This window comes from Homo sapiens, chromosome 4 (assembly GCF_000001405.40).
Source record: "Homo sapiens chromosome 4, GRCh38.p14 Primary Assembly".
In the NCBI taxonomy this organism is placed as follows: domain Eukaryota; kingdom Metazoa; phylum Chordata; class Mammalia; order Primates; family Hominidae; genus Homo; species Homo sapiens.
Window position 1 is genome coordinate 48,467,528 of NC_000004.12, and position 512,954 is coordinate 48,980,481.

General features: G+C 38.8%; 5 protein-coding genes, 1 long non-coding RNA gene, 1 other non-coding gene and 2 pseudogenes across 46 annotated transcripts, besides 19 other annotated features; 4 read left to right on the forward strand and 5 right to left on the reverse strand.

Annotated features, from left to right (window-relative positions):
* Window positions 14,086-14,481: a transcriptional cis regulatory region, noted in NCBI's record as "candidate enhancer chr4.1483 targeted for multiplex CRISPR interference". NCBI's record gives its function as "positively regulates SLC10A4 gene expression with high confidence in K562 cells {active_cell/tissue: K562}" and the evidence as "EXISTENCE:mutant phenotype evidence [ECO:0000015][PMID:30612741]".
* Window positions 15,736-15,785: a silencer, noted in NCBI's record as "silent region_15408". NCBI's record gives its function as "represses an Ori minimal core promoter by ATAC-STARR-seq in GM12878 lymphoblastoid cells {active_cell/tissue: GM12878}" and the evidence as "EXISTENCE:reporter gene assay evidence [ECO:0000049][PMID:35858748]".
* On the forward strand, window positions 15,816-21,999 carry SLC10A4 (solute carrier family 10 member 4). Its single transcript, NM_152679.4, has 3 exons — window positions 15,816-16,624; window positions 17,405-17,615; window positions 20,900-21,999. Exons 1-3 carry the CDS (start codon window positions 16,035-16,037, stop codon window positions 21,410-21,412), a joined length of 1,314 nt encoding a protein of 437 aa, NP_689892.1. The 5' UTR covers window positions 15,816-16,034; the 3' UTR covers window positions 21,413-21,999.
* Window positions 15,866-15,995: a silencer, noted in NCBI's record as "silent region_15409". NCBI's record gives its function as "represses an Ori minimal core promoter by ATAC-STARR-seq in GM12878 lymphoblastoid cells {active_cell/tissue: GM12878}" and the evidence as "EXISTENCE:reporter gene assay evidence [ECO:0000049][PMID:35858748]".
* Window positions 21,859-22,396: an enhancer, noted in NCBI's record as "H3K4me1 hESC enhancer chr4:48491403-48491940 (GRCh37/hg19 assembly coordinates)". NCBI's record gives its function as "activates a minimal SCP1, AML or CMV promoter by ChIP-STARR-seq in naive H9 embryonic stem cells {active_cell/tissue: H9 hESC(naive)}" and the evidence as "EXISTENCE:reporter gene assay evidence [ECO:0000049][PMID:30033119]".
* Window positions 22,622-22,871: a silencer, noted in NCBI's record as "silent region_15410". NCBI's record gives its function as "represses an Ori minimal core promoter by ATAC-STARR-seq in GM12878 lymphoblastoid cells {active_cell/tissue: GM12878}" and the evidence as "EXISTENCE:reporter gene assay evidence [ECO:0000049][PMID:35858748]".
* Window positions 22,725-30,108, forward strand: ZAR1 (zygote arrest 1). 3 transcript variants are annotated; one of them, XR_007096396.1, is made up of 6 exons: window positions 22,725-23,727; window positions 25,239-25,331; window positions 25,411-25,485; window positions 26,574-26,848; window positions 29,360-29,448; window positions 29,562-30,108. XR_007096396.1 is itself a non-coding variant. In NM_175619.3 (4 exons), the coding sequence occupies exons 1-4, from the start codon at window positions 22,765-22,767 to the stop codon at window positions 26,715-26,717; spliced, it is 1,275 nt and encodes a 424-aa protein (NP_783318.1). In that variant the 5' UTR covers window positions 22,725-22,764; the 3' UTR covers window positions 26,718-26,862. The 3 variants fall into 3 exon arrangements, 1 of the variants encoding a protein (NP_783318.1); XR_925129.4 differs by having other exon boundaries at window positions 29,360-30,108; NM_175619.3 differs by lacking the exons at window positions 29,360-29,448; window positions 29,562-30,108 and having other exon boundaries at window positions 26,574-26,862.
* Window positions 22,922-23,001: a silencer, noted in NCBI's record as "silent region_15411". NCBI's record gives its function as "represses an Ori minimal core promoter by ATAC-STARR-seq in GM12878 lymphoblastoid cells {active_cell/tissue: GM12878}" and the evidence as "EXISTENCE:reporter gene assay evidence [ECO:0000049][PMID:35858748]".
* On the reverse strand, window positions 29,830-312,752 carry FRYL (FRY like transcription coactivator). Of its 21 annotated transcripts, XM_005248090.6 has the most exons (65): window positions 312,551-312,752; window positions 242,992-243,171; window positions 217,146-217,268; window positions 166,764-166,963; window positions 155,599-155,652; window positions 153,112-153,251; window positions 151,747-151,843; window positions 142,217-142,296; window positions 141,460-141,540; window positions 138,911-139,079; window positions 138,214-138,306; window positions 135,763-135,861; window positions 134,493-134,594; window positions 131,302-131,346; window positions 128,370-128,473; window positions 128,063-128,171; window positions 126,403-126,489; window positions 123,132-123,303; window positions 122,218-122,350; window positions 119,094-119,201; window positions 114,970-115,207; window positions 113,893-114,078; window positions 113,338-113,424; window positions 111,446-111,714; window positions 108,503-108,695; window positions 107,590-107,714; window positions 105,659-105,716; window positions 103,300-103,391; window positions 99,721-99,893; window positions 98,004-98,164; window positions 97,406-97,516; window positions 96,421-96,575; window positions 95,362-95,461; window positions 93,941-94,109; window positions 89,926-90,185; window positions 89,451-89,591; window positions 85,688-85,856; window positions 83,967-84,051; window positions 83,065-83,177; window positions 81,946-82,096; window positions 81,163-81,266; window positions 80,057-80,242; window positions 78,540-78,744; window positions 77,256-77,377; window positions 76,280-76,470; window positions 74,500-74,594; window positions 72,826-73,433; window positions 72,444-72,541; window positions 68,130-68,300; window positions 67,018-67,158; window positions 63,629-63,826; window positions 60,648-60,809; window positions 60,444-60,518; window positions 59,950-60,126; window positions 55,374-55,577; window positions 53,521-53,688; window positions 47,501-47,748; window positions 44,954-45,161; window positions 43,308-43,457; window positions 42,532-42,630; window positions 38,020-38,088; window positions 35,301-35,318; window positions 34,096-34,206; window positions 32,503-32,693; window positions 29,830-32,153 (listed from the first exon to the last, which is right to left on the reverse strand). In XM_005248090.6, the coding sequence occupies exons 4-65, from the start codon at window positions 166,881-166,883 to the stop codon at window positions 31,895-31,897; spliced, it is 9,087 nt and encodes a 3,028-aa protein (XP_005248147.1). In that variant the 5' UTR covers window positions 166,884-166,963; window positions 217,146-217,268; window positions 242,992-243,171; window positions 312,551-312,752; the 3' UTR covers window positions 29,830-31,894. The 21 variants fall into 21 exon arrangements, 20 of the variants coding, with proteins under 20 accessions (XP_005248147.1, XP_024309759.1, XP_011511985.1 ...); XM_024453991.2 differs by lacking the exon at window positions 242,992-243,171; XM_011513683.4 differs by lacking the exon at window positions 217,146-217,268.
* Window positions 106,926-106,993, reverse strand: RNU5E-3P (RNA, U5E small nuclear 3, pseudogene; annotated as a pseudogene).
* Window positions 167,805-168,099: an enhancer, noted in NCBI's record as "tiled region #3875; HepG2 Activating DNase matched - State 23:Low". NCBI's record gives its function as "activates a minimal TATA promoter and a strong SV40 promoter by Sharpr-MPRA in HepG2 cells {active_cell/tissue: HepG2}" and the evidence as "EXISTENCE:reporter gene assay evidence [ECO:0000049][PMID:27701403]".
* Window positions 216,405-216,699: a silencer, noted in NCBI's record as "tiled region #7734; HepG2 Repressive non-DNase unmatched - State 23:Low". NCBI's record gives its function as "represses a minimal TATA promoter and a strong SV40 promoter by Sharpr-MPRA in HepG2 cells {active_cell/tissue: HepG2}" and the evidence as "EXISTENCE:reporter gene assay evidence [ECO:0000049][PMID:27701403]".
* Window positions 306,303-306,362: a silencer, noted in NCBI's record as "silent region_15412". NCBI's record gives its function as "represses an Ori minimal core promoter by ATAC-STARR-seq in GM12878 lymphoblastoid cells {active_cell/tissue: GM12878}" and the evidence as "EXISTENCE:reporter gene assay evidence [ECO:0000049][PMID:35858748]".
* Window positions 311,718-312,597: a silencer, noted in NCBI's record as "silent region_15413". NCBI's record gives its function as "represses an Ori minimal core promoter by ATAC-STARR-seq in GM12878 lymphoblastoid cells {active_cell/tissue: GM12878}" and the evidence as "EXISTENCE:reporter gene assay evidence [ECO:0000049][PMID:35858748]".
* Window positions 312,688-312,797: a silencer, noted in NCBI's record as "silent region_15414". NCBI's record gives its function as "represses an Ori minimal core promoter by ATAC-STARR-seq in GM12878 lymphoblastoid cells {active_cell/tissue: GM12878}" and the evidence as "EXISTENCE:reporter gene assay evidence [ECO:0000049][PMID:35858748]".
* OCIAD1 (OCIA domain containing 1) lies at window positions 337,629-394,288 on the forward strand. Of its 14 annotated transcripts, XM_047415862.1 has the most exons (10): window positions 337,629-337,803; window positions 363,050-363,146; window positions 365,093-365,155; window positions 365,874-365,954; window positions 375,109-375,162; window positions 380,872-380,919; window positions 382,420-382,555; window positions 384,279-384,448; window positions 389,686-389,838; window positions 393,198-394,288. In XM_047415862.1, the coding sequence occupies exons 3-10, from the start codon at window positions 365,098-365,100 to the stop codon at window positions 393,233-393,235; spliced, it is 738 nt and encodes a 245-aa protein (XP_047271818.1). In that variant the 5' UTR covers window positions 337,629-337,803; window positions 363,050-363,146; window positions 365,093-365,097; the 3' UTR covers window positions 393,236-394,288. The 14 variants fall into 14 exon arrangements, with proteins under 14 accessions (XP_047271818.1, XP_024309880.1, XP_024309876.1 ...); XM_024454108.2 differs by lacking the exons at window positions 337,629-337,803; window positions 363,050-363,146 and adding an exon at window positions 363,396-363,525; NM_001168254.2 differs by lacking the exons at window positions 337,629-337,803; window positions 363,050-363,146 and adding an exon at window positions 363,561-364,004.
* Window positions 363,129-363,508: an enhancer, noted in NCBI's record as "active region_21549". NCBI's record gives its function as "activates an Ori minimal core promoter by ATAC-STARR-seq in GM12878 lymphoblastoid cells {active_cell/tissue: GM12878}" and the evidence as "EXISTENCE:reporter gene assay evidence [ECO:0000049][PMID:35858748]".
* Window positions 363,129-363,914: a biological region, named in NCBI's record as "NANOG-H3K27ac-H3K4me1 hESC enhancer GRCh37_chr4:48832895-48833458".
* Window positions 363,351-363,914: an enhancer, noted in NCBI's record as "NANOG-H3K27ac-H3K4me1 hESC enhancer chr4:48832895-48833458 (GRCh37/hg19 assembly coordinates)". NCBI's record gives its function as "activates a minimal SCP1, AML or CMV promoter by ChIP-STARR-seq in naive H9 embryonic stem cells {active_cell/tissue: H9 hESC(naive)}" and the evidence as "EXISTENCE:reporter gene assay evidence [ECO:0000049][PMID:30033119]".
* Window positions 363,915-364,477: an enhancer, noted in NCBI's record as "NANOG-H3K27ac-H3K4me1 hESC enhancer chr4:48833459-48834021 (GRCh37/hg19 assembly coordinates)". NCBI's record gives its function as "activates a minimal SCP1, AML or CMV promoter by ChIP-STARR-seq in naive H9 embryonic stem cells {active_cell/tissue: H9 hESC(naive)}" and the evidence as "EXISTENCE:reporter gene assay evidence [ECO:0000049][PMID:30033119]".
* On the reverse strand, window positions 384,480-392,676 carry OCIAD1-AS1 (OCIAD1 antisense RNA 1). The gene is made up of 2 exons (NR_146806.1): window positions 392,630-392,676; window positions 384,480-384,698 (listed from the first exon to the last, which is right to left on the reverse strand). It is a non-coding gene; the product is annotated as an OCIAD1 antisense RNA 1 (long non-coding RNA).
* Window positions 394,289-417,491: 23,203 nt separating the features above from the next.
* On the reverse strand, window positions 417,492-439,301 carry OCIAD2 (OCIA domain containing 2). 5 transcript variants are annotated; one of them, NM_001014446.3, is made up of 7 exons: window positions 439,131-439,247; window positions 436,957-437,084; window positions 432,302-432,398; window positions 430,277-430,330; window positions 426,479-426,526; window positions 425,245-425,362; window positions 417,492-418,038 (listed from the first exon to the last, which is right to left on the reverse strand). In NM_001014446.3, the coding sequence occupies exons 2-7, from the start codon at window positions 437,020-437,022 to the stop codon at window positions 417,957-417,959; spliced, it is 465 nt and encodes a 154-aa protein (NP_001014446.1). In that variant the 5' UTR covers window positions 437,023-437,084; window positions 439,131-439,247; the 3' UTR covers window positions 417,492-417,956. The 5 variants fall into 5 exon arrangements, 4 of the variants coding, with proteins under 4 accessions (NP_001014446.1, NP_001273703.1, NP_689611.1 ...); NM_001286774.2 differs by lacking the exon at window positions 432,302-432,398; NM_152398.4 differs by lacking the exon at window positions 425,245-425,362.
* Window positions 438,925-439,184: a silencer, noted in NCBI's record as "silent region_15415". NCBI's record gives its function as "represses an Ori minimal core promoter by ATAC-STARR-seq in GM12878 lymphoblastoid cells {active_cell/tissue: GM12878}" and the evidence as "EXISTENCE:reporter gene assay evidence [ECO:0000049][PMID:35858748]".
* Window positions 439,475-439,554: an enhancer, noted in NCBI's record as "active region_21550". NCBI's record gives its function as "activates an Ori minimal core promoter by ATAC-STARR-seq in GM12878 lymphoblastoid cells {active_cell/tissue: GM12878}" and the evidence as "EXISTENCE:reporter gene assay evidence [ECO:0000049][PMID:35858748]".
* Window positions 455,911-456,410: an enhancer, noted in NCBI's record as "H3K4me1 hESC enhancer chr4:48925455-48925954 (GRCh37/hg19 assembly coordinates)". NCBI's record gives its function as "activates a minimal SCP1, AML or CMV promoter by ChIP-STARR-seq in primed H9 embryonic stem cells {active_cell/tissue: H9 hESC(primed)}" and the evidence as "EXISTENCE:reporter gene assay evidence [ECO:0000049][PMID:30033119]".
* Window positions 465,228-465,327, reverse strand: RNU6-158P (RNA, U6 small nuclear 158, pseudogene; annotated as a pseudogene).
* On the forward strand, window positions 468,854-468,994 carry LOC124900176 (small nucleolar RNA SNORA70). Its single transcript, XR_007058525.1, has one exon. It is a non-coding gene; the product is annotated as a small nucleolar RNA SNORA70 (small nucleolar RNA).
* Window positions 495,682-495,821: an enhancer, noted in NCBI's record as "active region_21551". NCBI's record gives its function as "activates an Ori minimal core promoter by ATAC-STARR-seq in GM12878 lymphoblastoid cells {active_cell/tissue: GM12878}" and the evidence as "EXISTENCE:reporter gene assay evidence [ECO:0000049][PMID:35858748]".

A 512,954-nucleotide genomic window follows, 5' to 3' on the forward strand; every position in this document is an offset into this window, starting at 1 on the left:
AAAACCTACAATAATTAAAGTGCAGCTGCTCCGGTTGAAGTGTGTGTGCAGTGGAGGGTGGGGTCAGAGCTCTGTCTTTTTAGCTCCCCCCAGAATCCCCAAGACACTTCCCGTGAACTCCCAGGGGGTCTGTGGAGCACAGATGACCATGCTTACTCTCCCAGTTCCCCACCACAGCACTGTGACTCTTTCAAAATCAATTAAGTGATGCATTGCATATAATTTGGTAATAATGAAAGTACAAATGTTTGTGATGAATTTAGTTTAAAATAACTTGGAGGGAGTGGATTGAAGTCATGCTCTCTCTTGCATTCCAATATGCTTTCTTTAGGATGAAAGCCCTAATATTAGATACACACAGGAAAATGGGAGGATGTCACCATGGATGTCGTGGTGGGAAAAAGTCAAGAGTCATGGATCTAGGCTGGCTTCCAGGTTGCTGCCAGAGAGAGCTTCTTTAAAGCTGTAACTCTTTTTGCCTATAAACTCATCCTCCACAGCCTACAGAATTAATACGACCAATCTGCTTACCCCTGCTTATCTCTCTCATCTCCCACTCCTCCCAACCTCTCCAGGACTCCAGGACTCCAGCCCCCTCATGCCAAAACACAGCAGACCTTCCATGAGTCTGTGTCTTCCCAGGTGCTGTTCCTCTGCCTGGAAACATCTTTTTTTTTTTTTTTTTTTTTTACAGAGTTTTGCTCTGTTGCCCAGGCTGGAATGCAGTGGCGCGATCTCAGCTCACTGCAACGTGCACCTCCCAGGTTCAAGTGATTCTCCTGCCTCAGCCTCCCGAGTAGCTGGGATTACAGGAGCACGTCACCATGTCCAGCTAATTTTTGTATTTTTAGTGGAGACAGGGTTTCACCATATTGGCTAGGCTGATGTCAAGTTCCTATACTCAAGTGATCCACCTGCCTCAGCCTCCCAAAGTGCTGTGATTATAGGCATGAGCCACTGTGCCAGCTTGCCTGGAAATGTCTCTTTTTAAAAAAAAAAAAATTTTACTTTAAGTTCTGGGATACATGTGCAGAATGTGCAGGTTTGTTACATAGGTATACATGGTGGTTTGCCACATCTATCAACCCATCATCTAGGTTTTAAGCCCTGCATGCATTAGGAATTTGTCCTAATGCTCTCCATCTCCTTGGCCCCCACCCCCGACAGGCCCCAGTGTGTGATGTTCCCCTCCCTGTGTCCATGTGTTCTCATTGTTCAACTCCCATTTATGAGTGAGAACATGCGGTGTTTGATTTTCTGTTCCTGTGTTAGTTTGCTGAGAATGATGATTTCCAGCTTCATCCATGTCCCTGCAAAGGACATGAACTCATCCTTTTTTACAGTTGCTTAGTATTCCATGGTATATGTGTGCCACATTTTCTTTATCCAGTCTATCATTGATGGGCATTTGGACTGGTTCCAAGTCTTTGCTATTGTAAATAGTGCTGCAATAAACATACGTGTGTATGTGTCTTCATAATAGAACGATTTATAATTCTTTGGGCATATACCCAGTAATGTGATGCTGGGTCAAACAGTAACTCTGGTTCTAGATCCTTGAGGAATTGCCACACTGTCTTCCACAATGGTTGAACTAATTTACACTCCCACCAACAGTGTAAAAGCGTTCCTATTTTTCCACAGCCTCTCCAGCATCTGTTGTTTCTTGACTTTTTAATAATTGCCATTCTAACTGGCATGAGATGGTATCTCATTGTGTTTTTTATTTTCATTTTTGTAATGACCAGTGAAGATGAGCTTTTTACATATATTTGTTGGCTGCATAAATGTCTTCGTTTGAGAAGTGTCTGTTCATATCCTTTGCCCGCTTTCTGATGGGGTTGTTTTTTTTTCTTGTAAATTTGTTTAACTCTCTTGTAGATTCTGGATATTAGCCCTTTGTCAGATGGATAGATTGCAAAAATTTTTTCCCATTCTGTAGGTTGCCTGTTCACTCTGATGATGGTTTCTTTTCCTGTGCAGAAGCTCTTTAGTTTAATTAGATCCCATTTGTCAATTTTGGCTTTTGTAGCAGTTGCTTTTGGTGTTTTAGTTATGAAGTCTTTACCCATGCTTATGTCCTGAATGATATTCCCCTCACCTCCCCTATTGCTTTGCATGGTGCCTATCCCAAAGTAGATGCACTGTGAAGAGGGTTAAGTGAATGAATGGATGAATAAGTGAATGGAGTAGAGGAGAGGGGGGAGAGAGAAGGAGATGGGCAAAGAGAGAGAGAAGCTCAGGTATGCAAAGAATTAGAAAAAGAGAACCAGAGAGACATGAGGAATCCTGACCTTCAGTGCCTGGCCCTAATCCGTCCTGGAGCCTGGCTGTTCTACTTGCCTTTGGGATCTTTGATACTGGTTGTTGCCCTCACATTGGGCTCTGTTGCATCCTTTTATGTTTGTCTGTGAGTTGCTCAAGGGCAGAGATCTAACCTCACTCATCTTTGTATCCTCAGGGCCTGGAACACAGTAGGACAACAAGCTATTTCTCCCTTTCCACATGGAGAAAACTAAAGAAACTACATCATGTTTTAGGGTGTTTAGAGCCCTCTTTCTACCCTTTGCTGAAGGTGACATATGAAAACACTCCTTTGAATGAAAATAAAATACAGTGTGTTCTTCAGGGTTCTAATTTATCAGAAAGATTTTTCAAGTTCTAGTTTTTCTATAGTATCAAGAATTATTTATGTTGATTCCCTAAAGAAGCACCAGTACTTTATCATCCCAGTCATTTTCCATTTGCGTGAGATACACATCAGGAATTTCCTTCTTCATGTCAAACTCAGCACTGCACAGAGCCAGGCTTTTAAAACATAATTCATTAGCTTGGAAATAGGAAGTGACAAGAAGTAATTGATCTATTTCAATTTGCTCTCACAAGAGCTAGCTCTTATTTCTTTGCCCCATGGCCTCTTTTTATTTAGTGTATGTATTTTCCCCCAAATTTTTATCTTTTTTTTATTCAAAGGGGAGCAAATTTTAGACTGTTAAGGCTATTTTAAATCACAATTACAGACCTCTCAGTCTAAAATATCTACTTGCCTATTGCAATTAAATCTAGAAATCAGGCAATACCAATGTCTCCTGTTTTGCTGCTGCTCTCATCTCAGCATTCTAGCCAACCTTCTTTATTCTCTGCTTTCCCCTGCCCCCACGGAGATTTTAATTTTGTTAAAACGTTTTTACTGCAGCTGTGACTCAGGCAGCTCAGTTAGCTGCAGAAACACAATGTCATTTAATATTCCAACCCACAGCCCAGACAGTTTCACATTGGGTCATTTGGAGCAGAGCTGTTGAGAATGCTTTATATGACAATGATTGGCAACACCCTGCTGTTGAAAAAAAGGCAGCATGAAAAACAGCTAGTGTGCTCCTAGCAATATCTCTGTTCTCAATACCAGACCATGAACAGGAGCCAACTGAACAGAACCAAATGTGATCATCAGGTGACGATGTAATACTAAAGCCACACTCTTGATTTCCTCTGTGTTGGTTGGATAAGATGCTTTCATTCATTAATCCATTCGTTCATTTAATTATATTCAAAGTGGACCTATTTCAGGATAGGCACAATGCAAAGGCAATGCTAAGACATAAAACAATAGGGGCACAGCTCCTGCTACTAACATACCTGTAGTCTGTTGGAAAAGGTAGATTTCAAAAAAATATTTACAGGTTGTCTGGAAAACCAAGGAAGATAGCACTGAACACTAACAGAGAAACCAAAGGGGAGTTGAAGGGGCTCACAGAGGAAGTGAGATGTGAAGTATATTTCGAGGGATAAACTGGATATTTCCAGATGAAGAAAAGGAGTGGATATATCCCCCAGCAAAGAGATACATATGCAACAGCAAGAGACTGGTGTTGGCAGCTAAGGTAGAAAGGAGACAGGGTGGGATGGAGATCATGAATTCTACCTTATGATGTGTTCGCAGTATCTGGTTGATTTAGCAGTCAGATGAGATTTGGGGCTAGCAATAGAGATTTGGAAGTTAATGAGATCATTTTTGAGGTTGGACACGGTGGCTCACACCTGTAATCCTAGCACTTTGGGAGGCCAAGGTGGGCAGATTGCTTGAGCCCGGGACCAGCCTGGGCAACATGGCAAAACCCCATCTCTACAAAAAATATGAAAATTAGATGCATGCCTATGGTTACAGCTACTTAGGAGGCTGAAATGGGAGGATCACTTGAGCCCAGGAGGTTGAGGCTGCAGTGAGCTGAGATTGCACCATTGCACTTCAGCTGGGGTGACAAAGCGAGGCCCTGTCTCAAAAAAAGGAAAAAATCACCTAAGAATGTGCAGGGTGAGAAGAAAAATGAGCCCATGACTGAGTCTTTGGAACATTTAAGGATCTGACTAAAGAAAAGGGACACACAAGGAGTTGTGAAAAAGTGTAGAACGAGTACAAAGAAAAGTGTGTGGCAGATACACAAGGCCCTGCTTTTACCGAAACTGTCTTTCTCATTGTAGCATACTTTGTACCTGATAATCATTTGGATATCTATTAAATGAGTAACTTTAGATATGATCCCACTTAATTTTATCTTAGGAATGAGAAAAGTAAAGCCCAAAATTATGTAATTTGTGTAACTAAGGTATTTTCTTTATCTTTTTAAAAATTTTCACTACGATATAGCTAGGTATAAATTCCTTCCTTCCTTCCTTCCTTCTTCTCTTTCTCTCTCTCTCTCTTTTTTTTTTTCTTCAGTCTTGCTCTGTCATCCAGGCTGGAGTGCAGTGGCCTGATCTTGGCTCACTGCAACCTCCACCTCCGGGGTTTAAGCAATTCTTCTGCCTCAGCCTCCTGAGTAGCTGGAATTACAGGCACTCGCCATCACGCCCAGTTAATTTTTGTGTTTTTAGTAGAGACAGGGTTTGACCATGTTGGCCCAGGCTAGTCTCAAACTCCTGACCTCAAGTAATCCACCCATCTTGGCCTCCCAAAGTGCTGGGATTACAGATGTGAGCCACCACACCTGGCCTGAATTTATTTCTACTTACCCTTCTCAGGACTCATTATGCTTCCTGAATCTGGATACATGTCTTTCTTTGAGTCAAGAAAATTCTCAACAATTATATTTTAAATGATTACATTTTGTACATTCTTTCCTCCTGGAATGCCTATTAGATGTGTGTAGAGGTTTTTCATTCTATCCTCCATCCCTCATAATTTATCATATTTTTATTACCTCATCTCCATACTGCCTTCTGGGTAATGCCTCAAATCTATTTTTCAGTTTGCAAATTCTCTCCTTAGCCATGTTTAGCCTGCTATTTAACCTGTGACTGAGATTTTCGTTTCAATATTAAACTTTTCATTTCTGGAAGTGTTCTATCTTTTAAAAAATTATTTTTCAAATCAGCCTGGTCTTCTGGGAGCAATATTTTTTACCTTTTAATGTTTTATTTTCTGTCTTTAATTATGTATTTCCTTTCTATATTTTGGCCTCTAGCCAAAACATCTATTTACTGAGGCTCTTGAAATCTAATCAAGCTGTTTGGATGTTTCCTCATGGGTAGTTATCTTCTCATGTTTGTGACTGTTGATGAGAACTCTGAGGCCTGGGTTTAGGGTATGTCCCTCCAGACAGGCTCTGCTTTACTTCTGTTGGGTACCCTAGGATTTCACCATCCTGAGATCACATGTTGTGTCAATTTCTTAGGCTGGGTACACCTAGGCCACGCTACTATTATAAATTCTAACTTCAAACCTGCGTGAAGACAGGCCTATAGAGTGGGAGACAGAGAAATACTTAACAACCAGCTAGCTCTCTTGAGAAAAGCCCTGATTTGAAGCATTTGTCAATTGTTTTGCAAATATTTACATAATTGCTGATTTTAAGCAGCCAACTTAAGGCACTGAAGGAGGAGTTAGGAAGAAATGTGCACTTTCAGCTCTTGCAAACTACCACAAGCCATGGCTGCTAATTTCCCTCTGTTCCTAGTTCTTTCCACCAGGCCTCAGAATTGCAGTTCACTTGCATATTAGACTCCAAGAGGGCATCACAAACACCTTACACTCAACCATCTAAAACCCGAGTCTCAAACATGGCACTTTGCCTATGTGTTCTCTATCTCAGTTAATGTCATGCCCATTCATCCAGTTTTCCAAATTAAAGCCTAATTTTTTCTTGAATTATCTCTCTCCTTCTCCACAAATGTACCTTCTCTCAACTTCTATTTCTTCTCTCATATAAGCTGCCACTATTTTCCACTGGCATTATCATCATAGCCTCCTAGTTTGACTCCCTGGCTGGCCTTTATTCATCTGTATCCATTTGTCCAGGGCTTCTGGACCTGCCTTTCTGAGTCTTAAATCTGGAGATGTCACTTCCCTGCACAGAAAGCTTAGCTAACTTTCTGCTGTCAGCAAAATTAAGGTCCAAGTGCTTTTCATGCAATAGAAGCCCTAAATAATTTGCCCTACTACCCACTTTTCCATAGCTTGTTTCCTGTCCCTGCAACTTTGTTTTTTGTTTGTTTTTTGTTTTTTTTTGACACGGAGTCTCGCTCTGTCACCCAGGTTGGAGTGCAGTGGTGGGATCTCGATCTTGGCTCACTTCAACCTCCACCTCCCGGGTTCAGGTGATTCTCCTGCCTCAGCGTCCTGAGTAGCTGGGATTACAGGTGCCTGCCACCACGCCTGGCTAATATTTGTATTTATAGTAGAGACAAGGTTTCACCATGTTTCAACATGTTTCACCATGTTGCTCAGGCTGGTCTGGAACTCCTGACCTCAACCTCCCAAAGTGCTGGGACTGCAGGTGTGAGCCACTGTGCCTGGCCTGTCCCTGCCACTTTGTATCCACTCTCTGTTTCCAACATGGAAGTGATGTACTTCCATGAGTTTGCTCAAGGTGTTCTCCTGCCCTGGAATGGCCTTTGCCTTTCTTCACATGTTGAAGTCTAGTGCTTCCCAGTTAATGATGCTTAGACTCCACATCTAGGATTCATCATTCCCGTTTCTATTTGAACCTAAATATATAAAGTTCATCATAGAGTGCCTTGCATTGCAGTTGACTTACACTTAGAGCTTCAAGGTCTTTGAGAACACAAAACATACCTTAGACATGGTTAATGTTCTCTATCATTCCTACTGCCTAGCAAAACTTTGGGAGATTAATATACAGTTGTTAAATTGAGTGGTTATAATACAGTGTTACCAAAAGAACTCTGAAAGTTTAGGAGTCAATGTCTACTAATTACAGACAACTATAAAATAATAGAAGAAAAAATATATATAATATATATTCCAAAATATCAGTTTTTTTTAAGTTGTTTATATTTGGTCAGCTGTTAGGAGAGAGCCTAAGCAAGTATGATAAAAATGCTCAGGACCAATTCTTAATCCCCCATATCCAGCCCCCATTAAGTCAGGCACTGTTTTGCAGATGTAGTGGGGGAAAGCAGTGACCTTCTCCTCTGTCCCCTAGTCAATATTCTAGACAAGGCAGGGCAATGGATAGCAATGACAGGTGCTGGTGAGCAGCAGCTTTGGGTAATAATTCCCAGATCTCTTGAATGGCAAGACCAGTTCAATATTGGGAGTAAGAAAAGATGTACAAAACATAAAATTATTAACAGACCACGGTTCATCAGCATTCTTTACAATTCTACCAGTACCAGTTAGTGAGCAAGAGGTTGTTTCTATGATTTGATTCCTGCATAATGGACAAGAAGTTTATAATTATTTCAAGAAAAATCTATCTTTGAAAGTTTCAAAATAACACTTTCTAAAATAAGAAATGTTAATGCTTATCAACTTTGTATGGTGTGACAGAAAATGAAATAGTCCAAACCCAAACCAATTAGTAGAGTCCAATTTTAATAAAATTTCTTTTTCTTTCATCTGTTTTTGCTATTGACTGTGTAGTCTGGTTACTCAACAAGAGGTAATTTTTCAGTAGTGAGCCTTGAAACATATCACTGGAGTTTTTTTTTATGTTTAGATCAAATAAATTCTCAGTTTAATATCCTGCTAGAGCTTTGTAGATATTGTTTTCTCCTCTTCAGTTTATCAGATGACAAATGCCTCCTGATACAAGACTTTCTGCCATACAAAGATAGTTGTGTGAAATCCCCAGGAAAGGCTTCAAAAACATGCACCGAAAACAAGTTGAAATGTTAGGTTAAAGAATAGATGAAAACAAGGATGGGACTGATCAAAGAATAGAAGATTAGTAGGGAAAAGAGAGAGTGAAAACAATCTTCCCGTTAAAGCAAACTTTTGTTAAGCCTTGAAGAAATCTGTAGAAAGCGGAGCCCCTCTGGTACAGACTTGGAGATAACAGGAAAGGAGGGCCTGGAATAAATGAAACCTCAGTTGACACCTTGTTGGTAAGGACTAGGCAATTGAATCATATGATTTGAGAGCCGATGAGCTGGTACCTTTACAAAGCTGATTGCTGTATGAGATCTGACGTGTTATCAGAGCAAACAGGATAGGCCAGGGAGAGTCATGCGAGGACACGAGGAATCACAGCTTCAAAAATGCGGCAGGAGGTTTGGATGCAACAGCTACACACAGATCAACTTTGAGATGCCAAGATGATCTCAGCACAGGAGCTAGATTAGTTACAAGGCACAGAAAGTTATATTTTACATAGCTACCTGTTAGCTCTATGTGTATTTGGTAATGGTTAAGATCATCTCTAGGTATGGAAAGCTGGTCGTCCTTGATGATAGATGATGCTGTTAGCAATTGCTTGTTTTGTGGAAAAACTGAATGTAGCCCATACTTCCCCTTGGCCACATGAGTTTGAGGCTGCAATCCAGGAATATGGGCTACCTGCTTAGGGCTACCTTGAACTCTTATTACCTGAAGCTAACACAGTAAAGCCTTGGACTTGGAAATACCACCTAGAAAGTTATTGGATAACTAATGCTCCTTTTTTTTTAACCATTTCATAGAAATGGCCTTATTACTTAGGGACCCCTTCAGTTGCAACTTGAACTAGCTTGGCTAAAAGAAGAAGATTTAATAGCTCATATAACCAGCTAGGTGAGGAGTGTTGTTGGAAAGGACCAGAACAGGGTCTTGGTGTTGCCTGCACTTTCTCTTTTCCCCTCTCATCTCCTTTAATTCAGCTTTTATTTTTGGCTTTTTTCTCCCAGGCTGGGTGATATCATGAAATGAACCATAATTAGTAGCAGTTTCTGAGCTCACAATTTCCCAGCTTCTTAACTAGAGAGGAAAGGGCTCTTCCCCATGGCTCTTATTACAAAAAAAAAAAAAAAAAATCACAGGGAAGGATCCCAAGTGGCCAGGGTGGATCACGCTCCACCTCCAAATCAGTCACTGAGGGTAGAATATTGGTTCGTGGCATCACATCGAATGCAAAATTTAACTTTCACAAATTCAATTATGAGAATTAAATGAGGGAAAAACAAAAGAGAGATTGAATGAATGATATGTGAGCCAGGAAATATGAATCTGCAGCTACCAAGGTCAGCCTCAACTCCCTGTGCTTGTCATGGCCTGAGCATCTGGAAGAAAGATCAGAGGGTTCTTTCTTATACTCTGACCCCAAAGCCAGCCACTCCGCCTGGAAATCAGCTATTCCCATACTGGGGAAAGAATGTCATTGTGGCCTTGATGAAAAGAGATTATTTTATTGTTATAGGTATTTAAAGGATTTTCAAGGGCAAATATACTTACTTATAAATGAATTTCTCCCCACAAACTGATAATAAAATCTAAGCCCTGCTTAGGGCTACCTTGAACTCTTGTTAAGATGGGCTCAGAGTGGATATGGGAGGCTCATCCCTAAGCTATCACTGACAACTTGGAAGTGGGGTCCTGTAGGAAGGGAGCAGCTTCCATTTGGACTTTATGGTAGGAGCCATTGGAGGTGTGATTCCTCCGACAACGGAGGACCTATTTCCCAGAAGAATAGGGGAACAGTGCTGGGAGCAAAATAATTGAGATAAACAACATTGGACTCACTACAGAGGCGTCCACCGAGGGTGTAAGTGTCTCTAAGTGCCCTCCTCCATTTTGACATTCATGGGTCCACTTCCCCTCAGCTCCTCCCTGTGGCTTCCTGGTCCCATTGAGAGACCAGGATCACTTTTGTCATTGTCCAATTTACTTTCACTTCATTCTCAAAGTACTGCCTGCTCTAAGGTTCTTGTGTCTCAATGTTCCTCCCACTCAAACTGTTATTCAGCTACAAAACATATTTATCTCTGATACTGTGTTGCCCTCTCCACACAGAACCAGGCCAAAATTCCCTAGGGGACAAGGGAGGGCCTCAACCCATGCTGCCTCCTCTTCACCAATCCCCAGACAGCATCCCTAGCCCAGGCTTGTGCACCTCCTCTTTGCCCACCTAGTATATTTATTGGAATTTAGGGTTTATTTCCTAAATGCATGGAGATCTTAGCCCCTGGAGGCCACCATGCCATCTCAGTTTTCTAACAATCATCCGTCTCCAGGTAAGATTGCCAGGTGAAATATTTGAAACATCTTTTTACTAAAAACGTATTTGTTGTTCATCTGAAATTCAAATGTAACTGGATGTCTTGTATTTTTATTTGCTATGTCTAACAACTCTACCAGTGAGGCTTCCATAAATATGACCTCTGCCTGGCTGGTCCACCAGGCCACCCAGACATTCCTGAGCAGGTTTTAATATGCTTGAGTTCACCATGAGCAGACAAGCCAGGCCCTCACTGATTTGGAGTATCCAGACTTTTGTGCCAAGTGTATAAATGTAATATTGGGAATTAGTAAGTGTTTTAAGAGTGGCATACTTTTTGGACACAGAAAATAATCTTTCGTTTTATCCATCATTAGTTAGTTATTAAAGAGTAATTAATGTTGTTAGAAATGGACTTTTTTATTCTGTAAAATAGACTTAATTATATAAAGCAAGTATAATCAACAGGCCATGTTGCTTTTAGATACAAATCAGCTAAGAACAATGTTCCAGTCAGCTCTCCTGTTTGACGGATCTCTATTAAAAGCAAACCTTCCAGCTTCCTTTCAACAAAAGTGGCCAAAACAAACATGTCTGTACAATAGTCCCCCCTTATCCTCAGGGAATATGTCCTAAGACCCCAGTGGATGTCTGAATCTGTGGGTAGTACTGAACCCTATATATATCTACTATGTTTTTTCTATAAATACATACCTCTTACAAAGTTTAATTTATAAATTAGTTGCAGTAAAATATTAACAACAGTAACTGGTAATAAAATAGGACAATTATGACAATATGCCAGCATCACTACTGTTGCACTTTGGGGCCATTATTAAATGAAATATTAATTGAACACAAGCACTGGAATACTGAGACAGTTGATCTGATTACTGAGCCTGCCTACTCAGTGACTAATGGCTGCCTGTCTACACTACCTACCCATTGGTCACTAATGCCAGGCACCTGTAACCCCAGATACTCGGAAGGCTGAGGCAGGAGAATCGCTTGAACCCGGGAGGCGGAGGTTGCAGTGAGCCAAGATCATGACACTGTACTCCAGCCTGGGCAACAGAAGGAGACCTGTCTCAAGAAAAAAGAAAAGACAACAAAAAGGAATGCAAAAATCCTCCATAATCCAATATATTTTGGCCCAGTCTTTTTGAATGCAACTATATAAATACTTTTAAAGAAACTGGGGCCAAGAGCCACCCTGCAGTCTGCTATGACCATGCCTACATGCCTATGAATAGCCACTGCACTCCAGCCTGGACAATGTAACATCTCTAAAAAAATTTTTTCTAACAAAATACAAAAGAAAGAAATCAACATAAAACGGTACATAACTTGCTTTTTTCACATAAAAATATAACATGAAAATTTAAAATAGTTGCATAGTATTTATTCTATTATGTAAATAAAAAACAATTTACTCAACCAGTTGCATATTGTTGGATACTTAGGTTGTTTCTAATTTTTCTTCTACCAGTCTTATACGTTGTACTTAAATTGTCTGCAAGTCAGATGATTTCTGTAAATAGGCAAAATACATAATTTATAATAAAGTATTTTTATTATTAAACTGAAAAAGTTCTATTTCACTAGTAGTTAAATAAGCACAAAATATGAAACTTTTAAAACAGCATATTGACAAAGATTCTTAAGGTAGCAGTACTTACTTCTGGAAATGCAATGGAAGAAGCCCTCAAACACCTTTGAGGGTGCTGAGGTACTGAATACAACTTCTGTGTATGCTTATTGCTTTTCTGCCTACTCAACATCCATTTTTCCTCTTTCTGTTAACAGCACCCACTATTCCTCTGAGGAATCCCTTCCCCAAATTTGAGTTGATGTGTCTTGAGTGGGGATGAGACCACTCCCTTGCTTGAGTGAAAGCATTCCATCCTATGGCCACAATGATTGGTTGAAGGATGGGTACACTTCTCTTGCCTATTTTCTATTTAATTTTTAAATTTAAATGCTTCTACTCTTAAAAAGCCTCCTAGCTTCCTTTCAAGAAAAGTGGCCAAAACAAACATTAGTGTACAATAGTTCTCCCTTATTAATCCCAAGTTAACCCCAGGACTTTTATGAGAACTCCTGGAAGTAGGTGCTCTCTTTCCATGATTGTTTCTATGGTAGGATATATCCAAATTGATTGTATCCTTGCCACTGTAACATAATAGCATATATCTGAATCTTTTCCAGTACTGAAAAATGGCATCTAATTGCTTCAATTTAATTGCTCTGGATACTAGTGAATGTGACTATTTTCATAAACATGTTGGCTGCTTGCATCTCTTTTGTGATCTTGTGTCTATTCATGTCATTTGCCTCTTTTCCTATAAAATAACACAATAAAACTTATAAATTAATCATAAATTTTCTCTTAATTTCTTAAATGATGTTTTTACTATAACAAAGTTGAAAGTTTTTATGTATCCATATCTACTGAGCTCCCCATTATGATTTCTTCTGTTACTTTTTTGCTTAGAAAAATTTTCCATATCCAAAGATGAGATAAACACTTGCCAATCTTTTTCTCTAGTATTTTGTTGCATTATTATTATTATAATAGTTAACCCTTTAATCTACTTGGAATTAGCTTTGGTATACACTGTGCCACAAAGCTCTAAATTTATTTTTCCCCAAATAGCTAGCTTAATTTCATCTTCCTTCCTTCCTTAATTTTTTTTTTTGACACGGTTTGCTGTCACCCATGCCTGAGTACAGTGGCATGGTCATGGCTCACTGCAGCCTTGCCCTCCTGCGCTCAAGCGATCCTCCCACCTCAGCCTCCCAAATAGCTGGTACCACAGGCATATGCCACCACAGGCATGCGCCACCATGTCTGGCCAATTTTTGTAGTTTTTGTAGAGACAGGGTTTCACCATGTTGTCCAGGGTGGTGTCAAGTTCCTGGGCTCAAGAGATTTGCCCACCTTGGCCTCCCATAGGCGTGAGCCCCATGCCTGGCCATATTTTCTAAGTACTATGTTATCTCTCCCTTTTACATATTGTTTCCCCCTTGGGAAAAGAATACTTCACTTCACCAGTGTCACCACACCAGTGTCATCACACCTGGAGAATGGGCTTAAACCTAATCCTGGGGTTTTCTCATACATAGTGAGGAAGATGAGAAAGAAGGGGAGGCCAGAGCACCTGTTTTCTTTACAATGACAATCACCCCATCAGCAGGAGTGACATCAGGTGTGTAGGTCCCAAGAATCCCCCAAGATTGCAGGTGCAACATGCCCCATGATTTACAATCGCAGCCCATCATCCCCTTCTTTTTTATTTTTTCAGATGGAGTCTCAGTCTGTCATCCAGGCTAGAGTGCAGTGTCACGATCTTGGCTCTCTGCAAACTCCACCTCCCAGGTTCAAGCAATTCTCCTGCCTCAGTCTCCTGTGTAGCTGGTACTACAGGCACACACCACCATACCCAACTAATTTTTGTCTTTTTAGTCCAGATGGGGTTTCACCATGTTGGCCAGGCTGGTCTCGAATTCCTGTCTTCAAGTGATCCACCTGTCTCAGCCTCCCAAATTGCTGGGATTGCAGACAAAAGCCATGATGCCAGGCCCCTTTCTGTTTTCAGTCTTCGCCCATTGCACAAGTTGCCGCCCAAGTCCCTCCCTAAACCCTGAGAGGAGGTAGTTGGATGAGTTGAGTTGGTCTGCCTCTAATTACTGCTTATTTAATGTGATTGTGAATTTTAATATCATTAACATGATGAGGGTTTCTGAGGCAAATAGGAGTGGTGCCTGCACAGTTGGCTTCAGCTGGATCCCTTGCCATTTGTGTTCTTGGCTTATCTCATTCTGTGGTTTCAAGACTGTGAAGGCTCAGCAGTGCCTTCCCTCCTTATCTTGTCTGTTTCTCCACACATCTTCCCTGGGTCTACTAATGTAACGGTTGGGTAGCATGGATCATTGTATATCTGAATATCTTTCTTTTTACCTACATAAGGTGACATGTCAACTTAAAATATTTTTGGTCACAACCCACTTCCTTTAAAGTTTAGCTCACTGAAGTTTTTTTTTCTGGGTTTAGTGTTTTGGAAAAGTGTAAGGGTACATTATCCTCCTAGATTCTTGCAAAAGCTCTGCCCTCGTGGAATTTACAGTCCAAAAGAGAAAAAATAAATTATTTGTGATGAAGAGTGCAATATGCTTTGCATTTGCAAAGTCTTACTTTTCATAGTCTCCATCATCTTCATGAGATTTGGGGAGGAGGAAAGGCTCAGCCCACCCTTGGGTAATAGAAGTCACTCTGTGCCAGGACAGGAGTTAGGGAAAAGTTCCCAGATAGAAGAATTCACTATATCTTGGCTCCTTGTGAAAGCAACCCTGGGCTAAGACTGAGCCTTGATTTCATTCTAGAAATTCCTGTTGGTTTTTACAACTCAACTGACTATCACTTTATGGTCACCCCCAGGGAGCTAGATGCCTCCTTAACAGGCCCCACCTGGTTGGTAAGCAGCGAAATTATTTTCCTTTCTACATGCCATCTAGTGACTGACTTAAAAGTTGTTGCATCTCCATTCCTAAGAGCTCTGCTTTTGAATTGTTTTGGGATAAACCTGTCTCAAGCAGGGAATCTCAGCACTTTATTTCTTTTCAGTCCTTTAATCCTAATGCCAGGGCCTTACTCATAAAGCTTCGTAAATCTGTGGCCACTGAAATATCCTCTCTCCACCTGCCAATAACTTCTTAAACACACATTTTTCATGGAAATTGTTATTAGCCAAGCTCTTCTCTGCCCTCTTTAGGGACACATCGCCGTGCAGATTCAGCCAGGTACTTGTGGGTTCGGTTGATAAGACTGAGAATTCCTCGTTCCTCAGTTTCCTCGTTTGTAAAAATCGAGCTTGTAAAAATGGTATCTATCTCACGGCTTTGCTGTAAGAATCGAATGAAATAATGCACACGCACTTGCACAAAACCCGCTATATTATTATTACATTCTACTTTAAGACTGAAAATCATGCAAAAAATTGTTTGCAAATTCAAGCCAGATATCGTGTCCTGCTTACTAGAGAATCGCTCATATTAAGTCAAGCACCCCTCTTAGGGCTGCAGGCTATAGGAACAGTTTCTGCCATGAGCGTGCATCGATGAGGTTATCCACCCGCCCCCTCCACTTTGTGTGTCTGGGTCTCCAGATTTCATTATAAAGAGGCAGAGCCCATCAGAGAACTTGATCGGCAGCCAGGAACGGTTTTTTCCTGCTCTGGTCCTTTGTCAGGTCTTTGTTCCGCCCCTGGCTACACTCGATAACAGAACCACTTACTGGCGATTCACAGGAGGGGACCGGGCGGCAGGGCGGGGCGGGGCCTGCGGGGCGCGGGGCCGCGGCGCGGAGCCGGCGCAGCGATTGGGTTCACCCGGGGGGCCGCGCTGCGCGGAGTGCCAGGCTGCGGGCGGCTGCAGACCTGGGAGCGGAGACCGGCCCGCCGCCCCCGACGCCGCCGAGCACGTCAGCGGCGCGCAGCCGGGGCTCGGAGACCGACGGGCAGAACGACGGGCGGCGACTGCGGCGACCGCGGGACGGCGAGAGGCACGCGGCGGGAGGGGACCGGAATCCGCAGCTCCGGCCGCGCCATGGACGGCAACGACAACGTGACCCTGCTCTTCGCCCCTCTGCTGCGGGACAACTACACCCTGGCGCCCAATGCCAGCAGCCTGGGCCCCGGCACGGACCTCGCCCTCGCCCCTGCCTCCAGCGCCGGCCCCGGCCCTGGGCTCAGCCTCGGGCCGGGTCCGAGCTTCGGCTTCAGCCCCGGCCCCACTCCGACCCCGGAGCCCACGACCAGCGGCCTCGCGGGCGGCGCGGCGAGCCACGGCCCTTCCCCGTTCCCTCGGCCCTGGGCGCCCCACGCGCTCCCGTTCTGGGACACGCCGCTGAACCACGGGCTGAACGTGTTCGTGGGCGCCGCCCTGTGCATCACCATGCTGGGCCTGGGCTGCACGGTGGACGTGAACCACTTCGGGGCGCACGTCCGTCGGCCCGTGGGCGCGCTGCTGGCAGCGCTCTGCCAGTTCGGCCTCCTGCCGCTGCTGGCCTTCCTGCTGGCCCTCGCCTTCAAGCTGGACGAGGTGGCCGCCGTGGCGGTGCTCCTGTGTGGCTGCTGTCCCGGCGGCAATCTCTCCAATCTTATGTCCCTGCTGGTTGACGGCGACATGAACCTCAGGTACGGATCTGTCTATTCCTTGGGCATCTGTCTCATCCCAGACGCGCGTTTACGGCCGTGGGCTCACGACGAAGGACAGAGGCAGTGGAGGGGTTGGAATTAGGCGTGGAGGAAGGAGGAGAAAAGGAGAGGAAGTTGATGACGCCCCGGCTTTAGAAGTCAAGGCCGACCTGCAGGTTGTGCTGCTAGGGGAGCAAGCTAGACGGCGAGGGAGCTGCTCCAAGGCTGGGATTCCATGCGCAGCGCGGCCCTTCAGCAGGGTCCCTCGCCGTCCTCCCCGAGCGTCGGGGTGGCAGCGCAGGTCGTTGTCCAGTGGAAGACAAAGAGAAGGGGGAGTCTGAACTAGAACTCGCCGGCAACGTAAAAGTAAAATAGGGCTACTGGCCCGTCAGAGAAAGTAATCTCACATAGAGTGCAGGATTGTTGAGTCCGACCAACAAGTAGCAGTCAGCAGCTTTACCATGGCTTACCTTGCAGGGGGCTTGCAAGGAAGAACGTTCCTTCCCCTCAGAATCATCCAGGCTCAATAGACTTTATAATGTCGAGGGCAGCAGTACCGAGACAGGGGGCTTGTTTTTCCTCCCTGCCTTGGGTTCATAATTCCATCGGTGTTAGACGTGCTGCTCTCTTGGCACTCTCCTCGGATGTAGGTTCTGCCCAGACTTCAACCCCGGGACTTGCAGTCTCCCCGTTCCACCTCTACTCAACATACAAGAAAAAGGTTAGCTGGCTGTTTGACTCAAAGCTCGTTCTGATTTCTGCACATTCCCTTTTCTGCAGCATCATCATGACCATCTCCTCCACGCTTCTGGCCCTCGTCTTGATGCCCCTGTGCCTGTGGATCTACAGCTGGGCTTGGATCAACACCCCTATCGTGCAGTTACTACCCCTAGGGACCGTGACCCTGACTCTCTGCAGCACTCTCATACCTATCGGGTTGGGCGTCTTCATTCGCTACAAATACAGCCGGGTGGCTGACTACATTGTGAAGGTAAGGCCCCCTCTTCCCTTTCCATACTAGCTTGGAGAGCCCTTGATCTCTGACCCACAGCAGAAATGTTAGGAAGTTTGGAGAAGGCGGAAAGGAAGAAAAGGACTTGGAAGTAGTTGCATGGATAAAATTTTTTTTAAAAAGTTTATGCTACAAAGATAACTTCCACTTTTGGGATTCCTAGAATGACAGCTTTAATTAAGACACAGCTTAATCAAAACCAGCATAAGAGAACTATCAGTACTCATTGGAAGGAAACAGATCATAGCAGGGTGGGGAAGATGACAGTGTAATTAAATGGCAACATATTTTCCACTAATTGTATATAATTAAACATAAAAGCAGATTAAATAAAATTACTTTAATAGAATTGGTGCAGTATTTTAGAAATGCATGGCTATCTTTTCAAAAATGGAACTCTAATTCTGAGAAACTCTGTAGTAGGTTCCTTTAACATTTTATTAAATTTTTAAAAGTAAGTTGATACTAATAGGACAAAAAGTAATGGAAAAGTTACATTGTAGTAATAGAACACACAAAATATTGGCTTTAAAGCACAAAATAAAATTGGGTCCTGGATAAATAATGGAGGTTATGTTGACCTTACTAAATGTGTTTCTTTTTCTTTCTCCATTGCAATATTTTATATGGCTTATAAAGCTAGTGAAAAGATAGGGGATTTCTATAATTTGTGCAATATTTCTCCTAAGGCTTTGATTTTTTAAAAAATGAATGCTTTCTGTAGCAGTAGAGATTTTAATAGTTTAGTAGATTCTAGTAGTTGACTGGAGGAAAAAAAATCTTTGCAAAATTAAGCTGTCTTTGAAAATTCAAAAACAGTAGCAAAAAAGAATAAACCATGACCAGGATGCTGACTTCAGGTAATTAATCAAATAAAATACGTAACTATTACTGCAAAATGCACAGGCAAATTCCTTTAGACAAATGAAGAGAAAAAGAGCCACCCTAATGTTTCAATTATGTAGATTCAAGAAGACATAATCTTTTGTTTTACTTATTTTCTAAAGTAATTTGATTATATAGAGTCAGCTTTTATTAATATGAAAAGTAGAGAGTTCTTTTCTGTGCATATATCCAGGCTTGAGTAAAAGAAATCCTGCTCCATAATACACATGTATATGTGAATGTAAAAATGTATGTGTACATGTAAATATGCATATATTAATACCTGTAATATATACTCATAGATACTCTTGAGATGCATTAAGAACTTGTTAATCTTAATCATTAAGCTAATGCTATTAATGTGATGGCATTTACTATAAAACCTTAGGAAGTCTAAGAGAAAGTCAATCAAATGACCTATTTACACACCCAAAACAAGAAATATATTTAAAATAAATATATTAATAAATTAATATATTTAATATTTAAATATAATAGACATAAGATTAGCTACCTTTGAATTTAAGGTTAACCTAGCCCTATTCTTTAATTAACACACTATTAAGAAACGGTTTATATAATTGTTACACCTTTGCAAACACTTCAAAATGAGCATTCAATGTCAATGCTTGCCCAAATGATTTAAAATAGTTCTAAGGGACTTTGGAGCCAATATTTCAAAATGAAGAAATCAGACTGTTTGTCAGCGCTTTCAATGTGACATACTTTGAAATGGTATGCTTTTACATGTAATAGCCTGGTTTCTGCCAATTATGCATCTGTAGTATCTGTACCTTATATAATAATTATTGCAGCATCCTCTAGGGTAGAATTTGTGACCAGCTCAGATAAATTTTAAATAATTTTTTAAGAGTGTAGAGTTACGCCATTCCCGAAGACTGCAAAAGGGATATCCCAGCTATCCAGGGAACCAGAAGCAACATTTAAGCTGTTCTCTCTGGCTCTAGTTTCCTTTCCCTGCCCACTCCTCATTAAAAAAAAATAAGTTAACTACCAATATGAAGGAGAACGAGGAGAGGAATTTTTAGATTTCCGCCTTACAATTCATACAGACTGTTTTATTTGAATGAGTGAAATGTACCAGTCAGAACATCAAGATGACACGTTTTATACAGAAGTCAGTTGTACTGTATCCGAAATCCATCTATTGTAATAATACGTAAGCATCATTACAGACTTATAGATGGGAGGTTTCTCATGAACAAATAAAAAAGGGGAAAGTTGCCAAATTGCAAAGAATTCTTCACATATTTATTTACATTTTTCTCTCTTACATAATCTAAGAGTAGGTAATTGTTTCAATATTGCAAGCAATCCTCTGCAGTATATTTTGAGGGTTAAAAAGATCACACACTGAGCTTCAGACATTTTAATCAAGTTTCACAAGTTTTAACTCATGTAAAATGAGAACTAATTTCTTATGGAAAACACGGGGTTCAGTTCAGGGAAAGTAAACATCCACTTGTCTGCTCTGATGATCAGACCATACCTGGGGTATTAGGTTCAGTTCTAAATGCCCTGTTTTTAAGAGGCACATTCACATATGAAACACATTCTCAGAACAGTCAGGATACCAAAACAAAGTTATGTGATGGAGGTTTAAGTTTGGGGATGATCTGCCTGAAGAAGAGTAGCCTTCCCCTGATAACCAGTTTTTAAGCTTTTGAAGAGCTGTTTTTCAGGAAAAAAGCTTTTGAAGGCTATTTTTTTTTGAAGAGCTTTTTTTTTTTTTTTTTTTTTTTTTTTTTTTGGTGAAATGGAGTGTTGCTCTGTCACCCAGGCTGGAGTGCAGTGGCGCGATCTCTGCTCACTGCAACCTCCACCTCCCAGGTTCAAGCAATTCTCTGCCTCAGCATCCCGAGTAGCTGGGATTACAGGCATTCACCATCACACCTGGCTAATTTTTGTATTTTTAGTAGAGACAGTGTTTCACCATCTTGGCCAGCCTGGTCTTCAACTCCTGACCTCATGATCCACCCACCTTAGCCTCCCAAAGTGCTGGGATTACAGGTGTGAGCCACCGCGCCTGGCCAGAAAAGCTGGGTTTTTTTGTTTGTTTTTTGTTTTTGAAGAGCTGGTCTCTGTCGCTCCTGAGAGCCTATATCCAACTCAATGGCTAGAGGTTATAGAAGGCAAATTGTCCCTGGACATAAGGACAGGCCTCCAAACAATCAGAGCTGCCCAATGTGGCTCTGGATGCTTCCTGAAGAGGTGGCCTGCCCATCTTCAGAAATATTCTGTCAAAGGTCTCCATTTTGTGTTGGAGAGCATACTAGATGGGTGTTTTCTTCCGTGAGCTTAGGATTCTCTCGCCTGAGTTCATCTTCAACCATCTCATTGTAATTTTCTATTACTAGGTTTCCCTGTGGTCTCTGCTAGTGACTCTGGTGGTCCTTTTCATAATGACCGGCACTATGTTAGGACCTGAACTGCTGGCAAGTATCCCTGCAGCTGTTTATGTGATAGCAATTTTTATGCCTTTGGCAGGCTACGCTTCAGGTTATGGTTTAGCTACTCTCTTCCATCTTCCACCCAACTGCAAGAGGACTGTATGTCTGGAAACAGGTAGTCAGAATGTGCAGCTCTGTACAGCCATTCTAAAACTGGCCTTTCCACCGCAATTCATAGGAAGCATGTACATGTTTCCTTTGCTGTATGCACTTTTCCAGTCTGCAGAAGCGGGGATTTTTGTTTTAATCTATAAAATGTATGGAAGTGAAATGTTGCACAAGCGAGATCCTCTAGATGAAGATGAAGATACAGATATTTCTTATAAAAAACTAAAAGAAGAGGAAATGGCAGACACTTCCTATGGCACAGTGAAAGCAGAAAATATAATAATGATGGAAACCGCTCAGACTTCTCTCTAAATGTGGAGATACACAGGAGCTTCTATCTTGCTGAAATATTGCTTCATATTTATAGCCTGTGGTAGTGCACATGGTTAACATAAAAGATAACACTGGTTCACATCATACATGTAACAATTCTGATCTTTTTAAGGTTCACTGGTGTATTAACCAAACGTTGTCACAAATTACAAATCAATGCTGTAATATAATTTGCACCTGGAATGGCTAACGTGAAGCCTGAATTAAATGTGGTTTTTAGTTTTTACCATCACCAATTTCTATGACTGTTGCAAATACAGAATCTATTAGAAAACAGGGTCTTGGAAATGTAGAATTTTGGCGCACTATGAGGAAAAACAAGCTATCTTTGTAAAGCATAATTGAGTTTAATGTAATTGTTGTAAAAAAAAAAGTGTGCTTGCTCTACTTAAAATTCCTCACAATGTTGAATTTTGACCTGTATTCAGAAGAATTCCAAAACAGGTCAGTTAAATAAGGAAATATAGTATTTGTCAAACCAGTATCAGAGAAAAGTTACATTAATGTATTTGATTACTTGATCTGGTATCTACTTATTAATGAATAATCAACATTTTTCTAGTGGACAAGCCATGTTCTTTTCGACTGGTCTTCTGCATTTATGTAAACACACCCCAAATCAATTTATCTTTTGTAGGAATGATTTGGTTGGGAAATTTTTCAGAACCGCTCTGGAGCAGAACAAAACGGTACCTCCCGGTCACCACTGGGACTGGGGGAAGGGACACGCTCCAGGGGAGAAAACAATTCGCCTAGATGAAGATCCCTGGGTGGTTCTCCATGCACTCGCCGAGGGGGCTCAGTGGGTAGCCTCTTAGAGCAGCTCTGAGAATAAACTTATCATCTGAGTTAACGGGTAATAGACCCAGAACAGTTCCCAAACCTTGGCACTTTCGCTCACTTAGCCAGAGGCACCCGGCCTGGCCTCGGCTTCCCGGTGAGGGAGCGGGGGTGGGGGGGATGCGCAGGCACCTGGAACAATCAGGGCACCGGGAGAAGCCGGCTCAGCTGATGCCGGTGATGAGTTTCTCTCATTGAAATCCTCCTCACCTCGGGCGCCTTGGTTCCCTTACGGATCAGCCCTTTCATCACAAAGAAAGCCCTCTTTCCAGATCATCTAAGGGTCATTGTGCCAACATCCGGGCGTGGAGAGTTTCTGTAGGGAGAAGGACGAAGAGGGGCCCCCTCGGCGGGGACGCGGGCCGGTGGCAGGAAGGGCGTGGAGGGCGGTGCAGCGTGCGAGCCCCCGCCGAGGGCCATCCCCGCCTCCGCTCGGCCGCCCGGGCAAGTCGCCTATTTAGGGTGCGGCGGCGGGCGGGAGCAGTGCGCCCATGGCGGCCCTGGGGGACGAGGTGCTGGACGGTTACGTGTTCCCGGCGTGCCCCCCCTGCTCGTACCGGTACCCATACCCCGCGGCCACCAAGGGCAAGGGCGCGGCGGGCGGCAGCTGGCAGCAGCGCGGCAGGGGCTGCCTTCCCGCCTCCTCCCCCTGCTCGGCGGGCGCGGCCTCGTTGTCCTTCCCGGGCTGCGGGCGGCTGACGGCCGCCGAGTACTTCGACAGCTACCAGCGGGAGCGGCTCATGGCTCTCCTGGCGCAGGTGGGGCCGGGTCTCGGGCCGCGCGCCCGCAGGGCCGGCAGCTGCGACGTGGCGGTGCAGGTGAGCCCGCGCATCGACGCCGCGGTACAGTGCTCGCTGGGGAGGCGCACGCTGCAGCGCCGGGCCCGCGACCCCGAGTCCCCGGCCGGCCCCGGGGCCGAGGGCACCACGGGTGGCGGCTCTTTCTCCCAGCAGCCATCCCGTCGAGGCCTGGAGCAGGGCAGCCCCCAGAACGGCGCCCCGCGGCCCATGCGCTTCCCGCGCACCGTCGCCGTGTACTCGCCCCTGGCCTTGCGCCGTCTCACCGCCTTCCTGGAGGGGCCCGGGCCCGCGGCGGGCGAGCAGAGGTCCGGGGCGTCGGACGGAGAGAGGGGGCCGCCGCCCGCGCGGCTTCAAGGCCCAGAGGAGGGGGAGGTGTGGACGAAGAAGGCGCCCCGGCGGCCGCAGTCCGACGACGACGGCGAGGCCCAGGCCGCAGTCCGAGCGAGCTGGGAGCAGCCGGCCGACGGTCCCGAGCTGCCGCCGCGAGAGGCCCAGGAGGGCGAGGCGGCTCCGCGGTCGGCGCTAAGGAGCCCGGGGCAACCTCCGTCGGCGGGGAGGGCCCGAGACGGCGGCGACGGACGGGAGGCGGCCGTCGCGGGAGAGGGGCCGTCGCCACGGAGCCCGGAGCTGGGCAAGGAGCGGCTGCGCTTCCAGGTAAAGCCTAGGGCGGTCAGGGCACAGGGGAGCCCGGGGGTGCGGGTGTCTTCCTTGGGCCTGGCCCTGTGACTGCTTCGGGCACTCGGAGGTGCGGCGCTTCCCTAAGCGTGGGCTACTTCCGTATTTCCGAGACAGCCAATGACCGCGATAGGTGTCTTCCTTGACAGCACAGTCTCATGTCCCCGACATCCAGACTTACTCGTGGCGGCTGCTCCACGGGCTGGCCAGGGCGACGCCCTTGGGACGTTCTTATAACCCACATATTTGCACTGTAAACCTCGCGCAGTGGGCGCATAGGCCAGCCCTGACCGCACGGTTGGATTACCTATCAGTAGGCACAACTGAACTTCGGAGCACTTGCCGGCTGGAGAGTCGATTCCCAAGGATCCCTCTCTCCCATTTCCGCACTGGATGTGGCAAAAACCCTTCAACTGCTGGGATTCTGGTCAGCAATTCTGATTTCTCCTTTACGAGCTTCCAGGCTATTGGAAAGCTGGAGCTCCTAAAATGCCCCTTCCTAGGAATTTGCTTTGCTTTTAAGAAGCACCCCCAACTCAGAAATCCAATACTGCGAAAGCATTTGGACTGCTCAGTGTTGCTGCCCGAGGGCAGCAGGCTGAAACTTTAAAGGGCTGGGGCACGCAGAGGGCAGTTGTGACCTAGCAGAAGTGGAAAGGCACAAGAGGTGGTAAGAAGCCCGAGGGAGTCCCTCGCGGTCTCTTCCACGGCCACCACAGGCTGGTATTCCTTTTGAGGGGCGGGGTTGGTGGCGGTAGGCTGATTGTGCGAGGAGTGAATCGAGAGGCCAGGGCTTCCCAGCGTGGCTGTGCAGGAGCTGTGTGTGATCTTAGGCCAGTCATAACCTTCCTGGACTTAGCGCAGTCTCACAGGTGAGCAGACTGAATTAAGTGCTCCCCAGAGTTCCTTCCAATTCTGAAAGGCTAACTCTAAAAACGTGTGCATAACTGCTTGCTTACTGGGAGGGAAGAAGGGAAGTTTAAGTAACACTACTTTTGTTCATATTGAATATGAATTATGGCTTACGTACGATTTAGGTTCCTGGCACCACTGTTTGGGAGTTAACTAGCAGCATGAAGAATGTGATCTTGGGTGAACCTTTAAAGTTCCTTAGATGTGGAGTCTTATTTTTCTTCAGCTTAATACATGTGTGCATAGTCTAAGATCAGGCTTTATCTTAAAAGGCCTTCCTACAGAATCCCAAACTTTAGAGAACTGTTTATTATGTCCCTACTTATTCGTTTATTAGCCAGCCTTATGAACTGAGTTAATCTGGTATATGAACTCTAAGGCCCATGCTTGCTTAATTGTTTGACTAGGCTATTAAGCTCACTTAATTACTGTATTGAAGAGGCGTACCCAAACCTGACCTGCTTTCTTTCATGATCTGAAGTTGCCAATTTCAAATATCAAGTAGATCCTTCCCAACGTCTGAAATGAAGGATAATTCAGGTGTTTTGTTGGTTAAATTGACATATCCTGTTGTTCAGTTCTTAGAGCAGAAATATGGCTATTACCACTGCAAGGACTGCAACATCCGCTGGGAGAGTGCTTATGTGTGGTGTGTACAGGGAACTAACAAGGTAAGAAATACCAGGTAACTGGCATCTTCTTGCTGAAAGTGTCAAGGCGATTTTAAGTTTATCCTCTTTGTCATCACAGGTTTACTTCAAACAGTTTTGCAGAACTTGTCAGAAGTCTTATAACCCTTACCGAGTGGAGGATATCACCTGTCAAGTAAATCAGATGTTTTGCATTTTGTCTGACCTGGGCAGTCGTCGAGGGTTTTTAGTATAGTTTGAGTATACTTCCAAAAAGAGGCCAGGCCCCCAGACCTTAGGTTTCAACTGGCTTTTGTTAGGAGTGGTAGAAACAATACTCAGCTGGGAAACGGGGCCTTGGTGTTAGCTTCTTTCTGGCCTTGCAAATCTTGCTGTTGTTAACCTCTTCTAAAACTGTTAACCTCACTTGCAATATGGAAGAATACTTGTCTTACTTGCTACTTAGTCTAATGTATAAGAAAATCAACAAAAACATGCTTGTCAGCTAACATGAGGTAGTCAAGGTTGACTGTTTTACCGAAACGCTTCTTATGAAGCACAACCTTAAAGTACTTAAGCACAGGGGGTTAGTTTGTCTTGCCTGAAAGCTCACAAAGGGACAGTTTAAGATAAATCTAAGTTGTCTAGCTTTATGGGGAGTTGACTATAATGGTAAGCAAGCAATATGTTAACTAAGCATTGCTTAAGCGCTTGCTTGCTATTAACTGTGCTAAGGGGCTTAGCTAATCTTTAAGAGGAAAGAAGTGACTACATTCGCCTCTTGTCACACAGCTAATGGAGTCTGAATTGCCAGTTGAGACAGCCTAATCAATACACTTGACCCACGTTGGATATTTAAAAGCATTAACACCCTGGGGTGGTGGAGAGAAACTAAGTATGGAAAGCCACTTAGAATCACTTAGATCAGAGCTGGGCATGTTTCTAAAAGAGGATGCCTTAACCACTCTGCTCTTGGTGTTCATTGTCAAATTCATCCCTGACTTGTTCTCTACCCTTTCTCTTAAACAGTTGTTGTAAAAGAAATTTCACAATTCATAATTGGATCTGATGCAATATAGCAGCAGTACAGCATGGTTAAACACCCACTATTCCTAGCCCTGTCATTGCTACGTAGGTAGGGATGTAGAGGGAAAACAAGATTACTATGGGACCTTGCTTAGAGCACATTCATTAAGTACTTGAATGGACTAGAAAAATGTTGAAGTCCTAGGAAATCACTAAGGGTTTATCTTCTGCATGCCCTTCTGTATTTTTTTCCCCCAGAGTTGTAAACAAACGAGATGTTCCTGCCCAGTAAAACTTCGCCACGTGGACCCTAAACGGCCCCACCGTCAAGATTTGTGCGGTAGATGCAAAGGCAAACGCCTGTCCTGTGACAGCACTTTCAGCTTCAAATACATCATTTAGGTGAAAGTCAGTGTTGCTGTGCATGCGCTGATGGAGTAGACGAGTGAGCTTTTCCGTGCCTCTCCTCCACCTCTCCCTTCTCAAAATACTTCATGAAAGGCAGTGTATTCTGAAAAAGCCTTCAAATAAAGGTATTGCAACACGATTTATACATTGCATAAAATCTGTCTTTGAAAATAAAGTTTCAAGAGCGCTTGTCTTGTGCTAACAGTCTGGGCCTGTCACTTCACCTTTATGAATGCTTGCTGATGGCATAGAGTGGGCCAGGCTCTGAGTTAGGCTGCAGCCACTTGGAAAACAATTTAGGGGGGTGCTTGTAGACGAGGTCTACTTATTTAGGCAGGTCTGGAGGACTGAAGCTTAGAAGGAAGTTAACTGAATAAAAAGCCGCCTAGCGATCGCGCCACTGCACTCCAGCCTGGGTGACAGAGTGAGACTCCATCTCAAAAAAAAAAAGCTGCCTAGCTGTAACATTAAGGCATTCTTTTGGGAGAGGTGGAGGCAGAGCCATTTATTGGTTGCATGAGACCGTTGGAGGTTAACGTTGAGTAAGAATGCTGAGTGGCGGTGATGGGGTAGGTAAAGGCTTTAGTGTCCAGGTGACCTTAGGAGGTAAGCTACTAGGTGGAGGGAGGCTGGGAAAACTAACCTGGCTCACTAGTCAGTTTCACAAATGTGGCAAAAGTGGGGCTTGGAACAGGGTGGCTGTGGGCAGCTAGCTGCTTTTAAGACACTGAATAACCTATCAAGTAGACTTTGTGTTTCTTCAAAGCCTTTTTTTTTTCTTCTTTTTTTAAAGTAGGCCTCCTAAAATGCACTTAAAGATGTCAAGTTAGAGGTGTAGGCCTTAGCTTTTGTCTTCACTGACTTAGTGCTAGTCGGGATGCCAGACTCTAACTGCGTCTAGTAGCTTCTCATGACAACACTGAGGCCCCACTGCCAGAATGTTCCTAGTTGAGGATGGGACTGAGTTTAGAGCCTCAGGTGCATCTGATGAAATTAAAGTTGTAGTATTGGTTTAATTACAGAAACCATATAATTGGAACCATGTGCTAATTATGCCTCCAATTCTCTAACAAACATCCCACTTAAGTGAACCCCTTACTACCTTAGGCCATAGGACTAAGTCTTAACATCTTGGACACTTGTTAAAAGGGACCAAAGTGAGTTTGAGGCCTCCATAGAATCCGTATCTCAAGGGGAAAGGCCCACCTGCATCAATGTGGACAGAGATGGTGCGTGTAAAATGCAGATTACTGGGCACCTGTCCTACCTACATTTAATAGGCGCCCCAGCTGTTGCTAATAGAATTGAAGCATGAGCACCTGTGCTCGGTAGAGAAGAGGTGGCATCTCATGGAGCTTCCAGTAGAGTGGGCAGATGGCCACTAGTTTTTATATAAATGTAAAACTGAGGTTCTGACCTGTGATCTGCTTATGTGCCTCTGCAGTAAGGGACCTGACTTAGGGAGATCAGGGAAGCCCTGCTTAAAAGAACGATACCTCAGCTAAGCTCCAGTTCAAATGAGTCGAATGAGGCAAAAATGGAGAGGGGAAAATTTCCAGATTAGGTTAACAACAATCTGCAAAAGCCCTGTGGTAGAAAACAACCAGGGGGAGGCCACAGTGTGAGAATACTTTGGAGGACATGACATGCCAGGTGAATCTAGCAGCGCCAGACTGGAAGGGTGTTTTAGGCCTTCATTAGGAGGATGGTCTCTACTGGAGTGCAGGGGCTACTCACAGGCATTATCAGGGAACACCATGGCCTCAAGCTCCTGGGCTCAAGTGATCCATCCTCCTGGCTCAGCCTCTCAAGTGGCTGGGACTACAGGCACTTTGCCAGGCTGCACTAAAAGGTTTTAAAGGTATGGTGGGGATAGTGGGGCATGGTGGCATATAGATTAAAAAATCACTCCAGCTGTACAGTGGATACCTGTAGATAAGGAGACTCACAGGGACCTGATAAAGTGGTGGCAAGGCTAGAGAGAAATGACAAGAACTGGTGTGGGTAAAGGCGATGTGTTTTTTACTGGTTCGAACATGTTCCTGTTGATTTGGTTGGGGGTAGGTACAGGGGTAGGAAACCTATTATTTGTACTGTGGCATGCAAGTGATACATAATGATGTGATCAATAGTATTTGCTCAATGAATGAGTGAATTACATAAATGTACCTACATTGAGTCCTAAGAAAGAAATTTTCACTGGCTATTAATATGGTTACATTGTTCTTTAATATTGCTTGCCATTAATTTTCCTAACTTAGCAGCTAACCCTATTTTTCAGTTGAGGAAAGTGAGGATCAGACTGTTTTACCTAGGGTGGGTGGGCATGCAGATATTCAACAAAGTGGCACAAAAACATGCCATTCAAGTTATGATTACATTCAAGCAATGAAAAGGCACTGCCAAACTCTATGTGTACAATCCAAAAACTAAAAGATGTGAATAGATTTTAAGTTGAGAGGTTAGAAGGAAATACTCCAAGATGTCTCTGGGTATCAAGAGAAGTAACTGTAGTTTTCTTCATATTTCCTTTATTTTCTAAAGGAACCATGGATTACTTTGAAAAATTAGGGAAAAAATGCTATAAAATACCAATAAATGGATTTTCATACTGTCGTCTTTCTCCTTTTGTTTAGGTTATCCTGGTGTTTTATGTGAGCAGTATTCACTCACAGGCCTGGATGAGGAACCTTACTCTGCCCTTGAGTCTTTTCCAAGAAAGCATGTAATGATTTCCTAAATTTAAGGGAGGTTATGTGTTTTGCCACACCCTCTATTTTACATCACTAAAAGTAGAAAATATATTTTAAAATAAGAAATCCTGTGGTTTTGTTTTAGAAGCAGCATGAAGAAACTGCCGGATTGCTGCTTTTGCTGTTGTCTTATAAGCGTACTATTTAAAAATGATAAATTTAGTGGGCAAAAGAAAAAGGCTGTATGTAGCAAAAACTGGGCTCCAAATGGAACTAAATCAGGTAATAAATTAAGCATTGGTATATATTTGTTAATAAATGCTAACTTGGGATTCAGAGGCTGAGGAGCAGAGAAGTGTAGGTTGGAGGAAAATGCTGTTGCAGAAGGCCATCCTAATGAATTTGTTTGCATCTTGCTTGCTGCAGGTATATTCATTTTTATTATATTAATAGACTTAGTTACATATAAATAAACACAAAAAGCAAATATCAACTGAAAGGTTTGGTTGGGTAGTCAACTAATTTTGTTCTTTTCTAGGGCAATTCAAGAAGGTAACATTTGAAAGGTTTCTAAATGATGCACACTGTAATCATTCATTCTTTGTTAAAATACAACACAAACCAACAGCTACAATGCTTTTTATTTTTAACAAAAAGGATGTAAGGAGGGTAAGAAAAACAGAGGACAGTAAGATAGGATGTAAAGTGTGATGTATCTCTGGACACCATCCCTCTCTGCCTGCCCCACACCCAAAAGTTTTAAATAATTTAAAGGATACCAATTACAGTACCAGAACACCATCAAAATAATTGTCTTTATCAGGGTCAAAAAATACAGTGATTATGAATGAGCTGTGACCAGTTACGAAATTTTACTGGAAATGTTTAACTGTGGTCAGCAGTCCAATGGTGTGCACAGTGCCTTCAATTAATGCACTTGAGCATACGTAATTACATTTCTGGCAGGGTCCACACCCCCCAAGAAAAGGTAAAGCTAAGCATTTCATTTCTACATTCTAAACTCTGGAATCACAGAGCCCAGTTTAAAAGAAAAGTCACAGTGGATAAGAGATGTATATAAAAAATACAAGGTGTTTCTTTCAAATCAGGAGTTGTGGGACTACATTCTTTTTTTTTTTTTTTCTTTCTTTTCTTACAAAATGCGATTTTAGAAAAGGATAGAGACTCCAGTTCATGTTATACTACAGACTTAGACAGTGAATAAGTATATTGCATGTTTTGGTAGTCAGTCTTCAGGCTTCCTTTCATTTCCCCTAGCCCCAGGTTTCTTTAGGGTAAAGCATGTGAGTCCTGAATAAAGATACAAAAATGCATTTGCAGCTCTTTTCTTGAATTCTGCAGACTTCAAAGCCTGCAAGTCATATATTCCATCATCAATGACCACAATTTTTCTTTAGCTTTGTACACCTATTCTTGTATAACAACAGTGCATGGCACAAATGTACAAGAAAATAACTGGTTTTAGTCTCTACAGTTTCTATATGGAGTAAAATAAGTTAAAACTTTTCTAATGAGAATAGCTGACAGGCAGCATACATCTTTATTTTACATTTTAAAGTCTCTGCAGGCATCTACTTTGGTTAGTTATCAACAATCATAACATAAGCACTGATCAGAGAACTGAGCAGCATTCCAATAACGTTAACAGATATATTATTTCTTTTTGAAATACTGGGAAAGCCCAGTTTTAAAATATTATTAAAATGTTCTAACATTTACATACTATGAAGAGTTAGATCTAATAAAATAACATTTCTTCAAAAATAATCTTGCAGTGCTCTTTTAGGCATGCTCTGAGACGTTATCACCAAACATCCATACCTTGAAAATATGACTATCACATATCCATACATCCCAACTCACACACACATAATTCCTTATACAGACCAAAAAACAAAAAAACCCAAACCCTTATCCCACATACTGAAAAATCAATGGTTTTTGCAAACGAGTCTTGATGCGTATAGCTGACTGCATGTTCATGTGGATGGATGATTAAGCATCAATTGCAGGTTAGGTTTTCAACTGCTAGAAATCCAAGCAGCTTTGCAGGTCTTCAGCTAAAATGAAACAGCCTTGATTTCAGCCTCATTTCACCTGCTTTTGGTTGTTTCAGTATTGGAGGCCATTATTGCAAACATTCTTGGAATTCTTTTCTTTCCCCAGAAAGTAATGTATTTGTAGGCATCACTTTTAGCCCTTTTCTTTTCACGTAGGTTAAGTAATTAAAAAATTCCTTCTTCACGCAGTTATTGTGGGAGATATTGGCAGCTGTTAAAATATCAGATGTTTTTTTCTTTCAGATCTTTGTTTTTGATGATACAGTTTGACATTAGTTACACTAAAAAGTAGATGCTGCCAGAAAGTTATCAGTGAATGCAAGGGTCCATAAAAGGTGCTTGGTTAATATTCTTCATCATCTTCAGTTTAGTTTCTTTCCTAAAGGCCTGAAGTGTCTCAGAATCCAGTGCTCACCATATTTCCCATTGGTTTGGCCTGTGCTAGAAGTTGGTATGATTGCACCATGCGTAGAGACTCTCTTATTTCCAGATTAAGTTCCATCAGTTTGTAGTTGGCTTCTGACATGTCCAGGTTAGAGCCTATAACTGCAAAGCTTCCTGTCTGGCCCAGCGTCTGATGATGGAAATATATATGTAACAGTGTCTGTACAGGGTCATCTTCACAACTGCCAAAGATATCACTGGGCCAGAGAGATCTGAAAATACACAATAGTTTTTCAGTTCTGAGACTTAGGCAATAGTTAAGACTAACTCAATTTAAGTTAAATACCTGTAACAACAACATTTCCTTGTGAATAACATGATCTGTTTTAATATTTGAGCAAATATTACTCAAAGTACCACCTGAATTCACTTTCAAAGTACCATCTGAAAGTGAAAAGAAATCTAAAATTGGTATCATTTCAGTGGCAACTGTTAAAAATACTCATGTTTTTCTTTCACAAAGACATGATATGGAAACAGCAAATTGAAAATGAAAACCTAGTATTACTAAACTTCCTGTCTAATTTAAAGGCATCACCTTTAAATCCCGTCACGTTTTACCTGAAAGCTTTGACTTGTGCTACAGCTGATATAAATTCTTTATTTTTCAAAGTTTCAATTAAAGAATGAATGGCAGTTTCTATAGTAGTTTGTGCAGCTTTGGAAATGTCAATTTCTTCGTTTTCGGAAGCGGACTCAGCTTCTTTGAGGATACTTTCCAGTTGGGCAAGTTCCTCTGACATGTTGATGACCTAAAACAAATACATCTTTAAGGATCTATTCGTATGTTTGGTAACAAAAACATTTAGTTGGCTACAAGAATATACCTGATGGCAGTAGCATTGTTGCTCTTAAAGATTATTTTAAAATGTTTGTCTTGGAAGAAAGGGCAGTTAATATTTCAAGTACTCCATTCTGTAGGAGCAAATAAATTCCACCAAATAGTAGTCTTGAAATTAAATGTTCTTGATAAAGCAACAAGTTGTAATAAATGTCTATATTGGTTTTAATATTACTACATTTTGGATAGTAAAAGTACATTTACTGTTATGGGGGATCATGAAAACTATATAACAGTAAAGTCTTTAGATTTTAAAAGATTATTTACCCCAGGGTATTTTTATATAAAAAATAAATACATGTATATTTCTTTTTACAGATTTAATGACTAAGAAATTAAATCATTTCCCCAGTGATAGTTTTATTACCAGCAGATGACAAGGGGGGGAAAAGACTAAAGTTAGCATCTTTGAGGCTATGTATTGATTTTCAACATTCAAAGTGTTTTTTAACATGTTTTTTCTTGTGTGCACTAATAAAACTGTAACAATGTGGGCTGGGCACGGTGGCTTATGCCTGTAATCCCAGCACTTTGGCAGGCCAAGGCAGTGGGTCACCTGAGGTCAGGAGTTTGAGACCAGCCTGGCCAACATGGTGAAACCCCGTCTCTACTAAAAATACAAAAAGGTTAGCTGGGTGTGGTGGTGCACACTGGTAGTCCCAGCTGCTTGGGAGGCTGAGGCAGGAGAACTGCTTGAACCCAGGAGGTGGAAGTTGCAGTGAGTTGAGATCATGCCATTGCACCGCAGCCTGGGCAAAAGAAGGAGACTCTGCCTCAAAAAAAAAAAAAAAAAAAAAAAGCTATAGAAATACGAACAACATGTTGAGGGAGGGGGGTTGATGATACAGTTTTATGTCTTTATTGAACTGATGTGCTTTGTTTGACTATTTTGATTTTCTGAGACAGGGTCTTGCTCTGTCACCTATGCTGGAGTGCAGTGCTGCAATCACAGCTCACTACAGCTTCTAACTCCTGGGCTCAAGTCATCATCCCAGCTCAGACTCTCGAGTAACTAGGACTATAGGTATGTGCCACCATCCCTGGCTTTTACTTGACTTTTGATTATAGATGATCTGTGTCTACTATGGAAACCTTTAAGGTCTTGAACCTTTTACAACTGCTGGATATCTGCTGTCTTATTTACTCATAGGTCCTGACATAGCACATCATTAAAAAACAAATTATTCCTTAACTAAAAGAAAAAAGACTCACTCTAAGTGACTTTTGACTTAAGCTATTTTAACAAGTAATAGATTTTATTTTAAAATTTTTTTAGAATCAGTTACTGATGCCTAATACAACTGAATATTTACCTCTGCTTCATTTTTTATCGTATTTACTTGGTTGATAAGTTTACAGTAGGCCTGGAACAGAAGCAGCAATTGAAAATGCAATTTGTATAATCTTCGGCAGAGCTCCAATTCCTAGAAATAAATAACATTACATTAAATTTAGGTGTTATTTTCTAGACAGCATATTTCCAATGGAAATTTATAGTTAAAATTGTCTTGTCGTTTATTTTTCTGCAGTAAGGAAGTTAATATGGTATGAAGCTGATGAAAGGCACGTGAAATATGCTTTAAAGACTAAGATTAAAATAAAAACAAATATCACTGCTGGTTACATAATTCAGTTTTAATGTTAAGCACATTTTCACATTCTACAAATAGACTGTTTCAGCAGGCAATTAATAGGATACTTTAAAAAGGATTCATTAGAATTTAAAACTTTAAATTCATAATTAAAATAATCTACAAATGCAAAGACTTTTGCCCTCATTGAGATGTAGATCTCACTGCATTTATCAACAAATGCTTGATAAAGCAAAGTGAAACCGGATAACCTCTTACCTAAAAAGTAAGAAAAGCTGTCTTTTAAAGTGAGGTCATTTTTCTAAAGAAAACCACTTGGTAATCTCATTGAAATGAAACTATGAAATTAACAACGTGGGCCGAGCACGGTGGCTCACACCTGTAATCCTAGCACTTTGGGAGGCCGAGGTGGGCAGATCACTTGAGCTCAGGAGTTTGAAACCAGCCTGGCCAATGTGGTGAAACCCCGTCTCTACTAAAAATACAAAAAATAATTAGCTGGGCATGGTGGTGGGTGTATGTAATCCCAGCTACTGGGGAAGCTGAGGCAGGAGAATCGCTTGAACCTGGGAGGCAGAGGTTGCAGTGAGCCGAGATCATGCCACTGCCCTCCAAGCCTGGGCAACAGAGCAAGACTCCATCTCAAAAAAAAAAAAAAAAGTTGTGCACTTTGATTTTTTAAATTAAGAAATTTAAGAGGAGATATGTTTAAGAAAAAGGTGACTGCTAATTTTATGTATTTTAACATCTCACTATTTTAAAAGAACCAACATTTCATGGATTAGGGCTTTGCAAAACTGAAGCACATACTACTTGTAAAGTAGTCCACGAGAAAACATTGCTGGGTCACAAATGGACAAATGGCAGATGAAAACCAGTTTGTCTGGCAAGGGTGAGTAGTCTATAAATCAAGACAGGTCACTTACTGCTAGTATTTCCATTTGCTAAGCAAGAAGGTGATCAGGTCACAAAAAATACAAAGGAAGAAAAAGACCAAGAATTAGTGTAAGAAATCATTTTAACTAGGGTCACAGATGTTCCAGGTAAACTGAAGAACATATATTTATACCCCAAAGAAAATTATACAAAGTTATTTCCAGAATAAAACTTTTTAGACATTTACTGCAACGATTCAGGGTGTTTTTAAACACTTTGCCAAATAATAAATTACATTTAGGCTATGACTTATTTCTGTGTAAAAGCTACAATGAATAAAACTGAACTATTGTGATCTTGGTAAATCTGGCTATCCAGGTTTAAAAAAAAAAAAACCAAAACCCAACTGTAATAAAACTTCCATTTGTAAACTGGAAAACTTATGATTAGAAAATAAGAAACAAATTAATTACTGTTACTTCTCAGAAAAGAATTGGCTTATAATCGTACATAATAAATACTTATCCATCACCATCAAAAGATTATCTCTAGGGTGGCTCATTCCAGGCTTCCTATCCTTTACTGTCTAATTAGGTCCTACTTTGCCATAACTGGTGCTGAGCCACAGGGTGGAATATCAAAAGCAGATGCATGTTCTAAATTGCATTCCAAATATACTTCAGTAAGTTTCAGAAACTTAACCCGACTAGGTTTGAATCAACATAATGTATGTAAAACACAGAGTAAAAATTTATGAACCATCTTAAAAACTATATGAAAACATGTACAGCAACTTGGATCTGGTCTCTTACGAGGAGAATGACTTCTAACTAAAACAACAATTGTTACACCGTAAATGTATCTTCTAAAAGTCATTCTTAAGCCTGCTTTTCTAAATAGTTTCCTGTGAAGGACTGTTTTTCATAAAGTTTATTCCTATCAATTTAGAAGGGATTTGCTAAATAAGCAAAGGTGAACTTTAGCTCCATGCTGCTTACCATAAATTATGTGGATGCTCATCCAATAAACATCAGTTGAGCACAATCCAAGGTCAAGCATATTCCATATCTAAATTTCTGAGGGTTTAGTTCATACAGTTTATTTCATATGGAAATTAACAATTTGAATTTTAAATACCTTTCCTCACTTCTATTAGCACAAATAAAGTAGAACTGATTCTACAAGCATATATGTATAGCCTCTACTTTGGGATGTAATGGAACATAAACTGCTGATAAAGTTTATGATCGTAGGAAATAACACAAATGTAATGAATTTTACAGCTCTGAATTACCAGCAATTACTCTAAATATGCTAAAACAGTGCAGTTTTTGTGGATGAGTGTGTGTGTGTGTATATATATGCACATTTTAAAGTATATTAAAATTTGCACATTCTTTTATTCATCTAACAAATATTTGACTGCTTATTATGCAAAAGACAAGACTGGTACACAAGGACAGATCAAATTGCATAAAAAGCGTCTTCCACCCTCAAAACAGTTGAATATGAAAGGTGAGCTGAAATATAAATGAAAGTGTTAAATGTTCAGTTTCCACTTCGTAGAAAACCTCAAGCTATGTTAACTGACTTGATCTTAAGATGGATATAATTTTCTTCAAGGTAGAGGGGATATAAAAAAATCACTTAATATAAACACCTAGTTTTTGTAGGAAAAAAGGTTACATTACTTGCCGAAGTGATGCAGTTAAACAGTGGCAAAGACAGACAGAATTAGAACCAAAGGATTCTGGTCTAGGGTTAATTCCTTATCTTCATTTCTTTACATAGATGACTTAGCAGTTTCTTTTTAACATTAGTGCAGGATTTGGAGTCAGCCTGCCTAGGTTTCAATCTTGGTTTCACTATTTGCTGATTTTAGATAAATTAGCATCTCTGAACCTCAGTTTCCTCATCTTCAAAACCAGGATAATTAGAGCAACTACTTGCCTGAGTTGTAAGGATAAAGAAACTATAGAGGCTGGCAAATAGTTAACACTTAGCGAGTATACTATTATTTTCTCAACACTGCAGTTTTTGCAGAACTTCAATTTTTTACTATAATAAATAGTATAACCTAATAATAGTATAACCTTTACAGACACTAGAAATCTGTAATAATATAACCAAAGGTAGAATATAAAAGACTGGAATTCTGATGTCAAATGGAAATAAATTTCAGTTGATGAATGTATTTTCCCCTGTGAAGCTACACTTCCATTGGAATAATTTGTAGGCCCTAACTTATCCTCACTTACTACAATGTATGTGTTTATGTATGTGCACCTTTCTAAGAAAATATAATGCTGTTGTTTTCACTGAGCCTTATATTAAAGAAAAACATTATAATTTATCCAATTCTAATTTTACCTTTAACATGGATATATTATATCACATTATTCTTAGGTTTGCTTTCTTGACCAATTTATCTAACAGAATAGCAGAATACTAACATGGGACAAATTTTTCTTTAAGAGGCACATGCAACTTAAAAGCCGACCTGGACTGTCCAGATATCCATCAAGCTTATCTATTGGATGTTATTAAGCTTCAGTCACAAGCTGGTCGTTCATTTTTATTAAAGTGAATTTTTCATTATGAAACCAGTATTTCATTGAGCTTTTACAAAGATTGTTTTGATAACCAAAATGAAAAGTTTTACAAATATTCTTTATTTTTAGAAATAATCAAATAAGGATATTTGAACACATGCATTGTTTTACCTGATACAGAAAATGTATGTTGCAAAAACAGGAACAAGAAACTTACTTGTGCATCTGTGTTTATCCTATACATGTCTTCTTTGGCACCAAATGTCCTCTTACAATCATCTAGCCACTAAAAATAAGTAACAGTAACGTTTAATATGCACAGTAAAATGGGTAGTGTAACAGCCTGTCCATATACAACACCAAACTTAAAGTTAACTTGAAGTTCTAGGATTGGTTGTAGACCTAGACTTTTATCTCCATTCAAGCCAAATCAATCATTTATATGGAACTAACAAAAGCAGGGATAGCATTAATGTAACAAGAGGCACACACTTGTGACAGCTATACTAACAAAACCCATTCCATTCTAGGGACCTGTGATGTTCCATTTCAGTAAAGGATATTCTTCATTTTGCAGGTTTTATGAAAATCTTTACAACCTATGCCTGACCTTTGTGTAACGTAAGACGGGGAAAGGAAAGATGTGCTTCCCCTCTGATCAATTTAATAAAGACAACTTAGAATTAAGTAGGTCTGTTTGCTTATGAGAAGTGTAATTCTCAGAAGACTAGTGTCAGTTTTAAATTTGTGAACCGGCAATCAAGATCCATTTTAAGTCTTGTTTTGTTTTTCTTTTCTTTCTTTTTGGACAGTAATGAATGACAAACAAACATGTTATTTATTTCCAAACAATACTGGATGTAGAAGCCAAATGTGGTTTTTCCTTCTCTGGGGGTATTCCTAATGTTGATATAAAAGTACAGGCTGGGTGTGGTGGCTCCTGCCTGTAATCCCAGAGCTTTGGGAGGCTGAGCGGGGAGGACTGCTAGAGGGCAGGAGTTCAAGACCATCCTGGGCAACATAGGGAGACCCTGTCTCTAAAAACATAAAATAAAAAAAAAGGAATACTTCAAAAATAAAGTACATTTTCTTCAGCAAAATATAAATAAAACAATAGCACCGTGGTATAGTAGAAAAGAAAGAACGCTGGACTCACAGAATTTCCAAGCTGAAGTAAAAGCTAAGTGCATTCCAGGTAAGCTCCTAGCTTTGGACAGTTTGATATTATCAGTTGTTTTGACTTCTAAGTTCTTTTTTTTAAATTATACTATTAAACAATACAACTAATATATATATATATATATATATATATATATATATATATATATATATATATATATGAAATCATTAGGACTTTGAGAAACAGACTAGCTGCATTAAGCAGCTACTCTGAAAGTATTTTAGTATTCGACATTTAACATTCTCTATTGTAGCTTATGTTGTACCCACAAAGAAAGAATTGAAATTTGACATTTCAGTTATTTCAAAAATGATCTCTTTGACCTTATTTTCCTTTTATTCCAGTCTCTCAGATTTCACCGGCCCTTAGGCTATTTGCTTGACAGCATCTCTGAAGAAAAACATGTTAAGCTTTTCTAGTGAGATACAGCTGATGGCAGCCATTGTCAAAAGCTATCAGTGGATTTCTTTGTATCAGCAAAATGCAGTTGACATCTAACATGGAACCTGTGCATTAATCTTTATTCATACAAAATGTTAAAATATTTATACACTTAATTATGCCTTATCTTGTCCAGTTTGTCCAAGTATACTAATAAATTTGAAAATAATTTCAGTTGATTATTTATTTAATGGCTTATTTTTATACTGTGTACCTAATGATACAGCCTTTTGGGGGGCACTATTCAAAATATTGCTGATTTTTATTCTGTTAAAAGACAAACCCCAACCATATAGTCCTGTGGCTGCACACTGGCCTGAGAGATACAGGTCCACACCTTTCCAGCCAGAGCATACAAGACATGGTAGTTTGTGCTCAGAACACCCTCCAGTTCACATCTAATCAATCAGTCTTCCTGTCACGGCATTTTCTTTATTCAAGGTTCAAATGAAGGTTAAAATTTTTAACTGTCGAGGTTCTACTTCTGGGTGTGATGGAGTAGCCTGTATAAAAGAAAGAAAGACCAATCCTGCAAGGACAATGATGGAAGCTGAATCCTATCGGCCAAAACTCACTCAAACAAACAGTTAGTTAGTTAGAGAAAAGTACCGGAGTGAGCCCAATACCCGCCCCAGTGCTTACTCTACTCTAGGTGTATTCATATTCACGTCCCTGCGCATAGAGGCTGAACAGAAAGCAGTGGCCTAGAGTTTATGCCCTACAGTTTCACTGGGCTGGGAAAACAGTTTTCAAAGATAGATAGATGATAGATAGATAGATAGATAGATCGTGAGATATTGAGGGCCAATATCCTGGAGAAAAGAGAACTGCAGAGAAGTGACCCCAATAGTCTCTGTGCAGTCTCGCCTTAGAACACTTGCTGTTCCTGTTTATTATCTGCAGGGGGAGAGGCTACAAAACCACACAGCAGCCCCTGGGAGACTGAGAAGGTCGGCAGAGACCGCTGGTCTCACATTGCTGGGGAGAGAAAAATAATTCAATTCACCTGTGAGCCTTAGCAGTCTTGAATAATAATAAAAAGAATGTATAACTCAAAAATGAATGGGAAAATTAAATAGGGCAGACAGTAAATATTTTAGGCTTTGCAAAACATATAGTCTTTGTAACTATTTAATTGTTACAGTGCAAACATAGCCATGGACAATATGTAAGTAAACCAGATAGCTGTTTTCTACTAATTTTATTTACAAAAATAGGCAGTGGGCCAGATATAACTTGACAGCTGTAGTTTGCTAACCTGTGTTCAAGAAGTTTGTAAGCATTATTAGTTGTTTGAATTTCCATATAAATTTTAGAATCAGCTTGTCAATTTCCATTAATATACCATCTGAGATTTTGAATGAGACTGCATTAAACCTATAGACCATTTTGGGGGAAAATGACATCTTTACCATATTGAGTCTTCTAATTGATAAACATGGTATATAGTCCTCCATTTAGGTGGTCTTTAATTTTTCTCAATATTTGCAGTTTTCTGTATAGAGGTACAGCATATCTTTAGACAGATTTATTTGTAGGTATTTGATATTTTCCTATTATAAATGGTATCTATTGCTTTAAAACCAACCACCCTAAAACTTAATGGCTTCAAACAACCAAAATGAATCTATGTGCTGGCTGGGAGTTTCTTCTGGTCTTGCCTAGGGTCACTCATGAGTCTACAGTCATTGATGGCTTGACTGGGGAAGCGGCAGGGTTGAAGTTCCAAGTTGGCTTCACTCATATGTCTTGCACACTGACTGTCAATGGAACGCCTCTGTTCTCCCCTACATGGCCTCATCTTCCAGCAGGCTAGAGGTCAAATAGTTTCCCAGAGTTTACCCCAGTTTGCACTCCGACCAGTATGATGGCAAAAGCAGACACCACAAAAGACCACTTCAGGACTAGTCTTGGAAGTTACACAGCGTTGCTTCTGAACTTGATTGGTTAGAGCAAATCACAAGGCCATCCCAAATTTAAGAGATGGTGAAATGGACTCTGTCTCTTCATGGGAAGAACAGCAAAGTCACATTGCAAAGGGGTGTGGCGACAAGAGAAGCATGATTCATTGGGACCAGTATTTTAACAATCTACCTTTGCTTCTAGTAGGCAATGATTTCTGAAGATACAAAAACCATAACCATGATGGAAAAGGCTGATAACCTGGACTTATTAAAATTAAAAACTTCTGTTCATCAAAAAATGCTACTAAGATAGCAAAACTGCTAGCTACAGAGAAGGAATAATCTTCGCAATACATACATCCAAAAAAGGGCTTGCATTTAGGATAAAGAGCCCCTACAAATCAGTAAGAAAAACCCAATCGATTTACAAAAATGAGCAATGTACTTGAAGCTACAATTCACAAAATATCTTAAATGAAGAGATCCATTTGAAAAGGGGCTCAAATATTAGTCATCAGGGAAATGCAAAATAGTACCATGAGATACCACCACACACTTCATTTTTCATAGGTCTATACATGTCACAGATATTTACTACTTATTAATGAAAGACCCATCTAGAAAAATAATTACCTACTGTATGCAGTTTGTGTGAAAGAGAGAAATTATTTTTTGTTCTTCTGTCCCTCCCAATTGAAAATGTGCTGGATTTACTCTTAGGGAAGGAACAGAGCTACTCTGTTTTCAATGCCAGATTGGACTTGAAGAAGCCTTTCTTAGGAGGTAATTGTCTAATTCACTACATGCTTTTTTCTCCCACTGCTTGCCCATGTACATGTACACATCATGGGAAAAAGATTACAGCTTTGTCAGAGGTTGTGGATTTCCTAGACCACAATTCTCTAATGCACTGAGAAATACTGCTTCAATTTCCCCACTTGGAATGTTGACAGCAGTGACACAGTCTCCACAAAGAAGCTTTTTACAAAGCTATGGTTTTCCATTGTGCTGTTAGAGGACTGATTTTTAAAAGCCAAAGGTAGGAATTTGCTGGATAGAGAGCTCAAAGAACCTGCTGCTCTCAGGAAAACCCTGAGGCAGGTGCTGAGAGGTCTTCTTTTCTGTCTGGGCTATTCTGCTGCCAGGATTACCCTTCCAGTGTCAAGAGCAAACCACTTTTCGCACATGGTAAAAAGAGACTGACCTGCTCAGCGGCTTCTCTTTTCACATTGTATGTATCCAGGTGTTCTTGCAACTCCAAAACACCAAACTTGAGTGTTTCCAGCAAACCACATGACATCAGCTGTCAAATCAGAAGTATTGATCCAGGTTACCATTTCTGATTGAAATCATGAGACTCACAAAATCATGAGACTTTTCAGTCATGGAATAGCTGTTAGTTGGTTTTTGGATATTCTCTTAACTCTACTCTGTCCCATACTTAGAGCTGAGCTCTCACTGGAACAGAGTAGGAGTGCAGTGGGACTTGAGGAGGGTCAGGAAGGACATCCTCAAGTGTTTTCAAAGACGTCATGCCAGACCAGTACATACCTCAAAGGTATCAACCTTGAAGCTTTTTAAACCTTAGTTCTTTAAATATCTTAATATATAATCTAGAAGTGTGCTTAGAAATAAATCAGGAAATGAACCAGGAGGCCTGGGTATTTCACGGGTGGAGGTTTAGGCATCTCCTACCCATTTTTATTTAAGAATATAAAAATTACCCATCTCTAGAGCATGACTTTTTAGTTTTCCCATCTAGGACTCTGTAGAGGGTAAGGGCATGAAGGAGTCAGAATCAGAAATAGTCACAAGTTGCTGCACCTAATATACTAGAATTGTAGTTTGCCACATATTTATAATCATGTTGAAAATACGAACCTTTATACCATAAAATTCAGAATTACTTAGAAAAAAAGACTTACTGAATGATGCCATTCCAATGTAGTCTTTATAATAAACCTGCATGTAAAAACTTACTGTTTCAGCATCCACAAAGACTGTTGGGCATTCTGAACACAGCATCATCACTTCCAAGGAACTTTTAAATTTGGTACCAATGCGTTGCAGACTATCACCAAGAAAGCTGACTGCCTCATTAGTTATTTCTCCAAACTTTCTTTGAATTGTCTATGGAGAAAAGCAGAAGAAAGAGTTTAGTGTTTCATAAGAAGGCCTTTTTTCATCTTTAAGTAAAGAAGCATAATAGGGTAGACTTTTATTTTAAAATTATAATGATATATAGAACTTTAATCATTGATCTATAAATCCATATTTTTAGGTATTTCCTTAGAAAACATTAATTTCTAAAAAGAAACAAAAATTTACAAAATAGTATTACTGAAAAAATGATATATGCCATTCATCTCCCTATTCCTGAGATTTTTTCATCAGGGGGCAGACAGATGGATGCATGCTGTACATTCTTAGCAATGAAAGTCCTCACCTGTCTTGAGGAAGTTGTTCATCAAAAGTTATTACCTGAAAGAAACTTTCAGTAAATGTAGTTTACTATTCTTGGCTATGGGCTGCCATCTGGCTTAACTTTAGGTAAAGTCATAAAAATGTATTAAGAGTAATATCTTCTCAGAGTCCAGGAATATTCATTTCCATAAAACAGACAGTGCCTGACTCATAGTAAGTCAATCAATTAGATTATATTATCAGTAGTATAATTATTACATCAATGGTTAAAGTATACCTACTTATATATGTGTTGCACTGTTAGGTGGCATTATGATTAAAATAAAAAGCATAAATCCGCACTTTCAGCCATCATGAAACTTACAACATCAATAAGAATATGAGTAGAAAAACCAAGTAGTGATGCAATAAGTACAGAATTAAATAAGCGCTCCCATTAATGAGCACTAAAGAACTTCCAGGATGAGAGAGACTGGAGGTTGGAGTGGTTGGGAAGGCTTCGGTAAGAAAATGCATTTAGCTGAGTCTTCCAAGATGGGCAAAATTTGGGAGGAGAAAAGGGAGGAAAGGTGGTAGATAGTTCAGAGGACAATAACTTAAATGGTGGCATTTTTCTGTGCCTTAGTTTCCCTCTCCACTGAATGCTGAAAATCAAATCTACATTCCATAGTTGTGGTGTCAGAACACTTACCGTAAAGCCCTTTAGCACAGTGCCTAGCAAGTAGTGGGTACTCAATAAATTTTAGCTTGTATTATCTTTATTATTGGGGAGGAAGCAACCTTAACAGCTAAAAACTTTAAGGTCCTCACAAAGTCAATGGACACTTTTAGTCCATTACTTTAAGCCTTGATTATAAGCTGATTTATGATATATTAACTGTAAGCTCCCTGAAGGCAGAGCTTAGGCCTTTATTTCTTTGGTATCCTGATGGTGCCTAAGCATACTGCAGAAAACATATCAGACGTTGTTTTGAAGTTTTATTCTAATTGCCTTAGGGGAGAAATCTCTACCAGTCATTGTGTAATGTACCAGCAGTACCACAATGTCACAGTGTCAATGTAAGTAATACCATTAGCTTAGAAAAAAAAAATTTGTTAAAACTGGTAGGAATATTAAAATCGGAGATGCTGATTTTAGAAGAAAAACTGTAACTTGATTAGGTAACTATAATATGAATTCAGAAACCCTGAACCTCACTGACCTGAAACAGCCTAGAAAACACATGAAAAGTAAACACTGCAGAGGACCCGTCGGTGTCAGACAGCATCTGATTGACGTGGCAGCGCCAGGCTTCCTCTTCATCATCATATGCCACGGGCTGAAAGGCGGCTATGATGGCAGAAAGAAATGGTGACGGCAGAGGCGACGTCTGTACTTCTGGAAAACCATCTTGCTCTTCTTCATCTTGACTATTAACACAGATATCATAAATATCATAACACTATCTCAGAAAAAAAGAATAGGCTCAATCACGTAAGACAGCTTAAGTCATTTGACAGGTTATTTTTATTCATCATACACACTGATTTAGAAAATGTACAACAACCTAAATCTTGTAAGAAAGTGTGAATAAGTGAATTCCTGTTCTTTCTAGTTAGCATTTTTAGAATTAGAACTCTAATTTCAAGCAACTACCTTAAAATAACCCAAGTCCTATAATATGCCACCACTATGGATTCATTTTAGTAACTTCTATGAATAATACCGATTAGAATGCTTTCATTTTCAATGGTCAATTTTGGAGGCTTTTATTTGAACAGCCTCACATTGGTGATAATAATATTCTTAAAGTTTTGATCATGGTCATTTGTGTTAAGGGCTATGTTAGGGGCCTCATATGGATAATTTCATTCAGTCTTCACAACTATATGAGGATTAGGTTCTATTATTATCTTGATTTTAAAGCTGAAATAAAAAGTTCAGTAAGGTTAAATAATATGTCTAGTTACTGGGTAAGAAATGACAGAGCCAGAATTTGAACCCAGGACTACGGGTCCAAATGCTATTAGCCAGGAAACACATGGCTAGCTCAGCTATTTCATAAGCATATACTATGTTCCTAGCAATATGGCCGATAATAGATTTGACTCCAAAGAAACATAAGACCTCGCCATTTCCTTCAAATAATTTATAATCCCTAAAGTCAGATTATACAAACAAAAATGAACAATGGAAAAAGATGAAGATGTATTTGGGTTGGACATTCTACAACTCTCAGCCAAAAAAAGGAAGAAATATTGAGTCTGACACTTCATAAAAAAGAAATGTGTTATTCAAGGTCTTAAAATTGCATGTTTCGCATTACAAGCTAGTTCTATAAGGCTTTACAGAAATTTTGGAGCAATGCATATGGTCTTCCATATGCACTGGAATGCATGGAGGGACCCGAGTAAAGACTGGAGAAAACAATCAAAACAATCAAAATAAAGCAGACATCTGAAGTGAAAACAAATGAGACCTCAAAAAGGTTAATTTTAAAACTGTCACTGTGGTGATGATTTTAACACATATACTATAAGCTAGGGTAGATAACCTGTACACTTAGTAGGAATGCTCCATTCTATTTCAGCTGCAGTACTTGGCCAAAGTCAACTGTTTGGCTTCAGCCTTTTAGAAAGCCAAATAGCTGAATAACATCGTTTCTGGCATCCCTGAACTTGTGCATGATTAATGATTGAGTGGTTGCATGGGCTACTGCCATATTCAAATCAGTAATATGAAAAAGGTGTATCACTAAGATTTATTGTTAATATCTGATTGTATCTTTTCAAATATAGGTAAGTATTCTTGATATGTTGATGGTAAAAAAAAATCTCCAATGTGTTGTATGTGTTAAAACTCTATTATCACATGAAGTATAAAGGTGTAATTTTTATTGTAAAAGTAAAATTCTGAAATACTCGATAATTATTAAATATTAATTTTATATAAAAACAGTTATCCAGGAGCTCCAAATTGTTGAATGGGGAAATAGATACACTCACAGAGTGCATGAAGTTAGATACCTTTATAAAAAACATAATATTGAACCACAAATATTTGTGAAATTTAAACAGTGGATATTCTATTATAATTCTAAGTGTTAAAGAATTATTTGGTTTAAGAGTTTCGTAACAGCCACCAAAATTTCCCCTAAAAGCTATATATAACATATGATTATTATGATTATTATTCAAGTTAGTCCTTGAGTAAAGAAAAAGTTCCACTTGAGAATTCTTCATACTTTCTGGTAATAAATTTTTAATGTATGGAGCATAAACATTTAAAAGGAGCAATCTAGCATCTAAGAAATAATTGCTTCGCCTATTATAGAAATAAAACTTTAAAAATATGACCACTGATCATGAAACTGTAAAAACAATTTTTTGGAATATATTTTAGATTCAAATTGTGGTATCACGGAAGTTCATTCCAATATTGATTTTAACATTTGGCCATTTGGCATCTGCCAAAATAGATATTTGGTGTGCTTCTAAATGTGGAATACCACTTACTATGCTTTGAAAATAGCCTAATTGTTTTTCTTTATGGGAATGTCCATAATCGAAGAAATATCCCATTAGAGTCAGGCATTTTATTTTTAAAAACGAAGATAGTATGATTCTAGACTAAAACACACAAAGTATGATTACAGACTGAAACACACAAAGAAATGAAAGTAAGTAAACTGAAACAGAGGGGCACTCTTTGGAAGGAATAGGGGAGAGATTATCCCCTCACTACAGTGTTTATGATACTGTATTCTCACCTAGACAGTCCGGAGAAATCCGCTTCTTCTTCTTCACATCTTTCATCTAGCTCTTTCAGAGCTAAGGTAACATCCTCTTCACAGACTGACTCGGGGTAACTTTCAGGAGCTAGAGGCTCTGGCATTTCAGTTTCTTCTAAATCAAGAATTCCTTGACACACAAGAGATTCCTGCTGTTCTTGAATTATATAGGATCCTTCATCTTCAAAGGTTGTAACATGTTCCTCCTTTAATACTGAAGTTGTATCCTACAAAACAATCATAGTTTTAGTGAACTATAAACACATAAAAAAAGAATTTTACAACACAATAAATAAGTATTGCCATCCATCTAAGTCTGTTTTATTAAGTGGTGTTCATTTATACAGTCTGTCACCCAGGCTGGAGTGGAGTGCAATGGCGTGATCTTGGCTCACTGCAATCTCCGCCTCTCAGGTTCAAGCGATTCTCCTGCCTCAGCCTCCCAAATACTTAGGACTACAGGCACATGCCACCATGCCCAGCTAATTTTTTTTTTGTATTTTTTAGTAGAGATGGGGTTTCACCATGTTAGCCAGGATGGTCTCGATCTCTTGACCTTGTGATCTGCCCGCCTTGGCCTCCCAAAGTGCTGGGATTACAGGTGTGAGACACTGCACCCGGCCACTTTTATAGTTTTTGAATCAGTTATAAATTATTTTTAACGGTCATAGGTTTAAAATATTTTGAAATTAAAATATATCACCTATTATCATATAGAAACATTGAGGACTTTTTTTCTCTTCAGTAACAGGATTTAGGTGTTTACTTGGAAATATGTGCTTTGGTAAAATATCTTCTCTCATATATGTTCTAACTCTACACAAGTAAAACTTTGTATTATTAGTATAAATCGTCTCCTGTTTGAAATGTCATTGCTTTCATTACAGTGGAACACAGTATATTCCGGATATAAGTAGGAGAGATGACTCAAAATAATTAACCCACTCGTCCTGTGGGGCTGCCACACAGCAGGAGTAGGTACTGACCAATCAGAAGGATGCTGAACCTAGACAACTAGGGTGGCCTTACTACAAAATCTCATTTTGGCTTTGAGTATTGATAAAGCTTCATCACTTAGCTACAGTTCAGAAGACATTAGGACACTTTAGATAATTATACTTTTGAAAATTAAACTATCACAAGCTCATTATCAAAAAAGACTATATTCTCCTCATTTGAAGTAAACAATAATGAAAATACATGTTATAAAGCATACTAGTGGTGTGCCCTTTCTATCCACCGTAATGTTACTGAAACAATGTTGCTATGTGATAGACAAGTGGTAGAGGCTCAAGAGATATTGGTTGAATGAGCTGCTACTATCAAAAAAGGAAAACACTTTCAAAGCATATATGATGATGGTATCAACACTAGTTTTTAGTTTATTGGTTTAATCAATTTGAAAATAAGTACTAATGGTCATAGTTCTAGGAATAAAGATCAGCTTCTTTTGAGTATTTGGACCTAAGTTACTTCTCAGCTGTAGAGTAGCTCCTTATCTGTTTTTCATGGATAAAAATAGAATTTTCCTTCCAAAATAAGAAAAGTAAGAGAAAGTCAGAGCCTATAACCCTAGACTAGCCCAGGCCTTATTCATATGTAAAACTCATCTATAAAATGAAGGATTTTGACTAGATTCTGGGCTGAGTGCTCTGGTATAAATAATTCCTAACTGCAAATAGTTTATAATCTAGTCTAACAGGGTTAGGCTAGTAAGTGAATGACAATAACATATACCAGAGTATGGTAAATGTACGGTAAATACTATCAGCAACATACAAATGGGTGCTGGTAACTCAATGATGGGAAAGCTCTCAATCTAGTTGAGGCAACTGAGGTGAGTCTCCTTGGAGGAAACAGCATGTTTTGACAAACATGAGGTAGGGATGATATTGCAGGGAAAGTGATTAGAAGATATCAAAGGCACAGAAATAACGCCATGAAAACACAAAGTGTGTAAGAGAACACTGCTCTGGATTTAGTTAAGCAGGGAAAGCAGCAAACTCTGAGTCTTTACTTCAGCATTAAATATAATATAGTAGGATTATTTCTTAATTCTTCCACCAGTTTATATTCAATATACTCTAAGGTTTCCAGATGAATTTTCTAAAAAAATATTTGGTCATTATTTGGAAAGATAATCTATGTGACAGTACTAGAGACATTTCTACACCTAGAATATTTATTGGCATGAATTTTTCCTTCTACATCAACATGAACATACTATGTTATCTCAACCCAAACTTAGTTCAATGCCCTCACTTTTCATTAGTTCACACCTGCAGTGGATTGTCATTTTTTCTTGAATAATAATTTCAAGATGATATTTTATCTGTAGTTAGTATTATATAACATACAATGAAATTTTCTAGTAATGCCTACATATCACGAAGAAAGTGCTTTTGGGGCTGTTAGAATGGATTCCATTGTTTATATGTAGATTATGAGAATCAAATTTTCTTGTACTTCACCTTATTAGACAATGACACATGCACATATGCTTTGTTACAAAGATTTCTTTCCTATAAGGAATAATTTGTCATCCATGAGGTGGATTCCAAGCTATCATAAATAATAAAAGAAACCCTCTGTGAGTAAATACAAGTGAAGAACTTAATCCCCTCTTGAGATCAGAGTGTAACGTGTGTATATTACAGAGAAGAAAGGGACACTCAGCTCTAAAGTTTGTCATGACAGAAGATGCTTTAGCCTACTCCATTTTATCTTTCCAATATTAACATGATTTAAGGGAAGAAATTCAAATAAACATTTTTAGGAGTGGATTTATTCCTTTAATTCACAAAACATTTCACCCATCAAAATTAATTATATTCTTTGTCTTAAGAAGTTGCCTTAAAAATAATTATGGTTTTATTTCAATATCTTGGTGCTTTTCTACTTTTTCTTTTGGTACAAGAGGCAATTTTGGGTCATTTGACACTATTTGGCAAAACAGAGAAAAACAAATTAGGCCAATATATCCAACAGATATAAGGCTGTCATGTTCCCTGTGGATAGCCATTCTTTTGGTGACAGTTTTAATATCAGTAGAACTGTTTCTAAATGAAATACCATGCTTTCAAAATATCCCTTTCATTCTCATCCACTGGTGTTACGGTGTATGGTGTGATCTATGGTGTGATCCAAACTAGGCACTGTAGTTTGGCTTAATAACTAATAAACCTCCCAACAACTGAAAGGAATATAGTCTACTTAAAATCCATCTCTAAATTCCATCAGTTCTCTCCTGTAAACATTTCTCATGTTTGTGCCCTTAGTCAGGCCCTGCTAAATTCTTGCTAATATTCTTCCAGCTTAGCTCGTTCATCTCCTCCAATCTACCCTCAAAGCCTCTGCCTTAGAGACTTCACTACCAACAATGAGGCTGCAAACCTTCTGTGATTATCCCTAACTGCAAGCTCTATGTGTCAGGGACTAGAACCTACTTTCCATTTTCGACAAAAAAGGCCAAAGTTTTAAAAAATAATCAGATCATGTTCTTCTTCAATGGTTACCTGCTGTGTGGCCTGTGACACATGTCATGACAGTGCCTTGGCCCACCCCTCTCCTTCTTGTTCACTGTGTTCCAGCCTTACTGGCCAGTTTTCTGTACTTCAGATATATCAGGGCCTTTTAAACTGCTGCTTCTTCTGCCTGGAACCTTCTCCCTCCAAATCTTCAAGGGGTGGGCTGGTTCTTGTCATTTAGGTTTCACCTTAAATGCTACCCCTAACTTTCTCCTTCACTCGAGTCCACATTACTGTTAGATTTTCTTAGTATGATGAATAAGATGAGACATATTATTTACATTTTGTTTTACCTGCTTATTATCTGTCTCTCCTACTAGAATGAAGCTCCATAAAACCAAAAGCCTTTGTCTGTGTCACAGTTGCCACGGGCCCCGTGCCTAGCCTAGTGCCTAGCACGAGGTAGCGCCTCAGTAGATACTGGTCACATAAATGAATGCTCACATGCCATGTGGTTCCATCTTGGCATCTGGTACAGTGCTTGTTACTTAATAGGTATCTCTTGAAAGGATAAAAATTTGAATGTCTTTCTGTTATCTCAAGACAAAGTCTTAAATCTTCAGTGTGGCATATAGGACTTCTCCTGTCTATTATCTCAAGATAAAGTCTAAGTCTGTAGTGTGGCATATAGGACTTCTCCTGTCTTGGATCCCATTCATTGCTCCTATTGCTCTTCCTCTCCCTCCTCCCATTTTACTCTCTGGAAATACTCAATTTCCTGCTTTTAGCTAGACACATCATGCTATTTCACACTGCCATCCCTTTCTACATTGTGTCCCTCTGCCTGGAATGTCCCAGTTACCATGAAACCTGTCCTTTCTTACCATCACTCCCAGTGCACAGCTGATCACTTTCCTCTCAGTTTTCATAAAGCCTTGAACCTATTATTGAATTTTCCACACTGAAATGTAATTTCTTTTTTTTTTTTTTTTAATTTTTTATTTTTGAGATGGAGTCTCACTCTGTTGCCAGGTTGGACTGCAGTGGCGCGATCTCGGCTCCCTGTAACCTCCGCCTCCCACATTCAGGTGATTCTCCTGCCTCAGCCTCCCGAGTAGATGGGACTACAGGTGCATGCCACCAGGCCCAGCTAATTTTTGTATTTTTAGTAGAGACGGGGTTTCACCATGTTCGCCAGGATGGTCTCAATCTCTCTCTCGCTCTTTTTTTTTTCTTTGGGACAGAGTCTCGCACTGTTGCCAGGCTAGAGTGCAATGGTGACATCTCAGCTCACTGCAACCTCCGCCTCCCGGGTTCAAGTGATTCTCCTGCCTCAGCCTTCCGAGTAGCTGGGACTACACGTGTGCACCACCACACCCAGCTAATTTTTGTATTTTTAGTAGAGACGGAGTTTCACCATGTTGGCCAGATGGTCTCGATCTCCTGACCTCATGATCTGCCCACCTCGGCCTCCCAAAGTGCTGGGATTACAGGCGTAAGCCACAGTGCCCGGCCTGAAATGAAATTTTTTTAAAAGCCTTCTCTGTCTTAATAGACAGCAAGAGAACGTTCTCTGAAAACAGGGCCATCCATGTCCTATTCTTCTTTCTGGCACCTAGCTGAATGCCTGGCATCTACCGAAAGCACAATAAATATTTGTTGAATTGAATGATCTAAACCTTAGCCATATGAGTATGAGCATTTTAAAGATGGCTTGCTAATAAGGAAGCCAAAGTGCCTTCATTTCAAAATATGTCTGGTTACTGTTAAAGTTCAAATATGTACAAGAGTCAGCCTAACAAGAACACAATAGTGTTTTATCACCTTACAAAAATAATAAGATCTGATACCTAGATTAGATCTAATAACTACATTAATTTGATGAACAGTGACAAAATGTAGCATTTCCTAATATTTACCAAGGAATAAAAAAAGCACATATGGCAGAGCTATAGCAATTACATTTTTAAAAAGTATAATAATCTTTAAAAAAAACACTAATACTTACTTATTTTTGGTCAGTCATTAGCTTCAAATCTGGCTTACTTCTCACAGGCCTTTCCAAAAAACATAATACTAGTGGTTCCAAAGTCTTTTTAAAAGATTTCATTTAACAACTGCTAAAAACCACAGCTGGCCTGAGGTTTTAATCCCAATCACAGCACCAATCACATAAACCCAACACAAAGCAAAAAGAGAAGAAAAAACCAAAGCGGTCCTTCTAAGAAAATACAGTGCAATAGATGATGCTCGCCAACCCCAGAGAAGCGTCTGTACATTAACCTCATCATGTTCTGCAATGCAAACTGCTCATTAAAAACACTCAAGATTATTTTTAACCTGTAGGTCATTTCCTTAATCTACCAACTTAAGAAAAAATCAGATTTGACTATTTCATTTAAAATAACTCAACAGGTTAGAAATACTGGAAACAAATCAACTTCAAAACTTTTTTGAAAGAAAAGCGGGAGCTATAAAAGAGTGCTAAAAAGAGCCCAGATTGGCCATGCACCAGCCTCCATTTCTCCCCACCTCAGGCAGCCGGCTGTTAGCATTATCTAGAGAAGCCTCCAAAGTTGGGGTCTCATCCCTGATTTGAAGCACTTCCTCTGTTGTGATGCTGCCAGTGGAATCTTCAGACTGGAGAAGTAAGTCAGGATGGTCTGGTATTGTTTCATCAGTGGCAGAATCACTGTTTAACTAAAAAGAGAAAGAGTAAAATAAGGAATTCATTTATGAGTCAAAAGCCACAGGAAACATTCTCTATCATAAAATATTTTAGGGGCTTCGTTATAAAGAGCTTCTGAGATTTCCTAAAATCATCTTTCTTTCCTTCCAGTCTACACCAGAATGGGTGTTGTTAGGGTAAGCAGCTAATCCCTCGGTAGAACTAAGTACACATTAATACAGGCTAAATTTTGCTAAACAAAAACTATCAAAGTGGAAGAGCTCTATGTAACTATGTTAACCTTGAGCTGAAATTCATATTGGAGCTGAATTCATATTCATTCATGGAGGACGAAGATTTATGTGGCACGGTTAAGTGAATGGGCACTAGAGACAGACTGCTTGATTCACATCTACTTACTAGCTATGTGTCCTGGGATAAGACATGTAATATGCAGATCTGCAATAACCATACTTGCCTTGTGTTAGGAGGAGAGTTATGGTAACTAATACACGTAAAACACCTTGAACAGGGCCGGGTGCATCGTAGACAGTCAGTAAGTGGTAACGTATTATGGCTGCCATTAGCAGCAGCGGTTGGTCATTGAACACTTAAATGGGAGAGGGGCAGTTAGTGGAAAGACAAACTGGGGCACCAATGAGATGTAAATACAGGAGAGATGACTGGACACCAACCACAAACCGACAACTTGACATTGTGCCTAAAGCAGCTCAGGCCCTTCCATTCAACATCACTGCCAGCACTTTACCAGCAGGCCGAGTGGAGCAAATGGATCTAAATTAAAGGTAGGTGGCTGGGTGCGGTGGCTCATGCCTGTGATCCTGCCACTTTGGGAGGCCGAGGTGGGAGGATCACTTGAGGCCAGGAGTTCAAGACTAACCTGGGCCACATAGCAAGACCCCATCTCTACAAAAAATTTAAAAAAATTAGCTGTGCATATGTGGCATGCACCTGTAGTCCTAGCTGCTTGAGAAGCTGAGGCAAGAGGATCACTTGAGACCTGGAGTTTAAGAATACAGTGAGCTATGGTTGTGCCACTGCACTCCAGCCTGGGTGATGGTGTGAGACCCTGTGCCTAAAGAATAAAAAAAGGAGGCATTCCTGTAAGAGCTGTGTAACCATAGCTGGTGCCTGGTCTCCACTGGTTTCTTCCTTATCACATGTACCAGGGTAGCTATTCCATGTGCCTTCTCCTTCTTTACAGTGCCATCTTCAAGTTCCAGCCCTACCACTGGCTTTTCTTGCACCCGTACTCTTCTGAAATAACAGGCTACTCTTGCAGCTTTCATTTTCCACTGACTCTACTTGATCTCGAAAGGGACCAAACTTGTGCTCTGTTTTTCCACACTATGCTAACTAGGAAAGAAAAGTGAGTGGTGAATTAAATGGTGTTGGTGCTCACATTGATACCAAAAATATGTTATCACTGAAGGCCTCTAATAGGGCCCAAAACAACTCACTGTGACTAGGAAAGAAGCAAGAGAAATTATATTTTAGCAGCTAATAGGTGTGCAGTATCAACCTAATAAGTTTAGTGCTGTCATGAATAACAACACGGTACTCCATTAGTGTTGCAATCTTGTAGATTCATTTCAGTGTGTGCATTTCACCCATGCACAAGAAATAATCATTAAGAAGTTGGAAGTTAAGAGGAAAATGAGACCAAATGTCACTGTAAGAAAAGTGAATTGTATACCATCTGTGTGCGTGAGAGTATCTGGCTTGCTGTAAGTGCCGCTTCTTCTTCCGAGGACTCATCTGTATCCTCCTGATTGGTGAGGTTCAGGCTGGGGGTGCTACTAGAGCACTGGTACTCCTGGAGGGATGGAGTGTCCCCTTTGTCAATACTGTCCAGTGAGCGCCTGCGAACTCCCCAGTTGAAATTGTCCATACTTTCACCCTGGAAAAGCAAGACACGATTTCTAAAACCTCAAATACATGCTTCTAAATGTACTAAATGTAATATACCAGAAAAACATATACCAAGATGAAAAATACTTAATGCATCATTAAAAGCAGAGTTTCAATCAGCCCTTCAATTTCTTTAAACTGTTAACACACCATCAAATATTTATATTTAAAAAGATCAAAATTATTTGGTTGACAACCTGTTTTAACGAAATAATTTTCTTGACTTTCTATCTTGTATTACTGGGGACCAAGTAAATCTACTATCTAAGCCATTTCTATTCTAATACACAAACATGAATGAGACCACAAAGAAGACAAATACATCACAGATGACAACAAATAAACAATCCATAACACCAGGCTGCAACTTACCTGCAGCTCCTGGTTAGCAAAAAGGAAAACACACAGAATTAGAAAAAAACGAAGACAAACATTTAAATATACACTACACTTTTGGGGCAAACTCTTTGTGATTTCTCAAACCCAAAGACTGATTCAAGCTCTGGATTAAGCTTTGTGCAGAAAGTCAACATGTGATTCAAATCTTTTTTTATGCAAAATATGTTGTGAAAAAGTCAGAGACAGACACTTAAAACAACATTTCTATGATACACTTTGGCAACACAAACTTTAAGAAAATCTTCAAGATTTACAAAGGTTTAATACTTAGTACAATGCAAAAACTGACTTTAAATACCCACATGCACTTGACAACATACAAGGTCACAATTATTTCAGTTGGTAGGATAGCTCTGGCTAAATTCAATGGTCATTTTTTGCTACAAAATATAATTTAAAATCAAGATCACAGCCATCAAAACATAACTGTTGCCAATTTTAAAAGGTCAAGAGGAAATATGACAAATTTCAATTTCTCCCACTTAAGGATTTATATAAGTTATGTTTCTGTTATTCTAAGCTGCTCCTCCTTTTGTAAGGATATAATCCCTACAATTTTTCTTAGGCCCTGATATGACAAACTATATTGAGCTGGCTACCAAAATATGATTTTTTTTTTCTGTATCCCTTTACACAGGAATTGTCCAGATTAGAAGTTTTCAAATCTTTTTTTTTTTTTTGAAAGCAGAAGAATACTTATTTCAAATGAAATTTTAGATGGCAGTCAATTGTGCAAAACAGAAAACCAGAGCTGCTCTGGTTGAAGGTGTCCAGGAACTTGGCCCATTGGATCTTTGAATCTGTCCCGGCTGTTTCTGAAGATATCTTGGAAGCCCTAGGGCCCTGCATGTCAGAGTTTGAAAACCACCTTCCTGGAACATATCATTTCAAATATTATTATGTACCAAAACACATAATGGCAACAGCACTCAATATATATTTGGTGAGTGAATGAATATGCACTGTGGGCTTTCAAAGTGAGGAGATATTTTATTATAATTTTCATTAGTGGTTAAGTTTGTTTTGTAGCAATCAAAGTATTTCCTATTACCATGTTTTAAACAAGACTATATCCAGGTTTTAGAAAATGTGTATCGCTGATTTGGCGTAATTATGAGGGATAAATTAGCGTGCTCCACCCCACCCCTGATTACTGTGACTTGAATTAAAGACAGAACTACAAATGAACATCCTTAGTCCATTCTAAGGTTCTATTAAAAGCCATGTTTATTACCACTGACATTTTAGAGCACTGAATGAACTTGAAAGCATTTACAGTTCTCTTTAAACAAGAGGCAAACAAAAAGAAAAATAACCTTACCATTACAAAAATGTCAAGAGCTGCCTTTAGAAATTTAAATTCTGGACTGAAAAAAGCAACTAACTACAGAAGAGTTTAGAAGCTGCTCCTGGCCTTGGGTAGGGCAGCAGGTCTCTTTAACCTATTCCACTCCGTTACTTGGTTGTGCAAGTCTGTTCTATTTCCTACAATATATTTTTTCAAATGATGAGTGTGAAACTAATTTTAGGGTGGTAACCTACACTTTTTGAAAAAAAAAAAAAAAGAATGAAAAGGAAGAGAATAGAAAATATCAGTATGCACAGCATAGAGTTTGGATGCATATTCTTGCAACTTTTATTTTTAAAGGTATATATATATATATATATATATATATATATATACACACACTTGGATGTGATGTAAAATGTATTAACTGTGGATTAGTGTCAAAAAAAAGTTTAAAAGCTACTGCTCTGAAAGGTGCTAAATAATACCTGTTCTTGAGTTCCTATGAACCTGTACAATTGTGTCTTTGGGAAAATGTAAATGGTGGAGTATTCCATAGGAGCCTACACAGCTCCTAAACTGACATGAAGGCATTTGCATTACTTGGAGGCACCATGGTCACATCCTCACATCTGCAGGGGGCACTGAGGCATGTTGAGGAGAGGGAACTTTACTTCCTCAAACTGGTCTTCCATGGACAATGAACAGTGTGATACGGGAGAGTGCATTACATTTCATTCCTCCGCCTCACCTATTAGAGCCAAAGGAAACACCCCTACAAGAAGAGCTGATGAATGTGTATAAGCTGTATATGAGTTGTATATGTATATGTACATGAGAGTTGATCAGTGTGTATGATCTGTATGAGTTGTATATGTATATGTATACGAGAGCTGATGAATGTGTATGAGCTGTATATGAGTTGTATATGTATATGTACATGAGAGTTGATGGATGTGTATGATCTGTATGAGTTGTATATGTATACGAGAGCTGATGAATGTGTATGAGCTGTATATGAGTAGTATATGTACATGAGAGTTGATGAATGTGTATGAGCTGTATATGAGTAGTATATGTATATATGTACATGAGTTGATGAATGTGTATGAGCTGTATATGAGTAGTATATGTATATGTACATGAGAGTTGATGAATGTGTATGAGCTGTATATGAGTTGTATATGTGTATGTATATGAGAGCTGATGAATGTGTATGAGCTGTATATTAGTAGTACATGTATATGTACATGAGAGTTGATGAATGTGTATGAGCTGTATATGAGTTGTATATGTGTATGTATATGAGCTGATGAATGTGTATGAGCTGTATATGAATAGTATATGTATATGTATATGAGAGCTAAATGTATTTGAGCTATGAGTTTTGATTCTTTAGAAAAAGATACATCAAGATATGGTATACAGATACTTGGTATTAAGGCATTTTGGTCTTCTTGCATACAGATATTTGTAGCAATTTCAAAATGTACATGTTTAAAACAAATCTATTTGATATAAACTTTCAGGGTTAAGAGACTGTGGTTTAGGGAACTGAGCTCAGCTACAGAAATGGATCTCTAATAGCCTAAGACAACCAGGGTAATCCTATTCTATTCACTAGAGTGGTTGTTTCAGAAAGTAGCATGTGTCCTAATTTGGGCCAATGAGATGTTACAAGAAGTTTGCTAAGACCATTTAGGAAAGCAGCTTCCTTACTTTTCTGAGAGCATTTCTGGATGTGACCCTCACCTCCTTCAAACACTGCTGTGTGTGGGGCTAAGATTACCCAGCAATGAAGACGGTTTTGCTGCTATCTGAGGTCAAGCTGACTGGCAGAGAAGGGGAGAGCCTAGAGAACTGCAGATAAACAGCCAGAAACTTCATTGAGCCATATCTAAATATAAGCTCTAATTCTGGACTAGTTTTGTGGGCTAATAAATCTACTTTCTGAGTTTTAAATTCCATTTAGAAAGCATCTCAACTGACATAACTACCAATATAATGTAATCCAGACTAAATCAATTTAGAAGAGAAACGCTTTGAGTATTAAATGAAACCAGGCATTTGAGAGAGTTACCTACATCATAAAGAAGAAAGTGATTTCGAATGTCAAAGAAAGAAGCTCAGTCATTTGCCAAAGGGAAGAGTTCTAGAAAGACAAACCCTTTGTGATATGTCAATTTAGTGGTAAGTGTGTATATGAGTAGTATATGTATATGTACATGAGAATTGATGAATGTGTATGAGCTGTATATGAGTAGTATATGTATATGTACATGAGAGTTGATGAATGTGCAATTTAGTGGTAAGTGCAACTCTCTTTAAAGTTGTCCTTAATCAATTCTCATATAAATTTTTACCATTTGGCTGCATATTAGTTTGTAAGACAAATCATGCAAAACATTTAAGTCTAAGCATACCCTGAAAATAATTTTGAAGGAAGCCATTTTTTAATTTTATATTTTTAAAGATAAAGATGAAAAATGGAATGTTTCTCTTTTATCTCAGACTTATTCTATTGACTAATTGTGGTAATCAAATTTAATTCCTAATTTAGATTTTTACCTTTTTGACCTTACACTGACCTCAATAAGGAATGATCCTGTGATCAAATCCTTAATTCTCATACAACTGTTCTATAAATATTAACAGAGAAAGCCCACATCCTTACCTCTGCATCTTCCAATTCAACATCTAAAAAGTCAAAATCCTTAAAAACACCAAACTGTTGTTCACTGCTATTATCTTCCACAGCTACTTCTTCCTCTTGATTTATGTCTTCTGTTGTAGAAATTAGGCTAGTCTGTTGGTCACCGACTTCCAAATCCTCATTAGAAGAAAATACAACCTGATGCCCGATTAAAAAAAAAAAAAAAGTCCATCCATCAGATTTGTCACTCTGCGTATGAGGTATCAGTACCCCAAAGCCACCGCAGGCCTCATTCTTCAATGAATTCACAGCTTAAATTTGGTCTTCATGTTTAACTAGTTGAACACATAGTTAGCATGGCTGCCAGGTGTCACAAGAGATAAGAAATCTTTTTTTCATTCTGAGTTAATACCGTAAGTAAGGTAAATTAGAAAAGGCAAGCAAGGAGACAGATCATTTCTTCAAGGAATAACATGATCTTTAAGACCTTGACACAGGTCTTCATGATTACTCACTGATGGGTTCTTTGGGAGGCCAGATTCTGGACCACAGAGAGAAAGCACATTCATTAGCTTTTCTCTTGTTCTTCGCTAAAGGAAAAAAAAAAATTAAAATGTTAGGACTGCTGATAAAATAAGACAAATTCTCAAGTTTTCATACCTATAACAAAACTGATTCTTCTGTTCTATGAATGTTCCATTTTGATATTCTTTATGTACCTGTGATAACTGTGGCCTTTTCCAACTAACAGGAACCAAGGCATTAGAATTAGAACCAGAAGAAGTTGAGGAAGTACTTCTAGTGACAGCAATAACTTTTGGTTTCCCATTTCTTCCAGCCGCACTGTGCTGATCACCATATTTGTTTCCAATAATTGGTGTCTACACAGAAACAAAATGTCAGTGTTTGGCTCAAATATTTCAACATAAAAGAAACTTAAAAGGGTTAACAGTGCACCTATAATATTTTTTACAAATAAAAAAAAAGATGAGGAGAGAAATTACTTTGCATGAGGCAGATGTTAACAAAGATCAAAGGTAATGATATATATATATTTTTAATCAAGAGACTTTATTGGAAATAATAATTTTACATCTGAGATTATCAGAAAGCCTATTCCTACTTTAAATGTAATCTGCATTCTTTAAAAACCACCATCTCCACCTTTCCCCACCATGATTATAAAATATACCCAAAACTCAGAAAATGTAAAAAAGATTTATATTTTAAATATCAAATCATCTGTTTTCTTACCACTCAGACTTAATATTTGTTAAATTTTGGCGCTTTTTCAAAGCATATTGTCAAGTATGCTTCAGCAATGTGGTTTAGCAAATACTGAAGTAACAAAAGAGGAACACTTCTATGTAGATTCTTATTACAAATCTGATGTGTAATACTTCCAAAATTTATTTCAGTAAAAATTCTATGATAATCAAAAACTCATTTATATTTGACTTTGTAAAGTGTTTTAAATTTGCATTTGAAAATAAAATTCAAGCTCATCTGCATGTCATACGAGTCCCTTTATGCTCAACTGATCATCCTTCTCTCCCTAGCCTCAACTACGACCACTTCCCCCTCTCTGAACTTCACACACCAGCAAAACTGAGCTTGCTCTTGTTTTCCAAACACACCATGCTCTTTTATAGACCCGTGTTTTAGCCTATGTTGCCCCTTTGCATGGAATATCCACTAAGTAAACTTCTAATCATCTTTTAATGATGACTCCAGACTTTTAAGGAGGCCTTCTGTTCTACCACCACCACCTCTGTGTAATCAAACTTGGACACTTACCATGCTGACTGTAAACTGTTTATGTGCCTGACTTCCCTACTACACATGTATCCACTGGACCATGTGTGATTGCCTCTATACCTTTGGTGTATCTCCAGTGCCTATGCATGGCAGGTACTGAGGAATTTTTGATGCAACAAATTGAAATTAAGTATATAAAATGTTTTGAGAATTTGCATCACTGCTTCAAATAACGATCGATTTCTGAATCAGAAGGAAAAGGAAAGCCAAGCTTCTCCATCATACTCCCATGCTATTATACATACATCTTGCTAGAAATTCTCAGATATTATTAACTAAAAAATTAGTAACAAATATGCTTTCTACATAAAAAAATAAAGTTTAGGATAAATTCTAATGCCAAGACTAAACTGCAATAAAACATTTTTTATCTATATAATTCTAATCAACAAAAAAGTAAGTAGAGCTTCAATTTTTAATCTTTCTCAACCTTACAATACTTGATCAATAACTTCCTTCTTGAAAAGTTCCTCCCTTGGCTTCCGAAAGACCACTTCAATGGCACCAAGGCACCAAGAGTGGGCTCAGGTGCCAGAGGGAAAAAAAATCGGGACTCTCAGCAAGGATGAGAAATCTTTAAGTGAGATTTTTATTAATATACAGCATAGCCAGGCTCCAGGGTTCCTTCTGGACTGATGGCCCCTGCTTCTGTCTAGTCCTAAAATATCCAGTTTCTCAGGTTTCCTTTAGTTGTTGCCTTCTGTTCTTTTCAGTTTTCCTTCCATGGTTTCAGCCATTCACTTATACAACACTGAAACCCTTAATTTGTTACTTCCACCCAAGTTTTCCTCTAAAACTTCAGATCCCAAAATTTAACTGACCACCAGGCACCTCCTTTAGTATGTTTCTGGGTCACTTCTGAGTCAACATGTCCAAGACGGAACTCATTGCCCCCTCTCCTTCCCTGCTGTAAGATCTGTTCCTGCATTCCCACTCTCTTGAGTGGTGCAACATTGATCTACCTGTCAAGGCCATTCATCAAATCCTTGATGCCTCTTCCCCACTTTCCCATTAAATCCCATCAGTTACTTCCTTGGTCTTTTTGTAAACCATCTCTCTTCCTTCTTCATTACCTCTGCAATTGTCTTGGGACAGTCCCACATTATCTTTTGCCCAAATTCTTCTAACAGATTCCTTACCAACTGTCCTCTCCTCCTCCCTGCTCTATTTTCTATCCTGTGGCTAGAGTGATCCTCCTAAAATGCAAACCCTAATACGCCAACTAAAAATCCTTTAAGAGCTCCTACTGGTTTAGATAAAACCAGTTTGTTACTATGAAATGCAAGATCCCCATGATCTTGCCCCTTCCTATGCCTTCAGCCTCATGTCTCATCACACTCTACTTGCATTTTTTTGAACTCTGTGCCCAAGGTAGGCGGTACTAGTTGGAAGTGTCTGGAACACCATGCTTTCTCACGCTTACAAGCCTTCATTCACACATTCTCCATTTCTTTGCATTTAACCTCCCCTCCCCAAACTGCCATAGATGCCTGTCTAGAATTACTTGTCTTTCAACACTCAGCTCAGATGTTGGTTCCTTTCTGAAACCACTCCTTTAGATAGATGCTACATACTCCCCTAGCACTTTTAATGTATTCCAGCCGAGTGTTGATTACTATGTTTAGTTGTTAAGCTAAACACTGTTGGGAAGCTAAGTTGTGGCGTTTCTTTTAGATGGGGAATGTATAGTCTGTTTCTCTAACAGACAGTAAGCTTTCTAACAGCAGGCCTTCTCCCCATCCCCACTTGGTTGTTCATAACAGCTATCATATTGTCTAACACTGGGTATGAGCTCAATCAATGTTTGTTAAATCAAAGAATGAATAAATAAACAAATGAAAATTCCTAGTAGAGTAACTTCATCAATTTCTGAGCATCTTACCTCAGATATATCAAAATGAAAATCTAAGGTCTTCCCAGGCAACTCCTTAGAAACATTATTAAAAATTTTAGTGAAGGATATTTCAGGAGAACCTGTATCTCCTCCATAGGTCTTGGGGATATCACTGGGTACGACAAGACTCGCAGAGCGTGACACCACCAGCTTTAATATGTTAAGGGCTTCCTTCCAGTAAGGACTCTGGTTTAAAAAATAATTGACACGTAAAAGTTACAAATGCACATTCAACTAAGAACAACAATTTACTGTACACCATAAAAATATTATTTCTACAAAAATACTTGTAAAAATTATTCATTTTGAAGATCCTTAATGAAAGGTTTGAGTTACAAAAGGAAAGAAAACACAAGTTATTATTTGTACTGTTAGATTTATCAGATACCATATGTGTAATAATGCTACCCAACTGAAATATCTTGCTTTTCTCCCAATAAGTGCTTTGTAATTATCATTAATTTGGACAGACTAATACAGTAACTTGGCAGTAGTGGTAAACAAAACATTTGTATATACGTCAGCTTTTAGCTGAATGAAGTTTATAGCTTTGAGACTCTAAAATTTAAGTATTTTAAGTCTTTGCAGATAAAAATTTTTTAACGAATACCTTCCTTTTTAGACATAAAAATATTAAAATACTAAAATACAGTTAAGTCTTTTTTTCTTGATGGCCCAGGCCCCAAATACTGAGAGTAGATACCATGCTAATGTGATGTTCTCAGGGATTACTGAGTTGTGTAGGGTGAGGTTTTTTTTTCTTCCCTACATATTTTGGCTATTTTAAAAAAATTTTTCTGCTTGTCTTAGTTTTGTATATTCCTACCAATGAAATCTAGGAATTATTTATGAGCTAGATGTATATGTAGAGAACAGTGAATGTTTGATAAAGACTTTATAATATCTTTCTTTTACCACCCACTGAAAAGGATACATAGAAAAAACTACTTCTTACTTATGGTACCAAAAATCACATCTCAACCTTGTATTATATTATACATATTCTTTCACAGCTGATATCTGAGGAAGGAAAAATAACCATTAAGACACCAAAAAAGGAAGTAAAAAATCTTTGGCAGAATTGGGTTATCCAATTGAGTTCATAACATCTTGCTATGAAGACACCTAAAACACAAAATACTTGATAATAAAAAGGTCTACATGATACTGTGACATTTTAAGAACAGCACTGTAAAAAGTAGTTTAAAGGCCGGGAGCAATGGCTCACGCCTGTAATCCCAGTACTTTGGGGGGCCAATGCAGGCAGACCACTTGAGGTCAGGAGTTTGACACCGGCCTGGCCAATGTGGTGAAACCCCATCTCTACTAAAAATACAAAAATCAGCTAGGCATGGTGGTATGTGCCTCTAATTCTAGCTACTTGGGAGGCTGAGGCAGGACAATCCTTGAACCCAGGAGGCGGAGGTTGCAGTGAGCCAAGATCGCACCTCTGCACTTCAGCCTGGGCAACAGAGACTCCATCTCAAAAAAAACAAAACAAAACAAAAAAAAGTTTATATTTAACAAAATCATGACTAAGTAGAAATAATCATCATATTTTTTCTGACAGAAATAATTACAATCTCTGGGCATCATGAAATGCTAAACTTTAGGGATGTTTTCATAAATTATATTGCTGGTTGTGTTTAAATGTAAAAGACTATCGATAATTCAATTCTGTGAAATATTTAGTTGTTTAATAAAGCACAAGCCAGCAGCTGTGATGAGCCATCAGCTAAATATGATCTTGATTCACACATTTATAAAGAAATCTGGAAAAAAAATTGAGTCAACATTTTAAAATCAGGAGATTTTACAGAAAAATGTAGATTTCCAGCTTCTCTTAAAGTGAGAAGTCTGCCACACTGGACCCATATTCTAACATGAAAACCACCAGAGGAAGCTAAGTTGTGTTTCTCCTTTGAGATGGGGAGTGTGCAGTTCACTTAGCCACAAATCTATGCTCCTTCTGGTTATCTGCTTGTCCACTGGCAAGTTGAGCTTGTGGTTCTGAACATAAGAAATGTACCTATGGTTCAGAAGGTAGTGAATTCAATGTGGTATATGTTTCTATGTGAAATATAGCAAATATTTTATAAGTTTTTTTTTTTTAAGGCTTAAGAAGAAAAGAGAAATGTGCTTTAGAAAGAGATATAACTGCTATCTGGTAAAGCCTCACTCACTGAAGGATAAGACACAAGATAAATAGGGCCACCAGAAAATCTCCCGTTTTTTTGATATCTGCAATCACTGATTTTCAAGGGAATGTAAGAGGTAATGTGGATTACATAACTGAATCACTGAAAACATTTTACTACAGTTTTATTACTTTCAGATATGAACTAGAATAAATTCCTTGCCAGCTAAGTATTTCCCATTCTAAGTTCTGCTCTAGTGAATGCAAACGTAACTGGAGTATAAACACAACATATTAATCTATTAAGGTTGTTAATGAGCTTGTTCTCTTTGGTGAGTTGTATCCATCCTACTGATCTGCTCAGCAATGCAAAGCTTTCTTAACTGGTAGCTCAAACCGACAGCTTAACTGAATTTCAAAGGTGAAATTCAGCAAAGACCAGGCCGACTTGTCATCATTTACATTTAAATCAAGTTTAATTTTCCACTTTCTAAATATCTGGCACTTTTTATCAGACACACAAAAAAATCTCTAAAATGCAAACTCTTCAAAGAGGTTTTCTGTTTCTAAAAGTAGTGTATGCCCACTAAGTAGAATCTCGTTAAAAAACAGAAAGGTACGAAGAAAGAAAGAACAATGAGGCCAGGCACGGTGGCTCACGCCTGTAATCCCAGCACTTTGGGAGGCTGAGGTGGGCAGATTACCTGAGGTCAGGAGTTCGAGACCAGCCTGGCCAACATGGTGAAACCTATCTCTACTAAAAATACAAAAATTAGCTGGGTGTGGTGGTACATGCCTGTAATCCCAGCTACTTAGGAGGCTGAGGCAGGAGACTCACTTGAATCCAGGAGGCAGAGGCTGCAGTGAGCCGAGACTGCGCCACTGCACTCCAGCCTGGGCAACAGAGCAAGACTCCTTCTCAAAACAAAAACAAAAACAACCAATGAGTCACAGTCCTAATTTCCAGAGTTTTGACTGCTGCAATGTGTATATGCATTCCTTCCTGTCATTACAGAACATTACAGAAATTGTTAATACGAAAAGTAGAAATCATACTAATTCTGATTCTGGTTTTTGTCACTTACATTGAGAACATTTTCCATACTGCAAATATCCTGAAAACACGATTTATGGTTGAACCACTTCCCCATTCTTCGACATTTAAGGCATTTCCAATATTGTGTGATTATAAATCATTTTTAGATGAAAAATGTTATATGTAAGTTTTGTGGTCACTCACCTGTACATATTTGCCAATAATCTTTATGATCTCCAGATTAAACTGCTTGGCTGGGGCTGCAGACAGGTCAATATGACTCAATAGACTATAAATAATCTGTAGTAATGATTGCTGCATACTGGACAATCCTTTCTCTAACAGCTAAAAATAATGTTAAAAGTAATATTAAAGTATACTTTAATCAGGTTGAATAAAAACTCAATATTTACATTTGACAGGTTGGAAAACATAGATTTAGCCTATGAGTTTATAGTTATGTGGATTAGAAATCTAGAGACTAATAAAGTGAAAGGCAGAGTCTATTACTGTTATTTTTCCTTGGTTCAGAAAGGAGAATTAGACGATAACTTTTCATCTAAATCATGGTGTTTTATTTCCTTAACTAATTTAGTAGGTATTACTTTATTATAAACTGACAAACATTTTTAGTGACTAGGAATCTCTTGCTTTTGACTTTCTCTTTGTGCCTATCTACTTAGTAATTTACTTTTCTGGGTATAAAGTTACTTCTTAGGCATCAAATAGATATTAACTTTTTGTGCTGTTCTAGGGCTACTTTATCATCCATTTTTTGCTGTCTCAAAATCATATTTTAGATAGGAAGCAAATGTATCATCAAACTAAAAACTTTTCCAGAAGAAATACTTTTGTATGCTGTAATTATTATTCTAGAAAAGATTTCTAAGCTAAAACCTAATTTTGTAGAAATAAAAATTATAACCATTCTCTAGGATCAGGACCACTAAAAACCCATTTTCCATTTTTAATTAGGTAAAGTGTATATTATTTTGAGTTTCATGTCACTTAAGGACAGTAAATAAGGATATAAACACTGGACATGGAAAAAAAACCCACCTTTATAAAAACTTCTTTTACACTTGATAGGAAGTAACTTATATTTTTATCTTAAAAAATTGTTAACTATGTTGACTGTCAGACAATTTGAATATCAGTTAATACCAGTGCTGCTTCTGCATATAAATCAACTTGATAAGGTGCCACAGAGTAGTTAAAATATATATATGTGTATATATATACACATACACACACACACACACACACACACACACATATATATATAGTAAATAAGAAAATATTTTTGGTAAATTTACCTCTGCAAGATAAGTCACAAGATTAAATGTTGTATCTGAGAAGGAGTCATGCAGGTATCTGCACACGACATTGATCCAGTTAGAACAGTCTCTGGAATACGTGTGTGTACTGTACAAACTCATCATGTGTGCCAGATTGACAAGTGTTGGGCATTTTTCTTCTGCACAAACCTAGAAAACAAATAAAATTATTTCATTCACCTAAAATAAAGACACAAGTTTAACTTGATTTTATGCTAAATGTATTCGCTTAATGAAATAATTTAGATGTATATTGGTTTTAATGCATTTTACTTCAATACGTTAGAAAAGTGAAACGAGAAAAAAAGCACAAGGCATTCTTCACAGAATAGTAAGAGCTAATACAGAAAGAGGATTAATGTCTTTGTGGGTACTAAATAGTACGGCCTTCTTCAGTCTGAAGATCTGTAAACTGTCTCTGGCAGAAACCATGTATGGTGTGAACTCGGGACATCATTTTGGAATTGCTTTGTCAAACCCAGGATGGATCAGTGCACAAGTGACTACACAGGCAGATATAACTAGGGAATTCTCAGGGAGGCTCCGAGCTGCTGTGACTGGGAGGAAATGCTTCAGCCTCCAGCTGTGCCCGGGGTATCTCAGTAGAGCAGTCAGTTGCAAACAGCCTCAACATGTGTGACAGTCAAAGGACATCACTGGGGCTCTGATGAAATCTGGAGTCCAGAATCTCCAATGGATGACAGTCTGCATGGTGGACCTCAAACTGCTCTTCCGGAAATCACCTAAAGCTCTAAGATCCTCGGCCAATCTTTTAAAGGCTACTCCAAAATGTACTGACTCTCATGTTTGTTTGATACAATATTAAAGAATCTGAACCAACTAATGTTTGGGGGGAATTTTACTGACTGAATGCACTTCTTAGTCTGTTTGTTCCCTGGGTTATTGGTGAGGATGTTCCCTGGCCTCTCCCAGGGGACACCTGAGCTATGCAGAACTGGAAAAAGGCCATGCTACTCTTACATACCAATCTGTCATAAAAGGCTAACCTCATTGTCATTTCTGCTTTTAGTTTTCCTTTTCCTTATTCTTCTATCTTATGGATGTTTTGTATGTATTTTTACAACTACCTACAGCATTTGGTAAAGAAACTGTCCTTTTAAATATATACATCTTCAACTTTCAAATGAATATCACTAATTTTGGTAATTCGGAAGATGTTTAATAGGCTTGGAGGGCCTCAAATTCATCATTTGGACATTATCATGGAACAAGCACAAAATATAAAGGTTATGCAAGGTCGTGCATAGACTATTAACACAGTAGTACCTGGGAAGTTATTTTATACAATCATTAAAACCAGCTGATTTCATGCAGTAGTGTTTTGCCCATAAAACAGACACCAGAAAGAAAAAGAAAAAATGGGTTGGTATCTCTTATTTGCATTTCAAAATATAATAATTTAACATATTATTAAAAATCGCATAATTTTATAACTTCTCAAGTTGTTAAATTCTTTAAAACATAAAAAACTTTCCTGAAGAATAAAACATTCTTAGAGAATTCTTACATTCTTAAATAATTTTTTTAAGGAATGATTTTAAAAAACTTATTTTTTGAAAAGGGAGAAAATTCCTTGGAATATCTGCTGTGCAATTTTATAATAGAACAAGTGACAGATTTAATTTTGGAATTTTTGAAATGCCAGGTTAAAATACGATCCAAAAAGAGTGTGTTTTATAACAAACTTTTTTAGCATACTATTTTTGCCATAACGAATCACTAAAGAGAAAAATATTTGTCCTAAGTGTTGCCTCATTTTGAAATTCTGTGCTCTCCAAAGGCACAAACAGTAGAACTAGGGATATTTGCATAATGAAGGAGCACATAATGGCAGAAAATTACTCTCTACAGTTATAAGTGGGAGAATAATTAAGGAACCAATTTAATTCACATCCTGCAGGTTGCTAAAAGCATACGGAGAGGGAACCTTTGTGTGCTGTCCAACAGGAAGAAAACAGACTTAAAAACAATTTATGAATCACAGAAGGCCATATCTGATTTCTTAAAAACATAAAAGATATTTGGGAATTTCCATGGCCCTACTGTGGTCACGATATCAGCAGCTCGATATTCAAGGAGCTGTAACATCCTTCAGGCTAGGAGGCCACACTCCTTAGTTATCCCAGCATTTAGCAGGCAGTAATCATTCAACACATTTCAGCTGCCACTCTTAAATACTTCTACTTCCCTTTTTAGGGGATTTATGCCTTTTATTTTCTTGAAACCCCCAAGTAAACCAATATACACTTTCCCCCTTATATTTGCTTTCCAACCCCTCAGGTAGGGAAAAAAACTTTGTTTACACAAATTTTCTAATCATGTGTCACTAAAATATTAAAATGAAAGTTATTTTAATAAATTTTGTATTACGATTAGACTTTATTAATGCAAATACAGGCAGTTGGTTTTAGGCGAGTAATCATTTTCAAAAGGCAATATTTCTAATAGTCATAATTTTCACCCTCTCTTGATATTTAATGTTCTATTGGATTAGTTTAATAAAAACCAAGAATAAAAGACTTATTTTTGGCTTACTTCCTACCACCACCATTTTTATTAAAGAAACGAAGATGTTTCCATTAGCTAAAATAATGGCTCTTTTAAAATACATGCTTTTAGAATAATTATATTAAGAATCTTTCCCTATCTAATTTATTTAGAAATTTAATTGGGGATGGTGTTAAGAGCATATTTTATTAAATATTTTCACATCATTTATTAAATGTTATTTATCAAGACAGTGAAAAGGTTCTTACTCTTATTAATGCTAATGGGATTCATTGGGTTGCCAGTATTTTCTTTCTTTACTATGCTGGCACCTGGAGATAAATGTGTACTTAGCAGTGCTGCAATCTGGGCCATGGAAAGGTGGGGGTTTTATTTGGCTTCCTGCATGCTTGCTCTTTCCCCTTGCTGTGCTACTTGTTAATCAAATCCCAGCTTTTAAAAAAAATTGCTTACATAAAAAGCTTTTTCTGGGGATTTTATTTGCTTGTTCTCTTCTGTAGAAAAAAACTTCCTTTTTTTTTTTCTCCTGGTGCTTTAGCCAAGTTCTTTTACTTATCTTGCTATTCACTCACCTCCCCCAGTTCACCAAATTTCCTATTACATGTATGCTACTTGTAAATTTATATAACTCCCTCTTAGAACTGTTTATATTTTCAGTCTGAAAAGCCTTTTTTCCTCCAGACTCAATGACTGACTGAAAAAAGTTATGAATTATATTTAAGCAAAAGGCAGGCTGTTTGACAGTTCCTTATTGTTCTTGAGAGGGGACTATTAAAAATATAAAATGTCAAAATCACATTCTTTTAACATGAAGGTTAAGAGCTATAACACTTTTAAACAAATGTTAACAGATGATTTATAAAAATATATAAAATGTCAAAATCACATTCTTCTAACATTGAGCCATAATACTTTTAAACAAATGTTAACAGATGATTTACAAACAGCTACACCACTGTTTCTAAAACAGTATGATTTTTGAAGGTAAAAGAGCCAAATAAGGAATAAAAAAAGAATGGAGTAGAGAGAGAAGATGAAGAGAAAGACTGTTAAGAGGAAAAAAGGCAAACAAAAAGGGACAGAGAATTTTCCAAATCCTAAAATATATTATGCCCTCTTCTTCCTCAGAACCTCTGCATCTGTAATTTCTTCTGCCTAGAAAACTTCAAACCCTGAACTCCACTCTTTGCCTCTCATCCAGGGACCTTACTTTGGTTTATTCCTATCCATTCTTCGATAGTGATCTAAGTCAGCTTAGATATCACTTCCTCTAGGAAGACTTCTGTTTTGTGTGCTCCTTGAGTATTCTGCCCCCCACCCTCCCCCTGCCCCGATAAAATACCAAATCAGACTCTCTGATTACTGTCTATTTACTTCACTGCATTCCCCATGATAAAGTACACTATCTACTTTGCTTATCATGTATTTGTAGCATCTAACCCAGTGCTCAGTAAATATTTGGTAGTAAATAAACGAATGAATGAGAAACAGACAGAGAGGCAGAAGTATGGAAAAAGAGCAGAAAAAGACTCAGACTCAGAGGAGTGTTACTCTAACTAAATAATTTTATTTACTGTCATTTGAGCAGTTGTAACTTACGCCATTACTATGCAAGTCCTTTATGTGCATAAAAATAAAAATTTAAATGCAAAATTCATATGGGAAGTGACAATAAAAGGAGTTTTAAGAGATTTCCCCCTCCTTTAACATAGACTACAAAATAATTTCCCTATAGTGTTACCTTTCAGCATAACATTTGCTTACCTTTGCTATTCGACTAGCTGTTTCTTTGCAAAACTGAGTTGGGCTGTCAAAATGCTGGATTAAGTGAGGCAATAAGCAAAGGATGTTAAGAGGAAAGCCTATCAAAACAAAAAAAAGCAAACAATAACCAATTTTATTGCACATTATTTTAAAAGTTAAAGTTATTTTTTTAGATGGTTCACAGAAACCATTTTCTTTTCATTTCCTGGGATATTCGATCTTCTAATTCTTTTTTGGCTTTTACCAAATAATTTAAGCTACCTAGCGTATAAAAACTATGACTATTTGCAAAAAGCAGAAATTAGTAGATTTCAAAACAAATGATTAGTTTACATTTTACTGCATAAAATGCAAAGTGCTGGTGCAATTATATTAACATCACCTGACAATTGGGAAGGATCCACCAATGTATGTTTGGAGACAGAAATGAGTTTACTGAGGAGGTGCACGGTCATTTCTTGTGTAGATGCTGAGGTAAAACCCTTAAGGAAGAGCTGCTGAAGTCCTGGAAAATTAGTCCATTTCAATTTGCTTTGTACATTTTCAATCTTCTCTCGACTCTCTGATTTATCCAAAGGCAAATGGATAAGCAGTTTGTTGAGAAGCCTGAGAGCCAGGAGGTATTCATATTCATAATCTGATTCTAATAAAGATGCTGCTATCCAAAAAATGGTGGCCATCAAGTTGGTAGGCTCAGTAGTGGACTGCACGTCATACATTCCTTTCTCTCTTAGAGAGGAAAGGCTTCTAGTCCTTGCTAAACTACTGCTATGGTTTATCCGTCCATCCATTATATCCAGTGTGTTACTCCGCCGCCGGTCACCTCGTCGGTCACCAATCAAACTTAATCTCAAAGAGTTACTTCTTGCATTACTGTTATATCCCAAATAACTGCTACTATTAATGGGACTTGTGCTTAGATTGAGTTGTCCAGTGCTTTTCCTGTTAGCTGCATACTTGTTTCCCATTATAGGATCATGATATGAGGTTCTTAAAAAAAAGAAAGAATAGATGAATGCATACCCAGTCACTTCTTTTGCTAAATTAATTTTACTTCTGAAAACACTGAAAAATAGTAACTGGTACCAGAAAAATCATTTTTCAGTATATCTGACTTTGTTGAATCAAATTTCAGTTTTCCCTTCAAATTCAAAGAAAATGTACAACAGTATCTTTTCTCTTGTGGCTAACAGTTTCCTTTGAGTTGAAAGGAGGCTCTACTTGCTGAGAAAATTCTGCTATAGTAATCGCTAACAACGTTCAGCTCTGAGATTTAGGCATACATTATGTCCAAAGCTGACTTCATTTGTCTTGTCCTCAAACTTGATGGTCCTGATGTCCCTATTTCTGTCAATGACACACTCTTTTCAAAAGAACTAAGCTCAAAAATTTTCGATTTCTCCTCCTTCCTCACATCCAATTTTTATTAAGAAAATATTGACTGAATGCTTTTTATGTTTGCCAGCTGTATAGAAAAGGAAGGAATATTAGACAAGTCTTTTGAAAGAGGGGATAGATATGTAAATGGATAAATTTATAGCCTGCTAATTGCTATTATTACAATATGAAAAAATCACTATGAGAACCCAAAGGATGGAATAATTAGCACTACCCTGAAGGAGTTAGAAATGCTTAGCTAGGAAGTGACATTTGGGATGGGACTTGAAGGACTAGTCAATTCTGGGCTTGCAAGGTAGAAAAAGTGGGGAGAGAGGCTGCTGCAGGGAGAAGGAACAATATGTGAAAGGTGGGAGAGCCTTAAGGCTCCCAGACAGCTGGGGGAGAAACAGGATGCTGAATCCTGAATGTGGCAGGAATGAAGTGGTGCATTAGAAAGATCTCTAACCAGCACATTAGAAGAAGAACAGCACTGCTAAAATCAGCACTTGGATTTTTCACAAGTCCTCACTGTCTGCGGCCCATCTCCCCACTGGTAATCCATCTAATTTGGGCAGTATTGTGCTTACTAACAATATTAGAATTTTAAAAGTTATAGCTATATGTAGTTAGCTATTCAAGTTCTCTCTATATTAGGTTGCCTGGTTTAAATTCTTACTGAGAAAGGGCAGAAAGAAGATCATAATGCTTCATGGTTTCAGCCAAAGTATCAATTGCAGATTCCAATGTGAGAAGAAGCTCAATCACAAATCCCTGGGGGGAAAAAGGCAGATTTTAATTAATTATGCTCTGGAATAAAGAAACTGCAATGGACTTCCTAATGGGATTTTAAAATAGAACAAACTCCATGTTATGTTACAAAATGATTAAACTCTTGAGCAACATGATCTTGCTGATTGATGCAAACTCATCCAATCAATGGTGTATAAATTGATTGTAATGGTGCCACAATTTACTCAAAATTGCTCAGGTCAGAAATCTAGGAACCATCCTTGTTTCTTTCACATCTAAACTGAATCCACCAGCAAGTCTTGAAAATATTACTTTTGTTTGTTTGTTTGTATTTGAGACGTAGTCTTGCTCTATTGCCCAGGCTGGAGTGCAGTGGTGCAATCTTGGCTCAATGCAACCTCTGCCTCCCGGATTCAAGTGATTCTCCTGCCTCAGCCTCCCGAGTAGCTGGGACTACAGGCATGCGCCTGCACACCTAGCTAATTTTTGTATTTTTAGTAGAGACAGATTTCGCCATGTTGGCCAGGGTGGTCTCGAACTCTTGATCTCAGGTGATCCACCCGTTTCAGCCTCCCAAAGTGCTGGGATTATAGGTGTGAGCCACAGTGCCTGGCTGAAAATATCACTTTTAAAATACACATTAAAAATCTGACCACTTTCCTCTACCTCCATAACTTCCCTTAATCTAAGCTACCACCATTTCAGCTGGACTCTTAACCTCCTGCCCTCTCTTGCCTCCACTCTTGCCCTCCCTACAGATTTCACCCCAATGTCAGAATGAGTTTTTTAAAAAAGAAATCACATCCATCACCTTCCTTCCCTCAAAATGTCTGAGTAGTTTCCCATCAATTCAGAGTGAAGTCCTGCCTCTTACCAGGGCTTACTAGGCCTTACGTGATTTGAACCTACCTACCTCATCAATTTCCTGCAACACATCCTGCAATGTATTCTAGCGACACCAATTTTCTTGATGTTCCTCAGAAAAGCCCTACTGCTTCTGCCTCAGGACCTTTGCACCTGTTAGTCCTATTTTCCTATGCCTGAAATATTCTTCCCCAGATCATAAACAGAACCTACTTCATTTCAGTATCTCTTCAAAAATCACCTTCTCAGATGGATTATCATATGTAAAACAATTCCTTCTCCTTTAATCTTATTATCTTATTATATTCACAGCATTATCAGTAGGATAAATTATGTTATGTATAATTGGAAGACTAAAGGTTTGTTTCCCTCAATAGAATATGAGCTCTAGAATGTTAGGAACTTTGTCTCATTGATCACTGTATCCCTGATATTTATAACAGCGTTAATAAAGTCATTCATCTGTACAAACTGAAGTTCTCTAGTGCAACAGTTCATTTATCTTAAAGCATAAAATTCAATGCTCCACTTTACATTTAAATTTAACTTCCTATCTTTTTTACCTTGTGATCATCCCAGGTTAAGATCTTGGGGGTGGGGTGTTGTGTGAGTGGGCGAGTGTAAAGCTTTTTCTGATAGGCACTAGAATAGTTGATTTAATTAGTAGGTTATTTGATATTAATTACAAAACTAACTTTGTCTCTTAATTCTTTGCCTGCTCAACATCTGACTATAATTCTAGATGCCCATTATCTTGCTCTAGCTATAGCAATCTATATGGACAATAAATCCTTGACAACTAGTAGCTGCTCAATAACTGCTGAAAGAATATAAGGAAATACCTGTGCATCTTCTCCTGGATCCCCTACAGTTTCTACAAGTCTGGAGAGAACATCAGAAAGTGTAGTTGCAGTGAGAGGCTGCTTTAGGGCCCTGAAAATCTGAAAGGATCTCCCAGCATAGTGTCGAGAAGAACAGGAAAGTGCTGTTTGCAGAGCAACTTCACTAAGATGATGTTCCAGATGAATTCCTTCTGTGAATGCAAAGGAAACGAGTAGGTTGTTCTTGTTCTTTAGAATACTAATGGGGTTATAATCAGAAGTGAATCATCTTAAAGCTAGCAGCTAGCACACTTCCTGGCTCTCACATTTTATAAGTCAATGCTTTTTCTTTGCTTAAACTCCATTTGCATTTTAGATGACCCTTTAATCTTTACGGAAGCAATCCTTCAGACCAGGGTTTCTCAACCTTGGCACTACTGACCTTATAAGCCAGAAAATTCTTTGCTGGAAGGGCTGCCCTGAGCAGGGTATGATGTTTAGCAGTGTCTCTGGCCTCAACCCACCAGATACCAGTAGTAACCCCTTGCCCCCAACCCATAACGGTGACACTGTCTCTAGACATTGCCAAATGTCCCCTAGTTGAGAACCACTGCTCTAGACATATACAATTTGACTATGATTTTCAGAATGTGTTGAATTTTAGATTACTGAAGACTATACCAGCACAATTTTTTTTAAGTTTCCAATTTCTATATACGTCCGTTTAATGTATTTTTTCATAATACGCAATTGTATTGTAATTTTATGATGCCATCAAACACAAAACTAAGGAGCCTAGCATTTCATAGATAGCACTCATTTTTAAGTAGTAACTTAATTTTTCTTCAGTGAAAACAGATCTGTTATCATTAATAAATTAAAAGTCTAAAACTTTTAGAGGTATCACAATATCAACTATTAACTTTTTGCTAAGCATTATCAGAAATTGACATCACATTAAAATGTCACTAAAACTAAAATATTTCTTAAAAGATACCTGAGCTTGACTGCTTAAAAACAGAAACCACATGTTTCAAAAATGTAGTTAACTGTTCAGCACTCTTTATGCTAGGATTCTTGGCAGAAACATCCTCATGGTTCCAAAGGGGCCCTCTTTTTCTGAAAACAGAGAACAGATGTAATTTCCTTGGATTTTCACTTGTGATTAACAGTTGTACTCACACTTGCCTAAATTACACCTTTACAATTAGAAAGGATGGTAGTTGAATAAATAGGTCACAGTCTACTACTACTTAGGCACATGAATATGTAATGATCTACAGCAAGGAGAGAAAGATCTCATTTCAGTGTCTAGCAACAGACCAGTCAAATTCTCTCAGACGTAGTAGAAAAAGATGCCAAATTTTGCCAAGTGTGAAGCATATTGGTTACTGCTTATGTGTTCCAGGTCAAAATATAATCTGTATTTAGATTGTAATGCAAAGAAAATAATTTGCTGGTGAAATGCAATGAGAATAATTTACTAGCTAAAACTACAGGGAAAGTTTAGGACAGAGTAATGTCCTCTTGATTCTTTCTTCAAAACGTCTTTGTGTTCTTGGCCACCACCTCAGTTAAGCTCTTTATTAACACAGGCCCAAAGTGCCCTGAGAACCTGCTACGCACTGCTTCTGGTTCCTTCCACCTCTAATGCATCCTACACGCTGTTATGGGGCTGATTTTCTCCACATACTTATTAAATGATGCCTCCCACCCTCCTCCCAGCTTAATGATTTTCAATATAATCTACAACCTTATGGCCTGGGCTTCATGGCCCGCCAGTTTGAACTCTCCCAAGCTTTCCATAATTGTCTAGAACAACTCTCTTTTCTCTGCATTACAGTCAGAGTGGATTCCTCACCATTTCCAAACACATGGTTTTCTTGTGCTCCTGTGATTTTGTTCTTGCAATGGAATACCATGCCCTTTCTCCCCACCTATATTCCCTCTCTACTTATTGTGTCTTGCAAAGAGTAGACCATAAATAAATATTTGATGACTGAATGATAATGTAGCTAATAAAAGTGAAATATATATTCAGATAATACTCATTCTCTTTGGCCATTAAATAGCCAGATATGATTAAAGTCCTGAGGTATAACTGCACTGGCACAAAAGAGTCTTTGATTGCATCCTAATTTTCAAAATACTGTGCAATACAAACCTGTGTATTTCACATCAATGGTATTTCAGACAACAAAAATATGGCTCATAATACCTGATCAATGAAAGAATGACTTAACACATACACTGCTGGGATGATAAGAGCTGCCAGTGTTACCTTGAGGTAATGAATTCCATGAGGGTTTTGACTTTTCCATCCTGCTCCACTGAGATGTCAACCTCATTGAGGATAGTGGTGTGCAGATGTGAAATGGCAGCACTGTTATTTCCTAAGCTGATACTAGAAGAGGTAGAACTTGAGCTAAGCCCTGAGTCAGTCATAGGGGAGGGCTGGTAATCAGGTATAAAATCGTTAATGCCTGCTGAAAGAGAAAGATCGTCATGAATACCTAAAACATGAAAGAATCTCACAAAATACCTATAGAATTAAACTGTTGTTCCTTAGACTCTATGGGACACATGAGGCAATCTGTCAGTGCAAGGTGATGTGAATCAGTGCTCCTGCTGATCCTCATGAACACCAAATTACAGCAAGTAAGTTTTGGGGCAAACATTGTTTCACAGCTTGAAAACTTAGCAATTTGGATGTACTATGCAGTCCTCTGCCGCCATCTGCTGAAGAAACTTGCAAGTGGCAGTTTCCTAATATTCTGGCATATTTTGTCAACATCGCTTGTCAGTCACATTTCTATAATATGAACTGATTTTTAACTTTTTATAGAAAATTTTCTATAATTTTTGATCCATTTCCATTGCAGAAAGGCTCATCTATCTGAAATACACATAGTGCATCAATCATTTTTTAAAAAACTGTTAAAGGTTATTACTAATGCCCATATTTACAAATTGGTAAGAGAAGCCTTAAAAACAAACAAGCTATGGAATTTTGAATAATGGTGCCTTAATATAAAAAGGCAGTAAACTTCATTCCATTTTTCTTTTAATCATAGTTTTAAAAGGCTAATAAGTTTCCTAATAATTGTTTCCTAACTATAGGATTTTAAATAAATAACAGGGTTTTAACTAACTTTAAAATTGATGAACCCTGTATCTGACACTGTATGATTAGAAAAAAAAAAGGTAATTTTATTGCAATTTTGAAAAAAAAGTTTCTAGATCACTTGTTATTAGCCTGATGGTACTGATGAATGAAAGAAATGTTAGTTATAGGATATAAGAAAATATACCTTAAAAGTAAAAAACAAAAATTAACATTGACAGTGAAATAAACCATATTAAGTCTCATTAACTTGGACTTCACTACTTCAAAATGTATGTTTTTAATGCAGTAAATATAATCACGAGAATAACAAAATTTAAAATGCCTTACTTTATCAGTTTTCAGATCCTGCAAATAAGAGGAATCTAATACAAGCTCAACATCTTTTTCGTAATTCGTCCTCAATAAATTAAGCAGTTTCATTATGTCTTCAACTTACATATTCCTAAGTTAAATCTCGATAAAGATCGTTCGAGGTAATGCAGACTCAAATATTTTAAATTTAATCCCTTCTTTTATTAGCAAATAATTTAAATGGTACTTAAAATAATACAACTACATTTTTAAAATGTTCTCTAGTATTTCAACTTTTATTCAGTTGACTTTCTCTAATGCAGGATTCCAAATTAATAAAGTATAATTCTACTTTCAAATTGTACATTTAAAGCAAATACCTGTGAAATTATAATCTAAGTGTGCAACTTGTTTGACTGTAAGCACCCTGGGCTCATTAAACTCCTTGTTCCTGAGAAGGACAGAAGCAACAGTTCGGATGTTACTATTGGGTCCCATTACTATTAATAAGTGCAGAAGCAGGCGTTTACAATGTTCATACACCTCAGGGTGGCAGTGGTCAAACCCTAAAAAGGATAGTAGAGAAACATTATCAATAAAGAGAAATAATGAGTATTCTTACTACCAAACTCACATTTTGAAGAAAAGGAGAAATTATATGAAAGATTTCATGGAAGGTGACATATTATATGGTTTTTTATTGCCCTAGAGTTCTTATATACTTTTACAATAGCCTACTGTCTTATAGTACTAGGGAGACTCAAGGTAAGCTAAATGTGTTTCATGTCTAAAATTTAGTGATCTCTTAAAAATTATTTCTGTTACATAACATAAAAAAATTCATGGAAATGAATTTTTTTTTTTAAAGGCAGGGTTTTTTGTGTGCTTAGCACATAACAGAAAGTACATGATTAACTGAAGGAATGATGTAATACACCAACATTAAGTGTGCCCATCAGGAAAACTTATAAGGAGATGGCTATCTGGACTTGCTTCAGGAAGCCAATCCTATAAGCATCAAATGTATTATAGATATGGTAGATCCCACATGTTTGCTACAGAAGGCACGATGGAGTTTCAGGTATAATAATGAGGCTATCCAACAACCCAGTTCTTTTGGGAAATACTTAGAACCTATCTCAACTTTTCATTCACTCTGAAAGTTTCCAATCCCAGAGTTAAGTTAATTTGACTCTTGCCACAGCCACAGAATTTTTCCTTGGTATAGTATATGTGTGTTTGTGTGTGGGCAGGCGAGGCCATAAGATAGGAATAGGAATGGGGGTAATAGACATGTTTGTTTGTGGTTAGAAGAGGGGCCAGACATAACTCCCCAAGAGACCAGAGGAATCATAGTGAAAAGTGTCATGGAAATAACATAAAAATAACAGGAAACAGAAACACATAAAAACTGTCATAAAACCATACTGCTTTTAAATTATCATAAAAATATAACATGAAAGAATTAGAACCAAATATTTATTACCTATAAAAATTGCATGAAGAAGAAGATGGAGGTAGCTTCCCCATTCCACCTTCACACTATGATCAATGATGAGATCAGTCAAAAGGATCACTGCTATGTTACACCTATGACAAATAAGAGTTTCATTAACGTTTTACTAGATCTCAGTAAACCTAGAGAGAATTTGGTACAAAATTACTTGAAGACTTTAATATCACATTTCATGGAAAAATACAACTTATCAAGGAAAAAGGAGGAAAAACAAATACAGCTGAAGAAAACGTTAACCATTAAGTTAAAGAGATGGAACAGAACATAAGGGCTAAGGGTTCCTTGAACTCAGGAGCCACATTTTCTTCATCTTTCAACCTTGAGACTTAGCACACTGCTTGCCACAGTAGGTGTTCAATACATGTTTGGTGCATTAATACATTTTGAAAGAATGCAGTAATTGCTCTATTGTGATTTTGCTAAGTAGAATTCAATTTAACTCGATGCAAAATAATAGTGCCTACCATAGGAAAGTCATATTTTTCAGATGTAGTAACTGGGTCCCAGAAAGGTCAAGTAACTATGCCAGACACCCAGAAAAGCAGCAGCAGAATTAGATTTAATAATATTAATTTTATAAAGTTAGAATTCTGAGTTTTTTAGATTTCTTAGAATCTAAACACATTGATCTGTGTTGCAGTATCTCCATAAAGAAGATTGCTTTCATTCTGTGTTGTCAGATAGCACAAAGAAAGCCGACAGTGTTCAGCAGCAACTTGGTGCATATGTAAAAGGAATGACGCTGTAGTCCACCTGTGAAGAGGTAATCCAGGTGATGACGTTTCAGGCACGTAATCCACCAGTGGTGACCAGCAGCCTCCAGCTGGTGGGAAGGGCAGTGGCTCTCCTTGGTTATGCTCCATCACTTTCAGTCGCCAATTAGAATAAAGTGGCATTGAATCACCTATCAAGATAAAATGATCTCATTTTCTACACCATCTAATTTCTGCCAATATAAGCAAACTCTAGTAAGATCCCAACTATTTATATAGTATTGGAAAGTGATAAAAAAAATTTCCCACTATTTCAACATGTTTGCTAGGAAAATCTAGGCACAAATATTATCAAATTAAGCAAACCAGGGAGAGGGAGAGAGAGAAAGAGATTAATTTAGGTTCCACCCTGTACGTCAAAGCAAAACTATATTAGCACTTCATCATGATTCCATCAATGATGTCCAAGCCAGGAGATCACATTATTGGTGAAGCTGCCTTGTAACAAAGGGCCTTCTGGTAAGTTATTCAGTTCTAAATATCCTGAGATAGGGCCAACACAGCTCCATCTTGAAAGGAACTCTGCTCTACCACAGTGGGGCTGCGGGGTGCAATAAAAAATGTCAGGAAATGTGAATTCTGTGTGACGTGGGTAAGTCACTTAACCTCTCTGGACCTCAGTTCCATCATGTGCAAAATGAGGAGATTGGACCAGATCATCTTCAGTGTCCCTTCCCAGTCTGAAAGCCTGTGCTTCTATGATACCCTGCCTTAACGTTATAGTGAAACTTGGGTAGATTATTCACTTTGCAATTGCCAAGGGAGAATCTTTTAAGGAAAAAGTGAATCCATGCAGAAGGAGCAATCCTGCTAAAAAAAATCAGCCTGTTTCCAGTATTTGTTCTATGATGCTTCCTGAGAACCAGTTCTTATGTTCCTTGTGATTTATCTATAGGAAACCAGTGCTTTAAAAAAAATTTCACCCAATTACGTTGCTTCTTAAAATCAAGATGTTTCAGATTATGTTGGAACACCACTAGTGGCAGTTAAATACGCTTTTTAAAAACAATTTACTGAAAATATATATTTATTAACATTAATGTAATTAACAATACACCTCACCCTTATAGTTATATTAAAAACATTTGGAATTTATTACTTTTTTCTTCTTCATAAGATCCTCCAGAGCTGCTACTGTATCGGGATTCTAGTCTGTGATGTTGCCGATTCAAATGACTGTTTAGTCCACTGTAAATGTCCAGGTGCACATAGCTATGGGAATGATCACTGAAGTTAGTCACAGTTCACGGTGCAATGGTATTTATACTTTATGTTTCACTTTCTCTGTTTAAAAAAGGAGGACGGACGCCATGGTTCAAGCCTGTAATCCCAGCACTTTGGGAGGCCAAGGCAGGAGGATCATGAGGTCAGGAGATCGAGACCATCCTGGCCAACATGGTGAAACCCCGTGTCTACTAAAATACCAAAAATTAGCCGAGCGTGGTGACGTGTGCCTGTAGTCCCAGCTACTCCGGAGGCTGAGGCAGGAGAATTGCTTGAACCTGGGAGGCAGAGGTTGAGCTGAGATTGCACCACTGCACTCCAGTCTGGCAACAGAGCGAGACTCCATCTCAATAAAAAAAAAAAAAGGACACAGTACACAAAATACTAACAAAAGTTTACTATGACGTACATTAATTTCCACCTTATAATCCAAAAGCTTAAACTTTTAATCAATTATTTCTACCTAAAATAATATTCTGGCATACAAAACAGGTGGAGTAAATACCATTTATATAGGTCTAAAACTTTAAGCAATACAAAAAGTGACTTACCATATACCACCTATTTATACATTAGAGCATATAAAAAAATCTAGCAGGCTAGCATCTTTAATGTTGAAACTCTCAATGTGGAAAGTTTCCAGCATGGAAATATATTTTTTTCACTCGAATTTTAACACAGCAACATCCACATTTCAATGCAGAAAATATCATTTATTCTGATGACAACCAGTATCTGTCAAACTGAAAGGCTAATACAGAACAGAGAAGTACTTACCTCTCTTCAATATTCTCTTTAATGGGCTTATTATCAGGATTGCCATCTGTGGGAGCTACCATTGTATTGCTACTGGAAGTAGTTCCTGTAATCAAAGACAAAGCAGTACTCGTGAATCTACAAACCTGGAATAACCCAATAAGAACAAAAGATCTCAAATTATAGATATCAAAACTTAACTAAAATGAGAGCAAAGTCATTTAAAAAAAGGAATGTACTCATAATGACCAAAAGGGAAAGGACATAAGACAAACAAATTTTTGGATGCTAGAATACAAATGGACAGTAAGTAATTAAGTGTTAAGAAGGCTGAATCCAAAGGTGGTGGTGGGTGAAAACCAAGAAGCTTCCATGTTTATATTGCTGAACTTCCAAAAGGTAGCATCGAGAACCTCTGGAAACAGGGGTTGAAGGTGGTGCGAAAAAATAGGAAACCTGGCTGAAAGTCAATCTATTTTAGAAGTAACTGGTTCCCCAAATCTACTTTCTTGCCTCTTGCAGCTGGGTGGCTGTCTTTCCCCACTTCTAGAAGTCTTTTCTGATGAGAGTAAATCAGAAGATTCCTGAACTAGGGCACGCCATGTACTCCTGAAAGAGGAGGCACCTTACAAAGAACAGGGGCATTAAATGAAAATGCACATGCTAAAATTTGAGACTGCACCCCCCCCAACATCCTTCTTACCCCACTGGGCTTCCAGAAAGTTTGAAGCCTGTGTATATGTGTGTGTATAAATATAAACAGTCCAAAGGGGTGTGTGTGTGTGTGTGTGTGTGTGTGTGTGTGTGTGTGTTCAGACACACCCTCTGCAGGCAAATGACTAGAAAGAGTTTTCTCTAGGGAATCTGATAAATCTAGGAGAAAAGACCTACAGACGTTGGCATCACTGAAATCATGGTACGACAAAGCACACAGACAACAAGTTCCATATATACTTATAGAACTTATATTTTTTTTAATATTCTACTCTTTATGAAAAGACAGATCTAGAATTGGTAGGCTTTTGAGAAAAGTTTTATCAACACAAAACAGCAATGTAGAGAAAATGAGGACTTCTGCTGGGAGAAAACTTTATAACTGTATTGGATACGAAACAACAGTCCAACTATGAAACATGAATAGGATGCTACTTTAAAAAATTATAATTAAATGAAACTTTAGAATTAAAAACATTCTAGCCGATATGAAAAATTCAATAGAAGCATTATTAGACATCTCCTGGAAAATAAAACAAAAGGACTAGGTGATGAAAATGGATGGTAAAAAATAAATTATAAAGAGATAATTTAAAATATTTCTAGTTTTACAGATAATGTTATTAGCATGCTGAAAACATTTAAAGTAAACTGAGTAACAAAGAGTTTAACAGAAATTTCATCTACAATAGCCTTTTTACTATTTTGAATTTCATTGGATGTTCTTCTATTAGGAACATAGTTTCTTCATACTCAAAATATTACAATAATTTTAATATATGCACATACATATAGGTGTGTATATATATATACATTTAAAGACACAATAAACTCTTGTTTAACAATTATGTTAAGCTTCTCTTTCAATACTGAGGAAGATTTGTTTTTTTCTTTTAATAAATTTTATTGTATATATCTGAGATTCATAACATGTTATGGGACATAGAGACCCTAAAATGGTTACCATAGTGAAGCAGATGAAGATGTCTATCATCTCACACAGCAATCGGTTTTAACAAATTTCTCACCTGAGGTGACAGAAGGGATTTTATAGCTGGAAGTGATGCGATAATACGGGGGATTATCCATGTGAGTGACCCCTGAACTGACAGGATCGGTCAGCTGAAGCTCACTCACCAGCTCTTCTAGCAACTGCATTGTTTTATCTCTACCTAAATATACAATGACCTTCTTCACCTGTCACAAAAGAAATCGTTCAGAAAAGAAAAAGCAAAGTTTTTATCTCATTAATTTCTCCTGAGACAAACTTTATCAGAGTAAGTTCAACTTTAAGTGGTAGATGAATAAACACAATCTAAATCAAAATTAGCACTGATCAACAATAAGACATTAATCAGCTTTATCAATACTGTCCTCCCTCTAACTCTCAGCATTAGATCTAATTAGGGTGAACTGAGTATGTTTAGCGGTTTAGTGGTTTCCACTTTATGCACTTTCTTTACTTTAAAAAAAAAAAAAAAAAAAAACAAAAAAATACTTTTCTGTAAAAATTTCTCTTTTAATGGAAACACAGGTAATAACATCCTAAGATTTTCCTCTGATTTTTAGTTAGCCAGCCTCCAAACCCAGGGTTTATCTTTTATTCCGCCTTCCCCATTCCCTATAGTCAACCAGAGTAGTCATTAAGAGCAAAGAACTAGAACTAAATTAGAACTCCAACTACATTGCCTGGTTTGGAATGTGGATATACCACTTACTAACTCTATCATTGGAAAGTTGCTCTCAGTTTTCTCATCTGCAAAATGGGGGTAGTAATAGCACCTACTTCATATAGCTATTAGGAAGATTAAATGAGTTAAGGTTTATAATGCACTTTAAAAATGGCTAGTAACACAGTATAAGTAGAAAAACTTTTCAGTAGTATATACATATGTTTTAGTAATGTATATTACTGAAATAACTTCATAACTGATCAGCCTATCTCTTTTTCTCCCTATTTTAATCCTTACTACTCAAAATGTGATCCTAGCAAGACAGGCATCATCATCTGGAGTTTGCTAGAAATAGAGAATCTCAGGCCCACCCCACCTCCAGAATCAGAATGATTCGTATTTTTACAGACATATGAAAAGCACTGCTTTATATGACCCCTGGATGAATCTTAAAACATGATTTATTATATCCCAACCAAATTCTTTTTTTTTTTTTTGAGACGGAGTCTCGCTCTGTCGCCCAGGCTAGAGTGCAGTGGCACCATCGTGGCTCACTGCCACCTCTGCCTCCCCGGTTCAAGCAATTCCCCCTGCGTCAGCCTCCGAGTAGGTGGGATTACAGGTGCCTGCCGCCACACCCAGATAATTTTCGTAGTTTTAGTACAGATGGGGTTTCATCATGTTGGCCAGGCTGGTCTCGAACTCCTGACCTCAGGTGATCCTCCTGCCTTGGCCTCCCAAAGTGCTGGGATTACAGGCGTGAGCCACAGCACCAGGCCAAAACTCTTATCATGGTTACCCAGTGATAACCTTCTAGGTATGGCTCTTTACTCCATCCAATGGGCACTACTTGCTAATTCTCTCTATTTTCAGGTTCGATCTCCTCTGAGCATGCTGTGTGCATTCCTGCCTTTGTGGGTTCCTTCCGCCTGACTGTGGATCTCCGAGTTGACACTCCCAACCCTAATCCTATCAAGTCTTCAAGCCCCATCCCCCACCTTAACTCTACTCCTTTCTCCAGGAAGCTTATACTGACTTCACCATCAGATCTGGGTTGGAATTCTAGATCTATTAAGTGACAAGAGTGAGAACTTGAGGAAATTACCGTTCTCTCTGCCCTGTTTTTTCCTCTGTAAAACTGCAGTGATCTCACCAAACTCATAGATTCTGAGATTTAAATAATGTGGATGAAGTGCTTTTACCATGCCTATAATAAGCACCCATAATAAGTGCTTAAAAAATAATAACCAATAAATTATTATTGACATTTAAAAAATGGCTCCTTTTAAATTCCTGGAAAATGGCTATTCCCCAAATTTTCATTTGGCCTCTTAAAAGTATAATCCCATGCTTTTTCTAGTACTGACTCTAACTCCCCCATTCGTTCATCCAATTAATGGGCACCTTCTATGTGCCAGGCACTACACTAAATGGAAATTTAGCAGTGAATCAAATAGACAAAAACTACCATTCTTAAGGAGCCTACAATCTACTGGTTGATGCAAAATTAATGAGGTAAATAGGTAAAATATATCATGTGTTTGGTGATGATTAAGTGCCAGAAAGATCAATGAAGAAGGGAAAGGAAATGGAGTGTGTGTGTGGAGGTGGTGCATTTGCAGTTTTAGACAGGATGGGCAGCAGAAGTCCCAGTGGGCACTGCCACCTGAAGGAGGACCTGAAAGAGGTGAGGAGTGAGTAACGTGGCTAACTGGGGAAGAGAAGGCAAGTGAGTGTGAGGGCCCCGAGGAGGGAATGCCTGGTGAGAGAGGTGGAAGCAAAGGGGGCCAGCGCAGCTGAAGGGTGGGAGCACCAGACAGAATATAGGAGACACAGTCAGAGAGGTAACGTGCGGTAACGTTGTCTTGTACCATACACCTACAGTTCTCTAAGCACTTCTCAAAGGCACTATGCCTGTGGTACACCTTGGCAATGATGCTTTCAGTGACCAAGTGAACTTGGGGAATGCTGAGTAAAGCAAAGCTATCAAGTGGTTTGTTTAAAATAGAATCTGTAGAACTTTTATTTATTTATTTATTTTTATTTTATTTTTGAGATGGAGTCTCACTCTGCTGCCCAGGCTGGAGTGCAGTGGTGCAATCTTGGCTCACTGCAACCTCTGCCTCCTGGGCTCAAGCAATTCTCCTGCCTCAGCCTCCTGAGTAGCTGGGATTACAGGCATGCGCCACCACACCCGGCTAATTTTTGGATTTTTAGTAGAGATGGTGTTTTACCATGTTGGCCAGGCTGGCCTCGGACTCCTGACCTCAGGTGATCCGCCTGCCTCGGCCTCCCAAAGTGCTGGAATTATAGGCATGAGCCACTGCGCCTGGCCTGTAAGAACTTTTAGATAACATTCTGTAGGACTAGTCTTCCGTGGACCACACTTTTGGGGGATGCTGCCACGGGATAGATATCTATATCTGCATCTACAAAGACATGTGAGCATGTGTGTCCATTTAACCCTCAGGTTTCATAGTTTCATATCAAATGTGTCCTCTTGACTTGGGCAGATCTGGATGTTCCTTTCTCCCCTGGAAGGCAAAGATGTTATCTTCTTCGTTTCATATCTCTTACCATGCTTTCCCTTGCTTCCAGCAGCCTGAAGGACAATCCTACGTGCACTGAGCTCACACTCACCATCCTGTTCTCATATCTAAATGCCAGCTCTGCCTAGCAGAAACTAGAAACATCCCCAGTGTGTGGTTTCAGCTTCAATATCACTTTCTCTCAAGTGTCATCTTGAATCCTTCCAGACAGCTGTGGTTCCTAGGTTTTTTACTCTCAGAACTCTGCAATTTTTTTATAGCCTTTATCACACTATACTTTATTAGCTTACTGATTTATTCATTAAATAAATCAGATGTAGCTTCAACAAATAAATTCTGTATTACCCATCAGATTGTAATACCCAGAAGAGCACCTGGCCTGTCATAATGATAGATAACATTTGCTAACTGAATCAGTGAATAAATCCATGTGCTATTTCCTGACTGTCTTCATCCCGGCCCTTGCCTTGCCTTGCCTCTCCTGGGCAACTGCTGCCCATACTCTGACATCACAAGATACTAGTAAATATATACATATATTTTAAAATTAAATGAACTTGAATACATACGTAAGGCAAGAGGCTTGGTTCGCTATTCACCCCACAAATGCTGATCAAAAAGTGCAAAATTATTTTCAGGTTTTTGGGCCAGCCATCTGCAAGTGTGGTCCACACATTCTCCACCTCCGACCAGGCCAGTTCATCGCCATACTAGATGCAATATGCACAAAAGATACTTCAGTCATGACTGCCTATTATAAAAACCAAACTTGTCATACCATGAAATATTAAAAAATGTTTTGTACAGATAGCTTTAATCGTTTCCACACTTTACAGAAACAATAATTTCTTCCAACAAATCTAAACATAAATATAATTAATCATATATGGTTTTAGTAAAAAAAATTCATATCTAATGAGTCTTTTTTAAAGAAAGATATTTGTTTGGTTATCACAGGATTATGGAACCTCTTCATCTGTTTCTAACCACATCTACTCACTCAATAATTCTGTGCAGCAATTATAAATACAAAACTCATTTTACCTTTGCTGTCATATACATCAGATTGTTCAAAACCATTGCAGTGGCTTGTGGAGATCCCCATCCTTCTCCCCGTAACCAGCGCCTACTAGTCACCATAAGTTCTCGGTCTTTTAAGGAATCATCTTCATCTTCATCATGTCGCCTTGCTGTGGGGAGAGGTTTTAAGTCCACCAGCTCGATGTTGTTCATCCATGGTAGCAGGTAGTGCAGCATCACCTGCCGCCCAGCAGGGTGAGCTGTCTGGATTCTCTGGCTTATCTCTGAAATTGAAAACAAGTCAAAGATAACTGATGTAATTTCAGCTTCCTCTGACCCGTAATTAATTCCAACAGATTTCAGAAGCCAGATTTTATTCATTTTACTCATTACACTTAACAATTATGAGTATTGTTTTTCCTTTTAGCAAATTTCACCTCAACGACATCATAAAATTAACAGCTAACATAAATCACATACATTTTATACAAAATACTTTTGGCAGTTAAAATAAATGTTTGTGCACTGTTGGTGGCATTGTAAAATGGTGCATACTTTCTGGGAAACAGTATGATGGTTCCTCAAAAAAATAAAAATAGAACTATCATATGATCCAGCAACCCCACTTCTGAGTATACATTGAAAAAAATTGAAAGCAGAAACTCAAACAAATATTTGTACATCCATGTTCATTAACAGCACAATTCACAATAGCCAAGAGGTAGGTGGAAGCAACCTAAATGTCCATTGACAGATGAATGAATAAACCAAATGTATATACATATAGTGGAATATTATGCACCCTTAAAAAAGGGAAAACAGGAAAGAAATCCTGTCATATGCCACAACGGGGCTGAAGCTTGATGACATTATGTTACCTGAAATAAGCCAATCACAAACAAAAATACAAATCAACATATATGTATGATTCCACATATATGGAGTACCTAAAGTAGTCAAATCCATAGAAACACAAAGTAGAATTCTGATTACCAGAGCTTGGGGGCAGAGGGAAAAGCAGGATTGTTGTTTAGTGGGTATAGACTTTTCAGTTCTGCAGGATGAAAAAGTTCTAGAGGTCTATTTCACAACAATGTGAATACACTAAACAATTCTGGAACTTAACTGCATACTTGAAAATGATTAAGATGGCAAATTTTATGCTTTTTTATCACAATGAACAAAAACGTAATCAAAAGATAAAAGAACATCTTTATACACAGATTAATTTTAAATTGACCCATTAGGAACCTCACAAATTTTGGTTCTATATAGGGGAGATGCCTATGATGTGCCTGTTACTTTTACATTCAGATCCTTTAATGCTCATGACAAACCTGTGAGGTGGGCGGAGTCAGAGTAATTTGCTGAACAATTACCAAATGGCCAAGATTCAAACCACAAGGACAATTCCAAAGCCCGTGAGCCTTTTATACGTTGTTTAATTTCCATAAATCACCATAAACAAAAATCTTCTTTCTCCTTTGCTCCTCTCTTTCCATGCTAGACCCTGTACTTACTTACTCATTAAGAGAAGTGTTTTAGAACTTGGCTCTGGAATTGCACAACCCTGGGTTTGAATCCCACAGATCTACCACATATAGATAGCCTGACCTAGGGCTAACCTATCAACCTCTGATCCTTGATTTCTTATTCGGTAAAAAGAAAGTAACAAAACTAGTTGCCTCATGAAGTTATTGTGCAAATCCAATATAATGCCAATGAAGTGCTCAGTCCTGGCATGCAATTATGCTCAACCTTAACCTTCTACAAAGATTCTATCAAGACATCAATTTTATTACCTCTGGTATAAAAGACATGGAGCTCAGAAAGTAGTTGAATGAAGAGATCCTGACTATGGAAGGAAGAGTCTGTCTGTGGGTATAGGGGTCACGGTGTGGTTTGACTTCCTGGAGGGAGATGAGATGATAGGAGGTGGGGGCCCGAGACGGTACCCTAGTAACACTAACACTTAAGATATGGGGCTGGGTGCGGTGGCTCATGTCTGTAATCCTAAGTATTTTGAGAGGCTGGGGTGGGAGGATCCCCTGGGCCAGGAGTTGGAGACCAGACTGGGTAACAGCCAGATCCTCTCTCTCCAAAAAAAAAAAAAAAAAAAAAAAGCCAGGTGTGGTGCCGCACACCTGTAGTCCCAGCTACTGGGGAGGTTGAGGGAAGATGATGGCTTTGTGGGGGGAAGGGAGGGAGAGAGGAAGAGGGAGGGAGGGAGGGAGGGAGAGAGGAAGAGGGGGAGGGGGATAGGGGGTGGGGGAGAGGGAGAGAGAGAGACTCTGTCTCAAAAATAAAAAACAGAAAAAAAGGGACGGAAGGCAAGAATCTACCAAAAGAGACAGAAAAGGAATACTCAACGGTAGAAGAAAAAGCAGGAAATATTAAGTTTTTGGAAATTAAGTGAGATCAGAGCTTAAAGAAATATAAGATGGCTAACACCAATTGCTGTGGAAAGTAGCAAACAGACTGAAGACTATTAGCCAGTGACTAGACTGAGCACTTGGAAGGTACCTGGTGAGGCTACAGAAAGGAAATTGATACTAGTGGAGTGTGAAGGCCATCTGTGAAGATCTAAGGCATGCAGGAGGACTGAGAATATGGAATAGTGAGTGTATATACTCGAGGCAAGGCACAGGGGTGAGGAAGGGGTTAGGAGCAGGTGTGAAGGAGGGAAAGGATGTGAGGAGCAAGAATGGGAAGGGCCTCAGAGCTGACAACATTTAGAGACCATTGCATTGAATCTGGAGAAAGAAAGGATCAGGGCCCTCAAATTTTAAAGTGGCAAAGTTTATGCTGATACCTGTATCTGTGCAGTAAAATTCTGAATGAATATTGTGTTTGTCTTGCCTTAGAAACAGTGAAAGTGAAAATGTAGGTTAGCTATGGAATTTGTCAGGTTGAGAGGCTGTTTTGGTTTAGAATGAACTATCTTAAGCAAAGGAGTTAAAATTAGCTGATGCTAAGGACAAGAGTGTCTGAAGAGAGAACTGAAGGAAGAATGACAAGGTGGTGGGGGTGTGGGCATGGTGGACACCTGTACCAGCACACATCCTAGGCGATGACATGACATTCTAAACAGTTACATGATCTCTTGAGACCCAGCTGGACTCCTCTACTTTCTGTGCAAAAGCCTCTAGCAGCAGCTCAGCAGCCACAAAATCTGTGTTCACGGCGGCCGCTATTTTGTGTTGATGATCACTCATATTCATCTTGGAAGGGCTGTCACGGATGCGGGGGTTGGGAAAAAGGAAGAGGCATTGCTACCAACTACCAGGGCAAACCAAACAGGTCAACTGCTTTCAAGAACTAAATGTTATGAGAATTTAAGTTGTTGTTATTGCTTTTTTCTCCCACTCAGGTCAATTAGGGATGGGAAATAAACTATTTCTATTGCTAAAATAGGTGCTGTGCAAAGATCCCAAGCCAGCTAAGTCCACTATCTCTTGAGCCCAAATGAAATAAAGGACCCACAGCAGAACTCTGCAATCTCCCAGATCCCAGTGTTGGAGCATGGCCAGTACTTACACTGGAACAAGATCTTGATGTAGGCGACAAGCAACATGTGGGAGACTAGAAAGAGTTTTGCTCGAGGCACTGTACCACCTGCTCCTATGGTTAGGGGTTTCGCTCACGGAAAACTGCCTATAACTTTATCCCTGCCTATTTTTATTATTAAACATATGCCAATACACAAAATACAATGTATTCAAGAAGTCCTATGTCTACTAAGAAATACTTTTAAGTCACATGTGAAAAGTCGTCCCTCTTGTATTTTTTTCTTTTTGATGGAGTAGGGAGCGAAGGGAAGGTCAGGTATAAAACCCTATAAGGACGCCGTTGATAGAAAAACCTAAATATTGTGACTGATCAGAATTAAGAGTTCTTATTGAAGAAAAAAATATTTCCTATGTAAAGACATGTCTGGTTTTGATTTAACCTGTAATTTAATAAATTTATAATTTTCTAAAAATTGTTTCTGAAGAAATGATTGACAAATAGAAACTACTAACCAGTTCATTGATCATACCTGAGAATATGGCGAGAGTTAGCTCAGGATACGCCCTTGCTAGTTCCTCGGACAACTGATAATATGAAACAGAATAGAGATGTGGTAGAGGAGACAGCTGGCTGAGTACTCCATCTGTTCTCTGAACCTCCAATTTGTGAGCATAGCGAAACATCTTCGGTTCCAGAATCTATAGGAATGTGATTCCATCAACTTAGGTTAAGATTTTATGGGTTCTCTAAAGTTTAACTATAATTTTATAATTTTTAAAAAAACTCTTCTCCCCAGCTGAGTGGAGTGGCTTATGCCTGTAATCTCAATACTTTGGAAGGCAGAGGTGGGAGGATCACTTGAGGCCAGGAGTTCCAGACTAGCCTGGCCAACATAGCAGGACCTCATCTCTACAAAAAAATTAAAAAATTAGCCAGATGTGGTGGTGTGTGCCTGTGGTCCCAGCTACTCAGGAGGCTGAGGGTGGAGGGTCACTTGAGCTCAGGAGGTAGAGGCAGCAGTGAGCCATGACTGTGCCACTGTACTCTAGCCTGGGTGACAGAGTGAGACCCTATCTCAAAAACAAAATGAAACAAAACAAACAAAAACTCTTTCTCACTAAAAGAATTTACATTCCTCGTATTTAATGCCAATGATCCAGGTTAGTAACACAGTCTGAAAATAACTCCAGCAACTTAATATACGATTACTTGAAAAAGATTTACCACTTTTCTCGCACAAAAATATGGTAGTACAATATATGCATAAGTGAAAAAAAAAAACCCTTCAAGGAGGACCTTTCGACATTACACTATTTAAAGAGCTGTACTGCTGAACTTTCCTCTTAATTAACAAAGGCATTAGGGTATAATTCCTAAGATGGATCTACTGGCATCAGAACCACTTCAGAGCCTTTGGAAAAAGCACCTACTTGAATCCTATTCTTAGCCCTTGGTTAAGATGGAAGAATCTTGCCCTATTATGAATTAGTTAAGTATTGCATACTAACAATATATCCGTGTTTGGTAAGTTAACTTTCTAAGTTATTTCTCCTCAACCTAATAAAGAAAATTTACATGAGAATATGATAAAAAGAGCTAATTATTTTTCACATGGCTCTCCAAAAAAATTTGGACACACATTGTTCTCATCTGCTGAACAGAAATACTTACATGGACACATATTTATAAGTACCTTCATACACATACACACACATTATCATAAATAATCCTTCTACAATACACTTAGGAATAGTCTGCATTACTTATAAATTTAAATATCTATATTATCTTTGTCTTATACTTCTAATAATAATTAGGCCTTGATACCATAACTTCTTTACTATAAATAAAGCTAAATACTATTATCAGTATGCTTTAATAGCAAGACTAAATTATTGGGCTTCATTAAATCCTGAGTAAAAAAATATTTAAATTCACATGTTTACAAACCTGTAAAAGTTGCATAGCAACTTCATAGATACTTCTAGAAGAATCAGCTGCTTTAAACAGTATCAGATTTAGAAGCATCACTGTGTCACATTGATAATCCCTAGGAATAAATTTTACATATTAAGTAAATAACAATGTTTAGAGGCTTTTGCACCATTTAATAAATATGATATGCAAAGGGCAAGGCTTATAGGCATCTATCTTCTAAGCCTATGAGGAGACTTGGTTTTTTCAAGGCAATAGGTACAACAACAGATGCATGGTGATAATTGTCCTTATTTTGGTTAAATTCCATTAGAGCACACGTGTTCAACCTTTTGGCTTCCCTGGGCCATATCAGAAGAATTGTCTTGTGTCACACATAAAATACACTAAAAACAGCTGATGAACTAAAAAAAAAAAAAAAATCCATGCATAATTTTTGTAATATCCACCACCACAGATAAGCAAAAAGGTCCTCACATTCAAAGGGTTAGACACGGCTGCATTTGAGCTTAAGAAAAGAAAATACAGTCAACCCTCTGTGGATCAAAAATATGAGGGAAAGGCCAAGCGCGGCAGGTCATGCCTGAAATCCCAGCACTTTGGGAAGCCAAAGTGAGAGGCCAGGAGTTCAAGACCATCCTGGGCAACATACGTAGTGAGACCTCGTCGCTACAAAGAATTTAAAAATTAGCCAGGCATGGTAGTGGGAGCCTACAGTCCTGGCTACTCGGGAGGTTGAGGTGGGAGGATCACTTGAGCCTAGGAGTTTGAGGTTACAGTGAACTATGATCATGCCACTGCACTCTAGCCTGGGTGACAGCGAGACCATGTCTAAAAAAAAAAAAAAAGGAGTATACGGGAGGATTTGCATAGAGTAAATACAAATACTACAGCATTTTATATAGAAGGCTAGAGCATCCATGGATTTTGGGATCTGAGAGGGGTCCTGGAACCAATCCCCCACAGATACTGAAGGACAACTAAACTGGTGTCTTCCTATTTTTGAATTCAAAAGAAAAACTTTTCTTTAAGAAAACAGAACAAAATGAAACAAAAAACCTGTATCTAAAGTACCTGTTCTGGAAAACATTAGCAATGGCTTTAAAGCAGCCGGCCGCCACCCTCCCGGAGCCCGTGTAGCAGCGGTCCACAGCCCAGTACATCAGGTTGCTCTGATCAGGGTTCAGCTCCAGTAACAACGTAACTGCTTCACAGCCCAGCTGGTGAACCTAGGTAAAGGTTGTGAAATTGCCCGAGAGAGAACGTTATATATTTTTTGTCTATTTCCCTATAGTTCTTACTAAAGTAATATAGTGCATATATTCATTGTAATTAATAGAAAAATTCCATCTCCTTTTGTTCACCTCCCTCTCATTTTATTCAGCCAGCAGAAAAAACCACACAGATGAACTGAATTTGGCCTCTCGCTTTTTACGCGAGCCTCTCTAGTATGATTTTGTCTTCCAACAGAGCCCTGAAGGCAGTTAATGAATATGAATAGTGATTAGGTGCTTTCAGAAAAATGAGTCATTAACCTCTCCAATTATTTTTATCAAGCTTTATTCTTGTTTTTGATAACCCAATAGAAAAACTGTTCTGAGGGGAAAAAATGTAAGTCCTATTTTAAATTGTGAAGTCTGTATATGTACAATATGAGAGTAAGGAAGGCAGAGTGTGGAGGGCAAGGAGGAATGATTAAATGGAAAGTGGTTAAAAAAACGAAATGAAACATAGCAAATAACATATTTTTCCCATGCAGCTCAATATGTTCTATGCTGGTATTTTATTTATTGACTTAGAACCCTGTTGAGAGACACATACCACTGTATTAATCCTATAATATAAAAAGGGAAATGAAAATTATTCAAATTAATGATACATAAGAATTGGAACGTTTTTACATTATGGGATCCTATTTAACTTTATATAATATGCTTTTTGCATATGATCCTAACCTATCTTATTTTTTTAAAAGACTTGTTTTTAGTGCAACATACATTAACTGCAAATAATACAATGACAACTTATTATGAACCTTTAAGGAAATTGTCATAATTACCTTTTTGTCCAGAGAATCCAAAATGTTATCCAACCATTTGTACAAATAGCCATCTGATGAAAGTCCTACATTATCTGCAACAGGGCCACAACACAGTACAGCAGACATAGCCTTCAAATAATAATATTAGAATTACATTTAACAAATTTAAGAGGTTAAATGTTGGTTGCTTAATGAGAAGAGGCAAAATACTTATCTAGTCACAATACTTTAATCTTTTTTCTTTACAAATTATTTTTTAAAACTGAGAAATTTATTATGAGTAAGTAAATATGATACCAAATTAGACATGGAGTTTGAACAGTACTGGAAGGGAAGATAAAAAGACCAAGAAAAAGTAATTAAGTAAGGGAAAAAAGGCATTTCTTTCAAGTAATCCTAAGTTCTTTAAGATAATGGTGATCAAATTTGAGTAGATTCTGGAACTGTTTTTCATTGTATTTTATGTATTTAAATATAACTTATGGTATAAGTTTTGAATATGGCAGAAAAACATTTTAATACTCTCAGATCCTCTTTTTAATACTAGTGACTGAGAGACTTAAAAATACTTAACTCTGCTCTTAAGAAAAAAGAAATCAGGTTTCTAAGTAAATACCTTTAACGCACAGTATTGATGTCTATTAATTTGCATATTTCTATCACTGTATCTGTCCAAGGGCGTAAACATGATGCTAAAAGGACCTGCCCAGTGACTGAACAGCATAAATAGACTGTGACGAAGGCTCTGTTGAGGAAAAATACTTCTTCTCTGGTGCACTGTGAATAAAAAAAGATAGAAAACATTTATTTCCATTTCTTTTTGCTTTAACTTTTATACCAACATGTTATTGAATGTGTAATAGTGTAAAAAAGAAAGCAGAAGTTTTCATTTTAAACTATCAAAAACCTCCGCGGTAGCAGGGATCATTTATATATATGCAAATCACAGAAACAAAGTTGCAGTCTGTGTCACCCTGTCCCAGCATTACATGACATAGAGCATCTCTGCAAGCAGAAATTCCATGGCAGGCTCAATGGCACATGAAGGCTGGCACAGAGGTGGGGCCAGGAGTCCATTTCTCCCTGGGCTATCACTGGCTATATGGTAAGATTGGCCAAGATTTTAACACAGACACACCTCTGTATCTTGGTTCACTGGTAAGTAAGGGCTTTGGACGAGATACGTGTTTTCAAACTTTCTATTTTTTTTTTTCAGCAGGAAAGCTGCCTTTTCCTGCTAAAGGAAGCTTACATGTAATCTCAGTATATAAAACAGATAAAAGGGCAGTTCAGGCCTAGTGTCCAAACACATTCTGCTGCTTTCTGCGGATGGCATCAGAGAACCTCAGGGCTTTGAGAAACACCAAAGTTTGAAAACCACTGGTTTAAATGATCTCCAAGGATTTTTTTCCCCCATTTTGAAATTCTACTATATAATTTCTCTACATCTATCCTTCTTGAAGAAACTCAGCAGTATCACAATAAACCAATGTGGAAGTTGTAAAAAAGTGTTTAGTAATAGACTAAACCACATCTTTATATTAGTGAGCTTCAGATCAGAAAATTTCGAAAAAAATATGCTCTTTTCCTTTGACAGTGTCATTTTCCTTTCAAAGATGAAAACAAGGCTCCTACAGTTGAAATTGACATATGTAATTAAGTGCTTAATGACCCTGTTATAAAATACAACCCATGTTCTTTAGGTATCCACTGTCTGTATATACTATTCAAAATAACAATGTGACTTTAATTTTTCAAAGAGAAAAAGAAACACTTATAGTGTATGCCAAAGGCTAGTCACATTACTTCTTACAGTTGTAAATAATTTAACTTTTAAAAATGTAATTGTGTATATTAATCTTCCTAGTATCTAAACCAGTATCTGTCGATATAGACCCTACTCAATAATTGGAACATATCTGGTAAATCAGTAACACGGTATCCTTGTTACATTTTGTATTTATGGCCTATACTCTTTTCCCATTATTCAAAAGTATCTTCTTAATTTTATTCTCAATTATCATGAGACACTGCACTCTGCTTATTGCATCTAAAACAAGGCTATCCTAAAGAGCTTATTCTATTGATTTCTCCAGGTTTTTGTGTCAGTATCCTGATTATTACTGAAATTCTATGCTGGGTTGCTTTTTTATTTCTAATCAGTGACAATAATTCAAAGGGAAAACAAACTCCAGCCATCCAGGTTATGCTGACATATTTTTCCAGTATGTTCATACGTTACTTTATCAACTTAGATTATTAAACCTCAAGGAAAGAAAAAATATGACGGTTCCTTAATACTCAATAATGCTTTAAGAAACTGAAAATAATACCTGGAACATTCTGAATAATATTCGCCACTAAGGCACTAAAATGGCATCGTATATCCTTCAGTGTGTCAGAGTCTTTTTCATTTTCTGCTTCCAGGAGTTGTCTAGTTAAATCTACATATTCCAATAAAGTGTTGTTGAGAAAATGTGTTTCATTATCAAGGCCACCACTTGCACTGAAAATATTGAAGAAAACAAAAGATGAAGTAAATGGGACTTTATGATTTAAATAAAAAATTCTTAATACTCAAAATCAGAATAATACATGTTAATTTTGCATGCTCATGGCAGCACGCAACTTAATATATGAAAATTAAATGAATATGATTTTGCTTACTTTAATATGAAAATAGATGGTGCTTCTTAATCTAGGAACTGCTATTGCAATTTATATTATTCAACTCCATATCTAACTTAAATCAACTCAGTGCTAAATGTTGTTTCCTCTCTGTGAAACACACAGATTTCTAAATACAGAGACAGGAGGCATATGAAATGGGGAGGATCAGTTTAGAAAAGTAGAAAGAGGAAAGACTAGTTCTATTTATTCATAGCTGCCATGTCTATTCATATTGTGCCTTCAGCATAATTAAATATCTATTAGTCACTTAGTAACATTCTGGGATAGGTATTATCAGGGATGCAAAAATCTAAGAGAATTCTTGTAAGAATAGGGTAGAGTACTGGGTTTCAAAACCTTTCTATACCTATGAAATTGCCTTTAAGAATATCTGCAATGTGCTGGGCGCGGTGGCTCACACCTGTAATGCCAGCACTTTGGGAAGCCAAGGTGGGTGGATCACTGAGTCCAAGAGATTGACACCAGCCTGTGCAACATGGTGAAACCCCATCTCTACAAAAAATACAAAAATTTGCCGGGCATGGTGGTGCACGCCTGTAGTCCCAGCTACTCGGGAGGCTAAAGTGGGAGGATTGTTTGAGCCTGGGAGACCTGTGATCTAGTCACTGCATTCCCGCCTTGGTGACAGAGCAAGAGCCTGTCTCAAGGAAGAAAGATGTATCTGCAATGAGGTTTTCTTTGAGGCAAGGGATCTATGTCTGCGCCTGGCAACCACTGACTGACTGATGGAGTATTTGGTTAGAGTCAGAAGTCCTGGATTCCTGTCTTGTTTCACCAATCATTAAGCATATATCCAGTATCTACTCCAGAGTGTTTTAGTAAGGATGTAAATGAACTGCTATATACGAAAAGGCCTAGTAAACAATAAGTGCTATATAAATGATTAGCTATTACATATGCATTTGTTTAGGTCAGCTTTTTCTTATTATGTTTGAAAATTACTTCTAATATATATTATTTTAAAGGTAATTTTTTTTTTACTAGTTATGAGTAACTTCGGAATAAATACCCTAAACCCATGAAAACAAGAGTTAGGAGTGGCAATGGTACTACAGTATATTAACTAGATCAGTCTACAACAATAAATATGTATTGAATGAATCAATGTATGACCTTTATTCCTTAAATAAGTGTTTTTCAAATTTTTTCCTTTATTCCTTAAATGAGTGTTTTTCAAGCTCTGGATCATGACCTACTAGTGGATAGGAAACTGATTTAGTGGACTACAACCTGTACCAGAATAAAATCTTCATTAATCTAACAAATATTCATTACCTTCTATGTGTCAGGCACATGAAATCCACTAGGTGAACAAAACAAAGCTCCCTGTCTTCTTGGCATTCAGAATTCATTTTTTTCCGTAGCCATGAAAATTTAAAAATCCAGAATAGCAATAACTTTCTATTAATAACTCTTTAAAAAATACTTCAAAACAAAATACACAACTGGGTTCAAAAATCATTATTGCTTAATAGTCATATAGTTTTTGGTAATTTTAAATACAGCAAAATTTTGCAGTCCCCAAAATAGAACCATTCAAAGATTCTTCTACGAATGCTACAATTAAAGCAACCAAAGAAGATTCAGATGTGTATCAGGTTGTTAATTTTTTGCATCAAGCCCACAAGTTTCAATTTCACTTTTCCTAACTTTAACTCTTATTTTTTGTGGAGGAAAGAAAAGAGAATAGTATTTCTTTCTTTCTTTTTTTTTCTTTTGAGGCGGAGTTTCACTCTTCTCACCCAGGCTGAAGTGCAATGGCACTATCTTGGCTCACAGCAACCTCCACCTCCTGGGTTTGAGTGATTCTCCTGCCTCAGCCTCCCGAGTAGCTGAGACTACAGGCACGCATCACCGTGCCCAGCTAATTTTTGTATTTTTGGTAGAGACGGGGTTTCGCCATGTTGGCCAGGATAGTCTGACCTCAGGTGATCCGCCCTCCTTGGCCTCCCAAAGTGCTGGGATTACAGGTGTGAGCCACTGCATCGGCCAATATTTCTTTTTTTTATTTGCTTTTTATTAAGAAAGAAAAGTAAATCAATGGTTTAAATACTCTGATTAAAAATCTATTTTGAAAGTATTTGTCAAAAGCATTCAATGCTACATATGAAAGGTGTTCGGTAAAATAAATAATTGGGAGAAATGCTAAAGGAATAATGCTGTGCAGTTATCATAGTTACTACACTTGTTGGATTAATAATACTTCTTTTTTTTCCTTTTTGTTTCAAGACAAAGTCTCGCTCTTTTCCCAGGCTGCAGTGCAGTGGCATGGTCAAGGCTCACTGTAACCTCAATGTCCTGGGCTCAGGTGATCCTTCCACCTCAGCCTTCCAGGTATCTGGGACTACTGGTGTCTGCCACTATTCCTGGCTGATTGTTTGCGTTTTTTATAGAGATGGGATTTTGCTATGTTGCCTAGGCTGGTCTCCAACCCCTGGGCTCAAGTGATCCACCCATCTCAGCCTCCCAAAATGCTGGGATTACAGGCGTGAGCCACTGCACCTAGTCCATTTTTTTTTCCTTAAGATATCTTTTCAGTGACCTTTTTGGATATGGTCACATCTATTATATTTCTCCTTCAACGGTCAGGTAACACCATTATCCTCCTAAGGAAATAGTTATTTTTCAACATTCAGCTGATGGAATTTTCCTCAAGGGGCTGGGCTTAGTGTGAAGATGCCTTTACTGCGGCAATATCTCCAGGTTTCATGGTTTTATCTGTGAATGGTGGAAAACAGTTATGAATTATATTTGTAAGATTTCATAATTTTCCCTGGCAGGATAGATAGCAAGTTCATTTGAATAAATTTGTAAGCTTTACAATGTTTAGCCTGTGAATATATTATTTTTTCAAGCTCAGAAGAAAAACATCTTTAAAATGAGGTAAGAAAAAGGAAAATCTTTTTTCCTTTGTGACAGAAAAAGCTACCACTGTCCACTTGCCAAGATAACTAGGTTCCAACAAATATCAAAATCATAGGAACATTATATCCATTTTTTGCCAGAAGCAATCCAATTCTGGTAGTAGATTTTTCAATACATTTTTAGCTACTGGTCAGTGTATCGAATGCATATTTATTTGTTAAATAATTTTCACAGTGATACATACAGGTTTTCTTGTTGCAATGGTGCTTTTCTGTTTTTATACATTTCATGAGCGAAAAGAGATTACGTTCTCTAGGATCATTCCAGAGTTTTAACAATGTGAATCCAATACTGACCTGTGACTAATGACACCAGCATCTGCCAGCAGTTCAAATATTCGTACCAGTTGTACTCGTAAAATGTCTCGACGCCTGCGCCGTTTCATATTCTATTCCAAAGATACAAACACATTAATTAAAATCCTGCTGGTGTAACTTGGAAAGAATAATGTGACTGCCTCAGAGAGAGGTTCTGGGCTCATTGAAGTTATTTTGCTTGTACAGTGTAGACTGTGGGTACTCTGGTAGCTACTGCCTCAAAGAGGTATGAGTGAACAGTTTGAAATGAATGAGTCAAATAAGGTCACATGACATCTTACATGGTGACAACCCCTGTGTGTCAGGGGAAGTAAAATACTACATTTTTAGGTTATTTGCTAATCAGACAGTTTTGGAATTGAAGCAATTAGTAAACTGTTATCATGGAATTATAAGGAATCCCTAATACCCTCCCAAAAATATGACAGAAGTATAGGGAAAACAATCCTAAAAAGGACTTAAGATTTTGCTCATGCCACAGTTTTCTACACAACAATTTTGGCACAAAAAATATAAACAAATACAAGAAAAACTTCTTTACTCATTATGATATGAATAAATATGTTTGTATTACTAGGTCCAAAGAACTAGAATAATGCCCAGAATAATAGCTGTAACATTTCAACGTGATTCTGCTTCTAGCAGAAAGTCATGTAAGAGATATCAATCACCTATATCACCTTCTACTATAGGTCATTATTTCATTTGTGATGTAATTTTCATATTACAGAGCAAATTAAAACCATATTTACTAGTTGAAATTTCACTTTCTTGTCCATGACCCAATTTTTCTGCCTTCCAGGTGCATGATAATTTACTAATGACTAATCAATTACATTTACTTTTCTCTTGGCTCTTTCTAAAGTTGACAGCAATTCATTTGAAACAGGATGATTTCTTATCAGTCTTTGAAGATTTCTGCAACTGGCTTTTGCAGTTTGGTTGGCCTGTTTTCATTTTGTCTTCACAGAAACAGTGTGAGTCTAAAGCTCTTCAACTATAACTCACATTCAAGGCACATCACTGCATGTGTTTAATAGCATTCCTTCTGAAATTCAGAAGAATAAATACTGCTATTTTGTTTTGTTTCAATCTCACATTTCTCTAACAAGTCATCCAGCACTGTAACCAAACTGATCATTCTGAAACAAAAATCAAATCAATGACAAAATAGGAATACTATCATGACCCTACAGTGCTGAATTAAAGGAGAATGAGGAATTGCAGATGATGTTTCAAAGTCCCTAAACTGCAGGGATTATCACCATCTCCCTCTCCTGCTTAAATTCCTCAGGGCATCCCCAACATTAACAGCACTGATTCCCAAACAATGTTCTACAGCAGACTCATCTAAGATGCTTTACAAAAACAGACTTCTGGACCCTATTCCAGGGATTCTCATTCAATAGACCCAGGAGTCTAAAATTTTTAGCAAGCTCCCCAGGTAACTCTCAGATGCCACAGGCACAGGAACTACTGTTCTACTGGTTAAAGCTAAAGCTAGTAGTTTTTCATGAGATATTTCTCATCTTGCTATCCAGCCTAATATTCAATCACTTCCCCCATAATATAACTACACAGAAAAATTTGCAATTTCAAAATTCTTTGTAAAGTTTGCAAATGCTGTTCTTTGCCTAGAATACCTTTTTCCCTTGTTTGTCCACTGAGGAACGTGCTTCAAAATTCATCTGAAATATCAGCACTTCATCTATAATGCCTTCCTTACCCTGCAACCAGAGTCCCAGGCTTTCTTCTCTGTAGTTCTTAGAATCTCTTCTCTATGATTTTACTTGAGTGCGTAATAAATTGTTAGAATTAAGGTTTTCATAACCATCTGTCCCACTGGACCTATAGTTTCTGAAAGCTGCTCAGAACCTGTAGATTTGGGAATCTAGGCTCAGTCTTGTGAAACTACATCCCATGGGCCAAATCTGGCCCACTGCTACCTGTCGCTGCAAATTTTTTACTGTTTTACTGGCAAACAGCCACACTCCTTTTTTTATGTAGTTTACGAACGCTTTCATGCTACAAAGGCAGGGCTGAGTAGAGACAGTATGGCCTGTAAAGCCGAAAATATTTACCATCCGGTCCTTTGCAGAAAAAGTTTGCCAACTCCATTCTAGACCCTATTTTCTGCCCTCACTTAAGTTAAAGCAATTTTTCATCCGTTTTACATAATGGGTTTCTGCATAAGATCTTCTGCGGGGAGGGGAAGTGTCTGCATCTTAAAAAGAAGAATACACTAGATAGTCTTCGTAATTTCTAACTTTTGATATAACATGTAAATATGGCAGAAAAATGAATGTTCACTAATACAAGGCTGCAGAACACAGCTCACCTCTGGCCTTCTTTCGAGTGCTTCTTTAATTATGGGATGTAATTCCTCTATTAGTTCCCTGGAAGAAAAATGGTACATATTCTATTAATAGCTACACAGATATAATCTGACACAGGTAAATATGTAAAAACATGATGTAAACTGACAAGTGTTAATTCCAATCCTACTGTTTTAAACACAATGTCTATTTTTTTATTTGGTTTATAAAATAACACATTATATTATAGACTATTTGGAAACCAGAAAAAAAATGGTATAGGCCTCTTATTTTAATTTATAGAGGGAATACTACCAATATTTTTATTCAATCAGTTTGCAATCCACATACGTTTTACTTAGTTGAAACTGTTTTATATAAAATGGTATCCTTTTTTATTTTTTGAGATGGAGTTTCGCTCTTGTTGCCCAGGCTGGAGTGCAATGGCGTGATCTCGGCTCACTGCAACTTACGCCTCCCGGATTCAAGTGATTCTCCTGCCTCAGCCTCCTGAGTAGCTGGGATTACAGGCATGCACCACTATGCCTGGCTAATTTTTTGTATTTTTAGTAGAAACAGGGTTTCTCCATGTTGGTCAGGCTGGTCTCAAACTCCCGACCTCAGGCGATTTGCCCGCCTCAGCCTCCCAAAGTGTTGGGATTACAGGTGTGAGCCACCGCGCCTGGCCTATTTTTCTTTTCTTACACTAACATAGTTAATTTTATATGCCAATAATTAATTCATGATATTCGAACATAGGGTGGGGTACCATAATTTTCCTAGACATTTTCATTTATTAATGAATCATTTTATTTTATCTAATTTTCTCTTACTAAAAATATTGCCTCTGTGAACAACTTTGTACATTTTTCACTGTTTTCGTTTCTATCCCCTTAGGATTAATTTTACAAATTAAATTAATGGGTCAAAGGGTATGAACTTTGTAAAAATGATAAATTTCTCTTTATTTATATTTTGATTTTAAATTGAAAATGTGCTTATTTTAAGATTGGGAAAATCTGAAAAAACATAAGAAGAAAAAAATCATCCACAATTTAATCATGTATCGAAAACTGCTGACCTTTAAAAGTGTCTCTGAATTGTTTCTAATTATGAGAATTTAATTATTTTAAGTTGAGATCACTTTTAAATCCTATTTTTTTCAATTAGCAGAAAAGTGTCTTTATCTGTCTTAAAATCTTTTTCCAAAACTTCATTTATAAGAAATGCTATCCCATACCTATAGATATATTACAATTTATTAACCTATTCTTTTTTACTTATTTTTATTTAAATGTTCCTCTCTATGGAAATCTTTAGCAAAAGGCAAAAGATTTATACAATCTGAAGCGAAACCAGAGTATTAACCTATTCCCTGGTTGTATAGGCTATCTTGGAGACAAAACATCAGATACCATTCTCATATTAATTGAGGAAATTCTCAAAAGAATAAATTCTGTGCCCAGGAGACAAGGCAGAACTTCAGGCAAAACTGAAGAATTTGCTTCATTAATATAAAAAACATCACGAATGATATCAAACATCTATGTAAATACTTTTTGAAAGATACTCTAATTCTCTTGGATAAGAAGGGGGAAAACTGGAGTTTTAACTACTAGAGCAAGATTACACATTAAAAGAATGACTACATAAATAAATATAGTAGTAAAATATTAAATATTTATATGGCATTTCATTATTTCTAGAACATATAGGTAAGTTTTAATCTGCTCAATCAAAATGAGGAAATAAAGCTTCCAATAAATGTTAATGTTTGGATTTTAATGTTAATCCATGTTAAATGTTACATGGCTAGTTAATTGGTGAAAGTCAGGCCTGGTATGCGGTCAAGCACTCTGCTTGACCCTACCACACCTTCTAAGGACCCTACCACACCTTCTAAGTAGCACATTTATTCTTTTAGGACATAGAAAAAATGTACGAACATAGTTACCTAAAAGCTCCTGGGTTGGTCCTGCCAAGACCTAGAACAAGGGATTCTGTGATTTCCATGCTCTCAGAACGCATCATTGGAACTATGTGCTTAAACAAGGATGAAGGGGATGGGATGCCAATAATCTGGAAAAAAAATATCGTATTTGTAACAGCCACTAATGATACTATGTCCAATTAGATAATCTGAGATTTCAGTAGTCTTATGTCAAGGATAAATGGACAGGTGAAACTTTACTATGAATGATACCTCAAATTTCACCTGGGGTGTACATAACTTAAAAGGTTAAATAGCTTGTCCAATGGCTTAATGCAAGTTCATTAACAGAACTTGGGGCTCCTAATTTCTTACAGACACTCATGATCATATAATAGGCTGACTCCCTTCATCAGATACTCTGTACCTTTTGGTCCATGAACATGAAGAAAACAAAATGACTTCTAAAATAGTCATCAGTGCTAAAGTCAGACACGCTGGTCTTAAGTTTTGTCATTTTCATGAAAACTAAACCACTGTTCTTATCAAGTACCCTTTAGATCACTACGTAATTTAGGGAAATTCTAGAAAGGCGTTTAATTATTTAAATGATTCCTTTTGGGTTCTGAGAAGTGTGAGAACTATAAAAACTAGAATATGGGAAAATAGGTATGACAATTTCTTTAAAAATGTTGAGTATGATAAACTGAATGAGCACGGGTCTTTCTTTCCAATGGAAAACTATGTACGTATTATTGATTCCAACTAGGAATCCATAAAAGCAATGATGGGCTTTCTTGAGGTATTTTCCTTTTTGCAAGTAAGTAACACATTTTCAACTGAGTTACTTTATTGTCCATAAAAAGAAATTTTAAAATCTTATTTTTATGGGGCCATTCAGATTTCATATATCCAACAGTGGATCTGAGAAACTTACTTTAGAATCAATGCTATAGCCGCTATCTGGGGTAGACGCCAGCGTCTCAGGAGGAGAACATCTCACAGAACCTGCAGATGTGGAAGATGACGATGTTGCTGCACTGCAGCAAAGGATCAGATAGTTTCTCCACAGGCCAATGTATGAGTCACTGCTTGTGGTGGTATTTACTTTCTTAGCATTGATGGGGCTACTAAGGAAAAAAAAAGAAAAATAGGCAGATATGAATAACACAACACGTTTTTAAAAGTTTATTTTAACTAATGCTAAATTTCTTTTTTTTTTTTTTTGAGACAGAGTGTCACTCTGTCACCCAGGCCGGAGTGCAACTGGCATAATCTTGGCTCACTGCAACCTCCCCACCTCTCAGGCTCAAGTGATCCTCCCACCTCAGCCTCCAGAGTAGCTGGGACTACAGGTGTGTGCCATCACGCCCAGCAAATGTTTTGTATTTTTGGTAGAGATGAGGTTTCGTCATGTTGCCCAGGATGGTCTCTAACTCCTGAGCTCAGATGATCTACCTGCCTTGGCTTTCCAAAGTGCTGGGATTACAGGGGTGAGCCACCATGCCTGGCCTAATGCTAATTAGAGAGATGGTTAGCATAAGGTTTTTATTACTAGTACTGTTTTTGTGGACTGATATCAATGAATAAAGTAATGGATTAAAAATTAAAATATGTTACCAGATCATTTTAACATTATTACTCCTGTGATAAAAGTTAATATTTTATTGGGCCATATTTTATAACTTACTATGCATACTCAATGTAGAAAGAAAACAAAATCAAAATCACCTTTAATCCCACATGAAAATAAACACTGCATATTCTATATATCTTTAATTCATATACATGAACTATAAGTGCATGAATACATCTCTTTTAATTTATACGAATTAAATGTTTATTTTATTTTGTATCTACCTTTTAGACTTACGTATTTTTCACCTCTCTATGTAAATTAATATACTTCTGTGACATTATTTTGATTAACTATATGCTATATCAATATAAAGTATCATATTTTATATAACCAAAGTTTTGTTGTTTGACATTTTAGCTAATAGCAATTTTTCCCTATTATACACAATACTATACATTTGAATATATGGTTAATTATTTTCTTAGGTAATTCTTGAAAATGAAATCACAGAGTCAAAGAAGATACATATTTTCAAGGCTTCTGCCAAATTTCTGTCTTGAAAGATTACATCAATAAAATATTTTGAAACAATTCCATAAATCTTTCCAAATACCGAAATTATGTTAGAATTAAGAACTGAGAGCAAAACGAAAGAGGAAAAATACAAATATATAATCCTTGCCTTCAACTAGTTTTGTAATATGTTAAGGTAAGTAATGCAAACACATCACTTTGTTAATTCAGCAAGAGCATCATAGAACAATGTCCTAGTATGTTAGAAAACGATCTAAGCACTGGTAACGTATCAGTCAAAAAAACTGTCAAAAAAATCACTGCCCTCATGCAGGCCATGGGAGACATACAATAAAGAAATAAATAAAACAATGTCAGATGGTGCTAAGTTTGATGAAGAAAAATAGAGCAGAAAAGGGAGATAAAGAATGCTGGTAGGATATGGGGTTATAATTTAAAATATGGTAATTAGGGAAGGCTACTTAAGGTCATAAATGGTATGCAAGGTGGCAAATGTCAATCTTTATTTAAAAAGTAACATCCAGACCAGGTGTGGTGGCTCATAGCTATAATCCCAGCACTTTGGGAGGCTGAAGTGGGAGGACTGCTTGAGCCCAGAAGTTCGACATTGCAATGAGCTATGATTACACCTCTGCATTCCAGCCTAAGTGACAGAGTGAGACCCTGCCTCTTTAAAAAAAAAACAAAAAACAAAACACAAAACAAAAAAGAAATCCAATACACAATACCTGAGAACATATATATACAATTAGCATGTATATGTAGAAATATATATACATATATATATATTCAAATCCAAAAGTAAGAAGGACTACTCTGGGTAGGAAGTTTAAGAGATTTTAAAAAATAAGATTGAATTTGAACTATATTAGATACGGATATGCAAAAATTAAAAAAAAAAAGGTATCCTACGCTCATGTGAACAAAAGCTCACAAAATGGAAACTATCAACCACACTTAATGAACTCTGAGGGGATAATTTGGTTCCAACTTTGAAAGTATTGATAGAAAGTAAGAAAAAAGGTACAGAGTGAAGTCAGGTTTGAAGAGCCTTTAATGTAGGCCTCCAGTGATAGGTCAATCCAGATGCTGGGTTTACATGGGCAAGTTATATGCTGAGAGGACTCATTCCATTCAATGTGATCAGTGGTGTACTCTGTAAGGAGAAATCAGGAACCCAAACCCAGATTCAAAAATTCTCCTCTGTATTTAAGAGCAAAAAAACAAAACAAAACAAAAACTAACTGAAATTTATAATGACCTTGGTCAACTCTCCATTTCATCATCAGTTATTCCAAATCTTTACCAACATCCTCAAATCTCCTACTCAGTGTGTTATTACCACTCCCCACCAGAAGGTGGCCTTCCTTACACTGTCATCGGGAAAAGTAAGGCCACTGAGCTGAGTTTCGCTCTGCTTCTCACCCTTTATCTACAAACTTCTGTGTCTACATCCATACTCATCCTTAGATTCTTTCCCAATTTTTTCCCTTAACACAGATTCGATGGACACAACTATGTACCAAGTACAGTGTTATTAAGTAAATTAATAATTAAAATTTGGTGAGACTGTATTACATGAAAAGGATGAAGAAGTTATGAGACTATGTCCTTGACAACATTCTTCTCCCTCCTTAAGACATCAATGCAGTATCACATATTATTTATGGGCCTTCCAATCTGTAATACTTTTGAATTTTTCAAATAAATACATATGAAAGCTGACAGTCTATACATTTTTAAATTTACACTAGGAAAATAACTTACTTTATATCGACCTGAGGGGACAACAACTGAAGTCTTGTGTATGCAAACATCCAAGCATAGCTCACAGCTGTAGAGCAGTGTTTAGGAAGATTTTCTTGCTTTAAAAAACTGGAGAGACTTATAATCCATGGGTCTTGGCCTTGGGTCACATGTGCAAATATCCATATATGTGATGGACTAATCACATCAAACTGGTGGCTAATAGGAGAAGAGTTCCATTCTGCTAAAGTTTGTAAATCTATCGAGCTAGGGCAATAGAGCAAAGTAGTCTATATGGAGAGGAAAAAATTGATTATTACACATTTCAATAACTTTGAAATTTTACCATATAAATTGCTTTAAACTGAAAGTGGTGTATTAGTAGTTTCTAAAACAAGATAATATAAAGTCCATGGTAGGTTGAAGGGAGTAGAGAATTCCTGAAACTGCATGTAAAGTTTCTGTATGTGCATACATGTCTTTTTTTTGGAGAGGGATTCCACTGTTTTCATTATTCTCAAGAGGACTATAAACCAAAGAAGTTCAGGACCACTATTTAAGTAATTCTTAAATAAATATCCAAATTTCATCGTATACCAAAAGCTGCCAGAGAACTAAAGAGTGAACCATTAACTTTCATGTTGACCTGTATCTATGTATGTGTGGAACAGACTCAAAAATGAGCTCTTCTCCAGAGGTATATATTCTTAAATACTTGTTCAATATTTGAACTCTTATACTGAAGAGATAAACATTTATGTTCAAAGAAAAGTATATTAAGCACTGCTTTAGGCACAAGAAACAAGTCATCCATTACTCTCTTTTTGGAATAATTCATAATTTATGGTTAATATCTAAAACAAAATGTTTTGAATTGTATAGATCCTTTCATAAAATAACTAGAAGAGAGGCTTTTAAAGGTTCTTACCACAAATAAATGATAAACACATGAGATGATGGATACACTAACTACCCTGATTGGGTCATTATACAATATAGACATGTATGGAAACATCAAATTGCACCGCATAAATATGTACAATTGTATCTATTTAAAAATAAATAAAAATTAAAAATTAGTTTTTTAAAAAGTTTAGCATCATGGTAGCATCATGGCGGGGGGGAATTGTACAGATTTCTAATAATCTCTTAGGCTTATAAAACCTTATTACCTCCCTTGGCTACATATAACTCATGAATTATAAGAATCAGGTGTTATGCCGCAAGCTCTTAATGTTATGCATTAACCTCTTGACCATGTATTCTAAAATAGGAGGAAATATTTTTAAATAGTAAGGTTTTATAGCTATTCTTACATCAACTTTGGAATCTTAATATATGACCTTTTACCCAACCAAGACCAAGCAAGAAAGTTTGCATAAACTTTGTTAGTAATATGTTTGTGGACAAAGTGTTTCTCTCCATTTTAATGAGTCAAATTACATATGACATTGGTATAAAACACTATGTACTTAATCCACTATACTTAAACTTATGTGATACACAAAAAACAGTTGCCAAAAAAGCAGGGTGTAAGTTTTTGCTTTGAGTATCACCATTTTTTTCCCGTAGCATTTTCACAAGTATTTCTATCTCACGAATATTATATGCCATAATAAAGAGCAAACGGTAGCATAAAGATTCCATTTAACAGAAACTTCTTAGATTGGAAGGATGAGAATTTTACAAACATAAAATAATTTTTATTTCTATGTAGAAGAGTACTTAACCAAGTATAAATGAATGTCACTTTTTAAGTACTACTCTTAAGCATTTTCTACTTTTCAAAAATACTTTCTAACTCATTACATTTGTTAAGGAAGTTATTTTATGTATGCACATGTACATGTATACATATGTGTCTGTCATAAGTCTCAAAACAAGATTGGGTAGAATGAAGTCACTATAGTTACCTGATCAGCCCCAGTGAGATGTATGAAGCTCTCAAGAATGGATGGGCTTAGCCTGTCCATCACATCTATGGCTAATTCATCATCACCCTGTAAAAAAGACATCATATGTCTAAAAAAATTAGGAATGTTTAAGCAAAGTAGCCAAACCCAAGTAAACACTAAAAATTCACTTCAGCACTATTTTTTTTTTTTTTTTTTTGAGACGGAGTCTCGCTCTGTCACCCAGGCTGGAGTGCAGCAGCGCCATCTCGGCTCACTGCAAACTCCGCCTCCTGGGTTCACGCCATTCTCCTCAGCCTCCCGAGTAGCTGGACTACAGGCGCCCGCCACCACGCCCGGCTAATTTTTTTTTTATATTTTTAGTAGAGACCACCGTGTTAGCCAGGATGGTCTCGATCTCCTGATCTCGTGATCCGCCCGACTCGGCCTCCCAATTGAGAACGGTAGGTTAGTTTAGACCCATGGTAGTAACCTACCTACATGGGATAAGGATGGACAAAGAGATGGTTTTTAAGTACTTTCAATAGATAACTGAATGAAATACCTAAATCTTACCTTAGGTATTTCCAGAAGTGCAAATAAAGCCCGTATTTCTCTAAGGACACTGACGGCTAGTCTCCTAGTGGCAGGTCGACTGCTACAGAGAATGACAAGCGCAAAGCCTTCAACCACATGGAATACATTGGAATATGGGCTCCTTTCCAGAGGAGGGGGATGAGAAGCTCCATTAGCTACACCATGCTTGAAAAACAGAAGTTAAAAACAAAATATAAAAATATATGCACAGACATTTCCGAAAAACAGTTAATAAAAAATAAAGCAAATCATAGTGATTATGACTACCGGTCTGCCTCAGCTCAAGCAATGTAAATCGCATGTATTTTATAAAAATGGAATAGTGTGCACAGTGAAAACATTTCACTGGCAGTCTAAATATGAATTCTGTACCTAACTTCTACCATTCTCTGACTATTTTGTAACCTTGGAACTGACAGTTGCTCTTCATCTGATTTCTATGTGGAAAATGAGGGGATTGTAGTGTATCTTTCACACTCAGAGTGTGGACCAGCAGCCTGGCAATACCTGAGAGCTTCTAAGAAACTCCTGAAACTCTTTCTTAGGGCCCTGTTGATTTGCATGCTCATTAAAGGTTGAGAAGCTAGGGTGGCTTCAATGGCTCGGGTCTAAAATTTCAAGGTTCTATGATTTACACATTATCATAAATCAATGATTTGAGCATCTTTTATGGTTAAGGAGCACAGTTACTGTCTATGTGAAACAGGGACTGGTGACATGGATAAAACAATCAAATAACCCAAATGGAAGACTACCAAAAATTTATTGTACTGGCTTTAAATATATTGGAAACAACCTAAAAGTGAGCTGGAATTATCTCTAATTTCTATGCTCATTAAAAACCCAAAGAAGAAGATTAGAAAAGTTAGACACATAAACACTATATATTCACTACAGGAACTATGGGAAAGTTCAGTTTAAGGGATTAGGAACACATTGAGAGTGAATAGAACTAATAATACTTTTAGTGTTTGATAAAGTAAATCTGTATTAAAACCATTATTGGTCATTTAGCACTGACCACATACAAAAGGACAATAGAAAAGAATCTGGTACCTGAGTGTCCTGGTTTTTATTATGCATTTGGGCTGCTTGTTTCCACTGATTTATTAATTGTACCAACATCTTTACGGCATTATCAAGAAGTGTGGGATGGACATCAGTCACTTCACGAACAATAAAATAAACAAATCCTGAAAGAACATCCTCCCGCCAATCTGGAAAATCAAGCATTAGTGCCTGCAGAGTATTGAAAGCCAGAGCACGCAGTTCTTCATCCATATGAATTGTGAGCCTACCAAGAACAAAATTCCATTAGCAAACTTCAATACCTTTCAATTAGTTTTATCATCTGAAACTTAAAACTATGACCTTAAAATAAATGTCCTCTTAGTTGTTTTGTAAGAAATATGAAGATAGCAACCAATGATCACTTTTTCATGCTATATTCAACTTTATGCTAGTTTATACTCTCATTTGCTTAAATTCACATATGAATCTATTCCCATTAGTTGGTGTTTTTACTATAATCTGAATAATAAGTTTGATACAAATGACATTAGAATTCCATTTAAAATCCTTTAATCCTTAAAATACTGTATTGTTATCTTATAATCAATCAAAAATGATATCTAATCATATGCTATCTTAGCACTATCGTCACATTTATTTAATCTTTACTATCACTGGCAAGGACACGATTTATCTCAATCATTCTTTTTTTTTTTTTGAGACAGAATCTCGCTCTGTCACCCAGGCTGGAGTGCAGCGGCATGATCTCGGCTCATTGCAAGCACTGTCTTCTGGGTTCACGCCATTCTCCTGCCTCAGCCTCCCAAGTAGCTGGGAATGCAGGTGCCCGCCACCACACCCAGCTAATTTTTTGTATTTTTAGTAGAGACGGGGTTTCACCGTCTTAGCCAGGATGGTCTGGATCTCCTGACCTCATGATCTGCCCGCCTCGGCCTCCCAAAGTGCTGGGATTACGGGCGTGAGCCACCACTCAATTATTCTTTATACACACTGAAGTTACAGTTGAATACAGGATGGCTGATTGTGAAGAAGGATATACAACAAATGAAGATGGAATCAATGCAACACAATAATTATTGAAGGTCAGAATGAGAGTAAATTTAGGAGTAATATTATAAATGGTACATGCCTAGAAAAAAAAAAAATAAGGCTGAGCTCAGTGGCTCACACTTATAATCCCAGTACTTTGGGAGGCCAGGGCAGGTGAATCACTTGAGGTCGGGAGTTCGAGACCAGCCTGGCCAACATGATGAAATCCCGTCTCTATTAAAAATACAAAAACATTAACCAGGCGTGGTGGTGCACGCCTGTAATCCCAGCTACTCAGGAGGCCGAGGCAGGAGAATTGCTTGAACCCGGGAGGCAGAGGTTGCAATGAGCCGAGATTGTGCCACTGCACTCCAGCCTGGGCAACAGAGCAAGACATCATCTCAAAAAAAAAAGAAAAAAAAAAATGTGTTGACTCTGCACATAAGTTCCTAAAGAGAGTTTAAGTCTAAACAAATTAGGAGATGCTATATACAATCTGCTTTTAAATACATCAAAACAATATGGGGCTTTGAATATAATTTTAGTTACAGAAGTTTACCATAACATAAAAGAGAATGATAAACAAGAAATTCTTTTAAAAAAATGGCTACAGTAGTGGAAGCCACCATTATATAATAATATTATATGAATAAAGAGTTTCTGATTTGGGTCTGAAGAGAATTATGCTAGTAATTGACTACAAAGACAAATGTATCAGAGTTAGAAATAGTCTGAATGAATAAGGTAAGTACGTAATATTAAACACAATTATATGCTTGGGAAGCTGGAAAAATGGAGTTATCCACAACAGAGGCAGAAAGTTGTGTGGTTTAGGAGAAAGGAGATATAAGTATTCACCCTGCTGAACTCAGTTCTAGTCATCACGAAGCCAACTTTCAACTGACAATGAGACTAAAGAGAAGTATTATAGCTAGACAGACTGAGGAGTAAGCAACAAAGCAGCAGCAGTTCCATCAGCACATGAGAAATAAACAGGGTCAAATGAAGCATCTCTAGCCCAGTATTCTGTCTCTAATAGCGGCACCAGGAGATACAATATGGGAGAAGAGAGTGACAGTCCTCAATGATGTTGACTTTAAAGGTTATTTCAACATTCCTTAAATCCATGAATATGTAAATATCTATCTTACTCCTATCTGTGTGATACAGGGTATACATGTGTGAGTTAACTGCTCATTGTACAGAGCAGAAAACAATAAAGCTTGGTTAATTAAAGGCAGGGGAATTAATTAACTTTCCTTAGGGACAGGATACAGGTCTGCACATTTACAATGCACCTTTGTTTTGTTTGTTTGCTTCCTTTATGGTAAAGTAAATAAGATTTAGACAGCACAATTCCAAATGATAAGAAGAGAGGAGAGAATAGAATAGACCCTGGGATCTTCCTTTCCATTGAGGTAAATTATTAGTAAACAAATATCATAGGAGAAAGAAGCAAAGTGAACAGCAAAGCAAATTGTCATTCACTATTCAGCTGTCTGCTCTTTTACTAGGCTTTCCCATCCCTGGCCCTCATAGTTACAGTTTCATTTTGGTGGAAAAGATGGGAGATCTACTCTTGTGGATCAACATCCACAAAGATGTAGATGAGTTATGTTGAAATAGGAGGAGTAAGAGCAGAATTGAACAGTAGTTGTTTACTGCTCTCCCAAGGAATAGTATCATAAATAATTAATGTTTCTTATTTCCAATGCTGGCATGAACTTTGTAACTCTACAATCTAATTCACAAAAAAATTAGGAGACTGTGCGAAGGGAACAAATTTATATAATGCAAAGTAACCCCTTTCTTTCACAATCATCACAGGAGACATAAAATCTCTGATCACAACAGGCAACAGTTGAGGATAATGTAGTGCCAGGGTGTGTGAAAAGCTAGGGAAGTGGGGAGAAAGGATTGCTGGAACAGTCTTTAATTGTTTATTTATTATGAATTTAACTTACACCTAAGTGATAAATGCCCAGCCACAAGTAAACACCTTTCAACATAGTCAAATATTGCTGCTCTGCTATAGTCATTGTATTTGTTTTTTTCATCTAGGACAGGGGCTGGCAAACTGTGGCTCAAGGGCTAAATCCAGCCAGATGCTTATTGGAACGCAGTCATGCGCACTCTATTGTCTATGGCTGCTTTTGTACTATAATGGCAGAGATGAGTATGTGTTTGCTTGTTTTATTGATACACAACAGTTGTACATACTTTTGTGGTAGATGTGATAATCTAGTGCATTCAAATAATTTGTAAAGATCAAATCAGTGCAATGAGGATATCTATCACCATAAATACTTGTCTTTTCTTTATGTTAGAAACCTTTAAATTATTCCTTTCTAGCTATTTTGAAATGTACAACAGATTATTGTAAACTATAGTCACTCTACTGATCTATGAACACTAGGTCTTACTTCTATCTAACTGTATAATTGGACCCATTACAAAGATCATAATGATCTGCAAAACCCTAAAATACTATCTGGTACTTTCCAGAAAAATGTGCTGATCCCTTATCTAGGGAATCCCTAACTACATCAACAAAGCAGTTTTTCAACAGGCTATCGTCTCAACTTAGAATTAGGAGCTAGTATTTAAGTTTGGTTGTCAGGTTATTTACTCATTTTACAGAGCTATGACATGCCTAATAGAAGAGAGAGAAAAACTTAAATGCCACAGTTCTGCCATAGGGGGAAAAAAAAGCACAAATGAGACCTGATTACCACTAGAGATACTAAAGAAATGACTGTAAGAGTAAACACAATAATTAATTGCCTAACTGGGAATTATCATACACTGATAATGCCCATATGTTAAGGGATAATGTGTTACAGAAATCCCAGGAAAGAATACTAGATGGAAAAATAGGGAACTGAAAGATAGGATTTGTGGGGGGAATCTAGAAGAATTTGAGAAGTTAAAAATCAGTGAGGAAAATGTGTTTAACAACAACAAAAAAAGACAAAATGGAAGTTTAGAAAGTAAATCAGATAAAGGATTAGAAATGTCTTTAACATCGCCTTTTTAGTGATAACAGTAACAAAGGTATATTAGAAATATAAAGGAGCAGAAGACATAAAACAATATAGCAAACAGTAATTCTCATTTACCTTGCTAACAATTCAATCAGGTCAGTTCTGCTCATACCGTCAGGAATCAACCTTGGAATCGCAGCAATACAAGTTCTAAACAAATCAATCTTGGGTTTTCTTTCCCCCCTGAAAAATACAACAGGATTTAATAAGAAACATATTACATATGCTAGACAATGAAATCAAACTTGGAAAAATAACTACAGAAAGTGCGAGTCCTCCCCTAAAGTTCAATGTATTTAATATTTTAAAAATGCACATAAATCCTGTAGATAATTATTAGCCTATATATGGATAAAAGAATACAGAAATAATTCAAAATAAAACCAGCAAACAAAAAGGTTTTCAGTAACTAGACAACAAGCATTACAACCATTATTACATAACAAATATTTAAACAGATTATTTATAATTAATCTTATTAATATTTAAGATTAAATATTTAATATTTAGCCTCCCACAAATAATATTAAAATAAATAGCACTGATATCATTAAATAACTAAATACTGGTTATTTTGAGGGGCCTATAAAATTAGCCACATTGTTTTCACTTAGTATCTTCCACTAACAAAGGTCTTAGAAACATTCATCTCATACATAGGTGTTTATATTGTTTGTTCTTGTCCTGTATGTGACACACACACATAAATACACATACTTAAAATTTCTATGTAATAAAATGAGCCAAGTTTTTGAAAATCCTGGTACCTCTAGAGGCTTAATACAATTTAATTTTACTATATTTTCTTCTAGTTATTCAATAATTTTATTTATTTTAAATGTCTAACCTCTTAATATACTGGTTTTTATTCTGGTCTGTATTTGAAGGTGAGGCCTTTTAAATTTCTTTCATCTAAATTGTTCTTCAGTTGGCCTAATAAAATAATCCTTATGTAGAAAAGAATTTGGATATTCTCAGTGTTTTGGGTTTTATTTTTATTTTTTATTTTTTTTTTGAGATGGAGTTTCGCTCTTGTTGCCCAGACTGGAGTGCAATGGCGTGATCTCAGCTCACTGTAACCTCCGCCTCCCGGGTTCAGGCGATTCTCCTGCCTCAGCCTCCCGAGTAGCTGGGATTACAGGCGCCTGCCACCACGCCCAGCTAATTTTTTGTATTTTTAGTACAGATGGGGTTTCACCATGTTGGTCAGGCTGGTCTTGAACTCCTGACCTCAGGTGATACATACGCCTCGGCCTCCCAAAGTGCTGGGATTACAGGCATGAGTCACCGCGCCTGGCCTTGGGTATTTGTTATAGTGGCAATGGACTCACTACCTAGAGATTTCATATAGTCAGTCCTCTTTTTACATGGTTTCAAAATGCATGAATTTCAGTTACCACACTTTAGTTAAATAATACCAGTCCCCAAAAAGGCAGTTCAAATTTAAGCTACCATACATTAAGTAATGGCATAAACAAACTTTGCTTTCGCTCTTTGGTCCATAAAGCACCATGCACATCATAATCACTGTCATTTTCCATCAAGGCTGTCAGTGATTGGTCAAGGTGCATCTGTTATTCAGTTCATACACAGACAGCAAAGTGTGCAATGGTGTTGCCTCCTGGTCTCCCAGGATAACCCACATGACATTTTACAGAAATAGATAATCAAAAGAGGGTATTGGCTAACAAAGAGGAAGTACCACAAAGAAAGAAAAAGTAACATCACTGTGTAGTGTGTTCTTATAATTTTATGTTGCTTTGACACCCATATTAAATATAAGTTTGACTTTCTCATACCAGAAATAGGGCTCAGTCACCCTTGAGACAGTTTCCAGTTCTACACCCCACTCCATCCCCCAGTTCTTTAATGTGGTTGATTCAGGTATCTGTCTTACACAACTTCTTCCTGGTAATCACCTCCATATGGATACCTAGATGCAGGCTACTTGACTGGCCCCACTGACCTGCGTACCCCACATGGACTATGCAGATGTGCTGCAGTGACCACCTCTCAGGCACAGCATGATCTCCTGAACTCATGCGTGCTTGCTTTCAATCCACCAATTAGAATTCCCCATAGGTAACTGTTTGGAAAACACCCTCAACCCAAAAAAGGCATTGGCCCATGGGCCTCTTTCTCTCTCTCTCTACACATGCTTCCTGACCTCCATGAGTGTGGCCTCCACATGTGCAGTGTCCCCCACCCACCTGTAAGTAATAAAATCTTTATTGCTATCTTGCTTTTCTCCTAGTCACCGAGAGGGTGCTCTCTATCTCAAAGATCCTAAATTAAAGCACACTGAAATAGAATAGAAAGTTAATGCAGTTACAGAAGAAATACACTATATAGGTGTCAGAGGAACTGGGTGAAAGCAAAAACTTACTAAATGAGGGAAGTGGTTGTGGTGAAAAACAAGATTTCCCAGAGGAAGTAACATTGGCAAAAAACTTCACATTAAAGAAACTCTCAGAGATATTAGCATATAGTAGTACATAATAATTGTATATTAAATAAATTGAGATTAAATACCAAATTTGGTATTCTAAGACCTATAATGCAAATATTAATATCCAGAAGAATCTCCTCCCTTACAGAGAATATGTAGATGTTTTCTAGCAAATAAAGTAAGCTATTGCCATAACATACAGTTTCCTGAGGAGGAAGTCCCTAACAATAAGAAAAAAAGATGCAGAGATGACAAATAATGACAAGGCCCTTGGGGTGGGGTGGGATGAGGTAGTGTTTCGAAAAAAACTGCTCATATGTTATTCCTCTCTATGCCCCTTAGTTCCTAGGAGTCAAAAATAATCAGAGTTCAGATTTTCAGGATTTTTTTTTTTTTTTTTTAAACTAGGGCTTTGGCAGTGAAAGCATTTATTTGACATAATAAACCAATCATGCCCACATACATCCGGGGTACCTAGGATTCATATTTTGCTCACAGAGTAAGTGTAGGGCCTTGTCATTGACAACACACCAGACTGGGATCTAGAGTGAGTTTTGCTATCTATACCAGTTTGACAGCACTTTAAGGAATAAAACTGAGTGTGTGGAAGGAATCACTGTATTGAAAACTGCAGCAGATAGAAACATGGAAGAACTCCAAAGACCAAGTAAGGAGACAGGTAAGCAAGAACCATCCACACTGTCTTAGGAAAACTGAAATAGCAATGAAGGCACATAATTTACTACATACGTAATCATGTCTTCAGGCTCCTTATTAGACATCTGCACACTGGTCATACACATTGGTCTCCCAACTTCTTTGTCCAAATGTCTGAGGATGCTATCTAATGCTTTTCTTACTTGAGGATAGTAAACTGACATTCCTAGGGGAAAAAACTTCACAGTTATAAAATATCTGAAATTAGATAAAGAATACTTACTTTCTGTAATAAAAGCCTATTAATCTTTAAATGATTAGCTTATTGTTGCCACAAAAGGGGTTTCAACTGTGACATATTCTTCTCCCTGATGATCAGCTTCAGTATATTGGACTAATTGGAGAAATTATGTGAAAATTATGCAGAGGACTAAAACTAAGTTGAAGAAAGGACAGAATGCAGTGAATAGGATCCTGTGATAAAGATTTAACTGGAAAACTCTTAACATGAAGACTCATGACTATTATCAAAAAAACGTATTCACTGTGGGCTGAGCATGGTGGCTCACGTCTGTAATCCCAGCACTTTGGGAGGCTGAGGCGAGTGAAATCACTTGGGGTCAGGAGTTCAAGACCAGCCTGGTCAAGGTGGCAAAACCCCATCTCTACTAAAAATACAAAAATTAGCCAGGTGTGGTGATGCACGCCTGTGGTCCCAGCGACTTGGGAGGCTGAGGCATGAAAATCACTTGAACTCAGGAGGTAGAGCTTACAGTCAGCCAAGACTGCACCATGCCCTCCAGCCTGGGCAACAAAGTGAGACTCTGTCTCAAAAACAAAAACAAAAACAAAAAACAAAAAAAACCCAGAAGTATTCATTTTGTATGGCTGTATATACTAGAAAAACCATATTAGGCAAATTTATATACATTTTATATTTGATCAGACTTTTATAAAAGAATATGAAACTGTATTACAAAGCAACATTTAATTTCAATTAAACTAACCTATGACTTTTGCTTCTTCATCTGTCAAGGTTTTATTGAGAAATATTTTCTTTACACGAAGAGTATTTCCTGAGGGAAGAATAACTCCTGTTGTTGGCATGGGTGGTTCACCATCTTTCTGCTGCAAACTGTCTGCTATTACAAGGAAGACTCTGAGACCTATGTTCATTCTCTTCAAAGGAAAAAAATGCAAAAGGAAGAGATGAGTATCATAAATTACCTTTTTTGCATGTTAGAAATATTTCATCAGTAACATCAGAGTTGGGGGGTGGAAGGAAGGAAGATAGAAGGAACACTAACCTTTCTGTCCAACATTTTTAACTAGCACAGGCATTAGAATTTGCTTTAATATCAAATTCCCAAATGCCACTCACTCACTTCTGAGGTCGACCAGCTTCCTTATTGTCTCTAAGGCTTATAGCAATCCTCTTCCTCAACTCTCCTATCCTTCTATGGTCCCGTCCCCTCCCCTTTCTAGGCAAATGACTTGTCTTCTACTTCACAGAAGAAAAAAAATCACCAACTTTCCTCAATCTCTCAATTACAAATCACACTAATTTACTTATACCTGCACCTCTTCTCCCTCCCTTTTGCTCTTGGTATAGTGAGGGAGTGACAGTCTTCTTAGTTGTTGGAATCCCATCTGTTCTTGCATGTTTGGAAACATTACAGCACCAATTACATACACGTTTTCTTTCTTGCATCTTCAACATTTTCCTTTCAACTGAATATATCCCCTTTCTCTTAAATATACTGCTATCTTAATGGAAGAAACTTTCCCCAAATACTTCCCTGAAGCCATTCTCACTCATCAGTTACCATATTGCTCAAAACAGTGGGCCTATTTATAGTATGCTACTTGATTTCCCAGCAACATGGACAAGGTCAAGCACCCTTTCCCTCCTGAAACACTCCCTTCCTTTGGTATCTATGTTCCACTTCTGGCTGTGTCATCTTTATCTGCATTTCAGGTTTGGCCTCCCTGACCTGGGTATTAAATGTTAGACTGCTTCAAGGCAACGTTCTCCTGGGCTGCCTTCTCCTATCATCATGTATTACCTCCCAAAACAACTGCATATACTTACATGGCTTCATTTACCACCCATACCAGATCACCCACAAATTTTAAGCCTGGCCTCTCTCTGAACTCAGACCCTCAGACCCATCTGACATCTCTTACTTGGATGCCTCTACCTGGATGCCTCATGTTAGACATGTTCAAACCAAATGCATGACCTTGCCCCCAGATTTGATTCCTTCTTAATGTTTTTTTCTCAGTGAATGCTCCTCTATCTGCACCACTACAATCCAAGCCCAAGCTGTCATTATCTCTGATCTACACCAGTGGTCTCTCAAGTGGGGTACACGCATCCCAGTGGGTATGCAAGGTAGTTCAATGGAATACGGGAAGAAAATAAAGCTCTTATATATATATATATATATATATATATATATATTTTATCTAAGTAAGATTAAAAGTTTAAGCTTCACTCTTCTTTATATACGACATAGTACTGGTGCCCTCCCTTAGTCTAAGTATCAGATAGTCACATGTCACATAGTCAAAGACGACACCTTGAAAGACGCAGAAAAGCTCCACAATGTAGCTTCACTTATACATTCTTTCAGTGTATTGCAATTTGCATGTATTTGATTAAATGGGCTAATGGATAATTTTATCTAGCTTTAACTACATGAGCTCTTACAAAAGTCCTTGAAAAGAAAATACAGATCCAAGAAAAGAAAATACAGATCCAAGATAATCCTAACAAAGTAAACCTAATAAATAACAACCACCTCCCCCACAGAAAAAAACCCAGCAGAACTGATTTTTTTTACTCATACCTAGTATGAGAACTTCAGGAAGAAAAAAACTTACTTTCAGAAATAAATTTATTCAATAGAGTGAATATTTTCTTAAAATGGATGTTCAAGAAAATATCTTTTGTTTCATAATTTTTGTTGCTGGAAACCATTTTTGTCGGTAGAAACCAAAAAATATATAAATAAGAGCTTTATTTTTTTCCTGTATTCCAGTGAACTACCTTCTACACCCACTGGGATACATGTACCCCCAACAAGTTAAGTATGTCAGCTATACAAACAATCATGTTTGCCCACTTCCAAAATCTGGAAATAATTATTAAACTATCTTAAAAATATTACAAATGAAAAGCTGCATTATCTTTCCAACTCATTTGTTAACCACATAAACACATACCTTAGGATTTGACTATGTATAGGATCAAGATAGTAATTTAAAATAAATAAGAAAATAAACAGATAACACCTATTTTGCCTTTTTATATCCTCAAATGTAATTAGATTCCAACAAAGAATTAATTTATGAAATATTTTGAAAAATCCTGAAAATCTAATGTCTAAAGAATGAATTAGAGTTTACTAGTGAATAATGAGACCATGGAAGCAGGATATAACATTCACTTTTTTAATGTTGATTTTTTTTGGCATGGGGGAAACAAATTTTTGTTTTTTCTATAACACCTAGAACAGTGCCTGGCACATTTCAGGTGCTCAATAAATGTTGAATGAATGAGATTTATTGAAGAACACCTTAAATATAAACAATGTGAAGTAAAAAAAAAAACAACCAAAAAAAAAAAAACCTGGGCTCATTATAACTTCCAGGAGCCAGCTGAGCTGACTAACCTGATAAAATTTTCCTTTCTTTATTCATTTTTTGAGACAGAGTTTCGCTCTTATTGCCCAGGCTGGAGTGCAATGGCTTGATCTCGACTCACCGCAACCTCTGCCTCCCAGGTTCAAGCGATTCTCCTGCCTCAGCCTCCCTAGTAGCTGGGATTACAGGCATGTGCCACCACTCCCGGCTAATTTTGTATTTTTAGGAGAGATGGGGTTTCTCCATGTTGGGGTCAGGCTGGTCTCAAACTGCCAGCCTCAGGTGATCTGCCAGCCTCAGGTGATCTGCCCGCCTCAGCCTCCCAAAGTGCTGGGATTACAGGCATGAGCCACCGTGCCCGGCCTATTTATTATTTTCTACCACGCTTAAACACCATTATTTCACTCCAGCCTGGGCAACAAGAGCAAAACTCTGTCTCAAACAAACAAACAAACAAACACTATTATTAAACCATTCGGCCAGCTATTAGAAAGGTTAAGTAACTTGTCCTGGATCACAGCTACTATTAGAAGTAGAGCTGGGATTTGAACCTAAGAGTTCTGATTCCAGAAATCATGCTCTTAAAAAAAAAATCTAGGATTTTATATTATTACATTATAATTTTTTTACCTCTGGATTAATGGTGAAAGTTTTAGTAGATTTTCCAACACTGAGAAGATCAAATATTATTTCTTTCATTGCAAAATCCAAGCGTTCCTTAAAAAAAAAAAAATCCTTATAACTTGCTACTATGTGTTAGGTATCATGCTAAGAATTATAAATATAATATACAATGACAACAAGACAGGTTTGTGCCCTTAAAAAGTTCACAGCTGAACAGAAGAAAAATACATATGAATTAAGGTCAAAATACATGATTATAAGTATATTATTTAATTATCAAATGATTTGTTTAATACCCAAACCAACAGAATAAAGTTTTAAACATTCATTCACCAAAATCATATTAAAATCAAAGTGAAAGAATTCCCAGGGTGACAATGAAAGGAAGTCCCAAGACAATAGCCAGGCAGCAGGCCTAGACAGCAGTGAGTTCATACTGGGTCAGGAAGAATGGGGCTCTAGGAAGGAAATCTCCCGGGGGGTGGGGGGAAGTTAACTAATTAGATTAACTGCTGTTTGAAAGGAGTTTTATAATTCTGGTGGAGTGCTGGAGGAAGGTAACTAATTCAAGGGAGTGGGTACAATTCTGGAAAAAAAGAAGAGATTCAACCTAATGTCACAAGTTTTTTGAACACTTGATCTAAAGCACAATTTGCTTTTATTAATCTTACTGATACCCTTATACTTATCGAATTACCATTACTTTTGTACTCTAGTAAATAACAATGTACTAATTCTATTTAAATATTCTTTATTTCTTCACTGTCAAAAATAATTGAATTATGGATCATCTAGATTGTTACAGTTTCAGTTGAAAGAGAATGCAATCAATATTCTGGAATCACAGCATTTTCCCATGTTGACGAGATAACCTTACCTATGTTTCTCCAAGATGGATGTCCCAAAAGGAAATGTGACCAAAACCTTGTATTGGCTCATTAACACCCATTTAATCCCCCTCTAATAATCCTTCCTTTACTGCAGAGGCTAGAAAGCTAAACTTGTACTTCCCAGGATCCCATTTAACAAAAAGCTTGAGGATATAATTTAAACCCTGCCAAGTGATACACTCATGTGAGTCTCTTTGGGAACTGGGATATGTAAAGAGGAGGAGGAAGACAGGGAGAAATGAATCTATTTTACTGGTGAGGACCGTAGCAGATGCAGCATGATTCTGAAGCATACCCACATGTGGTGACTTCCTTGTCTGGTGGCTGTTTTATTTTGGCCAAGGTAGCAGTTTCCTCTTTGTCGTTCAGACTAGAATTCATTTCTTCAGCCCTACTATAAATTCTCTGAGCTATCTATATTCCTTTCGAGGTCCCTTTGGGTTTAACTAGCTACAGTGGAATCTATTATCAGTACCTAAGAATCTAGATTAATGTAGACTATGAAAATAATTTTCTAAGAAATCCTTGAAGATACTCAGAAGGTAATTAGTAAATGCACTAACATTAGGATTATGAGATATGTTGTTTATCCCTCTTCAATTCAAAGTGCTGCCACCTGTGGGTTTTCTTTCCAAGTGTGTAGATTAATGAAATAAACTTATTCAATGTTGTATTACTATGTTTTTAGATGCATAAAAAATTTCAAAGCTCCAAGTGATTACAATAGATTACTCTAACAATTTATATACATACATACTATGAGATGAAGCACTCACCTGAGCAATGAACTGAATAATCTTCACAAATATATTGAGAGGTGTGTCACGAGGAACCACACTTCGTGAGCCTTTTGGAAAAAGTGCTGACACTATGCTCATAAGACGACTACAGGGAAAAAGATCTAGTCATAGTGAGATCATAACATCAACAGCATATTAGCAAAAAATTCTTCCTATTCTTCATAATATATTGACAGAATTCATATTCCACCCACAAAGTATAATGTTTACTAAAATTCCCAATAGTGTGTTTTTTTAAAAACAAGAATTTATTTTTAATGCACTTTAAAGCAAAGATACTCACCTTTGAGTTACAGTGTTGCTTTCACATTTTATTCTAATTACATAAACCCACAATAATCTATACAAAGATTCCAGTGCAACTCGAGACATTTTCGGATCTTTATTCTGTTTTAAAACAAAAGAGAATAAACTTATTATAATACTTGCAATCACTTAACAGCAAACATATTCTCTGTCAACAACTAAAAGCCAATCTTTTTTGTATTCAGTCTAAAATAGGTTTAAATACCAGGTACATATTTGGTATAGGGTAAATATATGGCTCAAAAGTAACCATAAATTTGGAAATTGAGCCCTTTCTTACACTTTCAAAATGCTAAAATTTTATTTACTAAATTTTACTTATTAAATAAAATTATACTAGTATTTCTAAGAATTCTAAAATTATACAAACAAACTTACTTGATGATGAACAGTTCACACTCCAATACTGACATAATGACTGAAAAAGGATCACTCATTTTTGGCAGAATTCATTTGTAGCCCATATATAGTTAAAATTCAGAACACCAAATGGTATTACAGTCATTTGCATTTACGAAATAATGCAAAATATTATGAAGTGTATATCCTTACGAGTGAATAGGGAGTTAAGAGCGTGGACTCTAAAACTGGGAAAAACAGGGACTAAATCCAAGCTCCATCCTTGGGCATTGTTATATGATTCTGAGTCACAATTTCCTCATCTCTAAAATGGAGAACATATGGTACCTACCTCAGAGGTAAAGTTAATATCTGTAAAGCACTTGGAACAGTACCTGGCATGTATTAAACGTTCATTGACTATTAAGTGTTATAATTTTTATTTAGAATAAGGACATTATTTAAATTATTATTATTTAGAATCAGTTATTCCATTTCAATTACAATTTGATCAGCAAACTTTTTCTTCATTCTAGCTGTTATAAAAAATAAAGTTCTCAAATGACCAATAATTTTGAAATGTAGCTAATAATCTCCTTTTTTTTTTTTTACGGAGAAACTCTTTATACATCCGTTGATTAGTTTTAGGATGTACTGATTGTTGTGAATTTACATTTTAGATTTTTGCACATCTATTTGGATAAAGATTTGATATAATTAAAAATGGAGGATCAGTTACTGTGCTCATTAGACTCGCAGTATCAATCCCTGTCTCCACTGCCAGATCCATAATGATCCCAAATTTCAAATATACTCCCCCAGCAATTTCCAATTATGTTTGTTAGTAATGTAACTAAAGTAACATATAATGTATACTACAAATATAACAACCAAGCATTTTGTAGTAATGTCTTTGAGAAAACATAATTTTCTTTTCTATCATTTAAATATAAGATATCAGATGTCAAAATAGTTCAGCCAGGAGTTAGGGAGGTAGAGAGAAATGAATAGGCAAAGCATGAAGGATTTTTAGGGCAGTGAAAATACTCTGCATGATACTATAATGGTAGATACATGTCATTATACATTTGTCCAAACCCATAGAATGTACAACACACCAAGAGTAAACTCTAATGTAAGCTGTGGGCTTTGTGTGATAAAGATGTGTCAATGTATGTTTACCAGTTTTAACAAATGTATCACTCTGAAGGGGGATGCTGATTACGGGGGAAGCTAGGTATGAGTGTGGGTAGGGAAATTTACCCACAGGAAATCTCGGTACCCTCCTCTCAATTTTACTGTGAACCTAAAACTGCTCTAAAAAAAATAAAGTCTTAAATAAGTCCCATTAGTTTTTAGGTACACATGAAATAACACTTTCATATTGTTAAATTGTATTTTCAAAATATTATTAAAAATTATACATTAAAGATATTTAAGTCCTATTCTACATAAAAACTGTTCTCATATGAATGATTAAATATAAAAGTATTTGGATTATCTTAAGTGATGAGGTATCTGGCATGAAAAAACTTGATTTTCAAACAAAGCTGGCATTCACGCAATGACCAAAAAGGCAAGGTGAGAAGTGACAAAAATCAATTATTATTTTTTCAGCTGCTACAATGCTGCTATATGTCTGAATAATAAAATCATCCTAAATTTATCTGAGCTTTAAACAAAGATATTCAATCTAATTTGAACAATTACACAAATAAAAATCTAATGAACTTAATATAAAACAAAATTTTGGTATGTCAGTCAAATATAGTCTTTGGCAACAATCATTTTAATGTTTCTTCTCTTTTTTTCTACTGTGAACTAAAAAAATGATTTGTTTAAAACCAAAATCAGTAAAGCCAGGCATGGTGGTGCATGCCTGTAGTCTCAGCTTGAACTCAGGAGTTGGAGTCTAGCCTGGGCTAGTCAGACCCTCTCTCTGAAAAAATTAAAACAAAAAACAAAAAACAAACCCAAATCAATAGGATAAACTTTTAAAAATTAATTTGTCAGTACTGTATTCCATTAACTTAAAGAGTAGACTTGGATTCTTTGTAACTCAAAGGATAAATGCTTGAGGGGATGAATACCCATTCTCCATGGTGTGCTTACTTCACAGTGCATGCCTGTATCAAAACATCTCATGTATCCCATAAATATATACATCTACTATGTACCCACAAAAATTAAAAATAACAGCAACAACAACAACAAACTATATTCAAAATCTAAGCTACTGTCTCCTTAATTTCACTGGAAATTTTTAAAACATTTTCATTTATAACAGCTAGATAATGTATGTTAAACAGAATATTTTAAAATTGTGACTTTTGGTGAAGAATCAGCATTCAGTGTCAGTTCTATTTCTTAAATTCATCTTCTTGGGGCCACACTGATATTAAACCTTCTGAAGAATGTTTCTGCTGTGTGCTACTCTTCTCTTAAAATACTAGAAGCAGGTTGGAATAAATACATTAGACATGCAATGCAACAATGGGAAAAGGAAAAACAAATGCCACGCTTAAAGGAAATAAAGCAGTATTTTACTTTGTAATGTCGACACAACTCACCTGGAGTGTTTCTATTTGTTTTCTGATACTGTTGTTAGATGGCATCTAAATAAAGCAATGTGAGACAGCAAACATAAACATGAGATGCAGCACATGCATGTTAGATGAAAATAAGCACAAAACAAGACAGCTCTTCACCAAGGTCTCTATTTAGAAGAAATTTGAAATGTCCAAGACAGTGGCCAGAAACACTAAGAAAAAAAAAAAATCTCACGATTTGGGCATCATGTAAGATACACCTATAATATTCCAACTGAGAGAAAACAAAGTTTTAACTACCTAATTTTTCTTAGAATTCTTCTTAAAGCACTGTATTTCAGTTCAACTTTAAATTTTTAAATGAATGTAAGTATAGATTGTTGAAAAAAATCTCCAAATTATTTTCTATGATAACTACTCTTATTATTCACCTATCTCTCTTAATAATTCTCCAGAAACTTTAAAATCACTTTTCACACAAGCACCTAAATTGATATAGATATAGGAATGGGAGAATACCAAATTCTGTTTGGGACAAAAATTAAAGATTTAACTTTTCAGTGAAAATAACGTGACACTGTCACAAGCTATTTATGGGCATATAGAGATAAAGCTCATTTTTCATGGTCATCAACTTTAAAAACTAGTATGGTAATTTTTTAAAACTGTGCAATATCATAAAGTGCCTTGAAATTCATCATATTTATTCTTATGACTAGAGAGTAATGCCTTTTTAATATCCTCAAATTATTGCTAACATGTTTTCTTAAAATATTCAGTGCTTATATCCAACAACATTCCTTATACTACCTTCAGAAGTAAAATGGTGGACTAGAAGAGCAAGAGCTATGGAACTATGTGAATATGGACACAAATCCATGCTGGCTCCCGAAACACGGGTTACTTGTTTATCTTCTTTCAGCCTCATGTACAGTAAAAATCAAATGAGATTCTGTACTTAGAGGATGTAGCATCCAATAAAAAGTAATAAAAACCAGTCATAAGAAGTATGGGTCTAGGCTGGGAGCAGTGGTTCACACCTGTAATTCCAGCACTTTGGGAGGCTGAGGCGGGTGAATAACTTGAGGTCAGGAGTTTGAGACCAGCCTGGCCAATATGGTGAAACCCCGTCTGTACTAAAAATAAAAAATCAGCCGGCGGTGGTGGCAGATGCCTGTAATCCCAGCTACTCAGTAGGGTGAGGCAGGAGAATCGCTTGAGTCCGGGAGGTGAAGCCTGCAGTGAGCCGAGATCATTCCACTGCACTCCAGCCTGGGTGACAGAGCGAGACTTCATCTCAAAAAAAAAAAGGTATAGGTCTAATAAAAGGAAATTGTTTAGGTTTTTAGTATCAAGAGATTAAATGGATCTCAAAATAGTTTAGGTAAGGCCTTTATCTTGGATCAATTTTCCCTATACATAAAATAAATAACTGTTACAACAGATAACTAGCATAGTTTTTCCTTCAAGGCTCAACTCCTTACCTCAACTATGCAGAGCAGCCACATTATCTAAGACTTAATAAATAGGAGCCAATTCATAAAATTTCTGCTGAATAGAGCCTTAATGTAAGTTAAGGGTTAATGGCCAAGACAATTATATTCCAAATACTCATGCTAAGTGGCTCTTATCTCCTTTAGCCTGGCAGATTGACATAGCCATTAATGAAAATGAACAATATGCCAGAAATATTTAACAGGAGGTAAGGGTTCAAAGAAAACAGAGCATTTAAATGAAAGCCTTAAGACAAAAAAAAGTTAAGGTACTGCGAAGTATTGCAAATATGTTAGGTGAAACGTATATATATAAAAATTCCAACAAGCAACAGAAAAGTATGAACTGTCATGAAACAAAGCAGCCTTCCAGAAACATTTAAATGCATATCTTAAAAATATTTTAATGAACGTATGAAAAATCATACTATCCAGAAAAATGATCAATTCTCTTTTGGTCCCTATATCTGTACAAATTACCAAAAATAAGAACAGAAATAAGTATAATGTAATTAATTAAATAAAATTTATTTCCTGGTTGCATGACATAAAGAGTTCAATCAGTTTGATTTGGTCCTGGGAATTTTCATAAATAGTCAAATAAGGCATATAAATTCTCATCCAAACATGAGTAATATCAACGTTTATCTAGAAGGAAAATAGACAAAAACATTTCTCAAAGTAGTATATATTCCGTATACCTAAGAAACTGAGGCAGTTTTGAAAATTATACATAAAATCATGAAAAAGACGTACAGGATAACATCCAGTGGATCATTCCTGAAATATGAAAGAAGATCCAGTCCTATTCCTACAATAGCACAACGAGCTGCATACCCAGAGACAAGTCACTTTCTCTATCTGCCTCGGTTCCATTATCTTCAAAGTATAAGGTTTTCAGTCTCAAGTCTAACTTAGAGGAATACCAGGAAATGGAATGTCATGTCTGCAATATTTCTATAACTTGCAAGCAAATATTCAAATAGGCTCATCTAAGTATATATCAAAAGAATATTCAAATCAAGCATTCGCATGACATGCAGCTGAAGAATATTCCCACACTGTCAGAATTGTGTTCCTACCCAAAGAAGAAAAGAGGATCCTGCTAGCAGAGCATCCTGGGAAGAAAATGATCCTTCTATCTCTCACAGTTTTGTTTTCAGGACTAAGAGAGGCTGAATATGGATGTGCCAAATAGTGTTAATGACAAGTACCCTTTCATTCAAGTCAGAATCATTTCAGGAGCTTTTACATCTGTGCAGATCCAGTACCAACTTTTAGATATGGCCGGGCATACTTAAATGTGATTTTAGTGATATTATCAAAGCTTTTTCTCATATTGTTCAGACTTAAACCAACATTACTGATTTTCTCAAAAGACAAAATAAGTATCTAGAAGGTTTTGTGAGATTAATACTCTATAATTCTAAAAGAATTAACAAATATTCCTAGATTTAAGATAATATAAATATCACTAAAAATGTACAATAATCTTGCATTCATTAGGACAAACTAAATTTTCAATCAAAAGTTTACTCATATCTATACATGATTCCCTATAGAAGAAATACAGTAGGTATAAGAAAAGGAATGTGGCAAAGTGTTGCTATTCAAGTATACCAATAGTAACAAAAGTTTCATTATGCACTGTTCAATTTATATGCATAAACAAAATATACCAGTCAGTATTTACATATCAGAAGTGTGATTACATCTTACCTTTAAATGTGACAAACAGTTCTGTAGGAAAATATGCCAGTTATTTAAAAAAAATTGTTTCTGACTGACACATAAAAGGCAGGTAATTAGTGGATATAAAGCCTATAGGAGACGGGGAAAAGACAGAATTAACATTTTTCATCGAAAAGCACTGGACTTTTAAATTTTATATTTCATTTATTCTCATAAGCAAGGAAACAAATCTTTTAAGCAGTTTTCCAATTCGTAATAAGAAATATAATCTCATAGAATAATCTAACACAGAAAGATAAAGAGTAAATTTTCTACGAGGAAAATTCCTTGACTGATCATACCTCTCTGAGTTAGAATATGCTATTAGTTCTCCCTCAACCCATTAGCCTCTCATCCATTTTGTGGTTATGACTAGTCCCTGGGATCAGATGACAGATGGCATTAAAATGTTAGCTTTCTGTTTGTCAAATGTGTAACTTCACGATGGCTACATTAGGTACTCTAAGCCTCACTTTCCAAACACATAAAGTAGAGGACAATAATCACAAATATCTTATAGGGTTGTGAAGCTTAAAGTAAGAAAAAAAAAAGTACAAAGTACTTAGTTCAATGCCTGGCACAATCCATGTTTAGAATTACTGTATCTCTAGTTTAGAAGGTCAAATATTTCACCAATTCTCCAAACTTTCTCCAAGCTACGTAAAAGTTATGTGAAATAGACAGGTAGAAAAAAATGCCTTCAATCTCTGACTAGAAAAGACGTAATTAGACAGAAAACAGCTGCTAAAATCACTTTATGACAGTGATCCCCTGAGGTTACAACATATTTTTACTGTACCTTCTCGTGTTTAGATACACAAATATTATTCTGTTACAACTGCCCACAGTACAGTAACATGCTGTACAGGTTTGTAGTCTGGGAGCAATAAGCTATACCATATAGCCTAGGTGTGTAGTAGGCTATACTATTTAGGTTTGTGTAAGTACATTCAATGATGTTTGCACAATGAAATAGCCTAACGACACATTTCTTAGAACATATTTCCATCATTAAGCAATGCATGACTACCTAGAAGGAAGTCTGAACAACTCAACAAATGCAGAGCTAGTAAAATTAAGAACAGAACATTTAAATAGAGCCACGCAAAACATACGTATGTAAAACTTGCCCTTGTATTGCACTTCAGGGATTTTACAATTTCAGATTTTACCATTCTCTTAAATTTCCACTGAATTCATAAATCAATTACTAAAAATCCCAATTAAATATGAAAAGGTTTGAAATGTTTCTTAATACCAATGAATGCTTCTTTCTCGAGCTCAGTTCAAAAGTAGTCTGATAAAGCATCTCCACAAAATTTTTCAAACAGGGAACATTCACTTCATTTTTAACAGCCTAGTAAAAAGATAATGCAAACAAAGAAAATGATACAGATGTTAGATTAAACTATACAAAGAATACAAGAACTTTCTGTAAGGTTTGAAATTGGTTAATAATTCACTGAGACTCTCACTGAAGTACTACAATGTGCCAAGTGACCAAATGTTAAGTACATAAGATAAACCTAGTCCCAGCCCTGAGTGAACAAAGTGGGAATACAGGCTAAGAGGACACAGTATAACAGGTCCACTGAGAGCAAATTCTCTGTGCTCTTGGAGCACTCAAAAGGGGCCCCTATGGAAAAACTCAACAAGGAAGTAACATCTAAGCTGCATCCAACATCTCTTAACAGAAATAGTGCTAAAGCCTCCCATTTAACCTTGCTGGCCTTATCTCCCACCCTCTGACCATGTGCATGGGGACCCAGCCTTTGGAGCTTCCTTGCTGTTCCTAGAACGCATCAAAGAATTTCTTGCCTTAGGATGTCTACGCTGGGGCCTGCTGCCCAAGAAGCTCTTCCCACAGACACAGGAAGTCTTACTGTCTCATTCCTTTAGATTTTGCTCAATTGCTACCAACTCTTTCGATGTGGTGGTCTTCCCTAATCATACTCTTTTTAAAATTTCAACTCCCTCACCCCTTTGGCAATCCTATGCCCCCTACCCTGTTTACATTTCTTCACATTACTCTCCACAATCTGACATACTACCTATTTTATACACTAGTTTATTTTCTATTTTCTGCACTAGCAATTAAAATCTACGGTACTAGGGAGTCTTTCCTATCATACTCATTGTTGTGTTCCCTTGTGCATAGAGGAAGACCTGACAAACAGAAAGCACTCAATAAGTAAATGAGTAAAGAAAGAGAAGCCAGCCAGAGAAAGAGGGGAGGGAGGTTACTAGAGAGGCATGAATGTTCCAGGCAGAAGGAGCTGCATGTGCAAAGGCCTAGTATTATGGGTTGAATCATATCCCCCCAAAATTCATGTTGAAGTCCTAACCCCACAGACATCAGAAGGTGACTTCATTAGGAAATAGGTCATTGCAGATCACATTAATTAAGTTAGGATCGGGAAGACCCTAATCCACATGACTGGTGTCCTTTTAAAAAGGGGAAATTTGGACACAGACATACACTCAAGGAGAATGCCATGTGACAATGAAGGCAGGATTCAGAACCATGCTTCTACAAGCCAAGAAACACAAAAGATTTTCAGTGCACACAAGAGGCTAAGCAAGGGGCATGGAGCAGGTTCCTCCTCACAGCTCTTAGAAGGAACCAACCTGCTGGCACTTTGATCTCACACTCTAGCCTCCGTAAATATGAGACAATATACATTTCTGTTGTTAAGCTATCCAGTTTGCAGTACTTTATTACGGCTGTCCTAGCAGGCTAATAAACCTGGACACAAAAGCAAATATGGTATAAAAGAATCAGGCAACACGATGATAATGGACCATTGTCAAGTGCCTCTCTTCCTACAACCTGCTCCTTTTGACGAACTGCCTTAAAAACTAAAACCTAATCTCAGCCATCTGGGAGAAAAAAAAAGGATGATCAAACAAAGGGTGAAGTACAAATGATCATTTGGAAGGGATAAACAGTAATTCAAACAACTTACAGGAAAAGAAATCAAAGTGCATATCTAATAAAAGACTAAAACTGACATGACTTATACATGATAGCCTGTTTTCTTTTTTATAAAATGAGCCCAATTCATATGGCTAAAAACTGGGTGGGAGGAAACGGGGGCTGTGTAACTCAAATAAACCACTTGCAAACCTTTAATTTATGAGTTTTGTGTGTCCCCATTTTTAAAAATCTTCAATGCAAAACAGGTTTTAAAAAACACGTCAATCACTCTCATTAATATTTCAAATTCTTAACTTTTAAAACAATTCTCTGTTCACCTTTTCAAAACATGCTCTAAAGGTAGGACCTGAATACTACAAACCAATTCATATAAGCCCATAGGTCACAAGTAAGTGAATTCAATGTTTAAAAATGAAAGCCAAAACAGTTCAATTTTTCAACATGTAATACATTTCTTCATTTTTGAGATTTTAATTAGAATAAAATCTGAACAAAAAGAATGTAATTAATCTCCATTTCTAGCCAAGATGGAGCTGGATTTCCCCTACCATCTGCAACAACCAAAAAACAAAATACATGAAACGATCTCTAAAACATTGTATGATCAACAAAAGGAAGAGACCTCTGAGCAACAGGGAGCAAATGAGACGAGCCTTCCCATGGCCACAGCTTATTGTCATGTAAGTATTTTTAGGACAAAAAATAAAAGTATAAGGTTGATAAGGTTCTTGTATAACACACAAATGGTATGAAAATAAGAAAAATACTTACAGCAGCTACAGGGATAAGAATCTCCACAAATAAACCAGCAAGTGCATGTTTTATATCTTTATCTTTCACTTCTAAGAAATACTGAGCACATTCCTTAAAGGGAAAGAGGTATATACTTAGATTAACAAAAGAGGAAAGGTTAAAGAATTTGTAATATCACATCATTTTGTGAACACTCTGTCATTTTACCAAAAAACTAAGGTCAATGCATCTTCAAGTCAAAAAACAAAGCTGGCTGGGTGCGGTGGCTCACACCTGTAATCCCACCACTTTGGGAGGCTGAGGCGGGCAGATCACCTGAGGTGAGGAGTTGGAGACCAGCCTGGCCAACATGGTGAAATCCCGTCTCTACTAAAGAAAAAAAAAAAAAAAAAAAAAAAAAATTAGCCGGGCCTGGTGGCAGGCGCCTGTAATCCCAACTACTCGGGTGCCTGAGGCAGGAGAATCGCTTCAATCAGGAAGGTGGAGGTTGCAGTGAGCCGAGATCATGCCACTGCACTCCAGCCTGGGTGACAGAGTGAGACTCTGTCTCAAGGAAAAAAAAAAAATTAATTTACACTTAGAACAACTTAACACATGGAATAAGAGACTAAAAATGATGCCATTAATTTACGTGTATTTTGTTTCTTTTAAAAAGTCATGAAGAGCAAGGACTGTTAGGCTTGCTCTATTTACTGTCATTTAGAAGGTATATCACCTGCATAAATTGAAATGATGCTTCAAAATCTTCTACAGGATACATTTTTACTCGAAAAAATTTCATTCCCATTATTAAGCTGATGACACTTTGTACCACATGTGGGCTTTGTTCCTTTTGTCGCAGTTCTTTTAATTCTGTCACAAACTTCTTCCTTACAGCCTGAAACCTTTAATATACGTGGAGACATCATTTGATTTGAATTAAAAACACTAATTTCCACATGATATTTAAGGGTAAAAATCAAAAGGTATGCTACCTAAATATCATCTCCTTTCTCTACCTTCATTACAATTGCCAGAAAGGCACACAGAGGAAAATAAAAATTGCTACTCTAAATTTGCTGTTCATTTCTTTTAAAATTAAATTAAAAGTTTCTGAAGGAGAAATAATAGGATTTCTTTATTCCTATAATATTATCAAGACACCACCATTACCATTTAATTAATAACCATAATAGAATAATATCAAATAACCAACCCACAAAACGCCACCATGTAAATCAGTGTCTCCAACTTTTAAGGCTCTTTTTATATAAAGTCTGCAATTAGTTATATGGAGAGCATATTGGAGACTATAAATTTGTTCACAGAGATAAGCCAATCAATCATACAGTACTAATTATCACTTAAAATCAATACATCATTACACTGCCAAAAGGCTTTTGAAATGTGAGCATCATCCTGGATTCAAATCACAATTGTTAAAGCTAGTAAGCTTTTCTTCACTTACATTTGAAAAGGACATCTAATAGTTTATTAATCAATTATACTTAATTATCCCCTTCCCCCCTATATATTATGAAACAACTAAAGACTTTACTGATAATGTTACTTGGGGAAGCCAGTTCCTTAAAGTTAAAATAACCTCAAAACATGCTTTCCAGTGGTCACTGACTACAGTGAGAAGAACAAAAAAAAATTAACAAAATATGGATACATGACTGAAATATAACATCTTTTTTTATTTTAATCTTGGAGAATATGATACCATTTTTCATGACTATATTCTTTAGCACTTCATTAAGAAAATTTTTGTAAAATGGATAAAGTCTTTCCATTGAAATATTAGAATCCAAGGATTTTTTCCTTTTGTTAAGCTACTTACAAAAATTATTAGTCACTACAAACCAAGAAAATACATACACCAAGATTCAAATATACCTCCAGCCTTTATCTCCTTCTCTTCCCCACTCCCACTCAACCCCACCACCTGCCCCCTTAGGTGCTATCAGCCTAACTCAAAGTGGATCCTTTCACGTTTTCTCCCATGTTTATTACATGCATGAGCAGAAAACATCTTAGTATTGCTCTAAAGTGGCATTTCTCCTACAACTAGCAGGTGAGGCTGAGTACCATTTCATACATTTACTGGCTGTTTGGACTTACTATCCTTGCCATCTAGAGTTAACGTAGCCATGATGGAGTGTTCTCCTGGATCCAACTTGCTAATATATTATTTAGAATTTCTGGTCTATATTCCTGAGACAGAAACTCAGTTTTGACAAAAATAAAAATAACATAAACAAACTGTCATAAAGAGAAATACATCACTGCTCATATCTATGTTTTTGTGTCAATTTAATTCCATGCGAGATATTAAGATATTATTGTTGATGTCTAAATCATTTAAAATACTCAAACCATAAGGTATTAAAAAATTATCATCTATATCTAAATCATTTAAAATACTCAAACCATGTTCTAAGTTCCATAGCATTTGCTATACAAGGGTTCCTAGTATATTAAAAATTTTAAAAATATGCTAAATAAAATATTTCACTTAATATTAAAATGCAAACTACTTAAACATTAACAATAATTGTACTTGCCTTCTTAGAATTTAGAAAGGTTGTTTGTTATATGATGATTTCAGGGCCAAAGACTCTTTCAAACACATCTAAGAAAATATAATTTGATACTTTTTTCCTTATAAATTTCCCAGTAGTAACAAAGGAAATCCAAAATCTTCCATAATTGTTACAGTAACCACAAGTTGCTAATAACAAATATATTTTGCTGTTTACTAAAGTGATGGTTCAGTGCAACTCAATGTGTATAACTCTTAATGAATTAACAGTTTTAATTGAGTAATCTAGTATCTTTCATCTTTCCTTTTTGGTGTCTCTTACCAATTCAAACTCTGTTTAGCATTAAAACAAATATGATTAGAAAACACTGCATTGCTGAGGAATAAAAGTTCTCACTTGGAAAATAATTATTAGCTCTGTAAAGAGTTCTTTAAAAAGATTCTAACAGAATTGTTAAAAATAGGGAAAAAGATAGTGTCCTAAATATGGTTGGCAATTTCTGATTTGTTCGATTCAGACATTTATAGAAAACCCCAAATAAAATTAAAACAAGTGGTGAAATTGAGGTATGAGTGTTAAAGAGCTTCTGAGAAACAGAGCAGTAAAGTAATAAAAGGTGGAGCTGACTTAGTGCTATGGAAAATGGTGGATTTCGAACTATCAGTATCTATTGTATTCATTGGTAATGAAGCATTCTAAAATGCAAAGAAAATCTAAATGGGTGATTTACAAAACTTACTTTGATTGGGCAAGAACCCCTATCACCTCTGCATATAAATCAGCAATAATATGCACATTCCCAGTGTTGGTTCCTGAATATCTAAAATAACAAAAGAACAAACATAACATTTCATTAAATTTTTCTACAAACTCTCTTTCCTAATACATATGAAAATTCCTTATCAGAGTATTGTATAATTTTCTCTGAATATTCATTTATATGATAAAAGCAATACTAATTTTATTCTATCTTCAATTTTACTTTACTATATTTAACCTTCTGGTTCTTACATATCCAATCTGTAGTACTAAGAATTATTTTCACAAAATCTTTCTTATCAGCATTTTCTGTGGATTTAAAAGAAATGGGGGCTGGGTGCAGTGGCTCACACCTATAATCCCAGCACTTTGGGAGGCCAAGGCAGGTGGATTGCTTGGAGCCCAGGAGTTCAAGTCCAGCCTGGGAAACATGGCAAAACTCTGTTTCTACAAAAAAATACAAAAATTAGCTGAGTGTGGTGGCGTGCACCTGTAGTCCTAGCTACTCAGGAGGCTGAGTTGGGAGGATCACTTGAGCCCAGGAGGTCAAGGCTGCAGTGAGCCATGATTGCATCTCTGCACTCCAGGCTGGGTGAAAGTGAGACCTTGCCTCAAGAAAAAAAAAAAGGAAGATAAGAATTGCCTTGAACTCTCAAACAAATGATCAGTAAGACTTAAAATAGTCTAGACCTGGATTGCAAAAAAAGGCAACAATCCCAAGTTAGTATTTTACTTACCCTTCCTTATGTTTAAAGTGCTTAAAAGCTAAGTTTAGAACTTCATGAACTAAGGGATCGGGTACAGGATGAACAGGAATCTAGAATTTAAAAAAATTATCAAGTAAGAGTTAAATTATTGGTTTTTTATGAGTATTCTCATCAATTCAACTAATTAAATCAATAATCAATCTTAATGTTCATGGGATTATTACTAATCTGTCAATCTTCCTTTTTTCTGAGAATCTCGTTTTCTCTAAGAATTTGGTTACTCATCAAATTTCACAAGCTCTAAATTTAAGAATATTAGCTTCATAATCACAAATCACTGAACTATGGACTATGCAGTGGGAAAAGCAATAGTTGTTATTACTGCTTAATATTTACTGTCAGCAAACTAAAAAGACATGTACACCTCCCTGTAACACTTACAGAAAAGCACCTTTGTAATGAGTCAGCCCTACATTTAATATAACTCAATTTTGAACTATCATGAAAATGGTCACAAGGGACACTATCTTTTCTAACAATCTTAAACTATTTATAGACTTATTATTAAAAACCCGACATTTAAATAGTCTCATTTCAACTCTAAAAGAGTATATGCTAGTTCCTATTATGTAAAACAAATTTTAAACATTTAAACCAGTAATAAAAGCCCTACTCCTCCACCACATATAATCACTATTAACAACTTCATGTACATCCTTCCAGACTTTTTCCTACACATCCTCACATGCATGCGTGCATTCCTTAGTTTTACTTAACCAAATAATGTATCTTTCCATGTCAGTATTTAGAGCGCCTCCTTATACTTTCTAACAGCCACTCAATATGTATATATCACAATTTGATATGTATATATAAACCATATACTCAATATGTATACCTATATACATATTGAAATATGTATATATAGTATATATGTATATATTGTATATATACATATATTATATTATATATTATATACATATATTATATACATATATATTATATACATATATTATATACATGTATTATATATTGTATATATACATATATTATATATATGTTCAATATATTGTATATATTGAAATATGTATATATGTATATATGTATACACTCAATATGTATACATATATACACTCAATATGTATATATCACAATTTGATATGTATATATCACAATTTGAGGAGCCCCCTATTAATGAACATTTCAATTCAGATTTTCAATATTCAAGTAGTACTACAATAAACATCTTGTGCATTTAACATTATATACTTGTAGAGTTCCACAGGAAAGACTCTGAAAGAAGGAACTGCTGGGTTAAAGAGTTTACAAGTCATTGCTAACACATATTCTAGTTCTACACAGTCATCCTTCAGTATATATGGTGCATTGGTTCCAGGACCCCCGTGATACCAAAATCTGCAGATGCTCAAGTTCCTGATATAAAATGGTGTAGTATTTGCATATAACACTACATACATCCTCCCGTACACTTTAAATCATCTCTATCTAGATTACTTATAGTATGTAACACAATGTAAATGTTACATAAATAGTTGTTATACTGTATTTCCTATTATTTTTTATTATTGTATTGTTACTTTTATTTATATATATTGTTTTAATTTTTAATTTTTGTGTGTACCTACCAGATGTATATATTTATGGGGTATTTTTATATTTTTGATCCAAGGTTGGCTGAATTCATGGATATAGAACTCACAGATATGAAGGCCCTGACTGTGTGGGTCTATTTTTGAGCTCTCCATTTTGTTCTATCAATCAATTTGTATGTGTCTATACCAAAATCATACCATCTTTTTAATTACTAAAGCTTAATAATAAGTTCTCATATCTAGTAGTGCAGGTCCTCTCCTTACTTTTCTTCAGAGATAGCTTGGCTATTCTTGGCCCATTGTTCTTCCATATTCCATCTAGAGTCACCTTTTCAAGTTCTATAAAAACTGTTAGGATTTTTATTAGAGCTGCAATGAATCTATAAAACAATTTGAAGTAACTGTATTTTTATATATTTACATGAAATAACTTTTAGTAATATTTTCTAATTTTCTGGTTTTGTGCTTTGACAAAGAGATGCTTGATTTCACTAATCATAAGGAGAATGAAAATCTTCAAGATATCATTTTATACCTACTTGATGGGAAAAAGATTAAGTCTGAAAATACCAAATAGTAGAGAGAATGTAAAAAAGTGAGGTTCTGTATATATTGTTGCAAAGCAGCATACAATCTAGTGAAGGAGATCAGGTATGTCACCCCACAATATATTATTGGCATGCAGATTATTTTGAGCTAAAGGCAATTGAGAAACAGCAGATGCAGGAACAGTTTCCTCTACAATCCTTACTAAATAACCATTACATTCCATTAGTTTTCTGCATATATTTACCTTCCCACAATTTTATTGTTTCTAGAAGCCCAAACCTTTTTCCTTTGTCTTGTCACTACTCTACAACTTATCACTCTTTGTTAAAATGGTATATATTCCAGTCTGTACCTGAATCTTTGAAAAAAAAAAAGTGTATTAATTCTTGGATCTTTGCATATTTTCTTCGAGGCATCCATGTGCATTCGTAATAAACCTTTTGACCCTGGTAATCTTTCTCTTGTCAGTTCAGTTTGTAGAGCCCCAGGCGCTAAATCCAAGAAGGCAGAGCAAAAAGTTTTTTCCTCCCCTATACAGTAATTCTTGTGTATCTACGGTTTTGCTTTCTGTGGTTTACCCAAGGTCAACCATGGTTTGAAAATACTAAGACTGTGTGTGCACGTGTGTGTGTGTGTGTGTGTGTGTGTGTGACACCACATGCATACAGTTTTATTACAGTATATTGTTACAACTGTTCTATTTTTATTTATTTATTTTTGAGACAGTCTCGCTCTGTCACCCAGGCTGGATAGAGTGCAGTGGCACGATCTCTGCTCACTGCAAGCTCCACCTCTTGGGTTCACGCCATTCTCCTGCCTCAGCCTCCCAAGTAGCTGGGACTACAGGCGCCTGCCACCATGCCTGGCTAATTTTTTTTTTTTTTTTTGTATTTTTAGTAGAGACAGGGTTTCACCCTGTTAACCAAGATGGTCTCAATCTCCTGACCTCGTGATCCACTTGCCTTGGCCTCCCAAAGTGCTGGGATTACAGGCGTGAGCCACCGCACCCGGCCAACTGTTCTATTTTATTATTAGTTATTGTTGTAAATCTTTTACTGTGCCTGGTTTATGAATTAAACTTTATTATGAGTATGTATGTATATGAAGAAACATAATACAGGCTTAGTATCCCCTATTTGAAATGCTTGGGACCAGAAGTGTTTTGGATTTCTGATTTTCTTAAATTTTGGAATATTCACATATACATAATGAACTATCTTGGGGATAAGACCCAAATCTAATCACAAAATGTTGTTTGTTTCATATACACCTTATACACATAGCTTGAAGGTAATTTTATAAAATATGTTAAATAATTTTGTGCATGAAACAAAGTTTTGACTGTGTTTGACTGCAACCCATCACATGAGGTCAGGTGTATAATTTTCCACTTGTAGTGTCATGTTGGTGCTCAAAAAGTTTTGGATTTGGGGACATTTCAGATTAGGGATGCTCAACCTGTATATACAGGGTTTGATATTATCCATAATATCAGGTACCAACTAGGAGTGCTGGAACATATCCCCTGAGAATAAAGGGAGACTACTATATTTGCTTCAGTTATGACTGAAGTTTAACAATGACAGCTAACGACAACACTCAGCCATGCTATGTGCTCTTTGTTGCCACCCTACTACCACCATCAACATTTTCTATGTTTATAACACTTGTTAACAGTCTTACAAGACACAGGTATACCTCCTACTTTACAGATGAGGGAAATGAAGTTCAGAGGTTGCTGTGTACTTCTCTAGAATATACTATGTCCCTAGATTCTGATATATGTAAATGCATTTGAGGCTGGGCACAGTGGCTCACGCCTGTAATCCCAGCACTCTGGGAGGCTGAGGCGGGTGGATCATCTGAGGTCAGGAGTTCCAGACCAGCCTGGCCAACATGGTGAAACCTCGTCTCTACTAAAAATATAAAAATTAGCCAGGCGTGGTAGCACATGCCTATAATCCCAGCTACTCGGGAGGCTGAGGCAGGAGAATTGCTTAAACCCAAGAGGTGGAGGTTGCAATGAGCTGAAATTGCCCCACTGTACTCCTGCATGGGTGACAGAGAGTGACTCCAACCAAAAAAAAAAAAAAAAGGCATTTGAATAAATAAAACAAATCAGCAAGAAAACTTTGGTCTTATCATATTACTGCCAGGAAAGAAAGAGAAACACAGAGAAGTAAAAGAAGAAATACATCTTATCTTTAATTTTAATTAAAAATACATAAGTTCTGGTAAGACAGAGTTCGAGGTGTGATAAAAAATACATAAGTTCTAAAAATTTTACTTTAAGAATGAACATTATCAGAACACAGACATCCTGAAAGTCCCTATTTCTCCCCTTATTTTCAGTAGTTTAAAAAAAAAATTCTCAAACTGAATTTCCAAAGAAGAAAGAGAAAAGAATCTCATTTCGGGTCACAAAGAAAACGTTCTACTTTCATGGAGTAATATCTCCATCTTTAGCAACAAGAATTTCTAAGATCTTGCCATCGGTGTGATTTTAGAAGCGGCTCTAATTCTACTTCAATATGCAAGAAAATCTAGTAGAAACTATAGTAACTGGCTGGGTGCAATGGCACACGCCTGTAATCCCTGCACTTTGGGAGGCCAAGGCAAGCGGATCACCTGAGGTCAGGAGTTCGTGACTAGCCTGACCAACATGGTGAAACCCCATCTCTTCTAAAAATACAAAAATTAGCCAGGCTTAGTGACGTGCACCTGTAATCTCAGCTTCTCGGGAGGCTGAGGCAGGAGAACTGCTTGAATCAGGGAGGCAGAGGTTGCAGTGAGCCAAGATCAAACCATTGCACACTAGCCTGGGCAACAGAGTGAGACTCCATCTCAAAAAAAAAAAAAAAAAAAAAAGAGAAACTATAATAACAAATACTCAGGTTTATTCCAAGGCTATTTCCACTACCACTGCCAAAAGTTTAATGCTTTTTTTTTTTTTTTTTTTTTTTTTTTTTGAGACGGAGTCTCACTGTGTCTCCCAGGTTGGAGTGCAGTGGCGCGATCTCGGCTCACTGCAAGCTCCGCCTCCCAGGTTCATACCATTCTCCTGCCTCAGCCTCCCAAGTAGCTGGGACTACAGGCGCCCGCCAACACGCCCGGCTAATTTTTTGTATTTTTAGTAGAAACGGGGTTTCACCGTGTTAGCCAAGATGGTCTCGATCTCCTGACCTCGTGATCCACCCGTCTCGGCCTCACAAAGTGCTAGGATTACAGGCGTGAGCCACCGCGCCCGGCCAGTTTAATGCTTTTATCACATTATGAAAGTAAAGAACAAAAGACTAGCTTAAGATAGTGTGAAGTTGGACTAGCCCAATCATTAGCTAAATGACCAATTCTCAGCACCAAGGAGTGTAAACATCACACATTAGCAGAATGACAAGTCACCTCCCATGTGGACCTTTGGGACTGCTCATCAATATCTAAAATGCTATTAAGTCTGAAAATGCAAATAATCTACTCCGTATACATAAAAGATATCACCACCTTCTGATACTTCACAATAATATGAATAAAACCAAGCCAAGAGCTTGAAATGGCTCACAAACTAGGTTTCTCAACTTCTTGTTTGTTTTAAAGAATGAACATATGACTAAAATTCAATATTAAAAAGAGTATTGCTTCAAACTTTATAAATGTGATATTGCTGTTTAAACATGCTTTTATCATGGATCTAAGCCCTTTGGTACAAACATACTATTTTAGTTGGGCATTACCCCAAATTTATTCTAATGACTTTTTTAGAAAAGCAAAATTAGTCCTCTATTATCTGGAATTAATTTTGTTTCCAAGGTGAATCCCACTACTTAATTTCATCATATTTACATTAGCTCTTCGGCTAACTTGTTACAATGAAAAGTTTCATTCAATTTTATAAAATACTGGCCATTTCCACTATTCACAATAGCAAAGACTTGGAACCAACCCAAAAGCCCATCAATGATAAACTGGAGAAAGAAAATGTGGCACATATACACCATGGAATACTCTGCAGCCATAAAAAAGGATGAGTTCATGTCCTTTGCAGGGACATGGATGAAGCTGGAAATCATCATTCTCAGCAAACTAACACAAGAACAGAAAACCAAACACTGCAAATTCTCACTCATAAACGGGAGTTGAACAATGAGAACACATGGACACAGGGAGGGGAAGGAACATCACACACTGGGGCCTCTCGGCGGGTGGGGAGCTAGGGGAGGGACGGCATTAGGAGAAATACCTAATGTAGCTGATGGGTTGATGGGTGCAGCAAACCATCATGGCACCTGTATACCTATGTAAAAAACCTGCATGTGCTGCACATGTACCCCAGCACTTAAAGTATAATAATAAAAAAAAAAATACTGGCCATTTCACCTAATGTATCACATATTTTACCAATGAGAATTAAGTTTATTTTTATCATTAAAGAGAAAATTTGGAGTAAAATCAATGAATTTGCTTTATAATCTTCAGCAAATCACTACAATTAAGAACATTTCTTCACCTGTAAAGTGAAAATAATAGATAATATGTATTGAGGACTTTCCATGCATTAGGCGTTATTATATTTAATTCTTATGATTCTACAAAAATGATATCACACATTTTTATAGAGGAAGGAAGAGTCAGGGATAATAACTTGCCCAAAGTTACAAAGCAAGCAAGAGAGCTGGCATATTAATAGTACTTGCCATGGCCATCTCCCAGGGTTTATTACAATGATCAGTTGGCACAAAAGAGATAGAGTCCTTCATACATTTTGAAGAGTTCCAAACGTGTGATTATTACAGACAAAACAAATTATTCAAGATACAAATAATTTCTAATACATGAGGTCAAAGTCTAACCTATAAGGAATATTTTACTCGTCAAGACTGAAACAACCATTTATCAACACTTCAATCCTCTGTAGACTGTGTGCCTCATCACAATAAACCTGAATCACATTTTAATATAGGTGTATTATATGGGGCAAAAGTAAAAGTCCTATTAAATTGTAGATATATTACATTGTTTACTCTCTGGATCTATTAAACCTCATGTTATTCTGACAGAAGAAAATTGGGTTAGTTAGTGGTGATATTTCAGCAAGCTCTATTGATTTTTACATCGTTTTCTCTAGTTTTATTAGAGAAGCTACAAAGACTTGCCTTTTACCAGCGGGAATAATCCCTACATAGGATTTTAGATGAATAAAGTGTATCTATGTTCTTGGTGAGATACATATAAATGTATATATTTTTTGATGAGTGCATTTAAATTAGCGTATGGGGATAATAGTAACAGAGGGGAAGAAGTAAGTAGAAAGGATACTATAGGTTGGAATAATATGGTGACAGATCCAAAGACAAAGATTAGCTATCAAGGCCACTGTATTTCTTTTTCACTTTCAGTCCATGTGAACCATGGGTCAGAAATGATTTTGTGCAGTGCAGTGAATGTGAACAATGAGTCCACCAAAGAAAAAAAAAAAGATTTTTTTTTTTTTTTTAAAGAGACAGGGTCTTGCACTGTCACCCAGGCTGGAGTACAGTGGTGCAGTCATAGCTAACTGTAACCTCAAATCCCTAGGCTCAGGTGATCCTCCTGCCTCAGCCTCCAGAGTAGCTATGCCTACAGGCACATACCACCACACCCAGATAATTTTTTAATTTTTTTATATTTTGTAGAGATGGGGTCCCCACTACTAAAAAAAGTGTTATGTTTATAGGTCTTTTTTTTTCTTTTTTTTCCCCTACATGAAGACCTATCTGGACTGTGTTAAAAGAGGAGGAGGAGGGCTACAAAGGCAACAAGGAGGGGAAGAGGACAGGGAGGATGAGGGGGAAGAGATGGGAAAAATGCCTCCACAGGGTTGCCTGTGAATTGTAGTTCTGAAGCCAGTGCAATTGGGCAACTTTAGGATGAGGAGCGAGACTGACATCTAAGAAAAGGATGCCATGGGAAATGAACGAAGGAGGAAGGCACAATGGGGCCAGGTCACTGGGGTTCCTGAATGCTAATGTAGGGAGTCTGCCATTTCTCTGGCTGGAGGAAGAAACCCTATACTGTTTAAGCAAAAAAGTACAAATACTGGTTACCAATCCACTTAAATGAAATACATTTAGCACACAAGATACACCAGGGATAAATCACAATGAGCAGTAGTCAGAGTCCATTGCTGGGCTGTGGCCATATCCAGTCCTTAGCTCTTCCTATCCTAGTGACTGCTGCCTTAAGGTCTTAGTATCTCAGTTAAACCAAGAGATCACAGAAGTCAAATTTGGCTTGTTAGCACAACTCCCAGAGGAGATTTCTTTCCTACCTCTACCAAAAAACGTTTATGAAATGCATATATTAAAGTGATTTAACCTTTAATTAACTCTTCTGTTTTACATATTTAAAATTATGTTTATTTGCAGATTTCAGAGTACCAAAGAACTGTCTTTTCATATTCCTTGTAAAAATAAAAGCTAAATAAAACTGATTATATAATTCAAGTACTTTTATACTATGAGAAAAACAGACTGTCAATTAATTTTATATCTTGTATTTGCTGTTTGTCACATATTCCTTTCTATGTAACAAAAACAAAACTCCCTGTCCAAATGTGTCATATCCAAAATATGACTCTGACCTTTAGGCTTCCTAACTTGTTTCAAAAGAATACAATGTTCGTGCCTGGAAATACATGGATCATCCTTGAATGATATAACTTTAAAGACCATGATCTTTAAAAAAAAAAAAAAAAAAAGCTTTCAAATTCAGCACAGGCATTTATACTGATCTGGAGTAATAAAAATATTAAGACTATACCTGACACTATATTATATATTCATATCTTTACTGTGTATCTATCCCATTCAAGTGCAAGCTCATGAGTTTATTGCCTAAAACAGTGCCAGCACACAGTAGGCATTCTAATACTCATTGAATGAATAAACATTCCTAACTTATTATCTGAAGTATTCTCACTTGACTGAAAAACATTTGCACATGACAATTCAGTACCCTTATCAAATCACCCCATGCCTCTACTAAAAGTGCACAATTATTACATGTTGGAATGCAGGCTTGGGGGCTTAGAGGAGAAATAAAGTGGAATAAGGGACTGAAGTAGCTGAATGGCAGGCAAACTACATTTACAGCTAAAGGTCAATATTAACACAATTTCCATTCAGCTCCATTTTGCTAACAAGATTTTATATCTTGGATAAGCATACAAAGGTAAAAAATAGAGGAGATAACAGATAGGTACAGGGCAGGAAAGCCCCAGGCAACTGAAAGAAGTATAATGAAATTACAGGAATTTAATTTATGTGGGCTAAAATTCTAGACACAGCATCTTAAAGTAACTGAAACACGAAGGCACAGTAAGCAAAGAATAAGGAATACAGACTTTGCAGAAATAAAAGAGCTTACCTGCTTTAGAACTTCAACTAAAACTAAACAAAAAATGAAGTCTACTGCTAAGTCCCTCCTTTCAAGAAGATAATCTCTTTCACGTTGCTGTTCATCCCTGAAACAAGAATCCAAAATTAGTACTGCATTAAGATTATGACTTTAAAAATACCTGTTAGTTAGTAGCTCATGTCGCTTACTGTTTTCCTACTATGTAAAATGTGCTACAGCAATTGTTAATATGAAGCTTTTTGTTTTTTATTTTTGTCTTTTTGGTTTGAGACAGGGTCTCGTTCTGTCACCCAGGCTGGAGTGCAATGCTGCAAACATGGCCCACCGCAGCTTCAACCTCCTGGGTTCATGTGATCCTCCCACCCCAAGTAGCTAGACTACAGGCAAGCGCCACCATGCCCAGCTAATTTTATTTTTTCTAGAGAAGGGATCTCCCTATATTGCCCAGACTGGTCTCAAATTCCTGGGTTCAAGTGATCCTCCTGCCTGAGCCTCCTAAAGCAGATTACAAGCATAAGTCACAGTGCCTGGTCTGAAGCTTTTTAATAATCCAACATATGCAAAAACATGTTTTTATGTTCTTTCCCTTTTTATATACGGGGTGTTTATTCAGAGTTCACTATTATATCTGTTAGCATTTAAACTTAACCTAAAAGAATTAGTAAGAAGAAGAAAAGTATTTTAAATTTCATTTAGAAAATGTAGCATTGTTCCATATTTGATTACTAGTATTTTGTTAAGAACTGAAACAAAAGTATTAACTTTTCAACATGAAAATACAGTACAAGGTATCCTTCTCACAAATTTAAGTTGAAAAATCACAAGTGGCATCTACTGAAGTCCAACACTAAACCATGGACAATCACCTGAACACACGTGGCTCTTACATGCATGACAAGATCATCCTGGGAAATTTGAAGGAGAAGAAAACAAGTTCTAGGAATTGAGCTCCAAGAACAGTATCATAGTACTATTATAACACAGGGTTTTGGCAGTCTTCCTGTATTACAATAATTGCCTCCCTTCATAAACCATATGAACAGGAACTTCTTTGAATATTTTCTTAACTTTATGACTATTAAAAGCTCCTCACTGAACTGCTGAAATGGCACTCCTAAATAGGTTTTTGTATTACTAATTTTTGCATGATACCCAGTATGAGTACTGTAGGGCTACATCTAGTTTAACTGGTACCTTCTCTTGATTTACAGTTTATGTGTGAACTATCCTTCTCCCTTACTACCATCTTTGTAACAAAAGTAATCAACGCAGTTTGCTTAGGAATCAAACAATAACAACCTTCAGTTGATAATATCACCCCTTCATTGGAAGTGTGTTAATTCCAGGTGAAACAGTGTAAAATAAAGCACTTACCCCTTAGACTTTGTGCTAGACCGAGGCCTATATTCATAAGATTCATCTTCCGTTCCATTTTGGCGTCTGTACCAGTCAAACAAGGTGCGAAGTAAGGAAGGGAGACAGTGCTCTGCTACTGAGCTCATAGAGCTTATCAACTGAAAACACAAGATATTACCAGAAAATAAATTGTAACACTGAATGTACCACACTCTTAAGTTCTATTAGCTATCATTTAGAAATGAATAAACACAGTAACTCAATGCAATAAATGTGCTTTAAAATTAAAGCAAGGGTCAAGGGTTTAGCCAAGTAATAAAGTTGGCTAAGTTTCACCCACTATTAAACTTTATCCAAATCCACGTGGTTTAGCTCAATGGCTTTCAACCTTTTCCCTGCCTCCATATGCCACTCGCACATGTAAAAACATGCCCATTAGTAACATCCCTGATTAAATACACAGATATCTTTGGGGGAAGCATTACAAATAACATGTACTTTCTGCCCTGGCAACTCCTATGTGTTCATGTGAACAAATGATTCTAAAATATTGCCACTACATGGATGAAAAGACAGAAACAAAGACTACATTATGTAAGAACTGTGGGGAAAGCTCCAATTTACTATGCTATGACAAAGAGGAGAATTATAATTACTCTGCTATCTGCAAATTAGCATGTTAGAAACATGTAAACAGTGTGTAAGGCTTAGACTACATAAAAGGACAACATAAATGATAAGTGTACTGTGATGAACAAATGTTACTAAATTTGGGGCATTCTTGAAATGATCTGAATTCTAGGTAAACATCACAGATTCTTTTCATGAATGAATCCAACTTGTCTGCACAGGCTACCATCAGCAGTCCCTAAGGTCACTCTTTACCTTGAGGATCCCAAGAACAATTTTCTCTCTTCACAAAAATTTCTGTATGTGATTCAACCCATTTCTCATAAAATTAATATTCTGAAATCAGTATATAATTAAATATGCTTCACTTTGTTAACTTATTTTAAAAAGTATGGGTTGCAGGATATTCAAGGTCTCTTTTAGTTCCATGACTAGAGCAGGAGTTAGTTATTGAAGAAGATAAATTGATACCTCTGTAAATTGAACATTTAATTTTCCTGTTATTTCATATTCTGCATAAAACTTCATCCAGAAAAAAGAATGAAACAGTTTATTTGATTCTGTTGGCTGTTCTCATTTTCATTACTTGTACTCTCCTTTAATAATCCTTTTATTGTACATTATCATAATTTGACAGGTAAATAGTTTCTAATACAGAAAACTAAGGTATAAACAAGGTTCTAATTTTATTTAACCATACTTTTAAAAAACCTATATTTCATTAACAATGAACACTATCACTCAGAAGAAATCCCTTGCAATATCTAAAGAAGGAACAATAAAAACCCATCAACTATTGTAAATAAATACAAAACAGTTTATACCACACAGAGCTTTTTATTGTGAGCACCCTTACAAAAAAAAATCAAGCTATGAGGCACAATCATTTATAGTTTATTAATCATTTACAATAAAAATGGAAATTGTCCTTAAAATGTTGTTTAATCAGATTTCAAATCCTGATTATGGATTGATTAGTGACATGGATTCAAGATGTGAATAATCTAAATAACTTTTGTAGTGGCATGAGACTTGAAAAGCACTGTATAAGGTGATCTTATTATAGTCTTATTGTAACAGAGGTCTTACTGCCCTATTTATGGTTTCTTCTTAGACCAGTGGCTATTTACTAAATGTATGTATCAGAATCACCTAGGAAGCTGTTGTACATACAGGGGCCAGAGCACCACCCTCAGTGATTCTGCTTTGGCAGAACTGGAGTGGATCCAGGAACACAGTATTTTGGTAAGTCTCCACTAAGTAATTCTAACCACTCTTCTTTATTTAGTCAATTAGCCTGATATGAACATTAAACTCTATTTCTGAGATATATAATTTTGGGTAAAGTGTCCCAGGAGTACTAGATAGTAAAGAAAGCTAATTTAAATTACTGGTTTTTAAAAATAACCACCATATATTTAAATACTTATAACAAAATTGATCCAACATTTAATCCAAGCAAGAGGAAGAATTAGCATTAGAAGATCAGCACAAGAGTTGTTAGACACCGGCATTCTACATGCAGATTGAGAGCCCCACAGAAAAATAAATAAATGTTAAAAGGTAAAATATTATTATGTAAAAAGTGTGGCAATTGATACAGAAGGAAAGACTGAGGGATGTAACTGAAAATGAAAAATGTGAAAGGTACATTAAAGAGATTAACAATGAAAAGCTGTAAAATGCTAAATGAAGTGAAACTAATCACAGCTCATTATACTACTTATTTAAAAAAACTATCAAATCTAGAATGAATTAAGCATACAAGGATATATAGAAATTAAGGAATTCCTTAATATTGAATACATTTGGGCCAGACTATTAGGATGAACACTATTTCCAGGGGAAAAAAAAATTCTCCCAAAATTGTCATACCTGATCAAACTGAAGATCTTCACCCCTCTGAAGAGATCTGGACAATAGCTTCTCCTATGATTAAAAAAAACAAACATTAAAAATAAAAATAAAGCACAAATATAAAACATTAGAAATCTTCTACATAATAAACAGTTTAGATTTGTGCGTTTGGTTTTGCTCGTTTTCACTTGTTACTAGATTGTTTTAAAGAAAGATAAGCCTCCTCTTTGCCCAAGGTCACATGGTTAATTTAAGTGTGGCTCCAGAGGCAAGGCTCTCACTGTGATACTCTCCATACCAAAGAAAGTGGTTGTGCTCATCATCTCCTTTTGTAACAAGTTTAAGTTTGATAGTTCTTAGATTACAGACTTAAAGTTCAACATAGGTTTTGTTTAGATTCAAGTTCAAAAGTCAACAGTATGTGTTCTTTCTTTCATTCATTCAAGAGTTTACTGAAAAGCAGCCTAGTACAGAGATTATCAGTAGCCAGAGGGCCTTGGTGTGACCTCCGACCTGACTACCACGAAGTGAATGACCATAGGCTGATGCCTTATGGTCTCTGTGCTTCAGTTTTCTTATCTGAAAAAACAAGGCGGTTGTCAAATACTGGTATCAGCAATATGCCTATTCTGTTTAAAAGCTTATAGCTTTTAAATATCTGTTCAATACTTAACCTCACTCGTAAGAGAAATATAAGTTAAAAAAAAACAAAGAAATACTTTGGGTATAATATATTGTATATACACATTCACTTACATTGGCTAGTAATATAAAATACCTTTTATATGTATGTAAAACTATATTCTGTATGTATATGTAAAAGAACCATGTGTTTACCAGTGGGGAGAGAAATTTGATAGTTAGAAAAAGAGGTAAAAGTTGGGGCCTGAGGATGGAAAGTTGTTACTGCATAAACTTCTGTGCCAGTTGAACTTGCTTGGTATCACAGAAGCCAAGAAGAAAGAGTATTTCATTAAAAATAAACAGTATATTGCCAGTACAATACTTTCAGGAGGTAACCTTCCAGTATGACTGCTTCTTATTAATTTAACTGATATCAGGAGAGGGTTCTGATTTAGTGGTATATCTTGCTTCAGCACAGAACAATCTCTCCTATCACATACCAGAATATTTTTTTTAACTTTCCATCTGCTGATTTTTTTACTGAACAAACAAATATTGAGTTCCTTCTATGGGCAAGTAATATCTACAAAACACAGAAGACGTGGTGGGACTCACTGTGGAAAGCTAAGACCCTCTATCCTTCAACCACTGAGTCCAGGGGGCATAATAGATACTAAAGTCTCTCTACCATCTCTCATCTGCATATGTACTCATTCTTGCTTGTATGAAGAAATGCCCAAAAGGGGTCAGTCTAGATCACTGTCTAAAATTAGTATAGAAAGATCACCATTGGTACATAAAGAGGCTTCCCCCAGTAGAAAACAGGAGACTGAAGAAATGGACTATGATGCTATCTTGCAATGGGTTGACAGAAAGTGGGAGTAAAGAAAATCTTGGACAAACAAAAGTTAAGATGGACACTGGATATTGTAATGTTAACTTTACATGTCAACTGGACTGGGCCATGGGGTTCCCAGATATTTGATTAAACATTATTCTGGATGTGTCTGTGAGAGTATCTGTGGATGAGATTAACATGTGAATCAGGAGCCTGAGTAAAGCAGATTGCCTTCCCCTATGTGGGTAGGTTTCATCCAGTCAGCTGAAGGCCTGAACAGAACAAAAGAGGTGACCTTCCCATAAGTAAGAGGGAACTCCTCCTGCCTGACCGACTTGAGCTAGGACATCGGTCTTTCTCTGCCTACAGATTCAAAGTGAAACATCGGTTCTTCTTGGGTTTCGAATGTGCTGGCTTTCAGACTAGAACTTATACCATGGGCTCTCCTGGTTCTCAAGCCTTCAAATTCAGACTGGAACTCCACCATTGTTTCTCTTGGGTCCCCTGCTTTCTGACTGCAGATTTTGGGACTTCTGAGCCTCTGAAATCATATGAGCCAATTCCTTGTTATCTATAATAAATCAATCTCTCTTTCTACATACATACAAACACACACCCTATTGGTTCCATTTCTCTGGAGAACCCTGAACAATACAAACATAATTTCTAATTTAATCTCCTCTTTGACCCAAGAAAATAATATGTCCCAGGGAAAAAATGTATACACATTTGCAAAGAGGTGTATAGAAGGACATTCACTATCAATGGAAAAAATGTGAAGCAACGTCAATGTACAACAATAAAACTTTGGGTCAGTAAGTCATGGTATATTCTTATGCAGTTGGCCTTCCATATCCTTGAGTTATGCATTCATGGATTCAACCAACCTTGGATCAAAAGCAGTAAAAAATAAAATAAAACTGCATCTGTACTGAACATGTACAGACTTGTGTCATTATTCCCTAAACAATATAGTATAGCAACTATTTCTATAGCATTTACATTGCATTATATCTTACAAGCAATCCAGAGATGATTTAAAGTATACAGGAGGATGTGCATAGGTTATATGCAAATACCACGCCATGTTATATAAGGGACTTGACCATTCATGAATTTTGATATCCAAGGGAGGTCTTGGCACAATCCCCCATGGATACCAAAGGACAACTGTATTAGAATATTGTGTAGTCAGTTAAGTAACAGGTAGACATAAATTTATAGATTGAGCAAAATGTTCTCAATATATGAGTTAAATTAGAGAATAACAGATAAAAGGAAAGAAAGTATGTATATATGGTAGTTAATACATATAAATTTAAAACTCTAGGAATATATATATCATACATTAATATGTAAAGCACAATTATAAGTCATTTTTTCATTATACCATTATTAACTTCATTTTCATTTTCTGAGTTTTCTACAAAGAACACAGATGACATGTTCTCATCCTTAAACTCAAGGGTTGCTGCTGGGGTTTCTAGTACTTGGTGGTATCCAGCAAATCCATTTAATTATAGAATACAATATAGCCACGAAAGTTATGGTTACAGAATAAAAGTGTTTTAAAACATTAAAATAACAATATACCTCAACAAAAACCAGGAGGTATGGAGAAGTGAGGTGGTTTAATTTCCTCATTGTCAAATCTGTTTGTCAATAAACCTCTCTCTCTCTATGTGTGTGTGTGTGTATATGTGTATACATGTGTATACGTATGCATATGTTTATATTTAAGTTTAAAGATATCTTAAGAACTATTCGCTCTGTAACAAAAACATTATCTGAATGTAAAAATTAAATCATTTTCATTTTAGTTTTTTGTTCTGTTAAACAAAATTAACCAATATAATTAATCAAATTATATCGGCTATTTGATAAGCTAATATAATTAATCAAATTAATCAAACCATTACAATTAGTTTAACTTAAAATAGCATGTATGATGTGATTCTTTTTGTCAGTCTTTCTACCTACTTGCCTTGCTGGCTGCCCCTAACTTACTATATATATTCATAAGAGATGTTTGTGATTATGTTTATAAGTACATGATAATTGGTTTTTCTGTTGAGAATTTCAGGATGATTTTCTAAACTGTCTATATCATGTATTTTAATTGAAATTTACATTAAATACATATCACAGAAAAAGTCATTCTCTGAAATAAACAAGAAATATATAGAGATTTATGAAGCTTCTCTATCCAGTAGTCCCAATTTTTTTCTCTCATGTGTGATTAATCTTTATGAAAACACGATCACAAATGTATTTACCACTGAAATATAAAAATTCCCAATCTAACTTAAGAGAATAATGTTTGATTACATCTGAAGCCACATTACCTTTACTTTCTTAATAAGGTGAGATTTGGGGAACGTCTTTAGTACTCGGGTCTCTGGGGTTAAGCATATTTGGTCAATTATCTTGTAGGACAAGACATTTATCTCTAAAATCAAACTGCACACCATTCACATGCAACATGAGGATTCTGTACAATAATATACTAATATATGTTCAATTAACTAGCTCTAACACTTCAGTGAAACAGTCAGTATGTCTCATAATAAGTCCTGTAGAACACTGTTTCTAAAAGTGACTATATTGAAAAATCTTAGCTTTTTTAAAAATGGATTTTACTGTCCTAATGTGAACTATGTGTCTAAGACTGGGGGTGGGGAATACAGTAAGAGGTTTCTTTCTAACTTATTTGACTTATTTGATCCCCCCTTTTCACTGTAAATATTAAGTCTAAAGAGCTTTAACATTTTGAGGACTGCTGATTCAAGTAGTTTTTTACTCATGTAGCATATTTATTCAACACAGTTATAGCCAACTAGAAGAATAAGAGAGAGTGATAAACTTTTCAGAAACACACAGTTGCCTTATGTTTAACATTTATTTGTTTCATAACAAATCCATACTTCCTGAAAGATTTCTGAAGATTTGACATCCTCACAGAGCTTTTCCTGAAGCGGAAAATGGGGGTGGGTTGTTTTTTCCATAAGAACTCAGAAGTGATTTTTGAATGCAAAAGGATACGTTATCCAAAAAAATAAATAAATAAAAACAGAAAAACAGAAAACATGAAAAGATATACTACACTAAATATAAATTACTAATCAAGGACTTTGTATTAACTTCTTAGGTTCATTATAGTGTAGTTGAGGATGCCCTAATGCTTGCTCAAGTAGATGTACTGTGTTTCAATATGTAAGTTTTTTTATATAAAAAAACTGTCACCCAGACTGGAGTGCAATGGCATGATCTCAGCTTACTGCAACCTCTGCTTCCTGGGTTTAAGTGATTCTTCTGCCTCACCTCCCCAGCAGCTGGGATTACAGGCGCCTACTACCACGTCCAGCTAGTTTTTGTATTTTTAGTAGAGATGGGGTTTCACCATGTTGGCCAGGCTGGTCTCGAATGCCTGACCTCAGGTGATCCATGCGCCTCAGCCTCCCAAAGTGCTGGGGTTACAGGCGTGAGCCACCATGCCCGGCCTCAATATATTAGTATTTTTTAAAAGACAAACTATTAAAAAACATTTATTGTCTATGTAACTCATCACAAACAACTAAAAAGTAAAATTATTCTTTACACTAACACATAAATGAATGCAAAGATGTGTGTACAGCAATATGTCCTGTAGCATTTCTTTAAAGCAGCCTCAAACTAGGGTAAGGCCAAAACTGCCTATCAATAGAGACTGATTTAAAACTATATATGTAATATTCGACTGTTAGAAAGAATGAGATTAATTTATATTGGCTGATACATAATAATCTCCAATTTAGATTGTTAAAATAAAAATATCTGGGTACAGAAAAAATGTGTATTTTATATATATCTCCCCTTCATTTGCGTGTGTGTGTGTGTGTGTGTGTGTGTGTGTGTTTAAAGGTGATTTCATATAAGTAAAAAAAATAGAACAAAGAATACGAGAGGCTGGGAGGGGTAGGGGAAAGAGAGGCACAGAGAGATTTGTTAAAGAATACAAAATTACGACTAGAGTGGGGGGAATAATTTCTAGTGTTCTATACCACTGCAGGATGACTATAGTAACAATAATACATTATATAGTTTCAAATAGCCATAATAGAAGGAGGATATTGAATGCCCCAACATAAACAAAATGACAAACACTTGAGATGATGGATATGCTAATTAGCCTGGTCTGATCACCATATGTATTACCACATCCCTATGTACTCCCATGAGATCTGCAATTATTATACGTCAATTATTTTTAAGATTAAAATTTTTTAAATTGAAAGAATAAAAAGTTTTTAAAGGTGGCAGGTGCTACATAGATGGATAAGTAATAGACATGAAAAACTGGTAGACTAAAAACTGTTGATAGTGATTAGATGTTTTTATTATATAATCTTTAAAACTATTTCTACTTTTTATAGTCTTATTTTCATAGTAATAAAAGTTATAGTAATATTATAATTATAAAATATTATAATACTTTATAATATTATACAGTATTATAGTGTTATTTTCATAATACTATAAAAAGTTAATAATAATTCCAAGGCTCACAATCCTATATTTTATAATTTAATTCTACATATAGTGCATATGTAGGATACCAACAGCAATATGTAGCTTCAGAGAAAGCAAGAGAATTTTTGGAAAAATTTTGAAACCGTAACAATGACACTGAAACATTTCAGTAATCTGTAATTGGAGATGGCAGGTTGAACACTTGTATAGCCAACCTTCTATCCTAAAACAGAACAGTGAAATAATTTTTATAAGGGCTAAAACAAAAGAACAAAAAGGATGGGAGAGGAGGTGAAAAGCAGATGAAGACCATAACTAATTATCTCACCAAACAACGGTGACTCCTGAGTAAGCAAAGGGGAAAGTCGGCAGTCTGTTCATTCAGTCAGTCATTCACTCATTTGTCCAAATTATTTACTGGGTTCACAGTATGCCAGACATTGTTCTAGGTTCTGGAGATACAGCCATAACAAAACGGAAAACAACTCGCTCTCTTACAGAGTTAACAGTCTAATTAGAGAGTAAAGAAGTGTATATTATGTCAGACAGATTTAGGACAGGAAGTTGGAATGGGGACTGAAATTTCAGATAACATGATCATAGAGAAGATGACACTTGAGGCACAACCAGAGGGAAGTGAGTGAGCTTGACCCACAGAGAGTAAAGGAAAGATAACCCAACTGATGCTTTAGAACTTCCCAGAAGGCTCAGGAATTGGAGAACTTGGGTACTCTGAAAGTATGGCTAAAGGTGAGGATAAAAATAAGAGGGCTGATTGAAAGATTGTTTTAAAAAGCTTGTTTAAGAAAGATTTAGACCCTCCCTTTCACTTTACCTTCAGAGGCATTGCCTTTCTTAGGAAAGGGCAAAATACAATGATGCTGACTGGGGCATACAATGGTTGAAGAGGTACCATACTGAAGATAGGGAGGTTAAGCAAGAATATATAAACCAAATATCAAAAACCCCAGTTATCTTCTGAGTCTAGTTCCCCAGAATGCTTGCAGCTAAAGCCTAAACTCTCCCATTCAGAGTACTGTAGGAACCTTCTTTGGGGACTCTGACAAGTCCCCCAAAAAAGATCTGACACTGATGGTCCATTGACAGTAATACACAGAAGATCACAGTCAAAAAGGCTCCTCTGTGTACACTGGACTTCCAATCAACTGTGTTTCATTCTTAAAATATAACAAGTTAAAATAAACATGTGAGGAGAAGGTAAAACCAGCAGAAAAATGCAGTTTGGAAGAAACTGACCATACAGGGAGAAGAAACCCTTTAAGACACATACATATATTTATACTCTCAAAAAAAATAGTGAAAATTTTAGAGTTTTTAAAATGCTGGGCCTAAATCAAAACATAAGGTCTAAATCAGAAGAAGATAGGTAAATGGATTTTCTTCTATCTTCTTTTCTAGTCCCCAGCAATCTAAAAGATTAACAGATAAACTTGGATATACCTAGGTTATTACCGAGGATTGATCCATCTCCTTTTAGGAAAAAAGGACCTAAGGTATTGGATTGCATAGCCTGCAAGTTGCCATTTCAATCACCAATTGCCCTTCTTGAATCTTCCTTCTAAAATGAAAATGAAATTGTGGCTAAAAATCCAACTCAGCTAATCTTCGAGTCTTTTGGCTTCCTTAATCTTCTTTTATTATGGTTTCTAATGTAAGAATGAAAAAGCCAATTCTCTCATTTTAGTGGTAGATTAAATTCTTTCAGCAAAAGCCATTCACATTTGTGTTTTTGAAACCTACTACCTGACTGACCATGAGCAAGGCCAGCCTCCTTGTATCTGACAAGCCCTGGATGCTATTTTCTTTAAAGTGACTCTGAACCCAGAGAGTCATCTTAGATGATTATTACCTAAAAGGGTACAGAATAAATTTCAAAATAAATGAAATTCCAATAAAAGCATTTGAAGCTATATTGTAAAAACTGTGACAATATTAGATTAAATGTATTTTCATTATCTAATCTTGAAGCTATGGATTCCCAACTTACCCAGACTTGGACATAAATAAAAACAAAGCTGGCACTCTGCTCTAGATAAGAAGAAATTATCTTGGTATATAGGAGTGTAAGGGGTAAAATCTGTAAAATATGATGGTGATTTGGGGGTTTTCCTGGTGTGTCAGGAAGAGTAAGCAGTGATGCCTCTTCTATTTGTGATGGCAGAGTAGAAACATCTACGTTCTGATGAAATCCTTACCACTATTAATCATAATTTTATAATCTCAGATTACATAGCAGATGCCTCTAAAATTAACTATTAAATAAATGAATTAACTAATAAGATAAATGAATAGCATCAGGCTATTCTGAAAGAACTATCGGAAGCTCTGGCTAGAATGAAAACATTATTATTATTATTATTATTAGAAAAACAAAAGGCACACACCACAGCAATACTTCTTAAGGCTACATTCATTAAAATACTAATATTTAACAAAAACCCTCTACTGAGTACCCACCACCACAAGCAGTGCCACAGATACAGAGATGAGAGAGACCTGGTTCCTGGTATCGAGTAACTCACATCGGAGAAGATAAACATGTAAGCAATTAACTATAACGTGATATCATCATAATCTAGAAGTATGTACAAATTATTACAGTAAAATACATATTCATTTAGCTTAGGGGGGGATGACTAAGTTAGAGGGAATATATGGGAAGTTTGGAATGAGAATATATAATATGGCCAGAGGCGGTGGGTCTATAATCCCAGGACTTTGGGAGACCAAGGCAGGTGAATCACTTGAGCCCAGGAGTTTGAGACCAGCTTGGGTGAGATCTCATCTCTACAAAAACACAAAAATTAGCCAGGTGTGGTGGCGCATGCCTGTAGTCTCAGCTACTCAGGAGATTGGGGTGGGAGGATTGCCTGAACCTGGGAGGTGAAGGTTGCAGTGAGCCAAAATTGCGCCACTGAACTCCAGCCTGGGAGACACAGCAAGACCCTGTCTCTCCAAAAAAAAAAAAAAAAAAAAAAAAAAAAAAAAAAAAATATATATATATATATATATATATATATATATATATATGCGCACACAAAATCTCAAATATATAAATATATATATAAAAATTGAGAACTGGTAGGACTGTATCACATGATACTACTATAAAACATTTTATAAAATAAAGTGTTTTTAAAATGTGCTGTGTGACTTGAAAATGGCTGAGGCCAGGTGATGGGTCCTAAGTGTTCATTATACCATAATCTTTAGTTTTATATATGTTTGACATTTTCCATAATAAATTCTTCAATTTGTTTAGAGTTGTTCCCTTACTGTATGCTGTTTAAGTAGACTAGTGTAGTAATTTATCATGTAATTCAGAGACCATTGAAAAAGAAAACTAACATTTTGTAGTTTAAGCATATCTATAATCAAATCTTATAATCATGAACTTATGCTATAGGCTTTTGTAATCCTTACTTCTAAAACAGAACTTTATATTAATAATATATATGCTGTCTATATATATACTATATATACATTATACAATATACACAAAAAATATATATACATTAGTATAAAAATCAATTTGCTATGTGGAAAGCAATCATGGGATGATTTAAACTGAATATAAACATCTGCACAGTTTTGAAATATACATTTGGCTATTATTATGTATCAGATCCCGGAACATATTATTTCATAGATGCTTTCCTCAGAGTAGTTTTCTCTACTTAATCATTGAGAAGAAACTCACCTTCACAGCAATTTCAAGGCTACTTCACTAAGAAAATAAGAGCATTGACAATACTTCCTTCAACTTTCTTCCTGCCCTGTCCTCCCTTCTGTTGTTTTCCTCTCTCATCCTTCTAAGGAACTATAACAGGCTGAGTAAGCACACAGGTTCTAAAGCCAATATATTATTGTGCCTAACTCCTCAGTGCGCCGTCACAAACCCTCTGAATCTGAAATTGGTGGTGAATAGCTATCCCTAATTCAGTTGTGTAAGGAGTGAGTTTCAGCTGTTACAACATCCTTCGCCTTCCTCTCCATTCCCAACATCCCACATCGAACCTACACTGTGTTCTTAGTACATCACATACCCACTTCCTTCCAGCCCAAAGAGTAACCTAAACTGTCACCTATTTAAGTTGGCAGAGAGTCAAAGTTACTTCCTGTAATTATATCAAGAAGGTAAAACTGTTCTGTTTTATTTCTGCTTATTTCCAAATCCAATAACCACTTCTCTCAATGTTCATTGTACTTTGCTGCTCTACGTCATTGGCAATAATAATTCTATATTTTCTTTCCCTTGAAATCATCATTTGCTCTTTTGGCTTCAATTTACACCCTCATATAGATGATACCAAAATCTGTATTTCTAGTTACCATCTCTTGAGTTCTCAAAAAGAATTTCCAACTACCAATCAAGCAACTAATTCCATGTGGTGAGATCATCAGTATCTCAAGCTTAAGGTACGCAAACGAAAAATTATTTTATCCACCTTTTCTACCCAAAGATATTCCTGTGTACTTTACCAAAGTAAATATATTATCATCTTTACTAACACTCCAGAGCATCTTTAACCCTTAACTTTCATTCAAAATGCCCCCTACTTAGTTACTTGTCAAGTTCTATTGATTTTACTTCTGTTATTTCTCTTACTTTCTTCTGCAACCATTTCTACTTCTAACACCATAGTTCAAGACCCCTTTCATTCCAGCCTGAACTATGTACAATAACTAAATAGTCTCCGCTCTCAATGTCTTCTCTCTCTATTGTTCAACCACCATATTATCCATCACAATAGCATTTACAACTCTTTAGAAACTGACCCATGTGTTTGTTTTCAGTCTTTCTCTTCCCTCCTCCTCATCATGGGCTCTAATCAAATAGAGCTTCTCACATTCTCCAAGTATGTCTCACACAATATACATGTAAAATATGTTCTCTTGTTTATTATAAGTTTGGCTGTGACCTTAGTGTTAACTCACATTATATCCTAATTTTCCTTTATTTCCTATGTTTTATTTGTTTCCACAATTCCCACTGTTGAAGTTCCTTTTTGTTCTTTTGCGACCTGCAGCAACTTATCAAAGTGGATTCTAAAGTCAGTGCAGCTTTCTACATCACCACTATCCCTTAATATTTTTTTCAAGTATATTATTTCCTTTGAAAAATCTGCATTATAGTGGTTAATACAAAAGTCAAGAAAATATTTCAGATTTATAGGTCAGCTGTACTCACCAAGGGTTCGGCCATTACAACTTCAATTTTCTTTTCAGCTTGAACAGCAAATTCTGCAAAGAGGCTCTTGATGACATATTCACCAGGTTTGACATCTGGGTCAATCGTAATGTTTGACATGATGATATTTTTTTTTCCCCAAGTGGAATGAAAGTTGGAAGAAGCACAGTATTTATTTACTTTGCTGACTGGCGCTGAAGCTAAAAGTAAAAGAAACAAAAGAACTCTACTTTAATAAATCAACTCAAGAGGTCTACCATAACTACCCTATTTAATTTGTAAGCTGCCTCTAACCCTCAACCAGTTCTCCCAATCTCCTCTACCATAATCCATTTTGTCTATTTCTAACATACTAACATATTTATAATTTAATTACATATCATGTATATTATGTACTGTTTCTCTCTCTATCCTACTAATGTGAATATAAGAACAGGGATTCTCTTTTGGTTTTTGTTGTTGTTGTTGTTCATGGTAAATCCCAAGTACCTAGAACAATGCCTAGCATAGATTAGGTGCACAGTATTTGCTGAATGAATGAATGGATTCTAATCAGATAGTCAAATGCAATAAAGGAAATAAAACAGGTGTGAATAAATGAAACAGGAACGGGATTGGGGAACTGAAAAACAACACTACTTTGGAAAATATGCTCAGTGAAGACCTCACTGAAGAAGCTACACTTAAACTCAGGCCTAAATGATTTTTAAAATGAGGGAGCAAGACAAAGCACCAGGAACAGAAAACACAAGACTGAACGTGCATGCTTAAAACACAGAAAGACCAGTGTGGCTGGAGCTCAAGGGAAGAAGCAGAGGTGGAAGGGGATATGAGATAAGGTCAGAATCAGTAGTCAGGGAGCAAGTCACAGAAGATCTTTAAGAACTTTGTAAGAAAATTAGATTTCATTCCAAATGCAATTAAAATTCAGTGGAAAGCATTAATATGGAGAGGGATAGAATCTGGCTTTCTCTTTATAAAAATCTCTCTGGTACCTCTGGAGAATGGATTGAAAGAGGGAAAATGTAGACCCAGGGAAGCCATTACAGAAATCCAGGTGAGATCATTGCAACTTGGGCTAAGAGGATGGCAACAGCACAGGAAAAAAAGCAAAGTATTTGAGACTTGTCATATATTAGTGGATTAATCAGTGAGGTGACAGGAAGGAATTAACAATGACTCACAGCATTTTTACTTGAATCACTCATAGGATAGTGGTGCCATTTACTCAGATGGAGATGACACGGTGCTGGCAAATAGTAAGCTGCATCAGGCTTGGCCCCAAAAGAAGACACACCACTGCATGCTGTGCAGCTTCACCTGCTCTGTTCTTCTGACTGCCTGGGCAGCCTACTTGGCTTCCTACATACAAGTTTTCCAGTCATGTCCATATCGATCCCATATGTTGCTATGTCGATCCCATATCCTCTAACTTAGCTTATGTTGCCTTTTTTGGCTTAGAATATTCAGGGAGAATCTGCAAGTTTGTGCTTCTTTACCTCAACCTGAACTCCAGAGACTGCCCTTGAACCCCTTCCTTGAAAGAGGAAGCAGAACACAATTACTTAAACACTGATTTCCTGTGTTTGTGTCTATGTGCACATAACTATAGGATAATAAATTTGTTCTAAATACATAAATTCAAAACTTATTAAAAAATTTTTGTCAAATTAAAAAAACTTGCTCTACCACACATAGGTCAAAATACACAAATCTGTAAAAGTAATCTAAAGAGTATCACAAACGTAATATATCTAAAATAAACATCTTTGTGTCATATCAAGTTAAAATACATTATGTACTGTATTCTAGAACGAAAATTATATAACTCAAAACAAAAACTCACAGTCCTTTGAACACAGTGTACATTATTTTAAACAATGACCTGTTTGTTTACTCTGTTTCATGATCCAACATTGTGTATTATCAAAGAGGGAATCTGTTAACAAATGTCATTGTGGAAGAAAGAAGAGCTCTCTAATTTTTAAAAAATTATTTTGGAACATTAAGAGTACCATAATTTAACTTAAGGTAGTGGTTACAAACTATATCTTTTCCTTTAATTAAGATTCATAAGGTCATAACAGTTATAAAGTTTCTCCGGCTTTAACTTTACAGTAAATGTAACTAAACAAGAACCTTATAACTAACCTAGGTACTTCAATTCTAAATTTTAACAAAGTAAAAACTTCTAAAATGACATTCTAGCCTTTAAACATTTTTTCTACAAAGAAAAAAACTTTACTTAAAATGACTTCACAAATAATTTGCCTTTACTGTCTTCTACTTTCTTAAAAATAAAGCATAACCAAATATTCCTAGGTATCATAATTGCATACATTAAAAAATTTGCCTATAAAGCCAAAAGTTTTAGGCAAACCTTTATTTACAAGTTATCTGTCAAGATAAAAATATTTTGTTTGATAACTCAAATTTTTATGAAAAAACCTTTTTGATTAAATAATTTATTTAAATTTTATTTCTTAGTAGGTGTTTAATAACTGTTAGTTGAAATTATTAATATAAAAAAGTAACAATGAACAGATCTACTGATTGAAATTCCAAAATAAATTTCAAATTTTATTTTGTTCAAGACAAATGATTTTTATAATCTAATAAACAGAATGCTAAACAGATCTTTGAAATTACATTATCAAAAAATACCAAATGGCACAGGAAAGTGTTCAAAATACAGCATTAGGTGAGTAAAGATCCTAAGAGTATGTATATAAAACCAAAGTAAAATTAGACAGCAGGAAAAAATATGTGGGCATATAATAAACACACAGTTAATCACTTTTGTTTCTACACACAAAGCTGTGATGAAATCGACTAGAAAAACACCCACACCCCCAAACTGAAACAAGGACAAGGACATGAACAAGCAAGTTACAAACAATAAAATGGAGGAGGCCAATAATATTTAATTTCATTAATATTCTAAACACAAATAAAAATCAGGTAACATTTTTCATCCATCAAAGTTGTCCCCCTCAACTTTATATTTCATCATAATGTTCAGCCTTGGTAAAGATACGTGAATTCTTTTCATTTTCTGCTAATAGGAGAGAAACAGGGATGATCACTCCAAGTAGAAGAAGAAAAGCTAGCTTCCATATAACTAGACTAACTTGGTATTACCTGACTGCTTGCATTAAATACCTTATAATGCTAAGTTGTAATATTTCTCTACATGCTAACCCAAAATTTTGAAAGATTTATGTAAGCCTATGAGAGAAGGAAGACATAACTGTTAATATAATTCTAAAGATTGCAATTCAAGCATTGAATTACAAACTGGAAAAACCCATGTCGTATTAAACATACTTGGAATATAAATCTACTAAACTCTAACTGCTAATAATAAGAATAAACAGGACCTGAATAATTAAAATTTGGGAATCTAAAAGCTAGCATTCCTGCTCTGTCTCTTAGATAAAGCTCAAATAAAAACTAAATATCAGTATTTTTGGATGGCTTACACTCTCCATAGCACTGTATTTAATATATTTAATAAAATAATTGTCTTTTTCATGCTGATGAGACTCCTAAACCATTATAAAATAAATTTAAATTCAGTCAAAAAGAAGAGACAAGTGAGAAGAGAAATAACGTATAACTCTTACAATTAGGTGTGTTTGAGCTCATTACAGCAGCAGATCTCAGCTTTTTTCTGACTCTATTATGTTTTTACACACAACATTCTGAATAGTAACAGCCCTCAAAATACACACTAGTTCTCAACAATTGGGGTATTTCAAAATCCCTACAGGTAGATGTGGTCTAAAATAACCACACTGAAGTCTGTGGAAGCTGCCTCTAGCTTCCTCACCCCCAGAGGTCTTTAAGGATTTAAAAAAAAAATCTTTGGGCTACTACCTCACAGCCACAAACTTACATATGTACACAAATATTATATGCATATATTTATGCATAGATTTATATAACAGAAATTTTTACATAACATACAATTGCTTAGTATTACAATAATTATTATTTATACACCATATTGGCTAATAATAAAAATTTTGATGATTACCTACAAAAGAAAAAGTAGAAGGTAAAGGCTTTGGAACATGAACAAAAGTAAAAAAATATCTGTGACTTTACAATGAGATACCATCTCACGCCAGTTAGAATGGCAATCATTAAAAAGTCAGGAAACAACAGATGCTGGAGAGGATGTGGAGAAACAGGAATGCTTTTACGCTGTTGGTGGGAGTGTAAATTAGTTCAACCATTGTGGAAGACAGTATGGCAATTCCTCAAGGATCTGGAACCAGAAATAACATTTGACTCAGCAATCTCATTACTGGGTATATACCCAAAGGATTATAAATCATTCTACTATAAAGACGCATGCACACATATGTTTATTGTGGCACTGTCCACGATAGCAAAGACTTGGAACCAACCCAAATGCCCATCAATGATAGACTGAGTAAAGAAAATGTGGCACACATACACCATGGAATACTATGCAGCCATAAAAAGGATGTGTTCATGTCCTTTGCGGGGATACGGATGAGGCTGGAAAACATCATTCTCAGCAAACTAACACAAGAACAGAAAACCAAACACCGCATATTCTCACTCATAAGTGGGAGCTGAATAATGAGAACAAAGGGACACAGGGAGGGGAACATCACACACTGGGGCCTGTTGTGGGGTGGGAGGCTAAGGGAGGGATAGCATTAGGAGAAATACCTAATGTAGATGACGGGTTGATGGGTGCAGCAAACCAACATGGCATGTGTATACCTATGTAACAAACCTGCATGTTCTGCACATGTATCCCAGAACTTAAAGTATAATAAAAAAAAAATCTGACTTCAAAAAGCAAACACAAAATTTTTAGTTTAGAAAGCAGGTCTACCCCCCAAGTTAATTCGTGTGTATCAACAAGCATATTCTGAAGTTTATATGGAAAGGCAAATAATCCAGAACAGCCAGCACAATATTGAAGGAGAAGAAAAATGTCAGAGGACTGACAGGACGTGACTTCAAAAAAGTAATCAAGACAGTATGGTACTGATTAAAGAATAGACTAACTGATCAATGGTATAGAATAGAGAGCCCAGAAATAGACCCACACAAATACTATCAACTGATCTTTGACAAGGTAGCAAAGGCAATTCAATGAAGAAAGGAGACCTTGCCACAAATAGTACTAGAATAACTAGAAATCCACATGTTAAAAAAAAAAATCTAGATACAGAACTTATACCTTCTGCAAAAATTAACTGAAAATGGATCATAGATCTAGATGTGAAATGAAAACTATTAAACCCCTAGAAGATAGGAGAAAATCTAAGTGATCTTGGGTTTGGAGGGTGACTTTTTAGATAAACATCAAAACCATGATCCAGGGAAAAAAATTATTAAAATGAAGCCTCGAGCTCTGCAAGACACTATTAAGGACATGAAAAGACAAGCCACAGATTGGGAGAAAAAAATTGCAAAATACATACTTGATATAAGACTGGTATACAAAATACATAAAGAACTCTTAAAACTCAACCACCAGAAAACAAATAACACAAGTAAAAAATGAGCACCAGATTTAATACACCTTACCAGAAGAAGATGTACAGATGGCAAATAAGCATATGAAAAGATGTGCAACCTCATATGTCTTCAGGGAATTGAAAATTAAAACAACAATGATACACTACTACATGCTGATTAGAATGACTAATGTCCAAAACTGACAACAGCAAATGCGGGTGAGGACGTGGAGCAACAAGGACTGTCATTAATTACTGATGGGAATGCAAAATACTACAGACACTTTAAAAGATATTTTGGTTATTTTTTTCAAAACTAAACATATTCTTACCACATGATCAGGAAACATGCTCCCTGGTATTTACCCACAGGAGCTGAAGACGTATGTCCACAAAAAACCTGCACATGGTTGCTTATAGCAGCTTTATTCATAATTGTTAAAACTTGGAAGCAACCAAAATGTCATTCAGTAGGTGAATGGATAAATAAACTGTGATATATTCAGACAATGAAATATTATTCAGTGCTAAAAAGAAATGAGCTATCAAGCTATGTAAAGACATGAAGGAATCTTAAGTGTGTATTTCTAAGTGAAAGAAGCCAATCTAAAAAGGCTATATACTGTATGACTGCAACTATATGACATTCTGGAAAAGACTGTAGAGTCAATAAAATGATCAGTGATTACAAGGGCTTGGGAGAAGGGAGCAATGAATAGGTAGAACACAGAATTTTTAGGGCAGTGAAACTCCTCTGTAGTATAGTATATGGTGGATACATGTCATTATACATCTGTCAAAACCTACAGAATGTGCAACCCAAAGAGTTAACTGGAATGTAAACTTTAGTTAATAATAATGTTTCAATATTGTTTCATCAATGGTAACAAACATACCACACTAAAAGGAAGAAACTGGGAGTGGAGAGAGGGTATGCGAGAACTCTCTACTTTCTACTCAAGTTTTCTGTAAACCCGAAATTATGCTAAAAAATAAAGCTGATTAATTTACAAAAGAAAAGCCAAAGAAAAGAATAACAAGCCTATCCTATCCCTGTCAGCCAGAACCAAAGTGCCTGGGAAGAGTGAAAATAAAAAACAGCTCAAGCTGGAGCTTAAAACAATAACATACTTGGATCACACTCAAAGACAGGAAACAGTTTATAAGTCAATTAAAAGGAAAATGTCAAAAACACTAATCAGCTTATATGGTAGACAGATTAAAAGTAGTGAACAGAAAAAGCAAAATCAGTATTGGGGAATAATAGCAAATAGCAAATTTCAACTTCTGGTGAGGCCAGTTGAATTGGTGACAGTACCAGACCTTTCAACTACCTATCCAGAGGAAAACTCTACATTTGAAAGCAACTAATGTGAAGAGGAAAAAAGGAAATATAAGTAATGTGTATGCTGTGTGTGTTGAGAGGTATAATCAGAAAATATCATTTGATGCACAGATATAGCTTATCAAGAGCAGAGAGTGGGCTTTAGAAGGCAAGGATACCTCAAAATTCCTCCATGTTAGTGAAAAGCATACCAGATGCTGTTTGTTTCCAATGGGAACAAAATATAATTTAATATATAAAATATTATCTTTTTAGTCTAACAAATCTATTCTTATTTCAAGTAATATGCTGGTAAATGGCTCTCTTAAAAACAAAAGAAAACAAAAGGCAGGGGAGAGGGTCCCAATTTGCAGCCTTTGCCAATATCCTTGGTATAAATATTCACACCCCAGAGGCTCTTAAGCCACTAATGGCTTAACGACTGGCTCGTAGGAATTAGATCCAGAACATCACTCCTAATTATAGCGCATTTATGATGAAGAAACTGACTCCAAATGAAAGCTACTGTCATGTGGGAGTGGCAGCACTGGAACACAAACTTGCATCCTGGTTGCTAAGAACTTTCCCATCAATAACTTTATTTCTTCCATAATTACCAAATGCGGATGGATCCTTCTCTCATTTAAAGGTCCAAATTCTTATCATACTGTTTGCTTAAAATAAATATTTCCCAAATCTAATATTTTGGTTATATCTTCTAATTCATTTGCATAAAAAGAGCAAAAAAGTTTCCCCATTTTGATTAACTACTTACCTATATTTTAACTCTTTTTAAGTTCGCTTTATTTGTTCCATTTAAATTTGTCATCCAATTGTAACTTATTTGAGCTACTGATACGAAATAAAGATTTTATCTTTTTTCCTCAATATTTAATCAATTCTCTTGGGTTCATTTACTGAAATTCTGTCACTGATTTTACTCACTATCATAAACTAAATCCATACTCAAATATGCTTTTCTGGGCTTTCTATTATGCTCATTAAAAATCTGTGTTTGTGTTAGTACCAGACTTTTTATTGTTACAGCTGTATAACAGGTTTTATTATTTGTAGAGACAAATATTCCTATGTATTCACCATCTTCAGCTATTGTCACTCATACTTTCAAGCTTATGCATGCCTTCACAAACTTACTTGAAAAAAACTTGACATCTTTATATTATAAAACCTCTTGTCTAGTATCTGACACACCTCCATTAACTCGTCTTCTTTTGTGTACCTAGAGAAAAAAATGTATACTTTCCTTCAGAGGAGAGATCTAATTCTTATTAATTCTATTCCCAAATACTTTATGTTTCTATTTTGTGCAAATGAAATCATTTTCCCTCACTATCCAGTTCAATGTTTTTGCTTCTGGTTCCATTTCGATGGACAGAAAAATTATTACTTCTGCTTGTTCTTTGGACAGCTGTCCCTAAAATGTTTATTTATCCTAAACTATTCTTATTGAAAAGAGTTTCTAAACATAGAAGTCCTATGACATCTTTGGCATATGTCCAATGTTTTTTACTTGAAGTCTACTACAGAAATATCACTTATTATAAAGCTCAAGAAAAATGACCTATCATCCAAATAATCCATTATTCACTCAGCTATAGTTTCCTTGAGGTTATTGTTTTCTTGTGCTTTTTTGGTAATCTTTGGGAGCTCAACTAAGAAACTATTCTAAAAACCTAGAGATAATGAGGTATTTTAAAAATGTGCATGGACCTGGGAGCCAGAAGACAAGGGCTCCAGACTTGACTTGGCTACTCATGATGGTTATAATCTTGGTCAAATTTAACCTCTTTTGCTTCCCTTCTAGCAAATGAACAAGCTGAATTATATTGCTACCATGAGTATGTGTAAGAAGCAACAAGAATGTTGTTTTCATTTTTGTTCTCCACTCTTCCCCTGATATAAATATTCACTGCCAGTGAAAAAGCTATTGTGGCTGACTTTTCTCCTCTAGCTGGAAATGGACCTGCGAATCAACACAAAATAGTCCTGTAAACACCAGAATCCTGCAGGACCTCATCCAGCAAACATACCTGGACCCAGGGACTGGGGGAGGTTGACAACTACATAGAGATGTGTAGCCCTTTTCTCTGACTGCTATGAAGCTGAGCAGAATTGAAATAGATGGGCTGAGTCCTCTGTAGCTTAGAGGGTGAGATGATGAGAAAAGACAAGAAGGAAAGGGGCTCCCTCCTACTATCTTAACAGGCTGTTAACTGCTGCTAACTTAGGCTGCTTTCCCTTCCATCACTCTTGGGATTACTTCTTAAAAGACGGTAGCAGTCTGACCTACACTCAAGTAGCAAACAAAGTAATATAACTGTATACCTAAAGGTATCCAGCAGCCAGAGACAAAGAAAACAAATAAAATATTTAACAAACATCAGCAGCAAATAATATAGGCTGCAAAACAAACCTATTTCGATTAAAAACAGAAACTGAAGTGCTGATTTTTGCCTTGCTATTCAACACCATCCTGGAGATGATAAGTAAATGCAATAATATTAAAAAATTAAATCGTTACAAATATTAAAAAAGATACGAAACTTTATTAACTAGCAACAATCACCTAGAAATAGAAAATGATTTTAAAAGACCTTCTATTCGCAAAAATAAAATTGGTAGAAATAAATTTAATAAGAAAAGCATAGGACTTCATACAGAGGAAAGGACAAGCGCTTCCTAATATAAAAGAAGATATAAAAGAAGATCTGAACATGTGGAAAGACATAGTCATAGATGGAAGGATTTATCATAAGTGTCAATTTTCATAAAATTAATATATTAATTAGCACAGCTCCAACTAAAATTTTTTTTTTTTGACATGGAGTTGCGCTCTTATTGTCCAGGCTGGAGTGCAATAGCACGATCTCGGCTCACTGCAACCTCTGCCTCCCAGGATCAAGCGATTCTTCTGCCTCAGCCTCCCAAGTAGCTGGGATTACAGGCATGCGCCACCATGCTGGCTAATTTTGTATTTTTAGTAGAGATAGGGTTTCCCCGTGTTGGTCAGGCTGATCTCGAACTCCCGACCTCAGGTGATCTGCCTGCCTCAGCCTCCCAAAGTGCTGGGATTACAGGCATGAGCCACCGCGCCTGGCCAGCCCACTAAAATTTTGAGACTGTTTTGTCTAGGTTTATTGGATAGATCTATATTACAGTATACATGGAAGAATAAACACTCAAGAAAAGCCAAAAAAATTACTTTAAAAAATACAAAGAATATTATTTGAAATTAACTATAATCAGAACATAACTATAATCAAGACATATATCAGAACATAATATGATTATATCAGAACATAATATAACAATAATCAACTCAGTAGACATAAGTGTAGATAAATCAGATAATTGTAAAAAAAAAAAAAAAAAAAGTACCCCCTGCATTCCAGGGTAAGAATTCACATGGGCAAAATTAGAAGGAAAAAGATTATCTAGTAAAAATGTTGAAACAGCTGGCCATTCATCTAAAGAAAAAATAAATATACTATACTCAAAAACCAAAGTCCATCAGATTCCAAACCTGACTGGATAAAACAAACAAACAAACAAACAAAAACCAATGTCCAGATGGACATGAAGTTAAAAATTCATTTTTCAAAACCTTAGAAGAAATTGGGAATCTTCTTATATAATCAAGGGGTGAAAAGACCTGTAGCCTAGAGAGCAAACCCAAAATTATATATTTTTTAAAGATAAATGCATTTAACCAAATACAAATTTAAAATATTTAGGAGAAATGATACCATAAACAAGACAAAGTTGGAGAAATATTTATAATGTAGATGATAGAAAATATAAAACATTCAAAGAGCTCTTACAAAATAATAAGAAAAAGACAACACAATAAAGAAAAGGTGCCAAAAGATATACATAAGCAATTCAACATAACAGCAAGTCTAAAAAGCCAACAGGCATATGAAAAAATGTTCAAACAGTGTACCCAGAAAATGTAAATTAAACCAGCAGTGAGCTTTCATTTTATATATATATATATATATATATATATATATCAGACTGGCAAATACTAAAAAGAATGCATATATCACCTACTGCAGGTAAGGTACAGGGAAATGAAACACTTAACACAGCGCTGATAAAAAGGTAATGCCCAGTTAAGTACAGCGCTGTGGAGAAGGTGTTCTTACAAAAGATAAATATTCTGGCCCCTAGAACAGGGCATAAATTTCTTCGATCTTCAGGCTCTCTGTGCAACCTTCTGATAATAATTCAGCTTTGTATGAGCTTATCCCACAAAAATGGCAAAGGATGGGCTGCCAACTCCAGCATTAATATCCACTTGGCATATTTCTCACTGTAAATTAGTAAATTGGCAAACATATAAGAATTTGTCTGTCATATTCTTTATGATGATTCCACTCCCAGAAAAGATTTCATATATACTCTCAGCATTCTGACAATGCTAAGCTTTCTGACTTGACCCTGAACTTTGCTGGCCATCTCTGGCCATACCTTAAGTCAGAATCAAAATCTTTGGAATGGGGCCCAGGTATGTGTATGTTTTTGAAAGCTCCCCAGGCTGATTCTAATATGCAGCCAGGGTTGTGAACTATTGCCTTACCCTATTCTTCTAAAATGGAACAGTTGGCTCTATACAATAATTTTACTTAAAGTTGATTGTGATCATTAAAAAGTTTCAAAAGCACCATAAATAAGGAAACCTGTAATTATAATACCACAAATAATAGCCATCAAGTAGTTCTATTCCAACCATACAAAAGCCCTACACTTCAAATCATGGCAATACAATGCCCTTGCACTCTACGTAAAAACACACTACTAACCTTATCTTCAACGATATTACTAAGGCTATGTTACTGGAATCATCTTCTTATTTTCTTCCATATAGTCTCCCTATAATAAAATTTACTCATTCAGATATTGTTCCAAAATCATGTAAAGCTTATTTTAAAGAAAAAAGGATCGACTTAATGTATCAAATGTAAGTCTGTATTTGTTATATCGTTACTATATTGCATGATAATGGATATTAATAATTCATTCCTCATTTTTTATGAATGCCTTGACTAACTACTTTCTGTATCATATATCAATAATGTAACTGAAAATACAGCTTATAAAACAATTCACAAGATTTTCTATGACATTTACAAGTCATTACCTTCTGGGAAGAACAGGTCTGACAATTTGGAAATTCTCTTCGACAGCCTTCCCTATTCAAATGAATTTCTCTTTAATTATCTTTCTGTAAAAACCCTTAAAACTTTAATCATTTAGCAAAATTTTAAAAATTGGAAAATAGCATGCTTAATGAAAACCAACTAATAGATCTAAAATCGTCAAAAATGCCATCAAACAGGCAATGTCCTGTGGTATCACACATCAACAGACTAGGAAGAATAACCAAAAAGACATGACCCATTCTCATCCTGCAAAAGGCTAGCAAACTTGTCTTATCAATGTGACAATGCAACTGCAAACAGTTACTTCCAGAAAAGAAGACTAAGAGTTTGACCAGTAGTGGAATAGGCCAGAACCCAGTGATTTGAGACTCTGGCACAGGCTATGCCTACAATAGGCAAGACAGCTGTCAGGTATCATATTTAAAATATTAAGCAGTCAGTACAGAGGGGCTATCAGAAGAGCTACAGCCAGGATGCCTAATGACTGAATACCAGCATTGTTGGAGGTCATACGGCATCTAATTATGGAGGCAGAAGATGGTACCTAGAGAATATGATAACAGGTAAAAAGCACCAGGGAGGTCCAGGAGAACAGCAGATGTTATCCTGGCAAACAGTTGAATAATGCAAAGTCTATGAACAGGAAATATATAGACACACGGCTAGGGAGGTGGGTTTAATCAACAAAAAGGTATGCCAGCAGAACTTCATTCTCTTCAAGATCAGAGCAGGGTTCCACATTTGAAGGAAATGGAATACCAAAGTTTGATAAGGAAAGGCTCAGGAAAGAAGAGATACCAATAATTACAGATGGAGGCTTTGACACAAGAATGGGTAGCCGAGATACTACAACTGAAGAACAAAGGCAGATCCAAATTTGTAGTGAGGTTGGGCTGATGGTAAGTCACTTGAACTAATGAACTAGGGATGTCCCAAACTCCCCATCTTAGCACAGGATAGGACCCAGGGCCTGCTATAAGACTGAGTCTATACATGAGTACTACAGCAGGTACAGAGAAAGGTCATGACAGATATGTTAATAAAATAGAGGGTCAAATTTAACACAGATATTATTCTGGCCTGTTTGCGTATTCTCAGTCACCTGGCCCATTTGGATACTCTCAGTCACCTATGAATATTTTGACCATCTATGTTGGATTTTCTTGATTTTGAATCTTATTAGTAAACTATGTATTTAATATTTATCAATAAAATTTTAAAGCAAATTGTGAAACCCAAATACTTAATGAGTCCGATAATCAGCTGTACTTCTCACAACACTAACTGTTTAGTCTCAAAAATGAAATGTCTCCTTTCTCAAATGAGGTGAACCTAGCTTAAGAAGTTAGAATTAAACAAACAAACAAAAAAAAGATACAGCAGGCCCATGACTCTAAATCCAATGACACCTGGAGCTAGAAATCCCACTTTTCAGGGACCATCATGAAAAATTCACGTTGTTTACTTAATAGTACAATGAGTTGGCTTTCTTAGGATCCACTTCTCAAAGCAGACAAATTTATCTGAGGGATGATAAGAGTATTCTGACAATAAGCAATAGGTGATTCTTTTCCACTATGACCAACATTAACTCTCAACAGATACATTTCTGAAACTGATGTCAATGAGAATGTAACTGACCCTACAAAATTAGTTGTGCAAACAGCTAGTTAAAAATTTCCGTTATCTCCTGTACCTAACCCAAGACCTATTTTTCCTACCTCTTAAATATTTCCCATCACTATGAATGTTTTGTAAAGTGCTTAGAAGAGTACCTACACATGTTGTAGGTATTATATACTTGTTTGCTAAATAAATAACATTTCTTCCATTTGTTCAACCTTTATCTCACATATAGTCTCTTTCAATAGCATCCTAACTTGTCTCCTGGCACCACCCCAAAGACAGAAACTTGATGAAATCACCCCAATCACTGTCGCAAAGCCCATCAATGGTTACCTATTTATTTTAGGATTAAGACCAAAATCCATAACAAGGTTTTTGCTATTCTACATGGTCTAGTCCTTGCTTAACTTTCCAGCTTCATTCCCACCATGCTCTCCATAGCTCTCTGCTCCAGCCAAACCGGCCATTCCCTCCAGCTTCTAGCACTTGATATCCCTTCTGCCCACCCACCTATCTCCCAAACTGTTAACTATTTCTTCCTTCAGATCTTCCTAAAGTATCACTTGATCAGGGAAGCCTTCAATTAAAATATGAAGGAGTAGAGAAAGTTAGCTAAAGAGTTTGGGTGTGAGATTTTCTGGGGGGTGAGGGAGTGTTCTTAGTGTTCTTTTGCTTATCTGAGCCCCAATTTACTACTCTATAAAACAGCAATTTATCAATTGAAGAATGGATAAACAAATTGTGATGTATCCATCCAATGGAACATTATTCAATACATGTTATGACATAAATGAACCTTGGAAATACAGTTAAATGTAAGAACCCTGTCACAAAAGAACACCCATTGTATGATTCCATGTATATGAAATGTCCAGAATAGACAAATCCGTAGTGACAGAAAGTAGAATAATGAGTATGAGGTTTCTTTTTTAGATAATGAAAACATTCTGCAATTAGATACTGGTGATAATTGTACAATTTTGGAATACACTAAAACCCACCAAATTGAATACTTAATGAATTTTATAGTATGTGAATCTCACAATAAAGTTGCTACTTTGAAAAACAGCAATAATATTCCTCTTGAGATTTTCATGCTGATGGTTACAAGAGATTTAATGTATGTGCATATAATGTGAGTATACACAGATACGTGTGCAAAGACATACGATAGGTACTTACCACAATACTAGACCTATAAATACTTCAACAAATGGTATTATTTCAATCAAATAACACAGATTTTAACTGAAATTTAGATGAATGTATAATGTGCTTTTTGGGGTTGGCTTTTACTATTTTTACAATCCAAAAAAAAAATCTGAGTATTAAAAACAATTTATGAACTTTTCTCATTGTGCAAAAATGCAAGTAATCTATGCAAATACAGTTTCTTAACATACCATATCTTATTCACATTTTAACTTATAAAATTACGGTTTAAGAAGGTCAATCTATTTTATGTCTGTGATAAAAACTAAATTCTTTGAAACACCAGCTCTCATAAAAGTATGTATGCAAAATAAATTCTATAAATTAATATGCTTACAAGAGGTATTATATGGACAGCAAATGCATCTGTGATCTTAGCATTACATGAACAGATCTCAGTACTGAGTCTTGCTTTGTCTTATCAATTTTAGGGAACTAAGCCAATCTTTTAAATGATAACATCCTCACGACACAGCTGGTTTAACAGAATGTTCCTGATTCAGTTTTTAAAAGAAGTAATGCCTAAAACTGTTGGCACAAAGACAAAATCCTGAATTTAGGCCATATGAATGTCACTTCATTGTTGTTACTGAAAGAAATAAGCTCAACTATAATCAAACTTCAGCAGCACTGCATCAACATTCTGCCAGCTAAGCAGGCCCTGAAACCAGAGGGCCTCTAGCGACTAATATAAAAAGTAGCATTTAACATTAATACAAAGCACGCAAATGCATCTTATAAATAAGAAACACTATTATAATTAATGATGAACTATAATAATATACACTGCTTTTAAGTTATGTTCGAAGACACAACCCATAGATTTTTTTCTTTTTCTTTTTTCTTCAGGAGGGTAGGGGCAACATTTGAAATATATAATTTATTTAATGGAAAAAATTTTTCATTTCTTTTTTTATAAAGGCTATTAATAAATCAAGTTTTCCTCTGTTCTTTCCAAGAAATTCACTAAATAAAATGTTATGAAAATGTATTTAATCACTAAAAAATCATTTTATGCATTCCTACTTCAGGAATTGTTCCCCTGAGAGACATCAGTAGCATAATATTAATAACCAAATTATAAAAGGGGTCATATATTTATGCTTCTACCTTCTTCTCTATTATAAACTCATCCCAACAAAAATTATTGCAGCTCTACCCAATATCTTACTTGTCTGCACATTTACCAGAGCTTAAATAAGCATTAAATACACAAAGAACAAAAAGACAATCAACCAATACCCTCCAGAAGCTTACACTCAAGTAGCAGAGAAAGACATGAACAAGATGATGAGTATAATGATGCAATGATGTTTAAAGTGAAGAAGAGAACAGATGAAGCATTAACTATGTGGCTGACTGAAGGAAGAATGGGTCTTGAAAGAGGAGTAAAAATCATTGCGATGCAGGCAGAGAGATGAGAGGGTACATTTCAGGCAAAGGTAGCAGCAAATATGAAGGCACAGAATGCTTCCAGAACTGGCAAAGCATGGCGAGAACGGCAACAGGCAAAATGAGCAGAGGCTAGATGATGAAAGGCCTCCTCCTACAGGAGACAGAAAATCTGTGAGGTAAGGAAGGGAGGGACATGAAGAGCCAGCTTTTAAAAGGAACCCTTACCAGCAATGTGGAAGATGCAAACAGGACCAATATGGAAGCTGTGGCAATATTCCAGGTGATGATGAAGAGAGGCCTGAACTAGGATAGTGGCTGTGGAGAGGAGAGACTACGGAAATTTGAGTAGGCAGAATGGCAAGCTGTGGTCAAGGACCGAAAGGGGTTGGGGTGAAAGAGGCGTGGTAACCAACCTCTGGTTTCTGGCTTGGGGAGACTGTGGATATCAGTACTACCTACCATCATGGAGAGCATCCTATCATTCAAAACCAAACTCAGAAAAATCCCTTTCCCTCTTAAGTCTCCACTGACCCTGTAGTTCAATGTGATTCCTTCTTATTTTTTGTGTTTCCTTCTGTCACCCAGGCTGGAGTACAGTGGCATGAACAGGGCTCCTGGGCTCAAGCAATCCTCTCACACCTCAGCCTCCTGAGTAGCTGGGACCACATGCACCGTGTGTGTGTGTGTGTGTGTGTGTGTGTGTGTGTGTGTGTGTGTGTAGTGGTAGAAACAGGATCTCAGGATCTCACTGTGTGTGTGTGTGTGTGTGTGTGTGTGTGTGTGTGTGTGTGTGTGTGTGTAGTGGTAGAAACAGGATCTCAGGATCTCACTATGTTGCCCAGGCTGGACTCAAACTCCTGGGCTCAAGTGATCCTCTCACCTCAGCCTCCCAAAGTACTAGGACTACCAACGTGACCTCCCATGCCCAGCAGACCAATGTGATTCCTTCTATCTCTGGACTCTCAGTCTGTTTTATGTATAACAGTCATTTGGTAAGTCACAGTGCACACACAACATTTCTCATTTGACTTCCTTACTACAACTTTTCACATATACTTTCTCTAAGCTCCTCGAGAGAAAGGAACACGTTTTATACTTCTATCTGCCACAGCACAGTAGCATACGCTCTATAAACACTGGTTGACTCAAAAGTGTTGATGTTACAAAAACATTCCTAGGAAGAAAGAGCTAACTACTATCCTTTTCTATGGTCTTAATATTTTAACCCCTCCCCCTATGAGTTGTATTTAACTCTCTCATACAACAAAGATAAGTGAAGACAAAGAAGACACCCACAGATACTGGTGAAATAAAAACGTTCTTCCACTTTCCAGGGCTACAGCAGACAAGGACAGAGCCCTGCTGAACACTGAGACTAGCAATTTCTTTCCAGTAATAACCTATTACTTCAGAATGGTAAAGACACCTTCATGAGATGTGTACTATGAATGCCCAAGGGCAATGGGATACCCCCAGACTGACTGAATCACTATATTACTAACTGCTAAAAAACAAAGGCTTTACAAACATCTGTTTTTGGTTCACTACTGGATTCAAGGAGTATGATTAAACAAGATTTGGCTGTGGCTGGTTACAGGGTTCAGGCAACGACATGCAGAAATATTTAAATGGCCATAAAACAGGATAACCACATAGTTCACAAGTACCTAAACAAAGTTCTTACAAGACAAGCTGCTGTGATATAATACACTGTTCTTCTATAAGAAGTTGTTAATTATAGCTTTATTCTCACTATAAAACTGTCTTACTATTTTTAAAAAAGTACATGGTGAGGATGGGAGAAGCAGGGGAAACAGTACTGAGAGAAAGATTAGAAGCTACAGTCCAGTTTACTTGAGCAAAAATGTATTCTACATTACTGTCTCCCTTTTAACTAGTGAAAGTATTTAACTTGATTTAGTCAGTAATTACAATTCTCCCAATATTTTAACTATGTATATTCACTTAAAAACTTTCCTAGAACTAAGATAATTTTCTGCCATCTGGCACAACAGTATCTCCATATGGAAGAATTACTTATAGATAAAAAATAAAAGAAATATAGGGATTGTAAATGCAGTATATTTGGCTGCATTTACAAACCTCCTCAAACCATATTCAATAAGACTTTATCTTAAGAGGGTTTTTGTTCTCATGTCAATATTTTCACTTTCATATTATTTGCTTAAAAAACAAAACTACACTAAATAAATATTTTGGTAAAGAGTTAACCTGGAAAAATGTAAATTTAATTTCTGATATTTTATACATTAGTTTGCTTAGGCACCAGCAGCACAGTTGGGAGCAAAAACAACCAGGTTCTATTCCAATTCTTTGCCACTGTATGACCTTGGAAAAGTCACAATTTTTCTATACTTCAATTTTCTTTGACCAAAACAAACATGATAATAGAACCTGTGTTTACTTAATTCATGAGTTTGATATTGTATTATGATACTTTTGGCAAAAAAGTAAACAGACTATGGTAAGTGTTTTGAGATCTTTAAAGGAAAAAGTGTGATTGAAATATTGAACAAAAGCAATATTTCTGCCAAATTCATATGTTAGGAAGAGAGTTACGGACAGAATAATAGCTCAACGGCATCAGTTGTATTGACTTAACTGAACTTTGAAATCTAAGTATATCATCCTGAATGTTATTTATAAGAAAATTTACTACATATGAAAATTACACATTATAACTTCAATTAGAAGAATGAGGGAAAGCTATTATCATTATATTATGTTTCTAGTGCCTTAAGATAGCTGATGTTGATTCAAACAACATTCTGTGCTAACAGAAGTGTGGAAGAGTACTGGTATCTGATAACCCTGCAGAGATTAGAATCTATTTGTGGTCTTCTTCCCCCGTCCCACACCCCGCCCCCCATTTATGACTAATTGCGAGAAACTTTGCCAGAATAACACAAATTACCAAGAAATTCAAGGCTGGTAAATTTTCATCAAAGAAAATTAACTACTGATTTTACAACTGTCTGATGTGTGCATGTCTAGATTTTCTATCTTACTGATTACCATTCAAGAAAATATTCTTCATGCTATTTTCAACAGCTTTTTATCTATTTGGATTGGTCTGAAGAATCAGCATGCAAGGAATGGCAATGATAATAATACCTCAGCATTTTTTTTTTCATGTAGGAATATATACTTACAGCTGCTGCTCCAGGACTTTAACAAGGACTTTATGCTAATTTCAAAAAACACAGAATCCTGTAGACTCAACATAGTGTCTCAATCAGCTGCAAAAGCAGCAGCAGCAGCAGCAGCAGCAGAAGCAGAAGCAGCAGCAGCAGCGGTTTTGCCGTTCTGTCTCTCCAAGCCGCTGTCCCTTCTCTTCTCACAGGCAGCAGAGTTTTGGCCCACAGTGCCTTGGCTTCATTACCATGCAGTCTTGCAGTGACGCACAACTATAGTGGAAATGCCGCTGAATGCAGATGAACTATCCAGTTGAATAAAAGCTTACAAGTTTATTATAAGTGCCCAGAAGGACACCCTCACCTTTCTTTATGCAGATATACACATGGCCAAGATTATCTTCTTTGTTTATGTTACTGTTACCAGTTTTGAGGAGCAGTGTCTCTAGCTATGTAATCACGACTGCTAGTAAACAGACAAGGGTAAGAAGCTCTGCCCTTGGGTACCAACTTTTCTCACTAAGAGCCTTAGAAATTTTTTAAAAAATAAATAAATTAGGATTTAGTATAAAATCTTTAAATCTTTTCCCTTAATAGCTGATCAAAAAAAAAAAAAAAACAAAAACAAAAACAAAAAAAACTGGAGGTATTTGGCTGACTTCAACATCAGTTTCCTCTAGGTTATTTTAGTAGTAAATTCTCTCCACCTCTCTACACACCCAGGCAGTAAGCAGTGATTTTCTCAGCATGTTTGTGATGATGCAGAGTCCACTGTCTCACTTACCCCACTGGAGATCACGCTGGCTAATGGAATGAAAAGATGATGTAATGAATCTATGGCTGAGCCCCCATCAGCCTCTAAAACTGCTCAGCTCAGGACAAACTTTCCTCTGCTGCGTGCAACTTACTCAAAAGCGATAACTCTATTATAATAATGGGATTAGTTGAAAATACAGTCTTCTATTCTTAATATAGCACATAATTCCCACGAAAATCTTATAGTCAAAATGTCAATGAATAGCGAGAAATCCTCTGGTCAAACAAAATACTACACATTTGTAAAACTTTCTTCTATAGAAGCTGTTCTACACTGAAAGCAGACGCTGTTAAAGCCTAACTGCTCTTCAAAACAGTAGAAAAAATTCACAACCAAAATGAACAAATAATATGTCATTATCAGAAGAAAAATGTCTTGGCCTCATATTAGTTTACTGTGACTTTGAAGGTCATGTGTTTAGAGTTATTTTTTTCCATATGTAGCAATACATTTGTACCAATCCATCTACATGGCATTGTACCCTTTAAGTAACACAAAGAATAAGGAAATGCAGTGATCAAAGTCATAACTGAATAAATTTATTCACAGCCAAATGGCTAGGCACTGTATCATAAGCTAAAATAACATCCTTTCACAAACAACTATCATACATTATGGGAAATTCATTAAGAGATATTCAGTGGTAGTGGTATTTTTTGGAAGGGGTGGGGGTCATTTGAAGGTATATTTTTTCTCAGAGCAGTCCAAGAAATCTGGCCATCCCTACTCCTAAACTGACCCAAAAAGTAAATTCAAATCAGGAAGGCAAAGGCTAACCAACACAGAACCATAATACCACAATACTGTTGTTTGGATACATCGCGATTAGAGACATCTCGTAATTAGTTTAGACACCAGGATTTCTCCTCATATAATGGAAAACATGCCTTAAGATGCTGAATGAAAAAAGTGCATCCCACAGCCCAGAAACACTACATACTATAATACATCCCATTCTTATACATTAACAATATATGTCAACATGCAAAATACTCCCAGTTTTACAGAAACTAGTTAAATTTTTCTGATTAATTTATCCTCCAAAGTGATTTCATAATACAATCCTCTTTTCATCAAACAGTTGTTAACAAATTCAGGAAATAAGCCAATTTAGACCCAAACAAATATATAATTATATATACATTATATATAATGTATAATGTATTATATAATGTATATATTATATAATGTATATATACATATAATGTATAAGTATATAAAATTATATCTAATGTATAATTATATAATACATTATGTAATACATTCTGTATTATATAATCATATATAATGTAAAATTATATATACAGAATTATATAATTATATATACTATATATAATGTATTATATACATACATATATACACATACATGTATATAATGTATAATTCTATGTACATTATATATAATGTGTAATTCTATGTACATTATATGCGTAATTATATGTACATTATATATAATGTGCATTATATATAATGTGCAATATATGTATATAATGTAAAATATATAATGTAAAATATAATGTATGTATAATATGTAATGTACATATAATTATACATTATATAATTATATATAATTTTATATAATGTATATATTGTATACATATATACATAAATAATATATACAATATATACATTATAAAACGTATATAATTATACATTATATAATGTATAGTTATATATACATTATATATACATGATTATTCATTATATATTCATGAAAATTTGAATATATATTATGAATATATATTTGAATATACATTATTCAAATATGAATTCAAAATAAATTTGTATATTATATTATATATTACATAATATATACTAAATATATTATATAATATATACTAAATATATTATATAATATATACTAAATATATAATATATAATTAATATATAATTATATATAATGTATATATAATGTATAATCATGTGTGTATAATGTACATATAATCATGTACATATAATGTATATAGTAATGTATACATATATGCATTATATATAATGTATATAGTAATGTATACATATATGCATTATATATAATGTATATAGTAATGTATACATATATGCATTATATATAATGTATATAGTAATGTATACATATATGCATTATATATAATGTATATAGTAATGTATACATATATGCATTATATATAATGTGCATGTATGTATATATGACTGATACATATATATGCATATATATAAAATGTATATATATGACTGACTATATATATATATATTTATTTATCGCCAAGGCAAATTAATAGTTTCTTTGGAACACACGCAAGAAATTAATTTCAGAGCTTATTTTGGAAGTTCCATTTTACATCAGGGCTTTATCATACACAGAAAGCAGGTGACTATGGCACTTCCCATTTATATGTAGACTAACTCAATAGGCCCATGTGGGCAGAGCCTCATTCTCTCAACTCAATTCTAAAATGTAAAGACTAAAATAGTGTTACTATTTCAACTATTAATCACAAACATCTTAGCAAAGCTTAGTGTAATAAGTATTTTCTTTCTAATCCTTCCTGAACTTTTATCATCCAGTTTAGCAAAGTATTAACTAGGACAACTACATATGCATGCAACCAAACCTTTTAGATGATGATGGAAGAGTCCCACTATATTCTGAATGCTTTCTCAATCCTTTGATTACTAATCCTGTTTTTGTTTTGTTTTGAAATGGGGTCGCATTCTGTTGCCCAGGCAGGAGTGCAGTAGCACGAACAAGGTTCACTGCAGCCTCAAACTCCTGGGATCAAGCCATCCTCCCACCTCAGCCTTTCAAGCAGCTGGGTAGACAGGTGCACACCACCACGCCCAGCTGATTTTTCTTTTCTTTTCTTTTTTTTTTTTTTTTTTTGGAGAAGTAGGTTCTTGCCATGTTGCTCCAGCTACTAATCCTGTTTTTAAATTACGCAAAGAACGATACTGCTATCAATCTTCAAATGAGTTTTCTACCCTTAACCTGCCAATTATTCACAGAAACTAAGTCACGGCCACCGCCTAGAGCTTACTGCAAGATTGTCAAAAGACAAGCAATGCCAATTTTCGATTGTATTCTTTTTATAAATTCAGAATTCTCCAAATTGTATCACATACCTCATCACCATAAAAAGATAGCCCCAAAAATTGTTTCTTGATGGCATATCCTTGGCAAAGCAGAAAAATCTAATTTGGATAATTTCCTTCAATTATACTCCTCCCCAACTTTTAGATTATATATTAAAGAAGGCTTTTTAAATGGTAAGTTTTAAAACATTTTTTAAGAAAGTCCAATTTCAATATTATCAGCCTTTATTGAATAAGGTCCTCCTGGCATGAGCCAAATACTATATACTAAAGATTTGACACAAAAGATGACCATAGAAGTTCTCTTGCCCTCAACGAGTTAGAAAGTAGGTTTCCCTATTTCTTTTAATCACCTTCCACTTAACTCTATGCCCATTTAACTGGCATTTTGAGGATTCATGGAAGTAGCTACTTGCTTTACATTTTTAAGCACAGAGTCAACAGAGGTACATTCCAATACACCAAAACCATACATACCAGGAAAAATTCTTAGTAAATCTCACAAAATATTGCTATTTAGATATGGATCTGAATAAAATGTTACTTAATATAGAATGAAGTTCGGATTTAACTAGAAATATGCAATTGATGAGAATTAAATGGTCTGGCTAAACAAAATTCTTCAATTACTCATTTGTAGGAAAAAAGTACACATGTATGAATTATTCCTCATATTGACAGTTTTAAATATCTCCAAAATTATTAAACTGGTATCCAGAATTACCATAAGGAAAAAAAAGAAATTGGCAATTTTTTCTATACAAATGTCAAATACCACATCAATCCTAGAACCTTCTACAGCCCCCACAGATTTCAGCTTTTCAGAGTCTTCTCTTTTCTGGAGTTTAGAAAAGAGACTGAAAGGTTTTAGGTAGGCTGGGTAAGGTGGCTCACATCTGTAATCCCAACACTCTGGGGGGCCCAGGTGGAGGACTGCTTGAGCCCAGGAGTTTGAGACCAGCCTGGACAACATGGCAAAACCCTCATCTCTACAAAAAAATACAAAAAAAAAAAAAAAAAAAAATTGCCAGGTGTGGTGGCAGCCGCTTGCAGTTCCAGCTACTCAGGAGGATGAGGTGGGAGGATCAACGGGGCCCAGGAAGTCGAGGCCGCAGTGAGCCATGAATGCGCCACTGCACTCCTGCCTGAGTGACAGTGAGACCTTCATAAATAAATAAATAAATAAATAAATAAGAAAATCAAGGTTTTAGGTAGAAGGAAAGTTGCTTTTACATCTGTTATGTAATTACCACCACACATGAAATATAAACAAGAAAAAAAAAACATTTGTAACAATCACTTCATATTTTTCTTTGAAACCTCATTAAATACCACAACAAAATGCTAACAGTAACTACCTATAGCATTGACTAACTTCTTGATATACTTACTTCTTTCTTCTATTTACTTACGCCTTCCTATATTTCTCAAATTTTCTTCAAAAAATGTTTTAACATTTTTAAACTTTACTACAAAAAGGAAGCAGGGGCCAGGTGCAGTGGCTCACGCCTGTAATCCCAACACTTTGGGAAGCCAAGGTGGGTGGATTGCTTGAGGCCAGGAGATCAAGATCAGCCTAGACAACATGGTGAAACCCTGTCTCTACTGAAAATACAAAAATTAGCCAGGCATAGTGGTGTGCGCTTGTAGTCCCAGCTACTCGGGAGGCTGAGACACAAGAATTACTGGAACCCCGGAGGCGGAGGTTGCAGGGAGCCAAGATCGCATCACGGCACTCCAGTCACTGGGCAACTAAGTGAGACTCTTGTCTCAAAACAAAAAAAAAGAGAGAGAAGAAGAAGGAGAAGGAGAAGAAGGAGAAGGAGAAGGAGAAGGAGAAGGAGAAGAGGAAGAGGAAGAGGAAGAGGAAGAGGGAGAAGAGGAAGAGGGAGAAGAGGAAGAGGGAGAAGAAGAAGAGGGAGAAGAAGAAGAGGGAGAAGAGGGAGAAGGAGAAGAGGGAGAAGGAGAAGAGGGAGAAGGAGAAGAGGGAGAAGGAGAAGAGGGAGAAGGAGAAGAGGGAGAAGGAGAAGAGGGAGAAGGAGAAGAGGGAGAAGGAGAAGAGGGAGAAGGAGAAGAGGGAGAAGGAGAAGAGGGAGAAGGAGAAGAGGGAGAAGGAGAAGAGGGAGAAGGAGAAGAGGGAGAAGGAGAAGAGGGAGAAGGAGAAGAGGGAGAAGGAGAAGAGGGAGAAGGAGAAGAGGGAGAAGGAGAAGAGGGAGAAGGAGAAGAGGGAGAAGGAGAAGAGGGAGAAGGAGAAGAGGGAGAAGAAGAAGGAGAAGGAGAAGGAGAAGGAGAAGGAGAAGGAGAAGGAGAAGGAGAAGGAGAAGGAGAAGGAGAAGGAGAAGAAGAAGAAGAAGAAGAAGAAGAAGAAGAAGAAGAAGAAGAAGAAGAAAGGAGGAGGAGGAAGCAGCAGCAGCAGCAGCAGCAGGGCTCCTTGGAGAAATTCTAGGACACAGGCAGAAAATATACAAGATAAGCCTGGAGCATCTTGGAGTATCAGAAACAAAGAAAGTAGAGAAGGTAGAGAAAGACAAGGGCTCAAAAAATAAAACAATGTGGTATGTCAGATACAGGGGCCAACTGAAAGAGCTCTTAATGGTCAAAGCTGAAACAAATTTGAGCAACACAATAAACAACATAGGTTCATATTGATATAAATGAATGACTGAAGAAGTAAATAAACAGGGGAGAACAGAAAAAGTTTTCATTGTATGGGAAAGGAGTTAACCTAGCAGGCCTGACTGCTATCCTTTGAAAGGCCTTACAAGGTTGGCCCTTGGCTGGCATCTGAGAAATTAGATTTTGGGAGGGACCCACCACTCCCAGAACTGGTTAAGAGTGGCTCCACTATGCCTAAACTGTTTGTATAAATAATACAATTTACATCAAACACCTGCTTTCCTCCTGGGCATCTAAAATTTGAGTTTATGCCAGGTAAGGGGGTGCCCACATGAATAGCTCCAATAAAAACCCTGAGCACTGTCTCTAATGAGCTTCCAGGGTTGGCACCATTTCACCTGTGGTGTGATAGTTCATTCCTAGGGAAATAAAAACAGGAAGAAATGGGTAATTTCATTATGGAGAAACCTGACAAACACTACCTCAGCCAGGAGATCAAGGTTAACATTATCAGTGATAAGTCATTTTAATACTACAGACTCTTGATAATGATGTGATGAGAATGGCACTTAATCTGTATTCTTCTTCCCAAAAACCTTTAAGCCCAGTCTAACCATTATAAAGAAAAAACATGAGACAAATCCAAATTGAGGGACAGTATACAAAATACCCAACCAATAATCCAACATTATCAAGATCATTAAAAACAAGGAAAATCTGAGAAATTGTCACAGTCTAGAGGAGCCTAAGGAAATGTGGCAACTGAATGTAAAGTGGTTTCTTGAAGCAGAAAAAGGACAATAGATAAAAATAAGACAAATTCAAATAAAATATGAGCTTTTGTAAATAATAATGCATCAACATTGGTTTATTAGCTGTAAACAGTGTACAACAATGTAAAATAGTAACAGCAGTGGAAACTGATTGTAGAGTACACATAAACTCTTTGTACTATCCCTGCAACTTTTCTATAAATCTAAAAGTATTCCGAAATAAAAAGTTTGTTAAAAAAAATTTCATTTTCAAGACTTCTACTTCTAGCCCTGAGGGAGTAACTGGAATTGGGCTTATTCTCCTACCATAAATAATTACAACATTGTACAAAGTATATGATCAAGGTTTTCAGACATGACAAAGGAGAATGATGACCCCTGAGAGATGAGAGACAAATAAGAGGAACACTACAAGCACCTCAACTTCTGCCTAAGGGCACTTTCAGGACTACAGTACAGGAAGGGATCCCATGAAGTCCCACAAACCACAGTAGAGGTCCCCATTAAATACTGAGGGCATTCTGTAGATTCTCCAGAAGGTCATGCCTCATAATGGGGCTAGCAACTATCTAAGCACTCCTTAAAGTAGTTTCAAAGACTCCAAAACAATCCTCTAAACCAAGCTGCAAAGGATCAAGCTGATCTGCAAGTAACTGCCTTCCAAAACAAACAACACTCTTTAAAATAATGTGACAAAATCCAGCACTCAGCGATGTCACAAATGGCAACATCCAATTGAAATGTATTAAATGTGTCAAGGAGTAGGAAAATGTGTCCTATAAAACCAGTCAATAGAGTAGACCTAGAAATGACAGAGATGACAGAATTGATAGGTTCTTTAAACGGCAATTATAAATAAGTTCCAGGATGTAAAGGAAAAAATAAATACAATGAAGAAGAAATAGAAAATAAAAGACTCAAATAAAATGGAGAAAGAAAAACACAGTATCTAAAACAATAAATTCACTATGTAGAACTAACAGAGGATAAGATGCTGCCAAAGAAAAAATCAGTAAACTTGGAGAAATGGATATAGAAACTCTCCAAAGTGAAGCACTGACAACTAAACATAATGAAACAAACAAACAAAAATGAACCTAGACTCAGTGATTTATGGAACAGCAGCAAATGGTCTAATATATATGGAATTGGAATCTCAGAAGGAGTGAATGGAAAATATTAATTGAGGACAGGCACAGTGGCTGACACGTGTAATCCCCAACACTTCAGGAAGCCAAGGCGGGAACACTGCTTGAAGCCAAGAGTTCACGGCCAGCCTGGGCAACATAGTGAGACTTTGTCTCTATAAACAAATTTAAAAATTAGGACCTGTAGCCCTAGCTAGTCAGGAGGCTAAGGCAGGAGGACCATTTGAGCCTAGGAGTTTGACGTTACTGTGAGCTACTACCTGCAGCCTGGGCAACAGAGCGAGACCCTGTCTCTAAAAAAAATAACAATAACAATAATATTTTTTAAATAAAGTAAATTTAGAAAATAAAATATTATTCGAAAAAATAATGATCAAAAAATTTCTAAAATTGACTGGCTAAACCCACAAATCCAAAAATCTCAAGCAAAAGTAAACAACTACCCAAAGAAAAAGCATGCTAAGGTGCACCATAATCAAACTGCTGAAAACCAGTGATAGAGAAAGAATCTTAAAAGCAAGAAATTAGCCAGCACAGTGGCGCGTGCATGTAATCCCAGCACTTTGGGAGGCCAAGGTGGGCAGATCAATTGAGCCCAGGAGTTTGAGACCAGCCTTGGCAACATAGCAAGATCTCATCTCCTGAAGAAAAAAAAAAAAAAAAAAAGCAGGAAATTATACAAGGCAGAAGTTAGAATGACATCAATGAAAAGCTTAAAGCATAAAACTACTGACCCAGAATTCTATATCCAGTAAAAATATCTTTCAAATATAATAGGAAAGTAAAAATGTTTCCAAGACAGACAAAAGCTAAAAGACTTTGTCACCAACAAATCTGCACTACAAAAAATAAAAAAGAAGTTCTTCAGGTGGAAAGAAAATCATGCAAGATGAAAACTTGAATCTATACAAATGAATGAAGAATGTCAGAAACAGTAAATGTGTAGTTAAAATACTTTTTGTTTCTCATTTTAAATGTCCTTTCAAAGTTAATTAACTATTTAAAGTAAAAGTAATTAACAATGAACATTTGGGTTTATAATATATGTAGAAATAAAACAAGTGACTACAATAGCACATAGGAGGACAAACAGAAGTATAAGGTTTCAGGTTCTTATATTATATGTAAAATGTTATCCTACTATTTGAAAGTAGGCTGTGAGAAGTTGAAATTCATTTTATAAACCCCAGAACAGCTACTTTTTAATTAAATATATAATTTAATTTAATTTAATTTATATATACATAAAATAAGCCAAGAATAGAATAAATTAGAATACTAAAAACTACACAATTAATCCAAAAGAAAGAAAAGCGGGTGGGGAAAGAAAACACAACAGATAGGACAAAAAGGAAACAAACAGCAAGACAGATTTAAACCCAAACATGTCGGTGGTTACCTTCAATACAAGTGATCTAAAAACTGCAAAGAATAATTGAGTAAATAAAAGAGATCCCCCTTCCTGGCTAACACGGTGAAACCCCGTCTCTACTAAAAATACAAAAAATTAGCCGGGCGTGGTAGCGGGCGCCTGTAGTCCCAGCTACTCGGGAGGCTGAGGCAGGAGAATGGCGTGAACCCGGGAGGCGGAGCTTGCAGTGAGCCGAGATCGCGCCACTGCACTGCAGCCTGGGCGACAGAGCGAGACTCCGTCTCAAAAAAAAAAAAAAAAAAAAAAAGAGATCCCCTTGTGTCCTTGGAGAGGTTAGAATGCAATAGTGGATATTAGAAGTGTGTGTGTCCAAATGTTCCCACATACAAACACGTATATAAAATTACGAACTGTGATGAAGTGCTGTGAAGGCAGTGAAGGGGATATACTCACAGAGGAAACCAGAGGGAGCCTGAGATAGGGTGGTCAGGGAAGGCCACTCTGTGGGAACAACATCAAACATGAAACTGTTCAGCAGGTGGGTATTCTTCTGAAGAATGAATCTTTATGCTCAAGCCCAAAAAGAAAAAAGGATAAAAGCAAAGGAACTCTGGCTGACCACGGTTAAAGTGCCAGAGTCCTATCCACTGGGCTCTTCCATTTACCTGAAATGATTCTCAGAGAACATCTGAAATACTCAGAGGGCTCCAGGAAATATTAAAGTAGATACTGAAATGCCCAAGAAGGGTTTTGAGATCAGAACAAGATCAGACAGGCCACTTGACTGGTTAGGTGGCGAGGGGACTTGCAGAGGACACAGTGGAAGTCAATGGGCTATTTAAATTGCTGAGGTGAAAGACAATTACTTTAAAAGAAAATAGTACACTGATAGTAATTAGGAAGAAGGCAGTAAGAATGAAAATAAGGAAACAGATTTCCAATTTTTCCTGCTAGATATTTCCTGATGTATTTGGTGACTAACAAAATGGAAAAACATAAGTAAAGTTAAAATATTCAAAGGTGACCCCCAGGCTTAGCGGACTCAGTAGAAGGTCATGCTGAATGTGGAATAGCCCGGTATGGGTCACATAAAGAAGAGTCTAGGCTATATATTAATAAATCTAAAATACAAAGGGATGAAAGTACTAGACAGCAGAGAAGTAGACAGATTACCAGTCCCACATAGCTCTCACGGCATCTTGTTTATTTATGAAGGGGAAAAGTGAATTATTTTCAAGTGCTTGCTAGCCAACAATAACCACACTTAATGAATTCAGCTGAACTGAGGAAAAAGAAAGCAGTAAAGAGACAATAATTCAAATATAGCAGTATCAAAGGTAAACAAAATAAACCACTCAATAATGAAGAGAATCTGTTGCTGAAACAGTTGGACCAGAATTCTGCCTAGAATTCTAAATAGAAAGGTTTCAGGTCATGTCCAAATTAACTGCTTATATTTAGAAGTATAAATCAAGTTTCTAATCATAGCTATAAGTGGGTTTCTAAAAAAGGTAAGTTTTATACAAATGTTACAGATTGGACCAGTGCAATAATATACTCATAAGTTAGCAACATAAAACCAGTAAGAAAGTATTTTAACTAAGCTCTGTAATTTGGGGTGTGGTTACCTATGCAGCAATTATATTGCTTGTGTAAGCCATAAGGTACAATTACTGTTACATTCCTGACACAGGTATTCATTAATAGCCCAATTTGTTCCTGGCTTTTGGTTTTAGTTCTTTTTATATATTTCACACATTTAAAAAACATTCCTCTGCTAGAATGAAACAGTCTAGAAGATCACACACCATACCAATTTCCTATCAAATTTGGCACAGTGCTAGATGATATTATTTATTCAAAGATAAAACATCTGCTCTTTCCAAATATATTTAAAAATCATTCTCAAGCTCCTTTGAAATAGAGATAGAAATATTTAATTACTTGAAACAACAGTTTTTGAAGATATTGTTAATTAAAATCCAGATTTTAAAATTTCTATTCAAAAAGCTCCCAGTTACTGGATTTGTATTTTTATAACATAATGCATATTTATTTTATTGTCTTGAAGCTGGAATTATTAATACCAACATAGTTTCACTGACAATACAGGTTATACAGATGCTTAGGGAAGAAAGGGGTATCTGCCATCAAAATTGGCTAGTCCTAATGGAACAGAACGAGTAAAATTCTATGAATCACCCATAGTGTGAATATAGCAGAGCTGTTTTGAGCATGAAGTAGGTACTATTAATAATGATGCCAGAAAAGAGACTTAAACTGCAACTACCCAGGGTGTACGGAGACCTCTTACAGTCACCTTCTCCATGAAGCACTCATCACAAAGTAAAGGCTCACTATTTACTGCCAAAACTTGCCTTGTTTCCTAAATTGTCAGTAGTAAACTACATTTTCAATCAACTATAGGTTCTTTACCATTAAAGCCACCTTTGATATCACTCTAGTTTTAAACCACAGAGGTGAGTCAGCAAGGCTGTAACAAAATAAAGGTCTAAACCAGGAAAGGAAGAGCCAATAAACTGCAGAGGCAACCAAATATAAGAGCAAAAATAACTCTTAAGAGGACAAGGCCAAGCACAGTGGCTTACGCCTGTAATTCCAGCACTTTGAGAGGCCAAGGCGGGCAGATCACTTGAGGTGAGGAGTTTGAGACCAGCCTGGCCAACATGGTGAAACTCTGTCTCTACTAAAATAAAAAACCAAAAATTAGCCAGGTATGGTGGCACACACCTGTAATCCCAGCTACTCGGGAGGCCGAGGCAGGAGAATAGCTTGAACCCGGGAGGTGGAGGTTGCAGTGAGCCGAGACCACGCCACTGCACTCCAGCCTGGGTGACACAGTGAGACTCAGTCTCAAAAAATAAATAAAAAGTAAATAAATAAATAAATAAATAAATAAATAAGAATTAGAGAACCAATAGGGTTAAAAGGAAAAGATGAAAAGATCATCCAGTAAAATTCAATGGGCAAGTCCAAAACATAGATAAATGTTTATGCATGGTTAACCTTAATCAAAATGCACTGTATTCAAAGCAATTTAGAAAAAGCTAACTTCATAATCTTAATATTCCTTAAACCCCCACTCTAAACCTAGAAAACCAGAATCTATTGTTTAATAAGATCCCCTACGTGATTCTTAAGCACGTCCAACTTTAAGGGCTACTTAACAGGAAATTTTGGAAGCCTAAGAAATAATAAAGAGAAATTTTCTGTATTGATTACAATGAACGTTTCATAGTTTTTTTTTAAAGTTTCTTCATCAAGTTGACTAGAAATGTGCATCAGCTTATACTTCCTCTTGAGGACAGTGTAAGAGATCATCAAACGGCCCATTTAATCTTAACTCACTCTTTAGAAACACAAAAACCCATCAAAAGTCTAAGTAAAAGAACTAAGTATAAGAAGAATTTAGGTAAGATTACTATGATTTACTTTGTAATAACTAAAATTATTTTGGATTGTTTAACAGTTTAAATAAGTCAGTGATGGCATGTTTGCTTTGCTAGATAGACTAATCCTCATCCTGATTGCCATCTTTCTGCAAAGAATCATCTGAGATGGTCTAGGTTACCTTTACAGCTAATTTTTTTTAAAACAAAACAAAATGACTCAGATTAATAAATTTTATTATTAAAATAAAACAAAGTATGTATTCTACCCCCATATGTAGCAGGATGGGGTGGGAGAGATGAGTGGAAGGCATGTAGGTATACCCTAGTGGACAATCCATTCCACTGAGGACAGGTCATTGAAGACAGGTCCATACAACAAAATAACTAATAAAAGCAACCACTTCAGAACTGCAAATCAGGATACTGGGCACATACAGGAAATGTGTTAAGCCAACAATTGTTATCTCTAAAAAATAAAACATCCGGCCTTCCAAAAACAGTCACACAGAATCACAGAACCCCACCCCCTCGCTTTTTTTTTTTTGAACTGGAGAGATTTTAGCAATCATTTATCATAATCTCTTAAATTCCATGAGACAACTGAAGACCAAGGAAGATAAGCAATATAGTAGGATCTCAAATCAAATTAATAAATATTTACTGAACACCTGCTACAGATAAAACACTATTCCAAGGGTTACAGAAAATAGAACTAAGTATAATATTGGACCCTTTCTTCAAAGCTTCCATTCTTTTTTTTTGGAGACAGGATCTTGCTCTGTCTCCCAGACTGGAGTGCAGTGGTGCGATCTCAGTTCACTGTAACCTCCGCCTCCCAGGTTCAAGCAATTCTCTTGCCTCAGCCTCCCCAGTACCTGGGATTACAGGTGCACACCACTACAGCTGGCTAATTTTTATATTTTTAGTAGAGACAGGATTTCACCATGTTGGCCATGCTGGTCTCAAACTCCTGGCCTCAGGTGATCCACCCACCCTGGCTTCCCAAAGTGCTGTGATTACAGGCGAGAGCCACAGCGTCCGGCCAAAGCCTCCATTCTCTATTTCCCAGGTAAGTTACTTGTATGTAGCTCTCTGATGTTACCAATATTCTTTTCTGTGGTCTAGCTTAGGGGTTGGAAAACTGACCCCCAAGGCCAAATCTGGCCCAACAGCTGTTTTTTTAAATAAAGTTGTAGTAAAATGCAGCCACACACATTCACTCGCATATCATCTAGAACCACTTTGGCTCTACAAAGCCAGAGCTAAGTACCTGCGACAAAGACCTGTGGCCTGCAAAGCCTAAAATATTTACTATCTGGCCCTTTACAGAAAAGGTTTACTAACTGCTGTTCTAGATTGATCATCGTTTGCTTAATTTGAGGTGGTTTTTTTGTTTTTCTCTTTCCATTTTGAAACTAAGGCTGGAGATCGCATCACTGCACTCCAGCCTAGGTGACAGAGCAACACTCCATCTCAAAAAATTAAAAAAAAAAAAAAAAAGAAAGAAAGAAACTAAGACTGGTTTTGCCTAGGGAACCATTGCCTACTGAGCAATGTGCTAGATGGTTTTGAAGGACAAGTCAGTGAGCTAAATATGGCAACTGACAGCACTTCTTGTTAACAAGTAAAAACTTGCTCTGGTACATGAAAGCTAGAGGACTCTTAACATTTATTTAACAAAGGTTTACTAACTGCTTAAGAAGTGCTTGCCACTGGGCTAAGCTCTGGGGTACCCACAAAAGTCAGACCAACTCAGTCCTCAACCCACTATCTGGTAAAAAGAAACAATACTTTCATGTTAAATAGAATAATAACTGAGGCTAGGCGGTGAGGAAAACTTATTAACCCCAACGATAGTCATACAAGAGATTTCCACTCCCCTTGTAGATTCCAGTTTCAGGAAGTCACCAGAATTGGAGGCTTATTAACTATAGCTGCCTCAACCCAAAGGCCACAACTTGTATCTGGGTGGGGTTAACCCTTGGACTGAATATTGCTTCCTGAATTCCCTTTATAGCATTTGATTTTTGTTTAACCTTTACAGAATATTCCTTTAGTTACATTTTAAACTTCAACTTAGCTTTATTCTTCTTAACCTATTCTACTCTTCTTTTTAAAACCGTATCTTTATTTTTTCAATATTTTGAGATAGACATTTTATTGTCTTATTCATCTTTTTACACCTTTATTATTTTAGTATGTTTTACTTGCTATTTATTTAGCGATACATTTACTTATCAATACATTTTTCTTATCTCCTTTGTTTCAATTATTTTACCTTAGATTCAATACTGCTTTCCTTTTGCTTCTTAAGTGAGGAATAAGCAGCTGTGATCATCAAAACAGTCATCCACCAGGAAGGTGCAGCAACTGAACAATTAGAGCAGGTGCAGCCTCAGAGTGGAGCTGAGTTCTGGGAGCCCTACGGTGTGCCTCACCCTTTAGTTTATGAAACATATGGTGGTCCTGGGATGAGGGCAGGGGTATTTGAGCATCACGAGCAATTGGGGGAGGAGATTTAGTAGTGGCTAAATATCAACTGATATGACAAATGGTAATATTTTAACAACCAGTGTCACCATACCAGTACATACTGGATATACACCAGTCTTGTGACTAGTATAATTTGCATTATAATTTATAATAATATTATAAGGGTATATATATATAAAGGATATATATGTAAAATTATATTAAAGGGATATATATAATTTTTATTACATAAAAATTTTATTAAATAAAAATTATATATCTCATTAATTATGTATATCCTCTTTATATATCCCTTATATTATTATTAAACATATATTTAATACATAAACATTTTTAAAAGATGGAGGAGACAGATGTATGTTTACTTCAATTAAGTTTCCTGCAAATTCTAAAAGCCAAGGAAATAAAGATCCTGACCCTAAATTTAACCATACTTAACTGTCCCAATTTTTAATAATATACATCCGTGTAACTTTGGGAGGCAGTCTAAAAAGACAGCTTTTAAAATAATTTTTTTACTGTCAATTTTTTTTTTACATTTTTTAAAATCATTTTTTACTTTTAATTTTTATGAATAGATAGTAGGTGTATATACACATGGGGTGCATGAGACATGTTCATACAAGCATGCAATGTGTAACAATCACAGGGTAAATGGAGTACCCATCACCTCAAGCATTTATCCTTTGCATTCCAGACAATCCAATTATACCTTTTTAGTTTTTTTAATGTACAATTAAATTATTTTTTACTATAGGCTGGTGCAGTGGCTCATGCCTGTAATCCCAGCACTTTGGAAGGCTGAGGTGGGTGGATCACTTGAGGTCAGGAGTTTGAGATCAGTCTGGCCAACATGGTGAAACCCATCTCTACTAAAAATACAAAAATTAGCTGGGCATGGTGGCACACACCTGTAATCCCAGCTACTTGGAAGGCTGAGGCAGGAAGACTGCTTGAACCCGAGAGGAGGAGGCTGCAGTGAGCCGAGATTGTGCTACTGCACTCCAGCCTGGGTGACAGAGTGAGACTCCATCTCGAAATATATATATACATATACATATATATATGTATATATATATAATTTTTTTTACTATAGTCACCCTGCTGTGCTAGCAAATACTAGATGTTATTCATTCTTTCTAACTATTACTATTTTTGTAACTATTGACCATCTCCACTTCCCCACTCCTAGCCTCTGATCTCATCACTGCTTTTCCCAGCCTCTGGTAACCATCCTTCTACTCTATCTCCATGAGTTCAACTGTTTTAACTTTTAGCTCCCACAAGTGAAAACATGTGAAGTCTGTCTTTTGTGCCTGGCTCATTTCACTTAACATAATGACCTCCAGTTCCATCCATGTTGCTGCAAGTGACAGAATCTCATCCTTTTTCACAGCTGAATAGTACTCCACTGTGTGTATGTACCACATTTTCTTTATCCATTAATCTGTTGGTGGACATTTAGGTTGCTTCCAAATCTCGGCTGTTGTGAATAGTGCTGCAATAAACATGGGAGTGATGATATCTCTTTGATATACTGATTTCCTTTCTTTTGGGTATACACCTAGTACTGGGATTGCTGGATCCTATATAGTCACTCTATTTTTAGATTTCTGAGGAACCTCCGTACAGTTCTCCATAGTGGTTGTACTAATGTACATTCCCATCAATAGTGTACAAGGGTTCGCTTTTCTCCACATCCTCACCAGCGTTTGTTACTGCCTGTCTTTTGGATAAAAGTCATTTTTAACTGGAGTGAGATGATATCTCACTGTAGTTTTGATTTACACTTCTCTGATCATCAATGATGTTAAGCACCTTAAAAAGATACTTAAGAAGTGATTAGACTAACTATAAAAATACCCAACAAAAACTACTGATATAGTACTGTTGCACGAACTTCTTAAAAAACCTTTGTATCTGAATCACACAATCATTTGGCAGTAGCTATATGGAAGACACACATTATGAACAAAAAAGGAAAGCTAGGGCCGGGTGTGGTGGCTCACACCTGTAATCCCAGTACTTAAGGAGACTGGGGCAGGTGGATCACCTGAGGTCAGGAGTTCAAAACCAACCTGGCCAACACGGTGAAACCCCATCTCTCCTAAAAATACAAAATTAGCTGGGTGTGATAGCGCATGCCTGTAACCCCAGCTACTCGGGAGGCTGAGGCAGGAGAATCGCTTGAACCCGGGAGGCAGAGGTTGTGGTGAGCCGAGATTGCACCATTGCACTCCAGCCTGGGCAACAAGAGCAAAACTCCATCTCAAAACAAAACAAAACAAAAATACAAAAATACAAAAATTAGCCGGGCCTGGTGGTGCACGTCTGTAATCCCAGCTACCCAGGAGGGTGAAGCACAAGAATCGCTTGAACCTGGGAGGCAGAGGTTGCAGTGAGCCAAGATCACGCCACTGCACTCCAGCCTGGGCGAGAGAGAGAGACTCCGTCTCAAAAACAAAAAAAAAAAAAACAAAAAAAAAAAAAAAAAAGAAGGAAAGACAGAAAAAGGTGCTCTGTTTCAAGCCCCATTAACTGTCCTATAAGTCAAGTGCTAAAATTTTCAGGAATTATGCACAATAAAAGACCTAGATCCAAATTCCTAGAATACTTTCTGTGACAGAATGCTCCAAGGTTAAATTTGTAATTAAATTGATTCATCTACATCCAAATAAAAATCAAGAAGTCTTTGTAATAACAATAGACACCATTTACTGAACAATTATCAATTTTGTTGACAATTTTTTATAATCTTGAAAACAATGCTAGAAAGAAGATATGATTCAAATTGATAGGTGAGGTTAACTAGTCTAGAGCGATTAAGTAGCCGGTTCAAGGCAAGTCACTGGTACAGCTCAGCTTAGTCTGGATGGAAGTGCCATCTCCTTCCTTTCTCAACATTTCACTGCCTGGCCCCCCATCATGACTGTAGGTATTCCCAATATTCCTCCTTTGTCATGAGAATTCCCAGAAGATAACAGAGAAGACATGAATACAACAACCCAATAGGGCTTCTCCTAAATCTTCCAATAATTACAGCCTGAAAAGTACTCCGAAGACCCTCTTAAGAAAAGGAACATATTTCACACTATGACACTATGAAAGCCCAGTGCTTCCAAATCCTATTTGTAGTAGGAAAAAGAAGTCCTGACCTCCTTCACACACTTACATAGTAAGTATGAGGTTCTATCTTGGTCAGGCTGAAAGTTCCATAGCAAACTGATTATTATTTGGAGCTCAGGTTCTTCCAGGCATTGTGCTGCCCAGCAACCTTTTTTATCACTTCTGAATTCCAAACAATTCTCCACCTCCTTCAGTGTATCAAATCATAAGCATCTGAAGTGTCAGAAACCTCAACTCAATTTTCTCCCAGGACCTTCTCTAAACTCCTCAAGAATACTCTGGTCTTCAATGAAGACTTAAGTCACCCATTATCCACTTTGTTCCCTTCTAAAAAGAAAGTGGCCTGTCATGTTATTCCTCTACCCAACATTAAGAGTATCAAACAAAAATCTGCTAATCTGGACTTAACACAAGTTAACAACTGAGAGCAATGGTTCTATGAAAACAAAACTGAAAAGATCACTTACTAAGGAAATCCAGTTAGTAAAATAAGTGCTACATCGTGGGTTGTCCCTGCTAGTGAGCTGTGCTGAATACCTAGGGAGAGGTATACCAGTATACGATTTAAACATTTATATCTCATGAAGCCATTAACACTTTGTAATGAAATGGAACCAATACAATATGTGTCTCTTGTTTTGTAAAAGTCATGTAAAATAGCCATTTACTTAATCAGTTTATCTCACCAGAGTGTTACAAAAACTAATTATCAACTGATCATTAAAGACAGTTTCAAAGACTAATGCTTAATACACACTAGAATTAAAGTTTTTTCCTATTAAAATATATCTTCAAATGAAAGCACCAAAAAAGTACATGTTCTTTAATAAAATAATAAAACTTGATAGATACACTAGTCTTTATTTTTTTAAGAGACAGAGCCTCGCTATGCTGCCCAGGCTGGAATGCAGAGGCTATTCACAGATGTCATCATTGGATACTGCAGCCTGGAACTCCTGGGTTCAAGTAGTCCTCCAGCCTCAATCTCATAAGTAGCTGGGACTACCGGTGCATGACACTGCACCCATCAGACACACTAGTCTTTTAAAAAAAAAATACTGTATACCTAAAGATTCAAAAACATCAAACAATAATGCAATGCAATAGAGTAGAAGGAGCAAACGCCTTATTTTAAAACAATGGCATGGCTATATCACTTAGTAATCAAAAGGCCTCAAATAATTTTAAGTTCCCAGGAATGTTTAAAATTCTAGATAACGACCTGTCTCACAGGGTTGTCAAGAGGACTTAGATAACATTCACTAACTTCAATCAGTGAGCAACTATTATGTCCCAAGCCTTGGAACACATGAAACAAAACAAAGTTCACGCTCAGCTTATGTTCTATTTGATGTGGGGAATGGAACACATATGTACTAAATAGGTAGACAAATGAGATCACTTCAGTTATTGGTAAAACAGAACAAGTTAATAGTGTCCAGAATATAGAAGGTGCTCATATGTTTCTTCCATTCTTAATGGTGGTATATATCTTCTTCTGTTAAATGTATCATTGTCTCTGTTCTTGATGAATTTTATAAAAATCAATGTTAAAATATATTTTTTGTTACATTAACCCTTATCCTTGATTCCAAATGGAATGAACAGCGACAATATTAATGTTGATTCCATCAGAATAAAATAACCCAATCCGAGACATAGAAGGACTTCTCTGTTCAACAGTCAGAAAACATTGTTAGTACATTCTGAATCAGTAAATAATATCTTCCTCCCACCAACATTTATACCTGAATATAGATAATATAAGTTCCAATTCTACTAGTATTTATCAGTGAAACCAGTCTTGGATCACATAATTAGGACTCTACACACACACATACAAAAAAACAGTCTAAGGATATTTAAGCATTTCATGAATAGGATAAGATTATATCACATCACATGTGATCATTTTGATTTCTTTATTAAGTAGGAATAGCAAATAAATGATTTCTCTTAAAAATTGCAACATAGGGAGGCCAAGGCGGGTAGATCACGAGGTCAGGAGATAGAGACCATCCTGGCGAACACGGTGAAAACCCATCTTTACTAAAAATACAAAAAATTAGCCGGGCGTGGTGGCGGGCTCCTGTAGTCCCAGCTACTCGGGAGGCTGAGGCAGGAGAATGACGTGAACCTGGGAGGCGGAGCTTGCAGTGAGCCAAGATCGCTCCACTGCACTCCAGCCAGGGCGACAGAGCAAGACTCTGTCTCAAAAAAAAAAAAAAAAAAAAATAGCAACATTATACAGCTATATATAGTAGAAGCCCTTTGCTGTAACACAACTGTTGTCTAATTATTTAATCCAAAACTCCATTGAAGTAGAAATTGGGGGAAAAACAGATCAAGAGGTTCACTAAAAGTTTTATTTTAACTTAAAATATAAAATTCATGTTTATTCCCCAGCCTTTTGATATAGTGCCAAGGCCTTATCTTGCAAGGCAGATATGCTGATTACGCCATTGTCTTTTTGCCTAAAACGAAACCCATGTACATCAGCTATGACTTCAAGTTTCAATTTCTTTTTTCTTTTTTGTTTTTTTGACACGGAGTCTCGCTGTGCAGCCCAGGCTGGAGTGCAGTGGCGCAATCTCGGCTCACTGCAAGCTGCGCCTCCCGGGTTCACGCCATTCTCCTGAGAGGTGACAGCGCGCTGGCAGTCCTCAGAGCCCTCGCTTGCTCTCGGCACCTCCTCTGCCTGGGCTCCCATTTTGGTGGCACTTGAGGAGCCTTTCAGCCCACCACTGCACTGTGGGAGCCCCTTTCTGGGCTGGCCAAGGCTGGAGCCCACTCCCTCACCTTGCAGGGAGGTGTGGAGGGAGAGGCGCGAGCGGAAACCGGGGCTGCCTGCGGCGCTTGCGGGCCAGCTGGAGTTCCGGGTGGGCGTGGGCTTGCCAGGCCCGGCACTCGGAGCAGACGGCCAGCCCTGCTGGCCCCAGGCAATGAGGGACTTAGCACCCGGGCCAGCGGCTGCGGAGGGTGTACTGGGTCCCCCAGCAGTGCCAGCCCACCAGCGCTGCGCTCGATTTCTCACCGAGCCTTAGCTGCCTTCCCGCGGGGCAGGGCTGGGGACCTGCAGCCTGCCATGCCTGAGCCTCCCACCCACTCCATGGGCTCCTGTGTGGCCCTAGCCTCCCCGACGAGCACCACTCCCTGCTCCACGGTGCCCAGTCCCATCGACCACCCAAGGGCTGAGGAGTGCGAGTGCACAGCACGGGACTGGCAGGCAGCTCCACCTGCAGCCCCTGTGCAGGATCCACTAGGTGAAGCCAGCTGGGCTCCTGAGTCTGGTGGGGCCTTGGAGAATCTTTAGGTCTAGCTCAGGGGTTGTAAATACACCAATCAGCACTCTGTATATAGCTCAAGGTTTGTAAATACACCAATCAGCACCCTGTGTTTAGCTCAAGGTTTGTGAGTGCACCAATCAACACTCTGTATATCTAGCTGCTCTGGTGGGGCCTTGGAGAACCTGTGTGTCCAAACTCTGTATCTAACTAATCTGATGGGGACATGGAGAACCTTTGTATCTAGCTCAGGGATTGTAAACGCACCAATCAACACGGTGTCAAAACAGGCCACTCAGCTCTACCAATCAGCAGGATGTGGGTGGGGCCAGATAAGAGAATAAAAGCAGGCTGCCCCAGCCAGCATTGGAAACCCACTCGGGTCCCCTTCCACACTGTGGAAGCTGTGTTCTTTCCCTCTTTGCAATAAATCTTGCTACTGCTCACTCTTTGGGTCCATGCTGCTTTTATGAGCTGTAACACTCACCGCGAAGGTCTGCAGCTTCACTCCTGAGCCAGTGAGACCACGAACCCACCAGAAAGAAGAAACTCCCAACACATCTGAACATCAGAAGGGACAGACTCCAGACGCACCATCTTAAGAGCTGTAACACTCACCGCGAGGGTCCGCGGCTTCATTCTTGAAGTCAGTGAGACCAAGAAACCACCAATTCCGGGGACACTCCTGCCTCAGCCTCCTGAGTAGCTGGGACTACAGGCTCCCGCCACCAGGCCCGGCTATTTTTTTTTTTTTTTTTGTATTTTTATTAGAGACGGGGTTTCACTGTGTTAGCCAGGATGGTCTCAATCTCCTGACCTCGTGATCCGCCCGCCTCGGCCTCCCGAAGTTTTGGGATTACAGGCGTGAGCCACTGCGCCTGGCCAAGTTTCAATTTCTTTAAAGTGACAGAAGAAACTGAAGGTATCCAAGGGCAAAATCCTTCCAATCTTGTATACTTTCCTGGCCTATGTGAAATTCAAATGCACATTTTTCTCGGGAATTAATCTTTATGAAGTCTAACCAAAGCATTCAACTTTGTTTACACTGAAACAACTCTTGCTTTTGAATCGCACTTTATTGAATTATGTAATATTTAATTGAATTACATAATCACAATAAGTATAACTGGCATAAACAGATTTGTTTAAAAATATAACCAATTCTTGTTAAGCCCACAACTTAGCCTGTTAGGAGCAGAAATGGTAGCAGGGAATTTCATCAGTATTTAGTAGTGTGCTCTACAGGCATTTAAAAATATATTTTACAGAGGAATAGAGGATATTGGTGAAACCAAAGAGTTGTTTGAGAACTTCTAGGAAAATTTTTAAAATATTAGGCTACTTAACATTTAAAGAAAGTTAAAAATAAAAAAATTATCAATAGCAAAGAATCTTTAAAATATCATTCCCTTCAAATTACACATATTTTTGTTAAATCATAAGCATCTATAAATAATTCTACAGTTAAAAGCTGCAGGTAGATTTCTATATATTCTAAGCTAGACTTATTCTCGGTTGATTCTCTCACAAACGTACAACTGTCAGTACAGATTACAATCTTACCTAAAATATCTTAGGAAAAAATAACGATTTTTTGTGTGTGTGTTTTTGTTTTTTTTTTTGAGACAGAGTCTCTCTCTGTTGCCCAGGCTGGAATGCAGTAGTGCGATCTCGGCTCACTGCAACCTCATCCTCCCGGGTTCAAGCGATTCTCCTGCCTCAGCTTCCCAAGTAGCTGGGATTACAGGCGCCTGCCACCATGCCCGGCTAATTTTTGTATTTTTAATAGAGACGGGGTTTTGCCATGTTGGCCAGACTGATCTCAAACTCCTGACCTCAGGTGATCCGCCTGCCTTGGCCTCCCAAATTGCTGGGATTACAAGCGTGAGCCACCGCGTCAGCCCGAAAAAATAACTTTTTAAATATTGAATTAGTAATTAAAGAAGTTGGAAACAACTGATTCAAGTATAAAGCTTTGAGATTACATGCCATTTTTTTCTCTAAAAGAATAGCTCTTTCTTTGCATCTTTTTACATGAAGTCTCTCCATATCATCGAGTTCTCCTTTCAGTAAATGAACAAAACTGTAACACCCCTTAGGTGAACTGTACTGGTCATATTTTAATGACTTCTGGCTAAACCACTGCATTATCTCTATCCCAGAACCACCAGTAAATAGGAAGTAAGATTCACTTATGTTGAGACGCAAGTAACCTATGTGTACATTGGTATGAACCGTCATATTTACAATTTGTATATGCAATATAAATTTAGTATCAAATCTTGAGATTCAAGAGAAGGTATTGGCCGGGTGCGGTGGCTCATGCCTGTAATCCCAGCACTTTGGGAGGCCAAGGCAGGTGGATAACAAGGGTCAAGAGATCGAGACCATCTTGGCCAACATGGTGAAAATGATTGGCATAGCATTTCAAACGATGAAGCACAAATGGTCTACACAGAAATCAGGAAAAAATGGTTGAAAAAATTAACTCTAGATGGATTAAAGACTTAAATCTAAGACCTAAAACCATAAAAACCCTAGAAATATAAAAATTAGCTGGGTGTGGTGGTGTGTGCCTGTAATCTCAGCTACTCAGGGGGACTGAGGCAGGAGAATCGCTTGAACAAGGGAGGCGGAGGTTGCAGTGAGCCAAGATCGCGCCCCTGCACTCCAGCCTGGCGACAGAGCAAAACTCCATCTCAAAAAAAAAAAAAAAAAAAAAAAATAGAGAGAGAAGGAATTGATCAGTACAAGTACATTGGAAGAGCCAGACACTTTAAAACCAAATCTCTCTACATAAATTGCCAAATAATTTCTTTAAATTAATTTTAATAGTCATTTCCTGAGGTTGAATTTTTTTTTGCTTCCCCATCCTCAGCCCTGAATTTTATTTTTGAAGAGAAAAATCATGCAAGAGTTATTCCACAAAGAACCTGTAGCCTCAGAAATTTCAACATACATCAGATTATTTGCTGTTTCATGATTATGCTTTATTTTGATCTTGACTAGTAAAAACATATATACCATAGGAAATTCTTAATCATTAGATTGACTGCTTATTTGCAAATTAATACAAATTATAAAATCTAATTATTATAAATTGTAACATGTGTGCTGTATTTAAGAGTATAAGATAGTCTTTAAAAAAAAGAACCAGTTAAGAGATAAAAGTAAGGAGCCATATAAATAGGCATACCATATTACATTTAAATACCAAGTCCAATTATGTAGGCTGTAGTAAAGTGAAGAAAACAACTAAATGATTCAAGTAACTGCACATATTAATATATACATATTTTCACTTATGCATATACACTGTTGAACACAAAACCAAGTGCTGGCTGATTTATATTTTTTTAATTAAAATTATGAGATGCCAACCCATCAGTGGCCTCATTTCCATTTCTACTCAAATAAGCGAACAGTATACAAAATTGGTAACTCCTAATACCAGTACACACTAGACATCAATATATATTTCTTTTTAAAATGTAAAAGCTCCTTCTTTATTCTTTTACGTAACTGGTATTTTTTAAAAAGAAAGTATGGTTTCTCATAAATATACTATTTTTTAAACTGACATGAAACGATGGTAGGGAGAATATAAGGTAATGGGAACTCTCATATCCTACCCTAAGGAGCTTAAAATGATAAAGTTTTCAAAGGTAATCGCATTGTCTATCAAAACTTAAAAGGCAGTAGAACAGAAAATAGGAGAATCTAGGAAGGGCAGGGGGAAGGTGGGGGAATAGGGAGAGATTTGTTAAAAGATACAAAATTGCAGCTAGATAGGAGAAATAAGTTCTAGTGTTCTATACCACTGTAGGATGACCATAGTAATAATATACAGTTTCAAACAGCTAGAAGGAAAATATTGAATGTTCTAACACAAAGAAATGATAAATGTCTGAGATGATAGATATGCTAATAACTCTGGTAAGATCACTATACACTGTAAGTATCAAAACATCGCTATGTAACCCATGAATATGTACAATTATGATGTCAATTTTAACAAATAAAATGTAATATAATTTTAATATGAAATCTTATACTAATAAGCACTCATCCCAAAGTATGAAGTGATATATCAATGAATATTACATAATTATTTTTAATAACTAAAAAGTAGTCATTCTAAATGTTCCTCTATAAGGAATTGAATAAATCATTATATTCACACAACAAAGCACATTTCAAATGAGACAGGAAGATGTCTATGATGTACTAAATGAAAAAGCAAGTATCAGAATGACTTGGACAATAAGTCTCATTTTTTCAAATTCTGCTAATAAAAATGTGTATGTGCATGCTTAAATATGTATACATATTAAAATATGCATGGAAAACAGCTATAATACATATCAAACTTGCAGAGGGTTTACAGAAACTCCCTTCTAATAAATAGCATATTAATTTATAGGTACAGCTATTTACTCCCTAAAATTAAAAAAAAATCATAGAGAATATTTTAAACTGTTTTAATCAAATATTTGAAAACTTGAAGCATTTTTTCATCTTTTTCCTAATTTTCCTTTCCTCTAATGTTTGTTAGTTACTATATGCAAGCTGATGTTTATCCTAAAACATATTAACCATTATCCTCTCAAACTTTAAAGAACATTATATTTACCTTTGCAGGATTACACATAACAAAAATACTATGATACAAAATAATCCTTGTTCTATTCAAAGATTTAACTTTTTAATATTTCAGCCCAAATATTCATTATCTTTTAAAATAAAACAATGGAACATATTTTTAAACAAAATTTAAATGGTTTCTATAGTAACAGACACAATTCAGTATCTTATTTTTTGTTTACATATCCTATAGGTGTAACTAACATACTGTCAATAACGCTTCAAAATATTTTCCAAAGATCAAAACTATTAAGTGCATTATAGTTTTATCTTGACTTACAGCATAAATATTTCTCCAGCTATACTTGAAGAAAAATTTTATTAAAAAAGTAGGCCAACTATATACTTCATTAAACATTTTAATATTTAAACTTGATTTTCAAAATATTCCTGCTCACTAGAATTCATACTTGTAAAAATAGTTTTACTTTCCTAAAATACTTTTTTAAAGGATGCAAAGAAATACGTTTTTACTTTACCTAGTTGTTGGTGTTCGTATTTGTCATAATTACTATGACAGAAATTGGTTCCACCTTGCTCATCCACCGTCTTCTCAGATGAAAGTGAGCTAAGACGTTTCATCTTAACTAATCTTGGGGAACTTTCCTCAGTACTAGTATCCAAAACCACATCTCCCGAAAGAATGGGAGGAACAACTCTCTTTAAAAAATCCATTTTAAGGTTCTTCTACATTACTAGGCCCACAAGCACACAGAAAGGTGCCTATACCAACTTCCTTGATGAGAAGTTCAGGTACACTATTTGTGTCAAAGAGCAAATAAACGTCATATGAATTTAGGCGGTGCTAAACCCCAGTCAGTCAATTGCCAGCTGTTTTGAAGCTGATTTTCAGGACATTACTGTTTGTGCTGATAACAAACCAAACAGCTATAGACCATGAAACTGCCCTTCATGTACGCGTACATGTACAATGGGTGTTAACGACAATACTGAGACCATAAAATATTGAGCGTCCATCTAGTTTAACATTTAGATTTTGAAAACTTTCACTGTGATCATGTAAAGAGAAATTTACTTTGGCCTGAGGTGTGTCTTCCTTTTAAATAAACTTAGAGCTGACGTGTAAAACAGCAACTTGTATTCAAAAGATAATTCTTATCATTTTGAAAATTCACTAACAGACCTCAGGAATGTCAACTTTTATAAAACATGAAAAGGAGTCATTTAAAACTTTATTCTATATTACAAACATTCTAAAGTTACTTTTAAACACCAAAAAAACTCCCTATTACAATCAATGATACTTATCAATAGTAATGGTGAAAACTTCAGCATGAATAACCAAAAAAATTGATAATTTTAAATATATGGATCTAAAAACATAAAGCTGAAGTACTGAAAGTATAAATTCTTAAATTCAATAAACACAGTCATCAACATTATATGTTTTTCAAAATAACTGAGCACCCTACAAAATATTTGGAAATAGCAAAAGTAGCCAATCCTACTGCTTTGATGTAATTCAGAAGTATAACAAGAGAGTACAATAAAGGAATACCTACAAAAGACTTTGAAAACTGAAAGTTCTCTCCCTTCCTTTGCCTGCCCTCTTGTGGGGTTGTTAAGTGAGCAAGAAGGAAATGAAAACACAAAGGTAACAGGGTAAAACCCCTAAGCAATCATATCTATAACTCTGAATGACACATAATAATTTAAAAAATCTGATTCACTTAGTGAAACACAATACAATCTCATTCTTCCAATGCTCAACATGAAGAAAATGATTTGCATAGTATTTCAAAAGATGAACCACAAATGGTCTACATAGAAATCAGGAAAAAATGGTTGAAAAAATTAACTCTAGATGGATTAAAGACTTAAATCTAAGACCTAAAAGCATAAAAACCCTAGAAGAAAACCCAGGCAATACCATTCAGGACACAGGCATGGGCAAAGACTTCATGACTAAAACTCCAAAAGCAATAGCAACAAAAGCCAAAATTGACAAATGGGATCTAATTAAAGAGCTTCTGCACAGCCAAAGAAACTATCATCAGAGTGAACAGGCAACCTACAGAATGGGAGAAAATTTTCACAATCTATTCATCTGACAAAGGGCTAATATCCAGAATCTATAAAGAACTTAAACAAATGTACAAGAAAAAAACAAACAACTGCATCAAAAAGTGGTCAAAGGATATGAACAGACACTTCTCAAAAGAAGACATTTATGCAGCCAACAAACATACGAAAAAAAACCTCATCATCACTGGTCATTAGATAATGCAAATCAAAACCACATTGAGACACCATCTCATGCCAGTTAGAATGGCGATCATTAAAAAGTCAGGAAACAACAGATGTTGGAGAGGATATAGAGAAATAGAAATGCTTTTACACTGTTCGTGGGAGTGTAAATTAGTTCAACCATTGTGGAAGACAATGTGGTGATTCCTCAAGGATCTAGACCTAGAAATACCATTTGACCCAGCAATCCCATTACTGGGTACATACCCAAAGAATTATAAATCATTCTATTATAAAGACTCATGCACACGTATGTATATTGCGGCACTGTTCACAATAGCAAAGACTTGGAACCAACCCAAATGCCTATCAATGATAAACTGGAGAAAAGAAAATGTGGCACATATATACCATAGAATACTATGCAGCCATAAAAAAGAATGAGTTCATGTCCTTTGCACGGACATGGATGAAGCTGGAAACCATCATTCTCAGCAAACTAACACAAGAACAGAAAACCAAACACCACATGTTCTCACTCATAATTGGGAGTTGAACAATGAGAACACATGGACACAAGGAGGGGAATATCACACACTGGGGCCTGTCAGGGGGTGGGGGGCTAGGGGAGGGATAGCATTAGGAGAAACACCTAATGTAGATGATGGGTTGATGGGTGCAGCAAACCATTATGGCACGTGTATACCTATGTAACAAACCTGCACATTCTGCACATGTATCCCAGAACTTAAAGTATAATTAAAAAAAAAAAAAAGAAAAATGGGTAAATTTCTGGTTCTGAATTACTTCGTTTTTAATTCTTATTCTCCTATCACATTACTTATTAAGTCAACTAGTCTTCATTTATTTAAAAAGCATTCAAGATCCTTTCCATGTAAAGCATTAATATAGTATTAAGGTTCAGAGAAAGTTTAAGGATTTATTAATACAAATCCTGTCTCAAGAACTCCCATAGGAAAAAAACAACAAAGTCAAGTAAAAGACATAAATTTGTTGCCCTGAAGCAGGTATAGATTCAACAGGAAAAAAGCACTGACTTTTAGAAGCAGATTGTCTCTTAATCTTCAAGCATAAAAGTGTCAAAATTAAGATCCAATCAGTCTATTCCCCACAAACAGAAAAAACAACTTGTTAGAATGGTAAACTGCATGCCTTAATATGCCTAAAACTCATTCCTTTCTCCCCCTCTCTCCCTCCTTCTCTCTCTGGATATGATCCCATGTTATTTCCATTTTGTCTGTGGTTTTCCCCAGGTCCCTCTGCAGGTTGTCCTTATCTATGAAGCCCAGAAACACAGTGGTACATAGAAGAATGCTAATTCATGTTTGTTCATGACATGCAAGACAACCATTTGTGTCACTGTTAACCTCACCATTCTCAACTGCACTTTCAACTGGAGAGAGCAAGGGGTTAAGGTAATAGGGATAGGATTAGGTGTTATAGAAGATCCCACAGATTTTTCTCTGATTTCCTTCATTCAACAAATATTTGTTGAATAGCTTCTCTAATGATCTGTGCAAGATATGAAGGCATTGAAGATATGTCTCTCTACCCAAAAAGCTGACTACTTAAGAAGGGAAATATACTCTCACAGTTATAATATTCTGTGTAGGGTAGGCCAAACCTTTGTTAAGCCTGCACTGCAGTTCAATTTCCTATGCTTCATCTGCTTCCTAAGCCCCCTCGTTATAGGTGTTGATTGCTAACAAACATTGAGAGGATCCACTCTGAGACATACAGCAAAGGGGAAGTACTCCAGTAATGAAACTGTATTTATTACTGACAGGATCTATAAGGAGGAAATGCCACAAAGCCTTGTTTACATGGTGATACTTCTAAGCACTTTAGCTGATTACCACAACTTTTAACTCCTGGTATAATAGTTATAGGATCAAGAAATTATAGTAGAACCTCACAGCTAAAATACAGCATTTAAAAATCTTTTCAGACCTCAATCACTATTTAGCCTTGAGAATATTTACTATAATCTTACCGTATCACTTGAGACAGTAATTTCTTGGTGACTTGGATCATCTAATCCTATGACTCTTGAGTGGTTTCAGGAATTAAGCATTTAGATGTTAACCATCCAAGATACCAATAAATGGCTTCAGCTCTGAGGAAAAACAAAATACATTTACACGTTAGGTGCGTTTAACACCTGTGTGTTACTCACATCCATCCTTCTGAACACATTTTATACATTTTATACACCAGTGTCACCTAGTGCTGCAGAGATCCTCTTTCAATAATGTTACATGACATTTTTTCTAAGTTTTTTATTATGGAAAATTTCAAACTAATCCAAAATTATTAAGAATAGTATCATGAACCCCCCACCATTCCCAGCTTCAACAATTAACTCATGGCAAATCATGTTTCATTTATATCTTCATCCACTTTCCCCAACCTCTATCCCACCACTCTGGATTATTCTAAAGCAAATTCCAGACATTATAACATTTCATCTGTAGATAATTCATTATGTATCTCTCTAAGACAAGGATTTACTTTGTAAAAATAAGTTAATACCATTATAATGCTTACATTAATAATCATCTACTACTATAATAATAATAATCAACTACTAATCATCACTCAAATTTCCCCAATTGTCTCATAAGTATCTTTTTAACAATTTTCTCTAAATTTAAACAAAATCCATACAGGCAATTGTGACCATATCTCTTAAATAAATTTTAATCTATAGTTTTTCTCCTCCCTTTCTTCTGTATAGAGTGACAATGCTTTTACTAGCCAATGGTTAAACTAATACACCACAACTTAATTATTCAATAATACATTATTTTATTCACTAAAATAAATATAGATTTGTAAAATAGTTCATGTATCTGCTAGGCCTGATATTTATCACATCTACAGATAACATTTGGGATGCATATTTTTCAGAGTCTACCTAAAATAACTCTGAGGGCGTCATGGACCATGAACTACTGTACCATATCTGTAATACTTGGATGGTTACTAAGAATAAAGAAAATGACCACAGGGAATTGGGAATTGTCTTTTTACCATTTATAAAGATTCCACGTTATCAGGCACATTTCATGTTTTCTTGGCTTTTTTTTTTTTGACGGAGTTTCACTCTTGTTGCCCAGGCTAGAGTGCAGTGGCACGATCTCAGCTCACTGCAACCTCCACCTCCCGGGTTCAAGCGATTCTCCTGCCTCAGCCTCCTGAGTAGCTAGGATTACAGGTATCCGCCACCACGCCCGGCTAATTTTTTGTATTTTTAGGAGAGATGGGGTTTCACCATGTTGGCTAGGCTGGTATCCAACTCTTGACCTCAGGTGATCCTCCTAAAGGCTGGGATTACAGGCGTGAGCCACCATGCCTGGCTGGTCTTGGTATTTTTCTATAGCTAAAATAAGACAAATTTTAAATCTGGCATTGAAACTCAAATTAGCCTTATTTTAAATAACCAGTTGCATATTAGTTTTTCTCTTTAATTAATTTAATCTCCAACCCAACAGAAAGGGTGAAATATCCTGAAATAGTAATTTGTACTAAAAACTCTTAATTTGAAATTCCTTTAGCCAAGTTAGAAAAATATAATATTTCATTTACTCACAGGCATAATCAATTAAATCATGACTAAAGCCAAATCTTCAAAGCCAAAAATCTGGGAAATATGAATAAAATACTAACTTGTTTGTGCCTGTTCATAATATCATTCAAACTTACTGGAATTTTTTACTGTTCCAGCAAATATTTCTAAAATTTATTATCAATACGATAGTTAACAATCCTGCCATAATCTTGATACTTTGCTTATCTTAGGTTCATGGAATCATTTCTCCCTCAAACCTAAAAAAAAAACTAATGTGACAAATAGCATGCCATGTCTTGTGGGCACGGTCCTGCACTGGACAATATTTAATGAGATTTAAGCTATCTTTCATTTCATCTTCTGGGACAAATCACAAAACCAGTCACTACTGGAAAACAATGCAGTTTTAGGAATACAGCAAAAATCCTACCTAGGACCAATTTGTACCACCATGTCTAGGTATTTCATTTTGCTTTGCTTTTGCAGTCTTGCGCTCAGACATAGCAAGTGCTAATGTCATGCTTTTGTTGTATGTGTTTATTCTTCTTGTAATCACACTGTCATGGCACTATGTCACTTTAAGACTTCTCAATATTTGAATATTTGTCCAGAGTTTGCAACACTTCTTCAGCAGACACACAACCTTGCTATTTTCGACTTTTCGCTTTTGATAAGATAAAATAAATGCATCTTTTGGTAACCCTGGAAAATACATAGTTTATACTTCACTGGCTTTCTTTATAGGTTATAATCACTTTTAGCAGGGCTGGATTGGTGGGGGTGGGTCTTTCTGGGACCTTTTTCGTCTGTTTACTTGCAGGACAATCACTTTTTCATCTTGTCTCCATATGGATTACTTAACATGGGATTAATTTTTATTTTCATTCCACTTGATCAGAGAACATTTTATCTGTAAAGGAGAGCAATTTTTACTACTACTTTTAAAATATTATTTTGAGACAGTGAAGGTCAGAGAGGTTTGGTAATTGTACATGGTCATGCTATACAAATAACCATTGCTGTTCTTTCTTATTTAAAACAAAAAAGTTCAAATAAAAACGGACATCAGTTGGTATTTGACAACACTGAAGAGAAGACTGTGAACAGCCCAACAGCACAAGCTTTGAAGGGCAAGACTTTTCACCTACAGCCAGAGTAATAATGTGGAAGCTTCCATGTGTAATAAATAGTGAACAGTGGTCCAGCTCTGGTGCTTGGGAGGGCCTCAGGGCAAATGAGGTCGGGGGGGGGGGGGGTGAGGGGGGAGGGGGGCGGAAAGCCTCGCTTCACTTCAGTACACAAAGCAAAAGAAAGCTGAATGGGTGTTCAAATAACACGTGAACCTCTTTCCTTTCTGAACAGAATTTCTAGAATAATAACAGAAATGCCACAAATTTATCTTAATTTTAGGAAGACATTTGATGTATGTGTCTCTGATATACATTAACACAGGAAACAACAATCCCAAGCAAATAGAGCAAAAATTAAGGGTAAATGACTTTCAGAGATGTTCAATATAGTATTCGCAATACTTGTCTGTATGCCGGGAATACTCCACAATTCGAATTGAACAGAGAAGTTATGGTGCCTGGCATATGGTAAATTTGAGCTCAACATAAGGAAAAACGACTTAATTAGTATGTAAGTAATACGAAGACTGCTTCATAAAAGATTGGGGTCCCTGCTCCGTGAGTCTTTAGGCAACAGTTGTTAGGAATGTTAACATTCTTACAGAATGTTATAAAAGGGATTATGCCACCAGGTAAAAAGATTATGGTAAATTACCTCAAAGATCCAAGCTCAAAACTCTAAATCTAACTTCAAAATGTATTTTACATTATACTTGAATACTAGAGGGTGTGGTGACTTAGAAATTCATATTTCAACTAAAGCTAGAAACCGCACTTTAAGATATGGAATCTATGAAGGTCAATTCCTGCCATTCTACTAAAATTAATTCTGGGAATCTTGCAAGGCCTCTTAAAATGATGCAAAAACCAAAATGACACAAGTGTTCTGACAGCCTTTTAGAGTGAGGATGCAATCGTTTTCAAATAAATTTAAAATGATTGTAGTTCCTGTAATACCAAAATAATTATAGAAAACAAAATGCAGTAACTTCTTTAATCTGCCAAAGATGGTGTAAAACAAGAAAAATTTGCTCACAAATAATCAAGCGCAGGCAGCAAGCAATTAGTCAAATATTGTTTATATCTGACTGGTAAAAATCATTTTAAAAAAATATTTATGGTCATCCCTTTAATTACCAAAGAAAATTCATGATTTGTAAAATTATCAGTGGTTTTATCACTCTTCAATTGCTAAGTAATTCACTTTTTCTCTTGACAAATGCTATAATTTTTAAATTTTTTTAAAAATGAACTTGCATTTAACCTTCTCTTAGTCAATTTTTTTTTTTTTTTTTTTTTTTGAGATGGAGTCTCACTCTGTTGCCAGGCTGGAGTACAGTGGCACGATGTTGGCTCACTGCAACCTCTGCCTCCCATATTCAAGTGATTCTCCTACCTCAGCTTCCCAAGTAGTTAGGATTACAGGCGTGTGCCACCATGCCTGGCTAATTTTTTGTATTTTTAGTAGAGATGGGGTTTCACCATGTTGGCCAGGCTAGTCTTGAACTTTTGACCTCAAGTGATCCACCCACCTCAGCCTCCCAAAGTGCTGGGATTACAGTGTGAGCTACCGCGGCCAGCCTCTTTTTAACCTTCTCCCAAATTTCAATTTTAAAAAGTATGGAAACATACTACACTGACTAATATAATTACAGATTATATTACATGACCTGCTAAAAATGCTGTGTAATGATACTCAGCCATAATATTTGGGCTTCACTGCAAAAATCTAAATTTCTTGCTGATAAAGCAATGTTCTCTGCAGGTGAATTTGTCAACATTTTATTGACTTTACATTTTCAGCCAGAACAGCAGTTATTGTCATATTACTTGATCTAATGAAAACAAGCAGCAAATTTTCCATTCACAATTTTAAGAGGAAGTTTTCTGTAACAGTTTCATTCATTAAATCAAATGAAAACAGCATCACAGTGGTACATTTTCTTATACACTGATGAATGAATATGTATTTTTAGAATAATTTTCATACTACATTTTCATGTTGGCACAGAAAAATGGAATTCAACTACAAATTTATCATATAAATCTTTCCATTCTACATCTAGAGTTAAGTACCAAGAGAAAATTTTTGGACAAATTCAGAAGTAGCCCAGTTAAGACATCAATCTGGGATTTACTACATACACTCCTAACTTCTAAAAATCTATTACTATAAGTACACCACACATAAGTTTACAGAAATCATACACTCGACAAATATTTATTAAGCAGAACTATCTGCCAGTATGAGGGAAAAAAAAGTGAATAAAACAAAAATCCCTATCCTTGCGGAGTTTACATTCCAGTGGGAGCTTAAGCCTTTTGGAGTTACTGCTTTAGAAATTTGAAAGAGGTGGAGATGTCATCTTCCAAAAAGCACATTTCTATAACTTTGAAGAGTTGAGCCCTCCTAATCCAACCATTAATTATGGATTAAGAGCCTCTGATAAAAATCCTCCTTATACTTATTTTCTATGCCTACCATTTATAGTAGGTTTTTTAATTTCTTTTTTTCTTTTTTTTTTTTTTTTTGAGACGGAGTCTCACTCTTTGTCATCCAGGCTGGAGTGCAGTGGCGTAATCTCGGCTCACTGCAAGCTCCGCCTCCCGGGTTCAAGCCATTCTCCTGCCTCAGCCTCCCGACTAGCTGGGACTACAGGTGCCCGCCACCGTGCCCAGCTAATTTTTTTTTTTTTTTGTATTTTTAGTAGAGATGGGGTTTCACTGTGTTAGCCAGGATGATCTCGATCTCCTGACCTCGTGATCTGCCTGCCTCGGCCTCCCAAAGTGCTGGGATTTCAGGCGTGAGCCACCGCGCCCGGCCAGTAGATTGTTTTACAATTTTACTATTCGTAGTAAAAAGTAGTACTTCTTTTTTTTCCATTAAACCAATTACAGCCTTCAACCCTCAATAGAATGTTTTCTGTTTATTCCATTTGTACTGCTCATGAATTTCTGGACTATCAGATTACCCATTATCAACATGGTTTTCCTAGAATAACCAACCCTAATGTATTCAGTGGCTTCATATGGAGACTTTCTTTACTGATTTCATTAATGATTCTCTGGACTCCCTTAAGTTAAAATGCTCTTCTCCCTACCACCCAAACCTATAATTAAAGTCTCCAGAAGTTGCCTACAAAGTCTCTGGAAGATGATACGCCCACGAGAAACACACAATAAATCTTTAACTATTTAACAAAAATTTCAATTAATTCATCCAAAATTTTCTGTTCTTGCTTGTCAGAGGAAGGGAACATGTGACCCCTTAGAAAAATTCTTTTTAATTTAAAGATGCAACATCTAAAATGCTTTCTAGGGTCATCTGTAATCAATGTGTTAACCTTTTATATGTATAGTTTTTTTAATTATACAATGGAACTTATGCTATCTAATTATGACCCTAAGGTCCTATAAGATCAAACATCAGAGAAAATGTGTATAGATGATAGCTATATTTTACATGTTTATATAAAACAATTGCAATGAAAAGGTTTCTAAGTTAATAAAAATGTTAACTAGAAGAGAAAAATGAATAAATAGCTGCTCAAGGTCATAAAGCAAGTAAGTAGCTACAATTTAATCTCCAAAGTTTGTCTTTCCTCTTTTTCTCTGTGTTCACTGCCTCCAGCAAGCTTAGAGAAGCCTGACTTCTGTAACAGAAACTATGAAAGCACAAATTCCCACAGATGATTTAGATGACCCATTTCTCCCAAATTTATAGCCCCAAAACAACTTTTCTAAATTTAAGGAAAGAAGGTCATTTGTCACCTGCAATCTCACAACTTGTACCAAAAGCCTCTAAAATGTTTATGATCTTTGACCCAGTAACTCCATTTCTAAGAGCTTATTCTAGAAAGATAATCAGACATGCACACACAAATTTATTTGCAAAGACGTTCATTGTACTATTATTCCTATGAGCAGAATATTGCAGTAGAGGCAAAGAACAAAAAGGACCAGTTGAAAAAAAATCATGGCACATTCCTAAGATGAAATGTCATCCATCAATTTTTTTAAAAATATATTGACTACTTTGCGATAATATTCCACATACATTTTTACAAAGTGAAAAAAAATACATTTGGAAGCCAAGAACACACCTAGAAGGATACACTCAAATTGTCTCAGTATTCAATCTCCGTTTCCTCATCTATACAATAAGGATAATAAAATCTCTTAGGGCTATTTTCAGAACTAAGTGTAAAAGATGAAAAGTGCTTAAACAGTGCTTGACACACAGTAAGTACTCAATAATGGTAATATTTATTAACTTATACCACAAATGCTGATAACATTTGCAACAATTTCCCAAAAAAGTAATGAAGAAATAAAAATTCCTCATAATTCTAACACCTAGAGGTAGCCACTATGAATTCATTTTACCATCTGGGTTAATTTCTGTCAGGTCTTCCTACATAAATTAAACACTGTATACACTGTATACAACCGGAATCATATTGTACAATATCTAGTGGTTACAAAACATTATTTTATAAATATATTATCTTCATTTAATCATTCCACTAATATTGAGCATTAAGTTCAATTCCTTTAGGCTCAGGAAATGAGTACTGCAGTGCTATTTCATGAATGTTGCTGAGCAACTATAATTTAGAAAATTATTCCTCAGAGAAGAAAATAAAGACTAGAAACTTATAATTTCATAAATAGTAGATGGGGAAATGTTGAATATAGGATACTAAAGAGAAGAAATAAGAAACAATTATTTTTATTAGCCATATTCATGCAGGGAGGCAACAGATTGTATTTAGCCCTGAGTTAGGATTTTTCAACCTCACTGTTGCATTATTTCTTGTGACCTGGAGCAAAGTCCCTTCTTCACATTTCTTACTATGGGCCTAAATCGCCTTTTTGACTAGGTCAGGAAGTAGTACAGTATAATGTTTAGATACAAAGGCTCTGGAATTAGGTTAAGTCTAGAACTCTCCTTTATGATTATTTCCTGAGTTATCTAGGACAAGTTAGTTAAACTCAAGCCTTAGTTTCTTTCTATCTTTTTTTTTTTTGAGACAGAGTTTCACTCTGCCGCCCAGGCTGGAGTGCAGTGGCATGATCTCAGTTCACGGCAACCTCCACCTCCCAAGTTCAAGTGATTCTCCTGCCTCAGCCTCCTGAGTAGCTGGGGCTACAGGCACATGCCACCACACCTGACTAATTTTTGTATTTTTAGTAGAGCCAAAGTTTTGCCATGTTGGCCAGGCTGCTCTTGAATTCCTGACCTCAGGTGATCTGCCTGCCTTGGCCTCCCTAAGTGCTGGGAGTACACTACTGCACCCGGCCTAAGCCTTAGTTTCTCATGTGAAAGTTGGAGGTTGTAATAAATATTGCTTATTTATTATTGTTGTTAGAGGTTTATGTCATATAATTCATGTTAAGGTGTTAGCAAAATGCTTGAAATATGGCAAGTACTTAATAAATGGAAACTACCTGTACTATTATCTATAAAAATAAAAGAACGGACTAAAAGATCTCTTTAAAAAAAGGTTCAATTCCTCATTTCTATAAGTAATATTGTAGTGAATACCTTGATTGGCAATCTTTGTACACATCTTTGATTTCTCCCTTAAGAAAAAGTCTTGAAACAGAATTGCTATTTCAAATGGTATGAAATACACTTGGCTTTACTCCCCTACTGACCTATGTGGAATGCAGACACATACTGCCTGTTAAAAAATGCAAATGTCTTCCTTTTCTCCATGAGTACTTTAAAAGCTGTTAATTGGCCTTTTCACACCTTTTCTACTATTTCTTGGTACAATTGCTTGTCGGTATTTCTTTTTTCCACTTACTCCATTTAAGCTATCTCATTTTCCTTTATATCGCTCTAACATCCCATACACAAATTTAATTATCATAATTCAGTATATTCTTCAAAAAGGTTTTTAAGATTCTTCTTTATCTATCTAAAAACGGAAGTCCTTGTCTCTTACAAATGCATACTGAAGTATTTACAGGTGAAATGTTGTGACAAAGAAAATGACTCAAAAATAATTGGGACCTGCAGAAAGAGGGTGGGTAACAATGGTTTCATAAATGTTTGAGCTGAGGAATGGGCACCTGAGCATTTATTCTACTATTCTCCCCGTTTATTTTTTAATCCCTCTCAGTGGGAGAAAATTGTTTTTAAATTATATCTTTAAAAGAAGACATAAATATTAAAATAACAATCATGGTTTAGCTTCAACCGTTGATACAACAAAACAATAATTCAGCGATTTAAAAAAAAAAAAAAGACCAAAAATACTTAAGCCAAGTTCAAAAGTGAAGGAAACAACTACAGTATTTAGAATCTCTCAATTATATTTGCCAGTAATTCCCACAGATAAAAACATACTACAATGCATTTTTCCAAACCATGGCTTCAGCATACCATGCTGATTCTCCAAAACAATATTAGTATTTATATTGTGCATTACAAGAATACAATTAGGCCTCTGTATGTGCCCACATGAATATTTGATGAGGAGTTTTATTATGTACGAGTATTAAATAATCCAAATTCTCTTGGTGACTAAATCGCATCTTGGTACCAAGTTAGGCACATCATAAGCAATACCTACAGATTAACAGAGCCACCAAAGTGTTTTATTTTTGCCCAAAGGCTGCAAGGAAGACCAGCATAATGAAAAAATGATCTCACTGCATATTTTTTACTATCACAGGGAAATATCACCTGGTTTCTGGGTAGAAAATGCTTGACTTTGGTGTCAGGCATGACAGCAAGAGAGCACAGCAAAGAGATTAAGCTGCATATCTCGGGATGAAGAACAATGGCTGCTCTCCAGGTTTCAAGTGGGGGGTGGGAGGTGGAGGAGAAGACACATTAAAGATATGTTTTCTAAAATCTTTTCACTTCAATAAAAAAATACATTTAAAAAAGTATTTAAAAATTTAGAATACTTTTTTTTTTTTTGAGGCAGTCTTGCTCTGTTGCCCAGGCTGCAATGGAATGGCGCAATCTCAATTCACTACAACCTCTGCTTCCCGGGCTCAAGCAATTCTCCTGCTCAGCCACCTGAGTAGCTGGGATTACAGGCATGTGCCACTGCGCCCAGCTACGTTTTGTATTTTTAGGAGAGACAGGGTTTCACCATGTTGCCCAGGCTGGTCTTGAACTCCTGACCTCAGGTGATCCACTTGCCTCGGCCTCCCAAAGTGCTGGGATTATAGGTGTGAGCCACTGTGCCCAACCTATAATACATTTTTTAAAACCCAGTATACATATACACAATATAATATGATATATTGGAAATAATCTGCAATATGCTTTGGTAGTCTCTAACGTAATTACAGGAAAAACAAGTGTTATATTCTAGTCATTTCCCACTAAAATTATTTCTTGACTTCATAATTTGTAAATCCCTGGCCCAAAAAAACTGCCCCATGGCTGGACATGATAGCTCACTCCTGTAATCTCAGCACTTTGGGGGGCCAACGCAGGGGGATCACTTGAGCTCAGGAATCTGAGACCAGCCTGGGCAACATAGTGAAACCTCATCTCTAGTAAAAGTAAAAGAAGTCAGCTGGGCATGGTGGCACTAGCCTGTAGTCCCAGGCTAAGGTGAGAGGATCACCTAAGCTTGGTAGGTAGAGGCTGCAGTGAGCAGTGACTGTGCCCCTGCACTCTAGCCTGGGCAACAGAGTGAGACCCTGTTTCAAACAAACAAACAAACAAACAAACAAAAAATTGGCCCACATCTCCTGCTTACTGAGCAAAGGAGAAAATGCGTAAGAATCAGTGAACTACTGTTTAAACATACCCCTAAGAGAAGATAACCTCCAGAGTTTCTTCCTGTTCTAGAGCTCTGTGGTGCTGTAAGAGTTGCTCTGAGACTGTGATCCTCTAAAGGGTACATACATCATTACATCTCCCACAGAAACTAGAAAAGTGGTGTTCGGAAAAATAGAGTACTAAATAAAGATGTACTAGCTTCAACTGATAATGTGCAAACTACGCATATATGTAAAGGTCTCCGTCATTTAAAGGTAAGTTTTCCACGTATGATTACAGGTAAAAATCAATGCTACTATGTATCATTTGAAAATTCATAAGCATTAAGATGTTAACATATATTTACTGTAAATATATATATATATATTTGTATGTGGGTACAATGTATGACAAAATACATAAAACAAATGCCACAGAACAAATACTATTCTTGTTACTTTGTCCATAAATATAATAAACTGCAAAATTATGATATAGGCATGAGCAAAGACTTCATGATTAAAATGCCAAAAGCAATTGCAACAAAAGCAAAAATTGACAAATGGGATCTAATCAAACTAAAGAGCTTCTCTACATCAAAAGAAACTACCATCAGAGTGAACAGGCAACCTACAGAATGGCAAAACGTTTTTGCAAGCTACCCATCTGACAAAGGTCTAATATCCAGAATCTACAAGGAACTTAAACAAATTTACAAGAAAAAAACAACCCCATCAAAAAGTGGGCAAAGGATATAAATAGACACTTCACAAAGGAAGACATTTATGCAGCCAACAAATATATGAAAAACAGCTCAACATCACTGATCATTAGAGAAATGCAAATCAAAACCACAATGAAATACCATCTCACGCCAGTCACAATGGCGATGATCAAAAAGTCAAGAAACAATAGATGCTGGTGAGGCTGTGGAGAAATAGGAATGCTTTTACACTGTCGGTGGGAGGGTAAATTAGTTCAACCATTGTGGAAGACAGGGTGGCGATTCCTCAAGGATCTAGAACCAGAAATACCATTTGATCCAGCAATCCCATTACTGGGTATGTACCCTAAGGAATATAAATCATTCTACCATAAAGACACATGCACACATATGTTTACTGCAGCACTATTTACAATAGCAAAGACATGGAACCAACCCAAATGCCCATCAATGATAGACTGGATAAAGAAAATGTAGTACATATACACCATGGAATACCGTGCAGCCATAAAAAAGAATGAGTTCACGTCTTTTGTGGGGACATGGATGAAGCTAGAAGCCATCATCCTCAACAAACTAACACAAGAACAGAAAACCAAATACCGCATGTTCTCACTCATAAGTGGGAGTTAAACAACGAGAACACGTGGACACTGGAAGGGGAACATCACACACTGGGGCCAGTCAGCAGGTGGGGGGCAAGGAGAGGGAGAACACTAGGACAAATAGCTAATGCATGTGGGGCTTAAAACCTAAATGATGGGGGGATAGGTGCAGGACACCATTATGGCACACGTATACCTATACAACAAACCTACACGTTCTGCACTTGTATCCCGGAACTTAAAGTATAATAAAATATATATATACATAATCAAATTAAATTACTAACTTTTAGTTTCAATGGTATTATTTTTCTCCTGCCTGCTTAATGATACTATTATTAAGCAAGAAAATAAGAAAAAAAAAACATAAGCCCAGTATAAAAGAAAAATAACGATAAGAGATCTATCTATCTATCTATCTATCTATCTATCTATCTATCTATCTATCTATCACTTTCACAAGTCAACCATGATCAACAGCACTCTTAAATCCATCAGGTTTTGGCTCAAACAATCTCTGCTTTTGTCTTAAAATGAATAATTTTTCTCCAAAAAAAGTCAATTACAAGGTTTTTTCCTATATGCATCAAATTTCAATAAACTATTATGGTGTAACTGAAGAAGAAGAATAAAGGAAGCTACATCGAAGACTTGGAATTTTAAACCACAATAAAACCTTGTACACTAAGGATAATAAGGTCAATTCCTATATTTTTATATACTATAAAATACCATATGATACAGTAAAAGACATTTCTTATAACAGCCTGAAAATTATGACTCTTACTTTCTTTCCATTTTTACCTAAATTTTACCTAAAATTTCCATTCTTTTGAGGTTTTGACTTATTTGGAAAAAATCTAGAATTTTACCAAAATTAATATAATTTCAGATTTGTAAACAAGGGAAATGTTTACAAACTTTTTTTACTTCAAAAAATAATGTATTTTTACAGGTGCCAATTTTAAATCTCCAGCTCTAGTTTACATTTCTCACCTTTCTTGGATTTCTCAATGTTGATTATAAACTAACTAAAATGAAGCATACTTCTATTTTTATTTTTTGGGATGGAGTCTCACTCTGTCCCCCAGGCTGCGGTGTCTCAGCTTACTGCAACCTCTGCCTCCTGGGTTCAAGCAATTCTCCTGCCTCAGTCTCCTGAGTAGCTGGGATTACAGGTGCACGCCACCACACCCGACTAATTTTGTATTTTTAGTAGAGATGGGGTTTCACTATGCTGGTCACGCTGGTCTTAAACTCCTGACCTCAGGTGATCCACCCGCATGGGCCTCGCATGAGCCACCATGTCTGGCCCTAAAATGAAGCATACTTTTAAAAAGCTTCATAGAGAAGTACTTAAAGAAAAAAATGAAATAGAGAATTTGCATTGGCAAAGAAGAAATAAGAATGGTAATGATGAGGATAGTACAGAATGGGAATAGCATCTCTGGAGACTTTTCATTAAAGACCTGTTAGTGATCAAGTTGAAGGATACAATTGAACCAATTGATGTTGAGGCATTTCCACAGGCACAGGGAGACCTGCATTTAACATTTACTGGGGATCAACCTAAGCTCCAGGAATCTATACTCAGTGGCACTTACACACACAGCTGCTACCATCAAGGAGTTTACAGACAAGCTGGAAAGGAGACATGGGCAGTAGCATGTTTCAAGTGCTTTGAGAGAAGTTACCTAAATATGTTCAAGCTGCAACCAGGTACAAAGGAGACAGTCATCAACCTGAGTGGAGAAGGGAACAGGAAAGACTTCACTGAAGAAGTGGTGCTCACAGCTCCTGTTACCAGAAGACTTACTATAGCCACAATCTGTAACTACGCGAATGGGTTCTTGCCTCTCTTTGAGAAGCTAGCTAACTGATGACTTTTAAAAAGCTACATAAGTAACATATTCAGGTGTTAATAAACAAGATGTTTTTCCTGTAAGCCTCCCTGCCACAATTTCTCAATGTGACGTGATGGGCTCCAAAGCTGGATGCTATCACACACCCTCTGAGTTACACAACAGCTCCTGGCTCTGTCCCAAAAGTGGTTATCTTGGTATTGCCTCCTCCCCATGTTTGTGAAAGAAAATACTGTGCTGGGTGAGATTTACACTGATTGACAGTTCCTCTCGCTCTAGAAATGTATAAAGCATAATAAGCAGTTTATTCAGATCAACATCCTCTGTAGAGAAAATAACACATTTCCAAGTTAGTAACAAAACAACATTCCAAATTAGTTTGGTCACTATGGATGACCATATAGAACATGCCACCACAAAGCTTAATCCTTCACATTCCAGTACACATCCTGTAACTCTGAAAAAACATGCATATAAGAGTCAGTAGGCACCACCCCCACCCCAACCCCCACAAATAGGCTTTATTCTCCACAGTGGTTAAGTCAGTCTAAACAAGTAACAAATATAGGAGGGTAGAATTCAGAATTGGTTCACTGCACTCTAACAAATGGTGCCCTAGAAATCCAAGTTAATTAAATACCCATAACAACAGCAGCAACGACTAATTACCGAGAGCCTACTATGTGTGACCATCTAAGATGCTTCACATATGTTACTTCATTTTAACCCAAACCAGCCCATAATTTCAGTAAATGTTCAACTTTACAAATGTGGAAACTGACAAAGCTAATAAATGAACTGAAAAGTACTGTACCTCTGGATTATATTTTAAAGTATAAGCTGTTATATGGAGTTGAGATAAAATTCTCAAATTAAAATGCAATTATTTTCAATGGCTGTTTGGAAGATAAAATGCAATTATGATTTCAATATGTCCTTATATTGATTCTGAACCTCAGAACAGAAAAAGCTAGAGAACTCTCAAAAAGGATAACTAAACATAATTAACACATCATTTGCTTTAAATATTTCATGAAAACATAAGAGTTTGCCCTATCAAAAGTAAAAAATAGTGGGGGATGGGAAAGAGATCATACTGTGACCAACAAATCACAGAGATGCTTATTTGAAGACTAAATTCAATCCTCATCTGTTAATATCTTACTATTTAAAGTTCAATGAACAACTTCATAAAGGAAAGAGATTGTCCTTTGTTTCAGCCAAGATTTTTAAATCTTTAATCTAAAATACATGCTTCTCAAAGATGGATGCTAACAATTTAAACAAGGTGCTAATTCAATCAGTTGCACAATTCTGGCTCAGCAGTTTCTCTATTACAGGGAAAATGTGACAAAGTAAACAAGCCCTACCTGTGGTTTAACATGAAAATTCCCTCCACTCCACATAAATCGCCCTTCTTCTTCTGGGTCCCTACATGCCTCTTTTCCTTTTTCCTCCTCTATTTTGAGAGAATATTTGGCCCCTGGATCAGTTTACTGGTGTTCAGGGTCATCTGAATTGTATCTTTTGAATATTGTCTACAGATCCAGTTCCCAATCTAGATTTGCTACTACTCTTAAGAATTTTAACATACATTTAAATCATATTAAGCTAGATATTAATGTTAACTAGAATATTTATTAGAGTAAAGCAAAAAGACAAAAAAAATTTAAGTGCTCTAAAAACCTAACACCAGGTATAGTATAATAAAGGAACAGAGTCCGACTGCCTATCGAGCACTGCACTAGGCAGTGAGAGACACGAATGATGAATAAGACACCACCTACCACCTTAAGGAATTTGTGGTGTGGTGTGACTCACCCAGCTAGCTCTATACTGTCTCAGAAGGAGATTGTGGTAGAAAGTTCTAATACGGTACAAATGCAGTTATTACAGAAAAACAAAAGATTTTTTTTTAATATATCAGGCTTCTGAATTAATGCCATGATTATATTTGAAGCTGTAATACTCACGTAGAACTTAAAATGAGAGGGGAAATAAGACACCGGGAGGGCAAAGTGAGACACTGGGTCATTTCTCCCACCTCATCAGGTTTTTTTCACCATCACTACTAGTTACATAAATCCTACGTGAAATGCAGTATTTTACTTATGACAATTTTACATTTTAAGCCTTTCATAAACCTGTCAAACCATGAGCTACAATGAATATTTTTGCTTTTATAGATTCTCAGTTTTAAAAATAGTAACTTTCAGCTAGACACAGTGGTCACGCCTGTAATCCCAGTACTTGGGGAGGCTGAGGTGGGAGGATCACTTGAGCCCAGGAGTTCAAGACCAGCCTGGGCAACATAGTAAGACCCCATCTCTAAAAAAAATCAAAATCCTAGCCAGGCATGGTGGTGTGTGTTTGTAGTCCCAGCTACTTGGGAGGCTGAGGTGGGAGGATCGCTTGAGCCCAGGAGGTCAAGGCTGCAGTGAGCTATGATTGCACCACTGCACTTCAGCCTGGGTGACAAAGCAAGACCCTGACTCAAAAAAATTAAATTAAAAAAAAAAAAAAACTTTCATCACTCCAAACTAAATGCATTATAATTGAAGCTTACTGTACCAAATAATTTCACTCTTACCTGTAAGTACTTGCCCTAGTTACTGTTTCAAAGTAATTTTTAAAAAAAACTTAAAATCACATTGCAGAAACTAGACTCAAGGTGCTTATTTAATCTTAGGCAAGCTCATTTAAAAATTCCATTAAGATACTTCTACCTTAAAATAATACAACCAAAATAGTTTTCATTAGTTAATATTATTGAAACACCAAAACTGTTAAATGTGACTTTAGAAAATTGACTTTTAAATGGGTTTAAAAGGTTTAGTTTCTACTATATTTCAGATAACAAAAATTCAGTATAGGACCAAAATTATTATCATCGCCCAACTCTTTTATTGCATCAATATGTATTAGGAGACAAAAACAACTATTTAATTCAAGAGGTGATCCAAAGAAACTAAAAGTTAGATTAATATCTGTAAAGTCATATCCACAACAAATCTGTAAAAACCCCATTTCCAATGTAATTTCAGAGAAATGATTTCATATGAGAAGGCAACACAATGTATGCAGTATAGTTACACAATACTAAGCCACAGTTACCCACACAAAATCACTTAACCTCATTTATAGGAAGAAAAGGAGAGGAAAAAGAAGGGAGTGAAGGAAAAATTGAATAAGAGAGAGACAGAAGGAAACCTGTAAGGATTTTTAAAAAGAGAGTATATGAAATCATTTTGCAAGTTGTAGGCAGTAAATAATATTAGTACCCTTCCCTTTACAAAAGAAACATGCTGGCTGGCGCTGATCTATTAACAAAATCAAGTATGAGAATCAAGTAAACTAATCCTTGTCAATAGACAGACTATTACATTTACTCTAGAAAGATACACGCTAAGAAGTCAGCTAAGCGGACAATGAGTCCAAAGGTATCTCAGATAAAAGCAGAGGTGCATTCAAATACCTACACATTCATTATTTTATTGACCATTTTCTGCTACCTGGCGATCAAATATTTAATGCCCTGAATATGCCATTACCCCCAGTAAGTCATAAGAACTCTAATATCGTCATACTGTCTTATAAACATATTTTTGTCAACCCAATATACAGAATATAAGCATTATTTGATGTGCACTGAACTATAAAAGCTGCTTCAAACAGCAAGTAACATTCTTCTGTTTCTAAATGAGGTTACTCCCAAAAGTTCTATTCAAAATTTTATAAAATTATACTTGAGACTTCCTTCTTTTATAAGAAATTTGAATGACTGATCCACCACATGGAATGCTCCCTAATCTCATACAATTCAACGTATATCTACTGGGTTCCTATCAGTTTTAAAAATAAAAAATAGGCCAGGTATGGTGGCTCATGCCTGTAATCCCAGCACTTTGGGAGGCTGAGGCGGGCGGATCACCTGAGGTCAGGAGTTCGAGACCAGCCTGGCCAACATGGTGAAACCCTGTCTCTGCTAAAAATACAAAAACTAGCCAAGCATGGTGGTGCATGTCTGTAATCCCAGCTACTCAGGAGGCTGAGGCAAGAGAATCGCTTGAACCCTAGAGGCGGAGGTTGCAGTGAGTCGAGAATGTGCCACTATACTCCAGCCTGGGTGACAGGGTGAGACTCTGTCTCAAAAAAAAAAAAAAAAAAAAAAAAAAAAAAAAAAAAAATGCTGGGCGCGGTGGCTCACGCTTGTAATCCCAGCACTTTGGGAGGCCGAGGCAGGCGGATTACGAGGTCAGGAGATCGAGACCATGGTGAAACCCCGTCTCTACTAAAAATACAAAAAATTAGCCGGGCATGGTGGTGGGCTCCTGCAGTCCCAGCTACTCGTAGAGGCTGAAGCAGAATGGTGTGAATCCGGGAGGCGGAGCTTACAGTGAGAGGAGATCGGGCCACTGCACTCCAGCCTGGGCGACAGAGCAAGACTCCGTCTCAAAAAAAAAAAAAAAAGAAAAAGAAAGAAAAGAAAAAATACATAATTTCTTTGTACTCCAAATAAATACATGAATATTTCTCAACATAAACTATGATAAATCTTAGAATTGACACAGCAAAAGAAAACTGAGTATATGTTGAGTTAAAAAAAATTAATCTTGGGATCTAAGAAGGATCAGAGAATAGTGGGGGTTGGTGGAGAAGAGAGGTACAGATGTCATGATGGAAGATCGGAGATGAGCTAAGAAAAGAGGCAGAAAAGTACCCATCTTGGCTGCCCAAAGAAAGTTGTCTCAGGAGAGCAGATCTTGAAACCTAAAGAAAATGATAAAAGCTTCAATACCAGATGGGATCTCATTCTTCCACAATCATAGAACCACCGTAAGTTTTTGAGAAAGGAAGTGATATGAACAGACTGTTGACTCTAAAAGTTGTCTTCTGAAGCAGACTAGATGGGGAATAGGGACTAAGACAGTATGGGACCAATTTTTAAAAATCTATCCCAGTAGTCAAGAGAGGGAATGAACAAAATCCTGAATTAGAACTGAAAGAATTTTATAACTGAACAAATAGGCACCATCACCTTTCACAATTACTACAACAGTCTGCTAACCAGCTCCTGACTGACTTCTACGTGACCCCCTCCAATGGATTACCCCTGCCACAGCCAGAGTGATCTCTTTACAAAGCAATCAGATGATATCTCAGGCCCCTCAATCCCTTCTCCCTGCATGCCAGCTAAACTGGTCTTTTCATTTCCTAGAAGTCCAACTTCGTTTCTGCCTCAGGATCCTTTTACACACTGTTTCCTATGTCTGGAAGCTGCCACACTGACTTTTTTCCACCAAGCTAATCCTAAACATCCTTCAAATCTTAGCTTAAGTGTCATTTTCTCAAAGAGGCAACTCACAACCTCTCCAATGTAATAATGTGTCCCCACTTTTACATTCTCTCTTAGAATTCTTAACCACATATTTAGACATAGTTTGTGTATTTGTGGAACACCTACTCCCCTCTTAGACCATTCCCTGAGAGCTAGGATTATACTATTTGCCACTAGTGCCTAGCCTGTACTTGAAACCCGATAGGTACTCAACAAATACTTGTTGAATAAATAATGAATAAATAATAAATAAAGTCAAAAAGGTCACTTCAATTTCTCATCTGGGAAAATGGCAATACCATTACCTGATAAAGGGAACACAGGTTTGTGGATAAAGTCACATTCTATCTAAAGCATGTTGAACTTGAAAAAATAATGAAATAGGTCTGACGTGTACAAGTGGAGACACTAAATGTGGAACAATCACTTATCCAAAAGAATAAATGTAACATTAATGAAAAAGAATGAGGAAAAAATGAAGCCAGTTGAAAGCAGAACAGAGAATACCTCTGTTTAACAGGAAAAAGAAAACAAAGACAAGAGATTGGTATTTCTAATGTGTAAAGAGCTTATAAAATAAAAAACACCAACAAACAGAAAAGGGGGCTAAAGAAATGGACAGTTGGAAAAAGAAAAAGAAATGCAAATGCCTCTTAGCCATATAAAAAGATATTCAATATCACTCACAAAGGGGAAATTAACACTACAATGAGATTCCATCTGACAAAACCCTCAAAATTTGACAACATATTCTGCTGGCAAGGTTATGTATGAAAAAAAGGCACTCTCATACATTACTGATGGGAACACAAAGAGGTATAACTTCTTATGAGGATAAATCTAGCAATACCCAAGCTTTTAAAAAACAACAACAACAACACCACAAGGCTGGGCATGGTGACTCACGTCTGTAATCCCAGCACATTGGGAGGCCAAGGCAGGGAGATCCCTGAGGCTAGGAGTTCCAGACCAGACTGGCCAACACGGCAAAACCCTGTCTCTACTAAAAAATACAAAAAACAGGCTGGGTGCAGTGGCTCAGGCCTTTAATCCCAGCACTTTGGGAGGCTGAGGCAGGCGGATCACCTGAGATCAGGAGTTCCAGACCAGCCTGGCCAACAAGGCAAAACCCCGTCTCTACTAAAAGTACAAAAATTAGCTGGGCATGGTGGCAGGCACCTGTAATCCCAGCTACTCAGGAGGCTGAGGCAGGAGAATCGCTTGAACCCAGGAGACGGAGGTTGCAGTAAGCCGAGATTGAGCCACTGCACTCCAGCCTGGGCAACAAGAGCGAGACTCCGTCTCAAAAAAAAAAAAAAAAAAAAAATTAGCCAGGCATGGTAGCGCACACCTGTCATCCCAGCTACTCGGGTGGCTGAGGCACAAGAATTGCTTGAACCCAGGAGGTGGAAGTTGCAGTGAGCCGAGATCATGCCACTGCACTCCAGCCTGGGTGACGGTGAGACTGTCTTAAAACAAACAAATAAACACTGCATTCTCATTTACCCTTTGGCCCTGCAATTCCACTTCTAAGAACCTGCCCCAAACACAGTGGAAAGATATAAAAAGATTTATATATCCGCAAGGTTATGCATTTATATTATACCATTTATAATGGTATATTATACCACTATAATATACCATTATATATATTGGTATATATCTTGCTATATATATATAGCAAAAGATTATAAACAATCCAAGTCCCCATCAATTGGGAACTGGTTAAATAAACTATGGCACATTCACCCAATGGGTTATTATATAGCTATAAAAAGAAATCAGTAATACACCACTAAGGAGTGATCCCCAGAATATAACAAGTAAAAAAAAAAAACAAAAAACAAAGTATATGGTATCCTATCATTTATATAAGGAGACATATGAATATATAGCTTGCTTATATTTTTCTTAAAAAAAAAAAAACAAAGTTTCTAGAATATGAGTACTTATACGGAGAAGAAAACAGAATTTGACTTTGGAACCATAAAACTATTATACATGATTATAAAACAAAGTTACATTTTAGAACAGTTATTAAATATGAAAGATAATGAACTTAATTGTATATCCAGTTGGTGGCATAACTATACAGAGAACAATTATTAAGACTAACTTAAACAGTATAGTATTTCTGAGAGCAGCCCCTATGACCATACTTCCTGGTATTCACACCCTTAAGTATTCACTATTCACCTCCTTTTTTTTTTGACACAGAGTGTCACTCTGTCGCCCAGGCTGGAAAGCAGTGGTGTGACCTCAGTTTACTGCAACCTCTACCTCCTGGGTTCAAGCGATTCTCCTGCCTCAGCCTCCTGAGTAGCTGGAACTACAGGCACACGCCACCACTCCTGGCTAATTTTTGTATTTTTAGTAGAGACAGGGTTTCACCATGTTGGACAGGCTGGTCTCAAACTTCTGACCTCAGGTGACCTGCCTCAATCTCCCAAACTGCTGGAATTATAGGCATGAGCCACTGCGCCTGGCCTCACCTCCCTTTTAGTGTAGACTGAATTGAAAGACTTGATTCTAGGAATAGAATTCAGCTGAATACCTTGTTCCTAGCATCATTATTCACAACAGCCAAAATGTGCAAAGAACTCAAATATCAGTTGATGGATGGATAAAATGTGGTATGTAAATACAATGGAATATTATTCAGCCTTAAAAAAGAATGAAATTCTAACACGTACTATAACATGAATGACCTTGAAGACATTATCCTGGGTGAAAAAAGCCAGTCACAAAAGGATAAATACTGTAACTGCATGATTCCACTTATGAGGTACCTAGAGGGGTCAAACTCTTGGGAAAGTAGAATGGTGGTTGTCAGGGGCTGGGCAAAGAAGACGATGGGGAGTTATTTAATGGGTATAGAGTTTCATTTTGTAAAGATGAGAAAGTTCTGGAGATGCATGATAGTGATAATTGCACAACAATGTGAATGTATGTAATGCCACTGAATTGTACACTTAAAATAGTTAAAATGTTAAGTTTACATTATGCACACTTTAGCACAATAATTTTTTTAAAAGGATGCAGCAAGTGTGATGGGCTCCCACTCTAAGAATAAGTTACAGAAAGAGCTTGGTTTCCATCTTGGATGCCCTCTCTCCCTTGCTCTGAACTAACAACCAGCTGCCCATGTTGTTAGCTGCCCTATGGAAGGGTCAAGGAATTGGCCTCTGGCCAACAGCCAGAAAGAACCTGAGACCTGTTAATAATCACATGAGTGAGCTTGAAAGCACCCCCAGAAGGCTGTTCCTTTGTGCCTCTTTTACTTGAGTTGTGGGATGATTGCAGCCCCAGAAGATACTTGGATTGCTGCTTTATGAGAGACTCTGAGCCAAAAGCACCCAGCTAAGCTGCACCCCAAAGAAACTGACTCACAGCAACCATGAGACAATAATGTCACTGTGTTAAGCCACTAAGTTTCAGGGTAGTTTGTTACACAGTAATAGATAATAATATATATAGTAATTTGACTAAACATTGCTAAGAGAATGTGCTAAGTCCAAAACAATATTGCAAATTCTTTTTCATTTTTTAATTATTTTTATTTGCATCATGATTTTTTTATAATATGAATGTGCAGAAGTGCAAATTCTATTTCTGAGTATATACCCAAGGAAAAAAAGTACACAGATCTGCCCAAAGATATGTACAAGAGTGTTCATAGCAATTTTATCATTACTTTTTTAAAAGGTCTTAAGGATACATCCTGAAATACTTATAAATAAGATACATGATGTCTAGAATTTGCTTTAAAATAACACAGGAGTGAGAGAAAAGTTGGTGGGGAATAGCTAAACAATTTGGGCATGACTTGATAATTACTGAATCTGAGTCTGAATACAAAGCAATTGGTTACACCAGTCTGTTTACTTCTGCATATGTTTCTCATTTTCCATAATAAAAACTTTAAATAAATAAGACAAAAAGTTTATTTTACAGACACTAGAAAAAAAAAATCCTGAAATAAAAAGAAGATCCTCTTTCCAAGACCTTAGAAAAGAAACTGTTCCAGGTAATAATGAGGTCTAAGGCAAGAAGTGATTGAAGTGAGAAGTAAGAGAACTTTGAGGCTCCAGTTCTGGTGAACTAATGCTGACTTTAGCTACCTGCCAAAGAATCACACCCTTCTCCCAAATTTGTTTCAAAAAGTATCTGTATTTCTTTTTCTTTTTTTTTTTTGAGATGGAGTCTTGCTCTGTCTCCCAGGCTGGAGTGCAGTGGTGCAATCTTGGCTCACTACAACCTCCGCCTCCTGGGTTCAATTGATTCTCCTGCCTCAGCCTCCCCAGTAGCTCGGACTATAGGCACGTGCCACCACACCCGGCTAATTTTTTGCATTTTTAGTAGAGAGGGGGTTTCACTGTGTTAGCCAGGATGATCTCGATCTTCTGACCTCGTGATCAGCCTGCCTCGGCCTCCCAAAGTGCTGGGATTACAGGTGTGAGCCACCACACCTGGCCTGTATTTCTTTTTAAGAGACAGGGTGGTAGGCACCTGTAATCCCAGCTACTCAGGAGGCTGAGGCAGGAGAATCGCTTGAACCCAGGAGGCGGAGGTTGCAGTAAGCCGAGATTGAGCCACTGCACTCCAGCCTGGACAACAAGAGCGAGACTCCGTCTCAAAAAAATAAATAAATAAATAAATAAATAAAAATAAAATTAGCCAGGCATGGTAGCACACACCTGTCATCCCAGCTACTCGGGTGGCTGAGGCACAAGAATTGCTTGAACCTGGGAGGTGGAAGTTGCAGTGAGCCGAGATCATGCCACTGCACTCCAGCCTGGGTGACAGTGAGACTATCTTAAACAAACAAACAAACACTGCGTACTCATTTACCCTTGGGCCCTGCAATTCCACTTCTAAGAACCTGTCCCAAACACAGTGGCAAGATATAAAAAGATGTATATATCCGCAAGGTTATGCATTTATATTATACCATTTATATTAGCAAAAGATTATAAACAATCCATTCACCCTGGCTGGAATGCAGTGGCGCAATCATAGCTCACTGCAACCTCAACCTCTTGGGCTCAAGTAATCCTCCCACCTTACCCTCCCAAGTATCTGGGACTAAAGGTGTGCAACTATCACACTTGGTTGATTTTTAAATTTTCTGTAGAGATGGGGTCTTGCTGTGTTGCCCAGGCTGGTCTCAAACTCTTGGCCTCAGGTCATCCTCCCACCTGGGCCTCCCAAAGCACTGGGAATACAGGCATGAGCCATCACACTTAGCTTCAAAAGGTATCGTGTGTTTTTTTTTTTGTTTTTTGTTTTTTTTTTTGAGATGGAGTCTCACTCTGTCTCCCAGGCTGGATGCGGTGGCGCGATCTCGGCTCACTGTAAGCTCCGCCTCCTGGGTTCACGCCATTCTCCTGCCTCAGCCTCCCGAGTAGCTGGAACTACAGCGCCCGCCACCACGCCTGGCTAATTTTTTGTATTTTTAGTAGAGACTGGGTTTCACCGTGTTAGCCAGGATGGTTTCGATCTCCTGACCTCGTGATCTGCCCGCCTCGGCTTCCCAAAGTGCTGGGATTACAGGCATGAGCCACCGCACCCAGCCCTAGGTATCTGTGTTTTTATAAAGGGTCCCAGAATTAGAATCACTGATCTAAGATGTAGTGACCCTGGAAAATTGCTAACATGAAAATAATGGATGCTAGACACGTTAAGGAAGCATAATGAGAGCCACTAATATGATATTGGAGTGGACAGAAAGAGACGGTCTGAGTGAAATGAAGGAAAGTCCTCAAGGTCAGTAGGAGAGAAGGATAAGAATGTGGAAAGAAAGAGAATAAAAGAAAGACACCAACTTCAAAACAGAAAGATTAACTGAAAAATGTTCTGACAGTGGAGATCTTATTCTTGCCCCACAATTCAACAAAAATAGATCTAAAGTATCTCTATCAGATAGGTTAGGGAAGAAAACATAGCCTCAAAAAAAACCAAAAATCTATCAATTTGTTCATTATAGTTCATAAAGTGTTGGGATTATGAAACCACCAAAAATCCTTACCAATCATTTAGTCTAATTCACCCATTTCAGACGAGAAAACTGCGTCTACCAAGGCTAATTAACTGGCATTCTAGAAAACTATGCAATTAATGATTAGAACTAGAGCTAAAATGTACCCCAATTTTCACTCTATCTGCCTTTCATCTTTATCTAATACCACATTTTCCATTTGGTAACTTACTTCTCTATTATGCTAAATGTCATTATATATTTTCATTCTTAAACAGTAGGCATTGGTCGACTGGCTCAAAATGAACCTATTTTAATCATTTTCTTTTAAAGGTCTCCCATTTCTGCTCAATTTTACTCTTCCCTCACTACCCCTATGTGTTCTGAGTAAATATCAGAGTTGCCTAGAAAACTTGTTGGCTAACTGACATCTATGCTTCCAAAAAAAAGTCAGAATATGAAAAGGCACACATAGTGCTATGCTATAAAAAGAAGAGCTGGCATTGCACACCTCTCTTATCATTTCCATGAATGTATACATAATTTACAATTGCCAGGAAGTAGGAGGATATTCTTCAACAAATGGGCTGAAAATCCCTAAATAGGTAAGACAGTAACAAGATAAACTATCTCAGCCTTACAATAAGGGACTATAGAGTACAAATAAGGCACATAAAGTGCACAGGCATAGTTGTTCACATGTGTTTATATTCTTCATAAACATGCATGTTCTGTGCACAGAATGTAATATGTAAAAAATGTTTTGAGGTCTTGAAAAATCTGATGTTTTTGCCACTTTTAGATTTGATTTAGAAAAATCAGCAAAAAGTGCAGGTATTAACTCATATATAAAAAAGGAAAGAAGGCCTAGAAAAGAGGAAATATACATGTCCTTACCACTTAGAAATGGTTGTTGAGGCACAGAGTTTGTAGAAAAGACACCAAGTTTGGAAAGGATCCATCTAGAAGCTTTTTTGATCTGGAGCTTGTACTTTACAGGCACTCGAGTGGGCACACTGGTACAAAGCAGTAGTGAGTGAGTCACCGTGTGTGAAGCAGAATATGGAATGTTCTAGGCTGGAAGATTAAAAAATAGGAAATATGGTCATCACTAACAGCCATGCTTACAACATGTTAACATTTTAGCAGCTTCCGTATATCACTAATCAAAAGTCTGCAAGTTCCTCAAAGGTGAAACATCATCCAGTAATTCCACACCCAGGTATATACTCCAGAGAAATGAAAACATACCCACACAAAAATATGTATACAAATGTTCATAGCAGCATTATTTGTAATGGTCAAAAGGCAGAAACAACCTAAATGTCATCAATTGATGAACAGATAAATAAAATGTGGTATACCCACAATGGAATATTACCTTGCCATGAAAAGGAATAAAGTACTGATACATGCTACAACATGGATGAATCCTAAAAAAAACATTATGCTGGGGGGAGGAGCCAAGATGGCCGAATAGGAACAGCTCCGGTCTACAGCTCCCAGCGGGAGCGACACAGAAGACGGGTGATTTCTGCATTTCCATCTGAGGTACTGGGTTCATCTCACTAGGAGTGCCAGACAGTGGGCGCAGGTCAGTGGGTGCAGCGCACCGTGCGCGAGCCGAAGCAGGATGAGGCATTGCCTCACTCGGGAAGCGCAAGGGGTCAGGGAGTTCCCTTTCCTAATCAAAGAAAGGGGTGACAGATGGCACCTGGAAAATCAGGTCACTCCCACTCAAATACTGCGCTTTTCCAACGGGCTTAAAAAACGGCGCACCAGGAGATTATATCCTGCACATGGCTCAGAGGGTCCTACGACCACGGAGTCTCACTGATTGCTAGCACAGCAGTCTGAGATCAAACTGCAAGGTGGCAGCGAGGCTAGGGGAGGGGCGCCCACCATTGCCCAGGCTTGCTTAGGTAAACAAAGCAGCCGGGAAGCTCGAACTGGGTGGAGCCCACCACAGCTCAAGGAGGCCTGCCTGCCTCTGTAGACTCCACCTCTGGGGGCAGGGCACAGACAAACAAAAAGACAGCAGTAACCTCTGCAGACTTAAATGTCCCTGTCTGACAGCTTTGAAGAGAGCAGTGGTTCTCCCAGCATGCAGCTGGAGATCTGAGAATGGGCAGACTGCCTCCTCAAGTGGGTCCCTGACCCCTGACCCCCCGAGCAGTCTAACTGGGAGGCACTGCCCAGTAGGGGCAGACTGACACCTCACACGGCCGGGTACTCCTCTGAGACAAAACTTCCAGAGGAACGATCAGACAGCAGCATTTGCGGTTCACGAAAAACCGCTGCTCTGCAAACACCGCTGCTAATACCCAGGCAAACAGGGTCTGGAGTGGACCTTTAGCAAACTCCAACAGACCTGCAGCTGAGGGTCCTGTCTGTTAGAAGGAAAACTAACAAACAGAAAGGACATCCACACCAAAAACCCATCTGTGCATCACCATCATCAAAGACCAAAAGTAGATAAAACCACAAAGATGGGGAAAAAACAGAGCAGAAAAACTGGAAACTCTAAAAAGCAGGGCACCTCTCCTCCTCCAACGGAACGCAGTTCCTCACCAGCAATGGAACAAAGCTGGGCAGAGAATGACTTTGACGAGTTGAGAGAAGAAGGCTTCAGACGATCAAACTACTCCGAGATACAGGAGGAAATTCAAACCAAAGGCAAAGAAGTTAAAAACTTTGAAAAAAATTTAGAGGAATGTATAACTAGAATAACCAATACAGAGAAGTGCTTAAAGGAGCCGATGGAGCTGAAAGCCAAGGCTCGAGAACTACATGAAGAATGCAGAAGCCTCAAGAGCCGATGCGATCAACTGGAAGAAAGGGTATCAGCGATGGAAGATGAAATGAAAGAAATGAAGCGAGAAGGGAAGTTTAGAGAAAAAAGAATAAAAAGAAATGAACAAAGCCTCCAAGAAATATGGTACTGTGTGAAAAGACCAAATCTACGTCTGATTGGTGTACCTGAAAGTGATGGGGAGAATGGAATCAAGTTGGAAAACACTCTGCAGGATATTGTCCAGGAGAACCTCCCCAATCTAGCAAGGCAGGCCAACATTCAGATTCAGGAAATGCAGAGAACACCACAAAGATACTCCTCGAGAAGAGCAACTCCAAGACAACTCCAAGACACATAATTGTCAGATTCACCAAAGTTGAAATGAAGGAAAAAATGTTAAGGGCAGCCAGAGACAAAGGTCGGGTTACCCACAAAGGGAAGCCCATCAGACTAACAGCGGATCTCTCAGCAGAAACTCTACAAGCCAGAAGAGAGTGGGGGCCAATATTCAACATTTTTAAAGAAAAGAATTTTCAACCCAGAATTTCATATCCAGCCAAACTAAGCTTCATAAGTGAAGGAGAAATAAAATACTTTACAGACAAGCAAATGCTGAGAGATTCTGTCACCACCAGGCCTGCCCTAGAAGAGCTCCTGAAGGAAACACTAAACATGGAAAGGAACGACCGGTACCAGCCGCTGCAAAATCATGCCAAAATGTAAAGACCATCGAGACTAGGAAGAAACTGCATCAACTAACAAGCAAAATAACCAGCTAACATCATAATGACAGGATCAAATTCACACATAACACTATTAACTTTATTTGTTAATAAAGTTAATTTAAATGTAATAAAGTCCATTTAAATGTAAATGGACTAAATGATCCAATTAAAAGACACTGACTGGCAAATTGCATAAAGAGTCACGACCCATCAGTGTGCTGTATTCAGGAAACCCATCTCACGTGCAGAGACACACATAGGCTCAAAATAAAGGGATGGAGGAAGATCTACCAAGCAAATGGAAAACAAAAAAAGGCAGCGGTTGCAATCCTAGTCTCTGATAATACAGACTTTAAACCAAAAAAGATCAAAAGAGACAAAGAAGGCCATTACATAACGGTAAAGGGATCAATTCAACAAGAAGAGCTAACTATCCTAAATAGATATGCACCCAATACAGGAGCACCCAGATTCATAAAGCAAGTCCTGAGTGACCTACAAAGAGACTTAGACTCCCACACATTAATAATGGGAGACTTTAACACCCCACTGTCAACATTAAACAGATCAATGAGATAGAAAGTTAACAAGGAAACCCAGGAATTGAACTCAGCTCTACACCAAGCAGACCTAATAGACATCGACAGAACTCTCCACCCCAAATCAACAGAATATACATTTTTTTCAGCACCACACCACATCTATTCCAAAATTAACCACATAGTTGGAAGTAAAGCTCTTCTCAGCAAATGGAAAAGAACAGAAATTATAACAAACTATCTCTCAGACCACAGTGCAATCAAACTAGAACTCAGGATTAAGAAACTCACTCAAAACCGCTCAACTACATGGAAACTGAACAACCTGCTCCTGAACGACTACTGGGTACATAACAAAATGAAGGCAGAAATAAAGATGTTCTTTGAAATCAACGAGAACAAAGACACAACATACCAGAATCTCTGGGACACATTTAAAGCAGTGTGTAGAGGGAAATTTACAGCACTAAATGCCCACAAGAGAAAGCAGGAAAGATTCAAAATTGACACCCTAACATCACAATTAAAAGAACTAGAAAAGCAAGAGCAAACACATCCAAAAGCTAGCAGAAGGCAAGAAATAACTAAAATCAGAGCAGAACTGAAGGAAATAGAGACACAAAAAACCCTTAAAAAAATTAATGAATCCAGGAGCCGGTTTTTTGAAAGGATCAACAAAATTGATAGACCGCTAGCAAGACTAATAAAGAAAAAAAGAGAGAAGAATCAAATAGACACAATAAAAAATGATAAAGGGGATATCACCACCGATCCCACAGAAATACAAACTACCATCAGAGAATACTACAAACACCTCTATGCAAATAAACTAGAAAATCTAGAAGAAATGGATAAATTCCTCGACACATACACCCTCCCAAGACTAAACCAGGAAGAAGTTGAATCTCTGAATAGACCAATAACAGGAGCTGAAATTGTGGCAATAATCAATAGCTTACCAACCAAAAAGAGTCCAGGACCAGATGGATTCAAAGCCGAATTCTACCAGAGGTACAAGGAGGAACTGGTACCATTCCTTCTGAAACTATTCCAATCAATAGAAAAAGAGGGAATCCTCCCTAACTCATTTTATGAGACCAGCATCATCCTGATACCAAAGCCGGGCAGAGACACAACCAAAAAAGAGAATTTTAGACCAATATCCTTGATGAACATTGATGCAAAAATCCTCAATAAAATACTGGCAAACCGAATCCAGCAGCACATCAAAAAGCTTATCCACCATGATCAAGTGGGCTTCATCCCTGGGATGCAAGGCTGGTTCAATATATGCAAATCAATAAATGTAATCCAGCATAAAAACAGAACCAAAGACAAAAACCACATGATTATCTCAATAGATGCAGAACAGGCCTTTGACTAAATTCAATAACCCTTCATGCTAAAAACTCTCAATAAATTAGGTATTGATGGGACGTATCTCAAAATAATAAGAGCTATCTATGACAAACCCACAGCCCATATCATACTGAATGGGCAAAAACTGGAAGCATTCCCTTTGAAAACTGGCACAAGACAGGGATGCCCTCTCTCACCACTCCTATTCAACATAGTGTTGGAAGTTCTGGCCAGGGCAATCAGGCAGGAGAAGGAAATAAAGGGTATTCAATTAGGAAAAGAGGGAGTCAAATTGTCCCTGTTTGCAGATGACACGATTGTATATCTAGAAAACCCCATCGTCTCAGCCCAAAATCTCCTCAAGGTGACAAGCAAATTCAGCAAAGTCTCAGGATACAAAATCAATGTACAAAAATCACAAGCATTCTTATACACCAATAACAGACAAACAGAGAGCCAAATCATGAGTGAACTCCCATTCACAATTGCTTCAAAGAGAATAAAATACCTAGGAATCCAACTTACAAGGGATGTGAAGGACCTCTTCAAGGAGAACTACAAACCACTGCTCAATGAAATAAAAGAGGATACAAACAAATGGAAGAACATTCCATGCTCATGGGTAGGAAGAATCAATATCGTGAAAATGGCCATACTGCCCAAGGTAATTTATACATTCAATGCCATCCCCATCAAGCTAGCAATGACTTTCTTCACAGAATTGGAAAAAAACTACTTTAAAGTTCATATGGAACCAAAAAAGAGCCCGCATCGCCAAGTCAATCCTAAGCTGAAAGAACAAAGCTGGAGGCATCATACTTCCTGACTTCAAACTATACTACAAGGCTACAGTAACCAAAACAGCATGGTACTGGTACCAAAACAGAGATATAGACCAATGGAACAGAACAGAGCCCTCAGAAATAATGCCGCATATCTACAACTATCTGATCTTTGACAAACCTGAGAAAAACAAGCAATGGGGAAAGGATTCCCTATTTAATAAATGGTGCTGGGAAAACTGGCTAGCCATATGTAAAAAGCAGAATCTGGATCCCTTCCTTACACCTTATACAAAAATCAATTCAAGATGGATTAAAGACTTAAACGTTAGACCTAAAACCGTAAAAACCCTAGAAGAAAACCTAGGCATTACCATTCAGGACATAGGCATGGGCAAGGACTTCATGCCTAAAACACCAAAAGCAATGGCAACAAAAGCCAAAATTGACAAATGGGATCTAATTAAACTAAAGAGCTTCTGCACAGCAAAAGAAACTACCATCAGAGTGAACAGGCAACCCACAAAATGGGAGAAAATTTTCGCAACCTACTCATCTGACAAAGGGCTAATATCCAGAATCTACAATGAACTCCAACAAATTTACAAGAAAAAAACAAACAACCCCGTCAGAAAGTGGGCGAAGGACATGAACAGACACTTCTCAAAAGAGGACATTTATGCAGCCAAAAAACACACGAAAAAATGCTCACCATCACTGGCCATCAGAGAAATGCAAAAACCACAATGAGATATCATCTCACACCAGTTAGAATGGCAATCATTAAAAAGTCAGGAAACAACAGGTGCTGGAGAGGATGTGGAGAAATCGGAACACTTTTACACTGTTGGTGGGTCTGTAAACTTGTTCAACCATTGTGGAAGTCAGTGTGGCGATTTCTCAGGGGTCTAGAACTAGAAATACCATTTGACCTGGCCATACCATTACTGGGTATATACCCAAAGGACTATAAATCAAGCTGCTATGAAGACACATGCACATGTATGTTTATTGTGGCACTATTCACAATAGCAAAGACTTGGAACCAACCCAAATGTCCAACAATGATAGACTGGATTAAGAAAATGTGGCACATATACACCATGGAATACTATGCAGCCATAAAAAAGGATGAGTTCATGTCCTTTGTAGGGACATGGATGAAATTGGAAATCATCATTCTCAGTAAACTATCGCAAGAACAAAAAACCAAACACCACATATTCTCACTCTTAGGTGGGAATTGAACAACGAGAACATATGGACACAGGAAGGGGAACATCACACTCTGGGGACTGTTGTGGGGTGGGGGGAGGGGGGAGGGATAGCACTGGAAGATATACCTAATGGTAGATGACGAGTTAGTGGGTGCAGTGCACCAGCATGGCACATGTATACATATGTAACTAACCTGCACATTGTGCACATGTACCCTAAAACTTAAAGTATAATAATAAAAAAAAACAAAAAAACATTATGCTAACTGAAAGAAGCCACTCACAAAAGGCCACGTAGTATATGATTCCATTTATATGAAATGTCCATAATAGACAAATCTAACAAAGAGAAACCACGTAAGTGGTTGCCTAGGGCCAGGAGACAAAAGATAGGTGGTGACTATTAATGGGTACAGGGTTTCTTTCAGAGGGTGATGAAAATGTTCTCAAAATCTATTATAGTAATGGTTTTGCAATTCTGTGAATATAAAAAAGGCTCTAATTGTACACTTTATTTATTTGAAAAGGGGTTTGACTCTGTCACCTAGGCTGGAGTGCAATGACGCAATTATAGCTCACTGCAGCCTCAAACTCCTGTGTTCAAGCAATCCTCCTGCCTCAGCCTCCAGGGTACCTAGAAGTGCAGGAGCATGCCACCATGTCTGACTAATTTTTTTAATTTTTTGTAGAGATGGGGTCTTGTTGTGTTGCCCAGACCAGTCTCTATTTCCTGGCCTCAAGTGTTCCTCCTCCCTCACATTCCAAAGTACTGGGATTTCAGGCATGAGCTATCACGCATGGCCTTAAGTTGTACATTTTCAATTGGTGACTTGCACGGCATGTGAATTATATCTCAATAAAGCTGCTACTTTTTAAAAACTACAGTCTATAACTTCCTAACTACTAACCAATATCTGACATATTATTCTACATCACCTTATAACTCCATATAATGAGAAAAGCATTGAATTCAGTGATAAAACCAGATTACTGGCAATCCTAAAACCGTAGACAAGCAACAAGTTCTGAGCTTCAATTTCCTTGTAGGGGAAAGGGGAGTCCTCTCTGGTACACCATCTTATTTTTATCCCAATAACAGAGTTGCATCCTAGAGTAAATTGTGTTTATTCTAAAATCAGTTTATGTCTGTTGTATTTACTATAATTACATAGTTTAGTTGCATATTACATCAAAAATGAGTGCAAAAACAAAATGCTTTGTCTCTAAACATTAAATCATGTAATTTAATTAAGGCAAGCCACTTTAAAAACATTTTAAAGAAAATGTCTTGGCTATACATCAAAAGACTGGTGAAATATAAGCATTCATACACGTATAAATATTTAAGGTATGTATCTTTCTTTCTCATTTTAAACAAATATTCTATTTAGCCAACCCAACTGCAGGTATATTATATAGCCAATATTGTTTAAGAGAACTTCTACTCTATACGTTAGTTGTATAAAAGATGAACATAAGTACACTACTATTATTCCATGTCACACTCTAAAGTGTGAAAATTGACCCTATTAAATTTGAATTCTCTCTTACAGAGGTTGAGACTTGTCTACTCTTCAAGTCCCCAGGCCCACTACAGTCCCATACTCTCTACAGACACCTTCAACTGCTTAAACTGAAAAAGGTTGCCCAATGTCAACCCTTCAAATTCAAGACTGCTAAAGTCCCTCCTTCTTGTGCTCATAGGCTCTATGTGTGAAGCATTTTTTTTCACATATCTCTCAGAATCCTCCCTTTTCAAAGCTAATCCTACATCTGACCTACCTATTCAGGTGACCATTATGCTCCCCCAACACACAAAAAAAGTATTACTTACACTCATGCTCCATAGACTCCTCCCTTCCACTTCATTTCCACTTACATTTGTGCTTCTCCCTTCTCACCTCTCAACTTACTCCTGAACTATCAGCCATTTGCACTCTGACCCCAACTACTTTCTAATGACTGCAAAAGAATTCCGAGTGGTCACTCTAACTGATCTTTGGCCTCCCCTCTCTCACTACTCCAATGCATCTCAGATATTGCTTCCTAGCGCATAACTCTGATCACAAAACCCCCAGGCTTGGTAATTCAATGGTGTCTCCCAGTGCCTACAGAAAACAGTTCAGGAATTCATTAACCTCATCAAGATTCTAATGGAAGAGACTAAACTGCCAGCCCATCTCCTGAATGTTATCCAGACTTCAGTCAGGCTGAACTCTTTGCTCTGTGCAAATGTATCCCATGCCTTCCTACACACAGATCTAACGCATGCTTTATTCCATGTGGAATGCCCTCCCTTCGTTTCTATGTATTGAAATTCCTCTAAAATCATTTTTAAAGTAGAAAGTCACTTACCACTCAGAGCCTCACGTTTCTCAACTATAAAATGAGAATAACACCTTCAAGGCTGCTATATAAAGATGACAAACCATTATTAGTATCAAGTATTGTTAAGCATAAACTTAGAATAATTGCTGGTAGATAATACTCAACAAATGTTATTACTCTTGTTCACTAAAGACAATTAAGTGCCCAATAAATATATTATAAATTGACAAAACAAAACAACAGAAATATCTTTTCCAGCCACACTGTGCTCTTTGCTCACCAATCAACTGTTTAAGGTTTGACACCTCTGGAAGTTAAGATGATAAAAATTCCTAATAACGTTTTCATTTTGTGGGACTCTCACATAGATTCATGATGCAAGAACAACCACCCTCTATTTCCTGATTTTGTCAGGAACAACTTGATTCACTGATATCTACCAAAATGGGAAGAGTGGAGCAAGGTAATAATTTTATCACTGACTTTTTAAAAAATTGCACTAAAGGCCGGGTGTGGTGGCTCACGCCTGTAATCCCAGCACTTTGGGAGGCTGAGGTGAGTGGATCACGAGGTCCGGAGATCGAGACCATCCTGGCCAACATGGTGAAACCCTATCCCTACTAAAAATACAAAAATTAGCTGGGTGTGGTGGCGTGCACCTGTAATCCCAGCTACTTGGGAGGCTGAGGCAGGAGAATGGCTTGAACCTAGGAGGTGGAGATTGGAGTGAGCCAAGATTGTGCCACTGCACTCCAGCCTGGTGACAAAGAGAGACTCCATCTCAAAAAAAAAAAAAAATCAGGAAAATACATATAATTTACCATCTTAACCATTTTAAAATGTACATTAAGGCTGGGCATGGCGGCTCATGCCTGTAATCCCAGCACTTTGCGAGGCCGAGGTGGGGAGATCATGAGGTCAGGAGTTCAAGACTAGCCTGGCCAACATGACAAAACCCGGTCTCTACTAAAAATACAAAAAATTAATCAGGCATGGTGGCATGCACCTGTAATCCCAGCTACTCAGAAGGCTGAGGCAGGAGAACTGCTTGAACCCGGGAGGTGGAGGTTGCAGTGAGCTGAGATCACGCCACTTCACTCCAGGCCTGGGCAACAGAGCAAGACTCCATCTCAAAAAATAAAATAAATAAATAAATAAAATTAAAATTTAAAAAAGGTGTACATTAAATACATTCACACTGTTGGGCAACCATCACCACCATCCACCTCCAGAACTCTTTTCATCTTACAAAACTGAAACTCTATACCCATTACAGTCAACCCATTCTCTCTGTCACAACCTGACAGTCACCATTCTATTTTCTGTCTCTATGGGCCTGACTACTCTAGGTACCTTATGTAAGTAAAATCAGACAATATTTGTTCTTTTGTAACTGGTTTATTTCACTAAGCGTGATGTCCTCAAGATTCATCTATGTTGTTATTTACTGTTTCCGTAAGAACTCCAAAACCACACAGGGACACAGTTTAAACATACTCTAGCTAAGATAGATTCTATGGCACTACACCATAGATTTGGAACACTCAAATTACAGAAAGAAAGGGAAAGGGAAAATAGCAGTACTTGATAATTAGGTATGTTGCCAGTTACTCTGCTAGGTGCATTTCACACAGAACTTATTAAGTCCAAACAGCTCTAAGGAGGTAGATGATTATCATTCCCAACTGACAAACGAGAAAAAGGTCCAGAAGAATATACAATAATAGCAAGTAGGCCTCCCATGTCACTATCCTATTTCCATTTTGTTTTCATTATAGAACTCATCACTATCTAACATATGCTTGGTTTTATATACTTATTTAATTCCTTATTACCTTTCTCCCTAACTAGAACGTAAACACCTATGGCCATTGTATCCTCTAACCAGCCCAGAATCAGAGAGGTAGAGAGTGGAGGGGCAGGAATGGGGAAGTACAAAACAAGTAATGTTATAAGGAAAATGTGCCACATGTGCACACTATATGTAGATTTTTTTTTTTTTTTAATGGTTGAGATTGGCTGGGCATGGTGGCTCACACCTGTAATCCTAGTACTTTGGGAGGCCAAGGCAGGATCACTTAAGCCCAAGAGTTTGAGACCAGCCTGGCAACATAGGGAGACCCCATCTCTATAAGAAGTAAAATAAATTAAAAAATAAAAGGTGGAAGTCATTACACTAGTGGAAGGGTCACATTTTTACAACAAAATTGTGTCTATGATATACACAGCTTAAAACTTGAACATCTTATCATCTCTAGCTGTTCTGAGATTCTTGCTTCCATACATACACTTGAGATGGAGTCTCACTCTGTCGCCCAGGCTGGAGTGCTGTGGCGCGATCATGGCTCACTGCAACTTCTGCCTCCCTGGTTCAAGCAATTCTCCCTGTCTCAGCCTCCTGAGTAGCTGGAATTACAGGCACCCGCCACCACACCCGGCTAATTTATGTGTTTTAGTACAGATGAGGTTTCACCATGTTGGCCAGGCTGGTCTTGAACTCCTGACCTTAGGTGATCCACCTGCTTCGGCCTCCCAAAGTGCTGGGATTACAGGTGTGAGCCACTGCACCCAGCCCATATGTACGTTTCTTAGATGCTCAGAAATGGGGAGGCTTTTTTATGGCCAAAGATACATTTAGATGGGTTTTTGTTCTGGTTTTTGGAGTGGGAAGTTGGGTAAAGCGTAGAAGATAAAATTCCTTGGTCTCCAGTGAGCCCAAATTCTATTATTATATCCTTGTCTTCTATGAATTTTTGTTGTTTTTAATCAAACTTTACCCGAGGAATTGTTCTCTGCCTTCTGGCTAAGATCAAGGGTAGTGCCTGAGGACTTTACTACTAAGGGTGAATTAACAATGGGAAGCAGATACTAAGTTGTGATAGTCTACTTACACCATAAATATATGCTCACTAGAATAGTAACTATATTTACCAAAATACAGATTTCCTTCCTCTGCTTCAGAATAAAAGTGAATATTCCTACTACCATGCATTGCTACATTTTCTGTTAACATTTGTTAAAACGTTTTATTAAAACCCAAGAAATTAATGACTGAATACACACTACTGACTTTCTCAAGCTATATTTTTCCATAATTTATATTAATAGCAACTACCTCTACAATTAGAGAAATCTGAAATGTTATGATGAGAAATCAGGATTTCTAAGGGCTTTCACTGAATAAATCCTCACTTGTAACATGTCTACATTTCCCATTAACTTATTGTTTTCATAATTTCTTCTGATCACAGTACAAAAAACGTTAGTAATAAAAGGAGTACTGTGTTCACAAAATAATGTTATCTTCACTGATGTAACAAAAAGTCAGTGGTTTCCTTTTTGTGGTAAACAATGGGCCTTGGGAAGCACATTCCTTGTTAAATGTCTTTTACATTTTTTATACACAATTGGTTCAACTTCCTAATAATCACCATTTACCAGAAATGTGAAAGATAAAAATCATCATGATACACAATAAGACTAAGCAAGCCAAAAGGAGAAAAATAAAAGAAAATTATAATGGCTCACTGAGGACAGTGGAGTAGGAAATACTTCCAGCTTACACCAATTCTCTCTTAATATTACCTTTTTAAACTGAGAATATCAGTTTCACGGTGACAAAAATCTCACATCTTTTTTTCTCTCCTCCTAAGGGATCATGCCATCAGCAAATTCAACTATCCTCCTGGACATCTAAAGGACCTCAAACCTAACAGGTTTTTTTTTGTTTGTTTTGTTTTGTCTAAAGGACCTCAAACCTAACAGGTTTTTTTTTGTTTGTTTTGTTTTGTTTTTGAGACAGGATCTTGCTTTGTCACCCAGGCTGGAGTGCAGTGGTGTGATCACAGCTCACTGCAGCCTCGACCTCCTGGGCTCAAGCGATCCTCCCACCTTAGCCTCCTGAGTAGCTGCAACTAAAGGCATATGGCACCATGCCTGGCTAATTTTTGTATTTTTAGTAGAGACAGAGTCTCACCATGTTGCCCAGGCTGGTCTCGAATGCCTGGCCTCAAGCAATCCACCCAGCTCAGCCTCCCAGAGTGCTGGGATTACAGCCATGAGCCACTGTTCCCAGCCTTAACTCTTAATATACCAAAATCTTTGCCTGCTCCCAGTCTTGCTCCTTACTAAACTCCTTACTAAATAATACCATCCTTATTTTAGTTGCTAATGCCAAAAACCTAGCAGTCACATGTATTTCCTTTCTTTCCTTCACATCCCCACATCTAATCCAACAACAAGTTCTGTCAACCCTATTTTCAAAATACTGTATATCCTAACTCAGACCATTTATCTCCAAATCCACTGCTGCTACTCTAGACAGAATCACCATTATCTCTGCCCAAACAATTCAAGGAGACTCTTAGCTGATGATACTCCTGCATCTCCTCATTTCTCATTTCTCCACATAGTAACCAGAATGATCTTTTAAAAATATAGCCAGGCATGGTAGCTCACACCTGTAATCACAATACTTTGGGAGGCCAAGACAGGAGGACTGTTTGAACCCAGGAGTTTGAGACCAGCCCAGGCAATATAGTAAGACCCCAACTCTACAAAAAAAAAAATAAATAAAATAATAATAATAATAATAATAATAATAACAAAAAAAATTAGGTGGGTGTGGTGGCACACACCTGTAATCCCAGCTACTTGGGAGGTTGAGACAGGAGGGCTGCTTGAGCCCAGGAGGTCCAGACGTTAGTAAGCCATGATCCTGCCACTGTAATCCAGCCTGGGAGACAGAGCAAGACCCCATCTCAAAAAATAAATTGAAATTAAAATTAAAATTTAAAAATAAATGGAATATAAATGTATTCACTCCACCAATACTCAAAGTCCTCCACTAGTTTTACATAAAAGACAGGGGAAAAAGTCCATGGCCAAACATCTCTGACTTTTCCTTTCCCCTATTCCAGCCACACTAGTTTTCCTGCTATCCCTCAAACTCAAGTCTATTTCCATGTTGGGCCTGTGTGCTTGCTAACCCCTCTGCCTGGAAAGCTTTTCCCCTGGGCATGGCTTGCTCCCTCCCTTTGTTCAGATCATTGCAAATACTACCCTCCAAAGAGGACTTCCCACATACCCTATCTAAAATAACGGACACCATCACTCTCTAAGCAAACTTAATTTCTCATCATAGAGTTTATCATCCAATATTTGTTTACTGTTTGTCTACCCGACTAAAAAGCAAGCTCCAGGAGTTGGGTGCGGGGGGGCTGTCTTGTGGATATTTACAATCCCCAACATCATCTCCTGGGTCACAGGAACTCAATAAACATTTGTTGATTAAACAAACGGTGCCCCTGATAATAAATGACAAGAATCAAAGAAAAACACCAATATGCATACTTTCAAACAGTTTATTCAATAAAATGCGTATTAACAACTTCATAAATTTCCATCGTGCTGCCTTTAGAGGACTTTAGAGTAGGGTAGAATAATAGAGAAAGGGAGGGAAACTTGTTGCCTTCAGCACATAAATCCAATATATTTGAATATCTTATTTTACATCCATGTTGAGATGGAACCTAATGTCTCCAAAAAATAACAAATTTGAAACTGTTTTTATTCCTGTTAAATACTGGAATCAAACTTTATCCAAACAAGCTTAAAAGGAGAAGCAATATTCAGATGATAACCTAAGAATACACATTTGACTTAGCTCCCTGTTCCATTATCCCTCAAGATGATTAAATCAATATAAAAGAGAAAATTCAAGCATCATCAGAAATTAGAAAGGGGTCTCACCCTTCATCTGAAACTTCTGAATTTTCACAAAGGTATTTTGACATGAGACAAAAGAGAATCAATCTGCCCTTACATCGGCCATATCTGCTGTGCTCCATCCACTCCAAGAGCCTGCCTGCCAGTCTACTCCACTAAGGTGAGGCCCAGAAGAAAATGGCCCACACTTAATTGCTCCCCTCCATCAAATTCTCTGCACTAAATACCAACTGCAATCTTCAACAGACTCTGTCTATCCTCTGAGAGAAAGAGAGAATACAATCTCGTGTCAAGCTCTGATACAGCCTGTGCTATTTATCAACACTAAATAAAGTGTACAACCGTATCCCCTTATCCAGGTTTCATTTTTCAAGGTTTCAGTTAACCTCAGTCGACAATATTAAATGGAAAATTTCAGAAATAAACAATTCATAAGTTTTAAATAGCACATCATTCTCAGTAGCGTGATGAAATGTCACGCTGTCCTGCTCCATCCTGCCCACCCGGGACATGAATTATCCCTTTGTCCAGTGTGTCCACATCCACACTGTCTATGCTACCCACCCGCTAGTCACTTAGGAGCAGTCTCAGTTATCAGATCCACTCTCGCAGTATCACAGTGCTTGTGTTCAAGTAATCTTTATTTTACTTAACAATGGTCCCAAAGCACAAGAGTAGTGATGCTGGCATATTGTTATAATTGTTCTATCTTATTAACTATTGTTGTTAATCTCTTACTGCGCCTTATTTAGGAATTAAACTTTATCAGAGGTATGTATGTATGGGAAAAAAACATAGTATACATAGGATTTGGCACTATCTGAGGTTTCAGGCTTCCACTGGGGTCTTGGAACACATCTACTGAGGATAAGGGGAAACTACTATATAGGAAAAAAAATCACCAATCTTATGACACGAATTGGCAAATACAGAGGACTGGTGAAATTCTCAGAATTTCAGAGATAATGACCTTGAAATTCTTAACAAAGATGTGAAAGGCAAAACTACTTGCTTTTCTAAGATATAAGTTCTTTTTGTGGGGGTAGGTGGTGAGGTGGTCAGGCTTACCAAACCAGCACCTGCAATCAGGGTTAGAGATGACAAGACACTTTCAAGAAAACACGAAGCAAGTAATCAGAAAAATAAAGATACAGAGGCCATTAACAACATTATCCATTTTCCCTTCTCCTTCTGGGCATAATGAAGAATTTTACTTTCCTTTTCCCTGTTGAAGTTAGACACAGTCATGTGACTTCTGTTGGTCAATGAAATGTGAGGAGAAGTGACCTATAAATTTCCACAGATGCGGGCGGGTGCAGTGGCTCATGCCTGTAATCCCAGCACTTTGGGAGGCCGAGGTGGGTGGATCACTTGAGATCAGGAATTTGAGACCAGCCTGGCCAACATGGTGAAACCCTGTCTCTACTAAAAATACAAAAATTAGCCAGGCATGGTGGCGTATGCCTGTAATCCCAGCTACTAGTGAGGCTGAGGCATGAGAATTGCTTGAACCCGGGAAGCAGAGGTTGCAGTGAGCCGAGATCATGCCACAGCACTCCAGTCTGGGCGACAGAGCGAGACTCCATCTCCAAAACAAACAAACAAACAAACAAAAAACTTCCACAGATGCATTTAATTGTTGGGCTCTGAACCTCTCTCTTCTGCTGTCTCAGTAATTGATGACTCATAGTGCCTTTACAGGAAAGACAACTTTCCCTGAAAGGTACAAACTTGATATGAGTGAGAAATAATAATCTTTGTGTTTTAAGCGACTGATAATTGGAGGATTCTTTTCTTATTGCAGCATAAGCTAACCTACCTTGACTAGTATATTAGTTATTTGAAAATTCCAATAAAATTATCAAAATTCAGCAAATCAAGAAAATCTGACAGGGGCAGGTAGTTTAAGAGATGGACAGAAAAACATACAACTATGACATCAATAGTGAGAAATGGATTATAACTACAGAAATAAAGGTTTTTTTAATGGAATGTGCCTTTGGAATCAGTAATCTCATCTCAATTTTTAAAGATTTTTAAATAGCAGGCTACCTCTGCAAGGATGCACTAAAACTTATAATACTGTTTGCCTCCAGAAAGGAATACTGTATAGCAACTTAAAAAAAAATGGGAAGAAGAGACGTCTGGTTTCTGATCTGACCTGAAAGAAGCTTGGAAGTCATCACTCCAAAATAAGTAAAAAGCGAACAAATTGAAAAAACAACAACAACAACTAATCTTAGCTCCTTAAAAGAAATGAGGTCATAAGGCAAACCACTGCCCCACTGCCCCCCAAATTGGAGGGACATACAGAAGGATACAGAGAATCACAACTTACCATAGTAGAAACCCATGAGCAGAAGGTTGAGGGAACCAGTGCAAGGGAAGAAAAACCTGACCTGTAATTGACAAATTGTTGGAGGATCAGTGTAAGAAAGTCTGAGAGTCAAAAACTCCAGGGAACCCAGTCAGAAGGGGCCTATCGCACTTTTTCTGACTTTTACCTCCAGGAGCTTGACCTAAGTTCTCACAGTGAATATCAGAAAAATCCCCCCTACTTCCAAAAGAGAGGAAAAACAACCATTTTGAAATGCACCACAACATTCTGTTTTTAACAAGGCTTGCCCTCAGGAGAAACTATTTAGCCAGAGACTAACTTGCTAACTACCCCTAACTAACTTGGGGGTAGGTTAATACCTAATCCCAGTCAGCCTTAGCCTTCCATGTGGAGGAAAAGAAATACCTAACTCTAGGCAGTTCTAGCCTTCCATGTGGCAGACAGGAAATACCCAACTCTAGCCTACTCTTAACTATACTGTCCCACCTAAGGGAGTACTGAGAAGCACTTGTGAAGCTGATAATCCAGAGGCACAGACTCACTAAAAGACTGAGATCTAATCAGAGGACTATAGAAGACCTCCCCTTCCTCCACACCTTGCCACCACATTATAAAACCCTATATTAAACAGCTCCTTTTACACAGTACATCATGTCCAGCTACAAAGAAAAGATCACAAGGCATACTAAAAGGCAAATAATGTAGTTTGAAAAGACAGAGCAAGCATCGGAACAAGACTTAGATATGGCAAGACATTGGAATTATCAGATCAGGAACTGAAAACAACTCTGATTAACATGCTAAGAGCTCTAATCAATAAAGCAGATGACATAGCAAAAAATATATATATCTGAGATTGAAGATATCTCAATAATAACCTCAAAAACTGGAAAGCAAAGAGTAAAAAGAGTGGGGGAAAAAAAAACAGAGGACGAAACACAAAACTCAAGAACTGTGGGACAATTACAAAGAGTGTAACATGTGTGAAATGGGAGTACCAGAAGGAAAGGAGAGGAACAGAAGAAATACTTAAAATAATAATGACTGAGAATTTCCCCCAAATTAATGTCAGATATCAAACCAGATACCCAGGAAGTTAAGAGAACACCAAGCAGGAGAGATGCTGAAAAAACAAAAAAAGCAAACAAAAAACCTACACTTAGACATGCCAAATCATACGCAACTACAGAAAATCTAAGATAAAGACAAAATCCTGAAAGAAGCCAGAAGATAAAAACACCATACCTATAGAAGAACAAAGATAAGATTTACATCCCCAGAATTTCTCCCCAGAAACCATGAAAGTAAGAAGAGAGGGTTGCTTCCAAGATGGACGAATAGTAACAGCTCTGGTCTGCAGCTCCCAGCAAGATCAACGCAGAAGATGGTGATTTCTGCATTTCCAACTGAGGTACCTGGTACATCTCACTGGGACTGGTTGGACAGTGGGTGCAGCCCACGGAGGGCAAGCCGAAGCAGGGCAGGTCGTCACCTCACCTGGGAAATGCAAGCGGTCAGGGGATTTCCCTTTCCTAGCCAAGGGAAGCCGTGAGTGACTGTACCTGGAGGCGCAGTACACTCTTGCCTAAATACTGTGCTTTTCCCACGGTCTTCGCAACTGGCAGACCAGGAGATCCCCTCCCGTGCCTGGCTCAGCAGGTCCCATGCCCACGGAGCCTTGCTCACTGCTAGCGCAGCAGTCTGAGATTGACCTGGGACGTGGGAGTTTGCTGAGGTGCATCTGCCACTGCTGACACTTGAGTAGGTGGTTCTATGCTCACAGTGTAAACAAAGTGGCAAGGAAGCTCCAACTGGGCGGAGCCCACCACAGCTCAGCAAGGCCTACTGCCTCTCTAGATTCCACATCTGGGGACAGGCCACGTCTGAATAAAAGGCAGCAGACAGCTTCTCCAGACTTAAATGTCCCTGTCTGACAGCTCTGAAGAGAGCAGCTGTTCTCCCAGCACGGTGTTCGAGCTCTGATAACGGACAGACTGCCTCCTCAAATGGGTCTCTGACCCCTGTGTAGCCTGACTGGAAGACACCTCTCAGTAGGGACTGACAGACACCTCATACAGGCGGGTGCCTCTCTGGGACGAAGCTTCTAGAGGAAGGATCAGGCAGCAATATTTGCTGTTCTACAGCCACCGCTGGTGAAACCCAGGCAAACAGGGTCTGGAGTGGACCTCCAGCAAACTCCAACACATCTGCAGCTGAGGGGCCTATTAGAAGGAAAACTAATAAACAGAAAGGAAGAGCATCAACATCAACAAAAAAGACATACCCACCAAAACCCCATCCGTAGGTCACCAACATCAAAGACCAAAGGTAGATAAAACCACAAAGATGGAGAGAAGCCACAGCAGAAAGGCTGAAAAGTCCAAAAACCAGAACGCCTCTTCTCATCCAAAGGAACACAACTCCTCGCCACCAAGGGAACAAAACTGGACAGAGAATGAGTTTGACAAATTGACAGAGGTAGGCTTCAGAAGGTCAGTAATAACAAACTTCTCTGAGCATGTTCTAACCCATCGCAAGGAAGCTAAAAACTTTGAAAAAAGGTTAGACGAATGGCTAATTAGAATAACCAGTGTAGAGAAGAGCTTAAATGACCTGATGGAGCTGAAAACCACAGCACGAGAACTTCATGAAGCATACACAAGCTTCAATAGCTGAGCCAATCAAGTGGAAGAAAGGATATCAGTGACTGAAGATCAAATTAATGAAATAAAGTGAGAAGACAAAATTAGAGAAAAAAAGAGTGAAAAGAAACGAACAAAACCTCCAAGAAAATATGGGACTATGTGAAAAGACCAAATCTGCATTTGATTGGTGTATCTGAAAGTGATGGGGAGAAGGAAACCAAGTTAGAAAACACTCTTCAGGATATTATCCAGGAGAACTTCCCCAACCTAGCAAGGCAGGGCAATCAAATTCAGGAAATACAGAGAACAACACAAAGATACTCCTCAAAAAGATCAACCCCAAGCCACGTAATTGTCAGATTCACCAAGGTTGAAATGAAGGAAAAAATGTTAAGGACAGCCAGAGAGAAAGGCTGGGTTACCCACAAAAGGGAAGCCCATCAGAATAACAGCGGATCTCTCTGCGGAAACCCTACAAGCCAGAAGACAGTGGGGGCCAATCAACATCCTTAAAGAAAAGAATTTTCAACCCAGAATTTCATATCCAGCCAAACTAAGCTTCATAAGTGAAGGAGAAATAAAATCCTTTACAGACAAGCAAATGCTGAGAGATTCTGTCACCACCAAGCCTGCCTTACAACAGCTCCTGAAGGAATCACTAAACACTAAATACCAGCCACTGCAAAACATGCCAAATTGTAAAGACCATCAATGCTATGAAGAAACTCCATCAATTAACAGGCCAAATAACCAGCTAGCATCATAATGACAGGATCAAATTCACACATAACAATATTAACCTTAAATGTAAATGTGCTAAATGCCCCAATTAAAAGACACAGACTGGCAAATTGGATAAAGAGTCAAGACCCCTCAGTGTGCTATATTGAAGAGAACCACATCACGTGCAACGCCACACATAGGCTCAAAATAAAGGGATGGAGGAAGATCTACCAAGCAAATGGAAAGCAAAAAAAAAAGCAGGGGTTGCAGTCCTGGTCTCTGATAAAACAGACTTTAAACCAACAAAGACCAAAAGAAACAAAGAAGGCCATTACGTAATGGTAAAGAGATCAATTCAACAAGAAGAGCTAAGTATCCTAAATACATATGCACCCAATACAGCAGCACCCAGATTCAAAAAGCAAGTTCTTAGAGACCTATCAAGAGACTTAAGACTCCCACACAATAATAATGGGAAATAAGAGAGGACACAAACAAATGGAAAAACATTCGACGCTCATGGATAGGAAGAATCAATATCATGAAAATGTCCTTACTGCCCAAAGTAATTTATAGATTCCATGCTATCCCCATCAAGCTACCACAGACTTTCTTCACAGAATTGGAAAAAACTACTTTAAACTTCATATGGAACCAAAAAGAGCCTGCATAGCCAAGACAATCCTGGGCAAGAAGAACAAAGCTGGAGGCATCAGGCTACCTGACTTCAAACTTTACTACAAGGCTACAGTAACCAAAACAGCATGGTACTGGTACCAAAACAGAGATATAGACCAATGGAACAGAACAGAGGCCTCAGAAATAACACCACACATCTACCACCATCTGATCTTTGACAAACCTGACACACACAAGCAATGGGGAAAAGATTCCCTATTTAATAAATGGTGTTGGGAAAACTGGCTAGCCATATGCAGAAAACTGAAACTGGGCCCCTTCCTTATACCTTATACAAAAATCAACTCGAGATGGATCAAAGACTTAAACATAAGACCTAGGACCATAAAAATCCTAGAAGAAAACCTGGGCAATACCATTCAGGACATAGGCATGGGCAAAATGTCTAAAACTCCAAAAGCAATGGCAACAGAAGCCAAAATTGACAAATGGGATCTAATCAAACTAAAGAGCTTCTGCACAGCAAAAGAAACTATCATCAGAGTGAGGCAACCTACAGAATGGGAGAAAATTTTTGCAATCTATTCATCTGACAAAGGGCTAATATCCAGAATCTACAAAGAACTTAAATAAATTTACAAGAAAAAAGCAAACAACCCCATCAAAAAATGGGCAAAGGATATGAACAGACACTTCTCAAAAGATGACACTTACGCAGCCAACAGACATTTGAAAAAATGCTCATCATCACAGGTCATTAGAGAAATGCAAATCAAAACCACAATGAGATACTATCTCACGCCAGTTAGAATGGTGATCATTAAAAAGCCAGGAAACAATAGATGCTGGAGAGGCTGTGGAAAAATAGGAATGCTTTTACACTGTTGGTGGGAGTATAAATTAGTTCAAGCATTGTGGAAGACAGGGTGGTGATTCCTCAAGGATCTAGTACTAGAAATACCATTTGACCCAGCAATCCCATTACTGGGCATATAACCAAAGGATTATAAATCATTCTACTATAAAGACACATGCACACATATGTTTACTGCAGCACTATTCACAATAGCAAAGACTTGGAACCAACCCAAATGTCCATCAATGATAGACTGCATAAAGAAAATGTGGCACATATACACCATGGAATACTCTGCAGCCATAAAAAAGGATGAGTTCATGTCCTTTGCAGGGACATGGATGAAGCTGGAAACCATCATTCTCAGCAAACTATCACAAGATCAGAAAACCAAACATCACATGTTCTCACTCATAAGTAGGAGATGAACAATGAGAACACATGGACACAGGGAGGGGAACATCATACACTGGAGCCTGTGGGGGGTGGGGGGCTAGGGGAGGGATAACATTAGAAGAAATATCTAATGTAGGTGACGGGTTGATGTGTGCAGCAAACCACCATGGAATGTGCGTACCTATGAAACAAAACTGCACTTTCTGCACATGTAACCCAGAATTTGAAGTATAACAATATTAAAAAAAAAAAAAGAAAGTAAGTAAGAAGAAAGTGGAATGAAATATTTAAAGTAGTGAGAAAAGGCCGGGTGTGGTGGCTCATGCCTGTAATCCCAGCACTTTGGGAGGCCAAGACAGGTGGATCACCTGAGATCAGGAGTTCGAGACCACCTGGCCAACATGGTGAAACCCCGTCTCTACTAAAAATACAAAAATTAGCTGGGCTTGGTGGTAGGCGCCTGTAATCCCAGCCACTCGGGAGGCTGAGGAAGAAGAATTGCTTGTACTCGGGAGGTGGAGACTGCAGTGAGCCAAGATCATGCCACTGCACTCTAGCCTGTGTGACAGAGCGAGACTCCATCTCAAGAAAAATAAAAAATAATGAGAAAAAAAAAAACCCCACCAGCCTAGAATTCTGTATCCTGTGAAATTATCCTTCAAAAGTAAAAAAGAAATAAAAACTTCCTCATAGAAACAAAAATTGACAGAATGTGTTGCTGGTGGACCTGCCTTGAAAGAAATGTTAAAAGAAGTTCTTTAAAAATAAAAATAAAAAAAGGAAAAGGAAAATTATATAGCTCAGAAACTCAGATCTGCAAGGAAAAACTCTGGAGAAGGAACAAGTGAAGGTAAATTAAAAACTTTTCTTTTTCTTACTCCTAATTAACTTACCAGGAAACAGTTGTTCAAAATAATAATAGCAACAATGTATTAAATTATATATGCATACATATGTGTCTATATACATATATACATATATATGTGCATGCTTATGTAGAAGTGACATGTATCAGCAATGATACAATGGAGAGGAGGGAGAAATTAGGATTATTTTATTATAATAAGGTACTCACACTACTGATGTATATTGCAAACTCTCAAGCAACCACTTAAAAGTAACACTATACCACTAACAACTTAAAAGTAACACTATACCACTAAATGCACATTGCAAACTCTCAGCAACCACTTAAAAAAGCAACAAAGGAATATAATTCACATATCAAAAAAGGAAAGAAAATGGAATCATATAAAATGCTCAATTAGAACCACAAAAGGCATAAAAAGAGTAGAAGACAAAAATAGGAACAAAGAACAAGGGCAACAAATAGAAAAGAATAACAAATATTGTAGATATTAAACCAACTACATCAATAATCACTCTAAACATCAATGGTCTAAATGCACTAATTAAAAGAAAGATTGTCAGAGTGGATCAAAAAAACAAGACATAACTATGTTGTCTACAAGAAACTCACTTTCAATATAAAGACACATATAGATTAAAAGTAAATGGATAAAGAAAGAGATGTCATGCTAACACTAATCAAAAGAAAGTGGGAGTAGCTATATTAATTTTAGACAGAGCAGACTTCAGAGCAAGGAAAGTTCTCAAAGATAAAGATTAGCATTACATAATGATAAATGGCCAATTATCCAAAAAGACATAACAATACTAAATGTGTGTGTGTGCCTAACAGAACATCAAAATGTGTGAGTGAAAAACTGATAGAATTACATGGAAAAATAGATGAATCCACTATTAGAGTTGTAGACTTCAACATTCCTCTATCAGAAGCAAACAGATCAGAATCAGAAGCAGTAAGGACATAGCTGAACTCAACAACACCATTAACCAAATGAATATAACTAACATCTATAGACTAATTCAACAACAGCAGGTTACACATTCTTCTCAAACTCACATGGAACAGTCACTAAGATAGAACACATTCTGGGCCATAAAACAAAATTAAAAGAATAAAAATACGTTTAAATCTTTAATCCATCTTGAATTGATTTTTGTATAAGGTGTAAGGAAGGGATCCAGTTTCAGCTTTCTACATATGGCTAGCCAGTTTTCCCAGCACCATTTATTAAATAGGGAATCCTTTCCCCATTGCTTGTTTTTCTCAGGTTTGTCAAAGATCAGATAAACCTAAAACCATAAAAACTCTAGAAGAAAACCTAGGCATTACCATTCAGGACATAGGCGTGGGCAAGGACTTCATGTCCAAAACACCAAAAGCAATGGCAACAAAAGACAAAATTGACAAATGGAATCTAATTAAACTAAAGAGCTTCTGCACAGCAAAAGAAACTACCATCAGAGTGAACAGGCAACCTACAACATGGGAGAAAATTTTCGCAACCTACTCATCTGACAAAGGGCTAATATCCAGAATCTACAATGAACTCAAACAAATTTACAAGAAAAAAACAAACAACCCCATCAAAAAGTGGGCGAAGGACATGAACAGACACTTCTCAAAAGAAGACATTTATGCAGCCAAAAAACACATGAAGAAATGCTCATCATCACTGGTCATCAGAGAAATGCAAATCAAAACCACTATGAGATATCATCTCACACCAGTTAGAATGGCAATCATTAAAAAGTCAGGAAACAACAGGTGCTGGAGAGGATGTGGAGAAATAGGAACACTTTTACACTGTTGGTGGGACTGTAAACTAGTTCAACCATTGTGGAAGTCAGTGTGGCGATTCCTCAGGGATCTAGAACTAGAAATACCATTTGACCCAGCCATCCCATTACTGGGTATATACCCAAAGGACTATAAATCATGCTGCTATAAAGACACATGCACACGTATGTTTATTCCGGCACTATTCACAATAGCAAAGACTTGGAACCAACCCAAATGTCCAACAATGATAGACTGGATTAAGAAAATGTGGCACATATACACCATGGAATACTATGCAGCCATAAAAAATGATGAGTTCATATCCTTGGTAGGGACATGGATGAAATTGGAAACCATCATTCTCAGTAAACTATCGCAAGAACAAAAAACCAAACACCGCATATTCTCACTCATAGGTGGGAATTGAACAATGAGATCACATGGACACAGGAAGGGGAATATCACACTCTGGGGACTGTGGTGGGGTCGGGGGAGGGGGGAGGGATAGCATTGGGAGATATACCTAATGCTAGATGACACATTAGTGGGTGCAGCGCACCAGCATGGCACATGTATACATATGTAACTAACCTGCACAATGTGCACATGTACCCTAAAACTTAGAGTATAATAAAAAAAAAAAAAAAAAAAAAAAAGAATAAAAATACACAATATCTGCTCTCAGACCACAATCGAATTAAACTAAAAATCAATAACAGAGAGACAGGTAGAAAAATCCCAAAATACTTGGAGATTAAACAACACACTTCCAAATGACAGATGGGTCAAAAAATAAATCTCAAGAGAATTTTTTAAATATTTTAACCACAATGAAAATGAAAATACAACATCAAAACTGTGGGATGCAACAAATGAAATGCTTAGGGGGAATTTTGCTGCCTTAAATACATACATAGAAAATGAGAAAAATCTAAAATCAGTAATCTAAGCTTCTACCTTAGGAAACTAGAAAAGGAAGAACAAATTAAATCCAAAGTAAAGAGAAGAAAAATAAAAATTAGAGTGGAAATCAACAAAATTGAAAACAGGAAATAGAGAAAACCAAAAGCTAGTTATTTGAGAAGATCAATAAAATTGATAAGCTTCTAGCAGGTTAACTAAGAAAAAAAGAGACATGACACAAACAACTAATATTAGAAAATGAAAGCAGAGACAATACTACAGATTCCATGAGCATTAAAAGGATAATAAAGAAATACTATAAACAGGCCGGGTACAGTGGCTCACATCTGTAATCCCAGCACTTTGGGAGGTCCAGGCAGGCGGATCACCTGAGGTCAAGAGTTCAAGACCAGCCTGGCCAACATGGTGAAACCCCGTTTCTACTAAAAATACAAAAATTAGTCAGGCATGGTGGCGAGCACCTGTAACCTCAGCTACTTGGGAGGCTGAAGCAGGAGAATCGCTTGTACCTAGGAGGCGGAGGTTGCAGTGAGCCAAGATCGCACCACTGCACTCCGGCCTGGGCGACAGACTGAGACTCTGTCTCGAAAAAAAAAAAAAAAAAAAAGAAAAAAGAAAAAGAAAGAAAGAAATACTATGAACAATGTGATCAATAAAACTGATAAGCTTCTAGCAGGTTAACTAAGGAAGAAAGACACAGGACACAAATTACTAATATTAGAAATGAAAGAGGTGGCCGGGCGTGGTGGCTCACACCTTTGATCCCAGCACTTTGGGAGGCTGAGGCAGGCGGATCATCTGAGGTCAGGAGTTTCAGATCAGCCTGGCCAACATGGCGAAACCCCATCTCTACTAAAAATACAAAAATTAGCCAGGCACACTACTCAGGAGGCTGAGGCACAAGAATCGTTTGAACCCTGGAGGCGGAGATTGCAGTGAGTCAAAGATCATGCCACTGCACTCCAGCCTGGGCCACAGAGCGAGACTCCATCACAGAAAAAAAAAAAAAAAAAAGAGAGAGAAAGAGGGGACAACCAATAGTACAGATTCCATAAACATTAAAAGAATAATTAAGGAATACTATGAACAATGCTTTGCTCATGAATTTGATAATTGAGATTAAATGAGCCAATTCCTTGAAAGCCATAATCTACCAAAATTCACACAAGAAGAAATAGGCAATCTTAATTGGCCTATATTATTAAAGAAATTGAATCAATAATAACCTTCCAAAAGAGAAAGCACCAGGTCCAGACACATTCACTGGTGAATTCTACCAAACTTTTAAAAAGACATTATACCAATTCTCTACAATTTCTTTCAGAAGATAGAAGCAGAGGAAATACTCCCAAACTCATTCTATGACGCTAGTATCACTCTAATACCAAAACCAGGAAACGACATTACAAGAAAACTACAGACTAATATCGATCATGAACATAGATGCAATTACCTTCAACAAAATATGAGTATACTAAACCTAACGATGTAACAGAAGAACTATACACTACAACCAAGGTATTTATCCCAGATATGCAAAGCTGGCTCAACATTTAAAATCATTAATGTAATTCATCACAGGAACAGGCTAATAAGTCATGTGATCATATAAATAGATGCAGAATAAGCATCTGACAAAATACAACACTCATTCATGATAAAGACTCTCAGTAAATTTAGAGAGAAATTTCCTCAACTTGACAAGCAATATCTACAAAAAACCTACTGTTAACCTCATTCTTCATGGTGAGAAACTAGGAGCTTTCCCACTTAGATAAGGAACAAGACAATGGTGTCCCCTCAATACTCCTTTTCAATATCATACTAGACGTCCTAGCTAATGCAATAAAATAAGGAAAGGAAATAAAAAGTATATAGATTGAAAAGGAAGACATAAAACTGTGTTTGTTCACAGATGACAGGATCATTTATGTAGAAAAGCCAAAAGAATTAACAAAAAAATTACTGGAACCAATAAACAATTATAACAAGGTTGCAGGATACAATGTTAACATACAAAAGCCAACTACTTTCCTATAAACCAACAATGAACACACAGAATTTGACATAACACAATTTACATTAGTACCACAAAATATGAAACACTTAGGTATAAACCTAACAAAATTTGTGTAAGACCTTTATGACAAAAACTACAAAACTCTGATTAAAGCAATCAAATAACTAAATAAATACATATTCTATGTTCATGGATAGGAAGACTCAAGCTTTTGTTGTTGTTGTTGTTTCAAAGAGATGGGGTCTCACTCTGTCACCCAGGCTAGAGTGCATGGTGCAATCATTACTCACTGTAACCTCAAGCTACTGAGCTCAAGTGATACTCCAGCCTTAGTCTCCCCAGTAGTTGGGACTACAGGAATATGCCACCATACATGGCTAACTTTTTTTTTTTTTTTTTTTGGTAGAGACAGGGTCTCGCTATGCTGCCCAGGCTATTCTTTTAACTCCTGGCCTCAAGAAATCCTATTGCCTCTGCCTCCCAAAGCAATGAGATTACAGGTGTGAGCCACCGCCCCCAGACAGGAAGACTCAATATTGTAACAATGTTAGTTATTCCCAACTTGATCTATAGGGTCAACGCAATCTCAATGAAAATTTCAGGAAGTTATTCTGTGAGTATTGACAAACTGATTCCAAAGTTTATGTGGAAAGACAAAAGACTTAGAATAGCCAACACAATATGGAAGGAAAGAACAAGGTTGGAGGACTAACACTGCCCAACCCAACACTTACTATGAAGCAACACTCATCAAGACAAGGGTGAAAGAACAGATAAACAGATCAATGAAACAGAACAGAGAGCCCAGAAATGGATTCACATAAATGTATCAACTGGCTGGGCACGGTGGCTCATGACTGTAATCCCAGCACATTGGGAGGCCCAGGCAGGTGGATCACTTGAGGCCAGGCGTTGAAGACCAGCCTGGCCAACATGGCAAAACCCCATCTCAACTAAAAATACAAAAATCAGCAGGGCATGGTGGCATGTGCCTGTAATCTCAGCTACTCAGGAGGCTGAGAAAGGAGAATTGCCTGAACCTGGGAGGAGGAGGCAGAAGTGAGCCAAGATTGTGCCACTACACTCCAGCCTGGGTGACAGAGCAAGACTCCGTCTCAAAAAAAAAAAAAAAAAAAAACAACTAATCTTTGAAAATGGAGCAAAGGCAATACAAGGGAGAAAAGATAGCCTTTTGAACAAATTGTACTGAAACAACTGGACATTCACATGCAAAAAAATAAATAAAGAAATCTAAACAGACCTTAAACTCACCACAAAAAAAAAACTCAAAATGAATCACAGACCCAAATCTAAAATACAAAACTTGAAAACTCCTAGAAGAAAACATAGGAGCAACTCTAGCTGACCTTGAATTTGGCAATGACTTTTTAGATATGACACCAAAGGCAGGAAACTGATAAGCTGGTATCACGGTTTGAATGTCTGCCTCCTCCAAAACTCATGTTGAAACTTAATCCTCGATGTGGTAGTATTGAGACACAGGGCCTTTAAGAGGTGACTGGGTCATAAGGGCTCTCACCAAAATTCTTGGATTAATAGATAATGTATTCATGAGTTAATGGATTAATGGGTTATCATGGGAACAGAACTGGTGGTTTTGTAAGTAAGAGACCTGAGCTAGAACACGCAGCCATGTGAAACCCTGCACCACCTTGGGACACTTTAGAGAGTCCTCACTAGCAAGAAGGCCCTCATAAGATGCAGTCCCTCAACCTTGGACTTCTCAGCCTCTACAACTGAGAAACAAATTCCTTTTCTTTATAAATTACCTAGTTTCAGGTAATTTGTTAGAAGCAATAAAAAACAGATTAAGATAGCTGGACTGCATTAAAATTAAAATTTTCTGCTCTGTGAAAGGCACTGTCAAGAGACTGAAAAGAAAAGTCACAGACTGGGAGAAAATATTTGCAAAACCTACATCTGATAAAGTAGCATCCAAAATACATAAAGAACTCTTAAAATTCAACAATAAGAAAACAATCTGATTTTTTTTTTTTTTTTTTTTTTTGAGACAGAGTCTCGCTCTGTCACCCAGGCTGGAATGCAGTGACGCGATTTCTGCTCACCGCAACTTCCACCTCCCAGGTTTAAGTGATTCTCCTGCCTCAGCCTCCTGAGTAGTTGGGACTACAGGTGCGCACCACCATGCCTGACTAATTTTTGTATTTTCAGTAGAGACAGGGTTTCACCATGTTAGCCAGGCTGGTCTCGAACTCCTGACCTCAGGTGATCTGCCTGTCTCAGCCTCCCAAAGTGCTGGGATTAGAGGGGTGAGCCACCATGCCCGGCCACAACCTGATTTTTTTAAAGGGCCAGACACATCACCAAAGATATACAGATGGCAAACACACATGCAAAGAGATGCTCCATATCAGACACTATCAGGGAAATGCAAATTAAAACCACAATGAAATACCACTACCCACTTAGCAGAATGGATAAAATCCAGAGCAATGACAAACCAAATGCTGGTGAGGATGTGAGGCAAGAAAAACTAGTGGGAATGCAAAATGAAACAGCCACTTTGAAAGACAGCTTGGTGGTTTTTTACAAAACCAAACATTCTTATCAAACACATCCAGCACTTATTCGTTGTTATTTACTCAAAGGAGATGAAAACATATTTCTACACAAAAGCCTACATATGGATACTTATAGCAGCATTATTCATAACTGCCAAAATTTGGAAGCAAACAAGACATTGTTCTGTCGGTGAATAGATTTGATGAAAAAAAAAAAAGCAAGCTGTGCTACATCCAGACTATGGAATATTATTTAACACTAAAAGGAAATATGCCATCAAGCCATAAAAAGCCATGGAGGCCGGGTGTGGTGGCTCACGCCTGTGATCCCAGCACTTTAGGAGGCTGAGGCAGGTAGATTACTTGAACCCAGGAGTTTGAGACCAGCCTGTGCAACATGGCGAAGACTCATCTTTATTAAAAAAATAGAAAAATGACCAGGCACTGTGGCTCATGACTGTAATCTCACCACTTTGGGAGGCCGAGGCAGGCGGATCACGAAATCAGATCGAGACCATCCTAGCTAATACAGTGAAACCCCATCTCTACTAAAAATACAAAAAATTAGCCAGGCTTGGTGGTACACGCCTGTAGTCCCAGCTACTCAGGAGGCTGAGGCAGGAGAACTGCTTCAACCCGTGACGTGGAGGTTGCAGTCAGCAGAGATTGCACCACTGCACTCCAGCCTGGGCAGCAGAGAGGGATTCTGTCTGAAAAAAAAGAAAAATTAGCCAGGCATGGTTGGACATGACTGTAGTCCCAGCTACCTGGAAGCAGGAGGATCACCTGAGCCTAGGAGGTGGAGGTTGCAGTGAACCGAAATGGCGCCACTATACTCCATCCCAGGCGACAGAGCAAGACCCTCTCTCAAAATAATAATAATAATAATAATAGTAATAATAAAGACATGGAGGAAACTTAAGTGCATATTACTAAGTGAAAGAAGCCAGCCTGAAAACTGACTGGCTGATTTCAACTCTATGACATTCCAGAAATGGTAAAACTATAGAGAGAATTAAAACATCAGTAGTTGCAGGAGGGATGAGGGATAAACAGGTGGAGCACAGGGAATTTTTAAGGCAATGAAGCTACTTTGTATACTATAATAGTGGATACATGTCATTAGAAGTTTGTCCAAACCCATGGAGTGTACAACACCAAAGAGTGAGCCCTAATGTAAACTATGGACTCTGGGTAACAATGATGTATCAATATAGCTTCATTAATTGTAGCAAATGTACCCCCCTGGAGGGGTATGTTGACAATGGAGGCTATGCATGTGTGGGAGCAGGAAGGAAACAGGAAGTCTCTGTACCCTCCTCTCAATTTTGCTGTGAACCTGAAACTACTCTGAAAAGTTGTCTTTTTTCAATGAGAAAGAATTTTTTTTACTTTATATGTTGTGCACCTTTTAAAGTCTGACGTTAATTTTTAGTAGCATGAAGTTTTACTTAACACAATTTGGAGTCTTCATTTTACTTAACCAATTAGCACATAAAATGCTGTTGACCTTGAAACTGTTCCCTCATTTGGCTTCCAGGACATCACATTGTGTAAGTTTTCCTCCACTGGCCAGTCCTTCTCAATCTTCATTCCTAGTTCTTACTCTCCCAACTTCATCATGTTGGATGCCACAGGACTCAGTCTCTGGACCTCTTTTCTATCTATACTCCAACTTATCCAGTCTCACAGCTCTGAATATCATCTTTATGGTATTTAAAATAGATTGATATTGTCAGTTATTCCCTACTGTAACAGACCAACTCAGGACTGCTATTCATTCTTAGTATTAGTCATGCACTAGCACAATCCAATTCAGGCATTATTCATGCCTGAACAAAATAAAGTGCTCTCAGGTACCATCACTAGCCCCCAAAAAACTCCAATCATTAAAACTACACATAATACCAATTGTTTACAGAAATTTCAATTTGCCAAGAGTGATTTTACTTGTCCCACCCTTTTGGAGGGTAATCTGAGATTTTTTGTTGTTTTTTTGTTTTTTGTTTTTTGAGACAGAGTTTGGCTGGAGTGCAATGGTACAATCTTGGCTCACTGCAACCTCCACTTCCTGGGGTCAAGTGATTCTCCTGCCTCAACCTCCCAAGTAGCTGGGATTACAGGTGTGCGCCACCACGCCTGGATAATTTTTTTTTTTTTTTTTTTTTTTTTACTAGAGACAGAGTTTCATCACGTCGATCAGGCTGGTCTTGAACTCCTGACCTCAAGTGATCCATCTGACTCAGCCTCCCAAAGTGCTGGGATTACAGGTGTGAGCCACCACACTCAGACAATCTGAGATGTTTAAAGGTAGAAAAGTAGAAAGAGAATTGAATTAGGGCAATGCTAATCTATTATGTAATCAAAGGCAGAAAAGTAGAAAGAACACTGAATTTACAAGCCTTTCACTAAATTCTTATCTAGGTGTTACTTTTCCTAGAAAACCACGTCACACCTAAAAATCACAAATCCAGAATCAGAACTATAACAATTACAGGGGTTCAATAAGTTCAAAGAGGCTTAGAGATGACTTAGCTTGTTTTTTCAAGCTTTTTTGTTTAAATATCAAGCTTCCATATAATAATTCAAGAAAGGAAACCTGATCAAGTTGAACCTCTTGTTTAACAGATAGGGAAACTTACAGCCCAGAAATGTTTGCCCATGGATAAAGCTCTCACTGGTAATACCAAGACCAGAAAGTAATTCTCCTGTTCCCTAATTCAATGCTCTTTCTACTTTTCTACCTTTAAACATCTCAGTGAATACTTGTGTGATTAATTTTATGTGTCAACTTGGCTAGTCCATGGTACCCACATGTTTGGTCAAACATTATTCTAGATGTTTCTGTCCAGATATTTTTTATATGAGATTAACACTTAAATCAGTAGACTCTGAGTAAAGCAGATTACTCTCCAAAAGGGTGGGTTTCATCCAATCAGTTGAAGGCCCTGATGGAGAAAGACTGACCTTTTCAGAAGGGGGAATTCTGCTAGCTGACTGAATTACAACTCTTCCCTGGGTCTCCAGCCTACCCCGCAGATTTTTGACTTGTCAAGCCTCCACTATCACTTGGGCCAATTTTTAAAAATTTAACAATTTAACAACTCTCCCTTTCCCTGTCTTCCCACCACCCCCATATACATGTGTACATGTGTGTGCACTGCACACATACACATTTTTGGTTCTGTTTCTCTGCAGAACCCTAACACAACCTATGTGAGCATCTAGATGAATTTCTGTAATTAATAGGTCAGTAAATGTATTTACTAAGAATGTTAAGAAAGCCTGTGACCAAATATATAGAAATAGTACGAATTAGTAGGGGAGGGGGGTGATTGCTAATGGGTAAGAAATTTCTTTTTGGGGGTGATATAAATGGTCTAAAATTAGACATTGGTGATAGTTACACAACTCTGTAAAAATACTAAAATCCACTGGATTGTATACTTTGCAAAGGTGAATTTTATGGTATATGAATTACAGCTTAATAAAGCTATTATATATTGTTGAAGGAGGGGAAGGAGAGAGGAAGAAAAGAAGGAAAGAAAGCCAGTCAGCCTGTGAAACTAACAGGCATTATAAATGACAAGGAAAAAAATGTTAACTACTTCATAAATTAATATTTACTCTTTCAAAGTCACTGAGTTACACAGGGAACCCCAAAGAAATGTTAGAGAATGGAATCAGAGAAAACCAACAAATAGTTGCATATGCCTGATTTTTTTTCTTTTTCTTAAATCAAAGGCAGCAAAGCAGTTAAATAAATCCTGTGACATCTGAGAGATCAACTAAAAACTGCATTAAGGAGAAATGTCTCAGTTAACAGTGACATGTGAAACCAAACTACAGAACTAAAATCTTTCATTTGGGATAACTTTAACTGTTTTAAAAATCCTTCCCATACTTAGTCAAATCACAGGAATCATTTCAAACCACAAAAAGTTTCTATTGTATTTACCATATTTGCGCTATTTGCAAAGATTACAATGTTTATTATGAAATCCTCAATATCTCCCACCCATAATATAGTGTGAACTTAAGTGATAGGCACTCAATATGAAAAACAGACTTTAAAAAAAAGAATACAATATGAATAGTGCTTCTGTGTACAAAGAAGGCGGCAAAGGATAATAGATGTCCCAGTAAATTATGATTACATTGAGAAATTCAGTATAGCTAGAATAAATTGTGCATTTATAGGGATTGGCAAGAAATAAGGTCAAAAAGCTAGGCTGGAATTTGGATAGATAGTCCAAGAGGGCTTTTAATCAGGGGAGCAAAATCATCAGAATTGAGTTTTAGAAAGATATATACAGTGGCTGTTGGTGGGACTGTAAACTAGCTCAACTATTGTGGAAGACAGTGTGGCGACTCCTCAAGGATCTAGAACTAGAAATACCATTTGACCCAGCAATCCCATTACTGGGTATATACCCAAAGGATTATAAATCATGCTGCTATAAAGACACATGCACACGTATGTTTATTGCAGCACTATTCACAATAGCAAAGACGTGGAACCAACCCAAATGTCCATCAATGATAGACTGGATTAAGAAAATGTGGCACATATACACCGTGGAATACTATGCAGCCATAAAAAAGGATGAGTTCATGTCCTTTGTAGGGACATGGATGAACTGGAAACCATCATTCTCAGCAAACTTATCGCAAGGACAAAAAACCAAACACTGCATGTTCTCACTCATAGGTGGGAACTGAACAATGAGAACACTTGGACACAGGGTGGGGAACATCACACACCGGGGCCTGTTGTGGGGTGGGGGGAGTGGGGAAGGATAGCATTAGGAGATATACCTAATGTAAATGACGAGTTAATGGGTGCAGCACACCAACATGGCACATGTATACATATGTAACAAACCTGCACGTTGTGCACATGTACCCTAGAACTTAAATAATAATAATAATAAAAGAAAGATATATACAGTGGCAGATACTAAAGGAAGAAAGACTTAAGAGAGGACAATAATTATCTAGGTGAGAAATTATAAAGGCCTGTCATAGGACAGTGACTATGAAATTGAAAAGGAAGGAAAACAGATTGAGACATTTAGAAGATGATTGATTTAAAGATGTCTAGTGCAATGTAGGTACTCAGTATCTTAGAGTAAATAAAAAAAATATATATGGTGGTTAACTGATTTCCATGAGTCCTGAATTTGAGTCCTGAATTAAGTACAATGTCAAAAAGAAAATTTGGAACTACTGGTAAGATATAAGTTCATTAAAAATCACTGAGGAATGTTTCAAATCAATCAAGCACCTCCGTGCGTGAACAGCAAAGGCACATACATTTGCATTTCCCACAGGATGGGTCACTGTGGTTAGGAGTCGGCACAGCCCTCTTCTCTAAGGATCTGGATTTCTCTACTACTAACTGGTCTATTGACAGGTAGCAGTTGAAGAGTCATGCAGTGTTTTAAAACAGGTCTGCAGCTGGGCACGGTGGCTCACATCTGTAATCCCAGCACTTTGGGAGGCTAAGGTGGGCGGATCACGAGGTCAGGAGATCGAGACCATCCTGGCTAACTAAAAATACAAAAAATTAGCCGGGCATGGTGGCGGGTGCCTGTATTCCCAGCTACTCAGGAGGCTGAGGCAGAAGAATGGCGTGAACCCGGGAGGCGGAGCTTGCAGTGAGCCGAGATCACACCACTGCACTCCAGCCCGGGCGACAGAGCAAGACTCCGTTTTAAAAAAAAAAAAAAGAAAAAGAAAACAAACAAACAAAAAACAGGTCTGCAAATTCTTCGACACTCTTTCTACCAAAAGTTGGATCCATGTCCTCTGACCCTGAGCAGTCTGTGACTGCCTCCACAAACAGAATGTGGCAGAAGTGGTGCCAGCTTCTAAGGCAGGTCAGAAAACGCCACACAGCTACTGCTATGCACGTACCTATGACTGCTGTGATTCTACCTACTCTGAGGCCACACACCATGTAGAGAGACCACATCAAGAGACACTTAGAAAAGTCCCAGCTGTTTGACTCTTCCCAGGCCAGGTGCTAGACATGTGAATGAAGACCCCAGCCCAAGCCATAGTCTGACTGTAGCTTTGCAAGACAACCCACGTGAGAAATGCCTGGTGGAGCCTAGGCAACTCTCACATTTGTGAGCAAAATAAATGATTGTGTCTTTTAAAAACGACTGTTTTAGGGTAGTTTTTCACAAAGCAATATTGATACTGAGGACAGGCCAATTCCTGGAAAAAGAGCAAAACCCTTCCCTGATCCTACAATGGGCTGGGAGATTGGGGAGAGAAGATTAGTCAATGAGAGAGGGAGGTTCCCTCAAACAAATATATTTCCCCTATCCCCCCCCAAAAAAAGATTCCAGGAAGAGAAGTAACAACATTCTTGCATTTGTAATTCATATGCTGAGGACTTAATAAACAAGACAGTACTTGTTGGAGATAATTTTAAAGTGAGTGATAAGGGGAAAAAATCAACAAAGGTTATTTCCCAAGAAATGGAAAAAATCCTCAAGAGTGAGGATTGTCTGGAAATATTTTTCTCACCTAAAACAAAAACTGGTACTGGTGTAAACAGGATGCCAGATGTGAAGAAAGCAGGCATGATAGAATATTACTTTTACAATTATTTTATTCAAATTTATATTTTATTCAGATTAAAAACAATCAATATATGAATTCATAATCTATTTCTTGATACATCAGCAATATGGACTTTACCAAAGATCATCTCATTAACTTGAGGAAAAATAAAATAAAACAGGATGAATTCAATTCATAAAAGTTGTGAAGAATCCTGATAGATTTTTGACAAGACAGTTTTTTTGACAAGGTAGAGTTCTACCTCATCTGGCTCCAATTCCAGTTGTTCCCACATATCTTTCCAAATCATGTTTTCAGCTTTGGTTGCCATTAAAACAAAACGGTGAAATTGTTGGGAAATAAAAAATAGCATATGTATTGCTATATCAAAGAAATGGCCACAATCTCAACTTAAACCAGTCTTCCCATGAAAATTTACTCATAAATTCCATGCTTATAAAAAAGGGATAATAAAAGTGCTATTTTAAGAGGGTTTCATGAAGATTAAGAATGTTGCGAGCCCTGTGTGAGGATGGGCTTATTTAAAAATATTAAGCATCAGGCCAGGCGTGGTGGCTCACGCCTGTAATGCCAGCACTCTGGGAGGCTGAAGAGGGCAGATCACTTAAGGTCAGGAGCTTGAGACCAGCCTGGCCAACATGGGGAAACCCTGTCTCCACCAAAAATAGAAAAATTAGCTGGGTGTGGTGGTGTGTGCCTGTAGTCCCAGCTACTTGGGAGGCTGAGGCAGGGGGATCATTTGAACCTGGGAGGCAGAGGCTGCAGTGAGCTGAGACCACATCACTGTACTCCAGCCTGGGCAACAGAGCGAGACTCCGTTTCAAAAAAAAAATACTTAAATAAAAATTATATATATGCATCAAATTGGACTCTGACATCCATTCGCCACTCCTGTAAAAATAGAACTCCGAAGTTATAGCTATAGATATAGCTAGCCACCTGAACATTACGTTTCCCAGCTTTCCTTATAATTGTTTATGGCAATATGACAATGTTTTGGCCAAGCAAAGATAAAAAGTGCAGGTTGGCATCTGGGAAGGAGCACATGTGCCCTCCTGGCCGGGATCTCTTTCCTCCTTTTTCCTCCTTCCTCCTGACTGAACACAACAACTGCCCAGACACGGAAGACACATGTTAACTACATCAGTTATCCCTCCACCTTTCCCCAGCTACAGATGGGAAGTAGATACTTATCTTGTTTAAGCCACATAAAAAGAAAAAAAATAAAAACCAAGCATCAACTGTGTGTCAGGCACTGTCCTGGGCAGTTGAGATGTATCAATGAACAAAACAGATGCAAAATCCTGCCCTCATGAAGCCCAACTGCTAACAGCAGGAGACAATAAACAAGATATTATAGTAAGTAGATTGCGAAGCTATCAGAAGAAAAAGTAGGTAAGAATCATGCAGTGGCCAAGTGTGGGAGATGGCGTAGGGGTTGCAATTTTTAAGTAGTCAGAATACAAGTTGTCAAAAAACTTGACATTTCAACACAGATTGGAAGCAAGAGAGTCATCCAGGTGGACATCAGGAGTAAGAACATTCTAGCCACAGGAAGGGTCAAGGAAGGCCCGAAGTGGAAACATATCTGGCATATTACAGCAACAGCAAGGCGATAAGCAACATCATAACAGATGAGCAAGGAAACGGTAGGGGAAAAGGTCAGAAAGGCCGAGAGGGGCCAGCTCAGGTAAGGCCTGTAGACAACTGCACTCCGAGGTAAGGAGGGAACCCACTGCAGGGCGGAGAGCAGGTAATGTGATCCACCATACATTTGAAAGAATCACTCCGGCTACTGAAACTAACAGAGAAGCACAGAAGCAGGGAAACCTCTGGCTATATTTGTGACTTAAGTGTTAGCAAAACTCTTGTCTTTCAGCATGAGAAATTGGGCTTGGATTCAGTTTAACCCAGCTATCAGCTCTGTTCCCGTGGAAACCATACAGGCAGAATGTCAGCTATGTTACTAGGCAACACTGCTTATGGTAAAAATGACCCACTGGTAAACTGCGAAAGGACTGGGAGGAACTATAAATACCTGTGCTGGCCATAGCTTAGGGCTTCTCTTAGTGTGAGGACTCCTGTAATTTGCCATGTGCCTTGTCGGGATCCTGGAAGCTCATGGTTGTCAAGCAAAATAATGACTTGCGGAGGATGGGGCTCCTAAGCCATGTTAGTGATATACCCACTCATGTGAGCCTCATTACTCACACCTGGGATTCACCCAGAAGCAGGCAGTGGCATAGAGAATGTTCTGGCTGTTCTCTTTGTGGACTGCTACAAGTACCCCCACCAAAGAGAAGACCTGGAGCTTCCCTGATGGCAAGCCGTGTTTCCTGTCCCATATCCTCCCAAGTGAATCTGATGTCAAATGTGGTCTGTGGCAATCCAAAGGTCTGTCTAGTTGAGCCCTAAGAAACCTCCCTGGGCCAGGCACAGTGGTTCATACCTGTAACCCCAGTACTTTGGGAGGTCAAAGCAGGAGGACCACTTGAGGCCAGAAGTTCAAGAGCAGCCCAGGCAAAATAGTGATGCCCTGTCTTTATAAAAAATTTTTAAAATTAGCCAGGCATGGTAGTATGAACCTATAATCCCAGCTACTCAGGAGGCTGAGGCAGGAGAATCACTTCATCCCAATAGTTCAAGGCTACAGTAAGCTGTGATCATACCACTGCACTCCAGCCTGGTTGATAGAACAAGACTCCATCTATTAAAAAAAAAAAAAAAAAAGAAAGAAAAAGAAAAAAAAGGAAGAGGCTGGGCTTAGTGGCTCACGCGTATAATACTAGCACTCTGGGAGGCCGAGGCGAACAAATCGCTTGAGTCCAGGAGTTCGAGATCAGCCTGGGCAACATGGGGAAACCCCATTTCTACAAAAAATACAAAAATCTGCCAGGCGTGGTGGCATGTACCTATAGTCCCACCTACTTGGGAGGCTGAGGCAGGAGCATTGCTTGAGCCTGGGAGGTTGAGGCTGCAGTGAGTTGAGATTACACCACTGCACTCCAGCCTGGGTGACAAAGTCAGATCCCATCTCAAAAAAAATAAAAATAAAAAAAGAAATAAAAGAAAAATAAAAGTCTCTGGGTAGGCACTGTTCTATTGCAGTACCCCAGGCAAGCAATGGTAGCAGCTTGGAAGAGGATGCTAGCAGTGCAAATAATAAAAGTGGTAAGACTGTAAATATAATTAAAAGAAGGAGCCTATAGGATCTTCTAACGAACTGAATGTGGGATGTGAGAGAAAGAGAAGAGTTACGGATAATTGCAAGATTTTTGGCCCAAGCAACTAGAAAGATGAAACAAAAAATTATGGAGAGGGAGCTGGGGATCAAGAGTTCAATTTGACAAGTTAATCTTGAGTTGAGAGTCATTCTTCATTTCACTTTTCCCCCTATGACCCAAGATGGCTACAGCAGCTCCAATTATCATGAGCTTACATTACTATATCCAAAAGGAGTATACCTTATAAATTCAAGGAAACCAGACTCCCAGCAGACTTCCCTTGTGTATCACTATACCTGAACCAATCATTGGCAAGGGGAATGGAACTGACTTCAGGCTGAGCAACACTTACAGTTGCCCCTTGGGACTGAGGGGCACGTGAAACATACAAGCACTAAATGCCTAGATAAAATTAGCAAAAGAAAGAGAAGAATTACTAATAGGCACAATATCTGTTAGAAAGGCCAAGGGTATTAGATGGACAATCCACACAGATACTAAAATCATCCCAAATAAAAGAAGATCAGTAATAAAGTACAGGTACAAAATAAGATAGGGAATCAGCTTAAAAATGAATGAGAGGAAATGACCTCCCCTCTATTCTATGAAAAAAAAATCTAGACAATTTCTATGAAATTTCACAATGATGAAGATTTAAAATAATTTGAGAGGAATAAAACATGAATTAAGAATCTGACTAAAATCAGAAACTCTCAACTGTAGAAGACAGAGAGCACTGTCTGAAAAATTTCCAAAGTAAAATAATTTGGCTTAAACTTATATATCCCAAATGATTAAACAAGTGAGAAGGCAGAATAAAGGCATGTCCAGGACATCATTTCGGGGAGTCCTTTAGCAAAACAAGGATGGAAACCAATGAAGTCTGACAAGAGATACAAAAGAAACAGTGGAAATAATCCAAGAGTAAAATGAAAAAGAAGTCCCAGAATGGCAGCTGTGCAGCAGGAATAGACAATAATTCATCCCATTAACACAGAAAACTAGTGAGTTCCATGAAAGGAAAAAAGGAATGGATTATGTTCAAAAGACAGAATAATTAAGAAGCTGCCTTAATGACAGGAATGCATATTTCAATTAAAAATAAAAGACATACAACAGAAAACTGCAGCAGAATATTGCTGGTTGTATATCCACAGCCTTCCTCCCTTATGCCTTGCTAAAGAGATTCAATTTTTTTTTTTTTTTGGTCACCTGATTTCCTAAGCACCTGATTAGGAGCCCCTCCCCCAGACCCATGGGATGAATCCCACAGGTCTGAAGTAATCCTGAAAATCCCATTCTCCTTTGCCAGTGATTGGTTTAAACCAACGAAACATACAGGAAAGTCATCTGGGAAGCTTCTTGAAAGACTTTCCTCAATGATAAGATGAGAGATCTGATGCGGGGTGTGGGGGATTTGCCATAAAGAACGTTATTGGGCAAATAGTGAATGTGAATATGGACTATATACTGGACAATAGTATTATATCGTAGTGGATGTGGAGGTGCACCACTCACATCCAAAAGACTCACTGGCAGGTGTGAGAAGGATGGGTAAACTGAGAGCTCTAGCTGTTAGCTTTATTTATGTTGGCATTAGTTTTCAAAAGACTTGCACATTCTTTGGACAGCCTCCAGCTATCTTATAACTAAGAAAGGTAGTGGTATAGACCAATTTCTGCCCAATGAGAAGCTCCTCTAATGAACCATCTTGACTCCGGATCTGCCCCTGGAGCTGGCAGACAAAGTATAATCACAATCTGATAGTCTCATCTGTCCAACCCTGCTTCCTCCTTTTACTTTTGTGCAATTGTAATTCTGCCTTGGCATTTGCTTCAACAATTAACAATGAATGTTACATTTCCTGAATTTAATCATCGTTCCATGAATGATCACATTGATAAAGTCCTTTTTCTCTGGTGATATGTGCTGAAGTATTTAAGGTAAAGAGTCATGATATCTGTAAGTCTCTCAAAAGATTCACCAAGATAAAAACTCTAGATATACATCCAGTTATATAGGCAAAGATAAAGAAAAAAGCAACATGATAAAATGTTTATAACTGATGAATATAGGTGAAAGCTAGACAAGAGTTCACATTACTATTGTCACAACTTTTCTGTAAGTTTTAAAGTTTTTCAAAAGTATGTTTACAAAAGGGGAAGATCCAGAAGCAGCAGCCCCCACCTTCTATTCCCTTCTTCCTGCCTTTTAGCACAATGTGAGAAACAGATGCTGGGAGCTGCAGCAGCTACTAGCAGTAAGAGAAGGCCAGGGAAATCAGGTGGCGCCTATCGTTGGAGTCCGTTAATTGCAGCCAAAAACAACTGAAATGATTAGGTGGTTGAGGGGTCGGGGGGAGTGAGCAGGGCAGAAGGGGAGGAGGAATTATTCAAGAACGTCATAATTCAAGTGTGGAAAAAAACATGACATGATTTTTAACAACTGATGGATTGCAGGGAAAGAAAATCCACTGACCTTGCTAATAAGAGATCTTCTTTCTATTGGCACAGGATCATGACATTAAACAAGTAGAGAAGGATGTGCCTAAAACTTACTACTCAGCTCTACAATGAGTATTTACATAAAAAATTTAGGCTCAATATAAAAATAAAGCACCAGTGACTTCAAAGTTACAGAAGTCATGTTTACAAGCTTGTCAGTATAAAAGGTACAACTGAGAGAAGTTAGGGGGGAAGGTGGAGAAAAGAAGGATTTCAATTTGAGTCCCTTCACAAGACTAGGAATCTCCTCTGAACATATTCTAGGTGACTCATTTTTTAACTGTTGTTATTGCAATATAATTCATATACCATAAAATTCACCAATTTAATCATCATTTTAATTGGGCTCTTTATCTTTTTATTACTGAGTTGTAAGAGTTTTCTCGGTACAAGTCCCTTATTAGATATGATTTGCAAATATTTTCTCCCATTTTCACTTTCTTGATAGTCTCCCTTTGAAGCACAAAAGTTTTTAATTCTGATGAAATCCAATTTATGTCTAATATTTAATCTTCTGTTGTCTGTGCTTTTGGTGTCTTATTTAAGAAAGTTTTGCCTAACCCAAAGTCAACCAAGATTTGCTCATATTTTTTAAGAACTTTATAATTTTAACTTTCTCATTTAGGTCTATGATCCATTTTGTTCATTTTTATGTATGGTATGAGAAAATAACCCAAATTCATTCTTTTGCATGTGGAAATCCAGATGTCTCAGTATCGTTTGTTGAACAGATCCCGCATTTCCCCCACTGAATTGTCTTGGTGCCCTTGCCCAAAAAAAATGTTTAGTTAAAAAAAATTCAAGGGACCATAAATGTAAAGACTTATTTGTAAACTCTCAATACTATTTAATTAATCTATATGTATTGACACTTTTTAAAAACTAAGGTAAAATCCACTAACCATCTTAAAGTGTGCAATTGAGTGGCATTAAGTACATGCATTATATTTTACAACCAACACCTCTATCTCTTTCCAAAACATTTTCATCACCCCAAAAGGAAACCCCATACACATACTAAGCAGTCACCATTCTTCCTTGTTGCTGGTAACCACACCACAAATTTGTGTCTCTATGGATTTACCTGTTGTGGATACTTCATATCAATGGCATCATACAATATGTGATTTTTTTTTAAAGGTTCATGCACTTTATAATAGTTAGTACTTCATTTTTATGGCTGAATAATACTCCATTGCATGGACATACCATATTTCGGTTATTCATTCATCAGCTGATGGACATTTGGGTTGTTTCTACATTTTAGCTAACGTAAATAAGGGTTGCTATAAACATTCATATACAAGTGTTTGTTTGAATACCTGTTTTCAGTTATCTGGGAGTATATACCTAGGGTAGAATATTTGAGTCATATGACAATTTCACATTCAACTGAGAAGCCACCCAACTGTCTTCCACAGCATGTGCACCACTCTCCATTCCCACAAGCAATGTGTAAGGTTCCAATTTCTCCATATCTTCATTCACACTTGTGATTTTCTGGGGTTTTTTTGGGGTTTTTTTTTTTTTTTTTAAATGAGAGTCTCACTCTGTTGCCCAGGCTGGAGTGCAGTGGCATGATCTTGGCGCACTGCAGCCTCCGCCTCAGCCTTCCAAGTCGCTGGGACTACAGACATGAGCCACCATGCCTTGCTAATTTTTGCATTTTTAGTAGAGATGGGGTTTCACCATGTTGGCCAGGCTGGTCTCAAACTCCTGACCTCAGGTGATCCACCCGCCTTGGCCTCCAAAAGTGCTGGGATTACAGGCGTGAGCCACTGCACCCGGCCCTGAATCGTTTTCAATTGTGACAACTGGAACTGAACACAATACCCTGGGTGTAGCATTGTGTACAGAACTGTGTACATTGCAGAATAATGTAAGACTAGCACTCTCCCTCTTCTCAACCTCCTCCTTCTATTAGTCTAGACTATGATTCTGTGAAGCCATCTGGTAGTCACATGTTATATCCAAATTGAGTTTATTAATTAAAATATTGACGTTGTTTATATTCAGTCACATCTCCCTCACCCTTGTAACTGTGCAGTTGGTTTTTTAACCCATGTATGAAACTTCACATCCAGCTCCACACTAAGTTATCCCATTAGCCATGGCCCACTATTTCACTCAGAAATACTATTTCCATTAAGTTAACCCTAGAAAATTCATTTCTTCCAGAAATTTGATACACATAGCCTCAACATTTTCATTCACATCATTACAAAAAATAGACAGTGAATTTCCACATGCCACTAGAAATTTCTCTCCAGTTGTCACCAATTCATTACTCATTAACTTTTGAGGTATGCCTCAACCAATCACATTTCTACCTAATTGTATGGTCATCCAGCCAACATTATTCAGCTGACATTATCCCCCTTGTCAGAGAGAAACGTTGCAAAATCTCCAGCTGAAATCCAGTTATACTGTACCTTATATGTTCTCCTGACCCACACTCTAATAATCCTCTCTAAAAACAAGGCTAACCTAATTGTCTTTATTGAGGCCATGTGATACTTTTCTTTAAAAATGTAATCAAAGCCAATGTTTTTGGTACATAAAGCACAATGACCTTAGATTAGATCATACTAGGCTTCAAAACATACTGAGATTTTTATTCCAACATTAAAATAAAAAAAACAGTATGTATCACTCAAGGCAACACAAGGAACTATCTCATGCATTCTACTTGAGACTATCAAGACAAATGTGTCAATTTATTGCAACTTAAGTTTATAATTTGTTTAAATTCTACAAGTCTGTCCTCAACATCAAAAATTCAATTAAAAAAAAAAAAGAGGCCAGGTTTGGTGGCTTATGCCACCAAATCCCAGAACTTTGGGAGGCCGAGGGAAGAGAACTGCTTGAGCCCAGGAATTTGAAAACAGCCTGGGCAACACAGGGAGACCTCATCTCTATAAAAAATGAAAAATTAGCCATGCGTGGTGGCACATGCCTGTAGTCCCAGGTGCTCAGGAGGCCGAGGCGGGAAGAATTGGTTGAGCTGGGAGGTCAAGGCTGCAGTGAGCCAAGATTGCACCACCACACTCCAACCTAGGCAACAGAGCAAGACTTTGTCTCAAAAAAAAAAAAAAAAGGTTCCCCCATGTGTTTCCCAAAATACAATTTAATTGGTAAACTTTTGTTTCCAATAATGTAGATTTTATTAAAACCAATTTCTGTAATTCCTTTAAGAGCACATTCCTCACTCAAATCACTCTCACAACACTGTCAGATATTGTTCCAGTCTAAAATGACCTCTATTTTGCCCTTCCTGTGATACCTACTGTCTCTGCCACTCACTCTGACACTAAGCCATCTGTTGTTTGGTATTTGTTGCTTGTTAACTGTCTGATAATTTGCTAATTGTCTACAATTGGATCCTTCAGAGAAGTGACCCCTCTCATACTATTCTAACTTTACCACAACCAACATAGTGTTTATTAGAAGACACGCACTCAAATACTTACAGTAATTTATATCAAATATAATAAATCCAATGAAGAATTAAAATTGACAGGAGAAGTAGCTCATGCCTGTAATCCCAGCACTTTGGGAGGTGGAGGTGGCAAGTTTGCTTGAGCTCATTAGTTCAAGACCAGCCTAGGCAACACAGTAAGACCCTGTCTCTACAAAAAATTTAAAAAGTCCCCAGGTGTGGTGGCACACGCCTGTAGTCCAAGCTACTTGGGAGGCTGAAGTGGGAGGACTGCTCAAGCCCAGGAGGTTGAGGCTACAGTGAGCCATGATTGCGCCACTGCACTCCAGCCTGGGCTACGGAGTGAGACTCTGTCTCTAAGGTGAAAAATCATCTGATACCTCCGAAGACATTTAAGGTTGTCTAGTTCATCTGGGTGACTGTAGTGTGGTGACTAATAGGGAAAGCAGGCTCAAGCTGAGGACTCCCCAAGACAAGGCAGCTCTGTGCATATTCCAAGGTAGTGGGAAAGAAAAAGAAACAGAAATGAACTGAAAATGAAAGGTGAAGAAAAATGTAAAAGAAACAGGCTGCTGCATTCCCTTTGAAAACTGGCACAAGACAAGGATGCCCTCTCTCACCACTCATATTCAACATAGTGTTGGAAGTTCTGGCCAGGGCAGGAGAAGGAAATAAAGGGTATTCAATTAGGAAAAGAGGAAGTCAAATTGTCCCTGTTTGCAGATGACATGACTGTATATTTAGAAAACCCCATTGTCTCAGCCCAAAATCTCCTTAAGCTGATAAGCAACTTCAGCAAAGTCTCAGGATATAAAATCAATGGGCAAAAATCACAAGCATTCCTATACACCAATAACAGACAAACAGAGAACCAAATCATGAGTGAACTCCCATTCACAATTGCTTCAAAGAGAATAAAATACCTAGGAATCCAACTTACAAGGGATGTGAAGGACCTCTTCAAGGAGAACTACAGACCACTGCTCAATGAAATAAAAGAGGATACAAACAAATGGAAGAACATTCCATGCTCATGGGTAGGAAGAATCAATATCGTGAAAATGGCCATACTGCCCAAGGTAATTTATACATTCAATGCCATCCCCATCAAGCTACCAAAGACTTTCTTCACAGAATCGGAAAAAACTAAAGTTCATATGGAACCAAAAAAGAGCCTGCATCGCCAAGACAATCCTAAGCCAAAAGAACAAAGCTGGAGGCATCATGCTACCTGATTTCAAACTATACTACAAGGCTACAGTAACCAAAACAGCATGGTACTGGTACCAAAACAGAGATATAGACCAATGGAACAGAACAGAGCCCTTAGAAATAATACCATGCATCTACAACCATCTGATCTTTGACAAACCTGACAAAAACAAGAAATGGAGAAAGGATTCCCTATTTAATAAATGGTGCTGGGAAAACTGGCTAACCATATGTAGAAAGCTGAAACTGGATCCCTTCCTTACACCTTATACAAAAATTAATTCAAGCTGGATTAAAGACTTAAATGGCAGACCTGAAAGCATAAAACCCTAGAAGAAAACCTAGGCAATACCATTCAGGACATGGGCATGGGCAAGGACTTCATGTCTAAAACACCAAAAGCAATGGCAACAAAAGCCAAAATTGACAAATGAGATCTAATTAAACTAAAGAGCTTCTGCAAAAGAAACTACCATCAGAGTGAACAGGCAACCTACAGAATGAGAGGAAATTTTTGCAATCTATCCATGTGACAAAGGGCTAATATCCAGAATCTACAAAGAACTCAAACAAATTTACAAGAAAAAATCAAACAACCCCATCAAAAAGTGGGCAAAGGATATGAACAGACACTTCTCAAAAGAAGACATTTATGCAGCCAACAGACACATGAAAAAATGCTCACCATTACTGGCCATCAGAGAAATGCAAATCAAAACCACAATGAGATACCATCTCACACCAGTTAGAATGGCGATCACTAAAAAGTCAGGAAAGAACAGGTGCTGGAGAGGATGTGGAGAAATGGGAACACTTTTACACTGTTGGTGGGACTGTAAACTAGTTCAACCATTGTGGAAGACAGTGTGGCGATTCCTCAAGGATCTAGAACTAGAAATAACATTTGACCCAGTCATCCCATTACTGGGTATATACCCAAAGGATTATAAATCAAGCTGCTATAAAGACACATGAACACGTATGTTTATTGTGGCACTATTCACAATAGCAAAGACTTGGAACCAACCCAAATGTCCATCAATGATAGACTGGATTAAGAAAATGTGGCACATATACACCATGGAATACTATGCAGCCATAAAAAAGGATGAGTTCATGTCCTTTGTAGGGACATGGATGAAGCTGGAAACCATCATTCTCAGCAAACTATCACAAGGACAGAAAACTAAACACCGCATGTTCTCACACACAGGTGGGAATTGAAGAATGAGAACACCGGGACACACGGTGGGGAACATCACACACCAGGGCCTGTCATGGCGTTGGGGGAAGGGGGGAGAATAGCATTAGGAGATATACCTAATGTAAATGACGAGTTAATGGGTGCGGCACACCAACATGGCACATGTATACATATGTAACAAACCCGCGTATTGTGCACATGTACTATAGAACTTAAAGTATAATAATAATAAAAAAAAGAAAGAAACAGGCTTCTGAGGCTCAAGTGAAAAGAAAATGGACACCTTTTTCTCACAAAAAGGAAAACTAGATGTGTTGTAGCAGACAAGGGTTAAGGTTAGCAGGTTGTGTTAAGAAATAAAATGTTTATTTAGCTACCAATATGTATGTTGTAGGCACTATACCAGTTTCCCATTGCTGCTGTAAAAATGTACTACAAATGTAGTGGCTTTAAACAGCACACATTTATTATCTTACAGTTTTGGAGGTCGGAAGTCCAAAACAGGTCTCACAGCTAAATTCAAGATGTCAGCAGCTAAGAATCCGTTTTCTTGGCTTTAGAAGTTTAGAGGGTGCCCCACTTCCTTCACTCAGGGATGCCTGCCTGATTTTTTGAATTTATTTTTGTAAGATGAGGGCTCACTGTGTTGCCCAGGCTGGTCTCAAACTCCTGGGCTCAAAGGATCCTTCCGCCTCGGCCTCCCAAAGTGCTGGGATTCCAGGTGTGAGCAACCTGCGTCTGGTCTTGCTGGTTCTGACTCTTCTGCTTCCACTTTTCAGGACCCCTGTGATGACATTAGGCCCAGCCAGTAATCCAGGCTAACCCCCCTATTACAAGGTCAGCTGATTAGCAACTTCAATTCCATCTGGTGCTTTCATTCCTTCTGCCATGGAACATAACATGCACAGGTTCTAGGGATTAGGGTGTGGACATCTTTGGAGGGCTCCTATTCTGCCTAGCACAAGCACTATGTTATGTGCATCCTTTACATCTTATTTGATCCTCACAACTCTAAAGGAATTTTTTTTCCCTCATTTTATATATGTAGAATCTAAGGCTACCCATGGTATTTTTGGAGACTTTAAATAACTTGACCTGAAGTACAACAGAACCAAGATTCAGAGACTCCACCCTTCATCAGTCTATTTCTGAAGCCCTCACTTTTTTTTTTTTGAGATGGAGTCTCGCTCTGTGGCCCAGGCTGGAGTGCAGTAGTGCAATCTCAGCTCACTGCAACCCTCTGCCTCCTGGGTTCAAGAGATTCTCATGCCTCAACCTTCCAATTATGGCATGTATATTAATTTTCACTTTATATTCTAATTGTTCTTTGCTGTTATATAGAAATAAAATTCATTTTACACTGATTTTATAATCCTGTGACCTTGCTGAATTCACTTACTTGTTCTAATCATTTTTTTCTAGATTCTGAAGAATTTATCTTAGGGTTGTCTATACACATTATTATATAGTCTGCAAATAAAGAGTTTTACTTCTTCTTTTCCAATTCACATGCCTTGTGTTTTTTTGTTTGTTTGTTTTGTTTTTTCCTTGCCTTATTGCAAGCACTCCAGGGCAATGTGGAATACTTTTAGAATAACCTTGTCTTGTTCTTGACCTTAGGGAAAATGTTGTCATTCATCAGTAAGTATGATGTTAACTGTAGATTTATTTGTTTATTTATTTATTTAGAGACAGACTCTCACTCTGTCGCCCAGGCTGGAGTGCAATGGTGCAATCTCAGCTCATTGCAACCTCCGCCTCCTGGATTCAAGTGATTCTTATGCCTCAGCCTCTCGAGTAGCTGGGACTACAGTCGTGCACAACCATGGCAGGCTAATTTTTTTATTTTTAGTAAAGACAGGGGTTTCGCCATGTTGACCAGGCTGGTCTAGAACTCCTGGCCTCAAGTGATCCACCTGCCTCAGTCTCCCAAAGTGCTGCGATTACAGGCATGAGCCACCGCCCCCGGCCACCCTCGCTACTCTCTATTATTACTCTGTCTGTGTGTGTGTGTGTGTGTGTGTGTGTGTGTGTGTGTGTGTGTTGAAGAGGAAATATACAAAAAGTAAGGATCTTCTTGCTTTCTACTTCAACCAAAACCACTTTCTCCTTCTGTCTCCTTATATTTGAGATCCCTGTATATAATTTTGTTTGAAAAAAATAATTTTACATTTCTACTTTTCACCATGCTATATTCCATGTAGGCTTTGGTGAATGAGAAGAGGCCATATATTAAGAAACAAGGGTAAAATTATGTGAAAAGGTGACACAGATGTGACTATCCAACATATTTATATAAAATCGTGGGTGCATAATGATGTTACATCAACGACTGATTATAATTGGTCCCACAAGATTATAATGAAGCTGAAAACTTCCTATAGCCTAGTGACACTGTAGCCACAGTAACGTCAAAAGGCAATGCACTACTCATGTGTCTGAGGTAATGCTGATATAAACAAATCTCTGCACTGCCAGTCATATAAAAGTGTCCAGTAATATCCTAGGCCCTCAGATTCACTTCACCACTCACTTACTAACTCACCCAGAACAACTTCTACTCCTGTAAACTCCATTCATAAGTGCCCTATATAGGTTTTTTAATCTTTTATGCCCTATGTCTACTGTACTTTTCTTTGTTTAGATACAAGAAAGTATCTAAACATAGAAAAGTATCTAGACGAGTAAGTATCTAAACATAGAAATACTTATTTGTTACAATTGCCTACAATGTTCAGTACAGTAACATGGTGTAAAGGTTTGTAGCCTAGGAGCAAGAGACTATATCATACAGCCTAGATGTGTAGCAGGCTGTACCATCTTGGTTTTGAGTAAGTACATTCTATGATGTTCGCACAATGACAAAAGTCACTAAGGACACATTTCTCAGAATGTATCCCCATTGTTAGGCGTATGGCTACATCTCTACCCAAAGTGATGACAGGAGGTGGGACCTTTAGGAAGTAATCAGGTTATGAGGGTAGATTCCTCATGAATAGGATTAGTGCCCAGGAGAGGCAAGAGAGCTAACTAGCTCTCTTTCCACCAAGTGAGGATGCACAGAGAAGTCCAAAGTCTGCAACCTGGAGGAGGGTCCTCACCAGCATCCAACCATGCTGGCATGCAGATCTCAGAATTCCAGCTGCCAGAACTATGAGAAATTAATTTCTATTGTTTATGAACCATGAAGTCTAAGGTACTTCGTTATTGCAGCCAGAACTGATGAAGACATTCCCCAAAGTGTAATATATTGGCTTAGATATTATGAACATTTTAACATATCTTGACACATAGAGCCTATTGTTTTGCAGGATCCCATCAACCATATGTGAATGTATGAACATCCTTCTTAAAAAAATGATTGCTGGGGTAATATAACTGACTTCCAAGTGTCTCTTCTCCTCTAATAATGAACTCTTGTGTTGCTTCTTGGCCTATTCCTAAACACTTGGGTAACAATAAATTCTATTTTTAATGTCCCTAAGGAAAGGTTACAGACACAGGATGGAAATCAGGGGAGGGTATGTGACAGATGGCAGAAGCTTTGGTGTTGAGGTGATTGGCAAATGTCTTTGATGTAACTTATACCTCTAAAGGAGCCATTTTTAATCTTTCTTGTGTGCTGGGCCCTGCTCTGAGAATCTGATGAAAACCACAAACCTCTCACTGGAAAAATGCACATGAACACACACTAAAATTTTTCATACAACTTATTTTATTGGATTTTAAATTGATCACCATCACATACCATATAAAACCAGTCTTTGCAAGGATTTTTGCATGTCTCATTTTTAGTTTTGTGCCAAAAGTTGCTCTATCCAGGAATAAAATCCAAAGTATACAATAAAACAAATCAAACTTTAATTATTTTCAACAAAAATATATCAAAATAATGATGACTCTGGCTATGTGACTTCTGGCATAAAAGCATGGTTCTAGGAAAAGACCCAACCTTTTATACTATTCTCCAGGGAAAGCTAGGAAAAATACAGGTGTTAAACAGAGACAAGGCTCAGGTCCTAATAGTAAAGAAAGAATTATGTTGACTGAATTTAATGACTTTCCCCAAACAACAATATTTTATATTTGTACAGATCTGTAAAAAAAAAAAAAAAAAAAAAAAGATATGGTTTCAGAAATTGAGAGATTTTGGATAAATTTAAATACTTGGAGGCCAGGCAAGGTGGCTCATGCCTCTAATTCCAAGCACTTTGAGAGGCTGAGGCAGGAGGATTGCTTGAGGCCAAGAGTTTGAGACCAGGCTGGGCAGCTTGGCAAGACCCTGTCTCCAAAAAAAATTTAAAACTTAGCTGGACATGATGACATGCAACTGCAGTCCCAGCTACTCGGGAGGCTGAGGCAGGAGGATCGCTTGATCCCAGGAGTTCCAGGCTGCAGTGAGCTATGTTCACACCACTGTACTCCAACCTGGATGACAGAGTGTGACCTTGTCTCTTAAAAAAAAACTTGGAAAAAAAAGTCACATCAGACCTATGTTCCTAATACTTAATCATTCAAAATGTATTAAATTCAAAGTGGAGTACATGTACCCCTTAAAAGTAAGATGATCAAGGCAATGAGTAAAGAAAATCCTAGAGGATTACATGTATTTGTTATCTTAAAGTTAAAATTTGAGCTTTACTAAGGCCATGTATGATAAGCTCACAGCAAAGGTCATACTAAACACTGAAAAGCTTAAAGGTTTTCCGCTAAGATCAGCCAAGAAAAGGGTACCCACTCTTACTACTTCCACTCGACATGTACTAGAAGTCCATATAGGAAAGGCTGAAGTAAAACTGTATGTTTTTAACGTATATAATCTTATATATAGGAAACCCTAAAGATTCCACAAAAACCAATTAAACTAACAAATGAATTCAGGTTGGACTTTGTGGCTCACATCTGTAATCCCAGCACTTCGGGAGTATGAGGCGGGCGGCTCACCTGAGGTGAGGCGTTCCAGATCAGCCTGGCCAATGTGGTGAAACCCCGTCTCTACTAAAAATATAAAAATTAAGCCAGGCATTGTGGCAGGTGCCTGTAATCCCAGCTACTCGGGAGGCTGAGGCAGGAGAATAGCTTGAACACAAGAAGCGAAGGTCATAGTGAGCTGAGATTGTGCCACTTAACTCCAGCCTGTGTGACAGAGCAAGACTCTATCTCAAAAATAAATAAATAAATAAATAAATTAAATTCAGTTAAGTTGCAAGATACAAAATCAACAGACACAAATTAATTGAAGCCAGGCACCGTGGCTCACACCTGTAATTCAAGGACTTTAGGAGGTCAAGGCAGGAGGACTGCTTGAGTCCAGGAGTTCAAGACCAGCCCGGTGCAACAAAGTGAGACCTTGTCTCTACAAAAAAATCAAAAGGTTAGCCGGGTATGATGGTGTGTGCCTATGGTCCCAGCTACGTGGGAGGCTGACACAGGAGGATCACTTGAGCCCAGGAGGTCAAGGCTCCAGTGAGCCATGATCATGCCACTGTGCTCCAGCCTGAACAACAAAGCGAGACTCTGTTTCAAAAAAAAAGAAAAGAAAAGAAAAGAAAAAACATTAACTGCATTTCTATACACTAACAATAAACTATCTGTAAAAGAAAACAATCCTGTTTACAACAACATCAAGAAGAATACTTACGAATAAATTTAAACAAGGAAGGGATAGAGCTGTATGTGAAAGAAATTGAAGGTGACACCATTACATAGAAAAATATCCCATGTTCACGAATTGAAAGAATATTATTTTGTAAAAACAACCATACTACTCAAAGCAATTTATAGATTTGGGGCAATCCCTATCAAAATTCCAACGGCATTTTTCACAGAAATAGGAAAAGTGATTTTTTTTTCCCCGAGATGAAGTCTTGCTCTGTTGCCCAGTGTGGAGTGCAGTGGCACCATCTTGGCTCACTGCAACCTCCACCTCCCAGGTTCAAGCAATTCTCCTGCCTCAGCTTCCCAAGTAGCTGGGATTACAGGCGCACACCACCATGCCCAGCTAATTTTTGAATTTTTAGTAGAGACGGGGTTTCACCATGTTGGCCAAGCTGCTCTTGAACTCCTGACCTAGTGATCCCCCCACCTCGGCCTCCCAAAGTGCCGGGATTACAGGTGTGAGCCACCATGCCCAGCCAGGAAAAAGATTTCTAAAATTCATATGGAACCACAAAGGGCCCCAAATGCTAGAGCAATCTTGACCAAAAACAACAAAACTGAAGGTATCACACTTCCTGATTTTGAACCACATTACAAAGCTATACCAATCAAAGCAGTATAGGATTGGCATAAAAACAGATAGAGACCAATAGAACAAAATAGAGAGCCCAGAAATAAACCCATAAATATACAGTAAACTAATTTTCAACAAAGGTGCCAAAAATGTACAAGGGGGAAAGGACAGTCTCCTCAATAATGGTTTGGGAAAACTGGATAGTCACATGCAGAAGAATGAAATTGGATCCTTATATTGCACATACACATATATCAATTCAAAATGGATTAAAGACTTAAACATAAGACCTGAAACCATAAAACTACTAGAAAAAGCATAGGGGGAAAGCTCCATGACACTGGTCTTGGCAATGATTTTTTTTTTGGATTTGACACCAAAAGCAAAGGCAACAAAGCAAAACAAGTGGGACTATGTCAAACTAACAAGTTTCTGCACAACTAAGGAAACAACAAAATGAAAAGATGACCTACAAAATGGGAGAAAATATTTACAGACCATATATCCAAAAAGAGGTTAATTTTCAGAATATATAAGGAATTCATACAACTCAATAACAACAGTAAAAAAGCCCAATTTAAAAATGGGCAAGGTACAGAATAGGTATTTTTCCAAAGGAAGACATACAAACAGACCAATAGGTATATAAAAAGGTGTTCAATATCACTAAACATCAGGGAAATGCAAAGTAAAAACCACAATGAGTTATCTCACACCCAGAATGGCCAGTATCAAACTATAACAAGTGTTGGTGAGGATGTGGAGAAAAGGGAATGCTTGCATACGCTGGTGGGAATGTAAATTGGTACAGTCATCTGGGAAAACAGTATGGAGGTTCCTCAAAAAATTAAAAATATAACTGCCAAATGATCCAGCAATTTCACTATTGGGTATATATCCAAAGTAAATAATATCACAATCTCAGAGAGATATCTGTACTCCCACGTTCACTGTGGCGTTATTCACAATAGCCATAATGTGCTGTTGTGAGTCTGGTTTGTGAGGAACTACACACGATGGCTACAATCTCTGTTCCCTGAGAAGCTGCAGGGGCTAGTCAGAGTCCACACTCCTGAGACTTTTACCTTCCTTCAAGACACAAATAAAAGAGGTCAGATGACAGCTGTCAATAAAAGAGGTCAGATTCCAGGCCCCAGGAATCAGTGACTTTTGGAGACATGCTGGTATATTTCACTAAGCAGAATGGGCCAGCCTGATGCCTACTCAGAGGCCCTTGTGCAGGGATGTGATGCAGGAGGGCTCTGAGGCTGTTGGCCTTCCCAATATCACCCACTTCCAACCAGCTCTGATCTCTCAGCTAGAGCAAGGCAAAGAGCCATGATCCACCCAGTCACAGGGGGCCCTGAGTAGGAGGAACCGAGAGCAGACTCACAGGATGCATCTCAAAACCAAGAAGATTTACCTCTCAACTGAAACAATATCACATACAATACAATTTAAAATTCCTCAAAATAATCAGTGCTAGGAAGTCAGAACAAAGGCTTCATTCTTTTTTCTTTTTTTGTAAAGGCATTCATCAAGTAGTGCAAAGGCTTAATTCTTTACACCTTTAAATACCAGTTTTCAAAGTAAGGAGGTGATTTAAGAGTCACCTTAAATGATGTCAAATAAGCATTTTCTTCTGTAGATTCACGGATTTCCATAGATTTAATGTTTTCAATTCATTAAAATTATGAATTTTGATGTTAAAAAACAGATGAATGGATAAAAAATCATAATATATATCTATATATTATATATTATATATTTTATATATTATATATAAAATATGTATTGTATTATATAATAAATATATATCCACTGTATTAGTCTGTTCTCACACTGCTAGAAGACATATCTGAGACTGGGTAAGTTATAGAGAAGAGATATTTAAGGCTTATAATTCTGCAAGCTGTACAGGTTTCTGCTTCTGGGTAAGCCTTAGGAAACTTACAATCATGGCAGAAGGTGAAGAGGAAGCACGCACCGCCTTCACATGGCCAGTAGGAGAGAGAGAGGGAAGGGGGATGTGCTACACACTTTCAAAGGACAACAGCCAGATCTTCTGAGAACTCGCTCACTATCACAAGAAGAGCAAGGGGGAAATCTGACCGAATGATCCAATCACCTCCCACCAAGTCCCTCCCCCAACACTGGGGATTACAATTCGACATGAGATTTGGGTGGGGACACAAAGCCAAACCATATCATGCACATACACACACAACAGAATATTATTCGCCTTAAAAAAGAACATCCTGCCATTTACAACCACGTGGATGAACCTGGAGGACATTATGCTAAGTGAAATAAATCAAACACAGAAAGACGAATACTGCATGATCTCACTAATATATGGAATCTAAAATTTAAAAAGCCAAACTCAGAGTAACAGAGTAGAATGGTGGTTGCCAGAACCAGTGGGTGGGAGAAAAGGGGAATATTGGTGAAACGGTACAAACTTTCAGTTTATAAGATGAGTAAGTTCTGAAAACCTAATGTACAGCATGCATTTTCTCATCTTGGGTGGTGGGAAGCAGTGTGGTAGTGGTGGCAGCAGCAGAGGCTTCTTCCTCCAACTTCCTAATCCTGGATTGCAGCTACGGGTCCATTCTCCAGTCTGTAGAGTATCCAGAGGCAAGGACGCCAACAGCACAAGCTCTAGATTCCAGCACAGCCCCAGCGGTGCCCTCAGAGATCCCCTTGTGGGTAACCTCTGATTGATTTGGAGTCAAATGTGGCAGTCCACCCTAAAACTGCTGCTTGGCCCTTCTAATAATTCGGTAAGCACCTTGCATTAAACCTCTTCTAGCTTAAAATACTCAGGGATGTTTCTTTTCCTGACACTGAATACAGTACGTAAAGGTTTCCTAAAGGAAAGGTGGCAGTTGCACACCCTGAGGGATGCCTTGTGATGTCCTCTCATTTGTTCCCTTCCAGCATATTGCAACACACTGCAGCTTACAGGTGCCCAACTAAGTAGATTTACAGATCTCATCTGAATTGCGATAGCACTCACAAACGCACAAATGGATTCTTAAAAGATTTTTACAAAGAAGGACAGATTACGCATAATATTAATACATCAAAATACAAGCAAACAAAACGAAAATCGTAGCACTGGCAGTTGCTCTGTTACCAATATTAGTGCTTTATCAAAAATATAAGGTAAAAAAGTGATTATTTTGTAAAACATAAAACTTTCAGAAGAAAACAGAGGCGAAAATCTTCAGGACCTAGGACTTGGTGAAGAGTCCATAGACTTGACACAAAAAGTACAATTCAGCCGGCTGCAGTAGCTCACGCCTGTAATCCCAGCACTCTGGAAGGCTGAGGTAGGCAGATAACAAGGTCAGGAGTTTGAGACTAGCCTGACCAACATGGTGAAACCCTGTCTCTACTAAAAATACAAAAATTAGCCGGGTGTGGTGGCGGGCGCCTGTAATCCCAGCTACTCAGAAGGCTAGGGTAGGAGAATCACTTGAACCCAGGAGGTGGATGTTGAGTGCGCCATTGCACTCCAGCCTGGGTGACACAGCGAGTCTCTGTCTCAAAGAAAAAAAAAAAGGTACAATTCATAGAACAAAAAAATTGATTAAATGCATTATATGGCTCGGCACAGTGGCTCATGCCTGTAATCCCAACACTTTGCAAGGCTGAGGCAGGAAGACTGCTTGAGGCCAGGAGTTCAAGACCAGCCTGGACAACACAGCGACGCCCTGTCTTTACCAAAAACAAAAACAAAATTAGCTGGGCATGGTGGTGGTGCAGGCCTGTAGTCTCAGCTACTCTGGAGGCTGAGATGGGAGGATCACTTGACAGGTGGTAGAGGTTGCAGTGAACCATGATTGCACCACTGCACTCCAGCCTGAGTAACAGAATGAGACCCTGTCTCAAAAAAAATAAATAACAGACGGACTATACGAAAAGGCAAACGTTCTGTTCTATGAAAGATCTATTAAGAGGATAAAAAGACAAGCTTCAGATGCAGAGAAAATGTTTACATACCACATAACTGGCAAAGAACTTCTATCTAGAATATATAAAGAATCCTCAAAACTCTACAATAAAAAACAATCCCATTTGCCCCTTAGGGAAACAGTTAATTTAGGGAAAGGCATATTAAAACCACAACATTATCAATACAATACTACTAGAACAGTTAAAATATAAAATAATGATAATACGAAATGTTGGAGAGGATATAGAGAAACTTTCATATCGATGAAATGGAACTTTCCATATATTGCTGGTGAAAACATACAGCCACTTTGGAAAACAGTCTGGTAGTTTCTTATAAAACTAAACATACACTTACAGTATGACCCAGTAATTGCACTCTTGGTCATTTATCCCAGAGAAATGAAAACCTAAAAACTGCACATAAATATTCCCAGCAGCTTTTTAGTTAACAGCCAAAACCTGGAAATAGCTCCTATGTTCTTCAGCAGGTGAAGAGTTAAACTATGTACTCTGCTACGTTCATACAATAAATACTACTCAGCAATAAGAAGAAATAAGCTATTGAGTGAGACAGGTTGGATGGTTTTCTAGGACTTTATACTAAGTGAAAAAGTCAATCGCAAAAGGTTACATACAGTATGATTCCATTTATGAGACATTCTCAAAATGATAGAGTGAAAAGAGAATTAGTGGCTGCCAGTAAATACGGAAAAGGAGGTAGGGGGGAACCTTGAGCTTCACGAGGGAGTTTCTTGGCAGTGGTGGGACAGTTCTATATCTTGACTGTGGTGGTGGCAGTTATACAAATCTACCTGTACATACACATACAAAGGCATATACAAGAATTTTATCAAATTGCATAGAACTGTACACACGCATATACATACAAATGAGCACATTAAAGAACATGAAATCTGAATATTAACGATATTGTATCAGTTTCCTAGTTAAGGTTATTAATATGTTATCTTATGTAAGATGTTACAACTGGGAGAAGCTGAATGAAGGTGACACAGGACTCCCTGTACTATTCTCGCAACTTCCCATGAGTCTATAAATACTTCAAAATTTAAAAAAAAATGTTTAAGTGATGATATTCAATCACATTTTTCTTATTTTACAAATTACTAATATTTTAAGTAGGATCAAAAACATGGAACTAATATATTTTAAATTATTTGAAAATGTTTTTCATCCTTATCACATTTTTTTGTTAATGTCTTTTTTATTTTTTATTTATTTTTTATTTTTTTGAGACAGAGTTTCGCTCTTGTTGCCCAGTTTGGAGTGCAATGGTGCAATCTCGGCTCACCGCAACCTCCGCCTCCCGGATTCAAGTGATTCTCCTGCCTCAGCCTCCTGTGTAGCTGGGATTACAGGCATGCACTACCACGCCTGGCTAATTTTGTATTTTTAGTAGAGATGGGGTTTCTCCATGTTGGTTGAGCTGGTCTCGAACTCGCAACCTCAGGTGATCTGCCCGCCTCAGCCTCCCAAAGTGCTGGAATTACAGGTGTGAGCCACCACGCCCGGGTTAATGTCTTATTATGAACATAATTTATAGTATATAGTTTACAATAAATAAGCATACACATATTGGGAATGAAGACTCAATTTTTTATACTGCTGAAATAAAATTTTTGCAGACTTCTGTTACAGAGGCTACAAAATTCCAAGCTACTATCCCTCCCTTAAAATTTTTACCTTGGGAAGAACATTAGAACAGGAAAAATGTTAGAACAGGAAAAATACTAAACTAAGAATCAAAGCACAGTTCTTTTTTTGTTTGTTTTTTGTTATTTCCTTTCAAATCTACATCTGCAGAAAAAGAACAATTCTAAACAAGTCACAGTCTCATTCTCATCTATAAAATGCAGAAATTCTACTGTATCATTCCTAAGGACATTCTAGCTCCAAAAACATTAACTCTAAGGCAGGAAAAGGTGAAACAATGAAAAAATGCATGACAAACTGTAACTAGTATTTACTGAAAGTATATTAAGGGTTCAGTAGTATCAGGAATATTACATACAAGACATGGTCTAAATTGTATCAACACAAATACAGAAAAATGCATCTATAAAGATAATTTTACCTCAAAGAAAACAGATTAAGATCCAGTTTAAACAAAAATATTTAGGTAACAGACACATCTGGCTATTTTACAAGCAATCTCATAGTGCTTTAAGACTTTTAATATCTGCTCTTTGACTTACATTGTAACAATATACCAGTAGATCTAAGTATCCTAGTATACATGCTTAGGGTTTTGATGGTTCTTACAAGAAGTAGACTAGCAAGTCATTCTAACAGGAAAAACAGTTCTTCTCCATCCACTTGAGTTAGACTTAACAAGACAATTTTTAGAGGTTTATTATTCAGAGGAAGTTAAACATCCACAGGGTAGCATCTACCATCCTGTTATACCATCCTCGGCTATCCAGAAGCATCACTTAGCCAAAACAGAGTCAAAAACCAGAAAAAAAGCACGAGTCCTCTAAGCAGTAAAAAACAACAAGTCCCTAGCACTAAAGCTCCATGCACAGAAAGTCTTCTGGTTCCTCACCCAGAAGAACATGCTGTCATTTTTATCCACCATTCAGCAAGTACTGTATGGGGTTCTGTTCCCACAGCACACTGAAAACATCAAATTATAAAGAGGAGACTACTATGGGCAGGCATAATGAGAGCAAACAAAGAGATAACAGTTAACAATAAAGTAATAAGCAAATCAACCCCCAAAAGCAGACATGATTTAGAAAGGAATGGTTTCACCAACAAACAAAATATGATTCTCTGTACATTGCTGGCTGAGGACACTAATTGGCTAGAGTTCCTTTTGCAAATAAATTGTTGTGAGTTCACTGACATCCCAGACATACGAATGTCACTAAATCTATTGACTACTTAATAAGTAAGGTATAAGTATTAATAATGTATATGTACCATCTTTTAAGGTGGAAGGATGCAGATTATATTTTGAGAATTTTTTGTAATTGTTTCCATTAACTATACTTTACACTTCTACAGGCTAGCAAGTCTTTGTCTTTTTAAGATTATTTTGAACCTCTATTTTTGATAGTAATTCACTTGATAGTCACATGAGACCTGCCGGTAAAGGCCACAGTGAGCCGTGATTGCACCACTGCACTCCAGCCTGGGCAACAGAGCAAGACTCTGTGTCAAAAAAATAAATAAATACCTTTCTAAACTTGGATCTACATACATCAAGGGATGATGTACTTGAATCTACTCATACTATTTATACACATTGAGAGGGATCAAGTTACACAGGAATGTACATTTATTAAGATGCACATTCATCAAACTAATATTTTTAACCAGTATTATAGATGGCATAACCCATCTTAAGTTTTAAAATGGAAAAATAAAATTACAAATTATCTTTCCAGCATTCTTTACTATTGAACTAAATTAAATCACATCTGAAGCTTACCCTGAAATGAAGAGACCTACCAAAAAAAAAAAAAAAAAAAAAAAAAGCAGAACAAAACAAGAATTCTGAGAAGTGGAAATACTACACTGAAATCCATTCAGGCAACAAAGAACACGTGAGTGGTTTATATCCTAAAAAGCAAGGCTGCACTGCAGTAAGTAAACAAACTAATGTTCCTTTTTCATCAACTTTCAGATGCTTTTAACAACAACAACACTTTTAACCTTTCTGAAGTATGGACGCTGAAATAGAGGTGTATCTTACAACTACTGTCATCCAACAGTGGGATGTCGTTGGTGAAAACGTTCAGTTGATTCCTCCTGGAAAGATCAAGGAAGCACCAGCATCAAAGTGTCTTACATTTGATCAAAAATAGTCACTCAAAATAGTCTTAAAAAGACAAAGAAATGATCAGAAGCCTGTAAAAGTATAATCAACAGAGACAACTACAAAAAATTCTCAAAATGTAAACTGCATCCTCCTACCTTAAAATATGGTACATATAAATTACTTATCACACTACTTAGCAAGTAGTCAACAGATTATCTATCATTATTATTATAAGACGCAAGATAAAGACTAGTAGAGCTGATGAAAATATCTGTGATCATAGTGATCAGCCAATCAATAAGCACTTATTAAGGGTCTACCAAGTCACTAGCAATATGCAAGAGTAATGCAAATCCATCATGATCAATCTACGAAGCACTATTTTTTTAACCAGTAAGGGGCAAATGTCACATCACATTCATCAACGATTAGAACTAAGTACTTTTAACTTCCTTTAAAGTATTGCCCTTTATTTGAGTCCAGTCTGCAGAACTCGAAACCTAAATTGTTTACTTGAAAAGAGTCATCAAATGATTATGTTAGTATAAGGAAGTGTTACCAGAATGAGTCTAATGGTTTTCATAGGGGAAAAAAAAAATTTCCTATTATTCTCCAGGCTTAGGTAGAATAATGATGGGTTAAATTTTCTCTTAAAACCTTTCTACGGTGGCTCACACCTGTAATCCCAGCACTTTGGGAGGCCAAGGCAGGCAGATAGCTTCAGCCTAGGAGTTCAAGATCAGCCTAGGCAACATGGCAAGATCCTCTTTCTACAAAAAATAGCTGGGTGTGGTGGCACATGCCTGTGGTTCCAGCTACTCACGGGGCTGAGGTGAGAGGATCACTTGAGCCCAGCTGGTGGAGGCTACAGTGGAAACTGTAGCTGTGACTGCACCACTGCACTCCAGCCTGGGAAACAGAGTGAGACTCTGTATCAAATAAATACATAAATAAGTACCTTTCTAAACTTGGAGCTACCCACATCAAGGAATGATGTACTTGAATCTATTTACAGTACTTACACACATTGAGAGGGATCAAGTTACGCAGGAATGTACATTTAATAAAATGTTATTTTTTATTTATATAGAATGTCCAAAATAGGCAAATATAGAAACAAAGAATATGGATCAGTGGTTGCCTAGGGCTGGGGATGGGGTGGGGATGGGATGAAAAAGTTCTAAAATTAATTGAGGTTATGGTATACAACTCTGAAATAGAATAAAAACCACTGAATTGTACATTTTTAATAGGTAAATTATATGGCATACGAATTATATTTCAAAAAAGCTGTCACTTTAAAATTTTAACTCTTCACAAAACTTAACATATCAAAACTGCTGCATTATGGTCAAATTCCACAGGAACTACTACCCCTCTGTCAGATATTATTCCTGGCCCAGTCAACACACCATCACTGACAGTGTTACATGGTCCCTTTCTTAACACTCCAATCTTTCCCCCACAAATATAAAGACTGAATGGGAAAAGGAGGGTGGTAGGGGGATCTATTTTGTCAAAGTTAAAAATATTTCACACTGAATTTTAATACAAATAATTTTTTTTTTTTTTTTGGAGAAGGAATCTTGCTCTGTCACCTAGGCTGGAGCACAGTGGCGTGATCTCGGCTCACTGCAACTTCCGCCTCCTGGGTTCAAGCGATTCTCTTGCCTCAGACTCCAGAGTACCTGGGACTACAGGCATGTGCCACCACACCCGGCTAATTTTTTTGTATTTTAAGTAGAGACAGGGTTTCACTATGTTGGCCAGGCTGGTCTCGAACTCCTATCCTCAGTGATCCGCCCACCTCAGTCTCCGAGTGCCGGGATTACAGGCGTGAGCCACCGCGTCCAGCCAATGATTTTTCAAAATAATATTTTTCGTAACAAAAAGCACAAATCCTGGTAAAGACATGTATTTATTATAGCATTTTGAGCTTAAAAGAATGTATTACTACTATGTCAGCAAAATATGAGTTATTTGCTAGGATACCCATGTAGTCTCATAATGATATTCTTTGAAATGCACGATACCTGTAAAGTATAAGGAAAGACACAATTACGTTTGCAGAATTTCAGAAATATTTCGCCCCACAGGAACAGCAGTGTTTGCAATCCCAAAAAACAACTCTAAGCTAACAAGTTTAATTCAAGAGGTTCCATGGACCTTAACCCACCTCCTGTGGAAGCCCAGGTTTGTGTGCTAGGCTATTTTGGAAGAGGCTATGCCGAAAAATAAACAAATGAGTGAATAATAAGTTCACCAAAGGGTGCACTTCATCTAAGCTACCTTTAATCCACATGTTCCACTCTGCACTGGTCTATTTAAGGTTCCTGCTCAGAGGAGCTCATAACTTGTGACAGATACAAACTTAATCTTACCCTCAATGCCTAGCATGGTACACACTATAGATGCAGTTCTCAAAAGTCTGCTAAATGAAAGATTTTTTTTTCAGCTGATTAGGCCGCCTGGCTGCTTACAGCTGGGTTTTCTATTTAGGATCCTTTGGAAACCCTTTCTGCCCTCTGGGGTAGCTTAAAGAAGGACGTGGAACAACAGACTCTTCTCACCTACTTCACCAGCCTAAACTGTAGCCCCCTTTTTATAATTAGCAACTTAACGTTTGAGTGATTCCACCATGAACAAATCTACATTTCTCCTTGGGCTACTATGAGGAGTGCCCGCTGGGAGTCTCAAAGCAATTTTTAATCCTCTCTCTCTTGAGAAGAATAATCAAGAAATAAGAAGAAATTAAAGTATGTACTCCAAAAATATTCTGGGGTAAAGGCAGATAAACTGTTCAGGCACACAGGTTTTGATCAATTTTTGCAGAGTATGAAGTCTACATTTTGAACACAAACATACTAGTGGCAGCTTTGTATCCTAAGAAAAGGTAAAAGGAACCAGAATTGCCAGAATTACTAGGCCTGGAGAAATTATTTTTAAAGATAAGTATATAAAAAATGATTAGTTTTCCCCACTCCCAATAAATGTAATTTACTAACTAAAATTTGCAAGCATGAGAGACAGTTTAAGACAGTCCTATACAGAGGTTAAAAAAAAAAAGAAAAAGAAAAAAAGGAAAAAAAAAACCTGAAAGAATAAACAACCACTAACAATGTTACAATGTGATAGGAGCAGTGTTATGTGACACTTTTCGTTTCTTTTTTTTTTTTTTAAATAGAGTCAGAGTCTCCCTTTGTTGCCCATACTGCTCTTTAACTCCTGGGCTCAAGCCATCTTCCCGCCTCAGCCTCCCAAAGTCCTGGGATTACAGGCATGAGCCACCATACCCAGCCACTTTTAATTTTGAAATTATGCATTTCTTTCATATTAATATTTTACAACAAGCATGTGAAACTTTGATAAGCAAAAACTTTTTCTCCTTTAAACATAAATACACACTTTCCAAACCCAAATAAAACTAAATTTAAACTTCTTTACAGTAAGTGATTTTCTAGAATACTGGTGGGCTATTAAAACTGCCCAAGTACTTTAGGCAACAGTAAAAATGAAAGGGCTCTAACTTCTGTTAATTTTAGCAAACTCCACAATCTAATAAAAGAAATATACACACAGCCATACTGTAAGTCAGACCATGGCTTGTACTGTAAGAGGATTTTACAGGAGCAAAAACAAAGAACAATCACCTGGGATTAGGAGAACAGAGGAAGAGCTTGCAGACAAGGTGACATCTGAGCAGGGCCAGATGGATGATCCCTGTCACTATGTAACAATAGTTGAAATTCAGAGCACATACTCTGTCTCCCCAAAATATTTTATACATAAAAATAGCTCGAGTAGACAACATATACCTAGTCTACCCCCAAAACTACTTTATTAAAAAATGTATTTAAAAATATATTTTCTAAAATCTGCTAAAGCCATGAAAACTTGTCCACTTCAATCATTTCAATTACATGAATCCTGTGTCACTGTTACTTTGTACTTGTTACTGCACTGACATACCCACTGTCCTTTTCCTAAGAATCGTAATTTTGCATCTTCTCATTAAACTGTATACATCTGATTTGCTGGCTCTGGGTCTAATTTAAAAAAAAAACAAAAACTATTTAGAGCAAGACTGTCATCCAGTTCTACTTTATCTCCATAAATACTCTGTCATCGGTTTCTACTTTACATAATACCCTTTAAATAAAAGTATACTCAACAGATCTTATTGACACATAAAACCTAGTCCTGAATAATTGTGAATAATTGTGACAATGTGTTCACCATCACAAAAGATGTCTGTGGAACAGATATTATAAACAAATCACAATTTTGTACACAGAACAAAGAACCTCTAGATTGACATATCTTCCCCCAACAGTAAGCCAATTGCTGGCCTTTAGTATAAAATGTTCAGAAAGGTGTTTATTTAAAAAATTAAATAACTCAAGCGGCCTTTACAGGACATTATCTTTTTCTGTCACAAAGACCTAAAATAAGACATTTATTGGGTACTAAAAAGGTCCGAGGTGATACAGTGAATCTGCACAGAAATGGAGGATAATTCTGGCTCCCAAGGATCTCAAGAAACAGTTCATAACTCAAGAAATGTGTGCATATAAAACAATGTGTTTAAAACAATGTAGAAAGCACAAAAGAGGAAAAAGTCTTTTTCAGGAAATACAGTCTAGATATTTCAAAGATAATTATTTCTGAATGTTTTATTCATATGTTCTCTTCTAAAAGTTGAGAAATTCTTTTATTGTTTAAATAAATTGGTAAGTAAACAAAGACAGACATTTAAAAACTTGGTTTAACCGTCTCCTTTTATTATGAGATGGGAAGGAAGATTATGCCTAGCTGCTTGCCTGACATCCTTATCACAGAAATGGATCAAAGAAAAAAACAAAAAAGAAGAAATATTAGGTGAAACAATGCCAGATACCATCAAGATTACTACAAACGGCCAAGCACGGTGGCTCAGTCTGTAATCCCAGCACTTTGAGAGGCCAAAGCAGAAGGATCGCTTGAGGCCAGGAGTTGGAGACCAGCCGTCTATACGAAAAATTAAAAAGTGAGACCACCATCTCTACAAAAAATAAAAATTTTAGCTAGGCGCAGTCGTGCCCACCTGTAGTCCCGGCTACTACGGAGCCTGGGGTGGGAGGATCACTTGAACCCAAAGAATTTGTTTTTGTGTGTCTTTATTTCCTAAATTCTGTGAGAAGAATAGATTTTTATTTCAAACATTATCTGATATTGGCTTCCAATTTCCCAAGTAGTTTCTCTATTGTTACTGCTGAGCCTGTGAATTTACAATGTTCCACACCACTCCGAAGTTACTAGACAATAAATTAATCGATGAACGCTTTAAAAAGTTGGACTGCTTTAATAAAAAAAAAAAAAACTGGGTCACATGTTCCAACAGAATTCCCTCTTTTAGAGAACTAATTTTACAAAATAATTCAGAGTGGAAGACAAGACACGATGGAATGCTATTTTTGATAATGAGTAGCAGAAAAAAGACCAGAGAATAACACACCCACTGCTACTTTGTTTATACGGTTGTAACTTGCACATGCAAGTACTCTACATAAAGTATTGCACAAGAAGAAACTGTCAAAAATGAATGCTTATGAAAACATTCTTCACTAAGGCCTCTAACAAGGAATGTGCTATCTCTGATTTCCTCGGCAAGTATTGACAGATTAAGCAGAGTGATAATGCTCAAGATGAAAAGACGTCTTATACTAGTTTTTATCAATAGTAAAAGCTGTTGGTACTAATTATAATGGCTGTAAATTCAGTAGCAGAATCAACTTTACAGACGATATCTCCTAGGCAGCACAGCATTTTATAAAACCAACTTTACTTCCATCAAAACCCTTTTTCCCCCCCAATCCGACAGACCCTGGCAACCTGTCTTGCTGTGTCTTTTTTCCCCTACCCTTCCAAAAGAACCCCAGCCAGTGAATCGAAGTAATATTTTCCGCAGTTCAAAGGTAAGGGCAAACTCAGCTCTACTAAGAACTCTTGCTCCTCACCAGCACACACCCTAACCCCCACCCCCTTTTTTTTCTTTTCAAATCTTGGCCTAGGAAAGATTAATGCTCCCATATCATTGCAAATCCACAAAAATGCGATTTTAGGTGGCGAGGAACTAAACTAGGATGGCAGGAAAGACCGGCAGCAATAAATCATTTCGCCCTAGAAACCAGCCTCTCCAGAACGCAGGAAACCAGGCTGTGCCCAAAGAACCTGCCGCCCGGAAGCAACAACTTCCATCAAACGGCAAATAAAAGTTGCAAAGAAGAGCTCAGCGCCCAGGCACCCTGCCCGGTGCCGAGGCTGAGAGCAGCAGGCAATCTACAGGCCGAGTCAGCTCGCGGGCGGTGGCCGCGGTGTCCGCAGGGCTGGCTCCGGCTCCGGAAGACTCCGGGTCCCGGGGTACGCCAACGGCCCGGGGCTGCGCGGGCACAGCGCCCGCACCCCTCCCCAGGACCGCGAGCAGTGGGCGGAGAGACCAGAGCAAGGGAAAAGGCGGACAATGCCCGGCTGGGCTGGCGCGCTCCGCCGGTCCCCGCCAGCCCTGCCCGCCGGGGCCCGCCAGCCGCCGCGCTAAGTTTGCTCCTCAGCCCTCCCTTCCCAGCCGAGGCGGCGGAGCCGTGGTCGCCGGTCTTCCTCCACCTCTGCCACCGCCTTCCTTCCCGCGGGGCGGCTCCCGCGAGTCGGTGGCGAGGCGGCGCGCGACCAGAGCAGGACGCGCGAGAAGGCGGCGCGCGAGGGGTACCCGGGCGCGCGCGAGAAGAGCCAGGCACTGGAGGGGAAGGGGACGTGCGGGAGAGACGGGCGCGCGGCGCTGCCGGCGGAACCGCCGGAGCTCGGGCGGGCTTTCGGTTGAGGCTGGGGTTGCGCCGCGGTTTGGTGTCCGTTACGAGCGCCGGCCCGGGCCGCGCCGCGCCGCTTGCCAGCCATCCTGGACCGCCTTCCCTCGGCGCCCACCAGGAAGGACAGCTGGCGAGGGCCGACGACCTCGTCTCCCGCCCAGGCTGGGCTGCCGGCGGCGGGCATCCCGGCGCCTGCCCCGGGGCTGGAAGAGAAAGTAAAATGAAGCGCCTTTCCCCAGTCAACACCTACCCGTTCCCAGTCCTAGTACAGCTGCCTCGCTCCTCCAGCGCCGCCGGTCCCCGCCCTCGGGCCCCTGGCTCCGTTCTCTTGACAATGGCGCGTCCCCTTTAAGGAATAATCCGATCGGAACCGATCTGTGGTTAAACCTCCCTCCGACTCTGATTTTAACCGGATTTCTCTCTCGCTCTCTCCCAGAGCCCGACGGGCGCCCGGCTGTGCTGCGAGGTCTTCCCACCCCTTCCCTACCCCGCCCGCCCCCTGGCCTTCCTGATTGGCGAGAAACACTACAACAGGAACAGCAGTCCTCGCCCTCCACTGGCCTGGCCAGCCGCCGCTCAAAGTTGCTCCTACCTTCTCCCCGCCCCTTTTCCCGGGTTGGTCTTCCCTCTAATCATTCTCTGCCCTCGCCTCTAACGTTGCTTTGGAGCCCTGGCAGTCAAGGCTCACCCTCCCGCCTCCGGAAAGCGAACTTTATTTTTATTGGTGAAAGGACATCTTCCTGTACACTTGATTGGGCAAGGAAAGAGCTAGTCTGCACGCTCCCTACCATTATTACTCTCTCTTTACGGGCTTGAGAAACACAGCCGCAAAGTCCTCTCCGCTTTGCCTTCTAGGAGCGACTTTACCTTTAAATGTTGTTAGGGGTCGAGGACAAACTCATATCCTATATTGAGGAAAGCTGGAAAGGGACAAGAGAAAAATTCAAAATTTTCTCCCGATCAGTAATGTATCCAGAGCTGGCGCCCGGATCCTGCGGAACCTTATCCAATGATCCAGAGAATGGAATGGTTAGAATTGAGTTAGAATACCTGAAAGTCCAGTGCTAATTCCTCCTGAGATTTACTCAACAAGTTTCATCCACTGTCCGCCCTACTCATACCATTGATTGCACTGGCATTTTGCCACCCGGAAGAGCTTTAATCAAGTTATCTGCAAACCTGGAGGTTTCCTTGCTTGTCTCGCAATTGTTCATTTAGAAAATCATTTCCATTACAAGTTCCGTTTAAGTCACGTCCTCTGTGACGTTCCCGCGTTTCCACGAGACCTGTTACTTTTTTGAAAAAATTAAGTAGATGGTACCCTTATGCCATCCTCAAAGTGTAGGACTTCGTTCCCCCTTGCTAGAACTGTAGGAAAAACACCCCAGGTCACTTGAACAACTGAGATGCCTCTCAGGAGAAAACGAGTCTGTCTAAGGGAAAGAGGGAATCTGATACCAGAAGCTTGACCATGGAGCAGAACCTCACGCATTGAAAAGAGAAGAAATTATGGGGAAGCCTAGTGCGGGGTCTGCTTTAGAGTTTCCCCAGTTTCCCACTGGAGCTGTAAGAACTAAAAGGTTTATTTCCACTAAAATTGAGTACAGGTACAGCTTCGGTACCCATCTAAGAATGTTAGGGGAAAATGGTTATGTGTTCTCTCCCTCTTTGCCGATGAACCTTGAAGACTGTGTACCCCGGGGGCTTTAGTACATTTGCAGTGATACCCCAGTATAATCTAATGGTGCCAAGGAAGTGTCAGTGCTCAGCAGTACCCTAGAAAAGGGGCTTGATGATGACAGAGAAGGGTAAGTAAACATCAGTAGTTGGTAGTTCATAGGACTTTTCCCCAAATACAGGTGAAAAATTTCATGAGGATTCCCGAAAATATGAAAGAGCAGGAAACAAAAGGGAACGTTGCAGGAAGGTGGTTTAGGTATCACTAGTGGGGGCAAGAGACGATGAACTATCTGGGTTGCATTTATATGGCCTTCACAGATACACACATCCTCCCTATTAAGTCCCTATAACTAAATCCCTATGCTTAGCCTATTCTGATTTTACTGTATAATAAAACTGCAGCCAAGCTAAACTAATACTTCTGGTTTACTCACTTACCACTCTCAAACTCTGAGACTGCTTCTGGGTTCTAATATTCTACATTAGAATATAAGAAGAAGAAGATACTATGTACTGATATCTAGTATGATCTTCTGGAGATAAAGATATCCAGTGTTTCAGGCATGTACACACCTGCAGCTTTTGTTCAAGGTCTAAGTGATGTTTTCAGGTTCTTTCTAAAACACCTGCCCTATGATATCCAGCTTGTTACTGCCCTCTTTTGCTGCACTAGCAGACTGGGCATATAAACTAGAGAAGGCAGTCTACAGTAACCTCTAGATTCTCTTACTTGCATTGAACCAACTATGCTGAGATTATCACCTTTCAAGTATAATTTGTGTTATTCTTTTCTCTAAATATTTCATATTTGCCCACAATAGGATCATTTATCACTTTTTAGCCCACACATGCAACTTCCTGGTACTAATACTCCTACTGGCATTTCACAGCAAAGAAGAATTTTAAAAATCTACAAACCTGGAGCTTACAACGTAGAGGTTATTCTTAAGAATGTTCAGTGTTGATGAACACAGCCCCAGTTCTAACCCTGGAGAATTTTACAAGTTGTACTTTCTCATTCAGAGAGACTTTATCTCTCTACCTTAGTTTCTCATTCTAAGCCCAATCCCCACTCTTTAAAAAAAGAATATTTCTCGGCTGGGTGCAGTGGCTCACGCCTGTAATCCCAGCACTTTGGGAGGCCAAGGCAGGTGGATGACTTGAGGCCAGGAGTTCAAGACCAGCCTGGGCAACATGGCGAAACCCCATCTCTGCAAAAAATACAAAAATTAGCTGGTGGGAATGGTCACAGGCCTGTGATCCCAGCTACTGGGGAGGCTGAGGCAGGAGAATCACTTGAACCCGAAAGGCGAAGGTTGCAGTGAGCCAAGATTGCACCACTGTACTCCAGCCTGGGCGACAGAGTCTCACTCTGTCACACACACACACACACACACACACACACACACACACACCCTTCTCCAATGTGCTAATGTAAATAAAGCTTTTTAAATTATTGTATATAGATGTTTGTTAAAGTCTTTTAAATGGTGAAATACCTCCAGGCACCATGGCTCACACCGTGCCAGTAATCTCAGCACTTTGTGAGGCCGAGGCAGGCAGATCACCTCAGGTCAGGAGTTCAAGACCAGCCTGGCCAACATGGTGAAACCTCGTCTTTACTAAAAATACAAAAATTAGCCGGGCGTGGTGGCGCATGCCTGTAATTCCAGCTACTCGGGAGGCTGAGGCAGGAGAATGGCTTGAACTCGGGAGGCGGAGGTTGCAGTGAGCTGAGATCGCACCACTGCACTCCAGCCTGGATGACATAGCAAGACTCCGTGTCAAAAATAAAAAATACAAAAAAAGTGAAATATGTTATGATCACTATTCTCCCTGTTTATATGCAAATGTACCCCTCAAAGAGGTTCCATAGTTTAACCAGTAATTATTTTTCCTCTGAAAAATTATGTTACCATTCCTATTGGAAATTCTTTCCAGTTCACCACACACTTATATAGCGACTATTATGTGTTAAGAATAGTGAGAAAATGGGGGCCAAGTGCAGTGGCTCACACCTGTATTCCCAGCACTGGGAGGCCGAGGCAGGTAAATCACTTGAGCTCAGGAGTTCGAGACCAGGCTGACCAACATGGTGAAACCCCGTCTCTACTAAAAATACAAAATTAGCTGGGCGGGGTGGCGCGTGCCTGTAATCCCAGCTACTCAGGAGGCTGAGGCAGGAGAATCGCTTGAACCTGGAAGGCGGAGGTGCGGTGAGCTGAGATGTTGCCATTGCACTCCAGCCTATGCAACAAGAGTGAAACTCCGTCTAAAAAAAAAAAAGAATAGGGAGAAAATGATGAATATGTATCCATTCTCCAGAGAGTATGTCATGAATCTCCACCTATAAGGGGCACAGTTTTTACCCTTTATTTCCTTCAAAGCTCTTGCGTGGAGACTATGTATTCACCAGAGATTTTTCTATAGTAAAATTTTTAAAAATCCAGAGCATGGTGTGATGGTGCACACCTGTAATCTCAGCTAGTGGGGAGGCTGAGATGGGAAGATTGCTTTGAGCCCAGAAGTTCAAGGCCAGCCTGGGCAACATAGCAAGATCCTGTCTTTTTTTTTTTTTTTTTTCAAAAAAAAAATCCAACTAATGGAAGCTGTCAACCAAAATCATTTCCCCTGTCCCATTAATATTGATGAGAATAAGTTAAAAGAAAATAAGTCACAGTAGTTTGATTTAATGAAAAAATTCCAGGAAATAGTTCCACAGTCTCCTAGGTCTCCCAGAGGAGGTCCAAGTCCTTCACTCTCTAAAGTTAAATGTGTTGCTTTGTAAAATAAGAACTGATATTCATTGAGTATGTCACTGAAAGGTCTGCAATTATCAGTAAAAAATTCAATTGTGTTCAGTATATTTCACCTACTGGGTAGAATGTGGATATTAATACATTTTTAGAAAGCTTTCCAATTATCTCTTGCTTAAAACCCTTTAGAGATTTCTCTAGGCACATTCTGAATATAAACACCGCAGCAAAACGTACAAGTCTCTTTATAATCTGACTATAGGCTTCTTCTCAAATTTCTTCCCTGACCACTCCCTCGTTTGACACTGGAAGTGTCTGCTCTCTCAATATCAACTATCATGTTCTTTCAAGCTTCAATGCCATTCCCTTTGTGTAGAATAGCTTTCCCCTCTTTGCTCATCTGAAGGACACTTCAATCCATCCATCAAACTGATGGCCCAATAGAAGCATTGCCCTCTTTATGCAGTCTTCTCTAGTTGCACTCCCTTCCTTGACTTAATTATTCTTTGTGCTACTTTTCTACTACATATATACTATTTTGTTATAGGTATCACTTTGAATACAGAACTTAAATGTTTCTTTTCCTGTCTCTTGTACTAGTCTGGTTTGTTCTCACAGAGCAAAGCCAGGATTATGTATCATCGCATGGGCATCATTTAGTATGATGACTGGCATAAGTGAGGCTTTCAGTACAGCATGTCAAATTGAGCTGAATGAGCACAGCTGAAACCAAAAAGTTAACCTACAATGTGAAAATCTAATTAACCACAAGACCATTCTAGGAGCATTCTAATTACTTGATATTTTATTGCAAATCTATCTTATCAATTAGTAAAAGATCACTGGTTCTCAGACTTTTTTATTTCATGAACTGGTAAAATTTCCAAGGAATTTTTAGGAACTGACATAAGCTTATCAACTTTTTAATTTTTCCGTGTAAGGTACAAAAATAAATATAAATAAAACTTCTATCTATTCTCATTATTTCATAAAATAAGAATATTTTAAAGCCAGACCAGGTGTGGGGGCTCATGCTTGTAATCCCAACACTTTGGAAGGCCAAGGACAGGCAGATCACTTTAGCCAGGAGTTCAAGATCAGCCTGGGCAAAATAGCAAGACCCTATCTCTGCAAAAAAACAATAATCAAAAAATTAGCTTGGTGTGGTGGTGCATGACTGTAGTCCCAGTTACTCAGGAGGCCAGGGCAGGAAGATTGCTTAAGCCTAGGAGTTCAAGGTTACAGTGAACTATCATTGAACCATTGCACTCTAGCCTGGGTGGCAGAGTGCAACCTTGTCTTAAGGCAAAAAAAAAACTTGGAAGGCTGAGTGGGAGAATTGCTTGAGCCCAGAGGTTGAGGCTACACTAAGCAGAGATCAAACCACTGTACTCCAGCCTGGGCAACAGAGGAAGACCCTGTCTCTAAAAAAAATTAAAAAATTAAAATGGGGAAGATTGTAACATCAGAATGAAAGTTATTGAATTAAATAAACTTAACATTATGAAAACTTGCACAGACCTCTAGTTGTGTCTAGAATACTCTTTGCACTTTACCGGTACTTGATCAGGTGCTTCTTTGCAACTTTTTTTTTTTTTTTTTTTTTTTTTGAGACAGAGTCTTGCTCTGTCGCCCAGGCTGAAATGCAGTGGTGAGATCTCGGCTCACCGCAACCTCTGGTTCCCGGGTTCAAGAGATTCTCCTGCCTCAGCATCTTGAGAAGCTGGGACTACAGGGTTGCACCACCATGCCCGGCTAATTTTGGTATTTTTAGTAGAGGCGGGGTTTCACCATGTTGGTCAGGCTGGTCTCAAACTCCTGACCTCAAGTGATCCACCCACCTCGGTCTCCCAAAACACTGGGATTGCAGGCATGAGCCAGCCTCTTTGCATCTACTTTAAAGGATGGTTTAGAAATTAGAATATTCCTGGCCAGGTGTGTTGGCTCATGCCTGTAATCCCAGTATTTTGAGAGGCTGAAGCAGGTGGATCATTTGAGGTTAGGAGTTCGAGAGCAGCCTGGCCAACATGGTGAAATCCCGTCTCTACTAAAAATACAAAAATTAGCAGGACATGGTGGCGCAAGCTTGTAGTCCCAGCTACTCGGGAGACTGAGGTAGGAGAATCAATTGAACCGGGGAGGCGGAGGTTGCAGTGAGCCGAAATCACGCCACTGCACTCCAGCCCGGGCAACAGAGTGAGAAGTAAAAGGCACTATATAAATAAAGACACCTATATTCAGTTTAACCCTCTTTGTCTACCTATTACTAAAAATATCTGTGAATTAAGGACCCAAGAGCGTATAAAGTGGTTTTCAGATTAGACTTTTTAATTATTTAGAGGAATGAACAGTTCATCTGTCACTGCTCCTTTTCTTTCTTTCTTTCTTTCTTTTTTTTGGCTTTGAGATAGGGTCTTTCAGTGTTGCCCAGGCTGATCTAAAACTCTTGGCCTCAAGTGATCCTCCTGCCTTGGTCTCTTTGAGTAGCTGGTATTACAAGCATAAATCACTGAGCTCAGCTAGTCTGCCACTGTTTGAATGGTTATCTAGTACTGCGGTGAAATTATTTTGAAACTATCTTAAAATGTGTTAGATTTATGTGTGCTTTAAAGTAATGCTCTAGTAAGTATGAATTTCTAACTTTAAAAGATGACAGAAAGCAGTTTTTAATCTGTTCCTAGTTTATGAGTTGACAGAAAATAGATGAAAAAAAGTAGACACTCTATTTAAATGTATTGCCACCACCTATCAACTCATTATCCCATTTGAAAAAGAATTCATGAATTATCCAAAGAACTGGGAAATTTTTTGGTTGGGAGGTAAATCAGTTACATGAGCATACCGCTGGCAAAGGAGTATGCCATATGACTGATCTCTGTTGGGGGGCTTCTGTCTGTTGACAGAGAAGCAGAAAAACAAAGGACAAAGGAAACCCTCATTAATTAATCTTACCAACTAAGCCAAATAAATGGACCACTTGTTTCAGCAACAGAAGCAAACTGTTGACAATTGAGAAAAGCCACCTGCAGGTGCTTTTGAACACAAGCTGCCCCAGAGACCCAAAATACTATTGTCTAACACAGGGGTCAGCAAACTTTCTCTGTTAAGAGCCAGATAGTAAATATTTTTGGCTTTGCAGGCCATATGGTCTCTGTTACAACTACTCAACTCTGCTGCTGTAGCCTGAAAGTGGTCAAAGACAATATCTTATAAATTAATATGTAGGGTTATGTTCCAATAAACTTTATTTATGGACACTGAAACTGAATTTCTTTTCATTTTCATGTGTCAAGAAGTATCATGATTCTTTTGATTTTTTTTCAACCATTAAGAAATGTAGAAACCATTCTTAGCTTGCCAGCCATAGAAAAACAGATGCCGGACTGGATTTGGCCCATGAGCTGTAGTGTGAGGCCCTCTGATTTAATGTAATTCTAATTCCTTTTTAAAAAACAATTTTTTTTTTCAGTTCAGTATCTAGTATGTGTCCGGCACTATGCTAGGCCTGGGACTATAATGGTTAACAAGATAGACATGGTCCCTGTCCTCATGGAGCTTATGGTGTAAGAATTAGAACTATAATAAATGGCTCTGAGGGAAAAGTACAGAGGATCTACACTGTGAATTGTAATCTAGACCAGGCAATCTAGAAAGGCTTCCCTGAGGAAGAATTCTTTGACAAGGACTGAAAAATTAGTGAAGTGAGAGATGGGAAAGAGGAAAGTATTTCAGGCAGAAGGCACAGCATGTGCGGCACTCTGGTGGCATTGAAATAAGGCCTGTGTGCCTGGAAAGTGCAAAGTGAAGGAGAGGGAGGAAGGCAGTGAAGTTGGAGAAACAGATAAAAGGAAAGACTTCAGCACCTAATAGGTCTTTATTCAGAGTAGTAGAAAGCCATTGAAAGTTTAATATCAAGGCCATGACATGTTCAGATTTGCATTTTATTTTTATTTTATTTTATTTTTCAGAAAGATGGTCCAGCTCTGTCACACGAGCTGGAGTGCAGAGGAACAACCATAGCTCATTGCAGCCTCAAACTCCTGGGCTCAAGGAATCCTCCCACCTCAGCCTCCTGAGTTAGCTCGGAGTATAGGCACACAAAACCACACCCAGCTAATTTTAACATTTTTTGTAAAGATGAGATCCCACTGTGTTTCCCAGGCTGCTCTTGAACTCCTGGGCTCAAATGATCCTCCTAAACTCAGCTTCCCAAAGTGCTAGATTATAGGTGTGAGCCACCGCGCCTGGTCTGCATTTTTATTTTTATTAATGTTTTTATGAGATGAAATCTCACTATATTGCCTGGGCTGGTCTCAAACTCCTGGGTTCAAGCCACCCCTCCTGCCTCAGCCTTCCGAGTAGCTGGATTACAGGCACATGCCATACACCCGGCTCAGATTTGCATTTTTAAAAGATCACTAGCTACAGTGTGAGGAATGGATTAGTGAGGAGGCAAGAGTAGTGATTACAATAGTCAAAGGCCTCTAGACCCTAGATGCTTAGACCTCTAGACTCTGCACTCTAGACTCTAGGTCCTAGAGTCCAACACTAGTATTTTACCTAGGCTAGTTACTGTTCTTAATGCTTTAAATATACCAAATCATTGAAAGTTCACAATTCCATAAATAAGAACTATTATCCACTACTTTACAGAGGAAACTTAACTACAGGCTCTCTTTCAATTTTTTTCCCTTAGTACAGTGCCAGTTGCCTCTAGTTTAAAGAATTATGGGAAATAATTGCAGGAGAAAGATAAGAGTGAAGTAGAAAGAGAGGCAGAAAGAAATAAAGAAGATGTATTCTACGAAACCACAGCCTTGGTTCAGATCCTAGTCTCTTTTCCAAGAAATTATATTGTTCACTGGGAAGGAGGCTCAAATTCAACAAGGTAGCTGCCTTGGGTATCAGAAGACACCCTTATGAAAGTACAGATGCTCCTTGATTTATGATGTGGTTCCATCCAATAACCCATCATACATTGAAAATACCATAAATAGAAAATGCATTTAATACCCCCAACCTACCAAACATCAGAGCCTAGCCTACCTTAAACATTCTCAGAGTACTTACATTAGCCTACAGCTGGGCAAAATCACCTAACACAAAGCCTACTTTATTAAAAAAAAAGTGTTGAATATGTCATGTAATTTATTGAATATTATACTGAAAGTGAAAAACAGAATGGTTGTATTGGTACTTGAAGTACAGTTTCTAGTGAATGCCTATTGCTAGTGAAGTTGAAAAGTCATAAATTGAACCATTAATACTCAAGGACTATCTGTAGTCCCTGCAAAAATATACCCAATGCAATACACAGGACATAATTACCCTAAAACAGTACCCTCTGTTTATCCAAGATTCAAATTGAACTGAGTGTCCTGTATTTTATCTGGAAGTCGTAAGGAAACACATTCCTTCCCATGTTCCTAGATGCAAGCTGGAGACACCTGGCCCCTTAAGATTAGAAAATCAGCCTGAGTGTGTACCTTAAACAACTCTAAAAGCCCTCTGGAGGATTTTTGTGAATTACCAGGGCAGGAATGTGGGACTGAGGAATTATGTTTCCACTTTTGCCTCCAGGCTTATTCTCTCTTTCCTCAGGACTCACTTCCGAGACTCTTCCAATCAATGTACAGAAACACTGTAAGTGTGGCCCATTTCACAGTAGAGCTAGGAGTTGACGAGAGCTGTCACATCAGGCATAGCCTGGAAAACAACTCAAAGTAGGATTTTATTTTTATTTTTTATTTTTTTTTTGAGACAGGGTCTTGATCTGTCACCCAGGCTGGAATGCAGCGACATGATCGCAGCTCACTGCAACCTCGACCTCCCAGGCTCAAGCCATCCTCCTTCCTCAGCCTCCCTAGTAGCTAGGATTACAGGAGCGTGCCACCAAGCCTGGCTAATTGTTTAATTTTTTTGTAGAGACGGGAGTCTCCCTTTGTGCCCAGGCTGGCTCTTAAACTCCTGGGCTTAAGTGATCTTCCCACCTTGGCCTCCCAAAGTGCTGGGATTACAGGCATGAGCCGCTGTCCGGGTAGGATTTAACATACTCTCTTTTTTAGCATCCTTTCAGCCACCTAGCACCAACGGTTTCTCATGGTCCTCTGCCATAACCTCTGGGTCATGCTCACTCTTGACACACGCTTTTCCCTCCTCTGTCATCTTCTGAACATTCTCTCAGTAGCCAAAAATGTCTCTCCTCCTAGGGAACAAATTCCTAAACTAAACAATTTTGACTTCCTCTCTCAAGTTTTGCAACCAGCTGATAGACAAGACCTCAGGGTCTTAATCATTTATTGAGACATTCTTCCAAACAAAAACAGTTTGAAATTCTTGCTGAGAAGAATTCTGATGCCAGCAGTTAAGACAATAATTTTTTTTATTAAATTATTGCAATGGTATCATTTTTGCCAGCATGCAGGAAAAAGAAGGATCTCTCTTTCAGTTGTATCCAATGGGACCCATTTGAGCTAGTTACATCATCATTCTCCTGGAGGAAATTCAATTGCTTTTTGCCCTGTGACTAGGTACAATAAAAGTTAAGGAAAAAGTCTAATGGGCAGCATTTTGGATTCCATTATAGATTCTGGATAAGCCTGTTTGTTTGTCTTTCTGCCTTTAAATCTAATTCAGAATTAAAGCCCATTATACTTTTTAAGGTAAAGAAAGAAAGTTTTGGTAAATATGCCATAATTTGGTATAGCTGAAAGCATCGTGTGATCTTTTTAGAAAAAAAAAAAGAATGAAAGGTACTGTTAGGTAATTATATGGTTTGGCTCTGTCCCTACCCAAGTTTTGTCTTGAATTGTAGCTCCTATAATTCCCACATGTTGTGGGAGGGGCCCAGTGGGAGATAATTGAATAATGGTTTCCCCCATTTTGTTTCCCCCATTCTGTCCTCATGGTAGTGAATAAGTCTCACGAGATCTGATGATTTTATAAGGGGTTTCCCCTTTCAGTTGGCTCCCATTCTGTCTTGTCTGCCGCCATGTAAGACTTGCCTTTCACCTTCTACCATGATTGTGAGGCCTCCCCAGCCACATGGAACTGTGAGTCCATTAAACCTCTTTTTCTTTATAAATTACCCAGTCTCAGGTGTGTTTTTATCAGCAGCATGAAAAGAGACTAATACAGGTAAACTCAGGTAACAGTGAGGAGGAAAGAGGAGGCAGGAAGACATGAAGAAGTTGGGCTCTGTGGGACCAGAGGCTTGGCTCAGACCCTAGTCCATGATCTTTTCCAATGTTTATCTTCTAAATTTAGCTTTACTCATCAGCACTTTCCAGGTAGCTCCTAGGTATTGCAAAAGCCACATAAAGGTATACAGACATAGTAATCTTGCTAGTCAATTAGCATAATAACTCAACAAAGATTTATAAATAAATATATCTGTGATGTCATCTATCATAGATATAGTGAAAAAGATAATTTGGTCATCCAGATACTCCTCTTAAAAACAGCTTTGCCATAATTATCTGAAAATTATTAATAATAGATTCATCCATTGAGTAGTGTTTGGGTTCTTTTTCATTTGTTTGAACCATTCAAATAAAAGCCTTAATGTTTTACTATCTTTCTGCAAGTGTAAATCTGGCCTGAATTTTAGGCCAGACTTTGGGAAAACATGTATATATGATACTAATTTATTAATTATGTAAATGATAAGCAGATTAGTAATAAAGTAGCCACACTGGTAAAATGATAATAGAGAAGTCATTTTTTCCTGATGTTTATCACACCAGAAATTTTTTATCTGCTACATGTAATAAAGGGCCACCATACTAAAACAAACTAAAAAAAAGAAATCCTCTTACAGTAAATTAGCCTTTTAACATAGAAAAAAATCCACAATTACTGAACAATAATCTAAATTGTCCTTCAAAGAGACACCTTGCCGTTAAGTCTAATTCTGAATTAAAGCTGATTACACTTTTCAAGACAAAGAAAGAAGGTTTTGGTAAACATGCCATAATTTGTTACAGCTGAAAGCATCACTTGATCTTTTTAGAAAAAAAAAAAAAAAAGAAGAAGAAGAATGAAAGGTGCTATTAGGTAAACTCAGGTAACAGTGAAGAGGAAAGAGGAGGCAGGAGGATATGTTTCTAGAGAATTTTGCTCTTTCACTCAATGAAGCAATGTAAATCTTTATCTGTGAGGGTTCCCTGCCCCCCGCACCCCCGCACAGGAAAATTGTCAACTTTGCATGCCTCAGTATTTTGGCAGGTCACATTTTCCATAGACTAGACGAGTTTTACAAACCATATGTAGGTATCTGGTGGCTGTTGTGAAATCCCACTTAACACAATTTAGTATTTTGGATCTATTTATAGAAGTTCTGCTATGTGAACATTTTTAGCCTGTACAATGTCAGCCTGGTAATTTTCATGCAAGTAAGAAAACAATTTGTTCTAGCCTCCAAAATGGTACTGACATCAAAAATGTCCTTCATATTGGGGAGCTTATGACTGAAGAATTTCCACAAAATCAGTAAAAATGGTAGCAATAGCACTTAAGTGGCAGTGCCAGTGAGACAGCAGTAACTCATGGCCAAGATAGCAGAGGCAGAAGTCATTGTTGAGTGATTGTGAGAGAGAAAGTATCTGGGTTTCAAGTTCATCTCTCTCTCCCTGGATATGAAAGTTTTTCTTCTTCTTCTTCTTCTTCTTTTTTTTTTTTTTTTTTTGGAGACAAATTCTTCTCACTCTGTCCCCCAGGCTGCAGTGCAATGGCGCAATCTCGGCTCACTGCAACCTCTGCCTCCCTGGTTCAAGTGATTCTCGTGCCTTAGCCTCCTGAGTAGCTGGGATTACAGGTGCCTGCCACCATGCCCAGCTAATTTTTGTATTTTTAGTAGAGATGGGATTGCCCCATGTTGGCCAATCTGATCTCAAACTCCTGAGCTCAGGTGATCTGCCTACCTTGGCCTTCCAAAGTGCTGGGATTACAGGCATAAGCCACCGTGCCCATCTGTAGATGAAGGTTCTGCCAGTCTCAGAGAATCTGGGTTGTTGTTGTGGTTGTTGGTTGATTTGTTTGCTTTAATGACAATTACATTACAGACCCCAAGTTGTTTTTCCAGTGCCATCTCCCACTATTCTCTGATATTTTAATCGAACTGGCCTATATACTATTCCCCGGATTTCTTCACTGCCCTTGCCTACATCACAGAGAAAGGTCTCAGGAGACTGCTGTCTAAGAAAGTTAACAGAAATTTGGAGAAAGCAAGAGTATAATATTTTATCATTGGCATTCTGGTTCATACACCACTGTTACAAGTTTGAATAATGTCAGTCCAGTCCATTGAGAGCAGCTGGGGAGATAGAGTAGTCTGGCTGTATCCCCTACGAGTGGCCCTAAGAAACCTGTAAGTGAAGGCTGGGCATGGTGGCTCACGCCTGTAATCCCAGCACTTTTGGAGGCCGAGGTGGGTGGATCACCTGAGGCCAGAAGTTCGAGACCAGCCTGGCCAACATGGTGAAACCCTGTCTCTACTAAAAATACAAAAATTATCCAGGTGAGGTGGTGGATGCCAGTATTCCCAGTTACTTTGGAGGCTGAGGCAGGAGAATTGCTTGAACCCAGGAGGCGGAGATTACAGTGAGCTGAGATCACGCCACTGTACTCCAGTCTGGGTGACAGAGCGAGACTCTGTCTCAAAAGAAACCTGTTAACGAATCTGAGGAGGGTGAGACTAGGACAGACAACAGAGTCCTCTTAATATATTTGGTATCTATCAATGGGCAGGCCCAGGGGAGCACAAACTACTATCAGTATTTATGGACCACACATAAGCATCCTTAAGGATTCTGGAAATGAGAGAGGTCTAAAGGTCATCTTGGAATTCATTTTAAAGCCAACACATAATGAATCAGAGAAGTCCAGAATCACCAAAAAGAGACAGAATGGCTCCCAATCCTACATGACTTGTCAGGAATGGATAATATGTGCCATTGTATCTAAAAAGATATGCATGTCCATCAGAATGCGAATGGTTAGCTACAGAGGTATACAAATAGGAGAGTCATAGAAAATTGCTGGCAGCCTTTATTCAAGCCCTTATGGAGAAAGGATGCCATGATTGAAGGCCTCAGTTTGTCAATCCAAGTGGTAAGAATATTATTATTACATGTGCTTTACATGTGTTCACTTGCTGACTTCTTAAAAATATCATGTAGTGCTGTATTGGTCAAGGTTCGTTTTTGTTTTTGTTTTTTTTTTTTTTTTTTTTTTGAGACAGAATCTTGCTCTGTTGCCCAGGCTGGAGTGCAGTGGCATGATCTTGGCTCACTGCAACCTCTGATTCCTGGGCTCAAGCAATTCTCATGCCTCAGCCTCCCAAACAGCTGGGATTACGGGCACACACCATCACGACTGTCTGATTTTTGTATTTTTAATAGACACAGGGTTTCACCGCATTGGCCAGGCTGGTCTGGAACTCCTGACCTCAAGTGATCCACCCGCCTTGGCCTCCCTCACGCTGGGATTACAGGCGTGAGCCACCACCCTTGGCTGATCAAGGTTCTTCTGTTGCAAATGAGAAAAGCCAACCCTGACTAGCTAAAGCAAGAAGGGGAGCTTTGGGAGAAGACACAGGGACTTCTTAAGACAGGAGAAGGCTGCTGAGCCTCAGAAGGGCCTGGAATAGGGAGGTGGCAAGCATACTCCAGGCTCTCTCTCCAGTGCTTATGGTCCCAGCCTCTGCTTCCCTGGGCAAGCCTGCTTCCTTCCCCTCTCCCATTTTTCTGCAGACCCAGATTCAACTAACTCTGGCCGCACGTGAACAGGCATCATTAACTCCACAGAGGCAGCCTCCAATCCCAAGTTTACATGACTTCATTCAAGCAAACAGACCAGACTGGATATAATCTCTGCGTCTAAATTGCAAATTCCTGTGAAAGAGAACCTGATTGGCCCTACCTAAATAAGGAGTCCACCCCTTATTTATTTCCCTGTGAACAGTGGTGCAAGGTCACAATATAAAAATAGGGTTACTAGAGGCCCACATAGAGGGAGGAAGTGAGAAAGGGGGAGAAAGTGGTTATTATTAGAGAAGTAAACCAGTGTGTCCTGTGAAGACATCCCAAAAAGTATCTAGTACAGGTAGGGACTATTTTTTTTTTTTTTTTTTTGAGATGGAGTCTCACTCTGTTACCCAGGCTGGAGTGCAGTGGCACACTCTCGGTTCACTACAACCTCCACCTCCCGGGCTCAAGCCATTCTTCTGCCTCAGCCTACCAAGTAGCTGGGACTACTACAGGCATGCATCACCACACCTGGCTAACTTTTATATTTTTAGTAGAGACGGGGTTTCACCATGTTGGCCAGGCTGGTCTCAAACTCCTGACCTCTAGTGATCCGCCCGCCTCAGCCTCCCAAAGTTCTGGGATTACTGGTGTGAGCAACCACTCCAGATTGGTGGGACTATTATTATCCCCACTTTACAGATAAGAAAATGAAGGCATTCAGAGCTTAAGTAACTTGCCCAAGGCCACAGAGCTAGTCAGTGTCAGACTCAGGATCTAAAATCAAGTCTGTCTGAGCCCTAATCTTTATGCTACGATGCGTCTCCAAATTTCTGCTCACCAGGCAACCTTCTTAGTTAATATGGCTTTTTATAAAGGTCTATGTACAGGCATGAACTGATTATACAGACTTCATATATTCCAATTCCTATAATCATTATAGTTCTCATTATAAAGTAATAAATTGGAATTCTGGTTTATACACCATTATTACAAGTTTGGATAATGCCAGTCCAGTTCTAAGGAGTGGATCTCTTCTTAGTATGTTGACAACATTGGATTCCAGAGCCTGTAAGGCTATGCTAAGGCTGAAATTTAATGGTTGTAAATTTCACCATCATGGCCATTTGTTGAAGGTCTCAGCCTTAGCTTTACAGGAGTAATGTATGCTCCTAGGAAGTTTCTTAAAGGACTGTTGCTGGACTTTGTGACATGACAATACCTTTCTTCATGAAACATTTTGATTTCTACAAAGATTAGATCTTTTTTACTATTAGCTTCTAAACCAAAAAAGTCTGCCTCCTTAGCAATTTCCATTTTCCATTCACTTGCTCATTCCACAATTATTTTTAGTGCCAATTATATGCAAAGCAACGTGGTAGGTCCTGTGAATGCAGCAAACAATACAGGCACAGTCTCTGCCTTCAGGTTGTTTATTGCCTAATCTAGCTTAGAATTTGAGGCAAGTTGAATTTCTCCTAACAGGTTTTGAGAGGAGAATGAGAATAAAGGGAAGAGAAAAGAAAGGGAAAAAGTGATTTGTGGGCATTTTTCCACAGGAGGAATGAAGAAAAAGGGAGTAGAGAAGAAACAGAACCTTGAGTTTATTAAAAAATAACCCAGAGATAGATTTCATGAATACTTATTAATATATTAATCATGACAGCAATATCTTCCTTCTCACATCACACCAGAAAAAAAAAGGAAGTGCATTGTGACATGAATAACCCAAATCAAGGTGGACTTGTCTAAAGAGCAACTAGCGTCAGCAACAACCAAAGTACTATATGATTATGAGTCTTCTGACATGTCCATGGAGTTCATTGTCTCATCACCTTAACAATCAATCCACAAATACATATGAGATTACAAATGCAATTTGCATTAACTGGTAGATTAAATTGGGCCTCAGCATGCTTAATTAACCAAAACACTGCTAAGCTTTTGGTTAAACTTTCCTAAATTTTTGAATTTTCCTAAAAGCAAAATCAGATTTTTTTACAAGCCTTGTTTTTCCTCTGTGACAGGAACAAGTTTGGCATGTTCAAAGAAAAGCAGTAAAAGAGGGAGAGTTATAAGGATGAGGTCAGAGAGGTGGGTCAAAACATTAGGGCCTTGTAAACATGGGTAAAGACTGGGTGTGAGCTGAGTACAGTGGTTCAGGCCTGTAATCCCAGCATTTTGGGAGGACAAGGCAGGAGGAATGCTTGAGCCCAGGAGTTTGAGACCAGTGTGGACAACAAAGTGAGACCCTGTCTCTACAAAAAATAGAAAAAATTATCCAGATGTGGTGATGTGTGCCTGTGGGCCCAGACACTCAGGAAGGTGGGATGAGAGGATCATTTGAGCCCTACGTGGTTGAGGATAAAGTGAGCTATGATGAGGCCATTGCATTCCAGCCTGAGAGACAGAGCACAATCCTGTCTCAAAAAGAAAGAGAAAAAAAGAAAGAAAGAAGGAGAAGGGGGAGAGAGAGAGAGGGAGGGAGGGAGGAAGGAAGGAAGGAAGGAAGGAATGAATTAAGGAAAAGACAGAAGAGAAAGGAAGAAGGAAAGAAAGAAAGAAAAGGAAGGAAAAGAAAGAAAAGAAGAGAAAGGCTTTAGAAGGAGTGACCAGTGAAGTAGAAAAAGCAAGAGTGGAGACCCTGGAAGCCAAGTAAAGATACATTTAAGGAGGGAATGAATGATTGTCAAATTAAATGCTGTTAAGAGGCCAAGCCAGATGAGAAATGACAAGCAACTGCTGGATTTAGCAAGATAGAGGTCACCAGTGGAATTTTTTTTTTTTTTTTTAGAGACGGTCTTGTTATGTTGCCGAGGCTGAGCCTCGAACTCCTGGGCTCAAGCAATCCTCTCATACTCAAGTAGCTAAGATGATAGGCATGAGCCATTGTGTCCAGCTTGCTGTTGAATCTGGACAAGAGTAGGCTTGGAGAAACAGTCCATTCCAGCTTTCTAGGGTAATGCTGGAATGGAGTAGTTAGGATGCTGTAATACTGGAAAAGAAGTGAATCAAGTTGAAAATGCAAGGTGACAAAGTAAAGACAGTAAAAATAGACATTTTGAATGGACTATTTCTATAAAAGGAGTAGGAAAACATGCCACATTTGAAGAAAGTTGTGCCACATAGTTGAAAAAAAGATGAGGACACTAGAGAGAATTTATATCCTGCTGTATCATATGTCATGCTGTATGCTATATGGATATCCTGCATAGTGAAGTCTGGGCTTTTAGTGTAACCATCACCCAAACAGTGTACACTGTACACATTACGTAATTTTTCATCCCCCATTCCCTCCCACTCTTTCACCCTTCTGAGTCTCCATTGTCTATTATTTCACTCTCTATGTCCACGTGAACACATTATTGATCATTAGAGTATAGGATTCTAGAAGTCAAGCTTTTTGTTCTTGCCCATTAGGTCATGAACAATAAAAAAGAAAAATAAATAAATAAACAATATTTTGGGGGTGATACAGTGATATGGTAATAATAAATTCTCATTTATCAAGGTATATGACCATGATGGTGTTTTGTTGAAATGGAGTGGAGGAAACTAATATTGGAAATGAGAAGTCCACACGTGGTGGCTCACACCTGTAATCCCAGCACTTTGGGATGCTGAGGCGGGAGGATTGCTTGAGCTCAGGAGTTTGAGACCAGCCTGGGCAACAAAGTGAGACTCTGTCTCTACAAAAAATAGAAAAAATTAGCTGGGTGTGGTGGTGTATACCTGTGGCCCCAGCTACTCAGGGGGCTGAGGTAAGAGGATCACTTGAGCCTAGGAGGTCAAGGCTGCAGTGAGCTGTGATCATACCACTGTACTCCAGCCTGGGTGACAGAGCAACACCCCGTGAAAGAAAGAAAGAGAGGAGAGAGAGAGGGGAGAGAGAAAAAGGGAGAAAGAAAAAAGAGAAAGAGAAGGAAGGAAGGGAAGGGAGGAAGGAAGGAAGGAGAGAGAAGATTAAGGAACTGAGAGGGTAGGGTGTTTACAAGGATTATTTTTTTATGGATGCCAAAGTCACCTATCATAGGAACATGGGATAGTGATGGACAGAGAGAGAGAAAACTAGATGCTAAAATCTCTGTTGAATAAGCAAGAGTTAGTAAGTGACTGGTAGATGACTCAATAAAGAAGAATAGTGGTCTGTTGACATGTGCTTCAAAAAAGTTAAGGGGTTTTGTTTATCTTGTTGCCTTTTGTTCTATTTTTAGGGAGGAGGAATCATAAAAATACCCAAAAGCACGACAAGAAACAAGGATATCACCTCTAGGTCCTATGAAAATGGGATGTAGGAGAAAACACAGTGACCACTGAGAGAGCTGAGAATGTAGTTTCTTCAAAGGTGAGTCAAACTTCAGTTAGAGAAAGAGGAACCATGAATTCCAAAGCACACAGTGGAAGAATTTGTTTGGTTGGGGAGGAGTGGGAAATTGGCTCAGATCCATGACAATACTAAACTGTCTGAATGATAATGAATGAAGCAGCTGGTTTGGACTTCTGTTTGCCCTGAAGTTTACGACATTTGGCATAATGGGATTAATTCTGGTGGTCACCTAAGGGAAGATGGGTATCAGTCTTCCTTTCTTAAAAAATTACAACATGTGGCCGGGTGCGGTGGCTCACGCCTGTAATCCCAGCAGTTTGGGAGGCCGAGGCGGGCGAATCATGAGGTCAAGAGAGCCAGACCTACCTGGTAAACATGGTAAACCCCGTCTCTACTAAAAATACAAAAATTAGCTGGGCATGGTGGTGCACACTTGTAGTCCCAGCTACTCAGGAGGCCGAGGCAGGAGAATCGCTTGAATCTGTGAGGCGGAGGTTGCAGTCAGCCGAGATCATGCCATTGCACTCCAGCCTGGTGACAGAGTGAGACTCTGTCTCAAAAAAAAAAAAAAAAAAAAAAAAAAACACACACACACACACACAAACAACAAAAACAACATGTTTCTTTCTTCTTTGATTCATATTACATGGGTTTACAGCTATAAAAGACAAATGCAAGCATGCTTTATTTTTATTTTTATATAGATTAAAGGGGTACAAGTGTAGTTTTGCTATATGTATATATTGCATAGTGAAGTCTGGGCTTTTAGTGCAACCATCACCCTAATAGTGTACACTGTACACATTACTTAATTTTCATTCCCCACTCCCTCCCACTCTTTCACCCTTCTGAGTCTCCATTGTCTATTATTTCACTCTCTATGTCCACGTGAACACATTATTTAGCTCTCACTTACAAGTGAGAACATGTGGTATTTGACTTTCTAAGTTATTTCACTTAAGATAATGGCCTCCAGTTCCACCTATGTTGCTGCAAAAGGTGTGAATTCAATCTTTTATCTGGCTGAGTAGTATTCCATGGTGTATATGTACCACGTTTTCTTTATCCAATCTTTTTTTTTTTTGTTTGTTTGTTTTTTGAGATGGAGTCTTGCTCAGTCACCCAGGCTGGAGTGCAGTGGCACAATCTCAGCTCACTGCAACCTCTGCCTCCCAGCTTCAAGTGATTCTCCTGCCTCAGCCTCCTGAGTAGCTGGGATTACAGGTGCTCACCACCAAGCCAGGCTAATTTTTTGTACTTTTAGTAGAGACGGGGTTTCACCATATTGGGAAGGCCAAACTCCTGACCTCAGGTGATCCACCCACCTTGGCCTCCCAAAGTGCTAGGATTACAGGTGTGAGCCACTGCGCCTGGCCTAATTCTAGCATTTTGGGAGGCTGAAGCGAGGGGATCACTTGAGGCCAGGAGTTTGAGATCAGCATAGGCAACATAGGGAGAGACCCCATCTCTACAAAAACATTAAAAAATTAGCCAGATATGGTTGCACACGCTTGCAGTCCCACCTACACCAGAGGCTGAGGTGGGAGGATTGCTTGAGTCGAGGATTTTGAGGCTGCAGTGTGCCATGATCACGCCACTGTACTCTAGCCTGGGTGACAAAGCAAGACCCCGCCTCTAAAAAAAGAAAAAAATAGAAAAAAATAATTGTTATTATATTATTTTCTTTTTGGCAGTTGCAATATTAATTCCTAATGTAACTGTTAAAACACTTATTAACATTCACCTTTTATCTGGACATAGTTTAAAAATTCAAAGCAGCTCAAAGCAAATGAAATTAGCAACAGTTTAAAACAAAACCAAACCGAGTGAAAACTTACAGGCTGCTAAGTGTTTACCCAACAATGAACTGTGCTGGACTACAGTTCAAAGAATTGAAACTCATGTCCCAACAAGCTAAAAGCTATTAAAAGTATAACAGCCTTTTACCCACCCTCCAATACTCTTAACATAAATTAATGACACAGAATGATGTTTGAAACAATGGGAGTTTTATTTTAACATTTCAAGTCCAAGGTGTTAATGTTTATTACTGGAGTTTGGAATGCCCAGATGGCTGCACTAGGAAACTGATCAAACATCCGAGTCTTGTTAGAATGCTACATGCGGTTAATACATAGCCCCAGCTTTGTACCTGGTTTCTTAGCACTTAGTAGGAGAGAGAGGCAGGTGGCAGCCTTGCTAGCTGTGTGGCCTTCCCTTCTATCCTGCTGAAAGTGGTATGATAGTAGGGAGATGGCTGATTTTACCAGTGCAGGTGGTCCAAACAATTTTAAAATACACTATTATTATAATGATTTTGAGTAAGTCTTAATGAAAGCTAAATTCAAAGTATAGTGGAAAGATAGATGACAAGATTTGATTAAAAGGATTTAAAAACCAGAACAGTTCCATAAAAGTTTGAAATAGATGGCTCTTTGTGCTCAATCTTTTCCATCTTTATAACTTCACCTATGTGCATTGTATAGTCATTACTCCCCTTGAGAAAAGCCTCCTTTCCAGATTTTTTTCCTCCTCTAGTCCTTTTCCAAAGCGGCTGCCAAAATCAACTTCCTCTGTTGCCATTCTGACAATGTCACTCCCTTCCTAAAATTCCCTTTAATGGCCTCTGTTGGTCTTTGTGTGAGAGGCAGACTTCTTGCACTGCCTTTAGGACAAACACACTATTTATTTATTTAAGGCTCAGATTTATTTAAGGCTCCTGCCTATTTTTACAAATCCACATGTCATTTCCCTCTGTATGTAGACTGATTACCTTTCAATGCCTTGACTTCTTTATGGTCATTAATGTTTAGATTGTAAATATTTTCTCCAGTTTTGGCGAATAAGAGGAGTTCCTTATTCTACTGCTATCTTCCTTGCTCATCTCTATCCCGGTGCAAATCTACACACACTAAAAACCTCTGGAGCTATTCTCCCGAAATTTGATTATTTTTGAAGAACTACACAAGAAATCATGCACTAAAAATTTTTGCCTGATTAAAAACTAAACAACACCAAAAACAAAGTACTTTTAAAGGATAAAAATAATATTGTGGAATTTCCCTAAGGCATGAAAAGACCTTTCAAAATGAGTCACACGGCTGGGTGTGGTGGCTCATGCCTGTAATCCCAGCACTTTGGGAGGCCGAGGCAGGCGGATCACCTGAGGTCAGGAGTTCAACACCAGACTGGCCAACATGGTGGGACCCCATCTCTACTAAAAAAAAATGCAAAAATTAGCCAGGCGTGGTGGCAGATGCCTGTAATCCCAGCTACTTGGGAGGCTGAGCCAGGAGAATTGCTTGAACCTGGGAGGCAGAGGTTGCAGGGAGCCAAGATTGTGCCATTGCACTCCAGCCTGGGTGACAAGAGTGAAACTTTGTATCAAATAAATAAATAAATAAATAAGTCAGTCACAGGAAAAAATATCTAATGTTATGATCATGGGCAACTCCTAGGAAAAGGTTCTCCGGATTCCAAAACACACTAATGCTGTGTTCGTTTTTTCATCTTTTTTTTTTTTCTTTTTAACCTAGAAAACCTGAATTCAAGACCCACCCTGGTTATTTGCAAATTGTGTGATTTTTGTCATTTAATCTCTTTGAGCATCAGCTTCTTGTTGGTAAAGAGGAAATAACAATATCTGTATGGGCTTTTTGGACAATTCAATGGCATTTGTAAAGTAAAAAGCACTGTACGAATACAAGAGATTATTATTACTTCCTTCAAGTGTTTTCTTTTGATTGTGAACTTTCCCAGGATTTCCCTTCTCATACATTTTTATTTTTTAGAGACAAAGTCTCACTCAAAGGCTGGAGTGCAGTAATGCTGTAATAGCTCCCTGCAGCCTCAAATCCATGGGCTCAAGCGATCCTCCTGCCTCAGCCCCTAGAGGAGCTAGGACTGCAGGTGTGCACCACCATGCCTGGCTAATTTTTTATTTTTTATTTTATACAGGTGGGAGTCTCACTATGTTGTCCAGGCTGGTCTCCCACTCCTGGCTTCAAGTAGTCCTCTTGCCTCGGCCTCCCAAAGTCCTGGAATTAGAGGCAGGAGCCACCCCACCTGCCCCCACACATTTTTATCTGGGTGTAAATCTAGTAGTGCTGTTACAGACCTACCATCTAAATGGGAAGTTGTGCTAAAGCTGTCTGAGATACTGATATTATTGCTAACATTTTTTTCTCTCAATCGTTATTGTATTTTACAGGAAACCAGACATACTAATTTCATTTTTTCATTATCATTTAAAAAATATAGAAAGCTTATAGGAGAAAATAAAATATATTCGTAACTTCACCATCTGCCACCCCACCACTCCCCAAAAAAACCCAACTATTAAAATTTTGGTGTATTTTTTTTCATATTTTTTCCAGGCACCTTAAATGAATTATCTAACTTATTCTTCAAAACAACCTTGTGACCTAGGTGCTATTACCATGTTCTACTTTTCACAGAAGAAAAAAAATCAGTTCAGAGACATGAACTTTCTGAAAGTCATATAGGTCAGGTGATCAGGTTAGGAATTGAGTCCTGGCCACCTGATGCTAGAGTCCTTACTGTTAAGCACTTGGTTCTTTTACCTTTATTCTATCTACAATGCTGTAATTCCATTGTGCCACTTGTGCACCACTTTTTCATTTACCATAAATAGTGATCATTTTACTATGCTATTACATACTCATTTAAAACATGAATTTTAATAGTCTTCGTTGCATGGATGTCATTATTTATTTAATTACTCCCCTGTTATGAGATACTTATTTCCATTTTTTCACTGTCATATTCACTTTTAAAGTGATAATCATATATATATGTTCAATATAAAAAAAGTTTAAATAAGAAAATATATAGAAAGCAAAAATCCCCTGTATGCCATTCTCCAAAGAGAAACTCCATCCTCTTTCTCTCTCTCTCTATTTTTGAGTTGAACACGCATAACAGTTTAGTATATATTCTTCCAGGATTATTATTTTTATTTTATTTAATTAAAAAATGTTTTTACCTTAATTTTTTTGGGTGCATACTAGGTACAATTTTTATTTTCTTTTTTGACAAAAAAAATGAATTCATCTGTATGTGTCTTGCATCTTGCCTTTTTGGCTTTGCTGTATTTCATAGACACCTTTTCATGTTGGTCCATGTATTAATCAGGACTCTTTATAGCAAAAATTAGATGTCAGTTCAAACTACACTAGATTAAAAAAGGATTCCTTTTCTGCAAAGTCCAGAGGTATATCTGTACCCCATGTGCAGCGGGATCCAACTATTCTAAAGATAGCGTCAAGAAACCTCTCTCTTCCATTCTGGTCTCTGCTTTCCTCTGTAGTGACTTCCTTCCCAGGCAGGCACCAACAGTTGAGCAATCCCAGTGGAAGCAGTACGCCTTTTGCCAATACTTTCAGCTCAAATCTCAGCGTGGACGAGAGCCTAGCTTGAGTCGTGAGCCCATAGCTAGAACTAAGTGGTGGAATCAGCCTCAACATCACCACACTAACTGAAAGTGAGGAATGCTTTGTTATCTAAAAGAAAATCAAGGCATTGCTACCAAAAGAAGGAAGAGAGCTGTCTGGGAAGCTGCAACAACAAGCATTTGCTATGGTACATAACGATCTGCTTATGATGTGAGCTAGTTGTTTTTGGCAATTGGATTATAGTTTAGTTCAACTATTCTTTTTAGAATAGTTGCCCTATTGCCCAAGCTGGAGTACAGTGGTGTGATTGCAGCCCACTGCAAATAAATATGGAGGAAGTGACAGCGTGTGACCTCTGACACTAGGTCATAAGGGCATTGCAGCTTCCTCCTCTCTTTCTCAAATCAGTCACTCTGCAGAAGCCTGATACCTGATCATGAGGACACTCAACCAGCACTAAGGAGATGAACTGAGGCCTCTGCTAGCAATCATGTCAGTAAGCTGCCTTGGAAGTGGATACTGCAGCCCCAAGAGAGCCTTCAGATGACTGTAACCCCAGCCTACCTCTTAATCACAGCCTGGTAAGAGACCCTGAGCCGAACCACACAGCTAACCCACTCCCAAATTTCTGAGCCACAAAAACTGCGAGATAATAAATGTATGTTGTTTTGAGCTGCTAAATCTTGGAATATTTTATTACACAGCAATGGATAACTAATACAGGGACTATACAGATGGTAAGCAATTTGAATCCTTTTTTGGTCAATTCTATAACTTACTTTGGATAAATGTGAAAAAAGACATAAGATTTTTGGTGTGGTAAAAATCCCAGCTACTCAGGGGAGGATCACTTGAGCCTGGTAGTTCAAGACTGCAGTGAGCTGTGATTGGGCCATTGTACTCCAGCCTGGGTGACAGAGCAAGACCCCCATCTCTTAAAAAAAAAAAAAATTATCAGAAATCTCTCTTGTCCCTTTTACGCAAATTTTCCTTTGTATTCTATATTCCAGTTAACAGTTGTTTAGAAAAAAAATTTTTTAATGCTGAGCAATTTTATTTTTGTATTTTAGGGGTATATGAATTATACAGTTATATGCTGGCTTTATAAATTAATGATCTCTAGAAAAGATAATATTCATACTCTGTTTTCTAAAATTAAAGCCATCTCAATTTTCTTCATTCAGTTTCATGTCCGGCTTCTTTAGCATTTGTCATTTAAATTTGGAAAAACAGGCCGGGCATGGTGGTGGCTCACGCCTGTAATCCCAACACTTTGGGAGGCCGAGGCAGGCAGGTCACCTGAGGTCAGGAGTTTAAGACCAGCCTGGCCAACATGGTGAAACCCCATCTCTACTAAAAATACAAAAATTAGCCATGCACGGTGGCAGGCGCCTGTAGTCCCAGCTACTAGGGAGGCTGAGGCAGGAGAATCGCTTGAACCCGGGAGGTGGAGGTTGCAGTGAGCCGAGATCACGCCCCTGTGCTCCAGCCTGGGTGACAGTGACACTCTGTCTCAATAAATAAATAAATAAATAAATTTGGAAAAACATTTTAAAGAAAATATTCTAGTTTTTTGCTTTGATTAAAACACCTTTTTGGACAACTTTGGAAAAGGACTTTCCATTTTGTTAGTTTTCATTCTTTTCCAAAATCACTTTTATGATTTTTTTTTCTTTTTCTCTTTTCTACTCAGGAACACTCTACCTTTTTCTTGAAATTTATAAAGAATGTTTAAAACTCATTTCAAATTCTGGATTTTTAAAATTAGACCACAGATACACAGAATAAGATTGATTTGGCTCATCACACTGTGGTTGATAGCACAGAATTATCACTGCCCTTGCCCTTTTAAATTAACTTTTTTTTTCTTTTTTTGACATGGAGTCTTGCTCTGTTGCCAGGCTGGAGTGTAGTGGAGCAATCTTGGCTCATTGAAACCTCTGCCTCCCAGGTTCAAGCGATTCTCCTGCCTCAGCCTCCCGAGTACCTGGGACTACAGGTGCGTGCCACCATGCCCAGCTAATTGTTGTATTTTTAGTAGAGATGAGATTTCACCATGTCGGCCAGGATGGTCTCGATCTCTTGACCTTGTGATCCACCCACCTCGGCCTCCCGAAGTGCTGGGATTACAGGCGTGAGCAACCCAGTCCAGCTTTCTTTTCTTTCTTTTTTGAGGTAGGATCTCACTCTGTTGCCCAGGCTGCAGTGCAGTGGTGCGATCACAGCTCACCGCAGCCTCAAACTCCTGGGCTCAAGCGATTCTCCTGCCTCAGCCTCTGGGGTAGCTGGGACCACAGGCACACACCACCAACAGGTGGCTATATTTTTCAATTTTTTTGTAGAGACAGAGTCTCGATATGTTACCCATGCTAGTCTCAAACTTGTAGCCTCAAGTGATCCTCCTGCCTCAACCTCCTGAGTAGCTGGGACTACAGTGCTTATGAATTTGTTTAAAATGCAGGTTCTGATTGAGCAGGTCTGAGTGGGAGCTCAGGAGCAGTTCAGGTTTATAGTGAGCTACGATTGAGCCACTGCACTCCAGCCTGGGTGAAGAGCAAGATCCTGTCTCAAAAAGAAAAAAAAAAAAATCTGAGAGGCACTAATCTAGAGCATGGACTAGATCTAAATCCTGGATCTACTACTTATTAGCAATATGAACTTCAGTAAATTACATGCCGCCCTTGTATCTCAACTTCCTCATCTATAGAGTGAGGATAATAGTACCAAGTATCTATCAGGTTGTTATAAGGATTCATATTATATTGCTCTAAAGTGTTTAGAACAGTACCTGACTCATACTAAGTGTGTAATAAATGTTAGGCATTAATATTAATTCCCTTTCTTTCTTGCCTTTTTTTAAAAGTATGTTTCTTGATCTCTTCTTTCCATCATTTTAATCACTGGTTTCCGGTTGCAGGCTGGCCCAAGCAAAATCAACTGAGAGCACTTAAAAATTTAGATTCCTTCTTCTCATCTCTGATGATTCTGCTTCAGTAGATTTGGGGAGGGGCTCCAGAGAATCTGTATTTTTAAAAACTTCCCAAGGTGATTTGATGCTCAAAGCCACTGCTTCAAACGTGGGTGTTTCCCAGGGTTCATTTCACTCTTTTGCTACTATGACATCAACTTCATCTATGGCCTGATGTCTCTAGACCGGATGTTTTCCTGAGCCCCAGATCGGCACTGTCACTTTGTATCAGAATAATTTTACATGTATCATTTTATTTAGTTCTCAAAATAAGAGGTGGATACTATTAAAATACTATTTTTATAAACAAGGGGACCTAAGCATACTCAGTGTCATAGAGCTAGTAACTCCAGACAAATACATCCAACTGTTCACTACAGCTCTCCACTTGGGTATTCTGCTATGTTTTGTGTATACTCTCTCCAAAACCCAGATGTTGCAAATGTGATGATATTAAGACATGGGGCTAGCCAAGTACAGTGGCTCAAGCCCATAAGCCCAGCACTTTGGGAGGCCAAGGCAGGAGGATCACTTGAGCCCAGGAGTTCAAGACCAGACTGGACCAGGTGGTGAAACCTCATCTCTACAAAAAATACAAAAAAATTAGCTGGGTGTGGTGGCATGCATCTGTAATCCCAGCTACTCAGGAAGCTGAGGTGGTTCAACTACCTGAGCCTGAGAGTCTGAGGCTACAGTGAATGGTGATTGCACCACTGCACTCCAGCCTGGGTGACAGGGTGAGACCTTACTTCCAAAAAACAAAAAACAAAGAAAAAAAAAAGGAAAAAGATGGTGCCTCAAGGGATAATCCCCTGAGGGCTGCTCCCTTATTAATGGGATTAAGGACCTTACAGAAGAGGCATTGCAGCATTTGGCTGGCTTGCCCTAACCCATTCCTCCACATGAAAACATAGTGTTCCTCCCCTCTGAAGAATGCAGCCCTCACCGTACAATTGAACCTGCTGGTGCATTGATCTTGGACTTCCCAGCCTCCAGAACTATATGATATAAATTTCTGTTTTTGGTAAATTACCCAGCCTGTGGTATTCTATTATAGCAGCACAAAGAAACTAAGACAATTGTAAACTCAGCACATCCAGCACTCAGCTGATATACTTCTCTCCCTCAATCAAAATTTTCTCCCTCTAGTATTCTCTATGGCAGTCAGGGGTTCTACCACCCAGTACTGTTACCAAACCTGAGAGTCATTCTTGTCCTCTTCCTCTTTAACAACCCTCCTTAGTTGGTAACCACGTCCTTTTGATTATATGTTTTTATGATTTCTTAAATCTGTTCACCTGTATTCATCACCACTTCAACCATCTTAGTTCAAGCCTTCATTTTTTTCCTTGTATTACTAAAACAGCCTTAGTTAATATAGCTGTTTTCCTTTCCTTTAATTTAATCTGTTACCTACACAGCTCATAGTGATTTTTCTACAATTCAAACCTTATTTTATTTCCATTTCCTTGTTTAAAATCCATCTATGGCTTCCCTATTGCCTTCAAGATAAAAATGTAAAGGCCAGGCGCGGTGGCTCACGCCTGTAATCCCAGCATTTTGGGAGGCCAAGGTGGGCGGATCACCTGAGGTCAGGAGTTTGAGACCAGCCTGGCCAACTTGGCGAAACCCCATCTCTACTACAAATACAAAAAAATTAACTGGGAGCGGTGGTGGGCGCCAATAATCCCAGCTACTTAGGGAGGCTGAGGCAGGGAGTACTGCTTGAACCCGGCAGGTGGAGGTTGCGGTGAGTCAAGATTGCGCCACTGCACTCTGGCCTGGGTGACAGAGTGAGACTCTGTCTCAAAATAAATAAATAAATAAAAATAAATAAAAAAAGTTAAAATGTAAAATCCTAACTATGACATTTGAGGCCCTTCATGATACGGCCTCTGTCTACCTTATCAGCTCTTATCACCTTCTCTCTGCCACTTTATTCTCTAGCTATTACTAATAACATTTGTAGGATGCCCAAGCACCCCACTCTTTCACCTGTTGGTGCATATGCTGCACTTTCTGCCCTAAGCACCCATTCCTTTGTTCTTCCCTTGGCTAACTAATTGTGGTCCCTCAAAATCACCTTTCCCAGAAAGTTTGCCCTGCTATGTTTTCCTCTAATAACCTAGGCTCCCTTTAATCACAGTAGTGACTTATTGCATTATATGTTGCAGACTTAAGTACTTAACTATATGAGTTCCAAAATCAGACCGTATGGATTTGAATCCTAGTATCACTGGTTACTAGCTCTGTGACATTGAGTGTGCTTCTTAATTTCAGTGCTTTGGTCCCCTTGTTTGTAAAATATTATTTAATAGTATCCACCTCTTATTTTGAGAACTAAATGAAATGATACATGTAACATTCTTAGAACAGTGCCTGGTGCTTGCGAAATATTAGATATTATTATTATCTCTGCCAAAAAAATCTAGATTTTTAGGAGCAGAGTGCGTTAGCTTTTTAGGAACTCGGTGTGTGTGTGTGTTTAAGAGATGAGATCCCAGCACTTTGGGAGGCCGAGGCGGGTGGATCACGAGGTCAGGAGATCGAAACCATCCTGGCTAACACGGTGAAAACCCGTCTCTACTAAAAACACAAAAAATTAGCCGGGCGCGGTGGCGGGTGCCTGTAGTCCCAGCTACTCGGGAGGCCGAGGCAGGAGAATGGCGTGAACCCGGGAGGTGGAGCTTGCAGTGAGCCAAGATCGCACCACTGCACTCCAACCTGGGTGACAGAGTGAGACTCCATCTCAAAAAAAAAAAAAAAAAAAAAAAGAGATGAGATCTTGCTGCATTGTCCAGGCAGACCTCGAACTTCGTGGGCTCAAGGGATTCTCTTATCTGTCCCTGGCATATGATATATACTCACCAATGACTACAATTTATTTATTTATTTAGTCTTTTAGGAAATATTAGTTGAGCACCTGAGCGTCAGGCACTGTTCTAGGCACTAGGGATGCATCAGGGAAAAAAATTAAAATCCTGCCTCATGGTGCTTACCTAGAGAGAGACAAGGAATAAGTAAAACAAGAGGTTAGACTGTAGTAAGTGCTACCGAAGTGGAGGAAAAAAAGGCAGGAAATAGAAGGGGGATAGGAAATGTCTGCAGTGGGTAGTGATTGAGGATGGGAGATAAAGAAGAGAGGAGTTGCAATTTTCTTTTTTCTTTCTTTCTTTCTTTTTTTTTTTTTTTTTTTGAGACGGAGTCTCACTCTGTTGCCCAGGCTGGAATGCAGTGGCATGATCCTCTCACCTCAGCCCTACAAGTAGTTGGGACCACAGGCACACACTACCATGTCTGGCTAATTTTTTGTGTTTTTAATAGAGACAGAGTTTTGTCATGTTGTCCAGGCTGGTCTCAAACTCTTGAGCTCAGGCCATCCATCCACCTTGGACTCCCAAAGTGCTGGCATTACAGGCGTGAACCATTGCACCTGGCCTGATCCCTTCTCATTAGATCTCCCACTACCACATTGATTCACATCATCGTGATCTCTTGCCTAACTTATTGCAGAAGTCCCCTAACTGGCCTCCACGTCTTGTTTCACTTTACTCTTAACACAGTAGCCAGAGTGATCTTGTTAAAATCCAAGTCAGATAGCCACTCCTTTGCTCAGACCCTCCAAATGGCTTCCCATTTCTCCAATAAAAGCCAAAGTCTTTACAATGGCATAGGAGGCCCTGCAGTCTTTCTCTTCCTTTCCTCCAGACCTTATACTCCACCATTCTTTTCCTCATTAATTACACTCCAGCAGCACTGCTCTTGCATTTTCTCAAACATGCCAAGCAGGTACCCATCTTAGGCTCTATGTAATTGCTCTCAGATATCTGCATAATACAATTCACCATTACTGAGCCTGGGAGGTGGAGGTTCCAGTGAGCCAAGATCATGCCACTGCACTACAGTCTGGGTAGCAGAGTGAGATCCTGTCTCAAAGTAATAATAACAATAATAATGAGAAGGGATCAGATTATGGATATACTTTGAAGATAAATCCAATAGGAGTCACAAAGAAATTTTATGTAGAGTGAGAGAGAAAGAAGAGTCAAGGATGCCTCCACAGATTTTAGTCAAATGAAATGGAAAGAGGAATAGCTTTCAAATGAGATGAAGAAGATGAGGAAGACTGAAAAGAAAAGTTTCATTTTTTTTTTCTGTTGTGGTGTCAAAGACCAGGAATTTGGTTTGAGGTATGTAAAGTTTGAGATGCAAATTAGATACATGTAGGCAGACATATGTGTCTGAAGTTCCAGAGAGAGGTCTATACTAGAAAACTAAATTTGGGGCTGGGCACAGTGGCTCATGCCTGTAATCCCAGCACTTTGGGAGGCTGAGGCGGGTGGATCATTGAGGTCAGGAGTTCAAGACCAGCCTGGCCAAGGGTGAAACCCTATCTCTACTAAAAATACAAAAAAATTAGCCAGGCTTGGTGATGCATGCCTGTATTCCCAGCTACTTGGGAGGCTGAGGCAGGAGAATAGCTTGAACCCAGGAGGTGGAGGTTGCAGTGAGCCGAAATCATGCCACTGCACTCCAGTCTGGGCAACAGAGTGAGAGTTGGTCTCAAAAAAAAAAAAAAAAAAAAAAAAAAAAAAAAAAGAAAAGAAAAAGAAAACTAAATTTGGCATTTATGATATGGTATTTAAAGCCTTGACACCAGAGGTTACCAAGAAAGTGGCTACCGAGATGTCCAAGGCCTGTCTGAGTCAAAGTGCACCCCAAAATTTGGAAATCAGAAAGACAAGAAAGAACCAGCAAAGGAAACTGAAAAAGAGTGGTCAGTTAGATAGAGGGAAAAAAGAAAAGGGGGCCAAATTTTGGAACAAGAGAAGAGAATAAAGGAGTGATTGACTGTCAAACGCTTTAGAATAGGTCGCATAATACAAGGATAGAGAATTGAAAGATTGATTTAATAACACAAAGGTCATGGAGACTTTGACAAGGACATTTGCTTAGGGTAAAAGTGTTTGGAGTGAGCCCAAGAGAGACTGGGAAGAGAGGAATTGGACACAGGAAGTAGAGATAATTCTTTCAAGGAGTTTTGCCATAAAAGAGCAAAAAAATGAGAATGTGAGGTCAAGAAAAGCTTTGGGATTTTTCTTGCTGTTAAAGCTGAGAATCATAACTTGTTCATAAGCTGATGGGAATTTTCTTACAGTGAAGAGAAACCAAGGATGGGAGACAGAATGGGTCGAACTGCTAGAGGTGGGTACCTTGAGTAGGTGAATACCTTGAGTAGGTGAGAGAGGATGGAATCTACCTCTCAAGTACAGGGCTGGTCTTGGATAGGAGCACAGGCAGAAGAGCTGTGTGTGTCATAGAGGAAAACATACTATACGGGTACAGGTGCAGAAGAATTCCACAGGCTCTTGTCATGACCTCTATCTGGCATGATGCGGGATGGATGTCAAGTTAAGAGCCTGTGGAATTCCGATTGCATCTTTCAAGAAATATCGCAACACTTTTTCTATTACATATTATGATTTTTCATTTAATGAAACATTTTTGAAAGAGTCTGGTATACGTGATACTGTTGATATGGTGTGGGGGTTCCCTTTACTTGTAAGAATCAGTATTGTGGGCAAAACAGGTAAACAAACAATTGTGATGTGGTAAGTGTTATCCTACAGGCATATGAAAATGCTGCAGCAACTGGTTGGGGGTGGTGGCTCACGCCTGTAATCCCAGCTCCTTGGGAGGCGGAGGTGAGTGGATCGCCTGAACTCAAGAGTTTGAGGCCAGCCTGGGCAACATGGTGATATCCCGTCTCTACAAAAAATACAAAAATTAGTTGGGCGTAGTGGCATGTGCCTGTAGTCCCAGCTACTTGGGAGGCTGAGATGGGAGGCTCACTTGAGCCGGGGAGGTGGAGGTTGCAGTGAACTGGGGATCAGATCCACTGTGCTCCAGCCTGGGTGACAGAGTGAGACCCTGTCCCAAAGGGGAAACAAACAAACAAAAACTGGCCTAAAGCTGCTAATATTTTAGTTTTGTGGCCTGCAAACTTCTAGCATTTCTATAACAGGCATCAAACTTACTTCTATATCAGAAAGTATTTGGCTTATGTCAAAGTTTTAAAAACTTTTTTTCATGTGACACTTTTTCTTAAGAGGAGCTCGTGAATAACTATTTAAATGTTACAGTTGGCTTGAATTTTAAACATTTGGTGAGAGTTGTAAAAATATATGTTTTAAACTTTCAGAGAATAAAAATTTAAGACCCACTTTCTTAGAAGTTACTATTAATAAATAAATAATTTTGTAGTTCTAATCTCATTAAAAAAATTTTTTAAGACTGAGATTGATGTGTAGGACCCAGCTGCAAAATTCAAACCAGCTACATGCAGCTGCACTCTGGTTCCCCTAATTCATCTAACAGCTCTTAGTGTGTTCTATAAGTGGCAATAGAAAAGGCACAGCAGATGTGCAAGATGGCTCCTGAAATCTAAAGAGGGACAGATGGTTCTCGGTTTGATTGACAGCATGAGGAGCACTGTAGAAAGGGTCACCTCCTGTGGAGGGGTTTTTTTTTTTTTTTTAATCCTTGCCTCTGCCTGAAAATGAAACTGTCCAAGAAAGAAAAGCAGAGTATGGCTATTCAGAAAGCCTTTTTTTTTTTTTTTCAAATATTTGTTATAGTGAAATTATAAAGTCACCTAGACGTGGAAAAAACTCTCCTCTAACTTTTGACTGAGAGCTGACTCTTCATATTTATAACAAAGTAGACAGATTGGTGTTTGAATGCAATACTCAGAATATTGGAGATAGAGCTGGAATTAAGGCAAAAACAAAAATAACATAATTTACACAACAGCATCGATTAGAGCTGGAATAATGATCACTGGAAGCCCTATTTTCCCCTTAAAAATAAACTTTTTGTTTTAAATTTTAATTACAAAGTTAGACAAATTATTTGCAATAGTTTACCGGGAATGGTTCTAAATTAACAATATAGGCTATATCACTTTTATGCTTACCTCTCTCTCTCTCTTTTCCAAACTCCTTTCTAGTACTTTAAATCTTCAAGAAAAACAAAAAAGAACTCACATTTTCTGCATGCAAACCAAGTCCTGGATGCTGTGTTAGGTACTTTATAACTTTATATGATTTAGTATCTCAGAGGTATTAATAGATTCTTCTTAGGTTCATATTCATACTGACACATGGGCTCCATGATTTTATTGATGCTTCTCTTCATCTTCTGCTGAAAAAAGGAAAACAAGAACAAAATATGCCTCAAAATAATAGTCTATATATTAAGATACATTCTGGGAGTCCAGGATTTGTGAAGTCCTCTTAAACCATTTCTAGAAGAGGCTGGGTGCAGTGGCTCACGCCTGTAATCTCAGCACTTTGGGAGGCTGAGGTGGGCAGATCATGAGGTCAGGAGTTCGAGACCAGTCTGGCCAACATAGTGAAACCCCATCTCTACTAAAAATACAAAAAATTACCCGGATGTGGTGGTGTGCACCTGTAATCCCAGCTAGTCAGGAGACTGAGGCAGGAGAATTGCTTGAAACCAGAAGGCGGAGGTTGCAGTGATCTGAGGTCGCGCCACACTCCAGCCCGGGGAACAGTGTGAGACTCCATCTCAAAAAAAAGAAAAGAATAAATTATTTCTAGAAGAAATTCACACAGTGGCAGATGCAAGATTTCTCTCTAGACAAGACTCAGGATTGACAATGTATTTGCAAGAAATAGCTGGGAGGTAATTGTCTTGAAACTTCATTTGCATGAAACTATGCTTTTTTGGAATGACCTGCAAAACCTGCCAGGGAATTTACATTTCTTGGTAAGCCTGCTTTTTGGAGGATCTTTAAGAAGTGCTGCAGTTTGATAAAAGTCTGAAAACTACAGTAGATCTGACATATGAACAAATATTTACTTCTGTGACTCATGAACTGAACTAGATTCTGATAATGTAGACAGGGCTATCTCAGTTCTTGTAAAATTCTCAAATCTCTACTCCACTGGCTTGGAGGAAATCAAACTGTTGAACTAGACAGCAGCTCAGAAACCCCAGGGTCGCAAATGACTTTCCCTTTCACTTCCCATCGCCTCTGTTTTAATGACAACAAAGCTTTTTGTGGCCAAGGCATAAATTCATTGAATATGAAATATTTACATTCCACCATCTAGTCAACATCATATTCTTTCAGCTCTCCCACATAGGTAATCCCGCACATACCTGTTCTTTGGCATCATACTGACTACTAGATCTTTGATACTCTTAATTTTATCCCTATCTGATTGTTTTCTTTTCATCCCTACTTAGCTTCAATTCCATTGCCAATAATTTCAACCATTCTCTTGCCAATATCTTCAACTACTTTGTCTTTCTGTCACAAATGTATAAAGTGGCCTGTATTCTATAACTTTCATTACCTTCTTCCTGCTAGTCACACAGGATGGGTAAGCCCTTCTCCCATTTATGTCGACTTATCCACCTGTGCATTTCTCGCTCTCTCTCTGTTTAGACATTCTATGCCAATATGTCCCAATCTTTTTAATATCATGGCACACATAGAAAAACGCTAATCTTTGTGCAGTTCATTAGAATAAACTGGAGGCGATCAGGACATCTATATAGCGCTTAGTTGATATATGCTAATGGCAATTAAAAATACAAAATATAGTCAAGAGATTGAGACCATCCTGGCCAAAAAATTAGCTGGGCATGGTGGCACATGCCTGTAGTCCCAGCTACTCAGGAGGCCGAGGCAGGGGAATCGCTTGAACCTGGGAGGCGGAGGTTGCAGTGATCTGAGATCACGCCACTGCACTCCAGCCTGGCAACAGAGCAAGAGTCCGTCTAAAAGGAAAAAAAAAAAAAGGAAGATAATAAATACTGGCTTTTGTTGAATAAATATTGACTTTTATAAAACTTTGAAATAATATCTTTTAAAACTTGGGCTTGCTTCTCAAAATACAACTTCTTAACTGTTTATTATTAGGCTTAAATTTGAAACGGTGGCAGGGCACCGTGGCTCACGCCTGTAACCCCAGCACTTTGGGAGGCCAAGGCAGGAGGAACACCCGAGATCAGGAGTTTGAGACCAGCCTGACCAACATGGCGAAACCCTGTCTCTACTAAAAATACAAAAATTAGCTGGGCATGGTGGCACACACCTGTGATCCTGCTACTCGGGAGGCTGAGAGAAGAGAATCGCTTGAATCTGGGAGGTGGAGGTTGCAGTGAGTGGAGATTGGGCCACTGCACTCCAGCCTGGGTGACAGAGCGAGACTCCCTCCTCCCCAAAAAAAGGGGTGGGAGAGGGGCCAAGATGGCTGAATAGGAACAGCTCTGGCCTGCAGCTCCCAGCAAGACCAACGCAGAAGGTGGTTGATTTCTGCATTTCCAGCTGAGGCACCCAGTTCATCTCACTGGGACTGGTTAGGCAGTGGGTCCAACTCATGGAGAGTAAGCAGAAGCAGTGTGGGGCGTTGCTTCACCCGGGAAGTGTAAGGAGCCAGGAACCTCCCTCCCCTAGCCAAGGGAAGCCATGAGGGACTGTGCTACCCAGCTGGGTTACTACACTTTTTCCACGGTTTTTGCAATCTGCAGATCAGGAGATTCCTACCGGGGCCCTGGGTTTCAAGCACAAAACTGGGCGGCTGTTTGGGCAGACACTGAGCTAGCTGTAGAAGTATTTTTTCATACCCCCAGTGGCACCTGGGACTGTGCTACCCAGCCGGGTTACTACACTTTTTCCATGGTTTTTGCACTCTGCAGATCAGGAGATTCCCACCAGGCCCCTGGGTTTCAAGCACAAAACTGGGGGGCTGTTTGGGCAGACACCGAGCTAACTGCAGAAGTATTTTTTCATACCCCAGTGGGGCCTGGAACACCAGTGAGACAGAATTGTTTACTCCCCTGGAAAGGGGGCTGAAGCCAGGAAGCCAAGTGGTCTAGCTCAGTGGGTTCCACTTCCATGGAGCCGAGCAAGCTAAGAACCACTGGCTTGAAATTCTTGCTGCCAGCACAGCAGTCTGAAGACAACTTGGAATAATCGAGCTTGGTGTGGGGAGGGGCATCTGCCATTACTGACATTTTAGAAGGCAGTTTTCTCCTGACATTGCTCAGGAGGCTGGGTGCTCTGGGCTGGGTGTGGCAAAGCAGCTGTGGCCAGACTGCTTCTCTAGATTTCTCCTCACTGGGCATCTCTGAAGGAAAGGTAACAGCCCTAGTCAGGGACTTACAGACAAAACCCCCATCTCCCTGGGATAGAGCACCTGGGGGAAGGGGTGGTTGTGGGCGCAGCTTCAGCGGATTTAATCATTCCTGCTTGCTGGCTCTGAAGAGAGCAGCTGATCCTGACAAAAGGGATTCTCCCAGCGCAGTGCACCAGCTCTTCTAAGGGACAGACTGCCTTCTCAAGTGGGTCCCTGACCTCTGTGCCTCCTGACTGGGAATAACCTCCCAACATGGGTTGACAGACACCTCTTACAGGAGAGCTCCAGCTGATATCAGGCCAGTGCCCCTCTGGGACGAAACTTCCAGAGAAAGGAGCAGGCAGAAATCTTTGTTGTTCTGCAGGCTCTACTGGTGATACCCAGGTGAACAGGGTCTGGAGTGCACCTCCAGCAAGCTGCAGCAGACCTGCAGAAGAGGGTCTTGACTGCTAGAAGAAAAACTAACGAACAGAAAGCCACAACATCAACATCAGCATAAAGGACCCCCACGTAAAGACTCCATCCAAAGATCATCAGCCTCAAAGATCAAAGGTAGATAAATCCACGAAGATGAGGAAAAAGCAGTGCAAAAATGCAGGAAATTCCAAAAACCAGAAGGCCTATTCTCCTCCAAATGATCTCTACTCCTCTCCAGCAAGGGCACAAAACTGGACGGAGAATGAGTTTGATGAATTGACAGAAGTGGGCTTCAGAAGATGGGTAATAACAAACTCCTCTGAGCTAAAGGAGCATGTTCCTACCCAATGCAAGGAAGCTAAGAACCTTGATAAAGGTTACAGGAACTGCTAACTAGAATAACCAGTTTAGAGAGGAACATAAATGACCTTATGGAGCTGAAAAACACAGCAGGAGAACTTTGTGAAGCATACACAAGTATCAATAGCTGAATTGATCAAGCGGAAGAAAGGATATTGGATATTAAAGATCAACTTAACGGAATAAGGGATGAAGACAAGATTAGAGAAAAAATAATGAAAAGGAATGAAAAAAACCTTCAAGAAATATGTGACTATGTGAAAAGACCAAACCTACAATTGATTGGTGTACCTGAAAGTGATAGGGAGAATGGAACCAAGTTGAAGAATACACTTCAGGGTATTATCCACAAGACTTCCCCAACCTAGCAAGACAGGCCAACATTCAAATTCAGGAAATACAGAGAACACCACTAAGACACTCCTCAAGAAGAGAAACCCCGAGACACATAATGGTCAGATTCTCCAACATGAAAACGAAGGAAAAAAATGTTAAGGGCAGCCAGAGAGAAAGGTCAGGTCACCTACAAAGGGAAGCCCATCAGACTAACAGTGGATCTCTCTGCAGAAACCCTACAAGCCAGAAGAGAGTGCAGGCCAACATTCAGCATCCTTAATATCTAGCCAAACTAAGCTTCATAAGAAAAGGAGTAACAAAATCCTATACAGACAAGCAAATGCTGAGGGATTTTTCTCACCACTAGGTCTGCCTTACAAGAGCTCCTGAAGGAAGCACTAAATATGGAAAGGAAAAACTGGTACCAGCCACTGCAAAAACAACCCAAAATATAAAGACCAATGACACTATGAAGAAACTGCATCAATTAATGTGCAAAATAACCAGCTAACATTATGATGGCAGGATCAAATTCACACATAACAATGTTAGCCTTCAGTGTAAATGGGCTAAATGCCCCAATTAAAAGACACAGACTGGCAAATTGGATAAAGAGTCAAGACCCCTCAGTGTGCTATATTGAAGAGACCCATCTCACGTGCAAAGACACACATAGGCTCAAAATAAAGAGACGGAGGAATATTTACCAAGCGCAAAAAAAAAAAAAAAAAAAAAAAAAAAAGGAGGGGTTGCAATCCCAGTCTCTGATAAAACAGACTTTAAACCAACAAAGATAAAAAAAGACAAAGAAGGGCATTACATTACGGTAAAGGGATCAATACATCAAGAAGAGCTAAGTATATATGCAACCAATACAGGAGCACTCAGATTCATAAAACAAGTTCTTAGAGACCTACAAAGAGACTTGGACTCCCACGCAATAATAATGGGAGACTTTAACACCCCACTGTCAATATTAGACAGATCAATGAGACAGATAATTAACAAGGATATTCAGGATGTGAATTCAGCTCTGGACCAATGGGACCTAATAGACATCTACAGAACTCTCCAACCCAAATCAACGGAGTATACATTCTTCTCAGCACCACATAGCACGTATTCTAAAATCGATCACATAATTGGAAGTAAAACCCTCCTTAGCAAATGCAAAAGAATGGAAATCATAACAAACAGTCTCTCAGACCACAGTGCAATCTAATCAGAACTCAGGATTAAGAAAGTCACTCAAATCCGCACAACTACATGGAAATTGAACAATCTCCTCCTGAATGAGTACTGGGTAAATAACAAAATTAAGGCAGAAATAAATGAGTTTTTTGAAACCAATGAGGACAAAGAAACAACATACTAGAATCTCTGGGACACAGCTAAAGTGGTGTTAAGAGGAAAATTTATAGCACTTAATGCCCACAACAGAAAGCTGGAAAGGTCTAAAATCAACACACTAACATCACAATTAAAAGAATGAAAGAAGCAAGAGCAAACAAATTCAAAAGCTAGCAGAAAACAAGAAATAACTAAGATCAGAGCAGAACTGAAGGAGATAGAGACATGAAAAACCCTTCAAAAATTCAATGAATCCAGGAGCTGGTTTTTTGAAAAGATTAACCAAATAGATGGACCACTAGCTAGACTAATAAAGAAAAGAGAGAAGAATCAAATAGACACAATAAAAAATGATAAAGGTGATATCACCACTGATTCCACAGAAATACAAACTACCATCAGAGAATACTATAAACACCACTATGCAAATAAACCCAGAAAATCTAGAAGAAATGGATAAATTCCTGGACACATACACACTTTCAAGACTAACCCAGGAAGAAGTAGACTCCCTGAATAGACCAATAACAAGTTCTGAAATTGAGGCAGTAATTAATAGCCTACCAACCAACAAAAGCCCAGGACCAGACGAATTCACAGCCGAATTCTACCAGAGGTACAAGGAGGAGCTGGTACCATTCGTTCTGAAACTATTCCAAACAATAGAAAAAGAAGGACTCCTCCTTAACTCATTTTATGAGGCCAGCATCATCCTGATATGAAAACCTGGCAGAGACACAACAAAAAAAGAAAATTTCTGGCCAATATCCCTGATGAATATTGATGTGAAAATCCTCAATAAAATACTGGCAAACCAAATCGAGCAGCACATTAAAAATCTTATCCACCACGATCAAGTCGACTTTATGCCTGGGATGCAAGGCTGGTTCAACATACTCAAATCAATGAATGTAATCCATCACATAAACAGAACCAATGACAAGAACCACATGATTATCTCAATGGATGCAGAAAAGGCCTTTGATAAAATTCAACATCTCTTCATGTTAAAAACTCTCAATAAACTAGGTGTGGATGGAACATATCTCAAAATAATAAGAGCTATTTATGACAAACGCATAGCCAATATCATACTGAATGGGCAAAAGCTGGAAGCATTCCCTTTGAAAACCAGCACAAGGGTGTCCTCTCTCATCATTCCTATTTAACGTAGTATTGGAAGTTCTGGCCAGGGCAATCAGGCAAGAGAAAGAAATAAACGTATTTAAATAGGAAAAGAGGAAGTCAAATTGTCTCTGTTTGCAGATGACATAGTTGTATATTTAGAAAACCACATTGTCTCAGCCCAAAAATTCTTAAGCTGATAAGCAACTTCAGCAAAGTGTCAGGATACAAAATCAATGTGCAAAAATCATAAGCATTCCTATACACCAACAATAGACAAGCAGATAGCTAAATCATGAGTGAACTCCCATTCACAATTGCTACAAAGAGAATAAAATACCTAAGAATACAACTTACAAGGGATGTGAAGGACCTCTTCAAGGAAAACTACAAACCACTGCTCAAGGAAATACGAGAGGACACAAACAAATGGAAAAACATTCCATGCTCATGGATAGGAACAATCAATACTGTGAAAATGGCCACACTGCCCAAGGTAATTTATAGATTCAATGCTATTCCCATCAAGCTACCAATGACTTTCTTCACAGAATTGGAAAAAACTACTTTAAATTTCATATGGAACCAAAAAAGAGCCCACATAGCCAAGACAATCCTAAGCAAAAAGAACAAAGCTGGAGGCATCATGCTATCTGACTTCAAACTATACTACAAGGCTACAGTAACCAAAACAGCATGGTACTGGTACCAAAACAGATGTATAGACAAACGGAACAGAACAGAGACCTCAGAAATAACACCATGCATCACAACCATCTGATCTTCAACAAACCTGACAAAAACAAACAATGGGGAAAGGATTCCCTATTTAATAAATGGTGCTGGGAAAACTGGCTTGGCCATATGCAGAAAACAGAAACTGGACCACTTCCTTACATCTTACGTAAAAATTAACTCAAGATGCATTAAAGACTTAAATGTAAAACCCCAAATCATAAAAACCTTAGAAGAAAACATAGGCAGTACCATTCAGGACATAGGCATGGGCAAAGACTTCATGACTAAAACACAAAAGTAATCACAACAAAAGCCAAAATTGACAAATGGGATCTAATTAAACTGAAGAGCTTCTGCACAGCAAAGAAAACTATCATCAGAGTGAACAGGCAACCTACAGAATGGGAGAAAATTTTTGCAAGCTACCCTTCCAACAAAGGTCTAATACCCTGAATCTATAAGGAACTTAAATTTACAAGAAAAAACAATCAACCCCATCAAAAAGTGGGCAAAGGATACGAACAGACACTTCTCAAAAGAAGACATTTATGTGGCCAACAAACATATAAAAAAATGCTCATCATCACTGGTCATTAGAGAAATGCAAATGAAAACCACAATGAGATACCATCTTACACCAGTCAGAATGGTGATTATTAAAAAGTCAGGAGACAACAGATGCTGGTGAGGCTGTGGAGAAATCGGAACGCTTTTACACTGTTGGTGGGAGTGTAAATTAGTTCAACCATTGTGGAAGACAGTGTGGCAATTACTCAAGTATCTAGAACAAGAAATACCATTTGACCCAGCAATCCCATTACTCAGTATAAACCCAAAGGATTATAAATCATTCTACTATGAAGACACATGCACATGTATGTTTATTGCAGCACTGTTTACAATAGCAAAGTCATGGAAGCAACCCAAATGCCCATCAATGATAGACCGGATAAAGAAAATGTGGCGCATACATACCATGGAATACTATGGAGCCATAAAAAAGAAAGAGTTCATGTCCTTTGCAGGTACATGGTTGAAGCTGGAAACCATCATTTTCAGCAATCTAACACAGGAACGGAAAACCAAACACCGCATGTTCTCACTTATAAGTGGGAGCTGAACAGCGAGAACACATGGACACAGGGAGGGGAACATCACACACCGGGACCTGTTGGTGGGGGGGTAGGGGGCAAAGGGAGGGAGAGCGTTAGGGCAAATACCTAATGGATGCGGCGTTTAAAACCTAGATGGAAGGTTGACAGGTGCAGCAAACCACCATGGCACCTGTATACCTATGTAACACACCTGCAGGTTCTCCACATGTACCCCAGAACTTAAAGTAAAATAAAAAAAAAAAGACATATTGTAATACTTAAAAAAATTTGAAATGGCTATACACATTTCCTTTTTTAAATGATGATCTCTTTGAATTTACTTTTATTTTTATTTATTTTTAATTTTTTTTTAGAGAAGGTCTTGTTCTGTTGCCCAGGCTGGAGTGCAGTGGCATTATCATAGCTCACTGGAGCCTTAAATCCCTGGGCATAAGTGATCCTCTTGCTTCATGCTCTAGATTAGCTAGGACTGCAGGGGTGCCACAATGCCTGGCTTTTTTTTTTTTTTTTTTTTTTTGTAGAGATGGAGTCTTGCTATGTTGCTCAGGCTGGTCTCAAACTCCTGGCCTCATGTGATCCTTCTGCTTTGGCCTCCCAAAGTATTCAGATTACAGGAGTGAGCCACTACACCTGGCTTTCTTTGAATTCTTCTTTTGTTTTGTTTTTAAGACAGGGCCTCACTCTGTTGCCCAGGCTGGAGTGCAGTGGCATGATCTTGGCTTACTGCAACCTCTGCCTCCCAGGCTCAAGTGATCCTCCCACTTCAGCCTCCTGAATAGCTGGGACTACAGATGAGCACCATCATGCCCAGCTAATTTTTTGTATTTTTTTGTAGAGATGGGTTTTTGCCGTGTTGCCCACACTAGTCTCAAACTCCTAAGCTCAAAGCAATCCACCTGCCTTGGCCTCCCAAAGTGCTGGGATTACAGGTGTGAGCCACTGCGCCCAGCCTGAATTTTTAATAGTTTCCATTAACAAGAAATTTTGAATGCAATAACCACTCAGTATTTACAATTGAAATTACATCAAAGACTCTAAAACTGTTTTTGTTTTTCTTTTTCTTTTTTTGAGATGGGACCTCATTCTGTTGCTCAGGCTGGAGTGTACAGGCACAATCATAGCTCACTGCAACCCTGAACTCCTGGTCTCAAGTGATCCTGTCGCCTCCACCTCCTGGGTAGCTAGGACTACAGGCATGCACTAGCACACCCACCTTATTATTATTATTATTATTATTTTAGAGATAGGGTCTTTTTATGTTGCCCAGGCTGGTCTCAAACTCCTGGCCTCAAGCGATCCTCCTGCCTTGGCCAGGTGTGAACCACCCACTGCACTGGCCTCTTTTCTTTCATTAAGAAATGTAACAGAAATATAATGAATGACAATTCAGGTGAATTTTGAATTCAAATGAACTTTTTTGTTTTAGACAGAGTCTTGCTCTGTTGTTCAGGCTGGAGTGCAGTGGCGCAATCATAGCTTGCTGCAGCCTTGATCTCCTGGGCTGAAGTGGTCCTCCCACCTCAGCCTCCCAAGTAGCTGGGATTACAGGCATGCACCACTACATCTGGTTAATTTTTGTATTTTTAGTAGAGACAGGGTTTCACAATGTTGCCCAGGTGGGTCTGGAACTCCTGGGCTCAAATGACCTGCCCACCTTGGCATCCCAAAGTACTGGGACTTACAGGCATGAGCCACTGCGCCTGGCTGGAGTTTTTAATTTCAAATAAGTCAAAATAATGAAGGAACTGTAATTTGCATTATGAGAGCAGATCCCCTGCAGCTGGCATGGACACCACAAAAAGGACATTTCAACCCCAAAAGTCCAGACATGCCCAATTAATGTGAAGACTGAGATATGGGCTTGCTCCTTGGGGTTACTCCCTGGAGCTGCACCTGCCTGGGGCCCCAGTCCTGACTCCTTGTGCCCCCACTCTACTAGCTGCACCTTGGGATTCCTGCCATCCCATGCATCCAGGGTATCTAGGGTATGCATCCAGGGTATCTAACACATGAATCCAGGTCATCTAACACATGAATATCTAGGTATGCATCCAGGGTATCTAACACATGAATATCTTCAGCAGCCCCATAGGCCCCTTGCCCATGATGGGCAGCAGCGTGCCCTTTGGCTGAATTTTCTGAGATTTAGTATGGGAAAGAAGAGCTGAATTTTGCTTATCATTCTCATCACTTTTGGGGTACATAGGAATACCATTAGACTTTGTTTTCCTCTAAATCACCTCAGAGGACCCCCAAAGAAGGTTGCTTATAATGCAGGAAACTGGCCCATGGTCTCTGCCCACAGACTGCTGCAAAGGCTGAGTGAGTGAATCAATAGCTTGTGGCATACCTATAACACATCCATGGGAATATTAGTTAAGAAATCCGCCCTATGCTATTAATTATCCCTTCTTGCTCTTGTATTTTCTCTTTCTTTCCCTCCCTCCCTCCCTTCTCTCTCTTTCTCTCTCTTCTTTCTTTCTTACTTTCTTTTTCTTTCTTTCTTTTCTTTCTTTCTTTCCATCTTACAAGAGCCTCACTCTGTTGCCCAGGCTGGAGTGCAGTAGTACAATCTTGGCTCACTGCAACCTCCACCTCCTGGGTTCAAGCAATTCTTCTGCCTCAGCCTGTCAGTAGCTGGGATTACAGGCATGCACCACCACGCCTGGCTAATTTTTGTAGTTTTAGGTAGAGACAGGGTTTCGCCGTGTTGGCCAGACTGGTCTTGAACTCCTGACATCAAGTGATCCGCCCATCTCAGCCTCCCGAAGTGCTGGGATTACAGGCATGAGCTACTGTGCTTGGCCTCCCTCCTATATTTTCTTTTTTTTTTAAATTATACTTTAAGTTCTAGGGTACATGTGAACAACGTGCAGGTTTGTTACATATGCTTACATGTGCCATGTTGGTGTGCTGCACCCATTAACTCATAATTTAGCATTAGGTATATCTCCTAATGCGATCCCTCCTCCCTCCCCACAACCCACAACAGGCCCCAGTGTGTGATGTTCCCCACCCTGTGTCCGAGTGTTCTCATTGTTCAATTCCCACCTATGAGTGAGAACATGCGGTGTTTGGTTTTCTGTCCTTGCGATAGTTTGCTGAGAATGATGGTTTCCAGCTTCATCCATGTCCCTACAAAGGACATGAACTCATTCTTTTTTATGGCTGCATAGTATTCCTGGAATACTATATTTTCAATTCTTCTCTTTAGTGGTTCTTTCCCTTTGCCAATTACAATTAAAAGCCTATGGAATTAAAAAACAAAAACATTGAGGTAATGAATATGCTAGTTACTCTGATTTGATTATTACACACTTACATATTTCAAAATATCATGTTGTACCCCATAAATATGTACAATTATTATGTCAATTAAAAATCATAAAAGCAAAAACCCAAAACAAAAAATAACCTTCATCCATTTTTATTTTTTCCTCCAGCTACCACTCTATCTTGCTTTCTCTAAACAGCTAAACTTCCAGAAAGAGTAATGTACACTTTTCCTCACATTATCTCCAATCACTCTTTTCTCAACCCATTGTAATCTAGATTTTAATAAAACTACACTTGCAAAAGTTATAAATAACCTTTTTATTGCTGCATGTAATGGATAGTTCTCCATCCTTACCAGCATTTGATATAATTGACCATTTCTTCCTTCTTAGAAGATTCTTTTCCTTTGGCTTCTATGACACTACATTTTGAATAATAAATATGTGTTAAACTAGATAGTCTGGTGAACTAATAAAACACAAGTTCTGCTCTAATGGAACATAAATAGAAATATGCTGAATAATAATTTATTGAATAATGATTGCTTGAATAATCGCTGAATAATTATCAATTATGGAAGTTCAAGCGTTCATTTGAAAATAAATCTTTTATTGACACTGAAATGAAGTAGAAGTTCACTACATTGATTTCATTTATATACATTAATGAGTATAAATTATCCCTTTATTATTAATTTTTTTAAGTGATGTCTAATAAGTGGAAATTTCTTATGGTACATTTCATTAGATCTTAACTCAATGGAGGTATCATGAAGACTGTTGATTTAATTTAATCCAGGTGGATCGATTTCTGGTGATCTCACCATTCCAGATTAGAACACATTAGTCTGAGTTGGCTAATAAATCCTACAGCCCATCTCTAGCAAATGTGTATCGACTTCCCGCAAGTCTTTGGATCTTGCCCAATTTATGTTTGAATTCTTTGATTGTTGCATTACCCAAATTACCAAAAGACTCAATAACCTCTAAATGCCAGCACAAATGCAAAGTGACAGTTTACTTGAATGTTTTAGAATCCTATATGTTCCCACAGAAGGAGCTCATAGTCTTTTATCAACAGAAACTCAATTTATTGATTAATTGCTGAGAAATTAGGGGGCAACAGAAAATAGACTTATCAATCTACCATGTGCTATTGCAGGCACGTGGCGTGGGACTGGCGGGTAGCTCCACCTGCAGCCCCGGCATGGGATCCACTAGGTGAAGCCAGCTGGGCTCCAGAGTTGGGTGGGGACTTGGAGAACTTTTATGTCTAGCTGGAGGATTGTGTATGCACCAATCAGCACTCTGTGTCTAGCTCGGGGTTTGTAGATGCACCAATCAGCACTCTGTATCTAGCTACTCTGGTGGGGACTTGGAGAACTTTTATGTCTCACTAGAGGATTGTAAATGCACCAATCAGCACTCTTTGTCTACCTAAAGGTTTGTAAATGCACCAATCAGTGCTCTGTGTCTGGCTAATCTAGTGGGGACTTGGAGAACTTTTATGTCTAGGGAAAGGTTTGTAAATGCACCAATCAGCACCCTATGTCTAGCTCAAGGTTTGTAAATGCACCAATCAGTGCTCTGTGTCTACCTAATCTAGTGGGGACTTGGAGAACTTTTGTGTCTAGCTAAAGGATTGTAAATGCACCAATCAGCACTCTGTGTCTAGCTCATGGATTGTAAATGCACCAATCAGCACCCTGTCAAAATTGACCAATCAGCTCTCTGTACAATGGACCAATCAACTCTCTGTACAATGGACCAATCAGCAGGATGTGTGTGGGGCCAGATAAGGGAATAAAAGCAGGCCTCTTGAGCCAGCAGCGGCAACCCACTCAGGTCCCCTTCCACACTGTGGAAGCTTTGTTCTTTTGCTCTTTGCAATAAATCTTGCTGCTGCTCACTCTTTGGGTCTGCACCACCTTTATGAGCTGTAACACTCACTGTGAAGGTCTGCAACTTCACTCCTGAGGCCAGTGAGACCATGAACCCACCTGGAGGGATTAACAACTCCAGACGGGAGGAATGAACAACTCCAGATGCACCGCCTTAAGAGCTGTAACACTCACTGCGAAGGTCTGCAGCTTCACTCCTGAAGCCAGCAAGACCACGAACCCACCAGAAGGAATAAACTCCGAGCATGTCCGAACATCAGAAGGAACAAAGTCTGGACACACCATCTTTAAGAACTGTAACGCTCACCGTGAGGGTCCGCAGCTTCATTCTTGAAGTCAGTGAGACCAAGAACCCACCAATTTAGGACACACTATGTGTTAGGCCTGGCTCAGTAAGTATAAAGAATATGATAAAACTGGATTCTGGAATCTTACAATCTAGTCAGGAAGCAAAGAAAAAGACTTTGCTTTAAAGTTGGTGCAGTGGCTCATGCCTATAACCCCAGCACTTCGGGAGGCCAAAGTGGGCAGATCACTTGAGGCCAGGAATTGGAGACCAGGCTGGTAAAGTAGTGAAACTCTGTCTCTTCTACAAATAAAAAAATTAGCTGGGCGTGGTGGTGCACACCTGTGGTCCCAGCTACTCAGGAGGCTGAGGCACAAGAATTGCTTGAATCTGGGAGGCGAAGGTTGCAGTGAGCCGAGATGGCACCACTGTACTACGGTCTAGACAATAGAGCAAGGCCCTGTCCTAAAAAAAAAAACAACAAAAAACTTTGCTTTAACATAAAGCTCACCACCTAGAATGTCTTCTAATTTTTTTATTTTTGTTTCTTCTAGAATGTCTTTTAATTTTCTTATTTTTGTTTTTTCTCCTATAAAAATGCATTCAACAAATTCATTTAAGAAATATTTGTTGGCTTCATATGATCATGTGCCAATCACTGATGCTAGGCAAATACGGCTCCTACTGTCATAGACCTTTTTAGTGAAGAGAGACAATACACAAACAAATCATTGTTTTAGACCATAACAAATACTATGAAAACAATAAGCAAGGTAACATGGAGAGTGACTGGGGTGCCATGTTAATTGGGTGGTCAAGGAATGCCTCTCTGATGTGGTGACATCAACTGAAGTCTCAGACAAAAAGCCACGTTGAACATCTGGAAGAACAGTGGTCTAGAAGAGGGAACAGCAATTGCACAAGCCCTGGGCCCAGAAGTAAATTAGCTTGTCCCAGGAACAAAATGAGTATTAGTTACTAATACTGATTATCTCAGGGATTTATTTGGTTCTATAAAGACTTACAAGCCAACATCTCTGTCCTAAAGGAGCTCTGTAACAGAGACAGACGTAAGTAAAAAAGATCACTATTCAGTGCAAAAGTACATTGCAGTGACAGCAGTATGGACAAGCTAAGGACTAAGAAGGAAGAGTGATTACTTCTCTGGGGTGTATTTCAGGGAAGGCATCACAAAGGTGGTGATGTAAAAGCAGAATTTTGAAATATCGTTAGAATTGACAAAGCAGGGAGTAGAGTTGTACTGGGGAAACAGTGCACAGAGAACACTGAGGGCAAAGACCTCCAGGCTGTTTCTTGTTAGTGAACCCTGAAATAGAAGAAAGTGACGCTCAAAAGGCACAGGCACCACCAGGCCATGATGGGCCTTATATTCGGTGCATGACTGGAGCTATCAAAAGACTCCAAGGAAGGAAACACAGCGTTGGATTCGTTTCACGTGACTGTCTCCCTTAAGTATGTCTTCGGGAGAATAAATGTTAAATGATAAAGTGGCAAAGGGGCTCAGAAAGAGATGAGAAACCTGAGAGGCTTTGAGGGGTTGACAAATAGTAGGACTGGATTTGCCCACTGTTTAGTCACTAATAACTTGCAGTACATGGCACTAATAAATACTTCAGGAAGGAATGTATGAAAATGAGTAAAATGCTGATTGGCTGGGTGTGGCAGCACCATGTCTGATGTGTAGAAGTCGTGAGCCCCCTCATTAATAGACAGTGATGTGTTGTTTTAATTCTAACAACCCTATATGTAATTCCACTTTTCAGGTGAGAAAAACCGTAGCCTCAGAGAGATCACGGTACCCTGCCAGAGGTTGTAGAACTTGTTGGAAACTTGGATCAAGAGGGTGTGACAAATAACCAGGTATGCATGCTTAAAAATTACTTTCTACTACTTAGCCTACAGGCTCAAAGAATGAAATTATCTCATAAAAGAGATAATTTATAAAGTCGCTCTCAAAAGAGGGACAACAGAGGGTTCCGGAACGTTCCCGCCAGCCGCCACGAGAAGACCAGAGAGGTGCATCACAACAGCCCAAAGTCAAGCCTACTCCCAACCCCCTTCCCCGCCATCCAGGGAAGGGGCGGGGCAGGGTTCTTGGTCCGCCGCTGTCGCCTGCGCAGTCGCAGTGCGGCTCGTGGCCGCAGCTGCCTGAAAGGGCAAAGGGACGAGTATACGCATGCGTCTATTCCTAGGCTGCTGGCTCTCAGACCCGCAGTGAGGTCTGACGTCATTTCCTGCCGTAAGTATACAGTGCCTCCGGGTCGCGGTCATTTTGAGCCCCTGTCTGGATGACTTCTTGCGGCTGTTCTACCCCTCCCCCTCCCCGCGGTACCTTGCACTTTTCTCCCTCCCTGCCCCCTCTCGAGTCCACCCTCCGGGCCTTCTGCCCCTGATCGCTTGGTTTTCCTTGCAGTCGCCTGCTGCTGTCGTCGGGAGGTGGGTGAGGTGACGCAAACAGCCCCGTTGTTGCCCTCCGCGTATCCCCTCACCACCTTTGCGGCCATCCACGACTTTCGCACCTTCCGCCATTTTCCTGCCTGTGAGGGTGGACAGATCGCGCTCGGGTCTCGGCCTCCTGAGTGCCGGTGACTGCGGGAGGCGACGGAGTGCTTCTGGGGGTGTGAGCTGGGGAAGTTCGTGGTCACGGATGCGTGTGGGGTTGCTGCTCAGTCTGTAACGGCAGGTGGGAGACGGACACTGGGTGGAGGATGGAGTGCGGTAATCAGCGGTTGTAGGCCGCTTAGGCTTTAATCCAGCGTTGTTTTGTGTAAAGAACTTAAAATGGTATTGTCTTAAGCGCCGTGTCAGCCCTGACAGTCTTCCTGGTGTTTCTAGGAAGGATGCCGTTATGGGAAATAAGAGGGTTTCATTTTTTCTCATACGGTTGTAGGGTAAAGGTAGTTTATTCAGCAGGCTCCATCCATCCATGAATTCAGCTGACCTTTTTTATTTCTTTTCTCTAATTAAGGGGTTGGCATGTAGTAGGCCTTCATGGCTTATTGACTGAATGAATTATGGAAGGGCTCAGTTGCTGTCCTCATTGTGTATGCCATTTCCTGTTTCCATGCAAATTGTTTTTAAAATGAGAATAATCATGATCCCACGTAAACGTTCTGTAAAATACGGTTACTTGATCTGTTGGTCTGAGTCCCAATATATGAGTTTTTAAAAAAAGAACCAAATAAAAAATGTATATTCTTGGAATTTTATGCATTTTTTTCTTATATTCTTGGGGTGGAAGGAAATTTGGAGATACAGAATTTGCTGTTAGTTTTACCTCACAGGGAGAAGGATATGTCGTCTTTGTTATTCCATAATTTTGGAGTGCTCCTTTGTGGGAGAGGTTGAATGTTTCTGATGATTATTTCATTTTTTAATATGGAAGCTCAGAAATGACTTGAAATTTTTTTTCTCTTCTATTTTGGGGAATTATCCTAATCATTGGGCATAGATTCGAGAAACGACCAAAACATAGGATGTGAAAGAACCCACTTCCAGGAGGAAAAAATATGTCTGTTATTTTATTGATATCTTGATAGTAAAAAAAATTATAAACTTATAAAACGCATATGCTTTTTCAATTAAGGGACTTAACCTGAATAGTGAGTTCCAAATTAATCAGTAGGTCTGTTACTTTTTCATCTAGCTATTTACATGTGGAGTACGTAAGATATAGTAGTGTTTAATAAATATTTGTTGATTGATTGCTGTGTAGACTAGTAGTTTTACTATATCATACGTCTTGATTTACTTTGACCTATCTAGTGATAGTTTCTAATACTTAATATGTAATGTTTTTGATACAGGAAAGATGAATGGGAGGGCTGATTTTCGAGAGCCGAATGCAGAGGTTCCAAGACCAATTCCCCGTAACTATCTATTAAGTATTTATAATTAGAAGCACTTCCTATGTAAAGGAATTTTCACTGCCTTGAGTAACAGTGGCAGGTGGGCTGGCTTCATGGGCATGTGCAGACAGCGCCCCATACTTGGTTTCATGTTCTAGTCTTGTTATCTTGAAATTCATAATCATTTGGATAAGGAGTCCCACGTTTTTATTTTGCACTGGGCCCAGCACATTAGGTAGCCAGTCCTGACTAGCAGATAGTAGCATTAATTCTATTTGAAGTCAAAGTTTGTTGAAAGTGTATAAGTGGCCTGGCTCGGTGGCTCATGCCTGTAATCCCAGCACTTTGGGAGGCTGAGATGGGTGGAACACCTGAGGTCAGGAGTTCGAGACTAGCCTGGCTAACATGGTGAAACCCCGTATCTACTAAAATACAAAAAATTAGCCTGGCGTGGTGATGGGTGCCTGTAATCCCAGCTACTCGGAAGGCTGAGGCAGGAGAATCGCTTGAACCCCGGGAGGTGGAGGTTGCAGTGAGCCGAGATCGCGCCATTGCACTCCAGCCTGGGCAACAAGAGTGAAACACTGTCTCAAAAAACAAAAAAAGTGCATAAGCCAGTTGTTTTATTATTTGAGTTTAAAAAATGGGTGCCTCTTGTTAATGTTTAGGCTAAGATAATTTTTCAGACCTAGTTTTATTATGGATAATTTAATGTTTTCTGATTTTCCCTGGTAAAAAGACATAGGGCCTGATTACATTCCAACAGAGGAAGAAAGGAGAGTCTTCGCAGAATGCAATGATGAAAGCTTCTGGTTCAGATGTGAGTTCAATTTTCTAATTAATATAATTTGATCCAAAATTTGTACCTGAAATTTTGACTTGAATTTGAACCTGAAATTATAATAACTCCGTATAGAACAAATTGGCAAACTTTTTGCATAGTGTGGTTGTTGTTAAAAGAGATTAAGGAGATAAAGGAATTGCACACATTTTAAAGTAATTATTTCCAGATTTTTAACAAAACCATGAGGTAATTTTGTTGATAATAGTAATAGTTAGCATTTACTGTGTGTACATAGATTATATAAAAACAACCCAATAAGGTTGATAACTATTATTACCCTCACTTTACAGGTGAAGGAATTGAGGTTTAGAGATGTTAAATGGCAACACTTAGTGTTACACAGGTGATAAATTACGATGTTTGGAGTTGAAAACAGGTCTGTCTGAAACAGATTTTACTCTTAATGCTTTTAACCATTATATAATAGCAGATTAGTTCCCATTTTATCATTGTGAAATGTTGTTATACTACCAGCTCTTGATTTCTGATTAAAGAAATATATATATATTTGTGTATATATATATATCAAGATTGTATTTTTTAAATACAGAGATTGTTGGAAGCAGTATACAAAATATACTCTCACTATTTAACAAAGAATTGGTATTGCTTTACTTGGAAACTGTAGTCCTTTCAGGTAAAAAGGAGGATGAATTTTTTTTTGTTTTTGTTTTTGTTTTTTTGAGATGGAGCTTCGCTCTTGTTGCCCAGGCTGGAGTACAATGGTGTGATCTCAGCTCACTGCAACTTCTGCCTCCTGGGTTCAAGCGATTCTCCTGCCTCAGCCTCCTGAGTAGCTGGGATTACAGGCATGTGCAACCATGCCCAGCAAATTTTTCTATTTCTAGTAGAAGCGGGATTTCACCATGTTGGCCAGGCTGGTCTTGAACTCCTGACCTTAGGTGATCTGCCTTGGCCTCCCAAAGTGCTGGGATTATAGGCGTGAGCCACCATGCCTGGCAAATTTTTTTTTAAAAAAGGCAACTTGGCACGGTGCCTCATGGCTATAATTGCAGCACTTTGGGAGGCTGAGGCAGGAGGATTGCTTGAGCCCAGAAGTTCAAGACCAGCGTGGGCAACATAGAGGGGCCTTGTCTCTACCAAAAATGAAAGAAATTAGCTGGGTGTGGTGATACGTAGCTGTAATCGCAACCATTTGGGAGGCTGAGGCTGAGGTAGGAGGATCCCTTGAGCTGGGTACATAGAGGCTGCTGCAGTGAGCTATGATCACATCACTGCATTCCAGCCTGGGTGACAGAGCCAGACCCTGTCTCAAAGAAAAGAAAAAAAGGGCAACTTAAGCCATTAAGGAGGATGTATGTTTTCATCAGTCAGCCTGATATGTATGCTTAAAATGTGCAAGGTACCTGTTGGGAAGATAAGTTTTATGAAAGACAGACTTTGTCCTGAATTAATTTTCTTTTTTGTTTGTTTGTTTTTGTTTTTGAGACGGAGTCTCACTCTCTTCCCCAGGCTGGAGTGCAGTGGTGTGATCTCTGCTCACGTCAACATCCTTCTCCTGGGTTCAAGTGATTCTCCTGCCACAGTGTCCTGAGTATCTGGGACTACAGGCGTGCGCCACCATGCCCGGCTAATTTTTGTATTTTCAGTAGAGACTGGGTTTCACTATGTTGGCCAGGCTGATCTCGAACTCCTGACCTCAGTTGATTCACCTGCCTTGGCCTCCGAAAGTGCTGGGATTACAGGTGTGAGCCACTGCGCCTGGCCCTGAAGTAGTTTTATATGTGGTGAGACAAAGCTAATACATGAAACACTTAGAGATTAAGTGTGTAACTGCAGAAGACTTTTTAAAGAGATAAATTAATTAGAATTGACTTACTGAAATTGAAAAATTTGAATAACTTTTGAGATTTTAAAACTCAAAATTTTCTCAAAATTTTACCAAATTTCAATTTGGTAAAAACTGAAGCCTCTTACAATTTTACAGTTGTGTTTTTCTGTAACATAAGGTGGAATACCTGAGTTGGAAAAAGACCTTTATTTGTTAAGCAAACAATACTTTAACAACTTTATAATAGTACTGTAGGCCAGGTATGGTGGCTCACACCTGTAATCCCAGCACCTTGGTTTTGTTTTGTTTTTTATTTTTGTAGATACTAGGTTTTGCCATGTTGCCCAGGCTAATCTTGAACCCCTGAGTTCAAGCGATCTGCCTGCCTTGGCCTCCCCAAATGGTGGAATTTCAAGCATGAGCCACTGAACCTGGCCCCAGCACATTGGGTGGTTGAGGCAGGAGGATCGCCTGAGACCAGGAGTTTGAGACCAGCCTTGGCAACATAGTGAGACCCTGTCCCTAATCCCCCAACAACAACAACAAAAGAATTAATAGTTAATAAGTAGATAAGTGAAGAGGAAAGGTGGAGTAGCATTTGGAAGAAAGGAGTAGTGAACAAAGGCAGAGTTTGCAATAACTTCATCTCTGCTGGAGCGGTGAGCCTGAATTGATTGGAACAGAGGTCTTTCATTGAGGATAGAACGTAAAACATAGTAATGAGTTAAAGGTTTGATCCATTATATCGTTTAGGTTCTTGAGCAGAGGGGGGTGATATGTAAGGTTTTTTTTAAGGAAGGTTAGTTAACAGTGTGCAAGATGGGTAGAAGGGTGAGAAGTTGTACTTGGTAAAATCTGTTTTGAGCTTTTGGCAGTAACTTAGGCATATATATGTAGTCAACGATGAGATATAGTTGATTAGTGTGTCATTTGGACTGGAAAAGATGAGCTGGCAACGAAAGACTTTTTAAAGGACAAATAAAAGGATTTTTTAAAAAGTTCGACTAAGGGGGAATGAAGGAATGGTAAGAGGGAGGTAATAGCTTTAAGATAACCAGCTTAGGAGACTCAATGATACCTCTGAATAAAAGGTTCATTTAGAAGGAGTTCTTGTTTGAAGATGAGTTTAGTTCAGACGTTTTGAGTTCATGGTGCAACATTCGATTGTCGAAGATTTCTAAGCAACTACAGATAGAAACAAAAGCATACATGAAAAATTAGTTTATTGTGGAGTTGTGTTGGTGAATTCGCCAATAAATTAAGTGTAGAGATAAAAGCATAAAACTGATAATAGTTTCTGCCCTGTGATTAATACTTAGGATTGATAGAATAAAGGATAAAGTTTGGATAGTACCCATGGATAAGGGAACAAGTGATAGTGAAAGAATCAACAAAGACCAAGAGCAGTTAGGAAGATAGAGGAGCTCTGATAGAATCTTTGTCATTTTATCCACCAATATTCAGAGACTTGCAGGTATTTCAAGCTAGAAAGAACCTGAATAAGAATTAGGTGATGATGTCCATTTTAAATTTATGATGACTATGCATCTAAAACAGTTATTCTCAACTGGGAGCAGAATAACTGGAACGAGTTGAGAATAATTGTTATAGATGCATAGTCATCATAAAGTAAGGGCTTCTATAAAATTTTCATGGCTCATTAGAATGGGAATAATTTCTTTCTTTTTTTTTGAGACGGAGTCTCGCTCTATCCCCCAGGCTGGAGTACGGTGGTGCAATCTTGGCTCACTGCAAGCTCCGCCTCCTGGGTTCATACCATTCTCCTGCCTCAGCCTCCCGAGTAGCTGGGATTACAGGCGCCTGCCACCATACCTGGCTATTTTTTTTTGTATTTTTACTAGAGATGGGGTTTCACCGTGTTAACCAGGATGGTCTCCATCTCCTGACCTTGTGATCCACCTGCCTCGGCCTCCCAAAGTGCTGGGATTACAGACGTAAGCCATCGTTTTTTTTTTTTTGTTTTTTTTTCTTTTTTCGGTGTTCTTTTTTTTGTGACTGGGTTTCACTCTTGTTGCCCAGGCTGGAATGCAATGGCACAGTCTTGGCTCACTGCAACCCCTGCCTCCTGGGTTCAAGCAATTCTCCTGCCTCAGCTTCCCAAGTAGCTGGGCTTATAGGCGCCTGCCACCATGCTCAGCTAATTTTTGTATTTTTGGTAGAGAAGGAGTTTCACCATGTTGGCCAGGCTGGTCTCGAGCTCCTGACCTTGTGATCTGCCCACCTCGGCCTCACAAAGTTCTGGGATTACAAGCATGAGCCACTGTGCCTGGCCAGAATGGGAAGAATTTCTTAGAGAACTTGGCTGTATACTCCAGCAACAGTTCTTTTTTTTTTTTTTTTTTTTAAATCTTTGAAGATTATATAGAGTAGATAGGATAAAATGATCTATTTTTAAGTCTTGATGACACAGGATTAAGAAAAAGGCAAGTGTGATAGAGGGGATTTGGGATTATTGTAGTGTTGGGCTAACGGTTAAATAGATGCTAAGGTGTCCAGATTTATTTCTGGCTGATAAATGTATGCTGCTGCAGGTGTTTAACAATCTAAATAGCTGTGACAGGTTTATGCCAAAAGTACATTAAAGGGTAGTGAACAATGTCAGGATGCCCGTGTATACCAGACTCTTAATAGTGGGACATGTGGTATATGAACAGTACAAAGCTAAGTGATTTCTGTGCATTAAAACAGATAAATCACAGGTTGAAAAGACAAAAAGCGGCTGGGCTTGGTGGCTCACACCTGTAATCCCAGCACTTTGGGAGGCTGAGGCAGGCAGATCACCTGAGGTCAGGAGTTCGAGACCAGCCTGACCTATATGGTGAAACCCCGTCTCTACTAAGAATACAAAAATTAGCTGAGCATGGTGGCAGGTGCCTGTAATTCCAGCTACTCGAGAGGCTGAGACAGGAGAATCGCTTGAACCCGGGAGGCAGAGGTTGCAGCAAGCCAAGATCGTGCCACTGCACTCCAGCCTGGGCGACAGAGCGAGACTCCATCTCAAAAAAAAAAAAAAAGACAAAAAGCATGTGATAAGGACAGGCTGAAAGACAGCTTGTTAATTTTATACCATATCTACATTACTGAGAAATTACAGCAGCCAAAAAATTACTGTATTAATAGGTAGCATTTCACTCTCAAAACAGATAACCAAGGTGTTGTTGCATATTATAGCATCAAACATTGAAATGTAGAAGCTTGGTTGTAACCAGGTGATAGGAAGTTCAACGTATAATTATCAGAAGGATGATAATCATACATAGGAAATTTTGTACTTTAACATTTGTACTTTCGAATTAGATAGTCTATGCTGTATGTGACATTTATGTAAACAAATAATGGCATCTGTTACTTTGGAGAGTATCACCTTGGATTAGAAAAAGGTGATAAAAGCATTTACGAATTTATAAAAAAGCACTTACTAAGGTAATTTTTTATACATTTTTTAGGTCTGTTAAAATACTTATCCTCTTCTAAAATTAGACTTGTTGATCTAGGGACCATTCTCTTTCCTTAAGATAACTATGTTTCTATACTGACCTACATTCCATTAATCTGAAATATAACTATGAAGGCATCTTATTTCTAGGTGCTTAAAATCGTGACCCTATGCACTGACCTAAAATCACTATGTCTGTGCCCAAACACACAGGTAGTGAAGACCCTGTGCATATAGGGTCAGTTTATTGCATATTCATGTTAAAATAGTTCTCAAACTCCAGAATTACTAAAAAGATGTATCAGTTCATATTTGTATCAGCTGGAGTCTATGAATAATATTTCATATATGTGTACTACTAGTTTTCAAATGATACAGTATAAGAGTGATAAGAGTATGGGCCAGGCATGGTGGCTCACACCTGTAATCCCAGCATTTTGAGAGGCCGAGGTGGGTGGATCACTTGAGGTCAAGAGTTCAAGACCAGCCTGGCTAACATGGTGAAACCCTGTCTCTACTAAAAATACAAAAATTAGCCAGGTGTGGTGGCACATGCCTGTAGTCCCAGCTTCTTGGGAGGCTGAGGCAGGAGAATGGCTTGAACTCGGGAGGCAGAGGTTGCATTGAGTCAGGATTGTGACATTGCACTCCAGCCTGGGTGACAAAGCGAGACTTCATCTCAAAAAAAAAAAAAAAAGAGTATGGACTCTGAGGCCTGATTGGCTGGATTCAAATCCCAGCTCCACACACAGTAGCTGTGAGATTTTGGACAAGTTCCTGAGGTCTGTGCTATACTTTTCTTATCTATAAAATGGGGATAACTGCCTAGCTCATGAAATTATTATAGGGATTAATGCAATTTAATTAAGTGTTGGCTATCTTTATTAAATAGCTATTAGTGTTATTATGATTAATGAAATAAAAATTTTTATTGACTACAGTTAGGAATATAGAGTAGCTTTTTGTTACTGTGAGGGGAGAAGAGTTCAAATAATTGTAGGGATTCTTGTATATATTGAATATAGTTTGGGACTGTGGTAATAATGTGCACTAGGTTTTGGTCAGCAGTATTACTGATTTGCCTATAGAGACAGATTATTTAACAAAATAGATATTACATACTGTAGTGGAAAAGGCCACTGACTAGGGAGTCAGGAGACTTGGGTTCTGATCTCAGCATTACCACAAACTAACCAGCTGTGTTGCTTTGAGCAAATGACTTGTCTTTTCTGGATATTAGTGTACTCAGATTGGAATGAGGACTAGATAATCTCTGAAGCCTCTTTCAGTCTTACCATTGTCTTTTTCTGTGACATAAAGTAGAATACCTGAGTTGGAATGAGACCTTAGGTCTAATCCATTATTCCTTTATAGCATGAGAAGAAGCTATGCAAAGACATTGTGGTGAATGGCAGAACTAGTACTAGAATCTCCTCGAACAGACTATTACTCTGCATTAAATGGGGAAAGCATTATCCATTGTAGAAATGGCCAGCTAACTCATTGCCTTTTATTCTTATATGATTCTTCAGTGCTTCATGTTGCAATCCTTGAGTCAAGCTGGAGAAAAATGATTGCAAATTGTACTGGTGCTGTAATTAAAAGGGATTTGTCCTTTGCAAAACCTTAAATGATAAATGATAATGCATGAAGGCATTCTAACTAGCCAACATTAAAGAAACCATATTTCCAGCAAAGGTAAAATCTGTTAGTAAGTAGGATAGCATGAATTCAGACCTTAGCGTTTGTGCAATTTGTGTGTGATGGCAAAGTTAATGCCCTATTCCAAAGTGATGGATTTTAATCATGAAATCTGTAATAATTCAAATGTCTTAATTACTTTGGTTCTTAAATTGTCCATATATGGTTTAGACCAGAGTTGAACAAACTAGCCCATGGACCAAATCTGTTTTTGTATGCATGAGCTAAGAATTGTTTTTACATTTTTAAATGGTTAAGAGGCTGGGTGCAGTGGCTCACGCCTGTAATCCCAGCACTTTGGGAGGCTGAGGTGGGCTGATTACTTGAACCAAGGAGATCGAGACCAGCCTGGGCAACTTGGCGAAACCTCATCTCTACAAAAAAAAAAAAAAAAAAGAAAAAAGACAAAAAATTAGCCAGGCATGGCGGTGCATGCCTGTAGTCCCAACCACTTGGGAGGCTGAAGCAGGAGGATCATCTGAGCCGGCAGGTTGAGGCTGCAGTGAGATGAGATTGTACCACTGCATTCCAGCCTTGGTGATAGAGTGAGACTTTGTCTAAAAACATAAAATAAGATAAAATGGTTAAGAAATCAAAGGAAAAGAATATTTCATTACGTGTGAAATTACATGAAATTCATATGTTTGCATCTAAAAATAAAGTTTTGTTGGAACACAGCTACGTTCATGTGTTTTTGGATTGTCTTTCGGTGCTTTTGCTTTAAAACGGCAATTGAGTAACTGGGACAGAGATTGGCCCACAAAACCCAAAATATTTACCATCTGGCTCTTCATAGAACGTGTTTGCCAACCTCAGGTCTGGAACAGCACTGTCCAGTGTGGCAGCCAGTAGTCACATGTAGCAATTTAACTTTAAAATAACTTGCAGTGAAAGGATATAAAGCAAAATCATAAAAGGAAAGGGAGCATGGGGTGAAGTCCGGCGGAAACCAGGTCCCAAGAGTTCTCTTCCCAGGGAGTGTAAATTTCTCCAACAGCTAGTCATAACAATGTGTGAAGTTGTATCTACCCGGGGAACTCATTAGAGACTCAGTGCCCACAGTTTTTATTGGGGGCTGGTCACTTATTCACCCTCTGCCTAACAGGTACCAAAATTCCAGACTCCTAGAATGAAAGCAGATGTTTGGCATGAACTGTATTTGTACAAACAGTTTGGGCACAGTGAGCCAATTACGCATATCAATGGGGGGAACTGTTTACCAGTCAAGTACCAAGACCAAATTGATCACAGGGTTGGTCACTCAAAGACCAACTTCCATTATCATAAAAAATTCTGTTAGACAGTGCTGGTGTAAAGAACAGTGATTCATAGCTGTTTTTAAGTTATAGCCCCCTTTGAGATTATGAGTTTTGGATTTTTCACTCTCGGTTTTAGGCATATATATATATAGATGTAATATTTTCATATAGTTTAAGGAGTTCACTAGTTTAGAAGAAAGAACATAAGTGTTTAAAATATGTGCTTTTTAATTTTTGCCCCAGCCACCGTATGATTACGGTCAAATATGTTTTGTATTTTGGTTTAGATGGTATACTAGAGCTTAAAAGCTTGAGATCTGGTATCAGACAGATTTTATTAGAATCTGTAACCAACCATTCAACTAGTTGTTTGGCCTTGAGCAAATTACTTAACATCTCTAAGCTTCAGTTTCCTTATCTTTAAAAGGGTGGTAATAACATTATCTACCTTATAGAAATATGATAAAAAGTATAATAAATGAGATAATGCACATAAGGCGCTTAGCATGATGCACAGAATTTAGTCATTACTCAGTAGTGGTTCTTACTTGTAACTTGTTTCTTACCTCTCCTTCATTAACTTTTTCCCCTTCTCTTACTTCAGAAGTAATTTTGAGTCACTTTTACTGTGTTGTCTTAGTTGATGCTGTTGATGAACAGCTGGCTATTTGGAACCTAAGCCTAGATGGTTCATGAATTATATTGTTTAATATTTTGTGATGTTTTCTTAAATTTAAAATGCTCCTTTAATTTTTCCACTATGTATACAGTACAGCTTTTAAAAATGGAACAGTCTTTTTTAAAGGTCTTAGTTATGCAATATAATTCCTAGATGGTTTTACTGCTATTCATTTATCTAATGAACTTTAGACAAAATCTTTTACTTTTGTTGATGTTAACAAGGTCTTTTTCTTCCTATAGCTGTGCCTTTGGCTGCAACAAGTATGTTGATTACTCAAGGATTAATTAGTAAAGGTAAATATTTAAAATTTGAATTTATTTAGCATTTTGGATACCATGTTTGTTTTGTGGTATTTTCCAGGTCTTTAGAAAAAGTAAAGATAACAATGTATCATATTAAACACTATGTAGAAATTCATTGATGAATTTAAACGTTTTATCTCTGTGGACCCACTGGCTCAAATATCATGACTTGAGAATTTCTCCTGCACTAATAGCATCATTAACAATCTGCAAGAGCAAGAAGGTAACTAAACACCAGTATTAGCAGGGCAAACCTGGTCTAGGTGGGCCAATAGCAACATTATTGCCTAGGAGCTTGTTAGAATGCACATTCATGGGGACCAGGAGTCTGTGTTTTAACAAATTCGAAGTGATTCTTATATAATGATTTAAAGATCAGTAGCTCTCTAAACCAGCTTTGTCTGATCACCTGGGGCGGATGAGTGGCGGTGAGTTAGCATTATTTAAAAAATCAGAATCTCAGGGGTCTGGCAGGTGATCTATTTTTAACGAGCCACCGAGGAGACTTTCTTGTCCTAAAGTCTATTGGCTCAAATAGTACAGTAGTGGAATTGAGTTTAGATTGAGTATTAAATGTCTTGAGTCCTGCATTTAAAATGTAGTGGAGTAAGCAGTAGAGTTGCTTAATTCCTTTACTTCATGAACTATCTATCTGGTAATGGGAAGGTGTCCCAGAAAAGGATGGTGACCTTAGGATGGCCTGGAGGCCTATTGTTTTAATTAACTGGCTCCTTCAAAAATGTGACTTAATGATTGGAAGATTTAGCCTTTTCACATTAGGATATGATGTATGGTACTTAGTTTTGACACAATTAGTTGATAAAAGTAGTTTTGGAGGCAAATGAGAGGATTTTTGGGGTAAAAATTTATTTAAGGAACTTCTGAAGAACTTCATTACAATACAGTACCATGACAAAAATCTTAAACATAGAAGCGAGTCAAGATGTATGCACTTATATGTCCTTAAGACTAAGCTGTTTTATAGACTGAGATTGGTTCTGTATTGTGAAACAACAACAACAACAACAACAAAACAAAAAAAACCCCACTTGAATTACATTCTTTGTAGGAAAAACTGGCACAGGGATGAAATTACAGTGTTTATTATTGTTCTGCTTCTTTTATCTATTTTAATCCAGTGTGTCATTTAATAATGATTGGAGCTAGGTATGCAGAAGGTTACACAAAAGAATTTAATAGCTGCTAGTAGTTCACTGGAGGAAACAAATGGATGTGAACATATGTTGAAGCAAATAGAAAATTTAATTACATACTTAATAAGCTACTAAATTGTATAGTAGAGACTCTAAGAGTTGTAGGTGTTCAAAGAAGAAAGATCTTTGTAGGGCTGTTGTAATCAAGGAAAGTTTCTTGAAAGAAGTGGGTTTTGAAGGATGGGCAGGATTTAGATTAAATGAGAAGAAAGAACATACCAGGAAGGAGGGACCTGATGATGAAGACAAATAGGCATAACTATTGGGAGAGGCAATCAGGACTGAACTGAAGAGACAAAATCATGCAGGGAGGAGTGAAAAATCCATTAAATAGCTGAAGTAGAGCCAGGAGAAATTATAATTTGGATTAGGTTATGAAGAGGAGGAAGTTTTTTAGAGATTTTGGGTTTAGGTGCAGTTGAAGACTTTGGGCTACTTGAGGGTACGGTAGAAGTGATATTGGGAGGCCGAGTCGGGTGCATCACAAGGTTAGGAAATCGAGACCGTCCTGGCCAACATGATAAAACCCCATCTCTACTAAAAATACAAAAAAATTAGCCGGGCGTGGTCGTGCGTGCCTGTAGTCCCAGCTACTCAGGAGACTGAGGCAGGAGAATCGCTTGAACCCAGGTGGCGGAGGCTGCAGTGAGCTGAGATGGCGCCACTGCACTCTAGCCTGGGCAACAGAGCGAGACTCTGTCTCAAAAAAAAGGTAAAAATTGAGAGAGACTTTAAGAAAAGAATTTGGAATCCACCAAGACATTTTGCATTTAATCAAAATCCCTGACATTTTGTACAGTGGTCCTTTTGTGTCTGTGTGGATTGGTTCCAGGACCCTCCAGAGGATACCAAAATCCACAAAAGCTTAAGTCTCTGATATAAAACGGCCTAGTAAAGTTTACGTGCATATCTGCCTGTATACTGTAAATCATCTCTAGATTACTTATAATACCTAAGACTATGTAAACACTATGTAAATAGTTGTTATACTGTATTGTTTAGGGAATAATGACAAGAAACAAGTCTGTACATGTTTAGTATAGATGCAGTTTTTTTTTTCCTAAATATTTTCTATCCGCAGTTGGTTGCAGAACATGTACATATGGAGGGCTGCCTGTATCCCCTTTCATCCACAGTGTGTCATACTCCACGTGGTCTTAGATGTTCCTTCTGTTTCTTCCTGATCTGCCAAAACCATTTAAACATGCTCAGGTCTCCTCTAACTTGAGAACATTAAAAAGAAAAAAAAATCCTCCCTCATTTGTTTTTCCAGCTACTCCCAACTGCCTCATATTTGAAGCCAGAGGCAGACTTCATGAATGAGCCCTTCACTTTTTACTTCGTTTAACCCATTGCAGTCAGTGTGAGACTATCCATATGTTCTACCATTTATTGGAACTTTTCAAAAGTTCAAAAACAAACTTTTCAAAAACAACCTGTTTGTTGCTTAAATATAATGGACAGTTTTTGTTCTTGACCAACGTTACATAACTTTAACCAGTTTTTCTTGAAATAGTCTATTCTCTTGGCTTCCATGATGGCATATTCCTAAGATTTTTCTCCTACCTCAGGCGATTCCTCTGTTTCATGTTTTTTGAGTGTCTGATATGTACTATACATTGTTATATAGCACTAAACAACAAAAATTCATTAACTCTTGGTGCTTACATTCTTGTATGGGTTTTTTTGTCTAGTTGTTTGGGAAATGTTGGTGTTACTATATTTTGGATATAATATATAATATGTATGGCCCTTCTATAGGCTCCTCAAACAGAACTCAACCATTTTCCACAAAACCAATTCCTCCTTTCCCTTCATGACTGAGTGGTGTTAGTACTATCCAGGAAACTGGGACATTATCCTTCACATCTATCCCTTATCTGCCTTGTCCAATTAATGTCTTTTAGCTCTTAAATGTCTTTATTAACTATCTACCTCCATCTGTACTGCCAGCATAATTAATGCAACCATATGTCACAAAGAGTATTGCGTTAACCTTCAACAAATCTGTTTGTTTCCATTCTTGCTACTTCTCCTTAGGAAAATAAGCTATTTCTAGCACCTGACAGAGGACATACATAGTGCACATAGTACTCAAATATTTGAGGGGATGAATAGCAACCATGACACTATTATCTTTGTCTTAACTCTCTCTCTAGACTGTAAATTCCATGAGAGTAAAGAGTGTGTCCTGTTTCCTGTTAATATCCAGTATGTAGTACCTTTATGTTGTAAGTGGTCTATAACTAGTTGGTGACAGTATGAAGGAACAACTTTTTAATGTAAAAATAGAGATGTTCTTACCATCTTCCTTTTTCTATTGTCATCCCAGTTCTTATAAATGAAGGAACTGAGGCTAAAGGCACAGATTAGTTGTCTGTTTTTGTACTTTAATTACATGAAATCATACACTGAAATATTCTTTTATGTAAGTTCTTTCAACATGGTGAGATTCATCCAGTAGCATGCTGGAACTGGTTTGTACTGGCTCCTGAGAATTGGTTGTTAAATTTTCGGGAACTTTGGCAAGCTGGTTTTTAAAGTGTTGGTAGTTGGCCGGGTACGGTGGCTCATGCCGGTAATCCCAGCACTTTGGGAGGCTGAGGCAGGCGGATCATGAGGTCAGGTGATTGAGACCATCCTGGCCAATATGGTGAAACCCTGTCTCTACTAAAAATACAAAAAATTAACTGGGCATGGTGGTGTGCACCTGTAGTCCCAGCTACTTGGGAGGCTGAGGCAGGAGAATTGCTTGAACCCAGGAGGCGAAGGTTGCAGTGAGCTGAGATGGCGCCACTGCACTCCAGCCTGGGGACAGAGCGAGACTCGTCTCAAAAAAAAAAAAAAAAGAATTGGTAGCTTTACACCATGGAAACTGACAAACATTAAAATTAGAGCTTTTTATAGGGAGTGCTGGTTTACCAGCACATCATTGCACTTAACCACATTGTTGCATGTAGTTGCCCTATAGTTTTCCTCTGTGTGAATACACCAGTTTATCTATCTGAACTGTGCATTGATAATTGGTAGTTTTCAATTTTCACTGTTACAATTAGTTTTGCCAAGAATATGGTGCCTTTTTGATAGACATTTTGCTGGGTCATAGATTTTGTATATATTTATTTAGCTTTAGTAGATATTACCAAACTATTTAGACCAATGTATACTCCTACATTCTCACCAACACTAGCTATTTTTATGTCTTTTATGTTTTAGCCATTGTGGTAAATAAACACTAATATTGATTGCATTGTGGCTTGAATTTGTATTTCCCTGTAACCAATGAAGTTGAAGACCTTTCCATTTGTTTATACTTCATTTCAGCATATCTTTTTCTGTGAAGTATCTGTTTAAGTCTGTTAACCATTTTTCCATTGTATTGTCTTTTTTCCTATTGGTTTTGTGAGACTTCTCTGTATACTTTGGAATTGAGTCTTTTGTCAGATATAGATATGGTGATTATTTTTTCCCCACTCTGTTTAACTGTAGTTTTCAGTGTTAATAGAGTCCAATTTATCAGGTTTCTTCTTTCTAATAGGTGCTTTTTGTTGACTCTTTAAGATCTTCGTCTACTCTAAGGACACAAAGATGGTCTCATGCTTTCTTCTGTAAAATTTTTTAAAAAAATCTTTCATATTTAAATTTTTAAGCCATCTGGATTATTGTTCGATGTAGGATCAAGGTACATTTTCCCCTGTTAATGGATATTAATTGACCCAGCACTATATTTGAAAGGACTATGCTGCAGTGTTGTCTTTGTCATAAATCAAGTGTGCAGGTGTGGATCTGTTTCTGGACTCTTAGTTTTGGTCAGTTTGCCTATTCTTGTACTTAATACCAGACTGTCTTAATTACTACAGCTTTATCATGTAGATTTTGCTATCTGGTGGTAGTCAGTTCTATAATACGATTCTTCAGTGTTGCCTTGGCCCTTTGTGTTCCACATGACTCTTAGAATAAGCTTTTCAATTTTTGTAAAACTTTGATTTTAATTGGGATTGCATTGTATTTATAGGTGAAGTTATGGAGAATTGCCATCTTTAGAATATTGGGTCTTTCAATTCTCAGTAAGTTTTATAACTTGTCAGTGTAGAGATCTTTCATATCTTTCATTAGATTTGTTCCTGGGTTTTGAGCGTTTTTTTTTTTGGTGCTATAATTAATTCTGTCTTCTAAAAAATGTTTGTTTTTTTGTTTGTTGTTGGTATAAACAGTTTTTCATACACACACACATATATATTTGGTCTATTGACCTTACATCAAGTGATCTTTCTAAATTTACCTGTTCTAATACTTTGTAGAGTCTTTTGGATTTTCGTCATATTTCTCTTGATACTGAATTCATTTGGTTTTCCCTATTAAACAGTCTAGGGTTCTGTAGGATCATGGAAGGAGCTAATGTTGTAAGATTATATTTAAAGATAGCCTTTACTGATTTTTCTTTCTGTAACAGTGTTACTCAGAAATACTTAACTCTTTTCTTTAGGAATACTTTCAAGTCATCCCAAATATGGTTCCATCCCTAAACTTATACGTAAGTATGAACAACATTGTAGTTTTCATAGCTTTTTAAAACTTAAATAAAATTATTTTTATCAAATGTTTTATCATGTCTTACTCATATTAGTTATGTGGTTACATGCTCTGATAAATCAGTTTGTTAAAGCATTTCATTAAGTGGATTACTTGGATATTTTATTGTTAGCATAAAAAATCATCAGTTGAAATAGGCATTTTTTTGTGTCTTTATAATGTAATAGAACAATTAATTTAAAATTATTTTGTAAGGATAAAGTATTTGAAAATAAATTTTTGGTCTGTCTATGGGGAAACAAAGTTATGAAGATATTCTGATTAATCAAAATAAAGTATATTTAAAATTAAGCTTAATTTTTAAAAGAAATCTCTCTAATTTGTATTTTAAAATGTAAATAAGCATAACTTATTTACACATTGCAATATAGTTAATAGAAAAAGAAGCTACATTGCCCATCAATGATAGACTGGATTAAGAAAATGTGGCACATATACACCATGGAATACTATGCAGCCATAAAAAAGGATGAGTTCATGTCCTCTGTAGGGACATGGATGAAGCTGGGAACCATTATTATCAGCAAACTATCACAAGGACAGAAAACCAAACACCGCATGTTCTCACTCATAGGTGGGAATCGAACAATGAGAACACGTGGACACAGGAAGGGGAACATCACACACCGGGGCCTGTTGTGGGGTGACGGGAGTGGGGAGGGATAGAATTAGGAGATATACCTAATGTAAACGACGAGTTAATGGGTGCAGCACACCAACGTGGCACATGTATACATATGTAACAAACCTGCACATTATGCACATGTACCCTAGAACTTAAAGTATAATAAAAAATAAGTAAATAAATAAATAAATAAAAGAAAAAGAAGCTACATTGCTCTTCAAAAGAAGTACCTGAGGCTTTTCATGAGTCTTTCAGGTTAGCCTTTCTTTTCTATTTGAAACTCATGTGATGCAGTAAGTGCCACGTTTAGGTTATGGTTCGTAATTTATTACTTTAAGGGATTTGTTGCACCTAATTTTACTTTAAAACAATCTTGTGAAAATGGCTGTGCATATGATATTCTGTTTTATAGGAAAATAATGGCCTAAATCCTTGTGATCTAGTTCTGTTTATTTAGAACTAGAAATAAATAAATGTTTTGATGCTTTTATTCCTTATCCATTCCTCTTCCCATTATACCTTTACTAAATCTTTCCTGTATATATTATAAAGTAATTAGTATACTATAATTGATTTATTTATAGCAGCTTTATTTTGGCACACTTTTTTTGGAAACTGAATTATATCCATAGACTCTGTATATGAACTCTGATCTGATTTAATTTTGATTTCTTCTACCATTATTTCAGGAAATCTCAGTCTTTCTAAACCAAAGACTTATTTAGAATCACACTTTAAAACAAATTTTTCTTTTAGAAAATACTTTTGTCTGAAAGGCACATTCAGTTACACTTTTTGTTTGATTTTACAAATAAGTTGCTTGTATCATGGGATACTTTGCTGGAAAACTTTCTTATGTGAAAACTTGCCAAGAGAAATTCAAGAAACTTGAAAATTCCCCCCTTGGAGAAGCTTTACGATCAGGACAAGCACGACGATCTTCACCACCTGGGTAGGCCAGATTCTGATCTTTACTTAAGATTTTTAATTTTTAAGAAACAACTAGATGTTGCTATAACTCATGGCTCAAAAACATTGCCTGAAGGACCACTGGATACTTGCCATTTGCTGTAGGCTAAAAGTAATTTGCTTCAAAAATTGGAGCAAGACTTGCCACCATTTATTTATTTATGAATGAATGAATGAATGATGGGATCTCCCTCTGTTGCGCAGGCTGGAGTACAATGGCATGATCCTAGCTCACTGCAGCCTCAAACTCCTGGGTTCACAAGGCCCCACTGCCTCAAGCTCTCTGAGTAGCTAGGAATACAGGTGTCAGCCACTGCACCCAGCTAATTAAAAAAAAATTTTTTTTATGGAGATGGGGGTCTCACTATGTTGCCCAGGCTGGTGTTGAACTAGTGGGCTCAATCAGTCCTCCTGCTTTGGCTTCCCAAATTGTTGAGATTACAGGTGTGAACCACTGTGCCTGGTTCTTCATTTTTGTTTTGTTTTGTTTTGAGACAGAGTTTCACTCTGGCTCCCAGGCTAGGAGTACAGTGGCGTGATCTCGGCTCACTGCAACCTCTGCCTCCTGGGCTCAAGTGATCCTCCTCCCTCAGCCTCTGGAGTAGCTGAGACCACAGGCATACACCACCACGCCTAGCTAATTTTTTGTATTTTTTGAAGAGACAGGGTTTTACTGTGTTTACCAGGCTGGTCTCAAACTCCTGAGCTCAAGTGATCTGCCCCACTTGGCCTCCCAAAGTGCTGGGATTACAGGCGTGAGCCACTGCATCTGGCCTTCATTGTTGTAAATATAGAGTTGTGTCCTATTGGGAGTACATGTTCTAGAATAAAGGATTTTATCTCGATTCAATTTGGCAAACACCTTTGGTTACTATAGTTTGGACTTTTCTTTTGAATTCCCAAATCTTATCAATCCCATCTCTTAACAGATTTCAGCTTTTCATTTTAATGCTTCTTAAACAGATAGGCAAGCAATATAATCCCCATGAGAGAGAATTTGTATCTGCTTTAGCAAATTAGTGTTTATATAGATTCTTAGCTGTGATATTACCTTCTCAATTGACATGGGAAACGGGCATGGTTATTGAAATTAGACCTGATTTAAAGTGCTTTTTCTTTCCAAGAACTTTCAAACATACTAAAATTATCTTGAAAGGCTGGGTATACATTTCCTATTTTTCTATACTGACAGTGACTGCTTTTAAGATGTATAAGTGGGTCAGGACTTTTTAAAAGTGTTTTGTTGGCAGAAAGAAACAGACCTCATTTTACTGATTATAAATAACTGCGTTAAAAATTATTTTGAGGCCAGACGCGGTGGCTCATGCCAGTAATCCCAGCACTTTGGGAAGCTGAGGCAGGAGGGTTGCTTGAGCCCAGTAGTTTGAGACCAGCCAGGGCAATATAGTGAGACCTCATCTCTACAAAAAACCAAGTGGTGGCGCATGCCTGTAGTCCCAGCTACTTGGGAAGCTGAGGGGTAGGAGGATTGCTTGAGCCTAGGAGGTGGAGATTGCAATAAGCCAAGACTGCGTCACTGCACTATAGCCTGGGTGACAGAGCAAGACCCTGTCTCAAAAAAATAAAAAAAATTATATGTATATATAATTTTGGAAATAAGCTATATGAAAGAAGTTATTTTAACACTTCTTTAAGATATAGGCAATGACTCATATTTCTTACTACAATATGATTTTCATTTACAGGCACTATTATCAAAAGTCAAAATATGACTCAAGTGTGAGTGGTCAATCATCTTTTGTGACATCCCCAGCAGCAGACAACATAGAAATGCTTCCTCATTATGAGCCAATTCCATTCAGTTCTTCTATGAATGAATCTGCTCCCACTGGTATTACTGATCATATTGTCCAAGGTAGAAACTTCTCTTGAAATGAATTTCAACATTTTATGGTCCAACGTATGTATAAACTTTATTTGATGACCTTTTCTGCTGGATATCACCTGTGTGTTCTACCATCAATCATCAACCTAAACTCAGCATGTTTGTTCATTTGTTTCTTCATTCATTCAACTTTTCTTGAGGACCAGTAGGTGTCAAGGACTCTGCTAGACGTGGAAGAAGATGAATAACACTTGGTTCTTGTCCCTGAAAAACTTTCAGTCTGTTAGAAGATATAGAAATACAAGGATGAATTACTAGTATGTCCCAGTAATTGAAAATACTAAGGCAAGCTTAGTGGAATAGTGAAGAAGAAATGATAAATCGTGTCTCAGGAAGTAGAGCTCCAGGAAAGGTATAAAAAGGTTACATTTGATAGGCTGGGTTTTAAAGGCTTTCAGCTTCCCTGTCTGTAATACAAGAAAGAACTGTTGTCAAGTGAGAAAATCCATGTGAAAATGCTTTGTGAAGTTTGTAAATACTAGCTTTGAAGATCACACATGTAAGTGCAACAACATCAATTTTGTATTAAGGCTTGGATTTGAATCATGATTGACATTTGCTAGCTATGTGACCTTGTAATACTACTACTACATTATAATAATGTAGTAATATTATTATAACTACTTTATGATCCTTTCAGTTTCTTGATCAGTTGAATGGAGATGATACTACCTCTCTTAATGAACTGTTGGAATTAGAGGAAATAATCAGAGGCAATGTCTGGCAAATAATAGACTCAAAAAACATTAGTTTCTTTCCTTCAGTCTAGTCGGCAGTAAAAGATGAGGAATTAGAAACGGGAAATACAGGTCTGTAATTCTTTATCTAAAATCCTGAAATTCAAAAAGGTTTAAGCCAAGTTTTTTTTTGTTTTTTGTTTTTTTTTTTTTTTTTGAGATGGAGTCTTGCTCTGTCGCCCAGTCTGGACTGTAGTGGTGCGATCTCGGCTCACTGCAACCTCCGCCCCCCCAGCTTCACGCCATTCTGCCTCAGTCTCCTGAGTAGCTGGGACTGCAGGTGCCCGCCACCACGCTCGGCTAATTTTTTGTATTTTTAGTAGAGATGGGGTTTCACTGTGTTGGCCAGGATGGTCTTGATCTCCTGACCTCGTGATCCGCCCGCCTCGGCCTCCCAAAGTGCTGGGATTACAGGTGTGAGCCACTGCCCCCGGCCTGTTTTTGTTTTTTAATAATTAAACTGGTAATAAAATCTGACCTGAATTCATTTAGCAGAATACCCTGACCTAAATTCACATAAGTTATATAAACGTAGACTTTATTTACTTTGCCAGATAAGATTTTTCCTTTATTTCATTATAGAAATATTAATGTGTTTGCTTACTCATTCCTGTCCTAAACCTCTGAATGGATGGATATTAAGTAATATAAGGGGTATTTACTGTAGTATTTTTCTAAAACCTCAGAAACTTTGAATAGTGAAACATACCTGACCCCAAGGTTTGGATAAGGGATTATGGACCTTTGTAGAGTATACTCTTTAAATTTTAAAAGATTAGAGGGAAAGAAGTTAAAGGGAGGGGAGGGTATACAGTGGAAAGGGAGAAGTTGATTATAGGTCAGAGAAGGTTCTAGAGAATGCAGAAGGGGGTTCTAGGTAGGTCAGAGTAGCCGCTAGCCATATGTGGCTATTTAAATTAATTAAAGTTAAATGAAATTTAAAATTCAATTTCTCAATTGCTTTGGTAGCATTTCACTTGCTCAATAGTCACATGTGCTAGTGGCTACCGTGTTAGTGCCAATATAGAACATTTTCATCATTGCAGAAAGTTATGTTGGACAGCACTACTTAAGAGCAAAAGTCGGGGCAAAGGGGTGAGTATTAGCCTTGTATAAAGGAAGAGACAGGAAAGAATGGAAGTTCAGATGATTAAAGAATTTGGATGAAAGTTATTGAGAGCTTCTTAATCCTCAACTCTGATTTTTTTATTTTTTTCTTTAATGGTTGGAAGCAAAGGCATCAAATTAGTCAGAAAAGGAAGGAAGGGAATGGGCAGATTAGGAGAGAATGGCTAAAGTCACTATCTTATCTCCAAAGGCAGCTGTCCTTGTTCCTCACTATGTCTCATTTAACCAGTCTGAAGTTCAAATCCATTCTTCTTGTACAGTAGTCCCCCCTTATCCATGGGGGATAAGTTCGAAGACCCCTGTGGATGCCTGAAACCTCAGATATTACCAAATCCTTTATGTTCTATGTTTTTTTGATCTAGATGGCTACTAAGTTACTAACAGGCATGTAGTGTAGACAGTGTGGATATGCTGGACAAAGGGATGATTCAAGTCCTGGATGGACCAGAGCAGAACCTCACAAGATTTTATCACACTACTCAGAACAGGGTGTAATTTAAAATTTATGAACTGTTTATTTCTGGAATGTTCCATGTAATATTTTCAGACCATGGTTGACTGCAGGTAACTGAAACCCTGGAAAGCGAAACCACAGATAAGGGGGCACTACTGTATTCTAGACATGCACTAACTCTTTCCTTGTGATGACTTGCATCTTCCCCACCATTTGCATTAGGAAATTCTGTTATATAGTTTTTTTCCATACAAAAGCCAACAAACAAAAAGCCCTTTGGTATCTACCCACAGACTACTTAGCAAGGCCATGTCTTAATATTATTTTATGCCTTCCACAGCAGCCATCCATCCATCCACTGCTCTGCCTTCTGACCCCCTTCTCTAAATCAAAGTGGCTACTTTTTTACTGCTCTCCACATGGGCCAGCAGTGGCCTGCTTTTGCTTTGCCCCAGATGCTATCCTCCCCTACCAGGGCATCTTATTCTTTGGTTTAAGTCCTACTTTAGTTCTGCTTTCTTTTACCAGGAATTCAGAGAGTTATTAATCTTTTAAAATAGCAAGCACTCCTTCAGAGCTGTTAGGAGACTTAGAGTTTATTACAGTTAGATTTAAATCAGTGCCACTTTACATTTTTTTATTCCTTCCAGTTCTTTATAACCTTCCCAAAATAGTAAATCATGTTCTCTCCATAGTGTGGGAAATTCTCCCCAGTCTTCTTCTGTCTGATGTATATTTTCATTATTTGTTCCAGAATTTTATAATGGTAAAATATTTTTTATAAGAAAAAGTATTAGACCTGGAAGGAACTTCAGAGATCATCTGCTCAAACTACCATATTTCGCAATTGAGAAAACCAGGATTCAAAGAAGCTTAGTGATTTGCCCAAGGACATTTCCTAATTGTCAGCAGAGTGGGGTTAAGAACCCAAGGTTCCTGAAGTACACACGATTTCCTTCAGAATTTTTAATATAACATATATGGTGAAGGGAAATGAGTTCAGTAATTACTTATTACTAATGAAATGCAAAGTGTTTTAATCCCAATATAAGGTTATAATATTTTTCTTTACATTCTTTTTTTAGTAAGAAAAATGTAGTTTTGAACCATCATATAATACTAGAACTAATTAGGAGAAATTTAAATCCTCTTTGCTTTATATAAGTATAGTATATATTTATTTAGCAGAATAAATGTTTATGGTTGAAAATGGCTGGGTGCAGTGGCTCATGCCTGTAATCCCAGCACTTTGGGAGGCCGAGGCGGGTGGATCACCTGAGGTCAGAGTTCAAGACCAGCCTGACCAATATGGCGAAACCCTGTCTCTACTAAAAATGCAAAATTAGCTGGGCATAGTGGCACATGCCTATAATCCCAGCTACTTGGGAGGCTCAGGCAGGACAATCACTGGAACCTGGCAGGGGGAGGTTTCAGTGAGTCGAGATTGTGCCCCTGTGCTCCAGCCTGGGTAACAGAGTGAGACTCTGTCTCAAAAAAAAAAAAAAAAGTTTATGGTTGAAAACATTATTTAATGTATAGTTATGTTGCTTAGAAAATTCTGATTATTCACTGGGATCCTACCTTTGAGTTCTAAATAAGTATCACAAAAATTATTTTTTAAAAAGTTAATATTAAAAGTATATGCCCAATTTGTATGTCTTATTGAAAACATCTTTGAAAAACAGTACTTTTGGTGTGGTATGTGGTAGGTAAGACTTTGTAAGTTAAGTAGTTGTTCACTGAATGTTAGCATCTTTTTTTTTTAATGTTCATATGGCCTTTTTTGCTGTTTATAAATTGTATAAACTATGTTCACTATTTGATCCTGTCAACCAATATTAGGAGTAACCACTGCATTATATTTACATTTGACTCTATGATAATATGTAATATTCACATTTTGACTCTCTTTGGGAGAAATAAAGAATAAATGTTAGTTCCCAGGCCAAAATAACAGTTGATACTTTCTTCTGCATCAACATTGCATCTGTTAGACTGGAATGAAAACAACACATATTCTGATTAAAGGCTATGTTTTATACTTTTCAAGTAATTATTTTCAACTTTTTTTCCTTTTTTTTTGAGACAGAGTTTTGCTCTTGTTGCCCAGGCTGGAGTGCAATGGCGCGATCTCAGCTCACTGCAACCTCCGCCTCCTGGGTTCAAGCGATTCTGCCTCAGCCTCCTTAGTAGTTAGGATTACAGGTGTGTGCCACCACGCCCAACTAATTTTGTGTTTTTAGTAGAGATGAGGTTTCTTGTTGGCCAGGCTGGTCTTGAACTCCTGACCTCAGGTGATCCGCCCGCCTCGGCCTTCCAAAGTGCTGGGATTATAGTTGTGAGCCATTGTGCCTGGCCTATTTTCAGTATTTTTGTTTAAATTTTGTAAAAAGGTAAAATAAATGATTTTTGAAAATAGCTGGAGTTGTTTTCATAGAGTCTGTGGTTATAGGACTATTTAACTATATATTGAGTAAAATCTATGCTATGTCAAGTTTTATTCAGTTGTCCCTAGTAGAATATATTTCTCTTTTAATTCTGTATACAGTATGAGTAACTCCAGTTTAAAACACTGGTATTTTAATGAGTTTAAATTGTACTGTTATATATTATGATACATATTTTTCTTCTGGCTGTGGTTTAGTTTTTAAAATTTTTGATGTCCATTTTAATTTTTAGAAATAAAAGCTTAAAAATATGGGTGGAAGTAGATTTCAGTTTGATGATTATCTTGGTGAAAGTATAGTACCTGTGAAATGGTGGTAATAATTTGATTCTTTATTCTATTTTGATTGTAGCTCCTTTTGTAAGGAGCATTTGTAAAATTTAGTTGCTTTAGAGTTATACAAATCCTTTTATTACCATTTATTAACTGTTTGTTGTTTTAGGACCTGATCCCAACCTTGAAGAAAGTCCTAAAAGAAAAAATATTACATATGAGGAATTAAGGAATAAGAACAGAGAGTCATATGAAGTATCTTTAACACAAAAGACTGACCCCTCAGTCAGGCCTATGCATGAAAGAGTGCCAAAAAAAGAAGGTATGATAGTTTAGTCTGAATCACTTTACTGTTGAGGATTGGAAACTAAAACATTACTTTAAAACAATACTATAAAAAATTAATTAATATGTGATTTAACTCTTCAAGCAATTAACCAAAGTAAAATATTTTTAAAATAGTACTTTACAGTTATCAGTTCTTTTTTTTTTTTTGAGACGGAGTCTTGCTCCGTCGCCAGGCTGGAGTGCAGTGGCACGATCTTGGCTCACTGCAGCCTCTGCCTCCTGGATTCAAGCAATCCTCCTGCCTCAGCCTCCCAAATAGCTAGGACTACAGGCCCCCACGCCCAGCTAATTTTTTGTATTTTTAGTAGAGATGGGGTTTCATCATGTTGGCCAGGATGGTCTCGATCTTTTGACCTTGTGATCCGCCTGCCTCAGTCTCTGAGAGTGCTAGGATTACAGGCTTGAGCCACCGTGTCCGGCCAGTTTTCCATTTTTAAGGTGTTCCAAAGGCCATTTTGTGTTAGAAAATAATGAAGTCAAGGCCAGGTGTGGTGTCTCATGCCTGAAATCCCAGCACTTTGGGAGACCAAGCTGGGTGTATCACTTGAGGCCAGGAATTGGAGACCAGCATGGCCAACATGGCGATACCTTGTCTCTACTAAAAATACAAAAATCAGCTGGGCATGGTGGTGCATGCCTGTAATCCTAGCTACTCGGGAGGCTGAGGCAGGAGAACTGCATGAACCCAGGAGGCAGAGGTTGCAGTGAACCGACATCACGCCACTGCACTGCAGCCTGGATGACGGAGCGAGGCTCTGTTCCCCCCTCCCCCCGCCAAAAAAAGGAAGAAAATAGTGAAGTCCAAATAGTAAGTCTTAAGACAGCAAGATTAGTTTAACACAGGGTAGAGACATACTCATTTGACTGTTTCTCTCTTACAACAAATCTCCTTGGAGATCTGATAGTCTTATTTTCCTAATGATACATCTATCGCATAAGTTGCTGTAGTGACCTGAGGTTGGCGTTGCGCTGTAATACCACTTGTGGCCTAACCACAGAATGATTGAGTAATGAGATTGATTTTCTTGTACATTTGGGTTTTTCTCGTGTTTTTTTGTTCTGTTTGTTTGTTTTTTCTTTTTGAGATGGTTTTATTCTGTCACCCAGGCTGGAGTGCAGTGGTGTAATCATGGCTTACTGCAGTCTTGACCTCCTGGGTTCAAGCAGTCCTCCTACCTCAGCTTCCTGAGTAGCTGGGACTACAGTTGTATGCCACCATCCCTGGCTGTTAAAAATTTTTTTTGGTGCAGTGGGTTTTTCCCTATGTTGCCAAGGCTGGTCTCAAACTCCTGGGCTCAACCAGTCCTTTCACCTTGGCCTCCCAGAATGCTGGGATTATAGGTGGGAGCCACTGTGCCTGACCTTTCTTGTACATTTGTGAATTTGAAAGAGTTATATGCCAGCTTCTAAGGCATTTCTTAAAGATGAATTTTTAAATCCTGGTTTCTTTTAAGTCTTTTTGGAATAGCTATACATTAGCCAAAGTAAATTTTTTGATACAAGTTTACCTCTAAAGGAAGAGGACATTCGAATAGGGTTTTATAGCTATTTCAGTATAGGGTTTTATGATTTTCTCTTAAGGAATTTCAGAGTATGTGTCATTGTTTCAAGATTTTCTATTTACTACTTTAAAAATGGAAATAATAGGTCTTTGGTACCTTCTTGAAGGTCATATGCCACAAAGAATGCAAAAATACATGAAAGTCCTTAGTATTTGTTGTTATGGTCATTTTTTAGAGCTAATTTTATTTTTAATCATTAGCGGTTGCTTCGTTTGGAGTTCTGTTTTTATAACAATGATAGATAATATCTGCATCATATTATTGATGTAAAAAAAATCTACCTTTGAAATGAATTAGGGATGTACCATACTTTTGAATGTTTGTCATCAAACAACATTTAGCATAAACTGCATCTAGTGGCCATTGCTCTGTAATATGTAAAGACTTGTCGGTACTTTGTCCTGCTAATTAATTTGAGGATTTAGATTGTAAGCTCTGTGAGGGCAGAAAGTAATATTTTTCTCATTTTTGTAATCTTTTCTATTATTGTCTGCATAGCATAGTACTTTACACTGTATCAGAAATTGAGTATTTTGGTTTAGGCTTCTATGGTAATAGAGGTTAAGAAAGGAAATTTGGTAGACCTTTAACATTTGCTGGATTTTGACATTTTTGATTTTTGACTGAAGTCTTCAAGTTCTGTTACATGACACAAGAATGTGAAATGATTTTTTCTTTTTTTGGGAAAAGCTGGTTTTTTGTGTGCTTTATATAATTTAAAGAAAAGACTTGTTATGAAATAGTTTCAGTCATTTTCTGAATTATTGTTGAAATTAGTACAGGGTAGATTCACATGGTCAGAAAGTGTCACTTAAAGTTTTCACCTTTAGCTTATGTGGTTGATATTTATCTAATTAGAAATTAAGACCCAGAAATTTAAAAAATTCAAGCACATATTCCATTAGCTGCCAGAGCAATGTCACCACACATCCTGTAGCTTCTAGAAAACCATGTAACATATACTCATGAGGGAATGAGAGCAAGGGGAAAAGGCAAAATGTGAAACATAAGGATATATAATGTCTTAGTATAATAATGAAATAATTTTGACTTCATGTATTCCCTGAAGAGTCCACACTGTGATAACTGCTGCTTTATATTGTTATGATTACTCACAGACAGAAGCTATGTGGAAGAGAAGCAAAAAAGTAAAGGAGTAGAATAGACAGCGGAGCATGTTTTAAAATGTAAAATATAGAGTACCTGTAAAATGTAGTAGTATTTTCTTCTTATAGTAGTATTTACAGCCCTGAGAGAGAAGATTGAATTAATTACAACTTGAACACTTGACCATTTCTACTGCTGTATTTTTTGTGAAAAACGAAAATTCAAATGTTTGTTTTATTATTTCCCACTATTTTTTTTTTTTTTTGTATATGGCTTAATATGTGCCACACTTAGGTAGTATGGTAAAGATGTAAAGGTACCTAGGCTTTGGATCTAAACAGACCTATACTCAAATCTCAGTTCTTGTTAGGGCTTGTACCTTGGGCAAGTTACTAATCTTTTTTCTCACCATTAAAATGAGAATTGTGTTTAGAAGTTTGTTATGAGGACTAACTATTTATGTAAAATTCTAGATACAATGCATTTGTCCAACCCCAAGTTCACAAAAGTCTGGTCATCCCCTTTTTGTAATTATAATTTGACTCTCATGTGCTTTTATTCAAATGAGAGAGAAACATAACTTTTCATCATAGCAACAAACTTAAAATAATGTCTTTTACTTATTATTGCTTGGAATCATCAATTATTTATGCTTTTTTCCTAGTCAAAGTAAACAAGTATGGAGATACTTGGGATGAGTGAAAAATTACATCATTGGACATGAAGGAGTTTCAACATCCAGCTTCATCTAGGTGGTCATGATTACCTGCATGCTTTGAGCTCAGCAGCAGTCTTCATAAACACATTTAAAACAAGATCCTGGGTTTTTGTGGTTTGACTTCTATGGTGTTTTAAAAAAACACAGATTTTTAGTGTTAATATTGTGTAAATGTACTCACCTTAGGGATTCATTTGAATGATGGTATTATACCATGATTGTATACAGTTTGTGAAATTGTTGCAAGGGCAAAGATAACTCTTAAAAAACCGTCGAGATTACAATGCTCTAGAATCAGCATATAAGAAAATAAATGATATCTGCATGTTGAATTGGGGTGGATGGGGGGAGCAAGCATAATTTTTAAGTGTGAAGCTTTGCATCAAGAAATTATTAAAAAGCTTTTTTTCTCCAGTATTTTCTGTATTATCTTAATGTTTATGGCAAATAAAATGTAAAGGAACATGCAACAGCCCTCATCTTCCTTGATTTTATGGTTTTATTGTTTGTAATTTATTGATTTATTTTTAAGCTAGTTATAATCATGTAGGTATAGGAAATAAAGTCATCTATAATATTTCTATAATATGGCTATAATATGGCTATAAATCTATAATATGGCTGGAGGCAGTGGGCAGTGGTTCATGCCTGTAATCCCAGCACTTTGGGAGGCCGAAGTGGGAGGATTGCATGAGTCCAGGAGTTTGAGACCAGCCTGGGCAACAAAGCGAGACCCTGTCTTTACAAAAAAATAAAAATTAGCTGGCGATGGTGTCGTGTGCCTGTAGTCCTAGTTACTTAAGAGGCTGAGTTGGGAGGATCAGTTGAACCCAGTGGTTCTGGGTTGCAGTGAGCTGTGGTCACACCACTGAACTCCAGCCTGTGCGACTGAGTGAGACCCTGTGTCTAAAAAAATAAAAATATAATGAATGTGATTTATGTAGATAAATTGATAATATAGTAAATAGGTAAATGCCTTAAAAAGCATTTTTAAAGAATTTGTAAATTCTAAAACAATAAAAATTTGGTATACATCACAGAGACTGATATTATGTTAAAAAGAAAAATTGGTGTACAGTGACCCTTCGTATCTGTGGGTTCCGTATCTGCAGATTCAATCAACTGCAGATTGAAAATATTTGAGGGAGAGAAATGGATGGTTGTCTGTACTGAACTCTTGTTATTCCCAAACAATACATTGTAATAACTATTTACATAGCATTTACATTAGGCATTACAAGTAATCTATAAATGACTTAAAGTATATAGGAGGATGTGCATTGGTTATATGTAAATACTACACCATTTTATAGTGGACGTTAGGAACCTGGACCAATAGACCCCCACCTAGTCACATTTTAGAAAGAACACATGGGATGGGAGATACCGCAGCCATCTTTCAGTCTATCATTTGGCAGCTGTAATTCACATCCCTTTCCTGAGGACCTCTGTTTCCTATGCCATTACAAAAGCTCAAAGTCTAGGAGCTGATCATCTAATCAGGATAAGGTATGGATGAGGCTCCTTGGGTAAAGCTTCATGAATAAAAGCGTCATGAATACCATTTCTCTGTCTGAAGGCCTGAACTTAAGAACTTATCTGCTTTGTTCACCTGTTAGGCATAACATCACTACTCTGGAGATTCCCATTCAAAAAGAGAAAAGGAAAGGCTTGGCTTGCAATTCTGAAGTCTAGCCAGCCTAATGTGGCTGTTCTTTGGGGCCTAGGTATATTCCCTGGGGGTTGTTCTCTGGTGCTTTTGACCCTGCCCTCTGATTTTTCCTTTTCTATTGAGGCACTTGTGTTTGCAGCTGAGTAGTTTTTTTTGTTTGTTTTTTAAAGCCTACTCCCTCACAGAATTTGGGGGTCCAAAGGCCTATTTTTACTACTACCCCTGTCCAAGCTGACATATTTTTTCATATTTTTTTCCTGTGTATTTCTCATGTATCAATTTATAATCCATTCTATTACACAAGAGCCACTCATAAAGTCTATTGGAAATAGTCCTTTTTCTATGTTGGGCTCCCTGTGAGGCTGATGAACAACATACTTCAGATTCTAAGCCTTGGACAGGGTCTAAAAGGCATGCTGGTAAGACACGTAGGCAATTTACATGTCTGAAATGTCTTAAGATGCACTCATCTTCCTGAGGTCTTGAGCAAAGTATCTTTTGCCCCACTTTGGATTTGGTCTTTGAGAGCCATTGAAAGGGCTATTCTGAGCCTTAATATGTCTTCCAAATTCCATTTGGGAGTGGAATAATTTGTTCTTTATACCTCTTCCTCATTTTATTTTGGATGGGTAGAAAAAGCCAAATGGCCCCAGACTCAACACTGCCAGGAAATCTTAGCTAGATCATTAGGCACATTTTCTATTTTTGGTGATAGCACAGGTAACAGTTTTGCTAAACTTACTGCTTAAAAAGGGGCTCTTCTAGCTTCCAATAACATTTTCCTCCCTCTGACATCCTCCTTGGAAGCCCTTTGGGCTTCTGCTAATGCCTTCCTCGAGGCCCTTTAGGATTTAACTAGCAATCTCTTCATGATCCTGGCAGCATCCATCTGCTACTTGGTCCCAAAGTGAATGCCATATGTCTTAGGTTCTTGTTGTGGCAGGACCTCACTTCCAGGTACAAAATTTCTATTTTAAAATTATTATTTTGGGGGGTACACACGAATATATATGGGTTACATGAAATATTTTGATACAGGCATGCAATGTGTAATCACATCAGGATAAATGGGATATTCATCCCCTCAAGCATTTATCCTTTGTGTAACAAATGATCCAATTATACTCTTTTAGTTGTTTTAAAATATATAATTATTTTAGACTATAGTCACCCTGTTGTGCTAGCAAATACTAGGTCTTACTCTATTTTTTTGTACCCATTAACCATAGACCCACTGCACCTGCCTGTCCCACTTGCAACTCACTACCCTTCCCAGCCCCTCGTAACCATCCTACTGTCTATCACCGTGACTTCAATTATTTTAAATTTTAGCTCCCATAAATAAATGAGAACGTGAAATTTGTCTTTCAGTGCCTGGCTTATTTCATTTAACATAATGAACTCCAGTTCCATCCATGTTGTTGCAAGTGATAGGATCTCATCCTTTTTTAAGACTGAGTAGTACTCCATTGAGTACATGTACCACATTTTCTTTATCCATTCATCTGTTTGTGGGACACTTAGGTTGTTTCCAAATCTTGGCTATTGTGAATAGTGTTACAGTAAACATTAGAGTGCAGATATCTCTGATATACTGATTTCTTTTCTTTTGGGTGTATACCTAGCAGTGGGACTGCTGGATTATATGATAGCTCTTTTTTTTTTAGTTTTTCGAGGAACTTCCAAACTCTTCTCCATCATAGTTGTAATAATTTGCATTCCCACCAACAGTGTATGAAGATTCCCTTTTCTCCATATCCTCACCAGCATTTCTTATTGCCTGTCTTTTGGATAAAAGCCATTTTAACTGACATGAGATGATATCTCATAATAGTTCTGATGTGCACTTCTCTGATAATAATGTTGAGCTCTTTTTCATATACCTATTTGCCATCTGTATGTCTTCTTTTGAGAAATGTCTATTCAGAGCTTTTGCCCATTTATTATAATAATATTACTATTTTGTTCTTTTTTTCTTCTTTTTATTGAAACAGGGCCTTGCTATGTTGCCCAGGCTGGTCTCAAACTCCTAAGCTCAAGTGATTTGGCGACCTTGGCCTCCTAAAGTGCTTGGATTACAGATACGGGCCACTGCACCTGGCCTATTGTTATTATTATTTATTTTTTTAATTTTATTATTATTATACTTTTAAGTTTTACGGTATATGTGCACAACGTGCAGGTTTGTTACATATGTATACATGTGCCATGTTGGTGTGCTGCACCCATTAACTCATCATTTAGCATTAGGTATATCTCCTAATACTATCCCTCCCCCTTCCCCCACTCCACAACAGTCCCCAGAGTGTGAGGTTCCCCTTCCTGTGTCCAAGTGTTCTCATTGTTCAATTCCCACCTATGAGCGAGAACATGCGGTGTTTGGTTTTTTGTCCTTGCAATAGTTTGCAGAGAATGATGGTTTCCAGTTTCATCCATGTCCCTACAAAGGACATGAACTCATCATTTTTTATGGCTGCATAGTATTCCATGGTGTATATGTGCCACATTTTCTTAATCCAGTCTATTGTTGGACATTTAGGTTGGTTCCAAGTCTTTGCTATTGTAAATAGTGCCACTATAAACATACGCGTGCATGTGTCTTTATAGCAGCATGCTTTAGAATCCTTTGGATATATACCCAGTAATGGGATGGCTGGGTCAAATGGTATTTCTAGTTCTAGATCCCTGAGGAAACACCACACTGACTTCCACAATGGTTGAACTAGTTTACAGTCCCACCAACAGTGTAAAAGTTTTCCTATTTCTCCACATCCTCTCCAGCCCCTGTTGTTTCCTGACTTTTTAATGATAGCCATTCTAACTGGTGTGAGATGGTATCTCATTGTGGTTTTGATTTGCATTTCTCTGATGGTCAGTGATGATGAGCATTTTTTCATGTGTTTTTTGGCTGCATAAATGTCCTCTTTTGAGAAGTGTCTGTTCATATCTTTCACCCACTTTTTGATGGGGTTGTTTGTTTTTTTCTTGTAAATTTGCTTGAGTTCATTGTAGATTCTGGATATTAGCCCTTTGTCAGATGAGTAGGTTGCAAAAATTTTGTCCCATTCTGTAGGTTGCCTGTTCACTCTGATGGTAGTTTCTTTTGCTGTGCAGAAGCTCTTTAGTTTAATTAGATCCCATTTGTCAATTTTGGCTTTTGTTGCCATTGCTTTTGGTGTTTTAGACATGAAGTCCTTGCCCATGCCTATGTCCTGAATGGTATTGCCTAGGTTTTCTTCTAGGGTTTTTATGGTTTTACATCAAACATTTAAGTCTTTAATCCATCTTGAATTAATTTTTCTATAAGGTGTAAGGAAGGGATCCAGTTTCAGCTTTCTACATATGGCTAGCCAGTTTTCCCAGCACCATTTATTAAATAGGGAATCCTTTCCCCATTTCTTGTTTTTGTCAGGTTTGTCAAAGATCAGATGGTTGTAGATATGTGGCATTATTTCTGAGGGCTCTGTTCTGTTCCGTTGGTCTATATCTCTGTTTTGGTACCGGTACCATGCTATTTTGGTTACTGTAGCCTTGTAGTATAGTTTGAAGTCAGGTAGCATGATGCCTCCAGCTTTGTTCTTTTGGCTTAGATTGACTTGGTGATGTGGGCTCTTTTTTGGTTCCATATGAACTTTAAAGTAGTTTTTTCCAATTCTGTGAAGAAAGTCATTGGTAACTTGATGAGGTTGGCATTGAATGTATAAATTACCTTGGGCAGTATGGCCATTTTCACGATATTGATTCTTCCTACCCATGAGCATGGAATGTTCTTCCATTTGTTTGTATCCTCTTTTATTTCATTGAGCAGTGGTTTGTAGTTCTCCTTGAAGAGGTCCTTCACATCCCTTGTAAGTTGGATTCCTAGGTATATTATTCTCTTTGAAGCAATTGTGAATGGGAGTTCACTCATGATTTGGCTCTCTGTTTGTCTGTTATTGGTGTATAAGAATGCTTGTGATTTTTGTACATTGATTTTGTATCCTGAGACTTTGCTGAATTTGCTTGTCACCTTGAGGAGATTTTGGGCTGAGACTATGGGGTTTTCTAGATATACAATCGTGTCATCTGCAAACAGGGACAATTTGACTCCCTCTTTTCCTAATTGAATACCCTTTATTTCCTTCTCCTGCCTGATTGCCCTGGCCAGAACTTCCAACACTATGTTGAATAGGAGTGGTGAGAGAGGGAGGGCATCCCTGTCTTGTGCCCGTTTTCAAAGGGAATGCTTCCAGCTTTAGCCCATTCAGTATGATATTGGCTGTGGGTTTGTCATAGACAGCTCTTATTATTTTGAGATACATCCCATCAATACCTAATTTATTGAGAGTTTTTAGCATGAAGGGTTGTTGAATTTTGTTAAAGGCCTTTTCTGCATCTATTGAGATAATCATGTGGTTTTTGTCTTTGGTTCTGTTTATACGCTGGATTACATTTATTGATTTGAGTATGTTGAACCAGCCTTGCATCCCAGGGATGAAGCCCACTTGATCATGGTGGATAAGCTTTTTGATGTGCTGCTGGATTTGGTTTGCCAGTATTTTATTGAGGATTTTTGCATCAATGTTCATCAAGGATACTGGTCTAAAATTCTCTTTTTTGGTTGTGTCTCTGCCAGGCTTTGGAATCAGGATGATGCTGGCCTCATAAAATGAGTAAGGGAGGATTCCCTCTTTTTCTATTGATTGGAATAGTTTCAGAAGGAATGGTACCAGCTCCTCTTTGTACCTCTGGTAGAATTCGGCTGTGAATCCATCTGGTCCTGGACTTTTTTTGGTTGGTAAGCTATTGATTATTGCCTCAATTTCAGAGCCTGTTATTGGTCTATTCAGAGATTCAACTTCTTCCTGGTATACTCTTGGGAGGATGTATGTGTTGAGGAATTTATTCATTTCTTCTAGATTTTCTAGTTTATTTGCATAGAGGTGTTTATAGTATCCTCTGATGGTAGTTTGTATTTCTGTGGGAACAGTGGTGATATCCGCTTTATCATTTCTTATTGCGTCTATTTGGTTCTTCCCTCTTTTCTTCTTTATTAGTCTTGCTAGCAGTCTATCAATTTTGTTGATCTTTTCAAAAAACCAGCTCCTGGATTCATTAATTTTTTGAAGGGTTTTTTGTGTCTCCATTTCCTTCAGTTCTGCTCTGATTTTAGTTATTTCTTGCCTTCTGCTAGCTTTTGAATGTGTTTGCTCTCGCTTTTCTAGTTCTTTTAATTGTGATGTTAGGGTGTCAATTTTAGATCTTTCCTGCTTTCTCTTGTGGGCATTTAGTGCTATAAATTTCCCTCTACACACTGCTTTAAATGTGTCCCAGAGATTCTGGTATGTTGTGTCTTTATTCTCGTTGATTTCAAAGAACATCTTTATTTTTGCCTTCATTTCATTATTTACCCAGTAGTCATTCAGGAGCAGGTTGTTCAGTTTCCATGTAGTTGAGCGGTTTTGAGTGAGTTTCTTAATCCTGAGTTCTAGTTTGATGGCACTGTGTTCTGAGAGATAGTTTGTTATAATTTCGGTTCTTTTACATTTGCTGAGGAGAGCTTTACTTCCAAGTATGTGGTCGATTTTGGAGTAGGTGTGTTGTGTTGCTGAAAAGAATGTATATTCTGTTGATTTGGGGTGGAGAGTTCTGTAGATGTCTATTAGGTCTGCTTGGTGCAGAGCTGAGTTCAATTCCTGGGTATCCTTGTTAACTTTCTGTCTCATTGATCTGTCTAATGTTGACAGTGGGGTGTTAAAGTCTCCCATTATTATTGTGTGGGAGTCTAAGTCTCTTTGTAGGTCACTCAGGACTTGCTTTATGAATCTGGGTGCTCCTGTATTGGGTGCATATCTATTTAGGATAGTTAGCTCTTCTTGTTGAATTGATCCCTTTACCATTATGTAATGGCCTTCTTTGTCTCTTTTGATCTTTGTTGGTTTAAAGTCTGTTTTATCAGAGACTAGGATTGCAACCCCTGCTTTTTTGTTTTCCATTTGCTTGGTAGGTCTTCCTCCATCCCTTTATTTTTAGCCTATGTGTGTCTCTGCACGTGAGATGGGTTTCCTGAATACAGCACACTGATGGGTCTTGACTCTTTATCCAATTTGCCAGTCTGTGTCTTTTAATTGGAGCATTTAGCCCATTTACATTTAAGGTTAATATTGTTATGTGTGAATTTGATCCTGTTATTATGATGTTAGCTGGTTATTTTGCTCATTAGTTGATGCAGTTTCTTCCTAGCCTGGATGGTCTTTACAATTTGGCATGTTTTTGCAGAGGCTGGTACCGGTTGTTCCTTTCCATGTTTAGTGCGTCCTTCAGGAGCTCTTTTAGGGTAGGCCTGGTGGTGACGAAATCTCAGCATTTGCTTGTCTGTAAAGTATTTTATTTCTCCTTCACTTATGAAGCTTAGTTTGGCTGGATATGAAATTCTGGGTTGAAAATTCTTGTCTTTAAGAATGTTGAATATTGGCCCCCACTCTCTTCTGGCTTGTAGAGCTTCTGCCAAGAGATCCGCTGTTAGTCTAATGGGCTTCCTTTTGTGGGTAACCCGACCTTTCTCTCTGGCTGCCCTTAACATTTTTTCCTTCATTTCCACTTTGGTGAATCTGACAATTATGTGTCTTGGAGTTGCTCTTCTCAAGGAGTATCTTTGTGGCGTTCTCTGTATTTCCTGAATTTGAATGTTGGCCTGCCTTGGTAGATTGGGGAAGTTCTCCTGGATAATATCCTGCAGAGTGTTTTCCAACTTAGTTCCATTCTCTCCGTCACTTTCAGGTACACCAATCAGACATAGATTTGGTCTTTTCACATAGTCCCATATTTCTTGGAGGCTTTGTTCATTTCTTTTTATTCTTTTTTCTCTAAACTTCTCTTCTTGCTTCATTTCATTCATTTGATCTTCCATCACTGATACCCTTTCTTGCAGTTGATCGCGTCGGCTACTGAGGCTTCTGCATTCATCACGTAGCTCTCGTGCCTTGGTTTTCAGCTCTGTCAGGTCCTTTAAGGACTTCTCTGCATTGGTTATTCTAGTTATCCATTCATCTAATTTTTTTTCAAAGCTTTTAACTTCTTTGCCATTGGTTCGAGTTTGCTCCTGTAGCTTGGAGTAGTTTGATTGTCTGAAGCCTTCTTCTCTCAACTCGTCAAAGTCATTCTCCGTCCAGCTTTGTTCCATTGCTGGTGAGGAGCTGTGTTCCTTTGGAGGAGGAGAGATGCTCTGATTTTTAGAGTTTCCAGTTTTTCTGCTCCGTTTTTTTCCCATCTTTGTGGCTTTATCTACCTTTGGTCTTTGATGATGGTGACACACAGGTGGGTATTTGGTGTGGATGTCCTTTCTGTTTGTTAGTTTTCCTTCTAACAGACAGGACCCTCAGCTGCAGGTCTGTTGGAGTTTGCTAGAAGTCCACTCCAGACCCTGTTTGCCTGGGTATCAGCAGCGGTGTCTGCAGAACAGCGGATATTGGTGAACTGCAAATGCTGCTGCCTGATCATTCCGCTGGAAGTTTTGTCTCAGAGGAGTACCCGGCTCTATGAGGTGTCAGTCTGCCCCTACTTGGGGTTGCCTCCCAGTTAGTCTACTCAGGGGTCAGGGACCCACTTGAGGAGGCAGTCCGCCCGTTTTCAGATCTCAAGCTGCATGCTGGGAGAACCACTACTCTCTTCAAAGCTGTCAGAGAGGGACGTTTAAGTCTGCAGAGGTTACTGCTGTCTTTTTGTTTGTCTGTGCCCTGCCCCCAGAAGTGGAGCCTACAGAGGCAGGCAGGCCCCCTTGAGCTGTGGTGGGTTCCACCCAGTTCGAGCTTCCCGGCCGCTTTGTTTACCTAATCAAACAACTAACTCGGCAATGATGGGCACCCCTCCCCCAGCCTCACTGCTGCCTTCCAGTTTGATCTCAGACTGCTGTGCTAGCAATGAGTGAGACTCCATGGGCGTAGGACCCTCTGAGCTATGTGCGGGATATAATCTCCTGGTGTGCCGTTTTTTAAGCCCGTTGGAAAAGCTCAGTATTAGGGTGGGAGTGACCCTATTTTCCAGGTGCCGTCTGTCACCCCTTTCTTTGACTAGGAAAGGGAATTCCCTGACCCCTTGCACTTCCCAGGTGAGGTGATACCTCGCCCTGCTTCGGCTCACACATGGTGCGCTGCACCCACTGTCCTGCACCTCCTCTCTGGCACTCCCCAGTAAGATGAACTTGGTACCTCAGTTGGAAATGCAGAAATCACCAGTCTTCTGCGTGGCTCATGCTGGGAGCTGTAGACCGGAGCTGTTCCTATTCGGCCATCTTGGCTCCTCCCACCTGGCCTATTATTAGTATTTTAAATCTCAGCATCCACCAGAGGATGCCCATTTTTTTAATTGGATTATTAGATTTTTTCCTATTGAGTTGTTTGAGTTCCTCTTATGTTCTGGTTACTAATCCCTTGTCAGATGGATAGTTTGCGAATATTATCTCCCATCACATGGGTTGTCTTTTCACTTTGTGGATTATTTTCTTTGCTATGGAGAAGGTTTTAACCTGATGTAATACCATTTGCCCATTTTTCTGTTGGTTGCCTGTGCCTATGGGATATTACTCAAGAAATCTTTACCCAGTCCCATGTCCTAGAGTGTTTCTTCAATGTTTTAGTAGTTTCATAGTCTGAGGTCTTAGATTTACTCTTTAATTCATATTGATTTGATTTCTGTATATGGTAAGAGATGGGTCTAGTGTCATTCTTCTGCATGTGGATATCCAGTTTTCCCAGCACCATTTGTTGAAGAGACTGTCCTTTCCCCATTATATTCTTGGCAACTTTGTTGAAAATTGAGTGCACTGTAGATGTATGCATTTGTTTTGGGGTTATCTGTTATGTTCCACTGGTGTATGTGTCTGTGTTTATGCCAGTACTATGCTGTTTTGGTTACTATAGCTCTGTAGTATACCTTGAAGTCAGCCAATGTGATTCCTCCAGTATTTTTTTTTTTTTTCCTTAGGATAGCTTTGGCTATTCTGGGTCTTTTGTGGTTCTATATAAGCTTTAGGGTTGTTTTTTTCTATTTCTGTGAAGAATGTCACTGGTATTTTGACAGAGATTGCATTGAATCTGTAGATTGCTTTGGAGAGTATGGACATTTCAACAATGTTGATTTGTCTAATCCATGAACATGGAATATTTATCTATATTTTTGTGTTGTCCTCTTTACCTTACTTTTTTTCCTTTTTTTTTTTTTTTTTTGAGACAGAGTCTTGCTCTCTCTCTGAGGCTGGAGTGCAGTGGCATGGTCTTGGCCCATTGCAACCTCCACCTCCCAGGTTCATGTGATTCTCATGCCTCAGCCACTTGAGTAGCTGGGATTACAGGTGTGTGTCACCAAGCCAGGCTAATTTTTGTATTTTTAGTAGAGACAGGGTTTCACCACATTGGCCAGGCTCGTCTTGAAGTCCTGCTTAAGTTATCTGCCCAACTCGGCCTCCCAAAGTGCTGGGATTACATGCATGAACCACCACACCAAGCCCTCTTCAGTTTCTTGTGTTAATGCTTTCATTGTAGAGATCTGTTACTTTTTTTTTTTCTTTTGCGACAGCATCTCACTCTGTCATCCTGGCTGGAGTGCAGTGGCACAATCATTGTGCCCTGCAGCCTTGAACTCCAAGGCTGAAGTGATCCTCTCACCTAAGCTTCCCGAGTAGCTAGAACTACAGGTGCACACAACCATGCCCAGCTAATTTTTATTTATTTATTTATTTATTTATTTATTTATTTATTCATAGATGGAGTCTTGCTCTGTTGCCAGGGTGGAGAGCAGTGGTGTAATCTAGGCTCACTGCAACCTCTGACTCCCGAGTTCAAGTGATTCCCCTGCTTCAGCCTCCTGAGTAGCTGGCACTACAGTTGCGTGCCACCAAGCCTGGCTAATTTTTTTTGTATTTTAGTAGAGAAAGGGTTTCACCATGTTGGCCAGGATGGTCTCAATCTCCTGATTTTGTGATTTGCCTGCCTCAGTCGGCCTCCCAAAGTGTTGGGATTACAGGCGTGAGCCACCATGCCTGGCCGCCCAGGTAAGTTTTACATTTTTTGCAGGGACAGGTTCTCACCATGTTGTCCAGGCTGGTCTCAAACTCCTGGCCTCAAGCAATCCTCCTGCTTCCATCTCCCAAAATGCTGGGATTACAGATGTGAGCCACCAAGCCTGACCATCTTTCACATCTTTGGTTAATTCTTAGGTATTTTGTTTTCTTTGTAGCTATTGTAAGTGGGATTACTTTCTTGATTTCTTTTTCAGATTGTTTTCTGTCAGGACATAGAAATGATACTGATTTTTGTATGTTGATTTCATATCCTACAACTTTACTGAATTCGTTTATCAGCTCTAATAGTTTTTTGGTTGAGTCTCTCAATTTTTCCAAATATAAGATCATGTCATCTGCAAACAAGGACAATTTGACTCCTTCTTTTCCAATTTGTATGCTCTTTATTTCTTTCTCTTTTCCAGTTGCTCTAGTAAGGACTTCCAGTATAACAATGAGTAACAGTGATAAAAGTGGACATCCTTGTCATGTTCCAGATCTTACAGGAAAGGCTTTCAGCTTTTTCCTTTCTGTATGATACTATGTGTTTGTTCTATATTATATGGCTTTTATTATGTGGAGGTACGTTCCTTCTATACCCAGTTTTTTGAGGATTTTTGTCATGAAGGGGATGTTGAATTTTGACAAATGCTTTTCCAGCATCAGTTGAAATGATCATATGGTTTTTGTCCTTCATTCTGTTGATATGATGTATCACATTGATTGATTTGCATATGTTGAACTATCCTTGCATCCCTGAGATAAATCCCATTTGGTCATAATGATCTTTTTAATGTGTTGTTGAATTTGGTTTGCTAGTATTTTGTTGAGGATTTTTTCATCAGTATTTATCAGCAATATTTGCATGTAGTTCTTTTGATGTGTCTTTGTCTGCTTTTGGTATCATGGCAATATTGGCCTCATAGAATGAGTTTGGAAGTATTTCCTCCTTCTCTATTTTTTGGAATATTTTGAGTAGGATGGGTATTAGTTCTTCTTTAAATGTTTGGCAGAATCCCTCAGATGTTTTCCTGTTCCACATGACCTGCTGTTTGGGATTGAGGCGGGAAGCCAGTGGAATAAATGTATTTCTATCTGAAAAAAAAAAGTTTGTCAGAATTCATCAGTGAAGCCACTGGGTCTCGGGCTTTTCTTTGCTGGGAAGTTTTTATTACAGCTTCAGTCTCATTGCTTGTTATCACTCTGTTCAGGTCTTGGATTTCTTCATGGTTCAATCTTGGTAGTTGTGTATGTGTCCAGGAATTTATCCATTTCCTTCAGATTTTCCAATTTATTGGCATATAGTTGCTCATAGTAGCCACTAATTATCATTTGAATTTCTGCAGTATTAGTCGTAATGTCTCCTTTTTCATCTCTAATTTTATTTGAGTCTTCTCTCTTTTTTTCTTAGTCTGCCTAAAGGTGTGTCAATTATATCTTTTCAACAAAATCTTTTTGTTTCATTGATCTTTTGTATTGTTTTCTTTGTTTCAATTTCATTTATCTCTGTTTCTGCTGTGATCCTTATTATTTTTTCTACTAATTTTGGGTTTGGTTTTCTCTTGCTTTTCTAGTTCTTTAAGATGAATCATTAGGTTATTATTATATATATAATTGTAGTTTACATATCACAGCTCCAGTATTGGGTGCATTATATATGTGTGTGTGTGTGTGTGTGTGTGTGTGTGTGTGTGTGTGTGTTTTAGCCACTTATAGCTATAAACTTCCCTCTTAGTGCTGCTTTTGCTGTATTTCATAGTTTTGGTGTGTTGTTTTTCCATTATCATTCGTTTCTGGAAATTTTTCAATTTCCTTCTTGATTCCTTAATTGATCCACTGATTCAGGAGCATATTGTTTAATTTTTATGTGTTTATATAGTTTGCAAAATTCCTCATTATTGATTTCTAGTTTTATTCCATTGTGGTCAGAGAAGATGCTTGATATTATTTCAATTTTTAAAAAATGTTTTATGACTTATTTTGTGACCTAACATATGGTCTATGCTTGAGAATGATCCATGTGCTGAGAAAAAGAATGTATATTTTTCAGCTGTTGGATGAAACAGCCTGTAAATATCTATTTGGTCCATTTGTTCCATAGTGCAGGTTAAGTCTGATGTTTCTTTGTTGATTTTCTGTCTGGAAACATCTCTCTAATGCTGAAGGTAGGGTATTGAAGTCTCCAGCTATTATGATATTATAGTCTATCTCTTTAATTTTAATAATATATGCTTTATATATCTGGGTGCTCCAGCATTGGTTGCATATATATTTACAATGATTACATCCTCTTGCTGAATTGACCTCGTTATCATTATATAATGATCTTCTCTGTCTCTTTTATAGTTTTTGTCTTGAAATCTATTTTGTCTGATATAAGTATAGCTACTCCTGCTTTTTTTGGTCTCCATTGACATGGAATATCTTTTTCCATCCCTTTATTTTCAGTCTACATGGGTCTTTATATGAAGTGAGTTTCTTGTAGGGAACAGATCATTGGGTCTTTTTAAAAATCCATTTAGCCACTCTGTGTCTTTTGGCTGCAGTGTTTATTCCATTTATATTCAATATTATTATGGTAAGTAAAGACTTCTGCCATTTTGTAATTTGTTTTCTGGTTGTTTGTGGTCTTCTCTTCCTTCTTTCCTTCCTTTCTGTCTTCCTTTTAGTGAAGGTGATTTTCTCTGGTGACATGATTTAATTTCTTGCTTTTTTTGTATGTGTATTCATTGTATTTTTTAAATTAACCCAGATCTTAGGAGCTTAACATATGTTTTTTGATTTGCAGTTACCATGAAGCTTGCAAACACTATCTTATAACCCATTCTTTCCAGTGAATAACAACACTTATTGCATAAACAAACTAAAAATTAAAAATAAAACTAATAAAAACTCTACACTTTAACTTCATCCCCCTGCTTTTTAAATTTTTATTGTTTTGCCCAGTGCAGTGGCTTAGGCTTGTAATCCCACCAGTTTGGGAGACAGAAGTGGAAGGACTGCTTGAGCCCAGGAGTTTGAGGCCAGCCAGAGCAACATAGTGAGACCCCAGCTCTACAAAAAAACAGAAGAATATTAGCTGGGCATAGTGGTGTGTACCTGTACTCCCAGCTACTTGAGAGACTGAGGTGGGAGGATCGCTTGAGCCTGAGAGGTTGAGTCTGCAGTGAGCCATTGATCACACCACTGCCCTTCAGCCTGGGCAACAAAGTGAGACTGTCTCAAATATATATAATGAATTATAAAAATATATAATATATAAAAATATATATGTAATATAGAAAATATATTTTATGAGTTTTTGTTGTTTCTATTTATATTTTATTGTGCTGCCTATGTCTTGAAAAGTTGTTTTTGATTGATTCATCTTTTAGTCTGTCTACATAAGTGTAGTTTACACATCACAGTTACAGTATTATAAAATTCTGTGTCCTTACTATTACCAGTGAGTTTTGTACCTTCAGATGATTTTTTATTGCTCATTAACATCCTTTTCTTTCTGATTGAAGTACTCCCTCTAACATTTCTTATAGGGCAGGTCTGGTTTTGATGAAATCCCTCAGCTTTTTTTTGTCAGGGAAAGTCTTTATTTCTTTTTCATGTTTGAAGGATATTCTCACCAGACATACTAATCTAGGCTAAAGTATTTTTCCTTCAGCACTTTAAATATGTCATGCCACTGTCTCCTGGCCTGTATGTTTTACACTGAAAAGTCTGCTTCTAGAGGTGTTGGAGCTTCATTGTATGTTGTTTGTTTCTTTTCTTTTGCTGCTTTTAGGATCCTTTCTTTATTCTTGACCTTTGAAAGTTTGATTATTAAATGCCTTGAGATAGTCTTCTTTGGGTTAAATCTGCTTATTGTTCTATCGCCTCTTGTACTTGGATATTGTGATCTCTTTCTTTAGGTTTGGGAAATTCTGTTATTACATCTTCACATAAACTTTTTACCTCTATCTTTTTCTCCACCTCCTCCTTAAGACCAATACCTCATAGATTTGCCCTTTTGAGGCTGTTTTCTAGATCTTGTAGGCATGTTTCATTGTTTTTTATTCTTTTTTCTTGTCTCCTTTCACTATGTGTTTTCAAATAACTTGTCTTCATGCTTATTAATTCTTCTGCTTTATTCTTTCTGGTATCAAGAGACTGATGCATTCTTTAGTATGTCAAAATTTGCATTTTTCACCTCCAGAATTTCTGCTTGATTCTTTTAAGTTATTTTTATCTCTTTGTTAAATTTATCTGATAGAATTCTGAATTCCTTCTCTGAGTTATCTTGAATTTCATTGTGTTTCCTCAAATCAGCTATTTCGTATTCTCTCTGTGAAAGGTCACATATCTCTGTTTCTCCAGGATTGGTCCTTGGTGCCTTATTTAGTTCATTTGGATGGTTTCGATGCTTGTGGATATTCACTGGTCTCTGGGTATTGATGAGTTATGTATTTATTGTAGTCTTTGCAGTCTGGGTTTGTTTGTACCCGTTCTTCTTGGAAAGGCTTTCTAGGTATTCAAAAGGACTCGGGTGTTGTGATCTAAGCCATATCTGCATTAGGGGGCACCCCAAGCCCAGTTATGCTATGGTTCTTGCAGACTCATAAAGGTATTGCTTTGGTGGTCTTGGATAAGATCTTGAAGAATTACCTGGATTACCATGTAGATACTCTTGTTCTTTTCCCTTACTTTCTCCCAAATGGAGTCTCTCTGTGTGTGCTGAACCTCCTGGGGCTGGGGATGAGATGATACAAGCACCCCTGTGGCCACCACCACTGTCTGTGGGTTATACCTAAAGCCAGCACAGTCCTAGGTGTCATCCAAGGCTTGTTGTAGCCACTACTTGGCTATTGCTAATGTTTGCTCAAGGCATTAGGACTCTACAATCAGCAGATGGTGAATCTAGCCAGGTGTGTATCCTTCCCTTCAGAGTGGCAAGTCCCCTGAGGCCCTAGGCAGGTCCAGAGATGCTGTCCAGGAACCAGGGACTGCAGTTAAAAATGATAAAAGTGTACCTGTGTTCTACTGCAGCTGAGCTGGCCCTTAAACCATGAGACACAGTCCTTTCCACTTTTCCCTCCCATTTCCACAGGGAGAGGACCCTCACCTCATGGCCACCACCACCATGGGCACACAAGAGATACTGCCAGACTACCATCAATGGTTCTCAGTCAGCTTGTGGTGAATGCTGCCAGGCCTGGGAGTCTCTCTTCAGGGCAGTGGGCTCCCCTATGGCCCAGGGAAGGTCCAGAAATTTTGTCCAAGAGCCAAGTCCTGGAAGTGGGGATCCCAAGAGCCTGCTCAGTACTCCTTTCCACTGTGGCTGAGCTAGTACCTAACATGTAAGACAATGTCCCCATTACTTTTCCTTCTGCTTTCCTCAAGCAGGAGTCTCTTACTGTAACCACTGTGGCTGAGAATATGCTGAGTATCACCTGAAGCCAACATGTCTCAGCATCTCAACAAAGCCCCATGGTGTACTATCTGGGTATCACTGCTGGTTATTCAGGGCCCAAGGGCTCTTTAGTCAGCAAATGATGGATCCTGCCAGGACTGAGTCCTTCCCTTCAAGGCAGTGTGATCTCATATGTCCCAGGGTGTGTCTAGAAATGTAGGCCAGGAGTTAGGTGTTGGAATGGGGGCCTCCTGACTCTGACTGGTGCCCTATTCTACTGTGGCTGAGCTGGTATCCAAGATGCAAGACAGAAGTCCTCTTTACTCCTCCGTCTCCTCTCCTCAAGCAGAAGAAAAGTGTCTCTTTTGGAGCCACTAGCTGTGCTGCCTGGGGTTGGGGAGAGGTGGTGTAAGCACTCTTTTAGCTGCTCTGTTGGTATCTCAGTAGTTGCACTCCCCTGACATCTGCTGGCTTCAAACACAGCCTAGCACTAAGACTTGCCTTGGAGTTGCAGTCCTTGTGGCCTACCCTGTCTTTCAAGTTTACTTAGGGGTTCAGAGCACTTCAGCCCATGGTGGGAAGGCTTGCTGGAACTCTGCTTGTTTGGATGATTCCCTTCTGACTAGGGATGGTCTAAGTGCTACCTCCATGGGCAGGCATCAGCTGAGTTCAGTCAATTCCCGCTGTGACAGAGCAGCTCTGAGTTTAATGCAAAGTCTCACAGTTGTGCTCTCCCTCTCCCAAGCACACAGATTTTCTCTCTGTGCCATGCAGATGGTTCAGGGGTATAGGAGAGGGGTGGCAATGGCAATTCAAGACTATCTTTCATCTTTCTTCAGTGCCTCTTTCAGCGATATGAAGTTAAAACTAGGTATTATGAGTGCTCACCTGATTTTTGGTTCTTATGAAGATGCTTTTTTTGTGTAGATAGTTATTACATTTGGTGTTCCTGTGATGAGAGGATGATCAGTGGAGCCTTCTATTCGCCGTCTTGCTCTGCCCTCCTACCACATTTTTTAATTAAGATTTTATAGAAAAGCAGAACTGCTATCAATGATATAGAGTAAGGGATTTATTACAGGGATTAGACCTTAGGCAACAGCTGATGGATCAGCATTCAGGCTATTGCTTTTGTATCTAGTATTGGGCATGTTTTTCTTATGGCCATGATAGAGACAGAAATGGAAACAGAAAAGGCCTCTTTAAGCCTAAATTTGGAACTTCAGCACACCTTCATTTTGGGCTTATATTTTGCCTAAAGTCATATCCACAAGCTGAAGGTCAAGAAGATAGGTAAATATGCCCCTGTTCACAGTAGGAAGGTAATGCAAAATTGCATGACAAAAGGCATGGGTATAGGAGAGGTAAGTATTAATAATTAGGGCCAGTAACAATCTACTATGCAATCTAATTATGTATTCTTAAATTTCAGTAATAGTAGTAGTAGTAATAACTAACATCCATTGAGTGGTTACTCTGAGCCAGGCACTATTCTAAGTAATTTGTAAGTATCAGCCCATTTAATTCTCTTGAGAAACCTATCAGGTAAGTCTAATATTATTTCCATTTTACAGATGAGGAAACTGAGTCCTGGAGCAGATAAATAATAACCCAAAGTCAAGTAGATAGTAAGTGGTGAAGCCTGGATTTGAAGCACAGGGCCTGATGCAGAGCCTCTCTTGCTAACAGTTCCGGTCCCTAAAGCAAAAATTATAATAATCCTGCCCTTTTCTGAACTGGTCAATCCATTTTTGGAGTTTTTGTGTATGAGGACACCACAGGCCGAAAGCTATCCCAAGACCAGGTTGTGACAGGGTTGGAAACCCACTCCAATGGTAAATAAAACTAGGGCCCTTTAGCCAAATTCCAGGAAGCATGCTTTCCAGTATTTCAATGCTATTTTGTAAAAGAGGAATGAGAATTGTATTTTGTAGCCACCGGCAAATTACAGGTTTAAGCTGAAAAGCATTTATGAAATGCCCATCTCTGCAAGTATGCTGCTTGAGGATTCAGAGATAAGAAAAAATGAGTACACTGTCTATCTTGGAGGAATTTCCAGTTTAGAACAGGAGGGAAGCAAACTTGGGCTCCCCATAAGACTTTCTGAAGAATTTAACAGCTGGGCAGTGTACTGGGCTGCATTGTTGAGCAGTAGGTGTCCTTCCCTCGGAAGTATGTATGTGGGGGGTCCTGAAATCTCACCTCCTGGGACAGTACGGAGGAGACTTCCACAGTGAGTGCTGCCGGTTGTGGGGGGGCGGGGTTGGGGTTGGATTGGATCCCAAGCCAAGAACTGGTGATGAGAATATAAGCTCCAGGAGGATGAGATTTTTGTTGGTTGTATTCACTGCTATATTCCTAGGACCTAGGACAGTTCCTAGTACAGAATGAGTGCTCAATATTTAAATATATGAAAGAATGTGAATATTTTAAAACCGGGAGATTTCACATAAAAACCTGCATTTGCTTGCACTGAATATTGAACAAGTGGAAGATTTGGCAACAGTGGGCTTATCTATTTTTGTGTACGGAAGTGAAGAATACACCTTTGTTTAATATGCCACTAGCTCAGCTTCACTCAATTACATTGTCCGTCTGGTCCTGTTCTTTGCAGCCTCTGAGTTAATCACTGAAATCTCTGCCAACTCCAAGTGTCTACAAAACTGAATTTTATAGTTGAAATTTGGGAGCAGAGTTCCAAAATGGAGAGGTTTTCTGTCAATTAACAGTTTGCATTGTTTGAATATCAAGAAAATTGCCTACACAACATTTGCATTACATTTCATTACTTAATCAAATCATTCAAGATACATTTTTATTGCTATTACTTAATCAAATCACGCAAGATACATTTTTATTACTTTCATAATGTTAAACTAGACAAACCATTCTGACAGCAAAGGAAGAGAATATCTTTGTTTAAATGAGAATTTTAAAATATATAATAAGCATTATATACAGTATATTATATGCTACATATTTATATATGTAATAATATACAGTATAATATCTATAACATATGAGTCTTTCTGGAAACTGATCTATTTTAATAAGAGAAACAAACACAAAAGGATTATTCCACTATTTTTTAAATTATAAAACATACATTTCATTAGAATACAGTTTATAGTAATAACTTTTGAACTCCAGGATCACACAAACTGAGGCAAAATTTAGAACAAATGATCACCATAGCTAATGGTGGAATGTTTGGTTAATGCCTTTGAAACTAAAAATATCTTGAAAGCATCCTTTCTAGTCATCCACTTGTATGTAAGCCAAGAAAGAAACACACTTCTAGGCATCACTGGAGTGCCATGGAGGTGCATGGAATTAAGGAAATCATTTTGATCTTTTCTGGTCGAGTAAGGATCTTCCTTATTTTCATTAGTGTCATTACCCGCTGTTAAAAACATTTTATTATGTTGTCTAGAGGAACTACAAATGTGTTAGACAAGGTTTGCTGATTTCAGATATCAAGTTTGTCTCTTCTTACAGGTGCATCCGTGGACAAACTAATGTTACATTTTAAATTCCATTAATCAAATTCAAAATAATGGGAAGGTTTGCATTCTCGTCACTGTAGAATATCAGTCCATATCATCCTAGGGAAAGTTTGCCAATAAAATTGGTTAGACATCCAACTTTTACTACCGTGTAGTCTCATCAGTTCTTTCTTTCACGTGAGTCTATCTACGATTTTATCTTGCTGTTCTTTTCCAAGTTTTTTTCTTTTTTTTTTTTTATCATGAAGGTACTGCTTTCATAAGCTTGTGACCAGCTTTGTGATGAGTGTTGGTAATGGTGAAATGTCAAAAGGCAGGTGCTGTTCCTTTAACACAAGAAACAGACATTCTCCCCCAGGTACTAGCTTTCTAATATGTACAATAGATAGGCAGCTGGGTGCGGTGCCTCATGCCTGTAATCCTAGCACTTTGGGAGGCTGAGGCAGGTGGAACCCTTGAGGTCAGGAGTTTGAGACCAGCCTGGCCAACATGGTGAAACCTTGTCTCCACTAAAAATGCCAAAAATTTAGCCAGCCGTGGTGGTGCATGCCTGTAATCTCAGCTACTGAGGAGTCTGAGACAGGAGAATCACTTGAACCTGGGAGGCAGAGGTTGCAGTGAGTCAAGATTGTGCCACTGAAGTCCACCTGGGCGACAGACAAGCAAAACAAAACAAAACAAACGAACAAGAAACCCAAAAAAATAGCAGCAGAATAATCAAAGCCTCTTGGATGAACTTCCAGTTTTTTCCTTATTGATTTTCTTTCACTCTAAGATAGATCGTCATGATAAACTGCTTCAATGAATAACTTCTCTACGTAGGAAATGTAGAAAGCCCAAGCAATAAACCCAATTTGATTGAGAAGAACTATGAAGATGTCATCTGTAAAAACAATGCTCCTTTCAACAATAATAAATGTATTGGCCAGGTGCAGTGGCTCACCCCAGTGGCCCAGCACTTTGGGAGGCTGAGGCAGGTGGATCACGAGGTCAGGAGATGGAGACTATCCTGGCTAATACGGTGAAACCCCATCTCTACTAAAAATACAAAAACTTAGCCAGGCTTGGGGGCGGGTGACTATAGTCCCAGTTACTTAAGAGGCTGAGGTAGGAGAATGGCATGAACCCGGGAGGCAGTTGGCCGAGATCGCACCACTGCACTCCAGCCTGGGTGACAGAGCAAGACTCCGTCTCAAAAAAATAAAAAAAAAATAAAAATAAAAATAAAAATAAATAAAATAAATGTATCTTTCCCCAGTACCTTGGGATAGATTTTTTACATTGACTTGCTGTGCTAAGCAATGTGAAATGTTCTGATCCCTAGGAAATCATTTTCTGGGGAGTAGGAAATAAATGTGCCCAATTCTGAATTTTTGCCAATAGCTGAGATAACAAAGAGTCACCAACTGCTAGTTATCAGAGACAAGAGTTAAACTTGCATTTAAGATGATAGGATATTGGCTTTGCATTCTGATTTACAGAAATAAAACTTTATGGACTGAAAAAATAGCATACGTAATATAAAAAGAGGCTTACTCTTAATGTTCATGTAAAAATTAAAACTTCTGTATAATTTGATGTTTAAAATAAAATATTTCATGTAAACGATTAACTTTTAATGAAGTTTCTCTTTTAACTTCCATGATACATGTTCAAGATGTATTAAGTAAAACCCAAATGTGTACATACACAAACCTCTTATATATCTATCTATCTATGTATCTATCTATGTATCTATCTATCTATCTATCTATCATCTATCTATCTATCTATATATATATATATTTTTTTTTTGAGATAGAGTCTCGCTCTGTCACCCAGGCTGGAGTGCAGTGGCACAATCTCTGCTCGCTGCAACTTCCATCTCCCGGGTTCAAGCAATTCTCCTGCCTTAGCCTCCTGAGTACCTGCGACTACAGGCATGTGCCACCACACCGGGCTATTTTTGCATTTTTAGTAGAGGTGGGGTTTCATCATATTGGCCAGGCTGGTCTCAAACTCCTGACCTCAAGTGATCTACCTACCTTAGCCTCCCAAAGTGCTGGGATTACAGGTGTGAGCCACTGCACCTTGCCTATATATTGATATAAATGATGATACATATATAAAGCATTCTTCTGAGAAGTTGCAAAGATGCAAGAGTAGTTTTTCTGTAGGGCTCAGACAACCTGTCATACATAAAACAAAAGGTTCCCACATGGAAGGGTTTCTTTTTTTTTCCTTTCTTTCTTAATTTTTTTTTTTTTTTTTAGACAGAGTCTCACTCTGTTGCCCAGAGTGGAGTGCAGTGGCACTATCTTGGCTCACTGCAACCTCCACCTCTCCAATTCAAGAGATTCTCGTGCCTCAGTCTCCCCAGTAGCTGGGATTACAGGCATGCACCACCATGCCCGATTAATTTTTGTATTTTTAGTAGAGACAGCATTTTACCATGTTGGCCAGGCTGGTCTCAAACTCCTCCAGTGATCTGCCCGCCTTGGCCTCCCAAAGTGTTAGGATTACAGGTGTGAGCCACTGCACTTGGCCAGATTTTGTTATTGTTGTTTTCATGCAACAAATCTGACAGGAGAATAGGAGTCCAACCCCTGGAGTTGCATTGGCTGCCTCTGAACTCCCTAGAATTCTAAATTTATCATTCCATGTATTAATTATTCCAGTGATTCCTCCCATAAATAAGTTGTTCCTTGGGGAAAATGAGAGACAATTTGGGAAGTTGTGTTTCTTGTTTCAGGCCACTAGTAGTATATGAAAGAACCCCATTCTTGAGGGCTGCCCATAAGCATGTGCCCATTTGCTAAGCAGATAACCTAAAGACAAAGAGGCCAGGCATGGTGGCTCACACCTATAATTCTAGCACTTTGGGAGGCAGAGGTAGGTGGATTGCTTGAGCTCAGGAGTTCAACACCAGTCTGGGAAACATGGCAAAACCCCCCCTCTACAAAAACTACAAAAATAGTGGGCATGATGGCACACACCTGTAATCCCAGCTACTTGGGAGGGTGAGGTGGGAGGGTGGCTTGAACCTGGGAGGTCGAAGCTGCAGTGAGCTATGATCATGCCATTGCACTCCAGTCTGGGTGACAGAGCAAGACCCTGTCTCAAAACAAAAACAAAAACCAAAACAAAAACCAAAACAAAAACCAAAACAAAAACAAAAACAAAAACAAAAAAAGACAATGGTCACTTCCAAAACTCCACTGTTGAACCATACTGTTGAACCATAAGGTCACCTGGAGCACTGAAAGGATAGTTGATTCATATTTTGACCCTTTCCAACAAAACACTTTTCACTAAGTTAAAAATGTTGCCCCTACATTTTAGGAAGCCCTTCTCATACCTGTAAGTCAGTCTTGTCCTGTTTCTATCTCCATACACATTAATTTTCTTGGGGTCATGACTTCCTAACTTCTTCAACATTAATTCCAATTCTCTATCAGATAACTTAAAACACTGAAAAAAAAAGCAGAGTAAAAGAAAGAATAGAGGCTAATCTGAGAAGACTTAATTCTCTTATTTAGCTGTAAGCAAGTTGGGGTGGGGGTGCAATGTCATTTGTGTGTGTGTGAGGATTCCTAACATGTTGTGTGTGTGTGTGTGTGTGTGTGTGTGTGTGTGTGTGTGTGTGTGTGTGATGGAGTCTAGCTCTGGCACCCAGGCTGGAGTGCAGTGGCACAATCTCTGCTCGCTGCAACTTTCGCCTCCTGGGTTCAAGTGATTCTCCTGCCTCAGCCTCCCTCTCAGTAGCTGGGATTACAGGCATGTGCCACCACGCCTGGCTAATTTTTATATTTTTAGCAGAGATGGGGTTTCACCATGTTGGCCAAGCTGGTCATGAACTCCTGACCTCAAATGATCTGCCTGCCTCGGCCTCCCAAAGTACTGGGATTACAGGCATGAGCCACTGCGCCATGCCCCGACATGTTCTTAAAGAGCAGAAAAACATGTAACGCTTAGTTCACTTGAAAGCCTTCCACGGAATACATTTCAGTGAGTGACAGACACAATGTTTTTGTTCCATTAGAAGTATTTTATTTTAAAGTACACTTGAAATTTTAAATGTGTACAAATTCAGAGGTTTAAAAAACTTCGAAAGTCACAGACACAGAATTTAGGAAGCTGAAGGCTGAGAGTCTCCCTTCTCACTTAATCCATGCTTTATTTTGCATTCCTCACAGGTAAGGAGGCAGTGCCTAGAAGAGAAGCAAAAATAGACAGCGGTTTGTACTTTGACACTGGAAGCCCTAGTCTTTACATAACATATTATTCTTATTATTTTAACATAATCTTTTTAATAGAGATGTGGGGGGAGTCTATCTATGTTGCCCAGGCTGGTCTCGAGGGCTCAAGGGATCCTCCCACCCAACCCTCTTGAGTAGCTGAGACTACAGGCATGAACCACTGCACCTGGCTTTAACACAATATTAGAAATATAGTCTATGCTAAAGTTCACTAGCCTTGTTTTTTCAGAAATAATAGGAGTATTCTCCCATTCTGTAGGTTGCCTGTTCACTCTGAAGGTAGTTTCTTTTGCTGTGCAGAAGCTCTTTAGCTTAATAACATCCCATTTGTCAATTTCGGCCTTTGTTACCATCGCTTTTGGTGTTTTAGACATGAAGTCCTTGCCCATGCCTATGTCCTGAATGGTATTGCCTAGGTTTTCTTCTAGGATTTTTATGGTTTTAGGTCTAACATTTAAGTCATTAATCCATCTTGAATTAATTTTTGTATAAGGTGTAAGAAAGGGATCCAGTTTCAGCTTTCTACATATGGCTAGCCAGTTTTCCCAGCACCATTTATTAAATAGGGAATCCTTTCCTTATTTCTTGTTTTTGTCAGGTTTGTCAAAGATCAGATGGTTGTAGATGTGTGGTATTATTTCTGAGGGCTCTGTTCTGTTCCATTGATCTATATCTCCTGTTTTGGTACCAGTACCATGCTGTTTTGGTTACTGTAGCCTTGTAGTATAGTTTTTTAAATTATTACACTTTAAGTTTTAGGGTACATGTGCACAACGTGCAGGTTTGTTACTTATGTATACATGTGCCACGTTGGTGTGCTGCACCCATTAACTCATCATTTACATTAGGTATATCTCCTAATGCTATCTCTTCCCCCTCCCCCCACCCTACAACAGGCCCTGGTGTGTGATGTTCCCCTTCCTGTGTTCAAGTGTTCTCATTGTTCAGTTCCCACCTATGAGTGAGAACATGCGGTGTTTGGTTTCTTGTCCTTGCAATAGCTTGCTGAGAATGATGGTTTCCAGTTTCATCCATGTCCCTACAAAGGACATGAACTCATCCTTTTTTTATGGCTGCATAGTATTCCATGGTGTATATGTGCCACATTTTCTTAATCCAGTCTATCATTGTTGGACATTGGGTTGGTTCCAAGTCTTTGCTATTGTGAATAGTGCCACAATAAACATACGTGTGCATGTGTCTTTATAGCAGCAGGCTTTATAATCCTTTGGGTATATAACCAGTAATGGGATGGCTGGGTCAAATGGTATTTCTAGTTCTAGATCCCGGAGGAATCGCCACACTGACTTCCACAATGGTTGAACTAGTTTACAGTCCCACCAACAGTGTAAAAGTGTTCCTATTTCTCCACATCCTCTCCAGCCCCTGTTGTTTCCTGACTTTTTAATGATAGCCATTCTAACTGGTGTGAGATGGTATCTCATTGTGGTTTTGATTTGCATTTCTCTGATGGTCAGTGATGATGAGCATTTTTTCATGTGTCTTTTGGCTGCATAAATGTCTTCTTTTGAGAAGTGTCTGTTCATATCCTTTGCCCACTTGTTGATGGGGTTGTTTTTTTCTTGTAAATTTGTTTGAGTTCTTTGTAGATTCTGGATATTAGCCCTTTGTCAGATGAGTAGGTTGCAAAAATTTTCTCCCATTCTGTAGGCTGCCTGTTCACTCTGATGGTAGTTTCTTTTGCTGTGCAGAAGCTCTTTAGTTTAATTAGATCCCATTTATCAACTTTGGCTTTTGTTGCCATTGCTTTTGGTGTTTTAGACATGAAGTCCTTGCCCATGCCTATGTCCTGAATGGTATTGCCTAGGTTTTCTTCTAGGGTTCATATGGTTTTAGATCTAACATTTAAGTCTTTAATCCATCTTGAATAAATTTTTGTATAAGGTATAAGGAAGGGATCCAGTTTCAGCTTTCTACATATGGCTAGCCAGTTTTCCCAGCACCATTTATTAAGTAGGGAATCCTTTCCCCATTTCTTGTTTTTTCAGGTTTGTCAAAGATCAGATAGTTGTAGATATGCGGCATTATTTCTGAGGGCTCTGTTCTGTTCCATTGGTCTATATCTCTGTTTTGGTACCCAGTACCATGCTGTTTTGGTTACTGTAGACTTGTAGTATAGTTTGAAGTCAGGTAGCATGATGCCTCCAGTTTTGTTCTTTTGGTTTAGGATTGACTTGGCAATGCGGGCTCTTTTTTGGTTCCATATGAATTTTAAGGTAGTTTTTTCCAATTCTGTGAAGAAAGTCATTGGTAGCTTGATGGGGATGGCATTGAATCTATGAATTACCTTGGGCAGTATGGCCATTTTCACGATATTGATTCTTCCTACCCATGAGCATGGAATGTTCTTCCATTTGTTTGTATCCTCTTTTATTTCATTGAGCAGTGGTTTGTAGTTCTCCTTGAAGAGGTCCTTCACATCCCTTGTAAGTTGGATTCCTAGGTATTTTATTTTCTTTGAAGCAATTGTGATGGGAGTTCACTCATGATTTGGCTCTCTGTTGCTTGTTGTTGGTGTATAAGAATGCTTGTGATTTTTGCACATTGATTTTGTATTCTGAGACTTTGCTGAAGTTGCTTATCAGCTTAAGGAGATTTTGGGCTGAGATGATGGGGTTTTCTAAATACACAATCATGTCATCTGCAAATAGGAACGATCTGACTTCCTCTTTTCCTAATTGAATACCCTTTATTTCTTTCTCCTGCCTGATTGCTCTGGCCAGAACTTCCAACACTATGTTGAATAGGAGTGGTGAGAGAGGGCATACCTGTCTTGTGCCAGTTTTCAAAAGGATGTTTCCAGTTTTTTCCCATTCAGTATGATATTGGCTGTGGGTTTGTCATAAATAGCTCTTATTATTTTGAGATACATCCCATCAATACCTAATTTATTGAGAGTTTTTAGCATGAAGGGCTATTGGATTTTGTCAAAGGCCTTTTCTGCATCTATTGAGATAATCATGTGGTTTTGGTCTTTGGTTCTGTTTATATGGTAGATTATGTTTATTGATTTGCGTATGTTCAACCAGTCTTGCATCCCAGGGATGAAGCCCACTTGATCATGGTGGATAAGCTTTTTGATGCGCTGCTGTATTTGGTTTGCCAGTAGTCTATTGAGGATTTTTGCATCAATGTTCATCAGGGATATTGGTCTAAAATTCTCTTTTTTTTGTTGTGTCTGTGCCAGGCTTTGGTATCAAGATGATGTTGGCCTCATAAAATGAGTTAGGGAGGATTCCCTCTTTTTCTATTGATTGGAATAGTTTCAGAAGGAATGGTACCAGCTCCTCTTTGTACCTCTGGTAGAATTTGGCTGTGAATCCGTCTGGTCCTGGACTTTTTTTGGTTGGTAAGCTATTAATTATTGCCTCAATTTCAGAGCCTGTTATTAGTCTACTGAAGGGATTCAACTTCTTCCTGGTTTAGTCTTGGGAGGGTGTATGTGTCCAGCAATTTATCCATTTCTTCTAGATTTTCTAGTTTATTTGCATAGAGGTGTTTATAGTATTCTCTGACGGTAGTTTGTATTTCTGTGGGATCAGTGGTGATATCCCCTTTATCACTTTTTATTGCATCTATTTGATTATTCTCTCTTTTCTTCTTTATTAGTCTTGCTAGCAGTCAATCAATTTTGTTGATGTTTTCAAAAAACCAGTTCCTGGATTCATTGATTTTTTGAAGGGTTTTTTATGTCTCTATCTCCTGAAAATTTTTACAATCTACACATTTGACAAAGGGCTAATATCCAGAATCTACAAAGAACTCAAACAAATTTACAAGAAAAAAACAACCCCATCAAAAAGTGGGCAAAGGTTATGAACAGACACTTCTTAAAAGAAGACATTTATGCAGCCAACAGACACATGAAAAAGGCTCACCATCACTGGTCATCAGAGAAATGCAAATCAAAACCACAATGAGATATCATCTCACACCAGTTAGAATGGCGATCATTAAAAAATCAGGAAACAACAGGTGCTGGAGAGGATGTGGAGAAATAGGAACACTTTTACACTGTTGGTGGGACTGTAAAGTAGTTCAACCATTATGGAAGACAGTGTGGCAATTCCTCAAGGATCTAGAACTAGAAATACCATTTGACCCAACCATCCCATTACTGGGTATATACCCAAAGGATTATAAAGCCTGCTGCTATAAAGACACATGCACAGGTATGTTTATTGTGGCACTATTCACAATAGCAAAGACTTGGAACCAACCCAAATGTCCAACAATGATAGACTGGATTAAGAAAATGTGGCACATATACACCTTGGAATACTATACAGCCATAAAAAAGGATGAGCTCATGTCCTTTGCAGGGACACGGATGAAACTGGAAACCATCATTCTCAGCAAACTATTGCAAGGAGAAGAAACCAAACACCGCATGTTCTCACTCATAGGTGGGAACTGAACAATGAGAACACTTGGACACAGGAAGGGGAACATTACATACCGGGGCTTGTTGTGGGGTGGGGGGAGGGGGAAGAGATAGCATTAGGAGATATACCTAATGTAAATGATGAGTTAATGGGTGCAGCACACCGACGTGGCACATGCATACATATGTAACAAACCTGCAATGTTGTGCACATGTACCCCAGAACTTAAAGTTAAAAAAAAAAAGAAATAATAGGAGTTGTTGCTTGGTTTATGACCCCCAGAATTTCACCCCTCAAAGAGCCAATAATGAGCTTTATGTTGAAACAGATGGTTGTATTTGTGGTCAGGGTCAGGCAGAGTTTGAACATCTTGATTCTTTTTGAATTCAAGTAATTTCTAACAATAGCATAAAAATTATAAACACACAGTGCATTGATCCAGGATTAAACTATATGACTATGGAGTTAGATTTGGACACATATGTGCACATATATATACACATAATTTTTTAAATTAAAAAATCATGATACTTCCAGAATTTCTGGCTTATAGTTTGCCTAACTTGTCCCAGTTTCCTTAGGATACCAAGGAAAATGCACAGGTTCGTTCTAGAATAATATTCGCATTTGAATATGAAATAGATGTCCTTGAGTCCCTTCTTGCATTAAAGTTTTATAATCTTACAAATTCAACAAACATTTACTGCTATGAGGAGTTGGCAACAGGATAACTTTGTTTATGCAGGACAGTGATAGGATGTGTTTTGAATGATAGAAAACTCATTCAATCTGGCTTGGGTGGGAAGGATTACTTCGAAGGTAGCAAGGCCAGCAACTGCTATTGTAAAACCCTGAAGACATGGAGGAGGAACCCCTTTCTCTCACTTATTTCCCCCCATTGCTTTGAGAATAAAGTGAAAATCCTTAGCATGGCATAAATTCCTTCAGGAGCTGACCTCTACCTGCCTGGACTTCCAGCTTGTTCTCTGCCTTTCCCAATAGCTCTTTATGCTCCAGCCATAGGATGTATTTATGGTTCCCTTTAAAAATGAAAATTTCCCCTCTCTACATACTATTCCTGGCCCAGAATCCCCTTCTTCAACCCTGCTATAGCTCCTACTATAGCCATAGCTCCTGCTATATCTCCTCTTGTCATAGCTTCTGCTGTAGCTCCTACTACTTGAATCTATTAAGATTCAAGTCAAGCATCATCACTTGCTCCAAGAAGTCCTTAATGCCTATTCCTTAACCCTCCCCTCCACCTCAACTGAGTTAAGTGCCCCACTCTACTTTCCTTTAATTAGAAAATCAAATAGCTTTGTGAATTATTGCCTCTCAGATTTGCTGGTAATGGCCCTTCACATAGGGCATAGCAATTCATTATCAGCTATGAATGCAAGCCCAGAGTGGGGCTGCCATGGCTGGCAGTGGGAAGGCAAAATGAAACCCCAGAACACAGAGCTTAAAGGAGCCCTGGAAACTAGTTACTTCAGTCACCTCCTTTCATAACAGACATTGTCTGAAAAATGTAGATTTCAGTCTTGTGTTCATAATTATTCTGGAATCCAAAGTGGGTTAATTGCAAAAGACACTCCTGAAATTGAAGAGGAAGAGGAAGAGGAAGCAGTCCTTTCCTTTACTTGTGCTACTTTTTCTTTCTTTTCCTGCACAGACCGGAATCATGTGGTCAATTCCTCCTCAGCAAGCTGACTCTAAAACACAACTTTGCAAGGATGGACTGAAGTTGGTGTTGTCTGTAAATATGGAATTATAGATTCTTTGGTGGCCTTGCTTCTTGTAATGGGAAGAGTAAGGGTTTGGAAAACAGATGATCTGAGGTGACAGACCATTTTCCACCCACTGCTAATGGTGTCACCTTCAGAAGGTCTCTGCAGCTCTTTGGGTCTCATGCAGCTCATCAGAAAGAGACAGTATTAAGGCCCCATCTATCACTACAGGACTAGGGAATGTGGCTTTCCAAAGTCACATAGTTAGAAAAAGAACTTGGGTGTTTTGACTTCTAGTCCAGTTTGTTTTCACCATATTGTGCTGCTTCTCAGATAGAACCCACTGTGACCAGTGAGGGGTGTTTAGAGAAATGTGTCCCCAACACTAGTCTTGTAACTTCTATAGTAGAAATAGCTAATGTTTACTGAGCACTTACTGAGTGTCATGAATAATCATTTCTATTCTTTACATCTCATAAAAACTATCTTGATCACTATTTTATACAGATAAGGAAACTGAAGATCAGAGAGCTTAAGAAACTTGCAGGGTCACACAACTTAGTAAGTGGTAGAACTGGTTTTTAAACCAAGTACTATAACAGCAGAGGTGATGCCATTAACTCCAAAGTCGTACTGCCTATTTCCCCTATTTAGAATCATGATATATACAGTATTAACATAGAAAAAGCTCTGAGAAGCCCTGCAGTAAAGAAACCTGTTAAAGTTTTGTGTGACTCTGTGATGGTGGAAGCCATATCTGCTCATTGAGGAATTCTTTAGTAACTTGCACAATGTTTGAACACAGTAGATTCCCATTAAATATTTATCAAACAAATGAAATTGGTAAGTAAGTGTAATAACAAAGTTATTATTGAAGTTGGGTAACAACAACGCTAAACTTGAGGGTTAAAACTTTTTTTACATGTGAATTTAAAAAATTGTGTTTAATATTATAAATAGTGAGTAATCTTTCATTTAATTTCTTATAATTACATTACAATCCCTCAACCAAACAGATTACAAACCTGTTATGCTGTGGACCAAAACCAGCCCCACGGAGCTGATCTTCAAAAAAATGGAATTTACTCTGGCATACTCCTATGTATGATACCTTTCCAAGGCCAAATCCCAAGAGACCAGCAACTGTAAAAGCAGGTTGGGAGAGATTAGTTGAGAATCTTCTCCATTAGTTATTTTCTAGAGCTTTAAAAATCAACGCTGGTAATTTTAAAATTAAAAGGACCACGCTAAATCAATGAATGAAGACTCTGAGAATGAAGTCTCTATTTAAAAAGAACAGGATTGGGAACTGGAGACTTCCCCATCTCAACTTTGCACTGGTGGTGGAAGGGCCAGGACAGAGCAAGCCACAGTGCTGTCCTGGAGACAGATGGCCAGAGAGGGCCCACCTGTCAAGCAAACGGTTGAGGCCACGGGGGCAGGGGAAGGTGGCTGGGTTGTGGCTATAGGTAGCTTCCAAATCACTGGGTAGAAATGCCCCTAATCTTCCTTATGGCCTTGGAGTAGTGGAGAGCTTCAGTCCATCTTGCCTATAGGAGAGAGGTCACAAAGGAGAGGGACCCTCCTATGGAAGAGATCTCGAATCTGTTCCTCCTGCTAGGAATGAATGTGGTTTCAGACTATCAACTAAAATGTGTCCTTTTTGTACATAAAAGATCTATTGATACCAGGTGAAGGAAGATGAAACCCCAAGTTTGTGGTTACTCTATTATTAGAAATCCCCTGATTCTTAAAAATTACTCATTTTTTATATCCATCGTAGAAAACATTTTGAAAAGACTGGCCAGGGCAAAAGAAGAAAATAAAAATCCATAAATGATCTATCATGCAGAGGCTCTGCTATTGATAATCTCATTATATATCCTGCCAGTCCCTCTTAGTCCATGCTTTAAGGATGGTCTAAGAAGAAGTCCCAACTGCTAAGCTGTATATCAGAAAGTGTTGAGTGAACTAAGAAATGCAGAGTGGCAGAAAATAGGGGCTGATTTTTCCAAAAGTCAATACAGGCAGTTTAGTTAGGCTGGACATTCGTATCTCCAGTTGCTAGTAATGTCTTTTTTTCAAAGTTTTTATTTATTTATTACTTTTTAAAAAAATAGATACAAGGTTTCACCATGCTGCCCAGGCTGGTCTCGAACTCCTGGACTCAAGCAATCTACCCACCTCAGCCTCCCAAAGTGCTGGGATTACAGATGTGAGCCACCACACTTGGCTTGCTTTTTTATTTCTATGACTTACGTGCAACTTTGGGCAATGATCCAAATCTAGAATTAGCTGCCAAATAACCTAAGGAGTAATAAAGAAAAACATTATTATTTCATTTCATAAATTAAATTATAAGTTATAAATTATAAGTTATTCTTAAAGTATAAAGAAACCTCCAAAATTTAAGACATAAAATTTCTTAAATGTATACATATTCTGACTTTAAAAAGATGATCTTGGCTGGGCGCAGTCACTTACGCCTGTAATCCAGCACTTTGGAGGCCGAGGCGGGCAGATCACCTGAGGTCAGGAGTTCGAAACCAGCTTGGCCAACATGGTGAAACCCCGTCTCCACTAAAAAAATACAAAACTTAGCCAGGCATGATGGTGGGTGCCTGTAATCCCAGATACTCAGGAGGCTGAGGCAGGAGGATCGCTTGAACCCAGGAGGCGGAGGTTGCAGTGAGCTGAGATGGCACCGATGCACTCCAGCCTGGGTGACAGAGCGAGACTCCATCTCAAAAAAAAAGATCTTAAAGGAGTTATGATTCAATTCTCAGTTGAATTGAACTCCCAGATAGTCATTTTAGGCAAATTACAAATATTAGCTGTAATGTGTAGAAAAATAATATGAAAAAGACAGTTCAAGACTGATTCAAAGACATCAAGCAAAGGTAGGGCTAACAACAGTGTTCAAAGAGATTAGTCATCATCCTCTTTTTTTTAAAATTATACTTTAAGTTCTAGGGTACATGTGCACCCTCTTTTCTTTTTAAGTAACTTAACATAGAAAGTTTCCATTTGGAGATTCACAGTGTATATCATTATTTTACAATGCAAACAGTACAACTCATGGTAGTTAGAATAATGGCCTTTTAGAGATACCCACATCCGAATTCCTGGAAAAGGTGAATATATTATGTCCCAAAAGGGGGATTAAGGTAGAAAATGGAACTAATGTTGCTAATCAGATGACTTTAAAAGAGAGAGATGATCAAGGTGTACCCAATGTCATCCTTCAGTGTGGAAGAGGAAACTGGTGACAGGCAGAGAGATGGCAGCAACAGAAGAACTTGGCTCAATGTTGCTGACTTTACAGTCATAGGAAGGGGCCACCGGTTAAGAAATATGCATGGTTCTAGAAACGAGAAAGGAAAAGGAAGCCCAAGAGCCTCCAGAAGAACACAGCTGGGGCGACGCCTTGATTTTAGCCCAGTGAGACCCATTTCAGCATTCTGATTTCCAAGGACTGTAAGATAATACATTTGTGTTGTTTTAAGTCACTCTGTGGTAATTTGTTAGAGAAGTTATAGAAAACTGATATCAAACTCTGAAAAAAATGTATTAGCATAGATGCAAAAAATGGTAGATGTCTTAGTCTGTTTTCTGCTGCTATAACAGAATACCATACGCTGGATAATTTATAAAGAACAGAAGTTCACTTGGCTCACAGTTCTGGAGGCTGAGAAGTCCAAGAGCACAGAGCTGGCATGTAGTGAGGGTTATCCCATGGCAAGGAAGTGCATGAAACAGAGAGCAAGAGGAGAGGCTGAACACATCCTTTTTATAAGGAACTCACTCCCATGATAATGGTAGTAATCAATTCACGAGGGTGGAGCCCTCATAACTTAACCTCTTAAAGGCCCCACCTCTTGATACTGTTACAATGGCAGTTAAATTTCACCCTGAGTTTTGAAGGAGACATTCACACCACAAGCAGTAGATTTGGAGTATTTTAATACTTATAAAACATAATCCTGGCTGGGTGCGGTGGCTCTTGCCTGCAATCTCAGCACTTTGGGAGGCTGAGATGGGCAGATCACTTGAGGTGGGCAGATCACTTGAGGTTAGGAGTTTGAGACCAGCCTGGCCAACATGGTGAAACCCTGTCTCTACTAAAAATACAAAAATTTGCTGGATGTGGTAGCACAGGCCTGCAATCCCAGCTACTAGGGAGGCTGAGGCAGGAGAATTGCTTGAACCCAGCAAGTGGAGGTTGTAGTGAGCCGAGATCACACCACTGCACTCCAGCCGGAGCGACAGAGTGAGACTCCATCTAAAAAACAAACAAATAGACAAACAAAAAACCCATAATCCCCATAGATGTCCCAGCCCCAATATTTTTATGTGTCAAAAATGATCTGAAAAATGCTATCTTCAAATTATAAAAATAAAATCATATTTAATATATGACCTTTATGGACAAGAATGATATTGGTCAAAGTGGGATTCTCCTAGATATGTGACATGTGGTTTTTGAGACCCAGAAAAGAACTAGGACTTCTTCCCTCATATTTACTGGTACAAATGTTCCTTTTAAGATCCTGGTAATCAAGGCTGGGTGTGATGGCTCATGCCTGTAATCCCAGCACTTTGGGAGGCTGAGGTGGGAGGATCACAAGAGCTCAGGAGTTCGAGACCAGCCTAGGCAATATAGTGAGACACTGTCTCTGCAAAAATTAAAAAAAAAATTAGCTGGGTGTGGTGGCATGTGTCTATAGACCCAGCTACTTGGGAAGCTGAGATGGGAGCGTCACTCGAGCCCAGGAGGTTGAGACTGCAGGGAGCCATTATATCACTGCACTGGATGAGGGTGAGACCCTGTCTCAAAAACAAACAAACGAACCAAAAACCAACAAAACAAAACCCCAAGATCCCCATAAAGTCCTGATAATCAGAAGCCAGGCATGGTGGCACGTGCCTATAATCCCAGGTACTCAGGAGGTCTAGTGGCGAGGATTGCTTGAGCCCAACAGTTTGAGGACAGCTTGGGCAACATAGCAAGACCTCGTCTCATTTAAAAAAAAAAATAGCAAAATCCTGTTAATCAGCAGTGTTTGATAAAATGGGCTTAAACAAGATAAGGTGCCTTCTTGCCACCTGTGGACTAAGGAATGTCTCTGGGTTCTCTGGTCAGGTGGAGACAGGGAGGAGATGAAGAAGGAAGAACAGAGAGGAAAACAGGAAAACGCTAAGAGGCAGGGAGAGGTTATGTGGTGAGATGCAAGGCAGCTGCTGGTCCTTACGGTCTCTTGTATGGAGGAGACAGGGTGCCCTCCTCAGGCAGATGCAGCCTCTTGCCAAAAGAAATGGTGTGGTGGACACAGCTTAGGGTGGATTTTAGCTCCCCCCACCTCCTCCCTGCAACATCCTTATTTGTACAGGGAACCATCTGTCTAACCATATACAGAGGCCTTGGGAGACACAGGACTCCGGCACAGAGAAAGGCACAGGATTGCTTCTCTGTAGTTCCTGTAAACAAAGCAAATTTATTATCTTACAGTTCTTGAGGTCAAAATGGGTCTTACCGGATGAAAACCAAGGTTTTAACTGTGTTCCTTAAATGGGCTGCATTCCTAACTGGAGGCTCAAGGGTTTCTTGCCTTTCTAGCTTCTTGAGGCTGCCCACATTCCTCCACTAATGGTCCCTTCCTCCATCTTCAAGGCCAACAATGTTGAGCTGAGGCCTCACATTGCCGCCTCTCTGATTCCATCTTCAGATCCCGCCTTTCACTTGTAAGGACCCTTTCAATTACACTGGGCCCACCTGGATCACCCAGGATACTCTCCCTATTTTAAGGTCAGGTGATTAACAACCTTAATTCCATCTGCAACTTTAATTTCCTTTTGCCATGTAACCCAATATATTCACTAATTCTGGGGATTAGGATGCTTTCTGGGGAGATGGGGACTTAGGCTGAAAATAGGCAGAAGTCTGCATAAATACATCCTTCACCAAAAAATAAATGTCAAGGGCCAAAAAGCTGCCAGGAGGGTCACAGTAAACTGGGCTCTCTGAAATTAGATTATTTAACAAATATTGAATCTTACCTTGGTAGACTAGTCCCTGGGTGACAAGCATGCTTACAAGAGAAAAAGGCAGAGCTGTAAAGCAAAAATGTCCTTCAATATTGGTATTTTAAAAATTGGCACCTCACCTAGAAGTTAGGGAAAATTATTCTGAGCTTTTTCTCTTACCTTCCTTGGCAGTGAATTTTTATTCATTTGTTATTTTACTTATTCAACAAATATTTATTAAGTGCAGCATGGAGAATTTTCTTGGAATCTTCTCCAGTCACTTACCCTGAGGCACAGCATTAATTTGAACCCTATTCTACTTCATGTCTGACATCCACTTGTACTGAATGCCAACATGCACCAGATTCTAAGCACTACATATAATAAAGGCATCTTAGGGTATATGTACATTGACCTGTTGAATTTGGGAGTTGCCTTTAGCTATGTGTATATTTTGAAATTTTCAATCCTACACAAATGATAAAAAGCAATACAATAAACTCCTACATACCCTTCATCTAGATTCATTAATTGTGAACATTTTGCCAAATTTGCTTTATCTCTTTCTAATTTTTCCTTTTTTGTCTGAGCCATTTGAGATTTGCAAACATTATGACTCTTTGTCACTAAATACTTCAGCAGTTGTCTTCTAAAAACAAGAATGTTTCCCTACACAATTACACCACCATTAGCATGGTCAAAACATTTATATTTCTTGAACACTCATACTCAAGAAAAATTATATTAACTTATACACAATAGTTATTCAAATCTCTCCAGTTGGCCCAATAGCTGTGGGTTTTTTCCAACTCAGAAATTCAGGAGTCATACGTTACACATACTCTCCTATGTGCTTTAGTCTAGGACAGTTCCTTGCCTTTCTTTCTCTTTTTCATGACATTTTGTCTTACAATTTGGATTTGCTGAAAATCCAAATTAAAGATTACAAGATGACTATGTTCACGTTAAACATGTGTAATGTTTAGCTATAATTTTAAAACAGGAAATTTAGTCTGGGAAAGGCAATTTCTAGTTCTGTCCATCAATATGTGTCAAATGACTTCTTTCAAAAGCAGAGAGTAGTGATAAACATGTAGCTCTTTCTAGTTCAACAAAGACAAATCAAATAGCAACCAATTTTTCCACTCATAGCTACCCCATAGTGGGCAAATTGGTCATAGTGAAGTGTTAATCTACTAGGGCCCAATTAAATTTTCTGACAACTCATAAGTTGTCAGAAAACACATGAATTTCTGGAAGCACAGTCAGTAATCCCATAATGTATAAAGAATATCAACTTCTAGAAAGTGTTATTTCTAAAACAGGTGACACTAAATTTGAATGACTTAAGAAATCAAAATGAGTATTTCAAAGTATAAATTATCCACACATCAGCAATGTTGCAAAATATCAAGACTGTATCTACAGGTTCTACTCTGCCATTTTCAAATGCTATATCACACATTTTTTTAATTGGAAGGGACCTTAATACACAGCCTGAATTCACTCACACTCTTGTCTTATGTGAGGCAGGCTCAGAAAGAGGAAGTGACTCAGCTGAAAATGTTATTTCAGAGACAGTGTAAGCGAAGTATTAATGGAACGCGGCCATTCTTCATTCATTAGAGAAATATCGATTAGGAATTTTCTATGAACAGGGCACTGTGCTAGGCTCTAGAATGAAGTTTCAGATGAACTTGACATTATTTCTGAACCCTATGAAACTTAGAGTCTGGTAGAATGTAGGAAGGTCCACTCTTTGGGAGTCAGCAAATTCTAAATAATTGTCTTGGTACACGTTCTTGGTCACATATTCTTGGTAAAGGGAAGAGTTAAGTGTGCATCACTTTTTGCTAAGTGAGGTAAAGTGCTCCTTAATCAGATATTATCTCTGCCCTAAAAAAGGTCTGAACTTGGATTTAAACTCTAAACATCCCTGAATATCAGAGTTCATCAGATATTTATGCAAAGTCTCTGCTCAAACGTAAGTCATTACCACAATTCTAATATGATATTTAGGCAGTTTACTGCCACAAATACAGTGTTAGGTGCAATTACCTCTCTTCCAGAAACTTTCTTCCTGACATTCTCGCATAATCTTTGAGATCTCTGCTCTGTGGATGTGCAGTTTTGATTTTGGACAAAACAACAGGCTCTGTAAGGAAAGTTATATGGTGAGCTAACTGAGGTCATTGAAAAATCACCCACTTTGTTTTCTACAGAAGAGAACAGGGAGGTCTCTTCACTTGTTACACAGTGTGTGTTCTCTACCAGAGGCAGCCCAAAGCAATTATCAGTTTCCAAGAGTGCTTTCTCACTGGGAACACTGATGGACTTAGGCAACAGAAGAATTCTAGTCGGAGAGTGGGAGTGATTCACTGACTGGCGCAGGCAGCAGATTTGCAGGCAGCAGATTTGCGATCAGGCTGAATCCCTGCTGAGGCCACATTTCCTTCCCTACCTCCATGCCTCTATGTGGTTTACTATACCTAGAATGCTGTTCACTCCCTTCGCCTGACTGGCCTTAACACCCAGCTGAACATTGTCTCCTGGGTGAGGAAAGAGATTTTCCCTATAGCACAATATTTAGACATTGAGCATCACACTCAGAGAACCTATGTATATATGCACTTCTGTATGCATTTTTAGACTGTGGACTGCTTTTTATTATTTGACATAGTTTAGTTTACTTTCAATCTGGATGCTTTTTTTTTTACACATTTATAAGTGGTGTGCACATAATTTCTGGTGCAACTATTGACATGGTTGACATAACTTTTTATTAGTTCTGTAGTATTTTTTGGGAATTATTTATTAAAAATTTAAAAAAATTTTAATCGTTGTGGGTACATAGTAGGTTCTGCAGTGTTTTTTTTTTTTTTGATAAGGTCTCATTTTGTCACCTGGGCTAGAATGCAAGGGCGTGATCTTGGCTCACTGCAGACTCTACCTTCCAGGTTCAAGCAATCCTCCTACCTTAGCTCCCCTAGAAGCTAGGACTATAGTGACAATGGGGTTTTGCCATGTTGCCCAGGCTGGTCTCAAACTCCTGAGCTCAAGCAATCTGCCCTCATCGGCCTTCCAAAGTGCTAGGATTACAGGCGTAAGTCACTGATCCCAGCCTTGCGGTGTTTTTTTAATCAAGTTCATATGCTATCATCTAGACCAACTCCCATCTCTTACCATTCCTTTGGCTTTGTAGGTACATATGCTTTAATCACTCGCTCTTGTCCACATTCTCCACTCCTTCCCCTCTGCCCATCACAACCATTCTGAGTGTTTAATGTGGTTCTTTTATTTCTATCCATTCTTGCAAAATGTTCATTATTTTGGGTGAATGTATCTTTTTAATGTAAATAGCACTGTTTTATATATTTTATTCTTCAAATATTCTCAACTCAGCTCTATGCTTTTAAGATCCACCCATGTTGCTGTATTCATCTAGTCTGCTGCTTCTAACTGCTGCATAACTGTGCACAATGTCTCTGAGTTCCTACCACCTCATGTTCCCCTATGGACCCATGAGAGAACATTTTTCAGACATGAAACTAGAAGTAAAGCTCAGGGTGTGCATATTCTCACTGTGACAGAGTCTTGCTAGACCGCTCTCAATTGTTGCAGTCTCCACTCCTACCCGCAGGGCCTGAACATTCCCTTATGGCTCCGCAGCCTGTGTAAGAGCTAGGTATGGGTAAAGAAGATTCCAAGCAAGTTAAAGAAAGAATTTTCTAACACTTGGAATTATCCAGTTTTCTAAGCTGATAGGTATAAAGTAACATTTATTATCCTGTTTGTACTTCTTTGATAACGAATGTGTTTGACTATCTCTACATATTTTTCAGCTACACTGCCCTTCTCCTCTAGTTGTCAGGCAATTCCTGTAATTGGATCTGGGTTGTAATCTTTTGTTATATATTGGCTCATTAATTTTTTTGTGGAAAAATACATATAACATTTGCCATTTTGACCATTTTATTTTTATTTTTTTTAGAGACAGGGTCTCGCTCTGTCACCCAGGCTGGAGTATAGTGGTGCCATCATAGCTCACTGCAGCCTCGAACTCCTGGGCTCAAGTTAACCTCCCACCTCAGCCTCCTGAGTAGCTGGGACTATAGGTGCACACCATCATGCCCAGCTAATTGAAAAAACCATTTTTTTAATAGAGCTGGGGGAGGCGTGGGGGGGGCGTTCTCACTATGTGTCTCAGGCTGGTCTTGAACCCCTGGACTCAAGTGTTTGTCCCGCTTTGGCTTCCCAAAGTGCTGGGGTTACAGGTATGAGTCACCATGCCTAGCCCCATTAAGTTTTTTTTTTAAATTTAACTTGTTCCTTACTATAGAAGTCACACTCATATTTCCTTGTTTGTGAATTATTTATGTGTGTTATTTGCCATTTATCTCCAAGGTTTTAGTGTTTTTCTGGTTGAGGTGCAGCTCCTTAACTCTTGAAGTGTAGTTTGATTGTGCTGATCTTGCCACTGTCTTTTTTAGACTCTTTCTGTGTAATAGATGTCAATGTACAGATGGTCACCATTTCTTGAGCACTTTGTATGGGCCTGGTCCTGTGCCAAGCACTTTACATGCATGATGTCAATAAAAGGGGTGGAGAAACCCTCTGGCACCAGTGTCTGTGGAGCTCTACAAACAGTCCAAATGGGCAACCTCCCTCTTCTTTCCCTGCAACTCCCCAAGGCACAGTGCAAAGATGCAGTAAGTCCCAGGGTGAGTCACAGCAGCAGGAGAAGGAGTTGCTCTCAGTCTCCACTTACCTTCCTTACTTAGCACAGGCATGCCTCCAGATGCCCAGGGTGAATATTTGCTCTTGCTCTTGGCTGTGCCTGGGGCAGAAATAAGGACTGCCTCCCCTTAATAAACAAATGCACACACCCTGGCTATCACAATTGCTTCCAGTCCTGCCATCAGCCTGTAATCCCAGGCTTTGGGAGGCTGAGGCGGGCAGATCACTTGAGGTCAGGAGTTCCAGACCAGCCTCGCCAACATGGTGAAACTTCATCTCTACTAAAAATGCAACAATTAGTCAGGCATGGCGGCAGGTGCCTATAATCCCAGCTACTCGGGAGGCTGAGGTAGGAGAATTGCTTGAACCCAGGAGGTGGAGGTTGCAGTGAGCCAAGATTGTTCCATAGCACTCTAGCCTGGATGACAGAGTGAGACTCCATCTCAAAAAAAAAGGATCTCTGGTTATCATTTTCTGTATAGCCATGAATGTTTGATGACTCTCCATTTCACAGAGGCAACTCAGGTGTCCAAATAATTCTCCTTGTGACTTTCTATCATTTGTCTGTTTGCCTCGCCTAAACTTTGCTCCTTAAACATTACTGCTATTACACTATTTTTAGCTTGAACATGAACGCCATTGACCCATCAAATGCTTTCTCTTTTCTTCATTGATGTATTCCTGAAATACACAATATCCATTCCTAACAAGTTGAAAAATTGTTTCCATGTTAACACTTGGGTTCTCAATCTGCTAGCTAATTAGTAATAAAGGACTCTGCCACCCTGAACAGGAACACCTGTCAGCAGCATAGGATTAGTGTGATTACTTACAGTAATATAAATGTAAAAAAATAAGCAAAATATTGCCTGTAATCTCAGCACTTTGGGAGGCTGAGGTGGGAGGATCATTTGAGCTCAGGAGTTTGAGACCAGCCTGGGCAATATAATGAGACCCCCATCTCTAAAAAATAAATGAAAGGATAAATAAAAATAAATAAGCAACATGTATCACTCTGTTAGAGTCTATTAAGAGTTTTGCTCTGCTATCAGAAACCTCTTCAGTCACTGACAGTTCATCTAAGAGTTAGTAAGGCTGGATTACAAACAGGAAAGAGTAAAGAAAGGGTTTTTTTTTTTTTTTTTTTTCTTTTTTTTGAGACAGAGTCTCGCTCTGTTGCCAGGCTGGAGTGCAGCGGCCTGATCTCGGCTCACTGCAAGCTCCGCCTCCTGGGTTCATGCCATTCTCCTGCCTCAGCCTCCTGAGTAGCTGGGACTACAGGCACCAGCCACCATGCCCGGCTATTTTTTTGTATTTTTAGTAGAGATGGGATTTCACTATGTTGGCCAGGATGGTCTCGATCTCTTGACCTCGTGATCCACCCGCCTCGGCCTCCCAAAGTGCTGGGATTACAGGCGTGAGCCACCGCGCCCAGCCAAGAAAGAGTTTTGTAAATAAAATTTTAAATTTTAAATTTTAAATTTCAGCTTCTTTTCAAAGCAGCTGAAAACACACTTTCCTTCCCCATCCTATTTTCCCTAAGCCCATCCAACAAAGTGCCAGACTGAAAAAAATAAGATGACTGGTTAAAGTTGAAATTTAATAAAAATCCTATGATATATATTTTTTCAGATGGCAGGTCCTGCAATTAAAAGTATACCTGACCAGGCATGGTGGCTCACGCCTGTAATCCCAGCACTTTGGCAGGCCTAGATAGGAGGATTAATTGAGGCCAGGTGTTTGAGACCAGCTTGGGCAATATAGTGAGACCTCATGTCTAACCACAAAAAAAATTAGCCAGGCATGTGGGCCTGCACCTGTCATCCCAGTTAAGTGAGAAGCTCAAGTAGGAGGATCACTTAATCCAGCAGTTCGAGACTGCAGTGAGCCATGACTGCACCACTGCACTCCAGTCTGGGTGACAGTGTGAGATCGTGTCTCAATCAATGAATCGATCAATAAATATAAAAGTATACCTGCTTGCTTGGTGGTGGAAAATGGGCATCTTTATCTTGGTTTCCACGAGCAGACGCTGAAGCCATGATGACTTTGTGCTTGCTCTCCTTCCAGTTGTTTATCCTCTGCTTACTCCTTGACCCAGTGTCTAAGGAAGGTAGAAGAGAATCACTATGCCATGACTAAATGTTTGCATCAAGCTTAAAAGCATCCTGAGGATCCACTGGAGTTATTTGGAAAATGTGTTTTTCCTTTTGTCATTAGTCCATCTGCAAACTCAACTTCCAGTGCTCCTCTTCCACCAGCACACATACATGCACTCACTAATGGGGACAGATCAGATTTAGAATAGAGTGGAAATACCACACTGTGCACTGAGTGTCGATTATGTGCCAGGCCAGGGGATATGAAGAAGGATAAGACAAGATCACCGCTGTGAAGGAATTCACAGTCCAAAAGGGGAGATAGACAAGTCAACAGTTACACAACATGAAAAGTATGCATGGGATGCTAAGGAAGAAAAGAAAGCAGGGTCCATTCCATCTAGTCATGTCACAAAGGAACTAGGACTCCTAAGCTTTCAGGAGGATCTGTGGAGGGTAGATGGACTCTGGGGCAGGAGGACCAGGTTGGAAGGTGGTACACTAGTCCAGACAAGGAGTTACAGGGACGTGAACAAAGACCCTGGTGGGAATTTAGCATCTTTGATAGAGATGCTAAATTTGGGTTTGGAAATGTTGGATTTGGGTGCCTGTGGGGGCAAACAGTGGAATTAGCCACTGTTAATATTTGACGATTTGGGTCTAGAGTTCCAGAACAGGGGTAGGCTAGAGAGATGAAGTTGGGAGCTGCCATCATAGAGATGAGAGTTAAAGCAGGGAACTTTAATAAATGTGTCTAAAAACAGTACTGGAGAATATGAACACTGAGCCCAAGGGAATATCGAAAAGAGAAGAAAGATTAAAAAAAAAAAAGCAGGCCAAGGAAATGACTGAGAAGGAATAGCTGATACAGAGGGGAGGGAATTTCTGAAGGAGGGAGTGAATCATCAACACCATCACATGGCTTAGAAAAGTGGACCCTGGATTTGGCAATGATGGACATAATCCAGGTGGACTTTGAGCCTCCTCCTGCCCCCAGTGGCCACTGCATTCTGCAGCCCTGAACTCTACCTCTACCTCTGCTTTTCTTCTGCAAAATGAACCTCTTATATACAATTCTGTTTCCTACATCAGTTACTAAACTTTGAGGCATTTGAGCCAAGGGGACCCGTACTCGCACCAAGTTTCATCACAGGTGTCTAATGTGATTACAGGGGCAGCACGGTGCCCTGCACGGGAAAGTACTGGGGTCAGAGAGACCAGAGTTCAAATCGTGACTCTTTACCCCTGCGATCCCTTTGGTGCAAATGACTTAATCCGTCTCTGCCTCAGCTTTCTCCACTGTTAATTGGGCATAATGGACACAACAATGGTGAGGGGCTCTTGCAGGAATGAAGACTAGGATGAGGATGAGGATGAGGGATACGTCCATAAAGCCCCTGCACACCTTCCATTTCCTGAGCACTCCCAGGAAGTCTTTGCTGACCACGCCAAATTAGATTATCTTTGCTTAGCCATTAGGCCGCTGCCCTATATTGGGAGGCAAATATACCTCTCAGCTTCGGTGGCCAGGTCCCCTGGCACCCACTTAGTCCTCAGTCTGCACCTAAAAGCAAGCCTTCCGAGGGTCTTGCCTTGCAGGTGTAGCTCCCACCCCCCACGCTGGGGTGGTCCGGGGACCCTCTGTTTCCTCAGTGGTGGGGAAGGGACCCGTGGGTTCGTGGGTGCTGACCGACGAATGTGCGGAGGAGGGCGCGCCCCAGCATGGGGGGCGGGGGTGCTTCTTAGGATGGCTTGGAGGGGGGCGCCTGCAGGGCTGGACGGCGGACGGGGGACACTGCACTTTCTGATGCGGTCGGGGAAGCCGGGAGTCAGCCTACTGGAGTCCGCTGCCATCCCTGGCCAGAAGCAGCCAGCGCCACCCCAAGCTCCCCAGCCCCTCGCCCGTGCCGGGGCCGCCGGGGTCCGAGTTAGGGGAGAGTGGGGGGCGGCCACCGCTGCACCGCGCGGCCTTCGAAGGACTGCCCTGCGGCGCCGCGTTCCCCCGAGGCCACCCCCTCCCGCCGTCAACACTCCCCGGGGCGGGGGCTCACCTGTGTGGTCTGGGTCGCCTCCGAGGCCGAGTCCCTCGTTGCCAAGCCCAGCAGGCCTCGCTCCCCCGTGACTGCACCGCCGGCCCGCTCCAGCTTCCCGAGTACCCCACCTGTCTCCCCGGCTTCCTTCCGGCCCTTTGTGTTTTCTTCTCTTGCTCCGCCCCCTCGCCTGCCCGCTAAGCACTTAAGCTGGTGAAGTCACCCTACTGCCACCTGGCAGTCACTTTCGCTGTTGGTGGCAACCCAGGCTGGAACCCAGCTCTTGCCGGAACCCCTGCCCCATCCTTGAGGCTTGTCCCGACACCGAGTAGGTTCTAGTTCCTTTGTGCCTTCCAAATGACTCCCTTCCTCCAGCAATCACAGCCGCAACAGCCATGTATTGCGCCCCCGCCCTAGGCCAGGCGTGGGCATCACCTTTGCACTCCTTTCTGCAGCCGTGTGTGGTGCCCACTGTGACCTGCACTTCACAGACGGGTCATCTGAGTTGTGCAGGCCACTAAGGGAGCCTGGAGTCAACCCCAGGCCTGCTTGGCTCCCAGGCCTTCTCTTTCCATTGCTCTTTGTCGGTCCCCTGCTGCCTCCTGTCCCTCCCCAACTCTGACTTGTGGAGGGAAGCCTTTGACATGTGGGGGTACCTTTAATACCGATATCACTTGTTACCGGAGAGGGGTCCCGATCCAGACCCCAAGCGAGGGTTCTTGGACTTCTCGCAAGAAAGAATTCGGGGTGAGTCCGTAGAGTGAGAGCAAGTTTATTAAGGAAGTATAGAAAACAGGCCGGGTGCGGTGGCTCACGCCCATAATCCCAACACTTTGGGAGGCAAAGGCAGGCAGATCACTTGAGCTCAGGAGTTCAGACCAGCCTGGCCAACATGGTGAAACACTCTCTCTACTAAAAATACGAAAAGTTAGCCAGGCATGGTGCTCTATGCCTGTAATCCCAGCTACTCGGGAGGCTGAGGCAGGAGAATCGCTTGAACTCCGGAGGCAGAGGTTGCAGTGAGCCGAGATTGCGCCACTGCACTCCAGCTTGGGCGACAGAGCCAGACTCTGTCTCAAAAAAAAAAAAAACAAAAAAAAAACAAAAAACAAGAAGAACAACAACAAAAAAGAATGGCTACTCCACTGGCAGAGCAGCTGTGTGGGCTGCTTAGCTAATTATACTGGTAGTTATTTCTTGATTCTATGCTAAACAAGGGGTGGATTATTCATGAATTTTCCAGGAAAAGGGTGGGCAATTCCCGGAACTGAGGGTTCCTTCACTTTTTAGACCATATAGGGTAACTTTCTGACGTTGCCATGGCACTTGTAAACTGTCATGGCCCTGGTGGGAGGGTCTTTTATCAGGCTAATGCATTAAAATTAGCATTTAATGAGTAATGAGGACGACCAGAGGTCACTTTCATGACCATCTTGATTTTGGTGGGTCTTGGCTGGCTTCTTTACTGAGTCCTGTTTCATCAGCAAAGTCTTTGTGACCTGTACCTTGTGCCAACCTTCTATCTCATCCTGTGACTAAGAATGCTGAACCACCTGGGAAGGCAGCCCAGTAGGTTTCAGCCTTATTTTACTCAGTCCCTATTCAAGATGGAGTGGCTCTTGTTCAAACACCTCTGGACACAGTTACCCCAGCCATGGCTGACAAAGTTTTCTGGGCTGAGCTGCCAGGACTGACTGAGTGTGTTGACTTGGAGAGAGGCTGTGGATCTCCACTGAAGGCCCTCTTCATTTCTCACCTTTTCCTATTGTGCGAATTGGTCCCTGTACCTGTGGCCGCTTCCTCCTCACGCCTCCCCGATCCACACCTCCAACTTGTTGTTTCTCAGATTCACACAGCTCTTTTCCACTGGAGGCCCTCCCCTGCCTGCAGCCTCTCCCGATTGGTCCTGTCCTGGCTTTTTCCTACTCCTTCTTTTTGACTGTTCCTCAGGAAAATCTTCCTTGACCCCAGCCTAAGGCAGGCCTTTCTTCTTTTTCATAGCACAGGACACTATTGTTTTCCTTCATAGCACTTATCACAACTCATTATGTACTTATTAGTGTGTTCATTTATATAAAGCATATTTTCCCTGCTGCAGAGTAATCTTCATGAGGTTCAGAACAAGATGGTGTCAGTTTTGTTCACCATTGTGTAGCATCTTGGATATAGAAGGGGCTCAATAAATATTTGTTGAATGAATGAATGAATGAATGAATGAATAAGTGAGCCTAGGTTCAATGACTGTCAAGATACTGTTGTTTTGGATGGTTCATTTCCCTAGTAGATCCTCCAGACCACATTCCTCCATGGATTCACTGGTTTTCTCCCCACCAAAGTGTGTCTTATTTCCTTTTCACTCCTTTTTCCACCTCCAAATTAAAGGGAATATAATTCTATTGCTAATTTCACATTGCATTACCAGAAATCAGAAAAAATCAGCTGGTTTGAACAGAACAGGTTTTGTGATTTAAATGAACAACCCTCCATTACACTGAAGTCAGTGTAATGGACACATAACCTAAGTGGCATTTGTCCTTTAACATCTTGCTATGGTATGCAAGATGTTATACCTGTTATGCATATGTGACAGCTGCGCTTCTGGTCTCCCATGACCTTATTATTTTTTTTTCTTTTTAGAGATGGGAGTCTTGTTATGTTGCTCAGGCTGGAGTGCAGTCCAGGCCCCCACCCTCATCTCTACTTTCCACCAAATAGGCCATTGACTACCTTAAATAGCAAGAAGTCATCATATGTAACGTGCATCGGTTATGACCAATTGGTATTTGTTGGGCAAATCTGATGTGTCCATGTATTGTTCTAGCACTTTCAAAGATAATAGAAAAAGACATGAGTCTTTTCCACAAAGGATATATCAATTCCCAAAGAATTATAATAAATATACATTGCCGTAGAAGTCTATGGCCCTCAACAGAGCCTTTCTTAGGCTTTGCTTCTGCATCCTGCAGGGCCTCCGGATCATGACCTGATCCAAAATTGATTATCACTGGCTAATGCTATGAAAAATGTGGTTGATTTAGAAAGTGCCAAACCGTCCATGGCAGGTTTCAGCTTAAACTCTTTCCACAGCCCTACACTGACCTTAGCCAAGATCTGAATTCATTAGCAGGGCCCTGAGTGATTCAGCTCCTGCCTGCCTCTCCAATGCAGCTATCTGAGGCCCTCCCAGGGCCCTCTGGAGTGACTCATGTTCTCTCCTTTCATGCTTTTATGTGCACTGGAGAGCCAGCCTGAATCAGCCTTCCTCTGCTTCTCCACCTCTCTCTTACTCATTCTTGAAGACTGGGCTCTGAGGTCACCTCCTCGTGGATGCCTTGCAGACTCAAGTTTAGTTTCTCACCTTCTGTGCTCCCATCGCACTCTGCAGGGGATACCTGTTATGCATATGTGTCAGCTGCGCTTCTGGTCTCCCATGACCTTATTATTTTTTTTTCTTTTTAGAGATGGGAGTCTTGCTATGTTGCTCAGGCTGGAGTGCAGTGACTATTCACAGGCCCAATAATGGCACACTACAGCCTGGGACTCCTGGGCTCAAGTAATCCTCCTGCCTCAGCCTCCTGAGTAGCTAGAACTATAGGTGTGTATCACCATGCCTGGCTCTCCCTCCCTCCCTCCCTCCCTCCCTTCCCTTCCCTTCCCTTCCCTTCCTTCCTTCTTTCCTTCCTTCCCTCCCTTCCTTCCTTCCTTCCTTCCTTCCTTCCTTCCTTCCTTCCTTCCTTCCTTCCCTCCCTCCTTCCTTCCTTCCTTCCTCTCTCTCCCCTCCCCTCCCCTCCCCTCCCCTTCCCTTCCCTTCCCTTCCCTTTCTTTTTGCAGGGTCTCTCTCTGTTGCCCAGGCTGGAGAGCAGTGATGTAATCATGGCTCACTGCAGCCTCTACTTCCAGGCTCAAGCAATCCTCCTGCCTCAGCCTCCCATGTGGATGAGACTACAGGCATGCACCACCACACCAGCTAATTAATTAATTTTTTTTTTTTGTAGAGACAGGGTTTTGCTATATTGCCCAGGCTTTCATCATCTTTTAACTTCATCCCCATAGCAGTCCCATGAGTGGTGCTAATAACTTACTCAGTCATGCAGCCAGGAAGTGACAGTAGAATTTTAACCTGGGCTCTACAGTGATGAGTTTCAGAGCAGTGTGGCCCTACTGTCCTTTGGCTGTCCTTACACTGTTACAACCATTGATGTCATTCATTGGCATTCTGTCTGACTGTGAGCTCCTTAATGGTGAGGGCAGTCAAGCACTGATCTTTTTCAGTAACTGGTACGTTGTATGAACTCACAAATGGTAATGATGATGAATGAATTTAATGAGGCACAAAATAAAAAGTGAATAATACATGGTCCTTTATTTCAAGAGGCTCACTGTCTTTCTTTCCCCTCTCTCCATCCCTCCTGTGCCCCTCCCTCCCTCACTTCCTTTTTCCTTTCTTTCCTTTTAATTTTTTTCCAGATAAAAGCTTTTAATAGGAACGTTACATGTTAAAATGGCATTTTAAAATTTTATTTTATTTATTTATTTGTTTTTAATTTTACTTTAAGTTCTGGGATACATATGCTGAACATGCAGATTTGTTACATAGGTATACATATGCCACGGTGGTTTGCTGCATCTATCAACTCATCATCTAGGTTTTAAGCTCCATATGCATTAGGTATTTGTCCTAATGCTCTCCCTCTCCTTTCCCCCTACCCCCCAACAGGCCCTGGTGCGTGATGTTCCCCTCCCTGTGTGGAAGTCATTGGCAAAGACTTCATGACTAAAACACCAAAAGCAACTGCAACAAAAGCCATAATTGACAAACGAGATCTTATTAAACTAAAGAGCTTCTGCTCAGTGAAAGAAACTATTATCAGAGTGAACAGTCAACCTACAGAATGGGAGAAAATTTTTGCAGTCAATCCATCTGACAAAGGCCTAATATCCAGAATCTACAAGGAACTTAAGCAAATTTACAAGAAAAAAACAAACAACCCCATCAAAAAGTGGGCGAAGGATATGAACAGACACTTCTCAAAAGAAGACATTTATGAGACCAACAAACATATGAAAAAAAGCTCATCATTGCTGGTCATTAGAGAAATGCAAATCAAAACCACAATGAGATACCATCTCATGCCAGTTATAATGGCGATTGTTGGCCGGGCGCGGTGCCTCATGCCTGTAATCCCAACACTTTGGGAGGCTGAGGTGGGTGGATCACAAGGTCAGGAGTTCAAGACCAGCCTGACCAAGATGGTGAAACCCTGTGTCTACTAAAAATACAAAAATTAGCAGGGCGCAGAGGCAGGCACCTGTAATTCCAGCTACTCGGGAGGCTGAGGCAAGAGAATTGCTTGAACCTGGGCGGCAGAGGTTGCAATGAGCTGAGATCGCACCACTGCACTCCAGCCTGGGCGATAGAGTGAGACTCCATATTAAAAAAAAATGGCGATTATTAAAAAGTCTGGAAACAACAGATGCTGGAGAGGATGCGGAGAAATAGGAATGCTTTTACACTGTTGGTGGGAGTATAAATTAGTTCAACCATTGTGGAAGACAGTGTGGCAATTCCTCAAGGATCTAGAACCAGAAATACCATTTGACCCAGCAATCCTGTTACTGGGTATATACCCAAAGGATTATAAATCATTCTACTATAAAGACACATGCACACATATGTTTATTGCAGCACTATTTACAATAGCAAAGACTTGGAACCAACCCAAATGCCCAGCAATGATAGACTGGATAAAGAAAATGTGGCACATATACACCATGGAATACTATGGAGCTATAAAAAACAATGAGTTCACGTCCTTTGCAGGGACATGAATGAAGCTGAAAACCATCATCCTTAGCAAATTAACACAGGAACAGAAAACCAAACACCGCATGTTCTCACTTGTAAGAGGGAGCTGAACAATTTCCTTTCTTTCTTAACAGATTAGTTGCAAGGCCTTTTAAACAACCCTAGAAATATGTACTATTATCCCAATGTTATAGGTAGGAAAAATGAGGCAGAGAAAAGTTAAATAACATGGCCAAGGTCATAGCTGGGAAGTGGCACAGCCATGATTCAGACTGCAGTGGCCTGGTCCCAGAGCTCATGTTCTTAACCTCTACAGTATGTTATGTCTCCAGTAGCCTCATTGGGCAGAGGACACACATAGACTGATGCATAACAAGAGATAGATACAGACACCTGGAGAGACCTGGACAAGCAGCTTTGTGTGGTAGGAGAGAGTGCTGTGCAGTGTGGTTGGCTGAATAGCAAGCCCTAGTAGGGGAGGGATGGAGATGGATTAAAAACAAAATGAGGCAGCTCACACCTGTAATCCCAGCACCTTGGGAGGCTGAGGTGGGAGGATCATGTGAGGCCAGCAGTTCAAGACCAGTCTGGGCAACACATGAGACCCTATCTGTACAAAATACCAAAAAGAATTTTAAAAATCAGCCAGCTGTATTGGCACATACCTGTAGTCCCAGCTGCTCAGGAGGCTGAGGCAGGAGGATTGCTCAAACCCAGGAGGTTGAGGCTGCAGTGAGCCATGATTGCTCCACTGCACTCCAGCCTGGTGACAGAGGGAGATCCTGTCTCAAAAAAAAAAAAAAAAAAAAGCAAGTGGAAATCTAGATTGATGCCCACAGGAGCCCAGAGCTCACCCACAACCACCTTTTCCTGCTCTATAGAAGGGGCTCTGGCTGGATTCCTGGTGTGGAGAGGTTTCATGTGTGTGTCGGGGACATCTTGGGTGTTCATGGAGTGGCAAGAGCAGTCCTCGGCATCCTGCCATTCTTTTTCTTATTCCAGCTCAACTTGCCATCTGCGTACCTCTGTGAGAGGCTCTGTGAATCACAGGATCTCGTGAGTCACTCATTCCCTCTCTGAGGAATAAATTATATCAAGTCTCACAAAAGCAGAGCAGTTGGGTTTAAATGAGGTGTCACACAAAGATGGACTGCAGGTTCTGCTTTCCCTTATGAGCTGGCACGGCTGTTGGGTGAGGCACGTTGCCAGTTCTCAGCCTGAGCTTTTGGGCCATCAACCCAGAGTTCTGGCTGCTTCAGCTTCATCTAGATTTGATGTTCAGAATGCCAGACTCAGCAAGAGGTGAAACAGGCCCCAATGATCATAATTTTGACCCAAATGGGGAAAGGCTGAAGAATGAAGATGAGAGAATATTGATTTGCTTGTGTCTCCAGTCTGCATTGCGTCAGGCCTATCCTTTGTTATCATTTTTTTTTTTTTTTGAGATGGAGTCTCACTCTGTCGCCCAGGCTGGAGTGCAGTGGCACAATCTTGGCTCACTGCAACCTCCGCCTCCTGGGTTCAAGTGATTCTCCAGTCCTATCCTCCAGAGTAGCTGGGGCTACAGGCGTGCACCACCACACCCGGCTAATTTTTGTATTTTTAGTAGAGACGGAGGTTTCACCATATTGGCCAGGCTGGTCTTGAACTCCTGACCTCAGGTGATCCACCTGCCTCGGCCTCCCAGAGGCTATCCTTTATTTAACTCACAACTGCTCACAATAGACATCCTGAAAGTAAATTTACTACTTTAATGTTCCAAAACTGCTTTCCGTAGTCCATGATACGCAAAGCCTTTGAATGCAAAAAACAGAATGTTCCTGGTGTAGCAGAGAGAATATGTGGTTAAGCAGAGGACAGTGATATCTTACGGCAAATGTGTTGACCCCATGACAAGTGTGCATTGTCAGCTTTGTGTCCTAGTATCTGTACTGAGCCTCTCTTTAGATAGCAAGCTTCTCACCTGGCTATGGTGAGGGTGGGAGAAAAGCAATTTGATTTGCTGGTGAAAATGACTCACAGCAAGATGTAAATGCGAACCACAGATTTAGCTCCTTGCAGGGCATAATTCCATTTTAGATGAGAGGCTTAGTAATCAAAACCTAATAAGCTTAGTAATCAAGATCTTGATAGAGTGTTGGGGGAAGACTCGCTTTCACAGAGGAATTTTTGAGAATCCCTGTGTTACCCTAGTCAGCCCACTTTTTCTGATTCACTTGTCTGAGCATTAGGGAAACAAGCTTCAGTATCCTGGCAGTCCACTTGGGGAGGGGCCTAAGCTGTAACTGCTCCAGGCAGTTCAATTCCAGCTTCCCACTTGATAGTGCCTCTCAGGGCATCTTTGCACTGTGTCCACCCTATACCCTCTGACAGGCACCTACATGCTCTGCCATGGCAAGTTTATGACTTTTCTTTGGGTCCCATTGAAGATATCCCTAAAGCCTAGGAATTTAAGCAGGGACCCAGACTACCTGGGCTCAGTTATAGCCCCACTCCATATCTTTATATAAATAATTGCTTGGCACAGTGCCTGGCACATAGGGAGTGTTGTTTAAGTGTTCATAACCATTTCCTCCAGGGAAACTCTCCCTCCCTGGTCCCTGAGGCAGGAATCTCTCCTGTGTGCTGTATTTTGATGACCTCTTTACTCGCCTCTATTCTAGGATGTGAGATACCTGAAGGCAGGGGCTGTCTTTCTTACCTTCAATTCTGTGACTAGAAAACCATATTGAGATTTTAATTTGAGTTACATACTCTTTCAGCAGTCTGAACAAATGGTAAGGATTCTCTCTTCCCCATTCCAAGAAAGTCACCAAGTGTCCTTAATTTCAGGATTAATGACTTTGGCACTATAGGGATAAACAAAGAGTTCAGGGATAAAGCATGAAACAGGCATCTGGAATATCACCCCTATATAGAATTTTGTTGTAAAAAAGAAGCCCCAACCAAGAGAGGAAGTGGGCCAACCCTGGAGGGAAGATTCTGAAAGCTTTTCAAAAGACTGGGAGCGGGACAGAGGTGTTCAGGTCCTGTGGTACTGGAGACCAGCACTTCCCTCCCACAGCTAGTCTGTGGCAGGACCTCATGGCAGAAAAGCTGCATGGTCCCCTGAGAGAGAAGGTTCACCAAGTCTTTAATTTCCCAGCCGCCAAAAGATCTGGGACTGGGCCACTGCTTTCAAGGGACCACGTGGATTTTGACACTGAATACCTCAACCAGTTCAGTGTGACCAGAAGAGATCAGAGGATCTTCTAGAATGTTCTAGATTGTGCCAGATCCCTTCACTTGACCCTAGGAAAAAGGGTTCCTGCCCCCCATCCCCACCAAATTCTTGAGATTGAACTTCCTGAGTGAAAGGGGACTCTGAACAAATGTAACTTTATTTAGAGACACAAAAGTACATGGCCTTTTGGAAACCCTAGTGAAGTGAACTAAAATTCACATCTATAGCATGTCCACAGTCCTGGCTAAGGCAGGTCATGTAGAATATTTGGTGAGTAAGTAAATAATGGAAGTACCTGAAATCTCTCCAGTCTATTTTAATAATCCCATAGCAACATTTTTTATTTACCTACCTTGAATAAAGGTTTTCCACGGCCATTTCCTGAGTCTTTAAAGCACATGCAAATGAATTGTCTTTGAACAAGGATTCAAAAGACTTTTATCACTGCAAGCTAGCAACACGCTGAATTTATATCTCCCCAGTATTACATTGTTGGTTGCTAATGTGACTAAGCCTTGCTACTTTACACTTTGTCTATGAATAGATTGAAGTCTCCAATGAGAACTTGCATCCCAAAGCCCCACCTAAAACGATAAAGCCTCAAAGGCAAAAACCCAAAATCTTACTTCTTATATTGGTATCCATGTCACAAAGCTGCCTTGTGTCTACAATTCCTAATCCTTGCTCAGAATTTAAGTTAGTTGGGCTATTATTTTTTTCTAGTCTCAATTACTTGTGGTTATTCATACAGGGATCACCTAAATGAATTAAATCTAGAGATAATTGAACAACATTCCTTTAGTCCTTAGTTTCTGCTCATTCTCCCCTCTAGTCTTCAGCTGTTTTTTCTAGGCTGCTATACCAGCTGCAGATTCAATTTATTATCTTTTATTATCTTTCCGCCCCCCACCAGAATCCTCAAGAATTCACCCTTGACTTCTTTCAGTGTTCTTTTATCTAGGTTTTGTTGTGTTTGTTTTGTTTCTGCTTTCAATAGATTTTTGTTTTAGAGAAGTCTTAGGTTCACAGAAAAATCTAACAGAAGGTACAGAGATATCCCATAATACCCTGCCCTAAAACATGCATAGCCTTCTGCATTATCGACATACCTCACCAGACCAGTACACTTGTGACAACTGATGGAACTACACTGGACCTACACTGTCACATTTTTGCCCAGAGTCCATATTCTACATTAGAGTTCACTCACAGTGTTGTACTTCTATGGTTTTGGAAAAATGTATGACATGTATCCACCATTGTAGAATCATACAGAGTAGTTTCACTGCCCTAAAAATCCCCTGTGCTCTCCCTATTTGTCCCTCCTTCCCCCCAACCCCTGGAAACCACTGATCTTTTTACTGTAGCCTTTTCCAGAATGTCATATAGTTGGAACTGTACAGTATGTAGCCTTTTGAGATTGACTTCTTTCATTTGCTAATATGCATTTAAATTTCCTCCGTGTCTTTTCATGGCTTGATAGTGCCGATGGTGCTTTTTCATTTCTTCTTAGTGCTGAATAATGTTCTCTTTTCTGGTTGGACCACAGTTTATTTATCCATCCACCTATTGAAGGACATCTTGGTTTCTTCCAGGTTTTGGCAATTATAAATTAAACTGCTATAAACATCCATGTGCAGGTTTTTGTGTGAACATAAGTTTTCCTTTTTTGGGTAAATGCCAAGGAGCATGATTGCTGAATCAAATGATAAGAGTGTCTTCAGCTTCCTAAAAAATCTCCATACTATTTTCCAAAGTGGCTGTACCACTGTGCATTTTCACCAGCAATGAATGAGACGTTCTGTGGCTCCACATCCTCACCAGCATTTGGGGATGTCAGTGTTCTAGATTTTGGCCATTCTAATAGGTGTGTAGTGATAGCTCATTTGTTCTTTTGATTTGCAGTTCCTTGAAAGCATATGAGGTTGAGCATCTTTATATATACATACATACATATATATATATATATACACACACACACACAAAGATTTGTATATCTATATATTTATATAGATATATAAAGATGCCATCTATGTATCATCTTTGGTGAGGTATCTGTTAGGGTCTTTAGTCCATTTTTTAATTGGGTTGTTTTCTTCTTGTTAAGTTTTAAGAGTTCTTTGTATATTTTTAGTCTTTCATCAGATTGTCTTGCAAATATTTTCTCCCAGTTTGTGGCTTGTCTTTTCATTTCATTTTATTTTATTTTTTTATTATTATTATACTTTAAGTTTTAGGGTACATGTGCACAATGTGCAGGTTAGTTACATATGTATACATGTGCCATGTTGGTGTGCTGCACCCACTAACTCGTCATCTAGCATTAGGTATATCTCCCAATGCTATCCCTCCCCCCTCCCCCCACCCCACAACAGTCCCCAGAGTGTGATGTTCCCCTTCCTGTGTCCATGTGTTCTCATTGTTCAATTCCCACCTACAAGTGAGAATATGCGGTGTTTGGTTTTTTGATCTTGCTGTAGTTTACTGAGAATGATGATTTCCAACTTCATCCATGTCCCTACAAAGGACATGAACTCATCATTTTTTATGGCTGCAGAGTATTCCATGGTGTATATGTGCCACATTTTCTTAATCCAGTCTATCATTGTTGGACATTTGGGTTGATTCCAAGTCTTTGCTATTGTGAATAATGCCGCAATAAACATACGTGTGCATGTGTCTTTATAGGAGCATGATTTATAGTCCTTTGGGTATCTACCCAGTAATGGGACGGCTGGGTCAAATGGTATTTCTAGTTCTAGATCCCTGAGGAATCGCCACACTGACTTCCACAATGGTTGAACTAGTTTACAGTCCCACCAACAGTGTAAAAGTGTTCCTATTTCTCCACATCCTCTCCAGCCCCTGTTGTTTCCTGACTTTTTAATGATAGCCATTCTAACTGGTGTGAGATGGTATCTCATTGTGGTTTTGATTTGCATTTCTCTGATGGTCAGTGATGGTGAGCATTTTTTCATGTGTTTTTTGGCTGCATAAATGTCTTCTTTTGAGAAGTGTCTGTTCATGTCCTTTGCCCACTTTTTGATGTGGTTGTTTGTTTTTTTCTTGTAAATTTGTTTGAGTTCATTGTAGATTCTGGATATTAGCCCTTTGTTAGGTGAGTAGGTTGCGAAAATTTTCTCCCATTTTGTAGGTTGCCTGTTCACTCTGATGGTAGTTTCTTTTGCTGTGCAGAAGCTCTTTAGTTTAATTAGATCCCATTTGTCAATTTTGGCTTTTGTTGCCATTGCTTTTGGTGTTTTAGACATGAAGTCCTTGCCCATGCCTATGTCCTGAATGGTATTGCCTAGGTTTTCTTCTAGGGTTTTTATGGTTTTAGGTCTAACGTTTAAGTCTTTAATCCATCTTGAATTGATTTTTGTATAAGGTGTAAGGAAGGGATCCAGTTTCAGCTTTCTACATATGGCTAGCCAGTTTTCCCAGCACCATTTATTAAATAGGGAATCCTTTCCCCATTGCTTGTTTTTGTCAGGTTTGTCAAAGATCAGATAGTTGTAGATATGTGGCATTATTTCTGAGGGCTCTGTTCTGTTCCATTGATCTATGTCTCTGTTTTGGTTACTGTAGCCTTGTAGTATAGTTTGAAGTCAGGTAGCGTGATGCCTCCAGCTTTGTTCTTTTGGCTTAGGATTGACTTGGCGATGCAGGCTCTTTTTTGGTTCCATATGAACTTTAAAGTGGTTTTTTCCAATTCTGTGAAGAAAGTCATTGGTAGCTTGATGGGGATGGCATTGACTCTGTAAATTACCTTGGGCAGTATGGCCATTTTCACGATATTGATTCTTCCTACCCATGAGCATGGAGTGTTCTTCCATTTGTTTGTATCCTCTTTTGTTTCCTTGAGCAGTGGTTTGTGGTACTCCTTGAAGAGATCCTTCACGTCCCTTGTAAGGTGGATTCTTGGATTCTTAGGTACTTTATTCTCTTTGAAGCAATTGTGAATGGGAGTTCACTCATGATTTGGCTCTCTGTTTGTCTGTTATTGGTGTATAAGAATGCTTGTGATTTTTGTACATTGATTTTGTATCCTGAGACTTTGCTGAATTTGCTTATCAGCTTAAGGAGATTTTGGGCTGAGACAGTGGGGTTTTCTATATATACAATCATGTTGTCTGCAAACAGGGACAATTTGACTTCCTCTTTTCCTAATTGAATACCCTTTATTTCCTTCTCCTGCCTGATTGCCCTGGCCAGAACTTCCAACACTATGTTAAATAGGAGTGGTGAGAGAGGGTATCCTTGTCTTGTGCCAGTTTTCAAAGGGAATGCTTCCAGTTTTTGCCCATTCAGTATGATATGGGCTGTGGGATTGTCATAGACAGCTCTTATTATTTTGAGATACGTCCCATCAATACCTAATTTATTGAGAGTTTTTTAGCATGAAGCGTTGTTGAATTTTGTCAAAGGCCTTTTCTGCATCTATTGAGATAATCACGTGGTTTTTGTCTTTGGTTCTGTTTATATGCTGGATTACATTTATTGATTTGCGTATATTGAACCAGCCTTGCATCCCAGGGATGAAGCCCACTTGATCATGGTGGATAAGCTTTTTGATGTGCTGCTGATTTTGGTTTGCCAGTATTTTATTGAGGATTTTTGCATCAATGTTCATCAGGGATATTGGTCTAAAATTCTCTTTTTTGGTTGTATCTGCCTGGCTTTGGTATCAGGATGATGCTGGCCTCATAAAAGGAGTTAGGGAGGATTCCCTCTTTTTCTATTGATTGGAATAGTTTCAGAAGGAATGGTACCAGTTCCTCCTTGTACCTCTGGTAGAATTTGGCTGTGAATCCATCTGGTCCTGGACTCTTTTTGGTTGGTGAGCTATTGATTATTGCCACAATCTCAGCTCCTGTTATTGGTTTATTCAGAGATTCAACTTCTTCCTGGTTTAGTCTTGGGAGAGTGTATGTGTCGAGGAATTTATCCATTTCTTCTAGATTTTCTAGTTTATTTGCGTAGAGGTGTTTGTAGTATTCTCTGATGGTAGTTTGTATTTCTGTGGGATCGGTGGTGATATCCCCTTTATCATTTTTTATTGCATCTAATTGATTCTTCTCTCTTTTCTTCTTTATTAGTCTTGCTAGCGGTCTATCAATTTTGTTGATCCTTTCAAAAAACCAGCTCCTGGATTCATTAATTTTTTGAACGGTTTTTTGTGTCTCTATTTCCTTCAGTTCTGCTCTGATTTTAGTTATTTCTTGCCTTCTGCTAGCTTTTGAATGTGTTTGCTCTCGCTTTTCTAGTTCTTTTAATTGTGATGTTAGGGTGTCAATTTTGGATCTTTCCTACTTTCTCTTGTGGGCATTTAGAGCTATAAATTTCCCTCTACACACTGCTTTGAATGCATCCCAGAGATTCTGGTATGTTGTGTCTTTGTTCTCATTGATTTCAAAGAACATCTTTATTTCTGCCTTCATTTCGTTATGTACCCAGTAGTCATTCAGGAGCAGGTTGTTCAGTTTCCATGTAGTTGAGTGGTTTTGAGTGAGATTCTTAATCCTGAGTTCTAGTTTGATGGCACTGTGGTCTGAGAGATAGTTTGTTATAATTTCTGTTCTTTTACATTTGCTGAGGTAAGCTTTACTTCCAAGTATGTGGTCTATTTTGGAATAGATGTGGTGTGGTGCTGAAAAAAATGTATATTCTGTTGATTTGGGGTGGAGAGTTCTGTAGATGTCTATTAGGTCTGCTTGGTGCAGAGCTGAGTTCAATTCCTGGGTATCCTTGTTGACTTTCTGTCTCATTGATCTGTCTAATGTTGACAGTGCAGTGTTAAAGTCTCCCGTTATTATTGTGTGGGAGTCTAAGTCTCTTTGTAGGTTACTCAGGACTTGCTTTATGAATCTGGGTGCTCCTGTATTGGGTGCATATCTATTTAGGATAGTTAGCTCTTCTTGTTGAATTGATCCCTTTACCATTATGTAATGGCCTTTGTCTCTTTTGATCTTTGTTGGTTTAAAGTCTGTTTTATCAGAGACTAGGATTGCAACTGCTGCCTTTTTTTGTTTTCCATTTGCTTGGTAGATCTTCCTCCATCCTTTTATTTTGAGCCTATGTGTGTCTCTGCATGTGAGATGGGTTTCCTGAATACAGCACACTGATGGGTCTTGACTCTTTATCCAATTTGCCAATCTGTGTCTTTTAATTGGAGCATTTAGTCTATTTACATTTAAAGTTAATATTGTTATGTGTGAATTTGATCCTGTCATTATGATGTTAGCTGGTTATTTTGCACATTAGTTGATGCAGTTTCTTCCTAGTCTCAATGGTCTTTACATTTTGGCATGATTTTGCAGTGGCTGGTACCGGTTGTTCCTTTCCATGTTTAGCGCTTCCTTCAGGAGCTCTTTTAGGGCAGGCCTGGTGGTGACAAAATCTCTCAGCATTTGCTTCTCTGTAAAGTATTTTATTTCTCCTTCACTTATGAAGCTTAGTTTGGCTGGATATGAAATTCTGGGTTGAAAATTCTTGTCTTTAAGAATGTTGAATATTGGCCCCCACTCTCTTCTGGCTTGTAGAGTTTCTGCTGAGAGATCTGCTGTTAGTCTGATGGGCTTCCCTTTGTGGGTAAGCCGACCTTTCTCTCTGGCTGCTCTTAACATTTTTTCCTTCATTTCAACTTTGGTGAATCTGACAGTTGTGTCTTGGAGTTGCTCTTCTCGAGGAGTATCTTTGTGGTGTTCTCTGCATTTCCTGAATCTGAATGTTGGCCTGCCTTGCTATATTGGGGAAGTTCTCCTGGATAATATCCTGCAGAGTGTTTTCCAACTTGGTTCCATTCTCCCCATCACTTTCAGGTACACCAATCAGACGTAGATTTGGTCTTTTCACATAGTCCCATATTTCTTGGAGGCTTTGCTCATTTCTTTTTATTGTTTTTTCTCTAAACTTCCCTTCTCGCTTCATTTCATTCACTTCATCTTCCATCACTGATACCCTTTCTTCCAGTTGATCGCATTGGCTCCTGAAGCTTCTGCATTCTTCACGTAGTTCTCAAGCCTTGGTTTTCAGCTCCATCAGCTCTTTTAAGCACTTCTCTGTATTGGTTATTCTAGTTATACATTCTTCTAAATTTTTTTCAAAGTTTTCAACTTCTTTGCCTTTGGTTTGAATTTCCTCCCGTAGCTCGGAGTAATTTGATCGTCTGAAGCCTTCTTCTCTCAGCTCGTCAAAGTCATTCTCCATCCAGCTTTGTTCCGTTGCTGGTGAGGAACTGCGTTCCTTTGGAGGAGGAGAGGCACTCTGCTTTTTAGAGTTTCCAGTTTTTCTGCTCTGTTTTTTCCCCATCTTTGTGGATTTATCTACTTTTGGTCTTTGATGATGGTGATGTACAGATGGGTTTTTGGTGTGGATGTCCTTTCTGTTTGTTAGTTTTCCTTCTAACAGACAGGACCCTCAGCTGCAGGTCTGTTGGAGTACCCGGCCGTGTGAGGTGTCAGTCTGCCCCTACTAGGGGGTGCCTCCCAGTTAGGCTGCTTGGGGGTCAGGGGTCAGGGACCCACTGAGGAGGCAGTCTGCCCGTTCTCAGATCTCCAGCTGCGTGCTGGGAGAACCACTGCTCTCTTCAAAGCTGTCAGGCAGGGACATTTAAGTCTGCAGAGGTTACTGCTGTCTTTTTGTTTGTCTGTGCCCTGCCCCGGGAAGTGGAGCCTACAGAGGCAGGCAGGCCTCCTTGAGCTGTGGTGGGCTCCACCCAGTTCTAGCTTCCTGGCTGCTTTGTTTACCTAAGCAAGCCTGGGCAATGGCGGGCACCCCTCCCCCAGCCTCACTGCCGCCTTGCAGTTTGATCTCAGACTACTGTGCTAGCAATCAGCGAGACTCTGTGGGCGTAGGACCCTCTGAGCCAGGTGTGGGATATAATCTCCTGGTGTGCCGTTTTTTAAGCCCGTTGGAAAAGCGCAGTATTAGGGTGGGAGTGACCCGATTTTCCAGGTGCCGTGTGTCACCCCTTTCTTTGACTAGGAAAGGGAACTCCCTGACCCCTTGCACTTCCCGAGTGAGGCAATGCCTCGCCCTGCTTCGGCTTGTGCACGGTGCGTGCACCCACTGACCTGCGCCCACTGTCTGGCACTCCCTAGTGAGATGAACCCGGTACCTCAGATGGAAATGCAGAAATCACCGGTCTTCTGCGTTGCTCACGCTGGGAGCTGTAGACCGGAGCTCTCATTTTCTTGACAGTGCCTTTTTTTTTTTTTCTGAGACAGAGTCTCGCTCTGTCTCCCAGGCTGGAGTGCAGTGGCGCGATCTCGGCTCACTGCAAGCTCCGCCTCCCGGGTTCACGCCATTCTCCTGCCTCAGCCTCCAGAGTAGCTGGGACTACAGGAGCCCACCACCGCACCCAGCTAAATTTTTGTATTTTTAGTAGAGACGGGGTTTCACCGTGTTAGCCAGGATGGTCTTGATCTCCTGACCTCGTGATCCACCCGCCTCGGCCTCCCAAAGTGCTGGGATTACAGGCGTGAGCCTTCGTGCCCAGCCTTGACAGTGTCTTTTGCAGAATAGGTTGGTTTTTTTTTTTTTTTTTCAGATGGAGTCTTGCTCTGTCGCCAGGCTGGAGTGCAGCGGCACAATCTCTGCTCACTGCAACCTCCGACTTCCTGGTGCAAGCCATTCTCCTGCCTCAGCCTCCCGAGTAGCTGGGATTACAGGCACGCCTCACCAGGCCCAGCTAATGTTTTTGTATTTTTTAGTAGAGATGGGGTTTCACCATGTTTGGCCAGAGTGGTCTCCATCTCCTGACCTCGTGATCCATCTGCCTCAGCCTCCCAAAGTGCTGGGATTTGGCATGAGCTACTGTGCCAGGGCAGCCTTTTTTTTTTTTTTTTTTTTTTTTTTTTTTTTTTAAGGGTAAGGTCTTGCTCTGTCACCCAGCCTGGAGTACAGTGGTGCGATTATAGCTCACTGTAGCATCAAATCCCTGGGCTCAAGAGATCCTAACCACCTGGGCCTTCCAAAGCACTAGGATTACAGGCAGGCATGAGTCACTGTGCCTGGCTTTGACATTTTAAATTTTAATGAAGTTTGATTTATCAATTTTTCATAGTTCATAGCTTTGGTGTTGTAGATTTATTTTCTTTACCTTGTAACTATCCGAAGCGTATTTAAAAGACAGGTAATAACTGGAAAAGTAGGAACAAGCTAAACAACACCATGATTAAGCAATCAGGCAAATCCTGAAGGTGAGATATTCCACTGGACAACTGTCCTGGACTCTTAGCAAATCAGCATCATAGAAACAGTGAATTTATAGAGTAAAACCAATTTAAGTGACCCAACCATCAGATGTATTATAACATGTGGTCCTAGATTAGATTCCAGTTTATGTAGATTTAAATAGCTATAAAAATGATTTTGGGAAACGTTATGGAAATTGGAATATGGCTTGGGTCATAAATGATATTAAAACTCATTAAGATTATTATTATGGCTCATTAGGCTTGATAGTTTTGATTTTGGTTATGGAGGCTGTCCTTATTTTTTAGAGCTGCATACTAAAGTATTTAGGGATGAAATGTCATGTCTGTAGTTTACAGTATTTCAGCATAAAAAAATAAAGCGAATGTAAAGGAACAAAATCTGAAAGAACAGAATTATTTCACACGTCAGATCCTGATTGGCTGACCCAACCAACACAAAGCCTGCTTTACTACAGTATATGAGTACAGAGAACACTTGGGTGGGGAAAGGGCATGAAATCCGGATTATGTCTTTCCCTTTTTTAGCTATGTGATCATGGCAAAGTACTTCTCTTGTCTGTGCCTCAGTTTCTTCAACCATAAGATAGGTATATTAGTTGTATTCATCCATTTTCATGCTGCTGTTAAGGATATACCTGAGACTGGGTAATTAATAAAGAAAAAGAGATTTAATGGATTCACAGTTCCACATGGCTGGAGAGGCCACATAATCATGGTGGAGGGTGAAAGGCACATCTTACATGGCAGTAGACCAGAGGGAACTTGTGTAGGGAAACTCCCCCTAATAAAACCATCAGATCTTTCGAGACTTATTCACTACTATGAGAACAGTATGGGGGAAACCACCACCATGATTCAATTATGTCCGACCCAGTCCCTTCCACAATATGTAGGAATTATGGGAGCTACAATTGAAGATGAGATTTGGGTGGGGACACAGCCAAATCATATCCTTAGTAGACCTACCCCACAAGATGATTGTGAGGATAAGTGACTTAATATACGCAAGGCCATTAAATCAGTTCCTGGCACATAGTAATACATAAGACTTACCTATTATCATTGTTTTTGTTTTAGTTATTCAGGTACATGATCCTAGCAGGGTTGGCATAAACTGATACAATCAGTGCAGCTTCTTGGGTTTTCTGGTACATTGCTAGTAGCCATGGGAACTCCATATTTTTGGGGACTCATTTTTGAGTTTTCTCTTACACTACATTGGGAACTGTTCCACTCCATGTTTTAGGGGCTGGTGAAGAGTGGTAAGACATAAAAACATCTGCTCTTATTGGTTGTAATGGGGCTTTTGGCTTAGTGCTCCAACAAAAACCTAAAGTTTTAAGTGTAATTAAATAATAGGTAATTGAAGATACCCCTAGATCTAGAATATTCTGGCAGAAGATTTAACATTTTCATTAGGAATACTGGTCTAGAATCTATCTTTTCTTTTAAAAAATTAACAAACACAATATAAGATGCCTTTATAAATATATTCCTTCAAGCAAATCTGACACTCGATGATTTAGGACTAAAATTTATCTTTGTCACCAACAAAATAGAAACAGGGTAAATATGATTTTATAACTGTGTCTTAGGTTTTTAGTTGGAGAAATGCTGTACTTTAATTAAGATTACAAATGACTTTTGGTGCTCCATGTCATTTTTCAATGTTAGATTTTTAGTACAGATTAATAATATTTTTTCTATTCCTTTCTTTCCCTTATATAAACACAGGGAGTTCTTTGATCTCTAGAAGTTGCAAGGACTTTTTGGCCTGTTACAACAGCACATTTATTATTGATTGATTTTAGAGTGAATTGAAATTTTCAAGATTAGATGGGTGTGTATTAGAGCAAATTCTAAATGGCTGAGTTAAAGTTTACAGTCATAAAAAGTTATGAGAACCATTTATCTTATAAGGTCCGCAGTACCAAAATCACAGCTTCGGAAATTAGAATATTATCTGTTATGATGCTACTACAATATAATTTCTTTCTTTCTTTTTTTTTTGTGAGTCAGAGTTTTGCACTGTCACCCAGGCTGGAGTGCAGTGGTGTGATCTTGGCTTACTGCAACCCCTGCCTCCCGGGTTCAAGCGATTCTCCTGCCTCAGCCTCCCAAGTAGCTGGGATTACAGGCGTATACCACCATGCCTGGCTAATTTTTTGTATTTTTAGTAGAGATGGGGTTTCACTATGTTGGTCAGGCTGGTCTCGAACTCCTGACCTCATGATCCGCCAGCCTCAGCCTCCCAAAGTGTTCGGATTACAGGTGTGAGCCGCCGCGCCTGGTTTACATTTTAATTTTGTAAAAGCAAAACATTATTTAAAATAACATATAAATAATTTTTAAAATCTGACATTGAATGCCAAGTACTGTGCTAAAGTGCTTTACATGAAATATCTCTTCTACTTCTCACAACCACCCAGGGCCTGCTCATGCTTTCCTTTCTCTTGAGAGAACTGAAATGGACAGGACAAATGACTGGCTCAAGGTCACACTGCAGCTGTGGTAAGATGAGGCTGAAATTTAGAGTCAATGATGACATCTACATCCAGCCAATATTCACTGAGCATTTATTAGGCATCAGGCTCTGTTCTAGGTGTGGGGATAGTAATGTGAATAAAACGTCAAAATCGTTGCTCTGAATATTATGAAATACTGGCACACAGTTGAGGTTAGCAGTTAGAATTGGTAAATACTTTTTCTATGATTAGGCAGTGTTCTAGCCCCTCTACTTAGAAATGTAGCCCTATAAACTGATTTGTTTTTCCAGAAGAAACAAAGGTCTCAAAGCTGATCATAAGTCCCTGGAGAGTAGAAGTTTGGCTCTAAATCTGGACTCATCCAGAAAAAATAGCTAGTCCACATGGTGGCTCATGCCTGTGGTCCCAGCTACTGGGGAGTCTGAGACAGGAGGATTGCTTGAGCACAGGAGTTCGAGGTTGCAGTGATTGCACCACTGCCCTCCGGCCTGGTGACAGAGTAAGACCCTGTCTCTAATAAAAAACAAAAAACAAAACAAAACCCCCCCACACTCTCTTTGAAGCAACTATTTCCTTAAATCCTGCCCCCCGACCCACACACACACATTTCTTGATATCTTTTCGAAGCATCATTCATCCTAGGCAAACTTTATAAATGTGGGGCCATGCCTTTTACAATTCAGGATCACCAGGCCAGCTGGACTATTTTTTTTTGTTGTTGTTGTTATAGATATCTGCAACAATTGCCACACAAAGGAACACCACAGTGCATTTCCATAATAAAATAAACTGAATTTGCTAGTGGAGACTGTAGTTCATCAGGTAAGGTTTTTATTACTTTAGCAACCAAATTGCTGTCTTCCCTCAGTGAATGTCCTGACCTATTTGGGCAGTTCAGAGCAAGCACACAGAGGCACCCTCATCTTCTTACATCACAGCCATGGGTACATCCAACCCACAATTCATGGGTTGGATGAACAAGGTTGCTACTTATTAAGTTACAGGCAAGTAGTTCAATAAGAAATTTTAAAACAGTTAAGATTCTCTTTAGTTTCTGTATTTATGTAAACTTTCTATAATTTGAAATATAGCACTAGCTTTTCATAATTGAAAAGTATGGGGATAAACAAAGAAATGAAATACCTTCAGCAGTAACCATGGATATATAAAATCAAAACCATTACTATTATCATACTGTATATTTATACTAAATCCATTCCTTATTTTAATTTTCAAACCCAGTTATTCCTGATCTTTATATTTGTGCCTTATTTTATTTTATTTTATTTTTTTGAGACACAATCTTACTCTGTTGCCCTGGCTGAAGTGCAGCGTCACGATCTTGGCTTGATGCAACCTCTACCTCCCGGGTTCAAGCAATTCTCGTGCCTCTGCCTCTGGAGTAGCTGGGATTACAGGCATGCACCACCACACCTGGCTAATTTTTATATTTTAGTAGAGACAGAGTTTCACCATGTTGACCAGGCTGGTCTCAAACTCCTCACCTCAGGTGATCCGCCCTCCTCCACCTCCCAAACTGCTGGAATTACAGGCATGAGCCACCGCGCCCAGCCGTTGTGCCCTATTTTAAAGCCCTTATGCATACATATTGCATTATAGAAAGTGAAATAATCTTTTTTTTTTGATGGAGTCTCGCTCTATCGTCCAGGCTGAAGTGCAGTGGCACAACCTTGGTTCACTGCAACCTTCGCCTCCTGGGTTCATGTGATTCTCCTGCCTCAGCCTCCCGAGTAGCTGGGATTACAGGAGCACGTCACCACATCTGGCTAATTTTTGTATTTTTAGTAGTAGAGACGGGGCTTCACCATGTTGGCCAGGCTGGTCTCGAACTCCTGACCTCAAGTGATCCACCCACCTAGGCCTCCCAGAGTGCTGGGATAACAGGCATGAGCCAGCGCGCATGGCCTAGAAAGTGAAAGAATCTTGAAATAAGATTTCCCTCTCCTCTGAGATACTGAGACTAGTACTAATTTCTTCTATCATTCATTGGAAAAAAAGCTACAGTATGATTCATAAAAATGTAGGAGTTAAAAAACTGCCCAGGACATTTGAGCTAGGTATAAATAATATAATGCAGATATCATTAGGATATTGTAGTTTATGTTTATATAGACAACTATCTAGTTTTCTTGAATTTCATGAAAATAAAAAGCTAGTTCTCCCTAAACAGAGAAGACCTGGTAAAAAACTTGACAACATCACTGCAAACTCTGGTGATCAGAATGCTAGAGATTGTTATCTTAGACAGCAATAACATGGCTGCATGGCACTCATGGTTATACAATGGAAGCCAGATATTTAAACATTATCACTGTGAGCCAAGAAATATTGCATCTAATTTGTTACAGAGCTCAATCAAGATGGGAAGGAAGAGGTTCTTATTTTATCAATCTGAACATTGGCTGAAAGTAGAAGAACTAATCCACTTTATAATAATTTGTTTCTCTCTTGAATCCAGAAAGAAGAAGGGCTTGAGGACACAGAAGGTACATAGTTTAATAAATATTTGAGGGCTGAGTATGGTACCCAGACTTCTCTAGGTGCTGTGGGACACAGCAGTGGACCAAGAAGACAAAAATCTGTATCCTCAAGGAGCTTGTATTTTAGTGGAAGGAGATATACATTAATCAACACAGATAAGTAAATAAAGTAAATAAGCAAATAAATAAATAAAGTAAGTGAATATGATAGTGCAGTGTAGTGACACAGTGTTGGAGCCAGACAGCCTGGGATCAAAGCCTGGCACCATCACTTACAAGCTGTATGGCCTTTGAGGAAGTTCTCAACCTCTCTGTGCCTCGGTTTCCTCATCAGTAAAATTGGGTTAATAAAAACTTTTGAGATTTGCCATGAGGATCACATTTAATCAGTGTTAAACACTTAGAACTGTGCCCAGCACACTTTAAGCACTACATTAGTAGTACTTGCTATTATTATATTAAATGGTACAAGAACAAGAATGGGATAAAGGAGTGTTGGATGGGTTTGTAGTTTTAAATGCCTTGTTAAAAAAAATCTGGAACAAGATCTTGATGACAAACTGGCATTTAAGTAAAGATCTAAAGGAGCTGAGGGAGTCAGCCACTCAGATATTTGGTGGTAAGCTGTGCCAGGCAGAAGGAATGACAAGTGCAAAGACCCTGAGGTTGGCACATGCCTCGCTTCTAGGACTGACAGGTGTGCAGTGTGGCTGGGGAGGAGAATACAATAGGAGGGATCATAGATTGGGGCTCCTTAGAAGTAGAACCTAAGACAGGAATTCAAATGCCATTGATTTCCTGAGGATGTACTCTCAGGAAAAAACGAGGGAAGAAAGGAAGAGAGAGCAGAAGAGCTAAGTAAGGATGTGGCCCCGGCAGGTACAGCCTGGCCCCAAGGGGAGCACTGGAGTGTGGACTGCACTACAGTGAGTTCCCCCTTGAGACAAATGGATTGGCTTCTTGTTTCCTCAGCCAATCATTGGCAGAGGGCTGTTGGGGGAGGTGGCTCCCATTGGCCAAGGGCAGTTCTCATTAGCAGGGGCAGTTGTGAGTTGCTGGCAGTAGGTGGCGGTGGCCTGGGGAAGGGGATCGGGGCAGGACTTAGCAGTACACACTACAGGAGATGAAGCTGCTTCTTCTAGGGACTTGTAGACATTTCAAGTCATAGTTCCAGAAGATTCAAATATGAATTTAATGAGTCCATCTGGCTATATTCCAGGAACAGAATCTTAGCCATGATGAGGGCTGGAGTCTTTTCAGTCTGTACTTGTGCTTCTGAAAAATGTTAAAGAAAAACTACACAATGGGGGCACGTTGGTGCCTCTATAGCTTGCTAACTTCTGACTTTTTATTTTTTTATTTTCTTGAGACAGAGTCTTACTGCATTGCTCAGGCTAGAGTGCAGTGGCACGATTCTTGGCTCACTGCAACCTCTACCTGCCAGCAACCTCTGCCTCCTGGATTCAAGTGATTCTCCTGTCTCAGCCTCTCGAGTAGCTGGGATTACAGGTGCCCACCACCATGCCAGGCTAATTTTTATATTTTTAGTACAGACGGGGCTTTACCATGTTGGCCAGGCAGGCCTTGAACTCCTGACCTCAGGTGATCCACCCATCTTGGCCTCCCAAAGTGCTGGGATTACAGGCATGAACCAACACACCCAGCCTCTAAACTTGTTTTCTGCAAATGATTCTAGGTTTATTTCTAGCAAAGCTGAGCCCTCTGCCGGCAAAAGCAACATAGAGCTGCTGGGGGCACCTTGCTGCCTCTCCTCCACAGTCCTCAGCAATTCAGGTTTAGCTCCAAACCTGCATATTTCACCCACAAAGCCAAAGCCCTGCAGGCAGACAGCCCCGCATCCTTAGAAGGAAGCATAGCAATTGTTAATTGAAGCTGGAGCTGGAGCCTTGAGTGTCTTACACTCTATGCCAAGCAGCTTATCAAAGTTGCTTTTAGCCACACTGCATTTGTCCCTGTGAGGAGCCATGGAGACTTTGTACAATGTCAAGGTAGCTAAATTGGAATGACATTTCCCAGATAACTTAGATACAGAGATACCTTGTATGGTTCAGAGTTATAGTTGCCACAAGAGAAACTTGTGTGATTTTGTTTGTTTGTCACCCAGGCTGGAGTGCAGTGGCACAATCTCCGCTCACTGTAACCTCTGTGCCACCCACGTAGCTGGGATTACAGGCACGCGTGCCACCACATCCGGCTAATTTTTGTATTTTTAATACAGATGGTGTTTCACCATGTTGGCCTGGCTGACTTGAACTCCTGGCCTCAAGTGATCCGCTTGCCTTGGCCTCCCAAATTGCTGGGATTACAGGTGTGGGCCACTGGGCCTGGCCTGTTTGTTTAACATTCTAAACATGTATAATCAATTAACATGGCCTAGGATTTTAATGGTATTCACTTCAGTAACTTGAATCCACAAATCTAAGGAGTATATAACCAGAAAATTATGTATAAACACAGATTGGGCATGGCAATTCCTGTTCACAAAGGTCACATGTGTAGGTACATAAGTTAGTAGTGTGTATCTAGAATTATGACCAAACTGTTTTTAAGATGCAGAAATGTAAAATCACATCTTGAAAACATGATGAAAAAATGAAGAAGAGCTGGTCTACACCCATCAAAAATCAAACATTGCTTATAACAGAGACGAATGACAGCTACAGGATTCAAGTGACAATATGATTTCAAGAAATTAATACTGATCAAAGAGAACAGGAATATTTTTACATTTCACTGAAAATACATTGACTACTAGAATGTAAAGATCCAGCAGAAACTCAGGGAGAAAATTACAAAATCTAAAGCCAATTACTTAATATTTCTTATTACCTAAATAACTGCATGATATTAAAAGAAAGCTGAAAATATGGAACACTTCATGAATTTGTGCATCATCCCATCCGGAGGCCATGCTAATGTTCTCTATATCATTCCAATTTTGAAGTGAGCACCTTGTGTGAAATTTGAGATCAGGAATGAAGCAGCAGCCATTGCACTTTGAAGGCTATGATTGGTAGGTGTGGTTAACAGTGCCTGTGGGGGCCGGGCGAGGTGGCTCACGCCTGTAATCCCAGCACTTTGGGAGGCCGAGGCAAGGCGCCTGTAATCCCAGCTACTCCGGAGGCCGAGGCACTAGAATTGCTTGAACACAGGAGGTGGATGTTGCCGTGAGCCAAGTTCGTGCCATTGCACTCCAGCCTGGGCAACAAGAGTGAAACTCCGTCTCAAAACAACAACAACAACAACAACAACAACAACAACAACAACAACAAAACAAAAACAAAAAACAACAGTGCCTGTGAGTGCCACCTTGTCTTCAATTTTTTCCGCTCAATGTCCAGATCTTCCTGACTGCTGGCCCTACTGACCAGCCATGAACCAGGCCCACCATAAGATGCTCTGCTGTGAGCTCACAGAGGCGGAAGCCACAAAGAGCCTTCCATAGACTTCTATGCCAGCACTTTCATAGTTGCCCTCCAGCAGTCAGTGGCACCTCACATCCAGCAAGCTTCGATTTGTTCACCGGCTCCAGGGCTGATTAGTGGCTTTTTTCTGGTGCTTTTCAGACTTTTCTTCCTCAGCTTTTCCCCAGATTGTGGAAAGTCTAACTCCACAATAAATAACTTACCCCATAGTGCTCATAATGGTCTTGCTTCCCTGATTGAACTTTACCAGTACAGGAGGGAACTATAATTGCCTTCATCTTATTACATTTCCAGGAACATTTTATCATTTCTTGTAGGTCGGCACACCAGACATCTTCCTGGCTGGCTGTCCTTGAATGTAATTAATATATATCAATATAATCGATGTAGCCCTGAATATATTAGTCAATTCTCGCACTGGTATAAAGGAATACCTGAGACTGGGTAATTTATAAACAAAAGAGGTTTAATTGGCTCATGGTTCTGCGTGGCTTGAGAGGCCTCAGAAAAATTACAATCATGGTGGAAGGCTAAGGGAAAGCCAGCAGGTCCTCATGGCTGGAGCAGGAGGAAAAGAGAGTGAAGGGGAAAGGGCTACATGCTTTTAAACAACCAGAAATTGGGAGAACTCACAATCACAAGAACAGCAGGGGGGAAGTTGCCCCCATGATGTAATCACCTCCCTCTCTCCTCCAACACGGGGGATTATAATTCGACATGAGATTTGGGCGGGGACACAAATCCAAACCATATTAATAATATCCTTGAATTTCTGGTAGAGAAGGCACAAATAACTCTTTTCAGAAGAACCTTAATCTATCTATCTGAGTATACTTTTCAGTGAGACATACAGCTAGAGATACAATGGGAGGCAAACTATGTCCTTTATAAATACCTTTCTATAGGTAATACACTAGTCTGGCTCAAAAATCAGAGCTAGGCCAGACACAGGGGCTCATGCCTGTAATCCCAGCACTTTGGAGGGATGAGGCGGGTGGATCACTTGAGTTCAGGAGTTCTAGACAAGCCTGGCCAATATGGTGAAACCCCATCTCTACTAAAAATACAAAAATTAGCCAGGCATGGTGGAGTGCACCTGTAATCCCAGCTACTCAGGAGGTTGAAATGGGAGATTTGCTTGAACCCTGGAAGTGGAGGTTGTAGTGAGTGGAGATTGTACCACTGCACTCCAGCCTGGGCAACAGAGCGAGATTCCATCAGAAAAAAAAAAAAAAAAAATCAGAGCTATATACAAGGTATGCACTGTGAAGTCTGGTCCCCAGCCCTATTTTTGTCCACCACATTCCTGCCACCCTCACCCCACTCCTAAAGGTAACCACTTCTAATAGTTTCTTGTATTCTTTCAATGTTTTCTTATAAATAAATATATTTTCTTTATAATTATCTTGCAGGGAACTAAAAATCCTCCTCCATCTCCAGGGCTGGACCTGTTACCTCCTGGCTTCTCCCTGTTCTTGGCTTGCGTCTTTCCCCCTCATCACAGAGCACAGCATGCTGAAGGGAGGCCAGCAGGACTTAATTTGGTCATGAAATTTCTAAGTTTACTCATTCATAATCTCATGGTGTAATGGAAATAAAGGCCCCAGACTCAGACTATCTGGTTTCTGGCCCTAATTGCCAAAAGCCCTCTGTGGGATTAGGCTTTCTGGCTTCAGTTTCTTTGTAATTTGTTTTGTAATAGCAACATTATTAGACTAGATTATGGGTCTTTTGCCACATACCTAAACTGATTGCCCATGTAAAAGCCTTTTTAGAAACTTGCATTTCAGATACTTATTTTTTTTCTTTCTTCTTATTTTGTTTTATTTTTTTGGAAACAGTTCTCGTTCTGTTACCTAGGCTGGAGTGCAGTGGCACAATCACAGCTCACTGCAGCCTGGACCTCCCAGACTGAAGTGATCCTCCTGCTTCTGCCTCCTGAAGAGCTGGGACTACAGGCGTGCGCCACTATGCCCAGCTATTTTTTTTTTTTTTTGTAGAGATGGAGTTTCTACATGAAACCCCCATCAACATGAAAACCATGTTGCCCAGGCTGGGCTCAAACTCCTGGACTCAAGCGATCCACCTTCTTCAGCCTCCCAAACAGATGGGATTACATGAGCGAGCCACTGCGCCGGGCCTCAGCTACTTATATTAGGGTTCTACAGAGTATGGCACATGCTTCCCAGAAGCATTATGAAAGTAAATATGTGGATTGACAGTGGCACCCTCCCTTTATCCAGATGTCACCTGGCTTTGTGTGGTGGTTGTACCGTACACGGAGGCACCCGAGGGAAGAGTGGGAGTTCCAGAAAAGGTGGGTTGATGGTGGTTTCCTCACTCTTTTGCTTTCAGCACAGTGTGATGCATTACAGTTTATATATGGTCAGCTATATTGTCATAACTGGTTTTTAGATAATAGTCTCTAATTTTAATTAAATTAACTCTCGTAAAAACAGACAAATGACCTAAAAAGATTTCCTGCAACATGTTCTCACTCATAGGTGGGAATTGAACAATGAGAACACATGGACACAGGAAGGGGAACATCACACACCGGGGCCTGTTGTGGGGTGGGGGGAGAGGGGAGGGATAGCATTAGGAGATATACCTTATGTTAAATGACGAGTTAATGGGTGCAGCACACCAACATGGCACATGTATACATATGTAACTAACCTGCGCGTTGTGCACATGTATGCTAAAACTTAAAGTATTAAAAAAAAAAAAGATTTCCTGCAAAGAAACCATGGATTGACGTGAAAACAATAACATGAGTAGAAGCAAAGAAGCAACAACAACAAAAACAACAATAAAAAGAGCAGACCAGTTCTACTCCTAGAAAAAACTCTTTGCTACCCACATTGAAAGGCCAAAATAATAAGGCTCAAATGAGATTTGATGAGAAGTCTGACAAAATAGTCAAAATTAGCAAGGAGATGGCTTGCAAGTTGTATTTACATCCATTATCATTAATGAGGAACCACAACTTAAGGGAATATTTTGCCTTGAAATATTAATGATTGTAGCATGATTTGAAAGACATTTAAAATAGTATTTCTTACAGTCAATTAAGCCAATCATGTTCCTTTCCTTGTAAGGGCCAGGTGTGCCATGGCTGCGAACAGCAGCCTTCTCGGTAGTATGTGCACCGTGTTGCTTGTATGTTGTAAGCATTGCCCTAAGGACCTTGGAGACAGCCCTTTCCAATGGACATTCATGTCCCTGACCTGACACTGTCTCCAGTCTGTGCTCTAGATAGGTACGCAGGGTGCCTTTGAAAGCCCCAGGGCATGGGAGGAAAGATCCACATTGGCCAAGTCATTATGTTCATCTGCACCAAGCTGCAGAACAAGGAGTATGTGATTAAGACCCCACACAGGACCAAGTTCAAGTTCCCTAGCTGCTAGAAGATCCATATTTCAAAGAAGTGAGATTTTACCAAGATTAATGTGGATGAATTTGAAGACATGGTAGCTGTGAAACAGCTCATCCTAGACAGCTATCAGGTCGAACACCCCCAATCATGGCCCCCTGGACAAGTGGTGGGCCCTGTACTTATGGGGGCTCCCACTGTTTTGCCCCTCCTTATTCACACCCACCAATAAAGCCTACTTCCTAACCCCCAAAATAAAGAAATAATAATATTATTTATCTTTATATCATCTTTTAGTGTCTTTTTTTGTGCACGTATTGTAATGCTTGTAATACATTGGTAAGTATACATAATGGAAGTATGGGCTGAACATTTTTTGCTGATTAGAGGGTCACAATCAAAAAGCTGGTGACCACTGATTTGTACTGAGACTGACATGTCCAGAAGTCCATCCAACTTATGAAGAAGACATGTGGATGGTGGCACAGCTTGGACTCTGTAATTCAAGACTGTAAAACATTTCTCACTCTACGTTTTATGACCTATAACACACGATTACATGAACTAGGGAAAGGATTGTGCTTTAGAAAGTCAGGTAAGTGTATTTGCATTTCCATTATCAGGAAAAACTCCCTCCATCCTCATTCCTCAACTTCTAGGTTTTTCCTAGGACTAGATTTAGGGACTAGATTTAACAATCTTTCAATCAAGTTTGTTTTCTTTGTTACTTTCACCTGGTTCGACATCTAAGTAAATCAACATTGCTAATCTGTTAGTTTTTTTTTTTTTTTTTTTTTTTTTTTGAGATGAAGTCTCGCTATATCGCCAGGCTGGAGTGCAGTGGTGCGATCTCAGCTCACTGCAACCTCCGCCTCCTGGGTTCAAGCAATTCTCCTGCCTCAGCCTCCGGAGTAGCTGGGATTACAGGCAGGCACCACCACGCCCAGCTAATTTTTTTATTTTTAGTAGAGACAGGCTTTCACTATGTTGGCCAGGATGGTCTCCACCTCCTGACCTCGTGATCCGCCCACCTTGGCCTCCCAAAATGCTGGGATTACAGGCATAAGCCACTGTGCCCGGCCACCTCTTAGTTTTTTTGGAACAAAGGGAATCTGAAGATTTTTCAGAGTCAGGAAAGAATTTTGTTAGGATATTAAATGTGGGCAATGTTTATTTTTAAGTCTACAGATCTGAAGTTACCTTTTTCAAGAACAAAAACACTCTTTGGTTTGCTCATAGATTGATTATTCCTAGTATATTATTTTAAAAGTACTTTATTTTAAAAAGTCATATTTAATGCATAGAGTTATTGCAAAATATAAACAGGAGGCAAAAATGAAATGAGGTATAAATGTGTGCTAAATTCTGCTGTAGTAATAGACAACCTCCTAAATCTCAGTGAGTCAATGCACCCCCAATTTTTTTTCTCATACTGCATGTCTAATGCAGCTTAGCAGGTGGAGCTCTGCTCACTGAAATCTCTCAAGGACTGTTAGAACAATAGCCCCCAAAGATATCCACCTCCTAATCCTGGGAACCAGTGAATGTTTCCTTACATGGTAAAAGGATCTTTGCTGACGTGATTACATTAAGGATATTGAAATAGGGAGACTATCTGGATTTTCTAGGTGGACCCAATGTAATTACAAGGGTCTTTATAAGAAGGAGGGAATAAAGTCAAAGGCAGTAGTAGAAGATGTGGCCCCAGAAGCAAGAGGTTGGAGTGATGTGAGGAAGGGGCCACAAGCCAAGGAATGCAGGCAGCCTCTAAAACTGAAAAAGACAAGGAAGTGTATTGTACAAATGAAAGCCCGCATACTTTATGTCTAAGTATTCAGAGGTTGTAAATTAAACCATACCCACAATCTCTGGCTTGGTCCTGACCTGGGCCACAGTGGTCCCCAGGGACTGTCCTGCAACCTAGAGGTTGAAGAGCCCCAGTCTGCCAGCCTGAGTGGAAGCACAGCTCTGCCTGGGCAGGCAGGGTAGACGGGGGTCCAGGCTCAGACAGCTGTGAGTGAATTCACCTGCCTGATCCTGGGGCAGGGACTGACCTGGGCCAAGCTTTTCAGGGAGTTCTCAGCGCTCAGTGCCTTTACCATCAAAGCAGAAGAATGTCACTGTTAAATGGCTTTGGGAAACCCTGCTTGTTAACTTCCCTGCGCACCTTCTTGCGGATTCATAACTTATATTACACTATATAGTAAAGGTTCTGACAGATCATAAGATATAAAAACCTGCTTAGCTTTGTTTAACTCAGCATTTTCCACATGGAATACGTTTTTGGGAAAGCTTCCTTTTTTTTTCATAAGTCTTAGTAATATCCTGCTTTCATAAGTCAGAGTTCTTCAACACACCTAAGGAACTGCTGTTTCTGGAAAGGTTTTTGGACCTAAAATGCAGAGCACTGAATGAATCATACTCCTTAGTTCCTGACATACAATTATCAGTTGTTCCTACAAGGACCCATTGTCATTCATTCATTCATTTATTCAGAGTCAAATCAGGCACAGAAAGCACAGTATCTTAGGGCTCATGATACATTAAGGGGCCCAGGAAAGTGTTTTAATTTCTTGTAAGTCAGAAGTAAAAATGTACTTTTAGGGCAAAGAAGTTTTTATTTTAATTTTATTTATTTATTTATTTATTTATTTTTAATAGATACAGGGTCTCACTATGTTGCCTAGGCTGGTCTTGAACTTCTGGCCTCAAGCAATCCTCCTGCCTTGGCCTCCCAAAGTGTGATTACAGGTGTGAGTCACCATCCCTGGCCCAGAGAAAATGTTTTAATACATAATATTAATATATTTATCTTTATACCAACACAGTTGTAAAATATGATTTTTAAATACTTTTCTAATGGAGGAAAGGACCCATGAAGGCGAAAGGGACTCGGGCCCACGGAAATTGGAATGCAGCCATACATTTATTTACTCCCTTTATTTTATATCCTAGTCCCATTGTCTCCAATCAGTAATACTTTTAATGTGTATGTTTATTTCTCTTTGAATGTGTCTTTGAAAAGCATATATTACTGGTTTGCATATTGTTTAAGTGATATTGTATTTTATATTGTTCTGTTTCTTGCGTTTTTCACTATGTACCATATTTTAAAATCAATTTCTACTGCTCTAAGTATGTCCAACTAATTGCTTCTACCCACAGCAAAATACTCTGTGGTGTACCTGCACCACATTTTACCCATTCACTCTCCCAGTGATGCCATCTCCTTGCCACCACCATGCTGCAATGATCCACCATGTACATTTCCCTCTTCAGCCTGCCTGGGAATGTTTCCAGGATATGTGCTCATCAGTGGAATTTCTGAGTCAGAGGGCACCTGCATACTTAATTTGGTTATGTAATGCTAGAAGTCTCTCCAAAATAAATGCTGTTTTCATATTTTTCTTTTCTGTGCTGGTCATTTTGGGGTTTGCTGTAATTTATTTTAGCTTTGTAAAATAAATTGGGTAATTCTTTTTTAAATCCTGGAACATTTTATATTGCATTGGAATTAATTATTCTTTGCAAGTGTGAGACTATAGGCAGTATGACTACTTGATGCCAAAACCCATATGTAGAGGCAATTCTTGAAAATATTTTCAGTTTCTTCCTTGGCTATTGGTTTGAATAAATTTTTATTGTTCTCAATCTGATGTTGGCATCAGGCAGGAATAACTAGGTCCATGAGACACAGACACAAAGATATGTATTTTTTTGGTTTTGTTTATGATTTTGTGACTTGCTGTAATACCTTAGGAAGGCTCTCTGTGCCCATGTGTACTCAATTGCACTATTGATGGGCTTGAAATGATTGGACTCCAAATGTACATGGCAAGAGTTCATTCTCTGCATGTCACATAAGTCTGCTCTGGTCAACGAATAGGTCTTCTCCCTCTTTTTATGATCTTGAATTTTTGCTCTTAAATTAACAATGATGTCATGCACTTTTTGGCACTTAAAAATATATACATAATATATACACATACCTTCAAGGATTTTTCTCCTCTGAAGAAGCCAAGGCTGGCAAATTACTACTTATAAATCAGGTGATACTTTTGGAGTCTGAATTATTCTGACTACCTGGAGAACATTGCTTTCTTCCTTCATAAAAGTCATTCCAAAACTGCACTTGAGTCACAAAACTGCCCTTTCCTGAATCCTGTTTCAGGAATGACTAGCTCAGTGAACATGTACCCCTTTCCTCACTAATCACTGCAGCTAAGATTAGTACCTTTCCAAAAAAGAAGCTATAGGTAAGAATGATTTATGTGTTTTTCATTTCTCAAGCTCACTTGGCAAGTAACAGATCCCTCATTTTAAATAAATCCACTGGACCTACATTAGAACTTACAGAATTATGCAGAACGAGGCTCATGTGTCTTCTAAAGAGTTTTCAGTTGAATCTATGAAGAAATTATTATTCCCTGCCCACTCAGAAAATGTACCACTAATTTTGGTAGTCACAGAGAGAATGAGATTTACTCTTCAGATATTAATGTTATAACTCATTATTGCTGGAATATAACTGTTATGTAACAGAAAAGATATGACAGTTGGATAGTGGGATCCAAAATAACTCAGAGGCCAGTTTCTTCTTTCCCTCACATTTTTCAAAAGTAACCTAAAATCCTCATGTTTAAGGAAAGTTTCCAGATGAACTTCATATACCTAATTTGGGGGTAAAACGTACAGGGTCCATTTTCTAATTTTAATTTGCTTGTACCTTCTCATTGTAGTGGTGGACTGAAAAAAAAATTTGAATTTGCTTATACCTGACTGGTGGTGTCTTTTTGTATCATTGAGAGTTTGGTGCTTTAATCCACTAATTTATCCAACAAGCATTTATTGGCCTTTATTCTATGCCAAAGAGACAGGGGTGAACAATAACAACCACAAAAAACAGTCTCCGCCTTCCTCAAGCTTACATCTAATGCAAGAAGTAGGCAGCAAACAAAGAAATCATCAAGGGCTATTAGGGTTCCCTGGGGCTGGTGTGTAGAGAATGGCATGTGATGCGGGAGGGGAGAAGAAAGAGAAATGGCAGCTTAGATGAGGTAGCCATGGAGATAATGACAGATTGGGTATATCATTTGAGACAGAGCGACAAAGACAGATCTCCAATAAACTCTATGTGTGTGTCTTAGATTAGGCTCCCTGGAAACAGACTCCGAGATGGAGATTTGGGTGTGAGGTTTCTTGAGGAGAGCGCTTGGGATGCCTGTACAGGAGTGAGGGGTGCAAGGTGGGGCAGACAAAGTTGAACTGCACGAACAAGAGAGGCCTCAGGTGATCTCAGTGGGAAAGCGAAAGCTGGGATGGCCCTTCAGGTATGGCCCACATTGAAGCAAGGAGGGAGTAGGTCTTGGTACCTGCCACATTGACCAGTCATTGGAAATGGGTGGCTTCCAGAGAGAGGACAAGGTAGCTCCTTTCACAGGAGGGCAACCCCTTTGGAGGGACTCACCTGGGAGCTGGGAAGAGCTCATACTCTCCTTCCCCAGCTGGAGAAGCGAGTGTATAGGTCCTGATGGCATTTGGGCTGCACACCACACAGAGTAGAGACGATGCTCTGTTCTAACCCAGACTGTGAAATGCCACTCTGAAATTCTAGGTTCTCCAATTTTCTTGAGCATCAGAATCATGTGAGAAGTTTGTGTTAGGTGCAGATTCTTAGATCCAGTCTCCTGGAGATTGATTCAGAGGTCTGTGTTTGAACCAAAGAATCTTCATTTTTAATGCATTATCTTCAGCTATTCTGATGGTGGAGTCTGCAGAAAACACCATGGGAAACAAGTCCTGTGGTATGCAGAATTAAGAAGCCACCAAGATTTCTCACCTGTGGTGCACAAGACCTGCATAATCCCAGGACTGTGAATTTGGTGGATTTTACTCCCATGATTAGATTATGTTATAAGCATAGTTCCTCTTAAAATAGGGAGATTATCCCAGCAAGCCTGGAGCCTGACCTAATCACATGAACTCTTCCTCCCCCCTCCCTCCCTCCCTTCCTTCCTTCCTTCTTTCCTTCTTTCCTTCCTTCCTTCTCTCTCTTTCTCTCTCTCTTCTTTCTTTTCTTTCCTTCTTTCTTTCTTTTCTTTCCTTTCTTTCCTCTCTCCTTCCCTCCCTCCCTTCCTTCTCTTTTTCTCTCTCTTTTTCTTTCTTGCTTTCTTTCTCTCTCTCTCCCTTCCTTCCTTCCTTCTCTTTCCCTCCCTCCCTCCCTCCTTCCTTCCTTTTTTTTTTTTTTTTGTAGAAATGGGGGTCTGGCTGTGTGGCCCAGGCTCGTCTCGAACTCCTGGGCTCAAGTGATCCTCCTGCCTTGGCCTCTCAAACTGCTGGAATTACAGGTGTGATTCACTGTACCCAGCACATGAACTCTTTAAGAGGAGAGAGTTTTCTTTGACTGATGGCAGAAGAAGAGATCAGAGGTTAGAAGTACAAGGAGGATTCGATGTGCTGTTGCTGGCTTGAAGATGAAGGGATGACAAGGAACTTGAGCAGTCTTTAGGAATGGAGAGTGGCACCTGCCTGGCAGACAGCAAAGAAATGGGGACCTCAGGCTACAGCTGCAAGGAACTGGATTCTACCAATGGCAAGAATGATCTTGGAAATGAATTTTCCTCAGTGTCAGCCCAGCGGATACCTTGATTTCACCATTGGGATATCAGAGCAGAGAGCCCAGCCACTCTGTGCTGGACATGTGATGGACAGAACTGCAAGCTAATAAATGGGTGTTGTTTTAAGCCACTACATTTGTGGCATTTGTCATGCATCGGTAGAAAATTAATAGAAAAACCATTGTGTTAAGCACATGTTGGAGACAGAAGAGAGAAGAAATAAAGAGATTCAGTTCTGCCACTAGTTGGTCCAGGTGAGAGCAGACAGCAGAGGGAGCTCCCTCTCAGGTTCTCCCTGGTCATGGAGATGATGTGCCCACCCCACCTCCCTCATGGATTTGTTGGGAGATTCAAATGAGGTATAAACATAAGACAGGAAGAACAGAATCTTTATGAAAATATGAGTTCAGGGACTTTTATAAGATTCTTCTCAGGCATTCTTCTAAATAGAATATATGGGTTTTTGAATGAGAAATTTATTGTACATCCAAAGATATACAGAAAGAACTTTTCTTAAAATATATATACACATAAATATATATAAATATATATAAAAATATATATAAATATACATATAAATATATATAAATATACATATAAATATATATAAATATATATAGAAATATATAAAAATATATATAAAAATATATATAAATATATATAAATATATATATAAATAATATATAAATATATATAAATATATAAAAAATATATAAATATATATAAATAATATATATATAAATATATATAAATAATATATATATAAATATATATAAATAATATATATATAAATATATATATATATTCTGTTTTAGAGACAAGATCTCCCTATGTCATCCAGGCTGGAGTGCTGTGACATGATCATAGCTCAACTGCAGCTTGAAATTCCTGAACTCAAGGGATCTCCCTCCTCTGCCTCCCAAAATGCTGGGATTACAGGCATGAGCCACGGCGCCAAGCCCAGAAAGTACTTCTCTATGGCAGTATTAAAACAAACAGAGCACCACCCTACACACTGGGGCTTGCTGCCAAGTGCCCACAGACCATGGCTGGGCAATGAGGATGGATTCAATGTAGGCCTCGAGCCTGAGGCGACTCCCCCTTTCTCCTTGTGAGCCTGGATCAATGGGACAAAGGGAGTGGACAACAGGGAGTGGAATCTAATGTATGAGTCAGAATCTAGTCAGGAAAGCAGAAACCACATTGGCTACTACAACAGACAGAAGATAATGTGAGAAATCGGTGTTGGAGGGCTAAAGGAGCAAAGGGAACACCGGTGTGAACAGAGAAATAACCACAAGAAGTAGCTACCGCTCCATAGGGCTGCGGGAACAAAAGGAAGTTGCTGGGATTATTTTAATCTAGAAATTTCGAGGAGGAGCCTCTTGGAGCTGGGATGCAGATCCCTGAGGAGGAAGCCATATCCGGGTGGTGCTGGCACCACTGCGAGGGTAAAATGAGGCTGGCTCCGGGTATGTTGACAAAAGCTGGAGTCTGCAACAAGTGTCCTGCTAATCTTGCAGCCTCTCTAGTGCCCCCTATTGGCAGGACCGAATAGGGTAGCAAGCAGGCCAAAGAACAGATTTTTTTTTTTTTTTTTTTTGGCCAAGTTCAGCCAGAGTATCGCAAAGCAGTTTATGCAAGGCAGGTTTGGAGCTGAGAAACAGTACCTTAATAACCAGCACAGGTGGTTTCCAGTGCAAACCAGAGAAACCCAAGCTCATTTGAAGGGCTCTAACAGTGGCAGGAAATGGGAGGTGGGAGGGCTGGCTTATTTTGAACTCCCTCTTTGCTATACAAAAGATCTAAGATCTCAAGGCATCTGAAAGGCAGCTTTCTCACAATAGTAACCCTGGGGTGGAGATAGAGAGGTGGGCGGTGGGGCTGGAGAATACCTGTTAGCATGTGTCATAAGAATCATATTCTCCGGCTGAGCTGGGCTCATGGTCTAAGCTTTTGCTTCTCTAGCAAGGGTACTTGTAAGGTACTTGGAAGGTGTTTAGGGAAAATATTTTCATATTAAATAGATGAGCAATTGTACCATCTTGGGTCTGTTCAGAGTACAGTGTTAATATGGAATGGAGTACAAAATTTATTTTTAAAGATAATATTTCAGATGTCAAAGCAAATATATGTTTGCAGCTGGCCACTTAAATAATCTCCCATCCTTCCAGAGTCCTTGAAAAAGTTTGGGAAGCATTCCTAGTCACATTATCTATCACCTACATTTTAAAAAAATGCTCAGGGAGGGGTCTTTTTGTCAGGAAAGAACTATTTTTAGGATTTTCTTGTTTGTACTTAAAATTAAAAATTTAAAAGAAATTACAAATATTAAAATTTAGTTTTTTTTTTTTTGAGACGGAGTCTCGCTCTGTTGCCCAGGCTGGAGTGCAGTGGCACGATCTCGGCTCACTGCAACCTCTGCCTCCCGGGTTCATGCCATTCTCCTGCCTCAGCCTCCCGACTAGCTGGGACTACAGACACCTGCCACCACGCCCGCCTAATTTTTGTATTTTTAGTAGAGACGGGGTTTCACCGTGTTAGCCAGAATGGTCTTGATCTCCTGACCTTGTGATCTGCCCGCCTCAGCCTCCCAAAGTGCTGGGATTATAGGCGTGAGCCATCGCGCCCAGCAAAACTTAGTTTTAAAGCCTTTATGTTAAATTTAGAAATCTTGTTAGACTTTTTATAAAGCGAACAAAACAGGAACAATCACCTTTAATTGGCCTCAGATTAATGTTGAGTAACTCAACGTTAACAGATTAAGTTCCCCTAAACATTGTTCCCACTTAAAAGATTAATTAAATTTCCTTAAACATTTGAAACTACACTTATAAATACATTTAATTTTTGTAAGTGCTTCAAATGCCTGACAAGGAAAATTTATGACTTAACAAACAAAAACCTTTCTAAGTACTTAGATTAACTCTTGTACATTCAATAAATCACATTTATAAAATATAGTTACCCTTTGTTCTCTTAAATATTCAATGCTGTTTAAATATTTGTTCAAGATTACTTATGCTTTTCAACCTAAAATTAGAAGTCAAAGCCAATTACACCTTTCAAATGAAAGTCACCAAGCTAATCCATTGGATTTTCTAATCTGCTATATTCTCAAAAACCTTTAATTAAACCTTTAGGTTGTCCTAATGATTATAGACCTGATTGCTAGAGAGAACATAAAGCTATTAGTTTTTTAAGCTTTTGATTTGCTTCTTCATCTCTATTCAATTCTAATCTTTTCCAGAGTTGAAAAGGCAGTTACACAATTACAGGGAGCAATTGTATCATCTTGGGTTGGTCCAGTGTACAGGGTTAACTGCTCCTGACTGTGACGTCTTTGGGATTCAGAACAGGGCCCAGACCTGACGGCTCCATGCTCCCTGTACCACGGATGATCATGTTGGACATTCTTATAACATTTGTGAAGATGGAGTTTTGCAAGTCTCTCCTGGGCTCCATTTAATAAATGTGTTTGCTGGCAAATTCAATTCTCTATTCTTTCATTTTCTCCTCTTGTCTGACATTTTAATGACTCCTCTTGTCTGAGTCTGGTCATAATTTAAAGACATTTTAATTTCTTATCTTCTGATCTTCCAGCAGAGCATTATACTCTTGCTAGTAGATGTGAAGGTTGATTATATAAATTGAATCATTCTTGTCATACCCAACTGTATTAGTCCATTTTCACACTGCTATAAAGAAATATCCAAGACTAAGTAATTTATAAAGGAAGCAACTTTAATTGACTCACAGCTCCTCATGGCTGGGGAGGCCTTAGGAAACTTACAGTCATGGCAGAAGGGGAACCAGGCACCTTCTTCACATGGCGACAGGAGAGCAACAGCGAGTGAAGGGGGAAGAGCCCCTTATAAAACTATCAGATCTCATGAGAACTCTCTCACTATCACAAGAAGAGCATGAGGGAAACTGCCCCCATGATCCAGTCATCTCCCACCAGGTCCCTCCCTTGACACGTGAGGTTTACAATTCAAGATGAGATTTGGGTGAGGACACAGAACCAAACCATATCACCAACTAAATCAGACTTGAGGGTCTGGGTGAAAAGTACTTGGGGCATAGAGTACCTGCTCCAAGATTTAAATTTTCCACAAGCCCAGCTGATGAAATGGCCTGCTGTAACCCTGTGATCAGTTTTACCTAGTAGCTGCCTAAACAAACTGCCATGACAGTAAGACTACTACTGTCACTCACCAGTCAGAGCTGGCCAGCTCCCAGAAGCTTCTTTAGTGTCAGTGAGAGTTTTTTCTTTCAAAACAATATGTTACAATTGTCTTTCTAATAAAACTTCCAACCTTCTCTTTGTTCTTTGGACATACCGAAGACCACCTGGTCTGTGTGTCTGCCCTGAATTGTAATTGATGCTTCCCAATAAATATTTTAGATTTAGAGATTTGTCTCTATATTTTATTTGACTCCAACAAAGTGGATAGCAGATGGAGGTCCATGCGGGAGAAGATCTCCAATCCCTCCTTTGTGATACAATCTGCAGTACAAATAATCAATTTTTCCACAAGGCAAATGAGCCAATGCATTTGCTGGGGGAGCAGGGAGAAACATGAATCAGCATCTTTCTCCCACTCTCACTTTTCTTCCTGCAGGATATAAAATTTGTGCTAGCCAGAAGGGGGCAGAAGAGAATATGGGGCTTGGGCTCTAAAAAATGCCTCTTGATATATCCCAGGAGGGATAAAATAGATATGAAGTTGAACTTTGCTTCCATAACTTAAGAAAAGTGTGGCTGGGGAGAGGTTTCTAACCACCAAACCCTATTTTCTCAACTTTAAAGTACCTAACTTGCAGGATAATTATCATCATTGAGATTACGTACATAAAACGGACAGCATTGGGCCTGGCATAGAGTTCATTATAATTGCCAGTTTATCGATTGATCTATATAGTATAGTCTGCATCTATCTTGTTCCATGGTGCTATCCCTGCCACCAAGCACAGGGCTCAGCGCTGGGATTTGTTGAATGACTCTTCCTCTCCATGACAATATCTGGGCCACTGTTCGTCAGCTGCAAGAACTGTTGATGTTGGAGGGGGCTTATATCTGAATGATTTACCTGGGGCCATATATGGAGCATTGATGTTAAGTGGGTGTTGTGATCGTTTTGCATAATGTGTGTTTATGCTGTTGGATAGGAGGGTAAAGCCACAGTCATGGGTGTAAGGAGTGAGGTCATACCTGAAGGATGAGATTATTCATGGCATCATCAACTAGGCAAGGGGTCTGTATCCCAGAATTGCATGGAAAATGTGTAGGTTAGTAACATCAGGAAGATGTTCCTTTTCTGGTCTTCAGCAGAGAGACATGAGGATGACTAGGGGAGAGGTTATGAGAAGGATGTCTTTACAAGATACCCGTCATGTGGGGACAGGTTAAGAGCCAAGAAAAAAGAGGTCCCAGGCCTTTGGAGCCAGGATGTAGTTGTCTCAGATGGCAATTAGAATAAGATAGGGCTGGGACTCAGAAAGTGGCTCCCTAGAGTTAGGAATCACATAAACTGACCAGGGATTCTCAACCTCATCACTATTGACATAATTCTTTGTTGCAGGGCTCTGTTGTGAGCATTGTGGGAGGGCTAGCAGCAGCTCTGCTGTAGGTATTATAGTAGGGAGACATGGGATGCTCTACTCACTGGAGATCAGTAGTACTACCCAGTTGTTACAGCCAAAAATGTCTCCAGACATTGCCAAATGCCCCCTAAAGGAGCACTGGTTGAGAACTACTTACCCAAACTATTTCTTATGTTGTCTATATTTACTTCCTCTGTGTGCCCCTTGGCATTTTACAAAGTCTTTTTGAAACTTCTTTCCTGTCTTAAATGTGTTAAAGGGTAAGGAAATGTCTCTTGGATATGCATAAACCAGATCCTTAAAGAAAGAACAAGCAGGCCTTGGCAGCTGCTGGAGTTGGTGTCATAGGAATCAAAGTGGAAGAATCTTAAGGGAAAATGAAACTCAGAGCTGTTTCCCACCTAGAGATCTCTTCAAAGAGTTTGACACTTTAAGAAGGCATGGTAGTTTTGCTTATGTTGTTCTTCCTATGAGTTTTTGGATTTTTTCCCCCTATAAGGCAGGTGCATATCTAAGAAGTTCTGAATAAATGCCATATCCATTTATTGAGGCCTAATTAAGGACCTAATTAAAGGAGAGTTTCGTAGTGTTTAGCTGGTAAAAGTTTAACTGGGAAAGAAAATACAAAGGGTAAAATACAAAGGGTAAAGAGTAAAAATACCTAGGGTAAAAGCCCAAGAAATGGACATGCAATATACTTTATGGTCTTCCCAGCTATATCAGAAATTAAGAGAGAATGACAGTGTAGTTTCCTAGGGCCCAAGCATCTGGAAATGTTTTCCCCTTGTTTTTATGGGCACCATGGTTGACTCACAAGCGACTCCCTCTCTTGGCATCTTTTACATGGAATGCTAGTTGCAACTTGTTGGCACAGATAAGACTTATGAATCTTTCAATTTCCAACACTTTCCTTCCCTTGTCTTTTGAAATAATCTATCTAGTCACATATGCAACCCAATGGAACAACACAACACGGTGGCCTGCAAAGCAGTTGCAAAGTTTTGGAAAACTTTCCAGTGCAGGTATGTTTGCACGAGTGACAACCCAATAAATGTATGTTCCTAGGGCTAATTTCCATTTGTAAATGTGAGATACTGTAGGATAGGCAGGGCTGTTGCTAGGAGACTGTTCATATAAGTTCCAGAAACATGATTAAATGAGGCAAGGGGGTAGGCTAGACGCTAGATAGGGGAAGAGATCACTTTTGGGAACATACTCATTTTTGCAAGGAAGTGAAGTCAGGCATGAATGTAACTGTGATAATGCTTTAATACTTTGTAGATGGCCAAAGGCTATAGGAGGAAAGAGGAGGGAGAGACTATTTCTGGTCCAGAAATGTGTGGGATGGTTTCGTGGAGGAGAAGTCATCTGAGCTGAGTCCTGAAGTTTATGTAGGATTTTGACAGATGCAGATGGATGGATGTGGAAGGGTGCTATAGCAGGGAGGAATAGAATAATATGAGCAAAAGAACAGAGATGAGGAGTAGGGTATGTTCTGGGATTTAAGCATGGCTAGGGTTTAAGATATGTTAAAGGCAACAGTAGGAGATAAAGCTGGAAAGACACATAATAGATGTTCTATAAATAAATAGCCACTACATAATAAAGGAAAGGTAGGCTGTAATCAAATTAAGAAGCTTTAAATGCCAAGTGAAGGGGTTTGAACTTTTATCTCTAAGCGATGTGGAGAAGTTGGCATTGACAATGTTTGATCAGCAAAGCAACATCAGATTTGTATTTTAGGAAGATTAATTTAGCAAAAGAAAGTAGCATGGATTCTAGCAGGGTTTCTAAAATATGTTAAGTGCAACACTGGTGGCATACAGGGTGATCTTACATGGGCAGTGCAGGCTGACCCCCAGGCAGGAAGAACCAACAGAGCCCTACTGCTTGTTCATGTTGCCTCCGCCATTCTGGGTTGTTAAATATTTCAAATATGACCACTAGGTATGCAGACACATTTTAAAATGTTGATAGTTATATTCCAATGTGAATTTGAAAACTACTGTAGAAGCCAGGCACAGTGGTGTGTGCCAGTAGTCCCAGCTACACAGGAGGCTGAGACAGGAGGATTCCTTGAGTTGAGTTCAATCCAAGGACTCAAGGGTTTTTTAAAAGAATTTAAAAAGTTATATATTTAAAAAACTAATGTGAAAAAATCACTTCGTAATAGAAAATTTTCCTTTAAAATATTTATTTCAGAAGAAAAAGTTAGCTAATTTAGCAAAAAAAATTAAGAGAATAGGTGGATAAGAAAAACCCCGAAGCGGGCGTGTAAATGACTAAAGCTTGGGAAACACTGGGTCAGAAGGACAAGAGAGTAGGGGACTGGTTATTGGTTAACAGCCATTTGATCCAGCTCTGTGCAGGCAGATCGAATAAGTTTGCAGTGCTCAGCTCACCCCAAACTTAATGTCTAGCCTTTTATCTTCACTGGTGCATGAAAACTTCAGTCAGAGGATTGGGGAGCAACATGGAGAAAACTTGTAGGACCAGAGAAGTCCCAAAATATCATGACAGGCCTTTTTATTGTGGGAAGACAAATGCTACTGTTACCAGTTGAGGTTGTCGAGGTTCTTGGCATCTCGAACAAAGAACTGGACAAAGTGCACAAACAAAACAAGGAAAGAATGAAACAACAAAAGCAGAGATTTATTGAAAATGAAAGCATACTCCACAGGGTGGGGGCGGGCCTGAACATAGGGGCTCAAGAGCCTTGTTACAGAATTTTTTGCGGTTTAAATAACCTCTAGAGGTTTCCATCGGTTACTTGGTGTATGCCCTATGTAAACGAAAAGGATGAAGTAAAGTTACAAAGTCATTTACTCAGCATAGGCCCTATGTAAATGGAGAGGATATTTCCTTTCGTACCTGAAATGTTTCCATTTGATTAAGTTCTAGGAAGTCCTTATATTCCCTGGTATCCAAACCCTATTCTCCTGTCTCATTATGATCCTCAGAGTGAATTTGTGGGGAAGGTAGGAAGCTAGGAAAAATAGTCTTTAGTCTCTTCTTTCCCGGGGTAACTGCTCACCCGGGAAACCATAACCCAAATGTGGTTGGAGGTCATACGGGCTTGTATGTACATAGACTACTTCTCCAAGCACACACAAGAAGCCTGTAACTGTGTTTGCCTCTGGGGCAGGGACAGTCATGGGAGAGAATTTTTTTTTAAACTGCGTATTGATTTATACCTTTCATATTCTTTACTATATGCTTGTATTTCCTGTTTGAAATATAATTTTTTAAAAATGTAAATTAAAGTACCACAGGCTCATATAAAAAAGTTTCTTAAAGCCTGTAATTCTACTTCTGTTCATATTTTGAGCATTTCCTTCTAGTCTTTTCTCTACTTATACATGCATATATTTGATGAAGTGGAGATTATACTTTGTAAATAGTTTTGTACCTTCTTTGACCATTATGGTATAATAATATCTTGAGTGTTTTCCCATATTACATGTATTCCAAATTCCCTCAAATATTTTTTCCATTTGGAGGGATGTGCCATAATTTAATCATTCCTAATATTGAACTTTTAGGTTGTGCCCAGTATTTTGGACAGCTGGTAACGTTGTTAGAAATACCCTCTTTATTAATAAAGGTATTTCTGTGGTGCCTTTTGTCATCTCCTGTACTGTTTAACTCTTGTATTATTTACCATTTTGCATGTGAATGAATTATCCATTATCAAAGCAGATTGTAAACTCCTTGAGAAAAGAAGTCATACTTACACCAATTGTTTTTTTAAAGACCATCTAATGATCACTAAAGATCACCTAACAGTTCAATTAAAAACAAACAAATACAAACTAGTGAACAAATCTCCATAGACTTTAAGCACGGTTTCTCAAGCAAAAAGGAAAAAAATCAGCCAGGGGCAGTGGTGCATGCCTGTAATCTCTGCACTTTGGGAAACCAAGGCAGGAGGATCACTTGAGCCTAGGAGTTCAAGACCAGCCTGGGAAACATGGTAAAATACCATCTGTACCATAAAAAAAAAAAAAAAAAGAAATGCAAAACTAATGGTCTGGCGTGGTGTCATGCATTTGTAGTTCCACCTGCTAGAGAGGCTGAGGTGGAAGGATCATTTGAGCCTGGGGAGGTCGAGGCTGTAGTGGGCCATAATCGCGCCACTATACTCCAGCCTGGGTGACAGAGCGAGACACTCTCTCAAATACAAACAAAAAAACAAAAAAAGGAAATAGTTTTTTAAAAAGCACAGTCCCTACTTATTTTTTCATTTAAAAAATGATGCTACATTTCTTTTTTTAAATTATACTTTAAGTAATTAAAGTAGATTACTTATAATCTTACCCCTATATTTGTTTAGATTGACACTTTATTGTGTATCTAATTTTTAATACATATTTCTTTATTTAAAATAAAATGCAGATCATTCAGTACAAACTATTCATAACTTGTTCTTTTTACATGCAAGGAAACATTCCTTAATATCCTTACATATTTTAAGACTCTCATTTATAAAGGCGCATATGGCCTTTTATCCTAGTGCTGTATTTTTAAAATCAATCGTAAGTGGAAATTCATTGGCATGTAGTTAATAATTTAAATTCTTCTCAAATATCTTTTCATAAAAATTGGGCCAATTTATACTCCCCAGTATAAGAGAGTGTTTGTTTCATCCACTTATCACCAATATTATTTAAGCCTTTGCCAATATGGTAGGTGAAAAATAGTATATAATTATAATTCCAAATTATTTAGTAGTTCATTTGAATTTTATCATATTTTCATACTTAATACAAATATGTTTCTCTTATGTACAATTCAGGATTATGTTATTTGCATATTTTTATTTATGTTTTCTTATTGATTTGTAAGAGATGCTTATATAGCAAGGACATTCATATTTTGCATTCTGTAAATATTTGGAAATTTTCTTTTAGAGATGTTAAACATTATTCATTTTTACTCTAAAAAAAAGCACAGCCCCATTGAAATATACTTTACATACCATAAATTCACCTTAAACTATACATTTCAGTGTTTCTTTTTTTTAAATTATATTCACAAAGTAGTGCACCCATCAACACTAATTCTAGAATATTTTCATCACCCCCCGAAGAAACCACATACCCATTAGCAGTATTGTCTCTATGGATTTTCCTATTCTGGCCTATTCTACGTATATTTAACGTCAGTAGAATCATGCAACATGTGGCCTTTTGTGACTGGTTTCTTTCACTTAGTGTGATTTTTTTTGAGGTTTGTTCATCTTGTAGCATATATTCGGAAAGCATTTTTTCAAAAACCACTTATCTTCTTCATTTGAAAAAAAAATACAACTTCTAGTTAGCTTCTGACAGTCACAGCAACAATGCATTCCTCCCAGAAAGGTACCTTTTCTCAGCCTTGTTTTATGGGGTAAATTCTGGCTTCTTTTCTTAGCTACCCTTCTGTCCTCTCCTCTCTCCTTCCCTCCCCTCCCCTTCTCTGCTCTCTCTTTCTTCTTTCTTTCTTATGGAAAATAACTATCTTCCTGTTCTTCATTGTTCTCCAGGTCTCAGTGTTACTGAAAAAGGGGTCTCATCTCAGACCTCAGGAGTGGGTTCTTGGATCTTGCGTAGGAAAGAATTCAGGGTGAGTCACAGAACACAGTGAAGTTAAGATAGTTTAGTAGAGACTGCTTTTATTACAGAGTAAGAAAGTTATCCTCATAAAGCAAGGGGAGGAGCACCCGTACCTCAAACATAATGCTTGCTTACATAGGATATTAAGGCTAAGAATAATGTACTTTATTACAAAGGCTTGTGATCAGCTTGTGACAAACTATTAGGATTGTTCATCTCTTGTGTCACTATTGATTTCAGCAAGAATTTATGGGTGTACTATTATTTTTAAAGCGAAAGTTATTCTTAAACTAATAATGCTCTTTGTTCTTAAAATGTCAGGACATTTCCTTAAGTTCTGGGTCTTATTTAGTTAGCATCGTTAACTCATTCCTTCAACCATAACCATCTTGTGACCAAGAGTGCCTGACTTCCTGGGAATGTCACCCAGCAGGTTTGGCTTTATTTGGCCTTTATCCAGATGGAGTCATTCTGGTTAGGATGCCTCTAACATTAGTACATCTTAACTATCATGTCCTTTACCTCATTCCCCTTTTCTGCTCCAGGCCTCATTTCTTCCAGGCTAATTGAAACACACACACACACACACACACACACACACACACACGCACACACACACACACACAATCTCTTTTTTTAGCATAAAGCTTTCTCTTCTGTATCTGCAGACTGATCATAGGGATACTTACCTTTTCTGGGCATGACAGTGAAGGGTTTCCTCTCTGGATAGTGTTATGTGAAGGGCAGGTAAGCACTTTTAGTGCAAAAAGCCAGAATTTTCTTTTCTTTTCCTTTTCCCTTTCCTTTCCTTTCCTCTTCTCTCCTCTCCTTTCCTTCCTTCCTCCTTCCTCTTTCCTCCTTCCTCCTTCCTTCTTCCTCCTTCCCTTCCCTTCTCCTCCCTCCCTCCCTCCCTCCCTCCCTCCCTCCCTTCCTTCCTTCCTTCCTTCCTTCCTCCCCTCTTCTATTTTCAGACAAAGTCTCACTCTGTTGCCTAAGTTGGAGTGTAGTTGCTCAATCTTGGCTCTACCACCTGGGTTCAGGCGATCCTCCTGCCTCAGCCTCCCTAGTAGCTGGGACTATAGGCATGCGCCACCACACCTGGTTAATTTTTGTATTTTTAGTAGAGACAGGGTTTTACCATGTTGGCCAGGCTGGTCTCAAATGCCTGACCTCAAGTGATCCACCCACCGTGGCCTCCCAAAGTGCTGGGATTACAGGTGTGAGCCACTGTGTGCAGCCAAAAGTCAGAATTTCTTAAATAATCTTGAAATATGCATTTATTCAGTCATGGATCTATACCATACTCTGTGGAATACAAACATGAAAAAAAACCAAAGACCTGTTTTGCTGCATTATATTCTAACAAGGGCTCTCAAACATTCTCACATATTTCTTCATAGTTGTTTATTGGACTACACTCCTAGATAGCAAACTCCTCAAAGGCTGGAACCATCTGTTAACCTTCCCAATGCCCACAATACTTTGCATAAAATGGCCTCATTTTTTAGAATGTCCTACAGGAAGTGCACATAAAGTGCTGAGGAAAGTCACAGGAGGGATGGGTTTCTTCTCGCTGGAGAAATCCAAGAAGGCTTCATGGAGAGCATGGTTTCTGTGTCAGGCTGTGAAGGATGAGTAAGATCCAGGCATGTAGAACTGGAAAGAGAATTATAGGAAAATAGAAAATGTACAGACACGAAATAGTGTGAGGCATGGAAAGGAAATCTTGAATAAAGTTTACGACGAGTTTGAAACAAAGTTTGAAATAGAATGAGGGACTTTGAAAAGGATCTCATCAGGTGGCCTTACCTTCTGAGTAAGGAAAGAAACAAGATTGTCTTCAAAAAAGGAAAGGAATAGGAGTGGAATGTGGGTCTGAAGGAGTGTGGAGAAGGTTTGGCTGTAGGATGAGGGTTAGACACTCAAAGACATTAAGATATGAGGTCTTGTAGGCCTGGCATGGTGGCTCATGCCTGTAATCCCAGCACTTCAGGAGGCCAAGGCAGGCAGATCACCTGAGGTCAGGAGTTCGAGACCTGGGGGACTCGAACATGGAGAAGCCCCGTCTCTACTAAAAATACAAAAAACAGCTGGGCATGATGGCAGGTGCCTGTAATCCCAGCTACTTGGGAGGTTGATGCAAGAGAATCGCTTAAACCTGGGAGGCAGAGGTTGCAGCAAGCCAAGATCATGCCACTGCACTCTAGCCTGGGCAGCAAGAGTGAGACTACATCTCAAAAAAAAAAAAAAAAAAAAAGTCTTGAGGTGTTAGTTGGTCACACAAATGGAGATATCTACAATATTAGACCATCCAGTTATAATTCAACTAATTTATTTGGTAGAGTGTTATGCACAATGTTTTACATTTTCATAATTTATATTCTATTAAAAATTAAAATATAGTATACATTCATTTCTTCATCTTCTAGCTGACAAATCTTAAATAAATATTATTTTAAACTCTAGGGACACAACAGTGAATACAGTACACAAGATTCCTGCATTTTTGAATATGTCCATTCTAGTGGGGAGAGACAGAAAAAAAAGTAACAGAAACAGAAATGTGTGTAATAGTGGCAGAAACAAGTATAATTAAACATCATTAATGTAAAACTATTCAAAATAATACACGAACGTAAATAAAGGCTATTTTCTAGCTAACTAAATCACCAACTGTTTTCTGACACAGATATTCAAAAATACGAACACAGTGAATTTAAAGCCTATCTTCTCTAGAAGAAAAGTCAAATTAATAAGGTTTTATTGTTATCAAGGTGTCAGAGGCATGTGAACCAGAGCAACTCTGTCTTAAATAGGAGCTGGGTAAGATGAGGCTGAAACCTACTGGGCTGCATTCCCAGGTGGTTAAGGCATTCTAAGTCACAGGATGAGATAGGAGGTCAGCACAAAATACAAAACCTGATAAAACAGCACAAAACATAAAACCTGATAAAACAGCTTGCAGTAAAGGAGACAGCCAAAACCCACCAAAACCAAAATGGTGACGAGGGTGACTTCTGGTCATCCTCACTGCTACACTCCCACCAGCGCCATGACAGTTCACAAATGCTACAGCAACGTCAGGAAGTTACCCTATATGATCTCAAAAGGGGAGACATGAATAATCCACCCCTTGTTTAGCGTATCATCAAGAAATAACCGTAAAAATGGGCAACCAGCTGCCCTTGGGGTTGCTCTGTCTATGGAGTAGCCATTCTTTTATTCCTTTACTTTCTTATAAACTAGCTTTCACTTTGCACTGAGGACTTACCCTGAATTCTTTCTTGCATGAGATCCAAGAACTCTCTCTTGGGGTCTGGATCTGGACCCCTTTCCTGTAACAAAGGCAGGAAGTTATTTAGCAAAATATGAAAGGCAATTTGAAAATGTCTGGGACACTTAAACACAAAACATATTTATAATTAATTTCCAGAGAATCATGCTGGGTCAGAAAGTCTTGGTAACAATAGATAACACTGTATTTTTTTCCTCTTCAGTGTATTTATGTGCATATTTAGATGTGTAAGATGCAAAGATATATAAGAGACTACTGTTACTTTTTTACTTTTACTACTTTTACTTGCAAAGAGCCTATAGGAGGAAACAGATACATCAGAAAGGTAACAAAATACACTACGTGATACTGGTTCCAACTACTGAGGAGAGTGTGTGGAGCCTTGACTTGAGGGCTGGGAGAAGCTTCACCAATGTCACAAATAACTTTTGAACTTGGCTTTGAAGTGGGCTTCTTCTGCTCAGATAAGAAAGAATTACATTGACAAAGGTGAGGAGGAAGTAGACATAGAGAAAATTAGCTAATATTTAAAGAGTTCTAAACACCCTATTTGGTACGCAGTAGATACTCTGTAAATATTTATTCAGTGAATAAGCATCCTTGTTAGAAAAATGTCATTGTAGCCATTTTGCAGATGAAGAAATGGAGGCACAGACAGATTGTTCTAAAGTCACGTAGCTAGAAGTTGTGGAATTAGATATTGACTCCTAAGTTGCCTGCCTAACAAGCTTTATGTTCTTTCCCTTGTCCAGATGTGTGGCGAAAGTGCTCACATGTGGTATAAAGTATCAGATGCCTAGGTGAGGGAGTGGAGGGGGGTGTTATGGCCAGAGGTGAACTTAGAAACACAAGTCAGAATGGACTATAGCAGTCCTTAAGATGACATTCTAGGGAACATGGAAGGTCATTTAAGGAAGCTACCAAAGATCTTAAAGTAGGGGAATGATGTCATCAGTCTGTCTTTCAGGAAGATCAGTGTAATAGGATGGAACTTGCAGGCAGGGGTGGGTGCGGGAGTGATGAGTGTAGGCTGATGGGCAAGTTAGGAAACGCTATTGCTCAGAGCTAATATGGATGAATAGGAGACTGAGCCAGGATAGTGGCAGTGGAAATGGAGAAGAAGAGGCATAAGGACTGAAAACATATTAGAGGAAGAGTCACCACCACTCATTGACCAAATGGATTTGAGGGAAGGGAAGGGAAGGGAAGGGGTGCAAGATGGTGCTGGGATTGCCAGCCTTGGTGAATGACGATGCCCTTAGCTGAAACAAAGGATGGAAGAAAATGCAGTCAGTGGGCAGAAGACAATGTTTTGGACATTTTGAGTGAGACATCCAAAGTGAGATGTATAATGGACAGGGGGAGATATAAGATAAAAACATAGAAGAGCAACTGGAATAAGAGAATGTTGGGAATCATCAGCCTCTAAGGGACAGCTGAGGCCGGAAGGATGAGAGGACCAGGGAAAGGTGTAGGAGAGAAGAGAATGGGGTGGGAAAAGGAGGGGAGGGAGGGGAAGGCATGGGTAGAGGAAAAAGAATCAGCAAATGAGACAAAGGAAGAAAAGGACAGAGATGTAGGAGGAGAGCCAGAGGGAGAAGGGTCATGGATGCCAAGGGAAGGGCCTAGAAGAGGTGAGTTTGGCTGACTGGAGGTTGTTGGTGGCCTCACTGAGATCACCTTCCCAGGAGTAGAAGGGGCAGAAGCAGGGTTGAGGGCTGAAGAGAGAGTGGATGATTCAGTGGTAAGGAAAGTGAGTTCAGTCTATTCTTTCAAAGAATTTAAGAGCCAGAAAAGTAGAGGCTCTGGATAACCTGAGAGGCAAGTGGAATAAGACATCTTTGTGAGAATCCATGTGGAGTTGTAAAGCTGGCAGGTGCCTTGGTCAGTCACTACAAGAGAAAAGTGAGTGAAGCTGAGTTCTTTCTCCTCCAGTCTTGTACAATGAATGCAGTTGTCTTAGCATGAAGGAATCAAACTTAATAGCCACATTCCTTTTATCATTGTTGAAAGACTAGAATATTGCAATATTGCTGTTCTTGGGGTATGTCCTACTGATTGCTTTATAAAGATGTTCTCTTGGGAAAGGAGAAAATAAGACTGGATTTGTAGCAAAAGTTATAGCATGGTGGCAAATTGCCCTAGTTCTTGAGCCTGGCTGCCTAGATCCAAAGCTCAGCTCTATTACTTACTGTGTGACCTTAGGTAAGTTATTTAACCTCTCTGTGGCCCAGTTTTCTCATCTGAAAGCAAAATAATAATAGTGCCACCTCATGGGATTGAGTACTTTTTTTTTTTTTTTTTTTGAGATGGAGTTTTGCTCTTGTTGCCAAGGCTGGAGTGTAATGGCGTGATCTCGGCTCACCGCAACATCTTCCTCCTGGGTTGAAGTGATTTTCCTGCCTCAGCCTTCTGAGTAGCTGGGATTACAGGCATGCGCCACCATGCCCGGCTAATTTTGTATTTTTAGTAGAGACGAGGTTTCTCCATGTTGGTCAGGCAGTGGTGGGATTACAGGTGTGAGCCACCGCGCCCAGCCGAGTAAAATTAAGGTAAATAAAATAATATACAGAACTTGGAACTATGCCCAATTCTACATAGCTCTACATGGCCCTATTGCTGTATTCACTCTTATTACTAATAGTTTTTCCAAGGATCTTGAGTATCAGCATTGGAATGGACCCTGGGTTTAATTGATCATAATCTTTCTGCTATCCACTGGCCCTAGTTGTTGTTATGATTATGTTGGTTTTTCCTTATAAGCATGAAATTCTTTTAGTTTTGCATGTAACAGACCCTGCAAACTAATATTTGCTTTCCAAGATTAAAAGAGGCTCTTCACACATCTGGACTCTCTTGTATTATAGGATTTTTCTTGTTCTGAATATCTTGAGAATACCAAAAACTGGTATTTTAGATTTGTTTTCTGACATCTCTTAAGCTGAAATCACATGCGAGAATTGACTTTGCAGCTACTAATGTTGACACCTTTTAAATCTGTATAAAAGCGTGTTGTGTTGAAGCAGCAAATCAGTGAGTGTTGCATTTTGGATATTTAGTTTTATCTTTAGTTAAACACCATCCTGGTGTATTCATTTATACCATCTAATATATGACACACTGTTGTAGTATGTATAATTTTGTGATCTTTATTTCCCTCTGTATTCACTTTAAGCATGTAAATAAATTGCTGTATTGTGCTAAAAAAAAAAAAAGAAGAGATTCTTCTTAGGTGGAGAAATAATGGCTTATCCCACAGAAAAATGAGGTAGAAGACACCTTTTTGGAGTAAACTCTGAAGCATGGTTTCATGATGGTGTAAACCAGAAAGCATTAGACAAGTCTCAACCAATTTAAAAGTGAAGTGACATCATTCATCTGGGGTAATACCTGAGGTTTGTTGTCTCATGCCAAGGAAATCAAGGATGCAGACACACAAGGAGTGAGGTTAAGAGTGGAGGTTTAATAGGTGAAAGAAAGAGAGGAGCTCTGTCCTGCAGAGAGAGAGGTCCCAAGTGGGTTTTCTGGTCTGCAGTGAAATTTGAGGGGTTTTATAGATGAGCTTGAGGAGGCGATGTCTGATTTACATAGGGCACGAAATATTGGTTGGACCAGGTGTGCCATTTGCATAAGGCACAAAAAACTGGTTAGGCCTGTGTGCCATTTGCATAGCACACGAAAATCTGGCTGCCCCTACCCTAATCTTGTATTTTGCAGATGGGTTCTCTGCCTGGCCATGTTGCCTGTTTCTTTACTGTACACATGGTGAAATAAAAAAGGGGAGATGGAGCCTCTGTGTTGAATATACCTGGCCCTTGGGTAGCCCTTTTCTATTGGAACAGCTGCTGGCATTCACCTGTGCAAACTTCCAGCTTGCTTATCTATGTCTGCAGCTTGATTTTTCAGGCTGCTCTTTGTTAGAAAAGAATAATTTTGGGGCTGCTTTTTGTTAAAAGGGAAATTCCATCAAGGACTCTTTTACCCTCACTATCGCCTAAATAATTTCTTTCTATCTCCTGTATCAGAAGTTTATTTTGCCAAGGTTAAGGATGTGCCCATGACCCAGCCTCAGGAGCCCTGATGACATGTGCCTAAGGTGGTCAGGTTACAGCTTCATTTTATACATTTTAGGGGGATATAAGATATCAATCAATACATGTCAGATGTACATTGGCTTGGTCACAACTGGAAGTTGGGGGGTGGGGGTGCTTTTAGGTCATAGATTGATTCAAAGACTTTCTGATTGGTAATTGCTTTAAAGAGTTTATCTAAAGACCTAGAATCCATAGAAAAGAGTGTCTGGGTTAAGACAAGGGGTTGTGAAGACCAAGGTTCTTATTATGCAGATGAATCTTCTAGGTAGCAGGCTTCAGAGAGAATAGATTGTAAATGTTTCTTATCAGACTTAAAAAGATAACAGAGTCTTAATTAATTCTCTCTTGGATCAGGGAAAGTACCTGGAAAGGGAAAGGGATTCTCTACAGAATGTAGATTTTCCCCATAAGATACAGCTTTGCAGGACCATTTCAAACTATGTCAAAGAAATATATATTAGGGTAAAATACTTTGATTTCTTTCAGGGCCTGCTATCTGTCATGTATCTATACTTGAGTCAGGCTGGAATTTGGTGTCTTATTGCTACAAAAAGTCTTAAGATTTCTGTTTTAATGTTCATGCTGGTCAGTAGTGCCTGAATTCTGAAGGGAAGGGGTATAATGAGGAATGTCTGACTCCCCCTTCCATCATGACCTGAACTAGGGTATTTTTTTTTTTTTTTCGAGATGGAGTCTAACTCTGTTGCCCAGGCTGGAGTGCAGTGGTACGAGCTCAGCTCACTGCAGCCTCGACCTCCCTGGTTATTCTCCTGCCTCAGCCTTTCCAGTCGCTGGGACTACAGGTGTGCACCACCAGGCCTCGCTAGTTTTTGTATTTTTGGTAAAGATGGAGTTTTACTTTGTTGGCTAGGCTGGTATCAGACTCCTAACCAAGAACCCATCTTGGCCTCCCAAAGTGCCAGGATTACAGGCATGAGCGCACCTGGCCCTGAACTAGTTTTTCAGGTTAACTTTGGAATGCCGTTGGCTGAGAGGAGAGGTCCCTTCAGATGAATGGGGGTTGGGGGGGGGGGCTTAGAATTTTATTTTTAGTTTACAGTAGTAAAACCAAGTAATTAAAATATGGGTAAAGATTGATGTACTATTAAATGTAAAACTCCTTTGGTACATTTCAGCTCTATAGGGAAGCTATATTTATGGTTCATATCTTTCTTATAACATTCTTCTAAAATAATCCAAAGCACCAAAGTGAAACATCTGGTACCAGGCAGTATACAAAAATAATATTTTATCTTGCTGGTATTTTTAATGGCAAACGTAGGCATTATTTTGAATTGCTCTACCTCACTGCCACCTGCTGGTCATGGTGCAGTATAACTAACGTTCTGGTGGCCATACTGGTCAGCATCTGAATGAGCGCCTCCTCGAGGTTGCAGAAAGAGGCCCCAATTTCTTCCTATTAAGTAAATACATTGCCTTTTAACTTACATCCAGAGGCAGGTCCAAGTTTTTGTGGGAACTGTAGCATATTCCATTTTAGGACTCCTCTTTAAAATGAAAAAACATAAAATTACAAATATAATATCAAGTATGGAAGAGAATACGTATTTTAGAATGAGAAACAAAATTGCAACAAGTTGCAAATTTCAAAAAGGTGACAATTACTATGCACACCACACAAGACAGAAAAATAAATGTTTTGTAGATTAACTGTCTCACATACATCTTTCCTCTAAAGTTAAAAAAATTCTTTGTCTCTTCATAAAAATGATTTTGCAATTTATTTTGAGACTGGAGTCTCACTCTGTAGCCCAGGCTGGAGTGCAATGGCGTGATCTTGGCTCACTGCAACCTCTGCCTCCTGGGTTCAAGTGATTCCTCCTCAGCCTTTTGAGTAGCTGGGACTCCAGGCACACGCCATCACGCCTGGCTAATTTTTTGTATTTTTAGTAGAGAAGGGGTTTCACCATGAGTTTGAGGCCAGGCTGGTCTCAAACTCCAGACCTCAAGTGATCTGCCCACCTCAGCCTCCCAAAGTGCTGGGATTACAGATGTGAGCCACCACATCCAGCCAGGCAATATTTTTTACAGTGAGAATAGAAAGATCATTTGGCTTTTCCTCTATCATGGTTCATCAAAATTTGTTTACTGTTGACAGTTGAGAAGAGTTTCCTTGAGCTTCACAATTCACAGGTAATGTCATGTACATTCTGAGGCTTGTGGTCAAATTTGGGGAACTCTCTGTAATTCACTTATGGGCCGTAAGATCTGAGGACATTTTCCAGTTTTCTTGTGCAGTGTCTAATATTGAATACTGTTTGCATTGACAGCATTCATTTCCCAGTTTGTTTTTCCATCCTCCTTGTAGCGGAATACTGTGATTTCTATCTTTTAAGATGGCAGTGTCATGTCAAATTAGCAAGAAATTTAAATATTTTCCCTGTGTGTTCACATTGTTTGCTCTTTTTCATTAACGGGATTATCAAACAACCCAAAAACCTATTTATTACTTCTATTTGAAATGTATCTCCTCCTCTGTGCTATGATCTGAAATTTTTGGTCATAATTTCCTTCTCAATGTTAGACTTTCTCTTGATTCCATTCTTTATTGTAGCCACTTTTGCTTCACATTCCATTTTTTCCCCTGAATTTTCTTCCAGTTCTTTAATAAGTATATGACAAAGTTGGGCATGGTGGCTCATGCCTATAATCCTAGCACTTTGGGAGGTTGAGGCAGGAGGATTGCTTTAGGCAAGGAGTTTGAGACCAACCTGGGTAACACAGTGAGGCCACACCTCTACAAAAAATAAAAAGCCAGGCATGGTGGCACGTGCCTGTAGTACTAGCTTGGGAAGCTGCAGTGGGCAGGTTGCTTGAGCCCAGGAGTTTGAGACTGCAATGAGCTGTGATTGCTCTAGGGCACTCCAGCCTGGGTGACAGCAAGACCCTGTCTCTAAAACAAAACAAAACACAATTAAAAAACCCCAAAACCAATAAATAAATAAATAAATAAATAATAAGTCAAATGATGTCTGTCACTTTTCACTTGGTTTACTGGAACTTTCCAAAGCAACTTTCCAAATTTCTGCTAAAATGGCACATTCCCCGGTCAGTTTCTCCTTAGCAGGATCCCAAAACTGCTTGCAGCCATTCTAATGCCAGAGACATCAGGCAAATGTGACAGACAGGAAGTTCTAGTGAAAGGAGACAGTTGTCTGAACCAGTTGTGGTTAAAATATCTTACTTTTGAAAATTTTATGTAAACATATGACCAGGTGAGCACATTGCTGGGACCCCTTGAAAGGGTCATTAGCTCCATAGGAAACCTGCCACATCTCCCTGTAATTCTTCTGTTCCCCAGGAAGTGCCAGAGTTTGAGGACAATTTTGTATGACTTACTGGTTCCATTCTGTTGTTCTTGTCTGCACAAAAAAATTCATTTAGATCAGGTGGATGGAAAGTCAGTCTAAAATAGAAAAATTCAGAACTAGATTTTTTAAAAATATACTTTTTAAGGTACAAACTAGAAAACAAAAGACTGGTCTGGTTTTGTTCCTGGAATAACTTGACCTTGGGTAAATCACATACTAATTTATAAAATCAGAGGACTGGTGTATCTACCCAAGGAAATAAGTAGTTAATTTCTAAGATCCCTTCTAACTCTAAATCTTGTAAACCAAAAATAAAATTCTAAGTCTCCCCAACCATTTTAATTCACCCATCCTCTGGGCCAAGAGCATTCCAAAGTTAACCTGAAAAACTAGTTCAGGCCATGATGGGAAGGGGAAGCCAGACATGCCTCATTATACCTGCCTCAGTTTTTAGAAGTACTGATAGAACAGACTCTTTAAGTCTGGTAAGAAACATTTACAATCTATTCTCTGAAGCTTGCTACCTGGAGGCTTCCCCTACATGATAAAACCGTGGTCTCCACAACCCCTTATCTTAACCCAGACATTCCTTTCTATCGATTCCAAGTCTTTAGACAGTAACTTAACAAATCTTTCGGCAAATTGCTAATGAGAAAATGTTTGAACCTACCTGTGATGTGGAAGCCCCTCTGCTTCTAGTTGCCCTGCCTTTCCTGAACAAACCAACGTATATCTTACTTGTATTGATTGATGTCATTTGCCTCCCTAAAATGTATCAAGCCAAATTGTAGCCTGATCACCTTGAGCACATGTTCTCAGGAGCTGCTGAGGGGTGTGTCACAGGTCACTCACATTTGGCTCAGTATAAATCTCTTCAAATATTTTACAGAGTTTGACATTTTTCATCAACAAACTCTATGAACTTAATATGCATGTAGAATACACACTAGGCTGTTTCCAAGAAGACAGCACATCAAGCCTCTTTAAAATTTAAAAATGAACTTGCAGTAATTACTTGTAATTAGTGTAATTATCTTTTATAAGTGTGCTACTAGGTTGGAATATTTTGGTTTTAGTAAATAGACTAAATGTTTGAACTAGTCACTATGTCATGCATATTATTAATTGGCCTAAAACCTCACATACGTCTATTATACTATGCAATTTTCATATAGTCCTATTTGTGGTGATTACCACAGATTCAGTATTGTCAAATTAATATATGTATAGGTATACATATACAGTACTTGGCAAAAGCATCCTTTGAATCAGTAGACTTTCTTTTCTGTTGTTGAAAATTTGGCACCTTCTAGGAAATGTGTGTTTTTAAAAATAAATAAAAGATAAAAGTCTTTTGCTATAATCTACTTTGTATTTCAAAGTTTTATTGTTTCTTGGGGAAGATTGACGCTATTGTCACCATAGTATTGCAACCAGCCAGTTTCTAAGTTTTCAGATCTGTGAAAGCAGGTGTTGGGCCCCATTCTTTCTTTCCCCAAAGGCCCTTATACAAATTGACACCATCCCTCCCCAGTGACCTGCTTTGCATTCCAGAGATCTCCAAGATGAACAGGGATTCTTTTGTACACCCTTTATCATCCTCCAATGCCTCCTGGACAATACACTTCAAAACCAAGAGGGGCTGATCAAATGATTCTTCCTGGGACAAGAAGATGTGCTGCAGCTTCCATCTGCAGAGAGGAGACCAGCTGGAATAACTGAACACCTTCTCTGAATAGGTCCCTTGTTTGAAGTTGGCCTTAGTAAGTTCCCCATTACATAGACAACCAAGCAGATGCATGGCTAGTGATGCCACATATTGGGGGAAACTCTTAGACCCTAAGGACACTTACTAGGGTAACACTTATGGCCTATCCTTACCAACTGGCTTAAGTCTCCCTCAGGAGGTACTGGTGGTTTGGGAATAAGTTGCTGGCCTGCTTCATTCAGGCTTTTCCCCTCCCTTTCTGTTTTTGGGATTGGCCTGCCCCAGAGCACACACTCTGTTCTGCAGTTGGTTATGAAATACAGGCTCTGCATCTGTGGGTGAGACCTGTGCTTTTTCTAGGGCTGCCTGTGGCTGTGTGGGTGAGTCTGCCTAATTCTTGGGTTCAGTTATCAGGACACCCATTGTTGTTGCATACCTAAGCCACATGCTCCCTTTCAGCTTTTATGAGCAGTCAAGCTGCTGATTTTTACATCTTTATCTGCTTGATTCCTTTATACCTTTCAGTTGGTTCAGAGATTGAGTGGGGAAGAAGGCTGTTATGTATATTGACTCTCTCAAACCTCCACACTATGTGCTAGCCACAGGAAACTAAATTAGTCAAGACATAGTTCCTTTGCAAGGTGAATGGACAATCTGGCAACTATGAAGACCCCAAAATGACAAACTTGCAAGGATAGCGCACACCCAAAATTGGGCAGTCACAATTCTCTACCCCTTTATTCACCCAGCACAAGTTACTCCACCCTCTGGATGAGCCATCACACAGGACTACTTGTGGACTTAACTATGTATATTGAAGCTAATGTTGAGAGTGGTATTGCAACATTTTTTTTTTTCTGTATGTGTGTTGGAATGGGAGAGACTAGACAGGGAGGTGAGGGAAAGGGAGGAGCAAGCAGGCTGGAAACTCTTCAAGGCAGACTCTGGTGCTAACTGGTTGTAACCTGCCAGGGCTCAGTGGGGTGCATTATCTCATCAGCCTGGTCCTGCTCATTTAATTCAGCAAACTCCATTTGAGCATGTGCTAAATGGCAGGTGCATTTCACATTCTTTGCCCTTGGTTTCAAGGTCCCTTCATTAGGCTGTGCTGGCATGCTTGGTCAAACTTCTGATTTAGACCAACTGATTAATCCTTGAACCCCAAATACAACTTTTCTTTGCTTTACTTTGTTCCTTTTCTCGGTGTCACTCTGTTCAGCTGGAATGGGCTTCTCCCAATCCCTGCCGTTTGTGATCCTCTCCATCCGTCCAAGCCATCTGCCTTGACTGCCTGAGTGGATGTGAGCTTTTACTTTACAGGGACCCTTCTTCTGCTATTCTTGAATCTGTTTCTTTAATGAGTAACCAGATGAATTTCATTTTCTTCTCCAGATTCTCTCTGGTGGGGCCCCTGAATTGGTTTTTCATAGTTCTGTCCCATCAGGCGTCTGATATAAAATGACCTCACAGACACAGAAGCAATCTCATACTTCTCAAAAGACACATATGGGTATCTATTTGATTTATAGTTTTAGATATCCTGTTTCAGCTCAGATTATACACTTTTGGAGGGATGTATGTTTTGCATCTTTTAAGATACTTAACAACTGATATTTAATTAATAGCAACAGAGAATGCACAAGTTTCACCCCAAATTCTGTAAGACACATATCAGAGAAGTCTACTATGAACTCAAAATGCTTTATCCTAAAACTTCATATGCATTTTGCATTCTTCTCTGTAGTATATCCATGCTTGTTTTAATATAAAAATGTTATGAATTGCTTACCCTGAATAAACCTAATGCTCCAAGCAGATCTGCAATGTTGAATTGCTGAGTCTATACCATTTGATACACTGCCACCTACCCCTGTCGTGTATTTCAGTTTCAGAAGCATGGGTAGTAGATGCTCAAGAAATGTTTATTGAATGAAGAAACGAATGAGAAATTTGATAATACTAATGGAATTCTTGTATTTAGGTAACTCCTTCTAGAAATTTATACATTGAGTCACAGTTTTCCAAGGGAGCTAACTCACAGCATGATGTAAGTTGCATTTGATCTGTGGTTTCTTTCAAGTCAGACCAGTTAGTGCACTGACGCAATCATTCTTTAATTGGCTTCACTTTGCTGGTGGGAAAATGGAGGCTCAGGAAGGTAAATGAGCATCACAATATGCCATTCATAACTAGACCATCGCAGCTCTGCTTCTGGGGCCCCCAGGTGACTCTCTCCTTCATGCCCTCAGATCCTCAGATCATGCCCCCAACCCCTTCCAAAGGCAGCTCTTATCCTGCTGGACTGTGATCACCTGAGCTGACTCCACTTCTGGGCCATGAGCTCCTCCTGGCTGGGACTATGTCTTGCTCATCTCTATGCACTCAGGGATGATGATGGCCCCTCACCCACAGAGGGCTCACAGTTAATGTTCAGAGGATGACTACGTAAAAATGTATATATCCAAGAAACTGCTGAATGATCCATACATTTTTTTTTAAATATAGATTTTTGATTTCCTAGACATGCCTTCTAAGTAAACCTTAAAAAGAATCTGCTAGGATGGTGCTCTTGATGATAAGTCTAAGTGAAAGAAAACCTAATGTTCATGTTAGGATATGAACTCAATGTTTCTTAAAACTTTTTTATTTTATTTTTACTACATTGAAAATGTTTGTTCAGGCAGACCTTTTTACTTTGGGGGCACCAAAGTGATTGATGCCCTTTAATCTCATTGAGAAACCCTCTTGGCCCTGGCCACAGGGATAAATTTGGTTGGCACTTCTGGCTCTGCTGCTACAGGCACATGGCTTGTCTGGTCCTCTGTGGGGATATTAATTGCCATCACTGCTCCTTTTTTAGGAGCCTGTGTTATATCTGCTGCAGGACAAATGGCTTTTCATATATCCACAGAGTTGTATATTCATCATCACTTTTGGAACATTTTCATCATCCTCCAAAGAAACTCCATACCCTTTTGTCATCACTCTCTAACCTCCCCTACCCTCCCATCCTCTGCCCTCATCACCCCCTGCAACACATACATGCATGGGAAACTAGCCATGTGCACAATGAGAAAGCTCTGTTGCAAATACAATAAGTGACTTTGAATATGAATGTCAGGATTATTATTATTATTTTAATTTATTTAATTTATTTATTTTTTTTAGAGATAAGGTCTCACTATGTTATCCAGGCTGGTCCTGAACTCCTGGGCTCAGGCAGTACTCCAACCTAGGCCTCCCAAAGTGCTGGGATTACAGGTTTGAGCTACCACACCTGGCTGCAAGGATTACTTTGTTTTCAAGTGACTAAAACCCAGACTAAACAGTCTTGGACAAAAGGGAGAATTTTCTGACTGTAATGGTAATTTTATATGTCAACTGGGCCTTGGGGTGCCCAGATATTTGGTTACATATTATTTCTGGGTTTGTGTGTGAGAGTGATTTTGGGTGAGACTAACATCTGAATCAGTAGACTGAGTAAAGCAGATTGCCCTCCCAAATGTGAGTTATCCTCTTCCAACCAGTTGAAGGCCTGAATAGAACAAAAAGGCTGGCCCTCCCCCAGATAAAAAAAGGAACTCTTCCTGCCTGACCACTTTGAGCTGGCAGTCAGTCTTTTTCTGTCTTCTGACTCAAACCAAAACATCTGGTCGTCTTGGGTCTTGAGCCTCCTGGCTCTTGGACTGGACTTACACCATTGGCTCTTCTGGATCTCCAGCTTAGCAACTGCAGATCTTGGGGCTTCTCAGCTTCCATAATCATATGAGCCAATTTCACATAATAAATCTCTCTCTCCACCCCCCTCTCCCACCACACAGACACTCACATACTCACAGACACATTCTATTGGTTCTACTGGTCTGGAGAACGCTGACTCATACATTGACTAATAGGATCCATGGAACTATTGAACAACCAAACCATTGAAAGAGCACAGATGCAGCTGGATCGTAAAACAGAATGAGGGGCTCAAATGCTGCCGAGAGTCTTCTTCCTCCCTGCTTTTCCTTTATTTTTTATTTTTGTTTTTCTGAGATGGGGTATCACTCTCTCACTCAGGTTGGAGTGCAGTGGTGCAGTCTCAACTCACTGTAACCTCAGCCTCCCAGGCTCAAGCAATCCTCCCACCTCAGCCTCCTGAGTGGCTGGGACCACAGGTGCATACCATTACTCCTGGCTAATTTGTTGTATTTTTGGTAGAGACGGCTGGTCTTGAATTCCTGGGATCAGGTGATCCACCTGCCTTGGTCTTCAAAGTACTGAGATTACAGGAATAAGCCACCATGCCTGGTCCTTTATTTTTAATTGACAAGTAAAAATTGTGTATAGTTTTGGTGGTGCACACGTGATAGTTTTTTCTCTTCTTCTTCTTTTTTTTTTTTTTTGAGACAGAGTCTCGCTGTGTTGTCCAGGCTGAAGTGCAGCAGTATGATCTCGCTCACTGCAACATCCACCTCCTGGGTTGAAGCAATTCTCCTGCCTCAGCTTTCTGAATAGCTGGGATTACAGGTGCAAGCCACCATGCCCAGATAATTTTTGTATTTTTAGTAGAGATGAGATTTCAGCATGTTGGCCAGGCTGGTCTTGAACTGCTGACCTCAAGTGATCTGCCCGCCATGGCCTCCCAAAGTGTTGGGATGACAGGTGTGAGCCACCATGCCAGGCCGATATTTTGATATATGTATACATTTTGGAATAACTAAATCAATCTAATCCAAGGAACTTCTTTCTTCTCTGCCCTTTTATTAATGTAGAATTCATTTTCTTCTGATACAAGCCACCTTACTCTGCAAGGTGGGAAACACAAAACACCTCCCCTGCTTTACATTACATGACCTCCTCACCAAAAAAGATAAAAACAGTTCTGAAGCCTAAAGCTGCCAATATTGGCCAGGTGTGGTGACTTATGGCTGTAATCCCCACACTTTGGGAGGCTGAGGTGGGAGGGTCACTTGACCCCAGGAATTCAAGGTTACAGTGAGGTATGATTACACCACCGCTTGGGCAACATAGCAAGGCCCTGATATGGTTTGGCTCTGTGGCCCCACTCAAATCTCATCTTGAATGGTAATCCCCATGTGTCAAGGGAGGAACCTGGTGGGAGGTGATTGGATCATGTGGGTGGTTCCCCCATGTTGTTTTCATGATAGTGAGTGGGTTCTCATGAGATCTGATGGTTTAAAAGTGTGGCGCTTCCCCCTGCTCCTCCTGCCGCCATGTAAGAGGTGCCTTGCTTCTCCTTCACCTTCCATCATGATTGTAAGTTTCCTGAAGACTCCCAGCCATGCAGAATGGAACTGAGAGTCAATTAAACCTCCTTTCTTTAGAAATTACCCAGTCTCAGGTAGCATCTTTATAGCAGTGTGAAAACAGGCTAATACAAACCCCATCTCTACACAAAATTTTAAAAAATTAATTGGATGTGGTGGTGCATACCTGTAGTTCTAGCTACTTGGGAGGCTGAGGTGGGAGCATCACTTGAGCCTGAGCCCAGGAGTTCAAGGCTGCAGCGGGCTATAGATTTTGCCACTGTACTCCAGCCTCAGTGACAAAGGGAAATCCTGTCTCTAAATAAATAAATAAATAAATTACCAATATGGACAAAGTTCCCCAGGAAGACAATCAGGCCAACCTTCAAAAATCATTAATGATTTGTGGAGTGAAGTTTCTTCTGGGGAAGTATGGTAATATTGTGCTTCAAACTTCATATAGCCTACAAAACAGAAGTAATGGTTAGTGGCACCCAACATCTGGGTTACTAAGTGAAGATATAATAAAAATTAAGAGGCATGTTTATGTCACACCATATGCTTAAAATCTAATAATAGTAATGATGCAGACATATAGGTACAATAAAATCTGTGGGAGGTGTCATGAAATTAAGGTTAAACACAAGGGTAAAATAAGGATGGACTGTTCATGCAGTCAGATGAGTGCATTCTGGTCAATGGGTTGGAAGTAGAAGTCAGGTATGCAACTTTTAGGGAATGTCCTGAAAGGGTGGTCCCCTGTCCTTCTCCTTCCTTTTTCTTATTCTTGTAAGTTAGACTGAGAATGTGAAGCTTGAAGCTGAAGCAGCTGTCCTGAACCATGAAACGAAGGATGCCTGTTGAGGATGGTGAGTACCCGGATAGAAAGAGCCCAGGCTCTTGACACCTGTGGAGCAAGCACACCAGCCCTGGATTACTTATGGCAACCTTTATGTGACAGAGATAAAATCTCAATTTCGTTCAAGTCACTATTATTTTGGAATTCCTCTCACACTTGGCTAAACCTGGGGATGAATAATTGCAATATGGTGTTTCCTATTCTAATAATTTTTCAATCTCAATGGATTGTACTAACATGCATGGGGTAGAATTATGACATTTGCAGCCATGAAAGGCCTCAAAAAAAACTTACTTCCCATGCACTCTTTCTCAGGAAGCTGCTGGAGTAAACCAGTCAAGAGGAAGACATAGGATCCTATAAAGAGGGAGTCGAGTATGGGAGAGAGATGAAGCAATGTCTCCAATGAGGCTGAAGGGAAGTTCAGGACAACAGCCCTGCAGCAAGCTTGGAAAGCAGATTGCCCAGATTGGAGCAGAAGAGCAGAGAACACCAGGAGGGATGACTTCAGAGAAAAAGGGAGCTGATAGAATACCTCATGGTCTTGATGGTCCTGAGGTTTTACAGGACTGGAGGATAGTTTGGGAATGAGTTTGTGATTGTCACAGTTAAGTAAACAAACAAACAAACAAATTAACAAAAAATCAATTATAAACGAAAGAGAACACAATAATTAGATGAGAAATAAAATATAATTAAGCGTTCTGCATGATTAGCAGTGATGCAATCTTAATATGATAAACACATTATTGATTTAATCAAAATTTGAGAAATAGTTGAAACAACTATATTGAGTGGGAGAAGGTGTGTGTATGTGGGGGGTATGCGTGCATGTTATGTATCTGTGTGCATGTGTTTCTAGGGGAGAAGCACTGTAAGAGATTTAACCCTTCATCTTCTACAATAAAAACAATGATGTCAAAATATTTAAAAATCAAGAAAAAGCAATATGGAAGTGAACGCTGAAAAAATAGCTATGAAGATGTTTGCCCCTGACGAATAGGAATTAGGGATGGGATGGGTAGGGCCAGGAGAAAGAAGTTTTGTCCTTACTGTGTGAATCTTAGAACTGTTTTGATAAAATTAAAAATTTCACTGTGATAAAAATAATAACTTAACAAAATAAAATAAACTTTTTGACTATATAATCTTTAAGCTCCTTGAAGTGATTGGATGGAATGCAAGAAAAAGAAATAAAGGGGAAGGGAGAGTATTATTGGGAAGAACCAGTCTGTAGAACAAAAATCCCAGCCTAAAATGATTTATGCAGCTTTGTCTTTGTTATCTATCAATAAGAAACAATGTTCATTTGTTCACTCATTCATTCATTTGCACCCACCAAATATCTGCTGAGCACCTGGTATATGCCATGCTCTGCTACTGATTATCCGAACATCAAAGATGAAGCCAGGCACAGTGGCTCACACCTGTATACCCAGCACTCTGGGAGGGTGAGGCAGATGGATCATCTGAGGTCAGGAGTTTGAGAACCACCTGACCAACATGGTGAAACCCCATGTCTACTAAAAAAAATACAAAAAGATTAGCCAGGCATGGTGGTGGGCACCGGTAGTCCCAGCTACTCAGGAGGCTGAGGCAGGAGAATCACTTGAACTCGGGAGGTGGATATTGCAGTGAGCCGAGATTGTGCCAGTGCACTCCAGCAGCCTGGATGACAGAATGGGACTTGGTCTCCAAAAAAAAAGAAAAACCAAAAAAAAAAAAACCCCAAAAAACAAACCATCAAAGATGAGTGTGGTGCAGCGCAGTACTCACCCCCACAGAGTTTTCATTCTAATCTTGGTGCTCCATACTCTGCTCACCACCAAGTAACTTTAGTACTGTTATCTTCTCAGAGCATACTCTGGGTCAATCATTTGATGCATGGCTCAAATCCTCACAATTCTGCAAAGGAGACTTTACAGATGAGGAAACTGAGGCTCGGAAAGGTTAAGTAGCTTCTCTGATTTTACTTGGAAGGCTGGAGTCCAGATGTGAACCCAGGAGAGACTGATGCAACAACCTATTCTCCTTCCATCACTTTCTCAGTGTGGTTAGTGAGGATGGCAGCTTCCATTCATCCAGTTGTCTGTTGTATGCCAGGTATGGGGCTCAGTGATTTACATGCTATAGTGGACACTCATTTGTTTTGACCTTTTCTCCTTTGGTGCTGAAAATGCCAGTCACTTGTTTCTCCAGGCTTTCTTGCAGCAAGGACACATGGTCTAATCTCTATCAGTTAGACTTCAACTCAGGATCTATTGATGCCAAGCATTCCTTTGGCAGCATGGAGCTGCTGTGCCACTCAGCTATGCCTTCAAGATAACCTGCTGTGAAGAGTGTAATTAACTGACAGCCTTTGGCATCTGCTGCAGCATTCATTCTATGAGTCTCTGTTCTGTCTAGGCAGCTCCAGTCAATGAAAGGGCACAGAGAGGATACTGGAGCTGGGCCATTCCTCCCCAGTGCCAGATACTCTAATAGGCTCCCTTGCTGCCTGGCAGAGATGTTTGCAGAGGTCACTACCGTCTGAGTCTCTTCTTACCCAGTCCTCCCCTTCCCCTACTCCTTTCTAAGGTGCCAGATCCATATCACAGCTGAAGGTTCTCCCTTCCGACTCTTGCTCCCTCCCTCTTTGTCTTTCATGGGCATTTCCCTCTTAATCTCTTCCACTTCTAATTCCAGCCTTGGAGTCTGCTTCCTAAAAGACCAATATTGACCCACCCTCTTTGGAAGTGATGGCAGAAACAGTAGCTGAAAAGGCAAGGTCGGGGGTCAGTGGTGGCTTTGGTGCTGGTGGCTGGAACAGTTTCGGGGTAGTTGAATTCTTAGCACCAACATGGCAGTGGGGCAACTGTGGAATCTGGTGTTCAGTGCAGCCAGTGGAGATCTTTTCAGATCAGTTATGCAGCATGGTTTTTGGCCATTGTTCCTGGAAGTTTAGCCTTGAGCAAGCTAGTCAGTGGTAAAGCTGGGATTCAAACACAGGTTGGTTTATCTCCGAGGTCCCACTCTTCATAGTTGTGTCAATCCTCCCCATTTTTCTAGTTCAAAGAATGTAGTGATTTCACATGCGATCTCTGTTTAAAAATCCGACAGAGCATTCTGGGGGTGGGGAAGACTGGATCCCTGCCTGTACTGATTGCCCTGGATGGTGTTTACTGAACAAATTATCATCTCAGGCAGTATAACAATTCCTAGAGGAGAAATTAGTTGAAACATTAAACTCCCATTTTGTAACTTGATTCTCTTTCTCTTTTTCCGGTGCCTAGAGGGGCATAGGATGAATGCTCAATGGGATTCCCTTTAATTTTTATACCCTCTTAACTCTCTCAGAGGAAAAAGGAGGCTGGGAGTGTCACAGTTTGGGCAATGCTAGTTCTGTAATAAGTAAACCCCGTCTTTTCGGTGGTCTAAGACAATCACACATAACAGCTCAAAGTCAGTGTTCCTAGCAAGGGCTCCCTTCCTCTTGTGGCTCAGCCTTTCCCCAGGGCCTTATTATCACAAGCAGAAGAGGAAAGAGGGGTGAAAAAAACCACTTTTAAATCTTCTTCTCTGGAAGTGACACAACTCAGTGACTCTGGCCACATTCAGTTGGTGAGAACTAATCACACAAAACCCTGGAGATGCCAGGGGAGCTGAGAAATGCAGCCCCTGGCTGGCAGTTCCTCTCCAGGAACTACTCTATAGATGATGGAGGATAAGCACGATGTTTGGTTGATAGTTAACCTCCTCTGCCATAGGGGGCTTCCACTTTCTTTCCATTCAAGGAAAGAAACCCACCTGTCTCAGTGGAGAGAGGCGGACAAAGTGCACGCCGTCGTTTCTTTAGAGTCAGAGTGGAAGTCTGCTGATTTTTTTTTATTTTTTATTTTTAAACGGAGTCTTGCTCTGTTGCCAGGCTGGTGTGCAATGGCGCAATCTTGGCTCACTGCAACCTTCACCTCCTGAGTTCAAGCGATTCTCCTGCCTCAGCCCCCTGAGTAGCTGGGATGACAGGCACCCGCCACCGCACCTGGCTAATTTTTGTATTTTTAGTAGAGACGGGGTTTCACCATGTTGGCCAGGCTTATCTTGAGCTCCTGACTTTGTGATCTGCCCACCTTGGCCTCCCAAAGTGCTGGGATTACAGGCATGAGCCATCACGCTCGGCTTTTTTTTTTTTTTTTTTGAGACAGAGTCTCATTTTATCACCCAGGCTGGAGTGCAGTAGCATGTTCTTGGCTCACAGCAACCTCTGCCTCCTGGGTTCAAGCGATTCTCCTGCCTCAGCCTCCCGAGTAGCTGGGATTATAGGCATGAGTCACCTGACTAATTTTTGTATGTTTAGTAGAGATGGGGGTTTCACCATGTTGGCCAGGCTTGTCTTTAAACTCTTGGCTTCAAGTGACCCACTCACCTCAGCCTCCCAAAGTGCTGAGATTACAGGCATAAGTAATGTAAACTCAGACAGCACTGGGTGAGTAAACTCGGAAAACACCTGGGGTCTGAGTCTGCTGATCTTAAGCAAAACCCAGTGCCCTGGAGATTCTAGCTAAAATAGAACCAAGGACCATCAGCTCCGTAGAGAATATCATTACTTTTTGTTGGAGACAATGTAAACTCTCTATTTAAAATAAACTACGTGGCAAAAAAAAAAAGTGTTCATGTTTTCTAGGTGGGGAGTCTGTTTGACTATTCCCATAAACAAAACAACCTAAATAGCCTTCAAAATGGGAATGGTTAAGTAAATTATGTAATCATGTTATGAAATAATATTACTATTAATATTTATAAGTCACGTTGCAGCTGGGTACAGTGTCTCATGCCTGTAATCCCAACACTTTGGGAAGCCAAGGTAGGAGGATTGCTTGAACCTAGGAATTGAGATCAGCCCGGGCAACATAGTGAGACCTTGTCTCTACAGAAATTTAAAAAGTTAGCCAGGCATGGATGTGCATGCCTACTTGGATTGCTTGAGTCCAGGAGTTTGAGGCTGCAGTGAGCTATGATCATGCCACTGCACTCCAGCCAAGGCCCCAGAGTGAGACCCTGTCTCTAAAAACAAATTGTTTTTAAAGTCACATTGCAGAAGAATATTTATTGACATGAAAAAATATTCTTAATGTATTAGACAAAAAAAAAAAAGCAGGTTAGAAAAGATGATCATTATTGCTTGAGCCCTGGAGGTCGAGGCTGTATTGAGCTGAGATCACACCATTGTACTCCAGCCTGGGAGACAGAGGGAGACTGTCTCAAAAAAAGAAAAAGAAAAGAAAAAGAAAAAGAAAAGAAACTAGCAAAAGCAATGAACTAGATATAGTCACAATAAATAATTTCTGTTATAGCCTCATATGTATCTGATCAGATATTTATAAATGGAAATCTGTGTGCTTTGTAATACAATCTTCAGTCGAACATGAGGTTTTTATTTAGTAGAACATAGTTTTTAACTCAAAAAAACCTCCAAAACAAAGATGATCATTAAATAACTACTAATCAATTACAAATTAACATGAAAAGAACAGAGCTATACATTCTTATTAAAAAAGAGGGCTGCAATAGATTGCATTATTGTTCAAAACACTTCCTGCCTCTTTTGCGTAGATGCTGCCCCATTGAGGTTGTCTTGGCCACTGTGTTTGCTGAGTGTGAGAGGAAGAGATGTGGTCTTCTATGAGACCTGCAAGTGGAGACTGCCCCTTCAGCCAGAGTCCTGGATCATGATGGAGTGCAGTTGCAGCCATCCCACGATAGACATGATACAAGGGAGAAATAGACCTTTGTCACTGAACTTAGCTTCAGCGGAGATGAAGTGCCACTGTACTCCAGCCTGGCGACAGAGCGAGACTCCGTCTTAAAAAAAAGAAAAAAAAATAAGTATGCAAATGGTAACTTGAGGTCCAAAAAGAGATTCCAACAGCAATGAAAAGACAGTGGCCTTCAAAATTAAATTAATATGAACTTAGCTTTTCCTAAAGTGGCAGAGGTGTTTTTAAAATTAATGAGCATAATTGAGGGCCTGAACTGGTATTAAGGGGGTTCTCCTTATCTTACCTCTTTAAAGAAAAGGAAGCCAGCTATGGAGGCTCATGTCTGCAATCCCAGCACTTTAAGAGACAAAGGCAGGAGGATTGCTTGAGCCCGGGAGTTCGAGACATAGTGAGACTCTGTCTCTACAAAAATTTTTAAAAATTAGTCAAGTGTGGTGATGCGTGTCTGTAGTCTCAGCTACTTGGGAGTCTGACGGGGGGGCAGATTGCTTGAGCCCAGGAGTTCCAGGCTGCAGTGAGCTGTGATCCATGCCACCGCACCCTACTCTGGGCGACAGAGTGAGAACCTGTCTCAAAAAGAAAAAAAAGAAGAGGATTTCTATTTTTCTCTAGGTGAACAGAAGGTCTTTATTATATGATAAAAGGGATTATCTACTAGTAGAGAGTCCTGGTTTTTTTTTTTTTTTTTTTTTTTTTTTTTTTTTTTTTTTTTTTTTTTGAGACAGGATCTCGCTCTGTCGCCTAGGCTAGAGTGCAGTGGTGTGATTTAGGCTCACTGCACCCTCCACCTCCTTGGTGCAAGTGATTCTTGTGCCTCAGCCTGCTGAGTAGGTGGGACTACAGTCGTCTATCACCACGCCTGGCTAAGTTTTATATTTTTAGTAGAGATGGGGTTTCACCATGTTGCCCAGGCTGGTCTCAAACTACTGACTTCAAGTGATCTGCCTGCCTCAGCCTCCCAAAGTGCTGGGATTACAGGCGTGAGCCACCATGCCTGGCCGATTCTTGTATTTTTTTAAACAATTTTTTCCCTTTTATTTTTAGCTGACATGTAATAACTGTACATATTTATGGGATAAAGAGTGATATTTCCATACATGTATACAATGCATAATAATCAAATCAAGGTAATTAGTATACCTGTCACCTCAAATGTTTATCATTTCTTTGCATTGTGTCTTGTCTTCTTATGAAAAGAAAAGTAGTCTCAACATGCTCTGAGTAAACTTGATGTGTTCACGCTCCAAGAAATAGGGAAGGAAGAAAAAGGTGTGGGCAGTGTCATAATGGACTTCATTCATTTCCATGTAAAATAAGTATGCAAATGGTGAGCTGAGATCATGCCATTGCACTCCAGCCTGGTGACAAAGCGAGACTCCGTCTCAAAAAAAAAGAAAAAAAATAAGTATGCAAATGGTAACTTGAAGTCCAAGAAGAGATTCCAACAACAATGAAAAGACAGTGGCCTTCAAAATTAAATTAAAACCAGGCAGACCGTAAATATGAAAATTGATGTGGCAGTAGTAAACTTACGTATAATGGATGTACTCACAAGACAAGTCAAACTGAATAATGCTATTATCTCATCAGTCATATGATAACTCATATCCTGGATGTTCTGAGTAATAATTACATAATATCAGACTGGGCATGGTGGCTCATGCCTATAATC

Excerpts from the sequence above, each read along its gene's own strand:
- FRYL (XM_024453988.2), bottom strand. The coding sequence starts at position 213,598 with ATGGATTTTTTAAAGAGAGTTGTTCCTCCCATTCTTTCGGGAGATGTG. Across the intron at positions 103,392-105,658 it reads CACTCGAAAGAAGGCCAGAG|AATATGAAACGGCGCAGGCG; the intron begins GTGAGCTGTGTT and ends TCTTTGGAATAG. Across the intron at positions 84,052-85,687 it reads AATCCCTTCTGTCACCTCAG|GAACTACTTCCAGTAGCAAT; the intron begins GTGAGAAATTTG and ends CTTTGATTACAG.
- OCIAD1 (XM_024454105.2), top strand. The coding sequence starts at position 363,575 with ATGACTTCTTGCGGCTGTTCTACCCCTCCCCCTCCCCGCG. Across the intron at positions 363,615-365,092 it reads TACCCCTCCCCCTCCCCGCG|GAAAGATGAATGGGAGGGCT; the intron begins GTACCTTGCACT and ends TTTTTGATACAG. Across the intron at positions 365,955-375,108 it reads TGAAAGCTTCTGGTTCAGAT|CTGTGCCTTTGGCTGCAACA; the intron begins GTGAGTTCAATT and ends TTCTTCCTATAG.
- SLC10A4 (NM_152679.4), top strand. The coding sequence starts at position 16,035 with ATGGACGGCAACGACAACGTGACCCTGCTCTTCGCCCCTCTGCTGCGG. Across the intron at positions 16,625-17,404 it reads GACGGCGACATGAACCTCAG|CATCATCATGACCATCTCCT; the intron begins GTACGGATCTGT and ends CCTTTTCTGCAG. Across the intron at positions 17,616-20,899 it reads TGGCTGACTACATTGTGAAG|GTTTCCCTGTGGTCTCTGCT; the intron begins GTAAGGCCCCCT and ends TTCTATTACTAG.
- ZAR1 (NM_175619.3), top strand. The coding sequence starts at position 22,765 with ATGGCGGCCCTGGGGGACGAGGTGCTGGACGGTTACGTGTTCCCGGCG. Across the intron at positions 23,728-25,238 it reads AGGAGCGGCTGCGCTTCCAG|TTCTTAGAGCAGAAATATGG; the intron begins GTAAAGCCTAGG and ends CCTGTTGTTCAG. Across the intron at positions 25,486-26,573 it reads TGGAGGATATCACCTGTCAA|AGTTGTAAACAAACGAGATG; the intron begins GTAAATCAGATG and ends TTTTTCCCCCAG.
- OCIAD2 (NM_001014446.3), bottom strand. The coding sequence starts at position 437,022 with ATGGCTTCAGCGTCTGCTCGTGGAAACCAAGATAAAGATGCCCATTTT. Across the intron at positions 430,331-432,301 it reads AGAAAGTTTCTGGAAGAGAG|CTCTGCCTTTTTCTCTTGTA; the intron begins GTAATTGCACCT and ends TTTGCTTTACAG. Across the intron at positions 418,039-425,244 it reads TTTGGTCCACAGCATAACAG|GCACTGCCTCCTTACCTGTG; the intron begins GTTTGTAATCTG and ends CTTCTCTTCTAG.